Consider the following 542134-nt stretch of genomic DNA (forward strand, 5'->3'; position numbering starts at 1 on the left):
AAGGCAGAACAGGAAAATCTGTGTCAATATATAGATAGTTACACTGGCACAGGGTGCCCAGAGAAGCTGTGGCTGTCCCATCCCTGGAAGTGTCCGAGGCCAGGTTGGACAGGTCTTGGAGCAACCCAGTGTAGAGAAACGTGTCTGTGCCCACGGCAGGGGGGATTAGAACCAGATGAGTGTTAAGGTCTCTTCCAAGCCAAAGCATTCTGTGATTCTGTGGAGGTTGTTGCTTGTTACAGAGTGCTTTATACAAGTCAGGGGCTCCCTGAAGGGTTACTTGCTTTCTCACTTAAGGACCTCAAACCACACATTGGGTAAAGCCTTCCTCCTTCTATTATGCTGCTGAATTTTGGTGATGTCTCTTCAAAATGAGTTGGTTCTCCGAGGGCAAGGAGTGACACCTGCACAGAACAGAAATAAAGCATATGCAGGTAAGGAAAGCAGGAAACAGGAGACCAAACACGACTTTATCCACTGTGGCTGACAAGAGATAATCAGGACAGCTCCTAGGGAGGGGACAGATTTGGAGTAACATAGCAAAGTATTAGTGCAGTAGGGTTGCACCACGTTTACTCTAATGGTAACGTAAAAGTGGAAATTTACATTTCTAGAAGTTTTTTGAAGACAGCCTTTTCATGTTTTTGCAGTCACAGATTTTTTTCTGGGGAAGAAAAGTGAAAATAATATTGACAGGAGAATCATTTATTGTCAGGTATTTCTGGACATGGAAGCTGGAAGTCAAAATAAACCCCTGAGACTCAATCTTAATTTTATTGAACTACTGTACATCCAGATGAACATGTTTGGAAATTGGCTATTGGCTCAAATCCTACCCTAGATCTAGACTTCTAGTCTGCTACTCTGACTCTGAGTTATTCAGTTCTGGGGCTTTGAAATTCAGAAGAGAGAATTTCAGCATGCAAATATGGTCCTTAAAGAAACCAAGTTATTAATACCCAAACCCGTGCCTGATCGATTAACAGCAAAACCGCATCACTCTTGTCTCCAGAGTGCTCTGAATGTTGCCAGAGAAATGAACCGGTGGTTTGGAGAACCTGAGCAAAGCAGGAAATCTCCTTGCTGCTCATGTAACTTGGACAGCAGCTGCTTGAGCAGCTCTCAGCTGTAGCATTTGGCTGCCAGTTCCAGTAAACAAGCTGGGTGACCTCAGTTTGGTAAAAATGCATGAGCATCACTAATGCTCAGTCTGCAGAGGCTGGTGACTCGAAGCACCAAGTGAAACTTTAGAGGAATTACTCTAAATTGTGACCATTTGTAATGATTCATAGGGATTATTCCTGCGGGGAAGAGCTCTGTAACAACAGCTCGCTCGATGTGACAGCAAAAAATATGATGTTTGCAGGGTTTCTTAGGAGCAGATCAATAAACAGAAGCAAGAGATGCTGAAATTCTTACATCTACAGCACAATAAGTTTGATCTTTCGATATTTAAAGGGGTCTTACAAGAAAGGTGCGGACAGGCTTTTTACTGGGGTCTGTAGTCATAAGACAAAATGTGATGCTTTTAAATTAAAAGAGGGCAGACTGAGATAGGTAAAAGGAAGAACTATTTTGTAATGGGGACGCGAACACTGGAGCAGGCTGCCTGGAGAGACTGTAGATGCCCCATCCCTGGAAACATCAAGGCCAGGTGGGATGGAGCCCTGAGCAGCCTGGTCTAGGTTGAAGATGTTCCTGCTCATTACAGACAGGTTTGACTAGATGGTTTTTGGAGATCCCTTCTAACCCTAACCATCCTATGACTGGAAGATCAAGGGGTTTATAATCCAGGCCAGATTTAGTCTGGTGCCCTGGACTCACTATCTGCACCACACCTGTGGTTTGAAGCAGCCTAAACAAGCAGTTCAGAACCTCAGTTCAGCTGCAGAGCAAACCTGGAGCAGAGACTCTGGCTTACTCTCTTCTGGAAAGAATCCAGTGTGCACCCACCAAAAGGGGTCTGCAGGTCCAAATGACACATCAGAAACAGGATTGCCTCAAACCTCTAGTGCTGCTCCAACACAAACAAAATGCTTTGATAGATGCAGCCACTGCAGTCTTGACATACAGGGGAGGTTGTAACTTTGCACTAATATAGATTAGACAGAAAGAGTATATCTTTCCTGAATAATTTCATTAATTTACTGGTTTTTCCTATAAAAAGCAGGGCATTAAAAGCAAAGCATCAAGGGACTTTTGAGACAAGTACTCTGAGCAAGAACTGAAAAGCTTTCTGTGGAAGGGAGTTTTAGGCTGGCCTGGATAGACTCCTGTCCATACCTGGGCTGGCTTGCAGAGACTGCTGCGGTCTGGGCATACCCAGAGCCTACAGAGCAAGAGCTTTTCCCAGTTTCCAGTCCTTCCCACCCCTTCATGATGAAAAAGAGGGAGTGTTTCTCACTGTGCTGTCAAAGAAAATGGTTCAGGCTTAATTCCCTATGTGTTTTCAGATGTTCAAATAATCTTTACAGAATACCTTGGTAAAGATTAGGTATCAAAGGCATTTCCCTCTGTTATTACACAAAAATAATTCTATGAACAGGGAGTAAACACTTTTTCTGCTTCAAACAGAGCAGGCTATTGCACAGTACACCTGCAGATACAATTAAAATTTCAAAATAAAAATAACTAGGTGATAGTTGCTGCGCAGAACAGCCAGCCTGACACAAAGTATGTGTTGCTTTATCCTAGAATTCAAGAGGAATAGAGTTGTTCAGTCCTTCAATCAACAATCATTTTCTAAAGTTACCATCACTGGCCTTAGAAATAGAAGATCTGAAGAGAAATTGTAAACCACAGTAAATGCTGACCTGAGTGAGTATTGATTTTAGCATTGTTTCCTGTTAATTTTTATTGTTAAAAATACAAAATTGAAATACATTCTTCAACATTTGTGGCTCTTTTTTACCACTGGCAAATGCAACAGGGTCATGCACATTAGCCAAAGAGAGAGCAACCAACAGCTGCTGCTTTATTTAGGTTGGCAGAAAGTCACATGTTCCATCTAAAATTTCTGAGATTTAACTGGTCAACCTCTTTTGAAAATTATGAGTAGATGTTTTGGGGTTTTTTTTGTCATCATGTTCCACTGTTTTGATGAATATTTTTGACAGGATAGATATTTGTCCTGACAGAAGAAGCTGCTGAAAGAAGAGTTTGAGAAGTGCCTGTAAAAAACCCTGAGCTTATATCATTTGAAGAATATTTGAAACAGTTGCTGAACAGCCAACTTTAGAGCTATTTTAACAGTACTCTCCAAGTAGATACGCTCACAGAAATTGTGCTGCTTTTGGAGATCACTGATTTGAAATGTTGCTTCTGAGACTTTACATCTATGTCTGTTTCAGAACCAGGACCCTGTTCATTTCATCAGCTGAAATAACACAGTTTGGGTATGTTAAATCCTTGCACAAAGAGCATAAAATGTGTGTTAGTTCATTTTCATTTTATTAACTCCTTCAGTGTCAACAAAAGCTTTTCCTAAAGTGAAGACCACCCATTTTGAGGCTTGTTTCAGGCAGGGTATGAGCAACATTGCTGAGGCATCAGCTTGCCCACAGCCCTTCCCTCCTTGTTGTTGCAGAGGGAGCACATCTACAGGAACAATTCAGCAGAGGTAAGAAGAGTAAAACCCAGACTAAAACCCAGAATTGCAAAGCCAGCTCACCAAGTCAGCATTGTGTGCTTGTTGGAACCCTGAGTACTGAGAATTCCAGACTTTCTGTGCTGGCAGGCACTGAAAGCAAACACTGCATTTGACCTGGGGCTGTGGGGAAGGCTTCCAAAATTGAGTGACAGCACTGGGATTGTGGGTGTGGAGTTTGAATAGATGTGTGTGATATCACAGGGTGGGAAACTTAGAGTTTAACGACTTAAAATATAGTGATATATATAAAGCAAGATGGAGGTTTTAGGGCAGAGGCTGAGTCCTTCTTTCTCACCTTCTTCTTCGTGGGTCTGGGCGGTATTTTGTAACTGGATAAAAAAATCCACATTGCGGGCCACAGGTGGGTGGTTATTGGGTTAAAAGGAAAAATAATTCAGGTGTCATATCTGAATTGGACAGTTTAAAACACCTTGTAGAGAGAAAAGAGCCATTTTTAGTTTGTTAGCTTGAAGCGCTGTAGCACTCACAGTTTGTGAGACTAATGTAGATAATTAATAAACATCTGAGTCCATCAAATCCCAACCCTGGCAAAAAAAGAAGACAAAACGCAACAAGTGCCTATCAACACTGCCTGTCTGCCCTAACCTTGAATTTACTGCGCCACCTGAGCAAAGTGCCATGGTACCAGCAGCTCCCATAACCAACATCTCCAGGGCAAAGGCAGGCAGACAGTGAGTGAGGATGAGTATCATCCCAGCCTGTGTCTGTGGCTGGGAGGTGAATTCAGCGTGGTTCAACAGTGCAACAGCTGCTTTGTTAGCATTTTATAGATAAATTGTAAATCAGAGAAGCTTATTTCTCTCGCTCCTTAGTGCCCCAGCCCGCAGACTAAGCAAGATGCTGTAAAAAGAAAAGGGAAGGCTCAGGAGCTCTTGTGTTCCTGAGTTTCAAAGTGGAGGAGCCAGTAAATGTGCCGAGGGTTTGGTGGTGCAGATTTGCTCATGTTTAAACTGTGAAACCTCGGCGCTTGCAAATGTCTGCTTAAAGGCAACATTAAAGACCTCCTTCGCTTTTGTGGCTTTGCTCACCAGCTACAATGTGCCATATCAGAGCGTGAGGGTTGGGAGGAGAGATCTGAAATCTAGCAGCTTAAAAAACAAAACAAAACAAAAAAACACCAAAAAAAAAAAAAAAAAAAAAAACAAAACAAAAAAAACCCAACCCAAACGTTTTTAATCAGCTTGAGAGCTCAGTGGATTTGTGAAATCGTTTGGGATTAACAGGCTATTGATTGCCAATAAAACAATATTTAGCTTTGTCCGATGAGCAGCAATGGAGAAAGGTGTGGGCACCTTGTCAAGCAAGAGCCATTGAGGACGGATGATGGGTTAAGTGTGGGGGTCTGAGTGGCAGCATGGGTGCCCAGGCTTCAAGGAGAACTTGTCAGTTGCTCGTGAGGCTGCTGAAAGGAAGGACGCCAGCGCCTGATGGCTGGGGTAGTATTGATGCGAGTTAGCTGACTAATCAGATTGAAAAAGTCCCATGGTATTTATGTCACTTTAATTTCCATCAAACAATTGGAGACGACAGCACTCTATTAAGAAGAGGTTGATCCAGAACTAAAGCTAAATAAATTAGGGTCTCAGTTTAATCAAATTATCCCTCTGCTGGCCTTGGATTAACCGAGGGAGACAGCGTCAGTCTAGGCACTTTTCATTGGCTGGTTTATTTTTTTTTTTTTTTTTAAAAAGAAGCTGGTACAAAGAATGGGAGATTTAACACACAGCTACTACTCATAATACCTCAAATAAGCACATTTTAAAGAAGCAGAAATTAATATTTATCAGGAAATTTTGCAGTTTTACTGAAGGATATTTCCATTCTTATGTTAGGAGGAAGGGGTTTTTTCCCAGTGAAATGAATTGAAAATGAGGCTAAAATTTGTGAACAAAAATCTAGGCTGACAGAACCTGAAACAAGCTGGCACAGAAATGGAAACACTAGCCTAATGCTAGCTAATGATTTCTTGCTAGACACATAATATTTTAGTTTACCTTCTCTAAAAATGCTTTGATTGTACTTTTAAATTTTGCTATTTTTTACTTACATTTTTTTGTGCAGAAATTATTTTTCCTCCTCCCTATGTTCTTTACACCTCTGGGTGTAAAAATCTTTGAGGTGTCCAGATTGTCTCTGAGAAGATCATTTTCCCAAGCTGCCTTATATCTTCTCCCACAAAGTTTTCACTAGAAGCAAGAGGTAGAAACTGTCTTTTCAATAGTAATAACATGAAAAAGAAATCCTGTGTTTCTAGTCCCTCTACAAAGACTTAACTGTTGCAATAAATCTTTTGAGATGTTGAAATATTCCAAATCTGTGTGTTGTCCCAATCATTATAAAAGTAACTGTGGTTTTCTAGACATAGAAATGAAAGCAAGATAGTACATCCTTTGCTGGAAGCAAAGAACAGAATTCATCCCAGGTTAACCTTTTTCTTTTTTTTTTTTTTTTTTTTTTTTTTTTTTTTTTTTTTTTTTTTTTTTTTAATGCTATGTGATAAATAAACACCTCCTTCTCTCTTTGTTGCAAAAGTAAATATCATTTTATGACAAAAGCAGGGTAAACAGATGTGGTATGGTGCCCAAGTCTTCTTTCTGATTGCTTCTTTCTGACTTCTAACTTGTTTTTGCTGCCCATGATCATCAGTGCTGTTCCTGAGGCAATCACAACTTAAGGAAAGTGAAGCTGAACAAATAAATTCTTGTATTTTTGTTATATCTGTGAAAATGGAGGTAATGGGATCAGCTGTGATCTAGTGCACACGCAGGTAAATCATTTTCACTGCATCACAAAATTTCATAGTATTCCTCTGCTTGCATTTAATTTCTGCTCTTTTTAAGCCCTTGGAAATCCAGGCATTAAGCTCCCAGTTCCTTACATAGCTATGCCCACCTATCCTGATGCTCCTTTCTCTTATGAGTTCTAAATTTCAAACTCAAACAATTTGATCCTTCCCTTTTCCTTGCACACTTTAAGATTCCACACTTTGGGCAGTTCTGGTGGACGCAACCTTGCACATGCTCATCCCTGCACAAGAAAGGGGGGGTTTTTTTGTTTGGTTTTTTTTCCCCCCAGGTTACTCATCTACTTATTTCCTTCCAAAGCTTGTTAAATGCCTGACATCCACTCTTGTGACATTAACCATCTTGCAGATGCTATTTTAAAAAAAGCCAAGTGCCAGATAGTTGTTTTTGGGGGTTTGTTTTTAATGCACATCTCTCATAGTTCTGCTAGTTTGACCTTAAAGCTGATCAGAATGCCGCCTCTCCTTGCTTGTTTTCTTACTGTGGATGAATAAAGATCACACATCTTCATGGCACGTGGTCTAAGGTAAGTGTTTTATTTTATTTCTGACAGGGATAGGATTTTTTTTTTTTTTTTTTTGTAGTTTTTCTGCACAACCATTTACCCTAAGTTCAGGTATTTTTTTTCCCCTGTAGAAAACAGACATTTTCCCCACAGAAACACAGGTGTTATGAGACAGAAAAGTTTGAGATGCTTAAAGCTGCTTGCTCTGTGAGCACTGGTTTATCCTCAGGGTGCTTATGAATTCTTTTATCTGCATTTACCCTTTCACAGAAACAGTCAATGTAACTGTGAAGACCAGTGATTCACTAAGTATCTAATTATCTTTTTAACATCACCTGTTTGGGGAGATATCAGTTGGATTCCAGTGACCTGTAGCATCTGAAACCATCCCATTTTCCTCAAGCTGCTCCACAATGCACATTTTATGGAGGCACTTCTGCAGAGGTATAAATGTGTGTGTGTGTGTGTAACATAGCCCTAACCCTAGTCCCAGGGTGAAATTTTGTTAAAAACTAAACGACAACAAACCCAGATCTCCCAAGTAAATCACACCCCTTCCCCACCACACACCCCCCAAACAAAAACCAAAACCGAAAACCAACAACCCCAAACCTGCCCCTGCCCAGATGAAAGTTCTGTTTTGCAGCCCACACTTTCCTTTGGCAGCCCTTTCCAGCCCCACTTCAGCTCCAGACCTAGGCTTACCTTCTCTCTCAAGCTTAAGACTAACCCTGCTTTCAGGGCGAGCCCTACAAAGGGTCTTCTGGGCTTTTTCCACATAAAAAATTCCTCAGTCAGTATACTAAGGGGAATACAGCCATCATTTTATGAAACTTTTAAACTGACCTAGCTCTTAAATTCAGAATAGCAGTTCTGCTTTCAATACTATTAAGTTTTCCTTATGATAAGAATAAAAAAACACCTTTTGACCACAGCTCACGCCCTCTGCATACAAACTGGCATTCATGTTTTCTGATTTATACTTCATTAAAATCTTCCCAAGCTTTTATTATTTCAACAGAGTGTTAATTCTGATGTTTTATTTGCAGGGATGCCATTCTGCAGTAGGTGAGGTTTCTGCACCTCCTTTTGTTGCACCTGAGGGCTCTGGGGCTGTGCTTTCCATCGCTGTGTGACGTGGGGAAGTGACAGCTCTGTGAGAACCTGCTCATCCCTACACATCTTAAAGGATCCATGAAAAAGCCATTCTCTGTTTTCAGACTGCTGGCTATGGAGAGTTTCCGTAATTAAATCAATAAAAATGCAACAAACTGGCGCAGGAGGACTGAATATAAGTGCATTTGCTTTTTGTTTTCTCAACACTTTCGTGTAGCAGGCTAGCTTTAGTGTCCAAGGAGTGTAAAGTAAAATTTCGGACAGTTTGGACTTTCTAGATAGAAAATGCTTTTGAAAAGTTGTCTTCTGTTTTGAGTTTTGTGGTTGTGTGCTGTTGTCTGCACTGTTGGTGGTTAAAATTTAAAAAATACAACTCTGAATAAACAACTAAGAAGTAATTTTGGTTTGTTAATATGAATTTTTTAAAAATCCGCTCTCTTTTTTTTCCTAATACATTTTACACAGAGTAAAGTCATAGCCATTTAAAAATAGTTTGTTAAAAATATTTTTGGGTTTTTTCCTACACAATTTCTCTTAACATATTTCTTTGCTTTTGAGTTATGACAGTCACGGGGGAGTCCCACAAAAAAGTGACGCAGGTAGAGAATAAAGTTACACATGCTTGGAAATCCAGATGAAACAAAGCCCACAAGTGATGTGACGATACCGTATTTTGTGTGTGAACACCCTCCAACAGTCTCCCCAGTGCTGTGCTTCCAGAACCGGAAAAAAGTTTGAAATGCAGTAAAAAAAAAAAAACCAAAAACAGCAAATATTTGAAGTTTCTCCCCCTCGGCCCAGATGACGAAATAGTAATCCATTACATTGTAAATCTTCCTGTACCATGCAAATCCCTTTACAAGGATTAGGAGATCGTAACAAAGATGATCATATTTCAAGAGGCACCGGTGTAAGTTACACGTTTCTGCTGCAGATCTCATACGGTCCTCAGCCAGCGCGTCGCGTACGGTGACCCGAGCCAACAGGTGCTTTACATTTATTGGGAATCTTAATTCACACCACAATGAAAAAGAAGGCTCGGCTACAAGGCTGTGCAGCACATTCAGCCTGTGCTCTCTGAGGGGACTCAACAATAGCTGAGGGTGTGCAATGGAGCAAGGACTATGCAATCAGTGACCCCCTGCCCCTCGGGGGCGGGAGCGGGGAGAGGAGAATTTCAGGAAAACACAAAGGAGCTGCTGTTTCTGCTTTTGCTCCTATCAGCCTGGGCGCTGCTGGCAGAGCAGCGCCTCTTCAATCTATTTCTGCTCCTAGCTGAGCAAGAGTAGAGGGAAACTGTTTTATCATTCTGCATCACTTCTGTTTCTTTTCCCAGATCCTACTTAGGGGATGTAAGGATCTGACTTGGCTGGATTTCCTCTGCACACTAAGGGAATGCAGTGCTCTGCCAGCACTTTGCACTAGTTCTAATTCTGAATTGCTGTGAAGGGGAAAAAAATCCCATGAGAAGTGCTTAGTTCGCATCACTAAGCAGTGTTTGCAGAAGTGGTGGAATCTTCTTGTACCTGTAGAAGTCTGAATGGATATAGGATCTCTGAAAAGTACAAAATTTGTGAAGGAGTCTGACTTAGCAGCTCTTAGATCCTTTTTCAAATCTGGCATTCTGGTCTTATTTAAAACTAGTTCCCAAATTCAGGTTTTTCATGTCCCTCTGGATTTGCCTGTAATTAAGCAAGCCTAATCTGTTTAATTAGTACCATACTTAAAAGCCTTTGTTAGCTTTGAGAGGTAGGAGGGTGAAAGGGAAAATTGAGGTATATGGGACAGATATACAAGTACAGCTGAGATCAGGGATTATAATCCAGACAAGTAAAATCAGATTTTCGTGTTTCCTTCCTGAATTCTGCATCCCACTCCTTTTTTTTTTTCTTTAATTTGTTACCAATCAATTCAAATCTTTGCTTTTATACTCAGCAAACTCTACTGAATTTGCATTCTAAAAATGAGATGACAATCAGACTCTTGTCTACATCCCCCTACAAATGACCAAAACCTGCAAAGATGGTGATAATGCTGATTGTCACTCTATTGAGCAACAATTATAATGTATTAACAAACGCTTGCTACCTTCCCTTACATTGAGAGCTCCGTATCAAGAGCTGTTGCAGACTCAGCCTTTGCAAAATAAATATCACAGAACCATAGAATTCTGCATTGGAAGGGATCTATCAGGATCATCTTCTGGTCCTGGGCAGATCACCCCAAGTGTCACCCTGTGCCTGAAAGTGTTTTCCAAAAGCTTCCTGAGCTCTGCCAGCCTCGGTGCTGTGACCACTGCCCTGGGGAGCTGTTCCAGTGCCCGGCCACGCGATGGGCGAAGAGCCTGCTCCTGATATCCAACCTAAACCTCTGCTGACTCCGTTTCATGCTGTTTCCTTGAGTCCTGTCCCCTCACAATGGAGTTTTAATTGCAATGAGGTCTCCCCTCAGACTCCTCTTCTCCAGGCTGAGCAGACCCAGTGCCCTCAGCCACCCCTCACACGTGTTCCCCTCGTGCCCTTCACCATCCTCGTGGCCTCCTTGGACACCCTGTGGCAGCCTGATGCCTTTTTAGTTCTGTGGCACCCAGAACTGCCCCGGCCCAGAGCAGAGCAGGACAGTTCCTCACTTGCCCAGCTGTGTACCTCGGAGATTTTCACTTTGGGTGAGCAGCCGTACGTTGTTCCTGTGACTGCAGCTCTGGAGCAGCCCAGGAGTTTCATTTGGAAAAGGAACCAGTTTGATGTGTGATGTGACCATGCCGAGCATCAAAGCAAATCAGCTTTTAAAGGATATGTTCGATCTCCTGAAGCAAAGTGCCAACACACAGTGCAAACCACTGATTTTTTTAACCTACTCATGGATATCCAATTTGACCCAGAAGTACAAGATGTCATTTAAAAATGTGCGATGCCTAGGGAGGCACAGCTGACTAAGAGCAGCAATGAGATATGGGAGATTTCTTAAGTCTGTCATGTTAGGGAATAAATGCTGCACGCCTGACTCCGAGCAGTTCTAGCAGGATGCAGAGCATACCTCTGCCTCTGCCATCATATAAGGTAGTCAGATTCCAGGTGAAGTAGTAATTTCATTATCTTTGGAAATATCTGTAGTAGCACAGGTATGAACTTAGAAATGTTGAGGGTACAAGTTGTAAAAATTCCAGCTTTGACATTTTCCCCAGCACATCCTGCTTAGGAGAACTGTGGGAAGCGGCGCTGTTTGCTTCTAAAGAGATGTGTGTTGCTGCCAGGCACAAAATACAGAGAAAATGAAGGAGCTTCAGTAACCCAACTGGAATATCAGGTACTATGTTCTTCAAGTGCCGAGCTTTGAGCTTTGGTTTTCTGTATAGTTTGTTAACCGCTTTATGGCTTCTGCATTTGAACGAGGTCTCAGTTATAAAGGACATTAGGAGGAATTTCTTCACAGAAAGGGTGATTAGACATTGGAATGGGCTGTCCAGGGAGGTGGTGGAGTCACTCTCCCTGGAGGTGTGCAAGGAAAGTCTGCATGTGCACTTAGTGCCACGCTCTTGTTGCAAAATGTGGAATATGTAAAATTTCCTTAAGAAAAATGTTCCATAACATTCAATCTTTGCATGCTTTCAAGCCTAATCAACACGAGAGATCTAACTGGTGAAACAGAGAGCCACTAACAAGCTCTAAGGGATCTCCAGGTGTTAGAAAAACAAATTACTTGCTGGTAGAATTACCTTGAAAAGGTTTAGGGCTGGAGATGCTTCAACGATCTCAGACCTGGGGGGAGGTTAACAAAGCTTGGGGAGGACATACCCCTGATAGTGGACACAAAGAATGCAGAATTTATGGGCCATAAGGACATTTGGCAGAACCCCCAAGATAAAGAGGAGACTAATAAAGACAACTCAGCTCCAGCTGGGTAAAAGGTGAGTGCAGAAAGAGAAGATCACAGCACCAACCCAAGAAATCACCAGCTCAAATAAAGACTTGAGCACATGGCCTAATTAACGTTAGGAGGAAGAGAATCTTTAACCAACAGAGGATGGAATACTAATTAATAAAAGAGCTACGTAACTCGTAGCCAATGGACACTAATTCCTTTGCTGAAATGTGTACCTAGTGTATAACATATAAATAGCGTATAACGTACAAAGGAAAGTCCTGCTGGTTTGCGTGCTCTCTTTGTGGAATACCACCGAGCAGCTCTGAAATAAACAGCAGACATCTCTCGGGTGTGCGTCACTGGCTTGCTGCACACCGGGTGATGCATGCGGGGTTTGGGGACAGTCTGCTTGACCAGGCGGTGTTTGGCCACAGGTCGGACTCGACGAGCTCAGAGCTTTTTCCAGCCTCGTCGCTTCTGTGACTCCGCGGCCCTGCCTGTCGCTAAACTTTATTTAAAAGCTGACGTTTGAAGGCTGTTCCCTTTAACCCTCCCATCGCAGCCGCGCCGTTTGCGAGGCACGGAGCGCTGGGCGCCTGCCGAGCGCGGATGAGGGCATTCCTGCTCCGCGCTGAAACACGGAACGCTCTCCGGTACCGGGGGATAGCCGAGGGACTGTCCCCCTGTCCCCACGTCCCTCTGTCCGCTGACCCTGTCTCTCTGTCCTGCTGCCCCTCTCGCCCGCAAGATGGCGCCAGCCCGGCCACTCAGCGCGGCCGCGGCTGGAGGCTCCGCCAGGGGGCGCGCTCGGCCCCGCGCGGCCCCACTCGGCCTCGTTCGGCCCCGCTCGGCCCCGCTCGGCCCCGTTCGGCCTCGTTCGGCCCCGCTCGGCCCCGTTCGGCCCCGTTCGGCCTCGTTCGGCCCCGTTCGGCCTCGTTCGGCCTCGTTCGGCCCCGTTCGGCCCCGCCCCGCCCCGCCCCGTTAGGCCGGAAGCGGCACGCGCGGGGCGGCGGCGACCATGAATCCTGGGCAGGAGGAGGAGGAGGAGGAGATGCCCGGTCTGGCCGACGGCGAGAGCGCCTGGGGCGACGAGGAGGGGGAGGAGGGGGAGGAGGAAGAAGGCGCTGCCGTGGCCCAGCAGACCCGCTGCCTCTTCTGCGACAGGTAGGGGAGCGCTGTGAGCGCCCGGGCCGGGCCGGCGGGGGGAGATGGTGAATTCGGTGAATTCCCACTCGGCACTCGCTCTGTGGCTTGGTGATCGCGTGCGCGGCCTCTGTGGGGCCAGAGGTGTGTTAGGGTCAGGCTGGAGGAGGGAGAAATCCCCTTCCCTCGTGCTGAAGCGGCGTGGAGGCTCTTCTGTTTGTTTTTCCATCTTTTCGCCATGGCCATATGGAGATGAGAGTTTTTATTGCGATGCAGCAGCATCGAGCTGCCCCACCTGGTGCTGGTGTGGGTTTTATATACCAGGTTTAACGCAGGCTTTGCTCTCAGGGAGTGTTTGGACGGAAATTAACAGGATGCGTGGTTTTGTCAAACAAAATTTTTGTGTTGATTGGCTTTTGCTTCAAAATGTTTGACAAACAAGGCAAAAACTTCTTTGCGAGGCGTGTAAGCCAGTGCCTGGAAATCGTTCTCAAAGGCAGGAAATGTGTTCTGAGTTGCCCAGTAAGTCAGAACAGAGCAAGTGGCACTCCTGAGTTAGAACCTAACTTGTCAATACTGCATATTTAACAGTTTGTTATTTACAGGTTGTTCAGTTCTGCTGAAGCTGTGTTCTCCCATTGCAAAACAGAGCATCAGTTCGATGTTAGTGATGTGATCCATAAACACAGTAAGCTTTTTTCATGACTTGTCATTTCCTTTTGTGTATGAGTATCTCATTTGGAATAAGTTGCAAATATTAATTTGTTTCCAAAAGCAAAAAGAAGCGTCCAAGACTGAATAAGATGAGCTATTGTAGAAAAATGCGTATACATTTTCTTTATGCTGGCTGCTTCCTGTGTGCTTTTTTGTACTGGTAAAGCTCTCAACCAGTGTTACAAAAGTGAGACTGATCTCTGTTGGCTTGTGCTGATTCCTCACTGCCTACTTGATCAACCTGAGCCAGACACTGCATGATTGATTTGACCTGATCTGATCTGCTGTGAGCTCTTGTCTCACCAGTGATGCTGTTGTTGGGCTTAGTAGTCAAGTTTAATGTTGGCTGTTGCTATATATTATACATTGTAAGATCTCGTCTGGTCGGTTTTCTGTCTAAAATCCAAGAAAAAAGTATCTTGGGTTTATCTTTGCTGTTCCTGGGGAGGGAACACAGTTAAACTGCTAAAGATTGCCGAGGTGGCAAGCGTAAATCAGTGTTGGTGGGTGTTCTTGTTGAGTAGCATCAGTTTACATTCCTTTAAGCAGAAGGCTGAGAATATGAACAGGGGAGCGCAACAGCCTGAAATGTCAGCAAGGTAGCTGGTAGGAGGTAAGAGTGGCTGTCCTTGCTTGCCAAATGAACGAAATCGCTGTTCATGGCTCCCATTTGGATGTGTTCCATTCTCAGTTTGTGGCAAATGTGCTTGCCCTGAGGGTGAGGATTTCCTGCGTTAGTCCTAAGGAGAAGAAAAACATAGATGGCAAACTTAAGATAGGAGGACTGCTCTAGATAGTGATGTGCACCCAAGGGGAAGTTTGAAACAATTACCAGTTGAACAGGTGATTAGTATTTACATAACTGTAAAACACTTGGTCTTTTCTGTAATACAAATGCTCTCTCCTTTTTTTTCCCCTCTCAGGACTCGATTTTTATGGATACATTAAACTAATAAACTTTGTCAGATTAAAGGTAGGTGTGCCACGTGCTGCTTCTGTGTTCTGACTCTGGAGAACAGTGCTGTGCTTTCAGTTTGCCCATTTCTGACAACTGTGTGAGATTTTGTATTGTAATTTTAGAAGAAAAAAAAAATCAGGAGAATTAAAGTGGCTGTTGACTGGTTGATCTAGATATGAGGTTGTTTTAATTTTAAACATATTTAATGAATGTGAAGGTTTGTTTTCAGAAGGGGATGTTGAGATTTGCACAAAGACTCCATGCTGTGTGGCATCAACTTATTTTATTGGGGGGTATTTTTGGTGCCTTTGACTCTACTGTCTGGCCTCAGAAATGGGTTCACTTCTCAAGAACTGAAGTTTCTCAGTCCTTTCATGTGTTTTGGTGTAAAAGCCTTTCCTGAGGGTGTGAGCTGGCCAGACCCTTACTTACTAAGGACAATACCTCATCCCTTAACTTACACAACTTAAAACTCTGCTAAAATGATACCTGAGTCAGGAGAGCTAATGGGAACCTAGAGTTTAAAGATAAGCCTTCATATTTTTTGTCTTGTGACTTTGTTCCTTCATTGTTCCCTAAAAGTTTAGGTTAAAACTCAATACCATCTTAGCTTATTAAGTTTTTTTTTACTTCAGTCTTCAAATCGTAAATCCTCAAGTGGTTATTTAATCCATAACTGTGTAGAGTAAACACAGAAAGGCAAACACTGGTGTCCAAAACTGACTTCTCTTTTCCTAACCAAGTATTAACAGGAGACAGGACTTTTGTCCTACAGCACTGTTCCTGTAGGAACACCTGACAGGATTAGTACCTTGGATTTATTGGTTAGCCAAACAGCTGAGTGAACCTGGTTCCTGAGAGCAGTGCAATCCTGCAAGTATCCTTCAGCACCTGTCAGTGTGCTGTGCATTACTGCTTGCACTGAATTCCTTGATCCTGGAGCTGCCTGGGCTTTCCCAGCCTTTGCTCCCTCGGTGCATATTTTACTGTGTGAAATAAAATGCTTTTGCCTTGTTTTCTTGAATGAAATTGAAGGGCTGGTGTTTTCGAAGAAACTTACCTTACATGTTCTTCTCCTGTCTAGAAACCATCTGGAGCATATTTGAGTTCTCTCAGCAGCCCACTGCCTTGGGAAGGAGAGGAATATTTGAAACCAGAACTGGAAGATGATCTCCTGCTTCAGTTTGGTAAATAAGTGCTTCCTGCTTTGTGGGGTAAATGTGGTATTGTCACTGTTACCTGATTGATTCATGTGTCTGAGAAAATCCACACCATAATTATCTCTAATTTAATTATATCTAAGCTAAATGTCTCTTCTAGAGATAACGAAACACTGGTATTTATGGAAGCCTGAATTCTGCATTTATTTGCCTTTACTTGGAGCTGGCTTCTAGCATATTTGCTTTTTCTTCCTGGTCTTGTGTTCTATAGTTAGCCCTGTCAAATTCAGTACCTTTTGTAAAACAACCAGCTTGCACAAAGCGTCCAAAGACAGAAATAGCATGGAATGTTTATGATCTGCTGTGAAGCCATACATGATGGGTAGGTGTTCGTTTTCCTCCCTGTTTCCTCAGACATAGAAGATCTTTGTGAACCTGTAAAAGCTTTGCCTTCTAATGGTTTAAGTGACACCGTGGTGCTCCTTGAGCAGTTGAAACACGCGGAACACCGAGCCAGAGCCGCAGAAGCAGCCTTGGCTAGAGCACAAGATGATCTTCAGAAAATGAAGTAAGTGTGTGAATGAAGTTTGGGGCTGCTTTTGTTTGATGTGTTTGAGGTGAGATGTTCATGTCCAAGGACCGATGGAAATTGAAAGAAGTAGTAGAATGTAACTATGGAATTAACCTTGGGGTGGGACTGTAGGTTTGTCTATTGTAGATGGTTAGTAAATGTCTTGTGGATGGTTAGTTAAAAACTGCACAAAAATCTGCCAAGATTGAAAGAGCAAAGCAAGCACATCACTCAGAAACATATTTTCCTTCAGACTTCTCTTTTTTTTTTTTGAGACAACTTTCTGTTAATCCTTTAGACAGGAGTTTAAAAACTGAGGATGCACACACCGGAGAAGAGACTGAAAAATTAAATACAGAACTCCAGATTAAATACAGAACTCCAGATAGGTTCAGAGTTGTTAGTAGAGTTCAGTTGCAGTTTGGAGAAGCTTTCAGTGAAATTAATAAATCAACTTTTTTCAGCTGCTTGTGTTTCCAGTGTCAGATGAGGGTAGTAAGAATATCCAGTGCATCGCAGTGAAGGCATCCCCGTAGCTACTTCTAGATCTTGAAGTCTGCAAAATATGGACTGATGATGCTCAAGGATGACACGGAAATATAAACTTCGTTTAAATCCTCTACAAAGATGTCATTTCAAGACCACACTGACCAGGCACTGAGGAACTGAAATTATATTTAAGAGACTTGGAAAAATAATTTATGTATGAGAAGTTAATCAGCAAAACCCCTTGTGTTGTAAAATACATTTGAGAGTTTGTTGTAGATTTTGACAGTTCACTCTCCATGCTACAGGTAACTAAATAGGCCAAAATAAATTCATATATTAAAATCCTCTCAGCTGTGAACAATTATTTATGTCAAAAATTATCAGTTTTGTCTTCAGGTGAGTTTGAGTTTTGTAAATTGTACTTAACAGCACACAGTGCTTTTCTGGTATCTCTGTGTACTTTATGCATTAATTGATCATAAACAGTAAGAATGAAAGAAATTTGTGCTTCAAAAACTTGGGAGTGTTTTCTCTGTGTCCTTTTGCCTTCTTCCTGTTCCATTTTCATTTTTAAACAGAAAAAACCTCCTCAGGTCATCAATTTCTTTTGATCTCTCTAAACTTCAGTGAGGCTTCTAATTTACTTGGGTTTTTTTTTTTTTAAAGTTAGTATATCAAGTTATCTGCTCTTGTAAGAGGGAGCCTTTAATTTTTCTTTCTCAATGCAGCCTCTCCAAATCAGCAGGGATCAGCTGGCAGCAAAAATAGCCAGATGTAGATCTGATGAAGCAGCACAGCTTTAAATGATGGACAGATGAGCCAGTTGCATTGTAGTAGTTCTAAATGCCGTAATTCAGTGTTTTGTGCTGGAGGTTATTCCACAGAATATCATCTGCTCTCTTTTGGGTAAACCTCTGTGAAATAAAGACAGTAACATTTCTATAAATCAGATATCCCCTCTAGCATTAGATAGAACTTGGAGATTTAAGAGCACAGCTTGTCTATGCTGAGTTTTTTAATCTGTCACCTCTTTAGGGGTGATGGCTTTTGTTTTTACTTACCTTTTTTCTTGATTAAAAAGACAGCTCTGTCTTTGGAGTTTGGTGCTTGTGTTGTATGCATACATTACAGGAGCTATTGGCTTAAATAATTTTAAATCATTCAAATCTCACACAGTGCTAATTACACTTAATTGTATGTCACAGAAACCATTTTATGAAAGTTTCAGATTGTATCACGTAGATATTTGTATAAAATCAAAGAAAATGCAAAGTACTATGGTAAGGAGCAATATTGAAAACAAGATCCTGACAGTTTCAGTGTAAACAAATATAGGAAGTTTCTGAAACTGACCAAATGTCAATACAAAATCCCTTAGCATATTCTCTTCCTCACACAAACTAGCTGAGCAGGGAAGTGTTTGAAATGTCAGCAGTGAAATAGTGTGTTTGTTTTTGTTGTTCTGTAAGGAGGGTGTTGGTAATGAAATTTACCTACAGTTTCTCTGTGTGAAGTTCCCATTTAAGGAGGTCTGGTCGCTGTTAAAGGTGAGGCTCAGCAGCTTTGCAGTGCTCTAGGATGCAGCTTTTGTTGGACTGTAGAGCTTGGAGGAGCGTTGTCTGGCTGAAGTGTGTTTGCATTTCCACTTCATTGTGGGTGTAGTACGATCTGCTTGTTAATGTCTGATACTTGGTTTCATTATAAACCCCTTGATTTGTGTATTTTGTCATCAGACCGGCTTTGAGGAACGAGAATGTGGAGTGGTTGAGTTGGAAGGGAACTGAAAGCTCATCCAGCTCCAACCTGCCATGGTCAGAGACACATCTCACTATCCCAGGTTGCTGAGACCCCCATCCAGCCTGGCCTTGAGCGCTTCCAGGGATGGGGCATCCACAGCTTCTCTGGGCAACCTGTGCCTCACTGTCCTCACAGTAAAAAATTTCTTCCTAATATCCAGTGTAAACCTACTGGCTTTCAGTTTAAAAGCCATTTGTCCTTATCCTGTCATCCCAAGTCCTTGTCCAAAGCCCCTCTCCGTATTTCTTGTAGCCCTTTTAGGTGTTGAAGGACACAGTGGGGTCACCCTGGAGGCTTCTTTTCCCCAGGCTGAGCAATCCCTACTCTCTCAGATTGCTTAACGTGTTATAGGAATGCAAGACCAGGGAGGAGGGAAAATGAGCAGCATGAAATTAAATAATAAATTGAATTTTAAGCTCCGTTTTCACCCAAATGCCTCTGTTTTAAAATGCTTTCTTCTCCCTTCCATTAGTCACCCGGTGTTGCGTGAGCTGCGGTTTGTACTGACTCCGTGTCTGCATTACACAGCCTGAGACACCTTGACACCGCCAGCAAGTGCAAAATAGATAATTCTGCCTTAGAAATAGCGCCGACCCCCCAATGTCCGAGTGCTGCTGGTTGCTTGCTGTCAGCGGGAAGCAGGGCTGGCAGGGGGGTGCCCGAGGCAGTGCAGCAGCCCCGCGGAGCCTGCAGAGGGAGGATGTGCACAGCTGAAGCTGCTCCCCTCGTTGCCCATCCCCGGGGCAGCCTGCATTCCTTTCCCTCTCCGGAGCCCTTTCCCCCACTGCCCCTGCCCAGCCCCCTCTCCATGGTCCCGTAACCACGGCTCAAGGGTCTGTTCCAACTTGCTTGCAGGCAGTTCGCTCAGGATTTCGTGATGAGCACGGATGTCGGGGGCAGCTCGTCGCGCAGCGCCGTTGCAGACCTGCAGGAGGATGAGGATGGCGTTTACTTCAGCTCCTACGGCCATCACGGGATACACGAAGAGATGCTAAAGGTTAGAGAGGCACCGCAGCCGCATCTGGTAGGGCTGGAGAGGAGAGGTGCAGTGAAGTGGGCTGTGTGCCCGGCAATGTGCTGCAGAGCAGCTGCATTTTTAACCCCTTCTCTCCGCTGGTGTGAGCTGGGCTGAGCACTTTTTGGGTTTCTTCCCTTCGTATAAACAGGGAAGCACTAGGAGCACAGAATCCTTTACAGCTGTGCTTGATGTTGCAATACCCGTGCCACAGCCCTACCTTGCCAAAAGCAGCTTTCTCCTGCTTGCTTAAAACGTGAAGGATAAAACACAGTGCGGGCAGCGAATATTTTTCTTTTGTTTTACATTTTCTTCATATTGAAACTTGTTAGGCAAGGCCATTTCTCAACTATTGTGGCTTTTCTCTTGCACTGGGTAAACAGAAATTGTTACCTGTGCGTAGTTGAGTGTATTGATAACATGACGTCGAATAGCTGGAGCAGTATGCTCCTTTCATATGCTGAAGACAAAAAAACCATTGATGCTTAAAACTTCACAAAGGCAAAGCTATGTACGCCCTTTTAACTTTAAAACAAGAAAAAACAAGCACAAAGCCCGACAGCTTAAAATTAACTTGTAAATTAAAATGTCTTAATGCTTCCTTTCAGAGACGGCGTCATAGTTGTGAGAGTTATAAGCAGTTTTGTCATTTTAAGGCATAAATAAATAAAATTCCTGTCTAAAGTCGAGGCAGAATACAGAGTCGTCAGGTGACTTTGTGCCTGCAGCTGGCATATAAAGCTTTCAGCTTTGTCAATCATTTAGTGGCCCCAATGCAGAAATACACATGAATCTGTGTTAAGAGTAGCATGGCTGTGAGGTTCTTATTCAGGGGAGGAGATTTTACAGAAGCACAGAGATGGCTGCAGAAGTAGAAGAATGTTTTCTGAAATGGATAGTCTGCAGGAATAGAACTGATATATAACTTGATAGTAAATAATGATGGCAGCTTTTTGGTTTTGCAGCTGTATAAAGCTGTCATTTGAGATAATGTCGGCTCCAGGATGAGGAAGCCTTTCTGTTGGCAAATAAAGTTTACAATAAATCTGCATCTCTGCACAAGGAGATTGGTACAAAATTATATTTTACTGATTTGAGGGTATGTTTATCAGAATGCTTTTAAGAAGACTTTTGACTTTCCAAAACGTAGGACAAATTACTGTTTTTATTTTGTGCACATTGAAATTTTTTCTTTATGCTAGGCATCCACTTGGATTTTTTTTTTTTTTTATGTTTATCTTACTTATCTAAATATAGGGGCTCACTACGTGAACATTTTTAAGAAAGCAGTCTTGCTGTCTCAATTGTAAGCCCATTTCTGAAACTGTTCAGTCTTGAAACCTTTTTTTTCATTATGCCTGGTAATAGTAAGACAAAGTTTCAATTTGAGGGGGTTTTTTTTCTGCAAATACTTCAGAGGTGGAGCAGGAATATTGTTACTTCCCACTTGCCAAGTGACTGGTGCTTCCCCTGCTCTGCCTTTTTGCTTGAGAATTTCTTGGCTGTCATCTTAACAGATTTTTGTACCGTTTTACTTAAACCAAGAAAGCATTACATGGCAATGTCAAGTGGGAGAAGGGGCTTGGTGATGAAAAACCTGGCTACGACTGCACTGAGTTGGGGCAGTGCTGAAGCAAAGTGAGGGGCAGGATGCAAGGCTGCTTTCTCAACTGATTGTTTATTTTTACACTTTTTTTGGTTCTTCCAGCAAATCCTGTTATATACTGCAGTAGAGGTGAAGAACTAAAAATAGTTGCTCTGATTATAATGTCATAGCAAACCAATATGGTTTTAAAGGATGATGGTTTCTGTGATTAATGTCAGTTTTGCAGGATTTTAAAGCAGAATTTTCTAAAATAAACCCCAGCTGCTTCTTTGGGTTGTGTGTGTGTGATAGTACTTTTACACCTTTAGGATTTTCAAGCCTCAGAATATCTTTTTGTCTCCAAAATTTTTAATTATCATAAAAATGTTCTCAGTCACTGTTTCTGATCTTGTTCTTGTAATAAAATACACTTTTGTTCTTTCTCACTGTAGAAAATTTCTGTTTCTAGAAAGTCTCAACTTGCTGTAGTAGAAAAATCTCTTAGATTTAATAAAAGTACTGGGATTTTATGGTTCGGCATTATTTGCACTAGACAAAAAATTGCTGATTTTTTTTTTTTTTTTTTTAACTTGTCTGTAGCACTTGAACTGCAACAGCAACTCCAAATCCTATACTTGGCTGTCAATTTGTGGACCTGCTGATGCATGTTAAGAGAATCAATGTTTTAATAGATTACCTTGCTGGTAAACTGAGCTATACTGCAGGTTTTTATATACTAGGATACCATATAGGTTTTGTTCTAGGCTTGAAAATATTCCAGCTTCTTTGGCCCTGTTGTATTTCAATCAAACTTATTTACTGTGTTGGACTTCCATCAAACGGGCTGTGTAGCTTGAACTCCTAGCATGTCATCAGGATTACAAATTCGCAGCTTGTTCAGAAACAAAACCAAGTTAATTTGATCTGTAACTTTTTTTTTAACAGAAATCTCTGTGTCACAGGGGTGTCAGCGAACAAAATGATAGAAAACATTCAAATTTTCACCATTGTGTAGGAGGTTTCTGTTTAAGTCGGTGTAATATTGTCACTCTATTACTGTTGTTCCTGGTTAGTAATGAATAGGTATTAAGAGCTTTGAAACATCCAAGAGAAAAGGCAGAATCAGGAAACCACAAATGAGTTTCTCATCTTTCCTCCAGCTGAGGGAACTGCCTTCATTTGCTGCAGTCAATTCTGCAGTATTATCATACACACCTGTCATGATTGCAGGGCCCATGTGAGTACAAAGCATCCTTAGGCCCAGTTGAAAAGGAAGTTGTTCAGCATTTTTGAATTTTATGCTGTACCTGAGTAGCTAAAGTGACCCCTCTTTATTCCTTGATAGGATAAAGTCCGTACGGAGAGCTATCGTGACTTCATCTATCAAAACCCGCATATCTTCAAGGACAAGGTGGGTAAAACCACTCAGGAGATAGGGTAATTTCTGTGGATTATTTTCTCTCAAATGGTGGAAAACCTGCAGGTTAGCTACTCTGCAGCCCTGGGAATGGAGAGTCGCAGTGCCAGGCTTTGATTGAACGTGCTCTGGCTTTATGAGGTGGTGGAGAGCTGTTGAGCTGCTGGAGGATGCAGCGTGCTGATAAGAGCAGCGGTGATCTCTATTGTCACTGCGCTGTGTGCCATGGCAGGGGGCTCATTAATTATCTTGGCGGGGTGAGGTTGAGCCTCTCTTGTCGAGGATATTGGGTGGAAACTCTCTGAGGGCTCTTTACCAGGATTAAGTGAATTTCGATGTATGGCTGATACAGTAAAAACGTCCTGGAAGCCCTGTGTAATTAGAGCTGGGAGAGAATTCGTGTGGAACTGATTTTTTTTTTTTTTTTGAATTAATGCTGTTTTGTGTCTCCAGACTGGGTGGTTGTTATTAAAGGGCTTGGAACTGTGAGCTAGTGCTTCATTTGCAGTGAGGAGGGAATTTGCTGATGGGATCCTACGGTGCTTATGGCCCCTGTACAGTAGTAATTCTCTTCCTGTCTTTTGTATTTCTGCTGGCTGTTCCTGATGGGTGTGGTGTGTTTTAAGCTTACAGAACCGTGGGATGGTTCATCTGCAGGATCATCCATTTCCAGCCCTTCTGCCATGGGCAGGGACACCTTCCACTAGCCCAGGTTGCTCATGGCCCCATCCAGCCTGGCCTTGAATGGATTTTTTCAGGCATGGGGCATCCACACCTTCTCTAGGCAACCTGTGCTGGGGCCTCACCACCCTCACAGGGAGAAATTCTTTCCTGGTATCCTATCTGAGCCTGCTCTCTTTCATTTAAATCCATTCCCTCTTGTTCTGTCACTCCAGGCCCTTGTAAAGTCTCTTCATCTTTCTTTTAGGCTCTTTTCAGGTACTGGAAGGTGACAATTAGATCACCCCAAAGCCTTCTCGTTTCCAGGCTGAACAATCCCAGTCTCAGCTTTTCTTTGTGAGAGAGATACAGTTCTGTCCTGGCAGAAAGTATTTCAGTGTTTGATAATGCCTCTTCTTTGGATGTCTTACCTCAGTTTTCAATTGGCAACTACAGCAGGAAAATAAAACTAGGAAATAGTTTTCTTCCCTTTTTTTTGCCTCAATTCATGTCACAAGCCTGTTTCTATTAAACATTTCTAAACTCTTTGATTATAGTGAGAGAGCAAGCAGATGTTTTGTAGAATTATGCCATCAGCTAGTTTTAAGTGATGTAGGTGGGCAGCTCATCTAACAAAGCAGAAAGATCAATAAAGGATAGAAAACTTTCCCCGGAGAATTTAGTTTCACAGGTGCCCCTAAAATGGATAACTGCAGGTTTTCACGGGGTAAAACTAATCTGAGGTTACACAAAATGTGAGGCCTTGTGGAACAGTAATTTTTCATGATTGACAGTGTTTCTCCTGTGCTGTATGGACACGCTGGGATCATTCAGAACAAAATGTGGAGGAACTGTTAGAGTCAATGTTGCTTCAGCCCCAGGAGTGGATAAACGGCTTAGGCAGTGTGTGTGCTTACTCTGCTGTGAAAATATTCAGCTTCTCTGAAGAAAAACCCAAGTGTCGCAACATCTGCACACTGATTTCTGCACACGGTTTTTACAGCAGTTTTTGGTCGAGGTTACCTCGAATTTGTGGTGCATCCAAACCCATCATGGTTGAGGTTGAACTGCAAGACAGAATCTTGATTGCTTTGAGTTCCCAATATCCCAGTGCCCTGCTTAACCTGTGTGCCTGGCCAAATGATGCAGCTTTCTCTTGGTACACTCTTATGGAGAATACAGGGAGTTTTCTGCAGAAATCTGGCTTTGAAGTGACATCTGTTACAGACTTCTGCTGGAGGAGCTGTGTAGGATACTTTGCTTAACTTAATGTATTGTGTAATGCTCTCAGAACCATACTAATGAGTGAAAATTTCAAAGGCTACTTTCCCTTAAATTTTGACAACAATTTAAAAAAAATGAGAAGAAGTCTGATACTGTTATTTCCTAGGACTCCCTTATGGTATTCCTCCCTAGAAAATACATACTGATGCTTTTTGGTTTTTTCTGAATGGACAATTCTGAGGTAGTTTGGGAGGAGCTTGTTCAAAGAGCTGAATTTTTATACTCACTTTTGATGCAAGCCTGCATCCTAACCTTTAGGATACTAAGGAGGTGTGATTTCATGGTGACAGATGATAACAGAGTATCTAGGTTTGTTTATTATGCATATTTTATTCAGAATCAGCCAATTTGTTCGCTCTGTCTCAGCTTTCAAAATAAATTATTAAAACTTGAATGATTCCTGCTTGCTGCCCATCTTCTCAATCTGTCAGATGTATTTGAGATGAGAATGGGACAATTCAGATTACCTGGCAGGAGTAATGAAGTACTCAGTAAAAGGAAATGTGGTCCATTTTACCATGATTTTTGGGTGGAAAAATAATTTAGTAAGGCACTGTTGCCATGCTTAGTTTTTGTTGTAAGACTGTAGTCAGAGGCAAGCATCAGTGCCATATTCAGGGAATACAATGAGCTTTTAAACCACTGTCCTACTAAGAGTTCACAGATGAAATGAATTCAGTTGGCCAAAGTCCCTGGCCTCCTATTTTTTTCTGAGTTTAAAGTATTTTTTTCTGTTACTGAAAGTAGGATATCAGCTTTGCTTGGACTGCAGAGGAGGATGTGAAGCTGCAGTGTGTCGTGGTGTCGTAAAATTGCCATTCCAGCTTCTCCAGGTCTTTGGTGAGAGGCCATATGTGATCTCTGCAAGAATGTGTGGGCCGTAGACCCTTGTCCTTAGGCTAATTGATGATCGCTCTGCTTGTCTTTCCCTTCCTCACACGTATCCCAGCTTGGATGTTTTCTTTCCAGTGCCTCTTTTCTATCCCATCCCCTGCCTGAGGCTAGGTGAGTTCCATCTGGGTTTTTAAGTGACCAGGGCAGCTGTCCAAAGTGGTGTCTGTTTTGATTTTTTTCCAATTTGTGCTGATTGCTCTCTTTCATGCAACTCTACATCAAGATGGTTCTTTCACAGTGGTTTATTTTTGGCCGTGGCTTCCAGCTGTCATGGCCCAGTGATTTTGTTAACTACCATAGGTGAAATGTTAGAATAGGTGATGTTGGAGGGGGTGAGATTTCAGCAGCTGCGAGAATATTGATTTTTATTTTCTTCTCTTGCCTCCAGCAGATTCAGCTTAGGGATTTCTGTAGCCATAACGTGCTCTCACCTAACTTCTGAGTTGCAGAGTCGACTCCTTTTGAAACATAGCTGCCACAGAGTTGCAGGTGGAGCAAGTAACTCCTGTAAAGTAACTCTCTCCACGACTTCCCTCTGCACAAGCTGTGAAAGGTCACCATCCCGATGTTCTTCTGCCTGTTTCCAGGTTGTAAGTGGCTCTGCCCAGACAAGTGGCACTCAGTTCTTCTGTCACTGCTTCCCAGACCACCACAGCTGCAGCTCCTTTACACTGTGCTGAGGATGAACAGCTGGGTTTATCCATGCTGGCTTCAGGATCACTGTTCTGTGTCCATCGCCAGAATGAATGGAATTGTGTGCAAGCAAGGCAGGCAGACCTGAGGAACAGAGCAGTCCAGTATTTGCTTTGCTGCTCTTTGTCAGGTGAAATGCAAGGTTTTGTTGTGCCAAAGCAAGAGTGACCAGTAGCTGATGAGCTGGAAAGTGTATCTGCAGCAGGGTGCATTGTTGCCTTGAAACATTTTGTAAAATGGGGTTGTAGTTCACAAATATGGGATTGATTAGTGAAGGTTTTGATGCCTTCTTTGGGAAGGATGTTTAATGTTATGGAAGCTGCGAGGGCAGGTTTTACAGTGCTCTGTGCCATGAGGAGAAGAGACAGTGAAATCAGTTTTTCTTTCTAATAAGTTCCTGCTATGACTGGTAATCCTGACACAGTGTTCTTGTCAAGTGTATTCTAAGTTGTACTTACTCTCACATTTAGGTCTTAGGTGTGGGAAAGTAAATTCTCTCTTTACAGTTCTGATTCTGCTCATGCTTAAATGCTGTACATGCTATGAGTGGGTCTACATAGGGTTTGGAAAACTTACTTTGATTTTCAGACTTCAGAATATTTTTGGCTTAGTGCTTAGTGTTTTTCAACACCATTATTAAGCTTAGCTCTGTTAGGTGTGAGTCCAAATAAGACCATTGATGATCTGGCCAATGCAATAAAATACAGAATCTCCAGAGATGCCTTTCAGCCCCAGTAATTCTGTGAAAACATCAAGCCTGCAACTCAGCTTAAAAATCTACTTTAACACATTCATGAGGTTTTTATTTGTTGAGAAGTTTCCAGCAGGTAGAAGGAATACACTGTGACAGTAGCAAGGCCTGAAAAAGGCTACCTGGTGAAATCTCTATGAAGCTTAGAACTGCCGCAGTTCAACTCTACTTAGTCAGAAATTCGGTACTGTTTTCTTAGTCGCTTCACATTTTTTAGCTTTAGTCTTCCTATAGTAGCTGATATGTGATATACAAAAACCCAGGCATTTTCATGGATCTTACGGTGCTGAGTGTGCCTTTTCCAGCTGTAGTGATGAAATTCACTCTTTCATGAAAACTCTAGGGATCCCATCTTAACTGGATTTTTTTTTTTTTTTTGCTCTGTTTTGATTATAAGCAGTGCTAGACAGAAAATATTTCCAGGTGTTAAAACTGTGCCAGTGCCCATTTTAAAATTTAGTCATCTTGAGCCATGGCTGTTTTGAGGCACTGTGGCCATGTCTGGCAGAGGATTCCTAAATAAAGTTTCTGAATAGACTTTTAATTAAAACTGCAGCTCAGGTACGTTTTCTAAGTTCAATTACTAGCAATTCAGTGATTAAAATTGCTCAGGCTATAATTTCCTTTTTCTCCTCTTGATGTAACATTTTAGGTGTTTCCCACATAATTGCTTGCTGTTGTTTCCCATGTGGCTCAGTTAATCTGTAGCTGGAATTAGTGGGCTTGATTGCGTGCCTGGAAAAGAGTAGAGTGGGGAGTTAGAACTGCAGTTTGTCTTGGATATCTCTGCATGTAACAGTAAGACTTTATGCCTTCTGTTGGAATATGGTGTCTCATTGATGTAGAAAGAAGTGTGGAAAAATCATAGCAAGGAAAATAAGATGGGTTTGCTTTCATTTATTCCTTCCAGGTGGTTTTGGATGTTGGCTGTGGGACTGGAATACTCTCCATGTTTGCTGCCAAAGCAGGTGCCAAGAAAGTGATTGGAGTTGACCAATCTGAAATCATCTATCAGGCCATGGACATCATTAGGTAAGAGAAATTGTGGTTGTTATCTTTCTGTTTCTTTATAGGAGTTTTAAATATTTTCTACAATTTGTCTGTGTAACAGAAAATAAAAAGCCCTAGCCTGTCAACTGCTCTCCCCTAATTCAGCATTGCTGAGGGTGCATGCTGTCCAGTTAGGTCACTGAAGGCATTCATTAGGATCAGAACTAGCACTGAACCCTGAGGGATTCAGTGCTAGTTAGGATTTGTACTCCTCCTCTTAACTCTAGAGCCTCATGGCCTAGACCCATCTCCTCCTTCATTTATCTACTCCACGTGTCACTAATTTGCCTGTGGAGGAGATTTAGAGAGGCTCAGCATATGCAAAAATCAAGCAATGACATCTGGAGACTTAAAAAGGAATTTCTAGGATGAACTAGGAGGAGTATAAATGTCCATGTGCACTGTTGATAGCTGAAGCCTGTAGGTTTTTTCATTTAGGTAGATTTTGTCAGAACAACTGTGAAAATAAAATCCAAGTAGATACTGAAGGATTTGGGAGTGACAGTTTTTCTGGGGCAAGCTCAAGTGGCATGGAAGGAATGTTGTCTGTGCAAGATTTGTTAGGTACCACTCACACAGTGGTGGTGCAGCACTGCACACAGGGGTGCTCTAAAATCACTCAAATAAATATCAGCTTGGGAAAAGCACCGTGGTAAACCTTAAGTGCACGTTTGACTAAAATGCTTTTCTGGCACAAGGACTCATTCCTTAAGGAGAACTTTTCCCCTGAGTCCCTGACGTCTTCAGAATGGTTGCAAATGTGAAATAGTGTTGTAACTTTCAACAAGTACACAGAGTCCTTTGTGTGTTATTTATACTCAGGGGAAAGTAGAAGTAACGGTCAATATGTGTTATCTTTGGGGAGGAGAAGGGCAGGCCTCTAAGAAAAACAATGAATCAAAACTCTTAAACTCTTAAGAGTGATGAATTGCCACTTGAAGTACACAGCAAGTTGTCAGTAAGGCTGCACATTTATAGGTACTTTCTGCTATAAAAGGTTCACTTCACGTTTAAGTCTCCAGTTCACATCAAAACAATTTATATTTGTCTGGTTAAAGCTACTTTTCCTAAAGGAATAAAGCTGACAAAGTTGCAGTGTAGTAACAAATATTTATTGGCACACTAAACAACTCTGTAGCTTAAAAAAATGGCTGTTGGGGCACGCTTCCACCTGTGATTCGATACCTGTGTGCTTTTGTCCTTCCCAGAATTCAGGTTTATTTATAGCATGCTAATTACTGAAAACAGTGCAACCCATGTGTGTAAGTGAACCAGAATACAAAGCCTGAGTAGCCTTAAAAATAAACTGACCTTAAACCAAGTGATTGCCTTTTCTTTTTCTTGCTGTGAATAGTCCCTGTAAAGTTTCTAGCACGGTGAATGACTTGGTTTTTGTCATTCATCACTGTTAAGCTAGAATAGAAAGTTGAAGTAGACTTCCTAAATAGCATCTATATTGGTTGGTTTGGGTTTTTAAAAATATTATAATTGAAAACAAGTATGTAGTGAATTAATCCTTTTCTTCTCTGTTGTTTTAAATCATGGCCCTGGATGTGGTAATTTAGAAAGTGATCTTTAGATGCCTTTTAATCCTTCTTAAATTATTGTTGTGGGTGGTAGCTCTTTAACATTCCTCACTTTGAACTTGTGGTTTTACTTCTTTTTAGAGCATTAAATATGATATTAGTAATGAACTGCTATCTTCTAAGAGAAGACTGTCTCATGTAGAGGATTCAATTGATCTTTGCAGCAGCCCATGTGTTCAGGGAGCCCTTTGACCCTTTTCCTTTCCCTCCCTCCCATCGTTCTTCCATTGTCTTCTAGATTGAATTTTTAATGTCATTACTGGTCTGCATTGAAAGCCAGACAGAATGTAAGAGTAAGATACCAGGAGAGGGAGGGAAGGGGCAGAGATAAGAACTGCAGTGGGATGATAAATTTCTGTGTTGAGAATACTTTTCTGCCCTCTGTAAAAATAGCCATGGTAATAAAGATATGTGCAAGAAAGACTAATATGGTTTGCCAAGAAGAAAACCAGTACATTTCAAGCATTTAATTTCACTGTTGTGCAGTTCTTGTTTTAAAACCTGTCCCAGTCCCTCCCTCCTTACAGCATGGCTTGTACTGTGACGTGCATGTGAGGTAATCCCTGATCAGTGCAGGTACTGAACACTGCAGATGCTTTTGCCCAAATCACAGTGGGGAGGGTGCCTTTACTGTGGAATAACTGTAGTCCTTATTTAGAGGGAAGCTTTGTTCTCAGTGACTTTGCAGCTGATTTGGTTAAATAAAAAAAAAAAAAAAACAACCAACAAACGAGTCGTGCAAAACACCTTTGTAAGGAAGTGAATTTCCACTGGTGTCCTGGTGTGGTGAGTAGGCTCTGATTGATGTGGAGGTCAGAGGAGGAGAAAGGGACACAAGCAACTTCTCAATAAAGAGGGCCAGCAGTTTTAAATTGCCTTCTTCTCTGTTTTCCTGGTTTCTGAAGCTTGGACATTTGCATGCATGGCACGTTGGAGGTATATAGATCTACTGCCTGCCATCTCCCCCTGGCACTAAATCTGCTGCAATTTTTAGCTACTTGGAAATGTTCCCCCTGAAATATAACTGAGGAATAGTAGTACATTCTAGCGCTTCTGGATTAGTTAAACCAAAAAGGTTGTGAGGGGAGGAATGCAAAATACAGATGTCAGTATATCTCTCTTGACAGCATAAATTGGAAATAGAAACTAATTTGTTTGTGTTTTGACTTGCAGATTAAATAAACTTGAAAAGATTATTACATTAGTCAAAGGAAGAATCGAGGAAGTTGATCTGCCTTTGGAAAAAGTGGACATAATTATATCTGAGTGGATGGTAAGGTTATTTTCAGGAAAAAGATGTGTTTTGTTTAGTTTGCAAAGTTATTCTATAAGTGATGATATTTTTTTTTAACCAAAGCATCTGTCAGGGTTCCAGCAGTGTCTTTGACAATGTCAGAGATAGGATGGCAGTCCTGATTACGTGGTACTGGGACGCAATTCCTGGTCCCTCTTGGTCAAGCTCTTTCAAGCCAAGCTTCTCCAAGTACATTTGAGCTGCTTTAGGTGCAGCAAGTTTCTGTGACGTAGTTGATTTGGAAATCTATAAAGCACTCAGTCATACTGTTGTGGCTGCTCATGTGAAAGTGATGGAGAAATATTGTATTAGTCATCTAGCCAGCTCATTCTGATGGGTAAAATACCTTCAGTCTGCAGATTCAGCTGAGGACTCTCCTGACTGTGCAGGAAAGGTGATAAAGAGGGGAGATAATCTGCAGATACTGGGAGAGCTTGAGAACGACATTGCTTTTCATTGCTGCGTTTTAGCATAACAGCAAAACCACTGGTGTTAAAAGTATGAAATAGGTGTGATGGAGAGCAGTGTCTGAATGAGCCATCTCCTGGAAACCATTGGATTTCAGCTGTTGGCCTGTTACCTTTTTCATGTGGTGGCTGATAACTGTTACACACCTGTCCTTGCTACCTGTCATCAATCCTAATAAATCTGTGGTACAAGACCCAGTGCCAGCCTGAGTTTCACAGTGGCACAGGAATGTGGTAGGAAACATCTCTTTGGACTGTTTTCTTTGTGAGTTTGTGCTGTTCGGTATCCTTGTATCACAAGCCTTCAAAAAGCACTTCCAAGCACAGGTTTGCTTCATGCTCTTTCCAGCTGCTGGGACTTAAAATTCCTTTCTGCCTGAATTTTCAGATCAGTAATGGAGACTTACCTTCAGTGTTCCTTGTTTCTTTGTGGGGTTTGTTTTGTTTTTTAACAAACTCTGGCTGTTCTGCTATATACAACGGCCTTTGGGGGAGTAGGTCACACACTGGCTGTGAATCCATGTGTATCTACCTGTTTTTCAGGGGAAGATGAAAGTAAATTGGTTTGCCTCTTTTTTTTTTTAATATTTATTTAATATTGCATGTGTCAGTGAACTAGAAATCTGCAGATTTCCCCCCATTGCTGTAGTGTACATTATTTGAAGCATGAGCCTAATTTAGTGTTGAGGTCGCTAGTTTCAAGGATAGTTTAAGCTATCAGCTTAAACCGGTAACGTAAAAATAGCACATTATGGCTGGTGATTTCTGACAGTGTGGTGGCTTCACTAGAAAGGTAATTATAGGTTTTTCAGGGTAACTTCTGATCCGCTTACTAGTATGTGCACCAAGATTACTGTTCCCAAAATCACATTTCTCCTTCTGGAGCCCAAGATTTGGCTTTAAAGGGAATCTGGGCAGGTGAGCTGAGGTCGTGTTGTAAATCGTTGCCTCTAAGATGAACTAAAGGATTTCAAAACTCAGCTCCTGTAAGACGTGAAGTATTGAATGTTGGATATTTTTATTTTGTGTACTGATTTACCTTTTTATGTCGTAATTACATAGCCATGTGCCCTTCACTTGATTAGGTATTATAAATATTTAGGAATGTTAGGACTTTTATAGGTTGCTGCATGACAGAGATAAAGAGGACAATGCTGTGGAAGTAAGATTGATAGCTGGACAGTGTACACACTGTTCCTACACTTTCCAGAAAGGAACATTATGTTGTTTAGTTGCAGATGAAGATTCCTCTTTGTCTGGAATTCTTGTGTGAATTTACTTTTTCCTTTCCTTCCCTAAATGATGCAGTGTGAAATCTGTTCTTAATATGTGAATGTAAGTGCTTGGAAATGTTGAAGCATGAGAACAAAAAAGAATTCAGTATATGTCAGATTTTGCCTCTTTTTATGTAGAGAATCTGTATGTACTGGCAGGAAAATCCTCATGTTTTTCTTTCTAACAAAAATATGAAAAGTTGAAGTTCTGTTGAGAAAACAAACTGCTTTTAGATCAGTAAATGTCAAACCCTTTTGTGTAGCTATAGCCTTGTTTTGCTTGGTACAGAATGATGCTTAAGACCAGTACACTATATGCCTTTTTTTTTTTTTTTTTTTTTTTAAGAGCTGTGTCTGGAAGATCAGAAAATTAGAAACAATTATGAGGCATGAGAGAGGAAAAGAGGAAAAGTACTGCATTCTCCCAGGATTTTTTCTAGATTAGGCTTTCTGAAAAAGCTGTCACATAGAGCAGTGTCTGATAAAATCTACAGCATTGCATTTTGAGCGTCTCAGTGTGATGGTTTCTGATGATCATTTACTTAATTGCAGAAGTGACCTACGACTGCCACAAACTGCTTGCTCTTCTTCCCTCTCTTTCATTTGTAAATTTGCTCCCTTTAATTATGGAAAAATGGGATAAGCAGCTTAAATTTTACGCAGTGGGCAGGCGTGTGTGAGTGCATGTGTGTCTGTGTAGAAATTTGTGTTACAAATGCAGACTTTCCATCTTTCAAAATAACGCTTTCCCCATTTAAATTCCTTTGGGTATGTTTTTTTTTTTTTTTCATGTTCTGGGTTTAGAGGCTGAGTGAAGAGTGATGGTATCTTGAGTGGTTTTATTTAAGCCTGTGAAAGAAATTGGCAGTGGACTTGCTTGGAATGTATTAAATTCAGTTTGTGACACCTGAAGTTTGTGTGTTTGGCAGTGTCAGCATCAGACCAGGACATTTCTGTGATTGTGTTTGGTTCAACCCAGCGTGTAAAATCCAGAGGAAGGCGGTGGGAGGTGTGAAGAGCTATGAGCTGTTCTCTTGGAGTCCAAAAGGCAGGCTGCTGAAGATTGAGGGACCCTTGGACTTCCAGAGGCCCAATAAAGCCGCTCAGACTTGCACTCCAAAGACACCTGGACACAGTTTTTAGCAAAACTTCGGTGAAGTCTGCAACCTGACACGAGGGACTTCTTGTGTGCCGTGAGCCAGGAGCACAAGGGAGAGTGGGTGGGCTGAAGGGCCGCTTCACCCAGGGCACCACACTGCCTTGAGCAAGGGTACAAGAATGGCCAGGCAATGGTCTGTGCTAATAACCAAACAGATTCTCCAGGGAGGAGGTCTGTCACGTCTTGGAGAAGGGGTTTCTGGATGTAAGAACGGGTGAATTTTAGATAAAATACCACTGCTGACCTTGTTTTTGTGGAGGTTCTGATGCATCATCCTGCCTGCCTGCCTAGAGCTCTGACATGTGAAACCTTTAAAGAACTTAATTTGTGTACCTAAAACTTTGAATGCTACTCCCAGGCTCTCATATTTTGTTACTTGTCTGCTTGTATCGTAAGTCAGCTACAGAGAAATCCCTTACTTCTTATTCAGAGTGTAGGCTTGCATGCATTCCTGGGCAGGAAAATATGACATACACAAGTGACTGAATTATTGCTCTCGTATTTAGGTAGTGTAATTGTAAACTTCACAGGCTGCTTATTGAAAAGATGAGTGCAGAAAGAGACAAAATGCATGTAATGGTTTTCTGGAATGTTCTTGCACAGCTGCATCTGTGTGCAGGTTTTTCTTGCTTTCTATTGCTTTTGCTTCCTTTCTCTAGCTAAAACTATAAAGCTCGTTTTATTCACTTGAGAGTATCTTGACTACTTATATTTTCATCAGCTGGTAAAGTATTTTTATGTAACTTTGAATGAAAATGAATACGAGAATGCTGTAGTATATTTGAATAATGGGAAAAAAAAAACAATGCAGGATATTAAGGCATCAAAGATTTATGAGCCTTTTATAACTCTGTTAGGAACACAGAATACAGACATGAAGGATACATAAGAAATGTATGCACATTCCTGTGTGTCCAGTGGGAGTCTCCTTGGGCAGAGATCAGGCAGGGTAGGTGTGTGCTCGAGCAGTTACTCACAGTGCTGTGTACTTCTGTCCCTGGAGAACATTTCATTTCAGCTTTGCAAATATAAAAACTAAGGAACTTCATGTTCCTTCTGAGAAGGAAATGGCCAGCTTTTTAGTAGAAAACGTGTAAAGGGACAGCACAAAATTTAAGGTGTCCCGGGCATCTGGGTTGTCTTAAGAGAAAATGTCACCTTTTATGTGTCTCGGTTTAGCCACTCTCAAGATTGTACGAATAATGTGCAGCTCACAGATTTGTATCATAGACATCTCTTTGCACACTGATTGGTTTTGAGGATGTCACTGCATGCTTAAGAGAATAAGCCCTTGGCCATTTTTGGGGGGCGAAGCAGGAGTTCCCCACAGCGTCACGGGGAAAAATGTCAGGTGTAATTCTCCCCTACAGGTGGGGCAGCAGGCTGTGAAATTGCATTCTAACTTACACTATAGATGAGCACAGCACGCTGGTTTTGGTGGTTTTGATGAGCAAAATGTTTTGGTGTCAGTAGTAAAATTACTTGATTCAGTACCATTGATGCTTTATGTGACTTGCAGGAATGCTGTAATGAGCTGGGGGAGAACCAGCAGTGCCAGAGTGGAAAGGTCAGGGGAAGGATGGGAGACTTTTTCTGTATTTCTCCTGAGAGAGTGTCTTCCAGCTGTACTTCTTGCACAGGCTGGCAGGAGTAGTTAGTGGGCAGAAAGAGGGTAGTGAAGAGCTGATCCATAAAGATTTCACTTTGTGATTAGTCTTCAATATGTCCTAGAGGTTACTTTTAAAATACTGTGAAAACAACTCGTTTTCAGTTAAAGGCATCTAAAAATACTTTTTGTGAGGTAAACATATTCTATTTTTAAGCCATAACAGTATATATAAAAAAAAAAGAGCTGTGGTTCCATGCTGTGATTTTGGCTTGCTGTGGTCAACAAATTATCCCTGCCTGACGCAATTGGAGCTCGGGGCCTTTTCAGCTGTGCAGCAAAGCTCACTAACAGCCCTATTGCTCATCAAGCAGTGCTCTTCCTTCTGGGGCTTACTCTGGGGATGTCCAGAAGTTGGGCAGTAAAGCAGAAGAACGGACAAGATTGGGAAGAGAGATTTTCAGTGCAGCACTATTACCAGAAGAAACAGATTGAGGAAAGGACACGGCCATTATTTTCACACTTTGTGCTCTCTTTGAATACAAATATGCCATGCTTCAGGTTTCTGGGGTTTGCAGTTTTGGTTTTTGTTCTGGAAGCTGCAGAAAATGGCATTTATAAGCAATTCTGAACTTCAAGCATTTTTTTAAGATCATTGAGTCTAACCCAGCACTTCGAAGTCCAGCACTAAAACCACATCCCCAAGTGTCATTCACACGACTTTTAAATCCCTCCAGGGCTTCCCTGGGCAAGCCTGTTCCAGTGCTTGATAACCATTTCAGTGAAGAAACTTTTCCTAACATCCAATCTGAAACTTCCCTGGTGCAGCTTCCGAGCTTTCCTTTGGTAAATTACTGCTGGCTGGGCTTGTAGGACTGCAGGTCCAAGGTCGGGGCTCCAGTTGTCCATTTTGTTCTTGCCAACTAAAGCACGCACGTGGCTAAGCTGTGTTTTAAGCAAAATGAAAATTAGGTTGCTAAATGAGAATCCAAAATCTCTGTTGGTGTTTTTCTGAATTGATTTGGTGTTGTGAGCATGTACATGGAATATGTTAGCAGTATTGAGTAGCAATGATGCTCAGACGTGGAGGACAGAAAAGGAGGACAAAATCAGTATATCAGCTGGAAAACAAAGGGCTGTATATCTCCTAAATGTGCAGTTTGTTTAGAAGTAGTTGAGGAAGCGGATGGTCTCTATAAAGTGTTAATTTTATTTAATACTGCTATTTGAGGTTTTGAATATCTCACATATTTAAATAAGGAATGTTTCCCAGTTTCAGCAAATGACTCGTTGAAGTTTACAATAAATTATTCTGAACACCAATAGCAGTATGATTAACCATCCATAAAATTAATTCCAACCCAAAAAACCCCTATGCAAATCTAGTTGTAACCATTATTATCCTGGAAATTTTGCAAGTCTGAGTGCTGCTAAATGATGTAGAACACCCAGAGATGTTTGGCGCCTGATTTATTTCCACCTCTGTTAGTGAGCACTGCCCAGGGTGATACAGGGCACCACGAGGTTGCAAATATGAAGAAGCAAAGATGCATTCCATCTGGGCCTTTCTCTGACAATAGTTTCAGTGTTACTTGCAGATCTGAAGGGGAAGGGATTTCTTTTTTCGTTTATTTTTATTTTTCTTGGAGCCTCACAGTTATTACTAAAAAATCAATACATGCAGCTTTTCACTTGCTTTGAGCTGAATTCCTTGTCTTTTGGTGTTTTAGGACTCTTGTTGGGAAATTATTGGTGTAGATGGCATACTTATTTTTTCTGTGTGAAGTTTGGGAAATTAAAGGTGATACTTTATATAATAAGTTTTGAAGTGTCAGTGCTGTTGTTGAGAAACTCTGGGTGTATGGGCTTACAATGTTCTTAAACTGTGTTGCTGAAGTCTATCTGTAGAACGGCTAGTTATAAAAACCACACTGATCTCTGAATTCTTTCCCTTTTCCATAAACAGGGTTATTTCCTTCTCTTCGAGTCAATGCTGGATTCTGTCATCTATGCAAAGGACAAGTACCTGGCAGAGGGAGGCTCAGGTTGGTGCTCAGTTCTTTGAATAAATTTAGCTCTGGGAGGAAGCTAAATGAGCTCAGAGACCTAGAATAAGCTATGCATGGATGAGAAAGTTGCCAGTCTCAGTGAAAAATGTTTCCATTAGTAGGAGCTTCAAGACGTTAATTTACTGTATGGGCAATAGGAGAACATTAGATGGGGTACCAAGGTCTCAAGTTAATGGTATTTTTAAGAATAGAAGGGGCTATTTTTTCTTAAGTACAGACTAAATGTTTCCTCCCTAATTCTTCCCACACATGTGGGCATTTGTTTTCCCCTCCTGAAATCCAAGTTTCTGCATAACTATGGACAGAGGAAAATAAGTTTTATCCTGTAAGATGATACTGTTTGAGTAGCAGCTGTGGATTAGAGGAAAAGTAGATAGGATGTTTTCCTGAAGGAGGGAGGGTTGTGTGGGGAGGACATAATTTTGAACACATGAAATAATTAATGGAATTAACACTGTTTCAGTTCAGCATATTTATGCCGGTGGTAATAAGCTCTTTACTTTTATGGCTTGAGGGTGGGGTTGTGACAAAACAAAAGGGTTTGCTTTGAAGTGGAGTTCTTTTACTCATTTAAGTAGCTTAGATAGTGTCATCTTTAGCAGTGTTTAAATGCCTGTAAATATTTATTCCTCACGTGAGGCAGCTTTGTGAGAACATGAGTTCTGCATGTGCTTAATTCTTTTGGCAGTATTGTATTTCATATTGACCTTTTCAGTTGTAGTCATCAGTCTGGGTTTTTTTTTTTCCCCTTTTGTACTAACCATGCACACAGTTTCACTACACTGACCTAATGATTGGATTAATGACTGTGTCACAGTGCTTGCTGCAGTGCTTCCCTCTGGTTGCAGTGAGCCTTTGTGTACTACAGAGTGCAGCAGGAAAAATGGGGTTTATGCAGTTGTTCACAAAGCTGAATACGCAAGCAAGAGCTGTCTTAGAATATTTAGTAACCACTTGAGCAACGTGACAGAATAAGAGGTTTTTTTGGTTTCAGTAATGTAGAATAGTCCAGCCACATCAGGAACACAGGTGTGTGCTCTGTGTAGATGTATGCTGATAATTTTACACTGCAATACAATTAAATCCAGGGACATTCCCTAAAATCGTAAGGAATCATTTTATGTTTAGCTACTACTTCCAAAGCCGCCCTCTGTTTAAACTGTATTTTTGGTAGGTTTGCTCTTGTGTAACCCCCCGAGATGCCTTTGAGGGATGGGGTGTCCTGGTTCTGCAGTACACTCATCCTTTGGGGTCTGACTATGGTCTTGGCCCCTTCTTTGATTCTTGACAAAGCACAGAGTGGTGTACGGGCACTGATGGGATTTTCAGTTCTGTCAACAGTTTCATTAAGGTGCTTGCAGTTCCTGCTCCCCTGCCAGCTTGTCCAGACGCTTCTGCAGTGCAGCTGAATTGCACACCCAAATCCAGATGAGCCAGAACTAAGAGTTCACTCTGAGGTGAAGCCTTACCAGAGAAACTTCTGAATCTGCTTAATTTTGTCTAAAGCCGTTTGGTGCTATTGAGCCCAAGATCATTATTACAGGGAATGTTGGAAAGCTGGAAAAAGGCAATAGCAGCAGCTGCAATTTGACCAGATCTTTGAGTGATTGAACTGGGGATGGGATCCAAATTTCCAGATACGTGTTCAGTCAGTCATATCCTCATTACTTCAGTTCAGCCTACTGGCATGGAGTGGATCGTGCCAAAGTGTCTAGGGTAATGTGTACAGTATAGAATAGCTTCATTTGGGAACACAACATTTCTGCTGCCCAGGGCCCATCTGTTTGTTCTTTAGAGCTGTTGCTCAGGTATGGATTTTTTCACACACTTGAATCCAGTTCACGTTGTCGAGGGGTGAGAAAAGTAAGGAAGTCGTCATTCAAAACATAATGCATTCAAAGCATGACGCTCCTTCACGTCAAAATGATGACGGCATTCACGTGGGGTTGTCTCTGTGTGGCTGGAGGATTGCTGTCTTCCCCTTCAGCTCCCTGAAGTTTGTGAGGCATCGCTGAGGGCTGAAGGATTTCCCATCATGTTCTCCCACCACGTGAGCCGTTGTGGTGACGGATGGCTCGTGGGCACCGAGTCGAGAAGGACACAGATGGTCAAAGCGATGAATCTGGGAGAGCTCTGAGGAGTGTGCCTGCTTCTGTCCAATCAGCATTTTGCTCACTTCACCTGTGAGAAGGAATAATTACTGAATTATGGGCTTAATGGGGAAAAAAGTGGCAAGTCTGTCAGGATCGCACCGGAAAGTGTTACAGAAAGAGCAGAGGATTTCCAGGGAAATCAAGGGTAATGGGGAAATGGCAAACGCAGCATTTTTTAAAATATGTACAAATCTCTGCAGTGTTAAGATGATTTAGACTGATATTCAGATAACATTGCTTACATTTTCAGTCAAATCTCAGTACAGTGACTAGGACGTGGGTGGGTCTGTAAATTATTGAATCGCTGTAGTATTCTGCCTGAGCCCTGTTGGTCCTGGTGACAGATTTCTTTTTGTGAAGTCTGCATAGACATTGTCTACTTCTGCTGCTGTTAACAGTAGAAATGCAGATTAAATTGGAGCATTTTGTGTTTACACTTCCCCTTGTTCTTAAGCACATTGTGTAATCAATCATGAGTTCCACTGCAGATTTAAGGATTTGCTGTGAACAGAGATTTAATAAAAACTGATTATGATCCAGTTCAAATGTTTTATGCTTGATAGAGGTGATTAAATTCCTCTTTGGTTTACAGGATGTCTCAGAAATTTGGGCTAGTCAGAGGAAGGAAGTTTATAAATTAGTTAATCACCTTTTGCTGTGGGTTTAATTTTCATTTCCAGTGGCACTACAACGCTCATGTGTATTCTGTAACCAGGGTCTGCCAGTCTTTTCATTGCTCTTCTCACCATACCATTGCATCCTGTGAAACCCATTCCCCTAAAAAATGCAAGTGAGAAAAATGTCAGTGTGCTTACTTTAATGTCTTTATAGAACAAAAAAACCACCTTCTTTAGAGAAGGTTATTCTTTGCAATCACTATTTATAAGAATATTTCCTTTGGCCTAAAACTATATATATGAAAGGTCTAATTTCAATTTGCTGCCTGGCTCTTCAGTATTTTGCAAGGTAGAAAATACTGCTTTTCTGACCTACCGTGCTATACCAATGATTAATTCTTTTTGATAAACTATAATTTCAAGTAGAGCTGAAGATAAAATTAATTTTACAGTTCACTAGATTTTGGGGAGGAAGAGAGAAACATGGCTTCAGTTGTATTAACACTGCCTCTTTTATGTATTAATATAAAATTAAACCAAATAGGGTGTTTTAGTTGACATTTTGCTCTGAAATCAGGTCAAGAATTCAATGATTTAGAGGCTTTAGAGGCCTTTAAAACTCGGAAGAACAAAACATGGGAATTTCTTTGTGAAAAGAAACCTAGCTCAATATGAATTGAGCTGCTTCTTCTATTTGTTAGGATTGTAGACAGCCATGTACATAGCAGCTGTTCTTTGTGGGTTTTCCAGTCGGTTGAGATTGCCAAGAAATCGACTGACTTTGTTGGCAGCTGTTAAAAAGGCAAATGTCAGTCTTGTGCTACTATTTGTAAAAGCTGTAAATAGTTACTTGTTCTGAAGATCTTCTCAGGAGAAGGAAAAGCACAAATGTGAAAATCATGTAAAATGACAGCTTTATCCTGAAAGTGGGAGGGAGGGAATCCATGAGGTTCTCTTCTGTCTGTTGGGCCACTTCCTACTCTTCAGATGCAGATAGAAAAGGGGTTATTCCCAGTACCCCGAAATAATTATTTAGGTTGTAAGGTAAGGATCAACCAGAGCTGATAGCAAACAGGAATGAAAACTCTTGAGTAAGAATATATGCTCTTTTCTGAAAATAAGCTCTTCTCACAGAGGTGTTATGTTATGGCAGTGCCCTCACCTGAATTTCTGTTTGGGTGTCTGTCTAGAGTTATGACATATATTTTAGGTTAGTCTCCATATAGAAGCCAGGATAGGCTGTTCCAAATTATTTTCTTCAGACATCAAGTTTCCAGTCATTTCCTGTTGGTGGGATTCAACTGCAAAGATATTTTATTATGAACAGGAAATGCCAGAGTAGTGTGTGAAAATTAAATTTTTGTGTCTAGTCTTTTCTGTGGACAAATATGACTCTAGCATGTAAAGTAGCAGAAAAAGTGTCTTGTCCAAGAGCTAAAAAAAATCTTTTTAAAATTCTTTTGAGGTGTTACTAACTTTTAGACAAAAGAGAAGCAAAATCCTCTGTGTGTGTAAATAAAATTTCACTGCTCTGTTTCTGTTGTTGCAGTTTATCCTGACTCGTGCACCATCAGTCTGGTAGCTGTTGGGGATATGAAGAAACACGTGGACAAGCTGCTTTTCTGGGAAGATGTGTACGGCTTTGACATGTCTTGTATGAAGAAAGCTGTCATCCCAGAAGCTGTTGTGGAGGTGCTGGATCCCAGCACCCTGATATCCACAGCCACTGTCATCAAGGTACCAATTCACCTCACGCTTGGGAGCCACATGGGAATGTTCCTTGGTTTATGGAGGAGGGGCAAAAATTCACACGGCACACACAAACTTTGGCATCTTCAAAATTAAAAAAATGGAGTTAGGTTCTTGCTGTTAAGACTGGAAGGTTTGTAGTAATTGCTTTTTTTACCAGCTTTGAGTAAGGTAAATTTCCCATTTTTAGACTGTTCTGTTCTATGATTTCTTCTATCCAAAGCCAAATTTACTTTGGCAATGCTCTGCTGGTAACAGTGCATGCATGTGCCTTCCTAATCCATGTTGTCATGAACAGTCACTGTCCAGCTCAGATGTAAGGGCTCATCAAATTTTGCCACTGTGCATACTGTTGTGCTGAATGGCTTTATTCTCATTTGTTCTCATTTACCCATCATGGTTTTTAAAATAACTTAAAATCGATGCATGTGCTTGTTTGCCGGAGTTACAGTACAAAGTAGTAAAATTAATGAGTTGAGGAACAGTGGCATTATAGGTAAGTTGTTTGAATCAATAGCTATCCCACAGAACAAATGGATTGTATTTTGTAGAGAAAATTTAAGAATGTTCCCATTCATCATTATGATTATTCCAGAAGGTGCTTTGGTGTGTTTGCTCACATCAGGTGAGCTGCTTGTTCTATATAATTCATAACGTAACTTTTCAGGAAGGAAAACATTCCCTAAAGAAAGACAAGGCAGCATGAAAAATCATGGAAGGCTTTGGGTTAAAGATGATCCAGTTCCAACAGTCTTGAGCGCCTCCAGGGATGGGGCAGCCACAGCTTCCCTGGGCAGCCTGTGCCAGGGCCTCCCACCCTGCAGTAAAGAATTTCTTCCTGATATCAAATCTAAACCTCCTGTCTTTTAGTTTGGATCCATTCCCCCTTGTCCTTCACAAGAGCACTCCATGCTCTTGTGAAAACTCTCTCCCCATCTTTCTTGTAGGCTCCCTTCACGTGCTGGAAGGCGCAGTTAGGTCACCCCAAAGCCTTTTCTTCTCCAGGCTGAACAACCCCAATTCCTTCAGCCCTTCCTCACAGTAGAGGTGCTGCATTACCATGGTGGCCCCCTCTGGACTCACTCCAGCAGCTCCATGTCCTTCCTGCTCACTGCTGCTCAGTGTCTGTTTGTTTGGGCATGTGAGGAAGAGGAGGTTCAGGTGTTTTGTCACATGGGATTAGGTGGTTTTTTAGTCTCTTCCCATTTTTTGGAAAGCTGGAATAGTACTGCGTTGTAAAAGTTGTCTCATAATGAGAACAGCTGAAGAACCTTTGTCTAAAGGGAGATCGTAATTGACATTCCTCACTGTTCCTGACAGAATTTTATTACCATTTCTGACAGCACATCGACTGTAATTCTGCATCCACTCCAGACCTGGAGTTCTCTTCAGATTTCACCCTGAGCATTACAATGAGCACACAGTGTACGGTAAGATAATTTTCTTCATACATGGTCGGTACTGCATTGGACCAAGAGACACTCCATTAATTATCCTTCATTTTTCATCAGTCCTTGCCTTAAAACATTCATTTCTACAGTGCAGAGGTGTCAAATGAGCTCTTTCTGTAAAGAGAGGTGGAGGTAAAACTCCAGTAATGGCTTTATGGGGTAATGCAGGTAGGTGAGGAAGGGGAAGGGGAAGGAGCCTTTGCACTGGGATCTTTCTGTTTTCTTCTCCAGCCCATTTTCTGAGATACCAGAAACTCTGGTGTTAGCTTGTCTAAGTCATGCATTGAGCTTTCAAACATTATAAGCAAACTCAGGATTTTTACAGTAATGTCAGTGATTTACTTTTTTATTCAATACAAATTATAACTGCTTTCTACCAGTTTATTAATGTACCATCATCAGACTTGACAAAATAGCATTATGCTCTGAAATCAGTAGGAAAAACTGAAATTTTTGCCCTCTGGAGTATTGTGAAACTTCTGTGAGTTTCCTGCTTAAGTCACATCACAAACTCAAGTGTAAAGGGGTAATTTTTAGCTTCCTTCTAATATATTGAAATTGATTCTGCTGCAGCTGGTTTATTGGGCTTTTGCACAAGTATTCAAAGAAGAGCTGCAGAATTCTCCTGACATGGACACAAAGAATATGTTTCTGTATGGTATAAACTGCTTAGGCTGATGACAAAATCTTGGATGCCCGCATCAGGCAATGTTTGGATGGTTTAGTGGTTTGGATGTTAGTTCATGCTGCTGCATTTGCCACCGTTTTTGCAGAGTAACAATCTGCAAAAGAGTTTGTTGGAGTCAGAAAGTGACATTTTCCCATGTAGATAGTTTAAATCATGATCATTTTTAATTAGTAGGTGTGTGTAAATCCTTCATATTTATTTGTCAATGATCACCAAATTAGGTGAATACACAGCAGCATTTTTGGGTTTATTAAATAGAAATCTGTATATTTTCCTGTGCATATAAATGAAACCCCTCCTGTTTCAAGGTATCATAATTCTAGTTGCCTCAGGACAGGGTCAGGTTTGATTTGAGATCAAGCTCCACTGCAGCCCTGGTTTAATTTTCTTAATATGGCCACATTCGAATAACTGATTAAACAGAAATCTTTGCAGAACGCTGGTCACCTTTCTGGTGTTTGGGTAAGGTAAAATAGCTTATTTTATAAACATTGTTTTCCCCAGCACTCGGCTCTTACAAAAACTTCATTTCTGTTCCATGATTCTGTGGCATCATTGACACATAAATCAAGATGCATACCTGCGTTTTATGACTTCCAAGAAGAAGGGGAGGGATGTGGGGGAAGAGCAGTGTTTCTGAAATTTTGCAGTGAATGCAGGTTCTAAAAAATGATCAGAATGCTGTGAAGTATTTTGCACTTCATCATTTAGGTTTATTGACACTTTGAGTGAAATTTCCACAGTTTCTATGATGGATTGTAGAAGTTTAGCTGAGGGTTGACAGTTCATCCATCATATGAGGCTGCCTAACCTTGCAGTAAATGAACAATAAAAGTCCATTATTTATGTTGAAATTTTTGAGGAGATGCTTTAAGATTGCAATTTATCCTTTGAAAATAATATTTGATGTTTTTCTTGTTTGCATGTGTTTTCCTGTTCTACTGGCTTTTCCTTTTCTGCACGAAAAGAGAAAGTTGCCTACATTTCCCAAAATTCTGGGGTTTTGGACTTGTCTTTTAGGATTTTTCAGGGTTTTTTTAAAATAAGAACATTTCAAAATAGCTTTGCTTTATTTACAAAAAATATTGCACAACAAGAATAACAATTTGGAAGTCCATCTTCCTGTGCTTGTGTTTCATTTCAAAGCAGCCTTCCCTCAGCCACGGAAGCGTGGAAGCGGATTTGGTTGTCTTATTCCTGGTGTTGCCATCACGATTGCTGACAGCAGAGCAGCGCTGCCTTCAGAGCTGGGGCTGGCTCTGCCCAATAATCCACCTTGCAAACTGAAAAATGCAGGGGCACGTGGCTCTGTTCTTTGCTCTGGGGGTCCTCTTGCACACCAGCTCCAGGTTTGCAGCATCCCTGGCTGTGCAGGGTGGTTTCCATGCTCCCTCCCAGGGGCTGTGTGCATGCAGAGCAGCCTGAGGCACGCATTCCTACGCTGCAGCGTGTCAGCAGCACGGAATGCACGGCTGCTGTTGCTGAGCTTGGTTTTGCAGAAGCCTTGCACTGATGGGAAGTGGTTTAGAGAAAAGAGCTGTGGTTCTTCTGGTTGGAGGGTGCAACATCATGTTGATGGTTGAGGAGCTAAACTCTCAGCTGGCATCTTTAGGATTAATAGTGCTGTCAGGGTCTGCTGCTTCCTCCCATCAGCCTGTTTGCCTGTCTGTGCTAACAGGACAGGGTGCTGGAAAAGCTGACAGGAGTCACAACCATAACTACAGTTTTTTACCGGCTCAATACCACATTTGCTCTGGTCATGGCTTGGAACACCCCCAGGATCCCTCGGGCACGAGAAGCTGCGCTTCGTGGCAAAATCATAGAAGGCTTTGACTTGGAAGGGATCCTGAAGATCCAAGCCCCTGCCAAGCCCAAGGATCCCACCCCTTGGGTCAGGTTGCTCCAAGCACCACCCTTGAACACTTGCCGGGATGGGGCATCCCCAGCTTCTCTGGGCAGCCCGTGCCAGAGCCTCGCTATCTTCACAGTAAGAATTTCTCCTAGGACCTAACCTGAATCTCTCCTCTTTTAGTTTAAAACCATTCCCTCTTGTCCTATCACTATCTGCCCATGGAAAACAACATTAAACTCCTCTAAAATCTGATTTTCTGCAGATTGTTCAGATTCTTCTGATTTTTTTCTGGGTTTGGATGAATGCAGTGAGGATATGAATGCCCAGCCATCATGGTGAGCTTGTGTAAAACAGAAAAGTGGTGCAGTTCACAAAACTAAGAGCATAACATTGATACATCTTATTTGTTTGTCCTTCCACCTATTTGAAACTACTCCCGTACTTCTATGTGACCAAAAAAACCCCTAGGAGAGTACTAACGCATGCTGCTAAGAGATGAGCCTCATGTCTTGCTGTAGGTGCATCTTTAGGGTATTGCAGATGCAATACATTGAGCCAATGCCTTAAAAATTATAAAGGCTCTAAATAGGTTTTTTTTTTTTCCTCTAGATGTTCAAGAAATTAAATAAGTCTTCCAAAAAAAATTTGAATACACATAAGAAATGCAAAATTATTCAGAAATGCAAAATGAGTGAGCAAAAATAAACATTTTAAATGTGACCTTTTATGTGCTGGTTAGTCCTTTAGAAGTCCTGAGACAGGGTGGGGTAGTTAGGACTTTTTTTCTGAGAATATATTGCTTCTGTTAATTTTTCCTTCATTCCTCGCATGCTTTGCCACAAAGAAGCATTTCCTAGCATTAATTTGATATCTCTTTATTTTAGCTTTCAAAGATTGAAGATTTTCAAAGCATGAAACGGTTGTATGGAATCATTATATGAAATTGTTCCCGAGCACTTTTATTGCAAGTTGACTTGATTTTGGTCCTACAAAGATAATAGCAAAAAAAAAAAAAAAAAAAAAAAAAGCCTGCAGAAGTGCATTTTCCTAATAAAGAGCTAGGGTTTGTCACTGCTGATTTTAATGAGACATCTGGCTAATATCAGTTAGTAGATGCTGCTAGAAAAAGACTCCATTAATTGTATTTTAAGTTGATCACTGTGTGAGCTTTTGAGATAAAATAAAATGGTGATTACCCTCAGCATAGAAATCAATTGACAAACTTTCTCTTTTGTTTGCAAGCCTTTCCCCTGTGAGTCCATCAAGGTTGATCTTTCCTAGCTGAATAACAATATCCCCGGAGAGGAAAATGGCAGTATCTCTTCATTGCTCCCAGGAGATCTTGTCAAAGAGCAGGGGATGTGTAGAGAAAGTGGGAGGGAGGAAGGGGGTGAAAGAAGGATAATGAACTAGAGGACGTGACTGATGTATTAAAACCCTCAGCAGGAAAAAGGAAGTTGAGTTGACTTGAGAAAATTATTCTGACTAAGGAAAAAAATCTTTGCTTGTTAAAATTTTCCCAAGTGTTAGTCAGCTTCATTTCTTAATATCCACATGGGAGCCAACAAGAGGTATTGCCATGTGAATCTTTGGTTCCAACCTTAGGTGAGAAACAAAATTTTTTAAGCTAGAAGCTGGAAATCTGGTTTGGGCGCCGCAGTTAAACCCATCTTGTGTGCCTGATTTCTGAGTAAAGGAAATACCATGTTAAAAAGCAGGTTTTGTCCTTTTCATCTGTTTATTTATCTGTAGCCTGTTCTGCAGCGATGTCCAGATTATTAGTCTTTAAAACACTAAATTGCTGGGTTTTAATTGCCAGGGGTTTCTTTTCCCTGTGATAAAACCGCAGCAACTCTGCTGCATGGATGACAAACATTCCATCTCCATGCTTGGATAAACTCCATCAAAAGCACATTATCTCCCACTCCTGTGGCCAGCTGTCTAATTGTATTTGTTGTAGCCACTCACTGTTGGAACATGATACTAGTGAAGAGCAAGAATGATAAATTACTCACTGTAGGTGATAGTGATGATGATAATTTTTAATTTCCTTGTTCCTAAGTGAATTGGTAGGGCTGCCTTTGAGTCCTCATAAGGAAACCAGCAGTCTCATTTGTTTTGTCCTGTTAAAATGCTGCACGTACAGCCCGCCATTTTCTTTAGGAAAAAAGCCTTAGTATTCAGATGGACTTGAATTATAATTTAGAATTTTCTTTGCTTTTCAGCTAAATGCTCTGAGTGGAATAGTGTAAATAATGTGCACTAACACTAATTTATTGTATGCTAAAGCTTTTTGTGGTTTTATTATGTTTGTTAGGTGTTACATAAATAAATGGGGAGAAAAATAGTCTTGGAGTCATTTAGCTGGGAGGGAAGGAAAACAGTTTGAAGACAAGTGAATCTCACTGGCAGGACCTGTTTAATTTACAGGCTTTTCATATGTTTGCATGGACACCTTAGAAACCCTCAGTAATGGATGAAGACCTTAAGCTACAGGAACTCTTCATCAAAATGTGGAGTTAACAAAATCGGGTAGGAGTTTGTGGCTGCTCTTTTAATTTCGGGAATATTTTATTCTTAGTTGAGCAAAGTCTTTGTTGACCTTTTTAGGATGTCACTGCAGTCTCAGTTATGCATATCTATTAATGTATATCCAATCCTTAATGATTCCTTCATTCCTTATTTGGCCACCTTAGCTCCCGGGGTAAATATGTTGGTTTTGTTTTGGGGCTGGAGATTTTGTTCTCATAGCTCGCTCTTCTCCTGGCAAGTTATTTGAGAACAGGAAGAATAATGTTTTGGTAGTGTTTCCCAATATTTACTGTCCTTTGAGGCTCAAGCATGTGTCAGGCTGGAGTTGTAGTTATTTATTGCCAGTTTAGAAGTCATTATTTTTGTTTTCCTCTTTCATGTTATTCAGGAGACTGGCACTTGAAAGATTTTTCCAGAGAAGGTTTACATTCTTACTGATTAGTTGTAGGTGAAGTTGTAAATGAGCTGTCAAAAGTGTAGCAAAAAAGATGAGAGAAATTGCAGTAGGAGAAATAGCAGCTATCATTATGCTTAAAAAAAAAAAAAAAAACCCAAAACCAAAACAAATCAAAAACAAGAAGAAATAGGCAGTAGTTGTAAAGCATCGTTTAGAATTTATGGGGAAGTTATTTACTTGTTCCTTTTCTTCAGTTTGACTTCTTGTAAAAAAAGATGTCACCTTTAATGAAAATCTGGCCAGCCCTATGTTTCATTTTAATATGCATGTGTCTGGTTGCTTCTAGTATGCTGCTTGGGCTTTTTTTTTTTTCCTTATATTTTGTTGCATGTGATAAATTACACAACGAGAGGGAAGGATCGAATCTTCCTTCAAGTTGTAAACATTGGAAATACCTTCCTTTGTAGTGTTGCGTATTTAATAGATGCTTGTGACTATTATAGCTACTGCAATTTGGGATAAGTCTTCAAAAGTGAAATGAAAGGAAAATATTTTGAACTTCACTTTTACAGAAGTATTTCTCTGAAATGCACTTAAATGTAAAAGATACATAATTGTGCATTTCAACATAAAACACTGACAAGTTACAAAAAGAAAGAAGGGAAGGTGTAAGTTCCTTAAAAGAAGATAGTAAACAAACACACAGTATTATAGCCAGTTTTTTATTATCAAGTATTTCAACTTTGGTTTGAGCTCTTTCAAGGAAGACTGAACCGTTGGCTCAGTTGGTCAGAGCACAGTGGTCATAATGCCAAGGTTGAGGAATCAATCCCATGTGGGCCATGAACTCAATGATCCTTGCGTGTCCTTTACAACGCGGAATATTCTGTGACTCCCGCTGCCGCAAGTAAAAGCAGAAATTCTAATGGTTTGTATCAAGCTTTTCCCAAAACACTGAGAGGACAAATAATTAGAGCTGTGTTGTGCCTTTGTATCCTTCAATACTTTTCCAGAGGCATGCATACAATTCTTTAGATCGGAAGAAATCTTTAAGATCATTGAGTCCAGCCTCTAAGCCAGCACTACACCATGTCCCCAGGTGTCACATTGACATGACTTAAATCACTCTGGGTATGGTGACTCCACTGCCTCCCTGGACAGTCTGTTCCAATACCTGACAGCCCTTTCAGTGAAGAATTTTCTCCTAATATCCAATCTGAATACCCTCGGTGCCACTTGAGGCCATATTCTCAAGGCCCCTTTCCAGAGAGTTGTAGCGAGTGAGAATGTCCCCTCCCAGCCTCCTTTTTTCCAGACTAAATGTCCTCAGCTCCTTCTCATCAGATTTGTGCTTCAGACCCTGCCCCAGCTCCATTCCTCTCTGTGAAGCCTCTCCAGTATCTCAAAGTCTTTCTTGTGCCGTTCTGCAGGATCACCTGGTAGGTTTTAGGAAGGCTGGGTGTGCTCTTTGTGAGGAGTCTGTCGGTATCTGTGTAGCTGGCTTGAGATCCCTTTGGCCTGGAGCAGACAAAATTTGACAAAACAGCTCAAAAGCAGAAAGATCTCAGAAGACTGACAACATAACTAAAATTTTAAGCATAGTGTTGTGTTTGAATGAGCATATATGGAGGTCAAACTATGGAGGACCATACAAAACAATCCTTCTCTTGAGAACAGCTGGTGAATTTAATATCTCCTATAGGGTGTCTGTTCAGAAATAAGACTAAACTTACTTCATGAGAATAAGGTCTGATTTGGATAAACTGAGTGCCTTTCAAAGTGGTGTTACTGGCAGGGCAACACATGCAATCTGTCAGACAAAATCTTTCATGTGAAATCAGGGAGAGGAAAAGAAGGGAGTTAATGTGGGCTGGAGTTTCTGGGAGGCTTTGGCATGGAGTTGAGATGGATATTATTCCCTGGATATATGCAAATAACTCTTTCTGTTGAACAGCAGGTTTCAACGTTTTCAGTTTCTTATTTTAAAAGGGTAAGCCACAGGCTATGTTCATCAAAGTGGGATATGTTTATTCAGTGCTTTTTTTGCTTTTTGTATTTCCTCAGCTGTAATTGGCTTGTAGAATAGCTGTCATAGGAAATATTAGACAAATTTTGCAGCTTGTCAGTAACTACTGGGTTTGGTATTTGACTTCTTATTTTCCCAAAGGTTTAAAATACGAGAGACGGAGATTAAACACACTGTTGGCTAAAAACAAATTATATAGTTGTAACCAATTTCAGAAAGAAAATCGTCAAACTGAGTGTGCGTGTTTGGTTCTTTTAGTTGTCTCAAGAACACTTTGAAAATTATTAATGAAAGGTACTCATTAGATTTCTCAAATGCAATATGTGCTCTTACAGTTAGTTTTCAAAACGTCATTCAAGCTCTCCCCTCAATGTATTTAACTTAAAAAATATCATTTCTGTTCAGCTAAACAGAGCTGGGGCTGTCTCTTGACACAACTCACCAGGGAGTGTGTTTCAGTTTTGGGGTGCCTTCACTGCCCAGTTTTAGCTGACAGAATTTTGGGGAATGCCCAGAGCTGTTCACAGGAGCACATCCTCAGGAACTTGAGCAATAATATTTTTCTGGTTTTGGTTTCTTTTGGCTCAATGATTATTGAAGTTGATTATTTATTATTGAAGGACATCTATCCATTTCAGAACATAACAAGGAGAAATTAATGGATCAGTGTGGAGCTCTTGTTCTCTGTAATCCCCAGAGCTCTGACTAAGGCAATCTTTGTGATGTGTAATTATTATTATTACGGCTCTGAATTAGCTATTCAAAGTCGGTGTTTCAGGTTGTTTCAGATAGGGAAACCAGTGATACTGTAAAGAATACAATAGTTATTTATCTAGTCATTTACAAAAGGTACAAATCCTGTTTCCCTTAACACAGGGGAGGCAGCAGGAAACACTTTCTTTGCTTTTAACTGAGTTTCTTTTCAACCTGAGCTTGACCCCAAAAAATATTTCTCTAGAGCCTTTTCTCAGGGTAGCATTCCTCAGGGTGTTTCTGTCACCTCTTGTTACCAAGTGTGTGGATACTTGCATCCAACTTAGCTGTGGTCTGTCTGCCTGGAGCTTTTGGCTTTTTGATCCAAGATGTATCTTGATTGTCTCCTTTTCTCTGGAAACCCGATTTTGTTTTTCTCCTCAATGTATTTTTGTTGTCACAACCTTGTTTTCCTGCAGGAATCATGTCCTAGGTCTTATTTGTAAGCATACCGGCAGTATTGAGCTGATGATTGAAAAATATTTTATATGACTTGCTAGATCTCTGACTAATGTCCAGAAAGGATTGTGCATCAATAAAGGTAGTCTGATGGGTCAATAGAACTTTGTCAAAACTTTCTGAGTCTTTACTCAAAAGGCATATTAGAGACAAGGCTTTAATTCACCTGGGAATGAGATTCTCAGACTGAGTGATAGGGCTTTAGTAGAGGGCTGGAGGAGTCACTGTTTCCAGTGTCTGATGCTCGTTTGTCATGAAGCTCTCAGTGTCTCCACAGTTTGTTTTGTATTTTAACTCTTTAGCCACATTGGAATTTGGAACTTGCCAGGCTTGTGAAAAGGCTAAAGCACTTTAGCTGGAGTGCCCTTTGTTGAAACAGGTGCTTTAGCATAGTTTTACTGTTTTAATGCATTGTATTCTTCATTGTGTTGGCAACATCTGTTTTGCATTTAGTTTAGAGAGAAAAAATACCAGAAAGACATATTCATATTATCTATTTCATAATGATAAAACCCTGTACCCTAATTTTGTAAGCAAGTTTTACTTTTCTTTCCATCACTAACTTGTGTGAATCTATATGAAGAGCGTGCTGTAGAGATTGTCCTTCTTAGCTTTTCAGAATAACAAGTTCCCTGGACTGAGAGAAAAACCCTGGTGCAGTTAGAGAGAGGTTACATTAGGTTGTTGGCAATGAGTTTTCATGGAACAGGCTTGCCCTCGTTGCACTGGTGCATACTTTGTGTGAATGCGCTGCAGCTGGTGTGGGCAGAGTCCCTTCCTCCCGTGGCAGGGATGGAGAGAGTCCCCAGCTGAGTAACTGCAGCTCCTTGTGGTTGCTCAAAAGCTCTCTTTGGGTCATTTCTTCAGGCTGATGTGATAGAAAGGCACAACTGCCTCGGCACCAGGGTCTGATGTGCTTTAGCCTTTTCACAGGACAGGAGGAAGCAAGTAAAGGTGAGCATGGGCAGGATTTCACAGGTGAAACTGGAGTGGATGTTTTATTAGCATCTTCCAGCTATTTGTTGGGGTTTCTGGGATGGTCGCAAGCCATTTTTTGTCAAAGCAGTCCAGCATTAAAAGACTGAGGGGCTAATAGTGTCGATATGCTATTTTGTGTGTGAACATTTTATATCTATTAGTATTAGGAAGAAATTCTTCCCTGTGAGGGTGGTGTGGAACTGGCACAGGTTGCCCAGAGAAGTTGTGGCTGCCCCAGCCCTGGCAGTGTTCAAAGCAAGGTTGGATGGGGTTGCAGCAACCTGGCTTGGTGGAAGTTGTCCCTGCCCGTGGCACAGGGCTTGGTACAAGATGATCTTTTAGGTCCCTTCTAACCAAATTAGTCTGATTTCTTTTCCTATTCAAACTGGACAAGAAGTCCCACTACTGAATTAGGCACTGAAGGGAGAGGCTCTTGAGGTTAGGAGTGGGATGGCAGGAGGGACAGAGAAGGAATCATGTGGAGAATTACAATTACAAACTGGAATTAGCTGCTGGAAGGGCCAGCAGGAAGAATTTGTGAATGCTTTTCCTTATCTGTATGTGTAGTAGAGGAGGAAAAGGATTCCCTGCCTGGTTGTGGTCTGCCTCTGTTCACAGGGAGCTCCTGTGGAAATTCCTGTTCAGCCACACAACAAGTGAACAAATCATGCAGGATCCCTCACTTGGTGTGTGTTTACTGAGGGTTGTGGGCAGGACAAGGACTGGGTTTTGTGCTTGTGGGTTTGCACACCTGAAAGGCTGTTTTCTTGTTTGTGATTCTGGTTGCAGTCAAGGCGTGTGGGTTGTTTTGGAAACTCATACTAAAATCTGATGGGTAGTAAAATGCAGTTACAGTGGGCTGAATGTTGTCAAGTAGAGCAAAGGTGTAATACCAGTCTGTTTGGGTTTTTTTCACCTAGTATTTCTAGCATACTTGAAAGCATAAATATAAGCTTGTTCCTCTTGGTAAACACTTGAAAAGGAGTAGAGATTCCAATAAATGCATATATGAATCACAGAATTTTTCTTGAGTGTCACTATTATTCCTTTATCGTATTTACATTTTCACCTCTTTTTTACAGGCAATTGCTGGCTACTTTGATGTATTTTTTGAGAAGAACTGCCACAACAAGGTGAGCATTTGGGATTTTGCATTTTAAAAATGTCTTTGAGAGATGAGGATTTTATTTGGCCTCAAGGTGTTTGGCAGTGAGGCTGTTTTGCTGCAGCAAAGACTTCATAGGCATTTGTGTTTGGTAATTGATTGATGTGGTGTGATATGAAAAGGGTTGTATTTAATCAAACTCTTGAACTCTCCTGTTGCAGGTCTTGTTTTCAACTGGTCCCCAGTGCCCCAAAACACACTGGAAGCAGACAATTTTTCTCCTGGAGAAGCCAATTCCTGTAGAAGCAGGTACATTTAAATTCAGTTGGGGTGCAAGAATGATTGTGTTACAATGCTGTTACCATTAAGTCTAAATATAAAATACTTCATATATTACATAAGTTTCAAAAGGAACTAGTAAATAGCTCAGCTGCTGTTGAAGGAATTTTTTTTCTCACATCAAAGCAGGGAACTATCTGTGTACAAAATTATTGTTTAAAATTACACATAAATGCATGCATAAGTACCTTGTAAGTGGGCATATATCTTATACTTGTATAGCTCCATACTGGAATTTTGGTGAGAAAAGTTTGGTATCAAAGCATTTCTGATGCAAAAAAAGGTAAGACCAGAACACTGCTATTGACATTCTCTTGATTTTGACATTGCTAATGTTCTGAAGTATCACATTTGTCAAGTGATTGCACAGGATTCCTTGTAGCCCTCCTAAACTGTCCTGTATTTAAATGGATCGTGAGTGTATGCATAGGTTGTATCTGCCACAGCGGGGTTGCTCTATAAAATGAAAAATTTTAAAAACTCACAGCCATGAACTCGAGCCACTGAAGTGTTGAATGGGTTAGTTTGATACACTGTAAGTTTTTATAAAATGGTTAAGGACTGTAATGAGTTTTACCTTGAATTTGATGCAAGTAAAAAGGTTGTTGTTGTCATCGGGGATAAGCAAAATTCAGATGATAAGCTGTTGAGGTGAGGTTTTGAAGACTAGAGAGTGATGCTTGTTAGTGGTTTAATTAGCTCTATTCGTGAAGTCTTGAAAGCACATTTTATGCCAGTAGTCAAATATTCCTTGCTTTATAGACGCAAGTACATCCATTACCCTTATAGAATGGTCATGCAAGGGCATGGACATGCAGCAGGTCAAGAATTACAAATCTTCACCTCTTACTCCTGTAGAACTTTCTTTCTGACTCTCACAGTGTTTTTATAGTCCAAGGAAATGAAGTCGTTACATTTTTATGCTGTTATTTTATTTGTGTCCATGTGGCCACTGGGTATTTACTCACCACTGTTGAACTCTCACCCAGTGATGAATCAGTTGTCTTTGGGGGCCCCTTTTCTTTACAGAAAATAGCAGGACCAAAGGAGGAGTCTCAGAGTGGGGCTCATTTCTGCTGGCCAGTTAATAAACTCATGGTAATACCTGAACAGTTTGTAAATAGATCAGACAGATTTGGGGGAAAAGCACAGAAAAAGTTGTGTGGATGCTTCTGCACTCAATTGAACTGCTTTTACAGTTGCCTCTTCCAGCTACCATGGCAACTTTTTACCAGGAGCTTCTTTCCTAGAGGCACTGAGGTTTGTGGTATCTGACAAATCATTTCTGTCTTTCATGCTTTGACTTTATATTCTTAAGCATTCTTATTTGCCTTTCTTAGGTCCCATCACTTCTTGGGGTGCACCCGTGCTTGGGTGCATTCGTACTTGGCTTGTGTTCTCTTCAGATTCTCTTTCTAGACAAGGCTGACTAAGATCTCCTTGCTGCTACTCATTAAATCTCAATGTCACAGAGTGATTTTTTTTTAAGTGCAATGACATTTGTTAAAATATGCACATTATTTCATATTACAGAGATCGTTTGACATTTTTCAGCTGTGTGAAATTACTGGGAGGTGTGCCCCAGCCTAGAGTTCTGGTCTAGGTGTGGTGACTTTCTGAAGGCAACTGCAGAAATAATGTGCTCTGAAGCAGTGAACACAACCAGCTTCACCTTCAAGATCACTTGTGCTGTAACTCCTTCCTTCCTTTTTATTAGCTCGTATTTCTTAACGTTGTTCCTGTAACAAATCTTGTCACAGCTCTGTTTCTCTCTCTTTCTGCCTGTCTCCTTCTCTTTGTAGTTATTTGAGTTCCCCTTTCCCATCCTTTTGCCCATTCTGTCTGGTTTTATATCTTGCGTGAAATTACCACTTAAATCTAGGATTGTCTGCCTTCTGCTTCTAGTGCTAGAGAATATTCTGAGAGAAACTCCTGATGGAATTTCCTTTTCTTTTGTAATCCCAGTCTTATTTTCTGTGGGATATTTGTTGCTCATTGATGACATAAGCCCATCAAGCGGAAGGTGCTTCCAGATGTTTATATAGGAATGTATGTTAATTTACATTATTTTTCTGGAAAAACCACTCTCTCTGACTTTGATCCTTCTCCTGCATTGTTCCAAAAATCTTCTTCCTCGAGACATGTTGTTATAAGTACAGATTTCCCTATCTTCCTTTGTTATATTCTTTTCTTTGTCTAAATAGTGACTCGAATATTCATCTTGATAATTTGCAGTTAGCCAAATCTTTTTTGTTTCTTCAGTCTTTCCATTTTCTCAACTAAGCAAACCCTTCAAATTCATTTTGCAGTCTGTTTTGCCTTGCTGTTTCTCTTGTCCCACTTGCTAATGAATTAACACTGCTTGTTACCCCTTCTCATTCAGCCTGGCAGGTTGAACTGAGCTCCACTCCGAGTGCGCTGAGCTTTTTTAGGGAAACCTTGTCCTCAAAGGGCTTTCCTCATTGCAGGTTAACTGGAGGCAGAAGTAACTGTATTAGAGTAGATTAAACACGTCTGCATCGTTTGAAGCCTTTACATCCATCCCTGTGTTTACAGTGTGCATCAGCCCTCTGTATCTGTTCTTAGATTCAGAAATACATTATGGCAGTGGCAGAAACAGCAAAGAAGATGCACTTTTGGCTGAATATAGTCATAGAATCATTAAGGTTGGAAAAGACCTTTAGGATCATTGAGTCAAGCCATTAACCCAGCACTTCTGAGGGCACCACTAAACCAAGTCACTTGTAAACACATCTACAGTTCCCTGGGCAGCCTGTTCCAGTGCTTTACAATGCTTTCCATGAAGAAATTTTTCCTAGTGGCCAATCTAAACCTCCTCTGGTACAACTTGAGGCCATTTCTTCTTGTTCTGTTGCTCATTACCTGTGAGAAGTCCAACTCCCACCTGGCTGCAAGCTCCTTCCAGGGAGTTATAGAGAGCTGTGAGCCTCCTTTTCTTCAAGTTGAGCCCCCCCAGCTCCCTCAGCTACTCCTCATCAGACTTGTGCTCCAGATCCTGCCCCAGATCCATTCCCTTCTCTGGACACTCTCCAGCAACTCAATGTCTTGGATTAAGGTGCCCAAAACTGACCCCAGGATTCGAGGTGGGGCCTCAGCGGTGCCCAGAACAGGGGGACTGTCACTGCCCTGGTCCTGCTGGCCACACTACTGCAGATCCAAGCCAGAATACCATTGGTCAAGACAAACTCTTCTCTTTTTTTAGTAAATATTGGGAAACAAACAGAAATAATGCAATTTGGGTCTTCCAGTAATCTGACCGGTGTTACCGTGATGGCATTCACTTGTAGCTTTCTAATAGGTTGTGAAAGAAGAATTTGCTAGTGGAAAACACATTTAAAATGGTTTGGGGTTTTTTTGGTTTTTTTTGAAAGCATCTTTCAGACAGGGCAGTGGCTGTTTTTGCCCAGAGAAGAAAAATGGTTCCCTCAGATTTTTTTAGTTCCAAGTAAAATAGTAAGGCTGACTAAAAGTCCCTTATCAGATGCTTTATAGCTTTTGGGGCCATGCCTGGAATGGTTATAAAGTACTGATTGTATTTGGTTTTGCTCTGGAAAAGGTTGAGCTTACAGATACCCAACCCTGCTGGGTATTTAACTGGAAAATGCTCCTTTATGCCATGGCAAAATTGTTTTGTTCTGCAGTGTGAACTAGCTAATTTTCTCGGCTGTTTGATGCCAGGGTATCTGTTGTAAAAATAGATCTATTTTCTCAACCATAAAAAGGACTGCATGTTTTGATCTGTTCTAATGATAGCTGAATCAAGCAGTTGCAAGCCAAAGGATGGGTCTTGGAGCTCGTCCTGCCTCCTTTGCTGGTCCTGCTGCAGCCTGCACTCCATGCACGATGTTTGTACATCTCTGGGATGAAGTGGGAGAGCTTAATTCTGCCTCCAAAGGTCTGGACAGCGAGGCAATAAAATCTACACCTAATTAATACTGATTATTTGCTGCTGAGCTGCAGCTTGACACCTGTGGTAGATAGCCATAGTATGTAATGGCAAATATGCAAATGGATATATTTCATGGCTAATTTCTGTTCATTTCATTTAGATTTAATGCGTGAGTGGGGGATAGCCTCTTACTATTCATGTGTTCTGAAAAACCGGTTTTCTTCCTCATGGACTGTGACAAGAGACTTGAAACTGATTTTCTGTCAAGTAAAACAAAATGGCGTCAGCGTGTTGGATATGCTTTAACTGTTTAGCAAGCAATTAAAATTAAAGAAACTGGGGAAAGAGGCAAGATATCCTGGGTTTTCTCAGACAAAACAGTGATGTATTGTAGACCCCCTACAGAGTAGGCGCCTTCTCTTAGAGCCTTTTAAATAGCTTGAACGTGTCTTTATTTTGAAGATTGAAATTGAGATGCCAAAGCAGTATCTTTGTCTACTTAATGGCCCAAAAATGAGTCTCTTCCTTTTGTTGTTTGTTGAAATATTCCCGCTAAGCAAACAAAAAATTTACATCATTCTCATTTGGTTGTCTCAAGAATTTACTAAATAAATCAAATGCTTACGAAAAATTATTTTAGAGGGCCCACAGAATCTTTTCAGTAACAATGTATTAAGTTAAAACCCAGCTCTCTATGCAGGCAAATTCTATTAGCAATAAAACAGCCTATTGTTGGCATCGTGTGCTCTTCATATTGCCTTGCAGTGAAAATAAAACCTTGATTTGTTTTGCTGTGGTGTTAAAGGGGCCAGCACAGCAAAGCTGGAGCAGAACTCACATGACTGAGCTCCTGTAAAATCCTTGATTGTCTTTAGCTCCCCCAGTCTCTGCAATTGGAAAGCCGTTTGTAAATTTACAAACATAAAGAATGTTGATTTGCCTACTCAGACAGCACTATTAAAAGTAGGACAACAACACTGGCACGATTAATCTGTCTGAATGGTTTGATCCTATACTGAAATACTTCAATATTGTGAATCCCAGCTGGATAATTTGGCTCCTAATTAAGATTTTAGTGTCTGTTTTGCCTGTCTACAGCGGCAACATGGTGTCTATAGAAGTCTGTCTCTGGTTTATTTACCACCAAAACTGATGCTGGCTTTTAAAATCTGGTAAATGTTAAAACCTGAATTTTGAGGTGACACTAAGTCTGGCAAGTCTTACGTTGCATTTATCAAAATCTCCATTTTAAAGTGATCCTGCTGACTTTTCAGAAGCATTTTTAGGTGCGTGTTTCAGGGCACTGGATTGAGAGAATCTCTTCTGGTGGCCGTTCTGTCTCACTGAGAGATAATAGAAATCCCGTATTTAGGCAAGAAAACCTGGACACAGATGTGCCATTCTGGGTGCCTCCCTTTGCAAGGGAGCTGCAGGGGAATATGGTTCAAACAGCATCAGCAGTCTTGTTTTCTCAGACTTCTGTCACACTGCTGAGAGAAAGCTTGGGACAAGGCTGGGCAGTTGAGGATCTCCACTAGAAAAGGCGGTGAATTAAGCCAGTTCTAGGTGAGTGCAGCTCTACATTGTGGAGGATGGGGGTTTGTGGCTCCCTGTGGCAAGTCTTCGTGGTGCCTGAGCTGTCTGGGAATCTCTGTCACCTGCAGTGCACACCCCTTACCTCGGGCGGCCACACAAGCCTGCCTGGCCTTGCTCAGCTGGCAGTGCAGCAGCCTCCTTCCTGGGCTGTCTTGAGCGCTTGCAAGGTGTCAATTTGGTACAGAAACTCCTCAGAGAATCCCCTCAGGGCAGGCATGGAGAAGACAGAACCTCAGCGTAGTTCCAGCAGAGGTTGAACAGTTGAACAGCAGAGCTGGCAAACAGTTGATGAAAGGAGCCAGCCCAGAAGGGTATCACAGATAGCAAAAGGCAGAAGCTGCTTGTTGGATCACACTGCGCTGGAGATTCAGGAGTGGCCGGAGGGGATGGCAGCAGTCTGTGCACAGCTGCAGGTGCCCGCAGTTTGAGAGGATGAACGGGAAGATTAAGGACAAGTTCCTGAGTTTAAGGGAGATGCTCTTGGTCCCACCACAAACTGTTTCAGTCTTCTCTTGTTTTCCATTGATCTATGGAAACCACTTTCTGCCCAGGGTAATGCTTTTGAGACTTGCTGTTTTTCCTGTTGCGTGCTAGAACTCGGTTTTGCATTAGATAGTGGCTCTGGCTATTTAAACTGGGTCGTGTTTAAGTTGTCAGCTTCCAGCAGGGACAACCTTGTGCAGAGCAGTATCAAATCGTGCTGGTTTGTGACTGGGAGGGCACAAACCCACTCAGTGGTTCTTTACAGCCTAGGGGATTTCTAAAGGTACTTATCACCAGCTGCTCAGTAGTTTGTGTTCAGCCCAAAGCCACTGCAGTTTTCTAGCAGCTCTCTGAAACAATTCCAGTGAGCTCTTTCGTAAGATTGTTAAATTTTAATGGTGTTCAGAATAAATAATGGTTTGAGTACTGTGTTCTTGCTTGTCCCACTGTTAGCTTCACCAAACTCTTCCAGGGGAAGAAGAGAAGGAAACCTGACAGACCTTGATTGCTGGCTGCCTTTGGTAACTCCTTGAGTCTGTTTTGGGATCAGAGAGGGAGGAGACACGAAGTTGTATTGGAAGGCTGGGTAGTTCCTCACATCACAAGCTCATTGCCGTGGGTCGTTCCAGGCTTTAAGTGGATTTTATGGATATGCATGCAAGGGTCTCTGTAGAACCTTTGGGTTTGATGAGATCCTTTATAGACTGAAACACCATGATTTTTTGGGCCTGAATGCTCTGCATTCAGTGACAGGGAGTCAGTAGGGACGTAGGGATGTCTTTTTCCCTGGACTAGCCAAGCATACAACAGCACTTCTCCTGAATTCTCCTGTTTTTTTTCCTTTTGGGGGAAAATTTCAAGCCCCCCCCCAGGGGGATAATAAAAATGCAGGGAGGGGATGGTAATGGATTCAGTTTTGTCCTAATCAAACTGCAGTGGCACTGTGTGGGTTGCTTGCATTCAGCTGAGCGTGATAAGAGCAAGGTGATGCAGCTGAGTCCCAGAGACAGCTTCCTCCAGGCAGCTCCTAGGACAGAGCATGGGGGAAAGCATCCGTCATTTTCTATCTACGTGGCATTGATTAATTGTTCAGATCTGCCTTTCGGTTACTGCTGTTGTTTGCTTCAGCCCTGGGAAAAGGCTGCTCAGAAAAGCACATTTTAGGGTGGTTACAGCATAAGGAATGGCTGGGGAGAAAGTGACTGGAATGCTTTGTTTCATTAGCTGTCTTTACAAGCAGAATCTGAGGGTTCTGTTCTATGAAGTCAGCTATTTATGAAATTATATTTAAGTTTTTGCTGCATTTGTTTAATTGTTTTGTATTACTGTTTGAAATGGGAAGATTGAAGTATGGGTTAATTGAAATCATGGAATTTTAGTTCTCAGAGGCTCTTTAGTCTTACTGAACTGTTATCACAGGGTGTTAAAATAAATCTAATAGGTCATTTTGAAGCAGTTTTGAAAATCTGTGTGTTCAAATCAGGTTAAATTTCCTAGCTGCAGTGAAACTATAATGCCCTTTTTTCTTTATCTTGTCCTTCTGCCTGGCAAACCTGTCTCTGAATAATCTGTGAAAACATTTTCACAATTCTCTGCAAATTGCATTGTGTTACGTCAGTCTTTTGATTCCTAATAACAAAGCTGCATAGGAGCTGTAGTGGAATCTCCAGCTAACTGTTATATGATGAAAAAAAACCCAAAAATATCTTTTTGGGTTTTTTTTTCCCTTCTGATCCTTGGTACTACAGTCATTCATGCTGATAAGCCTTCTTTGATATTTGCACTGCAACCTTTAAACAAAACGTCCCGCATTTATAATTTGGACTTTCTGTCAGTTTACTGTTTGTGGATGCAACTGAGAATTCTGCCAAATGGAGACCTCCAAAATGCTTCCTGAATTTGAAACCAGCTTAGTTTGGAAAATGCTGTTTGTTTTAATTTTTTTGCAGTAAGAAGGCTTTTTAACAGGATATTTACAATGGGTCTTAAAATCACAGTGAGTAATGAACAGCTGGCAAATACTTTGGATCCAGTGGGACAGAAAAAGTAGCAGCAGTGGATGAAGATGAATGGGGCGAGGGAGGCCTGATGGAGCAGTAGCAGGGAACTTCCTGCTGTGATGTGTTCAGCAGAATCATCTGTGAGGGTTTGAAAGGGTGGGATGAGGTGCCTCAGCAGTGGACTTCCTAAACGTACACATTTACAAACCTGTCTGTCTATATTTTGTGGGTTGTATGTTCCTAGTTTACAAATATTCCTTAAGTGAAAGGTCTTAGTAAGGACTGGAGAGAAATTGAGATTAGGTTTTTTTTTTCCTTCTGCTCTGGGTGAAGGGACATACCTGTCAACCCTTATGACGCTGACGCTTTGTAAAACAAAACCTGCAATTAATAATGTATCTACTTGAAATGCCACAAAGATTTCTGTGGCAGTTTCCTGCCAGATAAATTAAAAAACTGGGTTCAGAACTTAAATGAAATGCGGTGCAAATGCAGAGCACGTGGCCCATCGAGCAGGAAGGGAATAGGCTTTTGTGGCTGCATGGTTTTAGTCCAAGATGGTGAAAATATCCCAGGGATACAGTGGTTTTCCCCAGCCACCAGTGAAATACTTGGCATATCAGTAATTTCGGTGATCCTCTGAGAAGGGAAGCATCAGCCACAGCTCAGCACCTCTCCAGGTTGAACTGCAGTTAGTTTGATTTAAGTTGGTTGTCAAGAGCTTCTAAAACTTAAACTTCTGTAGACTTCAAAAATTCTGATTAATTGCTTCTTATGAATGCAATGCATCTTTGCTGTTCCTGTGGGTGATTCAATTCTGTAACCAGAGCAATTCCCTTCTTGTCTTTTCAGGAGAGGCCCTGAGAGGAAAGATCACAGTCCGCAAAAACAGAAAGGATCCGCGGTCCCTCCTCATCACCCTCTCCCTGAGGGACACACAGCAGACCTACAGCCTTCAGTGAAGCTCTGTCCATGCCTGGGAGGGGTTCAATTCAAATGCTGCATTCAAATTTGGCTGCTGATAAATGTTCTGAAATACCCCAAAGCGGTAAACTCTTGGGTTTGTGTGTGTGCGCACGCAAGAATATGGAAAAGTTACCTAGAGCTGGGATTTATGGCAGAAGCAGATTCTGCTGCTTCACGTGGTGAGGAAAGCAAGAAAGATGGGTTTGGCTTACCTGAGACTGCTAGGTGAGAAAAAATGAGCCTCAAGTCTTGCTGTGAGGAACAATAAATACGATCTCTCCATAATGTTTTATTCTCCCACTGGCAAAATCCTTGTACAGTATTTTTTTATGAAAGAAGCAGCTAAATCACGTATCAGCGCACCTCAACAGCAGCTAGAAAATCCCAGTGGGAATAATCATTTTGGAATTCCAGCTGCAAGATTTGCAGCAACAAAGACGGTATTTTTACTACACTTGTGCAGTTTGAAAGTTGTACACATTTCAGTTACGTTTGTCTAAATAAATGAACCCAGTGTGATACATAATGCAGTTGCTGCTTTCCTTGTGTTCTGTGTAATTGGAAATTCTGTCTGTCCTGTGATGGCTCGTTTATTTGTGCCTACAGTTTTTTCCCTGCTAACCTGTTGGGGTATAGTGGATGGAGGTGTGTGTCTTAGCAGCTTTAGGAAAAACACAACACAAAGCAGTTGCTGGCAGGGTGAGGTTGGGTTGGGTTCTCACAGAAACACTGGGCACTCAAGGGTTGGCTCTCAAGGGAGCGGGGTGTGCATGTAAGTATTCATTTTAATTCCCTTTAGGCTCCTTCAATGTCCTGATGAACACGTGGATGTTCAGCTCACGTAACACGAGTGCTCAGGTACTGACGTTGGATCCCTCAGTTTGTGCAACTGAGGCTGCTCACAGCTCTTAAATCCTATTTTCAGGATAGGCTGTACTATTAAAAACTTCATAAAAAATGAGACAATTGCGCGGACAGAAAAAAAAAAATCAAAGATGCTGGTTTTATTCCCCAGCAGTATCTGAGAAGTGGGAATGCTCTACAGTGGTAAAAGTGTGTGAGTCTCAGTGAGCTGCTAACACTCGTCTAGCTTGGTGACATATATCCATTTTGGATATTGGTATCATCCAACCAGAAGGAAAATGTTCTGAAAAGGCTTTCATTAATGGAAAGCCTGAGGAGGGTCATTTAATAAAGGACTGAGTTTTCAAAGAACTTCAAACACACAGGCAGGCATCGATCCAATGGTGGCTGTCTCACAGCATCCTGTGGAAATCAGTTATAGGGGGCTTTTCTCAGTCTAGCAGTTGAATAGTATGGGATTCCTCTGGCAGAACAATCAGTTACTATCATTTCCTAACTGTAACTCTAAGAATTAAATATTGCAGGAAATGGGATCAATAAATACTCACTTAAAGGGATTCTAATGATTGGATCTGAGGCAGAAAAGTAGAAAGTAACTATTTGGAGCAGAAATGCCCTGGAATTTATCCAGTGAGAGATAATAATCCTTCATACAAAATGTGCTCCTTTATTCTACCGCACATGGTCAGTGTGGCCAAAGATGTAAATAATCCGTAGCTGAATTAATAATAAATAAAATAGTGTGGAAATGGCTGATACTCTGCATAGTTCATGGAAACATTTCTTTCCCCGTGTGGTAGGAACGACTTCTTCATCAGTCACTGGTGTATCAAATTTCTAAATGTTTTTTAACAATTGGAGTCGTCACAATTTCAGACCTATATTTATTACTTCAATGTGTGCTTCTGTATTGAGAGCAGAAAGAAAAAGGTAAGTTGTAGAGAACCTGAATTTCAGTTATCTGACAGCATTTGTGTGTTACACCAGCTCGTCTAAATTTACCTCACAGGATTTATTTCTTTAGCTACGATGTCTTATGTGACAAAACCTTTTATTTTTCTTTTTTTTCTTTTCCCTGACTAAGCAAAGTATCAAAATCATGTATGCTATGGGTTAGATCTGTGTAACTGTGAAGTTCAAATGAGGTATTTAGTGACCTGCCTCTCACAGAGGTGTGTTTTCTCCTGTTCCTCCCTGTCCTTCCCTGGTGCTGCTGTGGACACAGGCAGGTTTTGGTGCAGAAGCAAACCCCACTGGTGGCTGCTGCTCTCCCCTGCTCACTCTCCACCTCATGATTCTCGTCTGACACGATCCACAGAGCTGTTTGCTGCTGGCTCCTTCCCAGAGCATCTCTTGTCTCTCTTGGTTTTCACTGCTCTGGGGTTTTTTGGTGGATTTCCTTTTGTTTGAACTTCTGCCGTGCCCTGACAGCATCCCCTTATTTCTGATGACCAGATCTGTCCCATTCTAGGGCGCTCCTCTTCTCCCTGATGCTTTCAGTTGAAATGTTGAATGTGCAGCTGATTCTTGGGAGATGCAACAACCCCTGTACAAATCTAATCTTTGCCTCAGCACCCAGTGCCGCTCTGGGTGTGCTTGATTTGCAGGCACGGCAGAAAGGGGATGCAGATGCAAGAACCCAGAGACAGCCAAAGGGATGTCACAGGCCTTGAAACGTATGAGTAAGTTGTTGCTGCTGATGGAGAACTGCCAGACCACATTAAAAAAATCTGATTGTGTCCGTGATGCGTGTCTAGGGGGATATAAAGGAAAAATAAGTACAATTGGTAAATTCAGGTCGGTTGTCAGATGCGTGAAGAAATACAGGATGGAATGATGCTACGTTCCTTCGTGTGTAATTTCATGCCTAAACAAAGCCCCTTCCTTTGGCACCAGAAAATTTAGGACCCTTAATTCACTTGATAAATTCGTTTTGTGAAACTCGCCCTCAGCAAAGGGCAAATGAATACAAGGGGGTAAAGGCACATCTGTTTCCCAATAGGATAAAATTTGCCTGACCCAATTTGCAGGTGGCAACAACAAACTTGATGGGAAAATGTCCTCATTTGCAAAACCTGGGAACCTGCGTGGTGGGTATCAGCAGTGTCCTGTAAGTTTGTACATGGAAGTGTTTTGGGGGGTTCGGGGGGGTTTTTTGGAAAGTATGTTTTTTGCCATGCTTACTAATGAAGTCCAGCCCTTCTGAAGAGCACTGCTTGGACAGAAGTTTTTAATGTTTAGTCCCGTAGTTAACCTTTTTTGTCAAGGAGTGTTCTTAACCAGCAGTTATCAATCTCTATTCGTGCTGAAGCAATTTGCATTATACTTGGCCCAAAGTCAGAGGAGTGAAGATTGACCAGTGATTCATAGAAGCTCTTTTAATATTCAGAAAAAACCTGAAGGTTGGCCTGCCTTCTGCTTGCAAATCTGTGCCCAAAGTCGGTGTACTTGAAGATAAACATCCCACCTGAAAATGGTATGGATGCTCACAGCTCTGCTTCTTATTTAGATGTTAATGATATGTTGGAGTTTGGTGTGGTTTTTGTTTTTTGATCTTGTCTTCTGCAGTGCTTTTAAATGTTGAGCCGAGCTGTAAAATTATCTTGCTGCCTCTACCCATCAGAGAGCAGCTAAGCAAGACTGACAAGCTTGGAAGCTTCTGGTCCTTGGTTACTGAATGGCTCTTCATTGAGCACCATGCTGGGGTCTCTTAATAGGATTTTTGTGTGCACACCTCAGTTTGACCTTCTAAATTCTGTCCTGTGGGGTGTGCTGTAATGAGACAGATCCAGCTCCTGTGATCCAGAGAAATGCAAAGCCTCAATTTCCAGTAAAGCTCTGCCGAGGATTCAGAGAGCTGGTTTGGGAGATACAGCTTCTAGCTAAAATTGTAGGCTGCTAGCGAGGTTTGAAGAGTTTTATTTCAAGGATGTTTCTCTGCTCTCTGCTTAATAGTGCCTGAAGTTCCCAGCAGTAATGACTCTTAGCGTTTTCTGTCCCTGGTTTAAATGACCTGAAGGAAAAATTGCAGCAGTGTGTCTTCCCTGAGGTTTGTGGGACGACACAGCCTGGCTGGGGCTGGCTGGAACAGGTAGGTGGAAAATCAGGGATTGAAAGTAAAGGCCTGTGTGAAGACTAAAGTGATGATTTTATTTTTAGAAACCAGGTTTAGAGGTATAGTTTGCTACTGCTTTCACCTCGTGGATTAGCTGCATAGTAATGGCATTGAGGAGTTTCCAAAGGCAGCCAAAAATAAAGCCGTGGGTGTATCTGGATACACAAACTTTGAAAGGAGTGGCAAAGACATGTTATTTTGTTTATCCCGGCGTTGACAGATGTTAAAGCAGGTGAAGTAGGGACATCTAATTAAAAGACAAGTACCTTATTACATGGAAAGGGACATTAGAGGCAAAATCTGGCTTTTAATGCTATGAGCACTGCAGAGAAATTTGCAGGAGGACTTGTGTGATTAAATGGGTGTAGAAAACAACCAGTTTGAATTGCTTTTGTAGAACTGGACAGAAACCTGAAGGTGGTTCCATTTTCCCAGCTTAGTAAAAGTTTAAACACATACTGTTTGATATAATTTTTGATGTTTTATTAAGTTCATAGGTCAATAATTAACTTCACAGGGAAAAGTGGTATTGGTAAAAGCCAATTTAATGGTGTTGTTGGGCAGCAAAGACAGAAGGAGAAGCCTTGCTGCTGGTGAGGTGCCATGCACAGAGGAATTGTTAACAGGATATTTTAAAAGCTCATGCTTTTTCAGCACTTGACTGTAATGTGTAAATGTCCTGGTACTCACCAATTGGCTCAGAATTTTTTATCTGCTTTGCTGATTCCCATATATCAAAACAGAAACTTCATTTCTATCCCTCTCTGAATGGCAAGGGTGTTACTGGGTTTCTTTGAATTACTGATGCCTCCATTCTCCAGAGCTCTCTGAACTCCTCCATGGTCAATGGAAAGACCTCACTCACCCCAAGAAAAAGCTCCACCATGAAACCATTGATTTCTGGATTTATAACATTTCTATTGCTGCTCCTCTAACAATTAGCCAAACTAAAACAAAAGACTCTTAATGACAGCGATAACAAATTAAAGAGGAATAAAGCTTACTCAACACATTAATTCTATTTTCCACTGGGGTACTACTTAAAACATCAGTGCAAACAAAGTGAGAGCAAATATGTCCCCTGGAAAGCAAACTGGGCTGAAGTTAGCCTTTCACAAGTAAGAACTACAACCCAAATAAAATTATTCTCCTTGGATTCAGCTGGCAGATGCTAAAATAATCCCCTTTCACATGGTGGTTTGAGAGGCTTTTCAAGTTATTTTGTTTTCGTCCAAGGAAAAACAGGTGAAACGGGAGATGCCTGTTTCTTCTGGGGTTTTTTCCCTTACTTTTCTGGCATCTTGCTACATGATCCCTTTCTGTACAAAAGAAGGGATGGATTTTTACAACGTGACTTGCAATAACTGGGAGAGATCACATCTGCAGCCCAGAGTAATGTGCAGTGAGGAACAAGGTGGGGGTGATTCAAGTGCTCAGAGGATGCCCACATCTGGCAGATTACCACTGGTGCAAACCCTGCTCGTGGACATAATCTATGCCAGATGTGCTCCTCTTGGGATCACTGCACCTCGCTCAATTGGCTCACCCCTTGAGCAGGTGCTAATCATAGGCTAGAATTAAAAATAAAATAAGTAAACAAAAATTTGAACATTGACAGAGCTCAAGAGGTATTGTCCAAACAAATTAATACCTTCACTCTTTACAGCCATCACTCTCTGTTTGCAGTACTTTTCCTGATAATTCAATCTTGCTAAGAATTTTAGCTTCTGCTTCTGTTTCCCTGGGTGTTGCAGACTGCCTGGATGGAAGAAGGGGCTCTAGGGTGACAGGCAGAAAAGTGAGCTGGTGGGAGACACACCAGAGGATCAAAGGTCCTGGGAGGCACGAGGAGCTCCCCTGAAGGAGTGCTGATCCACTTTGGGTAATGATGGTTCTGGTAATTAAGCCTGAAATACATGTAGGATTAAGTAAGTAGAATTGAATTTCGATTTAACCTTCTGATGGGCTATGCAAAGAGAGGAGCACTGAAAAGAGGGAATTTCTTAATAATATTGACTCCTGTCACAGCACTGGACATTCTTGGAACAAAGGCTACTCAACTGGAAAATTGGATATGAGGAGGAGGAGGAGGAGGAGTTCTCTGTGACTCAGATGTTAAACTGTGCTGTACTGCCTGCTTGGGAGTTAGTACAGAGCCTTGCCCTGAGGAGAAAAAGCAGTGCAAAGTTTCTTGCCTCATACCAATGCATTCACTGATGTTAATTTTGGGAGCATCGTGCCTTTGGAATGGCCCTTGTGTTTGTGGAGACCCCAGAATGGATTTGGCCAGGTGTTATGTGGTGTCCCCAGGAGCAGGAGCAATGCTGTTACCACTGGTTTGCTGTGACTCTGACCTCCTTTAGGGTGCCAGGTGACATTGACCCAGACCGAGCAGCCTGGTGGGGACAGGTAGCGTTTTAATCTTTTTCACTTCTCGCCTGGAACAAACCACTAGTGGTTCCCTGCAAAGGTAAAAATGACAACTCCTTTAATTATCAAATTATTCAGCTCTGATCAAAATTTTCTGAAGTGACATGGGATTTTAATTATTTTTTTTTTTTATTGCTCTGATGAAAATGAGATTTATATTTTTACAAAAGTTTGCCTTTCTGAATGCAAGCTCCTCAAAAACCCGAAGGCAACCTCCTTTGTAGTGCCTCAAATGAAAGATAAATTGAGATTGTTTCCTCTAAACCAGGCTTTCTGAATGTCATTTCTTCAGGACAGGTTGATCTATGTTTTAATATTTTAAAAAGTCATGTTTTTTCTTATCTTCCTGTGTTAAAAAAAAAGCCCCACAAGCAGATGATGTGAGCATGAGGGAGGGAGTAAATACTCCATCTTTCATGGCTTTCAAATTGCCTTTTAATGCATTTTGACCAATTCTTCAGTTGAAACCCAAATGCAACATCTGGCTAAGGAATACACCATGGAGTTGGGGTTGTGGCTGAACCTGTCCCTTAATGGAATTTTGTGGTTTTTCACACGGACCTGTGTTTCTGAGTCAGATGTTTCATGCCTGATTTATTCATCCATGTGACAGTTAATTACTTTTGAAGTAATTGAGACATTATTGAGGGAAGTGGGTGAGAGAGCTGTCAGCAGGAAAACCTCCACAAAATCAATACTATAACATCCTCTGGCACAGGAAAAGTTGAGGATGCCCCTGGATCCCTGGAAGTGTCTCAGGCCACGTTGGATGGGGCTTGGAGCAACCCAGGACAGTGGAAGGTGTCCCTGGAAGGGGAGTGGGAACAATATTAGCTTTTTTGTCCCTTCCACACCGAACAATCCTATGATTCTGTGATGATCCTGTGGTCTGCTTTTGTAGTTGCCACCTGAAAACTTTGCTTCAGTCAGTGGAGTAAGCAAGAAATGGCCAAGCTGTTACCCCAGTCCCAACACTCCTCTGCTCATGTGGATTTATCCCCAGCAAGAAATTATCGTGACAATCTGCAGAGGTGAGAAAAGGCTTTCAAAGAACTGAAGGGGGGGGGGGGGGGGGTGTATTTGTTTTTTGATAAAATCAAAAACTTTTATTTGTTTGATTTGTTTAGTGCTTTCTATGCACTAAAGACCCCTCCACCAGTCTCTTTAGAGAGGTGGTGTGGTGGAGAGCCAGAGAGGCCGAGGCACTGGGTAGATCTATCGTGTGCCTTTTTGCATAAAATGTTTTAAATACAGAGTCTCTTCCCAGAGTGCCTCACCTCTACCTGTCTTCCGTAAGGAATAAAAGCTTAAATGAGGTTAGCCAAGTGTAATTTACCATTTCTCTAGAGATGAAGCTGAATTAAGGGGAGGAATGCATAATCCTCGCTGGTAGCAAGAGCGTAGGTGACAGGAAAAGTTAATAAAAGGCAATAAAACACCTACCTGCATCTTGGTAAAGTAATTACCCCAACCCAGAGCACCGTGTAGTTTAAGAAAACATCACCAGATCCCATTACATTTTCCTGCGCTTCACAGCAGCCTCTGCAGGTCATATTTCTCTTTCCTCCCCACTCCCTGCAGCCTGTTGCAGCTCGCACTGTGAAGATATTTTTCACGCTCAGCGGCATGGAAATAGAGAGGAGAGAGACGAGCTGTCACCTGGAGGGGTTTTGCAGGGGCTTACTCGTGGGTCTGACGAGGGGACAGGGGGGAGATGGTGCAGGTGACGTTTCATCTTTCTGCAGCACATGCCAGGGACTACTCCTGGTTTGTCAGCAAACCGCCAGCAAAGCTTCTCCTGGGAGAGCAAACCATTCCAGGTTTGCTCTAGCCTGCTTCCCTCCGGCTGTGTGGGATTTCAGAGAGATGAATAAACCACAGGGGTTAACCCCGTGTTGCCACGGGTGCTAATGCCACTCTGCCCCCACCCAGGAGCTCTCTGTGCTTGTATGCTCAGTGATGATCACGCTAAGAGCAAACACGGAGCGTGCACAAGCGCCTCTTTCCTGCCTGCCTCTGTCCGGGGGGAAGACAGGTGTTCAAGTCCTCCTGCCTGTTGTCCCTAAATCTGAGTTTTGAAGCGGGTTGTGGCGGCCTTGCTAGCGTAAAAATAATAATTAGAGATTGCGGATCAGCCCTGTTTGAGCACTGCTGACTCTGCCAGCTGATGCCAGGAGCTGCTGATAGCTTTCAGATCATCTCTGCAGAAGGAACCATTCTGTTTTGCAGACCTTGCTTGTCCTTGGACTGTACATTCATTTCCAGTCCGATTCTGGTTGGGTTCTTTTGTTTCTTTCCCTGTACCTCACACCTGCTCCCAAATTGTGATTGTCTCGAAGCTGAAGTGTGTGTTTGTGTGCTCCTTCACTTTCGTGGGGATTCCTTGCTTTTCCTCAGGATCAGTGCTCTGTGGTACCTGGGATTTGCATCAGCTCGAAGAGAACTGAGGGGTTAGCCTCAAAACACTTCAAACAGAGAGAGTGAGCAAAGGAGGAGGGGAGTAAAAATGCCCAGCAGAACTCTTCCTGGTGGCACCCAATGAACCACCACACTGGTAGCTGCAATCCAAAAAGTGGCAGCTCTCCCATAAGGGCACCTGGAGATGCTCAGCTGCCAAGTTTCAGCCAGGTCCCAACTGCGCAGGTTCCAGCAAAGAGGAATTTGATGCAGCATCTTATTTCCTTAGAAACTCTGCAAGGGGGGCTGGAAGCAATCACAACCCCTGCAGCACACCTTGTCGAGGAACAGAGGTGCATTAAATGATTCATTTAGTTGGGACATTTATTAAATAAAATGTTAGGAGTATCTCCCATGGAAGTGACTGGAAGTTTGGGTTAAAAAGTATTAAGTATAAGAATTTCTGTTTATGCCTATTTTGGATTGTGTTTCAGAAAATTTAAGATTCTTTTGCTTTTACAGCATCTGAAATGGAGAACACGTATGCAGGGGTACACGAAGGAGGAAATCAATCACACACCAAGCCAATGGTGCCTGTAAGGCACACGCCGCCAAGCAGGATTCTTCTGACTTTAGAATAAAATCATAGAGAGAAAGTAAACCTCCCAAGGTTAATATGAAAGTAAAATATGCTAAAACGAAGGGTGCAATAACAGCAGCAATCATCTTGATGAAATTTGAGAATTATGCTTCGAATATGTGAGTTTTGGCTTATATTTGAGTATGTTTAAATAATATGCAAATTAGTAGTTGTGATGGATGGCGCTTCCATCTCCCTCAGCCCCGGCAAACTGATCTGCTTATAAATCTGCTAAGTTCAACCTGAAAATACACAGTCAGATATTACAGGCTCATGTTATTGCACGTATTTTAAAAAGACAGATATCTAAAATAATAAATTAGAGGGAAACCTTTTTTTATATTGTTTCAAGTTTCGTTGTAAAGCTTTGTTTGGAATTAAGGTGGATTTTGAAAATTTCTGGGGAGTGTAGGCATCTAACTTAACACTGTTTGATCCAAAAGTCTTTAAATGCTTTAGAAGTTGTATTTTATTTGGTGTTCGTAGGGAGTGATGTGGAAGTGTCTTGGGACATAATTCAGGAAAAGATGGAATGGGGAGTGTGGATAAACAAATAGAAGCAGAGACCTGGAAAAGCTGGACACTAAGGAAGCAAGGAGTAGGATGAGGCTGTTATTTTAGGGTGACGCCCTAAAATATCCCTATTTTGGGGAAGAGCAAGGGAAATTAAACTTTACACATGACTTGTAAAAAAACCAACCATAAAAATGAACACAAATCCATGAAGCTTTAAGGGCCCATTTTGGGGTGTTTGGAATGGAGAAATCTCACTTTCTGGATTTGTCTTTGTGTTTTTGCACAGTGAGCCACCTGTTTCCACCTTTTTTAAAAGGGCTTGTTATCTTCTGAAACCACTTAGAGAGTTAATATAATTGTAATGTCCCAGGCCTAGATATATATATACCTTCTGTGAAGGAAAACTGGCAAATGTAGGTATTGTAAAGTAATTTTATTTTACTTTACTTTTATATTTTCACTAGACAGCTGTTTCTTAGAGAAATTTAAAGTTAGCTGTGTGATTGTAGCATGTTTCTGGATCCAGACAGTATGAACACACAAAGATTTTATAAAGGGATTTAGTTGTGAGATAATTATTTTATTATGCATTCCTTTGGTTATATTAATAAAAGTTTGCTTTTTTTATACACACACACACACACACACACATATACATATACATATATATGTGTGTATATATATATATATTTACCTCTGGTGATGGGGGTTTTTTGGCATCTCTTACCTTCTCACTGGCAAGAATAGGAGTGAGCTGAGAATCTTGATAATGAAATGATCTTGACACTAGAGTCACAGTTTGGTTTTCCACTACCTTAGAGAGTGGATCACCTGGAATTTTTCATATGACCAAGGCATTAAGTATATTTGGAACTCATGGTGGAAGCTAGGCAGAATTATAGAAAATGAAGCACCGGAATTACCCAAATGATCATTTAAACAACTAATCTCGTACCTTGGGAGAACAGTGCCATTCTAGTTGGAAATTTATGCTCAAGGGAATGCTTGAACCTGATTTCAGTATATAACCTGGTAGGGGATTACTCGCCTCTTCAATTTTTAAGCAATTCAGTGTCTTTGACTGAAACCAAACGCCCTAAGGGGAATGCACAGATCCTCTGAGCATACAGAGGTTTTTCTGTTGTGAGTGATGTTGGGGTTGTCTCTCCAGAGTTGAAGCTGAAGGGATGCAGCAGGCCAGGTCTAGTCCAGCACGACCAGACCAGCGCTGAGGGGTCACAGAGATGGTTCTGTGTTGACTTGCCTTGTGACACACTCAAGTAGGTACATTACTATGTTTATTGCGGTTTTTTTTCTTTAAGTGAGGCTGTTCAGTCAATGTTGCTGACCCTGGGGAAGGTTGGTGCACGCTGTGATTTTTCCTTTTGGCTCAACAGTCAGAAGTGAGCAAGGCAGAGAGTGCAAGGTGTTAAAATGGACTGGCTGTATGCTAGAATCTGGTCGGGGGGGTGGGTGCTTGTGATGTCCTCGCAGGATACCTGCTTGGAAAAATCAGCTTTCTCTCATTTTGTCATATTTGTGATATTTTCTTTCCAAATTTCTGATCAGGAGTTCAAACCCCAATGTGGTATTTTTTATGTTTGCAATGTGCAATTTTATCTGAAGAGGTAAGTTAAGTGTTAAGTTCAGTGGCTGGGCTGAGTCTAGAGTTCACTGTGGACAAGAAAAAAAAATATCCTTGGCTTGATTGCTTACGGGTAAATCATGAAAATCAATTTAAAGCTCTAAATAGTATTTTTAAATTATTATTAAATATGGCCTTTTTTTGTTTTGTTTTTTAAATGCCCTGTTCTATTGCAAAGTGAAAGCCCAAAGCTGTGGTCATTGTGTCCAATTAGGCCAAATGCCCAGATGAAGAAAGGTGTATATCTGGGGGAAAGAGCTGCTGGGAGCAGAAATGCCTGGCCACTGGTGCAGAAAATTCCTCCAGGTGCTTCTGCTTTCCCTCCACCTGAACCCCCTTTCTTTTAATTCTGTTACTTACAGTGGTCTCCAGAAGAGAAAACTTTAAACCTCACAGGGAACTGACTCCTTTTACAATAAGGATACCGGACTTGGATAATTACCTGAAGATGTATGGGCCAGGTGGTGAGTTACGTGAGTCGAGGCGATTGGAAAGTGTACAGGAGAGCCGACAAATAGCGGGATAAAAACAACAGGTAATTATCACTTGAAAGGTTTTTACTGTCTCTCCATTATTCGAATATCATTAACTGAAAGGGACAAAGTGTTGCAGCCTGGTGAGGTGAATCTTTACCTTGAGAAAGGGGTTGTGCTCTTTGCTGTGTTTATTATGGTTTTGGGGGTTTTTTTCTCTTTAAATAGGGCCGTGTAGTCAATGTTGCTGACCATGGGGAAAGCTGGGGAAAGCTGGTGCCGGCTGTGATTTTTGCTTTTGGCTCAACAGGCAGAAGTGAGCAAAGCAGAGAGTGTAAGGTGTTCAAATAGACTGGCTGTCTGCTAGAACAGGGAAAACTGCTCAGTGCAATCAGGGCGATGCAATTTTTTTTTTTTTTTTTTTTTTTTTTCTTTTGCATATAGATAGGATTAAAAGGGAAACACAAGAAATCGAAGGGTGTCCCTTGGCGAGGTCTGGCTTCTACTTTTGCTGGTGTATGTGCATTTGCCTTTCAAGTTTAAGGGATAAAAGAGGGTAAATGGCAGTCCTCTATGGAAAACCCCAGCCGGGGGAAGGGGGGGGTGTCCCTGCCACAAAAACAACCAAAAAGAGCCCGGGGAGAGGAGGGGAGAAGGAAAGCTCCCCTCCCGGGGGGTGTCTGGATTAATGAGCTGTGGGAATTGCTTCCCGGGACAGGCTGGTGGGTGGCAAAGGCTGCGGCTTGGGGTGGTGGGAGAAACCGGGGGCAAGAGGGTGCGAGTTCCTGCTGCGCCTGCCTGCATCGCTTTTAGGCGAACTTTGCATGGGGAAGGGAGGAGAAGGGTTCGACATCTCCAGCTGCAGTGTGGTAAAGGAGGCAGGGCGGGGGTTTCAGCGCAGGGGTTCGAGCCGCATGGGCGCCCCTGGGCGCGTTCGGGGCGCTTGCGGAGAGGGAGCATCGCTTGCTCCTGTCGTGACTTGGCTTTTCTCCACCGAGGCGCGGCACGAAGGCGGCACGAAGCCAGGGAAGTGCCTGCGATGAGGGAACGGGGGGGATGATGGGGGCAGCGAGCACCTTTGGAGTCCGGGGCTGGGATCCAGCCCCGGACCCTCCCCGGGGCTCCGGCTGCGCCGCCTTGGCTCGTGTATCGCTTATCTGCAAAGAAGGGCCAGGGGGACAGGGGAGGAAAATCAGCCGGTTGCTATTTTTCATCTTTGACAAAGTAATTAAGACTGCACGGGCCGAGGAGGGCGGCGGCTGGTGCCCTTCCCCCGCGGGGGGGTCCCCGGGGGAAGGGAAGAGGAAAGCTGTCCGCCCTTCTCTTGGAAAGACCGCGACCCCCGCCCTGGAGCAGCCTCCCTCTCGCCCAGCCATTCTCTTCGGGAAGAAAACGGGGACCCCTCCCTCACATCGAGGGTGGGTGACTCCCCCAGAGCACCGAGGGATTTAATTTCTGGCCAATGGTGCAGAAATTTCCAAAAATCTGCCCAAGCCGCTTCTCCTCCATCCCTGAGACCCCCGAGGGGGGGCGGTTCCCCTGCGGGACAGGGACAAGGAGCCCGGAGAAATCGTCCGAATGGAGCTGAGGGCTGCGGGCTGGGGCGCTGAACCCCCACGCTGCAGGGAGCTGGTTTGGTTTGGAAAAGAGCCCTGAATCCAAGCTGGGAGCTCGGAGCGAAGCTGGTGTTTCCATCCCAAATCCCCAGGGAGCAGGGCTGTGCGGCCCCGAGGGCAGGACAGAGGGAAATGTGTGAAAAGCGAGCCGTGTTTCTGTTCCGCGGATCTTCCTCTTGGCTAAGGATGGATCCTCGGCTCCGGTGCCCAGCGAGGGCACCGTGCCCTCCCGCAGCTTGCCCTGGGCTACAGGGGAAGGAGAGGTGCTCTCGACTTCTCAGGAGGTAAAGGAGATCGATTCCCTTTTTCCCGGGGTGAAACTTCGATTTCACGTTTCAATGCTGACGGGGAAAGCAGAAATACAGCTCGGAAAAGAAAGCGAAGAGCGAGTTTTTCAGTTATTGGAAAAAAACCCAAAATAACTCAACCCAATGGCTCTAGAAGACGTTTAGGGGTCTTCCTGACCTAAATATCTCTTGGACTGCTGCCCTGTCGCTTTTAATCCGGGCCGTGCCTTTGGGGGCATTAACGTGAACAGGAGGCTGAGCTGAGGAGCGGATCTGCGGCTGGAGGATGCCTGGGGAAGGGAACAAAACAAAACAAAAACACCGCCACTAAAGCCCCGAGATCTCTAAAGAGACCCGCGGGGAGCACACGGAGTCACTGAATGGTTTGGGAGGGATCCTAAAATTCACCCAGCCCCGCCCCGCTCCTGCCATGGGCAGGGACGGCTCCCCCGAGACCGGGCTGCTGCTCTGCAGACAGAACAGGGCAGGAAAGGGACCCTAAAGGCGGGAACCTACAACCACCTACAGCCCGTGTGCCTGTGCAAAAATACCTGTGCGTGCAGACAGGAATTACAGACCTGTGGGATATAATGTACAGACTATCTACATTTATATAGAGATAAATATCATATTATAATAGATAATATATATAAGATAAAAACATTATAATATACAATGTACATAATATAGCAATCTTATACGATATACACAATATATAATATTATATTCTTTTAATATACACTCACATAATAGATATTCTATATTACATTACATTATCATATATTAATTATATCGAGTATATTTATATTTATATTTCCCCGAAGTGCTCGAAGATGTTCGAGGCAACATCTCAAGCTGACGCCGGCCGCGCTGCCAGCTCGCCCTGGGGCTCTGCTGGGAGCCCCAAGCATTTCTCAGCTGCGAGGTTTGACTGATCTTTCCGGCGAAAACCGATTTTCGCCGTTCTGCTTTGCTGGCCCCCGGCTTTCTTGGGGCTGTCAATTATCGCGGCCGGTGAGTTTCGGCTTCCAGCTCTGCTCTGTCCCTGCCGGGGTGGCCGCTCCTCTGCAGCACCGCCTGCGCCCCTGCCAGTTTTTCATGTGCTTCGCCCGCCCAGACAAACGCCCGTAAGCCGCCGGAGCAAGGACGCAGAGCAAAGGCGAGCGGTGCCGGCGAGCTCAGCCCCCTCCTCTCCTCTCCTCCCCTGCAGAGGCGCACGCCCCGCTCACGCTAAAATGTGACAAATACTCTCCGGAGGAGCTGACAGCAGCAGGGGCTATGCGGATGAGCAGCGTCGCTGACGCTGGAACAACTGGGAAGGTTGCGTAGGGAGCATCCCGGTTTGCCAAGGCGTTTCTTTTTTTTTTTTTTTTTTTGGCAGGGTGAACGAAACTGTCTTGTGCTGGGCAAATCTCTGAAAAAGCCTCTCGAGCAGAAAATCACACCTAGGAGGGGCGATCAGGTGTGAAACACTTCGTGGCGAAAGCGGTTCTCGTTGACACCTGACTTTTAAGGACGAATAATTCCCCCCTCCCAATAATCAAACATCAATGCTTTGATGGGCGAGGGGAGAGCACCGGCACCTTCAGGGTTGCTGCCCTCATTTTTGCTCCCACCTCAGACAGCTCTGATGAAAGAGAAGTTTGCTTTATTTGTGTGCATGGTTTAAATTTAACCGAAGCTTCCCCCACGGGGCACGGTAAAAACAGAGCACACAGTGCAGTTTCGCGCAAGGAGGGTGAGAAAGACACAATGTAAATGTATTTATGTACACGGTCAACTTCTCTTTGGGCGTGCGGTTAGACACGGACCTGATCGCTTTTATGGTTTTATGTCCGTGGTGTGTGGATATCAAAGTAGAGATAGAAATAGTAAAAATGTAAATTGGTGTCAGTATAGATTGATGCCGGTATGAATTGATGTCAGTATAAATTGATGTCTGTGTAATTTGATATCAGTATAGATTGATATCGATAAATTGATGTCAATATAAATTGATAACTTATCACAACACCTGCTCTGTGCGCTGCAGAAAGGCAGGTTTTAAAGAGGGAGCTGGGAGGGAGGAGGAAGGAAGAGGAGCAGAAATGGCAGGTTTGTCCCCGTTGCTCTCGGGTGCAGCAGTGGGTGTTTCTCACACGTCCCCCAGGTTCGGGCAGCAGAGCTGTGCCACCGTGGCCCGCCCGGCTTTGGTTTGGCGCTCAGCCCGCACATGAGTCACGGGGAACACGCAATGCCACCGCCGCCTGAGTGACAGCCGCTCCGGCTTCTCCGCGTCCCTTTAAAATCTCAACCCAAGGGTAATGATTTATCAAACCCTTATTATCAAGAAAATGTCACGCCAAGGGCACCTCGCTATGCACTGACGCAAAGCCGCTCTTTCCCAAGGAAGTATAGAAAGCTTTGCTCTGAACTGGGCTAAATCCAGTCCGCCGGCTGCCCGCGCCGCTCTTTTCGCCTCTCTCGGCTCTAGCCGTGGGTATTTAATACTCGGTAAGTGCTCGATTTCTCCTCGGCGGTACCCGGGAGCGCTGGAGGAGGAGCGGGAGCTGTCCCCGGTGCTGCCGGCAGAGCCTCCAGCGCGCCGGGTAGGGACGGATGCTGCGGGGAAAGGGGGAGCACCGTGGTACCCCAAAATGTCCCCGCAGGCTTTATCCCCGGGGCCGGCAGCCTGGGGCTGCGACGGAGGGAGAACTTGGGGGGGAAACGGTGATGAGGAGCTCAGTGAGACACTCTGGATAAAAAAAGAAGAAAAAAAAAGGTATTGGCAAAGATAACGTTAAACCGAGGGTTTGGTTTAAAAAATTGAACTAAAAGGTAGGCTTCGCCCGCAGGTATAAAGTGAAGATACTTTTTAAATTGCAGCTTTCAGCTGGAGGGAAAGGTAGAGGTGAGTGCGGGAGTGCCGTCAGTGATCTATTTAATGATTAGGGGCAGCTTAAATAAAATCTTTAGCATTATGTGGGTCGGAAACATGAAAAGAACAGGGGAAAGCTGCTGTTAGCGGCGTTAATCTCACCTTGGCGGTGCGGTTTTGGTTATTTTTTGGTTGTTGGTTTTGTTTTTGTTTTTTTTTGCATTTCACTCTCTTGCTGATGGGTTTTGAAGTGTAGCAGCCGGCTCAGAAATGTTCACCAGCACTATTTAACTTGGAGTTTTTTTGGTTTTTTTTTTAACATCCCCGACTGCCCACAGGGCAGTTTGTCTCTTGATCATATATAGTAAAAAAAAAAAAAAAAAAAAAAAAAAAAAAGTTGATGCGCATTGTTGAATGACAGAAAGGAAATGGGGCGTAAAATTAAAGAATCTTTCTACACTGGTGATAGGGAAGGGAGCATCCTACAGTCGTGATGTGAAATCTAACGAGGTCTGGCGGCGCAGTGCTGTAGAAACACTTACTTAAACTTGAATTACGGGTTTGCAGATGCTGGCGGTGTTTTTTTTGTTTGAGGTTTGTTGTTTGGGAGGGGGGGCTGTGATTTTTTTTGTGTGTGTGTGTGTGTGTACCGTACTCTTTTTTTTCCCCCCGAGTATTAACGTTGAATGGGAGGGCAAACAGGCGAACCGTGGCTCCTCGAAATTCTGCAGCACTCCCGGATTTTTTTGGCGCATGCGTTTCCTGCACGAGGACCAAAAAAAAAAAAAAAAAAAAAAAAAAATAAAAAAAAAAAAAATAGTCGTGTAAGCTCCGCAGTGCCAACGTGTTGTTTTTTTTTTTTTTTTCCCCCACCCCCCTCTTCTTCTCCTTTTGGTAAAATATGTGACGTTCTCATTTTCAGGATTACGCCAGTCAGGGGGATATGAGCAAGCAGCCGGTGAACAATCCTGAAGCGGTGGCTCCGGGACACAAGGAAGGTGCGGGAGTTGCGAGGATCAGCCCCGAAAATGAGCCGCAGAACGCCTCGGCCAGGCTGCCCCGCTCGCTCTCGGGCGACAGCAAAGCTCTTCCCTCGGAAGAGTCGAAACCGAACGATTTGGAGAGGACCAAAGTCGGGATCTGCAAGCTCAGCAGCACCCCGGTGCAAGCCAACTCCACCCTGCGGAGGGAATCCGAGGAAACCTTTCCCTGCAAGCCCGGCCCCGGGCAAGCCGCGATCCCTCACTGCAAAATCGCCGCTCTGCAGAGCGCGGACGCCGCTCCGAGCCTGGGAAAGGGCACGCTGGAGCAGAACAACGCCTGGCTCACCCTGAGCCACAGCACCGTGGTGCTGGGCACGGACGGCAACACTTCTGTTCTTCCCGGCAGAGTGGAGGGGGTGAGTGTTCCTCCCCAGTTTCTCCTTCCCCCGCTCCGGCACGGATTTGGGGCGGGAGTTCCAAACCCGGCTGCAGACGGGTCGGGGATGGGGCTGTGATGCCGGGAGGAGGGAAGGAAGAGGGGGACAGGGGCTCGCTGAAGCGCAGCGAGCATCCCGTGTCACTCCGGCTGGTTCCCGAGCCGTGCCTGTAGGTGCACATCCTTCCACGCCCCAGCGTCAGGTCTGCTCCTGTCCCCAGCGCCGGACGTGCCCTTCCCCTCGCCTTCCCATCCTCAGGCTCGTCCTCCTGCCCGAACCCCCGGGGTCTGCGTGCCCCGGACCCCCCTGTAACCCAAAATCGGGTCACGGGCAATCCCAGAAGAGGCTGCCCGGCCGGGAAGGCGCCGCTCCCCTGCCCTTCTCCTGTCCGTCCGCATTTGCCCTGGAAGCGGGGCGGTGCCGGGGCGGCTGCTCGCGAGGTAAAAGGGATTTTCACCTCTCCTGGTCGGTCCCGACCCTCCAGAGGCCACCGAGGGCTTCCACCCCCAGCGGAGGGGTCGGTCCACCCTCCCCGAGAGCTTCGTGGAGGGCCATGCTTTAACCCCCTCTTCCGTGTAATTATTGTTCTTATTCTTATACAATAATATATTATATTATAATAATATAAATAACGGCAGCACCGCCGTGCTTGTTTGCTAAAGTGGCTGCTTTCCCATCCCTCTTTTTCCTCTTTTTTCCGCCCCTTTTAGGAAGACGATGTGGGGGATGAAAACAAAGCCCGAGGGAACTGGTCCAGCAAGCTGGATTTCATCCTCTCCATGGTGGGTTATGCAGTGGGGCTGGGCAATGTCTGGAGGTTCCCGTACCTGGCCTTTAAGAATGGGGGAGGTAGGATGGCTTTTTCCTGTCTCTCTACCTGCAGTGTCGTCCGGGTCTGAGCCAGCCCCTGCCCTTTTGGGCGGGGAGAAACACGAGGGAAGCGGGGTCGGAGGCTTCCCATTGCCGGGCAGCCAGCGGCTGGGCTGAGCGGGGGCATCTCCACACCCTCATACACGTGGAGAAATATCTGCCTGGGCTGGTTTTTGTTTGCGTTATTTTGGGCTTTGGGGGTGGTGTTTGGTTGGGGGTTTTTTTGTTGTTGTTTTTTTCTTTCTTTCTTTCTTTCTTTCTTTTTTTTTTTTTTTTTTTTTTTTTTTTTCCCGTTTTTTGTTACGGGGCTGGAAGCAGGAAAGCCCTGACGTGATTTCCTTAAAAGGCAGCTCTTTCCTTTAAAAAAAACCAAACCAACCACTTGCAAGTGGTGCCGGCCGGAGAGGGAGGGAGATGGAGAGGCAGGGCTGTGTGATCATTGGAACCCCCCTCGCCCCGGTTACACACAGACACAGCCGGGGCTGGATCCGCGGGATGGGGAAACAGGAGGGGCTTTGGAGTCGGGACAGGGACCGGAGGACGTTGGATCCCGAGCCGAGGTGTTCCGCTGTTTCGTGAGGTTTGGGGGAATTCTTTAAAATCGCTCCGTGATCCGACTGAAAAATGTTCGTTTGGAACAGAGTGAGGGTCGCTCGGCCGAGGAGAGGAGAAGCTGGAAAAGAGGCTGCGCCGTTAATAGTTCACAGGGGGAAGAGGAGGGAGTTTATCTGCTTCTCTATTCCGTCCTCGAAAGGGCTCTCAGCAGAGGACACTGGTGCTGTGACCATGGAAAACATTTCTGTAGAGACCCTAAGAGCCGTGTCCTGAGGGAAAAGGCAATTTTAAAGAACTGCTTTTTAAACCGCGAGCTTTTCAAATTATTATTTGGGTTTTTTTTTTCTTTTTTACACGTAAAAACTTCCGAGCGGGAGGTGTTGAATGCCCATTTAGCAATAATGAGTATCTACTGCCTACAGAAAGCGCTGGGAATGTCGAAAACGTTGGGAATGCAGAAAGCTGACTTCCATTTTCCTTCCCCACCCCCGACCCCAGCCCTTCCTCCTGCCTCGTCGAGGGTGGGGAATCGATGACAAACCGAAAAAATTCTAACAGAAATAATGTCTTGACTGAGTTGTCGCCGGTAGCACGGGGCGATTCAGGTTGCTCTCTCTTCTCTCCCCCCCGCCCCCCAAGGTGCGTTCCTCATCCCCTATTTGATGATGTTGGCTCTAGCCGGGATCCCCATTTTCTTCCTGGAAGTCTCCCTGGGGCAGTTTGCTAGTCAGGGCCCCGTGTCGGTCTGGAAAGCCATCCCCGCCTTGCAAGGTGAGCGGAGCAGGCGCCGGCCCGGATTTTTGGAGAGCATGTCCTGGCACTCCGTCCTCTTGCATGGCTTCAGGCTCCGCCGCATGCCACGGGCGCTCCGCGGGCTCTGCGCGCTCCTTGCGCGGCCCTGGGCGACCTCCGCGGTGTCCCTGTCCCCGTCCCGTCCCTGTGCCACAGGACGCTTTGCAGCCGCCGGCATTAAATGGCTTTAAAAACCCATTGATTTTTTTTTTTTAAATGTATTTTATTTTATTTTATTTTATTTTTTTTCCTCCTGTCCCCCGCGTCTGCCCACAGGCTGCGGCATCGCCATGCTGATCATCTCGGTGCTGATCGCCATCTACTACAACATCATCCTGTGCTACACGCTCTTCTACCTGTTCGCCTCCTTCGTGCCCGTGCTGCCCTGGGCGTCCTGCAGCAACCCCTGGAACACGCCCGACTGTAAAGACAAAAACAAACTCCTGCTGGGTGAGTTGGGACTCCTCTTTTATTTGTTGTTTTTATATATATATATATATATTTTTTTTTTTTTTTTTTTGTTTTTGTGGCCGTGGTGATTTTCCAGAGCTTTCCGCAGCTCAGCTGCGCCCCTGGGAGATGCCAGAGGAGACTGCGGATGGCCGGCCAGGAGGGGCTCCCACCCACACTTCCCTCTGCTTTTATTTGTATTTTTTTCCTCACCGAGGATAAATTAGATTTGTCATTTTGAATGTTAAAAAAAGTGCCGATTTTTTAAAATTTTTTTCTTTCTTTCCTCGGAGGAAAACTCTGTGTAGGAAACCAATTACCACAGCTGGCGGGGTGGAGTGTCTGCTAAAGAAGAATTGTTTGTCTCTAGAGAAGCTTCTCTTTAATGAAAAAAAAAAAGCGCCAACCCCCCCCCGCCCCCCCCCAAACCCCAAAACCCGTTTTCTGCAAACGGCTCCAAACACACTGAAAACAGGAAAAGTAAACCTAATTAACTCCCTTTTGGAAAAGGTGTCTGAAAGAAAGTTCAAGTGATTAGGTGTGTGTTTTACAACAACAACAACAAAATCCCTACACTTTATTTTTCTGCCCCCCCCATCTCGTTTTTTCCTAGATTCCTGCATCATTGGCGACCACCCCAAAATACAAATCAAGAACTCTACTTTCTGTATGAGCGCCTATCCAAACCTAACCATGGTGAACTTCACCCGGGAAGGAAACAAAACATTCGTCAGCGGCAGCGAAGAGTACTTCAAGTAAGATCTTCATTTAGAGAAACAACGCCGGTCTTTCTGTAAAATCCGCTGGAGCAGGCAGCAAATTGCAGCTTGGAAAACCAGCAGCACAGTAGTCAAGGGCAGCAAATGACGCTCATTTTTTTTGTGCTTAGGAATTATGAGAGTTGAATTCAAACGCTGGGTTACTCGTTCTCTGCTCCTGTGGTGCTTAGCACAGCTGGGGTGTTGGCCCATGCCCGGCAGTTTTATCTGCTACTGCAATGCAGATAAATAAAATAATACGTGATGAGAGTCGCTGGAACCATCTAGAGAAACTGCTGAGGACACTGAAGCGAAACAGAAATGGAATTTGAGCTGAATCCCTGCCTGTGCTTGCTGTCATCATTTTTTTTTTTAATACAATTTTTTAATTTTTTTTTTTTTGTCTTTATTCTTAGGTACTTTGTGTTGAAGATTTCAGCGGGGATTGAATATCCCGGTGAGATTAGATGGCCCTTGGCACTGTCTCTTTTCCTAGCTTGGGTGATCGTTTACGCCTCCCTTGCTAAAGGAATCAAGTCGTCAGGAAAAGTAAGAAAAATATTTGTGACTGCACACTCACAAGGAAGCAGGGTGCTGGTTTTTAGGGACTCACACTCTAATTGTAATTTTAATTTTACAGCGCAACCTTGAATTACTGAAAATACTCGCAGTAAATGACTAAGCATTAATTGAAACGCCTTTTTCCTGTTTGTGTTTTCCTTTCTAGCCAAAACAGAAACAATTTTTGTTTGACTGTTTCTTTTTTTCTCTCTGATCTTCAATAAATTTAAAACGAGCTCTTAAGCTGCACTCAGCAGCGGGATGGCACCAATGGCACTTCCCTGTTCTGTGTGGTGTTCATAAAAATTCTGCAATCGTCTCACTGGAATCCGGGAAATTTTGATGTAAATTAAGATGTTAATTATTTAAAATTCAGAACTGAACTTTAAAAAGCTCAGAGTGTGTGTGTGTGTGAGCAGCATAACTGGGATAAAGACATGAATTTTCTGGAGCTGTTCACAGAGCTCTAGACCCTTTGCTTCTAGAAGCTGACTTCATCTGTTGGGAGGTCACTTGGTAATTAACAGAAAATCCTGGGACTCAGAGTTCCAGGGGAAAATCGAGATTATTTTTTTCCCCCTTACCTTAGTGGGATAGGAAAAAAAAATATTTCATGAAAGGCAAGAGACTGGATAATAATGTGGGTTTGGATGTACCGGTGGATATTTCTCTAAGTGACTCAAGAAAAATACTGACACTGATGTCAGAGATGAAATTATTGACTCCTTGGTATCAGGGATACAAATCCTGTATTTATGTAGAGATTAGTTCAGTATCTTGACTGTGCAGAAATTCACCAGGACAGCTTGTGGAAACACCTCTGGAAACAAACAAGAAAAGCTCGAAAAGCAGCTTCAGAAGTCACTTCAGCTCAGACCACAGGCTCAGGGAGGTGATTCTCCCCATCTGTCCAGCTCTGGAGCCCACAACACCTGAAGGATCTCTTGGAACGAGTCCAGGGGAGGCCACAGAGATGCTTGGAGGGCTGGAGCCCCTCTGCCTTGGAGACAGGCTGAGAGCTGCTCAATTTGGGGAAGAGAAAGGTGCAAGGAGACCTTCCAGCACGTTCCAGTGGGGCCACAAGAGAGCTGGAGAGGGACTGGGGACAAGGACATGGAGTGACAGGACAAGGGAAGGTGGCTTCAAAGTGACAAAGGGAGGGTTTAGATTAGATATTAGGAAGAAAATATCCTCTAAAAGACTGTGGGGTGCTGGCACAGGGTGCCCAGAGAGGCTGAGGCTGCCCCATCCCTGGAAATGTTCCAGCTTGGGCTGGGATCATCCTGGTCTAGGGGAAGGTGTCCCTGGCCATGGCAGGGGCTGGAATGAGCTGATCTTTAGATCCCTTCCAACCCAAACCATTCCATGATACAATTCCACAGTGTGTTGTGGTATGGGTCTGTTTTGTTTGGGACCCAGACGTTAATGTGAAAAACACTTACAGTGGTTTTGTGTTGAATGTAAAGCTTAACTGGCCATAACCCAACCACTGTATTTGAGCACAGAGAGAGCTGTGTCCTAGATAATTATTAAAACATTGGACACACAGCCATTGTTGTGTATTTACACATCATGATGATTAGGTCTGCCTAGATAATTTCAGACTTTCCCTTCTTTGAATTTGGACCATAACTACCATCATGGTGATATTTAATTATTAAGAGGTACAAACAGTAATAAAAATTCTCTAGGATTTTTTGTTTGTTTGTTTTGTTTTGTTAAATACAGAAAAAATATAGAAGAAAATTACAGAAATAAGTGTTACTGAATGGCACTTCTCATTTCATTCCCACTGAACTGTGATAGTTCACTCTGGGAAATGATCAAAATCAGTATTTTCCTTTAGCTTTAAATTCCTATTGCTCCTCTCCAGACAGAGAGAGGAACCCTCTTCCCCTCTCTGCCTGGAATTCCAGCTCTTACCTCTGTTGTTGTTGAAGTTATTCCTGTTTCCAGCAGCAAGAAGAGCTGTTAAATTTTAGATTTCCAGGGAAATAACCCTGTTTTCTTAGTTTATCCCCTGACTGCTGGCTCTGAGCCTTAGTAATTGCCTTCCTCAGGCAAAGCATCTCTTACATTTCCCCTCCTCCCTTCTCATCCAGCCAGCCCTTTTCTCTGCCCTGTCCAGGTTGTGTACTTCACAGCTACGTTCCCCTACGTGGTTCTCATCATCCTTCTCATAAGAGGAGTGACTCTGCCGGGAGCTGGAGATGGGATCTGGTATTTCATCACACCCAAGTGGGAGAAGCTGATTGATGCCATGGTGGGTTTGCTGACCGCACTCGGAGCTGCTGGGGGGAACAAATCACACAGATGCCTCGGGGAATGCTGCAAGCATTTTCCACGTGCGGGGGAGGTGTCACCTGTGGAAACTTATCCTTCATCTTACAGGGGGAAAGCGTTATTTAGGGTCACTGGCAGATAAAACATCAGTACCTGGTGGAGGTTTCCCCCCTTGGTTTGCATTTTTTTTTTATTTCTGAATGTATTTCAAGGGATATGTATTAAACAGTATCGTTTTTATATTTGTGTCTCCCCTCTACAGCAAGGTTTATGTTGTCCTTTTATATGGGCTCAACAAGAACAGTGCTCCTTACCAAATGGGCCTGGTGTAGTTCATGGCAGGATTTTGCTCTTAAATATTCCATTGACATCTATTGTTGTAACACCCTTTCCTGAAGCTGATGCTGTTTTCTCTCCTACGTAGGTCTGGAAGGACGCTGCCACTCAGATTTTCTTCTCCTTATCTGCAGCATGGGGAGGTCTAATTACCCTCTCATCATACAACAAATTCCATAATAACTGCTACAGGTGTGTAACAGGGAAATGCATCTGTTTTATTAAACATGTTTGTACAAAAACAGGCGCCCTCCATCATGCAGAAATCTGGTTTGTAAGTCCCCCTTCTCTTGTCTTTTTTCCCCTTGTCTTTTTTCCCCTTTTGTCCTTTTCTTCCTTCTTGTATTTTTTTTTTTCTTTTTTCCTCTCTTCTGTTAAAAAATGTGTTATGAATCATGTCGCCATCACTGCCTCTCCTCTTCAGAGAGGCCAAGAGCAGATGTGCTTGCCCTCTTGCATGGCCTGTGTTTCCCACACAGCACATGTAATAATTAAGGGGCACAAACAGTAATAAAAAATCTTTAGGCTTGTTTTTTTCAGTTGAATACAGAAAGCCCATGGTGATGGAAGAGCACACAGGTGATGGACACTTGCAGACCTGATTGCTGGTGTTGCTGCGGAGACATCTGTGCTCCCTGAGCAGCATCAAATGCACCTGATGAGTGTAAAAGCGTGCCTGAAAGTAACCCCACGAGATGTGTGTGCTCGTGAGAAGCTCCTGAGCTTCTGTGTGCAAAGCCTTCCTTGTGTGTCTCCCACCAGGCTGCTTGTGTTTCCTTCGCAGGGACACGCTGATAGTCACGTGTACCAACAGTGCCACGAGCATCTTCGCGGGCTTTGTCATCTTCTCAGTCATTGGCTTCATGGCAAACGAACTCAAAGTGAACATTGAAGCCGTGGCAGACCAAGGTAGGGCTCCTTACTGGCGTTTCATCACTCAGGCAGGCACCCCGTGGCACTTCCAGCTCTGTTGTTAATGGTAACGCTGATGGCGGAGGTGGGAAGGATGGCTTCAAACTGGTGTGGGTTAGCAAACCACAGGTAGGTATCTCTGCACAGGGGAAGGTACCTGGGAAGTCAAGGTTGTAGTTCAAACCTCTTAATTGTGTTGTGTTTTATCTTCTTTCTGCCAGGGTCAGGATTAAGTGCTCGAGATGGTATTTCTTGTTGGGACTCAGATGTTTATTAATTCTTACTTACATTACAGTCTCACAAGCTGTGAGTGCTACAGCACGTCTAGCTAACAAACTAAAAATGGCCCCTATCTCTCTCTCTACAAGGCCTTTTAAGGATAAACTGTCCAATTAAGAGATGACACCTAAATTATTTTTCCTTTTAACCCAATAACCAACCAATGGCCCGCAATGTGGACTTTTCTATCCAATTACAAAATACCACCCAGACCCAGGAAGAAGAAGGTGAAAAAGAAGGACTCAGCTTACACCCTAAATCCTCCATCTTGCTTTATATATATAATTGCTATCTTCTAAACCCTTAAACTCTAAGTTTTCCACCATGTGATATCACACATTTCAATTTTCAATTCAATTTTGGAAGTCTTCTCCATGGCCTCAGGTGAAATGCAGTGTTTTCTTGGGGTGCCTAAAGTCTGAAATTCTCAGTGCCCAGGGTTCCAACACTTAATCACTTGGTTGGTAAGAGAAGGAAGGGAAGCAGAGACTCATTTTAACCCTTTGTGTAAGTGACTGATGGAGGGTAGGGTGGGATGGGCCCTTCTTGTTGTCTAAGGGATTATTGGCCTTCTCATTGGTCTCTGATGCTGTTGGTCAAATCCTCTTCAAGGTAGAAGTTGTCTCTGGGGGTGGGAATTTTGGATAAGAGGAGGGTGGGAGAAATCTGGTTCGGGGGGTGGATTGTGCTGCTGAACTGCAAGGAGAGGCTCCCACGGACAGGTAAAACTTTCCAGAAGAACTGATTAGAACATCTTGGTTAGTGAAGAGAGATGGTCACTAGTGGGGATCTGAAAGGTCTTAACTGCTAGAGCCAAGTGCCAGCTAAACCACAGCTCTGTGCCAGTCCTTGCCAGGACATCTCCAGGGAGGAGTCGTTCCAGGATGAGTGACTAGCTCCTAAGGATGATTGTAGGGGTTGTTGCAGTTGTGTTAGATCATTTGTTGCTCCACCAGCTCCCTGGGCAGCCCATTCCAGTGCTTAACCAGCCTTCCAGTGAAAAAATTCTTCTTGATTTCTAGCCTGAACCATCCCTGGCTCAGCTTGAACGATGTCCTCTTGTCCCGTCCCTTGTTCCCTGGGAGCAGAGCCCGACCCCACCCGGCTGCACCCTCCTGTCAGGGAGCTGCAATGTTTACATTAATATTTTTATTTTAGACTTCTCCTCCATTCTGGAACAAGCAACGAGAGCTGCCCCAAAACCTAAACCACGCTGTACTCGCCAAATGATTTGTGAGGAGTTAGAGCTAAAGGAGCTGTGCTTGAGTGGAGCTGCAGCAGAGAGAGAGGCAGAGAGGTGGGATGAGAGGCGAGGCTGTCAGGGATGGTGGAGGGAAGGCTTGGCTCAGCTGCTGCATCTCTGGAGATGGTGAAATATTCAGCACAGGAGGTCAAAACCCCTTTTCTGCAGAGTGCTTGCTGGTGGTCTTGGAGTGAGCAGCTAGTCCCAGGCTGGAGCTCTGCTCCCAGCTGTTCCAGGGGGTGTGGGAACAGCTGGGAGTTTGTGAGAGCCTGCTCAGATCAGGTAAAGTTATTTCATGAGGGTGAGGCTTTGCTGCTCTCCATGACAGGGGGAAACAAAACTCAGTGAAGTAATAGAAGATGAATTTGCAATAGGAGGGGAATGAAGATGAAGGGTAATTGTGGACTGAGACAGTGCATTTTATAACCGTCATTGGAAAGTAAACTCAAGAACTGCTGAAAAGCACCAGCCCTTGTCATTGCCTGATTTGTTTTTTATTATTTATTTTTTTAAAATTCCAAAGTTGTATTTCTTTTTGCAGAGAAGGAGAAAAAAAACAAAATGATGATGATGAAACACTATCTTCCTTCAAGTTTTCAAAACTTTGAATGAAAATGTTAATGGAAATAAGAAGGGGTTTTAAATTATTTTCCTTTTATTTTCCTCTTAAATGAATCTGAAAAACATAGCACATTTTTTCATTTAGAATTTTCTCATCATTTTTCTGATGAACAAGAAGGACAGCACAATCTCTTTTTGTTCTACTCTCTGATTAGGAACATAGTGTAGCTGAAAATTGTTATACTTTAAAATGAAAGTCCAAGATAATTTTACTTTTTAAGACATGTCAAGTATTTCGAGTTCTCCTGGCTTTAATACACTTTTATGGAGAGTTCATAGCCACCAAATCTTGGAGTTTGAAAGGAATGGGAGCGAGCCTCCCTGTGATCATTTCCTGTGTGTTTTAACTAGGATGGTTATGAGGGGCTGACACAGAGACATGTGCAGCTTCATATTCTACAATTTAACTTTTCCTAAAAGTGTGATTAATGGGAGCTTATTACTCTGAAACTTAATTAAACTTCTATATGCAGGCAGCATATAGAACAGAGCCCTTATCTCCAACAGTGAAGAAGAAATCTTTAATTAAGAGATTAAAACGGTGTTTGTAAATACAATAATAATTCTACGTGCAAAAAGGAATAATTTTTTTGCAGCACATTTTAAAGGCAGCAGCACTTACTAAGTCATGTACAGAGTTTTTTTTGTTTTGTAATTTTTTTTTACTGTGTTTTAACTCTTGTATTTGCCTTTTGTTTAGAAGGAACCCCAAACCCTTCGCGAGCTGCCCAAGGAGATGATTTTTATGCTGCTGAGACTTGTGTTTTTCTCAGCACATGAGCAAGCAGCAGCTCTGTCTCGAACACGAGCAGCATGTGCAGCTGGAGGAATTGGGCTGCAATGATCTGGAGTAGAAATGAATGAGGCAGAGCGAGTGGGGAGCCCATCCCCAACTCATCTGTGTCTCACCTGGCAGGAAACAAATCTCAGAGTGCCTGAAGTGGGCATCCCCTCAAGGGATAAATGGAGAAGAAGTACCACCTGCTGTAATGCTGCCACCACAGCCTGGAAGCCTTTGCTCCCAGGCAGACCTAAGCACGTACAAAAATACTTTATCTTTCTGGCTGATAGAAATTAAAGCCCAGTTAAAAAAAAAAAAAAAAAAAAAAAAATTTTGGAAAATTCCTGATTTGGGCTTTAAGAGATTCCGTCTCCTTATTTCTTGTGCTCTGCATTATTTCAGGTTTTCTTGTGGATGTTTTTAGCATCGCAGTAGTTGTTACCTTCTGTCGGGTATCAGGCCTGGGCATGTTTCATATTCTCTCCACATTTAACAGCGTGGCGATGAGTTGAAGGAGAATATTTGCATTTCCACTCATGTTATAGCACTGAGGTGTGGATATTTGCCATGGGCTGCTAATTGGCAGGGAAGTGGCAGGAATTTGATCATAGAGCAGGACAGAAACATTGTCTGGCTGCAGTGTGCAATTTTTGCCAATTTTTTAAAAATTTGGATCAGTGTGTTGGTATACTGGTCAAATACACGTTCTGCTTGGAAAGTTGGAGTAAATATGTGATTAGGAATTTACAGTGTAAATAGAAACTAACCAGGTAAGGCTGAACTCTGTAATGCTTAAGCCTTTCTGTAAATAAGGAAGATTGAATCTGATAACCTTTATTTTTCTTATTTCTAGGTCCTGGGATTGCTTTTGTGGTTTACCCAGAAGCCTTAACCAGGCTGCCCCTCTCTCCCTTCTGGGCTATCATCTTCTTCTTGATGCTTCTGACTCTTGGATTAGACACGATGGTAAACTGCTTTTGTGCCCCATTCTTCTCCTTTTGACTTTCCTGTTGATTTCTTTGGAGGCTATGCAAACCATTGCTATTTCCCAGTGAGTCATGAGAAAACTGGAACCAAGCAAGGCCACCGATGCTGAAACCATTTTGGCAGAGCTTTGGTGCTGCCAGCTGAGCCTTTAACACCTAGGCTTCAAAATACTCTCTTCTGCTGTTTTATATCCAATTGGGCCACTTTGTGTGCACTGAAATGAGCCCTTTTTTTTTTGTGTGTTCCAGTTCGCCACCATCGAGACCATCGTGACCTCCGTGTCGGATGAATTCCCCAAGTACTTAAGAACGCACAAGGCGCTGTTCACCCTCGGGTGCTGCGTGTCCTTCTTCATCATGGGATTTCCTATGATCACTCAGGTAACCACACCACCTTTGAGCATCACTGCCTGCCCCAGTCCCCGTCTGGCTGCCCTCCTCCCACACAAGCTGCAAAAGGTTTAGCTGAGTTCTGCCACTGAGTTCTGAAAGTCTAATATATATATATATATATAAAATCATGTGTTGTTTATTTCCCAAAGTTATTCAGCAGGCCTGACTGATCTGAGAGGGAGACCAAATTTACTAAGATCTGATCTGACTGAGATATTCTTAAAAGACTTTGTCCTTCAAACCTTTCTGAGAATCAGGCCTTTAAAATTTTCTCTGGCCAAACGTCTCCAAAATAGTGATAGCAATTAAGTATTCAATCCACAGTGACGGAGGGCAGGGTTAGATTAGATAATAGGAAGAAATTCCTATGTGAGGGTGGGCAGGCCCTGGCACAGGGTGCCCAGAGAAGGTGTGGCTGCCCCTGGATCCCTGGAAATGTCCAAGGTCATGTTGGACAGGGCTTGGAGCAATCTGGGCTAGCAGGAGGTGTCCCTGCCCATGGAAGGGGGGTTGGAATGAAATAATCTTTAAGGTTTCTTCTAACCCAACCCATTCTATTAATAAAGGGGAAAAGACCCCAATTTTGAATGTCATATAAATATGCACACCTGTTTTGAGCACCTTTCCTCTGAGATTAGACATATGTCCAATGGTCTCAGCAAACTGTGGAGTCAATACCGGCATTCCCATCCACTGTTGATAAACTTCAGGGTCTTCTTCATTAATACCTTCAGCATTATATATAATTTCAAGATGAGATGCAGAGAATCTTAATATTTTATCCATCTTTTTCCCCCTTTTTTCTTTCTTTTCTTCCCCCTTACCTCATCACCTACTAGCCCAACTTTGCTGTTCTAAAGCCCAGGAAGGGTTCAGTTCTTTATTCACTTGAATTATGCTGCTTTGCTCCATCATGGAGACAGGACATGAAATCCTTTCCAAACATGAAGTGGGATCATTATTATGGCGGTTCTGCTTTCAGTGGAGATTTTGCTTTCCACATGTGGTCTGACATGGTTTTTTGACATTGGAGACATCACAAGGTGGAAGGTCTGATCGCAGTACAGTCCTTATTCTTAAAGAACTGGACTCAAAGCTGTCCTAGCTAGCAGAAACAGGTGTACCCCCTCCTCTTTTCTTGTTGGATTTGGGATTCATCCAGCCAGAAGGAAGAAGCCTGTGTTTGAGCCAGTCAGTGTTTGGATGCTTCCTTGGGTGCTGTTCCTCTCCAATCTGCCTGCCTCAATGCCCCCAGTAATCTTTTACCTTTCTTCCCTTAGGGTGGAATGTACATGTTGCAGCTTGTGGACACTTATGCAGCCTCTTACTCTCTTGTCATTATTGCCATCTTCGAGCTCGTTGGAGTTTCCTACATCTACGGTAAGGAAGAATGTTGGTTTTGCACAGCCTAGGTCAAAGCAATATTTTAGCAAATGATAAAGTGAAATTCTTGAGGAAAGGGGTGATTTTTCTTTGTAATAGAAAGCCTCAGAGCTCTCTTATTTTGGGCAGAAGCATGATAGGACTTCAGGATACCTTTAAATGTGTGTATTCAAAAGAGTTTCATACAGACTCAAATCATTTTCCACCAACAGCTCAAAGATATGAGACTAGACCAAATACTTGGTGACACTTTTCCAGGGGTGCTTTTGAGCTTCAGCAGCTTCAGGGACAGAGCTCTCCTGAGCCAATAGAGATATCTTGGTGTTTGCAGTGTGCCAGGCACCCACCAGAGCTGCTCCATCACTGCCTTCTGCAACTGGAGGCGGGAGAGGAAATACCACAGGTGTTCATGGCTTGAGATGAGGACAGGGACAGATCATGCACCCAATACATCATGGGCAAACCAGACTCAGTTTGAGGATATTAATTGCATTTGTTGTTAAGAAAAGCAGAACAGGATAATGAGATATAAAATAAATCTTGAAAACACCTCTCCACTACCTCCTTCCCAGCTCTATCTCCTCCCTGTCAAAGACAGGGAATCTCCCTTGTTTTCTTTAATTTCATGGAAATACAACAGTGTATTCTAGCCTCCAGTTCAGTGAGTATGCCGGAGAGACTGGCTGCTAAGCCAGACATGACCTAGTGAGGATATGTTATGGAATGTGACAGGAAAATCCAAAGTACAGAGAGAAAAGTTGATTTAGGCTGGTGATGTTTTGGTCGATCAAAATTCTCGGCTATTTTTTATGTCCCTGGAATGTAAGTAATTCAATTAGAGTTGGTTTAGAAGTGAAATGAAACCCAGCTTCTCTGAAATCAGTACAATTTCGTAGGAGGTGAGGAGGGGGGAGGCTTAACAAGAGTCTAGAGCTTGTGGATTTTTTTTCCTTCTTTCTCCTCCTCACTTTGCTGACAGCTGCCTGAACAATGCTGTACCAGATGTTTTCACTCTTCCTGGCCACCAGCATTGACAGCATCACCTGGTCTGTGCCAAGGATTGCCCTCTTTAAAGCCATTGCTATCAGTGTGAAAGAGAAAAAATCTGCGTTTAAAATATTTTTAATATTTAAAAACCTACTTAAAGCTGTAAAATTTCTTTGCTCTGTGTGATTTTCAGTCAGGATGAAGGCAAACAGGGAAGAAGAGCTGGCCCTGTTCCTTCTCTGAACACTGTGTGGCAGAAGCACTGCAAACCAGCCTTTGTGGAATGATATTTCATGAGGTTTGCAAGAAAAAAACCACTCTGGCCAGTGTCTGCTTTGCCCAACAATTCCAGTATCCCCTAAAAGATTAACATTTATGAAAAAACATAGAACAATACAGAAATAATAATAGCTCTGCAAAGTAAGGACATGAACAGAGGAGAAGGGTTTTTTCAGTCAGATGTCATTTCAGTGTAATCAGATGTGGAAAAGATCTGACAAATTACAAATCGTTCTTTCTGTGCTTTCTGTACAACTGATTGCTCATCCACAGGTGTTGAGGTACAGGCTTATAATCTATTTCAAATATAATAATATTTCATAATAATAATTCAATAATAATAATAATAATAATAATAGTGCTACAATCTATTTCAGAGACTTTTCCCTGGAATTAACCTTTTGCTAGACTAAGGAGCTTCCTTTCTCCTAAGTGAAAAAAATGAAAGACTTACATTAAAATCCTGGCCTGTTTGACTAATGTAGCAGAGCCACTTTTACTCTGCTAAAGCTGCTTTTGTCAGGACTGCTCACAGAAATACACCTGGTACATCTGTGATTTGTGTGTTGGAAATACAGGTACAGGCAAAGCTGCTGCTTGGCTGTTATATTCCTTCAAGCAGGGCTTAAAATTGGAATAATCTATTTTCAAGGTCTGACAACTGCTGTTTTACCCTCCACTGACACCTTTCCCTGTGTACTTGTTCTCTTTCTGGCAAGCAGGCTGGCACAACAGTGGCAGGTGTTTTTGTGATGAAATAAATTTGTCTTTAGCTCTTGTTACATGTTCTGCTCGCTGAGCTTGTTGAGATTTTTAAATCCAAAAGAGACACATGTGGTTGTTTCCTTGTAATCACTGATTTTTCAGTAGAGTCTGTGCTCCACAACCCAATCAAATGCACCCTTTTTATTTCACATGCTGGTTCAGAGGTTTATTCTCCAGCTGTTTATTCTCCAATTTATGATGAATGATTAGTAAAGAACAGCTTAGAGGGGGGAGTATTAATTTAAACATCAGCATAATTCCCACTGTTGCATTTTGTAGCATGAAGCTAAAGACAAAAATCCCCGTGTTTGAGTGAGACACTGCTGGAAACTGAAAATATATGATGGTAACTTTGTTCATGCTCCTTCCAGGTCTGCTTTTTACAGTTTGTTTTCTGGAAGGTTTGTTGTCAGAGTGAGTGGGAACTGCTGCAGTGTATTTGTAGAAAGCATCAGTAGTTTTGAACATTTTACCTGTAGAAGAATAGTGAAGTTGTCATCTGGCCAGGTTTGCAGTCTCCTTTTGAATGGCTTTTATATCTTAGCTCCTCTGAGTGCATCATTCTACTTCAGAGAGGGGAAAACCAGGTATGGAATATCACGTGCTGTTTATTTCCCAAAGTTATCCAGCAGGCATGACTGATCTGAGAGGGAGACCAGACTTACTAAGATCTGAAAAAAAAACCCCAAACTGGTGTTCTGTTAAATAAAATATCCTTTGCATTTTTAGTTTTTCTGTAGAACTTTCACTGGAAAGAGATAAGTAACGTATAATCCCTCCATTTGTTTGCATACATTTGATTCTTGAATTGCTAATATTTAAGAGTGCCTTGAACTGTGAATATCTACTGACTATTCCAAAAAGGAACTACGTTTTTTTTTGTTTTGTTTTGTTTTGTTTTTTTGTTTTTTAAATCGGAGTTTCAAACAAATCTGTGCAGGTTTGCATGAAGCTAGCACGAATTTCAGAGGCAGAAACCCCTGGTAATTATGCAGTTAGGTATCCCTACTTTACAGCAGCAAGTGTGGCTGAAGCAGACCCTTTAGATGAGATTTAAACTTTGTGGAAATACCCATGAGCCTGCACCTTGTGCTCCTGTACTTGGTTTAAGCCCGGCTTTGTTCCCAGCACAGCACAGGGATGGCTGCTGTGTGAGAATCCCCCTCACCCTCACTGCAGGTCAATAAAACACAGGGGCAAATCTTTCAATTGCAGCAAGAATCTCCTTTCAGGCCCATCACACGATGACCTCGGGGGTTGCATTTTGTCCAGACACACAAACTCCTATTACATAATAGAGAAGTACAGTGATTTCATGGGTCATAATAATGAGATGTATTTTACAGAGAATAGGCTCTCTGAAGAAGAACACTTCTGGTAGTCAGTAAAAGAGAAAAAGAGGGAAAGAAATAACAGTTACAGAGAGAAGAAAAATAAAAAAAAAGTGGGTAGTTGGATCTTCCAAGGAGGTTTTCAAACAAAAAGTTGGAGTTTGTTGTAGTTAGGCACAAGGGAGGGCACCAGAGCTCTGCTGCAGACTGGTTTCTTTCACACCTAATTGCTTTTCCTTTTGCTCTTTACAGGGCTGCAAAGATTTTGTGAAGACATAGAAATGATGATTGGATTCCAGCCAAGTAAATTCTGGAGAGTCTGTTGGGCATTTGTGACCCCAACTATTTTAACAGTAAGGAAAAAAAAAAAAAAGTTTCTCCAAAGAGTTTTGTTGTTGTTTGTTCATTATGCGTGATTTCATGATGTTTCTGGGTGCTGGTAGTTAGAACTTGGATGGAGATACTTAAAGACAGTTGCATGTGTTCTTTAGCACAGTGTGAGCACTGTCAAATCTTATTCCTGGTGAGGGAAAAGAAAAGCCCTGGATCAAGTTAATAACTTATTTGCAGTATTGTTAATTCACAAATGAGGGCACTTTTCTTTCTGTAAACTGGAAAAGGTTTAGTTTTCACAGGCAGGTATGACTGTGTGAAGGGACAAGTGAGTTTTGGTGAGCTCAACAAAATTCTGGGTTGTGAAGAAATGAAGTTTTCTATGGTGAGAATGATTTCTCCAATGGGTAAAATCTATTTTTTCACATAGATTTTCTTTACCAACTGTCTTCACTGCACTACAGTATTGCTGTGTGTGAAAACCAGGTAGATCTATCTCAACTACTTAATCTTGTCTGATTGTGGCAACCAATGTGCCTAGAGTTTGCAAATCACTTTTAAAAAGCTTGCAGACATAGTCCAGTTGACAGTGTTAGGATGACATCAGTGGTATTTCTCTTCTCTTGGGGACCTTGTTAGAAATGAAGGCATGTGCCCACGGGATTCTTTTAGCTCTTTTTTTCTTCCAGAGGTTATTGTCAGGATGCTGCCTTAGACCCCGTTTCACACTTCTGAAGGGAGTTGTAAGGTTTTTCTGCAAATTGCCCAGATCTGTTACTAATCAGGCTTGTGCTCGTAGCTGCTGTCAGTGATCACAACCAGGGAACAGGAAACTGTGTGGTTTGTTAAGGAAAACAAATTTTACCTGCCCGTGTTTACTCTCTAAACTTGCATGTTCTGTCGCTGCTGTTCCAAGTGCAATATTTAGTCAACTTACAGTGAGAAATGAATCGACACTGATCAGTCATAATTCAATTTTTGTGCACTGGAAACAGACGAAGCAGACCCAAGCAATGAATTCTATTATTGCCTCTGTAGAGCTAATATTTGATACATTTGGATAGCCTCATATTAGACTTTCATTAGACTCCCCATCTCTGGAACTAAAGCTGATCATTTTTATGTGTGTCTTCACCTAGTGGTACTTCTATAAATCTTCTGTGTGCAATTATTGCAAGCACGGGCATTTTCCAAAAGTTACTGAATTATGCACAAATGCAAGCAGATGTATTGCTGCTCATACAGGAAGGGAAATGGAGAACTTGGCATAATCACATTAGGTAAAACTGCCAATAGACCACGTAATAAAGCACGTTACTCTACGGACAGGACTCTAATTTCAATTATTCTGGCACAAATACAGTGGTTTTTTTTGTGGGATTTTGCAAGATTTCCTCGAAACTCACTAGATTCAGGCTCTGACCCATTTATCAGAGCTTGTGGCAGCGCCCTGCCTCAGCTGTGTGTGCTTTTATCTGTGCTCCGTGCACACCCACTCTGTGTGTGGATGCCCACACTTGCTGCATCTCAGGCTGGTTTTGCTCACTCAGACATGTTTGTTTTCCTCTCTTGTTCCCAGTTCATTCTCTGCTTCAGTTTTTACCAGTGGGAACCCATGACCTACGGAGCTTACCACTACCCAGGCTGGTCCATGGTGCTGGGGTGGCTGATGCTGGCCTGCTCAGTCATCTGGATCCCAGTTATGTTTGTGATAAAAATGCATCTGGCCCCGGGAAAATTTATTGAGGTAATCCTTCTGTCTTTTTGCTGTTTGAAAACGTGGCCACAGGAGAGTGTCTCTTTTATTTTACATTGATTTTTGCCATGTTGGATGTCTAATGCTGCTCAGATTACTTTCTGGCAAACCAGTTATTGTGTTACAAAGAGATGCTCCGTTGATTTAAAATGTAGATCTTCTACTCCTAGTCTCTCAAAAACCGTGGTGCTAAATTGTGGAGTGGTTTGTTGTTTTTATGAGATCTAGAGCAATTTCAGGAGGTTCTGTAGGGCTTTCTTGGAAGAAAGTCGTTCTAGGCTGGCTGCAAAGGCAGCACACGGGCGCAGGAAGCCTCAGCTGCCGGTTTCTGTGCGGCGCTCAGGGAGCCTGGCCATCAGCGCTGGGAGAGGTGGCTCAGGAGTGACCTCCTGCGTGTGCAGGGTGAGGGGTGCTGGGGGCTGGGCTCATCCAGGACGTGCTCCACAGCTTGTGCCGCTCCCTGAAGCCCAGGGAGATGTAGAGCAGGAAGGCTTTTCCTGCACCTCAAGTCGCTCCTTATAAACCCTCGCCGGCAGTCTTTGCTTTCACCCTTCATCTCTTTATTCCTCTGGGATCACCTGATCCCTTCTGGCGCCCGGGCTTCGAGTAATCCCAGGTGGCAATTTATTTTTAATTTGAGCTTCTTTTGTTTATTTTGCTCATTGGATCCCTGACACTTCCCCCCACTGTTTCAGAAGCGTGGTGGTCACCTTCCTCTCCCCATCCCTGTGTGCTGTCCCTGCTTGTCACCCCTGTCCCTGCCGTTCCCACCCTCTGGCTCCTCAGCCCCTGCAGGGCGCGGTGCAGCAATGGCAGCGGTTCGTCCCTTCCTTGCCTTGCCCCTGTCTCCTGGAGAAGCTCAGCGCTCTTGTTGTAGATGTTGGAGGCTTTCTCAGCTCTGCCTTCTCATCGCTGCCTGCTGCTGGTGCTGCTCCCACCTTGGCAGAAGGAGCAGACGCTCGCTCCCCTTCCTGCAGCCGCTTCGGCAGTTCAGCCTCCCTGCAAATCCCACCGGGGCTGTTCCTTGCTTCAGAAATGAAAAGGAGAGAAAATGCCCTAAAATAGCCTCATCCTTTTGGTCTCTCAATATGTCACACCACAGATGCCTTAAGGGAAAAGACCGCGCTTCTCTGCTTCCCACAGAGCCAAGGAATTTCCTAGGAGAGGGATCTTCACAGTGGTGGGACACCCTGGGGAGAGCATCCAAGCAGTAGGAAAGGAGGCCTCTTGTCTAAAGGGTCATCAGCTCTTGTGCAGGGCAGGCTGGAGTGCCTGGGTGGGGAGACAGCTGCCCCTGCTGGGAATGAGCTAACGTGGAATTAGATTTGCTCATTCCTCGTCTCACGAGCTTCTCTCGCTGGCACAAAAGGTTCTGCTTCAAAACTTCCCATGTGTAGGACTGGCATGCGTACTGCCCCCAAAATAGGGTGCTTCCCTCTCTGCCTCTCCGGGTGCGCACCCAAAGAAACACCCAGGAGCTGGATCTGCTTTGAAAGGGCTTCTGCTGAAGGCATTTCAGCTGTAGTCTGCTATTTCCTCAGTATTGAGTCCGCTGCATAAAATTATTATGGTTGATTTGGGAGGTAAAAGTTACAAACTGGTAATTAGGCAGAGATTAAAATAACTGATAGAGAGGTCTGATTCACTTTATTAGGTAATAAACATATAATTGTTCCCTCTTAAGTCATCAAAAATATGTTTTCTTTCCTTTTCATCTGTGAATGCACCGATCAAATTATACATTCAATAAAGAACTCAGTGGAAAGATCAGAAAATTTTCCTCATTTGCCAGGTTGACATTCTCCTCTTTCTTTTTTCCCGCAGATAGAAAGGAAATACTTTGTCATCTCAGAATTAGAATCTTTGTTCATTCATAGTGATGCACTGCTTCTCGGTCATTTGCATACTTTGGGGAAACATGCTAAAGAGAAATCCAATTATTTTAATGCACCTCCCCACTGCTTAGACCACTGGGCTGGGTAATTGTGCCCGTGTCCTTCAGCAAGAGAAGCCTCCCAGCCTGGAGCAGCGGCTCTGAGCTCCCCTCACACGGTGCAGGGAGAATGTCTAATTCAAACCCGGGCGCTTTATCCTCTGTTAATCTCGAAAACTTTGTGTAAAATGAACGCTGAGCGGCGGAGCATCGCCGGGCCGCCGTCGCTAACCTGAAACGCGCCCGGCCTCGCTCGCCGTGTGTTGTAATTCTCTGCACGGCGCCGTGAGTGAGACTCTCTTTTCTCTCCCCGTGGCAGCGGCTCAAGCTGGTGTGCTCCCCACAGCCCGACTGGGGCCCCTTCCTGGCCAAGCACCGCGGAGAACGCTACAGGAACATGATGGACCCGCTGGGAACCTCCTCCCTGGGACTCAAACTGCCGGTGAAGGACGTGGAGCTGGGCACCCAGTGCTAATAACCGCTACCAAAGGCTGGCAGTAACCTTGCCGGCCTTTTCTGATTTGGTTTTCCCCATCTTTATTTCGCCCACGGTTTTCTTCCTTTCCTTTCCGCAGTGGCTGAAAGTGGTTGCTTAGGAAAGCGGGACGTGTTGCTGCGTGCCGTAGGGGAGGCCTAACTAGACCACTTCCAGGTGCAGGCGATGCCCGTGACGTGTTCCGAACCCGGTGGCACAGCCCTGTGCGTGGCAGGTGACATAACCAGGGGCTGCCAGGTGGTGCAGGAATAAGCAAAACCAAGCAGAAAAGCCTTTATGGGAAATGAGGTGTGCAGTCGGACCCATTTCCCACAGGCACCCTCCCAACAGGTGGCTGTGAGGGGATTGGGATTTTGCTACCAGGGTAATCCAAGGAAGGTTCAGCCCTCAAACGTGATGGAAGTGAGCAGAGGATGGGATCTCCTGTAGTCCTGATGTCGATCCAGCAAAAGGCTCCCACAGCAATGGGGTTGCCTTTTCTACGGCCAACCTTGACCCATCACGTCTGCACGCTTCCTTTAGGATTTATGCTAACTGGGAGGGATTGTTACGTTGTTTAAACAAGCGGAGACCCTTGAAACAGCACACCAGGAAGCAATGTACGGGGTGAGGAGAGAAACACGATAATCCAGTTGATCTTTTCAAGTAGAAAACTAAGAACAACATTTTTAAAAATGGTCAATTGAGACTGGGACTGAACTGCATTTGGGTCTAGGAGCGGCTTGGAAACGGTGCCAGAATGAGTAGTAGGGGCATCACTGTTGAAAGTCCTGTCATGTTTTTCTTTTGATAACTTGGTATCTGTCATTTTGACTAGGAACGCCTCAGTTCCACCGAGTGTCCGAACACTTGCCCCGCCCCGGGTGCACCGGTGGTTTTACTCACTTCACCCCAATACTCTGGATATCATTTTCCTTGTTTCTCTGCTTTTGTTTACAGTATCTCCTCAAGAAGCCATCATATAATTTGTGCCTAACTTTGTATCCTTACAGTGGAAAATGTAGTCTAGTTACCACCTGCAAACAGTTATTAGAGGCTAGATGTGCTGTTCAACTTTGTGACTCCCCGTTCATTTGCCTGTAAGCACCTTTATATAACCTATAACCTTTAGATGGTGTATTCTTCTCTTTCAGCCAGCGGGGAAATAGCAGGACCCCACTTGTCTATATATTATATATATAGCACGCCAATTCTCCAAAGCAGTATTCTCTCTGAAATGTGCAAAGGGCCTTTTTTTTTTCATTAAAACATTTGCATTAAATTAAAAAACCCCAAATCCACAGTAATTAACCACTGCAGTCATCCACACAGATGCACCATTAGATATAGAAAATGCAAATTGGGGAGAAAGGAGAATTTGGTAGATGGCCATCATAACGCTGCACAGCAGTAGGACATCCTAAATCATTACATTTTAGAAATTAGATATAAGCAGTCATACAAATATTAGACTTAAATAGTTTTGTTACCTATTGGGCAGAGTAATAAACAGAGCTTTTGAAGAGTACATTTATTTACCTTAATAGAAAATTAGCCCAACTTACTGTAAATGCACTAGAATGAGGGAGAAAAATATATCTTCAATAATTGGCAATACTTTAACCTTGATTATCTTGTTATATCCTATGCATACATATATGATATTTTTTAACAGTGACCAGTGTTCATGCAGTGTGTGCTGATGATGTTTTCTGTCCCTATAAATATCGTACCAATCAGTGTAGAAATGATGAGCTTAGTAGTTTGGATAAGTTCTTTCCTCCCCGCAGACACTGCTGTAGTAGCCTGTAAATGTTCTTTCCTTTCAGGGGATTGTTCCTGTCCCGTCCCTTTGTCTGTCTGTCTCCATATTACAGGGTCTCAGGTAAATCCTCACTCCACGTGTGTCCGTAGAGCAGTAGCTGTGTTGTCTCATCCCACTGAGGAAACAGAAAACGAAACCTCAAAGTAACACCTCCAGGAATTGCTAACTCCTCTTCTCTGTGTGTGTATATATATATATGTATATGAAATATAGCAATCATTTTGCTGACCTTCCTCTTTCATGGGGCAGTTCGTGTTGCCAGTCCTAGGCACTGCTGGTAGACCTTTAATCCCCCCCCAGAACAAGTGAAGCACTGTCAGGCGCTGTCACCCAGGGCAGGGAGGGCAGATTCCACGATATTTGATGCTGACCCCTGGATCTCTGCTCCACGGGCTCCTGTTGGTCCCTGTCTCACACAGCAGCAGGGCAGGACCCTCCAGTGAGCTGCTCTGCCTTAAAGCTTAAAGCCCCCTTGCTTCAGCTTTGCCTGCTGTTGGAATAAAGGGCTCGCTGTCCTCACTTCTGGCTTTCATGTTCCTGACAGGGGCAGGTTTGAGGAGCTGTGCTCTGCTTGACCTCATGAAGGTCCATAAGGGTGAGCTGGGAATTTGGTTCCCACGTCTAGGTGAGGCTGAGGGACCTTCCCTGGGTGCAGAAAGGAACCTAAGCCATCACCTCTCTTGGGAATTCTGTCTTTCTCTTGGGATAAATCACTTTGGACCCCTCTTGACCAACATTCCCTCGCATCTTGGTTTGATCTTTGGAGTCCAAGCCAGTTTGTCTTTGCTGCTACTGTCATTCAAAACCAAAAATAAATGCCTGTAGGTTTGACGAGGTCTCCTTGAAAAAGAGAAAACACAGTTTGAGAGTACTGAATCCTTCCAGCTTGTCTCAAGGCATGCCTTGGAACTGGGACTAGCCCGTTGCCACAAAGTGCCCTCGCTGTAAGGATGTCAGTTACTGCCTGCCCGAACTATAGGAGAGATACCATTTAAAGGAATCCTGCTGTGATAGGATCTCTTCTGGCTTGGATTACCAAACCAGACTGCATGGGAAATTGCAGCTGAATTGCTTTCCCTGATTTATGTAATTAATCTGCTTGCTTTTAATTTAGATGTTGTTCCTGTGCCTGCTAAGTCATTAGCACAGGATCAGGCTTGAATTCGAAACTCTGTAAAGAGATGATTGTGATTTTTTTTGCTAGCTGGTCTTTGTCTTCAGCTTTGACCCCGATGCTAGGCTCGCAAAAACCTTTGGAAAAGGGGAGGAATGCATACAAAAATCACAGAGGATGTGAAGTTTTCACTGTATGTGAAAAGCACGGTTTTGTTTTGCTCACACGAGACTTTTTCTAAAGTATTTTACTGTCCACATCTGAAAGCTGAGATTAAATTAACCAGCAGTGTCTTCTTTAAATGAGAAGCTACATTGAAGTTTGGGAATGCACTTCATTTACCATGTTCTAAGGGAAGTTTGCATGTACTTTGATAATTTTCTAAAAATAAATTTAGGAACTAATAGCATAAGAGTAAAGTTCTTTAAAAGAAAAATAAAGGAGGGGAAAAAGCCATATTAGTAGAAATGTGATGTATGTACACTCAGATCTATCTATCTCATGAGTAAAAAATGTTTAAATTTGGTGAGATTATGATGCATATCCTTTCTTTGAAATGAAATTGAATTTCTGGATGAGCTGAGATGCACTATTGTATGCATTAAAGATTATACCTAATGCAAATGCTTGCCATCTTCAAATTCTTTGGGGTCTTCCTAGTGTTTTTGATATGCAGTGTTCAAAACCTGTGTCTCAGCTAGACAAGGCAGCACTTTGTTTCCAAAAGAAGGGTTTAACAAAATGACCTTTAATTGAGAAAGGCTTGAATTGTCTTTATATGATGTTTCAATTGAGTCCGAGTAGTCTTTTGATTCCTTTCTGCTCCAATGACCGCATTAGACGTGCCTCCACACCGAGGATCATAGCTTCTGATGCGTGACTGTGTGACTCTCTTGCCCTCAAATTCCAACACCTGATTGATTTTAAATGCCTTTGGCCTTTTTGTTGTGTACAGCCGTAGGGATAATGCCATTTCCTTTTGCCTGTGGTAAAGCAGTGTTCACGTAGGGCAGTCACTGGTCTCCTGCTGGTTTTTCTCCTGCAGCTCCACTTCTTGCAATTGAGGACAGACTTGCAGGGACTGTGGGCTGCACACAGCAGAGCTTTTTGGCCAGAGGCGTGCCAGAAAGCTTCTCTGCTCTGCTGTTGTGAGAGACACCCGTTTCTAGCCGTGCAGTTTGGCGGTGTGCACGTGCGGCGCCTGGACAATGGTCAGAGCTTGAGGTTCCCGAGGGGCTCGGGTGGGTGACTTGAGGCAGGAGGGGAGAGGTTCTGGGGTTTGTGCCCTTGCCACCCTCAGGCAGCCTGGCACCAAAGGGAGGAGGCTTTCCCCTTATCATAGCGGGAGAACTGGGTCGCATCTTAACGCTTGCAATGTTTTATTTGCCCGCAACATTTAAGTACATCTTCAGGTAACCATTTGCCTTACAGCTGCCTTCCATTGTCAGGAAAACGGACTCCGAGACGTTGTTACCTGTCCTCTATATTATGTAGTGTTACCTTGTAAGGTGGATGCTTGGCTGGTATAAAGTGTCCCAGCTCTGTCTGGAGCTGTGACAATTTACACCAGCTGAGAATTTGCTCCCTGTGTCCTACGGCACTTTATTATGGGCCCATCGCTGATGGGTTAAATCTTAATTACTTGAGTAATGTCATATCAAAATATATATATATATATATATATTTACAGGCATTCTCTGGGGTACTGCTGCCTATGGATAAAGATTTGTACCCTAACCAGATCATTGCTGTGTTTTTTCTTTTCATTAGCTGTATGTGCAAAAGATATATTGTTACAAAGAATGCATCACATGTATCTCATGTGGAACGTTTTCTGTTGCTGTACGTCGTTAATTTTAGAAATCATCATTCTTGAGGCCCTACCTCAAATTTTGTATTTATGTGTACAAATGCAATTTATTGTATTATATATTTGCCTAATATATTTGGATGTGATAAATTAAAATTATTCAATGATGTATGGGCTCTAAAGACTCTAAATAAATGTCCTGTGTTTAAAACAGAAATTACATCAACTTTTCTGGTGAAAGAAATGTCTCTTTTCCCACCACCTCCTTCCCCACCCAAAGCACACCACAAACATCATTCTTACTTAGCACACAGCCTTAAGGTGTCTTCAGAATTGATCCATTTGATTGTTAGAAGCATTGAGCAGCACCTGGAAACAGCTCTCCTGGGAAATGGGGATGTGGCACCGCTGCAGGAACGAGGATCAGGTAAATGGCTGATTTCTGAGCTATTGACTGCTCTGTACCCTGGGGAACAAGTGATCGCTTAACAGAGGACCAACTGGATTTCTTTATTCCTTCTTATCCTATCGATTCAATTATCCCAAACGTTGTTAAACTGTTGAAAACGAGAGAGGTTCATATCTGCTGGAGATGCGAATGGGAAGCTGAAAGGAAGCGCAAGCGAGGAAGGAAAGCGTAAGGAGCGGTTTCTGGTGTTACAGTAGCTCGTGTGTGAATCCCTGCCGTGTGCTGAGGGCCGTGTGCCACAAGGCCGATTTGGAAATCAGGTTCTTCCCTTCCCAGCCTGCCGTGGAAGTGGTACCGGTCCAACCTGTCTCGCTGTTGGCAGCAACACGAGCTCTAGAGAAGCTTTCCCCAAATGCGGCAGCCGAAGCACGATGCCACGACATGTCATCGAAAGCGCGAACACAAGAGACGCTTGTGCCGAGAGCGTGATGCATTTCGGGAGAGGCTCTGAGCCTGAGGGCTGCTCTGGAGCTCAGTGGCGGGACTGTTCCACTTGGTTCTGTCTTTAGGCTGGCATTGCTCTGAAATGTGCGTGCGTGGGTAAAGGAGGTGCTAGGGCCTGGGCGTGGGAGACTGCAGTCATCCTGGGCGCATTGCTCGCTGTCCCTCCGTCCCTTGCCCTTCTCCTTCTCTTACTCTGTCGTTCCTTTTGCGTTACTTTTCAAATTCTCCAGGCCTTTTCAGGCTGTTTGAAGTCACGGTTAACAGGATCGGTCCAGCCCCCTGGGCACAAGGTGGGAGCTGGGGCTATTGAACCCCAATTCTTGCATCGAATCGCGTCGTAAGGCTCCGAGCAGTTGTAGAAATCGTAACGCAGGAAACAGCTGGGCCGTGGAGTTAACAGCCAGCCAGCAAAGGCAAAGCAGGGCTGCAGTGTGCCGGAATCAGCCAGCATCAGACTGGTGGCTAGAGGAGGAAGGAGGGGTTGGCAGAAAGTTTAACACATCTGACTGCTGTCTACAAATCGATGGTAACGGGGATGCAGCTTTGGATAGAGCCAGAAACATCTGGAAAATAGCCCATGTGCCAGCCCAAAGATGGGAATTGTAATAAATAAAGGATGGTTAGAAGATTTTTTCTTTATTGCTATTCTTACCCTGGTGGAAAAAGGCAGACTTTGTAGTGTTATGTGGAATAACAAGTTTAATCTTTCTTCCATGTTTGATCCAGTGTCTTATCCCATTAATTACTTACGTGGTTCAAAATATGCCAATAATGACTATGCCCACCCATCCAGAGTCAGAAACCATGGAAAAAAGGCAGAAAATGATGGTGTTGAGAACAATTGAAGATGATAAAAACCTAGAGAAGGCATTAAAGATCTATGAAAGATAACAGTATGCCAAAAGTGCGGAGGTTCAAAAGTTGTAGCTCAAGCCAAATACAGTAAGAAAGACAAAGGGGAGGAGTTGTTACAAATGACCCTATAATATTGGCTTTGGCATTTGTGTGTTAGTCTTTACACGGGGTTATTGATTGTGGGTATAGTGCAGTTTATAACCCCTTTTAGCTGCTTGCTCATAGAACCTAATTTCTCATTTTAGGCACGCACCGTACGTGCTGCCGTAGCAACGGTAGCGTGATGACGACAGGATGTTGGTGTACACACCTTAGAGCTTCTAGGAACAACAATATGATGGATGCATTGTACTGTAGGCCTAGGCAGAACATAAAATGTTAAAATGCTTCTGTGTCACCCAGAGAACTGTGTAAAGCATTTCTGGTGCTTGCCACATCTGCTGACCGACCTCTCCGAGTGAGAACGGTGACACAAACCAGAGCACCAGAGAAGAGTTAGAGAAGAATTTGTTAACTGCTCATTATCAGAAATAACAGGACGAAGGCACAAGAAGGATTAAAATATATTGATCTGATCTGCAGGATGCCACGCAGGTAAGTCAGAGTGGAAAACCAAAACAAAGTTTCTACAGCATCAAAAGCTCCCGAGAATGTTTGAATGATGCACGAAACTTACGAATGCATTTGTACCACAGTAAAGTAACAGTATATAGATGTAACAGCATATAGATATAACAGCATATAGATATACCCCTGCCTTAAATGTACTGGCGTGTGCACTGGCCGAGAGGCAGGAACGCCCCAGCGATGGACATTGCCCTTTTTTATTCCCTTATTAAACGTTTGAAAAATATTCTAAGAGTGAAATTTAATTGTTTTACAGTACTTAAAACGGCAAAGATGGTAATTTTCTATATATTGATAAATAATCTTACTTTATATGTAATTTCTTTAAAAAGAACCCCCGTATCTGCTGTGTTATAGTCAGGATTTTAGACTCTAAGAAATTTCGAACAGGGATCTGTGGGGTTTGACAATAAAAATACAACGTTTGTGTGCGTAAATGAAACGACAAAGAGCCTGACGAGGTCAGACAGGATGATCTGCGTGAAGGAACTGGAACCGGCTCCGTGCAGTCGGAATTTTTGTGTCTCCTCCCGCTGGAACCCCCGGAATCCGGGCTCTGGGCTGGGCTGGGAATCGGGGCTCCGCGGCACCCCTAAAGCCGCTGCGCATGCGCGGTGGCCTGCGGTGGAAGCGCTGCGGGCTCGGCCGGGACCGGGACACGGAGCGGGGCCGGGACACGGAGCGGGGCCGGGACCGGGACACGGAGCGGGGCCGGGACCGGGACACGGAGCGGGGCCGGGACACGGAGCGGGGCCGGGACCGGGACACGGAGCGGGGCCGGGACCGGGACACGGAGCGGGGCCGGGACACGGAGCGGGGCCGGGACCAGGGCTGGCACCGGGACACGGAGCGGGGCCGGGACACGGAGCTGCACCGGCACCACGGCCGGGCTCTGCCGTGCGGGGCCGCTCCCGGCAGGAAGCGCGGCCGCTGTGCCGGGAGCGCAGGCGCGGAGCCGGGAGCGCCAATGGCGGAGCCCGGGGAGCGGCGGGCTGCGGCCGGGGACAGCGGGGGCGGCTGCGCCGGGCTCGGAGGTGAGCGGGGACCGGGGACAGCCCCGAGCGGGGACCGGGGACAGCCCCGAGCGGGGACCGGGGACAGCCCCGAGGGGCCGCGGGGATGGCCCGGGAGCTGCGGGCACCGGAGCTGCCTCGGCCGTGCGGGGCCCGGGGCGTCGCTCCGGGGCGGATTCTGTAAGGAGCAAAATGAACGTTTCGGGGGTAAAATGCGAGTTGATGTGCGGGGCAGAGAATGAGTGTTCTGGGGTCAAAGTGAGGCGATCGGTAGCGGAGGTGGAGGGAGTCCCAGACGAGATACAATGGATTGTAAAAGCCACGTGTGGAATCGGAGCCGTTCCGGCAGCTTTCCTTCCCACGGCTCTCCAGGTGTTTTCCTTTGTTTTCTGGAATGAACGCAGCTTTGGAGAGTTCGGGCTTTCCCTTACCTGTGCAGAGATGTCAGGATGTGGAGGCGCTCCCGTTTCCCTGGAGGAGGATGCCCTGGAGAACGTCCTTAGCTGGGATTTGGCTCCTGTGGAGCCTCCCAGGATGAGCCGTGCTGGGCTGGGATCCTGTGCTGGGCCTTGCACCGCCCTCACTCCACGGACTCCGGGAGCTGCCGGGGTCTCTTTCTGTACCGGCCCAGCTGGGTCAGACCCCATGGGCCCTCCGAGTGCAGGATTTCTCCCTGCTCTCCCTCCAAGTGGATTTACCTCTTGCTCTCGTTGAAATCAAAGTCCCGTTTCAAAAGTAGAATTGATTTCTCAAGAAAAATGTGCCACAAAAGCCATTTTTTGTCCTTTGTTTCTCAGATTTCTGCTCCTGGTTATTTCTCTTGCAGCAATAATGAATGTCACAGGAATAAAAATGGGAAAGGGGAATAAATGGAATAAATGGAAAAGCCAGCAGGTTGTGAACCAGAGGTGGTGCTTTAGGAAAGGCCCTCCAGCCTGAGAAGGTGCTTTTGGCTCCAGACACATTTCCCAGTCCCCAGGAGCAGCAGGACCTGTGCTGTCCCCAGCAGGTGAGGCAGAGGTGCCTTGCCTTGCCTTCCTTCCTTCCTTCCTTCCTTCCTTCCTTCCTTCCTTCCTTCCTTCCTCCCTTCCTTCCTTCCTTTCCTCCCTTTCCTCCCTTTCCTCCCTTTCCTTCCTTCCTTCCCTTCCTTCCCTTCCTTCCCTTCCTTCCCTTCCTTCCCTTCCTCCTTTCCTTCCTTCCATGCCACACTTTGGCTTTTTGAGGGGTCTCTGAAGGTCTGGGGGAGAAGTTCTTTGTCTTTGCAGGGCAGAATTAGCCCTGGTCCCACTAAAAGCAGGAGCAATCGTTCTATCCTTGATTTTGGATACACATTTTGTGTTTTCTCTGTTGCTGACACAACTGTGGTGAAGCAGCAGCTCCCAACCTTTTGCGTGCTGCTCTCAGTTTTGTCCATAGCTCGTAAACAAGAAACAGTCCTTTTCTGCCCTGTGGTAATTGGATTAAGGACAAGGCCTCCCTCTTTGTTTAATACTCCACAGAAGAACTGCCAAAGGATAGAGCGAGAGCTTCCCCCAGTGCAAACCTGCCCAGTCCCACGCTGGGTTTGCACACACACGAGGCTCGATCCCTTCTGGAATCCCAGTCAGAGCCCCCAGAAAAATGTGCAGTTCAAGGCCTCACAGCCTGACCGGGACAATCGCTTGCCTCTGGCCGTGCAAAATCAGTTTTTCATTGTTACAGCACCAGCTCAAGGCAATTACGCAGCGGTGTAACGGTTTTTAAGTTGTGCACATGGAGGAAATGCACTGGAGCAACCAACGCTGCTCCACCTTTATGGACAACGCCGTGGGTTTGGGATCCTGATTTGTGGGTGTGAAATCTCCTCACAGAATCCTCTGAGGCTGAAACAAAGACAAGGAACCTTTTGAGATGGAAAGAGGCAGAGCAAGTTGTCCTGGGAAAGGAAAATGAAAGATGGTGAGTGCTAAAACCTTTGTTCCTGCCTTGTCCTGAGCCCTGGACTCAGGAATGGGTCAGCTCTGGGAATTTCCTGGGGACACTGGTCTGCTGAGGAGAGGGAAATCCCACTGGCAGTTTGCAGCCCCCCGAGGGAGGGCAGGAGGAGGAGGAGCTGGGTCTGTGAGTGTGTGAGAAATAAGGGAGGGACAAATGTGTGGATCACCCCGTGCCTCAGGGCACCAGGAAAAGCCCTTGTCTGAAAAACGGGAGCCTTGTTCCGTAGGGAGCCCCTGCACAGGCCCTGGGAATTGGGCTCATGCCGGCTTCCCTACCAGGGCTAGAGGAACCTCCCCCAGTGCTGTTTGAGACATTCCTGACTGGAACTGGGGCCGGCTGGGCGCTTCCCCGTTTGCTTTCCTGTAGGATGTGGGCCGTGACAAGGGAATTGGCTGCAGCAGGGCCCAAGATCAGTGTGGGCTCTGTGGCAGGGGCAGCTCCCAGAGCCGGACAGGGAAAGGGGCCTTCACTCAGACTCCCAAAAAGGAGTCTGGGAAGGAAAAAACAGCTGCCTGCGGCTTCTGGAGCTCTGGGCTTTCTGGCACACTCCGGGATACGGGGGGGATAATGCCAGAATCGTTCAAAGCTTGGGAATAATGGACTTCTGAGCATCCCTGGAGCCTGTTCTGGGCAGGCTCCTGCCCCTTGGGCACTGGTGCAGATGGCCTTGGAAGTGATGGAGGCGCTCAGGGAATGCTGCTCGGTTTTCCCTGGCTTTGGCAATAAAGCGCTCAGTAAAAATACCGATTGACCTCTTCCAACAGGGAGCCACTTAAGCGAGAGGTGCCGAAAAGAATTGGAGTTTCTTTGGATTGTCACCGCTCTGATTTTCACGGGCTGGTCACCTTGGCCGGGAGTGTCCAATCCTGCTGAAAATGCATTGGAGCGGGATGTCATTTCCATCTTATCCTGGGAAAGACTGGGTGACCGTCACCCAGTCACTGGAAGGACTGGGCTGGGCTCCCAGGGCACTAATTCCAGGTGTTCTGTTTTTAGGAGTAGCACGGGAGCCTTGCCCTTGCCCAGAGGAGAAGCCAGTGCCTCCCTTAGTCCACAAATCCCCAGGATGGAAGACAAAGGAGATAACAGGAATGTGGAAATCCCCCACACTGGGAGTTCATGGTGTTCTGGATTACCTTTTGGATTTATAATCTTAAAGGGGGGAGTGTGGAGGGGTCTTTCTCTCTCTCCTGTTCATTATTGTACTCGCTGCTCTTGTTGCTCTCACCGTTCCTCTGTGTTGTCATTAACATTAAATGATTGTATTTGAATTGGTTTCCATGATTAAACTGTTCTGATCTCAGCCCTTGTGTTGGATTTTTGTCTCTGCTCTCTTCCTCGTGCCGCTGGGGGGGTGAGGGAGCGGCTGCTGGTGCCCAGCTGGGGTCCAGCCACGGCCCAGGGCACTTGTGGGGGCTCCGAACCCGACCGACCGGAGCAGTGTTGGGGCTCACCGAGAGAGAGCCGGGGCTGCGTTTTGGGGGCTCAGAACCGGGCTCCTTTGGCCAAGTACAGGAACAGCCACTAAGTCCTGCTTGGGGGGGGCTTGAAACCAGGGTCCCCCAGACAGCATTTGGGATCTCAGAGAGGTCAAGTTCTGCACTTTAGAGGCTTGAAGCAGAGACCACGTCCTGTGTTTGGGAGGTCTTGAAACAGGGGTCAGTCAGCCGGTGTTTGGGCTTCACCAGCAGAGATGTTCACCAGCGCTGCCTTTTGCTGGAGTTGCAGTCAAACCCGAAGAAGCGCCGGTGTCAAACGCGATGCTCCAAGCGGACTCTTTTGGGCAGGGCGCACCCGTGTCTCTGAGCTCCGAGCGGTGCCTCAGGCACGGCCCAAAGCCGGGCTCCGCCGGCCGCGCTGGGAGCTCAGAAGCAGCGGCCGAGGGCCGCGGGTAGGGCTGGGGCCGACCGGCGGGGGAGAGGCGGCACCGCCCGGGACCCCCAATGACACCGGCAGGACCCGGAGCCGAGACCCCGCTCCCGGCGGCGGCCCCGGTCCGGCCCCGGCGAGACGAGCGGGGCCGGGAGCGACGGGGCCGCCGCTATCCCGGGCGGGGCGGGGCTGGGCGGTGCAGGGGTCGGGGCCGGGGCGGTGCAGGGGTCGGTCCCGAGGCGGGTCCAGGGCCGGGGCCGGGGCGGGTCCAGGGGCGGAGCCGGGGCGGTTCCAGGGGCGGAGCCGGGGCGGGTCCAGGGCCGGGGCCGGGCCCAGCTCAGGTGTGCGGGGCTCCAGCGCGCCTGCGCGGAGGGGGGTTCCAGCGCGGCTGCGCGGAGCGTGGTTCCAGCGCGCCTGCGCGGAGGGGGGTTCCAGTGCGCCTGCGTGGACCGGCGTTCCAGCACGCCTGCGCGGGGCGGGGCTCCAGCGCGCCTGCGCGGGGCGGGGCGCCAGCGTGGCGCGGGGCTCCAGTGCGCCTGCGCGGGGCGGAGCGCCGGCGTGGCGCGGGGCTCCAGTGCGCCTGCGCGGGGCGGAGCGCCGGCGTGGCAGCGCGGGGCGGGACCGAGGTGATTTAATTCCCGGATATCCCGTCGGCGCCATTTTCTCCCTCAGTTGCCGGGGGAGCCTGCTGCCGGGCTGGGCTCTCCCGGCACGGCTCTACCCTTCTTTCTTTCCCTTCTTTCTTTCCCCTCTTTCTTTCCCCTCTTTCTCCTGCTCTTCTTCTCCTCCTTCTTCCCTCCCTTATCTCCTCTTTTCTATCCCTCCAGCTTCTTTCTCTCTCCCCCCGTCCTCCTTCTCTGTCCCCGCTCCCCTCCTGCTCTCTCCCCAGCCTCCCCTACTGTCACTTCCATTCTCCCCTGCTCATCCCTTTCTCCCCACCCCACCCGTTCCCCCTAGCCCACCTCATCCTTCCCTGCTTCTTTCTCTCCCCTTTCCCTCTTTCTCCCGCAGCCGCGGGGCTCGGGGTGCCGGAGAATAAAAGCCAGAGGGCGGAGCCCGGCGCCCCCTGCCCTCGCTGGAGCCCCGCTCAGCGGTGCCCCCTGTGTGCGGTCCTCAGGGCCGCCCGACGCCGCCGGGGCTCCGCTTCCCCCCACTTCACAGTGGGGGCTCCCCGCGCGTTGGGGTTTAGGGGGCCCACCTTCCTTGGGGGGGGTCCCTGTGGGGGGGGGGGGGGGGGTTGGGGTTGGGGGTGTGGGGTTGGGGTGGGTGTTTGGTGGGGGGGTGGGGGGGAGGGCCCCTACGGAGGAGGGGTCCCTGGGGGGGGGGTCGGGCCGGGGCCCCCTACGGAGGGGGGGTCCGGGGGAGGGGGCGGGGCGGAGGGGGAGCATGCCCCCCAGTCCCCGCTCCCCTCCCTCGGACCCCCTCCTCCGGACGGGGTCCCGCCCCGGCCCCCTCCCGGGACACCCCTCATAGGACGGGTCCGGGGGGGTGGGGGGGGGGGGTGGGGGGTGGGGGGGGGGGGGGGGGGGGGTGGGGGGGGGGGGGGGGGGGGTGGGGGGGGTGGGGGGGGGGTGGGGGGGGGGTGGGGGGTGTGGGAGGGGGGGGTGGGTGGGAAGCAGAGTGGTCACGTCGCTCTTTGCACAAAACGCCACACACAGGCACAGAAAAAACCCCGAACGGCCTCCCCTCGTGCACCCCCCACCCCACCCCGGCCCCCCCTCCCTCCCCTCGGGCCCAGGTCGGAGGAGGGGGTTCCGGGGAGGGGGCCCGGGGCAGACCCCATCCGGGAGGAGGGGGTCCGAGGGAGGGGGCGGGGACTGAGGGGGGAATGCCCCCTCCGCCCCGCCCCTCCCCCGGACCCCCTCCTCGGAGGGGGCCCACCCCGAACCCCCCCCCAGGGGGACCCCCCCTCGGAGGGGGCCCTCCCCCCCCAGGACCCCTCCTCCGGAGGGGGCCCTTCCTACCCCACCCAACCCCGGGAACCCCCTCCTAATGAGGGGGGCCCTTTCCTAACCCCCCAACCCCCCCACCCGCCCCAACCCGACCCCACCCCCCGGGATACCCAGTGATGATTGATGTAGGAAAGCCGGAGAGCCGGCAGGTCGGGCGGTGTGTTAACCGGAATGGGGACAGCCGCCCGAGCGGGCCTGTCCCCGTGTGGGGGCTCCAGGGACGGTGGGGGCGCCGGCTCCGGCCCCTGGGCTTTATTATCCGTCGCCCCGAGCCCGCGGCTGCGGAGAAGAAGGAGCGGGGAGGATGGAACGAAGGCATTAGAGGGGCAGACGGGTGGTCGGGGTGGGTGAGTCAAGGACAGAGTGCAGGTGGGGGTGTCGGGTGTGCAGGGCAGCAAGGGCATGGGGGTGGCGGGGGCGGGGGGAAGGAATGCGGAGGAAGGAGGAGGAGAATTGAGAATTGATGGCAAGGTGGGGGCAATTGGGAGGGGAAGGGGAGCAGGGAGAGGGTTCAGGGGAGCCGGGGTTGGAGGGGGGAAGGAAGGATGAAAGCCCAGAGGAGGAAGGACAGAAAGGTAGTGGTGAGGGTCAGGGGAGCGAGGGGTAGGTGTATGGGGTTGGTGGGGGGGGGAGAAGGGAAAAGGGGGGGGACTGGAGGAAGGAGGGGAGGGATAGGATGTTGGCTGTATTGGGGGGAGAGGGAGGGGGGGGTAGGGGGGGGAGGGCTGGGGGTTGGTGGTGGAGGAGGAGAGAGAAAGGGAAGGGGAGAAAGAAAGGAGAGGTGTAGAAGAAAAGAAGTATAGAAGAAAAGAGATACAGAGAAAAAGAAATGTAGAGGAAAAGAAATATGGAGCCCGGCCCGGCAGCATCCTCCCTCGCCGAGCGCCGAGGGGCAAATGGCTCCGCGGGGCTCTCCGCGTGGATTAAATCCCCACAGGCCCCGCCCCGCGCAGCCGCTCTGGGGCCCCGCGCACCTGTGCAGCTCCAACTCGTCACACCTGAGCCGGCCCCGCCCCGCCCCGCCCGCGCCCCTTAAATCCCGGCCGATCCACGCCTGCTCCCCTCTCTGCGGTGGATGCTCATCCCGGGATGCGGCGGGACCGTCGCGAGGAGCGCTGCGCGGAGCCCGAGGCGCTGAGGTGAGGCCGGTAACGGGACCCGGGCCCAGGATTTGGGTCCGGGTCCTGCCGGCGTCCGCTGGGGGTCCCGGGTCGCGTGATCGGGGCGGGATAGGAACCGGGATTATTACCGCGGTCGGGAAGAGCCGCTCCGGGACGGGCGCGGAGCCCGAGCTTCGGTGCTGCCGCCGCCGCTCCGGCCGCGGCCGCTGTGTGGCCGGGGTCCCGCTCGGGCTCCGGGCAGCGCCCTCTCTGCGGCCGCGGGGAGCCGGGGCCGTGCCGGTGCCGCTGCCGGGCCCGCCGGGAGGGCCGCCCTTCCCCGGAGCAGACCCGGATGGCGGCTGGCAGCCGGCGGGGCACGGGGACCGCGCCGCCTCCCGCCCCGCTCGGCGCCCCCTGGCGGACACGGAGCGGCGGCTCCGCCCGCGGCCCCCGGCGCGCGCTCCGGGCCCGGCCCCGCAGCGGCTCCTCCCGGCCGCGGCCCCCGCGGGGATGTGGAGCCGCCCCCGCCCCGGCACCCCCGAGGCCACCGCGCTGCCCTGCGCGAAGCAGCGCCCGCCTCCCCCTGCCCCGCGTCTGCAGCCCCGGGGAGCCCCCGCCCGACGAACGGGGCTGCGGCACCGCGGCCGGGAGGAGCCGCTCCGGGACAGCCGCCGGGACCTCGGGCCGCTCAGCTGATACACCTGCCAGGTGAGACCCGATGCTCTCCCTCCCTCCATCCTTTCCCTCCCCTTTCTCTGTGGCTTGCACTCTCCGATGCAAAAATGCCCAAAACTCTGGGTTTAAAAGGCCCGTGAAAATTGTTTTCTCTTTATTTCCAAGGCATATCTTGAGTGGGAAGGGATGCCGAAGGAGCACCGAGCTGAACCCTTATGTGAACACCTCGTCTGGGGATTGAACACACAACCTGGGTTCAGCACCCTGCTCCAACCAGCCGATCTCGGGTCCGTGGCAGTGTCGTGCCTGGGATGGGAATGCCAAGCACCAGCAAGGGAATTCCTATGCCAATGCAGCTCCTTCTTTGATGCTGATACTGCTTTATGCAGCAGCCCCTGGAATGTCCCAGGACAGAGCTCCGTGGCCAGCACCTGACCGTGGAACAACACAGGTTAAGGCTTGGGTGACAGCACAAAGCTCTTCCCATAACCCTGATTTCCTGCCCTTTCCAGCGTTTCCCTGAGGGCTGTAAAGGTGCTTGTGCCATGTCTCTTTGCAGGGAGGAATGAGCAAGACAAGCCCTGAGGGTTCCCTTGGTCCATGGCCCAAGTTCTTCTGGAGAGTGTCAGGGACTGGTCCCCCCTGCAGAGGGGCATCTCCTGCAGGTAAGTGTTCCCAGCCCAAAATCAAGGCTGGGGTCCAAGCCCGGGACTGCTTCTCTGGCCCAGAGCTGCACGGAGCCCTCGATGACTCCTGCTCGCTGCCGGCGACGTTCCTTGGTGTTTTCTGCAGGTCCCAGCTGGCCGGGAACGCAGGGCTGGAGGAGGCCGGCAGCCCCCGAAAGGCAACCAGCACTTCTTGTCCTTGGGGCGTGCAGGGGAGGAGTGAGCTAAACACGCATCCCAGGGACGGGCGCCAGGCTGCTCGGACAGCGCCGGCACAGGCACGGCTGAAGGGCTGCCCGCAGCTCCTCGGCCAGGGGCTGCTCTGCACGGGCATGGGGAGATGCTTCACCCCGCACGGAGGCCACCGAGAGCCCCGAGGCGCCCCGAGGAGCAGCTGGCACTGCCTGGGCACGGGCGGCTCGGGCCATCCGCAGAGGGGCTCAGACGGCGATTCCCGGTTCCCACCTCCCGGAGCTCCCCCGCGGCTGCCAGGTATGTCCTGGCCACCCCAAATCCCCCCCTTCCAGCCTGAGGACATCATCCATCGGCAGCACTAAAGCCGAGGGGATTTCCCTCACAGAGATGAAATCCCCAGCAATTCTCTCAGAGATGCCTTAAAATGAAAGGTTAGACAAATGTGTTTGGATGAAATTTGGAGTTTTTCAGGGAGCCAGCTGGAAGCGGATGAAGAAGTGATGGAAAGCTTTTGCAGGTGGGTCCCACTGGAGGTGCGCTGAAGGCCAGGATGTGCATCCCTTTCCTGAGGGAAAAGAATTTGCAGAGGGCCACCGCTGAGGCTCTGGAAGGAGCTGAGCTTCTGCAGGCAGAGATGTTCTCCCGTGGGCACAGGGGCTGCCTCGGCACGGGCCGGGAGCGCGTCCAGCCAGCGCCTTCTCCTGCTTTAGAAATATCAATGGGAGCCCGAGCTCGGGGGTGGGGGTTGAAATCAGCTGAATTCCAGGCAACTCTGTCAAGTGCCCCCCAGGGACATGGGTGGGGCTGGGGGATGAGGGTTTTAAATAGCAAATTCTATGGAATATTGGCCTGTTCTTATCCCATCCTACTGAGCTTTCTTGGAACCTCTGCTAGCTCCTGGCACAGCTGGTGTTAAGTAGGCAGCTCTGTATGGGAATATCAATGCTCCAGGAGGCACTGTGAGATTATTCTAAGCTCACAATTCAGCAGGCAATTCAGGGCTGTAGCTCTAATCCATCTGAACTAGCAAAGCTGAACCCCAAAGCTGGGCCCCACACTGGGAACAGTCTTTGTGCTGCCCTGTCAGCCAAAGCCCCTGGGCTGGGAAATTTCAGCAGCCAAACTGATGGAATTGCCTCAATGCCAGCATCCCCCAAAGGGACAATCCAATGCCAGCATCCCCCAAAGGGACAATCCAATGCCAGCATCCCCCAAAGGGACAATCCAGTCACCTCTTTTTACTCCCAAAGTGTCTGTTCTGTTCCCCACAGGTGCCCTAGTGATGCCAGGGGGGTTTCTCCTGCTCCTCTCCAGCCTGAGGCCTCTTCTCTTCCCCACCAGCTGGTGCCAAGGAAGGAGAACACAGTGAGTCCTGAGATTATACTTCAAAACAGTCATTCCCTCACCTGGAGATCCCCTGAGATCTTACCCCCAGATTTTCCCTGTCTGTCCCCTTCTGCTTTCCTCATTTTTTACTAGAAAGCATTCTTTCTCTACTCTGGAGATTACCACAAGCTTTGCTCCCCACATTTTCCCTACCTGTTTCTTCATTTCTGCCTCAGTATTTACACTCTTTACCCTATGGATGCTTTCAATTTTTATTCCCCCCGCCCAATCATTTCCCTACCTGTCCATGACCAATTACCTCAGTCTGCTCCATGAAGTGCATCCCCTCTGTTACAGATCACCTCAGATTTTACAGGTGAAATTTTCCCTACCTCTCCACCTCTGTGTACCTTATTTTTACCTCAAAATACTCATTTACTACTGTGGGGATTCCCTCAGGTTTTATCCCCAGATTTACCCACCTGTCCACAGCAATTCCCTCAGTTTACCTCAGGATGTTCCTGCTCTCTCCTAGAGAGAATCTCGCATTTTACCCCCTCAGTTTTCCCTACATGCCCAACCAATCGCCTACTTTTTACCTCAAAATAGCCATTGTTTCATCTACAGATTAATTCAGATTTTATTCCCAAAATGTCTATTTTGTCCCCTGCATACTAACTAGATTTTAAAACCAAAGCTGCTTATGTATTGTGTCTCTTATCCCTAAAATGTTCATTCTGTCCCCTATAAATTAAGTCTAAATTAAGTCAGATTTTTTCCCCAAAAACACTTTACTGTTCCTACATAATTACTTCAGCGTTTGGCCTCTAAATTCTACCTCATGTTACCTACTGATCACTTCATTTCTACCCCAATATGTTCATTCTTTGCCCTACAGATCCTCCCAAGTTCTACCCCCAAATTCCCTTGCGTACCCCCAAGTGACCCTCAAGTTTGCCAGTGTTCTCTCTCTCCCTAGAGATTACCTCAAGTTTAACCTCCAAAATTTTCCTTAACTGTCCATAACTTATCACCTCATTTTTACCTAAAATATTCATTCTAACCTTGAGATTATTTCAAGTTTTGGCCCCCAAAATTCCCCTACATGTCCACTATTGGTTCCCTCATTTTTTTCCTTCAATATTATTTGCTTCCTACCATGTGGCTTTTGTCAAGATTTACCCCCCAAACTGTCCATCTGTATCTATTTTTTACTCCAAAACAATCACTCTACAGATTATTTCATATAACCTTTACCCCAAAATTTACCAATCTGCCCACAACTGCTTCCCTCATGCTACCTCAGTATGTTCATGCTCTCCTCCAGAGATTAGCTCACATTTAGCCCCCAAATTTTCCCTACATGCCCACTGCTCCTCACCCATTTTTCTTCAGTGTTCATTCTCTGTCAAGTTTTGCCTCCAAAAATTTCCTTCCTTGTCTACTACTGAGTACTTCATTTTTACTCCAAAATACTCATTCTGTCCCCTACAGATTACATTGAGTTTTACCCCCAAAATTTTACTTCTGGTACAATTAACTCTTTTCTGCTCCAAAAATTTTCACTCTCCCCCTTAAACATCACCTCAGCTTTTCACTCAAAAATGCTACCTCGCTCCCCTCAACATCCCTTCACATTTTCCTACAAAAACTGTTCTTGTGTCCCCTCTCAATTGCCTCAGGTTTTCAGCTAAAAATGTCACTTCTGTCCCCTCTAAGTTATTCCAGGTTTTCCCAGTTAGCAGCTGCAAGGAATTCAGGCAAAAGACAGCAGGGAACAGCTGTAAATTCAAAGGCAGAAGGAGACGATCTACCAGCAAAGGGGAAAGGCTTCAGAAACCATTTCTGCAATTAATAATTATTTCCAATTCCCCAGTGAGAAGAGATCTCTGGGGAATCCCTGGTTGTTGTCCAGAACCTATATAAATCAAAGTCAAGAAATAAACTTCTCTCTTTTTGCTCTGAACTTGACTGCGTGATTGTAGTTCTTTTCGTGTCTGTCTAGCAACACCAGACCAAAGCAAGAATCGAACCCAGAATCCAGTATGAGGGGAAACCCAAACGGGACTGTGCCAGAAGTCTGGAATGGGGGAAAGAAGTGGGTGAGGTTGTACCTGATGTCCTGCATGGGGGGAAGCCTAGACCACACGTCAGCCATAATCCAGAACAGGTGAAAACCTCAAACAGATGTCAGCCGTGACCCAGAACAAAGAGAAACCCAGCTCACACTGTGCCTGGAACCTGCAGGGAGAGAAAAATCCAGCCTGAATCGGGGCCAGGTGGCAGCAGGGCGCAAAATGGGGTAAGATCACTCACGGAGCTTGGCACAGGGAAAAAAAAATGGTGGGAACATGCACAGAGAAGGCGCTACGGGAAAAAGCAGGCGGGATCTTGCACAAAGCCTGGCATGAGAGGAAAAAGCAGCGGGGCTGGACTTTGGAACCCGGCAAGGATGGAAAACTTGGACCGGATCATGTGCAGAACCTAGCACAGAGAAAATCCCAGACCAGATCACACACACACACAACATGGCACGGGGAACAACCCAGAGAGCAGCGCAGGTGGAGTCCAGAATGGGGAAGAAGATGGACTGGATCACACAGGGAATTTAGAATGGAAGAAAATGTGGACAAACCCACGTGCAGACTCTGGAATCAGGAAACCACAGACTGGAGAGCACAAAGGGTCCAGAATGTGGGAAGACGCAGACCAGAAAATGCAGGCAATCCAGAATGGGGGAAAATGTGGGCGGGATCACACGCGGAGACAGGAATGGAGGAAAACGCGGACAGGATCGCACGTGGAGTCCAGATTCAGGAAACCAGAGAGCTGATCGCCTGCAGAACCCAGAACGTGGGAAAAGGCAGACTGGATCATGTATGGGCTCCAGAATGGGGGAAAACACCGAGCAGATCACACGTGGGGTCCAGAATGGAGGAAAACACAGAGGGGATTGTGCACGGAGCCCAGAATCAGTAATTAACTCGGATTGTGCACAGAGTCTGCAATGGGGGAAACCGGGATCACACAGAGACTGGAACTGAGGAAAATGCAGATGGGATCACATGCAGAATATGGAATCAGGAAACTCTGGATCAGGTCATGCATGGAGTCCAGAATGTGGCAAAACATGGACTGGAGTACCCACAGACTCCAGAATGGGGGAAAACCTGGACTGGATGGCACATGGAGCCCAGGGTGGGGGAAAATTGGAGCAGATTGCACGTGGGGTCTGGAATGGAGGAGAACACAGAGCAGGTCACACCTGGCATGCAGAACTGAGAATTCACGGATTGGATGACACGCAGAGCCCAGAATGAGTAAAACACAGACTAGATTGTGCAGAGTCCAGAATCAGGACACCATGGACTGAATTGCGTGCAGAGTGCAGAATGTGGAAAAATATTGCCCAGATCGCACACTGAGTCCAGAATCAGGAAAATGGACAGGCGCACTCAGGCAGTCTAGAACATGGGAAAACATGGACTGGATGATGCATCATACAGAATTAGGAAAATGTAGATGGGATCATGTGGACTCAGGAATTGGGAAAACATAGATGATTGCACACACGGTCTGGCATGGGGGAAAACGCAGCGTGTAGGGAATGTAGCCTGCCATCAGGAAAACATGGATGGGATCCCGTAATCCAGTCGACATTGTGGGAAAACCCACTGGTCACAAGAAATCTAAAATCACGGGAGAAGGGTAAGGGGCAGCTAAAGGGACAGGTTTCATGCGCTCAGGGTGTGCTCTCAGCGTGTGCAACCTGTGCAGGTGCTTGGCCTACACAGGGGCTGTGGTTCACGCTTGGTGTGTACTTGTGGCAGGTGCATGGCATTGCCAAGTTCAGGAAATGTGGTACTGCAGAGTAGAGCTCTGGCCACAAAACTAAGCCCATCTTCATGTTTTTAATTCTCTTTGCATTCCAGTCTCTACCACATCCTCCAATTGCTGCCCCGTCACGACAAGAGAAAGATCCTGTTTCTGTACTACACCTAAACACAGAACTGAACTGGCTGCCTGTTACTGCCAATATCAGCTTTGAAAGTCAGTGTTCAGGGTGAGACATTAAGGGCAAAGCAAAAGGTCAGAGAGCAGTAGTCAGGGTGAAAGGAGGGCAGGGCCTTGCTGGCTGCCTTGTGCGTGGCAGGGGTGGGGACAGCGCAGGGCCGTGGCCTGGGGAGGCACGTGGTGGGTCCACGGATTCAATGAGCCCCCACCCAGCCCAGGCTCAGCACCCCTGGCAGAGCCCTCTCAGGGCAGCACCTGCACGCTCAGGCGGCCACAGCCAGGGTGGGGACACCGTCAGAAGCACCCTGACTTTGTGGCAGAGACGGTTCCTCAAGAACACAGCCAGGACCGGGCATGGCCACAACCACGCCAAACTCTCCCTGTGCTCCGCACGGCAGCGTGGTCCAACGGCTCCAAGGGGGCAAGAGAAGGACACTGCAGAAAGTGCAGGACGTGTTCTTGCACCCACAGAGGGAGACTGCTTCTGTGCCAGAGGGCTGAGGCCAGGGGGAGCCAAACAGCCCCCATGTGCTGGGAACTTTGACCTGGGGGAGAGGAGGGGAGCGGATAAAATCCGTGCAAAGCAGAGAAGGGAAGTGCCTCCAGCCCCAGTGCATACTGTGAAAAGCTTGTGAAAGGCTGGGCTGTTTTCCTCCTTCTTCCATACCTGTCCCTCCTCAGCCATAGTGCACGTCCATAGAGGAGCTGTGGAACTAAGGCCTCAAGTCAGTCGTACCCCATGCTAAGTGACACTTTTTCTCAGGGACACAGAGCATTTAGGCTCAGCCTGGAGGAGACTCTCACTAGAGTTTCAGTGACAGCTGCTGTTGGGTTTCCCAGAGGTGGCTTGTTTCAGTTTGGTTTTGAGAAGGGAAAAAAAAAAAAAAAAAAAAACCCACAAAAAAACCCACAAAAAACCAAAAAACAACAACAAAACCCAAAATTAAAAAAAAAAAAAAAAGCCAAAAAAAACCCCAAATTTTTTTTTTTTCCAAACAAATCCATAACAAAAACATTACCTTTTTCTCAAAGTCCCTCTGGACCTGAGGATGCCAGGGTGTTCTGATGTGACAAGAGATGGAAAAAACCTAGGATGTGCAAAGCACCCAGGTGGGTTGCACGGCAGCATTCTGGAAGGAAAAAAACCATTCAACTGTTTAATACACAACACAAAAATTAACTCAACCAGCTCTGGGAAATCCAACAGTGCCTCTCGTTAAAATTCCATTGGGAATCTCCTTTGGGCAGAGCCTGTATCACCTACTCCAATTAACCAGTGTGCACATGGAGGGCTTTGTGTGGAAGGGTCAGTGCAGATCCCGTGCCCTTATGTACAGAGGATGAAACCAAAACCCAATTTTGCTCCACAAAATCAAATAGAAAATAATTAGAAGAAGGATATTGTGCACTAGAAAAGATCTGCTTGCCTTTGAATGCAGTGCCCCAGAATAGCCACTAAAACAAGAAAACACACGCAATATGAACAAAACCACCAAGTATTAGACAAACCTTTCCACACAAGTGTCATTCTGCAAAATGGTTTCCCCAGGTCTCTTGGCCTCATCCCAAACCCTTCTCCATCCTCAGGGTTACTGCGCTCACTCCAGGGTACCTGGCAAAAAAAGGAGCAAGTGGAGGCTTTGTGCTTCCCTGGCATCTTCTCTCTGCCCAATCCAGGGCAAATCAGAGCCTCCAAGGGAGGCACAGATCCACCTGCAAGGACAAGGACTGTTCCGTGTCCACAGAAGCTCCGTGGCAATATTCAAATCCCAGCAGCAGCAGCATTGACCAGTCGAGGTAGGCAAGAGCACAGCATCAACCAGTGGTGCCCATTACCCATCGCATCCCTGACATGCAGCTGTCCTGGCCCCCAGAGCAGATATCCAGATCTCTCATGAAACCAGGGATGAGAACAACACCCGGTCCTTTTTCCCCCCGCAAAGAAGAATAAAGTGAAAATATAAACATCAGCTTCAGGGGGTTTTTTTGTTGTTTTTTTAATAGGTGGTCATAACTCCCCCACAAAGAACAGAGTTATTCAGTGCCTTGGTTCTGAAAGACAGTTGTCTGCTAAGGAGAGCTAGAGCCTCCCTTGGAATGTAAGAGAATGTAAGCCCCCTTCCCTTCCCTCTAAATTATTATGATTTTGCAATTAGATGCTTTCAGGCAAAGACTTGGGAATAGGAGTAACAGTTATTAGGAAAGTTTAAAAAAAAAAAAAAAGAAAAAAAAAGAAATACAAATATAGTAGTACAAAAAAAGCCAAGCAAGGTAGCAACCAAAAATCCTGAAAAACTCTGACAGAGTCAGGGAAATGACCTGGCACCCTTGGTGGTCAGGGTGTTGGAAGCAGTCCAAATAAGTCCTCCTGGTGTAACAGATATGGTCCGGGGGAGTAGAGATGGTCCTGCAGAAAGTCCAGTGGTGACGAGATGGGTCCGGTCTTCCTCTGGGAATCCAGTGAAAAAACTGGATATCTTATGTTCTTCAGTCCCAGTTTTGATCTTGCTAGGAACAGTTGGCTCCTCCCACACTGGCTAGAGCATCTCACAATGGGATGATGGAATGTGTCATGTCACTGGTGGGCCCCATTGGCCCATAATCAGAAAACGCCCCCCTGGAGGATGGAGGGGCGTGCAGTACACCTAAAACCGATTGCCCCAGAGGTGGAAACACAGCCCCACCATCTGCCCTAGACTCATCCAAGCTGCACTGGGAAAGGGTGAGGCTCCGGAACATCTACAGTACGTCAATGACATCACTGTGTGGGGGAACACAGCAACGGAAGCGTTTGAGAAAGGAGAGAAGATCATCCACATTCTCCTGGAAGCCGGTTTTGCCATCAAGAAGAGCAAAGTCAAGGGACCTGCCCAAGAGATCCAGTTCCTGAAAGTAAAGTGGCAAGATGGACGGCATCAGATTCCCACCGAGGTCATCAATAAGACCACTGCAATGTCTCCACAGACCAGCAAGAAGGAAACACAAGCTTCCCTAGGCGCCATAGGTTTTTGGAGAATGCACATCCCTGAGTACAGCCAGACTGTGAGCCCTCCCTACCTGGTCACCCGCAAGAACAATTTCCACTGGGGCCCTGAACAGCAACCAGCTTTTGCCCAGATCAAGCAGGAGATTGCTCATGCGGTAGCCTTTGACCTAGTCAGGATATGACCAGAGGTGAAGAATGTTCTCCACTCTGCAGCCGGGAACAATGGCCCGTCCTAGAACCTTTGGCAGAAGGTGCCTGGGGAGACGCAGGGCCGACCGCTGGGATTCTAGAGCTGAAGTTACAGAGGGTCCAAAGCCAACTACACTCCAACACAGAAGGAAATCTTGGCCGCCTAGGAAAGAGTTCAAGCCACCTCAGAGGTGACTGGCACAGAAACACAACTCCTCCTGCACCCCAACTACCGGTGCTGGGGTGGATGTTTAAAGGCAAGGTTCCCTCTACCCATCACGCCACCAACGCCACATGGAGCAAATGGATTGCCCTCATCCCTCAGCGCACCCGTATTGGAAACCCGAAATCGCCCTGAGATTTTAGAAGTAATTACCAACTGGCCAGAAAGTCAAAACTTTAATCCCACGGATGAAGAGGAGCAGGAACAAGTGACACGTGCTAAAGCAGCTCCACCATATAACCAACTGCCAGCTGAAGAAACACGCTAAGCTCTTTTCACTAAGAGTTCATGCGGCATCATAAGGATAAACCAGAAGTAAAAAGCAGACATATAAAGCCCCACACGACAAGTTGCACAAGCCACTGAAAGAGAGGGTGGATCGAGTCAACTAACTGAACCCAAAGCTGTTCAACTTGCCCTGGACATTGCTGAAAGAGAGAAGTGACCAAAGCTCTACCTCTACACCGAGTCACGGATACACAGATTAGCATTCACCAGTTCTCCGTGGGCTTTGCTGGAAAGGTGGAAAAAGGCCAGCTGGCAGCATAGGGGGAAACCAATCTGGGCTGCCGATGAATGGAAGGACACTGCCAGTCGGGTAGAGAAGGTACCTGTGAAAGTCCGCCATGTAGATGCCCATGTCCCCAAGAGTCGGGCTAACGAGGAACACCAGAACAACAAACAGGTAGATCAGGCTGCAAAGACAGAGGTGTCAAAGATAGACTTAGATTGGCAACACAAGGGAGAGTTGTTCCTAGCTCGATGGGCCCATGATGCCTCAGGTCATCAGGGCAGGGATGCCACCTATGAGTGGGCACGAGACCGAGGGGTGGATCTAACCATGGACAGTATTTCTCAGGTTATCCATGACTGTGAGACGTGTGCTGCCATCAAGCAGGCCAAGCGGGCAAAGCCGCTATGGTATGGCGGGTGATGGTCCAAGTATAAGTACGGGGAAGCCTGGCAGATTGACTACATCACCCTTCCCCAAACCCGCCAAGGCCAGCGCTACGTGCTGACCATGGTGGAAGCCACCACTGGATGGTTGGAGACCTACCCTGTGCCTCACGCTACTGCCCGGAACACCATGGTGGGCCTTGAAATGCAAAACCCATGGAGACATGGCACCCCGGAGAGAATCGAGTCAGACAATGGGACCCACTTCAAGAACAGCCTTATAAACACCTGCGCTAGAGAACATGGCATTGAAAGGATAGATCACATCCACTCATGCACCTTGAGGATCATCAAGCCCCTCCCTTTTTGTGGTTGGGGCACCTGCCACTAGACCAGGTTGCTCAAAGCCTCATCTAACCTGACATTGAACCCTGCCAGGGATAGGGCATCCACAACTTCTCTGGAAAACCCCTCTCACTGCCTTGCCACCCTCACAGTACAGCACTTGTACCTGTTCTGTAATATAAACCTGCACTCTTTCCATTTAAGGCCATTCCCTTGTATCCTATCATTCCAGGGTCCTGTATGTATTTTTTTCCAGCCTTCTCATAACCCCCTTTCAGCACAGGAAGGATGCTCTAAGTGTTGCTAAAGCCTTTTTTCCAGGCTGAAAAACCACAGCCCTCCCAGCTTGCCTTCATAGGAGAGGGTCTTTAGCCCTTATTTCTTCTCTTTGTGACTCTCCTCTGGAGTCACTTCAGCAGGTTCTGTCCTTCTCATGCTGGAGGCCCCAGAGCTGGACACAGCACTCTGCGTCCCAGGAAAACTATGAAAACTATTCAGTTCCCTTTCCCTGTGGATATTTAAAACATGTAATTTCCTGGTCTTCCACGTCTCAAGGAAGACGATACTGGAATTTACTTTTTTTAGGAATGTAGGAGCATTTGGGATGCTGGCAAAAAGAACAGCCCTAAGTAAAGGTCTTTAGTTTTTCCAGGGAGGAAATGTTCTCTCTTTTTTTCCTCTTTTCTTGTGTGTTTTTGTTTGTTTGTTTTTTGATTCTGATTGCTGAACTTAGTTTTAGCACTAAATCACTCATACAAAAAAGGCAATCAGGATTTATAGCTGCAGTCTTAGATTTTAATGTCAGATAAACAAGATGCAACATCACATAATTTAAATAATTTTAATATTACGTTAGCATATTTCCTTACACAACTGGCGCAGAGCTTCTAAAATGCTGTTTTAGGGCAAGAAAAATAGCAGAACGTGAATTGGGTCTGTTCTTCAGCAATATCAGACCTTTGAAACTAAACTCACAGCTCAGGAGTGCAAACTTAAGTTCAATAAAGCTTTGTGGATATAAAAACACTTCACACTGTCAGCTGAACTCAACAATGTTATGCTGCATTTCAGTGTGGTCATAATTTTCTCTCCTAGCTCTATTCACATTTGCAGAAATGTCAAGAAAAAATTCAATTCAAGAGCAACTTACCCATAGACTCCAACACTGATGCCACAATATATAAAGAGGACCCGTCCAGTGCTTCCAGACTGTCAAACCCTATAGAACTTGCTGCCTTCTTACTGTTAAAACTTTGCTCAGCAACTCCATTTTCAATCTGGAAACAAAACAGAAATCACTTGAAAATCAATGATTTAGAAATAAGACACAGACCACATGCAGATTCAGTATGTTTCTGTTCATTGTCTATTTTCAGAGGAAATCAAAGGCGGAGATGTGTTTCAAAAGAATTATTTATTCCCTAAAATTATCTTAAATTAAGCAACCCGTGGCACGTATCGCAAAGATTGTGTGCAGGTTCAGCAAGAGGTAGGGATAACACAGAGAAATCTTCAGTAAATGAGGAAAAGGGATAATTTGTGTAGAGCATACTCCCCAGAATAAATCAATACCATGTTGATCTGCTTGTCTCCATTTGATTTCAGTTATTCTGTAATAGATAGCCTTGAAGCTATTTCATAAAAATTTTAATCACAGATTGAAATGCCATTGTCTCAGATGCTGCCTTTGAATTTCATTTCCAAGAGCATTTCTCTGCCCCTGAGGCCAGCGTTACACAGGAAAAGTCCACACTGGGGAGGTGTGGATGCAAATAACTTGAGGCCCATTCTCACCAAATATCATGGAAAATCTTCAGTGATATTGGATCAGTCCTGAATTATGCACTTACATTCTACACAGACTGGGCTCACTGCCCAGAGTACAGTCCAGAATTTCCCTCCAACCAGGTGACGCCCATCCAGACCCCGTGAGCAATCCAGTCTTGGTTTTCTTTTCTCCTTTGCCGACTCCATTCCAGTTTCCAGGAGAAATCCAGTCCAGGTTTCCCTGCCAACTGGGTGGTCCAGACCACGGAACTGGTTCTAGGTAGGGTCTAGAACCGCGGTTCTAGGTAGGGTCTAGGTAGGTAGAACATAACCTAACTTCTTGAACCTCCATTGACCAAATCTCTGCCCCACCCCGACTAGTCCTATCATGCTGACTCCTTCCTCTAATACTCATAGCAAGCCAAAATCACCTGGAACAAGAACCCCCCATCCGCAAATGAATTTTTATCACAACAGTAATCATAGTTTGTTGTAATGCATTAATTGGGTTTCTATATCATCAGATTTGTAATGTTTTTTCTATCTGTCCTTGCCCATCTCCCACACTGAAGTGTCACCTAACTCTGTTCCCCTGCCCCTTCTCCCTTATTGGGTAGTGCCTCTGGGCCCTGCTCCCTGGGGAAAAAGCCCTGACAGGGGAGGGGCCAGCTCTCTCTGGCATTGGCGAGTCATCGGGAAAGGTCTCCAGCGAAGCAGGCAGGACTTGAGAATAAAAGCTGTAAAATCCCACCCGACGCCAGAGAGCAGTCTCTTTCACTTTTGCCATCGGCGGTCGTCTAGTCTCGTGGGGAAATTCTGCAATAGTTCAACCCTTCATCCTCCTGGCCTTCTCAGCCTCAGAACTAATACTCTTCAACATTGCATTTGAGGCCACCCTCGTCCCAACCTTGATCCCCCTCACCCAATGAGGGAACCAGCCCAAACATCTAAATGCCAGCATTCATCTCCTATTCTACACACTCGCCAGCTCACTCCCCCTGCTAATCGCCATCCTCCACCTACATAACCAAACAAGCACCCTTGACTTCCCAATCCTCAAACTTTCACACCCAACCCTCACCTCCTCCTGAACAGGCATCGCATCAAGCCTCGCCCTCCTAATACCTTTCATCATTAAAGCTCCCCTATACGGACTACATCTAGGACTCCCCAAAGCTCATGTAGAAGCCCCCATCGCAGGATCCATGCTCCTCGCCGCCCTGCTACTAAAGCTAGGAGGATACGGCATTATACGAATAACCATCCTTGTAAACCTAACATCAACCAACCTCCACTACCCCTTTGTTACCCTCGCACTATAAGGGGCACTGATAACCAGTGCCATTTGCCTACGCAAAATCGACCTAAAATCCCTAATCGCCTACTCATCGGTCAGCCACACAGGCCTAGTTGTCGCCGCAACCATCGTTCAAACCCAATGAACATTCTCAGGGGCAATAAACCTAATCATCTCACACGGACTGACCTCCTCAACACTCTTTGGCCTAGCCAACACCAACTACGAAAGCACCCACAGCCGAATCCCTCCTACTAACATGAGGCACGCAACCCCTCCTACCTCTCACGGCCACCTGATGACTACCAGCAAACCTAACAGAGCACTACCCCCAACAACTAACCTCAGAGCAGAGCTAACCATCAGCATCGCCTCGTTCAACTGATCTCCACTCACAATCCTCCTCACAGGGGCCACAATCCTCCTCACCGCCTCATACGCTTTAGACATACTAACAATGACACAACGAGGCACCCTTCCATCCCACATCACATCAGTCCAAAACTCCTCCACACAAGAACATCCCCTCATAGCCCTATACGTAATCCCCATGATTCTCCTCATCTTCAAGCCTGAAATCATCTCCGGCACCCCCATATGCAAGTAGAGTTGAACCAAAACATTAGACCGTGATTCTAAAAATAGAAGTCAAAACCTTCTTACCTGCCGAGGGGAGGTTTAACCAACAAGAACTGCTCATTCTTGCATCTGAGTCTAAAACCTCTTCTAGAGATAAAGAGAGCCCTTGCTTCCAAACTAGAGCAACCAAGCCCTAAAAAACTGCACCCTGGGCATGAGGAACCCGTGACACAACAGCTCTGGAAAGGCTCTTGGCCTGCAGGAGGGACCCTACAGCATACCAGAGAAAAAACTCCTCTCCCTGAGCAAACAGAAGAAAAACCTCAAATAATGAGCTGACCAAAACCCCCATGCCCTGTCTCCCTGCACTGTCAGTAGGAAAGAGGAAGGGGCTGGGGGAAAAAAAATACAAGGTGTTTTAAAGGCTTAATTTACTTCTCACTATCATTCTCTGACTCTGTTAATAACAAATCAACCTTACACTTTTAAATGTAAACCTGTTTTGCCCTTAGAGTGGTTTTCTCACAGTTCTTAACTCATGAACACCTCATTAATTTTTTTTTTCCCCCCTCTCCTTTGCCCCACTAGAGCAGCAGAGAGCGAGTGAACAACTTTCATGGGTGCCTGCGTTTGGCCAATTGCCCACAGTGATTAAGATACAGCACCAGTCACAGCCTAAGGCTGCACCATCCTCCAGAGCCACAGCCCGCGAGCTGGGAACCCCCTGTCCCAGCCAAGCACTGGAGAGCCTCTCCCATAACCGGGACTTCCCGCGGGCGCGTCCACCCGCCGGCAAAGAGACTTACAGCTCTGCTGGGACAGGGCCCAGCTCGGACAATCGGGTGCCAGCAACAGGCTGACACAACGTCCAGTACGGCAACAGCCGGGCTCGGCTTCCTCGTGGATTGGGCCCCAAGCCTGGCCGGGGCTCAGGGAAAAACCCAGGAGCTGCCAGCAAGGCAAGAGGTCTGATTTTGTGGCTTTGTCCAGCTTCTCAGGCACAGAAAGGTCAATCCCTGTTTTGTCAGTGAGCAGATACCTAGGCCCTAACACTAATGATCCTGTGGACTTTGTTAATGAACGTGTACAAACACAGCATTAGGCTGGAAGGTTCCATCAAGAGCTCAGCTTTGGCTCAAAGGTGAGGGCTGTTTGTTCAGCCCTCAGCACTTCAGCAGCCCTGAGCCATCTCTTAAGCAGAACCAGGACAGAAGAGCCCAACCACTCCTGACTTCCAGAGCAGCCCCTGCTGCCTTGGCACTCCCCTTTAGTCCTTGTCTTGAAGGTCAGCACGATCCAAGAGACACAAATCCAGGCTCCTCCTACTCCTTGAAGGAGGTCCAAAAGGGCACTAAGCTGTCTCAACACAAGAGCAAGACCAGGATGCTCTTCCTTGGGAAAAACTCAAGCTACTAAAACGCCAGGAACACCAGACACTGACGGTCCGCTGAAGGATAGCGATCCAGCTCTACTGACAAGTGGTGGTTGGAGAGAGGAATCTACAAGGCCTTGAGAAGTCCAAACCCAGCCCCAGATGTTTTCCTGCTTGTATCATTCAGCTCTGCACTTACCTTGCAGAGTCTTCTGCCAACTGGTTCCAGATGCTCTGCTGCTATCAAAAATACTCACATCACCTCATTTCTAGGCTCCAAGAAGTCCCATCCCATCCTCTTTGTTCAGATGTTCCACATGAGGGTTTCATGGAAAACAAGCTCTTTTCCTATCCAGATCCTTTCTTAAGCTGTAAGAAGCCCATGATCTCACAGGTACTCACAGAAACTCTCCCAACACCATTTGCTGCTTCTCTCTCTCTGCCAGGGTCCCAAGAAATTCTGTGTCAGTTCTCATCCAGCATTTGCCAAGGACCTGGAGAGAGAAAGGCACAATCATTACTATTAATTATGGCCACAGGCTTTGGGCTCAACAAGAGAACTCAACAGTTCTGTAGGAGGGCAAAAATCCAGGTAGACTTTTAGCTCAAGTAGAGGAATAGCTTCTCCTTCCCACTCCTTGGGAAAAACTATGGAAACAGGAGAGCCAACACACCAAATCAGCTTGGTCTGTACAGTAGGTACAGAACACTCAGCACCCCTGGCAGACAGAAGAGATGGGCCCTGACCATCCCCACAGCACACTGCTCTCATTACAGTACATCCCATGATCCACACCCACCCAGCCCTTCCAAATCCAGAACCCAGCACCAGTCCCAATGGGCTGCCTCACACACAACACAACAGGTTTTTCCAACCCCCGTCACACCTGAACACCTTGGGGTCCTTAGGTACTGCAGGACTTGGAGCAGAAACAAGCTCAGCAGAATAAGAAGGGTAACACTGCTTAATTCTCTTGCCAATTCCTGTAAGAAGCTAATTTTCAACTCTTTATTGCATGAAAGCAAAGTTAAATAAACCAGCTATCACAAACTCCATTGGGAATCTCCTTCAGGCTGAGCCTAATCACCTGTGTCCCCAGGGATGGAAAAGGAAAACCCAAATAAATGAGTCCCGCCTCCAACAGTGCAGGAAGAACAAAGACAGGACAGCACAGATGCAAACACCTGTGGGAAAAGTCCCCCAAGTTGCCACGTTCCAGTCCTGCTTTCCTACAAGATTCAAAAAGAAGCACTGTTTTCATCTAAAACTCACAGGATCAAATTCCTGTAAATATTCCACGCAGCACAGGTCCCAGGATATGTACTGGACAGTAGAAGTGTTTGGCCAGGGGGGCAGGGGCAGCAGCAAAGACACAGACACCAGCTTCAGGAATCCAGCCTCATCCACCAGAGCTCAAAGCAGCAAAGAACTCCAAACAACAAAGCCCTGCAATGCCCCTCACCACTGCTACCAAAGAGAGCAGCACCACAGGGACTGAGACGCAGCACCAGGGACCCTGAGACTTCACCATCCTCCAGAGCCACAGCCCGCGAGCTGGGAACCCCCTGTCCCAGCCAAGCACTGGAGAGCCTCTCCCACAACTGGGACTTGCCACTGGCACATCCACCTGCAGGCAAAGAGACTTACAGCTCTGCTGGGACAGGGCCCAGCTCGGACAAATGGGTGCCAGCAACAGGCTGACACAACGTCCAGTGCGGCAACAGCCCGGCTCAGCTTCCTCGTGGATCGGGCCCCAAGCCTGGCCAGGGCTTCAGGAGCAATCCAGGAGTTCCCTTGGACCGTGGACTCCACAACAAGACCACGGGTCTGATTTCATGGTCTTGTCCAACTTCTCAGGTACGGAAAGGACAATACTTTTCCAACTCCATTTGCTGCTTCTCCCTCTCTCTCAGGGTCCCAACAAGCTCTGCCTCAGCTCTTGTCCTACCCTTACAAGTGACCTCAAGAGAAGAAAAAAAACCAAAAAACAAACAAACAAAAAAACAAAAAAACAATTATTACTACTCTGGCCACAGACTTTACATTCACTAGTGGGTTCAGCCTTCTGGAAAGAGAAGCAAAGCTCAACCTCCTGGGGCTGATCTGTCCATTCCCTGGTCTGCTCTCACAAACCCTTCAACCGCTCTGCCAAACCCGCAGAGCTACAAGAGAGCAGTCCTTAGCCACAGTCACTTCTCCTAACACACATTTCCCATTACGTATCCAGAGCAATCCAAGCGCTGATTTTACATTTCCATATGTGTGACCCAAGATCCCACGCACACAAGCACACCAAATTCCCACAGTGTGCCAAGAACCTACAGAGCACTTTGGATGTATCCTCAAGTACAAAGCACAAGAAGAAAAACCCAATCTTGCTCTGGGAAAACAAACAATGAAAACTGCAGGAAATTATTCCTATAACAGAAGACACATACCTTTAAACCAGGCAGGTAATTAACTGCAGGAGGGGACCACCTGGCAGGAGAACGCTGACCAGCCAAACACAGAGCACAGAACCAGGGGCTGCCTGAGTGCCTTGAGGCAAGCATGCTGGACTGAAGGTAAAGCAGCAGGAGGAATTAACTCTGCACAAATACCTTGTGAGAAATTCCAAGTCAGAGCTACAATTTAACAGGAAAATTAAAATAAGGACAATAGCACAGAAACACTGGCTTAAACCAGACAATGACCTGACATGCTCTTGCTCAGGGTGGTGCTTTTCTCTATCATTCACCCCACTGTGGGACCACATCACAGTGCTGAATCACCCTTCCCTGCAAGCTTTTCAGTCTGTACCTTCCATCCCTCAGGAGGAGCCTGAATTAACAAAAACACCCCAATGCTCCCTGCCCTAAGCACAGATACAGCAACACCACCTGGAAAGGGAGCAAAACTTCACAGCTCCCACCCCAAACACGAACCCTGGCCAGAACCACAGACACAGCAAAAATTCACAGCTTAGAGGAATTAGGGCAGGAAAGGCTCTGTCTCCCATTCCTTGCCCAACAGGCTCCAATTCCACACTGCAAATATGAGTCAGGCCTTTAATTGCAGAAGCCTGCAGAGCCAACATAATTCTGGTCTATAAAGGAGCTTCCCAAAGCAATTCTCTGGCCCAGCAGAGAGCAAAACCCTCTGCACTCTACCAGAGCCACAGGAAACCCAATCCAAGGGTAGAAGCTGATGCAGAAGACACAAAAAGCACCACTTCAGCCCTGTAATGACCAGGAAAAAGCCAAACTGCAGCAACTCGTGCCTCCTAACTCCTCATTAAGTAAGGGCTTGGAAGCCTGAGGCATATCCTGGGAGACCCAGGGAGCAACAGCCCCCCAGCATTAACATAGCTTCAGCTGGGGCCACCCAACATCAGCCCTGCACCACGCCACATGCCTAAACATATTAGCTTCAACACACTCCAAACAACTGAATTAAAACATGTGCTTACCCCACTAAAACAGCCCAGGGGAAGCAAGCACCAGCACACACCAAAAGCAGAACCCCAAACACCAGCTACCCTCAGGCTCCAGCCCTTATAAGCCCCGACCTTGCTGTTATCATCGAGATGGCCACAGCACTCAGGAGTGCTCCTTCAAAAACTTCAGAGGGCTCCAAGCATCTGTCCCATGTTATCTAACAGTCTCTCATACCTTTTCTATGCTGCAGTCCCTTGAGCAGCTCCACACAGCTCTATCTCTTTCTCTCCTTCTTCTCTCTTCGTTCTGCAGTTCCAGTTCCCTGCTTCCTGTCCCTTGTACAGCAGCTCACCCTTTCTGTCCCTTCCTCCTCCTCACAGCACGGCCAGCAGACCCCAACTGACCCTGTCCCAGCTAATTCCCTCTTATCACACCCAGAGCTGTGAGGGCAAGGCTGTTCCCACTGTGGGATAATTAACACAGCTGCAATGGATGGGGGGCAAGATTGCCTTCAGCACTGCCTCTGTCTCCCCACAGCACCCGGCTTGTGGCTGGGATGCACCAAGGCAAAGATCATGTGATGCAGCCACAGGGATGGATGGTCCCCACAGTGCCAATGCTGGCCTCCCGCCACCCAGAGACTGGGCACTGCCACCCCGGGTGTGTGTGGGAGCGTGCCAGAGCAGACACTTTTAATCAAGCCTTTCCTGCCTGTGTAAGTTTGATCTGATCACTGGTGTATTGCATAACAGTGTGTCCTCCAGAAAGATTTCCAGCAGAGTCTGCCCTCTGAGCTGAAGGGCAAAATTCAATTGAAGTGAAAAGGAATGTTCCTGAGGAAAAGGTAGATTTGTAGGCATTATAAAGCTGACTCTTCTTGGCAGGTTTGTCATTTTTAAGGGTAATTTCTAGCCCAGGGAACAGTGATTTCAGTGTCCTGCCCACAGCTGGGGGTCGAGTATTGATGTTGCACAAGGGATGTGCTTGACACGGTGTTCCCAAGCCTTGGGAAACCAAGGCCAAGCAGTCGGGTTTTTCAGGGCAGAAGCTGGTGAATCCATGGATCTCTGTGCTGGCCAAAAAAGTGACCTCTGAGTCACCTTGGCTCAGTCTTCTGAGCTTACATACACTGCAGATTTTGATTTATTTTTTTTTTCCCCCCTTCCATACACACAGTCCTTGCAGCACCGTTTTCCTGTTTAATTTCTGTATTTTTCTTCTCTGTTCCTTATCCTGACACAGTTCCTTAGCTGTTCTCTTGCGTGCTCTCTGCCTGAGCTGGGTTACTGAGTGCTCAGCCCCTGGGCTGGCCCTTAAAGGCTGCCAAGAATCCCCCAGCCCTGCTGCTTTCCTCGGCTGCGCCAGGAGGCACTGCACCATCAGCCGGGGCTGGTTTTTACCTTCTTAATTCTCAGAACAATCGGCTGGATAGATCTCTCCTTGATATCACCAGAAAGGCTCCCAAACTAGCTGGATCCATCCTGGGGATTATCCCTTCCTACACTCAGCAGCTGCAGCGGCTGACTCTGTACAAGAAGAAATAAAGTAGTTTGTTACTTTTGTTGCGAGCATTTCTTCCCTTACTCTGCGCCTTTTCCCCAGTATCTCAGCTTTCCCCATGTCGTGCAAGTTAGAAGAATGCTGCAGAATAGTGCTTTGCAAAATTCGGACAACATCGGCCCAAATTTTCAACATTCGTGTGACAGATGAGCTCAGACATCTCTCTTTGTATTACAATTAGGAAATCTGGAATCAATTTTAGGGTTTTTTGGTTTTTTTTTTAACTTTTGGATGAATTACTAATAATGAAATTGCTAATATCTAACTTAATAAAAACCACCAGGGAACAGCAGCTGCTGACCAACACACCCTTTTTCCTGTCACATGGCATGGCCAGGGAGGAGCTGCTGCAGTGGCATTTTTCAGTACCATGTTTCAACCTTGCACGTTTTATTAGCTCAAGTAACTGTATAGATGCGATCAGTACAACAATTCTGAAAAACTTAACATATGGGTTGATCTTTTTGTTTAGACAACACTGTATGCAATTTAAAATATCTGCAGGTGCTCTCCAGGAATTTTCAATATCTCTTGTGCATCAGGTGAAAAAGAACAGGAGATCATCAGTTTCAGCGCTAAGGGGTACAGCTTTGATCCAGTCCTGCAGCAGGGGCAGAGAAGCTGAAACATTGCCTGTGCTGAAGCAGGTACATAGGTATTAAAAAGGCTGATCTGAAATATAGCAATCATTTTGCTGAACTTCCTCTTCAGGGCTGATCTTCACAGGGAAATGAAACAAACAGACAAATAATTGCAGCTACTCGGTACATATTGTTAATGCTTTAACACAAAAATGCACTAAACACCTAATCTCAACATAAAAGCTCAATTGCTTTCATCCTTAAGAAAGACACACTTTATCGGAATGCTTCCCACCCTATTAGTCACATTTTTCACTGGGTAGTTGGATCTTCCAAGGAGGTTTTCAAACAAAAAGTTGGAGTTTGTTGTAGTTAGGCACAAGGGAGGGCACTAGAGCTCTGCTGCAGACTGGTTTCTTTCACACCTAATTGCTTTTCCTTTTGCTCTTTACAGGGCTGCAAAGATTTTGTGAAGACATAGAAATGATGATTGGATTCCAGCCAAGTAAATTCTGGAGAGTCTGTTGGGCATTTGTGACCCCAACTGTTTTAACAGTAAGGAAAAAAAACAACAACCCAAAAACGCTTTTTGTTGCTGTTTGTTCATTTTTCGTGATGTTTCTGGGTGCTGGTATTTAGAACTCGGATGCAGATACTTAAAGGCAGTTGCAAGTGTTCTTTAGCGCAGGTGAGCACTGTCAAATCTTATTCCGGGAGGGGGAAGAGAAAGGCACTGGCTGAAGTTAGTAACTTCTTTGCAGTATTGTTAATTCACGGATGAGGGCATTTTTTTTCTGAATGTGGTAGAAACAGTGTAAGTAATGGTGCTTTTGGTGGAGAGGGATGGTGAGTCTGCCAGGAAAACGGTGGCCTTTTCCTTGCCGTGAAAAATGCTGCTCTTGCACAGCAGTGCAGGGCAGCACAATGGATTATTGTATATAAAAATATATATATTCCTCTGTGTGTGTGTGTGATAGTTATGTCTGCACACGGAAAAGGACAGACAGGATCCTTCCCGTCTGCTGTCAGGCTGAGCTAGGGAGAAAAAGAAAAAACCAAACCATTTTCTTGGCACATGAAGTGATGTCAGGGGGGATTCTGAGGTGGAACGGAGAGTGAAAAAAGAGCAGATAGGGAGCGAGACCAGCTCCAGGTGCCGGCCCCGGGAGGTGGCGCTGCGGACTGTGGCTGCGGGCAGGGAAAGGAGCCTGGAACAGGAAAACAGCTTCTTCTGGTTTGGCTTCTTTTTGTCATCCTTCCTATTCCTCTTCCCCCTCATTTCCTCCCCAACACCTTCCCTCAAATTCACTTGGTGTCTGCTTCATGTTTAGGTCTCCGTTTAAACAAAAAATGTCACGTTCACCATTGCTGTGAAAGTTGTTTTCAAGTCCAGGGGTCCAAATCCAATAATATATATAAACTTATATAACTTATTTTTATATATAATCTATAATCTATAAAAGAGAAAATATCTAATTATAAATTAGATATTTTATAAATATAAAATAAATATAATATAAATAATAAAATAAATATAAATATAATATACATTATAAATTACATATACTATATAGTATATAATATAAAATATATTTTATCTATTATAAAAGGTATTATATAAAATAAATTTATAAAAGGTATTGTAAAATATGTATTATGTAAATATATATAATATACTGTACACAATATAACACATATTATACTATATATATTACAGAATGTAAATATAATAGAAATACATAAAAATAAACTATAAATAACTATATGTACATTTGCCATCCAGGTTTCTAACACAGTGCTTCCTTTACATTTCAACCTAAGTGGAGACACAATCTGCAATGACATACCCTTATTTTGACACAAGAATGAAGTAATTATTTCAGCCCTTTCAAAAGCTGTCATCTTGACAAATCAGCACAAAACAGCAGAGCCTTCCTCCACCACAGTTTTCTGTTTGAGAGCGCGCACCTCCACTTGGAAGTCCTCAAGCCTGAAGCACAGGTGCAGCAACATTCTGTATTTGTGTGGAGTTTTAAATATTCATCATTCCACAGCAGGGCTGAAGAATCCCTACAAGCCACACAGCCAGAGGATGGTTTGGGGTAGGAGGGACCTCAAAGCTCATTTCACTGCCCCCCTGCCATGGCAGGGACATCTCTCACTGCCCTAGGCTGCTCCAAGCCCCGGTGTCCAGCCTGGCCTGGGACACTGCCAGGGATCCAGGAGCAGCCACAGCTGCTCTGGGTGAGCATCACCCTGAGCTGTTCAGGTACAAGATGAGAAAAGTTTCCGGCATTCCTGAAAAGACACACATTTTGAAGCAGTAAGTAAATTCTCCACTCAGCTGGCAGGTGAAGCAGCAAAGCAGTGACGCTCTAGTCCTTCGCAGAGCTCCTTCCAGAGAAGTGGTGTTTCATGTGCTGGGAAGTTCCTGTGTGTGCTGTTCTTCAGTGCACTGTGAGCCTTGGCAAACCTTCTTATTCCTGGAGGGGGAAGAGAATAGCCCTGGATCAAGTTAATAACTTCTTTGCAGTATTGTTAATTCACAAATGAGGGCACTTTTCTTTCTGTAAACTGGAAAAGGTTTAGTTTTCACAGGCAGGTATGACTGTGTGAAGGGACAAGTGAGTTTTGGTGAGCTCAACAAAATTCTGGGTTGTGGAGAAATGAAGTTTTCTATGGTGAGAATGATTTCTCCAATGGGTAAAATCTATTTTTTCACATAGATTTTCTTTACCAACTGTCTTCACTGCACTACAGTATTGCTGTGTGTGAAAACCAGGTAGATCTATCTCAACTACTTAATCTTGTCTGATTGTGACAACCAATGTGCCTAGAGTTTGCAAATCACTTTTAAAAAGCTTGCAGACATAGTCCAGTTGACAGTGTTAGGATGACATCAGTGGTATTTCTCTTCTCTTGGGGACCTTGTTAGAAATGAAGGCATGTGCCCACGGGATTCTTTTAGCTCTTTTTTTCTTCCAGAGGTTATTGTCAGGATGCTGCCTTAGACCCCGTTTCACACTTCTGAAGGGAGTTGTAAGGTTTTTCTGCAAATTGCCCAGATCTGTTACTAATCAGGCTTGTGCTCGTAGCTGCTGTCAGTGATCACAACCAGGGAACAGGAAACTGTGTGGTTTGTTAAGGAAAACAAATTTTACCTGCCCGTGTTTACTCTCTAAACTTGCATGTTCTGTCGTTGCTGTTCCAAGTGCAATATTTAGACAACTTACAGTGAGAAATGAATCGACACTGATCAGTCATAATTCAATTTTTGTGCACTGGAAACAGACGGAGCAGACCCAAGCAATGAATTCTATTATTGCCTCTGTAGAGCTAATATTTGATACATTTGGATAGCCTCATATTAGACTTTCATTAGACTCCCCATCTCTGGAACTAAAGCTGATCATTTTTATGTGTGTCTTCACCTAGTGGTACTTCTATAAATCTTCTGTGTGCAATTATTGCAAGCACAGGCATTTTCCAAAAGTTACTGAATTATGCACAAATGCAAGCAGATGTATTGCTGCTCATACAGGAAGGGAAATGGAGAACTTGGCATAATCACATTAGGTAAAACTGCCAATAGACCATGTAATAAAGCACATTACTCTACAGACAGGACTCTAATCTCTGAGTAGACATAAGAAACACCTAACAGAGAGCTCTCTGGAAAAGAGGAAATTTGTTTTAAGTTTTCCTATCCTTTTGATGCTAGTGAATGGTGTATTTTGATTAAATGTAGAAACTGGTGATAAGAGTCAGACATCCTTGACAAATTCTGTTTAGTCAGGACAACCGTGCTGTTTGAAATGTGAGAGGGATACAAACAACAGCTCTCTGCTCATGGCTGCAATGAATTACTGCAGCCACCACAACAAATGGTTCTTCATTCCCTTCTGAGACGTTTATGAAGATACAAATATATGTATTTATACATCTTTTTCAGTGTTCAGACTCTTCTGGACATATTGAAGCTTTCCAAAAGTCTTTCTGTCTCTGATTACTTTACTGATCTACTTTTCTCTCTCACTGCAGGCTCAAGAAGGTTTAGCTCAAATCTACCCAAGGTGCTCTCTTATTATTCTAAATGGAGATAACCAGCTCATACTAAAATTATCTTTCACGGAGAAGCTTGGAATAATTTAGGAGAAAGTTGAAGACTGTGTCATTACTCATATCTGGAGGAGTTTGTGTTTGAATACTGCCAATTAAAAGTGCCCTTAGAAGTAGCTGAAACAGGAACAACTTCTGAGGCTTGTGTTGCTTCCTCATTTTATCTTGCTCGGAACTCAAGGTCCCACAGCACCCACCACTAACAGAAGTTAGAAATGGCATGCACTTAGAGACTTCCACCAAACCAGTTTTCTGGCTCACACTGAATTTCTAGTGATTCCATAAATTTGGCCATTCCATCAATGCTTCCAGTATTTTGTGTAGGAAATGGCTTTTGTGGACTTGTACTGGTATTTTTGTCACAAAGATTTTCTGCTCCAAAATCAACTCTGCTTCACCGCTTTTTAATATCATTCTGTTGTTTCTAATCTTCTGTCTTTGATTGTATTTTTAGCTGTCTGAGCTCTCTTTTAGGCCTTTTACTTAGTTACACTCATTCTGTTATTATTAAGCAATTCCTAGCTCTCAGTAAATTTTGCTGCTCTTTGAATAAACAGCAAAGGTTCAAAAGTAGCTTTGTTGATGCAGGAGTGGTAGAGAAGAACTACCAGCTGTTTTTGTGTTGGAGATACCACGGTTTGAGTGAATTTCCATATATTAAAACATTCGTGTTATATCTGAAAGGCATCTCACATCCCTAGGAAAATTCCTCTGATGTAATATCCAGGCAGGAGAGGAGATGGGCGTTTTTGTTGCTGGAGTTGTTACCACCAATTCTCATCCTCTGGGATCTTTTAGCAGACATTAGAGTCCAGGGCAGCCTTTGGCAAGGGAAGGAACCAGCTGGATCCACTCTTCTGCACATCTCTCTTGTTCCACCAGCCGGTACATGCTTAATGGAAGAAAAACATGCTTTGAATATTCCCACTTCAGTCAACCGATACATTTAAATGGGAGAGAGTTCCACTCTGCTTCTTCAGTGAATCTTCTTCCTTTCACATGTCTGAGTAGCTACAGCTTCACTACAAGTGACCTGCTGAATTTGCTTTTCCTCCATGTATCTTCCACCGCTGTTATCTCCTTTGGCTTGGCAGTGTAATGGCATTTTATTTGAGGAACTTGTTTTAGGCTTCAGCTCCTGCAGGCTGAGATATCAACACACACCACAGGCCAGAGTCCCCAGGGAGTACCTAGGTTTCCCAAAACATTCAATTTCTGTGAGATTACAGTTCTATAACCAGAGTACATGGGTCACATCTTCTTGGCTCTATCTGTTGCATAAACACAATCCAGTAGGAAATTCTGTATGTGTAAGGTTATTTCTCGTCTTCCCATTTAATTTGCAGCTTACATGGTGTCTGTGCAGACATGGAGACAGCAGCACTGGGGAAAGGAGCTGTTTTACTGTGTGGTGTTGGTGAGTCAATGGGATAACTCCAAATTATATTTAATTGTGGACGCTTGTTCTTCAACCAGCAGGTAACTGCAGTACTTCAGGTGTTCCCACCCAGCACAACCTCCTCACACATCCAAATTTCATCTGTGCTGTGAAAGGCAGCATAACTGCACGGATTTTACAGCAACATTCCAGGCTGACAGGCAGGTTGCTGGGAGCTGCACATGACTTCTGATCTCCTGCTGACCAGGTGGGTGTTCAGTCTCAGGCCCATTGCTTCTTTCTTTCACAAGTACATGGTTCTCCTGGGTATTTTATTACTGAGTTCTAGCTTAAAAAAAAAAAAAAAAAAAAAAAAAAAAAAAAAAAAAAAAAAAAAAAAGGCATGCCAGAGAAAAGCAGAACATTTATAATTTAAGAATAAATAATAAAGTTGCTGGAGGGTAAAAAAACCGTGGAAGTTATTAACTATGGTGGTAATGTCTATTTAAAATGGTAATGAAAAGCAGCCTGCTCTGAAAGAAAAGTATTAAATAAAGGCCCAAATAACATTTTCAATCAGACCAACACCACTGCTATTACCTAACTCGCCCAGAGTTTACCTGAGGACTTGTATTTTGCCTTCTGGCATTCTGGCAGACTCAAAGTTCATGGACACTATCTGCTGCTCTGCACTGACCACTGGTTTTGACAGGGTCACACCAAAATAAAAGGTTACTGGAAGGATGAGCAAATCCATGAAACACAGAGTGGGGACTGAATGCGGGAGCTGACGGTGTTTTATGAAATGGTTCTGTACTGGTTGCAGTAGATTCAGTGGCAACACTATTTTAACACTGCATTTTCAACTGCAGTATGATGTGAAAGCAAATGCCTGATTGTTTTTCCTATAAACATGAGAGTAAGGGCAGGAAAAACAGATAGGAATTAACACTTATAATTTTAGGGAGAATTAGTTTTCCCAACCATCTACCTCCTTAACCACGCTCTGTTTAATAAAATGTGCTTCCTAAACTTCATTGCCTAGAGTGCCCTAAGAACACCAGACACTGTGCAGGTGTCACAGGTGGCTGTACTCTAAGCAGGGGAAAACATGGCAGATATTTGCAATCTGTGCAATGCTGCAGACAGAGATCTCCTCTGCAGCACAGAATTCAAATCACATTTTTCAGCCATAAAAAAAGAAAGCCAAACCTTGCTGCGCTCAGAGCTCCTTGTCTTTAGCCAGGGTTTAGCAGATACCTTGGAGATGACTCGATTGCAGTGAGACTGTGCAGGGATGCAGAGCAAACAGGAGTCCTCTTCACTGCCTCAAGGCAGAAATGGCTGCAGCAATGAGAATAAAGGTCTGTCTGGAAGGATAAAATTGTTCAATCAGATCAAAAACACTTTTCAGGAGAAAACTCAGAAACCAGGGAACAAAAATTAAAATTCCCTTTTTAATCATCCAAAATGAGCTAAGTGTGGATTGGGTTTTAAAAGACATGAGCAAGTTGTTGACACTGCAGCCAAGACACCAGGTACGATTCTTCCCACTTCAGCTCACCACAGCACGTTCATTCGTGTCAGCTGAGACACAGATGGGCCTCCAGCCTACCAAGGGCAAATCCCATGAGGAACTGCTGCTTGGGCTATTTTAGTGCTGAATTAATTCATTGTAGATGGTCAAAAACTAATGAAGTAATGCAATTATTTATATCACATTTGAAGTCACACCTGCGGTGGTATCGGGCAGATCGCATCGTGCACCAGCTCAGTGGTTCTGGGTTTCTGTCTTTGGCATCCTCAGTCATGGGGATAACCTGACTCTTTAGCTGATGAAATACCCTGCTTGCCAAGCCACAGCCCTTCCAGTGAAATCCTGCTGCAGAGTGGCAAAATCTGACATCCCAGTTGAGAACACTGTCACCGTGGAACACAAAGAAATCACACGCAGACAAGAGATTTCTGCAGAGGTTCTTCTGATCCAGCTTCCAGCTGAAAGGGCGGAGAGAAGAGCGCCCCTTTGTTTATTCTTTTACTTTTATACATTTGTGGGTCTAGCAGAAGATTGGCTTTTTGGGGTTTCCACCCCTCAGCCTCAGTGGCCAGACGAATTGTCAGTTACAATTGTTTTCAGGTTAGAAATATGCAAACAAAGGACAAAGAATGAAAAACAAAGGATTTGTTTATATTACTTCTGTGGGAAAGGTAGAAAAACTGCTCTAATATTCAACAGTAACTAAAAGATCTGACTCCATTTATGAAAATCAAAAGGCTAATAAAGAAACTCAGAAAAACCAGGGTAACAGAACACGGCTGCTCACAGAAACAAGGTTTGATACTCATCCAATGAATAGATTCTACCTTCCACTTGCTCTCTATTTCATTCACAGCTTCCTCCTTTCTGCACTGTTCTCCAGCTTCTTTCCTTGGAAAACAAGCTCCTCCATTTCCTCCTCCACTTCAGGCCAGCACATTCCCGCAGTGGGAGCAGGAGCCTGGATGTACAGAAGGATTCCCCCCAAGGAGGGAGTTATCTGCTGGTGCTGCGCTAATGGAGGGCTGTGGCTGATATCATTGTAACGCTGAAATCAAAGCAGAAAAGGCACAGAACCATGTGCCACGGGGAGCTGGGTTGCTTTATAGAAATAAAGGAAGGGAGGAGATGAAGAGGTGAGACAGTTTCTCATCACCAGACATGACTTCACCTATGGGCCTTCCTCTTGCCTCACAGCAATGACACTGGCTTTCTTTCATAGCAATTCATGCATTTCAAAGGGCCAATAGCATAAAAGGATTCTAAAAATAGGTTAAAGCCTGAAACCAAAAAGCAGCTGTTTCATTAGCAACAAGAGAAGCAGAAGGGGAAAGGATTGTAGGACAGAGCTGCCTAAGTGTGCCCAATGACATGCATTTAATTATTTTGTGCTAACAGACACTCTTCTAGAATCAGGACTCATTTCAGATGTACAGTAACTGATGGCTAGAACCTGCTGTGTGTGCTCTTCTCTCCTTACACCAGGAAGGGTTACTGAGAATCAGAGTCCTGGGACATGACACCTATCAGCACTCCACATTACAGGACATCCTACAGGATCACCTTGCCCTGGAACAGGAAGCTTGCCTCGCTGCTGTGTTCTGAGATAACAGCTGGACACGTGCTCTGAACTCGTGCTTATAAACTGTCAGTGTCACAGGGTGGATTCTCTGCATCCTGCACATCCTTAGACATCTGCGCTTCTCCCACAGGGAATAAATCCTATCCGTGAAGATCAACATTCACCCTTTATCCAAAACCTCTGCAATTCATCACAGGTCAAGATCATCACCTCTCTTGTAATGACAGCCTGGAAACAAAATGCAAATGGTGAGCAGAACGAAGAGTGATTCGGTGTCCTCAGTCCAGCCAGGATTCACTGTGGTAGCTGCCAAGAGAGGACATGGAGACCCATCCTGTGTGTTTGTGAGCCCACCAATATTACAGTTTAGAACAGGTGCTGGGTTCAGACCGAGTTTAGGGATGGCAGATCTCAGAGCTCAGGACATCATAAGACAGCTCGTATGCACACACAGGTCAGGACTGAGATTTAAATAAATATCCAGCAGATCTGTACACCACTGACAGCTATATGATGTGAAAAGGCAAGAAACAAGTTGAAGATAAACCCTTAAAGATTAAAAAGTGGGGGCAGGAAGAGATGCACCAATATTCAAGCTACAAGCAAGGCTTGGAAATGAGAAGTTCAGCTGAATTGATCTCAAATGCCTCCTTCCTCAGTCTCCACACAACCCACCCCCCTAGGGCCAACTCACCCTGAGACTGTCATAGCAGAGACCCTTTCTGTAGGGAGCTGATCTTCCCAGAACTTTGCCAGGCAGGGTGTGGGCAGCCAGCAGCCACTGATGGCCCGTGGTGTCCTTGAGGAGTGCAGCTCCCTGAGTGCCCAGAGATGTGCCACACATGAGTTCTGTCCCCGTGGAAAACATCCTGAGCCCACAGCAGCTACGGGAGACAAAGCAGTCCCTCATCATTCTTGTGCTACATCCCATGATGACCGGGACCTACACCTGGTCCCTGCACATGGAGCACCACTGGAGAATTCCCGCTCCTCTCATCAGCTTAGAAACGCGTGGTAGGACCCAGCCTTGCCTACTGCTGCCTCCTCCAACCCACAGCAAGCTCTGGGGATGGTGTGGGAGGCAGAGGGGTGTGGATCTGTCATCCCAGGTCCCACAGCAGCGGGTGTTGAGGTGGAGCTGACATTCTTGCCTCTGTGCCAGGGAGCTGGGTTTCAGCAAAAGGTAAGGAATGTCAGCAAAAGAAAAGGAATGTCAGCAGCCTCAGGGGAGTTACAGAGAATTGCCAGGTCTGGCTGCATCAAGTGGGGTCCAGACAGAGAGCCATAAGGAAAAGGAGGGCTGGGATAGGGCAAAAGAATTTGTCAATAAAACAGCAGATACTTGAGAGTGAAGGAAACAAAAAAAAAAATTATTTTTTTTTTTTTCTGGCTAGACAGAGCTTGTACAGATGGAGACTAGACTGCTCCTAGACAAGGACCAATGATACTTCTGACAGTACAAAATGACCACAGCCAATTCAAGAGTTCAGCTGCCAAAGTCACACCTGAAAATATGCTGCTCTCTGGGCAAAGAAAGCAAAGTGCTCTCTGCACTGCCTCTCTCACTCTCTGCCTCAGTTTTAGCCTTGGAAGGCACCCAGTGCTTTAAGTACCTAGGCAGATGGGGTAGAAGTGATCCAAATAAATCAATTAAGAGGTCCACATCTGAGCTACTTGGATTAGACTTTCTCCTGAATTGTTAATGGACATAGTACAATTCATCATGCACTAAAATAGAGAGCAAAAACAGACCAGGTGAGTCACGCCTAAAAATAGATAATCACTTCCATTAACTAATAAGGGAAGCCTGGAGTGCCTGGTTCAGCTGCAAATGCATATACATCACACGTGTCTGAGGTGGAGGGAAGTGAATCTCAGCCCAGGTTACTGTCAGCAGCAGGAATGACTCCTTTTCCAGCAGTCCAGATCCACTGGGACAAACACTTGTGCTGTGCTTTGCTGCCTTTCCCTGGCTGCCTCCCCCTACCAAGTGCAAAGCCCAGGAACGTGAGAGCACACGAGGCAGACAGCACAGCCCCCCTCTCTTTCAAGGGATGTTTGAGCTGTATGCCCCTCTCCTGGGGATCAGAGCTACCAAGGCCAAGGCTTTCAGCCCTGGCTCCACACCTGCAACACTGCAGAAGGGCCAAGTGCCACGTGTCAGAGGACTGGCCATGGAACAGAGCGTTCTTGTTGCTCCTGCTGTGATCAAAGGTCAGCCCCTCAGTCAGCTCCCAGGACTGGGATTCATGGTGATCCTGGGAAGCAGGAGCTGTGGGAGTAGAGATGGTTGCCTTGTGATTATCTTCAAGGTATGTGGGGAAGAAGAGAGAGGGTCCCAGTGTGTCAGGCCAGGTGGTTCAAGGGCAAAGCTGCCTGACGGTGACTGGGAGGGAGGGATCTTTGCTGGCAGGAAAGTCAGCAAAAAACCTTTGGGGCTGAGAAGCAAATTGTGCTCTTGGAAAGAAATGCTTTTACAACAGAGAAGAAAGGACTTAACCTTGCAGGGCCTGAAAAAATCACTGGGAAGACTTGCATGAATTTGAAAGCTTCATTTATCCATGTCACCATGCCACCTCCAGAGAGGCTGCACTGGGGAACCGAGCTGCCAGAAAAGAATGGGAAAATGGTTTGGACTGCACAGCCTAATCCAAACCCCATTCCTGACTTCTGTGTCAATTCCAAAATCAGCAGGGTTTCTTTACATCAAATCTTCCCACAGCCCTCTAATATCACAGCATTTTTCTCATGATCACTGCTCCTCCATGACCACATTATTAAACAGATCTTAGGTACTAATGACTCCCCTGGTGACAACACAGTGAGTGCTACTGAAAAATCCCTTGGTTAAGTTTGGTTTGCCCAGCCAAAACCGTTTTATTCAGGGAAGAGATGCATTATATCTGTTCTGTGTATTAAGATTTTTATCTGGAGTTACCATGAAGAATTAGCTTTCCTCCTCAGCATGCCTAGACAACTAGTTGTCAGAAAACATGCATGCCTACTGTTTGCCCATGTTTCCCAGCTCCCAGCCCCTGGACCCTCCCATCACCCTGGTGCCTTAAGTTTTATCTTCCATGTATTTCAGGTTCTGTGCTGCCCAGGGTGCAGCTCTGAGCTCACATTCAGGGTCACTCAGCTCTCTGCACACAGCAGGGACACAAAACAAATCCTGTTCCTGCTGGACACCAAGGACAACTTTCAGCCCCAAAAGCACAAACAGTGGTGGCTGAGGGGAGGAACAAGAAGGGTGGGACCTCACAGCCTGTAGCTGGAATTGGACAATTAAACCCCAATATGCAAATGGACCAAAACTTATAAAACTGTGAGACCTCATGACTGGACAGCCATTTTTGTGACCATTTTGGGTCCACCTTAGGTGCAGCTCTGGCCAGGCTCTTGTCCTGCCCGAGGTGTACCCTAAAGGCCTTTTAATAAATTTCTACTTTATTCTCCAGCTCTGTCCAGTCTCTGTTCCAGGTCAGCTAACCCAAGACAATCAATCCTTCACTAACAGTGTCCCAGAGCTGCATTCATCCTAGCAAATCCTGATGCTGGCCAGCAATCCTCTGCCAGCATGCAGGGATGAGGGAACAAGTGTCAAAACTCACTGTTTATGCATCCAAAGGACCTGTGGGCATGATCACAGATGCACTTTTAAGTACCTGTTTGTACAGACACAGAATACAAAGAATTTAGTCAAAGATGCTTTGGAGCCATCAATAACTCAACACTGCAGAAATGCAAGCCTTTCGGGTGACTATCCCAGCGAGTGCTGTGCAGATTCTTGGTAATTAGTCCTACAAACACCATCATTAAAATTAAAACTAATATAAAGAAAATATACAGCTGAGCATGCTAATAACACCAGCCAGTTTGTTACACTGAATGCCTCCATAAAGATATTCTTTAAAACACCTTTGGCACAACTGGGACCTTGCATAATTAAATTTGATTTCACTTTCTTAAAACTCTAAGCATAACTGGAGACTTCTAATTAGTTACAATTATTCTTTTAGAAATGTGTTTCTATTTAGTATACTCTTCTAGCCAAATGCCATATGTATTTATTATTATTATCTCCTACTGACAGCTTTTTAACTGAGACACTTTGACCGAGATAAATAACTGCATGCCTCCCAACCACAACTCTTTGTGTGGCATCTGCTTTGGGTGGTAAAATAATTCGCTAAGTGAAAAAACAGCGGTTCATGGAGATAAGCGAATTTTCCATTCCGCTATTTTAAGTGGTAGAGATAAAAATGCAGGCTGATTATCTTCTAAATCTAACATTTCCACGCCCCACCCCACCCCACCAAAAGCTGCTAATAAAGTGGCCTCGTTAATGAGACTTCCTCGCCTAATTGTGTTTCCCTTCAGCCTAAACCAGCAGACAAGTGTGCTGCAGTTTCCTCTCGATGTCTGCAGTGCCAGCCCGGCTGGCGTGCCCAGCAGCGCTCCTCGTGCCACTCAGAGGGAGACGCAGGACCAGGAACACCCACGCCCAAGGAACCCGCCCCAGCCCCAGTAAAACACGGTCTGGCAAAGGGACAGACCCCACCGGTCTCTGTCGGTGCGCTACAGCCCGGCTCCTGCGCTACCTGTCAGCCGTGAGGTGCCAATTACAGGAGCAATTAAGCAAAAAATGCCTGCCTTCTGCACAGCTGTGCCCCAAGCCGAAAACGCCCAGATGTGTTCTCTCACAGAGTTCATTCAAGCAAGAGGAAGAGGTTGAATTACCAGCTAAAATGGAAGCAGACAAAAAGTGATAAATTGGAGAACAAACCACCGGAACTTATTTACTTCTCGAGAAATTAATGAACCCCATGAGCTCATAGGTTGCAAAGCAAATTAAATAAATGTCTTTCCCTTTTAAAATCTGGGGAATTACAGCAAGTGGAATTGACTTTATGCTTGTCTTCCTTCTAATTTGCTACAGGTAGCAACCCGACGAAACACAGAAGGGAAATGGCAATACAAATCTATATCAAAATGAAAACAACATTAAATGAAGGAGCTGGAGCAGGTCAAGGAATAGTGCCTAAATTTAAACACTGTATAACTTATTTTGTAATATTTACCATTTCCTTACTTTAAATTCACAGATGCAGGCCACGGTATACCTTATGAGCTGATTCTACCACACGAGATTTTGAAAAGATCGACCAGCAAGTTAAAAGTAAGTAAAGTTAGAAAAGCATTAATATTTACCACGTATACTGCAGGGTCTCGATGTTTTCTAGGTCAGTGCTGTATCTGACTTAGTCTGCAGTTTTCCCATCACCAAGCATTCAGAAATTCTCTATTACAACACACACGTCACATTACTAAAGTAAATAATGAGGTCATTTCATTTACTTGCAGATTTTGATGCATACAGGTTGTTTATTCTCCATGCTTTCCACATTCCTTTTTCTGGACAGGAGCCTTAGAAATTTACCTTGGGGGTAGGGGAGAGAGAAGCTGAAGTTTGAGGTCACAGTGTTTCAAGAAGCATACCAAGCCCTTACCCCTGGCATTTTTAGGTTAACAATATGAACGCAGCAATTGGCAATAACTTGAATACTAACAATTAAATGTGTTTTTGCATGCTTGGTCTCAGACTCAGTCTCTTTTCTCCAGAAATATGCCAGACAAAACTGGTGTAAATGAATCAAACAGTTAAAATATTGAAACTTTGTGTTTACCATGATACTTCGGGATGTTCACACCTGAAAGACAACCCATATTAAAATTAAGACTCTATTAAAATCTGTAAAATTTTAATTTATAACATGTTTATTGATAAAGATATTTTTGTACTAAAAATGACTTGTTTATGGAACCTAGCAGAATTCAGCTTGCGTAATTTTAATATACCAACATCACTTACGAGAGATTAAAGAGGAGGTTTCACTTTTGGCATCTAAAGCTGTCTGTTCTAGGTCACTGACAGTAACCCTCTGCCATAAAGCAGTAATGAGCTTTAGAGTTTCATTAAAACATGACTTTTCCTTTTCTGCGTTAATGATGATTTCTTATCCCACTCTCTTTATGTGTTTGTATTTGGCACAGCTATTTCATTATTGATGTAAAGCACCAATTCAAAATTCAATGATTAATTCTCCTGTAAGTCTTTCTTGTCTAAATAATTGATGGGAAAGATGAGCAGAGGCATTTGGAGCCAGCAGTTGTTATTCCTTCTGCCTCTTCACGTCTCTGCAGCGGTAGCCTCTGTCAAGCCCCCTAGAAAACACACCTTTTGAGGGAGATGGCTTGCATCCCCCAGCCTTGTATCAGTCCAGATGGAGAATTATCCGCATGCAAATCTCTGCTCTGCCCTCCAAAAGCTGTACCTTCATCCTGCCTTGCATATGGTAAAGTACCTGATTTTGCATAAACTCCTCAATCTTCTGCATCATGAGGAGGCTGCAGATAGCTGATCCCACAGAAGCCTCATTTGTCCAAATGCCTATCAAAAAATGCTCGAATTTAGGAAAATAAGGCCAGGCAGAAAAATGCTACTGCCCTACAGCATAAATTTTGCTTGACAGTCGGGACTGAGTTGTGCCCTGTTCCTTTGCAAGGATATTTATCTGCTGGATCCACAGACGTTACTTCTGGTTATCCCAAACTACCGCCACAGCACTAAAAATATTCCATCTCCATTCCAACTTCATCCAAACTCTCCCAACCCTGCTTTTCATTATGCAGTAATTCCTATTTACATACATGGCCCAAGCCTGTAATTAAATCCCTGATAGTCCCTTAAACCCCAAGGGAGAAGCTATCTGGATCTACCCGGGCGTCTCCTGGGAGAAACACCAAGTCTTTTCCATGGTTTTAATGTGGCTTGCGTTATGTGATTTTCACAGCAATTAATATATTAAATAAAATCACAGAATGACCTCCTTTCATAATATTTAAGTTTTAAATTTCATTACAATCTAAAGAAAATACTCTGGAGTAGAAAGCAGGTTATTCTGAAAAAGAAATGTCAGCGGCTCCCTCCTACTCTGCCCTGCTAACATTTTAATATATAAGTATTCTCTTTAAAAGTTAAATAGAATTGTAAGCTGTAAAAGGGAATAAATGTTATAAAGATAGAAATCTCTATTGCCATTTATGTGATAAGTTATAAAAAGCAACCCTCTTTGCATGCTTGGGGGTATTTTTCCCTCAGAAGTCACTTTTTAATCTGATTTAAATCCAATTAAGTCTGAACATCTAAAATGAAGAACAAGTCTTTGAATTTATGTATAACTGATTTAACTAATCACTGCCTTACTGCAGAGCTACTAAGTAAACAAACTATGAAAAATAAATGTGAAATTAGATCCGAATGGCAGACGGCCTTGATTTTGTTTTTAAAATAAATAAATAATCATCCTGCACAAAGCATGAGCCTCCGTTTTCTACCAGCCAGTCAAAGCGGCAGTTATTAGATTTAAAAAAAACAACGGTGAAAGATTATTTTATAGTTAAAAGAAAATTACTGCTTTGGTCTGTTTGCTTGTTTTTAATAACCTCACATTTTGGACAGGAAGCACTTAACGTTTCTTGCAAAACCCTCCTCCAGACAGACTGAGGACACGGAAGCAGCTGGGGAAGCGCAGCTCCTCCAACAGTTCTACCCTGATTTATGGGAGATACCCTTTTAGATTAGCGTGAGAAAAACCTTCCTCCCGTGGGCCTTTGCAGACATGTTAGTATTTCTTAGGTTTCATTGTTTCATGGGTCTGTCACGTCACCCCGTTCCCACATACGCACACCTGCCAGAACGTTCTCCCTTCCCTTGCACCCCGTTGGGTTATTTTTGCCTTGGTACCACACCCCTGTGACCCCAGAGTCCCCCCGCTTCCTGGCCACCCCTGTGCACCATGCCTCCCTATCCCTATTGGACCCTGACCCTCAGAAACACTGCTTTTCTCTGGTGTACAACCCTGGGTCCTTGGCCCGTTTTGGGTCCTTGTCTCTGGAGCACGTTGGAGGCTGTACCCACGGCACGGACAAGAAACAGCGCCGGGATTTCCAAACGGGACCCCGTCTCCTCTCCTTTTTCATCAGCCCTTTATTGGCAGAGGGCTCCAGGCCTCGAGGAGCAGCTGGCTCTCAGGGACACGCACGATGCTACACTGATTTTCCCTGGCCCTACATTTATGTCTTGGTTTGGAAAGACAGGTGCCTGCCAGGGAAAAGCCACCAGAGCTTCCCTTGGAATAGAGAATGTAAACCCTCTCCCTCTGAATCAACATGATTTTGAAATTAAGGGGCTTTCAGGCAAAGATATGGGAACTTTGGTAACCCACTGGTATTTCAGAAGCGTGTCTGAGTCCTGGAAATCTCAGCTCCTACCACATCTTATCTGTAAGCTGAAGCAAGGCTGCGTCACTGTCACTGTACCGCAGCATGGTGCGCGTTACAGAATTCATAATTGTATAACTACAGGGAAAAGGAGCAACTTTAAAGCTCCCTGTCATGCGATATCTCCCTTTAAAGTTGCCCTCTGCTGCCTGTGTGGAAACCCCTGTTCCATCAGCGAGATGCCTCTGGAATGCTGCCAGAGCCAGTGTGGCTCAGTGCCCGATAAGGCAGCTTTCTGCTGTGGATCACAGGCTCCATAGCTGCAGGCAGAACTCCTCCCAGACAGATTAGGGCAAATTAACGTGTGCATCCAGCAATCTTGCTGACATTTTTCCTTCCCCTTCTCACACACATCCTCCCGACCATTGGAAATGGGCTCACGGAGATTGCATCTAAAAAAGCCCTATGCAGGAGCAGCTAATTTCTGAAATACCTATCAGCTGTCTATCACAGCTCACATCCAGCTGCAAATGCTGTTTGCAACAGCTCAGAAACCCCGCAGCTATTCAGCCTGGGCAGTAAGAGCAAAGATGACAAGCCCAAAATGACAGCTCTTAACTCATCGCCTCACTCCTTCCCATGAAATAAAGCTTTTCCTCCTCCCCGTGTGAACTGTGTAACAGATTGCAAAGTTTCCAGAGGACAAAAAGTGGGAAATCTCACATGTGTGCCTTGGAGTTATGTCTTAGCTGCGCATATAAGGAGAGAAACTCACTCAGAGTGTTTCTTAAGCCCCAGCACAGTTCACAGTGCATCCAGCTCGATGCTGCAGCAAGCAGTCAGCTTCTGTTGTCATCTGTCTGAGCTTTTTCTCAAGGTTTAAGTGAAAGGATTGCTCAGCTGTAGGTCATCTTCAGTTTTTATAGTACTTGTTTTGATAATCCAAGTTTTACCACCGGTTAAAAGGAAAAAACTTCAATTATTTTTAAGCCACTTGAGGATTCTCTCCTTCGTGCCACACCATACAAACATTCCAATTTCTCATCCTGTTTGCAGACCCTTCTTAATAACCCTTGGCACCGAAGAGGATTAAGCAGCAGATGATTTTTGCAAATCACATCACACTTGCCAAGCATTAACTGAATGCCATTAAATGTCCAAGCATCTCAGCTGGACTTGCAGGTATTTCTCCTTCTTCACAAACAGCGCTGAAGAGCTCACAGGAGACAGCAGAAATACAAGGGATTGCTAGGCAAACAAACTCCAGGGCTGGTTTTCAGTCCTGCACCTCCCCATCCCGGGAATCAGCCAGCCAGGAGAAGCTGGTTTCCTGAATCACGGTGGTGCACTGTGAGGTGCTCCAGTATTGCCCTTCTACCTGGCATCTTTGTATACATTACACCCCATTTACCTAATCAGTAAATCAGGTAGCCGAGGTGTCACAAGGGAACCTATTTCTGTCCTTTCTTTAAAGACTGATATATTAGGTAATCTCTCCCCCCCCAGACGCTTACAACCAGTAAAATTGAAAGGAAAACATACCATCAAGAAATTTGAACTCTTTCCTCTCTGCTGTGGAAAAGGGTGAATTAGTTAAAAGGTGATAAAAAGCGATGGATTTGTGGGAGAGCAAAATTAGCTATGATATGTTTTAAAGTACTTTTGATATATTTATTAAAAGTCAAGATGTGCTTCAAAAGAAATCCCAGTACACTTTTAAAAAAACTGCATGGCTCAAAAAAGATGCACTTAAGAAATGAATCAACACTTTTTTTTCAAATTTGCATTGGGATTTATCAGTGTGATACCAGTAGCAGGGAAGGTTTTGCTGCAGCACTCCAATTAGCACAGATCTTATCTAAGTTTGAGCACTCTTAAATTCACAACAATAGGAAGAGATGGGTTTATGCACAGGGTGTTTTTACGGTTTTTAGAATGGAATAGTTTTCCCCTCCCCTGCCTATACCGCAGTCCCTCTAGGAAGTGCAAAGAAAAGAAACGAGGGTGGATATTGCTGGTGGTAATGCACCAGTGAGGTGGCATTCATTATCTTCTCCTGCATAATTAGATTAAGGTATGTCACCATTTTGAATATAGCATAAGCAGTTGATTAACTTATATTTCCTACTTATGAGCCCATAAACAAACTAAAAGAAAATAAATGGGGGAGGGAGGCGGGGAGGGAGGGGTACTGAGGGAGAGAGGCAAGGAAGGAGGAAAGCTCAATTTAAGAAATGCTTGAGACTGCAATTGATTATGGAAACTCACACACACAACAAACACCGTCCTGTTATTCAAGGCTCAGCACATCTTCCAGAGGACAGTTTAATGGGCACTATCTACCTTGACCAGATGAAGTCCCTTTTCTTAATCCCCAGTCTTCCTGAACTTGAATCCACTGTTATTTAAGTTTGTCATAAAATATTTTACTTGCTTTGCCATGCTGTTACCTAATCAGTGAGTATATTATACCCTAATAACTTGTCTGCATTCCCTTTGGCACAGGAGCAGAGGACAGGTAACTCTGCCTTCCTGAGCTAGCTGTAAACCACTCTATTTTAACACTAATTAGGAAATCATACAAGACAAAAGACCCTGGTCCTCATCCTGGATTAATATCAAGAAAAAAACAGATCCTTTCTTCTTTAGCAGTTTTTTTTCTCTCGTCCCCACTATTTTCTCAGTGCCTCATCAACCTTTGCAATGGCTGTAGCAGGCAGAAGAAGCCATTTACACCTCAGACACAGGGGCCACCTCTGGGTGCCCTGAGGGGGCTGGGGCAGAGGGGAAGCTGGGCACAGGTGATGCCTTGGGAAGGCTGACCTGGAACAGAGACTGGACAGAGCTGGAGAATAAAGTGGGTATTTATTAAAAGGCCTTTATGTGTACACCTTGGGCAGGACAAGAGCCTGGCCAGGGCTACGCCCAAGTGGACCCAAAATGATCACAAAATGGACCCCTGGTCACAAGGTCTCACATTTTTCTAAGTTTTGGTCCATTTGCATATTGGGGTTTAACTGTCCAATTCCAGCTCCAGGTTGTGAGGTCCCATCCTTCTTGTTCCTCCCTCCAGCCCACCACTGTTTGTGCTTTTGGGGCTGAAATTTGTCCTTGATGTCCAGCAGGAACAGGATTTGTTTTGTGTCCCTGCTGTGTGCAGAGAACTTACTAACACTTAATACAAACACTTAATAATAGGCTCAGAACTGCACCCCTGGGCAGGACAGAATCTGAAAAATGTGAAAGCCACAACTTAAGGCATCACAGCACTGCCAGAGCAGTTCTGTGGCTGCGGAACTGCACTGCTCACCAGACACAGGCTCCATGGACCACACTGCAGCCTCCAGGAACAGCCACTGGGTAACACCTGGCAGCAGCTCACAGGCTGGATCAGCATCGGCAACTTTGAGAGTCTAACCTGCAAGAGAGGCAATGATGAAAAACTGCATCAAATTGACAGTGAAAAGCCTGGGAGAGTTCCCATGCCTGCCACACTCTGGGTGCATAAATCATGGCAGGTGTGTGTCACTGACCTGTAAGAAGACTGTTTTCTTCAAAGAACAACACCTTGAGTGAAAACCACCTTGTCAAGATGTAACGGCCTGAACTGGTGAAAGCTGTTATAAGCTACTAGAATATAAAAGGCAAAATATTTACTGCATGGTTATTTATACATGCTACACAGTCACCTTGAATTATAATATCACTCCTGCTTTAAGCTGCATTTTTAACCTTCTAAAATTTTCTTTTCTTCACGCCAAAAGAGAACTACAAAGATGATAATATTTCATTGTATGCTCAGTGACTGCCAAAAATCCTGTGATTTCGAGTTCTGCTAACATAGAACATATTCAGTATCTTGGTATTATGTATTAAAAGTATTAAAAGTAAATGGTAAAGCAACAGAGCTCTGACTATCTCTGATATTAGGAGACCTGTGAACTTTTGGAGTTTTTTGCACAGAGAAAGAAATTATAAATATCAGCAAACATTCTTCAGTGCTTCACCGATGCTCCCCCTGAGCAATTTGTTTACTGCTTCAGGATATTAGACTGCCATATATTTTCCTCTTCCTGCTAGCAGCCAATTTGCAAGAAAGCAATATAAAAATAGCTATTTACTCAGTAACAAGCAGTACAGTGCATTATCGCTCGACACTGATGTTGTTAGAGGATAGCAAATCGATAATCAGTTCTTATTCTGTGACTTTGTAAACCATCTGCTTCCATCACCGCAAAGCCTGCTCGGCTGCAGCACAGCCTTTACCGCCACGCTAACAAACAATTTGCTTCGGGATGTCCAGAGACAACCTTGTATCCAAAGCTTGCTAATCGCCTCGCCACTTAAATGAGCGGAATGGCTGGGTGGCACAGATTCTGCAGAGAGGGATAAATCCTAACTCCCTGTTACACCTTGGCCAGAAGAGTATTTTGTTTACCTTTCAGGTAATGCCACCTACTTGGCCAGGTGTCTCAAAGCCCCACCCAGCCTGGCCCTAAACACTTCCAGGGATGGGGCAGCCACGATTCTTCTGCACAAGATGTCCCAGTGCCTTGGTCCCTACTGAGTAAAGAATTTCTTCCTAACATCTAATACAAACCTCTCCTCTTCTGATTTAAAACCATGCCTCTCGGCCTGTCACGATCTCCCAGCGCAGCGAGTCACTTCCACACCAGCTTGTTCCAGCAGCTATCCCCTCACAACACAAACCCTGCCAAAACCCCTAGAGTTTTACTGACAGGAGTAACCTGAGCTCAGCACTGACTGCCCCGAATCCCTGAGAAACGCGCATTTTCCAACACACACGTTTCCCTAAAACTTAGCTCTTAATTTTAGCACAGCTGGGGTATAATTTCTGAACATGTAGGACTGACATTTTTCATTGCTGTCCTTGCACCGGATTGACTCATCTGAAATAGATGACATCCATCTATTTTCCCTTGAAATAGTATTACTCATCCTAGAAAAGCTCCTCTGTAAATAGTATCTCAAATGTTGACAATCGACTTAGAATGAGATGGCTACTCAGAGGTGAAAAAGCCAGCCAGGATAATTTCTTCTCTCCCCACTTGTAGAGGATATATATGTGCACACCATAATCCCATCTATCTTACAAGAATGCTTTAATTCAGGAAGAGAACTAGCTTTGAACTTTCATGCTGAGCAATACCTAGACATAGGAAACCTTCAGCTTAACTCCTCTGAACTCCACAGGCATCCAGAACTGCAGCCAACATTTGTGATTTACACCATCCAGCGTGTCCCAAAACACTCCTGGTGATGCCTGAGGCTCTGCTAAGGATTGATGTGACACTGCTCCCAGGCTCATCTGTCCTCCCTTCTACTGGGCTGACAAGGTCCAGATACAACTGAATGAATTTTTGGATACTGCTGAGCCAGTTCTGAGAGCTCCAGGCAGAAAGGACACAGAACAAGCCCTTCCAGGGAAGTCTGGAGTCACTCTTTCAAAGCCAGAGATACAGTTCCATTGCTCCCTGAGTAAATGCTTCAGCAAGGCATCATTAAAAAAAAAAGGGATGCCTGAAAGGTAGGCAGCTGGTTAGGTCTGCCTTCCTTTAATAATAAAACCAGGGTTTTTGAGACTGAGGCCCAGATAATGCACTAATTCTAGCTATGGGTAATAAAACAAAAGTGACATTTTAATGGAAAGAAAAAAAAAAAAAGTTATGGTTCCAGATTTCCTTTTATTATAGGCATAAAAACAAATATTTCTTTTGCCTAGTCCTAACATTATCTGCTCAGACACTGCTCAGGTTGTAAGACTGCAGTGATGGGACAGCCTGAGAGATCAGCAAAATAATCGAGGAAAGTAAAGACTAAACTGTAAAGAAGGGAACAATCGCTTTTTGTTGTAAGTACAAATAAAACGCTTCCGAATTCAAAAGACAATTTAGTAATGCCTGTGGAGCATTACTGATCAGCCCACTGAGAAAAGAATTGTTTTGCTGTACATTTACTTACCATCCAGTCCTGGGAAGCTCAGCCTTAACCACCACTGCCCAAAACACTAAGAAAGGCAGGTAATTTCTGACTCCAGCAGAAAACACCTTCTGTTTCTGAGAAAGTGCTGGTAGAAGTTTCTAGCAAATATTATTTCTGTACAAAAACCTGCACAGGAGGTGACCTCACTGAGCAGTTCTCAAAGGTATCTCCTGCCCTGCAAATCACAAATTAAGTTTGTGTAGCTAATGAGTGTACTAATCAGCTAACTGTTTAACACAAATGTGAGCAAATGGACAAAACTGTGTTCACATTGAAAAACCACCTCTCCAGCTGCAAAAAAAAATATACATATTGGGTTTTCTCTAACCCTTACCTTAGCAGGTAAGTTCACCATCAAAATTAGTGCTTACCTGAACACATTTTGGTGATTCTCCGATTCCAATTTCATAGACATTAAGTTAGGATTTCCTACTTTGAGTCAACAGACACAGCAGGAGCAAAACACACATAATTCTATCACCTGGATGAATACTTTGCATAATATTCAGGTAGGAAAACAAATCTGCATATTTAATACTGCCAAAGGGAATCCGTCAAAACCGGTGCAAAGCAGCGCTGGATTACATCAAGTACATTTCCAACTCTTGCTCGAGGAAAAGTAGATTTAATCAAACAGCAATCAATCAGCTGCATTATCAGAAGACAGGATTTTCCAGCTCTGGTTTAAATTCATGAGAAGACCTCGGTCCCTGCTTTGTGTTTGAGTGGTGGTGTGACCTGCTGCAGAGCCTCCAAGCCTTTCCTCACAGAAGTGGATTTACATGAAAAGCCACCAGGCACCCAGTGATAGATAAAGAGCTCTGGGATGGGTAAATGCATGGGGATGACACGAGGAGTCATTTGGCAGATATTACAGAAGAGAGGAGGACAAAAACCCCTCACCACCAGCGGGGTTGTGTATCTCCTGCAGGGGTGCCCATCCCTGCAGAGCCAGAGGCTGGAAGCACAGAACCATCAGTGCCCTGGCCAGGTCACCCTGGGCCCTTTCCCCCTTCCCAAAGGGGTCTTCTCCATGGGGGTAGAGGCACGTACCTGAAAGGAGCCTGGATCACTCCAGATCCTGTTGCAGCTGCTTCTGTCTCAAAGAGAACACGGTAAGGCTTACTTCCCCAAACCACTCAATTTCAATCAAAACACTTAAACGAAAAAAAAATCTCAGGTACAAATTTAGGAAATAAAAAAATCAAGCGTTAGGCACTGCCGAAGCGAAGATTTGGCTCCCAGTCAGAAATCCACCCATCAGAATTCAGTGAATCCCTCATGCTGCACAGTTGAAGTAGCAGTAAAAAAACTTAAATGACAGATATATGGGTTTGGGAATCTTACTTTAAGTTGTTTATTTGCTTGTGGTTTTATTTTTTTCCCACAGGGTATGATTTTTGGCATCATGTATCCATCTACTGTCAACCTCCTGATGATGATTTCAATTAAACCCCCCCTGATTTTGACCCTTTTTATCAGCTTATCGATATACATCCTTTTTTAGACACACCTAAACCTATCCACTGGCAGCTAGTAGCAAAAATTAATCCTGTCAGCACCCGCAAGTAATTTGCAGATTACACGCAATACCAGCAGCTCAGTAACACCTCCGAGGTCAATGACAGCTGAATCCGAATTACTGCTGACTTCTGCCAGTAACTTCTACCAGAGAAGAATTGGATATGAAGCATTCAGACACCCCAGACTGGATATTTTTAATTTATTTTTATTTGTTTAATATATACTACTATGAATCTTCCTTACACCCATTTAAATTTCAATGAGCTCCAAAGATGTACCTTAAGAAGAAGAGAAGCATGTTGGCAGGAACATTTCTTCCACTGGCAGAATATGCTCCTCAAACAATTATGTCTTATCACAACACTCACTTAAAATTTTACCTCAAACTGTATCATGGGGCCCTTTTAAAATCCTTTCATTAATGATGATTATGTAAGTACCATTAGATGTGAGACATTCCCATATTGCTCGTAGGAGTTATGATTTAATTCTGTTAAAATCTACTCTACCATTTGCGTAATCACTCCTGACATTTTACCTTTTGTTTTGTAAAACATTATTGTCTGTCACAGGGGGGAAAAAAAAAAAAAGGAAGAAAGAAAGAAAGAAAGAAAGATATTCTGGTTGTCATTGCAACCTGATTGAAAAGATGTTATTAATTAAATCTTGTACACAGTTATACCTGAAAACTCACTGACAGCTCTCGGGGGAAGATAAATTACTGGAAGACAGTTGTTATTTAGGTCTCTGAGACGACATGAAGGCACTAATAAATCCCACACACATTCCTGTGAACCAGGCTGGTATTATTTAGCATTTGCAGGGAATAATTCAACTTTGGCCTTTCATAGTGACCAGCATGGCTCAGAGAGGTCCACAGCTCCTGGGAGTCACTACAAGGAATAGTTGCATTGCTTTAACTCAGCAGATGAGTTTGCAAACACACAGAGGCAGAGCTGAGGACTCACCGTCCTCAGAAGACTCAGCACCAGGTTCTGGTTTAGAGAACCCAGGCTGAAGATTTTACCTAAAGGGGGAGGGCAAAGACATTTTACCAGAGCTGGACTTCTCATTTTCTGTTTGCCACTCATTTGCTTTTTCTGGGTTACAGGGAAAATACTCTTTCACAGGATAAATAAATAGAAACAGCTACAAAATTCCAATTGTCTACAGCCAGAGCTTTGACCAAGTCTCTTAACTAGCAGCAAGTTTCCTTTCACAGATGTTGGTGGCAGTCCCCCTCGAGTTAATACTGCACCACAAGCATACACTATAAATAACAGATATACACTCTCCCGAGAGGAGACAGCGTCCATCTCACAAACAAAGAGGAAAATTTTCTTAAATTGTTGTAAAAAATGTTCGTTTCTTCAGTATTTTAATTGTAGTGCCCACATCTTTACAGGGAATTTCATCAAGGAAGAAGTTTTGTAAGTTCTCACTTACCTTGGTCATATAGGACACAGGGAATTAAGTTTTCATCCATAATGTGCTCTTTAGGTGGGGCTTCTGAGTACTCTGAAGGTACACGTGATGTGACTAGTGATCAAACTCCCTCATGAGGAGAAGTTCATCACAGTCAGGGCAACTGCTTAAAATGCAACATAAACAGGTCTGTGTCAATATTTTGACTTTGTGTAAACAATTCAAGCTGCATCACTCTTGAGATAATGACACATAATGCCGTACAAAACACTCTGGAAGGGTTTTACTGAATTAATTTGCATTGGAGCTCTGTAAGAAAATTGGTCTGTAGTGGAAAAGTGTGAATTTCTGTGGTCCTGTTAAATATGATCCTAACCACGTCTGGAGCTTCCAGAAGGCATCCAGGGAAAGGGCTTCTCCACTGCAAGGTAAAAGGGAGTGATTTTCAGAGCCTGCAATGCCTTTAATCCGTTTACAGAGCTTCAGAAATTCAGTATGACAGACTGCAATATCTGATTCTGCCAGAGTATAAATGACATATTTCTTACCACTCTGATGCTACAGCTCTGGGCAAACACTTTTTCTGCTTTTCTGCAACACCATGAGTTCAAGCTGGAGAGGACATCGATCAGTGTTTTAGAACCCTGCTAATAAAACTAAGGGAAAGCAATCTGTACATAGGAGTTTATTTAGATGCCCACAAATTTTAAATCATTCCCCTTCATAGCTCAGCCCACTGGGTATCTTATCCAACTGAATTACCATTGGGTTTTACAATGTGATATACAAAATGAGCTGACATTATGATTTACAAACATCCTTTGAGTATCATATAAAACACAACTCTTTCCCTTATTATACAATCATCAGGGCAATGCAAATAGAGTCGATACATTATTAGCTGAAAATGACGGGGGCATTTTAAGAAAATAAATTTAACTGTACCACACAAAGCTGTTAACTAAAACAAAACCTGTTTAAAAAATTGGAATAAAGTTATCTGAGTGACTGAAAGTAATTTTATATTCTTTGCCACTGTCCCCTTATAATAGTACCTCATTTAAAAGACAATTAATATTTTCACTGTATAGTCAACACTTCTTTCTTATTAATCAGTTTCACATTTTCTGCATGAAACTATGAAGAACTCACAAATGTAGACTTTCCAAACCGTAGCCACTATACTTATTTCTGCAATCTTTTCCATGTATTCGGTGTGTTTAATTAAATAAACAGAGATAAAAACCAAAAAACACTACACAAATGAGCAGAACAAAACACAACAGCACATTAAAATTGTGACATTTAAGCTGTAGATGCATCGCCATAGAAATATATTCTTGTTCTAATGCCACAAACTTTCTAGCCTCATGAAAAAAATCCACATTAGCTGAAGAGAATCTAAGCTCTAACCTCCATATAGGGCTAAGACTCTTGATTTAAATTCCTGTCTAAACTTAGGTCCTCAACAACGCAGAAAATTTAAGTATTTTTGAATGTCATAAAATATGAAAAGATAAAATCTGTTTCTGAGCTGTTGGCAATGGAAATTACCAAGCATTAAGGTCCCCTGCCCTTCACGTGGCTGGAACAGGTGTCTCTGCAACTTTGTCACTATGGCAGCAGTGACTGAGGATGATGGACATCGCTATCACTGTAAACACAAAAGAGGAAAAGTTCTGAACTCATCAATGATGCTACAAATGCAAGCAAATTCTAACCTTACTCAACTTAAACTATATTATCCTTAAATTAAACTATACTATGCTTAACTTAAACTATACTCAAACGATATCACCCTAAGGGTCTCTGACTGTTTTAGTGCTGTATAATCCAGAGGAATTATGCTCAACAGAATACTGATAATGACCGGTGATTCCTTCTCGAATATGTGTTGAATTAGCAGTGGGATGTGGTTTCAGTTCCATTTCTCACTACAGAAGTCTCGTCGCTGCTCTGCATGTTGGGAGAAGAAAGTGCTTATTCTGCCATTTCATTCAGTTCATGGCATTTAATGTTATAGTTTAAGACAGACTTATTTTGATTACTTTCACTTTGTCCACACCTCCGAATGCTTTAAAATGTTGGACAGCTGTGAAATATAAGTACTATGCAATCTGACTGTACATACATACATATTTTCATAAATACATCTAACAGGGACCTTGGAACCAAGTATGTGATCTCATGGGACAAAATCACAACAGGCTGTCTTATCTGTAAAATCTAGATTCAAAGTAAGAAGAGCTGAATCCTATCAATGTTGCCAATACACAAATTAAACCAAAAATACAGCATTAGTATTACCCATGGAAATAATTTAAACATATTTGCAAATTTCTTGACAGGAAAGGTGTGTCATTTACAACACTGAAAACTCGTAGCAACCACTGATCTCTATGCGCTGTACTGGAAGTCGCCCTGGACAAGGCTAGCAAGGATGAGCGTAGTGACAGGTCCCAAAGGCAACTCCCAAACATCTTCCTCGCTCGGAGACTTTGGTAATTGTCTGTTGTACAAAACGCCAGTGCCCACGGCCTCCTCTCAGGTGTTAGCTCCAGCAGTTCTCCTCCCTCGCACAGTCCGGTCTGACCGGGTCAGTTATTGTTGAGACACTCTAAATCCACCGAGCAGCAGACATTCCCATTCTGCACAGACAAACAAGCAGGACAGGTCACAGGGAGCAAAGGGCTGCTGGCATGCAGAGATGGGTGCGTCCCTGACACATCTAACACCTAAAAACACCTGTCCCCAGCATCCAGGGTGTCGGCATTGCCCCCAGCGCTGGCGCTTTCATCACGGCTTTGCCAGAGGGTACTCAATTGGCCTGAGCTACCACAGGAACCCGAAACCTGGACGTGGTCCCCATAATAAAATACAGCACGGCAATGGCAGCAGGGGAGTGGATTCTTCTCTCATGCAAGAAAGTTAATGGAGAGAACTTTGATGTGATCCACACAAGGAAGCTTTCTGCTTGTCTGAAATTAGCAGACACTTCAGGTTCTTGGCTCATGGCAGAGATGGAGGAGACGGGGGCAACATAAACACCATACATCTTTGGAATTTAATCTATTGTTAAGCACCTTCTTCTAACTATACAGTCATTTATAAAGCTATCTTATGCAATAAGAAAAAAGTACAGCAACTACTAGAAGCCCAAAGAAGCATTTTGGTTTTACTTTTCTTTTTTGTTTTTTAATCCGTCAAAAATCTACAGAAAAGAGACCTCAAAAGAATGGCAGAAAAGCTACCTTCAGTAATTTAAAGCCCTGGGGCAATAGCTTTCTCTCCCAGAGCGAACAGAAGAACATTTTATATAACCCAAAACAACATTTTCATAATTCTGATATTAGCACAGTGGGATCATCGCTGCACAAAGCAAGGGAAATAGACTGCACTCCTGCATGAGAGCCACTGGATTAATTACATCTTGATGAGATCAGGGAACAGAAACCATGACATTCCCTTGCCATCGCTATTGTGGGAGTGCCTTTATCTCGGAGCTGCAACGCCTTTTTACTTGCGTACTTGCCGGTGAAACGTTTATATTAGTGTTTTTGCCTCAGCTTACCAGCTCTGTAATACACATTTTCATGAACATCCACACTAGGTAATTATTGAAATGTTACCCTTGACTCATACTGAGAATGCCTGAAGGGCACTTCAAGAGAATGTCTGAAAGTTGCATTAGGACATTAACATATCTGCGCTCAACATTTTCAACAAGGAGAGAATTGTTTCGCTTCTACTCTGCCAGACAGAAAACACATGGTTTTTCTGCAGGCCCTCAGGTCTCATTTTCTTCCCCAAGACCTTCATGTGAGCCTCCAGGGGCAGAACAGGACCCTGATTTTATCATGTACATTCCATGACCGCTCCACCTGCCCATCGTACCTTGCATTTGCAGGTCGTACAGGGAGATCCCGCCATCGTCCATACAGCGCCGCTGAGCCTCGTGATTCCATAGCCATCCGGACAGGTTTTCCTGATGTCATAGGTGATGTTGTCAGCCAGGCAGGGGTCACTGACACAGTGAGGACAGCACTCTCCTTCTGAGATGGCTGTGTACTCGCAGTTCAGGGTCGGGCACTGAAGAGGCCAACAATCCACCTCTCCTTCCTTTAAATATTGAAGCAAATGTCATCAAGCTTGCCATTTATGAACCAACAAGAAACTCTGCAGCCTTTTGAATGGAAAAACATTGTTTTGCCAAAATCACAATAAACTGTATGGTTCAGACCATGGTTTGGCTGATCACACAAATACATGTTTGAATATTGGGGTGAAGTTTCCTAAATGTAGCAGATTATCATTTGGTTGATTCCTGACTAAACAACAACACTGTCATCATCATCGCAGGAGAACCGGAGTCCTTTGGGGTTTTTGAAGGCAGGGTTAAATACTGGGTACCAATATTTTCTGCAAATGATAATTTTTGCTGTGATTGCCTTGCAGACTCATGCACTCTTTCTGCTCCTAGTCACATAAACACCTCTGCAGGATCACGGCAGGCATTTAAACAAAAAATTAACACTGCAGATAGGTGTAGGTTAGTACACTGGAGAAGCACTGAACATCGATCAAAGTAGCAACCGCCTATATCAACTTCACTGTCAGCTCCTAAAGGAACGGTCAGAGCAATACCATTCGTGTTCCACTGACTCACTTTACTCCATTATTTACTTATTTTTATTTTATTAATATTTTTATTTAAAAAACCACCAAACTGAAGCAGTTTAGTGGGTAGAGACATGAGGAAGACAGAAACATCAGGTCACTTCTGCAGAGTATTTCTCTGTGTGTCTAAATTTAACCTGGAAAGGTCTTCAGTAACTTGCACTACACTGCTCTGTAAACACTCCAGATGCTGAGAACATCACACACTGCACAGAACCTTACACACAACCCTGATTTAGGGCATCACTGTCTTACAGCTCTGGCTGTTAGCCCAATCATAAAATTAAGCAAGAAACTGCAAGCCACAACCTCGATACTTACTCTGTGCATTATGGATAATTGCCTCATGACGGTAACTTAGCTTCAAATGTAATTTCCATCCTGATGCTCAGACACCTCTTGATTAGTAACATTTATAGAGACTGTGTTATACAGACAGCTATAAATGGAAAACTGATAATTTTAATGAACTTCATTGATGCACTAATTGGTACATCTATGGAAAATCTAAAACTTAAAGGGAAATATCTATAATGTCTAATGAGAAAATAAGCGTTCATTATTTTGTATGTTTTTCTAGTAATTTCAGTCCTCTTTTTCCCTCTTTATTTGGTTAATTTTTTTTTTCTAATTTGTACAGTGGCACTGGCACTCCATGTTTCCAGATTTGCAGAATTCAAATAAATCAATAAATAAATTTATTGTTCCTTTTGACAAGACAGGCCCACCAGATATAATTAAAAACTGAAACTTCTCCAGCCAACTCCATTACATGCATAAAAGGTTTGAAAAAGTCATCAAAAGATCAGACAACCTCATAAATAAGTTCTCAAAAGCAGACTAATGCTAAAATTAATATAGCGTCGAGACTTCCAAGCTTTCAGTTTTTCTCGTTAGACCTACTTATTCAGCAGCAAGACGAAAGCTGATGGTGTAGCTTTCAGTTCCCTAGGGCTTTGTAAGAGCTTTGCCACCATCCCCAGCCTGAAAAGAAGGTGAAGAAAGAGCCATGAGCCTGCCTCCTGGTCTGCTTCACTAAAAATCATAATCCTTATTGTTGGAACCCTGGGCACTGAGAATTCCAGGCTCTCTGTGCTGACAGGCACTGACCCCCAGGCAAACACTGCATTGACCTGAGGCCGTGGAACAGCTTCCAAAATTGAGTGACAGCACTGGGATTGTGGGTGTGTGGTTTAAATAGATGTGTGTGATAGCACAGGGTGGAAAACACGGAGTTTAAGGGTTTAGAATATAGCAATTATATATATAAAGCAAGATGGAGGTTTTAGGGCAGAGGCTGAGTCCTTCTTTTTCACATTCTTCTTCCTGGGTCTGGGTGGTATTTTATAATTGGATAGAAAACTCCATGTTGCGGGCCATGGATGGTTATTTAGGTGTCATTTCTTAATTGGACAGCTTATCATTAAAAGGCCTTGTAGAGAGAGAGAGATAGGGGCATTCTTAGTTTGTTAGCTAGACGTGCTGTAGCACTCATGGCTTGTGAGACTGTAACAGAGATAAGAATCAATAAACATCGGAGTCCGAACACGAAACACCATCTCGCTCATTTAATCCCCACCCTGGAAGAAAGAAGGCAAAACGCGACACCGTGTAATTCTTACTCCTATCCCAAGTGCTTTGCTCGTACCAGGCAGCGGCACTGCTGGCAGCTGTAGGTCCAGTTGTCCCCGCTGCGGTAGAGCTTGTGGCCGGTCTGGTCGAGGCACTGGCTGGTGACGCGCGTGTCGCACTCGGGGCAGCAGAAGAGGTCAGCGCTGGGGCTCCGGCAGTCACAGGCGGTTCTCCGGCAGAAGATCCTCCCGTCCTGCGAGGACACACGGCCCCGGCGTCACCCACAAACTGCCAGACAGACACCCGGGTAACACAGGGCGTGTGCCTCGAAGGGCACGCCTTTGGCTTGTCAGGAAATATTTATTTCTTAGTCTGCTCCACGCCACTAAGGGCTGGATCTTGCCTGTCACAGCAGTCCTATCCCGCTTTCTGTAAGTGCACGGATCCAGTTCTGTCTGAAACTGAGAACACTCTTTTTCTGTCTCCAGCCAACTGAATTTAGAAGCAGTCAGTACCTCAGTGAAATACAGTGAAGCAATTTCATATCTCATTGGTTACATCAACAAACCCTTCAAGAATCTGCCACTCTAATACATATAATATTTATTTAGCACTATTTTGACTGAATGTACCACTGTGAAGAAAATAAGTTGAATAAAGGTGGTCCCTTTAACTTAATCAGAACAAAATACGGCACAATCACAGTAGCACTAATTGTTCTTTATTCTGACCTGTGTCTGCCCCACACCTGGACCTACAGTACACCAGCTTAAAGATAAAAGAACTTACCATCATTCATTATAACTCAATGCATGCATTACAGAGGGCCTGGATAAAGCTACGCTCTGCCTTGGATCACAACTATACAATTCCTAAAGCAACTCCATCCATTTCCCTGCAGTTTTTCCTAGCCTCATGGGAACTCTGTTCTCAGTTTATTATCTGATGTAAGGAAGAAAATTTCATTGCCACCAAATATAGGAACACCTTTCAACACAAGGGAATTTATTTCCTCTGATCCTTGAAATAAAGCTTATTTCTAATAAGAGTGAGTGCAGCCCAGGATGTCTTTTCCACAGGCAGACAAAACAGCCATAAGCAGAGCGAAGGATCACAGAATGGCTGGGGTTGGAAGGGACACTAAAGCTCATCTTGTTCTAGCCCCCGCTGCCAGGAGTTGCTCAGCTTGCAGCAGGGGGAGGTTCACTGGTTATGGCCTCGTGTAGGAACCAGGGTTTGATTCCTGTTTTCAAGCAAAGACAGTCTTGTCCTCCATGCAACATGTACAAAATCACCATCAGGGAAGCACCGTGTGTAGCGTCAGTTCAGCATCACTGCTGCATTTCATCGCGGTCTTGAGTGGATTAGAATATTCCTTGCTATTGTAAAAATAATTATCATTATTTCTTATGCCTAGCAAAGCTGAAGATGACACAAAATTACGAGAAAGCAGAAAACATGCCAGGTTAACAAGGATCTGAACCGCTTTTGCCAGCTGCAGGGCATGCGTTACTCGACAAGCTTTGTTCAGCCTTGTATCAGACTAAGGTAAGAATTCTGTACTGGTGGCCAGACTGCCACTTGAGCTGCGGGAGGAGGGATAAACAAACTTCATCCTCACTCAGCAGTCTGAGTGAATCGCAGAAGAATGAAGAAGAATGGCAGCAGCCCATTTCCTTAGCTGTGGGTTTGGCCAGGTCCAGCTGCATGTCAAAAGCCAGCTTAGCCCAGCAGCTCCTGATGCTCCAGGCATGGGACAGGAACCCAGGGAACCCAGGGACCATGGCAGCCTCTGCTCTTCTGAGCTGGTTAACAGTGGCTAACAACAGCCTGTCTGCTTAAATGCAATTCAGTTTCTAAACTCTCGAGATCAGTTTTCAAAATTCCCCTTTTGCCTGGTGACACTGCTGGCAATTCTGTGCTTCCCTGAGCACGTTTCACCTTGCCTTTACTCTCCATATTTCAGAGCACTGAAAAGACCTGCTGATTTGGCCAGAGAACTTTTGGTAATCATAGTACACTGCTACTCTGTTTCGTCTCTAAGCATCTGTGTTTTGTGTACAAACTCATCAGCTCTACACCTTTCAAAAGAACATTTTTATCCTTGTACCGCAGTGACACAAAGCCCCACGAGCTGCACTACCCACATACATCTTTGCAGCTCAGCAGTAGCCCTGAGAAACACATAGAAAACTGAGAAATATTTACAGAAAACCCTATTTTCTTTAGGTGAGTAATAACACACAGCATCTTATTACTAACTCTTCCTTCCCTCCTTCCTCACTGAATCCATTCTACATTCTTCAAAAGCATCAGAGGTACGAACATAAAATTGTTCTCATCACAGCCCGGTTTTGCTTTTTTCATGAGAGCACAACAGCTTCCCACCCCAAATTCTGCCAGCCTTAAATCTGATAGTCTGTTAAATCCACATTAGTTCAGAAAAGTGCCTATACAAGACAGGTCAAATATACTTAAGTAATGTTATACTTGAACACTGCAAATACACTGCAATGTTAAATTAGAGTTTTGAGAATTTATGATTTTTCTAAACTTTATGTACATTTAGATGGACAAGAATGGTTTGAAGACACTGGGTCCAGTGAAACACTTAACCTGTGCTTCCAGTAATGACACTTTGCTTCATTATAGAAATGAAGCAATATCATTTCCTATATTCCATAGTATTCTTCTTGACAAATAGCTTTGAAGTTCATTAAGTAACATCAATGTATTTCATTTCCTTTGCACCAGATTGTGGGTTAAAATGTTTTAGAGATGGCAACTACGTGTTTCAGCCAATGCACAAAATATATCGACCTGTCCTTTGCCAGAATAACTATAGCAAAAGAAAAGCCAGTTTCATTTCAAAACTGACATGCTGATTTGCCTTCTGGATCAAACAAGAAAGTAGGATCATTGCAAAGTCTGAGTAAGTAGTGTAAGGGGTGACTGAGTTACATTCTGCTCTTTTCCTCACTGCAAACTGACCAGGCTGCAAAAGATCAAGTAGGGCCAGTTCTCCATGAACTGCACGACAGGGAGAGATTTGAGAAGTAGTCTGCTGTATTGGAAGCCCTCAGGACGTATAAAAATGCATTTTGATAAACACTGAGTGAAGACTTTACATTCTGCCCAGGATATGATATATGAGGAGCTCTTCCTGTTTTTCCCTGCTCCATAGACAAGAATTTGCTCTTGAAACAGGCAGCTACTGGAAAGAAATTAAATGCAAATGTTAATTCACAGATGGAAAAAGTGAAGTGAGGATGACACAGAGTAAGAGTCATAACAACAGTGTCAGGCTCAGTTTAAACTATGTACTAGTTAATCATTTCTGTATTTCCACATACTGGTAAGAACATTCAACGTAAGAAATACATGCAATGAGAAATGGCAAATGAAACAAATTGCAAGCAATCTAAAATGTGAATACTAATAGTTATAATTCTGCAAAGGCAGACCAGATGTCTTCACATATATTAAACTGCTTATTCTGTTGACTGGAAATCCTTTCATAAGCTTGCCAGTTCCCCAAGATTACCATAAAAGCTTGATATATATTCAGTAAAGTTGTACACTTCAGCTTCTGAAAGGAGGAGTTTCAGGGAGCTGGAGGCTACTTGAAGTAAAAATTACAGCAACTAACAAGAACATATTCCCTACTGAGCCCAAACCAGCAGCGTACTTTTTAGGCTGTATTCACTCTGAAGTCTTAATTTTTCCTTCTGCTACACCACTGCAAAGCAGAAGAGATGAGGCTTTCAGCTTCTTGCAACTTCAAAACACCTCTTTTCCCTTTGTTCCCCCTCAAACCCTCTCACGCTTCTCTGGCTCCCAAGTACTGAGATATGGGGGCCAATTCCCATGCTCCATCTTCAGCTTCCGGCAGAGGCCAAAACCTAATTTTACTTGAACTCCTCCTGTATGGGCCTATAGTGCTCTGCTGTGCCTTTGGACAGCTTTACCCACGCTAGGAACAAAGCAGGTCAAAGTGACCATAAAAGACCAACCACTTCCCGGATCGAGGTGTTTCTAAAATTCTTCTGATTTCAAAGAGAGCATTCCTCTGTTAGCTAGTGAAAATCATGAAAGCAGAGCTAAATGTTCTTCTAACTTGGTTACCATACCAAGAACAAAAAAAAACCCCACAAGTCATTTCCGGGGGGAGGGAAGGGGGCAAAAAAAATAAGAAGCAACAAAATCCCCTGACCCTGATCTAAATATTAACTCTTTAAGGTGCATCCATTGATGCCAGACAAGCAGAGAGAGATGCACTGCTCGAGTGGGAGACCTGCCAACACAGCCAAGGTAAAAGCTGGCCTCCACCCTGCTTCACTCTGAGGAAATCAGGTGCCTGTTGCTGGCTCTTCTGACCTTTGACTCACGCTCAGACCTTTCTTCTCACACAGCTAATTCAAATGTATCCCAAGCAAAGGGAAACACGGCCAACAGGGCGTGGGCTGACCTCAGTGCTGAGAGATGCATATTTGTAGGGAAGAGAAATTAAAATCACTTTTCAGCATTTCCAGTAAGCGTGCTGGACCCTGCACACTGTGTTAAAGGGCAGTGCAAGACCCTCTTCAAGGCACACTGAAATTCTCCGGCCCACAGGGTGAGCCATTACTCAGTTACATGTGTGGTTGTGTAAATTAAGAAAACCAGTGCCCTCCCAGAAGAATATCCGATCCCAGCTTCAGTGTCCACAGCACCGCTTACCTTTTGCCTCAGTGCCTCGAGGTTAGGCTAACAGTTTTGCCAAAGACAGCAGCAGCACAATACTGGGTTTCTGACATGAGAAATTAAAGGACTCCTGATCCCCAAGGCAGCTGGATCTCACCTTGCAGGAGCAAACGGAGCATCTGTCCTCTCTCAGCGTCCACACCTGCCCATTCCGCTTGAGGCCACCTTCGTGGGGACAGTCTCCAGTGCAAGAGGGCCCGGAGGGACAGAGGCAGTCAAAGCCTCCTGCCAGGTTCACACAGGCTGAATCATTCCAACAGGTGTGGATCTTTAAGGCACACTCATCGACATCTGCAAAACAGCGGATTCATTAAATCTGCGGGCACGTTTTTCACGGGGCAAGTTTTATTTCTGCATTCAGTAATTATTGCTTATTCTGCCTCACTGGTGGATGAGGGTGCATTCCCTCTCTATATCCTCCATATTTACTTGATAGTCTTCACGCACTGATGGTTTTTAGGTTATCCTTCAGCATTTATTTTGATTCTACAAAGAACCCTTACACTATCTCCACCAGGCTGAATTGCAAATGCTGACTCTGAGGCACCTCAGTGGAACCACATATCAGTGACAAACCTGAACCTTCAGATAAGGGTGCACACTCATTTCCCAGTGGCTGCAAACTAGAGAGCGAGAGTGACTTGCTGTTAACTAGACCACTCTCTGTCCTGGGTTTTACATCAAAACAGGAGTGCGTTATCCTTCATAATTTCCTAGCATAAGCAGGATTCCCCATACTAAAACCAGTCAGTTGCGTCCTTTTCCCATTGCTGGAAGGTATAAATGAATTGAAAAAGAAAAAAAAAAAAAAAAAAAAGAAATAAAAATAACTCAGAGGCACCTGATACACACACACACAAAAAAAAGTCAAAAAAGTCTTAAAGCTATGCAGTATGCTTTAGCAATGACACAAAGAATAGGTGACAAGAGAAAATCATTATACACCAGAGAAAGTGGATTACAGTATCCCATTAAATTTGCTTTTGGAGGGTAAAATATAATTATTCAATATGAATTTATCTAGGGAGCTCATGCGGTGTTCTATTTCTTGCAATGAAAGCTATTAGGTTTTAAGCACATTGTTAAAATTGGTGTTTCTTTTGGACAATAACTTTGGACTTTTCTTGAACAATATATTGACAAATTGTCCAGATGAAACACCAGTAAACTGGTGGGTCTCTTTCATTCCCAAACGAACAATGAAAACTGTAACCAACAATAGGAGGAAGGGTGGAAAAGAAAATCCTTTAGAAGCATGTGATGGTTTCTGTCATGATATTTCCAGAACAGTACTAGATAAATTCAGAAATTACAAGGAAGAATATGCTTATCATAAGAAATAACCTTATTGCCAGGGTGAAATTTTAACTGTTCAGTATTACCCAGCAGTACACTTTTAAACTTCTCTCTAAATCAACAAAGTCAAAAGAATTAACAAACTAGAGTTACCTGAAATCTAATTTAGGTGGGATGTGGTGTCCAGTGGCCTTACCTTTTGGACAAGAGCCACAAATTCATGAGTTAACACCTCAAAATATCCTGACTTAAAAAGACTAAGAATTCTCTCATTCTGTTGAAGGAAACTCCTTATAAGAATCAAATGACTAAATTCAATCTGGTCTGGATACTACAATTCCTGATTTCAATTCACAAATACTTCAGGAACAAGTGGAAATGACTGTTCCTTGTTGTGCTTACCAATCCAAAGGGAAGCTTACGGATCCACAGGAAAGCTTACAGGGCGTAACTCCTGGGCTACCCTGTGGGCCAGTCTTTTGCAAGAAATGTCCCCAGTGGCCTGACAGCATGATTCAATTGCTTGTCGCTCAGACTTGCCTAAAAACGGTGCATTTTACTGTCCTGAAAGTCTTAATTGCCAGAAAGAACGTTATTGCTCTACCAGAGAACAACTTACCTATAACTGAGTACTCGAAATATTCACTGCTGGTGGTGAAAAAGGTGCAGCAGTAAAAAAAATTAAAACTTGTAGTTCATTGTTTAACGAGTGCCAGAGTACTGCAGGAAGCAAAAAGCATGAAGACTGACATGAAGAGAACTATGAATGAACTGGTATCAAACAAATTATATCCAAATAGCTACTGTAAAACTTAAAACATTCTTAAAGATATCCCATTTTCCTTTCAACAGACTTTGACTTAGATTTTTTTTTTTGTTGAAAACAAAGGTAAAAATGAAGCATTCACTTTGCCTTTGGTGGTTTCAAAAAGCATCATCAATATTGTCTTCCCTACCACATTAAGAACTTCTTGACTGTAATCTGTATGGGATGTAGTAGAGTAACAGCGCAGATTAGAAGGGTAGCTTTCACAGTTCAAAACTAAAAGGATTTCACAGATGAATATTAAGCCCTATTGCCTACAGAGCTGCATTTAATTGCTATACTTATGACACTGAAATCTAATTCTGTTTCAATGTAATTTAACAGATTTATGGAAAGCCAGATGTTAGCAATTATGGAAACTAACATTATTCATGTTCTCAGTAGTGCAGACCTGTTCACACAAAGCCATCTTCATCTCCTCTACATATGCAGAAGGGAAGAACTCCCTATTTATGCACCTCTGCTGCTGTTCTCCATTTTGCACACATAAAAAGGGTGTCCCCACTAAGAGCAGCCCGAACTGTTAAGTGGGAGACTCTTGACAAAGAATCAAAGTAAACATAACATAAATTCCTAACTGCTGCATGACTTTTTGGTTCTTCATGCAAATAATAGTTCATTATTTCTTTATTTAGAATTTATTATTAGTTAGAAGTTTTAGTCATTAATCGGATATAAAAGGCTTGGACACTGCACTCAATTTTCAGCTGAACTTTTAACAGAACTAATTTTCTGAGAAAATCCCTGTGGCAGTTTTTTTGTCATCGTTGACTGCATTTCCTAAAGTCCGAACAAAGACGATGTTCCCAGTAACTTGAGAGAAAAAAGTTATAAACATAACATGTTTTTGTCCCTGTCCCTCCTTCATCAGCCTTAAACCAGACTGGGGGGGGTGGGGAAGGTAAAATATACCAGCCAAATTCTCCCACACTGTTAGCTCTCAGGTACAGAAAGTATTTCATTTTAATGAAGATCAAGTGGCCACATCCAGTGTGAGATCAGCATGCAGATGGCTCTGCAAAGAATGAAAGAAAACACTTGTACTGAGTGAGAAATTTCTCTTCAACAACTGGAATCCATGTGTCAACTTAGGTGTTGAAAAATTAGCCTAGTTCAGTTGTCCAAAGCAATAACTTAGTGAATGTGAAAACTATGATGAGACTTTTGCATTTAGCTTACTTTTGCAGTATTCACACCCTTGCTTAGCCCAAATTCTTTACGTCCCATCAGGTTTCATTTGCTTTCCCACAACTGTTCTCAGAAGATGCGGGCCCAAAATTGGAACATTTAAAGATGGGCAAGGCAAAACTCATTTCCCATTATAACAACACAAAGTAGGAAGGAGATAAAATATTAATTTATAAATCAAGCAACACTTGAAGAGCACTGGAAATGGCAAGGAGATGCCATATTCTTTTCCTACATATAAAGGACAAGAACCAAACATCTGTCTTTACATTTGGAGGGATTAATTCTTTCATGTATCCTGCTAACCTATGGAAATACTCCGATTTTTCACACCTGAAATAGGATTTTGCAATTTTATCCATTACACTGAGGTTCTCTGTGGCAAAAACTATTAATTAACCCAAACAGAAGCGGCAGAACTTTCCTTCCCCTCTCCAGACAGCCCCTTTTCAAGAGGTGAGGACGTAGTGGAAACACCCGCATTTGAGCAGAAACTTGCTTGTCCTGCAAAGCTTTACACAATTTGCTATCAACAACACAGCCAGCAGCAAAGGGACTCCGCTGACCCTCACAAAACTGATCAAGATCTTCATTCTTCAGCCTCTCCAGACAGTGCTTCCATAAATGAATGCACAGCCATAAGCACCTGACCACACACACATTTTAGCAATCAAGTCACGTTTTGTGGATGAAAGAAAGAAAACAAACCACCCAAGATGTGCTCATTTCCAATACACTCTCAAAGTACATGCATAGCACAGTAATGTGGGCAGACAAGAAAAGGGAATCAAAATGGAAGCAAATAATCCCCTGAGACGCAATTTCCTTTTCCATCCTTTTTGGCTGTAATGAGAAGTAATTTGCCTCAGATATGACGAGAGGTCCCACGGCCACTGCATTTGAATCAGGTAGAAGACAAGCATGACTGTACATATCAACACAAGTTCATTAACTTGGTTTCACTGAAATTTTAAATCAATCCCTAGCTACTTCATTTCTTAGTTTTCAAGGCTATTCAGGTTTTAATTGTAAGACTTTTCCACAGCACCTTAATAAATGTGTGCAAGCAAGCCATGCAGCGTGGTGCATTATCGTGGTAAGCTGCTGCAGAAGAAAGAACCTTACTAACGTGCTAATTTAAACTGCTATGGTACATTAAAGCATTACAGTATATTGTAAACGTGAAAAATGTATGTACAAGTTAACTAAACACTGTTTTGACAAATCACTTTTCACAGGCAACTTGTCACTTAATGATTTTTGCCTTCTTTCTAAATCAAAGTTATTTGGGGTTGTCTTTGAAAAAAATATCACCAAACAGATTCATTTTTAGCTAGGAAATATTTTATGATAGTACTTTTATTCTATAGAGACATAACAGTCTATTAAAGAACAGTGCATAGTGCATTACACTCTGAACAAAGAATTTACTAAAGCTTTCTAAAAATACAAGAATGAGTAACCTTGAAGACATGTAACTCAGCTTTCTGCCTGAACACAAAAATTAGAATTTACTAGATGGAAAGTAAGAGAACCTTTATTTAACAGGATAAAATCCACTGACGCCAACTATGATACTGTGAACTTTAAGAAATTCTTTGAGCTGAACAGAAGAAAGTTGCAAAACAGGAGGTTCTAGCTGGTCTTGGATACTCTGTGCCACATGCAAACCTTTCTACCTATACAGCATTTCCCTACCAACAGACAGGAAAGTAATTCTCAGGCATACGGGAAGATTTTTGAAGGACAGGTCTTCCTTTTGTGTGATAGAGAAAGGGGGGGAAAATAAACAAAAGCTAACCTCCTTTGCTTTCACTTTCTAATCTGGATTAGAGACACCACTGTAGTATACTATGGAATACATGAAAGCTTCAGGAACACATTTAAAGTCCCTTCAGATTTGACCCACAAGCACTGCTGCGCCCAACTTTTGTGGCGGACTAACACCTGTGGAGTTTTCTTTCACAAGCTCTTGATTCCTTCCTTTTTCCAGCTCTCATTTCCCCAAACCAGCAACTTGAATCCTGCAGTGAGGTCTAGCTACACTACCCTTCAGGCTGGAATAAATGGTGAATCCTAAAGGGATTTGGTGGGAGGAGGATCCATGTCAAGCTTCCCTACAAAATTTGCAGTGATTCTTAGAGGAAAAAAAAATATATATATAAACAAAACCTGACAGACACTGCTGCCTTGGCTGTTGTTCCTTCTGTGCATTTAAGTCCCAGTGTAGGGACCAAGAAACACAAATCATTATGAAAAAGAACAGAATTGGTAAATCTGCACTCCGGGGTCTGCACAGTCTGCTCTGCAGACTGGAAGCATCTCACTTAGGGATGGAGACTGAAAAGCGCAATTTGCTTTGAGTTTTTGGGTTTATTTTTCTATCAGTAGATAGTCATAAATGCTGTATCACGACAGCTCATCGCTCTCTATGAAGTATTATTGTTTCTTTACCTCAGATTGCAGCAAAGCTCCTAATACAAAATTTAAAACCAACCAAACAAACAACACAGTGGCTGTAGCCTACAGGTTCTAATTGCCAAGCAAACTTTGGTAGCAACTTCATACAGCAATTGTCTTTTGTCTGCGAGCAGTATCCTTAATAACACATTGTGAAAGACCAGGGGCTCATAAAAACACTACTGCGGGAAATCAAATTATATTCCCTTAATTTGAGCCCGCTCACCATCACTATATGAAGCTGACATGCCTGATAAAAGCTGTCTTTGGCTGAGTTTTTGAGCAATAAAAGAATTTTCCCAGTCTTGAAGGGGCCTGGCTAAGCCACACATCCTCGCTGTCCCAGCTCTGGTGCAATATTATGACCTTCCCTGCCGCATCTGCTGATTTACACAACTGTCCCTCACCAGGTGACAAACTGCCCCGTTTTCTCTTTGTCAGTGAGAATTCAGCCTTTAGAAGCACTGAGCTAGCCCACTTCCCAAACAGATGCCATTCTTCTTAATGTATTGCAAGCACTGCAGAGGCAGCGTAAGCAATGACTCAGCTCCATAACACCTACACAAACGTGAGGGAAAAGGGGTTCATCAATATGGACATAACTGTGTCCAACAAAAGCAACTGGCTGCCTGGGCTTTGGGCAGTCTGTCAGAGGTGAGTACTCCCTCTCTGTCTTGTGATCTTCTTTTCTTTATTACTATTATTAGCAGTAGTATTTATTGTTATTATTTTGTAGGAAAGGGTTTCATCTTATTTTACTTCTGTTTTTAGCCTATTTATCGCTCTCCTGCAAGTTTGCCCCTCAAGGAGGAAGAAGAAATGTTTCAAAACACATTGAAAGACAATGGCTCATACCCACCTTGTGCACACAAATTCAGTATACAACACATCAGGAAAAAATACTGTTGCTAAGCAGATGAACTCCCTTTTATCTGAGACAGAGTGAAAGACACCGGTTCTGGCTCTAAATGCTCCACCATGCAAACAAGCTCTGTCATGTGACATATTAGCTAGAACGTGCAGTGTTCTCTCTCTGCTGTACCCAATTCCTAGTTGCATTTTAAAATAAACATCACAGTTTGAAATTTGTCAATATGGGCTAGCAGAGTCTTCCAATTAATTTTTAGTTATTTTATTTCATTGTACTGGTGAAGCAAACTGGTTTATTTCTCTTCCTCACTGGTAGCCTGCAGCAGATGGCTCAGAGGAGCTATTTCATTAAAATAACCCCACTAATTTCACATTCTGTTTACAACTTGCATATGGCAAGAGGAGCACCTCACCTCACAAACTTCCAGCATGCTGTGCAGGTCAAAACGAGGGCAGTGTGTTTTCATGGAGTCTCATTCCTCCAGTCTCCACCAGAGCACAGAACTTTTGGGGCTCCTTTTTGCAGTGCCCAACCCTTGAGCAGTGGTTCAGTGCAAGCAATACTGACCTTCCAGCAGCTGAGCCCACCTGGGGGTCATCCACACTCCTGCCTGTGTGGCTGTCTTCTCCTGACATCAGCTTGGCTCCTGATCTTCTGCTCCCCAAATCAGCTACAGGAGGTTTGGGGCGCCCCGTGTGAGCAGCACAAGTAAAGCCCCAGAAATGTTAAAAACTGCCTCTGCCCCCTCTTGCCTCAGGGCTTTTTGAAGGTTGTGTCATGCTGCTTTGACTCCTCATAAAAAAGGTATTTTCAGCATTGCTCAATTCATCACTCATCTTACAGCATTCAAATACACCAGAGGAGAACTCTTAACATTTGAGAATTCATTTAGAAATACATGACTTTCATCTATTTTATCTACAGAATCATGGAACGCTGAAAAATTTGCCATTTTTGACACAACCACACCCTCTGAAGAAGTTCACTGCTGTGATTTTATTGAGCTCCCCATCAGCTTAGGACAACGTGGAAAAAGCTAGCTTAGCTGGACAATCTGCAAAATACTGCTTTGAAAATTATTATCCTTCCTCTGCATTTTAAAATTCTGAAACTACCTTATCCCAAGGACTTCTAAAAGTCAGAATTCATAAAAGATGTGAATGCTTTTTTACAAGTAAATGCATATATTTTTGTTACAAATTGTTATTTTCCTTATAGACTGAAATCACAGAAAACACCCTCTGAAGTTATGGACATGATAAATGAAATTTACAGCATTAAAAACAAACAAACAAAAAACACCAAAAAACCAAACAAAAGGAGGAGAAGAGCTTCTATAGGAAACTCATATAACAGACTAGAGATTAAGTAGATGAAGTAAGTGAAATTCCAAAGAAAGCACATAACACTAGGAGCCAGCTGATCCGTACCTCTATGGAATTTAAAACGGGATCCCTTCTAAAGAGTTTTAAACTCGCCTGGTAAAATACCACATGGAAATTACGTATAAGGCAAATAACTGAGAAGGTGGAAGAACTCGAGGGCAAGGAGCCAGCATTCACTCCTCAAGGAGCCTCATCCTTCATCCTCCCACAGAAACACCTGACAAACTCCTATGCACCCATTAAAAACCCCGCTCTGTTCATGCTCTTGGAAATGGGTACATAGAGGATTTGATGTTACCCACATAACTCTAAAAATTAAACGATGAAGATGCTGAAAAATGGAAACCAAGCAAACCGAGGCGCCCCAGACATGCCACAGATACGTCCTTCTACCCCCACTCTGCTGAAACCTGGAACTGGAATGGGATTCATTCCCCGTTTGTGGCCGGCCATGCTCCCCAGCAAGCCCACTTTCACCGCGGGTTCCAGAGCCGCTGTGCTCCGGCAGACGGAGCAGACGGTCACACTCTGGCTGTCCCTCCTGCGGGAGCCCCTGAGGGTGCAGACAGACAGACACCCTCGGTGCACCCCATCCCGGCCTGACACACCCGGGAACTCGGGGAACACCATGCACAAGGAAAGGGGGGAATGAAAAAAAGGCTCTGCTGATGATTGCTTACCACCACAGGACTCCCCGGAAGGAGAGTAGCTTCCATTGTCATGGAAACCGCTTCTGCACTCACAGTGGTACCACCCTGGGAGGTTAACACAGCGTGAATGGTTGTGACACTCAATGATCCCCTCTGCACACTCATCAATATCTGCCTCAGAGAAAAACACAAGCCAGCCAGGAAATTAATTTCCTTTGACACCAGTACCGTAGGATTTTTTTTTTTTTTTTTTTTTTTAATCTTATTGGTTTGGAGGTTTTTTTTAAAGATTTCCTTTAATAGATGGATCAAGGTTTATTACAGCTCCAAACAACAGACATTTAAAGCATGACTCACATAACAACAATAAAAAATAACAATAATACATCATGTAATCTGTTACAGACAAGACATTCTTTTGCACCGTGATTTGTTGAAAATGCAAACCAAACATGCAGATTTTTTGCTCCCTGTTCCTGTCGGGGGGCTTTTGTTTGCTTTTTAAACTCAGAAATTACATTACATTCAAAGCCTTGCAGAACAGGCTGTCCACTGAAAAGCCAGCTTCAGCAATACTCCTGCTTAACAAACTGCATGTGCCAGGACACCTCGGAAAGAAAAAGCATTTCCTTCAGTATTTGCATTTCCGGCATTCAGCTGCGATACTGGCAGCTATCTGGAACTGAAGGTGCTCAGAACACTTCACAAACACTGGTTAATCTCTTTTGTTCCTATGATCAAAATAAATACCAAGTACAAGCATAACAACGCGTGTCAAACAGAAGAAGCAGTCCACGTTGCAGCTGCAATAAAACATTTAGCTGGAAAAGAGTGAGGCAAATGACAGCAAGTCTGCAGCAATGGAAGGATACAGCACAATGAATGCCCTGCTGAGTTTCAATAAATGTGCTGTTTTTAGAAAGGGGTTTCTCAGATTTCTGTAACATGTTTAATAGAGACTGCGTAATTGCCGGTAACCTTGGCTAATCGTGGCTGGCACCTGGCTGCTTCTCCCCTTTGAGCATTTTTTCAGCACATTTTGTAGGGTTGTAATTAAAATTAGCAAATTCATTACATGTTAACCTTGTGGTAATTTAAGAAGCCATTATATTTGCATTCCTCTATTCAGCTCAAGCTTTTTTTTTGCCTTTTTTTTTTTTTTTTTTTTTTTTTTTTTTTTTTAAATTTTGGACAGTTTTCAGCTGGGTAACTTATCAATTAAAAGGAGACTGAAATTTCCAAATAATTCCCACTTTCACCCACTGAGATTTTTTTTTTCTTGGCACGTTTAAAACGTGCATAAAATTGTGCACACCAAACGAAAAAAAACTTGGTGAAAATAGGTTTGGAAACTACATTTAGCTCCACAAGCACCAAAGGATAAATGTCTCATGATCCTGATTCAAGACTGAGTTAAGGTGATTAACTAACCACAGAATGCAGCTTTTATCTCCATTTCCAAAATACACACACCAATATGGTTTCACAGGCTGCACTGGAGTTGTGCTGATGTACATGGAAATCAATCTGAATGAGGTATCCTTCAACACAATCCCATTTTCTTACATCTTACAAGCAATACCATAGAGAAGTTCGATTCTTCCTCATTTCAGTAACGGTATTTATTCTTGTTGAAATATGGCTGAGAAACCTAAAAAATGCCATTTTTCCAAGATTCGTGTTCGCCCTCACTCAAGCACGAACCAAGTTATCTACATAACAGGATCATAAACACTATTTATTTCTAGTTTTATTCAGCTCCCATCCAACAATACAGTCAATTTTTAAATGCTTTAAGATCTGTCACTGCTGCCACCTTTTCTGTACTTTGTACTTGGTGGAAGCTAATTTTAGTGTTAAAACGCTGCACGAATCCAGCTGTCCATCAACGGTGAGTGCTGCTTGCAAACTCAGACACTTTCAATTCATTACAGCAAATGGAATTTATAACCACGATCTTTTCACATGTCATGGCTGATAAAACAGGTTTAATCCTATTTGGAAAGTGAATGACTTCGCTACTGCGGGTCAATTGCAAATGAATCCTTCTCACTTTCCTTTCTTTCCCAGTGCTGGAGTGGAGAATGTTTCTGTTTAAAGACTGCTTCCTCGCGTCAGTCCTGTACTGGGCTTCTGGCTGCTCAATTTTACATTTTTAATTTACAGCATCAATGGAGTGTTCCTAAAGTTCACGTCTAAACTTAAGGCCTTTCAAAAGTATATGATTGAGGCTCGTGGTAAAGGACACTAACTGATGAGCAGCTACTTCTCAGAAAGCCAGGGCACCAAAGCTAAGCAGCACTCCACTCAGTGGAAGAAGAGACATTAGGTTATGTCTCTACCTTATGCCAAAAAGTAAAATAATGCATAGAACTCTTTCAAGACTGGATGACTTTACTGTGGCAGTACCATACCTGTTAAAGCTTTTGTTCCCTGATGTGCAGGGAGACACTAACCCATTTCTTCAACCAGCAGAGCTAGGAAAAAAAGACTTGCTTTCAGTTTTACAGGTTCTTCCTTTACCTCCTCCATCTCCTGAAATCAGTGGAGCTATGCCAGCATTGCCCTACTCTCGCTGGGGACGGTGGGCAAAGGACAGGAGAAGCTACATGGGCTTTTTTGGGAAAAATCTGCCATGACAGACACCACTGGTGTGGAAGCAATGGGTAAAAAAACTCTTCAAGCTCTACTTCCTACCACTACCTCCCCTCTTCAGGTAAAGCTCAGCCCTCTCTTGCACACAGGTGCTGGGAGGACGGTGCAGGAAGGAGAACGGGGAAGCAATTTTCTGTTTCTGCAGCAGGTCAGAGCTCCTTTGGCAGCAGCAGCAGGTGATGTGATGTGCGTGAAGGGTGATGTGGACAAGGAAAAACTTTAACGGCATCCCCATTTGCCCTACACTTGGCTGTCTCTTGAAATGGTGCACATAAACCCCAAAAGGGGTGGAAACACCGTGAGGAGCTCTGTAAGCTTCTCCTGTGATCCCTGTGCATTGTTTGCAGCACGTGTATAAACAGGAAAACGTTGTGGATGTTTTAGAAATTGAGATTCAGGATGCTCAAAATACCAAGATGGAAAAGCAAGTAGCAGCTTTATAAAATGGTGTGTCATATACCATTACACTATTTAGTTCATTTAATAGACCATTTCCAGCTAGACATCCTGTGTCTTTTCAAAACACTTTTTTTGAGCATTTTCTCCTGCACAAAAAAAAGTTGATGTGCATAAGAACGAGTTCAGGGAATTAGAACCAATTCACTTCCCTCCATCATTGCTTTTCCATCTTTAGATTCTAGCACCATATTTGCATACTTGCCTGAGGATAAAAGTTTTCTATCCAAGTCTGGCTTGGGGTTTTGCTATAGAATTTGAGTTAGACACAGACTGGTTTTGCGTGTTCTGTGTGTGCAGATGCTTACCAGAATGTCCTATGTGTCCTTTCTTCTTAAAGTTAAGCTGAAATGAAAGTACACAATTCTGACCTGTGGGTGAAAACAGCATAGAAATTCTAATCCTTTTGAAAAGAGTACATTAAGACCTGATTAGAAATTCTGTCACTTCACACAGGCCAGAAGAAAGGACCGGACACCAAGGACAACTTTCAGCCCCAAAAGCACAGTGGTGGCTGAGGGGACAAACAAGAAGGATGGGACCTCACAACCTGGAGCTGTAATTGGACAATTCAACCCCAAAATGCAAATGGACCAAAACTTATAAAACTGTGAGACCTCGTGACCAGTCAGGCATTTTGTGACCATTTTGGGTCCACCTTGGGTGTAGCCCTGGCCAGGCTCTTGTCCTGCCCAAGTTGGAACCTGGAGGCCTTTCAATAAATACCTACTTTATTCCCCAGCTCTGTCCAGTCTCTGTTCCAGGTCAGCCTTCCTAAGGCATCATCATAATCTTAATTTTCCTCTGCAGTCTCTGGTTAAGTATCTGCCTTCCCTTTGCATTAAGGGTAGTGTTTTTCATTTCTTGCTCTAATGCAATGTAAGACATGGCTGCTCTTACCACCATGACACTCTTTTTGTAGGGCTTTTTTTCATTCAAGCCTTGTTATAACGTCCATGTAAAAGGAGATCTCGTACAAACCATCTTGTTGCCTGCTTTTACCCCACTCAGTCATTTCACTGCCATTAGCAGAGGACTGTTAATGGATCTGGCAACACTCCACTCTAGTGGCTTTGCAAATGCTCATAAATGGCACAGCTTTGTACTGAAGAATAAAGGCACCAGTTGGTTTCGTACAAGCTCTCGCAGGATATTAATCCTGTCCTTTAAGGACAGGTCTCTAATTTCTACTTTTAGCAGCCTTTTGCATTATTCATAAAGGTATTTATGCAGACAAGAAAAATAGGATAATTTATCTCAAAATAAAACACAATGGCTTCAGAAGCCTGTGAAAAAGTAAAATTAAAATAATTCAGTCTTTTCTAATGCTCCATCACATTTAAGTCACTGTGTGATAATACTAAAAGGAAAACTGTTCAGTGCCATGTAAAAGCTAGCAGTCTACAGTCTCAATGAGACAGAAGAGTTTCATTGTAAAAGTGTCTATTCATCAAACCATTATTGTATTATTTTCCATGCAAAAAATATACATTCCTTATCTTTAGTTTACACTGACTAGGAGACCTATAAGCAGGAAAAACATGTACTAACAAGAAAGGATCACACAGGTCTCAAGCTTCCTGAACTGAAATTGTACCTTGAAAGCTGACTCCATTGCTTCCAGATCATTTCAGCTTTGTTTTCCACATCATAGTATTTTTCTTCAACATAAAAACACCAGAAAAATGCACCCAGCCGACTGAGACATTAGTTGTACTTAAAATACAGCCTCTTCTCATCTCCTACTCCAGCCTAAGCCTCAGTTGCAGAAGACAGAGAGAGCAAGAAAGGGGTGGCACTGTGCAAACAGTGTCCCTGCTGCAAAGGATTCATTCAACTATTTTAAACAAACCCTGAAAGCAAAGACAATTACTTTGGATGAGAACGGATCAAAAAATCTCTTTCACTCTAAAAAAACTCCAACAAACCCTCCCACCTGCCCACCTCTACAGTTTTACATAAACTTATATAAAGGCTGAATTTTATCCTTTATTATTAACCCTTACTTTTTTTTTATATCATTAAATCCCTATATTAGCTTTGACAGTTCACCACAAGAGGGGCCTGCTTGTATTTTTAAAATAGATGCAATACATACCAGAACCAGCAGCCACCCCTGAAATCTCCTAGATTTTCCCAGACAAAGCAGGAGAGGCTAAAACTCTCTGACCTTGTCACAGGTTTGCAACTCAGTGTGCCTGGAATACCAAGGACATGGCTGGTACTGCAATTCAGCTGCTAAACAAATGGTAACTCAGAGAGCACAGATAACTCTGTAATTAAATCACATTTGAATAATGACTGGTGGCTGTTGCTCAGCCTCATGGGGCCACTTCATTCTGAAGACAACAGAGATACTAAAACCCCAGGAAAGGCACCTGTCTGAGAACTATCCACTGGCATTTTTAATCATCAGTTTTTAGTTTCACAGCTTTAGGTATCTCAGGTGATAAAGACTGCCCCCACCTCTGCCTGAAGTCAGCAGCAAGTTTTGGAATAACTGCTTAGGAAATTTTTCCTTGACATTTAGCCTCCTTTATAATTAGGTTCATTTTAACTCATTAGGAGATCCTGGGCAAACAATCAACACCAAATAACATACTCCTCTCTCTTCAGAAGTTGTGGCTGTTTTCACAGACTGATTTTAATTGCTTTATATTTATATTTGCCTTCCCAGTTCCTTCTCAGGGAGGAATAGTTTTGCCTGTATAAATGGTGCAGGCTTTGGTCCATTTTCCTATTTTGAGGACACAGTGGTAAACCAGAAAATTTTCCATTTGTTAAGACAGTGACTAAAACTGACATTCATGAATAATCAAACCCACACAAACAGTTTAATAGTACTATATAGCTTTCAGGGATGAAATGTGCGCCCACCATCCTTTACAATCAAAGAACAGCTGCAATATGCAATATTATTGCACAATTTTGGACCATTATAAAAGATTAAAAAAGTATAAAGACTTTCAATCATTTGAATCTCACATGCAAATTCAGAATGATGATTTTACCAAGAATAAATGGAATAAACCAATATGAGAATAATAACTCTGACTAGTTGTACCAGTATTTTTAAAGACTAATTATTTTAATACATAACATCTAATTTATTGAAATTACTTTTAGCACCTTATATATTTATACACAGCACAGGATGGTGTCTTTATGACTTTAGTGCATGTCTCTCTCATACCCTCATATTCATCAATTCTTGTGCTAAATAGGCAGCACACTTAGAGCATGCAACTGCAAGATCCTGGATCATTCAAAGAAATCCCACTTCACAAGACTGGAGTTGAAAGGATTTTTCCTTCTCGTATTTAAAGACTACTGGATGATGTAGGACATAAAAACTGGAACGAGACCATTCAGTAGAAAGCCTGGCAGGGTACAGAACAATTTCATATTCAGTATTGCATTTCAGCTCTCATTGCAAACAGGATTTTAATGATCCCTCCACAAGCCAGAAACAGACAGTCCTCACAATTAGCGGGTTAAGTTTCCACCCGAGGCAGAGACTTTCTGTCAAATTTGAGGCTGATGGTCAATACATCTCTCAAACTACATCACCCTGAAAACAACAGGGCTTCCAGCCCAGTATTTAATGTATTCCAGCTCCTGGAACAATAGTGCCAGTCAAGCTGGTTTGAGGATGGGCAGGGGGAATACCCAGGTCAAAACAAGCTATTTGCCAACTCCAGCCATCGCTGGATTAATGACACCAAACTTCAGGACAGAAGTTCAGCTCATTGTCTACTAACACCTTGGTACCTGCTGGCAGTATCCCACAGTTCCCCAGGAATGCCCTCTCTTACCCTTTTTGACATGATGCTGTTCCTAAACATTCCAGAGCACTTTGTCAGGACTCCAAATTTTGTATTTTTCTACCTGTTTAGGAATAGTGTGTGGTCTTCATGCTACAGTTACCTATGTAAATCAATCTGGTAGCATTTCTGCAGAGAAACTGAACTGCAGATCACTAGTAAATCATAGACCACCATGATTTAATTTACATAATATATAATAATATGTATCTATTGGTAGAGAGCTATAATGTGCAATGAACACGGGAGATAAATAAGGCAGAGAGAGATACAAAGAACTTTCCAAAGCTGTCCAAAACCAAAACTGTGAGAAACTCCTCAGCTGTAATTCCAGTCCACTGCCCTGCCCTTCAGGTCACCACTCTCTATTCCCTATAAAAACATTCTCAAGCAACCAGGTTGAGGCAAGGCCAACCTCGGCTATCTCCACGATTCGTGAACATGAGAGCTTATTTTTCAACAATGTTCAGTATCCTCACCCACGACAGCTAATTAAATTAAATTGTGATACTGGAGTTGTATCTGCATATATTATATATAAGCAACTATTCAGAGCATTAGATCTGCATGCTAGAATAAAATGACAACCAGGATCAATAGGGGAGGTCTGCTGTGTCAGTGGACTTCAATCAGTGGAGCCCTCAGCACACAGAGGTGTTCTCCTACACAGCCGGGATTATACAGATTTTTGGAAAGACAGTTCAAACCCTTTGCTAAAGCAAACTACTTTCACATACACAGCTGCTTTAAGCCTAATGAAACGTAAGCGCTGTAAATTCAGATTCATTGAATTTACAGCGACTGACAAAACCACACCAAAAACTTACTACAGACTGCAGAATTACATTTCAGAAAATCTGCATGGCAAAATACATTAAGTGTCTCACAAGAAGACTAATGCATCAGTGAGAATAAATAGTGCTTTCGGCAAGTGATTCTGGCATTCTGCGATTGAAGAGCTGCGCGTCCTTTGCCAAGATCACAAAATTTAAGGATATTCCCCTAAAGAGGACAGATGGTAAGGCAAAATAGCTGATGGGTGCCAACCAGCTGAAATGCAGCCTGGCACAAAAGGAACTGGGGGTCCTGGTGGACACCTAGTTGAACAAGAACCGGAAAGGTGGCTCTGCTGTGAAGAAGGTGGACAGCGCCTTTGGCTGCCTTAAATAAAGTATTTAATGCCAGCAGGGTGAGGGTGGGGATCCTTCCTGCTGCTCAGCTGCTGAGGCAACACCAGAAGTGCTGGACCCAGTTCTGACCTCCCCAGAACAAGAGAGAGCTGGGGAGAGATCAGCCATGGACCACGAGGATGAGTAAGACTAGGGCATCTCTGCCAGGAGGAAAGGCTGAGAGAGCTGGAACTGTTTATATCCTGGAGAGGAGAAGGCTCAGAGGGGATCCTACAGACTCATGTAAATACCCAAAGGGAAGGTACCAAAGAGGATGGAGCCAGGCTCCTCTTAGCAGTGCCCAGTGACAGGACAGGGGCCCACAGGCACAAACTGAAAAGCAGTTTCAGGAAACACTCCTGCAGTGTGAGGCTTCCCAGGGAAGCTGTGGAGTCTCCGTCCCTGGAGATATTCAAAAGCCAGAGGACGTGGTCCTGGGCAGCTGGCTCCAGGTGGCGGTCACTGAGCAGTGGGGTTGGACAAGGTCACTCCCAGAGGTCCCCTCCCACCTCAGCCATTCCATCACTCCCTGGTTCTGCCTCGGCAGGAACGCTCCTTGAACAAAAACTGATGAACTACTCAGGCTGCAGATTGTTTCATCAGAGCTACAAGAGATGAATGAAACCTCTCACGAAAGAGGACACTGACAAATAACACTCTCCACCCAACTTACCGGCTGTCTGCAACCCAGGGCACTGCACAAAAGGAATCACTCAGGTGACACTGGCTCTGTGTACAGGAGCTTCATGGAAGAGCCTCAGCACTATTGCCCAGTGCCACCAGACTTCATGCACAATCTCTAGGCACAATGCATAAGCAATACATCACTCCATCTAGCACCTGAAATGCTAAGTTTCAACATCAAAGAGTAGAGATAGAAAGAGGCTATTGTCTTATCTGGAACATCCCATGACAGAGAATGGATGTTCCCTTCCATAAATTCTGTGGTGATTTGCCTCCGTCAGGTTTAGAACAGCTCACAGGATGAGTCCTCCCCCACTTCATGGAGACAACATTGCAGCCCAACAGTCCGCAGCGTCAGGAAGTTCTTTTGATTAGCTGGAGCCCTTCTACAAACGAGTATATCAAAACAGCACTTGTCAAAACAATTTCACTGCTGACAGGAGGCAGCAGCTGATGAGAAAATAATAAAGAGCACTTTTTCTTCACTGCAGCTGGGGTGGCAAAGTGTCAGTCACACTCCTGAAAATTCCCGTGCATACCATTGTGCCAAAGGGCACAAGAAGCAAATCCAAATTACGGGTTTAGATTATAATAGTGCGCACACCCTATAGCACCCCTGAGAATTTAATAATAATGAGAAATATTCTCAATTAGTTTTTTTTAAATCTTGAACTGATTAACAGCTTCAGAAAAGCATTTTCATTCATACAGTAATAAATTCTCCCAAGGAAGCAAATCCCCAAACAAGCAGTATAAAATGAGCTCTTGAAATCATAAGCAGAATAACGTAAAGCTCTCTGCATCCTCAATTAGGGACGAAAATGGTTCAGGAAGGGCTGATCAATAAAGTGCAAATGAAAAATGCATACTTTTGGAGAATGTGTGAACACAGTTTCACAAAGAGATGGAATCCAAGGTGGATCTCCACACACCACACTGAATTGCAACCGCTCTCATCAAGGGAAGGTCCCCAGCCACCTTGGGATATACATGTTTATTTCAGACAGTAAGAAGGGTGCACAAGAAGACCCTGTAGCAGATACCACACAACAGAAGCCTAGATGGGCTGCTTGAGAGAAACCAAGACCCTTGCACTTCTTTGCCTATCTCCTTGTGTTCATCATGCGAGTAAAAGCCATTCTCTATCTTGGTCTGCTCGAACTTTCTCCAGCCCCAGCACCTTCCATCTGTGCAGTTCAATTTACCCATGCTCCCAACTCTGTCACACCACGTGCACGGCCACAAAAAGCATAAAAAGCCCTTCGGGCTCGTGATTTCCCATGCCCAACCCAGGAAGTTTGAGAAACACAAAATAAGTGTGCTTTCCCAGTTAAACCTGGACTGTGCCACATTTCACTTCCCGGAGTCAGCACACTGCCAAAAAATCTACAAAAAATCTACAAAGATTTACTAAACTCAACGTATCCACTGACACCCTCAGAATAAAGGTGAGGATTCATCCCACATGCTCAACTGTCCCGTGCTTCCTCAGCTGATACAGATACTCAGCAGTTTTCTCTTCTAATCAGAACTGGTCCCAGCATTAAACTTATTTGTTATACAGAATACATTTAAAAATTGTAAACATTTATATGTACTTTCAATCAAGCTACAAATATTTCCCCCCCTGAAACTCAAAATTCCAAAAGTCTTAAAACCCTTCTTAAAGTGAACTTCCTATTTCACGTGCACGTTTAAATCTAATTAAGGAGAGCGAAGTATAGCAGCGTCCGTAAAAGCACAATGTTGCATCCAGAGTTTCTTCCAGGTGAAAAACTCAGTAATTACTGTTACCCTGCTTTTTAAACAGCACAATGAATATTTCCAAATAAATAACAAGTGCCTTTTTCCTTAGCATAAAATGCGTTTTTCGAAAGCATAGGCTTTCTCTTCCAATGTTAATTGCAGATTGAATTTCTAACTTCACTAAACCATTAGTTGTGACTTTGATCAGACCCCCGTTTCCCCAGTCTAGGCGCTGCTTCAGACATCAATAATTCTAATTAAACCAACTCTGAGATATGACTACATCATTTCTCTAAGCAATTAAAAATGTGCAACTGAAATAAGTGGAAAATTTTAAAAGGAAAGCCAGCGGACTCAGTAATAATAATAACAATAATAATGTTATCATTATTATATATTGCACTTCTATATTGTCCTTCATCCTGTGATCTCAAAATACTTCTTAAAAGCACAATACTTGGTTATGAAAAGAAAAAATACAAAAAGCCCCTGTTTATTTGATTATCTGAAAGGGGCTTAATTATTCATGAAGATACAGTCACTGCTTGCTGCATGAGTAAGACCTCCACTCACTAAAACCACACATTCATCCAGATTGGTTTTGTACCCTTCATTTTATTAAATTAATGAAGTTTTATCATACCTAAGTTGAATTCAATTGTTTTTATTAGCATTTCCAAAGGAAGGAGTTCCTCATAGCAGCTGGTTTTACAGTTTGAAGACTACAATATAATTTACTCCCATCAAATGCACTAACTTATAGAAGATGTGTCCTCAAAAAATGTATCTGCAAAAGCTGGCAGATAGATTTTACAAGACTTGGAGGACTCGAACCTTCACCTTGAACTTTGTAGGATCTCAGACAGCTACATGGTCTCAATGTTAGTGCTTGGGGTGGCTGGAAAGACCTGGTGAACCTGTCTAGAAGAGGAAATTCGGGATAAGAAACAACAGCTACTTGGAGTTTAACACTAGTGCCACTACTGCCCCTGTGTTTGAACTGCAAAAATGTCTCTGCAATTCTGTTTATCTGCAAGCAAATATTTTTGATACTACAAAAGCCTTTACCAGCTCTTTGTATGTGCTTCAGGTAGTATGTAGACAAAATTATGAATATACAAAATGCTATCATTTTACACAGGGATTTCATATATGGATATAAGTATATGCACAGTCTGTTTCAGAGCTTCATTTTCAGTGAAATGAGGTTGATTTGTAGCACAGAGGATACCAAAACATTAAAAACAAACAAACAAACCCAAATAAAAACAAACAAAGTGGGCATCTCCTAAAAGAAGCTGTTCTATGCATATTTATGCATTTAGGAGCAAGACTAACTTGGGGGGGGGGGGGGGGGATAAAATCAGTGTAAACAGAGCACTCATCCTGTCCCTTTAGATTTTTTCCTTAATTGTGCTGGATATGGATGTTTCTTCAGAGAATGTGGTCTCCAGCTTGCACATTAGATCCAGATCAGAACCTGGGTGAGGTGAGCTGCTCCAGGCAAAGTGACAACTGAGACTAAAGTCACAAACAGGGACAACAGCAGTGGGGCTCAGCCAAGAGCATCAGAGGGTGTGAGCAAGGAAAGGGCACTTGTAGGGGAAAACATGGAAAGTATGACTCAGCTAACAAATAGCAACAGGCAGTGGAAATTACTCTTAGGGCCACATGAGCACCTAATATGTCTCAGCCTGTAGGATTTAAATCACTTGAGAGTCAGTAAAAAAGATGCTTACTGCCTGATAGTGACTTAGGACCATGGTGGCTCTAAAATAGATGAGCACTAAGTATCAGTAAAGCATGTGGCAGGCAACTGGCAAGGAACCTGGGACCACCAAGGCAGAATATAAAATACCTGGCTTTCCAAAACAAGGTTTTCACACATGTTCTGCTGACAAAATCATGATCAAGTTTCTTGCCTTCTTGCACCTTCCAGTGATCACTCATCACCTCCCTTGAATCCTTTTTTTTTTTTTTTTCCTACAAAGACCTATGTAACAGAGCTTTTAGCCTAACCATACAGAGAACATTCCTCCACTCCCAAGATAGGACTAGAATCTTCTGAACTACTTTAAGAGCTTTCATATTTTATAATCTTTCTCATCAAAGTTTAAATTTTTACCTTCATTTATATTGCTTTTAGTCAAAGGTGTCTCTTTTAGCCCTGTTAGAATACTGAAAACATGAAATGAGAACTGGGTTTCCTAGGAAGAACTGAATATTTATGTCTTTATTTTTCAGGTTCACTGTGATGCTTAAAAAATATATAAAAAATAAAATTGCTTCCTCCATTAATGACCATCAAAATAATGCACAGAAGTGTACAAAGAAATCCCTTTTCCAATCACTGCCAGCCCTGGAGCTATCTACAGCAGCTATTTCATGACACACAGTTTGACAGGCAAGGACAAAGAGAAAGTGTCCCTGACCACAAACATGAGACTTACTTCAAGGAGCAGAATTTTCAAGAGAGAAGTTTTCCAAGAGCCTAACCCTGGCTGTGTCAATACCAGAAACCACATTGTGGTGAAGACCAGTTCAGGATCTGATTTCAAATTGCTGTGCATTCACCTTGACAGAACAGCTATAAAGGTACTGTTTTCCTTTATGCAAATCCCATCATGATGTGGAGATACAGGACCACAAAGCTCCATGGACTGTATTCTCAGGAAGGAGATGCAACCCCCCAAAAGCCTGCCTTTCCAGATATCTCATGTCAGAAAAAACAAGTCCAAAAAAAAAATCTGGAGAGAAAACGTAATTCTGAACGAAACCTCCTTTTTTTTTTTTTTTTTTTAACTACATCAAAGCATGTCCTGTTTGTTGCAAAGGTGCAGCGCCTGGCACTTGGATCAAAGCATCTCCTGGCTCTGTTGTATTGAAGCTGAAGTGTTGAACTGTTTCACTGCAACACGAATAAGGAATGCTTTGATGGACTTACATATCTCTGTCTGTGTAAAGCACTTTAGTAATTACTTAATAACCCGTAATACTTTAAAAATAGTTTACCCAATTATGATTTCCCATTATGATATGCCACTGAAGTTACACCAACCATTACATGACTGTCACAGACATCCTACCAGGCAAGATGGAAACCAACCAATTTCAAAGGAACCTTTTGAAATGCAGACATTTCCTGTGGAGGGGTATTTGGTCCATCAGAGAACGCTGTGCAGGGGAACAATGACAGGGCTAAATAATATCACTCAGGTGCCTTCTGACTAAATTAGAGCTGAGAGACATGCTCATCCTGAGCGAAACATCAAGAAGACAAGAAAAGGTGCATGAAGAACTTGTCTGGAGCCTGCGATGAGATGTCCATCAGAACGAGTCCACACAATTATCTCCTACCCCTGGTAAATTGCGTCTTCACAGGTTGACATCAAATCATACCTGTTCCCATTCCAAAACAAGCACTTCCAAAAGATGACTAGGAAATGGGGATCTCCAGTTCCCTGTCTGGACAGCAGAGACCTGGCTCTGCTCCCCAGCACAAGGAGCAGCTCCTGCATCTCTCAGGGAGGAGAAACATCCCTCCCAGAACACCAGGCTTCCTCCCAGCCCCTCCCAGCTCTGGGGGGCAATTAGCCTGCCCATCAGGACTCTGGAACAGGGCACATGTTCAGCTGCACTGGGATGTGTAGAAAAAGAAATCAAAACACTCAGCTGAACACGTGTCAGCCTTGGACCTCTGGGGAGAGCAATTTCCAGATACGTTGTACTGGGTTTGTGTGGCCAAGACTGTTCTCTGGGGAGAGCAATTTCCAAATATGTTGGGTCAACCCAGTGCAGACAAATCTCTTTGCAATCTCTTTTTTTTTTTTCCCCTCTGTAAAAAAGATTAGAAAGTCAATTTCAGGCTTCTTATTAACAGCCTTGAAAACCTGATTAAAAAAAAATCCAGTATCATAATTTGATAATACTATTGATAATAATTCTCCTAATTTTTTAGTTCTGCTTCATAGTTTCAACACATGACTAAAAGTGACAGAGAGCAGAGTGAATTCTTGTTTTGGCTCTACAGAGGACCCACTCTGAAGCTGCTGAGAAACAAAGATCAAAGTTTTTCCTTCAAACTTGAAACATCTTTTATAATTTCCAGGAAAATGGAATAGACTTTCACATTAAATTAACCAGCTGGATTGCTCAGATTCACATTAATTATTGTTCTCACTATTCACCACCTTCTTATGCGTCTACACTACCCTTTCTAGCAAAACACCACACTATTTTTCTCCTGATTTTTAAACATCCTCTCTGGTCCTACAGCTCAAAAATTTTGTTTCTTGAACAGGATAATGCTATTACTTTTTTTTTTTTCTCTACTTCTTAGAGACAGCTTATCTCTAAAGCTTGTGGTCTCCATTGATTTATAATTGCTTACCATTTACTATATTGATTGTTAGAGTAAATTTACTGATACACATTAGCATGAGGGCAGAAAAACAGTTGTCTGTTTCAAAAGCTTACTGAAAATATATCTGAAAAATGTCACAAAATACCTGATCTATATTTTGAAGCACTGGCTGTCAAATGCCATTTCTGCTTACATTTAAAAAATTGATAACTCGTATATCTCATCATCGCTTTTTGAAAATTTATTTCTTAATTATTTTAAACGTTCATGTTTCCTTTTTTTTATATTACTTCTTAACACAGTATGCCGTCTTTGTGCAGACATAAAGGATTTTAATTAATTTTGGTTTCTTAAGATAATTTGGGCTGGTGCTACTTGTTCCAGTTTCTCCAATTTGCGCAATCATTTGATGGCTCGACACTAATACATGCACTAGTACCACTGTCAAGCCATGAAAAGCTAACACCAGAAGAAAGAAATAATCCACCAAGAGCAGTACTGAAGATGAAATTTAAATATTCCCATTCCTGAAGAATTTCTGGACATTGCTTCAAAACATAACAAAACTTAGCTTTCAACACGCAAACATTTTCTCTAAAAGTAAATTCCAGCTTCTTAGCTGAATCAAGAACTCATCATTCACCCAGCATTATATAGGCACTTGCCTTAATATACGTTTCACAGACAGAAAAATGAGCCTGGAGTGATGAGGGAAGCACCTCCAGTCATTTAAGTTAGTGGCATAGTCAGGACTAAAATCTATATTCTAGGATTTGTTTCCTGACAGCAGACATTAAATTACGCCAGTGCAGCAACACTTCGTAAATCTGACAGATTAGATCACGCTTAATAATTAATATACGACTTGAAACTCTATTAAGCAGCCTGAACAAAATTTGTTATCCTGAAAAGACTGGGCAATTTCATAGATAGAAAAGAGAGTACCTTTCATTCCTGCTATGTGGTGCTAAATTAAATGCCTTGTCTTTTCTAAATATAAGTAACTTCCTATTTGCATTATAATTAAAGCGTGAAACTTTCTGTGGATAATGAAGTAAGCTTAGGGAGCAGCATTTTGGCCCTTTAATCTCTTGAGAGGCAAAGAGATGGAAACAAGGTGGCCAGAAAGAGAAAAGAGAAAATGAGAACAAACGGTGAGGTTACAAAAAAGCATGTGTGAAATTATGATAACGGTTCAGACCAGCCCCCAAAAGCTGATAAGGATATATTTCCATGCATTAATAAAACTTGAAATAAATAACAAATTTCAACTCTGAAATGAGCCTACTTGTAAAAATTTCTTTGGAGACTGTTCCATGCCTCAGTGCCACAAGCTATCCCATCCACACAGAAAGGACCATACTTTGAGGTAACTAGGAACATCCTTAGCCTCTCTCCCCGTCCCCATGGGTTTTGTCAATGTTTTAAAAATGAGACAAAAAGCAAAAAGGAAAGAGTCCTGGTGCTCGAGTCCCACTGCTGTCTGTGCCTCTGATCTGCTGGTAATGATGGACATATTATTTGAATTTACATCCTGCAAAGACTCTTTGGGGATGGGGAGAGGAGAATCACTCTCCATCCTCAGGCAGCCTGTGAGAGACAGCGAGGTGCAGCTACCCCGGATTAAATTAAACCCTGGATTATTGCTACTGGAGGCCAGCAGAGTCACCTCACCACCCTCCTAGGAATCTGTGTCGATGTTTATCACTCTGGGCAAACCAGTTACTCTGGTTACTGCAGAGGAGAACAACAACATCAGCAGACCCTAAAAGATACCCTCCCTCAGACCCTTTTCTGGAAGGAAGGGAGATGTGCCACACCTCAAGCATAGGGAGTCATCCTAAATCAAAAATTTAAGATTAAAAATATTAATTGTGTATGTAAGCCACATACAGCCACAAACAGAAATGCTCTGCCTAACGTCTCCAACCAAAAGCAGCAACTACAGCTGGGTCAAGGGTATGTTTCCAAAAGCCCAACTCCAGGGCAGGATTCTTGCAGCACCCTAGTTAGCTGGGTCTCAAAAAAGCTTTTTTTTTTTTTGAGTTTTAGTTACAATGGCTTCAGCATGAAATGCAGGGCTGGGCATCCCTGGTAGGGCAGATAAATTGGATACATACAGCAGCAGAACTTATGGCCTCTAGGACATTGTACCTGTGAAAACAGGAGCATTCACAGACGTGCAGTTACAGGATTTAATGAGGGACTGCACAGTGGGACATCTAACTTTATTTCTTCGCAGCCCCATTACAGGTGACTAAACTGCCTTGGAGATCCATGCTTTTCCAACTATGCCATCTCAGTGCACTCACCAATAAAAACAGAGTAACAATACCCTTAAAGTTCATGGAAGCTTACTGATCTTAAAAAAAACCAAAAAAACCCCAACAAAACAAAACAAAACAAAAAACAAAACAAAGAGAGAGAGAACTGGGGAAGGTAATTCCTTTAAACATTTGTCTCGGAGCTCCTCTCGTATTTTTCTCAAGGACACGAGAAAGGAGGCACAGCTTTGGAGGGTAAGACTCGTGCGACTTTGGAAAGCACTGCCAATGCCGGGTAATACTGGAATTTCATTCTGAAAGAAATGAAAAGTCTTGCCTAATAGAAATAGAATGAAAGGTAATCATATAATGTGCTTTGTGATTCTGCTTGAGAGCCTAGCAATAATAAGTATTTCTACTAAAATTTGGGAAATTATCAGTGAGAAATTGCTGGGGAGGATGAAGAGCATGTTAATCAATCAGAGGATGATAGGATAAGGAAGATTAGCTTTGTTGAGAAAGGCAAAAGCTATCTAGAATTTATCAACAGAAGCATTTGTAACAACAACATAAGACTATTAATGCCATGAAACAAGCCTAAGAGATGCTTATCTCAATACAATTCTTTTTCAGCTCTGCTCAAGAATTTAAAAAAAAAAAAAAAAAAAAGGCAAGTGAAGAGAGGCACTAGGACGTGCAATAATCTATTTTATGAAATGTAGTGTTTGTTCCTCACTCGTTTTGCCTGGCACATTCAAAGCCAAGAGGAGATATTATTCCTTTATGTAAACTCATTAGGACAAGTCATAAAAAGGGTTTGTTTTCATTTAGGAGGAAGAATGGCAAGTGGCAGAACACCAATACAAGCGAGTATTAACTGTCCGGAGTAAGTTTTGAGTGGAAATCAGCGGAAGACTCCTAGACGTAAGAAAGCAAAGTCTGAAATATCATTGCAAAGTGAGGAGCAAGAAAGCAACTTTTTATTTTTAAAGAAAGAGCTATTTTTAGGACACATCTGACAAATCCATAAAGAGGACACAGTCACGCACAGTAAGAGAGAACTAAATTAGATCATCTGAATGCTCCTTCTGTGGCTGTAAAATGCTAGAGACATTATTGTTTTCTCAGTAATATTTGTTAACATACAATAAAATTCTAAGGGAGACAAAGTTGTTTATTCTTCATGATATCAGACACCACATGGCAAACCCTGAGCCATTTTCCCTTTCCTTGCCTGATTTTCCTTGTAATTTTATTCTTTGTTATCAAATCCTCGCCATCACGTCCCAAGAACCCTCGCTTCTTCCCAGACCAGCCAAACAGCACTCTGAATACAAAACACAGGCTTCTTTCAGACAGCAGAACTGAGGAAAGGAAAACTAATGATGATTCAATCAAACATTTTTCAAAACTGTTTGCTGCAAGTGCAACTTCTCCTGCAAGGTTGCTGGGAATGAGCCAGATCTAGCCAGATATAAACCTCATCTCCTCCAAGTAACTACCTTCTCCTTCACATAAGACTCAATAGATCGTAAGAGCTAATTTAAAAACATTACAATTTCTTGTTCAAATGTGCAATTAAGAAGAGAAATGAAGATTGAGATTAGCAATGGCAGAAGATCTCTAAACTTTATATTACACAATTAACATTTTAAATAGAGTAGGTCAAAATAACTAGGCTTTTAGGTTGTCTGCAACATTGGCAAGTGAAACAAACATGCTTCGGGTCAAATAATGCTCCATTTATTTTTTAGCATTATTTTAATGTTTTCAAGGGTTTGTAAAAGCCATTTCACATTGAAAATGGGAAACACTTGCAGAGGTTCCCAGTGCTGCTCCCAAGCTTACAGACAGACACAAAACCACAGCGGACTCTTACATCTTACATCAGGTAATCTTGCTGTGGTGTCAGTTGCTCTCTCTCTGTGTGCAGGGAGATTTACTCTCCTGGAAACAGCTCACTTAATCAGCGCTACCTCTGACTACCGAAATTAATGGAAGTTCAGGGCTCAGGGTTACAAATGATCATCTCACAATGCTCATTAAGGGGGCTGCTGAGCAGCAGTGTCATACAGAAATATGCTGATTTATTTAGCAGAAAGTGGGTAAATAATGCAGGCCAATTTTCAAGAAATTAGTAGAGATGAAAAAGAGTTGAGTCATTATGCTCGGGCTGTTCTACCTTGAACATTTTTGCTGGCCCAGCTTCTCTTCCCTGACCATCCACGCTGGGAGAACTAGGCAGCAGAGCAAGACCTGGAGCAGATCAAAGCTTGAGTGTGATGCCATGCCAGAAGGAAATCAAAGCCTGACATCACCACCTTGGAAGGAATGGACAAAAAGCACAGTGTATCCTCTCGTGATGTTCACACTCCTGAGAGGGTCTTACCTTCTGTACCATGTCCACCAAGGAACAAATAACAAGTTAATGGCAACATGGATCAGCTGAAGGTCCAGAGGAGAGGACAGCAAAAATGATGAGAAAACATGGATTCAAGGCAATACTGAGGGGGGGGAATAAATTAATATAAACTGAAGATACAAAAATAGGTCTTAAAGTGAAGAGAACTGAATTGTATGCTAAATTATAGCAAACTAGATTTGAGATATTGTCTCAAGTTCCTATTCTGTTACTGACTTCAGCAAACTCAGAGTGAGAAAATACTCATTTCCTTATACATCACTCATTACTTTAGTGCTCTGGTAAATGCAGCTAACTGGGGAGGGAGAAGCAAGAAAAATTCCTGAATTCAGATCTTGGCATCGAAGAAAGGAGGAGCCAAATACCCCAGACGCTGTGTTTAAAATTCTTTCTGGCCCACTGGGAGATACATTTATATATTCTACTATGAATTTAAGCACAGTTTGATACTTGTAAAAGCCTTCCTAATTCTCTTCCTGGCAATAACTCAGTAGCCTACCACAGCCAGCTTGGCAGGACTCTTTTCTATTTCAGGTTTTCACCTCGGTTTTCCCAAGGTGTCTCATAGATCAAAAGGTGTCTGTAATTTTGCTGAATAACTATCCCATTGAAAGAGTTTTACCTCAGAGGACTGGAGTTTGCCAGCTTCCTAGAATCAGGATCTCAAGAATTTCCTGAGCAGAGGATGACACTTTGTTCAGCCAGGTTCACAGATGAAGTATTAATTGTGTCAAGGAGAAACATCAATAGACAAGAGAAAAAAAATTAAGTCACAGACTCCAAGAAAATGTACTCAACTTTAATTCATTGCTGCCAACTGACCCAATGAAGTTACACTGGGGTAAAACCAGTTTCATCAGAATAAAATCAAATTCATTCCCTCCGAGGCAGCAATAAGTTTGATCCCATTATAAGGCAGTCCTCTGCATTTTTTATTTGGTAAATAGCAATTTTAAGAGTATTAGATGCCAAATGCCACCAACCATGCATACATAAAACAGAATATATAAATTGCATCACAAGATACTGAGGGATATCTCCATGACATTTTCACTGAAGAAACTGACAGCTCTGTTATTACCTAGAAAGCTGTCTGTTAACTCCTAGGTAACATCTGATTCATAATTAAAATAACAGAAGCATATTTCATCTAAATTTTTAATGAATTTCCAAAAACACTTTGGACATTAGCCAGCAAGGTGATATTGTGGTGGAAAGAAACACAAGCTCCCGTACACGAGCAGCAACGAGTGAGAAGAATCGGACAAGAGAGTGAACTTTAACAACAAACCTGGCCAACACAGAGGCAGCGTGGGAAAAGGCAAAGAAGAAACCCATCTCCCATAGCACCACCTACATTTCTCAGCTGCTGGAACGCCAGTTGGTTTTTGGAGTGCAGCAATCCTGTAGAGGCGGTGTTAAGCATGAGTCTATGCCCTTTCTCATCACCTCTCCTCTGAGGAACATTTGAGAGTTGAGGTTGTTCAGCCTGGGGAGGAAAAGCCTCCTGGAGGATCTTATTGTGGCTTTTCAGTAATTCCTGGGGGCCCGTAAGAAAGATGGGGATAATAAACCTGCTGTGATAGGAGAAGGAGTAATAGTTTTCAACTAATAAAGGGTCAATTTGGATTAGGTATAGGGATAAAGTTTTTATTCCGAGGATGGCAAAACACCACAAGTGGTGGGTGCCCCATGCCTGGAAACATTCGAGGTCAGCTGGGCCAGGGCCCTGAGCAACCTGATCTGGTTGAAGATGTCCCTGCTCCTTGCAGGACTGGGTGAGCTTTGAAGACTCCTTCCAACCCAAACCATTCCATGGTTTCCCAGTGAAAGCACTCAAGCCTGTTGAGGTGTCACCTTCCAGTTGGGCTGGCCTTGCAAGAGGCAGAGACAAAACTCAGCGCAAGACAAGCCTGAAGCATAACCAGCTACCGGGGCTGCTGCTCCTATAAAAGAAGAGAGACTGCTACCATCAAAACTTCAAAGGTTACAACTTGGCACTGATTTGCATATGGGCAGGTGATGCCTTAAGAACCAATATATTTCCTCCTTTCATTATGGAGGTTAAAAAAAAAAAAAAAGGCAAAGTACATATTTTGGCCTTTCGTATTAGTGAAAGAAAAAAGAGCTCGCAGGCAGAAATGGGACCCTGGAAACCAGAGGGCTTTAATAGAAGTGTCAGTCACAGTCTGTAATTACTTCCACTCCGAATTACGACACAGGTGCTAGCTGAGATTTTTAAAGCAACATATGCAGCAATACCAGGTGGCTAATCTGCAGATCACTAGGGCCAAGGAAATCCATTCAGGAACTCGGGATTTTGCCAGCATTCGTGCCTCCTACTGTTCATGAAGTGAACTGAACATATTGTAAATGAGGCTCTTGCTTAACCTTATTTTAATCACTTCTAAATTGGATATGGTTCCCTCTTCACCTTGTCCTTTTACAGTATTGCTTAGTCCCCTGAAAATCATCGTAAATCACCTGTGAAGGTTATGCATTAGAGTACTTTCAGCAATAAGACTCATAAACCTTGTCAAAATGTACACGCTGCGGGGTGGCATTTTGAATTGGAATGTAACCACTGCCTTTTAATCTCAAGACATTTTCCAAGAAACTGTTTTATGGGAAAGAACAGCGCTCTCATATGAATGAAGAGCTGTATTTCTGTCCTATCTCTCCTATCTCGATTTTGTCAACAGAGCTATGTTTTCCTTCAGCCTGTCTGTAATCCTAAACGACAGTAAAATAAAAAAGCCCAGATTTTCCCTAGAGATCTGTCAAGATCAAAGGACTGGGAAGGTCAGTTTTCACCAAGTGTTTCCATGGGCAACTGGTCATACCAGAATTGGATGTAGGGAACCTTGTGGAGACACTGATTTTTAACAGCAGTGATGATAGCATTACATTCCTCTGTAAAGAAGCAGTATTCTGACCTTGCTCACCTTTGACACCTAAAATGTGTCAACACATCGTTCAACACAGACAGTTTTGAAACATTCACAAAATCTGAGCTGACACAAATTCTTGTAATTAAAGGAACAAAAATATTGCGCAACATTCCAAGCCTCAGAGAGGTCGGACCTGTGGAACACGAGCTTTGTGACCCGCCCAGAAAGCAGCTCTGCCCTTTTCCCTGCTGCTCGCTCAGGACTGAATTTCGGTCCAGCTCACACAGGGACTCCCAGCCTGCTCACACACAGAGCCTGGATGGCACTTTGAGACAGAAACGGGGTGAGCAGGGGGATGAAACTGTGTTCAGTCAGTGCCTGAGCACTCTGCAAAGAGTGCACAAAATGCTGCTGAAATTCTGCGGCGTTTTCAAGCTAAAAATACGCAGATAACATATAAAGAGTGACAAAATGTACTGCCAAATGTCTACTATTATTAGCAGTGCTGTTTAATATCCTGCCGTTCAGCTAAACTGCCTGTGTTGACCGTGGCTTTCTAAGGGAGTATTCGTCTTTCCCCAGCACAGGAGCAGAGGAGGTTTGAACCCGAGCTATCCATCCAAACTGAGCAGTAACCCTTACCTTTCCTTCAGATCTGTGGGTCAGGCAGAAAGAAGATACAGAATACCGAATTCCACCTCAGGAAAGGCAGTTTGCCATTCTTTATATTCTTTACCATTTCTTTAGCTCTTCTGGGGCTCACATGGTTTGTTTAGGACTTCACTAGACACAAAAATCTCCCCCCCTTCCAAAAAAAAAAAAAATACAGTGTTTCAGAGAAAAGGTTAAATCACCCTGTGTGCTCTGGGTGAGAGAACTTCACACAAAAGAACTCCATCCATGCCTGCCACGAACAAGAACAATAGTAGTAACTGAAGAATAACATTTTAGCAGCCCAAATATTTAACTCAAAGCACCAGGAAAAATGATCTGATATTCAGAGGATTACATATGTCTTTTGATTAGCACAGCCAGTATTCTTGTTTCATATCCTTGACTAGAAAGACCAAATCAGCATAATCTTATAGCATACATATAAAAACCTGTAAGGTTGGTTGGTTTGTTTTTCATAAATAAGAAATTCAAGTTTTGACCTTCCATAAATCTGAGATCATTCTCCTTCCTTGAAAAAAATTATTTAACTAATAGTGAGAGAGTATTTCGACATGGGAAAATACAGCCTTCTTTCCTTTGAGAGAATGGAATTCCTCTGGAATGGTTATCAACATCCAAGACAGTACTTCCTGAAGCTCGAGACATACAGATCAACCTGACATGGCCACTTTTCTCTCTGTTACATGGCCTCAGACCAGATGAGAAAAAAAACAAGAGACACCACAGAGCAGTCAGGGAAACACACAGTAATCTTCAGCAGAGGATCAAAACAAGCTTTGAGAAAACTAACTCTGGGTTTCATTTTCTTATAAAAGAAACGCATTTGTTTCCCAGTGGGCTCAAGCAGCAGGAGATCTGTGAGTAACCAAAATAATGTGCACCTCGAGCCCAAAAGTGCCATTATTTATTTTAGTCACAGAGTGTAAGAGGCTGTCTTCACAAAGCAGGCTCTTTCCACACTTCCACAATCAGACTACTTGCTGCATTTTAAGAACAGACACACAAACCCACATGGAGGATCACATCTAATTAGTATTTGTTGAACTGCACGTAGCATTCCCTGAGCATTATGTGGATTTGACATACTCTAAAACTCTAGTTCAGCTGTCTGTTACCGTTAAAAATATTTAAGGTCTTGCTCCCTTTTTTCCCTTTCCATGTTGATTCTGTAAGATAAGACAAATGCCAAAGAAATACACTGTTTAGCTGCAGAGATTAACAACAACAGTCAAGGGCAGAGGAGGTGGGTAAGAGAATGAAAAATAACTCAAATGCCCTGGCTCACCAAGAATGCAGCACAAATAAAATCCAGCAAAAAAGTCAGTGAGAGTTATCCTCACAAGGTTCTTCATGCAGGCTCCACTACAGTTGAAAGCTGTCAATCACAGTGCTCTAAAGCTGATTAGGAGCCTCCTTTTATCAGTCACACACCAACACATTCAATCTTCTTCCCTAAACCTGAAGAAAGCATCTGTTTTCTTTCCTCTCTGGGCAAATCTGTCTTTCTGCACCAAGACAACAGCCCACAGAAAAATGAGCCACGATGAGTCAGTTCCAGGAAAAGCCATGGCCTTGCTCTAGCTCCACCAACAACTTCTTTTCAATAAATGATTCCAAACAGCAGTTGAGAAATTCACAATTTTCAGTTGCACAAACACCACTCTCACACGGAAGCCGACTGCCATCAGATTTATGAGATGCTCTGTTTCCAGGTATAAAATCTACCACAAAGTTTGCAGCAGGGAGAAAACAGGGATAGAGGTTAAGAGACCTCTGTTGACAAAGCAAATTGCACAGTCTCATTTCAATTGTGGGACCATTTTTCATCTAAACTCACAGAGGAAAGTAGGAAGAGACAAAAAAGAACAATCATAGTTTACGTTCATATCAAAGGGTTTCATACAACCCATTTTTGTTTGTTCATCTGTTTTTTTGTGGATTGAAAGAAAAACAAGGAAAAAACCAGTATTTCAGAGGAGTAGCTGCCATCATACTCATGGAGGTGCATGATCTTGTTTCAAAGAACTGGGGCAGGAAGAACAGTTCCAGACTTCCTGCTCTTATTCAGACTTCCAGCAGTGAAACCACTCATCCATTTCCCACAGCTTCTTCCTCACAGCATCCCATTATAAAATTAAGAACAGATACAGACATCTGTCTCTCACACAACAAAACAGGGGTTTGAAAGGAGTACCTGTTTTTGGAGAAGTACATCCCCCAGCTTTGATTTCAAGAAAACACTCGAGCATTCTCACTGCTATTCTGTAGGTGGAGGTTCTTGTGTTTAGACCTCTCTTATTTCTCACTCACACACATAAAACCCAGAACAGATCATAATGGGCCTCAATGAACATCAGGGGTGACACTGAACACGTCTGAGATTTACTGCCTCCTCAGTGTCACTCACCCACTTGTTACATCAGAGTGATTCAACAGCCAGTAAAGACTCTTCCCTATCAATGTGGTGGAAAGAAGACTATCACAAGAGTTTTCTTTTGGAGAGAAGGTAAAAATCTTTACATTTACAGCCCAGCACGTTGCTCCACCCTCTCTCTGCAGCCTGGTGATTTAAAACTCTTCCCCTTTCAAGCAGAGAGATTTACTGAAGCCCCGCTTCAGACGGGTTGCACCAAGCAATGCACGGGCCAGTGACAGCCAGTTTTTGTCCTCAGTGGACAAAAACAACGAGTACAAAACGTGGCATGACAGAGTGTCAGGGAAGTTTGATGGCTCGGGCGACAAGAACGGTGCGCAGGATGTCTACCTGCCACCTGTGTACATATATTCGCTCCTGACCATTTCCACGGGTACTCTGCCGTCAGAAATCTCAGATCTACTCAAAACAGCAAAACAAAGGTCTCCAAAATACTGGAGAATAAAGAAAACTAATCCAAGCAACTGGCTGCACTCCCTGAAATGAGAGATGTGAAACAAAGTATTTTTTTCTCTCATAAAACTACGCAGTCACATCATTTTCAGTGAAAAATTATATTCTTTTCAGAAGCCTTGAAAGTCAATTATACATTGTGTTTTAATATTGCAAACAATATATTGCATTTGAAAGCACGACTAAGTAATAATAGATGTCAAGAGCAAATTACGTGGAGCAAGAAAATCTGCCAAAATAGCTTGAAGTCAAAGAAAAGGCTTATCAGGGGAAATGCACACCTTTTAATTGTCAAACCTTGAACATTCCCTGCAGAAGTATCTCCAGTACAGAATGCTCTCCTGGTTTCCATGCAAAAAGTAATCTGGGCAGTGTAATATGAGGGTCTAAAAGGTCACACTAAATATACACACACACAAACTGCCTTTGCTTCTGACATATTTTCCATGACATTAAATTCTTGCCAGGTTCCTTATTGATACACTTCTGATGTGAGCAGGTTTCAGCGATGAAGACACCAAAGAGGAAGGTTGGTTGCAGGCTGGAGCTAGATGTTATCTCTCAGAGGGACCTCTGAGTATCACACTCAATAACACAAATTCCATGACCGTGTAAACAAAATTTAATCCAGGTGAAATGAATAAAGCAGAAAATGACTGAATTAAATGAAGATGACAAAGTGGAAATGTTTTCTATAAAGATAATATATTCACAGCCAGAGGCATTTGGATGGTTTGACACCAGTGGATATTTTTTATTTTTTAAGCCCTTTGCTAAAACAAATAATCACATCTACTCCTTGATTTTTTTAGAGAAAATACTCTCCTTTTAAATATTAATAAGTTGAGATTTATATTGAATTTTAAATTACAGTAAGAAGTCCAACATAGGCGTTTGTTTTTTAAAAATCTCAAATTATTTCTGTACTGTTATTCACCTGGTAATTCTTACAGCTGCAATGCACTTACAACGTGAAGCCAAATTTGCAGTACATAAATTTAGAAATCCTCACATCTAAATGCTGCGATGCTGTCAGAGAAAATTAACAATGAAATAAAAAGCTTGAGCTATGAAGCATCGCAGGGGTAGAACTAGCTGTGCTACATTATCTACCCATGACCCATATCCATCTAACCAGAGGCAAAGGGAAAAAAAAATTAAAAATTCAAGAGCATCTCAATTATTTTCACCACTTGGTTACTCTTCCTTAAGCATTAGACAGCCTTCCTCAGCTCCAAAGAAAAGGAATTCATGCAATCATCTAAAGGGACTTTATATTCTAATTATCCACATCTCTGTAAAATAATAAATCATGGAGAGAAGATAAAATACGAAACTGGAAACGTATCAGCATGTTGTCTTCTCGCAGAGCTGACTCTACTCCTTCGGAGATGAGATTAGAGAAGAAACATTTTGGAAAAATGCCACAGGTCTTGTAAAAGTCGTGACACGAACACCGCACCCAGCGGTGCTGCCCCCAGCAACAATGCACCAAGAGGGACCAGATGAAAAATACCACAAGTCCTCTGTTCCTCAGTTATTTTTACTTGATGGCGCAGCCTTCATGTCATCTGCCAGGCATCCTCTCCCACCTCAGCCACTCTAAATCCACACACACGCACAAGACCGTGCCTGCCACAGACTAAAAAACAGAATGATGAAAATATGTTTTTTGTTCCACTTCTTCACTACTATATAAGAATCCCTCCCCGTGGGGGCTACTCTGAGTCACCTGCAAAATTCTACAGATCTAGAATATGTTGTTTCAGCACGGATATTCATTATTATAAAATAAAGAAAAAGACATCAAAAATGCATAACTCTTTAGGCTAGTTTTTTTGTTGCTGCCTTTTTCTTGCTTGTCTCCACAGAGCAAGTGTACAGAAAAATCACACATTGCGGTTTAGAATCAGTAATGTACAATTTAGACACAGACATCCTTGTTTTCTGAAAACAAGCAATGACCTACAGCCCACAGTACACACATAATGCTATGTTAGTCCTGAAAGCATATTTTAGCAGTATTTACAGTTACACTGAATTTAGATTAGATTATCTCACTTTCAAATTAATTTCTGGAAGTAACAGAACGCTCACAACAACACTGGGTATTTTGGAGAGGGAAGTAGAAGAAAAGTAAATGAGAATTCATGAATACTGTGATTATCTGCCAACATTTATAAGCAATTTTTGCACTCCTTCCTTGGTCATTTTTAAGAGACATCACTTCAGGCACATATAAGCTGTGTTATACATCTATTACACATCCACAAAATATGCAGCTAAAGGGGCTGCATGTGATTTTCTTTCTTAAAGTAGGAGGAACCACATTCACCCAAGCCAGCCCTTAATAACAGAGCAACCATTTCATCTCTGCAGCATAAACTTGTCTTTTAAGGAGGCTTTACCTTGGCTTTTAATAACCCAAAGAATTAAAATCCTCTGCCTGGCTGTCTTAAGAAGCTCTGTCCTTGGAGATGACTTTGCCAAATTCTCAGGATCTTTACTCACAGAGAGGGATCCAAGACTTGTGATGAGTTTGTACCAGGTTGTTGGGATTCTGGAAGCTGAGAATTCCAGGCTTTCTGTGCTGACAGGCACTGACCCCCAAGTAAACACTGCATTTGACCTGAGGCCGTGGAACAGCTTCCAAAATTGAGTGACAGCACTGGGATTGTGGGCGTGGAGTTTGAATAGAAGTGTGTGATATCACAGGGTGGAAAACACAGAGTTTAAGGTTTTAGTACATAATAATATATATAAAGCAATATGGAGGATTTAGTGTGTTGGCTAAGTCCTTCTTCTTCACCTTCTTCTTCTTGGTTTCGGGTGTTTTTTTCTAATTGGGTGAAAAGGGTCTGCATTGTGGACTTTGGGTGGCCAAGAATAAATAATACAGGTGTCATCTCGTTATTGGATAGTTTATGCTTAAAAAGACCTTGGAAAGGGTTCGAGACAGAGCCATTTTCTACCTTGTTACCTAGAGCTCACAGTGAGGCTGTGCTACAGACAGGAATTAATAAACACCGAGTCCGAACACGAAACTGCGACTCCCGTGTGTTAATCCTGGCTCTAACATGAAGAAAAGAAGATAAAAAGCTCACACCAGGTCTTGCCAGGTTCATCCTTTGCTCTACAATGCCTGTGCTTAGCGTCTTGGGGAACAGCTGCAGCAAATTTCATAAAACAGCTGATTATTAAGGTCAAAAAACAACTCTAATATCCACTCTTTTTATATGACGAAGACATTAACAGTTGTTTCCAATTAGGAAGCAATCTCCATGGCCACAAATTGCCATTGCCCATCATATTAGTGCTAGTGTATACAACACCACAAAAAAAAAGAATCTGTTTTAAATTATCAACATGACAATTAAGATAGATTGTTATGGTTGACCCACTCAAAACTGAAATCCATTCGCGTTTGTTTGAATTATATAATTTTAATGTATTTTTCTTGTTTATCCTCTCTAAAGTGGATCACAAATGAAGTATATAGTCATATGTGATGCAATGCACTTTGTAAGAACACTTTCTACAGGAACTCCTCAATCAACTTTCAGGATTGTCAGGGGTGTTTTGGTATCCCCCTCTTCTATGCTGTAAAAACAAACTAATAACATTGCATATATTCAAAGACTGTATCCTTTCCTACACAATGTAGAGAAAAGACACTCTGTCCTGCTGCCTCACTTGTGGCAGCATTCCCAGAAAGCACAAATATCCACATCACGTGCCAGTGTGATGTACACACAGAGAAAGGCTGGAATGACACCTTCCACTCTTTAGTTTTGCTCCTGTGCTTACGTTCCTCAAACGCTCTGTGTGTGCATGGTCTGACACATCAGAATGCCAGCATTAGATGGCCTTTGCTCTATCCACCTGAAACGTTTTAGAACACTCTACACCACAACACATGGGTTTTTTTCCTGTAAAGGTTAAAATTCATCCAGCTGAAATCTTCAAAGCCACAAAAATAAGATATCCCTGTCCTTCTAGTTCCCACCAAGGTTTACTCGTTCACTAGAGCAGTTTGGAACTTGAGGATTGAACAACAGCTTCATCATGAGTCCAGACATTTAGAATCATCTACTACTCTGGGAAGGAGCCAACTATAATTCCTAAGTGTTATAATTTTTTTTTTTTTTTTTAAATAGACAAACTACAACCCTATATTATATCCCAATATTTATAAAGCTTGATGCTCACAATGTCAGATAAGTGACTCATATATTCTGAATCAAATGTTACTTTCAAAATGTTTTCTGAATACATATTACCACTTAATGTTCTTTTCATTAATTGTATTTTTTTTAATTAATTTTCCTTGGCTAGCATTACACTGAGCTGTACTTTACATCATTGTTATACAATTGAAATCCACACGACTGCTCGTAGTGCAAGTCAACTTACTGGGGTAAACACTGACAAAGCCTTTTATCGCTCTGTCAGATAAATTGGGTTTTCACAAAATCCCTTTTCCCCAAATTTAATAGGTCAAGGTTTTCAGCCTGTTTCAGTACAACTGGAAGTATAAATGAAAAGCTTATGAAATCAGAAAGCTTACAGATCTTTACAGGTTGATATTTTGATTTTTACCTTATGCTTCTGATATGGTTAGTCCTAGGTACAATTTTTAATTTTTTATTCAAAAGTAAGGTTCGAATAGTGAAAAGAAAACATTTATGGAGTTACTCCCTGGTTTGGTTGGACTCTTTTCTTCATGGCCCTAAAAAATCTATTTTTCCTTCAGTGGAAAACAGAAATTGGTTGTTGCACATGCAGGCAGTTATTTTTAGCTTTTACTGACACAAAGTTTTCCCCTCATTTTACTTCTCAATTTGGCTTAGAAAAAATGTCTATGCCCTTTAAGTCCGGCACTTAATATGCAGAAGTGTAAAGGAGAGTGGAACATGCAATCTAGAAATGTGAATATACTGTATATAAGTTTCTTTAACTAGACTGAATTTAGCATTCATGGAAAAAATCACATTAAATGCAATGAGGTGACATGTCTTCCATTTTTCCACAAGTTAACAGAGTAGCAATGTCAACTATATCACATTTCTCGCTTTGGATGTTCCTCCTCCCTGGAAGAATTTCCTCCAAAGGAGCTATTTCAATTTATTTTTACAGCGAATCAGTTCACTGCTGAAGCTATACAGCAAATGGACTAAGTGACCAATTTAATTTTGTGGATTGTAGCGAGAAGATACAATAATGGATTTAACACAGCAGTTAATTTATTTAACACACAGTAAGGAAACTTTTAGCACAACTAGGACAACCTTCTTTAACAAAGAAATACGTCTTTATAGCAGCTGGACAAGGGAGTAGAGGACTACCTGCTTCTGTCACGCTGTATTTAATTCTTTCCACATTTGCAAACTAAACATATCATGGAGGGGACCTGAAAAAATCCCTTACAGCCAATTCAGTGGGACAGATATTAGATATAGAGAAATTCTGCTTAATATTAATCAGATTCTGCATCCTCCGTGACCCACCACCATCCACCTACACATGCAACCCTATTTCATTTCATTTCATTCAGTAATGTATACACCTAATAAAACCTGCTGAGAAAAGATAAGGGATTGAAAAAAGAAAAAACAAACCAAAATCACATCTCTTCAAAAAGAAATCGAAGACTCACCACTCAAGTCATCTCAAAAGGGAGGCCTTAGGAATAGCCAGGCATCCTCACCCCGTATCTCCCTAACCTGCAAATGATTAATGAATGCCATTGCTGGGGGAGGTGTTTCTCCTATCAGCACACACACCTCAAATAGCATCAGCTGTGACCTCTGTCCAAGCTGGAGATTTTTCTATAAGACAACAGGATTTCAGATGGGAAAATGGAAGAAAACTTCTGAGGGATTAATAAAATCTTCACTTTCTCCACACAGTTAATGGAAAGAATTGAAAAACTCTGTGTTGGATACTCCAAGGGTGAAAACCAAAACAATTTTAGGTGGGGAACAGGTAGGCTTTTCTAGAAAATTGAAGTCCCTTCTCAAGAAACAGCTTCCATTAACTTCAGAATTCACAACCTGCCAGGGTTGTAACACACAAAACAAAAATCTCTTGAAATACACAGAGATTTTCCCTCAGTTTTAATTAGTTTTGGATGGATTGACACGTTTTCCAGAGCTGGTTGTCACAAGAGGTAGACAGGACTCATTCAGCTGTCCTGAGAAAATGAGTATCAGGGAAAGAGCCCCCTGTGTGGCCACACTGCTGTAGTGGGTGACCCTGACTGGATGGGAGAGACCCACCAAAGCCTCTCTGTCACCTTCCTTCTTGGCTGAACAGGTGAGAGAAAACACAGCAAAAGTTCATAAGGACAGGAGAGATCACTCACCAAATAGCGCCATGGGCAAAAGAGGCCAGAATTAGGGATATTAATTGAACTTATCAATAAAAACAATCAGTGCAGGATAACGAGAAGTAAAAGAAACCTTGAAAATGCCTTCCCTCCATCCCTCCTTTCTTCCCAGGCTCTATCTCCTCCCCCTCAGCAGCACAGGGAGATGGGGAATGGGGGCAATGGTCAGCTCATCACAGGTTGTTCCTGATGCTGTTCTGGGAGAAGAGTCCTGCCCTGCTGCAGTGTGGGGTACCTCCCACGGGACACAGTTCTCCATGAACTTCTCCAGTGTGGGCCACTCTTCCAGTGAATGCAGTCTTTTCAGGGACACCCTGCTCCAACACGGGTCCCCCGGGGTCACAGCTCGTGCCAGGACCCTGCTCCAGCACGGGCTGCCCACAGGCTCACAGCCTCCTTTGGGCATCCCCTGCTGTGGTGGAGGCCCCTCCACGGGCTGCGGGCGGATCCGTGCGTCCCTGTGCCCTCCCCGCGCTGCAGGGACACGGCTGCCTCACCGGGGGCTGCAGGGGAATCTCAGCTCCGGCGCCTGGAGCCCCTCCTGCCCTCCTTCTGCCCCGGGCTGGGGGTCTGCAGGGCTGCTCCCCGCACAGATCCTCACCCCGCTCTTCTCTGGCTGCAATTACTTCTGCACAACACCTTTTTCTCCCTCTTAAATCTGTTTTCAGAGGCGTTACTCACAGCACTGCTCGGCTTGGCCTCGGCCAGCGCTGGGTCTATCCCGGAGCCAGCTGGGAATGGCTCTGCCAGATACAGAGGATTCTTCCAGAAGCTTCTCAAAGAAGCCACCTCTGTAGCCCTCCCCCACTAAAACCTGGCCCCTCAAAGCCAACACAGCTTCAAAACTCACTTTCTGCAGGGGCTGACACAACTCACAGGACATTCTTTCCCCAGTCTATGGTAAAGATAAAACCAACCAACCAACACTGGAGAAACCGCCAGGCCTCCTTCTAGGAAAACTAATCACCAACAATCGACATAACTAAATATTTCTTCCACCTGTGCTCCAAAATATCAAATGAAAATGTAGATCTTCATAAAGCGTCTACAGATTGGAACTGAATCCTCGTAAGCAGTCATGTAAGCAAGTAAAAGACACATACTGGCCATACATTGACTGATAAACAGCACCAATACCATGCTAAGACTCAAGAGAAGAAACAACCTTCTTCCTTCAAAGCAATTTCACTTCCGAGCCTGAAAACCTTCATTGGTTTTAAGGTCAGTGACTCAAAAGAAAGGACAGGCTCATTCTGGCAACTTGTTGAAATACCGTCTTGAAAATGAGAAAAATCTGTTTAATCTCTCTTGAACTGAGCGTGCCCACAGCCCAAGTTGGCAATGAACAAGCAGGCTACTATAAAGAAGCTGGGAGGCTGCAACACATGCAGGAGCGGTGCACGGGATCCTGATCAGTGTGAGTACCTTCCCCGTGTTCCCAGCTCCAAAAGCACCTCTGCCTACCAGCTTACAACAAGGTGATGTTGGTAGGGCTGCAAGAACCTGTCAATGGCCCTCCTGAACGGTGCTGTCCAGGTCCCAGAGAGTGCCATGAGAAAAGAGCCGTGGCTGAGCTCACCCTCACACACCCACAGGCTTGCACCCAACCTAAGAGCAATTCACATTTAGAAGAGCGTAATTACCATCAAAGGCTGCAAGCATCCATAACCCATCACAGAAACACCGGTGACATTAAGGCATGGGTGCCACTCCTTGTTAGGCAGACGGCTATTTCAACTGAGTAATTTCTCTGACTGACATTGCTAAAGAAGACAGAATTCAATTCAGATTCCAGGCTGAAAGAGGATACAGGTTCAACTGGATCTTTGATGACCAGAAGTGTTTAGGGCTTTCATTTCATGTCTCATTCAAAAGATAAATGAGTACCATTCTGAAGATTAGATTGCCGCCAAACAGAAAATGTCTCTTCAGAAAAAAATCAACTAAGAAAGGTAATTTCACTCTCTCACATATAAACTTTACCATTCAGCTTGTCTCTGAAATGACTGATCTACTTAGTAGATACTACAGGCTGAAAGAAATAATTCAGAGGTTGCACATCTAAAGTAGTAGGAAACTCCAACTATTGAACTGTCTGAATTGCTAAATCCTTTTTAAAAGCAAGAAAATGATTGATGTATTTAGGAAGAACTCTATTTCTGCAAATGTGAAGGACTGAACAGATTTTTATCACAACATTATAAAAAGTTTGAAAATAACTTTGACATACAGTTCCTGGAGGTTGAGTATGACTATTATTTTAAAGTTGCTTCAATCATAATGGAACTAGCAAAGGAAATATTCGACCAGAACCACTTGAGTTTCCTTTTATGCTTCATACCTGCCCTACATTGAGCACCGTATTATTTTTACATCTTGCCTATTCTTTCCCTGAGGACCACAGGCATGAACAAAAGCCTAACAAAAGCAATGAGAATCTGCAGAGTGAGTTAGTGAGCACTGAACCTGGAACAGGCTTTAATGCCCCACTTTCTAGGAGACAGATTCGCAAGTGTCTCTCAAACCGAAGAGGTTTGAAATATATTGATGATACTTATTTATTTTTAATACATTACCAGGCACGGTATGTTGGATTATCCAGAAAACGTCCACTGTGAAGGGAATTCTTGGGGTACATTACGTACTTTCTGCAGAAAAATGACACATCACTAGGAAGGAGATGACAGACCATAAAATGTTTCACTTGATACAGAAACAGCCTAGGAGGGAGAAAGTAATTTTCTAAGGTTCCATATCAGCAAAACTTCCTATTTCATCTCTTCTCTGTAGGTACATAGGAGTACAGTCCTAATCATAAACTTGGTTCCTTGACTCCACACACTGCATGTAATCCAGCAGATTCTGCAGAGTCACCTCCTTTGGTTGTGGCCTCCTTGCTGTAGGGTAGCATCGTACAATTTATGAAATCTTCCTGGAGCAGACTGTTGAAAACCATGGGTGTTACTCTTGCAAAAACAGACACTCTGAAGGACTGAAATCCAACAGAATGGTGGATGTTACAGAGGTTATGTCATTAAAGAGGGGATGGCACTCCCTTCAACAGGGGTTTAATTCACATTTTCACCCTGACTCCTTAAAGCAAAGTAATTGGATTAGTTATCCTCACTGTACATAATCTACAGTCTACATAAGTCACCTGAGAAAGTGATTTATCCCATTTTATTCACCTGCCAAGGATTACATGAGTGGGGACATGATCTTTTCCTCCAAGTGTCAGCCAGCCCAGTGAAAGCAAGTGGCAGATGCCTCCTGCAGTGATTAACTCTGATCAACATGGGAGAAGATCTTGCCCAAGAGTCCCATAGCTGTGTGTTCTCCCTCCCTCCCACCCCTATGCTGTGTTTACAGGAGCTCAGAAAGAGGGGAAGAAGAGAAAGGTGCCCCACAGCAAGCCCTGGTGGGCTGCACAGCCACGGAGGGCTGAGCTGAGTGTCACCCACCCACAGAGAGCTGAGAGATACTCTACACAGGGCAGGGGATCCCAGGGACCTCCTGTCCTCAGTGCCAGCGTGCTGCTTACATTTACTTCATTTGCTTAAGGCATTCTGGTAACATGACTTTTTCAGGGGAAAAAACAAATCTTATATTAAAAAAAGAAAAAAATGCAGGAAAAGTGACTTTTTGTCAGAATTAATAACACAATAAGCTGTACAACATCAGCATGTTTTTCTCATGTGGTTTTCTCCAGCCCCTTCACTTGTTAGAGTATTTCTCAAAAAGAAATTGGTTTCTTATGCTGTTGTTGATGAATGAGGCACATTTTCCCTCACTACACCTTGATTAACCTCAATGAAATCACTCATGAAATATGTTATCATTCACTGTTTTGAACTTCAGTAGAAACATGGCTCCACACAATAAAATTCTCAGAATTGTACACGTTTTCTTAAGAGACTGAATTGTCTACTCAGTTTGAGCAGGATCTTACTCCTAGATTAGCTAGTTAGATTAAGGAGTTCAAAATGGCATATTCATCATGGGCAGCTTCATTACACAGATTGTTCCACACAAAACCCCCACTCTAGATGCTATTTTATTTCACTAGAGCCATTTATTACTCATTTCACCAGATCCTAAGGCGTCCATTCAGGTGAAATTCCCATCGAAGCCAAGAGGATTCCAGTGTTAAAAAATTTTAAGCACCTCTCTATGCCTGCTTGAGTTTTATTGAGTCTGGAGTTTTATTTCTAGGTTATCAGCAAATTTAAATATTCATGGTTGATTTTCCAGTCCAGAGCTGGCTATTAATAAGAAAAAGTAAGGTGGCAAAGAGCTTATTAAACTCAGTAATGTTCCCTAAATACTGCCTGTAGCTGGAGAGCTTGAGGTAGTTTTTATTCAGTTTTTAGCTCATCTACTACCTAATCCTGGTACTTCTCTGCAGAATTACTGTTTGTACTGATACAGGCAGCTGCCCGGGAAAAAAGTTTAAAAAGTAATAAAAAAAAAAGGCTCACAATGTCCTGGCAAAATAAGCTATAAATTATCATTACTGCACTGCACTCAAAAGCAGACTTGCTGGGGATTTTTTTTTTTTAATCACAGTAAAATGAGATGTCACTTGTAGTTAATTCACCATGAAGTTGGTATTTTAAAGCAACTGTCTTTTCTGTACAGTTCACATCACAAGGAAAGCTTCACATACGGACACTTCTTAGCTGCAAAATGGAAATTTCATTGACATATGACTATTTCTATTTGCTCAAATACAAATATTTGCCCAGAATTTTGAATGTTTTGTAGTTCTCCGTTTTCTTTAAATAGATTCAATGGTCATTCTGACACCTGAAACAAATTTAAATCCCACTGCTTGAGTCCCCAGAATCCAAGAGGAACCTGAGGCAGATATGCCTACACAAAGGGCGTGTGGAAGATGTTCCTGGTGATAAACTGGACAGATGCTAAATTAGGGACTGAGAACTCCGTGAAAGGACCAAAGCAACAAAAGAATCAATCCCAATGCCTCAGTCTGAGCAGGGCTTTTGCACAAAATTTGGCCATTTAAGGTCTCAGCTGTAGGAAGTTCAGCATGAACACGGAGATTTTATATTTAGAGTTCAGAGTTTGCTGCTCCTAACTTGAACACAATGATCCTCCTGTAACACTCAATTAGAACGTGTGGAGGAATAGACATCCAACACTGCAGCATCAGCCAAAACCAACAAAGAGAACAGGAACAAACAAAGCTCCCCCTCCCCAGCAATTTCCCGGTGCTGAGTACACAGCAAAGGGAGGTCCCAGCATTTTTTTTTTGCCTGTTTAGCTAGGATAGCCTATATTCCTCAGAGCATGCCCTTGCCTATGCTGGGAAAGGCAGACACCTCTCCCCTGCCCTCCTTCACTCACCTGGGTGTCTGCAAAGCTGCTGTTCTCACGCTCCCACCCGTCTCTCCAGCTGGAATTGCTGCTGCTCAGCAACGTTTTCTGCCTTTCTTAAATCCATTATCCCAGAGGCAATACCAGTGTCCCTGATGGACCTGGCCTTGGGTCCTTCTTGGACAGGCAAAAGCCTCTGGCAGCTTCTCCAGAGGAGACTCCCTGCTCTCCCTCCCCTACCAGAACTTTGCCACACAAGCCCAACACACAAGTCATACAAATAATAAAACACTAGAACGTTAGAACAATTTTTGACTTGTCAAGGCATCATCTCAGGTAACATAAAAGATTAATATGGCTGATTAATATCCCTTAAATTAGAAACAAAGAAAAATACACAGGCACAAAGACCTGCACATAAAAAATAAACTACACAGGAAGGTAAAAAAATTACATTTAAAAAAAAAAAAAAAAAAAAAAAAAAAAATCACCACCACCCCAAATGCAGCATCTGTTTAGTGTTTTTTCCTGGCTTTTAAAATCAAACTATTCCACACAGATATATATATATATATACACACACACACACACACACCCCTGAGGCAGAGTAAACACTGATGTGCTGTCTCCTCATGTGAGGGTCAGCTGGGTGATGGATAGTGTTCTTGGTCTGTGAGAATGACACTGAGATAAAACAACTTTTTCTTCCACTGGCAGTCACTTGTTGATTTGCAGACAGGTGTCCCCTTGTTCCTTAGAGGCAGCCTTACTCAGATTTTTCCAGCGAATATTCTTTGATCTATTCCCTGGTATCTTTACAAATGACAGCTTTGTTTTCCCCATCACATTAAGATATCACCTTTGCCATCTTGCAATAAGCACCGCTGGGGCAAGCGCTGCAAACAGCTTGGCAGCAAATGGAGCAGGACAACCTCAGCCACCTGGAACATCTGCCTTCTCGGGTCTGTCACACCCTCAGGAGTGACACATCGGCCACAGCCACTGCTCTCTGGCACAAGCTGAGCGCCACTTGCTTCACTCCTCTTGTCTCACTCCATCCTCACCTTGAAATTAGAGGCTTTGGAAAGAATGTCATGCCAAGCCTTGTGCCCACAGCTGGTTTGTTTCCCAAAATAAACCTCCCTTCTTACTTTACAGAAGATCATAGATAGATAAAGGCAGGGAGTTCTGACATTTAGCTTACTGTACTCATGGAAAAGATCTTTCTCTGCTTTGCTTTGGTTTCTACTCACTTATTTTTTAAGCCAGGCTCCCTGACTGAAATGTCTTTGATAGATACACACCTAAAGATTAATCCAGCTTAAGAGCCAAAGAAATGGCACATACAAATACAATTCTCACTTTTTTTCTAACCGTTGGGTCCACAGCAATAGAGACTACAGGAGGTTTTACTCAAAGGACTGCAGAAGACAATATATTCCAGAAGAAGCAATTTAAGAGATGAGAACACAAAGATGTTATGCAGCTCCTCAGACAACAACTGCAGATACTGCCAACTGTGATGAAACAAATGCGCTAAGGACCTCCTCATTCCTGTGATGTGACATCACATACTGCAGATGTAAGCACAGCAACGTTTCATTACACACCTGTGAAATCAGTGAGGTGCTGAAGAACCCATATATAACACAGCAAGTCTTGATTTAGCTGCAATATAATTAATGGAATTCAAAGCACGTTTCTCAGCTGTGGTACACACTGAAAAATTAACTCTCACCCCAATATTAGACAATTCTTTGCAGGGCCAGCCCAAAATACCATGAAAAATAACCCTGGTACTTATCACACCCTGCCATATCTTACCCTTGCTTCTGTTAATAACCAGCAGGTAATTCTTTGACATCTCTCTATCATTCCACGTGATGTGACAGCCTATTTTCCAGTGCTTCAAAAAGGCTGGACACACATGTACTGCTATCACAGAAATATCCACCTCTACAAGCTCCAGCCCATGCAAATCCCTTCTAATCTACCAGAAACATATTCCCCATTCATTGTGCACGACTTCAGACAGCAGCTGTCACAAGACAGGGGAGAAAAGCTGTGGTGCACTTGTGTTGAATGCCTTTTTGGAATCCCCGAAAGCCCTTCTGCAGCCCCTGGAAAAATACTGCACTTTCCTTTCCATGGCCCTAGCTGGGAACCCACTGCTTCCAACCCTTCTGTTGCTTCTTGCTCATCACCCAAAACGATAATTTGTACAGACAGGCCCCATAAATAACTCCCACCACGGGTCAGATCCCAGAGTGTTCAGATGTATTTCTTAGACCCACGCACAGGACTCCAGCACAGGCAGGCAGGTGTTCAAGGAATGCCTACAATTCCCAGGCATCCAACCATCTGTTTACTCCTACCTTTGACACCATAAGCTTGTCCTGCTTATCTCATCCTCACCCCTTCATCAGCAGCAGGAGTGACTAACGCTCCACAAATACAGAATAACTGTGAACCTCTCCACAAAACCAGCAGTAAAACTCCACTGACCTGTGGATCACCCACAGACAGAAAAAAAAGCAGCTCAGTGAATGATCTGGAGTTTTTCCGTTCTAAAGGTTGCAAAAAGATGAGATGGATGGAAAATTGGGGCACTTGAGTTCATGCTGCCAGCAATTCGCACAGAGTACTGTATTTGTGCTCCTCTCTGCACACCAAAATGCCTCTCAGAAGCCTTTAACAGGGATCCCTGCCAAGGATGCGCCTGGGTTCGAGCCCACGGTGTCACGTCCAGTTACGGATGCCTATCTCCAGCTCAGCCATCGCGCTGGGATCGTACACCAATGTCACTAAAAATTCCAGCAGCAAAGGTTTCCAACACGAGCATCACAACTGTGTTCAATACACACAAATGGTAATGAACACAGAGATCACAGATTTCAGCCCCGGCCAGAAAAAAACACAAAATGAATAAAAAAGAAGTAATTTGAAGATAAAATCAGATCCTAAATATTACAAAAATCCAATTAGAAGCTTCGAGCACATACTTAAAGGAACAGCATTAAAAAGAATGGATGGAGAAAGGAATTACTTGACAGTATCTGTGAATATCAATTTGCAGTTCACCTTCAAAAAGGAAAGATAGCCCCAGAACATTTATGATGATTTCTCACGTCAACCAAAGCGAAGGGCAAGAGACAATTCTTCTTAGCAGCACGCTGAATTATGTATCTGTACATAAGCCTTAAATGTGGATTTTAATTTCACCTGAGTAAATCACCGGTATAAATCCTGCCCTTCTCAAATATCTCTGAATTTTTAATTAACTTAATATCATAATTTCAACCAGGCAGTCAGAAACGATGAGTAACATATGATTCATATTCAGAAGTAAACACACCTGCTTTTCAACAGCATTTCTAATCACTGGCTCATTTTACCCTTTACATGGCATTGAAGCCAATTTGGGTCATACTGTTTTTAGCTGGTGACGAGTCCCTTCAGCTCACTAATAATGTATAAGGAGTTGCTGCGTTGTCAGTTTGAAGGACACTTTCAAATGCGCTGTGGCAAATTGAATGCATTACCAAAACACATCACTTCACTTCCGACATGCCTCATTTCACTACGAGCTTCCACCAGACAAGGTTTTGCCAAGAACATTTAGGCTTTGATTTGAAGCGTTTCCCCACCATTTCATTGTCTCAGGTCTGTGTCACAACGATTGAGGGAGTGCTACCCTACACTAAATAAAACAGTGCTCATTTCTGATGTTAAAGATAACAGGAGAACAAGCAAACGTGGAGTTAGAATACTTAGGTGTCCTTTAAAAGCTGCAGCAAACTGCAGTGAGATGATGAGGAAAGCCTTTAGTGCACTTTACTCCTGTTCCTGAAAGCACTACATCTTTTAGGGACAATTAGTGAAGCAAAAGGAACCTGCTTCAGAGGTGGTTCACCTCCTGTCTGCTCTGAGCATCAGCCTGGCCAGGACATGCCCCTTCAGAAGGCTGAAGCTGCTCTCACAGATCTGGTGTGCACTTTGCCACTGAAATATGCATATGACATAAGATGTACCTGCCAAAACCTTCAAACCCTCCAACACAACTAAAATGTGACAAATTCTCATACACAGAGCCCTGTTCATTCTCAGACCAGCCTGTATGCCAGATTTCTCAAAGTTAGCATCATTATCTTGATTTGTAGCGCACTAGTAAACTCTGTACATCTTCAAAGAAAAAAATGAACTGCCTTCTGGTTCAAGCTGTATAGATTTTATTCACAGAAGCTATCTCCTTCTGACACCTTCTTCTAAATTGCTTGATATAATGAGAGAACCATACCTGACATGCTACCTTTAGTTGGTGTGCTAACTCATATTGTAGATCAAAACAATACAAAGGCTATGAAAAACATAGGAGTCAGGAATGGTTATGTCCCTCATTTATCAATTTTAAACCATCACTTCAATGGTCGAGAGAATCTGTGCTCTAGGTATGAAAGTCCCTTTACAGCTCTAAGAAAAAAGAATGTTCTGAGACCCTTGGGGGAAAGAACCACAGGCAGAAGAGCTGAAATTTGGCCTGAAGTCCTGGGTAGCTGGCAGTACCATAGTGCCACAGGCACAGAACACATCTCCAGCACCCTGCATCTCTCTGAATGCACTGATGGCTATGAGCAACAGATGTTTCAGGAAGGAACGGGAAAATTGGGCAAGCAGCAGGACAGGATAGCAGCCAGGAAGCCACTGCAGGTGGGGCTCTGAGGTAGCAATGCCTTGCATTCCTTCCCCATGATATTGCCAGAACCAATTGCTGAATGGCAGGAGACTTTGGAAGAATTTTTCTATTTAAAACAAGGCTACAGGGGGGAAAAAAAAAAAAAGAAATAGGTGCTCAAATTTATTCTAGATGAGATGAAAATATTAATGTCCTAGCTAACTCTTAAATGATCACAAACAATGCTGACAACTAGAAACTTTAGTGTACACTGTTTAGTGTACAGTAAATACTGTTTTAGTAGACACTGATTTGACTACATCCACAGAGAAGCTCCTTAAAGCAGATTTATTGACAACTGGGCTTAAGGGACTTTAATAAACACACAAATAACTGCACAATCTCTGGGTTACAAGTTGTTCCAGTAATTTAACTGTAACAGTTATTTCTCTGGTTTTTTTTTCTTCCTAAAACAATTCACCAATTATAATCTCATCCATACTACAGCATACGACCTGCATTAACAATCCACTTCATACCCAAAAATAAATACATGTGTATACAGTTATTAGCAAGCATGCTTTGGGAAAGAAAAATAAAAATTTAAAAAAAAAAAAAAAAAAAAAAAAAAAAAAAAACCACAAAAAAAACACACACACAAAAAAAAAAAAAAAAAACCACACACACACAAAAAACCCCACCAAACAACAACAACTTCCATCGAGTTAATTAAGTGATGGAAAGCCTCAATAAATACAAACAAAAATAAAACCCCCAATCTGCCAAATAAAGGAAATAATAAGAGTCCTACATGGAGTTTGATGAGACCACTTTCTCCTCATTTAAGGTAGACAAGGAACCAGCTCTTTGTGAAACAAACGGAAAAGTGGAACCGTGAGGCTGTCAGAAGCAGATTTTGAAAAAGAAAAATCTGGGAACAGGCAGAATCTAATCATGACTAGTGAGATGTCTTTGAACAGGCTGTGATTCTATAAAACTGTGACTTAGAAACAAATCAAATATTAATAATTCAATAACACCAAGTGAAAAGGAATCATCTAAATTCTGGTCTAATTTGCACAACAAATTTAGTAAAAGCAGAAGGAAACCTTGAGCTTGCACCACAGGAAACTGATGGAGCAAATATTTTTCATTTGACGTCCCTTCTAATTAACTAGAAGTGCATGCTGGAAGCAAAAGCAGATACATCCCTGATAAAATTCAACACGGAAAGTTTCAGACAAGACAAACTGCTTCAGCGCAGAGAAGGCAGAAATGGAGCAGTCAGATCTTCACTGGAAAGAAAACATCAAGCAGAATGAAAGAACAGAAAGGAATTACTTCTTCCACATATGACCAAAGAAGGTGTTTTTCAGTAAAGCTTTACCTTCCTCACAATGACTTCCAGTGAATCCAGGAGGGCAGAGACATTTGTTAGGAGCTACACAGGTTCCTCCATATCTGCATCCTTCTTCACAGAATGCTGCAAGATAAAAGGAATATGAGGGTAGTACTTAATTTTTTAAAAATATATATTTGTGGGGTAAGAAGAAGAACATCTAAATTCTAAGCAACAAACAGAATTCAGCACATTAAAATTCAGTCCACCTGCAAACACAAACAGAAGTAACTCACTAAATGACAAGAGGAAAAAAATCTCAGATTACACTGTGGGCAAACCAGCTCACCAATAAAAGATCAGCAACCATCTGGAGCAAGAAGAGAAAATACATCATATGGCTTTAATGGGGCTGATCATCTTTCCATCACATCAAATATACCTGTGACAATTAGAATGCTCTGCTAGTCCACAGCAAACAGGCAGGCTGGATGGTATTAAGGACTGTGTTCCTCATTTCTGCCAAATGCTTCAACTGAAAGGTCTGTAAGCACATAGTATTCTGCTACCCAAATTTTTATTGTAAAGGGTAAAGTATGTTTTGTGGAATTAAGAAATTAAATAGGGTGAGGACCATGACTGAAAACATGAGCAAGGCTCAACAGCAATATAAACGTTTCCTCTGAGACGTGATTTTTGGTGGGGCAACACTCAAGTACTCCAGAAGTGCATGTGCCAAATAACTGGGATTTGAAATGGAGGGGAGAGGAGAGGGAGAGGAGAGGGAGAGGAGAGGGAGAGGAGAGGGAGAGGAGAGGGAGAGGAGAGGGAGAGGAGAGGGAGAGGAGAGGGAGAGGAGAGGGAGAGGAGAGGGAGAGGAGAGGGAGAGGAGAGGGAGAGGAGAGGGAGAGGAGAGGGAGAGGAGAGGGAGAGGAGAGGGAGAGGAGAAGAGAGGGAGAGGAGAGGCTACCCTGACACACTCCCTCCCCCTCAACATTTCTTGAACTTCACAAGTGACTGAGTGGGTCTGACTGCACTTATGAGAGAAGTTACAATTAATATTTAAACAGCAGCTCTCTGCATCTAAGCTAATAACAGATTTGCAAAGTGTTTCCTGCAAGCTAAAATCACAGATGGAGTGTTGGCAGAGATGTTACAAACCCTATGAAAAAGGCTTAAAGTGCTAGATAACAGAAGAAATGTTTAAGATTTATTTCCACTACACTAAAAAGAAAAAGAAAATGAATAGAGTTCTAGGCATTAAAAAGAACCTTTTGCAATTGTTAACCACTTAGAGGCAAAAAAAGCACAGCATTGTATCTCGTGACTGAACCGACAGACATGTCTGCCTTACTGTAAATATATAATTCATAGCATGCCAAACTCTTTTATGGAGGGAAAGAATGCTAAAGTGTTTTAGACAACACCACAGAAGAATATTATAATTATCCTTGCCCCAGGAGCAAGGCGGCGGTGTGGAGAAAGCACAGTCACACTTCCTCCCATCAATGCACACACTCCATATGGGAATCTTCTAAAATTCATCTATTTTGAAACCAGCCAGTTTCTGAATGAGAAAAAGAGAAATATAGTTTAAGAGTAATTTGGAGGGGTATTTTTGCACATAAATATTTGTACAAAAGTATAAGTGTGCAGAACGCTGGACCTACTGGTAAGAAATATAACTCAAAGTATGCAAAAACCACGATGAGACTCAAAAAATGCCTTCCAGAGCTCGCAAAAGAATGTTTACTCACCTCTAGTCTCAGCATTCTCAGAAAAGGTTTAACTTAAATTCCACATGTTTTCTGGTTTGAAATTGTATGCAGTGATTTTTGTGAAGTAGTAATACATTTCTGCACAACATCAAAAGAAGCAGAAATAAAGGAAAAAAAAAAAGGCCAAAAAAAAAAAAAAAAAGGGGAATAGTTCATCCTTGACATATCCTATATTACACTGGGAAATACCCACATGGGGATCTTGAAAAGAATTCATAAAGGGGAAGAAAAGATGATGTTTATAACAATCATGCATGCCCACAGAAAGTTATTAGTGCAGATAGGGATAGGTAGGTGAGAAGGCTTCAGCTGGAGCTCTCATGCACTTTCTTTGCCCCCAGAATGGGCACCACCAACTGTGCACTGTGAACTATGAGCTGCTCACAAGAAATCCTGTTAGGAGGTCAGCAGAGCGAGGTGGTGTTTTCTTCTGTGCTCTTAAAAGGATTTCAGCAGGGAAAGATGGTGTGACAGGGCTGGTCACATCAAAGAGGCTCCCTCAGACCCAACGTGTTACATAGTGCAGAGCCAGGGTGACACCCACAGGCACAGCCAGATGTGCCATTCACATCTGGGAGAAAGGCTGGCATGCCTGTCATGGGCTAAAACTCTGTCTATTCCTTCCTGCAACTACACCTCCTAGATGCATATTCAAATGTGCTACCACTTAATTCACAATATTACCATCCTTTGTGTCTCCCATCTTAGCAACGTACAGGGGAAAAAAACCAACCCAAACCCAAAGATTTGCTCAGGGGCACCCCTAAGGAACCTCTGCAGGTTGCTGTGAGCAGGGACCCTGTACTGCCCTGGAGCTACCTTGCTGTACAGATGGAGGATGGAGCCGAGGAAGAAGCTGAGCAATGGCTGCAGGAGGAAGAAATACAACTCTCCTCTCCACTTTGTGTAGATGCTGAAAGATCCTCTGCAGCACAGACCAACTGTGCTTGTCTTTGTCACTCAGGCTTTGTTGGATTTACGGGATGTGGTTCATTCTTACATTTTTATGCAAGAGGAGAAAACCCCAAGGAAGAGTGCCAGCATTATCCTGCTGTTTCCCAGATGGTTCTTGTACAAACCATCTTGTTCCTGCACTTTAGAGGCTTTGCAGGGAACAGAACATCAAGCCCACAAATCTCAGAACAGAGTTAAAAATCAGACCAAAGGCTACAGTCCTTAACTGCTAAAAAAAGAGCTCACAGTACTATAGGCAGTACTGATAGCAGCACTCTGAATAATAAAAATGCTCAATGCCTCAAATAATAGGTTTCCATACATTTCAATGTACAATTTCAGTTGCTAGCAATTTTGCAAAACTTCCTCTACTTGAACTCTTTTCCCTAAAAGTCCTGCCTGTGGCTGCAGCCTTTTAACACATTTTCTCAAAATGAATTAATATCCAATTATGAGTTGTGTTGTGTTTTTTGGTGTTTTTTTTTTTCCTTTACAGCATTAGCAGAAGAAATTAAATAAAATCCTTACATCCCTTCTGTACCTTTGCCTTATGGATGAGAGGACCCAACAGGGAGCAGCTCAGCAACTGAGTATGAACCCAACTGGAGTGCCCATGCCCTCCTGAAGCTACTGGCTCTGGGGTACATGCTTTGTTAAATGTCATATGGGCTCTGGGTTACAGACCTCCACCATGGTTTGGACCCCTCAAAATGACAAGTCGATTTGGGGGTGATGGAATTACCAGTACCATGGAACCAGCAGTTATAAATGTCGACTGCAGACTCCCTCCTATTCAAAATGAACACAAGAAAGACAAACCATGGCTGGATCAAACATTGCTAATGTATTCCCGTAAGTAGATCCTGTCTCTGAAATGATTTGCAGCCTGGCAACCTCGCTAAAAAGGAGAGGGGTTGCTGAATTTACTGTGAAGGTTTTATCAGGAAAATTGAGCAAAGATCCCATTAGGGTGAAGTCTATACAAGTAAACTTCTATTGTTTAGAGGCTTATTCAGTATTCTGTGTGCAAAAGAAACAATCTATTGATTTCAGAAGGCTTCTGCCAAAGTCAACAGATCTCTAATGCCAACAGATTTCTTCCTCCAAAATAAAAGCCTTTAATATATAAAGGCTTTTCCTAAATAGACATAATTTCTCCGCAGAGGAGGAATTTTCTGATGCACATCCTCTTTGATGATGCATCTGCAGAGAACAGAAACAGCCAAAAATAAAGGTCTGCTGATGGGTCATTTTTGTGAGTCTCACTGCAGAGCTCCACAAAGAGCAGCATGAAAAGCACCACTCTCCTGGACATGCACAAAGCTGCATTATTCTGGTTTTTGAATGGCAACACAGTACACTGCTCACTGGGCTTCCACAGGAAAGCAGATACCGGAGCATGGAACCCTCAGGTTAAGCAAATACCTCTCATTTTCAAGTGTAATCCAGTAAATATTGCAAAACATTCTTGCTTGAATATATCACTTTGTTTCAGTAAAAGAAGTAAATAAAACCAAATAATTACCTCACAAATTTAAAGGAACATCACTTGACTCTGAAGAGATACAAAGGTCACCCTCCCAAATAAATCATCTAATTAATTTTTTGATATACTAAATACCTGTGAAGTAAAAATAAATGGACATTGAGGAAAGGCAAGGAAGGGGTCAGGCACAGACTGCCTGGGTAAACAAAAATATGCAGCGTTGGAAGAGAGATGGGCTGGTGCAACTACACAGGGAATTTGACAATCAATTGATGGAAGGACCACAATTTCATTAGCTGATTGGATTTACTCAGACAAGTACACACAGGGGGGCAGTTGGTAACAGTCCAACGGTGCAAGCCACATTATTCCACAATAATCAGATGATAGCAGGTGCTCAGGTGGGTTTAGAGGACAGCTGAGAAAGTGAAGAGAAAGCACACAACTGAAATAAGGGAGCAGTAGAGGCTCTGCTCTTTTCCTCTGTACTCGACTGTGACACTATCATCTGTAAAAGCACAAAACTCTTTTTGGTTCAGTGAAGTACATCCAGTGGACACGGGGTGCAACTTATTCCGCACACAGTCTGTCAAACGCCAGAGGAACCCTTTTACAGCTGCCTGGAGTCAGAGAAGGACAAATCTGGCAGCAATGAACTTTGGGCTAAACAACGGTCCTGGAAAATTTTCTTCCAACATGTTGAAGCAAGAAGGGGAGTGTTGGAACCCTGGGCTCTGAGAATTCCAGATTTTCTGTGCTCACAGGCACTGACCCCCAAGCAAACACTGCATCCATATGAGGTCATGGAACAGCTTCCAAAATTGAGTGGCAGCACTGGGATTGTGGGTGTGGAGTTTGAATAAAAGTGTGTGATATCACAGGGTGAAAAACACAGAGTTTAAGGGTTTAGAATAGAGTAATATATAGATAAAGCAAGATGGAGGTTTTAGGGCACAGGCTGAGTCCTTCTTTTTCACATTCTTCTTCTTGGGTCTGGGTGGTATTTTGTAATTGGAGAGAAGAGTCCACATTGTGGGCCACAGGTGGTTGGTTACTGAGTTAAAAGTAAAAATAATTTAGGTGTCATTTCTTAATTGGACAGTTTATCCTTAAAACACCTTGTAAAGAGTTAAGAGACAGAGCCATTTTCCACTTTGCTAGCTAGAACTCACAACTGAGACTGTAACATAGATAAGATTTAATAAACATCTGAATCCAAAATCGAAAACTGCACCTCTGGAGTATTCAATCCTGGCTCTAATAGAAGACAAGATAAAAAACCCGCAGAGGAGTGTGAGTCAGGGTGGTAGTCAGGATGCAAACGCATCTGAGTGTGGAAGACAAACCCTCAGCTGGGCAGCTCTCACTTTTATGAGAGGCTTGCAACCCAATTTATGTTTTGGATTTTATGTGTGGTATGTAGTAGGGTTATTCAGTTTGGAAAGACCCTATAAATTTCAGGTCTTCTTTCTGTTGATTGTAAAGCTATTATTCCTGAATTATTTTTCTAGAAATTTCACATACAGAAGATACTTTGCAAACGTAATTAGCATAATTGCTGCCTAGTGTAGTCAAAATTCATAGTCCTGGCAGTATAAAGTGTGTAAGTGTATGAGAGCTCAATTTAAATAAAGATCAATGATCCCAGAATTTAAGTTAGGAGAGGAGGGTTTTTCAAAGTACTCAGAAAAGCACAAAGGAATTCCTTCAAATCTGGCAGGCAACACAGAGTGAAAGACAGAAAAAAGGGCAAAACAGCAAAGTCCCTAGCAGGATGATAAAGAATAACAAATACATCAGGAAGAAATGATGTCAAGGATAATGGGCACACACACATACTGACTGTTGGTTTGTGTGTCTAAGTATACATTTGCATGCTACATAATATTTATTGAAGTGGAGCACTAATATTTTAGAGTTTGCCAGGAGGCCATTTCAGCTGATGTAGCAGTGAATCTTTCCAAGTTCCCAGTGCTCTGCCACACAGCACTTGCAAAATTAAGATTTAGGTGAATTTGGAAGGCTGAGCATCTCTCTCAGAAGGCTCTGAACTCTGAGCCCTTCCTCTGCTGTCATATGATGCTAAATTCTCTTGTTGCTTGGTGTTTTGCTTGACTGATATGTAACCAAGCTGTGGCCATTTGTGGGCAAGCAGCAGGCCATTCATCTGGGTGCTTTCAGTGTGGGCTCAAGTGCTCTTTGGCTGGAAATGCTGAATGATTTTGAAAAATGAAACCTAAACTCCTGAAAATGAGTACAATGAATCACAGTGATAAATACTAATAATTTCCTTTGTACTGCCCCATTAATGGAGCTTACTTCTGAATGTGCAACTTACCCACCCTGATTAATAACGCTTTCACCTAAAATCTTTTCTAACGAACAAACAAGCTGCATTTAATTAAATTAATCCAGAAAGCATATCTATAGACAGAATAGGTCCCTTCTGCTCTCTTGGTAAAATGACATATACGAAACCCTTATTAATGCCAACCTTATTTTATGGCTCTGAAGACAGACATGTGACAATTTTGAAAAATACATTTGAAAAAGATCAATAGAAGCAGTAAGGGACAAAAGCAATATAATAAAAATTGTCCTGTGATATATTATGTTTTGAAAGCATCCCCAGATAACTCTGTGCTAAATGAATATTCTTGTTGCCATTTTACTGCTCTGCTTCCTCAAGGCTAGACTCTTCAATATTTTTAGTGCACCATTTTAAGCCAACTGCAGCTGTCTCTCTAGTAACCTAATAATAGGCAAGACAAAATAGGGCAGAATACTTCTTCCACAAACCAAACCAAAATCATCTTTCAAAATTCGAGTCAACAGTTTAAACTGTAAAACCAAACTGAAATTTACTTTGAGAGATGACATGACATATGGTACCACTGCAGGGGGTTTTTTTGCATCAAATAAATGTGCTTATTATACTCCCTTTTTGTTATAACAAATGGGTATAGAACCATTTATATCCACCAACTTAACAGTTTCTTTAGAAATCAGTAAAGCTTAATCAATCCTAAGGATAAAGAAGCACATTCCAGAAGCACAACAGAAGCATTTCCCCTTGCCTGATCTGTTACCACAACTTTGTAAAGCCCTTACATCAAGTCGAATTGGACTCACTGAACGAAATCCTGCATTCAGTAGCAGCACACGCAATCCGAGGTCTGCTTGGCCGTAGGAGGGTATATGGAATATTTGACAATGTAAAAATAATTTTCCAGTGACACTCACATTAGAGATCTCTCATCCCAATGTTCCAATCCATACAAGCACACTCTATAGACACATGCAGCAGGAGAAAAGCTGGATTACCCCTAAAGTAACAGGGATGCACTTTTAATTCACTCTTCTTGCCTTGCCCTGTAGCACTGACCAAGGCATCCTCACCAATAAAACACAAGCCTGGTTACCAAGGAGAAACATTCTGTCTCAGTGTGAGAGATTCACTCTATGTTGCTAAATAAAAATCTATCCAAGCACCCTCCAATAACTGCGTGTTATGAAAAACACCAGAATGTTCAATAAGCTGTAACGAAAAGGCCTACAACGTTAATAAAACATTGTACTGAGGTAATTCTCCATATGAGCAACACTATCTTTTGAAATTGTAGAGAAACTTTAAGAAAGCATTTTCAGTCACGGCTGGAAGTGAGGATGTGGACTGTGTGCAATCATAGCCTCTAAAGTTTCAAATTCAGCAATATTTTTTAAAGGTTGCTTGTACCTTACTGTAAACATAACTGAATCTGGAAAAAAAAAAAAACAAAACTCTCGTTTTGATAGCTGCTCAAAATATGCAATAGCAAACCAAGGAATTATTGATAGCATTTAACTACCTGAAGGTGACATTACTGGGAGGAATCAGATGAAAATGGGAAATAAAAGGTCAACGGGACTTTCAGGTCTGGATCAGGCATGTGTAAAGACAAGTAATTTACAAATAATTTACAAAGACCTTACGAGACCCTGAGCTGTTTCTTTTTAAACGAGCACGCTAAAATTCAGGTGTTCTCTCTCACTGTCTTGTTATTATGCTGCAAGTAATAGCTACAGTGGTGTCTCTGAAAACATTTTCTAGCGGGTTTTTTCACCACCTTTCAAATCTCACCCATTTTGCCAAGACACTCCACTCAAAAATTAAAAATTTCCTTTTTCAAAACTGGATCTCATTCTATTGACCAACACCAGAAGGACAGGAATTGTCAGTTCCAGAGATCAGAGTCCTCTGCTCACACAACAGGAAGGATTTCAGTAGGTGAAACTTGCAGAGCTCCCCAACAACAGCCTCCAGCCCTCACTCCGTATCAGGAGAGATGCCACGCTAGATACAGACATTTCCCCATTAAGGAACAGAATTACCAGTTAATCTCAATGTACAGAATCTGCCTTACCTTGCAGTCTCTAACAGATGGAGGTCTGAATTCACTAAAGATGCTGCCAAGAAGGCAATCAAGAGATGAAAAGCCCTGGATCCCACAAGCAGTGCCCCAGGGCATTCCATCTCAGTTCAGATCGAGTTTATGTAAGGGAAAGAAATAATAACAAAGAAAACAGTGAGGAGGGGTTGGAGAGGTGGAGGAAAAGACATTCAAACACAGTGCTAAGAAACATGCCACGCTAAATAATGAATTCTCTCATGAGGGTCTGGATAACTTTTACACTCCTACACCTCTTCTGACTTTTGCAGTTGATGGATCAAAAAGAGAATGCAAATAACAATTAACTGGAGACAATTCATCTCAGTTCTTATCTGCACTTTAAATGATAAACCTTTTATGTAGCTAAAATACTAACACAATAGCAGACTCTTCTGAAAAAAAAAAAAAAAAAAAGTATTTTTAGCAATTGTTTTTATTTTCCCAGTGGCAAAAGACACGTTCATCTCAAGACCGGGATTTACCTGAGATAACTTCACCAAATTAGTTTTATCCAGTAGAAAAGAGACTGAACTTCAGTATTTTGCCTTCTCAAAGAGACACCAGATTTTTCAATAGGGAAAAAAGGTGACATTGTTCTCACCGTTCCAGAGAAATTTCAGTCTAAAAGCAGAGATTGCTTTTGCTCAAGCTGGCGTGACAGCAGGTGTTATACACATCACCATCAGCTTTATAATCATCATAATATGTTGCTTTTAAATAAATCCTTTCATCTCAAGCTTTTATACATTATGAACAATTAAGCCTTACAACCCCCCAGTGAGGAAGATGCATTAAGACCCTGAACCTGCCAGGCACTTCTACAGAGCAGAGTTAACTACAGAAATACAATTTAATAAAGAATGCATTTAACAAGCAAGAGCAGAAAGGCAAATATAATCTTTGTGTGTATAATCTTCAAATGAGCCAAGAGCATTTCAGAAACCCAAGGGGCCACCCTCCCTGCTAGTGTCAATTAGTAATCTATACCAATTTCCACAGTGCCTAAGAATTTACCCTCTAAACTGCTGGAGCTGAAGACTCCAAGGAGTACATTGCTGTCACTGCCTGTAACACCGCGCTGCTGCCTTGTGTCTTTGCAGGCACGTGGCATCATGCAAATATTTCAGCTGATATCTAGAAAACATGCTGGATGTTGCCACCTGTTCCCTGTCTCTGTATTTTCTGCAGAGAACTGAGCAGTAACATGTCAGGGAATGGCGAACCAAAAGGAAAATGATATACAGATCCTTGGCTGCTTTCTGCAGAGCAGTGACACCCTGGTCACCGATCTGACTTCAATTATTCTGCATCAGTGCTCTCCCTGCTCTGCTGTACAGGCTCCAGCACAGTGTCTTGCACTTCAGAAAGCTGAAGTTATGAGAAATCCCCACATCCTGCTCGGGTGTGCCTTTAGATGGGATACACTGGGGAAAAATTCTTCACAAAAAGGGCTGTCAGGCACAGCGAGAGGCTGCCCAGGGCAGTGCTGCATCCCATCCCTGGAGGTATTTAAAGGACACGTGGATGTGGCACCTGAGGACACCCTTTAGTGGTGGGATGGTCAGTGCTGGGTTAACAGCTGGACTCAAGGATCTTGTAAGGCTTCTCCAACCTTAACAATTTTATGATTCTATCAGAGGTGCTGGAACTTTCCGGGAGCACAGTACTCAAAGCTTGGCGCGTCTGGCCAAAATTTCCTTTCCCAACACATGCAGAACACTCCAGAAAATGTTTGTCTGCCTCCCAACCTGATAACAGCGCTTCAGGAGCACCAGGGGACAGATACTGCCTGGATTTTTTTAGTACTTTGGATTCATTTAGGATGATACAGTTCAACATAAATTTGAAATACCTTTCTTATGCAATAGTCTGCTAACGGTACAGAGTTTAGTGTAGAAAAAAATAAAGCACCATAAAAAACAGCTGTAATCCTTCCATAAAGTACAGCGTGCCTTCCTAATGGAATATGATTTCAAAACAGATTTCCACTTCAACCTTCTTAGGCTGTCTCGTTACAATGTTTAGTTTGCAACAACAGACTATAGGAATACTTCCTGTATTTCCTGGTAACACAACATTTAATTTTATGGTGCATAAAATGCCTTTCTCTTAACAGATGTATCTCTTCCCTGATATCATGACTAAACTGCTTCATATCCATAAGTGCTGTGTGGGGAACCAGCAAAGCTGTGGCATTTATCTTTGTTGTTGTGGCACACGCTCCTAACATCCTGCTTCCCCAAATAACAACAAATACAGTTCTGACTGCTCCTAGGGGATTTGATCACATGCATGCCGTATATATCCTCACACACGTTTTGTGATTATGCACACAAAGTGTCCCAGCCATGCATTCAAGTGCAGAAGGATTACAAGACTGTTTATGGATAAGAAACTACTGTAACTACTACAAAAAAATAAAAAAATAATATTAAAGTGCAATACCAATAGATTTTCCACAAAATGAAATTCATCCTTTCGCTTGTCCGAGGTCAACCCCCTTCCCAAATAAAGGTTAAACATGCCACTTAATTGTGTCCTGTCAAAAAAAAAAAAAAAAAAAAAAAAAAAAAAAATATATATATATATATATATATATATATATATATATCTTTTCCTCTGCATTGAAAAATTTCAGTATGGAGAAACATAATTGCAATATTCCCTAATTAATTCAGGAAAAACCACGTGCATATGTTTCACAGTTGACAAAAATGACTGTGAGGACCCACCAGAGCCACACAGCATTCGTGCCACTGCCCAGATCCTGCAGGCATCCTACAAACAATGACGCCCAAGAAGCGACCTGGAAGAAGACAAAAGGACAGTTACATGACGTGATTTGTGGAAATTCTTCCCTGTACGAGCTGCGATATGATAAGGTAAGATTTGTTTGATTGTTAGCTTTCTCCAGCTGCCTGCTGCGACTGGCTTTGGCCAAGGAGAGTGAGGTGTTTCTGAATATCTGCACATGCACATTTCTGTTCTCAATATCCTGACATTGGGACCTCCTGCAATGTGGTGACAGCAGCTCTGGCAGAGGACGGGCACCTGACTGCATAAAACACAATTTTAACCCTCCAATGCAGCTTACCTTCTGGATCTGTGACCGCTCTTACTAAATCTTCTAAAAATAGTTTCCAAAAACACATTACTTGAATCTGCAAGTACTCCCTTAAAAGAACAAGCAAATGAGCTCCCAAAGTGCGTGTTCTTTGAAATAAGTCACAAATCATAGGGGCGACTTCTCAGAGAATTAACTTTACTGAAATATTCAGCTTCAAGCACAAACAGACAGCTACAGAGGAAATATGTGAAGACAAAATTAAAATTATTAGATTGAAGTGTTGTTGCAAAGGCAGCTCAAATATCTCAGCACCATGAGCAACCAGGATCTGGACTAGAAACGAAAACTGCTTCAGGCCATGTTTATTTTATCTATCAAGTATAAACCGTGATAAATTAGGCTGTCATTTGCAATGCAATGGCATGTTGTTTTGATACTCTTGTTCATGTGAAAATGTCACTCGTCAGGTGTAAGAAATAAAGCAATGCCATGTCATGATTCAATAAAATAATCAGAAACATAAAACATTGCAGCGCGTTCTCTCGTGCAGTACCTAGTCTTCACGTGCCTGGCTGGAAATCAGTGTATGCTAAGCATAATTCTACATGACAGTTTGTGTAACACCAAAGCACACTGCTCAAGCCAAGAATGAGATATATATTTGTGCAGTGTGGAGATACAGACATCAGATACAATGACTTCGCTTCTTTTGAAAACATTAGTGTTGATTTCAAAGACATTTACCTGACCTGCTGGGAAGCAGCTCTGTGGAGAGGGACCTGAGCAGCCCCATGGAGCATGAACTGCGCGAGAGCCAGCGGTGCCCTGTGGCCAAAGGGATCCTGGGCTGCTTTAGGGACAGCACTGCCAGCAGCTCCAGGCTGGTGATCCTGCCCCTCTGCATGGAGCATCTCCCTTGGGAGGCAAGGCAGAGGGGCACAGGGGACCCTGGCAGTGTCTGTGATGGAACATCTCCCTTGGGAGGCAAGGCAGAGGGGCACAGGGGACCCCAGCAGTGTCTGTGATGGAGCATCTCCCTTGGGAGGCAAGGCAGAGGGGCACAGGGGACCCCAGCAGTGTCTGTGATGGAACATCTCCCTTGGGAGGAAAGGCAGAGGGGCACAGGGGACCCTGGCAGTGTCTGTGATGGAACATCTCCCTTGGGAGGCAAGGCAGAGGGGCACAGGGGACCCTGGCAGTGTCTGTGATGGAACATCTCCCTTGGGAGGCAAGGCAGAGGGGCACAGGGGACCCCAGCAGTGTCTGTGATGGAGCATCTCCCTTGGGAGGCAAGGCAGAGGGGCACAGGGGACCCCAGCAGTGTCTGTGATGGAACATCTCCCTTGGGAGGCAAGGCAGAGGGGCACAGGGGACCCTGGCAGTGTCTGTGATGGAACATCTCCCTTGGGAGGCAAGGCAGAGGGGCACAGGGGACCCTGGCAGTGTCTGTGATGGAACATCTCCCTTGGGAGGCAAGGCAGAGGGGCACAGGGGACCCTGGCAGTGTCTGTGATGGAACATCTCCCTTGGGAGGCAAGGCAGAGGGGCACAGGGGACCCTGGCAGTGTCTGTCAGTGCCAGCAGGGAGGGGACAGGGGCTGGGCCAGGCTCCATCTCCTCAGGGGTGCCAGGCAAGGGGATGAGAGGCAATGGGCAGAAACTGATGCACAGGAACTCCCACCTGAACATGAGGAAGAACTTCTTTATGATGTTGATGAGTCTCCTGCAGTGGAGATATTCAAGCACTGCCTGGTTCCAATCCTGTGCAGTGTGCTCCAGGATGATCCTGCCTGAGCAGGAAGGTTGGACCAGATGTACAAACCACTGCAGTCCCTTTCAGTCCTGTCCATTCTGTGATTCTGTTTCCAACCACACAGGTGTGGAAAATATGCCTAATAATACCAGGTAGACAATAAAAGCAAAGCACAAGTACTTTGTATTGTTTCACTAACACAAATTCCAGCAGACTAAAGGCACTTTTCAAACACCTGCTTCTCCATTCCAGTGGAAAAAAAATTGCTCCTGAGATCTTTAAGTGTTCTCACACCAGTGGCTACGTACAGATATAATTTCTGTTTAAAGACGTTTTTTGAGATAAGATTAGACTTTAAAAGAAAGTATATGGTTTCACTGAGCAGCACTCAAGAGGTTAGTTCTAATGTACACTGACAAAGGCAAACTGGGGAAAAGATGTTCTCTGGGCAGCCCTGTGAAACTTTATGTACGCTACTGTTATGTCGCTGCTGTTGTCTTCTTTCTTTTCCCCCAAAAAATCTCCCAGTAAAATTACCAGCTCTGTTCTACACTGTGAATAATAGTGCATAGCAAAAAGAAAATAAATCTCTTACAGTGTACATAATGTGTCATTAATAGCAAACAAAACTACTGCTGCTGGATAGCACTGGAATAATGATGCCCCGTTATTGTGTAAACAGAAAACTTGAAATAAAAATACATACTGGACAGAAAGCAAGCTTCTAGTTAAAATTACTATCACTCCTGTGCACTGCAGCCAACATGTCAACATCTCAGGAGATGACATTTTATTATCAGACCAGAAATCTGATGATTGTACAGCCACCAAGTGGATTTGAAGAAAAGGATGGGCAGCAACACCAAACCCTCTCCGAGAGAAATCTGCTGCACAGGAGTGCACGGCCCGACAGGCTCGTACTTCTGAAGGGTAATCCAGAGTCTGAAGTCATCTATTTAACCACGAAACAGCCAGCGCCAGCAACAGGGCAAGATTCCTCAGTCTGCCCTGCCTGCAGTGTACTGCCACAGACTATTAGATCCATCTGAAATAAACCTTTTAAATTGTGGTCTGTACGGCACATTAGGCAGCACAGTCATTCTCAAGCTCTAGGGGGCTGGCAGAACATCCAAAGCTATAGGGCAAGATAAAGACAGTGCATTTCTTACAGTGGAGTGTCAGATACAAGTAATCCTGGGGTTTTGCCATTTCCATGAAAAAGCTCTGCTTTTTCAGGGTCCACAAGCCCATTTACTCAATTGACAAGTATCGGGGTATTTAAATACACATTTAAGACATTAAAAGGCTGAATGAAGATGTTTAAGAAGGAATTGATTTTTGTTGTTTCCTAAAGACATGCAAAGGAATAGGATACTTCTATATTGGTTAGATACCCAAGGGAATTCAGCCTAGGTCATTCAGCCATTGTATTTTGTTATTCTTGAATAAATCAACAAATCCAGCATTACAATACAACTTCTACAGTGGCTTAGATCTACCTCCGTTGTGCCACTGAGGTGGTACTTCAGTGAAATGGGAACATTTCTCAGAGCTGTGTACTAAGTTTGGTGTACCAAATGAGATTAAAAGATTTGCCATGTGCAAACTTGTAAGAAATCTGAGTCAAACAAAGAATGTTGTGACAGACCAGGAGCAAGACAAATAAACAAGCTATCCCGTGGGAACAATAAACAGTCAAAATATTGAGGGAAAATGATACTGCTCACTCACGAAAAAGCAAAACCTCACAGGGAAATAAGAAAACAAAACAGCCCCCCCAAACACTTTAAACACTAAAGATAAACAGAGGTAGTTTCTCCGAGCTGGAACACCTTAATCTGCTCTCTAGCATATAAAATTCATATATTGAACCTTGCTGCTTTAGTATCACGTACGTGCCAAATAAGCCTGTAGCAAGCATTGCCTTACATTAATAGTTTGGTGCTCCCAATACTTTTGAGCAGAGGGCAGGATCAGTTGATAACGTGACCTAAAACAATCTTAAATATTCCCAGTTGTATTAGAAGAGAGTTGCAATAAAGTCCATGTTTTACATTTGCTTGTTACAGAAATACTTCCCTAAAAACAAACAAACAAACACCAACAACTTAACCCTACCACCACCACCAATAATAAGAAAAAGCCATGCCATACACCAGGGCACAGAGATCCAACGAAGCATAAATCCAACATATGAGCACCTTGATCATGTGCTCAGTAAGATCATGCAGGTCAGGTTCAGAGAGGGTGCCTTCTCTACTCTCCTGACCCCTGCATGTTTTAGTCTCCAAGGAAAAAATGTAAAGGTGCTTAGGGTTGTAAGGAAAGCTGAATGTGATCTCAAGTGGTTTCTACCAGTATTGCCATCACATCAGGAAGTGTCTCTAAATCCGTGCGGTATCGAAGAGGGTGTTCTTTTGGTGGGTTGTTTTTTGTTGTTGTTGTTGTTGTTTGTTTTGCTGAATAGAGGCTCTACCTCTATTACTATTAACTTGTGGGTAACAATCTTGATGAGAATATCCTCATTGAGGAGGAAGAAATCCCAAAGCCAAGATTTCAGCAGGAGAATCAGTTGAGAATTCTCCAGGGTGAGAAAATAAGTCCACAAGACAGCTACCCAACATAAAATTTTTGTTTCCACTTGGCCAGCCTCTGAGATTTGCCATTTGGAATTATCAGAGTCCTTGAAGAAGCTCCAGTTTCTTTAGTACTGAAAATGCATCCTGTTGTTTCACTTCTTTTAAATAGGCAGAGGCAAATAGTGTATCACCAAGTGAACTAATTGATCCAAATGCAGTGCAAACCAAATTAAGGGGGTTGGAAATGCTGGAAAAATTAAGCACAGCATTAATAAAGCTGAAAATAGCTTAATAAAGCTGAAAATAAGTTCTGAACAACCTAAGGCTATTTCTAATACTTCCTTATTTCTGTTTAAATAGATGTCTTCCTGTAGACTGCTATCAGCTCAGCAGGAGCCTTTCAAGAGAGGCATTTTTCTCATTCTGTGCATTTTAAGTTGAGTTTCTATGAAATTCAGCCTGTCTGTAAAAGCTGCTGCCAATTCCTATTAAAACCATAACTACAGCTAAGCAGTGATACTATCATGGGAGCATGTGAGCTACAAATTCAATCCAAGCCTTTATCTCAAAACCAAAATCTGCCAGCTTATCCTGCAGATAGGGAGCTACTGCACACAAAAGGAAGAACACATCTAAATGAACAGAAAGAAATCAACCTTCATTAAAAGGATTCTCCTCTATGGAAATGGGCTGTGGATGTCCTTGGCTGGCAGCAAGGCACTGATTCCACCTTCCTTCTCTGCTGCTGAGAAGGGTCCATCATGACTGGAAGGTGTGGAAACGGGTGGGATCGGAGAGGGCACTGCTTGGCGAGCACACAATAAAGAGATGAGAGAAGGTAAAAAAACCCCAGATCCAAAGGACAAGTGGCCAAGGGAGCTCTGAATAACATCTCTTGATCTATTTCTGAAGAGTTCCAGACTGAAGGAATGCCAGCTGGGCTCCAAGCGGAGGAATACTAGCAGGAAACTTGGAACTTTGCTCAAACACCATGCAAGGGAAGGGATAGATGCATTTTATCCTTCACTTCCAAAAGTTCCAGGAAAAAACCACAAAGACAGTAAAAAAGGAGCAGAGGAAGAAGAAAGTAAATGAAACAAAACAGTTGGGATGTGTGAAAGTGTGGAGGAAGCCAGAAACTGAAAAAAACCACACAGAAAAATGACAGCACCCCTAGATGTAAATCTCATTGCCAACCAATCACCAGAAAAAGGGAATACTGTTGGCTGCTCAAGAATTCTGGCCACATCTTTTAATATTTAAATTTTAAAAATCAAAAGAGAAGTGCCCGCTGACTTCAAAAGGCAGAAGAATCCCATAATGGGAAAAACTAGATTTCAATACCTAAAAGTGTACAGAAATTAAAAGAAAAAGCAGTTATCATTGAAAAGGCACCGAAGTCACTGTGTCATTATACATATGATGCACGTAAGAGTCTGGAAACAGGTTCTGATGACTAAAAGCTAATCTTAACAAATATAAACCTATGACTCCGATTCAGTTTAAGAATTATAATTCTTAACTGTACAGATTGTGAAAGGACTTCTCCAGTAAAGTTAAGAATAAAGATACTGTCCTGCTACTTCTAATACAAATTGATCATTCACTCTAATGATTACAGCTCTTCAAGATATTTTGTAGTTAAACTGGCACACGTACGCGAAGCCCATGAGCCATTGGTGCAAAGGCACTGCAAAGTAACTGGAAAAGAACATTCTGCGGGTCTGGTTAAAATAAAGCGTATCGGCTCCAAGGACTGAAACCCCAACGACTGCTCTCCCAAATAAGTGTCTGAGTTGGCAGATCAGTCTAAGGCATCACACTTTTGACTCCAGAAGGCTGTTACGTGCTGTTGTCTTCCCCATTTATGCCACTGGCACATCCCCAGCACAGTCACAGCATTGTTTAGTTACAGCTTGGCCTTCTGCACATTTAATGATGGCCACAGATGTAAGGGGTGGCAATTTCAGTGGTACAGCTCTGCAATAAAGCCAACATCATCTATTTCTAATATGCATCACAGCTTTTCCCCAAGGTCTGCTGCAGCTTTGACAAGTATACACATTCTCAACGGACATTTAATGTCTAATACAGGTCAGCATTGAGACACAAACACCAAAATGTTTAATTTGAAAGGAGAAAGGCTAAATATTATCTACAGATATCTACAATCCAGTTCATTCTCTCCTAGAAGAACTGAGGGGGAAAAAAACACCACAAACAAACTCAAGCCATTAGACAAGAATTATTACAAGTAAGAAAACAAGGCTGGTACAGAATCCTGCTTATTAAGGGCTTCTGAGGTCACACCTAGACCAGCCCTGCCTGGTCCAGCACGCACCACACACCTGCCAGTGACCAGGGGCCACTTTGCACATGAAGTCACATGAAGAGGACGGCACAGAGTGTGATACCTTCAACTGCTCAGGGATTGTCTCAGCCTGAAAAGGCACACGACTCAGAAAAACTAAATCGGGGAATTAAACAGCAGCAAATTCTTAATCCCTAACACACCGAAACAAACAAAAACCTCCAACTCTCACAGCAAGATGAACTTCAGTGAAACTGAACAAAATGCTCAGTGAAAGTAAAGCAAAGTTCTACAGATGTGGGCTGGTATGCTGCTATAGACTTCTAAAGGAAGGAAAATAGTCATAAACCACAGCTCAGCTAGTTTTAACCAGTCTGGTCTATCTGTACTCACCACCTCTTCTGCTACTTCCACTCTGACCTTACTTCAACAGTCAAGGCTTTCTAATAGGGGCTCTCTTCATTTAAAGAGGAATATCCTTTCTTCTAGGACACAGCTGCTGCCCAAACAAGTCAATCTTACTGGAAGAATGAACTGAAAGCCTGGCAGCAGCGGTTATCCCAGTCCTGGAAGAGAGAGGAGCTGAAGAGAGGCTGAAAGGGCATCTCCGAGACACTCATTAACTAAACAAGTTTCAACAAATTTAGCACACATCGTCTTATTGGTGTTTCCATTGAGGTTACCAGCTGCTCTGAAAATGAGAGGAGCCACTGGGAAGCAGCCAGAGCACTGATGAAATGCCTCTGTTCCTCTCCACGACCAAAATACCCAGGACAAGCATCATCTCCGCAGCAGAAGTATTGACCAAGATGATCAATAAGGTTATTTAAAAGGGGCTTCAAAAATTGATTTTTTCCAAGGGTCCTTCTAATTTGGTTCTCTGAAGTCTCTCAGACAGCTATATTTTCTTTACCAAAGTGGTAGAGAAATTACACAGAAGGACAGTCTGTCAAATGGATATAAATTTCCGTTCTTACTGTCACGGAATATAAGTGAAACAAAGGAGGGTATAATCACCAAGTCTATTATTTTTTGAAAGGTGCCCTTACTGAGCAGGTGTCTGAAGAACTTCTACATTCTGCTTTCATGGTTTGCCTCACCTTGGCTAGGCTGGAATCTTCTGAGAAGATAATACACAAGAAGCTACCAGTTCTGGAAACACAAGAAGCTATCAGTTTGAAGGTAACCCCCAGGATTCGCTGCTTCCCACACAACCCCCAACAAGCCCACTGCCTGGACACGAGAGGAAGACTCCAAGGGTTAATGTTACAAACCATGGAACGTGTAAATGCTGCAATGACAGAAACACAATGAAACCGTAGAAACTATTGCTATTGTCAAGTACTCCTGGTAACATGGAAAAAAGGGTGCTTGTCGTTGTCTCAAGTCCAGATCTGAAACCTAACTCAGGCTTTTCCTCATGCTCCAAGAAGAAAATGCAGGAAGTTCCCACCTTGTGACTGCTTTGCAGGGTCGGGTCAAGGCTGGGTTGGGGCTGGGTCTGGAGAGGAAAGGAAGAATTTCGATGGTATTTGGCCAATTCCCTGCCGCTCCTGCCTCAGCCCTGCTTTTCCTGCTGCTTGCCCGTCACAGTGAGGGTAGCTGCGACAAACCTTTAGGCCCCCTGACTTCAGGGCAGCGGGTGGCAAAAAAGTAAGTGGGAGCAGGAACGACGATAGGCACTAGAAAAAGAACATTTTAATAAGGGATAAAAGAAAATAAGGACAGTGCCCAGAAGAACTCTGTGGGAGTAATTAACCAAAGACCCAGAACAGTGCAAAACATGACAATCTATGGGTATAGGTCTGAGCCTAAGGGTCCAATCAGAAACTCCAGCTGGGAACATAACCATATTTGTACAACACAACTGACCAATCATAAAAACACAACCTTATACGGAACAACTTCATTAACATGCAAACTCCCATGAACCTCTGCTACTCGCCACAGCTAGGAAGGGGTTTCCCATGGCCTTGGGTTTGGAGTTGCTTCAGCTTGGCCAACTCCCACACTTGCCAGCCCATCTGCTCGAGAGCGCTGCACACTCAAGTGCTCGTATCCCTTCTGCCCAGGTCCGTGTTGGGGCTGCCATGACATTGTGAGAAGCAGAAAGGAAACTTTCTCTAAGACACATACTGTGTTTGCGTGCTTTTAGCCCTGGAAGACAAACTGTGTATTCAGAAGGAATTATATAGATACGGCTTATCCAGTTTCTTAAACAGCAAAAAAGCATTTTTCTGAACATTGACTACGCTTTTTCCCCCAAAAGATGGAATCCTGTTTGTTAACCCAACTGCAGCTGCAGAAAACACTGTTGGCTTTTAGAATTTCTGCACAACAATTGTGAAATCTCTTTTCTTGTCACTCTGCCGCAGCAACATTCCATTTAGCGGATATTCACTTTATAGTCTCTTTTGCAACAGACATTCATTTACATCTATTTTACATGAACTAAATTTGGCATTGACTGTAGTAGACCAGATGCTTAAATGATACAAGAGCTGACTGCGGTGCTCATCTTTATTTACTGCTCTAGCTTAAGCTGTATAGATTTCTAAACATTTGCACACATGCTAGTGAGATTGGAACTATTTTCACAAGAATTTAATTTTTCTTCATTCAGGTAAGGTCACTGCTTTTGATTTTGGCTTTAGTTTGTCTTTATATAGTTCAAAATAAGCTTTCTCATGAAGAAGCATTAATTTAATCCATAAATTAAACTGGTGTTTCAGGTACTAACAAGAAGGGTGTAGGGGGTTTTCTCTGGTTGAATTTTTAGGCTCTTCTCAGGACTCTTGTCCTCATTTTTCTCTTTCAAGGCTGGTGCATATGATGCTATTGATAAAAGCTGGGCTTTATCAGTAGATAAGGGAGGCTTTTCTCACTGAGAGCTTTCTTTCAATGAAAGAGTACAATAAGCATTTTCTTATAATTTTTTTTCCTTTGCTTTTTCATTTATCTGCTTGGATACTGTGATCCACATGCTGATCTTTAGCACAGACACACAAAGGGTAACAGCACAATAAACTAGCACCTCAAACCACAAGTACCATCACACTGATCACGTCTAAGTTAACACATAGAGCACACCCTGAAGGGAGAGCCAGAGCTCTGTTATTCACGTCCTTGTGCTCCCTCACACACAGTTATTCATGCCATGAAACCAAACCGCTGTATCTCTCAACTTCTAGCTTCTGCCTGAAATAAGATATTAGTGCTCTTATCTCTTCATTTACTGCTTCCCCTAAATGGTTTCAGTCTCATTTTTGACTCAGTGCATTAACTGCTAGGTTGGATATCTTATTCAATAATCCAAGTATTAAATGCACATAGAGATTTTTTGCTTTTGATCCTTTTCATTGAAATGCAAACCATGTCTTTATTATATCTTTAAACACCTTGAAACAGAACAGCTTACCTAGAAAGCTGTGCACTTCCTTTGCACCTCTCCTCCTTAGTAAAAGGCCTTGACCTAGTAAATACATCATAACTTATCAGTGTCAGAAAACTCTTCCCCGTGTTTTGGAATCATGGTCATGGTCTGACAGATTCTTGGCACTGTCTTGGTCTGGCCAATCAATCACTTCAAGCCCTGATTTGTCATCGAGTAGAAAATACGGCATGCCACGGAGTCACGGAGAGCTTGTGTGTGCAAGGGTGGATTAAGTCACGGTGCCTCTCGACAGGGACAGATCATTCCCACACCCAGACCACCCCAGCTCCTGCCACCAGGCAAGGACACCGACCAGAAGTGCCTCACCACAGCTGGTTTTGCTCCTGTGTGGTGCCAGAGTATGTGGTGGGGCCTGTGAGAAGCTGCTTGGTGCCAGATGCCAGCAGGTATCACCCCTCATGCAGATGACGTCCCACTCCCCTTTCAGGGCCACACAGATGTAGTGAGGCTCTACGACCTTACCCATAAACACCTTTCATCAACACCACGGAGATTTTAATTTTAATGCTGATCCCCCTCCTTCCATTCATACACAGGCAACTCACATCAAGTTTTGCTCAGAAGTGCTGCTGCAGTTACAGCTGTGGCAGCATAGGAAATCACCAAATCCTTGCAGCCCATCTCAGCACCTTGCCTTCTCTTGGCTCTTCCCCTTTGAGGTTTGTCTATTAGATAGCTGCATATGGAATAAGTAATTAGAAAATTCTGGCATTATTTCACCTCAAATGCTCGGGAATCTCCTTACTTTCAAGATGCTATATTCTTCAAAATTTTGTATCACTTGCTCTTGTAACTACAGTGTCCTTTACGACTTTTCTTCTTCTCCCTTGATATTTATCTCTCACTGGTTTGGTACATGATACAAATAACGCTTCACAAGCTTCATACTGCTATGCTAAAAAAAGACAACTCTCTTTAATCCATTTTTATCAGATAGATTCTGCATTTCTGCACATCCTCTCACAGTCACCACTGAACATGTTCCCCATTTAAAATCATCTTTCTGGAACAAACATGATAGAAGTACATACAATATCTTCAAGGAGATCTTACATTAATTTTTTGTACAATATTAAAGCTTCTTTGCCTCTAGTAAAATTACCTCACCTTTCACTGAGCTGGTTCACAGTAGCAGCTCACTCTCACCTAAAACAATAGACCAACACCACCTCACTTTCTACTCCAAAAGGAGAAGCCCCAGCTGTATAGAAAAATTCCCTGTAATCAGCTTCTAAGACTTCTTAGGGTATTACAGTATTTAAAGTCGATGATTACATTAATCTACAAGACCATATAATTCTTCCTGGAGGAGAATTCAAGGTGGAAGTCCTCCCAAACCCCCCATAAGTCATCATTAATACATAAATTGTTAAGATTATTGAGGCCTTTTTGGTATCTTGAATGGTAACGTACCATGCCATCCACTAGCTTTCACACTGAGTTCTCAGTACTACCCTCTAATTGAGTAACAACACCTTGCAACACACCCAGATCTACCCTGACTAACTCACCACAAAGGCTTTTGCTGAATTCCAAAAACCTGAACGAGGCCACAGTGGCTCTGGCCCAGTTAACATTGCTGAAATAAGCACTATTCATATTTTGGTGCACAGGAGCATCAACAGTCCCAGGAAGCATTTTGCATTTAGAGACTGCTTCAGTAACTTCATAGACCTCAACAGATTTTCCTTCCTGGTCATTCCAAAGAGCTGCAGTAAAGAACTTGACCCAATGAGAGCTGTTGACAGGGTAAGCAATGTCAAGAATCAGGACGTCTGTGAAACCTGCTGGGAACAAAACAGGCTACCACAACACAAGCAGCAGATACTGAGCAAGTATGTTTTCCCAGTGCCAAGTTCCCAAGTTGCTGTTCAGGGCAGACACAAACCTATCTCCAAACCAAGGCAACAGACCTTTACGTTGTCAGGTTCCTGCCTCAGTTCAGGAGCAACTCAAGCTTTCCTAACAAAGCTCTCTGTACTTGTTTATTTTAGCAGAAGTTGCAATAATGTCTGAGCCGACTGAGTACGAATTTCCCTTCCTGCAGCATCATTTGTTGACAGAGATTGCTTTTTAATATTACTGTCATGCTGCTGACAGAGAACAGAAGTCTACGGCTCCTTTTCAATTCCATGTAGTTTACCACCAACAAAAAGTGCTGCTGTCTGTCAAAAATCAATCTTTCCAATTTCGGTGTATCATCATGCAGTAATACCTACGAAAATCTCTTCCCAGGGAAAGCGAATAAATTTTCTATTATTTGGAATTTATAATCCGCAATAAACAGAAGAGCTACTAACATGTAAAACCCTGACAATGAGTGACTAAGCAAAACAGGTACTGCAAAAACAGGAGAAAAAAGGGGTAGTTCAATTTTAAGGTTCCACATGAGGAGAAGGGTACATGCTGATGTACTCAATGTTTTTGCCTCATACTTCAACAGCACCGTCTGTTCCCACACCTCTCAAGTGGACGGACAGCAGGATGGGGACTGCAGGAGCAAAGTGCTTCCCACTCTGAGCAAAGATCAGGTTCATGAGCACCTGAGGAACCCAAATGTACCTAAGTCTGTGCCACCCAGTGAGATGCCCCCCAGAGTCCTGAGACGATTGGCTGACGTCATTGCCATGCCACTCTCCATAGTAGCTGAAAAGTCGTGGAGTCAGGTAAAGTCCCAAATGACCGGAAAAGGGGAAGCGCCATACCTGTCTTCTAAAAGGGTCGAAAGGAGGACCCCAGGAAGTACCAGCCTTTTGGCCTCACCTCTGTGGTAGGAAGATCATGAAACAGATCTTCCCAAAAGCTGTTCTGAGGCACATGGGGGACAGGGAGGGACAGCCAGCACAGCTTCACCAGGCACCAGTCCTGTCTGACCAACCCAGCGCCCTTCTGTGATGGGGTGACTGCATCAGTGCACAAGAAAAGGGCTACAGATGCCATTTTTCTGGACTTTTGCAAAGCCTTTGACAGAGTCCCCCACAACATCCTAAACTGGAGAGAGATGGATTTGATGGATGGATTGTCAGGTGGATAAGAAAGTGGCTGTGCAGCGCTGCACCCAGTTTTTGGGTCCCAGCACAGGAAGGACACGGAGAGGCTGGAGTGAGTCCAGAGGGGGCCACCATGGTAATGCAGCACCTCTGCTGTGAGGAAGGGCTGAAGGAATTGGGGTTGTTCAGCCTGGAGAAGAAAAGGCTTTGGGGTGACCTAACTGTGGCCTCCAGTACCTGAATAGAGCCTACAAGAAAGATAGAGAGAGTTTTCTCTGGAGCGACAGGACAAGGGAGAATGCCTTGGATTTAGACTAGATATTAGGGAAAAAAATTTACTGAGGTTAGGACATTGAGGCACTGGAAGAAGATGCCCAGAGAAGCTGTGGATGCTCCATCCCTGGAGCTGTCCAAGGCCAGGCTGCATGGAGCTCTGAGCAACCTGGGATAGTGAAAGGTGTTCCTGCCCATGGCAGGGGGGTTGAAGATAGATTTTTAAGGTCCCTTCCAACCCAAACCATTTTATGATTCTATGAACAGACTGAGCAATATCTCTCATCAAGAGAGAAAAAAAAAAAAACCAATAGAAAATCCCACAATAATATAAAATTGATGCATTCCTGCACCAAACGGATCTGTCCTTATGTTGATTGCCCTAATTATCTTCAGATAAGGTACTTTGTTATCTTCACCTGACTTTCTAAAATGAAAGAGATAGAGCACAGTCTGTAAACATGTCTGAGACTCAGATGCTCCAAATGGGAATCACTGCTCCAGCAGTATGATACTATTACAAGCAAGCTTTGAGTTATGGACATTATCAAGGACAAAGTTTTAACCTTGCTGTAACCCACTGAAATCATTGTAGGATTCAATGATCGAGTTTTAAAAAAAGAAACATCCTTTATACTACAGCGGATGGTGCTGTCAAAACCACGTGTAAGCTTTTCTACCAATTTCTGTGCATGAAACATAATTCTCTTACATAAGGCAAGCACAAGTTATTCCTCATTTACAGCTGCTAGATAAACACACCACAAAGACATTTCACACTGGTAAGGATGACAAGGATGAATCTGAAACAAAGCCCAGATCCATGAAGAAATTTTCAACAATTGCAAGCCTCTCATTAACAAACTCACCCTAGGTCCAGTTTTTCTGGTCTGCAAGACCTTACTCTTTAGGTGATTGCTGCAACAGGAGGGTGTAGAAACCACTGCACCTCGTGAAACTGTAACTACCATAAATTCAGTTCAGTTTCTGACCTTTTTTCCTCACAAACTCCTGGACTGCTATTTGCTGTACTGTGGTATTCAACTGCAATTTAAACCAAGACAACACAGGAAGCAATAAGGTCCTAAATTTACGGTTTGTGTTACCATCGCTAAAATTGGGTGTTTATAAATACTGGCTCTACTTATTTTTCATTGTTCATCTACAAAATAATACCTGCATTTCCAAACAACCACTTCTGTTTCCATGTGCCTGTCCTGCTCTCCAGAGATGCACAGACTGCCGCTGTCCAAGCCAAGTCCAAAGAGAGACCCTGACCAGAATAAAACTATTAATTTACCTCCACGCTCCCAAGAGGATCTCACTGTTGTTCTCTGGCCTTTATTCTCTTCCCACATGTCCCTGTAACACACAGACTTTTAATCCAACATAAGTTTTATCAGCATGTTGCCTCTGTGGAGTATATGAACCTATTCTTACATATTTGCTATGAAGAATGGCCATTTCATGCCCCCAGGGAGAAGGACGGTATGAAAATAACAGTTCAGAGATGGAGAAGCAGCAGAGAGATCTCTAAAACACACCATGGTTTTAGGGCTTACCAGTTTCCCCCAGCTGTGCATGGCTGTTTTCCACGTGTTTCCCACAGCTGAAGAAAGCCCCTCACAGACCTACAGGCACATCAGCCATCCCTCACCACCTCCTGAGAGCTTCCTCTTTGCTCTCCTCCTCCACACTTCAGTCTCCTACCCAACTCCACCAGCTATATTAATGCAGCTAAAACGCTTACAGCCCACCTCATGCTCTGTTTCTGGATTTTTATTCTGAATAAAAGTTGTATTAGCACCTTCACGCAACTGAAAATCCTGACCTGTCCTAAACATAGACCTCCACCACCTGAAGGTCAGAAACAGAAAAAAAGAACAAGCTGAACTTGGTTTATGTGATGAGTTACTGGACTTGTGCTGTTTTCATCCAGACTCCAAGGAGGAATAAACACGATCTCTCCCAACATAAAAACAAGAGCATCACTTGAGAGGGAAAAATCTTTCGAGATACAAAACAAACCCCAGGGAGATCTATCCCAGTGGTCTGAGTGCCACAGATGAGTGAGTAGAGCTGTCAAAACAGAGAGAATTGCTGAAATGGTCTGCATCTATCACCACCATCAGCCATGCTGGAGTGGTAAACTCCTTTCAGGAGAGATTAAAAAGTAAGAATGAATGCTGAGAATGATCACTTAAGTTCCTATTGTAGTGTGTGTGTCATCTTTACCACTGTATTTTCTTATCAGGAGTAATCAGAGTAACCTTAACAGCACTTTCATCAATCTAAGTGTGCATTTCCCTATATTATTTCTTCATTTCTGCTTTTAATTTGTGCACTTTATATCATCTGCTTTATCTCACACAGCATCTTACTCTGTAATGCTGCTGAACTTGTTACCATGCCGTGAAATTCTAGCAGAGGAATAATTCCATCCATATATATATAGGTCCCTGGAGTGCTGAACAGCAATTCCCCAGGACACTCAGGGATAACACTTGTATGATTCCAAAGGCCCTCTGTGTTGGATCTTCAATGTCCATGTTTGACATCAAAGATGGGACAATCAACAGCACGGTGTGGCCCCATGACACCTCAGAATTAGGATGAATTGCCACATATTGGGTCACACAGATATTGGCTGGAGTCCTGCCAAGAAGCCTAGCTCTGTGCACTATTAAAATTCATTTCAGTCCTTACAGGTCATGTATTTAAGCTCACCTTTCTTTCAGCTTCCTCAACTTCTACCAGTGGTTTCTTTGGTTTTGCCTTTTTTTTTTTTTTCTTTAAATATGGCATTATGTAGACAATGTAGTTATTTCTTGCTCTTGGTCTTCCCAGACTGTAAAATTTAAAAGCTTTCTACTTACATTCATGCATTTTAATTAAAAGAAAAAGTGTAATATATTAGACTTCCAGACATAATTAAACCTAATACGCTGTTCCAGATCAGAAACTCTAATTAAGTTTCAGTATTTCCTATTGCTAATAATCACCCAGTCAGCAAATACCACCGACAAATTCCTCTCCCCTCTCGCCTTTCTGCCCCCAAGGCATTGCTGCCCCAATACTTAATTGGAAATTAAACATTTTCTCACTGTACAAGCTGGCCACACTTGTACTCCTATTTAAAGTTCACAATTAAAGATGCTTCCAGTGCTGGGGAAAAAAAAAAATCAGCATAAGAGAAAAATATGTTTCTTGAATGTGTAAAATTGACATTCTGTGACCAACTTTTGTAGCAAAGAACTCTGGAATACAAGTTTCCAAGCAGAATATTCACAAGTTTCTTGTTCAGAAAGAGGATGAAGAACCAAAGCTGAAAATGCATGAGATAGACAAAGGTTCAGTTATATTGGAAGACAAAAACATTACCACTAAAACAGATTGCAAAAGTAAAATAATCCATATACTGCAGTATTCCTTGGCCCAGTAAAAAAATAACAGTAAAAAAAATTGACTATATTTCATAAGTCTGCAGCTGGTCATTGAAAATTCACCTCCTGGAGTTTACAGCCTGCCCCTTGCCAAGGGAACGGCGCTTTCCCTTCTTACAGTCAGTGTTACGCTATATATAAATCAAGTTGAGGACTTCTACCTTTAGGACAAACAATATAGATTTTGTTCACACGAGATCAACCAACATAGGAAAAAAAAAATATTCAAAATAGTTGCCTGTTTATTCTGTGGTGGTATTCTGAATTCAAAATTGGAAGCATTTTTCCTGATAAATTCAAATCTAAGAGACACTAAAGGAACATTTCTTCCTAACAGTTTAGTATTTACCTATTCATTTAATTTCACAGCGTGTATTTTTCAAAAATCAATAAACCAAACACAACACTTTGAGGTATCCTTCTACCCAAGCAGCTGAAAAGCCTAACCCCCAGCACCAGATGACAGCAAAAGAAATCCTGTCCTGGTAGCAAAGTAACATTTCATGTTGTCAGCTGGGAGACTTGGGAGAAAAAGTGACCTTAATATGCTTCTTTAAAAGAAAATGCACGAAAACAGTTAACATACTTCATATTCTGTGGCAGAGCAAACGCAAAGCCCCTGCTTTACGAGTCAGCTGGCTGTTCCACCAAATGATACAAAGGACACCCTCAGGACACTCCACAGGTCCTGCCTTTTCAGCAGCGCCTCCCGAGCAATGAGGGCAGCAATTTGGAAGTCAGTGAGAAATCAAAGAAAAAAAAAAAAAAAATTGTTACAGGCAATCCAAAATAACTCCAAGGGCTAGAGCCTGTCTACTGGCTCTGTCATTAAAATCAGAAAGGGAAAGATGAGACAAGAAGGGAAACAGACAGCGGTGCTGCGCCGTTTCCTTGGGTCACCCTCTCCCCTGCCTCTCAGCAGCGCTCACGCCGCGGCGATGGCTGCAGGCAGCGCCAGGCATTAGCAACACACTCGTTCCCATGCCCTCGCTAACTGGTGTTCCAGGACACTGACAGTGATTTGTACAAAGCACGGTCCCAACGCCCCCGTGTACGGAGAGGCGCTGAGCTGCCCAGCTGGGGCTCCTGCAGGGGAGAGCACAGAGCCACGGCCTGACCCATCCAACCAGCTCAACCAGAGCAGAGGAGATTCCTGAGTCTGTCTGAACTTGCTCCCTCCTCCCCTCCCTGGATATTTATATGATCCATTATTGATCACATTTGTCTTGGTTTGGAAAGACAGGTGTCTGCCAGGGAAAGCCAGAGCTTCCCTTGGAATGGAGAATGTAACCCCCTCTCTCTGAATTATTACCATTTTGTAATTGGGGGCTTTCAGGCAAAGATATGGGAATAGGAATAACAGTTCTTTACTAGGAATATTAAAAAACACAAATGTAGTAGTTAAAAAACAAGCAAAGGAAAAAAAATCTTAGAAACACTGACAGGGTCAGAACAGGAGCTGACCCCCTGTTGGTCAGGGTGTTGGGAGCAGCCCAGTTAACTCCTCCTGGAGTGCCAGATGTGGTTCTGTTGGAGCAGAGATGATCCTGTAGAAGGGTCCAGTGGTGCTGAGATGGGTCTGGTGTTCCTCTGAGAATCCAGTGCACACAGGCTGTGCTGCTGTTCCCAATCTCAGGCTTTATCCAGGTAGGAATGCTGGGCTCCTCCCCTGGGTGGAGCATCTCCCAATGGGACGATACATCTTGCATTCCAACCCAAGAACATTATACAAAAGCACACAGGGACCAAGCAGATGAGCAGTATGTCAAGCCAGGGCAAAACTGCCACAGCAGGGATGCGAAAGGAGTAACACGGAAAAGATGGATGAATGCAAAGGCAGCCCATCCACGTGTCTGCGTTCACAAGGCAGGCAGGTTCAGTACCACCCTCACTGGAACCACATGTGGTTGGACTCGATGGTCTTAAGGGTGTTTTCCAACCTAAAGGATTCTACAAACACCACCGCAAAAGCTGTTGTTAATTTTGGAAAATTAGCCAAACACAGAAATTCCACAGAATATGTTATCAGTGTATCATATCTATACAAGCACAGCAAATGTCTCAGCGAAAAATAAAAAGAAAACATTAATAAATGCTTATTTTAGCATTGTCTAAATTCAAAACTGCATAATGAGATTAAGAAATAGGATCCACATCTGCTGAGGATCAGATTTGAACCTTGCAAATGCCTGCACTGACTTTGGGCTTGGGAAACAAAAATCTCATTAAGGTTTGTGTTGGTTCAAACTTACAAAATCTATTTTGTCTTCACATCATTTTATACCCAGTATTCACTTCCCTGCATCCTTGAAATAAGGCAATAAAAAGAAAAGAGATTTCATGTCAGCTACTCAACATCACCAGTGAAATGCAAATAACCCTGCTAGCAGAAGATATTTTTATTTGATCTATCACCAATATAATTATCATACATTCATGACAAAGCCTCACCTGACTTACCGGAAAAGAGTTCACATTATTATGGTTTAATGAGAAATACCTAACACGACTGAATAAAGTTGATGATTTAACAGGGGACTTTCACGAAAAGGCAGGTAGGCTGAGTTCAACAATAATTCTGGCAATTACACTGGCATCTTAATTGCATAAAAATAATAGTGGAAACATAACATAAAATGTTATATTGACCGCAGGTTACCAAATGCAAAGAAATGGACCTTCAAACACCACCCTTTGCTTTAAGTAGCAAAGAGCCAACAGCAAGATAGGACACTGAAGGCAGTGAAGCCTTTTTTTTTCCCTTCCTCTTAGATCACAGCGAGGCCCTGGCACAGGTTGCACAGAGAAGCTGTGGCTGCCCCATCCCTGGAAGTGTCCAAGGCCAGGATGGACAGGGCCTGGAGCAACCTGGGATAGTGGAGAGTGTCCCTGCCCATGGCAAGGGGTTGGAATAGCATGATCCTTAGGGATGCTTCCAAGTGGAATTCAAGTATCACTGCATGAAAGTCTCTGCTTTCCCCCTTTCTCGACATTTGCACACCTACAGCCATTTATCACTGCGCACGCTAAAAAGGCCACATTAAAGCCTCTGAATGCAGGTACAACAAACAGTCCCCACGAACAAATGACACCGTCCACACAAATGTGAATAACTGCCTGCACAGACACCAACCCCAGCATCCTCCACCCACTCCATGGTTTATAAACTAGTGTGTTTCTAGCTGTAGGACTAAAATAACTTCCCCCTACAGCAGAGTCAGTCTGCGGATGGAGAAGTGCCTAAGGGGCGCAGCTAAATACAGATAAATGCTGCTTTTGCTGTTTGTTGCAGCTGCTAATAGGAAGCCCATGGATGCAACCTTTGGCACTCCAGAGCAATCAGTCCTCCAGAGCCTTTCAGCACTGCAGTGTGCTCCAAATAAACAGTGGGAAGTGTCAAAGGACACTCTAGTGGCATGATCACATTCTTTAGGGGCATGAACAAATTTTGGATGAAGATGCTTTTTCTCAGGATGCCTGCAAAATTTTATGAGAAGCAACAGGTTAAGTTCTTGCAGCAGTTTGACACATTATCTGTCAAATGTCATTCCTGAAGCAAGAGTAGGCTGCCCTCATGTACCACCGCATTAGCATGTTCTAAAAGAGATGGAGCCTGACTGGACCTGTCTGGTAGGACCTAGGAGACAGTTTATGAGGTTTATCAGGGTCACGGTGCCAGAAAGACAGTAAGGTTTAATTTACAATTAAATAACTATATCCAGATGAAAACACCACTAGGTTTGCTAAGGTTAAGTTCAGTCACATTCTACAGTGCAGTTTATTGGCACCGAAGGCCAGCGTATTTCCCACCAACTGCTGGAACACGGCAATATAAAAGACTTTGAATCACATACAAAACACGCCGTTCAGACCTTAGAAACACATCATAGGAGTGCCTGAAATCACAATTCAAGATATGTATCATATTTCTGTTTAGTGTGCAATCATGAGTTTCAAGTACAAGGCACAGAGAAATACTGCTTACAACTTTCTAACATCTACCTTTATCAGTGGCAGCAATTACCTTCTTTTTCATGCAACAGATTTCATGCATTAGGTGTAACTTACTCTGTCATGAGGTGGAATTCTCCCCAATAGACAACCAGACCATTCTGTACTACTGACAGAAGTAATACACAAAGGAAAACAATGGAGGGAAAACTTAAAAACAAACAAACACCTGCATGCCTCAAACGCCACGTGGACAGAAGTTAGGTAACTACATCTAGAAATGCTATTCCATCATTTTAGTAATGGTATTCCCCAATGGGTGTTTCCACTGAAACACCTGAAATCACATGCTGCCCAGTCTCTCCCTTCCTATGTGGCAGGATAGGGAAGAGGACTGGAGGCACAAAAGGTGAAGATCACGGATTGAGATAAGAAAAGAACAGTAGCAGAAACAATATTTTTCAAAGGGTGTGCAAGAGACAAACAATTCATACACGAGTGCTCACCCCCACGGAAAAGCCAACTGCAGTGGCTATGCAACCCAGGAGGGACCCATTCCCAGAGAATGATGGGAGCTAGTATGAAATAACCTCCATGTCCTAGCCAAGCCCCTCCTGGACTCTGTAAAAATTAACCCTGTCCTGGCTAGAATCGGGATGTTAACCACCTCTTGCTCTATACCATCTATGTCACACCCGTATCCTACACCTTCTAATTAGACAGAGATATATACACAAAAGAATGGGTATCATTTCTATAGTCAGTAGCCAGTCCCCCAGATGTCTGTTGAGTTCATTTAGCCCATGACTGCGGGTTCTACCCACCCTAGATGTCTCCCAGGACAGCAGGGCTGCTGTGCTGCTGGCTGGAGCTCACCCTGGGTGTGTCAGGAGCAGTGCACACTCACTGTCCATGGCAGTGACCACACACAGTGACAGTGCCAGGCAGCAACCAAAATCACAAATACAGTCCAACAGCACAGACTGTTCTTATCCACAAATCAAATCCCCCTGAGGCACACATCGTGTTTCCTCAGGGCTAGTGGTTACAGCAAGTGGCCACAAGATGGTAAGTGCATATCACCTGTACTCTACTCCAGCTGTGTGCAGGTGCTGCTTGGATTCTTTTGCTTTCATCTGATGAACGTTTAATGAAAGGGGCACAAATACTGAGTGGATGAAACATTAAAATCTGAGCTATTTCTGAATTTCAGGGCTTTTGGAGCAGTAAAAGTATAAATAAATAATGGAGCACTAAAAATCACTTGGCAATAACCATTAGCAATTACTTAGAGATTCCCACTCATTTTTATTTTGGCTTCAACTGCTTCTCTGTGATGTCACCGAAAATTAGTTTCTCAATCTTCCTCTAAGCCCACTCTGTTTGCCAAGGATTCAAGAGATGAGCAACAGGTGGATGTGCCTAGTCAGAAAATTATGAATTCAACCTGCCCTCGAGACCCACAGCAGAGTTTGATGAACGCTTCTTGTCTGTGTTTATTCTACGTATGACATAAACACAGCAAAGCATATTCAGCACGAAACTGAAAAACTGAGTGCCTAATTACGTAAGTAGTCTCACTGGAGTCAATCACTTACTTTTAGTTAGACACACACCTTGCTCAGCCAGGTGTAAAATTACCACATTACCGACTGTCTCGCTTGCCTCTCTCCGAAGGCTAAGCGAACACCGCGCCGCGCACGCAGGACTGATTTGATTGCCTCCGTCTTTTATTGGGAAATAACGTATGTCATGGCAACACCAGACGACTATTGTTTCCTTTGTTCTGTTCGGAGGGAGGAATAATGGGTGTCAGGGAAAAGTACAACCATGTGTCACAGTAATAAAAGCGGCGTATTAATGAGCGCCGGTAAACCACCACAATTCATGCAGGGAATGGATATTGCCTGCTGAAACTCTGCAAGAGCTCCAGCAGCTCCACACCCAGCTGCCATCTTTTTCCAGCATCCCAGGGCTTCCCACTCCTTCACAAAGCCATCAGACACTGTGAAATCATACTCAGGGGGAATGGGCGGAGACTTTTTAATAGTACAAGTAAGTGTTGAGAACAGTTATGCAGTCTGCTCATCAGTGGCAGCAAATGCATCCCATAATCTGCACCCTCAAGGCTGAGACATAATTAAAATACCGCAGGTAAGATGGACATGCACAAAGGTGTGGATGTGTACCGTTTTCACTTTTTCGAAAGACAAAAGGTAACTTTCTGAATTTTACATAACTTTAACATTTCAAACCCTGCTCGACGTGCCTGTGTATAATAAAGTCATGTAAATAAATGGTTTAAAAAGTTTAGCTTCAAAAATCCAGACAGACAATTCTCCTCCTTACGGTCACAACCGAAAAAAAAAAAAGAAAATGGGGGAGGAGGGGAGCTGGGAAAACTGCAGCACCATCAAGGTGACACACTAAGTTGTTCGAGTATTTATTGACAGAATAACAACACACATCACACAGTTCTGGCCCTTCAGGAATACTTATAGAAAAGCTCTTAGGTTTTTATGACACACAAATTGTTCATTTTTACTCTTGGATGACTGAATTTTAAATTATGTTGAAAAGCAGGACACCTTCAATTCCCACTTCTGCTTGGTTTACTTTAACTTCTAATTCCCTCTGCACATAATGTGTTCTGAGCTATTTTAATTCACATTATTCTTGTAGTTTGTGTATTGAATTCACCTAGTAATTCATTTTGACGATACAATATTCAAAGCATCATTTGTTGTTTTTCTAGTAGATTCCAGAATAGAGTGTTTTTCACTGCAACATTTCTTTCAGGTGCCATTCGGAGTTATAGAGTTTAAAAGTTGCTGTTAGTCTTGCACTTAGCATATGCTCACTTAGCATAGCCACATTCATTATTTTTATTGTTGAACACTTTAGGTAAGAACTCCATACACACACAGGGGTGCCTCAACTTTTCAGCGTGTTGCAGAGGCTAAAACACCAGCACCACTGTGAAACAGCTGAACTGGAGAATCTTTCCAGATAAAAAGATGCAAATCGTCCCATCAAACCTCCCGCACGGCTTTCAGATTTGCCATTCCCAGGGCTCAAAAAATAAATGCAATCTCCAAAACTAGCAAGCCAACTGACATAACTCACACATAGCGAGCCATGCCTACATGCAGGGTAATCCAAGCTTTAGTACTGTAAAACACCATTTTCAGTAATATGGTCAAGTAAATGGTTTGTAGTAAGTTTTTCCTCTGATGGATAGCTGCCAGAAACTGCACTATTAAAAAAAAAAAAAAAAAAAATCCATGTGCTTCTCAATATAAGTAACAGATAGTATTTTTATGGGGTTTTTTCCCCCCCCAGGCCAGGACCCCCACTTTGGCATGAGACATTTTGAAGGAGATGCCTTTTGCTAGGTCTGTGAAAAAGCTCAGTCTGTAAATGTTTAATCACACACTATTAATCTTGGAGCATTCATCATGTTTCACAAAGGTGCCTGAGCCAGGAGAGGACAAATAAAGAGAAGCAAGATCCAGCTGGGGAACAGAGGGAATGGGAAGACAACGAGGTCTGCAGGAGCAGCAGAAAGGAGAGTCAGCTGTAACACACCCACCCCAGAACCTGGGACTGAGCCCCTTTTCCCCACATCCTCCTCCAAACCAGAGACTGATATCGGACTGCTCAAGCCACGGAAAAATGTGAGGGTGAAAACCTGGACAATTGCTCAAACAACTGAATCACTGCACTACCCCAGAGAGCTCATGCAAGGGCACACAAAGCGCATCCTCACTCCACTGCAAGCATTTGATAAGACCAGTTCCTGCTGGTTTCTTAGGGACATGGTAACATCTTAAATTCAGTACAAATACTGGGACAGTAACTAACAGAAACTGGGTCACACAACGGATAATAAAAATAATAAACACACAACACACATTTGCAGGACTTCATCTCCTTCACTGATTTAGGTGTCCATACCATGCCCTGAAAGAGGCAGAGGGACCAAAAACCCCCCAACATCTGTGATTTTATCAGCATGGACTGTATGCATGTTACTGAACACCGAATAGGTAACCTAAATTTTACATATGCACAAGTGCTTGATTTTGGGGTCTTCCTGGTTGATTCCTTAGCTACTTTAAAAATGGTTTTGATCATTTCTGTGGAGAAATCACAGCACAGTGGTTTAAGAACAGACTTATCAGACTGGGAACAGAGGCTGAATCCTGGATCGGGTACCAATCACAGATGTCACATTTGACAAATCACTTAAAGGTTTTACTTTGATGTATTCTACTGAGGGAAATTACTAGGAAGAGGAGGCTGAAAAGAGTGTTCTGGAAGGTGTCTATTCAACAGCTATGGAAAAGAATAGCCCCACAAAAACTTCTGTACAAACAGAACACATGTAAATATCATCATCACCCCAAAGAGATTACTCTAATAATAATTCCACCTAGAAGAACATAAATATCAATGAACCACGTTATTCCAGAGGGTCTATTAGCCCAGCATCCTCTCTCCAACTACAGCCCTAAAGAAACATCAGGGAGAAAAACAGGGCAAGGATCTGGTGAATAAAGATTACCCATCACCCTTGTTGCCGCCCCTGTTTGGGCTGTTCCTCCTACATGCAGCAGTTTTTCTGTCTACCAGACTAATCTCTCCAGATTAATTATGTGCTGTGTGAAAAGTTACTTTCCTTGGCACTGGGGGGGGCCAGCACAGTGTTACCAAAAGTTGTTGTTGCCAAAACCAACAGCTGCCAGGCCCTTATTTTACATTTGAGTAAGACATTTATACTCAAGTTTTCAAAATCGCTCGGTTATGTTCTACAGGGAGGGAGTAGCAACAGTTTCACGTTATTTGGCATCTCCTTGGCTTTTAATGTGCTTATTCCATAAACATGAATCCTGAAATGGCTGCACACTGTAACTGATTTCACAAGAGAGGAAACTCTGCGCTGCTGTTGCCATTGTGCTCCGACTGCTGCTCTGAGCCGAGCCCACGCTGCAATCGGCTTTGTGCAATGATATATTTCAAGATGCTCTTAATGAACTGATTTTTCTCAACCACCATAAAAAAATACGTACTTTGTTCCAAGTAACTGCATGTCAGGCTCCCAGGGCAGGCTGGCTGGGAGAGTCACAGATATAAACAGACAGGGTTTCACATGAAAGGATTACAGGTTTAGGGCAGCCAGTACTGCTGGCCAAACCACTGCCCATGGTGACTACTGCTCTCCTGTCAAAAGAGCAGTAGAGCACAGAGAATGAGTTCTTTCAATAAAGGATGTGTTTGAGGGCTAATGATGGATAATTTTAGATTCCAATAGCACAGGAAGAGAAAGTATTAGCTGGTATAACACAAATGACCCATTTCAGTAGCATCAGAAAGCTGCATCTTGACCTCAGGAGGCTCCAAACTGGGCTCCTCAATGTTTTGGTGACAGCAACCTGAGAGGAAATATTTCTGCTGCAAGAAGGAGTTATTGACTAAGATCATTTCAAACAGAGTGTAGGAAATGAGTACAATGTACAGAGCAGAAATTAATTATAAAGTAACACCTTCACGTTTCTGCTTTTATTAACTATGCTCTGAAAAGAGAGCAATGCATACTGAAATAGTCTCACACTTCTCCACAGCCCAGTTTTACTGTCCAGGAGATTGTGGGAAAACACATCCTTTAACTTGTCATCACCTGGCAATTCTTTTGTGCATGCTGCACAGCACCATGACTCCAGAGTGAACAAGTGACCTGAAAAGCAATGGATGCAAACCAAGGCAAGAGGAGACGATAACCAACTGAGTCACCAGGAGACTCTCCACCTCAGGACGTGAACCTAGGAACCCTCATGGGCACTCATGAGTGGGTCTGCTGAGCCCTTTGCACTTACTCATACAGGCAGAAAAACCTGCCAGATGAAGTTTCAAAATATTTCACATCACTACAGCTTTTCCTTCCTTTTATAAAGATACAACAGTTGTCTGGACTGGACCACTTCCCCAGCAAGCACAAATCACTGCTACACTCCCCTTAAATTAGTTATTAATCTACAGCAGTGAGAGAAATCTGTGACAGCAAAGAGATCAGGATGTGTTCTCTGACAAGTGACATGAATCATGGTTTAAAGGAGCTATTTCCATAACTGATGTGCGCTGTACATCACCCTGAAGGATGCCACACGCGGGGCTGGCGGCACTGTGCTCCTGGAGAGGCTGTGACGCCGGTCTGCACGCTGCTGGGAGCGTGGAGAGGAGCTCCCAGCACAACACAGTGGGCTGAGAGGCACCCAGCCACCAGAGCTGCCCTGTCACTGCCTCTCTGGGCAGGGCAGAGCAAACACAACCAAGGGTTCATGGGTTGAGATCAGGATTGAGAGAGAGATCACCCCCATGAACAGGCTCCTCCTGCAGGTATTAACTGAATCCACAACTGACAAAATCAAAGGATAATGAGAAATAAAATCAATCTTAATAATTCTCTCCCCCACCCCTTGCTCCTTGCCAGGCTTTATCTCCTCCTCCCCAGCAGCACAAACAGATGGGGAGTAGCTCCTCCACTCCCAAAACCTGGTCACACAAACACAACACATTCAAAAATAATTACATCTGAATTTCAAAACCTCACACAACTAAATCTACACAGTGAAACCAAGAGCAGTACTAGAGCTGAAGGAGTGTAAAAAGTACGTGGCAAATTTACAAAGTGAGTTTATATAACTCAAAATCCAAACACAAACCTAGCAATTGCAACGACCGTACCACATACAATAAACATCGAATCAAGAACAAAAGTACAAAGATTCTTACATTAAAATTTCACATTTCCATTTTTACTAGTACAGTGGATTGAGGACTCTAGAAAGTTTAGTGGCTTCAATAATACTGTATTGGGTCTGTGCCCAGCCATGCTAGTTTTAGAACGAAAAAAACCTGTAGGAATTCTAATTGCACTGCTATACAAATGTATACTGGATTAAAATTATTAAATCAATTATACCTAGAAGGCCTCACCCAAAAAGTCTGACTATCCTAGCGTCTTACACTTGCCATGGCATTTTCCTTGTGTGCTATGTGACACCATGAATGCGCTTGCCTGCTTTTGCAGTGATTTATTCCCTATATATTAGCTATTAAAAAAAATATACAAAGCTCAAGACTGTGAAGAATGAAGATAATCTCAGCATGAATCAAGACTCACTTATTCTTTCATGAGACTGGTGAATATTACACCAAAATAGCAATTAAAGCCATAATAAGGCATATCAACCATTCAAAAGACTTACAGCCACAAAAAAATTCCAAGGCTGGGGCAAAGTCATGTTTGTTTCTTTCCATCCTGGCCTACATTTTATTCATAACTCACTCCAGTGCTTCATAAATGCATTCAATTCCACTTCCAACAGATACACATGCATGCAAAAAACATAAACCTAAGTGGCAGTTAGTTACCTTAGAGTGATCTGATATGCTTTAATATCAGGATTCCAGCACGTCTGACTGTCTCCCATTGCTGACATTTAAAGTTAATCTACCTTAGCTTTGCTGATGCCAGTGTAAAAGGGACACAAAAAAATCAGACTGCTCAGTGCAGAAATAAGCAAAGAGAACGATTTTTTTCTTCTTTAGCTCTTACTAAAAATACTCTTGAGCCTTTTTTGTATCAGGAGGAATCCTATAACACATAAAGAATATTTTATCTTTACTCATCTGTTTACTAAACCATCCCTGTACTGCCCACACATTGGAAGATATACAACTTCTTTCATGGAAACATCTTTCATGTTATTAAATATATTTCAGACTAAGAATTATAAAAAATACCTGTTTTGAAACAAAGAAAACAGCAGTGTAAGACAGCTCTCAGAGCGCCTTTGGATAAAGCAACATGTCCTTCCAATTATAATTTGTGATTAAAACAGTGTAAAAGAGGTCAACTTACTGACTGACATTAAAAAAAAAAAAAGCAATTGTTAAGCCTGTGATGCACTCTTGTCAGGAAACACTCTAGGTGTATTATGAATAAAGACTCCCTGTGATTACCCCCACTACCACATAAAAATAAGAGTACCTGTTCAAGGTCCAGTTGCTTTTTATAGGGTGCAAAAAATTTATTCCTGAAGTGACCAGTAAAGTTCACCGGTAACAAGTCCACTCCTGAACACACACCCCAAAGCAAAAAATACATAAGGACCCACAGTGCAATTAAGAAACCAAACTTCCAGATCACACCAGAACTGAGTAGAAATAACAGCTCTAGTCCTTAAGACTCCACCCTATACTGAGTTGTAATCCCTTAAGTGTTTCCTGTGTAATGCTGCAGAAAAATCTAACAGGGAAAATATAATCGTAGTCTGTGCTCTGGCAGAAATAAGCCATTATACAGCCTAAATATTAATTAGAATAAACACTGTTTTGATTTTTATTTCACAATACCTGCTGTTTTTCTGTTTTTCCCAGGCATCAGTCATATTGCACACATTTGCTTTACAGTGTATGATTGTAACTAAATCCACCTCATTTAACCATTCCAATAAATCTACACCTCAGTAGAAACCACTAAATGAGATGTTAATAGCACACTAAATATACCTGTTAGATAGATTGCACATGTAAAATATGAAACTACAGTGAACAGTATTTGCACTTGATTAAGTGCTTGACTTCTGCTCATTCCTCACGACAAAACTACACAAGAAGGATTAGCAAACACACCTCGTCCATGTCTCAGAATTGCTCCTGTTCAGCATCTGAATATGTTCAAGGCCACTTCTGTCTTTCTGGTAATATATAAGAATGTCTGTGGGCAGAATTTATGCTTTAAAACAAACACTTGCAACAAAATACGAAGAGTTAGGACAAGGCTTGCGTGCTACATCTAAATCTCCTTGTGCAAAAGAAAACAACTAATTGCATCAAAACCTGGAAGGCAACCTGCACATTTGCTCCTGGTAAAATATGATGGGAAGGGGCTCATTGAAGGCATTTAATCTTAAATGCCACCAATTATTTTAAGAAACCTTATGATGCTTCCTTGGTTCTTTTGTTTGGGTTCAGCCTGAGGTACTGGGCACAAGCTCTACAATGAACTCAGCTAAGATGTAGGACAAGAGCTCTCTGCCTCCCCTCTCACCCAGGCAGAGGAGACCGTGGGGCACAAAGTCTTTTGTGTTTTAAGGAAATGGCACGTATTACTTCAACGTGTCACTTCCACAGTATGTGGTGCAAGGCTGCCAAGCAGAACTGGAACCAGAACTTATCAAGACAAAAAGCAGAGAAAGACATTCTCCCCCCAATATATTTCCCAGCCTCCCAGATCCAAGCCCTGTCAGGATTACACACAGAAACCCTGCAACACACCAAGAGCCTCTGAGGTGTAAAAATGGTATTTATATCTGTATTTGCTACTCCTGGTTCTTTAGCTGAAGCCATGGCAGTGAGTTTTACTCATTTTATAGATGACACTGCCTCATGTTCACACACATGGGTTATTCCTAAACCTGCTTGTCCTAGGAAACTCAAATGCCTTTCCTCTATCTACTGCCACTAAACACTGATTTCCCACAAGGTCCATTCTGACAGGCACGCTTCAAAGTACCATGCTGTACCAAGCAGCCACCATTTGCCCCCCACAGCTTTTGTTAACTAGAGCACTCAGTCGCCAAAGCAATTTTTATCACCTTCCCCTTTAAGTGAAGCCTTGATGCTGCACAATTGCACCCAGTCCTGAAGTTTAGGGGAATTGCTCCAACTGTCCTGTTTCTACCCTCACCTATGAATTGCATAATTAATTTAGAGAATTCAAGCAAAAGGGCGTGGCGTGTCTTCTACTACCCACCTATAACATTTTCTATGTCCCAAATCACTCTTACTTCTTTTTTGTTTTCTTCTGAAGTTTCCTTCATAGAAAAGAGCAATTTAACAACTCTGTAGGTTCAGAATCTCTCTCTATTCAAGTAGTTATACCTCTGTCCGCTGCTTTCAACGCTGCAATTTCTTCCAGAATGGATCTCTCTGGTTTATTTACCATTTTCTGAAGAAATCCAAATATATCATCTACCTGACGCTGGGTGCATTGTTCTGCCCAGTTTACTGATGGTGATGGCACAGCACTGTGCTGCCTTATCATTTCAGCTCACCTCAGCTTCATTCTGCTTTCATCAATCACCCACATTTGCCTGAGATGCTGAAGTTTGCTTCTTACAGTGAAATTGAGAGTAACCACAGGAAATTTTATTTGTCTCTAGTTTATTGTCTCACTGTCTATGTACACACAACTCTGTGTTTGCAAAGTTGTTCTGGCATTCATCTCCACTTCTATTTCCATTTTTTTCTGTCACTTTAGCTGTGGCAGCGTCTCTTTTACTGCTGAAGCACCCTCAGGTTCTGGTGCCCCTTCTGCACCACTCTCCTCCATGACCATTTCCACACCTTTGACACAATTCTGTTTTTAATTACACAGCCTAGTGTACTACATTTACAGTAATGCAATTCCTTATGCACGGGATCTTTTGCTAGTCAAGATGTGTGACAGCCTGATTATACAGGTTTTTGTTTGTTTGTTTAAGTATTCTATTTCCTCTTCAATGTTTGGGTTTTGTTTGGTTATTTTTCATAAATCCCCAGCAATCATTATATTCACATCCATGTTATTTCTGTTCCTTTTTATTTCTCCGCGCTTTTCACAAAAATTGGAAACAACACAAATTCCTGCCAGAGTAATTGAGTTGTATTTGCCAGTAGTCCACAATACAATTTAATTCAACGGCATATGTTTTCTTTTCGAAAACAAAAATAACAGTATCCTGGGTTTTTTATAAAGACTATCTATGTGTTATTCACTAAAGCCAAAGAGTATCATTACTCTGATTTTACTTTTTATAACGCTGCTGAAATAGATTGCTGAAATGGGATGCAGAATCACGCACAAATCCCGTCCTTCTCTCTCATCATAAAATCATCATTTTTCTGTTTATTGTTTTGCTCAACAAAATTAATAAGGTTTCCTACTGAACCACAGAGATGTATTATTTCAGCAGTAGCTGGAACCACTGATTTTTGTGTGTGTACGCATCCGTAACATGTAAACATTTATAAAGCCCTTGCAGATGTCTCAAGGAGAACAGAAACATTTATCTTATCTTCAGATGGTATTACAGCAAACGTATCACCTTGACTTTTATCTCTGTTTTTCCAATCTGTATTGCCTGAAGATAAAGCCCTAAAATACTACAAGCCAACAGCAGTTTATAGTTGTCCTGACATGCTCACACCTCTTTCCTTGTGCCAGGATTTGTGCAAGGAAAAGCTCTGGCAGGTAACTGATGGCATCGCTGTTGAACTTGGTAAAAAAAGGAGTCAGAAGTTTTTGCTAGAGTGGGCAAAACGGGAACATTTCTGCAATTAGCATCCAAACTCATGAAAAACCTCATGTAACCATAGAAGCACAGGCTCAGAAAACAAAACCAGTACTTTATCTTGTTTGTTTTATAATTTACTAAAATGCAGATTATTCCAACGGTACCTCGTTAGCAGTAATGACTATTCTGTGCAGTGCTGGATTATTCTTGTCCTTACTACTTCAACAATTATTAGACTGCAAACACCTTTCTATAATCTCCAGTTGTCTTTCCAATTTACGCTTCCTCGTCAGAATAGAACGCATTTTCCTGTATTTCCATGCATATCTATCCCAAAAAGGCAACTATAGCTACACTTGCATGTGCAATTCAAGGCATGCTAAAACTGTATTTATACAACATGCAATATTTCTAGATATGAAAATATATATTGCAGTAGCTCAGGTTTCAATAGAACGTTGAGAGTAAAAGCATTATCTCATTTCTCTAGTCCCATTTCATTACTACAACATTACTAGATTAATAAATATGCAGTAGAAGTTTCACTTTGAGTTTTTGGCACATTAAAGGTATGCAAATGAAGAAAACCAGTGTGAAAACATAGATTTTACTTACTAATCCAAACATCCCAGTTTCAAAGAAATATAATTAATATAATTAATGTAATAATAAAAATAATTTAAAAAAAAGAAAATCAGAACTCAGGACTCCTCTGAAACTCAAACTCAAACTCTGTGCTGCAATTCACATTTACTGTAATCAAAGTCCAAAAATACACTGCAGTGAGTTTCTCCCTGGTATCACCTGCTGATCTTCAATACAGACAGGCCAAGGTTTAACTTGCCCAACACTTCCAGTTTTCCATTTTTCTATTCTTTATTCAATCCTCAACAGACCATTGGAGTTTTAAGTGTGGGGATGCTCTGGCATTGGTGGAAAGTACCCAGCTACAAGTCATATCAAAACCAATCTGATGGCTGCTAATTCAGCAGGACAATCTTAGTGAGGGGCTGCAGATTGAAACAGGAATGACATCAAAGCTCTTTGTCCTGGAAGGAACCATTTGGCCAACTTACAAGAGTCTGAAAAATTAATATTCAGCCTGTTGTGCCCCAAATTGTACAGAAGGTTTTATCCAGAACATTCCTCAGATTCAATTCCTGTAATTTCAAAAAAAAAAAAAAAAAAAAAAAAAAAAAAAAATCCCAAAACCCAACCTAATATTTGTATTTGGTTTTCTATTACTGTAATGCTGTTTAAGAAGTATGAAAACCCAGAAAAGAAAAAAATAGCTTTTTATGAGACAAATATGACAAATATAATTCATAAATGCATGAGTTATAGTTCAGTAGTACTTCAAGACAGAGCCCTCACTAACCCAACCCTCCCTTGTCCTTATATGAGATATTTGCTTCTCTTTCTCCACCAAAAGAAAAACATAAACCCAATCCTAAATAAATGACATGCCATAAATGAATACTTCACAGAAAGCATAGCTGGCTATCATTATTTCTTGTTCACAGAACTGAGAAATCTTCAAAATACTCATTTAAAGATTTATATGTTTAAAAAAGTCGTGATTCTGATGCAAGTAGTCAAAAAACAACCACACAATGCTAGCATAAAATACAATTATCCTAATTTAAAATGCATCTCATTAAAACTTAAAAGCCAAAGGTGACAGTACATACCATCCACATTTTATAAAACATGAACACCACTCAAAAGCTGAATTATACCAGCTCAAATGACACTCTCCACTGAAGCAAATATAAAGTTCTTTTCTCCTCGCATTCCAAAAATACTTCCTTCTTCCTAAGAAGTCACGCACGAATCAACTCCCATCACGTCCATTTGCCAGAAGATGTCTTAAAGGGAATCATTGCAAAACCCAGCCCTGGCAGGTTACGGGAATGCAGCTGGCTGTCAGCAGATAGTAACAAAGCCAGGCAGGTTCCTGCTGTGTCCCAGTACCACACTCACCTCGGCAGATGGTCCCGTTGCCCACGTAGCCGGGTTTGCAGGTGCAGCTGTGTCCCCTGATGGTGTTAGTGCAGATTGCATTCTCATCACAGCTGTGCTGCCCACTGCCACACTCATCGTGCTCTGAAGTGGGGAGGGGAAAAAAACCATAATTACAAGATGTGGTGAGCTTTTCAGTGAGCTGATGTGGGATCTGAAAACCAGGTGGGAGAACCAGGATGCTGCAATGGCTGAGTGCTAGGGGCTGGGCATGGCAGTCAGCTTATGGGCTTGCTTCAGTTCAGAAACTCAATATGTGCATGGCAACAGGAGATTATTTAGCTTTAAAAACATAAAAAAAAATTAAAAATGGTGAGGAGGTCAAGTATGGCTTCGACAAAAAGCTATGAAGGAGATTATCAGGGAAAAAGATCTGCTGTGAAGATTAACCTTTTCATCACTGTCCCTCAGCAGCAGCAATGACCATAAATACAAGCTGAGTAACACCAGAGGGGCCCTAGCAGTTCGCCCTTTAGCTACACAGGTCAGTTGTCACAACCGCTTGCCCTAACTGGTGTTGAAGCGACTCCTTCTCCAATAGCACGTAGGAACATCTCCCCTTTTTAGAGCACCAATCATACCATGGAGCCTCAAAGAGGCTCACAGGCAAACAGGACTTATTTTGCTTTCATCCAGCAACTCCAACTGCTGCCCTGAGCTAAATTTGCCACAGCTCCCGCACTTCACTCTCCTGCCGCCTTTTTGTTCTTGAAAAGCACCAGTCAGAGGCCACGAGCTACCTGACCCCAAAGATTTGCGCTTCCTCCTGCAATTACAGGGAGCTTCCCTCACACTGGATGGCACAAAAAAAGCCTGAGGATTTCACACTTTGGCACAGGTACCTGGGCAATGTTCTTCAGTGGAATCAAAAGAACGCAATGAATTTTCTTAAAACCACACAGTTCCTGTCCTTGGTGACTTCAGTAATTATTAGACTGAAAACCCCTTTCTATAATCGCCAGTTGTCTTCCCAATTTATGCTTCCTAGTCAGAATAGAAGAACACATTTCCCTGTATTTCCATGCATATCTATCTCAAAGAGGCAACTCTAGCTACACTTGCTCGTGCAATTCTAGGCATGCTAAAATTATATCTATACAATACACAATATCTCTATATATGAAAATAGATATTGTAGAAGCTCAGGTTTCAACAGAACTTTGAGGGTAAAAACATTATCAACATGTAATTGATATATAAGTTATACATATCACATAAAAAACATTATCAACACAATACAACAGATAATTTGCATAATAATAATAAAAAACCAGAATCTGGAACCCTCTTTGCAGCCTTCATTTATGCACCTGCAATCATCAGGTGATGCCAGGCTGAGAGGTAAAAGCTGCGCTTTCCTGGAGTCAGGATTTTCTTAAGCTTTTTACCACTGCTTCAGGGCGTTCAAAGGACTGCAGACTGAGTCTAGCCTTCTATAGATCACAGAGAGGCAGTGCCTCTTAAACACGAGCAAAATACTAGTTTTTGCAGACTGAACTAAGCCCTTTGGAAGAGCGTCTCCATTGAGAACAGCAGCATCACAGACCCTGACAGGCTACAATTAACCTCTGCAATGCTCTCACTCTGCCACAGCACAGAACAACAGCCAATTTCAAGATAATTCAAGACACGTGGAAGATTTGAACGGTGAATTCTGAGGAATCCACTAAAGCAGATACTTCTGGAGCACTGTTGATAACTACTCGCAAAACATATATCCAACATGTTTTCCATTTTTCAAATACATCTGACAGCAAAATGATATGGATTGCAACTACTTGCTCTTAAATAGTATCAAAGCAATGTATCAGCCTCTCACTCTCTGCTTTTAGCAGGAAACACACACACTCTCGTTCATATGTGCCTGGCTCCAGCTGATAAACTCAGGCTTGAATTTACACTTGGTAGCTCATGCTGGTCCCTAGCTCTGCTTAGTATTTCACTTCAGCTTCTTGCCAGTTTTCAGAGGCCTTACATATTCAAAACGCCAGGGTTCTGGAAGGGCTGCCTGCTCGCTCCTTCATCTTTAAGGGAACTGTACCACAGGCTGATTCTTTGCTGCTGTGGTCTCGTGGTGCTCAGGCTGCTGGGTCAGACACAAAAAGCATCAAGCTATCCTCCAAGGAGGCATTTTACAGCAGCTGAAGCCAAATTATGCTTTCTTTTAAAAGAGACACCCTCTCCATAATCTCTGCCTCCTCTTCCTACTTTTAATTGTCATTAGCTTTCCTGAGTTAGTATTCAAACTGTAATGAGAATGCCTTTGTGATAGGCCTGTGTGTGTACACAAGAACATTCCTACTCAAACAATTGCCAAAATTAGTCTATTACCTTCTCAGCACTTCAAGTATAAATAGAGATTTCCCAGTGGTACCAGATGTGTTTTGCCAAAATACACAGGAGAGGATAAGTCTGCTGTGTTCTTCTAGGACTCTGAAAATGTAAATCACTATTTAGCATTTCTGCACGTGCACAGATGCTGGAAATACCAAAAGATTTAGCACTGACAAAGCAGCTATCCCACAGTAACCCTTGGTAAACACAGGTCAGTTTTTCAAAGCTGCCATGCTTTAAAGAGTCAGCAACAAACCTGAACACGGGAACCCGCCCTTCATGAGACATCCTGATGCTGCAGCACAAGGAAGACTAAGGGAACCTCATCAGCATGGGTAATCCCAAGATTTCTTAGCAGCAATTCAGCCGCAACGATGGGAACTTTAAATGAAGTTCTCCCCGGTGTAGGGATGTCTATAGCTGATGTTGCTACAGGCCTAATAAGAATGAGAAAGCATTGATTTCCTGCCAAGGTACAAAACTCTTTTCATCCAGATGAAAAATCCTTAAGAATCTCCCAGCAGCAAGTTTTCTTGGGTTTTCTGTGCCCTCACAGGAGCTCATCCTTCAGAACACTTGCATGTTCTCAATGGGAAGGGAGCGTGGAAAGTGGGCTCATGCTCTGTTTAAACTCCAAGGAGATTGTGACTAATTTGCAAACAACGTTGCTTTCATGCACACATCGCTTTCCAAAAATCCCCGTTCAAGCACATCAGACAGAGCCTGCTTTTGCTTTAATGGTATGGTAAATACTGACTAGACAGCAAACAAAATTGGCAGAGAAGGACCCTGCACAGCAAGTGAAAGGAGTCACAAACAGCATCGTTCCAAAGCACCCAGGAGGGCAGAGCCAAGACAAAAAGCCCAAAGACAGCACTGACAACATCAGAACCATCAGTCAAAAAATAGCGTAGTTCTTAAAAAAAAAAAAAAAAAAAAAGAGTATTCAAATACTTTGGAAGTTTTGGTATTATAAATACCCACATTCTTACAAAGAGATTTTTTTCAACAAAATCATTTTCTATTCATTATCTAAGCGTATATGGCCTTTCCTTATATTCCGTATGGTTTGTAAAATGCATTTTCCAGAAGTACCACAGAATTCATAGGATGCCTCTGCTTTCCCGTGTTGAAAGACACAACACTTTTAACACTTACTAGATTTGTATGGGCTATAAAGGCAGGATCTAGACATCTTTATCTTTCTCTCACTTTTTTTCTTTCTTCTGTGCATGCTTGGAATAACTCTGGAATTTGTGTTGGTTGTGCTTTGTCTGAAATACTTAATTGAAAATTAGAACCCTACATTGAAAATATACAACAAAAAACATAGTGAAGTTAAGAACTTTTTGGTCAAGAGTCATAAAATCAGCATAGCTTTCCCCTGTGCAAAAGGATTTCAAACCTATAATTTCTAAAAGGTACCATTAACACAGGATTTATTTTTAAGCAAGAATGCTGAAATTTTTATCTTCTTTCTTTAAATAAAGATGCTCTTCAAAAAAAGACAGACACTGGGATGGAATTACAGGAGACATTCCATTGTAGGATCTTTCACTATAGCTGCTTTCACTTCTTATTACAAGAAAAGGCTTCAATTTAAACCTGCTTATGAGATGGAAACAATTTTCTTATTGTAAGGATTCTCTTTCATTACTTCCTCAAAGCCCTTATACTTCAATAATAAAACATTCATCTTTGGAATACCCTGTGCAAAGGCTCTGACTATCCATTTATTCATATTTTTATAGCAATGAAAGGAAGTCTAAGTTGCTCTCTAAATTGCTGAGATAACAGCCAGCTAGTGGGGTGCAGAACCACAAATGCAGCAAACATCTCTGCTGACCAAGAGACTTGGAGAGACGACTCAGAGAGCAGCAAGGTCACGGGATGCCACCATTTTTCATTAATACACATACCATTTGTATAGAGTGCATGGCCTAATGCAAAATTAATTAGCTGGCATCCATTAAGCAGTGGTCTTTGAAAACTCAGAAAGGAGAAAGCCATCTCTCCAACTGCTTCCAAAAAGCCACGTCCCTTTGTTGCACGTGTATTAGGATTCTGATGTCTGTGTAATCACTAAGGTTTAAAAAATGATTGATTAAAAAAATTGAATTTCGGCAGAATTGTGGACTCAGTGGAATCAGGATTTCAGCTGGTAATAAGTTGTGATGAAACAAAATGGATAGCTTTTAAACAGATTGAATGAAAGGAAGATTTATTCTGAACGCACGGGAAGAATCTCCCACACAAAGCCAGGGCAATTCGACACAAGATGCGTACATCAAACAAGAAATTACATTGGAGATAGATGGTAAGCTGGTGAATGATAAGAGCTAATTGTGAATCCAAAAAACTCTGGGGAAAAAAAACAAAACAAAATCAAATGAGTTTTTCTACTCTTGAGAATCAAAGAAACAAAGTTAATTTTATCTATAAGCACTCAGCTTCAGCATCCAAGCTCACCCTGCTCATTTCCACAAGGAAAGAGGAAGAAGGAACAGGGTGCAGAACAGAAAAGCCCCGCTGTTTCCTTCTGCAACTCTATCCTTATGAGCACTTAAACACACAAAATATGCTGGCAGAAGTATCCATTTGCCATTCTTTTAATAGGAAACGAAAATGCCTTTGTAATTTATGACACAACAAACACCTTCTGGTGTTAAACATGAAATTATTTCGACTACATTCTAAAAGAGTAGACACATGCTACTCTTGGGTAATTAGGAAGAAATACTGGGATTTAATTTGAATATAAAATTCCAAATGTGTCTGCAGTTGCCTCTTGGAATCACACTCCTTCTGAAGTGTGAAGGAGTTCTGCTCCACCACATCCCCTCTTCCACTGAAGCTCTCCATGAGATGCCCTCGGCTTGTGAGATGGGCAGAGTAGAGGAACACACAGGATTCAAGATGCCAGAACATGGTGAATTTATACAATAGCATAATAACATTTATCATCTTGTTCTCAATGCCTTTCCCAAAGGATCTCACTATTCTGCTCAGCTTTGACCACAGCTGAGCACTGAGCTGACATTTTCAGTGCCTCTCCTCTGAATGGTAATGGCTAATTTAGAGCATTTGTATATGTACGTATCTTTTTTTTCTCACCCCAAGGGAAAGGTACTTTATACTCTGATCCACTGTTCTGCCTCACTACTTTATAAAAACAGCTGCCAATAGTACCCATTTGAATTTCCATGAGATGAGTTCACTGAGCAGTGAAGAAATTCTTAACTGTTGTAATAAAAAAGTTTATTTTTGACTAAATCTAGATGAATAATAGGTAGCCTTGCTGACAGTAACATTCCATTTGTTTTCTGCGAGTGGAGAAGAAAAAAGAAACTGATCTCTTGCTAGCACGCTATAAAATATTTGCACACATACCTTAAATGCCTACATAACGTTTTGTAAGGAAGTGGCAAGAGAGACATTTGGTTTTACTGTTTTCTGAATACAATCATAAAAAAGAAAACAAGAAATCAAAGTAAGAAGTGGAAAAGCTGAAGAAGTGAAATCAGTTGAAAAACTGTGGTTTAGGTTTAGACACATTTCACCCTGACTAGAAGCTCACCAAGATTAAAGAAAAACAGCATTGAACAAACTAGATCAAACGGCTGAAAATTCAAGAATCACTGGAAATGCATACAGTTGTTTTATCTTTATACTTAAATACTATTTCCCTAGTCTTTTGAAGTGCATTTAAATTGAGCAGACATGTCAAATTAGTAAATGATGTTAAAATTATAAAAGCCAGCTAAAAGATTATTAATGTGAAGAGTCACAGTAGTCTTTTACATTGAATTTTCATCCCCCATATAATAGTGAAATGCCAGTAATATTGATAAACACAGAAATTTCCAAACAGATCCTCATCAGAGGCTGATAATAAGATGGCAAGCTACATGACACACTTGACTGGATACTCTGCTGCAGTTTTGTGGACCTATTTTTGAAAGCCAGATGATTCATTTCATTAGCAAAGTGTATCTTTCATTCTAAAACTTGCCAGCAAACTTTGAGCACGACTGTGGAGAGATAGACATCGAATTCAATTCAGACAGGATCTACACAAAACTTTCATTATAAGGGTTTGAAGATCTGCCACAAATATTGCACATTCATAGAGGTGCAAACAAAAAAATCCCTAAGGAAGAACCCACACTTCATTTCCTTTTTGATGGCCAAGTCCTGCCATCACAGGAATGACTCTTCTGCAAGTAGAGTTTCTCGCTGAGCAAAGCGCTGGCACATGCAGCCGCTCAGAGTCTGCAGGAGCGAGGCAGAACTCCACAAATACCAGATGACTTTGCAGACCTAAATTGTTGTAAGGATTGCACATCGACTACCCTACGGCCCCTGAGTAATCCCTAAATTAATAGAGTGCATAGGAGCCTCATAGGAGCTAAGAAAAAAACTCTAAAATTCTAGCACAGGGTGAAGGAAATACGCAACCTATTGCTCCAGTATAAACCCATTTTTAAGACGAAGGAGTATCAATTATTAAGACAAAGCCCCAGAGGAACAGGAAATGATTCACAAAATCAACAAAAATGTACCACTGTACACATGGGAAATGTGTTGAAAAGCAAACAGATATACCCTCATCTGCAAGAGCAGAAACATCTGAAAACAGTTTCTCCTTACCAGATTTATATATGACAGTAACAGGCCTATGCACTGTTACCTCTAGAGGTACGCAGTAACCCAGCCTGCATGTCAGTCTCTCATTCCCTTATGTATTTACTTAAGGAATCCCAAAGAAATTCCGGATTTCATGGAAGTCACAGTATGACCCTGAGGTGCAATGCTCGGAGCACAGGTCCACGTGCTGGGATTCTGTTCTGAGCTCTCCCTCACACGCAGCACTTCACACGCGTCACCCCGCCTGAATTACAAAGCACAACAGTGGTTTTTAACTGGAACATGCTAAGCAGTGTAATCACCTTAATTATTACTGATGTCAAACTTCTAATACAACCCCTTGCTTTTCCATAAACTAGTTAAGCATCAAAGCACTGGACTTTCATGAGGCACTTTGATTGCCTACATTGATTTGTGTATTTATAAACCACTAGTTATTCCAAATTTCTCTACACAGTTATTGCTTTTCTTGACACAGTTACAAAGTAGGTAATTTCATACAGAAAGCAAATAAAGCCTCGAATTACATGTGATGTACTGTGCTGGAAAAAAGCAGCTCTCCAGTTCCAACCAGACTGCAGCATGGCATTAATATTGATACTGACAAGAACAACACACAAGTTCTACGAAGGTTTCTCTAAATCATAGGACATTCAGTCAGGAAAATAAAGAAATCACACATGATGACAGCATCTGAAGTACCTGGGACTTTGTCTAGCAAGTGCCACTGCCTAATTTACAGTTTTCAGGAGAGATGCTAGTAACCATTAATTCTTAGGATACAGTTTTATTTTGCTTCTTTGTTGTAAAAAGCCGAATATGGTCCAAGCACCAGCACTAGGTCAGGAAAAAAGCAACATGCTTCATTTTTATTTATACGGCAATGTAACAGGACAGGCTGCTTTTTGTCCATAAAATTGTGAAAGCTGCATACGTCTATCAAGTTGATATCAGAATCTCATCTTTCAGGTGTTTTTAGTTCAACAACACCTTTACTTTACCAAAGCTTTACTCTGCAGAAACCTCAAAATCAGTAATTCAAAAAGTATCTAATAGACCTTTGGATGCAATTTTCAGCCCACATTTCATCACGGCTTCATGAACTTACATTGGTGATAAAGTGCTGTGGAGCTTCAGTTTCCAGCGCTCCACGATGCATTAACCACCACATGAAAAAGAACTTCCAAAAGCAGCACAATGCCCCATCTCCGAACAAGCACAAAACTCTCTCAGTGCTATGCGGCACAGTAAGGTGGAAGGAATTGCTCCTACACGAACTTGCACGTGTGTCACTGTGAAACACAAAGCAATCACACGCAGACAAGAGATTTTTGCAGAGGTTCTTCTGATCCAGTTCCCAGGTGAAAGAGCGGAGAGAAGAGACCCCTTTGTTTATTCTTTTACTTTTATACATTTGTGGGTCTAGCAGAAGATTGGCTTTTTGGGTTTTCCACCCCTCAGCCTCAGTGGCCAGACCAATTGTCAGTTACAATTGTTTTTAGGTTAGAAATATGCAAACAAAGGACAGAGAACGAAAACCAAAGGATTTGTTTATATTACTTCTGTGGGAAAGGTAGAAGAACTGCTCTAATATTCTACAGTAACTAAAAGATCTGACTCCATTTATGAAAATCAAAAGGCTAATAAAAAACTCAGAAAAACCAGGGTAACACACGTGCGACGTGTCAACCTGCTGTTACAAGAACACATGAAATCCCACGTAGGATTCTGTAGCAGAGTTCAAGCATCATGAAGACGGGACATGTATTAATTCCCTGCACCTACCAGAGGTGCAAAGAAAAGGCTTTAGGAGTGCTGGAGGGTGTGCAACAGGTGATATGAAAGCCAAAAAGACTTAGCATGATTTTCCGGTTATGAAATTAGACATAATTGTGCCGTTAGGTTCTCCTTTTTGTTTTATGTACTACTTTTTAAATAAGCAAATGCTGCTTAAAGGATAAATTCCAGTAGACATTTTTAAGCTTTTAACAGAGCAAAGATGGAATCTTGCTTCTCACAGAAAGTAAACAGGAAATGTCAAATCATACAATCATTTAGGCTGGAAAAGACCCCTAAGATCCCTGAGTCCATCCATCAACCCAGCACTGCCAAAGCCACCACTAAACCATATCCCCAGGAGGATCTCCCCAGCTTCTAAATACCTCCAGGAGGGTAACTCCCCAGGTAAACATCATATTGCAAGAAAATACACTAATCTGACCAAAAAAACCCACCCTGGTTGTAACTACAAGAAAGCCTGTGAGTGCTGACTGGCGTTCTCAAAAATGGATGTTGAAAAAAATCAATTTTAGGTATTTAAGCATCTTAATTACTAAATGGTTTATTCCCTCAGTGCTGAAAATCTAACTTCCCTCAACGGATTTAATTAGGATAAATGGGTTCTCAGCACATTAAAAAAAAAAAAAAATTAAAATAGAAAAAATCAAAACAAGGCTAGTTTTTTATGTCACTCCTGTGTGCAAGTCCTCAGTTAACTCCTTTAGCCTCACAAAAATACTACGGAACTTTAACACGGAATGAAGCGATCAAATCGCTTTACCCCTCAAGATGTGCAAATTCAGCATCATACACATACTCCCAACTCATAGAATCAATTTTTATTTGAAAGCAGAAATAGAAACTAGTGCATCATCATTTCATAGGGCATCTATATTTTTCCCTGGAGACATTCTACCACAATAGTGATCACCATGGGCCACACTTGTCTTATGAGATCTGACAAGATCGCAACCTGAGCTCCTTCAGCTGCAACTATACCCTCTTAACATCAGCAAAACAGTGCAGAGTTTGAAGATCCCACTGCCAAGACAAAGGGTGGATCAAACAGAATTTATATACCATACGTTGTACAGGCTTTCACAAGGGATAACTTACCAAGGGATAACCACAGAACAACAAAAAATGGGAATTCAACTGCAGGATTTTACAAGAGAACTGATGATGAGGGAAGAAAGGAGTGTTTTCCCCAAGAAACGCAGAAGATAATTTTGAGGATAAAGAGGCAGTAGGTTCAAGTACCTAAAACCATCAAACACCATGGAAAGCATTGCAGAAATACGCTGGAGATTCTGAGCAGGAGCCCCCAGGGCATAAAGTCACATTCACTCCCAGGCTCCCTTCTCTGCGTGACTGACTCGGAGAGTGCTACCCAAAATCTCTCTGCCAGGATAGGACAGGTGAGAGAGAAACTGGGTTAAGTGATCACGAGTCACAAAGGAAGCACTCAGCTTCAGAAGGAGGGTTAGAAAGTTTCTCCAGAAAATGTGATGTAAGTCAAACAAGAGAAAATACGAGAAATGAGAATCCAGTAAGGGTGAACCTGGAAAGAACAATTTTCATGCTCCCAAGGTACAAGCTCCACAAAACACATTGTACCTATGCACACCACATGGTAATGCACTGTTTAAAATTTAATTCCAGCATGTGCTTCAGCAAAGAAAAGCAGCATTACACAGAGCATTCCAGTTCAGAAGAGGGAGTAAGGATTCTGTTAGCTAAACTGAGCACTGGTCTTCCTGTAGAACATGCTCAAAGGAGCAAGCACAATCTTAGGGGTGAGAACATCTGGCACACTCTGAATTCCACCCCTCTCTCTCGTTAACTGACTGTATGACGGAGATACTTTTGTGAAGACGTGGTCAGAAAGGTGTTATGTCAGAGGAAAGCTCATCTCATATAATGAAATGGTTTACCATCAGACAAGAATGGGAAAGAGACTGGATTTGGAATATTTGAACCATCTGAAACAAAAGACTGGAATCTTAGAGAAATCTGATGCTTTTTACTGTTGGGTGACAGGTAAACAATTATGACATGCTGGAGCACCAGAGACATTTCAGGGCAAGCTTGCACATACAAGCACTATAAAATAAGGGACAATTTGCAAAGGGTTGCTGATGATCACAAACAAGGAATGGCTGAAAGAAATCTGATAAAAGCCCAGTAGGAAAATGATAGATGTAAACGTACTGTCACAGGCTAAGCATCAAACAGACAATCACTGTAAAATTACTAGGAGGAAGGCATTAGGAGGTATGCCCAGACACTACCCCTCACAGAATTTCAAGAAATGACAAGATCAAACTAATTAAACACAGAAGCACAGAACATGCTGTTGTCAGAAGGGATCCACAGGGATCCTCAGAGTCCAACTCCTGGCCCTGCACAGGATATTCCCAAGAGTCGCACCCTGCGCCTGAGAGCACTGTCCAAATGCTTCCTGAGCTCTGCCAGCCTCGGTGCTGTGAGCACTGCCCTGGGGAGCTGTTCCAGTGCCCGGCCACGCGATGGGCGAGGAGCCTGCTCCTGATATCCAACCTAAACCTCCCCTGGCACAACTTCAGGCCGTTCCCTCGGCTCCTGGCATTTGTCACCAGAGAGAAATAGGAAGGCATACTTTACACATCAAATAACATTCCTGCTCTAAGTCCCTAACGCCTGCAGAGGCATTTTGTGCCTTCACTATTTCCTAGAAGAACGCCCCTATTCAGAGAAGAAAAGGCAATGCTCCTGGGTCCCCTGCCTGCTCCTGTCCCACAGCTGGGGAGGGGAAGGAGGAAAGTGATATAAGTATGGCTTGCACATAATTGTGACAAAGACTGTAATTTCAGTCCTTTTAACATCTTCCATTTAGGGTCTCAAACCCAATTACAATCACTAACAATCGGCGCCTCGCGAGTCACTTCTGACACATGACAAATGTCTGCGAGTGACAGCAAATACTGCCACAGTAAAAGAGGAATCTGTCCTTCCATCAGATCCCTGAGCTGCGCTGCACGAGTGCTGAAATCAGCACTAAATTAGCATCAGAGTAATTGAGGAACTTTTCCCACAGAGGACCACGGAGCTTTTAGTTCCAACTACTCCTCAGAAAACCTGAACACAGACAGAGCCTGCAGCATCACGGTGATAAATTCCCTGGAGGATATCTCCTGCCGTAAGCTCCCATGCATACAGATGGGATGGATGTCAGCTAGGAGCCCTCCCTCTAATCTCCATCTTGCAGCAACAGCACCAGGATCCTTATGCATAACAGTCACAAGCACTCCAATGCCACAGAAAGGGATTATTCCATTAATATGTTAAAAATTAATAGCAATTTGAATAGTTAAATATTAATAGTTTAATTTGGAAGGAGAAAAAAGGATTTCTTCTGATACTAATGTGACCCTGCATCCTAGGTGACAGCATGAAAAATATGCCAAGTGAATAAAATTAGTGTAACAAAACAATTGCCTGGAACCACAAATTGAATTTCAATGGGATACCCCACGCTGCTGCAAGCCAAGGAAGTGATCTCGTGAGGCACACCTCGCTGGAGTCACACGCAGCTCAGAGAATTCAGAGGACAGGAATGCATTTCAAATATTAATTAAGAGGCAAGGCAAGTCAGTCAGGAATAATCGCAGAGCTGAAAAATTATACGTACGCAGCATTGTTTCTTTTAACTCTCCCCTGATAAGAAGAAAGTTATCTTTTTTCAGCCAGAAAAAGCTTTTTTTAATTGATAGGGCATCCTAAAAAGTATTCACACTGAGAAAGACTCACCAAGTCCTGTCACAGGTGACCAAACCAACACTGGCAAAACTGCTGTATTTTCCAAGAGCTTCTGGAAAGCAGCCACACAGAACAGAAAAAAACTTCAGTGCAGTTAACCCTGTGAGAGGCCTGAACTGCAATACATCGTTCCTACCCCTATTCACGACTGAAAACAAGAATTCCAGCAAGGATTGCATGGGCCTCCGGAAAGAGCCCAGCACAGCTCAGCAGATCCCTGCTGGAGGAATGGCAATGGGGGAATCCAAGGAGAAAATAAGCTTTGGGAGATCCCTCCTCTCCTCTTCACCGAAATGCTGTGGTTAGTTATTCAGAGTTAACGCAGAGAAAGCGTATCTCACAAGTGGAGCGTGTTTAACATGGACAGATGACAGCTTGAGACCAGCCCGTAGTGAAGAGGCAGCTAAACAAGGACTCTCCTAGACTTGAGGGTTTCCCTAAATCTTCACTAACCCCTGTCGGGGAAGTGGCACATTAGGACTGGGTGAGCCAATCACTAGCTCCAGATCCAAAGGAACTTCCATCTTCTGTTTCTGGCAAAAAGAACAGGGACAGTCTCAGCTCATGATGCTATTTTTCACCCTTTTTCTGAACAATTAATGGGGAAGGTTCGTATTTTAAGCTTATCTTTGAAATACTTACTTGGCATTATTACAGCCTGTGACATTGTGTTGTAAGATTTTCACAACCCTTTGAAAGGGAAACACTTATTATTCTGAGATGCTCACTGAGTGCCATGTCACAATGTAGGTTGTAGTACAATAATAAGAATTACTATTGGGGTTTTTTATTTTATTTTCTATCAAGAGATGGCCATTAAGTACAGCAGGATTATCACCTCATCTTGGACATGCCTTTCTCATTTTCTGTGTAGGCTGGAACAGATCACCACATCTTAGCCCAGTGCTGGCATGACAACCACTGGGCCAGGCACAGAAATGTAACAGGATTAAAAGATAACAAATAGCAGTAAAAGGGGAAAAAAAAAAAAAAAAAAAAAAAAAAAAAAACCAAACCAAACAACCAAACCCAAACCTGAAAATGGAGAGGTCCTGAATGATATGCATAGAGGAAGAAAACTCGTAACTCAGATTTCTATCAGCTGTACACAGAAAGAGAAGGCAGCTGGGGAATAAGATAAAAACTAGTTTCATTCGCCATTAAGAAAAGATGCAGGAGGACAAAGACAAGGAACATAATACAATAGCATGCTAATAGCTTTAGATGCTCTGGGGAAAGGAAAAAACTCACTAAGGAGAAACAAATGTAACTCACTTCTGGGGAAAAAAAAAAAAAGAGTTAATATTGAGTCTCAGAAAGAATACACTCTACAGAAAATTCATTTGACTTAGCTAGAACATAATATTTAACAGTGTTTTCTGTAAAGCCAGTAAGTGTATGGTTCATATGTTAAATAAAAACATTAAAAAAGCAAGAAAGCATCTCCAAAAGAAAAACTGTTATTTTTACAAAGTTTTTCATATTATAAAAGATGAGCTAGCTTTTAAATGGTGGAGGAGAATCAAGAACATCATGATCCGCACTACACCACAAGTGCCAAGAAACTACAGAAAAAAATGGCAATGTGATCATTATACAACATCTGAAATTGATGTTTCACTAAGTCTGAACTTTGCTGCCCTCCCACAGCAGTTACATCCAGTTTAAGGGTTAGAATTTTAACACTGATGGACAGGAAAGGAAAAAAACAAAAACAAATAGACAGAGATGTCCACAAGCATTTACCAGAGGAAAAAAAAAAAAAAAAAAAACACCCTTCAATAACATTTTGTATGCTGTTGTCTATTGTAAAACCAAGGTAACTGATTCACAAAAATACTAAGATACTCAACACTCTCCTGAAATATCTTGAAGGACTGAAATGCAAACATCTAATTACTACTGGTGGTGGTGTTCAACACTCCTCAACTGTGATTCTCCTTTAACTGAGGGCAGATTTGGATTAGTTGTTAGGAACAAATCCTTCCCTGTGAGGGTGGGGAGGCCCTGGCACAGGGTGCCCAGAGAAGCTGTGGCTGCCCCTGCGTTCCTGGAAGTGCCCAAGGCAGGGTTCAACAACCTGGGACAGTGGAAGGTGACCCTGCCCATGGCAGGGAGGGTGGAACCAGCTGATATTTAAGTCCCTTTCCACCCAAACTGTCTAGCATTCCTTGTTACATCTAACAGGTTGGTTTAAACCGCAGCAAGTTCACCTAATCTAACTGGGTTGGATATTTCATAATAACCTGACTGCCTTTCCAGAGACAATCTTACTTTTATCATCTCTAAAGCAATCACATTTTTGTATTAAACTTAAAATGTAAGGACATTGGAAATAATGTATTGCGGCCAATTGAAATTATACCAACAAATAGCATTTGAGGGATTTAAACAGATAGCAGCAATTATCCTCCTCTTTGTAGAGCATGAAAGTGATAAAAAATGATTATTTCTTCAAGATCACTACAATATTCATGTATCTACTTAACTTTCTTCCTTGGAAGGTCCCATTTGTTTTCTTTAGAATTGAATAAAACTATTTTAAAGATTATGATTGTTCAGTACTTATGAGAAAATTAATAGCAGCTACGACAAAGGTATGCAAAATGAGTAACAGAATGTAGAATACTCTTACCCAGTATTAATAAAAAGGCTCTCTTGCCTAGTGAAATTAAAGGGGAAAAAAAAATCAGGGTGGACAGATAGAAACACTCATTTTGCAGAACAGGTCTAACTGATAAAATACTTTGGACAGTATTGAATTTAAGTCAAATAATATTCAAAATAGTAGCCCCTTAATGAACACGAGTAGCACAAATCATCTTGCTAGCTAGAATTTAATTATGAAATTATTGATTCTTATGGTTCAAGGCACAAAATTATCATTAGCTGGAACCAAGGAAAGGGATTCCTTCTGTGATATATTATAGTTGCAGGGGGTGCCGTATTTTCTCTGAAACAACCAACTCTACTGACAGAGAATAAATACAAGGTCAACTGCAGGTCAAGATGCCAGGTTCAAATAAAAAGGTAATTAATTTTATCTGGGAAATAAATAAATAAATACATACATACATATATTAAAAAAACACCACAAAAACCCCCACCCACATTAACTTTGCTATCTGAAGAGATCTTGGGCAGGAGGATGTCCAGGATTGCCATCTACAGCTGGGGGCCTTCCAACTTACAGCGGTTTAATTATTTCTTCTTGAAGAGTTCCTGAGTTGAGCTGACACAAGACCAAGTTGTTGACCGAGCTGACACTCGGTTCTGTTGTGGGATGGAGGAGGAGTGGGCAGCTGCCCTTCCTGCCCTCACCTGAGCAGGATGGCTCCAAGTCGTTCCGGCAGGTGTCCCACAGGAGGTGACCGAGTTTGCCCTCCGTGCTCTTCCTCCTGCTGGCTCTTCACTGACACAGGGCACCCAGCAACCACACAAATACAGACATCCCTGGAGGCAGAAGGGTGGATGGAAACCCTCCAGCTACTGCACCTGCGTTTGTCTTCCTCAGGAAGACTCGAGTACAGGGATGCTCAGAGGGCTGGCGCACCTCTCCTGTGAAGACAGGCTGAGAGAATTGGGGCTGTTCAGTGTAGGAACAGGGTAAAAAGCTGGCGTGTCATTTCCTCTAAGTGCAGCTAACAAGCCATCTGTAAATTCCCTTGTGAAGCTATTTTGAGAATGAGAAATTCCTTTAGCGCAGCAATCTATTCTGAGGGGGAAAAACAAGCGCACCTGTGGTAACAAGGGATTTGTCCCATGAGAATCAGTAGAGAAAATAAGTAAACAATCCAAGAATAGACAGATTTGATGGACAAGTAAGATACCTTTTACTAACCAACAGAACAATTAACAAGAAAGCTATTAACCAATTAGAAGTTACCCTCAAGGTTTGTAAAAATTGCATAAAAGACACCACGGGGCCATAATAAAGAACCTTGTGAAGATTTTTACCGTGTCATTCTATGCATCGTGACCATCCCAACAACAACAGTTCAGTCTGGAGAAGAGAAGTTCCTGGGGAGACCTTAGACTCCCTTCCAGTACCCTAAGGGGGCTATAGGAGAGCAGGAGAGGGACTTGGGACTAGGACATGGAATGACAGGGCACAGGAGAACGGCTACAAACTGAAGGAGGGTGGGTTCAGACTAGGTGCCAGTAAGAAATTTTTTCCTGTGGAGGGAGGTGAGGTAGTGGAAGAGGTTGTCGACGTAAGTTGGATGGATCCCCCATCTCTGGAAGTGTCCCCAGTAGTGTTTCACTTTTAGCAGCAGCAACAACAGGAAAAAAGGTAAAGGAATCTACATTATCAGATGCCACATACAGCTTACCTGATCTTGGAAAAGTTAGAAATCCCAGATCCAGGGAGAGAAGTGTCACCTGGACTGGATTTTGAACTTTCTCTCAGGAACAGAATAAATTGAGTTTCCTAAGTGTGGAGTGAATCAGTCAGAAGATTTTTGTTAGTGATTTAACATGCCAGCCAGGGAAACAGGGAATGTGGTTTACCTCCATATAACCACCCTCATATGAACATCAGAGGGTCTGGGGGACTCTTAAGAGCACACAGTGAAAGCGCACTGAGCAGGCACTTTTTCAAAAAAGGGTAACCTTATATGCCATGCTAGAATGGCACTACATTTTGAATGCCTTTGCTTTATTGCAAAGCTGGTTTTGTGGCCCAATTATAACCGAGGCTGCAGTTCAGAATTGGATAAATACCAAGGAATCTGAGACCAAGTCTCCAAAGATCAGAGGATTCCTCTGCACCTTTGGGGAGCGTGTGTGCCTAAATATGTGCATCCTTAATTTACTGTTTGAAGAAGAATTTGCTGTGTCAGGTGCCCCACTTCTAACATTTGCGCTATTTTGAAAGCGAAAGGCCAACAACAAACCAGCCAAAAACTAGCATAAAGGACAAATGCTGGTAGATAGCTCAGCATTATGAAAAATCCTATTCATTAAACTTTATGAAATAGGACCCTTTGTTATGACAAGCACAAAGCAGACTAAACCAAATCCCTAGGATCCTGAAAGCATGGAAACTTTCCTTCTTCATAAATAAAGAGGAAAAATGTACTTTTTCCTTGCAGGCCATTAAGCTGTCTCTCCACTGACATCCTTATCCTTTACTTGGCAGCCCTCTTTTCTGGCCCCCTCTGCTATCATCTGAAAAGCCTTCCCCAAAACACCTTATTATCTCAGCACAGCAGCATGAACTGTACTTTGTAAAAATTAACTTTATTTGTAAACCCTGAAAAGGAAAATAAAATAAACCCCAAAAAACTAAGCACACAGAAATTGCAGCAGACCATTTTAATGGGAACACAATTAGCAAGACTCTGTCATTCATTTGCCCAGCTCTGTCCCACTTCTCTGACAATGAAGAATGAGAGCTATTTCTGTAAGAGTCATAAAAGTCCCCAGTTTGAGCAATTATTACATGCAATCATGTAACTAAATAGGAAGTTTCATACTGGGAGGCAAAAAGCCTACAGTAGAAAGGATGAAAATATTAACTACAAAGTGATAGATCAAAGCACTTCTCCTTCCCCCCATCCCTGTACTATTCCCAAAGGCTGTATTTCTTTAGGACCAAGCAAGTCTGCCTGCCAGTGTCAGCTCCTCTACACCCTTTAAAATTATTTCACGAATATTTCAAGAAGGCAGCAGCACCAGATTTATGGTTATTGACTAATGTTTACAAACACAGGACTAAATTTAGGAATCTAGGATATCTGGTTATCAGACACACTGACATTCCCCTGCAGTATTACCCACACTGTATCTCAACAGTCTTGCTCAGAGACAGAACATAAAGGTCCTCCAAAACCAGAATTAAACCATCCATAAAGAGACAAATCACACTGCACACCTTCAGAGCCACAGGCACTCTTCCTCATCCCCTTAATGCACATATTTCTCCCGAAAAAAAGCATTTTTTAACTTATCTCTGAACACGCAGAACCAGCAAAGCAAGAGCTGGACGATCCACAATGCATTTCTAAACAGTGCTACCACCAAACCCCAACCACTTCAAACAAATTACAGGTGCTCATCATTGAACCAGGGTCCCCAGGTCTTTCAGTATCTCAGAATGTGATCCTTTGATCACCTGCACACAGTAAAAGACATTCAAGAATCAATAGCTGTTAATAAAATATTAGCTTTCTCCCAATCAATATGCACATAACTATGAAATATTCAGCACAGGTATAAAAGTGAGATCATAGCAAAATGACAAGTGTTAATACACTGTTTCATTGTGTACAAAATGCAGATTTAGATTAAAAAAGGAGAAAACAACCCAAGGCATGCTAAAGCCTTTGTCACACACATTTCTCACTGTCACAAAAGCCCATCAGATGTAAGAACCATGAACTTTATGGAAAATTTTCTGTTCAGCTTAACAAGCTTTATGGAATTCCTTTGTTTCATAAGTAAAAGCCTTACTCTGGAAATCATAAATCCAAGCAGCAAACACAAAGGCACAGTAGCAGAGCAGCAAAGTGCTGCACATTTCACAGGTCTGTCACTCGTCAGGCTGTTTTCATCCACCTTCACACACTGCCTTTCAGGAGATACACACCTGTCAAACCCAAATAAACACACTGCAGGTTCTTGGCCTTTCTACACATCCAGAGATTGCATCCCAGATCATTTCCACCACTCCTTACATTGAATAGGTACTTATAGGAATTTGGCACTCCTCTGATCCAATGTGAACGAGCTCCTCTCGCTCTGCGGGGGATTTCTCTGGAAGAAATTCATGTGTATGTGCCACACCCTGCACAGTCTTGGGACAAACACTGCAAGATGCACACAGGCATACTGGAGGGAGTATTTGAGCCTTTTTTCCTAGCACTTTCCAGCAGCCTTGTGCTCCTTATTACTCAAATCAGACAAGCCATGGAATCCACTCGAGCACCACAAGCAAACACTACACACATTCTGTACTTGGCCATCAGTCATCCGTCAACTCCTCTCCGCATAGCTGAACAATGTCTTTGGACAGAACAAAGAGGACACAGCAAACAGAGAACTCCTGTCCAGCATGGCCAGCGCTGGGCCTGGCTCACCAGCCTTTGGAAGCAGACATTAACACAGCCTGGGACTCAGAATCACCATGGGAGGTTTGGGCCACATCTATCTGTCTGCCTTGCCAACCCCACACACCTTGCACCTCTCCTCTCACCGGGGACCACTCCTGAGAGCATCTTCTTTGACACACAACAACAACAACCTCACAGTTCAGAGTGAAAAATCCTTCTGTAAGGCACTGAAAGTCCAGGGGCAAAGACCCAGAAGTTTTTCAAAAGAAGATGTGAAGTTAAGAAGAAGAGCTAATGGTATTGCTGCTGCACTGCTCAGCCCCAAAACTAAAAATAGTCCTTTAGGTCTCAGATGAGAAGATGAAAGCATACTCACGAAAAGATATTCCAAATATTAAAATGGAGTGCAAATATAAAGGTCAAAGCGTCCTCTGTGTTCACCGGGAGTATGACAAGAGGTGACAGGTTTAAATTGTGGCTAGAGAGATTTAAAGGGAGCCATTAAGGAAACCTCTCTGAACGGCTGAGTAAGGCACACACACAAAAAGGGAATTAAAGTGCTTTCCTCGTTGAAATAGTTTGTGCTTTTTTAAGAACAGATAAGACAAAGGCTGTTTCAGAGCCCATGGATCCTGCCTTGAGGAATGGTGAGCCTGATGCCCTCCTCTATGATTCAGTTACTCCCTTGATTTGGTAGGAGAGTTCAATTCCGCGTCTGAAGAACAAAGAGTTTGTTACAAATGGTATCTCGAAACAGAATACAGATTGGGAAATTTTTTACATGTTTGGACAAAGGAGATGACAAACCCTGGCAGTTATATCTCCAAAAAGATCAGAACATGATTGAGTAAACTCCTTCCCAAAAGCAAGTTGCACTCCTTAAGGCATTCACGCTTACTGGGGGAGCAGATGACTAAAACATGAGAGCTCTTTGCTTCCAGCCACTGGCATCGATCCTGCAGCTGCTGCATGTTTGTGAGATAGCACGTTCCCACTAAGAAATTAGTCTGGGGGCTCTCTTTCTATCCCTCATCTCTCCGACTGTTCGTAGCAATTGGCGCATTTAGGGATCGAGAATTCTTATGCCGTAAAAATGGATTCGGTCCTGTCGTATCGAGGAGAAATCCTGCAGTAAGAGAGCTCAGGACAAGTGCTGACCAGGAGACATGGCTTGCCCTTGTTGTCTCTTTAGATAGACAGCTTCATTCATGAAGCTTGACTGAATATTAAATCAATAATATTATTTTTTATGCTTAATGCTTAAGTTCATGCATAAGTGTGAATGTACGTAGGCAAAACAATTTAAAATACCGCATTTTTGTGACAGCTTATATACCAGCACAAAAGGCTTCAGCTAAGAAACCATGTAAAAATGCTGATTATGCCCAAGTCAAGAAATACAACCATCAGCATGATTTGCGGTCAGCTGTTTAATTAATTTTAGTATTAATAAAGTTACAGAAAATCAATGTGTCAAAAGGACTTGAAAGGATTACCAACTACTCGGGACAAATTAGCAACACTTCCTTGCCTAGAGCACAGGAAAGCACAAAGATGTTTAATTAAACTATTTACCAGTGAGAAATTAAAATCACTGTAAATATTGCATTTTTAGTGCTTTTTTTCCCTCTGATTGAAAGCACTTAGGAGCAAATAACATCCCATTTTCTAATGCCACTTTTTTTTTAAAGGAAGGAATGTAAAAAAAAGTTGCAGTCGAATCCAGCAAGGCCATGAAATGAAGGTGAAGTCAGGAACAAAAGAATGTAACGTGGCATTTAAAATTAGAGGACTGGGGAATAATTCAACTCCAAAGCAACAAAAGACGTTACAAAACTGCACGGAAAAAGGAAGAAGAAGATTTATAACATAAAGGCCACATGGTTACTCAGGGCTCATGCACACTGTGCTTCAATGAACTGCTATTGTTTCTTGTGAAAATGTCAATATCTATAAAAATAAACCTCACTGTTCACTGAATTCTTGCTGCTATAAGTCTGCGTTTTTCCCATATCTAATTTATCTGACTCTTTACTAGACTCCCCAGTGCTTGTCACTGTCTCCGCATGAATTTGGGCAAAACGCTCCAGTTCTCTGTGCCTCAGCTTCCCTCTTCCAAAAGAGCAATTAAATGCTTATCAGGCTTCAAGGGATGCATGGAGGAGCTACTTTATCTGTGTTAGTACAGCATTCCCTGACAATACAGAAGAATCAGTCCTTTTAGGATTGTTAAAATAAGAGCTTCCCCGCGGCAACAGTGCACCAGTTATGTCTCTGTGGGACTTATCTAAAGCCAAAATGAATGCCATTGAACGCTTTCCCCCGCGTTAACGGGGTTTGAGTCAAAACCTCTGCGACTGTCAGCCGGCTGATGCAGAGCTGCTCGGGTTCTGTTTTGCTGGATTCATTTAATACACTTCCAGTCTTCTGTTGACTCGTCCTGCAGAGCAAAGCGATGCTCTGAAGCAGGCAATGCCCACCACCACACAGATTGCCTGCTGCTGAACCTGGCCAACAGCCCTCCAAGGGACTTCAAACAAACGTTTCTGCATTTCAAGGCAACTCACACTAAATCACACAGCAGTTCTGGGAGCAGAGCTGCTATTGACTGCAGTTCAAACAAAGAAGTCCCACTTAACACTGGGAGCTGAGTCCTGCCCTGCCTTACAGCACCTGACATTAAAGGGCTCCGGTGAGTAGAGATCAGCGTAAAAATGTTTTGTGCCTGCTGAGTTAGCACAGGGCAAGGTATCATCCATTCAGGCTGTCTGACAACCAATTTCCAAGTGCGTTTGAAAACGCTTGAGTATTGAGCTGAAGATGCGCAGTGAGAAGACCTGCACACGAGGCTCCTACAAAGACCGTGGTCTGTCCTCCGTGTGCAGTGACAGAGCGGATCCCAAGGAAGGGAACACATACTGGTTCCAGGCAGAACCAGGGGGTCCAGATCTACCTGAGGTCCTCATCCCCAGTCAGACCTATTGTGGTGAATATCTGATACCTAATCTAGAAACAGTGACATAACTACGACCCCAACCTGAGCCATATTTTCATCATTTTTCTGGAGAAGTTTGGCAAGTTTGTTGAGATCGACCTGCAGCCCATGGAGCTCACACCAGGGCAGCTGGACGGCTGAGAGGAGGCTGTGAACCCACGGGAGGTCCATGCTGGAGCACAATTCCAGCAGGGATCTGCCAACCTATGGAGAGAGGAGCTCACGCCGGAGCAGGTGTCCTGGCAGGACTTGTGACCCTGTGAGGAACTCAGGGGGAGCAGCCTGTCCTTGAAGGACTGCACCCCAAGGAAGGCTGGCCCACGTTTGTGAGGAAGGCTTGCCTGTGGGATGGGTTCACGCTGGAGAAGTTTCTGGAGAGCTGTCTCCCATGGGAGGGAGCCTGTGCTGGGGCAGAGGAAGGACTCCTCTTGTGTGCAGCATCAGGAGAAGCAGGTGACGAACTGACCGTAACCCACATCTCCATCTCCCTGCACCACCGGCGGGAAGAGCTCAGGAAGGGAGGAGGGATGGGGAGCAGGTGTGTGGGAAATTGTAGAAGTAAGAAGACTTTCAGAAGCTGTGAAAACAGGCCTTAGGAACAGAAAGAGCAGAGAACTTAGAGTTAGCTGCAGTACAGCAAGCAAGGACATAAAACAATGGTTTGAGTTCTTAGGTTTAGCTAAGACGGACCTTAAGACTGCAGAAAAATTTGCTTAGCAAGATAGCAGAAGGTTTTAAGCTTATTAATGGAGTGTTGTGTATTGTTAATAGAAAGCAAATAAACAAGCATTGTTTGAAGCAGGTGCAGGTGTGCTTTCAGTGACTGGCAGAACAATTGTCTGTAAGCTTTAGCAACGTGCTATTGGCTGGGAAACTTTTAAAATGCCCTGTAACAAAGAGAACTTTGGCTGCTGCTGGCAGGACATGAGCTGTTCCCATCTCTCAACTGTCTCACCTTGTTACAAGGCTGATGTCACAATAAAACACAAGGAATATCCCCCAGCAGTCCCGTCCTGTTTGTGCAAGCTCCAACACAGAGTGTTTTTATGGTCTGTCTATACTTCTCATTATCCTGCTCCGATTTTGTTAGTAATGAATTCAATTAATTCCTCTAATTTGAGTCAGTTTTGCCCATGACAGCATTTGGTGAGTTATCTCTCCTGATGAATCTCTGCTATATTTTCCCTCCCGTGCCCAGCTGCAGAGGGAAATAGAGATAGAGAGGCTTTGGTGGGTTCCAGGAATCCTGCCAGGGTCACCCAACTAAGCAAGGTCCTAATGATATCCTCTAGAACAGCAAGATCTGAAGAGGGCTCCTGCACAAAACAAACCTGAAAACTATTCCACCATAGACCTGCCTTCACTGCCCGCTGCCCCAGACTCGTGTTTTCAGATAGCAGACAAATCTATCAGTTCACCAACCCCAGCCCACCACCAGAACAGCTGTAACATTTGTTTACTGACCTCCCTGAACATCCAAGTCCCAGCGCAGCACTTTGAAAGCGCAAGTCCCACACCAAAAATAACCACGCTGCTTCCCGGAATGCTAATTCCGTTCTCAAAGAAGAAACAGTGGAAAAGGTCACTGGATTAGATTTCAGAAAACAGCGCTGTCTTTCAAAGAGTAACTGTATTATCAATCATCCCCTAAAAGCTTTTGTTCAGGTCTTTCACAAACACACACATTGATTCTGGATGTGAGGCCAGCAACCCGCCCTCTGAGATTGCCACTTCGCTCTGGTGAAACTTGCTGCATTATTAGTATTATTATGGGGTCAACTGCACCACCTTGAACCTGACAGGTAAACCCCAGCAACAAAAAGACAAAGGCATCAATTTCAGTAATAGCTAACAATTTGAACGTTTGTTCTAAGCGTAGCGGGGAATTTCTGCACTTGAGCTGCTTGTCACAGACAGGGGAGGGGAAGAAGGGAAGAGAAAGAAAGAGGGTTTCTGATTTTTTTTTTTCTTGTGAAAATGAGACTTCTCAGAACTCTTATGTGCTTCAAGCACGACTTTTCTAATACCATGCTGCAGAAGGGCTTGTTCTGAAAAGTGCAGTACATTCAAAGCTGAATGCTGCCCCAGAAACCACACAGGATGGAAGCGAAGGACTTACGGGATAACCTGTCAAAATCATTAGCTTTTCTTACTCCCTCTTCTCTGCCCATACTGTAAATCAAATTACAATATAAACCCAAGACTAAGATGTATATTCTAAAACTTCTTCTAAATAATAGATCTCTATGTAACATCCATTCCTTCACAGAATTAGAATAGCAAACTGTGTGCTCTGAAAACACTCCCTGTTTCTGTGGTAGATAAAGACTCACTTTTCGCAAGCGACACACAAATATTTTAGCGACTCGTTGCTTTGAGAAGCCAAAGGTTAAAGAAATTCTGGGAATGCCATCACAGCAAATGAGGACTGAAAGAGGGTTAAAAGCACTATTGAAACATTCTGCAGAACAGTAAAACATGGAGGTGGATTATCTTCACAGAGAAAAACACCTGCCAGCATAGCTTTGGTGCCTAGAGGAGGGTGCTTGCATAGGTCTCACCCCAGTTTGGCAGGATGGGTACTGCTGACATGTTGGATGGCCAGAGAACTGTCCATCCTGCTTCTTGAAATGATAAAACGGGTCAAGACAGTCTCAAGTCCAAAGGAGGCTTCTGCATTTAAAAGAATGGCCATGAGTAACACGTGGAAACAGAGAACGAAAAATCTCACGGCAGTCTCATTTGAAAAGGTCTTTAAGCTTATTATATAATATGTGAATATTTGTAGTAAATTTAAAAAAAAAAAACCAAACCCTCAAAGAAAAAACAAACACAAGCAAACAAGAAAACCCCAAATCAAATGAAATACAGTGTTCAGGCCCAGTAGTGACTCATAAAATGAAACTTATTCTTCAAATGACTGCAGGATTTGAGGAAGTTTTTGGTGTCCCATGAAGCCCCAAGGAGAACGTTGCAAAATTAGTCATTGTTTTTAAAATGGCTATAGTAGCTGCTAAAGGCCAGGAATGTTTTTTTGTGATCATTGTGATTGTCTTCATAGAAAATGCCAGCATTATGCAAAAGGAGATGAAACCTACCCACACTGCTTTCTCTTCCTAGCAGCATGACATATGTGGTCATTACAGGTAACTTATGGCTTATTAAGATGAAAAAGCATTTGCATACTTGATTGAATGGCAGTGAGATACAGGAACTACATATTCCACTTTCAAGCTCCAGAAAATCATACACGTGAATTTTTAAAATCATACCAGAGAACAGATGAAGCCCATCAAAATAAAAGTCTTGTATTCTTGGTGCGTAATTTATCACACTTCAAAATGCATAAAATGAAATAATGTGCTTCTGAAGTAAACTCCCAAACTGCTATGTTAGAGGAAAGCAACCCAAGAGAACTTATTTTTCAACAAGCAACCAGGGTAAAAACATGTGAGAATCAATCAAATGCTTTAAATTAGCAGATTCCAGCAAATGAGAACATCTGGAGCAGCAAATCTTGCTGCCAGTTTCAGAACGGACAAGACCGTGATTTACTAGAGAACAGATAAACAACCTCTCAGGGCCACAGGAGGAGACTGAAAAGCAGGTTCCTATCCCAGGGAAACTTTTCTTAATAAAACCATCTTTCACCCAAGAATTGTTTTGGGGGAAAAAAAAAACCCAACAACTTTCAGCAATCTCAAACCTGTACAAATTAGTTTAATTTCATTAAGATCCAGTCTTTCAAAGAAAATACTGGAAGCAGCATATTTAAAATTCAGCAATATCCAAACAAATTTTACTTTGCTCAATTCAAACTGACACAGCATTTCACCAGTCGCTCCATTTCCTTCTAAAAAGATAACTTCCCCTCAAAATCAAATTGAAACATTTCATTCAGTGTAAAAATTGTTTCTGATTTCCACCTTCCATGTAGTTCCCACCTTTTGAAAGCTACCAGAGCTGGGGGAATCAACCACCAAGCACATGCCTGCCCAGCAACATACAGAATCTGCTCAACTGTAAATATACAGGTTTTTTCAACTCTAAACTATACCTTGATTAATTCAACTCAGGCTTCCCAAAACATGATGCCTCCTGCTCTATAGAAAAATCTCTGCTTTAGGGTTAGCAGTGTATAAAATGCAAGCAGCGCCATGCATGTGCCTTAAGCACTTACAACTGAAACTTCATCTTTATTCTGAACTTTACCCCATACAGACACAATTCTAACCAGAACACCAAGCCATCTCAGGCTTCCAGATTTGTCTTCAAACACATGGCTCAATAACAAGAAAATTTCTCATCTATTTGGTTTGAATAAAGAGTAACAAAATTTTAAAGACCTGAGTAATAGCTACAGTCTATTGTGCCTGCTAAACATTTGTTACCAGTGTAAGGAGAAATTACATCAGTATTTGCTGTCTGATTTTTTTTTTATTATTATTGCTTTTTTTTAATCACTACCATTACTGCTAAAAGTCTGTTTAAGCATAATGCGAAATACAAAGGCAGGATTAGTGCCTCTATTGCACAGCATTTCTTTTAACCACATTTAATATTATAACAAACATTTATTTCTAGATACAACAGGCAATGAACCAAGTTTCTCCTGATCTATGTAACACGCTTGTTCTGCTTTTTAATGACTATGTAAAAAATGAAGTGGCTTTTGCAAGACATAAACCTGCAAGAAATAGCTGTTTCTCTCTTTCCATTATTTGTTCTTTTACCTGCACTGCATTCTTTGTGTGCACGCACTTTAAGTGAACGTTCCCTCATTACTGTCAAGCAACCTGTCTTGCTACTTCACACTTTCCTGGTGCATCACAAACACCTTGCTTCCTACACCCTTTGCACGCCTAATGACAGTGCCTCGCTGGAAAGAAAGGCACGTTAGGAAATTACTAGAGCATGGATGGAAAAGAAAGAGTCAGATTATCAAAACCACTCTCCCCAACGCTGTGAAGGTTGATACCTCACCCAGCACAGAATTTAAGGTCTGATTCTGTCGTGTCTCATTGTAAAAGATTCAGAAAAACTGCAAAGAGACAGATTACATGGAAATAATGACTCTTCGGGCAAAATACAAATCAGCTTCCTGACAGCTACTTAGTACCAGCCTATCTCAAGAGGTGGGCAGGACTTTCCTACAGTTTTATAAATTATATAACATTAGCTAAAAGACATGCTGTCATCAGGAAAGCCAACGTTTCCTATGAGCTTCCCTAAGGATAACACGCATTACAACGCAGTTATTCTGTGCCAAAAATCACTCTCATGTTGAATATTCCTGTGCCATCTTTCAGCTTCAGAAAACAGCTCACCCAACACCATTCTAAACATGGTACTGGGTGCAGCTGGTTTATACCCATTTTAATAAACCTACCTGACCTTTTCCTCCTTCACATGACAGGTGCACCATCAAAATAATCCCCAAATCAGACTTTCTGGAGTGTTGTCATTGAACGATGTTATCCAGCTAGACAGAGTTGGGACCAGCAGTTCCTCTAATTTTTCTGAGACTGCCAGAGAAGGTCCCTTAAAAATCCTTAAATGGAAATGAGGCTCTACCTAGTTTCCACTAGGAATTTTTAGAGCTCATTCAGCAGACTAGTATCTTAAAAAAAAAAAAACAACAACTAGATTTATTGTGTAATGCTACCACTTGCTGTCTTTTCTAAACAGCATGTCATAGCTCTTCAGACACTAATTCTCAGCATTAACAACAATTTCCAAACAACCTAAATAATAACTGGATTTAAGAACTTTACACGTTTCAGTTTTCCTTTTGCATATTTGACTTGGCTCTGTCCAGAAAGCTTCTCCTCCTGGGTAACTTCAACCCACTGAGCAGTTTCAGATGGTTATTAATTTTTATCTCCATTACAGTCTCATAAGCCATGAGTGCTACAGCACTTCTAGCTAACAAACTAAAAATGGCCCTTATCTCTCTCTTTACAAAGCCTTTTAAGGACAAACTGTCCAATTAAGAAATGACACCTGAATTATTTTTCCTTTTAACCCAATAACCTACCATCCATGGCCCACAATGCGGATTTTTCTATCCAATTACAAAATACCACCCAGACCCAGGGAGAAGAAGGTGAAAAGGAAGGACTCAGCCTCTGCCTTAAAACCTCCATCTTGCTTTATGTATATATTACTATATTCTAAATCCTTTAACTCTGTGTTTTCCACCCTGTGATATCACACGCTTCTATCCGAACTCCACACCCACAATCCCAGTGCTGTCACTCAATTTTGGAAGCTGTTCCATGGCCTCTGGTGGATGCAGTGTTTGCTTGGGGGTCAGTGCCTGTGAGCACAGAAAGCCTGGAATCCTCAGTGCCCAGGGTTCCACCACTCACCAGTGCAGGAGAAGTCATCCACACGGACGTATCCCGTGACGCAGTCGCAGCGGTAGGACCCGGGCAGGTTAACACACACGGTGTTGGCGTGGCAGTAGTGCATCTTGGCTGCACACTCATCGATGTCTGCAGGGGAGAACCACCCAGGGAAGTTGCAGTCAGACTTAGCAAAATGAATAACGTGACGTTACAGAAAATAAATTCCATTTACAACTCCAAAGGCAATCTGTTTAAACACTAGTACTAAAAAAAAAGGCAAATTCAGTAAAAAATATTCCTCAAAATAGAGCTGAAACTCCTGGATCATAGCAATGTGTTCCTTCCCACAGTTCTTCATGAAACCTTTTTTTAAAAAAAAAAACACTCTGGAAAAGTAACACATATATTTGGTGGTTTTTTGCAGTGTTAAAAACCCAAAACTGATGCAGTTTTCAAACACATAAAATAGTGTCCAAGAAGGCAATACTGAAAATCCTAACTCTTAAAGGCACAGTAACTCCATACAGCATGGTATCAGCTGCAGTGTTGGTCAGACACGGCACACAATGTTTGCCAGGGCTGTGCAGGAGCAGATTCCACAGCCCAGTTGAAGAGTGAGCTCTCCACACCTCCAGATTCTCCCAAGGAGCAGAAAACTTGACCTCATGTCTCTGCTTAAGCAATTTCTATTGCTGCTGCAAATCCAAAATCCAAAACTGTTTTCACAATAGTGACTCAAACCCATCATTTAACTTGCCTGTTTAAATAACTCAAAGCTCTGTGATATCATAAACTGTAAAATCTTCCCCCTTCCTTTTCCACAAAACCAGACATTAAAGTGAAGAATTTTCTTTATTTTCTTCTCAGCAGGATAGATTTTCTGCTTAGCAGCGCAGACTTTACATGAAGTAATTCATGGTTTTCAAAATATTAATTCTAGTGTTACATATGTCCAACACAAAGAAAGATGAATCAGAGCCTTTTTTCCCCCCATTATTTTCTTTCAGTTATTGCTTGCTCACACTCTGGAAAGCTATCAACTGACAACACAGCTGAAGAACCTCCTCAGCTCGTGGAGTGCCAGTGAGTTGGTCACATCCCTCTGCACAGCCATCTACAGTCTCCCTTCTCCATTGTGAGATGCTCCACCCAGGGGAGGAGCCCAGCATTCCTACCTGGATAAAGCCTGAGATTGGGAACAGCAGCACAGCCTGTGTGCACTGGATTCCCAGAGGAACACCAGACCCATCGCAGCACCACTGGACCCTTCTACAGGATCATCTCTGCTCCAGCAGAACCACATCTGGCACTCCAGGAGGAGTTAACTGGGCTGCTCTCAACACCCTGACCAACAGGGTTCTGACTCTGACTCTGACAGTGTTTTTCCTTTTTCTGTTCATTTGGTTTTTTGTACTACTACATTTTTAATATTCCTAGCAAAGAACTGTTATTCCTATTCCCATATCTCTGCCTGAAAAACCCTGGATTTCAAAATCATAATAATTCAGAGGGAGGGGGTTTACATTCTCCATTCCAAGGGAAGCTCCAGCTTTCCCTGGCAGACACCTGTTTTCCCAAACCAAGACACACAGCAAGTGATTGGCACCAAAACATCAGCATTCACCCCAGAACGGGGTGTGAAGTTTAATTGTGCACATTCCGAGTTCTTGGTTACCTAAAATCAGGTATCTTGTTTAACCTTCCCCAACTGAAGCAGCTGCAGTTGAGATACAGCCCCATTTTCCAGGCTCTGAAAATGAAACACATGCCAGCTACGCTCACACTTCCTACGTTACAGACATCTGTCCAGCAGGAGCTACCAGCTAAATCTCTTCATGCTGGCCAGCAAACAGCTGTCAGTTGGCAGCAATTTCTAACTGCTGCCAACTTGGGATGAATTAGAAATCATGGCCTGGAGGCAAAATACTTTGTATACCACTACAAACACCTTAAACCGTCTCATTCTTGCATTTCTGTTGTTTCAGTTGCAGTGCCACTCGATGAAATGAATTTTAAAAAGTCAGGAGCATCAATATGTGGAAGATAAAAGCCAGGAAAAATCCTCCCACATGTCTTGTTATCACACCACTGAGTGCTCGAGCCACTTGGGAAACACTCAGGTGTTGATGTGTGTTCACACTGATCTGCTTGCAGACTATTTTTAATAGGCTTTTGGAGCGTAGCTTTGAGGAGTTTTGCTCTTGCATATCTAATAATTTTCTAGCATAAAAGGAAAAGGAATGAAAAGATGTCTGCAAAGAAAGCAAGAACGTCAAAACAGCAACCAATTCACTTGGAAATTAACCTATGCACTACCCTTCATCTCCAGCTCCTTTACTACACTTCTCTTTACTCCCCCAAGGGGAAGTGAGAGGATTAAAAGTCTCGAAGGTGAAGTAACTTGAACTTTGATTCATAGCAAGAAATGCCCAGATTGCTGTAACAAAAAAAAAAAAAAAAAAAAAAGAGAATACCCAGAGATAAAGAGAAAATTCACTACCTATATGAAAATACTGCCACGAGAGACTATCTCAAAAGGAGACTAAGGACTTCAAGTGATGACTTGACTATAAATAGAAGAATTGAGAAAAACTGGCACTGGGTTGCTGCAGAAGTTCCAGAGCCCAGGAGGAAAAGGCCTGGGCCTAACAAAGGAAGCAGAAATTTAAAAAAAAAAAAAAAAAAAAAAAAAAAAATCGCTTCAAACTTTGTTCATTTATTTAACTGTCTTTTCAATTTTTAAGGGTTACATTTTCCACAAACCCTTTCAGCAATTCAGATTTTCTTCTACCTTTGCAGTATTAGCCTTCCACTAATACCTGCATTTTCTTTAGAGAGAATAACATTGAGAGGTCAAAACTGGCGACAGAATTTTCTTATTAAAGCCTGTAGGGCAACACTAAATCTGTTGCTCTGGATCACAGTGCTACAAATACTTGTAAAAGGTTAGGTATTCATCACCAAAAGCTTTGGGTTTTCACTTAATATTGTTAGAGTAAAGCCCATAAAGCACACAGTGGTACATATCAGCTCAGCTGTAATGGAACTCAAATTGTGATTCATGTGTATGGATTGCCTGTCGCATTTGAAATATTAAAGCTCATCTTCTAGCGGTCTTTGGAGATGACAAAAATACATGATTTATGCTTCTCTCTAGGCTGGTGAAGTAGTTTGTTTTTCTTTTACAAAGGTATACTTATGGTCTTTAAAATGAGACTTGACACGGCGTAATTATCACGCGCACAGCACCAGCTTCCATCTGCATCGGCTCGCACTTTGCAACAGCGGAGACACTCGGGCTCCAGCTTTCAGCGAGGGCTGGAGTGTTGGAGGGTGGGCTGGCCTGGGAAGGGGCTGGTACCCCACTGGAGTCCTCAGCCCCACAAGTGTCTCCCCAGCAGTCGGTGAGACAGGGTTCATCATCAGCACAGAGCTCCCCGTACGGCATCGCTCACTCCCTGCAGCTCCTGCCACCGTTACTCCTCACTGCAATACACGGTGCATGTGAACTCAGAGGCAATAATAAAAGAGAACAACTTTCCTCAGTTGTGCCAGGGCACTCAGCAGTGCTGGGAGGACACTGGGATAAAACACAAGGAAAGGAGCTCTGTGGAGCTGCCTGCCTAGCACCTGACAGGTGACACCTCACACCAAACGAGGTGGCAGGGGAAGATATCACAAATGGTCTTTAACCCATGGCCAAGGAAAGAGTTTTTCTCCTTTGCAAACGTACTTTACAAACTGTCCAAACCACTTGAATCTTTTCAAGCCTGCCTCAGAATCCTATTACTAAATATCTGTGATGTTTAAAGATGACAAGGAGACACCAGATCTCAACTAGAGCATCTCTTTACTGTTTATCCTCTCCAACAAGCCACATCAAACCAAAACAATTCCAGCTGTAAAGAAGGCACAATACCTATTCATGGCAATGGAGTTGTGTCCATTCAGCCCAAGGTGAGACAGACCTGTTGTTTTTCAAGCTGTCAGTCAGTCCTGTAACAACCATGAGGGAACAATCCTGGAACAAAGCACTCTGCCTCTGGAATTGTACACCACTCTTTCATGCGCCTAACAATAATCCCTTTACACATTAGTAGTGTCAGCACCTGCTGTTCAGGGCTTCATTTTCAGTTTAACTACTGAAAGACAGTAACACACAAACCAAAACAAAATGAAGCAAACTGTGTGAAGCATTCCAGAGCACTAATGGATTATGTATTTTTATCAGGATCAATTACTCTATCTGCAACTGTCTCTCAGTTACTCATTTTCCAGTTGGGGACTATACTTTACCAAAGTGAGTTAGAATTTTTGAGAACTCTGTAGGGAAGCAAAGGCAGAAAATCAAAAACAGGGGGAAGCCCCTCAGATTTGCAGAAAGCTCTGATGTCTAATTCATGATTATTAATATGGGGAGGATTCCTCTCCCCTCTCTTTATTCAGGTCAGTGCTATGCATTGATTTGAACTGTATTAGACACTGGTCTGCATAATCAGGATTTTTAAAAACGTGAAATCAAGCAGCGTCACTATTTAAGCAAGGTCAAAAGTATGTTGACAAGCTGATGGAATCAGATGAAGTCTCCAAAACAGCAGAGCACAGCTGCTCTGTAGTGGAGGACGAGACAGGCCCTGAAATTTCAGCCACCTTATGCTTATGCAAAAATGAACACATGCCATTTTCACTCCACTGACTTAGCTGCTCCCTGTTCATTTTTTTACCCACTCCCCAAATTCTGCCTGATTCTGTCCTCTCCTGCTCTTTTCTCCTTCCCACTGTCAAACTCACTGACTTCAGCTCCACTCGCCTTTCTGTTTTTCCTTTTCACCCTCCCACTGCCCATCTTCTTTCTCATACATCTCTCATGCATCTAACACAACCCACACCTGCTTTTTACCTTTACCAATGGCCTGGTTTTCCAAACAGTGCACCAGAACCCTCAGGGAGCCATAGAGCACTAGACACAGCAGTCAGCAGTTCCGCAAGAGCTGGCATCAGCTCAGCCTCCCGCAATTACCTGAGTAAGAGACTAATTACCAGCAGCAAAGGTTGGGCCAGCCTTAAAACTGTTTACCAGCTTCCTTGATAGCAATTCACCTCCTCCAAGGCAGGGCAGCAGGAAAACTCTGCCTTGGGGATAGAGCTACTGCAATCCAGAGGCAGGGAAAGAGCCCAAAACAAGAGCAGATGAGCCAAAGAAAAAAGGTTCCTTCCAAAAAAGCTGAGAAATATTACCCTAATGCCATTAAGTAACTAACTAGTGAAAAATGCCTTCATAAATTAGGGCTGGTGTAGCATCACCTGGGAACCCAAAGGCAATAAAATAACTATCAATATAATAATATCAGGAAGTATTATCACTTTGACTTTTAGAGCATCATTAAAGTGGTGCAGCCTCTTCCTCTGGGCACAGCATAAAAGTGCTTTACATTGATATACTCACTTTATGATCAGGACGAGAGCGTCAGTATTCCAAATCTGCTTTCTGTCTATTTAACTGCCCCTCTAGGGATGCAAACTGTACAACTATCACGTTAAACAACTAAACAAATATTTTAAAGCACACATTCACATGCAAATCACACTTGAACAGTGATACCTTCCAGTACAGACCAGCCCCAAACAGTCACAGCACTCCTGAGGAACACAAAAATAAAAATTCAAGTGAAGGTACCTTCCTGGCCTTTATTTCAACCAGTATTAAGCTCAAATACTTTTACCACTCACACTTAAGGAAGCTATTGATTATTCCCCAAAAGAGATCACAACATTTTACTCCCTGTTTCTCAGCTGCAGTATTAAACTGCCCAGGAACGTGGTTGTTTCCTAAAATCCATCCTAGTGAAGCCTTAGATGTTGAAATATTGCCTAGGTACAATACAATCCCCTACTCCATCCTTGTTATTCCTTACAGTAACACACAAGTTATTAGCCTCTTTACTTAAGGTTATGAATTTTTGCTGGAAAAAAAAGAAAATTTAAAGAAAAAAAAAATTATTTCCACAGCCTGAATCTCCAGTGATCTGAACAACTCCCAGACTCTCTGGAGTCAGAGAATTTCATCTATAGTCTTTTTTAGTCATCATTCCTCAAAACAACACAATCCTATCTTGAAAGGCAGCACTCAGCTCTTTAAATCTTGCTGCTCAGACTATCTAGTGTCCCTCTCTGCAAGAAGTTTTTCCTTTTATTATGCTACTAAATTCTGCTTCTCTCTAAGGAAAACTGAAAATTTGCAGTTCCTTTGTGCTTTCCATCATTACACTGACAAACTACGTGCACTGGTTTGGGGGGATGGTCCCAAAGAACCCCGAGATCTCTCAGGATAAACCAGTTTATTTAAATGGAAGTTTTCCTAAAAGATCATTTCAATCAGTTCAAAAGCTGTCATTACATATATTTTCTTTAAGGCTAACACATGAATGTGGAGTTCAGAAATGAGCTGTTTTCTTAACCCTAAGTGCATTCATTTGATAAATACATTAATAGAAAATGTTCACAGACTTATTACTTTTTTAAAAAATGTTTGCAGCTTTAGGTCTTAGGGATGGTTGATAACTTATTTATAAGGTATCTCTGACAGCAGCAAATAAGTTACTTTAAAAAACATGCAGCCAGAACTCACATACAATAACACAGCTTAAGAGAACGCAGATTAAAAATAATCACAGAGAGCAGAATGAAACATTTGGGGAAACAGGTTTTGGCTAACAGCATCAGCTCAGTCATTTGCTCCTACGTGCCAAAGCAACTAGGAAAAACAAGTCAAAATTCTGCTTGTACTGCTGTAGCAGCTGCTATGATGTTTAGAACTAACAGAAGTTTAAAAAGCTTGCTTTATCCGGGATTACTCAAGCCTTTTAATTTTGTCCTTCTAATTCTTCTTTGAAACTATACTGATATTTCTATTTAGAATGCACAGCAGCAGAACAGGCTGCTGAGGAGTGTGCCAGGGTGGGTGTAGGGGTTTTTCTTTAAAGACGCTGCTGAATTTGCTCTTCCCTCAGCGGCCGATGAGAGGCCGTGTAAGGAGCAAGCTGCTCCTCATTTTGGGAGCGTGCCTGGCCTCCAGGATCCAGGATCCTTACCGGATCTGTGCCACCTTCCCTGCTCTCCAGCCACTCCCTGGCCCCTTGGAGTCCAAAAAGGCAGATCGATGCCTTTGAGGATACTGCTGGAAGGGATTTGTGAGGAACATTCATTGCATCTTCTCATGGACATTGTGGCAGAGAAGTGCTCTGACAACCCCAGGCATTTTAACCTGGAACTGTATTTATATTCAGGAATCTGTAAACGTATATATATTTATTTATACTCGGGAATACCAGCAGCTACCCCAAGTAAGAATTCTGTATTTCAGGGACACGACCTGATGTCCTTCAGACAGGAAAAAAGAACTAAGACGATGATGCCTGCTGCCTCTTGAGCTGTACTAAGTGCTCTGAAAAGAGCAAGGTGTAATGGCAGGTGGCCTGGGAGAAATACTGAGGAACTGCTTCATTCCAAGGCTTCAAACTGACAGGGGGTGGGTTCAGATCAGACACTGGGAAGAAATTCTGTCACGTGAGAGCGGTGACGCGAGAGCAGCACGCCCAGAGGAGCCGTGGTGCCCATCCCTGAAGTGCTCCCTTGGAAGGGGTCCTTTCCCACGGCAGGGGGTTGGAAATAGGGGCTCTTTAGGGCCCCTTCCAACCCAGACTACTCCGTGACTCCGTACAACTTCTGCTGATTATAACCAGACCACCTGAACTGAGATGGAGGTAACCCCATACAAACTGGTGCTGGCCCCACAGGAGGTGCTGGGTGCCAGAAATTTGCAGGAGCAAGCCTACAACAGGAGAAGCTGTTTGCTCTTTGTAGAGTGAGAACATGGGGGGTTTCAGGGGTTACAGAGCTCTTGCTGCATCCCCCCAGAACAGCCCTACACCATAAACCAGCAAAGATCTGTGCTCTCTCTGTCCACAGCCTGGCACTATTGCCAAGGACTCTGCAGCAGGGAACAGCTAAATACAGTGAAAGGTGAGAGAGAAGCTCAGAAAAAGAATGCCATTCAAATATACTGCATCTTGAAAGCTCCTCTTATAAAAATATGGTATTAGAAATAAACCCATCTAGCTCTAAGTCCCATAATGATGGTAGCTTCTTTTTTCATATAAATTTTATCTTAAAAACAGCTCGAAAATTGTTGTTCTTTTTATTATTTTTATAAAAGATGCTGCGCTCAGTATTTCATATTATAAATGCTTTCATCCATCAGCCATACTTCTTTCAAGTTAGTAAATAATCATACTTGTACATGTTATCTTTTTCAGAAGAGAAGTTTTCTTAAAGCTTCTCTCCAAGAGTTGATTTAGGAATAAACAAACATTTCTACAGATATGATAAGTAAAATGTTGGTGTTGCTAAGGTTCATCCTTGTAGATATAATAAATGTGTGCATAGGTACAGCGACACATAGCCAATAAAGAAAATATTGCTTAAAATCACCACAATAATCATGTCTGGTGGCACAACAGAAATTAAACAACGCAGAAAACATCGAAAGCCACTGGCTTTTCCCGTCCTCCGTCGGGTATGGTGTGCATTTTTCCAGAAAGCAGGAGGTGTTTTGGGAAATCTGCCAGCCGTTGAGGAGAAGATAGTGGGGAAAAAAGAGCTTATCACAAGGTGTATGTGGGAGAAATCCTTTCCACCAAAGATGGTTTGATAAGCCAGGGTAAATAGTGAGCTATCCTGTCACGGTCTGCCAGCACAGCAAATCTCCAGGCAGCTGCAGGCTTTGAGGTTTGGGATCAGCTTTGACACTGAAACCCCGAGCAGTGACAAAGGTCTGATCTGAACACATTCCCTCCCAAATCCACACAGACCAACAAATACGGGAATATCTGTGCAACCCGCTCCCTTGCAGAAGTGATGCCCACCAGTGCAGCACAATTCGCTTCCCTGGGGCACAGAGGGAATTCACTGCTCTCCCCTGGCTAGAACCCAGGACAGAAACCTCACCAAATTACTACAGGGAAAGAAGTGGGAAGAGTTATATGTAATAATCTAAGTGGATGACTCTCCCTTAGTACCACTCTTTCACCCATCCTTCTTCTTCAAAGGCTCTTAATGCACAAGAATTCATTCTAAGTCTAACTACTTCATGCTTAGCTGTAAGAGTTACCATTACATAGGTCTGCTACAAATAAAAGGTTATGCTGCTACAGCTCACAAATATATTACTGCCCATTAGAAAACAAAGCCAAATAATCACCTCATTCTCAGGAAAACAGCTCTGTTTCCTAGAATGACTGCTCCTACTTTACCACATAAATGTGCTCCCAAAGCCAGGCTCGTCTGGGCTTTGATTTCACTTATGAAAGAGACTCCAGGATCTCAGCAGGCACTGATGAAATCAATTCTGCTATCCAAGAGTTCTCTAACAAATTCACCTCCTTATTTACTGTTACTTTTTAGTCTTTCCAAACGCTCTGAGAGACACCAGTGGATGCTTATACAGAGGGAGGGTGGAAGGGAAGAGGTGAGGGAAATGTTTTTCTCTAATCTCCCATTTACCTGTATTAGCCAAGCAGTACAATGCATTGAAATAACTCAATTTCCATTCAGCTCATACCTTACCATTTCAATCCCCTCTATCTGATTTTACTAATGGCTGGGGTTGAACAATGGATTACTGTATCAAAATGAGCAATTCTTTCTTCATGCCACTACACCAAGAGTAATGATATTAAATACCTCATTCCATCAGCCCGTGTCTCATGCCACCATCCACTGTTCTTCTTTCACTCTCTATTTTTCTGCCCAATATTCCCACCCCAGTTTGTATCCTGCCATATTGACTGGCCTACTCCTTCAAATGCACACAGATGCTAACTCCAAATGATAAACTGTAGAAGGCTGCCCATGTAATCGATCTAGAATCCCTGTGCCCACAGCAACATTTTACTGTGGCATTTTGAAGGATGCTGCAGCTCTCTGAAAAATTAAAGCCTTACGAAAACTGCATGGGGTTTTTTCGGGGGTGGTGTCTTTATCATGTCTGAAAAAATCTACAGCCCCTGGACAACTACTGGTCTAGTATTTTACAATGATATTAGGTATACATTGCTAGAATAAATGAGACAGATAATATGTTAGCAGCAAAAATCTTATCAAGTTAATAGTCCACAGTTTTGCACTGAAGTATTTTTTTTCACTCAAGGACTATTTGTGCAGCACACAGGTAACAAAACAATATTGTCCCATGCTGCCAAACACCAACTGTGCCCTACCTTCTCTATTTATGGCCCTCCTTTTCTTGTTCTCTTAGCATCTTTCCAACAATTCATTATTCAGTTCTTTCCATCCCGTCTTGTTCCCCTATCCAGCTCTGCTGAAAAATCCATGAGGAAACACTGAAGTGGCCGACTCACCACCATGGCTGAGCTGGCAGCAGTGCCTCTTCATCACCACGTAATTCAAAACAGGTGGTTCCACATGATAGAGGATTTACTGGTTTTATTTTCATGGGTGCAGATTATTCCCTGTTAATCAGGTTCCACAGAGGATCAGAGACAAATATCACACACAGATAAGGAAATTACGGATCATTGCAGAACAGTTCTTTTCCCGGTATTCCTCAGAGCCATGCTGAATACATTTCTGTGTTCCACATCCTTGCTATGCAACCTAGTCTTATTGTTTGTGCCTTTTTAAAATTTAATCTATAAAAATAAACAGTGAAACATCAGCACAATAGAACCACCTAATTTTAGACATTATAAATATTTTTCCCTGTAAACACAATCTTAATTGACGTAACTGAAAAGTGCGAGATGCCTCTCTCATCCCAGCAAATATGATAATCAGGTGTGATTTATAGCACTAGTTACTAAAAGAGGCATTTCTGCTTTGGAGATCACAAGAGTACTGCATTCCTTAGGCATAACCTGAGGTGAATAAGTAAGAGGAACACTAAGGGGGGGGGGGGGGGAATTCAGCAGCTGATTATAGAAATGTTCTTTACATGCAACCTAAAGCCCTGCCTCAAGGCTTAGTATAAATTTTATTTTAATTGCTTTTCTTTTGGCTATGAAATTGAACTGGTGATTTAATGCTTTCCCCTTTGATAACACAGCCACGTGTTTAGCTGCAGTTAAAAAAAAGAAGAAATTGGAACACTCACGTCCTTAATATTTCATTTCTGGTAACTCTTCATCTAAATTACTACACGGCCCATCATCACAGGGAGTTTTACAATGTATGTTTTACATCCACTTCCTTTATCAGTGTCAGCCACTGAGGAATACATCCAGAGATCCCCTCGAGTTGCACCAAGGCAGTGTCAGAGCACAAAGGAAGGATGGGGCAGAGGTGCAGAGCCAGTCCTGCCCAGCCATGGAAGCTGCCTGGGAGGGAGCGAGCAGAGCCTGCTCCATGTTTCAATGAACACCTCGAATGGGCACGTGCCCTGCTGCAAACGAGCCTCCTGAGCTTTCCAGAAGCAGGGTTTTAATCTGTGGTACACAGCACACCTTTGGGAGTAGAGGTGGGGAACAGAGGCAGCATTATGTTGTTATTTGTGATAGCAAATTACTATTTTATTGCCAGCATCATTACATAAATTTCAGAGCACGTTATCAGCAGTAAGAACCAAGTCCAGCACGGCCATGGTTGGCTTTTACCAGTTCTTCCAAAACCCAGTGAAATTCTCGGTCAAGCACAGGACTGCGCAGCAGGACAGTGGCAAAGACATACCTGAACACAGGTTAAAGCAATCCTGGTGGAAGCTAAGCAGAAGGCCCAGAAATTACTGATGAATTGCTGAAAGCCCAGAAATGGGCTTTGAACCAACTACTGAATAGTCTGTGTATGTGTACTTATTTGTACACTGCACAGGGAGGTGAGGCAACAAAGATCTCACCCTGAATGAAGAGAGAAGAGCAGAGTTGGATGAGCATTACTGATTCCAATTGCTGTGTTCTGACTCAAATTTTTAAGCTAGATTAAACTCAAATTAATAGCAAAATAGTGACTCTTAAATTGCTGCTGAAGAAACTTCCATGCATTTTGTCTCTGCAGAGAACCTTTATGAAAACCACGCGAGATTCCATTAGCAATATAAAGCTGGAAACTTCTATAGAGATCTAAGGCATTTTCACCATCTTGATTAAGAAGAAAATTCTGGCCTAATTTCATTGGTCATTCTACATTAGTTGTAAATAAATGATTAAAAAAAAAAAAAAATAAAGACAGCAGAACTAGACAAGCTGTGGATAGAAAGTCAATACCAAAAATCAATGCAAAATACTCCTCATCCCGATGGCTTCCAGCACTTTCTCCTCCCTCCAGATACATTTCAAGCTTTTCTTCACTTTTTATTAACAGCAGAGTAACCTGGTCACACTGTGCACTCAGCATGAGGTCACCCACAGAGTAAAGGCAGACAGGACACTATGAAAACACACTCCCACTGCTAGAGAGCAAACCTACTCCTCACAGAATCCATGAGACTGTGTAATGAAGACCCTGCTTTGAAGAATCTCTGAAAATTTTTTTTTTCCCTGCACCGAAGTTCTCATTTATGTAAATGAAAAAGGTTCTGAGAACACAAATCTCTTGCCAATGCAAATCACCATGCCTATACCAGCAAAAAATGGGAAACATTAATTTGTAGCTGCCGAGTACAGAAGAGAGTTAGCAGGCCGTGGTGGGACTTGGGCCCCCAACACACCCGGTCGCTGCAGGTTACCACACAGAGCTTGAATCCCAGACAAAAATGTGTTAAAATAAGTAATTCACACTCCTTACTTTAGTACGTTAAGGTACACTGTTCCAGTAACCTGTGCCCTGTGTCCCTATCCCAAATATCCTCTGCTTTCCTGCACAGCAGCAGTAAAAAAATCACCTCCAGGAAGGCAGTGACCACAAAAACCTCCACTTTAGCCACGGGAGGAATCACAGCACTTCCAGGACTGCTGCAAACAGAAGTGAAGGGAAAAGCCACTGCCTGTATTTCCTTTTTCATTCCTTATAACGCCTGCCCTTTGATAGAAAACAAAGGGAGCACCTCAAAAAGCTTGAGTAACAATGCTAGCAACAACAACAACAACAACAAAAAGAGACATTTCCTTCATGTTTGGGAAAAGAAGAGATAAAACTGAGCTTGAGAGGGAAGTAAGGGTCTAAATGTTAAAACATGTTAATACATGTTAGAGAACAATGTGAACAGGCTGAAGCTCCCGCTGATGGGCTGTAACACAAGACTGTAAAACTGAAAGGAGAAAAGCACAAAACATTTCATTTCCACAACAGCCACAACCCCTTGTATCACAATCCAAAGGCGGTCACCCTTCTCCAAACCAGCAGTCAGAACTGCTCCTCCTGCTGAGAAAGTACAGAAGGAGAATTTCAGAACTTGTGCCATTGTCACGGTACCACATGACTTCCTACAGAAAAGGAACTCTGATTTTACTGTACTGAGTTTACATGGCAAGGTTTTGGTAGCAGGGGGAGGATTGTGTGACAAGATGCCAGAAGCTGTGCCTGTGATGAGTGGAGCCAAGGCCAGCCAGCTGCAGGACAGAGCCACCAGTGACCAAAGCTGAGCCCATCACCAACACCAGCAGCACCTCCCTGAGAGTGTGCTCAAGAGAGGGGAGAAAACCCGGCACAAGAGCAGCTGGGAGGGAGATGTGAGGAACAGCTCTGCAGACACCAGGGGCAGCGCAGGAGGAGGGGCAGGAGCTGCTCCAGGGGCCAGAGATGAGATTCCCCTGCAGCCCCCGGTGCAGCCCAGGGTGAGGCAGCTGTGCCCCTGCAGCCCCTGGGGATCCACGGGGATGCAGAGATCACCCACAGCCTCTGGGGATCCACGGGGATGCAGAGATCACCCACAGCCCCTGGGGATCCACGGGGATGCAGAGATCACCCACAGCCCCTGGGGATCCACGGGGATGCAGAGATCACCCACAGCCCCTGGGGATCCACGGGGATGCAGAGATCACCTACAGCCCCCGGGGATCCACGGGGATGCAGAGATCACCCACAGCCTGTGGGGATCCACGGGGATGCAGAGATCACCCACAGCCTGTGGAGGAGACCCTTCAAGCACGTGGAAATGCCCTGGGGGAAGCTGTGACCCCATGGACAGCCAGCCATGGAGCAGGCTCCTGCTGCGACTCGTGGCCCCGTGGAAGGGACCCACACTGGAGCAAGTTTGGTGGCAGGATTGTGACCCCACAGAAGGGACCCACACGGAGGCAGCCCACAAGGAACAGCAGCCCATGGGAAGGACCCACATTGGAAGAGTTCACAAAGGATTGAGGAAAGGGCCCCATGCTGGAGCAGGGGAGAAGCGTGAGGAGGAAAGAATAGCAGAAACAAGGTGTTACAGACAGACCATAACTCTCATTCCACAGCCTCCTCAAAGAGGCAGAAGAATCAGGAGCAGAGTTCAGACTGGGAAGGGGGGGATGGAGAGATTTAAATTAATTCTTATTTTTTTATTATCCTACTCTGGTTTGATTGGCAGTAAATTAAATTTATTTCCTCAAGTTGAGTCTGTTTTGCCTATGATGTTAATTGCTGAGTGATATCTCCCTGTCCTTATCTTAACCCGTGAGCCTTTTGTAATATTTTCTCTCCTGTGCTGTTGAGGAAGGGAGTGATAAAGCAGCTTGGCAGTCACCTGGCAGGTAGCCAAGGTCAACCCACTTAATTTACTTATTGCACACTAGGAATTTTATTTCCTTTAGGATGCAAAAAAAAAAAATGACGTAAGCAATTCTATCACCGTGTTTTCCATGCCTTATGTGCTAAAGAATGAAGAATCATTTTTTGTGGTGAGGCAAAATCAAGATTTTTCAAGTTTCCACGCCACTTAAGCATGGTGCTAAGCAACTGTCATTTAACAGCTAATAGGTACAATTTTAATTAATTAGGCATTGTCTTTCATTAAGGTGAGTGAGGTACTGAAACCTTTTGAGTCACAAACCCATCATTTAACACAACCACCAGATTTCTTGAGTCAATTCACTCGATATTCTGGGAAATCAAAGGAAAGGAGTGGCTTCTATCTAGACTGCATTCCTGTTTCTGGGTGTAATAAATGTCAAGGCAGAATTAGCAATGCACAATAACAAGACTTGCACACAGAGCACATGCTGCTTTCTCACAAAGCGCTGATATTCAGGATTTAAAAATACTTTTTTAAAAAGTCATCCACCTTCTCCCAGTAAAGAACAGCTTCTCATCCTCCTGTAGTGCTCTCACAAACCCAAACAACAAACAAGTGAAATAATCTATTGACACAATAGACTGACCAGCCTAACAAAGCTGAATATATGCATATATATTTTTTCTCTTTATCAATTTTTTCAGTTTCTATTTACGTTCCAGTTCTTCACAAATCTTAACAACTTTTGTTTCGTAGTTCTTCCCTCTTATTATCTTGAGGCCCTAAAACACCTCTTTTGTTCAGTCCACAACCCTGAACGCACAAAAAGCTCCTCTTTGGCTGCTCATGCACAGATTTGAAGACACGTTCAGTCCATCCATTCAACCAGCCTCCACTTATCTAACTTCTGTTCTTGCCTCATAAATCAGCTTCTACAAGCTGTTCATCATTTTTAGAGCGCTTTCTGAATAGCTTTCTATGTATTAATTTTACATTTTCTAGCCCGATTTGTCACATGCTCTGAACTCTGCTTCTGAATCATCACAGAGATTTTGGAAAGGTAAAACCATATGCTGCCTTGACCTTGTAAAACCATCCCAGAACTGTTAAAACAGTTACAGAGAAAGCATGAAGGAAAAAAAAAAACTACACAGGAATACTGAAATCACTGTCACTGAGTTACTTTTAGGTCTACGTAGGGCCATACTTACCAAACAACAGAAGACATATGAATTTCTTATAAGTACAATTATATAGCATACAATTGGCCCTGTTTCTAGGTTACACAAATGTTCTTGATGTTTTCCAATAGGTACTAGATTCTTGTATTTTGATAGATTCCCCCATAAATATGCTAGTACTTAAAATAAAAGGAAGACACATAATTATGGATGATGGGTACAGGATATTTTCCTTGGCTTAAGGACAAGACCCAGCTCATGAGGTGCACTGGAACACCTGCACACCAGATTTTCAGCTGATAAAACCCCACACATTTGACATCCATACTGTTTCAAAAACAGGTATTCATGCACGTATCCATATATAAAAATTCAAAATAAATTAAAACCATCCCTAGCTCCCCCATGCAGATCCAGGAGGGGCTATGTTCCCTGAGCATGCCATGTTCATCTTAGTTGAAGGCATCCTCGAACAGTTTAAACCCCTGAGGTGTCAGAGCATCCTAAGCACAGGTGAATAATTCCAGGGTCACCCCGTGCTGCAGTTTATTCAGGAATCAGTAACAAAAGACAGGAACTAGCACAAGGCAGATAAAAACTCAAAAGCATCCAGCTTCATTCAGTCACAGGCACTTCTTAAGGCTTGCCTAGTAAATACCAAGGGCTTATCCAGGGTATCATTATCCATATGCTAAAATCTGTATTTGGTTCTATGTCAGAAAATTAGTGTGCTATAATATCACATATTAAAACATCTGATTAACTGTGTTATTGATGTAATAACAAAATATTTTAATAATAATTCAAATAACTAATAACATGAACAGCTTGTTTCCAAGGTGACCAAAGTGAATCATATTTCTTACCAAATTTCCCTTAGGTATAGCCAGCTTATTACTACTTTGAAAAAAAATTTCTTTTTCCTTCTACTGACAGCACCTCTCAATGGCTGTTCTCTGCTGTCAGTGTTGCAATTCATCAATGTTGCTTTTAATCTGCCATTTTATCTGCTGTCTGTGTAAATAAATACGGATAGCTGATGTCTTACAACCCACCCAAAATGGCTCAGACATCTTGAAGACATAAAGGAATTGATAGTTTGACAACAGCTATTGATGCAAGGTGATGTACAGTAAGAGGAACTACGTCTCGCGGCTTGAGAGAACAGTCTGACTGCTAGACTTCTGAATTAACCATAAACCACAAAAGGTATTTCTTAACTCAAAAGCACTTCTGGACAGATATAATTGTCTTAGTTTCAGCAGAGGTAATTGTAAGCAGTTTAGTGTCTGAAAGTAAAAAGGAGAGCGGAGAGCAAAGAAATGCAGCCTGCCATGGCAAGGGGCACAGATGGCTGCAGAACAAAGCAATGATGTTCTTTGGAAAGAGACAAGCTCTCCAGCATGGCATCTCCCATCTGGTTGGGCTGGAATATCCATCACATGGAGATGCTGGGTCATCACCTGCAGTGCACCTTACCCACAGGGGAGTGCACAGTCTGGGGTTTGATATCTTCAAAATCAAACTATTAAATACAAAAATCATTTCATTGGAGCATTAGAGAGAAAAGCTGCCCAATTCTAAAACTGTTTGGTTCACTGCTCTGAGCCTCCTGTTTGCCCCAACAAGCAAAGACACAGCAAGATACAAAGGAACATAAGACAAAGTATAACAACAAACCCAGCAGCCACCCACAATAAACTCCCACAAGAAATAAATAAAGCCCTGACAACGTGACTGCCCTTGCAGTGATGTAACTCACACGAGCAGAGCCCTCCCAGACAGGGATTTGACAGGGTGCCTAGACTGCAACACGGGGTGACCAGCTGAATCCCAGCTGGGCTGGAATGTCCTGTCCAGCCTGAGAGGGGAGGAGAGGAGGAGCATGGCCATGTCTGCCCTTTCTCCTTCCTCATCTCATCAGTCACATCCTCAATTCTCTCAGCGCTGCAGAGCCCTGGGGCCATGATGGCAGGAGGCTGCAGACCATCAGATTCTTTTGGAAACTCCAGGAACAGCTCAAAAAACCAGGGTGTCTCAGACAACTGAAGGGAAAATTAGGCTAACTGCTTCCAAATTTGAGAGGGAGAAAAGGCAACCTACACACAGAATCAAAGAGTTGCTTCAGAAATCAGTCTGCGAGTCTGACATCCCCTGCTGCATAACAGGAGCCTAGACTATCACCATGGACTGTAAAAGCACTTTTCAACATCAGTCTGCCCCTGCCCGTGGGTCTCAACCCTAGAGCTCAAAGAGGTACCCTGCCTGCAATGTCTCAGAGCAAGTGACAACTTCTGAAAGCACATCAACAAATGGCTTTTGCACTGTGAAACTATTTCACATGCAATGAATGACCAGTCCTCTGGAAAAGTGTATTTGCCTCAGTGTTCAGATGCCATTTTCACCATCAGCCTCTGAAAGAAAAAGCCGCACTCTTTTTTAGAAAAAGAGCAAGGTCAAGACTAAAAGCTTCAACAAAGTCCAGCCCTTCATGCTCATGCCATTATTGCTTTTTCTCAGTGGCAAAGACAGATGGGGGAATTTTTGTATTCACAGCTGGCAAGTTCTCAAATTCTTAAGCTGACAGCCACTTGTGTTTAGAACACAGACTTACTCTTGGATCTTCATCTTTCTCAGTAAATGCCACCGTACAGTTATGAAGCAGCAATAATTCTGCTTCATTTCTCCACCTGTGCATTTCCATAGCTTTTCTTCAGTGGCTGTAAGGTCCACAGTCCACTGTAGCATGTGGTACTACAGCTGTGGCAAGAAAGCATGAAAAGATCATTATCCCATGCTAATTTCTTTTCACCTGTTAGTTGTGCCAAAAGCACCCATGAAAAAGAAAAGATGAAATGTAGAGGTTAAATACAGGCCCAGTGAAAAGGTATTTATTCCCCACCAAGCCGATATCCCCAGTTTGTACTGTTAGGAACAGTGAGATTGTCACTCATTTCCAGACTCCTAAGTATTTTAGAGAGCTTTCTGAAGACTACAGATACAATCTGGGAGTTTCTCCCTAAGGAATGGAAGCAGACAAATTTGGTACAAGAAAAGCAGCAGACTGGGAATGCAGAACAGGCAGATTTTCAGGAACAGAGAAGTAACAGAACTTGTCTTGCTCACAAATCAAAAAAAGCAACTAAATCCAGTACTAGAAATCATTTGCTGGGGGTTGGGGAGGTATTTAACAGAGATTGATGACTTCTTTTTATATTAAATAAATAGGTCACATGTCAAAAATACAGTTTTGACTTACCAGAAAGTATTCATTAGTTTACAACCAATTAAGCAAGCAGAGCTGAGCTAATCTGAAAAAAAATCCTTTTTGAAGGTATTTCTGAAATAACACCTTTCAGCCTTGCATTGCAAGGGAACAGGTGCCACACACAGAAGATGATGTGGAGAGGTCTGAACATGGGTCTCTCCAACCAGAAGACCATCCCAATCAGTTTGGAGAAGCATAAATAGAGGCAACATCAAAATCCTGTTTGAGGAGATGTGTTTCCTCTCTTGGGATACGTATATATATGGGGGGTTTTTTGGTTTTTTTTCCCCTCTACAGCACTCCCCAAACATGTGCAACTCTTCATCACTCTCCTGTATATTTCGTAACATCTTAATACTTGTTAATTACTCTATAAACAGCTGAAACACTGGCTACTGCATCTGTAAAATTACTTTAAATGCAGTAGCTTGAGATACATTTTCTGATACCTTTTTCAGAGATACTATTTCCAATGCAAATATGTGGATCCCCAACAGGTTTCATACAAGTAAAGAAACATAATGCAAATTCTAAGAAGTAAAAAAAAATTATAACCCCCACTTCTTGATACTCTTATGTATTTCATTTTGGAATATATTTTAGGATGTAGAGTTTGCCACTAACTCAGTCTTTAAAACAAGACATGTAGAACAACTGTGGCAAACTTACACACAAAAAGCCTCTGTACATAGAAAATAATAAATAATTAGTATTGATTATAGTAATAGTAATAAATTAGTAAATAATTCTAGTGGGCCCTCAACCCACCACAATATACTCGTATGATACATGATCTCAGTCAGAAAAAAACAGAATTTCTATGGACAATTTCAAAAAATAAATGACTGGAACAGTATGTTGTGTCACCAGTATGTAATGGGACAAAAAGAGCTGTCCTGGTTCTGGGAATGAGCTCTATTAGGCAGAAAATTAACTTACAAGTTAACAAGAACAGGGTTTTTTCTTTTTGCCACACTTGTATGACAACAATTTACAACTGATTTTCAAACTGTGGTGGCTTCAATAGGGTTTGGCACGTTTTACAACAGGAAACAGAAAGAACTGCGCATCACAGGCATCGAGTTGTTACACCCTGGCCAGCCAAAGAAGAAACTGAATTAAATCAAATACTTTGACTGTGGATACAATAATTACACAGAAAAATAGCATAATAAATTTTTTTCTGCTTTAGCTGCGCAGCCAGTAGGTCTGTCTATCATTTCTCCTCACTTATCTCATTTTCTAAGTGTCTCAGCACTAAAAAAAGCACGCCCACTATATATAGGTGATGTTTCTCTTTAAAACTACAGGTGGTTGGACCAAAGAGGTCCTTTTGCATGTCCAAAATTTAAAAATTTGTAATCTCTTTACTAAAAATTATTTTAAAGTTAATTAAGGCGCAATAAAATTTGATTAACTACAGTTATAAATCTGAAGCTAAAATGAAGACAGTTCTAAATCAAATAAAATGCCTTATTAAAAGTTATAACATCAGACAGTCATCAATCTCCAGAAATAAAGAGTAGAAAACAGAAAGCTATATAATGTATATGAAGCCTGGAGTAATTAATCCTGTCATCCTATCCTATTGACTGGGAATAAATCAAAAGACAAGAACAGACTGAAAAACCTCATCTTTTTTTTTTTTTAAATAGCTATTTTTCTAATGTCAGTTTGCAATTTATTAACCCATGATGTAAAGTCTTTGGGCTTGTTCTTTACCTGCAATCACAACTGAGTCTCACTGGAGACAACATCAAATTTAAAAGCAACAACGACCCTCCAGAAAATCTGGTAAAATTAAGAAATTTATCAAATTACTGTGACCAACTCATCTTTTGACACATCGACATATAGCAACGCGTATAAAAATAAGCCCACAAAGAAGGTTTGGGATTCAACAGAGCCAACTCTGAGTGCACAAGAAAGTTAACACAACTGATAATCCTACACTGAGCTCAGGAACGTAGAGATATAACTTTAACAAAAGGTTGAAACTGTTAGGGATGAAATTAAAAGAGAACTGCTAGGATGAGAAGCCGTTCAAAGAAGATATCAGGAGTAAGCAAAAAACTGACAAGGATGGAAAAAGAGAGATTGATTAACGAGGGAAGGCAGGTGTCCTAAATTAGCCACAGAGTAAAAATAGCACCTCAGCTCAGTCTTTCAAAGGTAAACAGACTGAACAGCAAAAGGCTCATCTCACCCAAGCAGAAGAGAGGGATTGAAACACAGAGAAGAACTCGCTAAGGACTCTTATTCTCATACAGATTCAATGGAAAGTCAACTGTGTACCCCCAAGCCTAGACAAATGTTCCATCTTCTCCTAAGAAAAATGCCACAAAGACAGGAACATTTGCAGCACACTGAAAGAGCCAGGAGATAAAAATACAAATTCACCGGCAGTTTTTTAAATTAAATTTAAAACCTAATGGGAACTAAAGTTTTCCCAATATACCAGTTGGTTTCATAAACCTTTACTCAAAACCTTTGTTCTTTGGACATCCCTGATCATCAGTGCTAAAGCAAAATTAACACTGGGGAATACTAAATACTGATGCACTCCAAGAAAGGAGAAGTGATAAACACATATTCACGGGATTTTGACACTGACTGCAGCAGACTTTGGAAGAGGCAGTAATCGAGGGCATGCAGGTAGGCTTGAAGTAGAATAAAAAGAAATATATTCTCATTACTAATAGACCACCTGAGAGACATGATGAGCTTCTTAGTAAGACAGATGACTACTTAGACAAGGGCAATATAGTGCAACTAATACATCTGTGCTTGAATTAAGCTTCTGGCAGTGTTCTCTAAGAAATCTTTATTTAAAAGTCAGACAATGAGGAGCAATATAAGAATACATCATAATATGGACAGAAAACTGTCTATGGGAGGCATGACAAGAGACTGTAGTGAAGAAAAAGCCGTTCTAAAGATGGAGAAGTATTACTATTTCTCAGGAACCAGTCTTGGGATGGATCCTGTTTAATGCAGTCATTAGGAACCTTTGAATTATGAAATGCAAAGATGATACAATTACGAGCACAGAAGAGGACAAGATCATCACACAGGGAGAATGAGATGACCTTGTGAGGTAGAAAACTGACGAAGTTTAAAAGCAAAAAGTGCCTCATTACAAGACAAAATTAATGAGGAATGCTTTAAACTGGAGGTTCATCAGATTTAAGAAATGGAGGAGAAGAAAGTGGTGGATACAATGATTAAGAGGTATCTATTTGTTCTTTACCAGCTGTAGAAAGTTCTAATACATTTCTGGGAATTCAGAGGAACTACACAGATCTCATCTGAAATAGCGGGGTGATTCCTGGTCACCCGTTTTCAAAGCAAAACTGTAAGTGTGCCCAGAAAAGGGGTTTCTAAGGGGATTACAGGAATGGGAAAATAACTTTGATGACAAGAATCAAGGCAGCCTTGGTCCTTCCAGCCTAGTTAAGCAAAAACTGAGACTACACTTAAGTACATTTGATTACTGTTAGACATCACCTTGCTATGGTCTCAGGGTGGTTTGGGCTGCAATGCAGGATGTAACCAGGGTGTGTATCCTCCCTCCTAAACTATCTGCTATTCCTAGTCAAGAACTGTTTTTCCTATTCCCTTATCTTTGACTGAAAGCCCCTTAATTTCAAAATCATACTAATTCAGAGGGAGGGCGTTTATATTCTCCCTTCCAAGGGAAGCTCCAGCTTTCCCTAGCAGACACCTGTCTTTCCAAGCCTAGACACACAGCTAGCTCTAAATATGGACAGTGTGCAAAGGAATCCAACAGCCATGAGGAAGCTGCATGCACCCATGGGGGCAGAGAACGCCTTGGATAGGACCCAGCAGTGCCTGACACTCAGAATCCAGCACAGCCAGGATCCAGCTGGGACTCCCAAGCCCAGGTATCTATCACCAACGCTGTGAAACTGAGCTTTCACACACCCACAGGCTGTGTGTGAAGCTACCCCCAAGCAGGAGCAGGGCAGGAGAGAGCACCAGCTATGCAAGCAACAAACAATCCTTCACACATATGGGTAATGAGAAACCTCTCACAGCAGCTCCAGAGTTACTGAGCACAAAATGGGAACCCATTCTATGATTTCTAGTGATGCACATTCCTCTGAGCAACAGCTTGGATTAGGTGATGCAACAGAACTTGGCAGCTGATATAAGGTTTGTCTCAATAACCTGTTCAGCCATCAAGTGTCACCTTTTGGGCTAATGGTTTATATCACAGGAAAGAACACACCTCATAATGTACATAACCAACTGTGTAATGCTGCTCAGCAGGGAAATATCCCTCCTGTAACGCTGCAGTGATTACCTTATGCCTTGAAGCATGAGAGCTGATGGTCTTTATCCTACCTTTCATAACTACAAATGCTACTATTGGTCATAAAATTATCCAAGCACTTCAAAAATTCAGCCGCAATATTTGATTTGATGACCCTCTGCACTGGGGACTAGCACAACCTCAGTAGGCGTTCAGTGTCTGGCAAGTCATTTGTTTTAAATTACACCTTTATTTTCATATTGCAGAACGGGATTAGAATAACCTTCTGAACAAGTTTCACTACAGCCTTCATTAAAAAAAAAAAAACAGCGAGTAGCTAAAGCAAACCTTGCTTAAAGGCTTGACTGCGACTTTTCCTTATGCTCCGTGTCATAATAAATCCTCTCGTGCCAGAGATGCCAACGCCTTCCCACCTGAGCAGGTGCACTGGGGACGTGGAGGACGTGCAGAGGCAGTGGCTCCTCTGCCTTTCCACGGGAGCCAGCACAGCCCTCCCAGTTTGCTGCCAGGGTGTCAGCGCTCCCCCACCGCCTGCAGAGCCCTGCAACACGGGAACGAGGTCTCGGGGGGACAGAGACGTCCCTGGGCCACGACACCTCTTGTGATAATCCTGAGCTGCTCAGGTGAAGCAGCCTCTCCTTCAGACAAGTGCCAACAGGAGCAGCTTAGCCTCAAGTCCTCTCATTTGTATTCCATTACCTGGGACGCTTAGGTGTGAGGAATGCCAACACTTTCACTGTCACAAGACATCCTCGCAGCTTTGCCTTTGCTTATCAAGTCACAGCACTACCCAAGACTCTTGTCTGAAAGAAAGTCTTTTAAAACAAAACAAAACCAAACCAAAACACGAACCCCAAAACAACCCAGCAGAATCAATTATTAAAGAGCAAGTAGCTCACTCATCCTCCTACCCATCCTCTCTCCACACACAAGCACACGGGCTGCTCTGCTTTACATCCCAGAACCTGACAAGGAAAAAGCAAAAAAAAGGACGGATTCCAAACAGAATTAAAGCAGGTATCCTCGATAAGCAATGCATGTTTTTAAAAATTCATTTCTGAGTAAGATTATGTAAGCAAAGCCAGCCAGGCCAAATCACACTTGCGTATCAGTTACCAAAACAGCTTCTAAAAGGAGGTCTAAAGAAGATAGGATATATTTTTTTATATATATATATATATAATATTTATTTATTTAAAGTTATACTAGCTCAAAAAAATTATTAAAAAGTAATGACATTTCAGGGGACAGAAAAGGACATTTTATCCCAAAAATCAAGCCATTCTGTGTAAAGTGTTCCACAAAATGTGCATCTGGCAAAAAGATCAAAAAAGACACCATTTCTTTGCCAGTAGTAACATATTTAAGAGGTTGCTTGCTAGCAAACTGCCATGGCAACCACAGCAGCACCTGGGGTACAGCGTTCTCCTGAGAAACAGCACGCCCTCCCTCGAGAAACAAAACGATTCTGCAACGGTGCAACAGTTTTAAACCAGGACTGTACAGTCCCTGAACTCCAGAATCAGGCCCTCATTAACTCCATTTCTCTATCCAAAAAACATCTATATTAAACCCCAGATCTAAATACATCGCACCTACCTGTCACTCTCCGCTTCTCCATCTGAGTTCATTTAGTGAGGCACACCCCCATGTTTTTTGGAAAACGTATAAACTCAGTAAAACTGAGTGTCATTTCAGTGTCAAAAGCAGAGTAAAAGGGGTCACCATGAAATGGTCAAGCCCCTCTTCCAGCCAAGACACTGAGCCTTTTACTCCCTAAAAAAAGCAGCCAGCAGCAGGCACATGCCTCCCTTCCCAGCTGCAAATGCAGCCAAAATTGAAAAATATGAGCTAGAACTCTTTCTGCAATTTAGAAATTTTACACCCAAAAATAGCCTAATCCAATCTAATTACCAAGGGACAGAGGAAAGGAAAGAAAAAAGAAAATATCAGCTATAGATCTCTTTGCATGTGAGAACATTTTTATGCTATGAAAAACTAAAAACACTGGAATGAGTTTTTGATGTCAAATTGACCAATAGTGCACTTGCCTTAGCTCAGCTCTTTTCTACAGAAGACTGCACATAGTGATTAAGTCAACTTTTGAGAAAAAAAGCGATTCTAAACTCGTGTTATTCTGAAAAATAATTTTCTATAATGCATTATTTTTGAGTGCAGCCTATCGCAGCTATCATTTTCAGAAGACTTGCGTTATTGTATTGTTATACACCACCAGAGGCAGGGGAGGAGGGGTGAGGGTTGAACACATCACTCCAAGAAAGCTTCCCTTCCCTCGCCTTTCTGGCTCTCCTTCTGTTCTCCATTCTCAAGCCTATGGGAGATAAAATTACACAGATCATCTCAACCAACAAAAGGGAAAATACTGAAGATAAGTAATACTGCTGACGGTGGCAGACACCAATTACCTTCTCTTCCTGATATCAAAAAAGCTTCCAGTGCTTTTAACTTGCAATTTATGAATGTCACCCACCGACATTCAACTTCCTTGTCAGGCTAACACTTTATTAAGCTTTTTTTTTCTTTCCCCCACTTTCACCTAAACTTTAAAACCTTGCCTGGAATCACTGTGCAGACTTATACCTGTAGTAGCAAAGTCAAACTAAAACCCAAGGGATAAAACATTCCCACCTACCACCTCCTTTTAGATGAAGGTATTGCTGGTCTGTTTTGAAAAGGTAAAATAATAATTTTCCTACCATGCATTCAGGAATAGCTTTCACTTATAACGGTCAAAATATTTCTTAGCCTTTTTTTTTTTTTTCCCTTTGGTCTTCAACTTCATTTAGAACTACAGTTTTACATTCTATTAGACACCTGCAGGCACCACAGATGAAATAAGATTAATATATTCAACTAATGCATTGACTGATTTTTCTTACTGGTGTCAAAAAACTATGATTAAATATTTTCCTTCAAGCCTATTATAGTATGCAATTCTTGAATCAAGCAGTCATCATTTCATTTAAAAATGGAAAAGGCTTAAGCCACACAAGATGGTGAACACTGAAAAAACATATTTATAAGAACTGCTTTTCATGGAGTCAGAACAAACATTTTTCTCACATGTAGTCCAACTTCTGTTTAACTTGCAAGTGTCCTATGTGTCTCACACATTATTAAATGTGTCTGGCACACAATAAAAAACACTTGCTTGTTCAGAAGATATAAAAGTGGGGGATTTTTCTCATTATTTTAGCAATGTAATGATAGGAAGCTCCAAATGCAAACCAAATGCCATAAGGATTTCCTCCAAGACTGACAGCTACGACCAACCGCCCAGACCAGGCTGGCTTCAATGTGCACAAGGCTCTTGAACCATCTTCATCAGTATCTGCAATCAATTTGCCTTTTTTTGACTCAATACTTTACATCCCAAACTGCTCACAGGTTTCAGTTTCTTTAATCCAAAATGCTAAAATGCTGGTGACAAATGCAACGTAGTTCAACCATGAATGGAAGAGCACGAGGGAAGCAAATTATGCTGCTAATCAAATTTAATATTACTAAGCACCATTTCTACAGGGTGTGTCCTGACTGACATCATTCAGTGCCTTTACCTGGATGATGAAAGGAGTGTGCAGACAAAATCTGCTACCAGTGCTAACCCAGCAGGAACTACGATAATGTTGGTGGACTAAGAATCTGAAGGCGTTTCTTACAAATTGGAGACACAATTCTTCAAAAATAGAATGCAATTTGAAAAGGGCAAGGTTATACACCTACACAGAAATAATAAACTGCACTGATATTGAGTGGGAGCAACAAATGAAATTGATAAATCAGTTGCTTTCCCAGAAAACAGCTAACAAAACCAAACAACAAAAAAAAAAACCCTTGAACACAGGGGCTAGGAAGCATTACTTCACGCTGCTTTGCAACAGCCTTTTTTGCACTTGAAAATCATGTTGTGTCCTCCTCCTCAACAGCCTACCACCACCAGCTCTGTGAATGAAGATTGTATCAGCTCAACATCTGCTTATTCCTTGGACTTTTTCCAGCAAATCCAAATCCGTCCAGATGTGAAGGAAATGCTTTAAGTGATGCACTGCAATGCAGAGGGGAGCAAAAATTTATTATGTTTGGTGCTTCTTCCACAAAGGAGCTTGCCTAATTCTGCAACAATATGACAGCGACTCATTGGACCTTCAGATGTAAGAGGGACACCCCAGAACACTTTTTTCATTTTTTGAACTATGCTATTAAATTAGGATGAGACTGCAGCACAGATTAGGTATTACAAAAGGTCTTCTCATGGTAAAAGCACCAAAGCACTGGAATTGCTTTCCATATGGAAGCTGTACAGTTTCCATCTCCAGGGGGTTTTTAAGACAATGTTAGGCAAATATCTGTCAAGAATCACTTTGTTAAGCTGAGCAAGCAAAATGTACCATACTGATCTCTCTTTCAGCACCGGCTCTTCCCACAAAAGCATTTTTTAGAGGTACAAAAATGTAGGAATGAAATGACAAGTGAAACAGGTTCACTCCCATTTGTCACAGCTACACAGCTGTGCCAGCTCATCTGAGCATTCTAATCCTCAACAGGGAGAAATCATCCTCCCAACCAGCTCTTGGAAACCTTGTACATCCCATGAAAATTTAACCTGAACATACTAAAGGAAAAGCAAATTGGGAAGTAACAGCGCTGACCTTAAAAAACAGTGCTTTTATGTAACATTACTTACTCACAAACAGTCTTTTTTTCCTTTTCACACTGAATCCTATCTTTAAATTCTCCTTGAAGACGACCCACAAAAGGTTTTTCGAGGTAACCATTGCAAAAAATCACGGGTAACTGTATTCAGTTCCTCAGGACCTGACTTCAGGTAGGTCTCAGGACCTGCCTTCAACACCAAGAGATTTCTGATGTGTGGATGGAACAACCACTGGCATTTCCACAGAGTTCAGATCTCATTAAGGAGGTGAGGCCATAAAAGTAGTGGAGTGTTTGCTAATTTGTGAGAACAGGCACAGAATCTTAGGTACTAGTGATGGTTCTGCCTAGACATCATTGTAATGAGTAAAGCACAGTACAGACAAGAATTCCAGGCTGCAAAATTGTCCCCAGTACCCTATTTCACATGAGCCACAAAAAACTTGGAAGGACTTCTGAAAGACCTTGGATCTCTGCAGGTAGTAACAAATGGCACTTATAAATCCGTCTCTTGAAACTTGCCAATAAGAGCATCTTGTTCTCAAAGAGAATAAAAGAACTCAGACAATGAAGCTTATAAACTCTCTGAGCCAAACAATTTTCAATTTTACTTTTGGAATCTTTTTTAGATTAGGATATCAAGTCAGTAAATGAAGCATGAGTCATAAAAGCAGCTGAATATTGTAGATGCTTGATGAAATAATTTTTTTTTCTTTCTAACATAACACCACATTCCAGTGTCTTCTATTTCAACATGATATTTCTACTTTCTTTTGCTTGCAGGTTCTGATATCACCAACCAGAACATTCATCTACCCACCATCATATCATCAATGCAGGTAATTAAAGCTTGTCTTTTCAGATAAGAAATTCCAGGACACGTATAAATACAAATTTCTAGTTTTCTGTGACTGGTTTTAATGCTTCGTATGAGCTGTGTGTCCAAAGACTGAGGACAACAGTGAAGTACAGCATGGGGCATTTCCTTTAACTTTAGCACTACGAAAGCAACTGCACTTTGTACTTATTTTCTATTACCATCTTCTATTGTTAATATCAGAAAAGATGACAAGTTACAAGGATCTCAAGGATGTTACTACAGGCCTCAGAAATTAAACTAGCAAAGACATGAACAACCTCTCAGTTGGTCACCACTCCTTTACCTGAGTCTTTCATCACTCAAATATAAACTGGAGGTCTCCCCCTTGCTCTTAAAACTGATCCAAGTGTTGCATAAAACTCTGCGTGAAATTATGATGCAACTTTATCAGGATCTTACGCTGTGCACCTCATTTAAGATGTTAAATTAGGACTAGTCCCAAGCTGCATTCGTCTCTCCCGTGGAGAAAACAGTTTGTGCATTAGCTTGTAATATCAACACAAATATAAATCACATCTCTTGAACGTATTGATAGGTACATTTATGAACTCTTACTGCTGGATTGTTCAGATAACAAACCTCAGCAAAGGCTTGGCTCCCCCACCTTTGAGGATACAGGCACTCACTTCCCTAAGCTAGCACCCACATTTTTTTCTTTCCTTTAAATAATTATTGGAAATTTACACCTCCTGGTATTAAGGACAACACATATGCACAAAGCTTTTCCAAATATTAAAATTTAGTCAACTAACAGAGCTGTAGACATAAAAGCCTGGGTCCAAACAGCAATTTCAGAGGGCACAGCTTCCACATAGCTATTACTAGCTCCCTAAAATATACAGGTATCTGGTTCCGGGACCAAAATCTCTAACCCTGAGGTAGATGCCAAGGGTCCATGTATAAGAGCATGGGGTTCACATCAGTGAGCCTGCTGACCAGAAACCTGCCCACGTTAGCTGACAAAAAAATGCAACAGCAAGAGTTTAGCTCAAAATCCACCTCTCCTCCAGGCTTAGAGGTCTCACTCATTTGACAGGGAGACACTTACCTCCACCTCACATTTTCCTGAGAACACAGGCACCAGGGGCCAAAGCGTGTAGGCTTCTAATTCCTGCTTAAGCCCTTAAAACACCCACTAAAGTCAGGAGAATCTCAGGATTTAAATTGGAGATTAAAAGCTGAAGCATCTTTAGGGATTGATCCTCTCTTTCAAAAGGCAACAACCTTCTATCTTGTCTTTTTATTTTTTCCTTTTGCTGGTTCCACTAGACAGCAGAGGAAGAAACAGCTTCTTCCCTTTGTGCAACAGCCCAAGCATCAAATGTGTCCTGACACACCGGGCACCCAGACCTCTCCTCCACTTGGGAGGATTCACTCTGCCATTTCCCTGGCCACCATCCCAACAATCACAGCAAACTCATCTGCAGGTGAGGTATGAAGCATCCTAAGTTTGCTCACAAAAGGGATTCATCAGGGGACAGTGAGATTTCCCCTGCAAGGGCAATGGTCAAGGCACCTGCAAAGGCAAACAGAGAACTGACAGCTGGTCTCCAACCAGAGAACTGTGTATTTTCTTTACTATGGGCTTGCTGTCATACCTTGCTGAAACACTTCTGTACACAAGAAAAACTTCACTGTTTTCTCCTCTTTATGCATCATATCCTTCCTCAACTACACTGCAACTTCCACAGGATACAAAATGTTTGGTCCTAGAGGGGCTCTGAGCTCCCACATCCCCTCGAGAAACAAAACAAAACCAGAGACTGCTTAGCTGAGGATCTTAAAAACACTCCTGAAGAAGTTTGGGGTTGTTTTAAAAATCCAGACCCACATGTGTCAAAACATTGGAATAACACGCTGATGATCAAGGGAAGGAACATAAAGCATAACTGAGAATTACCTAATTCCAACTGCCCCATCAGGAAGCTATCATTAGACACGTCCTCTTATGATTTTTATAATAATTTCTTCTTATACAACACATTCCCACCTTAAAAAAATAGTAGTCTGTCACAAATTTTAAGTTCAAGCCAACATTCAATGACCCAGGCTGTCACCTGAGATGTGAAGATTACTATAATTTGAAGTGCCATAATAAATCTCAGGTAACTCAAGTCTGCCTTACTGACTTATGAGAGCCACACTCACAGAGTGTTTGCTCAATTTTTTGTCACTGCTTAATGTCTGCAGTGGCCAATTACACCCTTCAGTATAGTTTTCTTTTGTGAAAACTTATAATCTACCTCACCTACTTTGCAAGCAGCAGAGATGGGATTTTTAGCTGCTGGCTGTGGGCATTGCTCCCGCCCCGATGGCAATGGACAAGGCTCTGGATCATTCCTGCTTTGTGGAGTTGACTCCTGGTACCCTGGGACAGGCATTCCTGGGATCCAGCACACGGCAAGCCAGCAATGCTGCACCCCAGCAATCAGCTGCTGCTTCTGTGAGCCCACACTGAGCTCTGCTCCCACTGAAAGTGGAGTTTAAGGAGCCCACGGGGACACCAGGAAGCCTTTCCAGGAAATTTGAACAATAAGACATTAGAAAAGTGATGCCAATGCACAGATAATGGGGGAAAAAAAAAAAAAAAAAGGCTCAGGGATGTATCCAAATTCTGTTTAAACCACTTGTGAATAGCTTTTCATCTCTCCCACCACACTGACCCAGAGGCAGCAAGGCAAGTACAGTTGTAATGGGTTAACTACGGTTGAGTGAAACCACAACAGTCAAAATCTGAATATTTATCTGTTCCCTTCTAGTTCTAGTGCCAGTAACTAAAACTGCTGTTCTGAGCTTTGGAGAAGACATATGCTGATCACAGGATGCAGCAAAATGCTCAGAAATCTCCGGAAAAATCAAGAAGCCTTTTCAAAAAGTAAAGAGTCATGGAGAGTCTACACAGAATAACATCTCCAAACAAGTAACAAGAATCAACCCCACAGTGAGAGCCTGGAGTTTGCATCAAATCTGATGAGACATTTAGGAAAAAAAACAGGACTGCCACCTTTTGAAAAGAAAGATAGTATTTACAGTAAATGAGAATTTAGTAAGCCATGCATGAGTTCCCAGGCTTCGCTCAAATAATGCAGCCTCTTAGTAAACAAAACACCAGAAAGGAACAAACAAAAAAATCCAAATATGTCCTGTATCAGTACATGCCACATGGTTCAAGTGCACTTACTGCCTCCTCAATGCACAGTTCAGCTTGTGCAGTTTTGATAGCATTCCCATTGTATGTTTTTCATGCAAAAAATTAATTACTTCTCTCTGTCAGGCATCAAAAGCCTCACTGCACTAAAATGAGGTTTTGTTTGTTTGTTCCTCTGATGTTTTAATTATTGCAACATGATTACAACAGACTAAACAACAGCCTAAAGGTACAGATGTAGCTACCATCTAAAATACACTCGTGTATAAATATGTATGAGCACACGCAGAGCTATGGACGATGCTTCTTTCCATAAACAAGCAACTCACATAATCAAAGCTTGGAACACTTCTGTGCCACCTTCATGTTATTAATATCCTCCAAAATTGCTCCTAATCACAACAAAGTGGCTTCTAGGTAATGAATAAACATCACCATTCTTTTACAGGGGTAAAAATATGATGAGGGCAGCACAGGGAACTTGGTGAGAGAGTCCTGCAGCCATTAAACGGAAATGCACAACACAAACTGTGAAGAGCAACGACTGATCATGTTCTACCATTTATCCTCATCCTTACATCTCACTATTCACATCATTCCAGCCAACATCAATGGTTAAATATTAATCACAGAGTCATTTAAACAGGGAAAGACCTTGAGTATCAACCAGGTCCAACTGCTGTCTTAGACAACCAACACATAGTGAGATAGTAACCTGCAGCTGATGAGCTCTTGCCTTCTATCTATGCATATGTAGATTTAAAAAGTTTGGGGGGTGGGGGGGAAGGCTGATCAGCTATTTAAAGGACTCTAAACTCTCAATCTTCTCCACTTCAGAAAGAACTTTGGCACCCAAATACGAATAGACCTATTATCAAAATGGGTAGGATTATGAAGTTGCAACCTAAAGATGGAGCACGTCAAAAAAAGGTAATGCCTCATCTTGGTCTGTAAGGAACAGGTTTGACTTCCAGAAGTTATGACCATTGAAAAATCCAGTCCAAAAATATAATCCAGCAATGAATACAACACAGTAATTCTCAGTAATGAAGAGATCCACCTGTTGCAGTAGAGTCAGACTAGATCCCAGGTTATTTTACCGCTTGTATCATTATTGCTACTAATGTTGGGGTGTCCTGTGGCACTACTCAAGACTGTCAAGCCATAAGCTGTGGAACAGGCTCTGGGACTGGAGCAAAAGAAGTGCTGTCCACATAAGAGAGTGGTGAACTACCTGGAGCTTTGCCTGCTGGGTGGATGATGAGCCACCCTCCACTGACAGGTCAGGATTAATGAAGAGGAAATATTTAAGCTGAAAGGGACATAATTTCAAATAAAATTCCTCCCCACCCTCCAGCAGGAATATCAAAGAACAGCATTTGATGCTGCTGCACTTAGAGCATTCCAAACTCAGATTGTCCCCTGTATCAACAGTTTACCTGATGACTTTCACTCTGCAGGAAAAAATACCTCCTACTGCAATACACGTATCTTTCAAGAAATAACAGTGCCAGCTTTCATGCTAGTTGCAGGTTAATTAACATGTCACACAGAAATAATTTCAGTATCATATCTTTAGATAACATTCTTTTCCAAGACTGAAATTGTACCAATCAACCAAAATTTTTCTTCCCAATTTTTTTTTTTTTTCAACTAATTCATTTGAAAAGAGAACAGACAGCTCGTGTCCCCCATATCCTTAAACCAGACTGAGGGTATAAGGACCCTGGCCCAACCCTCTAGGCTCAGAAGGATGATTTCAGTCTCCTTTTTCTTTTGAAGGACAAGGTGTTATCACCTGTAACAGGTACTCATACAAATTCAAATAAAGAAAATAATTTACTACAAAATCAGTTGGTTTTCCCTCAAGATTTCTGATTTTTTTTTTTTTTTTTTGGTGGTTTCTTATTTCAGCACTTTCTCGCTGTCTCAGGTTTTCTAAGCTTCACCAGTTCTCAAGAATTCTATATGCCTACAGATTCCACAGGGGTCAGAGTAAGGCTGTGAAGAAAATCAGGGAGAATTTACCTGGGTTTAGTAGTAATATTGAAGGAAGAGTTCTCAAGCCAGTCAGTTCAGATTTAATTAAAATACAGGAGAAACTACCAAGGAATGATTTATATTCAAAGGGGATTATGGCTAACACTAAACTGTTTACAAAATCAATGGGAACCTAGCACAAAACAGAAATAGCTCAGGGGAATACACATTGATTAGATTCCCGTGTCCAAGATGCAGCCCTCTTCTCCATGTTCCTCATTAATTCATTTCAAGATTTATGTGAATTGCAAAATAGATGTTCCAAGCTGTACTGAGCTCCAGTTATTTATATTGTGTTAAATAAGGGAAAAAAATTCTGTTCATCTGAAACTAAAATTCACTTGTCTCCAAACGTTTAATGAAAGAGGATGGTTCAGCTCACCTCCAAATTCATCATCTGCTGCACATTATTGAATATCCAATAATGCCAATACTAACCAAGAAATGACTGGCACAATCTGTTAGCTCTCACACTGAGCTGACAATTTCCTGGTGTACCCAAAACACAAACCTAGGCACTCCTGACAACCAGAACAGAGTCTAGTAAAAGCACTACATCTTCATAATATTCAATGTTCTGTAGCCTTTTATGTAAAATTAGCAGGGTTCTAATTGGTAAAAAAGGACAGTGGTGCACTGCAGCTCCGGTGTTGTCAAGCATCAGCTGCCCACCAGCCACAAGGCAGGTCATGTTTTAGCCAAATTTGGTGTTGTTTGTACAGAAAAATCATCAGATGAAAACCATGCCCAGAGGCAGTGCCAAGCTCTGAACTGATTTTCATAGAAAAGAGCAGCTGAAAATTGTGCCTTATGTTCTTCCACAAGCTGGGTACACTTCAGCTTGCCACTGACCTTTTCACAACAGCGCTGATTGAGCTAACTAGACAAAGTTGAAAAGCAAATGAAGCCACCGAAGGGGTAATGGGTTAAAAAAACCTCCAGAACAGAGCAGAAGCCCTGACCTTCAAAGGTTAATGTCACTTGTGCCCAAGTAAATGGAGGAAATGTTTCATGATCAGAACAGCGGTTCTAAAACAGACATTAGAAAATTCCAGTGAAGCAAAGTGCTTAACTGCAAAACAGCTCACATGAACCTGGCCCCCCACCACTGGTGTCTTAAGAGACTGAGCCAGCCCAGTTGGTTACACAGATCCCAGCTTTTAACAGTGGTCTTTACCTTCACACAGGCTCGCCCCCTTTTCCATTCTCAGTTAAGTGACAATACAAGTCCATGGAAGTACTGCCAAATCCTCCTGCCTGAGGAACTTGCAGTGGCAAACAATGCCCATATTCTAGAGTAAGGAAGAGCTTTGTGGACAAAAACTAACCAGGATCATTGCTGCTCCTGGAGGCGGGAATGCATCAGCAACAAACTCAGGCTGCCACGGCATCCTCACATGTGCCAGCTGACAAGACAGTCCTGACACCGGGGAGCACTGAGCCAACCCTGCACAGAGCTGTGCTTCACTGCCTATGGATGGAGGACTCAAAAGTTAGGAAACAAAACCCTCAGTGAGCTTCTCCTGAGGGAACAGAAAAAGGGGGAATGGCAACAGCTACTCACTGAGCACCTGCCAGGATGGCAGGTCTGCCTTCATGCCCTCCTCCCCCGGAGCAGGAACACCAGCAGGCACAGAGTCCTGGCAGCAGCACGTGGGCAACCTGCCCCAGGAAAACCCTGCCGTGCCTGTGCCTAGAGCCAGCCCCACCCCTGGCAGACAGGGATTTTCCAACTCTGTGCAAGTCGGATGTTCTCTGTTTCTGCACAACACAGCGTGTGTCTGAGCTAACGCTACCTCACACTCGAATCTGAAGATGTGTCTTGGGCTGCAATATGTAACCAAAAGTGTGCATTCTGTTTGCCAGCTGTGAAAACTGGCTGGGGAGGTGTTTTTTCTTTATTTCTTGTATAACCCATTCCTCCTATCTCTGGGGTGATGGGCAGGTGTGTTCTGTTAATGGCCCAGCTGGTAGGGCGTGCCTATCTGGATAAAGCCTGAGATTGGGAACAGCTGCACAGCCTGTGTGCACTGGATTCCCAGAGGAACACCAGACCCATCTCAGCACCACTGGACCCTTCTACAGGATCATCTCTGCTCCAGCAGAACCACATCTGGCACTCCAGGAGGAGTTAACTGGGCTGCTCCCAACACCCTGACCAACAGGGGGTCAAGCTCCTGTTCTGACCCTGTCAGCGTTTCTAGGATTTTTTCTTCTTTGCTTGGGTTTTTTTGTACTGCCACATCTGTATTGTTAATATTCCTAGTAAAGAAATGTTATTCCTATTCCCGTATCTTGGCTTGAAAGCCCCTCAGTTGCAAAATCATAATAAATCAGAGGGAGGGGGTTTACATTCTCCATTCCAAGGGGAGCTCCAGCTTTCCCTGGCAGACACCTGTCTTTTCAAACCAAGAGAAGATGTTACTGTCTACTCATATAACCATCTCAGCACTAATAGCTACCAAGAGGTACAGACAGCCTCTGGTGAAAGCTTGAAGGGACAATATGACAATAAGAATTAGGGAAACAAAATAATAAAGCAAAAATGAGAAGTAAACAATCCTAAGGAAGATGAGACAAAAAGGAGTTTGCATTTTTTTGCATTATGAATTTCATCCCAATTATTTTCAAGCATTTTCTTAAGCCTGTAAGTGTAGAGAAAATGATTTTCTCCTATTAAACACAGTGATACCTACACAGGGACACATTATATGCCTCACACATATAAGGCATACACATTTTCAGCAAGTGGGTTCAGGACAAGACAAACACAACACAAGATACAAACACTGCAAACATCATCTCCAGCAGAAGCAATAAAAAAATTAGGTTAATATAATGCAATTAACCAGAAAATATCCATAGCAGGAAGGAAAACCAAGTTTCTAATTTAGAAATGAAAATTAAAATTTACAAGAAAGCAATAAGGACAGCCACTGAAAAATTTTCTAGTGAACATCCAAAGAGTATTTTGAAATTTACCTCTTGGACATGAAGAGCAGATATAACAACTGGAAAAATTAAAACATGTCTTTTTTGAAAAAAACCCTGAATACTAAAACTATTAAAAGAGTCAGCAAATCAACAGGAAACTAACATCAATATAAGGATTACCTTTGCAGATGCTGCACATACATTTGTAATGATTTTAATTATTTAAATCAAAGCCTTGCTTTAATTTTTTTATGACTCTTTATCAGCCTCCAAAAAGATAAAGGTACACAGAAGCAAATCATTAAACACATGTAGATATATTAGAAAAATACATTTTTTAGAGGCAGCTAGCTACCTAAATGAAATGGATTTGTCTGCCAAAAATCTTACAGACTAAGAGGAATTCTCTCTCTAAAAATTAAATCTGTACATGAATATTTTAGAGAACGCCTGCCCTCAGCTGTCAATAACATTTAGAAAATAAAACCAGAAAAAACCCCAACAACTTATTTCTTGCTACATAAGCAGTTTGATTACTTTCCTACACTCACTTTGGCTGATTTTGTGGTATTATTGTGCTGTTCTTTATAAAGTAAACTTCACAACACCCTGGCAAAACCACAAAGGATGCTGCTACCACTATTATCCCAGCTTCCAGGCAGTAATCCAAAGCAGACAAACCTGCCCAGATACACACCACTAAACACACAGATCTTACATACAAGTGAGCCCAGCTTCCTGGTCTTCTAGAATGACGCAAGTGGAAAAAAGCAGCCTTATTTTTAGTCTTAATTCAAATATACCCCCTCGTGCATAACAATAAATAATATGTTGCTGTTTTGCCTAAATAAATCTATAAATGTGTTTCCATAAATGAACTGTATTTAAAAACAAACAAAAAAACTCCCACGTAACTGAATTTTTATTTGAAAATAAAACTGGATACAAATACGTAAAAGGAATGTCTCTAAATATTAAATTTGTGGTCTAAAATTGTCTAAACATATTAAAGTTGTTATATGCCAGCGTATCCCTGCTACATCTGGATAATGTCAAAAGCTCAATGGCTTCTAACAAATTCAGAACAGACTGCACATAACACAGACACAGCCTGTACCATCAGCAGACAACTCAATTCCAAATTATCTGAGCAGAAGCCGTAAGGAGAAATGCTGGTCAAGGATGAAAAACATGCATGCTGAAATAGTAAAAATCCGGTAGAGAGCAAACCAAATAGCAAAGCCTGAGGTTAGCAATAATGTCATTCCAACAATTTCTTAACTTCTGAGCTTTGTTTTTCACACGCATGTTAACTTGGGATGCCCGGAACCAAATCAGTAAGCCCCTTACCAAACCTTGCAGGGAAAAATGCATCAGTATAAACTGACATTTGTCATGGGCTTAGAGACTCTGGTACTTTTAGAACCCATTTTGTTTGCCTTCTACTGGAAACAGAATATATTCACATGAAGGAAAAGACAACAGCTAATATTTACTGGAGCAGCCTCCAGCTATACCAAGGGCAAAATGTATTTTCTACTAAAAATAACTTTAAAATATTTTTATAATGAGCCAAATTATATCTTACATTTAGTTTTAGTGTTTTGCTTGTTGGGGTTTTTTTCTGCTGAACGATAAAATCCTAATTTCTTTCAATAGTTTCAAAAACAAAAAATCCGTAACAACTGTGGGGAGAAAGGAGCCAGTGTTTGGTTTGCTCCCATTTTTGGTTTTCTTCTACAACTAACTTCAATAAATCCTTTAAGATTAATCATACAACTGATCAACCCTGAGTATCTGCTAGACATCCTTTCCTGGATGCAGCAAAGCTGCTGTATTTTGACTTCTATTGCACACCCTGGGCACTGTAAGCCTCCTGGCTCCCCAAAGCCCTCATCTTCCATTGTCACCTTCTCTGTAAAGCTAAGCATCTCCTCAGGAAGCACCACACAGCCCCAGACACAACAGCTAAAATTTCTTCAAAGCATTTCCCTGAGACACCATGGCAATGAGAACAGCTCCCGAGGAGTTTAATGCTCTTTTTTTCCAAGATCCCTAACATCTATATACAAACCTGAACCAAGTGATTTTCTACACTCACTTCACTGCATCAGTTACCTCTTGTCTCTACCTTCTCTAGCCTCAGATCAGCATCCTCCACATCCTTTGTATGGGATTCTCCAGCAAATCAGGTTTTTTCTTATGCTCACAAAATTGAGGGGGGTGGAGGGTGTTCATTTCAGGCTGGAATAGATCCTGCTATAGGACAAGGGCATTTGTTTCCCTCTTGTGACCCACCCATGCCAACACTTAGGCAGCCTCAAAACCAGATCTGTTGCTCTGCTATTGCCAGCACAGACCTTGAAGCCAGGCAGATGCCATCAATTACAAAACAATTAGATACAGTCAGAATCAAGCCCAACCCAACATGTTATCTGTAAACTGCCTGTGAGAGCCTCCACTTGGAAAAGGGACTCCGTGCCCCCAGATCATTCCTGAAGAGTAACAGAGACAGACTGAGCACCAATTCCACACATCAAAGTAGCTGAAAAAAATACTAAGCGCCTGCATTCAAAAGACATTCTCTTTCTCATCTCAAGCCATTAAACAAAGCAAAATTATTGCCTTTTCTGCAAACCCAAGCACTGAAAAAGGCAACCACAGAGACTCAACAGCATCTAAAAAGACCCTCCAGTGCTCTTGATGCAGGTCAGGATGAGAGAATCAGAAAAAAATTAGATTAGAAGTTAACTGGAGGTTTTCTAAGCCAACTCCCTTTTGAGCTTCAGAGCCCGCTGAGAGAGATGCAGCTGCGAGACCTGGGTAACTAAAGGCTGTTCTGTTGCAATAGGAAAACTCCACTCCATACATATAAACACATACATGGCACACACATCACCTTTTTAACTATTCCAGTTATGCTCCAGATTTTTAGAAAGGCAGAACTTCAGCACCTCAACCCTTAGGTTTTTAATATAATATAATACCTTCAGTATAGTTTCCAAAATAGTGCATTATACTGTTGCAGCAGCCCTCTTGTTAGAGGGTAGAAATGAGGCAAGACACAGACTTCTTGTTTATCACAGCATGGAAAGGGTGCTGGTTTATTCCCCTTTCCAGCTCAGCCATCCTGACTCCAGCCATTCAGTGACTCTGGCTGCAGCAGCTCCTGCTCTGGGCTTCCCTTGCGGCCTCTGACTGCAGGGATCAGCCACGGGCTCTGACTGCACACCCACACTGACCTCACAGCAGGGATGCTCTCTCCTCGGGATCCTTCTCCTTCTTCTTGATTCCCCGTTCAAGATGCTCAAGGCTCCCCCTCCATGTTGATTCTCCCCCTCTCCACCTCACGCAGTCCGTTTTTAATCACGCCGTAACTGGATGCACCTGGCACTCATCAGGGGCCAGGCCGTACCCTTAATTAACACAGCTGCTCCTCATCGGGTGAGGTCACCTGTGTTCCCTCCTCCTACACTATACTAACTAGTAGTCACAGCTACCTTCACTGTGCAGTAAATAATCATCTTTAGATGATTATAGTAAATAATCATCTAGATGTTAATCTCAAAGATTAACATCTTTTAGTCTAAGCACTATTGTGATAAAGAATTTATTTTTATATAAATATAGCGGGTTTTCCATCCCATACCCTGTGGAACAAAATAATATTAAGGTTCAATTACACCTACACAGTCCTTTGGACTCAAGCCTCTGACCGAGTCTGGTGCTAAGCCTGGATCCAGCTGCACCCAGACTCCTCTCTGAGAAGGAATTTAAAAAGCCAGGGGGCCCTTTCTGCACCTCCTGACTGAAGAGGAGGGCTTCTCTAATAAACTTTGCCTGAAGCTCCCATTCTGCACACAACGAAGGGTCATTACAGTGAAAAAGAAAATTACACACTGCCACTGCAGGAACATGCAATAGCCTTTTCTTCTCCTACTGGTCAGCTTTTAAATCAGATTCTACTATGACAAGTAGCCAACAACAGCGCTGGGTTTTCATTAACCCATCTATCAAATTATATCCCCTACAATTCAGAAGAATGCAACCCTAACGCATAAGAACATTTGTTGATTTGGGAATGCAAGATCCCAAATCTCTTCACGTGAACAAAAATCCCAACAGTCTCAGAGCAGGGTTTTCATTGCCATCCTGAAGGGGTGAGCATGCTTTTTGCCTTTAGTAGCAATGATTATAATTTGTTCAAATGCGAGTTACTAACACAAGAACTGACAGTTGCAAGCCTGAATTCCTTGGGAGCCATAATTATTTATGACACTTTATTACAACAAGACCAAAACATATGGTTACCTTATTAGAAATTAGAATTTATTTTCATATAAATCTCAGCACGACATTACACCAAAAGAACTCAAGTTACTCCAGGGGGTGGCAATAATTCCACTTCCCAGGTTTCTGTAGCTGGAATACGATTTTAAACTAATTAACTTGTAAACATAAAAGCACCTTTGCTAACAGAAATAATATATCCAGAGCCATATAAGGCACAAACATTACATTCCAACAAACTACTGAACTTCTTAGCATTAAAATGTTAGTATTTTGCTCGAAATCTTTCTGTTCACTGGGAACAATATAATCTCTGCCTTGAATTTACCACCATTCAATGAACTTGAGATGGAAAGGGTCTATTTTGGTTTTAGTTCAGTCTCCTCCACTAGCAGCTCAAAGCAGAAGGAATCTGCAGTCTTATTTTTTAAAGGCAGGACACCAGCTGACAAGTGCCTGCCTTTTGATCATGTTATAAAAGATGAATTTGAGGTCATGTGATGGTTAAGGGTATAATTTTAAATGAAAAAGTCTCTCTCCCTGGAAACGGTAGGCAGGACAAATGTATTATTTGTATTATATCACCAGGAGAAGTGACTTTCACTGATAAATAGGATTACCTACACAGCAGAAGTTTAAATTTGACACTGTTAGGTAACTCAAATCTTAAGAAGTAGGTTAACAAGCATCTTTCAAAGAAAATGCCAGCTTTTAAAAAAAACAACATGGCTTCAAGTTACACGTTTATGAAAGGCAGGCAGAGGGGTTGTTTGGGGGTTTTGGCATTGCAGGGGTGGTTTTGGGTTCCAGTTTGTAAATCTCCATGAGGACTTTGTCCCAGCTGAAACACTGCCATTAACGTTGTTTTTGAGACGGAGATGAAGATCTGTGACACTTTTAGATTTTTCTCCTGCTCTCCCCTTTCCTATGGATTCCACCTAAAGAAAATTAAAAAAAAAACCCAGCACATCTACCATCAATATTTGTCCCAACTCCTTAAACTTCATGAAGTTACCTGAAGCCTGCACTGCTCTGTGCATGCATCTGGATCCTCACACCTATGCACAGAACAACATCTGCAGGACACAGACATCTAGTGATGCAGGGCTCCTGAGAGCAGCAAGCAGAAGGATTCTCATTAAAAGCTGACCCAGAAGTCGAGTCAGTGGACACCATCCAAAACCACAGTTGTACATCACTGCCACACAGAAGGTTTATATGGGACCACGTAATGCTAATGTCACCTCCCAAGCCACAGCGTGGTGAAATTAGAACAGCTGCAGTGAAACCACTACAGAGAAGGAGGGGAAAACTCAACAAAATTCACCTTATTTTATGGAGCAAGGAAAACACCAGCTGTGAAAAGTCAGTGGATTGCCAGCAGACTTCTGCTCTGAGGACCATATGCAGGACTGGGATTATACTTTTTCAGTTCAAACAGCTTGAGAAAAGTCCTGCACACTGAACAGTTATTTATGCACAGAATGTGGTGAGTCAAAGGATTAAATATTAGAGGTAGGCTTTATGAAGCTCTCTCATCTTCAAAACTACAACAGAAGCCCCACCGTCTGATGAAAGATTTTTTTTTGTTCCACTATGTTTTGCAACAGAAGTAAACTTTTTTTCTCACTAAATCATGCTGATAGTTGTGTCTTTATATTTGGAACAAAATCTTTACTCTAAAAAAGCTTAATTTTTCCTGATCTCTGCAATAATGGGGAAAAAACCCATCATCTTTTTCTGTGTGTGGTAATTTTTTTTCTAAGTGGCTTTCAGAAAACAAACATTATCTGTCAAAACCTCACACTAAATGTACCTTCAGAACACATATTTTCAAGATATTTACGAATCTATCTTTCTGTAAAGAATTTCCTGATGACATGTGGTATCAAGTTCAAAGGAAAAAGAGACTTAAAGCAATAAAGACTACTGTATGCGTCTGGAATGTACTTGCAAACTACAAGGAAATTAAACATGGTTTTATTTTTACAATAGCTAGCAACAAAGTCCTGAGATTTCAGGCACACCAGGCAGACATTCTGCATGCTTGGATCCACGCTCAGTGGAAAACGAGTGCACTGTTTTCTCCCTAAGATTTCATTCATCTCTGTCTTGTCTTCCCAAAATCTGCCAAGCCCAGTAAAATTGTCCTAACTCTTCCTCAGAGCACAGAGTAGGCAGATTTTCTGAATTTGGCTAGCATTTCAGAGCTTATGTGACATTTTTTCAAAATGAGCAATAATTTGTTAACAGCAGATTAAAGAACACTTTGGGAGCGCAGAAGGGAAAGAGCGACTGAGTCATGTTCCTTCTGAAAGTCACGTGTGCTTCTAGAGCATTCTGTCAGGGTCAAAACTTGAATGGATTTTCACAAATATTAAGCTATTTCATCCATCACGCTTTAAGGATGGCTAAAGTTAATAGTGATTTTCCTGTTCCACGCACTCTTGTCAGTGAGAAGCAGCATGCACTTGTCCTGCGCTAACTCCAGATTTCAGCAGTACTCACAACGGATCAGAACTCAACAGCCACAAGGTGAAAATCCCTTTTGTACCAACATAGCTTTGCAGCTAGGAAGGGGCTCTAAGTGTTTCAAGCAAAGGAGGCAATAAAGCACGAGGAGCTGAAATGTGGCAGAGAAATATTATTCTTTTCCCCTTCAGTGTGAAATATATAGCAGAAATTCTTCTCAGAAGAGATGGCCCTTTGCCTGTTAGCATCTAAAAAGCGAGCATCAGCATGCTAGCTAGCAACAAGCCCGGCTTTCAGCTGATGAGGCTGATTCTGCTTTCTTTATCATCTCTGAGCTTCAGCCTCCACGTGCAGCCACTCTCCCGTCTCTTAGTTCACAGTGCTGTCCCATTAATTGCAAAGCAGTCCCAGACTGCAGAGCTGTTCCACTCTGAAGGAGCACACAAGTGTGTGAGCCCCTGCCGCACACCCCACACACACCTGGGACAAGCAGCGTCACGCACACGCAGATGGATTCCCCAGTCTGGGGCGGGTTGTGCCACAAGCTGCAGCCCCACGTGGCACTAAGACACACAGGCAACTTCCAGATCCATCTGCCATGTCCTGAGGAGCCAGAGCTGCAAGTGCACACCCTGCAGCAACTGCAACGTGGGCGCCCTGCAGGCCTCGCACTTGGCTAGCTCACTCACACCAGGGCCGGGATTCATCCGTGGGTAGAGAGTGGTTTCCCCTGGGAGCAGGAAAAGCCCCGCTTGATGCCATGGGAAGCTCCTTTCTAAGTGCAGTAAGCAAGAGGCTTACTCCCTGATCGCTGCTAGAAGGTTCCTCGTTCTTTGTGTCACCACAGATTGATTTTTTGGCGCAGGAATTTTAATATTCCTAGTTGTTCTCCCCTATTGAACCCTTCCCTCAGACCCTGCCTTAACTCCTCCCCACCCCAAAATGTATAAACACCCTTGTGTGACCCCAGCCTCGTGCTATTTGCCCCTTGTTACTGCCTTGTTCCAGTTCACTCCAATACACCTTATTGTTTGTTATTTTTGAGTTATTAAAATTTCGTATCTAGACAACTGGATCAAGGCTGCCTCTCTCTACCAAGCTGCCACTGGGGCAAAAGGAGTCTGATTGTCCAGGCTTGGACCCCGGGGACTTTCAGCTATGCATTTGTGACAGACATAAAGGGACACTGGTTCAACACCTGAGCCTAAGTACCCACAGCTGTGAGGTTTTTAATCTTTTTTTCTTCGTGTTAGAGCCAGGATTAATACATGGGAGTCGCAATTGTGTTCTGACTCTAGCACAGTCTCACGAGTTGTGAGCTCCAACTAGCAAGGTAGAAAATGGAGCTGTCTCTGACCCTTTCCAAGGTCTTTTAATTATCCAATAACGAGATGACACCTGTATTATTTATACTTTTAACCCAATAATTGACCACTCAAGGCCCACAGTGCAGACTTTTTTCACCCAGTTAGAAAAAAAACACCAAAACTAAGAAGAAGGCAAACAAGAACCCAGACAATGCCTTAAATCCTCCATATTGCCCCATATATATTACTGTATATTAAAACCTTAAACTCTAAGTTTCCAGGGTTTCAGCAGGCAAACCTCAGGCCACATGATTAATAGAAACATTTCTACACATCTCTTCTTCAAAAGACCGATGCTGTAATTATGTCTTACATATGCAAGACAAGCAGCTAAATGTCAGAAAAACAGAAAAAGCCCAAATTTTCTGTTTCTAAGTAAAATGCATTGCTTTTATATAACACAGAAAATCTCCACTTATCTCTTTCATTCATCACCAGCTTCACTGACTTGCTTGCTTTCAGAAACTGTCTTCCCTGAATACATCTTTAATTTCAAAAATGGAATGCACATAGTGAGTGGTTATCCTGTATGTACATCTTGACATAAGAAGCTTCTAAGTACTTGAAAAGTAGCTGCTGAGAATGAATAGTGAAAGCCTGTCAGGCTTTTATTATTTATTTTACAAATTTGTTGACGCCAATTCTCTGATAGAAGTTAGAATCTTTCTAATTCTTTTTTCCACTGTACTGTTAATGTGAATATACAAAGTTTAAAAAAAGGGACAAATACTTATCAAAAAGCAGAGCAGACAAACACAGCACTTCAGAGATCTTCCAAAATTAAAATGATGCCAAACTCCAGCAAGATAAAAGCATGTGAGTAAGAGCAAGCAGAAACAACAGTAAAATTATAGGTAAGGTAAAATAACAGTATACATCACAACTCACATGCACAACTACTTCGAGTACACTGGAAGAGATGGGAAATCTGGAAAGCTCCGAGTTAATGACCAGGAACGCTCTAAACTAAGCAGCACACATCATGAGTATGAAATAATTTAATCTTCCATCTCAAAGGAAACAGTAAACATACATGTCTTAAGTTAAGGCTTAGCAAAGACAAATTCAGATCTACTGCTGAGATGATAGCTTCCTTGTTTCCACAGGTGTTTTGTGTGTTTAGCATTTTGTTGCTCAGGTGTTTTGAGTATTTGATTTTCACACAGCAAAATTCCAAACAGTGAAAGAAAATCCTCCCCTATACTGGATCAACCCCCTCCTAAGCCGTACCTTCAGACACGTGGCTTTGTCCTCCTTTGTTTGAATCACTGCCTCACCATGCATTTGAGACTACTGTACAGCCAACTATGAAATGATTCTATTTAGCAGATTCAACACGTAGATGAGAGGAACGAGCTTGGAGAGGCAGAAACAGAAATTTTGCAGAAAGCTGTTCTGAGGAGTGAAAGGAAACTCTTCACAGGGCTGAAAGCAGTCACCTCTTGACTAATCAATCCTTATTCCCCTTGCTCAAGGGCCTCTATTCTGTGTTACCTCCAGAGAACAACACTCCTTATAGCAAATAAGTAATTTCACAAAATGCAGAAAGCAACACTCAGCTCTATCCCACGGTCTCAGGCAGCAAAAGCAGCTGTTTGTTCTGCCGCCTAATATTTCACCCACACACACACAAATCGGGGATTTAGTTTGCCCTTCCAAAAACTTATGCAACGCAGACCCAGGTATGTTGCAATTCCTGCTACTTTATTTTAAAAAGCTCTTTTTTCCCCACCATCTCTACCACTAACGTACTGTCAACATCTCCAAAATTGCTTGGGTCAAGATGTTTAAATTTTTTCCACGGGAAAATAAAAGGGACCGTCTGCGTCTAGGCAAATAGAAATACTAAGCACTGTCATTATTTAAAACAGTAAAAAAAGACAGCAGCTCATACTGGATTATGTACCATAGCTAATAAACAGCCTGTCTTCTGATGTCCGAGAAGTCCTTGCAGTACGTGTAAAGCAGCTGTTGAGTATTTTGTACAAAAAAGTTTGTCTCTATACACAATATAACTGCTGCCTACCTTTGAGAACACAAGTGGGAACTGCAGCCACTGAAAGTGAATATAAAGGACCATTCAAATTATTGTTTGTAGAGAAATTACTAAACACCGTAAGGTTTAAAGCTGCTCTTTACTGAACACATTTATAAACCGCTATTTCAAGCCATCATCCTGTTCATTTGCACACACTGAAAAATCCTTTTACAAATACAGGATCATTTAAGCACAATCCACACATGTCTTTTTTTATTCTTTCATCTTTGGTCCTCAGTACTTCAATTCTTATGCTATATTTTGACAGCTTGTCAAAAAACACCATCCCCTTCCATCACCAGTACTATTGCAAAAACAATCTAGGGAAACATTTTTTTACAGAGTAGCTCAAAAAACTTCCTATGACGGTCAAAAGATTAAATACAGCAGCCTGACATACAAGGGTATTTAAAAAAAAAAAAACCCCAACCCACAATGCAAAGGCAGGAAGGAGTGTGGTATATATTGAAGCATCAATTCATTTCTCAAGAAGTACATCACAGCTATGAATAACGAGCTCTGGAAAACAGTGAGAAACAGAAAGGAGAGTAATACTCCACCACATTCATCCCTGTGATGGCATAACACACGAACAGAACTACCTCAGCTACAATCTTCTCAGAAATAGGTCTCTCATGTATCATAGGAAAACCATTTCAGTGAAGTACCTGTCCCACAGAAGCACTTCAGGAAGGACTGCAGGTCATCATTTTTATATCCGAGCCTCAGCACTCCTTCACACTTACCGTTCTCACAAATGCCTGCAGAATTCCCACTTCCTAAATGAATGCATCCTATAAAGGCTCTGCTCTCCAGAAAACATTTTAGAAGGTACCTGCTACTGTCTGAAAAAGAGTGGTTTAGAATTTGTCACGGCAGCCTGACCACGGTGCACAAGAGTGAAATATGCCTAGGGACAGGGTGGCCCGGCACCACTTGTAACCTTCAATCCCAATCTACCAACACAACAAAGGGTCCCTGTGATACCCACCACCATGGAACCCAACCTGGCAAGGAAATTTCATGCATCTACCATTTATTTCACAATATCTTTTTCAATAAGTTGCTCAGGAAACGAGCCTTTGAATATTTTGTTTACCTTCACAGTACGCAGAGTCCCCTTGGACAGACAGGTAACCGTTCTTGCATTCACAGGTAGCTTTTGTGTTCCAGTTCCTGCACTCTGAGTTTTCACCACACCTGTGTCCCTCTGCACAGAAGTTATGGCCTGAAACACAAGGAACGTGCAACAGGGTTTTAAAACACGTTTAGTTCAGATATTCAGGTATTTGCATTGACTGTATCACTCAAAAACCTTGGCATCTTACATCCCAGATTCTTTCTACAGACCCACTTGGCGCACACAGGCTTTTTGGATTTCTCCCTCAATGCATTCTCAGAAAAACCATTTTCTTTGAAAAGATATTTATATGACTATTCTCATTCAAGAGAAAAGACAACTCCAAAGCAGGAAGCAATGACAAGTCATTAGTGTTCTGTTGAACCCGCGTAGCATTAAGTCTCTGACTGTCAGCAAGTGCAATGCAAACTTACATCAAAAGGACAATGAAGTGTAATATTAAAAAAAAAGCCCTCAAAATTCTCTTATTATGCATAGCCACGTGTGCTTTTAGTAGACCAAAATGAGACATTGCACAAAATTGTACCAGTAGTCAAAGCAACCTCATACACTGCCTTGTAATTCTGTTATCGAAAACCAGCTTGTTTCTACAGTTTATAATTATTCCATGCATCATGTTTTATCAAGGAGAGGTTTTATTACTCCCTCCTTTTTCCTTCACACAAATTCTCAGTAGATACTTTGTGGGCAGTTTATTATATTCCATATTCTAGTCATTTCCAGGAATAGGATGAACCTTCCCACCTCCTTCTGTAAAGGTGCAAGTGGCTCAAGTGCTTTCTTTCTGATTTTCAGTGTTTCTCAAAGACACATCAACATCTTTCTCTGCTTAAGTCTAAAGTGAAAGTAATTGTAACTTCATCTCTAAAGGCACTCCACTGGAAGTTAAGAAATAACTCACAGAATTTGACAACGGGATCTTTTTTTTCCTCCCTCCACTGATGTATGTTTTATGGATTTTCTCTATTAATATCCAAGAGTCAATTTCTATTTGCCTGGGATATATACAGAGTCATTTTGCTAACTCCTATTTTGTCTCCACTCACGCTCACCTGAATACCAGAAGAGTTTCTGCCAGCTCCACCTGGTCATAAAGGAGCAAGCTAAAAGTTCTAGTTCATTGATCATAAACTTCCCAACATCCCCTAAAAACAGCTGAGAAAAACACAACCCGGGCTTCTGACATCTAAATGCCAGATTCATGTCTCTGGTCAGGTCCCTTGCTTTGATATCCTATTTTAATGAATTTTTACATACACACTTTATTTGTCTACTAATTTAACACTCAGTTTGTGCCAGTTTAGTGCACTCCAGATTGATGCACCTGATCATCTAACATTGAGTTCTGAGGTAATTTTTTTTTAAGTCAATGCTTGTTAGCAGCGTCAGCATTCAATTCTACACTTAAACTTCAAATTAATTTTATTAACAGCCAAGGCATCTTCCTTGTGCTCAGCTGGCTGCTTCTTTCATTGTAATCCATCTTGTGAAAAAGAACAAATTCCCTTAATGAAAACTTCAGTTATCCTTCCTAGTCTTTACTCATTTCACAGTCTGGTAAAAACAGCTCAAGTATTCCAGATCCAGCCTTGTAGAGCCCAGGTACATTTTAGGCCGGTGAAATAGGCTGCCAATACACAGCCTTTAGTCATTTATGCAATCACAGCATCTGACTTCTCATTTTTGCCTTTATAACCATAATTGAAACCGAACACTGGAACCCATCTCCTCAAACTTATCCTTTCAGCATCTAATTTATGCTCCCCACGCAGGATTCCTATTCTACTGGCATTCCAGATAACATCCAAGGGACAATAAGTTTTATCATATTTTCTTTGTCACTGTTTCCCCTAAGACTATGACATCCTAGTCTGTTTCCTGCTTTTTTAGAATAATAATTTCCTTTGAGCTCCTATGCAGTATGAGCTTGATTTGATTATTATTGGGTCAGAACCTCTGTAATGCATCAGTGTATTAAGCCAGGCAGTATTAAAATATCCCATGGATTGTTACTCTATCTTAGGGTATTTTGTTTATATTTAGCTCTATTTCCCTCTCAGCCAAACCTGCAAAAACTATTTCATCTTTCTCAGCATGTTTAAGTTCCAAGAGCGCTGGTACAACTTTCCGCAATAAAATTCTATGTTTCTAGGTCCCTTTTATCCCACTGAGTCACCAGTTTACCTTATGATCAGCTCACGCAAATTTCAGACCCACAGTTGGCCGAATGGATGGATCCTCGGCGTTAACTCTCCTCACAAGTCCCAGATCAACCACTCTAACAGCACTCTTCCCCAAGCATGAGCCAGTGATGAATTTTCAACATCACATCATAGCCCTGTGGACCCTTCATTGTTTATTTGCCACCTCTGAAATTTATCTGCAGATATGATGGCTACCCTACCTATCCATTTTTTACCACTAGAGCTGTCACCTGTTTGTTTTAAAAACTCTCTGGAAAAACCTGCATTGCTTTTGTTCCCTTTATGAACTCAAATATGAACAGTCTCCATCCAGAATCAGGTTTTCAAGCTTGAAGGCTATTAAAAGAGCATTAAATTTAAAAATTTAAATGACTGTTCTAATATGTATTTTATATTTAAATAATAGTTTAAATATTTTAATAATCGATTTCCACATTTATTTTGTTAATTTTCAATTTTTTAAGTAACTCCAGTTCTGTAACTTGAGAAAATAAAGGCTCTAAAGGACATTCCATTTTTCTCCAGTCGTTGGAAATACACAATCATAGAGCATCTACTACACCTCTGGATTGTCTTGGCATTTGTTATTACAAATGACCTGTGAAACGCTGTTTCCTATCTGTTGAGACTGCTGTCTAGGGGTGGCTCCACTTTCCCACAGCATTCCAGCAAACTTGCTCCACACCTCTGTAAGTGGATAGTGGAAGCCACTCCTGTCAAGAGCACACATGGTGCTACAACATTTTACGTGACCAGGCTTTTACAAAACAACTGTAATTGAAGGTTAACCAGCAGGGAAAGGAGTACTTGACAGAACAGAAGAGCAAGGGTTCGCTGTGCCTCTGTCGGGAAAAGCACACCATTGCTTGGACCGGAGGTATTCCCCAGAGGTACTATTTTATTTTCCACCCCAGCAAAAACGCAAAACTGGCACTTCAAAAGAGCCAAAAGATGCGTATCAAGGAAGCGTGCATTTCTTAGACATCGGTCTCCATTCTCCCCAGCTGGAGTTTTGGAGCTAAATACCTGATTTTTATTAATTCTTTGGTGTGAAATGGATCATAGGGCTCCTTAAGGACTCCTACAGAGATGCCAAAAGCACCCGCAGACAGCGCAGTGGGATCCCTAAATCTCAGGTGGGTGGGAGATAGCAGAGGGCATGCATCCCCATGGGGCAGCCAAAGGAGCAGCTCGTTCACAACATCCAGCAAAGCCTCACTGAGACAGTCAGCTCCTCTCTAAACACCAGAATGGCTTAGAACAGCATCATCACATCTCAGCAAGCAGGCAATTGGAGAGGGCTTAACAAAACCACAGAAAATCTCAAACAGTTCTGATAATCTTAACTAATTTCAGGCCGGCACAGATGACAAGGCAAGCGTGAATTAAAATTACAGATGAATGCATTCAGGACAGAGGCCAGAAATCACATTCCCTGCGCATACACACGCAATCATAAACGTGCACAACAGCCCTTCAAAGTCATTTAAAACACAATTAGATACTCCCAGGGGAATTAAATATTGAAGAGTGTGTTTAGATTTTTGATGGGCCTGATGACCTCTGTTCGTTCCCCAAATATTTCTGGTAGCATTACTCTCTTCCTTTTTCAAGACTGCTGAAATGTATGCTCCATCTTTTTCTTAAGAAATACAGGTTCCTTTCTATTCCTTCATTCTGACTATAGAATGACCATTAATAAATGTACTAAGACAATTAGGAAAAGAGCCAGACACATGCTAGCAGCCATAAAACTATCACTTCTGCAGCATCAGGAACTGCACAGCTGGTGAGGCCTTAGTGGCCCCAACTCGGATATCTCAAATTAAAAATGTATTCCATTTTGGGACGCCTGAACATTACTCTCATTTTTCCAAGCAGCCTCTTCCAAGGTGCGGGTCCCAGAACGCAGAGCGGAGCGGCACACTAAGCTGCTTTGTGCCGTCATCCAGTCTCTTACATACCTAACATATTTGGTAATTTGGCTTAATTATTGGATGTAAAACGCAAGAACTCATTCAAGACTAAAGCTGCAATCAATACATTTTAGATCCATATTTCTTCCTCCTTTTTTTAGGCCAACATTAACACGCCTCTCCTCGTTTCTGAGGGTCTCCTTGTAACTTCTGTACACTTCTCTACATTCCCACAACAGCCTTAGCTGTTCACATCAAAAACTGCAAAACCTCTGTTGTCTTGCCTGAAGATCTCCTTCATTTCACTGTAACACGTTTAGAGATTCCTTAATATAAAAACAAAAACGGTCATAACGCTCCTGTCCAAAAGCCCAAGGTATTCTCAACCCCAAAATCTTTTCTAGGATTTAACCCCACAGTTACAACATAAATACGTAAGGCAAATCTGAGGGAGAAGTCATGGGAGAGTGTCAAAATGTGCATTACCAATTATGCCTTTCCATGGTCTGAATCAGCACTTGGAACGGCAGCTCTTACACCCTCAGAGACTGTGGTCCCCGAGCTCAGGGGTCTGCCATAAAACAGCAACTTCTTACATTCTTTCAAGCTGCTCTATGAATGCAGAGCTTATTACACAGTGCTCATCTGTGTGCAAAAGAATAATGGTAACTGCACAGGCTAACAAGCTTAAAAAAGATTTCTTCCTTCTTTCAGATAGCAAGCTCTTCTAAATCCTAAGTAATGCTACAACTATGCTTAGAAATAAACTAATTCATATTTATCAGCCGCCATTAATCTTAATAAAACTAAAACCTTGAAATAACTCCTACCTCACAGCAATAAATGGGAAAAATTCCATTTCTGAAGAGTCAAATCTCAGTTTCACAGCCAGGCAGGAAGAGATGAGAAACATGAACAACTGAGGAGGAGCCTTTTCACCCTCCAAGACCAAAAACGTTCCCAAAACAAAACTAAGCAGCACAAAGAAGGGTGGCAGATTTAAGATTTAAACGCTGCTCCCTGCTGTAAAATGTGCTTCACCTCATCCATGAGATTCTCCCTTTCCTCCCAGCGAGTGTCAGCAGGCAATCCAAATCCATCAGTGCCACCATATTATTGCAGGACAGCAAGTAATTATTTTCTCCAGAAACAAAATTGCTCTCGCTAATTCCTTGTTTCATCACACTCTTTCTCTAAAGAAGAGCACATCTGAAGTTGCTAAGGCTGTTAAGGCTATTTTTACCTATTTAAAATTGCGAGCATAGCAACATAAAAAATCTCTCATTCAAATTTTATTTGAATCACTCATGCAAAAGAGGAGAAAAAAATTCCACTCTTTCAAAATTATACACTGTCTTTGGCAAGGAGAAAAACAGCTAAAGGGAGCAATAAAATACTTTCATGACACTGTTTTTTTTTGTATTAGGTTTGTCCCTGGGCTATAAAAAAGCAGGCATGCTGTAAGAAAAATGAGTGATTCTTAAAATCAGTAGAAGATGTATTTTGTGACACAATTCTTTGTGAAACCTGGAAATTAATTATATTTTCTGTAAGCCTAAAAGACTCTAATAACACCACATTGTCCTGTTGGAAAATATAAAGTGGCCACATAGTTTAGGCAGATATTTATATTAAAGCACAGAAATTTAAGGAAAAACTGGATGTACTCTATATAACAGCCAAGGATAGACCCCACGTACAGATGCGGTGAGGTGGTGAGATCCACTTATGCATTCAGCACATGAAATCACAAAAATAAACTGTCATTTTAAAGCAAAGCTCTTCCATACTACTCTCACCTTGCTGCACACACACCTCACACAAGCACTGCCCTGAAATCTAGAAATTGCCTCTTAGCACTACACTATTACTTTCTGCTATGCTATAAACCCATGCAGCAAGCCTGAAGAAGAGCAGGCATCATTTGCTGTCTTGATTTTTCCCACCATTTACAAAAAATAATGGCCATCTAGGAAGCCCACCAGCTCTGTATGTGACAGTGTTCAACTCTGTTCCTTACTGACTCACAATTTCCATCCCCACAAACACCACAGATTTATGTTTTACCCTGCACAACCTCCTCTGTTATTGTGGTAGGTACTACAGAGATTGCTGAGGAGGGTACAGTCCCACACCAACAGCAGCATGGAGATTTTGTATTTCTCTGTGGTTTTCTTTCCTTCTGTTGATCCCCTCGTATTTATCCTTTCATTAAACAGAAACTCCTTTGCTGCAGCTAGAAAAGCACGAGATGCAAATCTGTCACCCTTGCCCAATTCAGCAAATATACTCTATAATTCCACAGAACGTGAAATTCAAGAGAAGTCTTTTGATTCCACAGCTACAAACACTAAAAAAAACCACAAACTGCTGCAAAGCCCAGACCCTAGCAGTCACTAATGTGCACTGATAAATTTAACACAGAAATAATATTCTTATTTAACATTGCTAGTAAATGCTTGCTAAATACTCCATTGAAGAACTCAAGGCTTAGCTAAGGGCCAGGGCAACAAATTACCTGCATCATCATCATCACACATATAAATGTGAAACCTGCCTACGATGTGCCAATGATCCACGTGGCCTTCCAACAAATTATTTTGCTTACTCAGGACAGCAATTATTATTATTACAGTATGTCTTCCTTACTGCTTTGGCTTAGACAAAAACGAAGCTGAATTTAGTCTCTGAAAGAAGTCAGTTTTGCAAACAAGAGAAGCAATCTGTCCTCTCCCAGTAAAGGCTATGCTTGCACAGGACGGGATCAGAAACTGTGGCCTGCTTGCCATATCAGAGAGCACCTGTTTGCTTGATAAAACCCACACCAAATATGGAGTTCTTAATAAATATCCATTTTTAACAACAGCACATGATAAAATTATATACTACCACTTTGGGTGGCATGTAACTGAACAAAAGTGTCAAGCAGCATATATGCTACTTCAAGATATAAAAAGCAATTCAGGAGTGCTAAACTGAATTTATGCCTTTGTAAAGTTGACAAAATTGATCTTATCTTTAAGGCATCATTTTCAAAAGAATTTTAAAAAGCAATGATGAAATACAAAAGGAGGAGGTACAGTTTTAGCAGTCAGCTAAAGAAGAACTGAAGTGAGAGTTTAACGTGTCAAATTGAAATCACCATGCACCAGAATTCCTAGGAAGGGAAAATACAATCCCTTCCCTTGCTTCTAGAGATCATCACATAAATATACATATTCATCTTATATTATAAATAATGAAGCCAGTTTGGGGATGAATATTTAAGAGTACCTATCACTAACAATGATATGGAAGCGAGTAATTATGGAACTTATCTTCCATCAGCTTTGAAGCTTTCCTATTTCCAATCCTTTTAAGTAATGAACGTATTTTTTTCAGTACTGCACTACATCAAACTGGGCCATCTGTTAAGAAGTATCATTAAGACATCGAGCCCTCTGAGGGACAGAGAAGCAACATTTGCTGCTTGCTTAAATAGTTGCAGATGTTTCTAGAAACTATGAAAAAAATTAATGTGTATATTCTTAGACCACGACCCAAGAGGGAGTCTCAAACACGCTGGTCCCTGCAAACACATGCATGTGTTTTTAAGTTCAAGGCCTAAGTAAATATTTAACCATGTGTATTTAGTAATTAATATTTACTGGCAGAGGGAGAGATTCAGAGCCCCTTCAGCGCCATCTGCAAAGACACTGGAGGAATTTATACACAATATAAAGCAAGATAAATATTCCAGCAGACCTCAATGACCATCTAAGCCTGCAAGTGCCCAAGGCTCATTTGGCACACCTCTTGCTGGGATGTCTGGGGTGCATCACTAAAAGCTGACATGCGAGTCCTGGGAGCACAGGCTCCCCCCAAGCTCAGCTGAGACTCAGCAACAGCATCAGTCCAGTCCTCACTCCTCCCAGAATATTTTTCATGACATCACAGACAGCAAAACCAAAAGGCAGAAGATTAAGAGTAAGAAATAGAGTAATAAGAATTTCTGCTTTCCACAAACAAAGAAAATTCATTTTCCAACAATCACGATTGCAGAGACAAGTTCAAAAATATGATCCAAACATATCCAGGGTGAGGAAAGCAGAGGAAAAGCAATACCAAAAACCAGACAAGATCTCATTAAAGCCATCATTCTTATAATCTGAGGGACCAGATACGTGACTTTGAACAGAGGATATTGAAATGACCTGAGAGTCCACCCTGAATGGACAAACACCCCAGTGCAGAAGCTTGCTGTCAGATGTGCACCACGCTGTGCACACCCACACCAAAGCACTGCCTCAGGTGCACAGGTAGAACCTTTGCTGCTCCTCAGCCTTGCCACTGCACCTCTCCAGTTCAATTCTTCAGGGAGAGGTGAGGAGCAGAGGTACGATGCACAGGGAATGAACATTCACCCAGCAATTCACGGACTGGAACACTTGTTAAGAAGAGAGCTTGTTCAAGTTTCTTAACCTTGTGATGCCTGCACCGTCCTCATTTAAGGGGATTTCCTCACTTAAGATTTTAGTTACTGCCTGTTCAGTCTGGTCCAGCCTACAACCAGGACTCACAGGGCTGAAAGGATGAGAAATCTGCATCTCAACATCCTCTGGAAGCAGGAAAAATGAAGTTCTGGGTTCTAGCCTTAATTTTTTAATTTGTGTTTTGTATTGGTATTATTTTATTGTCCAGCTTAATTCATAGATTAGTCCTGTGAGCGTTCAGATCTAAATCAACCTTCTAATATCCATCAAACTAGAATCTTAATCCTATTTTTGCAATTTTAAAACTGAGACCTTAAAAAAAAAAAACCTTCAAGACTCTGCAGGTGCAAGTTTAAGCAACAAAATATATTTCTTTTTCAAATACAACACCCTTTTGAATAGGAATTTTTAGGAGATATTGGTTCCTTTCTCCCCCAGCTCTTCCTTTTCTCCTTCCTCCTGCCTAATTCAGAGCAATTACTGCTTTATGTCTGGTAAGTCTTCTGACCAAAGGAGTATCACAGATGGGTTTAGAATCATGCTTATAGAGGTACTTAATATCTCATTAAAAAGGAATTGTTCCTTTCAACGTATCCCCCTCTTGAATGGACTTACATCCCTTCCAGGCTGCCTTACCTCGACAGACACTGCAGCACTGGTTCTCTGGAAGAACGTGATCTTTTTCTGAGCAGTTCAGTGGTGGACAAGTCTCAGTTACTTTTACCAGAACTCCATTCTGAAAATAAACAACATTTTAAAAAATTACATTGGTGAGAACACATGCAGTGGCAAGGATCACATGTTCTTCCAACCACAGCACCACTACCCTGCAGTAACAACACTGGTAAAATAGCAAGATGCAAGTTAAATTCATTTGTTCCACCATAACATCAAACCTAGAGTTATCTACAGCGCATTTCTCTCCCCAGCATTAAAAAAAAAAAAAAAAAAAAAAAAAAAAAAAAAAAAAAAAAAAAAAAAAAAAAAAAAAGACAAGGCACTTCAGCTTAAAATTCTATTCTAGTTTTACCAAATATGTAGTCTCAAAGTATAGCTGTCTTCTTTCCAAGCATTTGAAGGGGTTAAAGAATTTCATTCCAGGTTGAAGACAGTCTTCCTGCTTTCTGCAAATCTGAGCTCTATTGCTCTTATTTCACAGTCCACATACTCCAGTGACAAGTTATTCAACTCCAATATACACAGCAAGAGCAGTTTTTTCAAAGGTTGTTCTGTCATGTCCAATTCCAAGAGTCTGTTCTTTAGAGTAACCGATCACCTCATTTCCAAACTTAGGTCCTTCAGAGAAGAAGGCTCATCTTGAGACATCCCTAGAGAAACTCCTGTGTAAAATCAAGCTAAAGATGTTTCTATGATTTTGATTTCTAGATTTAGACTGTGACAGGAGGTCTAAATGCTGTAGAAACTTTCTATAACCATAGAGACAGAGCCTTCATGGGGAGATTTTTGCACCAAATTTTACTCCATCTTATTCCCATCTAGCAGATCAGTCTCACTGTGTCTCCAGACCAAACAGCTCTCCAGCACTTCAGTCTGCTCTTTCGTAAAATCTTGTCCCAAAAGAGTCTCCTCTTTCACCTTATCTTGTTCAGCACCCCTTCTGCAGCTATGCCATCACTGGAACTGGCAAGTGGAGCAGAAATTAACCACTAGGATTTGTGCTCAGTAGGAGCTACAGTAACCACCCCACAGGACTGTCCACACATGGGTAATCTCATTTTCCAAGCTATGAAACTGCACTCAGAAAGTAGGCCGCCTGCTATGTTGCCAAAACACCTTTTTAACATCAGTCTAGTCCCCACTCCTCCCAAAATCTTTTTATGACATCACAGACAGCAGAACCAAAAGGTGGAATAAGAATTTCTGCTTTTCTCAAATGAAGAAAATACATTTTCCAGCTATCACTATTGCAGAGACAAGTTCAAAAATATGATCCAAACATATCTAGGGCTAGGAAAGCAGAGGAAAACCAATACCAAAAAAGCCATCATTCTTATAATCTGAAAGACCACATATGTGACTTTGACACTGCACCTCTCCAGACCAATTCAGCTCTGTCCCTCCAGGCTCCAGGAGCTCTCACAGTGATGCCCTAAGTTTTATCTTCCATGTATTTCAGGTTCTGCGCTGCCCAGGGTGCAGCTCTGAGCTCACATCCAGTGTCACTCAGCTCTCTGCACACAGCAGGGACACAAAACAAATCCTTTTCCTGCTGCACACCAAGGACAGCTTTCAGCCCCAAAAGCACAAACAGTGGTGGCTGAGGGGAGGAACAAGAAGGATGGGACCTCACAACCTGGAGCTGGAATGGGACAATTAAACCCCAATATGCAAATGGACCAAAACTTACAAAAGTGTGAGACCTTGTGACCTGTCAGGCATTTTGTGACCATTTTGGGTCCACCTTGGGTGTAGCCCTGGCCAGGCTCTTGTCCTGCTCAAGGTTTACCCTAAAGGGTTTTCAATAAATCTCTACTTCATTCTCCAGCTCTGTGCAGTCTCTGTTCCAGCTCAGCCTTCCCAAGGCATCCCAAGGCAGCACTGAGCTGCCCTACAGACGTAGGAAATGCCTGCTGAGCCTACAAGGCACAATGATGTGCCCGAGGTGCCCAGCAGCTCGCAGGACTCACAGCTGAGGAGTGCAGCCGAGCCAGGGAAAGCAAATCTGCCCATTCTGTACCCGCTGCCCACCACTGCCCTTGACTTCACAATCCTAAGGCTAAGCAGGGCCAGCTGCCTTTACTGGCAAGTTACACCAGTTGCTGCCGTGAAAAATCCCGCTAAAAAAAACCCAGAGGCATCTGCTTGTCTTATTTTTTGTAAGAAAAGCCGCTCCCTAGAGCGACACAGAGGGCACACATCATCAGGGCACGCACCCACCAGAGGCGTCAGGTCTCCTCCTGATCTCACTCCCAAGGGAAAGGGAGGAATCCCCCACGGCTGTCTGTGCAGCTGCAGGATCAAAGGTGATAACAGAACCAGACACCGAGCCATCACTTGCCATCACGTTATCCAACAACCAGCACGAAAAGCCCTGGCTGTAACTCAGTGCCTGTTTAAGCTCAGACAGGACAATTACGGCAGAAAGAGTAAAGTATGTCGGCACACAGACAAAAAGCGTTGACTGACAATAAATCCGGCCAGAAAAATATGGCAAGAAATGGTATGAAAGTCAAATGAGTGTCAGGATGAGTCAAAAAGCTAAAGACAGATTTATTCCAAGCTCACTGCTTCTTTAGTGACTCACGAGGAAATTAAAGAACACAAATTGAGAATTCCATTAATTTAACGACAGTAAGATTTTATTTCCTTAATTTTTCTACCTTCTGCAGAATTTGCATCTTGGGAAAACAAACTTATTTGTAATTAAGTTTTAAAACAATTAAAACATTTCCATGTTGAGTATTCTTTGGGTTAAAATCAATTTGTTATAAACTACTACAGATCCAATTATAAGAATTATCATCATCAGATTTCAGATTTCATCCACTGAGATAAGTAAAAAGAGTTCACACTTCAGAATTACTGCTTTCGGCAGCCTTAGAAAAATTACTCCTTTTTATATTCAATTCACATATGTAGCAGTCATAGAATGTGAACAAAAATAGATGTCAAGAAGATGTTTTTCCTGGAATAAATATATCAAGCTTCAGTTGTGACATACAATCCACAAAGAATGAGATCTGGAGTCAAAAATTTACAAGATAATTAAATTTCTTGTAATTACCAAGGTAAGTATATTAAAAAAAGGATTGGATGTAAGCCTAATCAGTGACACGCAGTGAAAATCCGAACAACAAACAGCTCACCTCACATGATTGGCTTTGAAAATTAACAGCAAGATTTCAGATAGGGCTATTTTGGTGGGGTTTGTTTTCCTGTCTGAATTTATCTGTGCCCTGGCTCCAGACAAGGGTTGATCTCTGCAGTAACCAGGAGGGGCATGGCCAGGACAGGAGGTTATCCTACACCACCTCCCTCTGAGATGAGGCTGCTGGGGTCGAGAGGGAGCAGCCGGGAATTGTTGTTCCCCGTGAATCCATCACCTCTTCCCTGTACCCTCTGTCATTAGTATTGGTGCTGTTACTGTTTATTTTCTTATGTCCTTGCTGATTCCAGTAAACTGTTCTTACCTCAACCCACGATCTTTACCTATTCGTGCCTCCAATATTCCCCTCTCCATCCCACCCAGGGAAGTGAGAGATGTGGTTTCAGGGAGAGCACCACACCTGGGAATATCATTCCTAAGCCACAGAGAGCAGGTAGAGATCAGTCTCTTAGGACACAGTTTCAAACAGCAAAATACATAGTTCCTGATCTTTACTAAAAACTTTTTAGTCAGCCTTCCCAAAGCTGTGGGTCCCGTCCATCTTGTATGGCACGCTGTGACTGCCTGCTCCCAGCATTAATGAAGAGGCATTTGTTTTTGTACCCTTTGCTGTCAAGCTTGTCGTCTGTTTGTGAACAGGCATCATGTCATTCACAGGCAGCTGATCAACTGCAAATTCCCACTCCAACAAAAGTTATAAAAATCTTTCCATTGACATTCAGTGGCCCACATCACCCTACTGGTGAAACCCAAAAAAAAAACAAAAAAAACCACATCTAAACAAACCAACAAACCAAAAAAATCAAACACTCTACTGAATGCAGAAAGCTGCAGTTACCAAAAGCTCATACACACTTGCATTTTCTGGCGTTCCCAGCTCAAGCTGACCTCCAGAGGTCCCTCCCAATCGGAACTGTTCCGTGATTGTTAGAAATACCTGTGCACCCATTTTGTCATTGTAGATTCATCTAAAGTGTGTTTGTGGGCAGGATTCCAGCTGGGAATGGTTGTTCGTGAGTAACATCTGTGCTTATGGTTTAAGAGGATGTGCATCATAAATATTTTTAGTCTGGATTAGTTTCAAAAAATTTTAAAAAATGGTCTCAGCCTGATGAAGAAATTCTTTGATCTAGCTGGATCCATCAATAGTAGTAGTATTTTTTTTTTTAGATGGAAAAACTATAAGAGTTAAAAGCCTCTTAAGTTTGGATCAGTACCTATGCAAAGAATAAGGAATCCATCTTCAAACAAAAATTGAAATGTGAAATTTCAACTTAATCCTTTTGACATTACCCCACTTACAAAAATATCCTCCCTTACAGACACAAAGATTTTAAAGTCATCTTTATCAACACTATTACACTGACAGTAGATGTGTACCCTCCACTGTACTCCTTCATGGATTAGCAGCCTTTGACTTGATGTCAGCTTTTCATGCCTGGAAAATCAAACCATATTAAATTTTGTATGGTCCTCCCCTGTGACAAAGTCCCTCCTTTATTCATGTAACACCTTGTCCACGCAGGACAGAAAACAATGACACAGCCACCGTTTGAGCATTCCCAACTGAGGCAGCAGACAAGTAGGTCAGATTTAGGAGGTCGTGCTGAAGACGTGCTGAATGAACCTCCTGCACAGAGACACACCGCCCCACAGAAACAGATGCAACACGCCCTAAGAAACTCACCCCAGGCCAGTGAGGTTTAATATCACGCTGAAGCACAGTTCTGGAATTTGTTGGGTTTTTTTCTGAAGGCATGCATCAAACAGTTTTTGATAGTGTCACATTCACAGATGCCATTTTGAATATTTATCAATACTGTCAACTAAGATGCAAATACCAACTTCAATGTTACTGTAACTAACACTGCCGTATCATTTTCCTTTTAACAATAAGCAAAATACAAAAGCTGTTTCCATTATTTTACTCATTCCTAATGACAGATATTTGATGGTTGGTATTTGCTTTTAATTTTCGTGAATGTATTATCATCCTCCTAATGATGACTATGACACTCTTATTTATAGCACAGAGAAATTCCGCAGGCATAATTCAGACCAGCCTCCCTGGTTTCAATTTAACGTGAAAATACTCCTCATTTTACACGTGTACTTCCACTCTCAAACGTTCTATGCCATATTATAAATAACAAGCATCTTAGTCTGCCTTCCAAGGCAACGACCCTGTATTTGTACATGGCAGAGCTGAGTACCCCACATAGCTCAACAGCAACAATGGCAAAGTAATTCTGCATAACAAGCTGTTTTCACAACATCTGCAACCAGTTATTGCAACCAGTTATTGTCCATCTCCATCAGTGAACGTGAAAACACTGCTCTGTACACCTAGCTCCATGCTCAACAATAACCAGATCACTGTCATCTTTTCCAAGGCTCGCATTCACCAGCACTCCCTGAACGGATCTAACGCAGCCCCCGTTCACCTGTGCTCCTCAACGCCGACTGTCGTAGCCCCAATGTCATGAATTTGCCAAGAGAGAACTCGGTCCAGTCCAACACTCGGTAATTCACCCCAATCATTACAAGAGCTGTATATAGTCTGAACAATACTAGGGGAAATACAGAGTAACTCACACAATGTATCAGGAAGCTTTCTTCAAATTTTAGCAATTTGGATGAAATAAGTAATTTGCTCAAGAGGCTGTTACTTTTTTTCTAAAGCTCATGAAACCAGAGATAAGAGAAAACACTCTTCCAAATCATTTTGCCAATATTTTTCCTATCCTGCAAAGGTCATATTCCTGCCTTGTTTTCGTATTTGTGGCTCTCAGTGACTTCAAGGTCATCTTTTTCAAGACAACAGATGTCATATTTGCATGAAGGAAGCCTAAAGAAATGTACTAACTTTTCACTGTCATTTCTGAACACCACAGATACATTTAAAATCAGGAAAGGTTTATACAATTGAAACTTACTCGACATTCCCTGCAGCTCTTGGTTAATACTCGTTGACCTTCTGCTAGCACTTTGCCTCCATAGATACACTTGGCTGTAATTCGAGAGAAGGAGGAGGGAGATTAAAAATTAATTAAATCAGTATTTAAGCAGCAAATAAATGTGAGCTATAACACAGAAGTAAAACCAGTACTCACATACACTGAAAAAATATCAATACATTAAAAATATGATGTGTTTTGCTTTCATTGGGATTCAGTATCACATATAATTACAAACAAAGTAACGAACTATAAATTCATTTAAAGAGAAAGTAGCCTCTTTAACCAAACTAAAGAGAGGGAATAGGAGCATAAACAATATGTCCTGGACTAAATAACCTATCATTCTACAGAAAATATTTCCACTACTGCCATGATGTAGAGTAGCGACAGTACTTGTGTTCCTAGAGGTCCTCATGATTCCCTTCAAGAAGTGGAGACATTTATTAGCGTCCAGCTCACCACGAGAATAATGTAAGCACAGATTTCAATTAAGCCTTCACATTTTTTGAGGGCACACAGGTGAACTCTTGAACTTGCTGGAGGATTGCATGAACAGATTAGGTGCAGTGAATGATTGCACTGAATCAACAAACTGCAAAAATCTATTTCAGGAAAATATTCTTCGAGCACACACAAAATGCAGATTTTTCCTAGGAAACTGAGAACTCCTATTACAAAATTCTTGTCTGAAGTTTTGATCCTTCTGCCAAAGATAAGTGGCTCCACAAATGAGCCAACAGATCGGAACACGTGATCGTTCCTCGTTCGCTTCACAGCAAAGTCACCTGGCTTGGGACTACTGCCACCAGGAAGAAGGCAATGTGCATCAGGACCACAGCAGCAAACAGCTTGGTCAATTATGACCAGAATTATCAGAGTCCCCGTGCAACAACTACATGTCTGAATTCCAATTCCAGAGAAGGACAGTAAATCCATCAATTAAAGGGAACAGCTGGGCTGTTACGATCTCACACAAATCACTGCTAAAGCGCCCGGCATCACAAACCAGATCAATGCTAAACACTGATAAAATAACTTTCTGCTGGGACATTTCAGCTCCTTCTCTGTACTTGGCCAGTAGAAGTCTGACCTGTGACCCTGAAAGGAAAGGTAAAAGGTGTGAATCCTACTTTGTCATTGAGCAATGCTTTAAAGTTTTGCAGAGTCAAACCACGTGCACAGTGAAAGTGTTCAGAGTAACCAGTTCTCAAGAGACACACTATCTAGGACTGGTTTACCGCAATTTCCCTCCTGAGATTGATTCCCAAATTTTAAGCAAAAGAGACTGCTAGATCAATCTTCATGAACCTTCAGACATAAATTTTCTTCTAATGACTCTTTATCAAAATGCTCATTTCTTAAAAAAAAAAAAAAAAAAAAAAAAAAATTACAATTTTCAGGATAACTTAGTTTTCATCATCACTGAAGCATTTAAAAAACAGGCTTCTTCCCTTTTGGTATCCTACTTTTCTTTGGTTTTCAAAAGCTGCCCTAGTTTTTATTCCTGACTTGTGATCTCACTTCTGAAGAAAACTTCAGATGAGGAAGCTTCATTTAAATTAGGAATCCCAGTAACTATTTTTAGGAGAATTTGAACTAGGGACATTTCCTTTTTCTTTCTGTCTTCTCCTGACATGACCGCTTTTAACAAAAGAATGGGCACACTGGAAAGCAAGTTAATGTACGATTCAGAAAAACTATATTTAAAACAAAATTATAGTCTTTTGCCAAATATTATTTGCAATGCTAACAGAAGGTGGCAGGGATCAAAACTGAACTGCCTAAACCCCTTAACATATCAGACATTACAGCTTTGTTCATTAACCCTTAGCTAAGATGGGAAAGTGTTCAATAACCCAGCCATTCAATAATCCCTGGAGACAGCAAATTACAACTGATGGTTCTATCAGAGCTAAATAGAAAAAGCACAGAAAATAACACCTGCAGTGCAGCTCTTTGGAAAACCTCTGCAATTACTACTATCTACCTAGAGGTGACTAACTGTGGTCCTAGCACATCATTTTGTCAAGGAGCTGGCATTTACAATCAATTTCAATCAACTTCCATACGTCTCTGCCCATTGACTGATGTGCTGAGTTCTTGTCAGAATAACGAGTCAAGTTTGTGCCAATCACTGACAGAAGGCAAGTTTGATTGTTCATCTTCCCATTACAAATAACAGGAACAGTTTACTCATGAGGGTACACACTCAATCTACAATTTTGCGCCTTGCAATTTCTTTGTGTCAGATTTTGACTCTCGTGCATACATCCGGTTTCATGAAAGAACTTCCTAGACCTTCAAAGTTACAAATAAAAAAAATTTAAAAAAAAACCCCACACAGTGGCCACTTTACCACCCAAGTACTCCATTCATGAGCATCTTTTAATATGCAGAATATTCACACTGACATACAGCCGAGAGAAATGAGATTACATGAGAAACAAGAGCGGGTGCAAGATCACAGCTAAAGGATATTTGTGCACAGAACTAATGAATTCAATGACTGAAGAAGGGTGACAGAATGCTAATAAAGTGTTATTATTTTCCTAACAAATCCTAAAATAATTCAACGTCCCTGTCCTAATAGATTACCGAAAAGCTTATGCATGATGTTTACTCATCTTCCGGAACAGATCAGGAGAAAGAGAATTTTTGCTTCTTAAGGTACATCTGGCATTAGCATACTAAAATTTTCATACATAAATTGTCTTTGTTCCTTGTACTACATTAAAGTAACAAATATTGAATATTCCTTCCATGAACTTTACTTAACAGCTTTCATTCCCAGATAAAGGAACTGAAAGCTGACGATAACACCAATCACAAAATTTACTTAGCTTTTCTTTCTTCTCATTAATTTATTTTGAAATTAATTACAGCAAACTACAGCTCCACGCAGCGATTTTAAGCCAGGGTCTGATTGTCTGTCATGTTTATTTTAAAGAACAGCTTTTTAACTTGAAATAAAAGACTGGTGAAAAGACAAGAGCTTGGTTAGTTACTCATCACAAAAGAAAGTTCAGACCATAGGCTTGATGCTCCTCAACATCAAGAGGAGATACAAACTGCAGCCAAGTCAGTCTTCCCAGCTCCCGACAGGATGAATAATTCTACACTAACAATAGGCAAAAATAATACCTCAGGAACTTGTCATGCTCATTTATTTTCTCCTTACATCACGTTTGCCGCTATGACTCACGCTACCTGAATTACCAGGACTCTGAACAGCGCTCCAAGAGGCGCCTGCGGGCGGGACAGGTCGGACTCGGCTGAAAGAGAAGGCAAGGTGTGTGTGTGTGCTGTACTCACCCCTGCACACCTTGCAGCACTGAGTGTCCACGTGCACGGGGAGAGCGTCGGGAGGGCATTCCAGAGGGGGACAGGACATCCTGCGGCACTCCACAGCCCCGCTCTGCGCAAACGGGATTTAAGGCAAAGCTCAGCTACCGCCGCTGCAATCCGTGAGCATTTTATGCAAAACGCTAAGAGCTACTTAAGTAAATGAAAATACCATTCTGGATTACAAACCCGTCCTGCAGTCACAGATTTAATCCCACCCGGCTACAAAGTGAACCCAAGCGCAGCCGAAGGTGAGCTGCCTTCAGCATTTTGGTACATATTACTGGCTTTACCCCTCATCCCTGGAGCAAAATGCATTCACTGGAAAGCATAAGCCAAGAACATAAGCTTGAAGATACTTTCTGTATGCTGTTCCAATCATCTTTGAGTTTTTTAACAATCGGGCTTCTATTTTCCTGAGCAAACAAAAACTCTCTCCAGATATTTATCAAATAATTTCAAAGATACAAGTTTTACATACTAATTCTCTTTCTGTCCCTTGTATTTTTCAGTCTGATAAATGCTGAAAACCAATCTGCAGGCTGTTACCATGCAAGATGCAACTAAGCATCTATGAATACTATTAAGATAATGCCTCCTTTTTGAAAAAGCTACTGCAGTGAGAACAATTCCAAACCAAGCACGGACAATGCCACCCCATCACCCCCAAACCACAAAGTCCTCACAGCTATAATTAGAACAAATAAGAAAGCATTGTCAAGGGAAAGCAGATTTTACGTATGAAGCTTACAAATAAGCAATCTCAAAGTTTTATTTATTTTACCATTTTCCCCTCTACTGTCCATGCTGCCACTGGATGCATACTAAAAGCATAGTAATTCTCCGAGTGAACATTATGTATTCAAAGGCCATTTTCACATTTTCATTAGATCCTATCCTTGGAACTCTTCAGAAATTCTTACTTTGCAAGTGCAATTCCGGCAGTGATCATCTTCAACCCATGAGTCTTTGTCTCTGTAGATCAATCCATTTACTTGACAAGTCTTCTCGCAGTGACAGTCTTCCAATTGACTCAGTCTTGTTTCGGCATAATTTAACTATAAATGAAAGTAACTTGATGAGATTTCTGCAGTTCAAACACACGATGTAAGAAAGCAAAAACCAGCAGACTTATTTTTAGCCAAACCAACTTTCACCACAACCTCTAAAACACTGAACCAGGAAATCAGCAGGGGTAGACAAACCCTGTTCCTGAGATTTTGCTGGAGTTGTTACATCCCACAGTATGATCAATGGAGAAACCATGCTCCTGGAATAAACCCTGGGCTTGTGGCTAGCTCTGAGCACTCCTTGCTGTTACAATAGAAATACAAGCACAATATATAGCAGGAAAAACAAAACACCAACCAAATAAAACAGACATCAAAATTTACATGGGAAGTTTTGTGATTCATGAAAGTATTCCTGGCTGTATAAACCCATGATGTAAATAAACCAGATTGCCTACCCCATAAATGAACTTGAGTGCTTGATTTTTCTTGATTTTAATCAAAGTCAAGCTTGAACCTTTTTGACTTCCAGCAAGGAAAGACTGAGTAGAAATTTCTGTGCTGGAAGTCTCCATGTAACAAACACATCTGAATACAAAGCACACCCTAGTGGAGGCTCATAATTTACCAAAAGAAGTTATATTCCACTCAAAGAAGTGCAGGAGATGCCCAGACTGATTTCAGTAGATTGTTCAAGCCACATGAATTATTTTAGCCATTGAATTTAAAGAGGAACTAACAGTACTCTAGCCCAGCAGTGGGGAATGCTGCAACGTAACACAATACTCTTCTCCGGCAGCAAATTAACATTTTAGCCAGATTCTAACACCCTGACATAAAGAGGGTCCCTATTTAAGGACACAAGATTACATCAATTGAACATATCTACTGGAAAGATTCAGGATTAATTCAAATTACGACAAGAATAAAATGAGTTTTAAAAGCCAGCATTTATCAGTCTTTAAAAGCTACGTCTTCACAAAGCACAGGTAGGAAGAGGAGGTGAGGGTGGTTAGCTTGCTACAAGTCATGATCAGACCCTCCTTCCACAGCACTCTGTGACAATCTGCCACAGGCAGTGCTCTGCTGGACCTCTCACAAAGGCCTTGTGTCCCACCCTGAGCCCCCCAGACTCAGCAGAGGTGCAGCCCAAGCATGTGGGAACCTCCCTTTCCTGCTTTCATCCTGCATGACTTGCACAGCTACTAAAATTATCAGAGCCCAAAAGCAGTAGCTGGATGTTTCCTCCCCAGGCAAGCCCCGCTCTGAGCCTCCATAATTTTAATTTATACAAACTGCACACACATTCACTGCGAACAACACTTGCTCATCTACTCAACACTGGGATATGGCTGTGACCAAACACAGAGAGAGCAGCTGAAATGCTGGATACAGTGGAGCCTAAAAGCAATGGCTAGACACCACCAAACCACTTTCTGCAAACATTTTGTTCGTGCTCTGCGTCCCTTGGGGCAGCTCAGGAGGCAGGGGTGCTCGCTCCTGTACGTCAGAGCCATCCTGGGACCACCTGCCAGGATCCCTGCAGGCAGCTGCACAGCCCTTCAAAGCCTCCCCATGCAGCATCCCCACAAAACACACTTCTTTCTACACCAGTAATTCCTGGCTATTGTGGCCAGGACTTAAAGGGCAGTAAAACCTCAATGCTTCCCTCCAGACCCCCCATTTTTAACCTGCGTTTGTCTACCAAGCTAATCTCCTTTCCTGCTCCGTGCATTTTGCCTGGACAACAGGAAACGACTGCAACAAAACAGTCAGTGGACTGCTGTACCAGAAAAGGAATTTGCAATGAAAGATTATGCCAGCACCACTTTATGAAAGTGCAGAGTCTTTGCAGTACAAATACCGTGTTATTTGCTTCCCCTCATAAAGTACTAGCAAGCAAAAATATAATTAACATCAGAGAAAGCAAGTTGCTCAGTACAGTGCATAATTGGAACTTGCTCATACCACCAGCAGGGCTCAAAATAATCGCCTCTCTTCCACAGAAGAAGTAGAAAACTGAAATAAAAGCTTCCCATTTTGCATTTGGATCCAGCCTGTCCAAAGCATGTCAGCTGAGTAAGAGGATTGCCAGGATAACGCACACACTCTCCAAAAAACAGCTTCCCCTTTCCTACTGGGAAGGCAAAGAGCATTCGAAGGCAGTGCATTAAAAAGCATAATTTTTTTTACACAAGCAGTACTGCTATGCAAATCCTATTTTGGAAATTCCTACAGTCACTACACTGAGAGTAAGGGCATCTACAGGCTGGTTGCATCTGCCCTTAAATCTAAGTAATTAACATCTAAGTGCTGTTTCAAAAGAGACAATTAACTGCCCTCTCCCACAAACCAGATGGTTCATCAACATTAACCTCAAAAAGGGTTCAGACTCTCCTTTAACACAGATCAGGGGTCTGGTTACCTCTAAAACAGTTTACTATCCCAAAACTTCAGCACAACCTTGCTGAAGGGCCTTGGCTTGACACCGAGGTTGCCTGTGCATTGTAGGAACAGAACCTAAAGAAAATTTCCAAAAGTTCAAACAAACGAAACAAAATCCCCCAACACTGCAGATTCCCTTTCATCCTATTCATGATCCAAAGCTGGGGAAAAAAAAAAAAAACCACCTACCAAACAAACAAAACAAAACACAGTACATCACCTGGAGCTGAATTAATTTTCACACTGCTAAAAGCCATTTTGATCCAAGGTGCTGGCAAGGTCAGCACAGTCAGAGGTTCACAGGCATTTTTGGCTTGGGGCCTCATTTCAGTTCCCGGGAAGGAGACTACACCAGTCCTGAAGATTTCACAGGACTTCCCACAAGGAAACAACCCCCTCTGACAGCACCACATGGTGAAGAAATTCTTGAGGGATTTCATCTTTTGTTTCTGCATTTATCCCTCAGCATGAAAAGGGAAATCAAGCTAAGGCTTCTTACACAAATATCAAACTCTGGGTATTTTGTCACAACCTCACAAATAATAAGGCAGACAACAGAAGCATTATTAAAGAACAACCATGGAGCTGTATCCATAAGACTACTGCAAGGCAGCAAGAAAAAAAACTGGCTCTACTATTCCAAATAATTTTCATGGTGGAAGGAATGGCATATAGAAATAAATACTTTCGTCTTTGTCTTAGGGAAGGAAAGGAAGGAAATGAGCAACTAAAAAAAAGCTCAGGTACCTACTTTTGCAGTCATTTTTGCCAGGAGTTCTTGCAAATCCATGATTCCTTGCACCAGACTTAAGAAATCACTGCAGGTTGGGCATGCTCAATAGAGAAAGATTAAAAAGAAACAGAAAAGAAGGAAAGATACAATAACCCATAAATAAACAACAATCTATCATACTAGATTGATCTGAACATAAAATGCAATCTGTTTATATGGAATGTTTGCCTTCTGGATGTCAGCACATGCAAAAATAGCAAGCCTAAAAGTATTATTTTTAAAGCAAAGAAGCAATATGTATGAAAAATCTAAAATAGAGAGAATAAAAAGATCGCTACTTACTGCGATTCAGATTGGGACACTGTGTTATATATCCATTAGGTATAAAGATGACTTTCACATCTTGAATAACACCCTTTGCAAAAGAAGAGAAAACTGGTAATACAGATTACAAACATTCACTTCAATCTGTACCACCTCATTCATTTCTTCAGAGGATTAAAAAAAAAAATAAATTACCAGCTCACTCTACTTGTGAGGAAAATAACTGAAGATGAACAAAATATAACAACTCCTCCTATCCCTCCGTGTGTTTGGATATTACAGCAATAATACTGCTTTCTCTTTTGTAATCACCAAATATAAGCAGCTTAAGCGTCTTTAAATGGGGTGAGACTGGTGAAAAAAGCAGTGTAATAATATCCACTGCTCAAGCCCATGACACACTTTTCCAAAAGACAAAAAGAAAACACAGTAAAACCCTTTTTTTTTTTTTTTTTTTAGCCAAGTAAGACTGTGAAATCAAACACTGAGAAGACAAGTGCCCGGTGCCAGATGTAAGTAACAAGTTTCCACTCCCATTGCTTGGTTTCATTAAGCCTCCTAGCCCTGCATCCCAACAGGCAGCTGGGGTAATCGTGCCATCAGTCAGAATTAATCAGAATTAAACGCTCTCTGCAGCCCAGGCAGACAGGGAGATGCCCTGTGCAGGGCTGGCAGAAGGGCAGTGCAGGTTCTTCAGGGCTCCCAAACCTGTTGGAGCCCTGGGGGCTGAACATTCCGGGCTTTCTGTGCTGACAGGCACTGACCCCCAGGCACACACTGCATTTGACCTGAGGCCATGGAACAGGCTTCCAAAAGTGAGTGACAGCACTGGGGTTGTAATAGAATTGTGTGATCTCACAGGGTGAAAAACTTAGAATTTAAGATTTTAGTATAGAGTAATACATATGGGGCAATATGGAGGATTTGGGGCATAGGCTAAATCCTTCTTCTTCTTGGTTTTGGGTGTTTTTTTCTAACTGTGTCTGCATTGAGGGCCTTGGATGGTCAATTATTGGGTGAAAAGTATAAATAATATAGGTGTCATCTCATTATTGGATAATTTATCTTTAAGTAACCTTGGAAAGAGTCAGAGAGCTCCATTTTCTACCTTGCTAGGTAAAGCTCACAACTCATGAGGCTGTGCTAGAGATAAGAATTAATAAACACTGAGTCCGAACACAAAACTGCGACTGTGTGTTAGTCCTGGCTCTGACACGAAGAAAAGAAAATAAAAACCAACACAAACCAAACCAGGCACAACAGTGGGGAGGCAGCACGGCAAAGGCGCAGTGCCCAGCCACTGTGGAGTCCCTGCCCTGCAAGGATGCCCCGATGGAAGGAGCAGATGATGCCCAGTGTGCCCCTGCACACCTGGGCCCTGAAGAACCCCAAGCACTTCAGACAGTCCAGAAAATGCTGGAACTTGTGTTTGTTCTTTTAAGCTGAGGACAAAGCATTTGCTGCATTTTTGACTGGGCAACGTACTGAAGTGCACAGGAGCCACTGGATTTAATAATGTCATGGCCAGTAAGGGAGAGGAGCAAGGGAAATCAAGGGAACTCTGGTGCTGATATTTGCACTTCCCCTGACTGTTAATCAGATGTTGTGACACCGCTCTATCTCCTCACAGACACCTTTTTAATCTGAAAATAAATTTATCATGGCAGCAGTTATTATCTAATTAAATTACTGATTTGCCAGACTGTGCTTTAATTTTCAGTTAAATTGCAGCAGAGTGAATTTTGCAGACCAAGGACAGCTCACAGGCACTCACACTCCACCCATAAATAGAGGCCTCAGATAGTCCTTAAAGCCTGGCAAGGCGAGTAACATTTACATGCTCATCTGTTCAAAGAGCAGAATGTAATCAGCAAGCACAGTTTGCTGCTTGCTGCCTCATGATCAAATATTAACTGAAAATATTAACAGGGATAATCAGATCACCCTGTCTTTCTTGCAGAAGTAGATACATTTATTAACCTTCCCACCTATGAGAGTAATGAAACTGTAAGTAATAGGAAGCAATACTGTCACTGGAAGTGGAACATCCTGAAAGCCATTTTACATACTTGTCATCGGTGAGAAATTAGAAGGTGAAGCATAAAAACATACTTCAGCACTTAAGCCTCTGCAGGGAAAAGCTCAGCCAAGAGTAAAAGGAAACTACAAAGTTCCACCAGACCATATTGTCTAGCTAGCAAGACACCATCCAGAGAGAAGGGATTTTTTCTTCAGCTTTTTTTTTTTTTCCTTTAGGTGCATCTTCAAATGTGTTTGCTGCATCAGAGTCACACTACTCATCTGTCTTTTGGAAAGATTTGCATCTAGACATAGCCTGAAGTGGAAACACGACTATTTTATGTGTCTTAATTTCTGGCTACACAAAAGCATATTACTGTGTAATAACACATGAATATGAACTTCAGTTCACTAACAGAGATGGCTTCTAGCTCTATAAACCACCTGAAAATGAATTATCATGATCAAACACAGAAGTAAACTTTCCAAGGGCAGAAATTCTGCTGATGTATTTTTTTAATAGAAAGATTTCATTGTAGGAAAACACTTATTACAGCCATAATTATTGTAAAGAATATAAAAAAACTCTGATTATTCCTGCTTCAGCATCAGGTCTAGGCTGCCAAGAGCTTGGATTTGTCTTTAACAGTGTTATTTCAGTGGTCAAAATCTTTCCGGTGTCTCCCTTCCCTAGCAGACATCACCTTTATGTTATCAATAAAAACATTTGGCTAATGACAATCAAAGCTTCAGCTCAGCATCAGGTCTTGCTAGCTTGAAGAGCCTTCATCTGGTGCAGGCAGATTACCAGCTACATGATAAAATTCACGTCTGCAGCACTAAATTTCGAGCCCATCCCATGAGAACATGATGCAAAAAAAGCCCAGTTTATTGCACTTCTCAGATATCTACTAAATAGCACAGTCCTCCCACATTCTGTGAAAAGGCTCATCTATTCCATGAGCTCTCCACTTGTACATTTTCATTTCCTCCACTGCCTTTCATCCTCTCTAAAACCTCCTTGTCCCACAGAGCTCATGTGATCCACGCGGCTGGGCAAGCTGCACTGGCCAGGGCTGGGAAAGGCTCTGCACGGCAGCACCAGCAGATTTCAGTGCCTGAAACCCCTGTGCCCTGGCAAAGCCATGCCAAGAGCCCAGGTTCACCCTCCATCAGCACCCTGCTGCTCCACTCAGGGCAGCCAGGGCAGGCACCTGAACACCTGCACACAGCACTGCACCGAGTTCCACCTATCTCTTGGGTTCAGTGCAAGATGTATTTGATTCCCATCTGCTGAAACCAGTTCAAGAGGTGTTTTTCTTTATCCTCTCCCCAGGGGGAGGGGATAAAACCTGAGATTGGGAACACCAGCACAGCCTGTGTGCACGCATTCCCAGAGGAACACCGGAGCCATCTCACCACCACTAGACCATGTCTGTTCCAACAGAACCACATCTGTCACTGCAGGAGGACTTGATTGCACTGCTCCCAACACTCGGACCAACAGCGTGTGTCAGGTCCTGTTCTCACCCCATCAGTGGTTTGTGTGGGTTTTCTTGGGGTTTTTTTGTTTGGTTTTTTTTTTTGGGGGGGTGGGGGGAGGGTTGTTTGTTTTTTGTGTGGTGGTTGTGGTGTTGTTGTTGTGGTTTTTTTCACTACAACATTTTTAATATTCCTAGTAAAGAACTCTTATTCCTATTCCCATATCTTTGCCCGAAAGCTCCTTAATTGCAAAATTATAATAATTCATAGGGAGGGGGTTTACATTCTCCATGCCAAGGGGAGCTCCAGCTTCCCCTGGCAGACACCTGTCTTTTCAAACCAAGACAACCTTAGTCCATACAACTCCCAGTCCAAAGCTGTTACAGAGTCATATGACTATATAAATTATATACATGATACTGTGCAATAAAAATACCAATATGCTTCTCAAGCACCTAATATACAATCCCCAGACACAAGCAGGATCAATAGAGCCTGCTCTGGTAGTTATGAAAACTACTGTCTTGCAACATAAATCACCTTCTCACCGAGGCATTAACAAGCTCATTTCTGCACCAGCTCTTTGGAGGGACCCTTAGGGGGATGGGTTCTCCTCAGCAACGAAACAAAATTTGCAGGTATTTTTGATCCTGACAGCAATCAGATCCATCCTAGAGAGTGTTCCATAGATAATCTGGCATCAATCTTTTTCTCCCTTCAGTTGCATTTTCTTAGGATTCCAAAAGTGATGATGATGATGATATTCCTTAGCCCTGAAACAAACCCTGAGTTTGTGTGCCTGTCTTGGCTCTGTCTGCCACGTGGTTATTTTTTGCAGTAGCCAGGAGAGAGCATGGCTGGGACATGGTGATTATTCTACAGCACTCACACCACTGTAGGACATAGGGAAGGGACTCTCTTCCACGGAGGAGGAGTTCCTCATGGTCAAGAAAATGTGGAGGAGGGAGCCATCTGGTACCATCCATTAGCAGGAATGTGAAAATCATTTCTTTCACTCTATCTTTTGTTCACAACATTGTTGCTGTTACTGTTCATTTTCTTATCGCATCGCTCTTTCCAGTAAATTGTTCTTATCTACACTCATCATCTTCACCTTTCGTGCCTCTAATTCTGAACTCCATTCCACCACAGTGAGAAGGGGGAAGGAGAGGAGGAGTGAGGGGAGGCAAAAGTATGATTTGACAGAGTTTTGGAGGCAGGGAGTGGGGGCACTGAACTGGGGGGAGTACCATTCAGAAACCACGACAGCTTTAATTTATCCACCACTTTTGTCCCACTGAGATCTTACACTTTCCACCATATAGATATATAAATATACACAATCACAGGTATCATTTCCACTGTCAATGGCCAGCCCCCCAGATGTCTGTTGAGTTCATTTAGCCCATGACTGCAGGTTCTACCCACCCTAGATGTCTCCCAGGACAGCAGGGCTGCTGTGCTGCTGGCTGGAGCTCACCCTGGGTGTGTCAGGAGCAGTGCACACTCACTGTCCATGGCAGTGATCACACACAGTGACAGTGCCAGGCAGCAACCAAAATCATAAATACAGTCCAACAGCACAGACTGTTCTTATCCACAAATCAAATCCCCCTGAGGCACACATCCTGTTACCCTGTCTCTCTGCATTACCCACCAAGTGGACCCTGGGCCCTGAGCAGAAACAACTCCGTGGAGGAATTTGCTTGAGCTGCTCCTCCCTGGCATAGCCAACAGCATTCTTGTTGCCAATACTGTCCCTTTATCAGAGCCATGTGGTTGCTCAGGAGTGAACTCCCAAAACACTGGAGCAGAGAATTTCTCTCAATACCAGCAGAATTTCTCTAAATACCAGCCCATTTTCTCCCACGTTACATGACACTCATGATTATTCTCCCTCAGAGCAGATCTCTGAAGGACCCTCCCAGAAATCTCTGTCCTGACTCTAAACATGGTACTGTAGACCATACTGAGAACACAGCAGATACAGCAACAGGAACATGCTTTCCTTAACGTCCAAACAAACCCAAAAATTCTCAAAAGCTGCTTTAACAGGCCCGAAGGAGGAAAAGGGGGTGAAAAGCTGTGGAAAATCAGCCCTCCCCCAAATTTAACCCGCAGACTAGATCAGATCATTAATGGACCCCACCAAAGAACCCGAGGTAAGGGCAGGAGAACAGCACTGAACACACATCCAAAATCACCCTCGTTGCCCTTGATGTTATCAAGTCATAAGCAGATATCACACAGATCAGAACAAAGTAATCCTGATCCCTCTCCCTGCATTGAAAAAGACCATTGTGAGGGTCACATTAGGGAACAGACACAGGGTTAGGCACCACACCCACATGAAGAGGCCGGGCAAGGCTGTGGGCAGTGCTCCACACCCAATACCACAGATGATGACAGCAAACAAGTTATCAACGCTCTCTGGCCCTGTTGTTGCCAACCTTGGTGCCACACACTGGGCCACCAGTTAAAGCTGTCCAGGTTGAGGAATGTACTCCCCAATCCAGCATCATCCCCAGCGAGTCTCCCCCAAAGCCCAAGGCTGTTCTCTCGCCATCCCCCTTCCTCTTCCCCTGGGGCAGGATGGAGGCACAAAAGGTGAAGATCACAGGTATAGACAGGCACAGTTTACTGGAAAGAGCACTGAGAAAAGCAAATGAACAGTAACAATGTCAATAACCAAAGGTGTAAGAAAAAACATTATTCACGTGTCAAGCTTGGTTTTCCTTACACACATTTTCATGGCTCCAACACACATACCAAAATGCTAATTCTTTTTTAATGCTCTTATTTCCCTGCAGATCTCTGTTTACATTAAGGAAAATATATCTACTTTTTTATATGCTAAAACAGTGAAACAAATTGCTCCAAAAAAGAAAGGGAAATCCTGCTGAGCATATAAATATATGGAAAGAGACGTGTACTCTTTACAAACTGGCAAAATCCCAAGTTTTTGCAATGAGCAATGTAAAAAAATTAAGACTTCTGAAATTCTCAAGCAGGATTTAAAAAACCACAACCAATTATATTCCTGCCCTAAAGAAAGTTAGTAAAATATTCAAGCACACATAAAGCAAAGTAAGATTCTTGTCAGCTTTCATTATGATCAATAAAAATTGTCAGCTCATTAGCATATCATTAGCTACCCTGCTGTTTCCAAAGTGTTAACACGTAGAAATATTAATTTACAAACATAGATATCCCAGAGTTCTCGGGCTCTGACTGCCTGCATAAAATAAGAATTTAAGACGGGCGACTCCAATATAACTTCTTCCTGTTCCTCTGTAGCTATAAACATATGTTTACCATCTGTGGAATAGTGGGAGGCAGCTGAGGTAAAAAACCAACAGCTGTAGAATAAAATAATACTATCAATTTCACTTCACAGTGACAGCTCAGCTGCTGGAGGATGAAATGCACCGTAGGTTCAGATCAACCCTCAGACTATCTTTTCGGTCAAAAGTTGGCTTTTACCTCCATTTCACAATTAAAATTGCCAGTTACTATGCTGAAGTAAGCTCAGCATAATTGTCCTAGCTTGTTGGGAATCTGGGGACTTTGAGGAGACGTCCTCCGAAAAGAAGCACCGTGTAAAATCATCTCAGGAAGTGACAGCTTCACGCGGAAAGCGGGTGGGCGGTAAATCACCTTGGCAACAAATCCGTGCCCAGATTGAGGATGGGCAGATTGGCCTGTTGCTGCTCGGCGGTCTCCTTCCACAGATAAACATTCAAACTGCGCCTTGTTAGCCAAAACTGGAATAAACACCAGAAACTTCTACCTTGTAAACAAGCTGTTTACTAACTGTCTGCAGCTCCTACCGAATTCCACGTATATCGTATTTCACAAGTCTAAGACAAGTGACTGGAACTATCTTGTTGGCTATTTATTGCTTTCCTTCCTCATGTGCCATCTCATGTCTGCTTACCTTAAAGAAACCGTGTTTCCTGTTTCTCTGTCCCAGCCATAAATTGCTTTCAGGTGTCAAATTTGTTTCTGGGGGATCAATGACACGTTCATAAATCCTGCAGAGGGAAGACAATGCATTTACTTGAATTTTCTCTTTCCTCTGAAAACTTCCTTGACAAAATCAGGTAGCAATAAAAGGTAGAAAACAGAACTAAAAATAAAGCCCCTAAAAATTTTCCATTAAACACAGTATTTATCACTGACCAAGAAAGTATATTACAACCTTAAAATAATAATTAAAAAAAGACCCCAATACATGAAGATTCCATAAAATTGAAACTCTCCTTGTGCAGCTGTGCAGCACTCGACTAAAGAAATACAATTCCATAACCCACCAGAGTAGGGAAAAAAATAAAATAGGATCATCTTAGTCTAGGGATGTCTTTCAAAATCTGCTCTGGAGAAAAAGTGCGATCCAACACACACACAAGAGCCAACCAAATCCAGCAACCCCTTGGGGCTTTCAGACTGGTCAGAATTTTGAACAGACTTCACAAAAGAACTTGATGCCACTCTACTCCTTTTTTTTGTTTCTTTTTCCCCTCTACATTTGTGTCATTCATCCTTGCACATGCACCCTTCTCCCCTTGTTACTGGATCCCCTCAGGCTGGGTGCTCACGTGTGGTGCCTCCACTGCACATCCACCTTGTGTCTGGCACAGAATGGGACCCCTTCACATGCGCCTGGTACCTGCCAGGGACAGCAAGTGACACTAGATCCGTAAGCAACCTCTGTGTGCTGCATAAACTTGCTATCTGCATACCAAATTTCCAAAATTAACTCATGAAAAATTGCTGCAACCCCACTTTTAAATTAATAAGGTATTTGGAGCGCTAAAAAGGTTTTGCTGGGGGTTTTGTTTGTTTCTTTTCAGAAAAGCTGTAATGAAGTTTCCATAACAACTTTTCCAGGAACAAAGACCGCTATCATTGTCTCAGAACATGAAAAATTCAAGGCCAGAGTTACTGACCCTGGATTCTCATATTGCCATGTCACTTCAGAGGGAGCCATGACCTTCCTGCTTCACAACAAAAACACCCTGCTTAATAAGGATTGTGGAGGAGATGATGAAATCTATTTCTGTTACTGTCCAGTTTTCAGGGAGCATGCATGGCTGTGCAATCACAGCAGCGTGACAGCCAAGAGAAAGGACTCTGAGTCTGCCACGACCCCTAGCTCACCTAGAGAGGTGAAATTATCTGTGGCCAAATTATTTTTCTTTCTTTATAGCTATGGCTTTAAAACAAACACGAAAAACAAACACTAAAGTTAAACAGAAGCTGATCAACTGAACTTGTCTTCACAATTACACTCCACGTGTCTCTACCAGAGCCTCACTAAGTGTGAACAGCAATTCCTCACGTTGCAAGTTGCCATGGGTGTTGGGTTTGTATTGCAAGGGTTAGGCAGCAGGGTGGCTTCTGTGAGAAGCTTCTAGAAACATCCTCCATGTCCAGCAGAGCCAATCAGCTCCAGGATGGATCTGGCACTGGCCATGGCTGAGTCCTTCACTGATGGTGGCAGCACCTTTGGAATAACATATCTGAGAAGAGGGAAAAGTTACTGAGCAACAGCAATTCCACCCAGGGAGAGGGTTGGGAAGACGTGAGAGAAACAGCTCTGCAGACGCCCGGGTCAGTGCAGAAGGAGGGGAGAAGATGCTCCAGCACAGGAGCAGATTCCATGGAGAGGCTGGTGTTCCCCATTGCCCATCCTCTCTGTGCCATCCATGGGGACAAGGCAGAGAAACCTCAGCAGTGAAACAAGCACAGGAAGAAGGAAAGGGTGGGTGGAAGGTATTTGGCTTTACTTCTCATTACCTTTTTCTGATTTAACAGTTAACAAATTAATTTCCCCAAGCTATCTGTTTTGCCCTCAACTGTAACGGGTGAGTGAGCTCTCCCTGCCCTCATCTAGATCCACAAGCTTTTCATTATCTGCTTTTCTCCCTCCTCCGGCTGAGGAAGGGAGCAATGGGAGTGGCTTTGTTGGGCACCTGGTGTCCAGCCAGGGTCAAATCCACCCCATCACACTGTTGGAACATTCATTTGTTTGCAGTGGCCGAGAATAACATCCCAGTATTAAAGAACTCCTAGAAAGATCTATAAAGTTATGTCAAAGTACAGAATCCTATATCCCACCCACTCTTGCTTATCAAAAAAAAGGATTGAACTATTTGTCAAGATGAAATAGAAGCAATACATAAAACTAAAGGCTAACACTACTTTTTTTTTTTTCTTCTTTTTTTTTAAAGAGACAGCAAGAAAAATCCCAAACCTAAGAACAAAACAGTTATATGAAAATTACAGCTTAAGAATTTGAGTACAGGAGTCAGAAGACTTCTTGTAATACTCGTAATTTCATTGCTAAAGTTTATTATAATTATCATCAGCCCTAACTCATCACATTTCGTGTGCATGATACATTCAGAGCTCAAGGAAATTTACTATTTAATTTGGTCTATCTATAAAATTACCATGCCAAGCTGTTTTACCTGTCCAAACAGCAAAACAACACAATATTCTTTTAAAGCAGGTTTTGAGACTTACAGGATTTTTGCATGCACCGTTTCCACCAATAATTTAAAGTGTTAGTAGAGGCCTTCTGTCATATCTCATGCAAAAATGAACTACACAACTGCGAAACTGCAGCAAAATACTGAAGGAGAAACAAAGAATTGATACGTCCCTTGAGCATGAGCTCCTTGAGAGCATGTGCATTAAACTGCTCTATCATACCAGGAATTTGTCTTTGTATATGTAGCACAGCTTTATTCATGATTTCGGCTATTAATGCCCTCCCTGGAAAATTTCTCATCTCCTGAAAAGACCAGCTGACATTGAATAAAGAACTCCATTTCTCCTATTATATAAAATCCCAGTGCTGGCCAGGTTCAAAAACACTACTTATTGAAGAATATTTGATTTTTATTCACCTGGCCTGGTTAACGTCGATAAAAGAACTTTACAATATCTATCTGCAATTGCATGTTAAAAAAAAAAATTCTAAACTTGACATTGTTATATGACAGTTCAACAATAGCAAGTTAGGAAGACAAATCAGACAGGCTAATGTGGCTTATCTTGTCTTTTCTGATGATTTAACACTCTTTCAACCCATGTGGAAGGGGCTGTACTCACCTTATTTCCAGTCTCTTCACTAAGTGCCATCCTTAAGAGACAAAAGCTCAAGATTGCCCATATTCCTCTACTGTTCTACTCTAATTCAAACTACATTTCAGAAGCAGGCTATTTACCTCAAATTAAGGGGTTCATTAAGGGTTAGTTTGTGCCTTATTCCACACGTGTAGAAACAGGTTTGTTTTCCTTAGATCTGCCAATGAAGTGACAGGCTTAGGAGTCAAGGAGGGGCATGAGATGTAGATCAGTCCGTGATTATGTTTTTACGGCAAAAGATGTTTTGGTTGACACCATTTGGTTTACAAACAAAGTCAATTTACGTTATTATTGGATACAGTTAAACTTCATCAGGAAAAAAACGCCTGGCAAGCATACACACGACATATTGCTACTCCTTTAAGCACCTCTATACACTCTTGGGAAATGAAAAGGTGGAAAAGCACATCAGTTAAAAAAAAAAAAAATAAATAAAATTAAACAAAGAAACCCCAAACAAAACAAAACACCCACATTAAGCTTCCACGTCACTCGCTTTCCCTTACTTGACTTCCCGGGCTGAGGTGTGTCACTTTCTATGGCCTTATACCCGTGTGACCAATACTTTGTATTTGGCATATGAACAGCTAAATTATACACTTCAGCTTATGAAGCGCTGGTCTAGACCTCCTTGGAGACCAGTTTCCAACACATTTGGCTTTGATACCAACACAGAGAAATGTGCAGTACACTTCACAAGAACAGGAATGCTCAGAAAGAGGACTCAGGGGAACTGTGGTCACTAAAACTGTTGCAGACTGAATAGCCCCTCCAAAACAAGGAGACGCAGGTTTCCAGGTTAATGGAAGCTCTACTACATACTTCAGGCTTTCAGATTTATGATCGCTGCATTCACTTTCCAAGAAAAAGCCTGATTTTCCCCTACTTTATGCCAGCGTATTTCAAAGAAGTTAAACCATAAAACCAGGGTTATAGAACAATGAACCAATCCCACTGTCCTGAAATGTTCGTGCTCAGAATACATCCAGTAAGCACTGATCCATTTAGCAAAATATAATAAGAAATACACCTGTTAATCAACAAATACCCATTACATTCTTGCGGTTTGTATCTGTATCTCTACCCTATCTGCACGCTTTGATTCATTAAGTATTCTTGTGCAACCACCAGAATCACCTCTCTCAAGGACACATTTCCAACAGGCATTTCTGCCATAATGAAGAGAAAATGCAGAAAATAGAAAATCTATAAAATAATCAGTGGATTCCTGAAAGGAGGCATATCTAAAATCTTTGCATCCTAATACACACGCACACAACTTGCTCTGCATAGAGGAAGAGCTTCTCTACAAACCAACCTCTGTTGGACAAGGAGGCGGCTCCCCTCCATGTACTCAGTGTGAATCATTGTTAGCATCTTTGTAATGCGTAAATATACAATGGTATAATGGTATATACCTAATATAGAATGGTAAAAAAGGGAAATACCTTCATTCTACACACGTGCAGACAGAAACACAGACTAACCAACATCACCAAGACAGAGTCTCTGGCCAAAGTCTAAGACTTGAGACTGGGCATGACTGAGGCTTAACTGCCTCACACACTGGGTCACGCTCCCTCTGGAAAAAAAACTGACTCGGAATTGCCTCTCGCAGTGAAGATGATGTCTTACACACAACTTTTATAAGCAAAAGTTAACGTTTGAAGAGTATTTCCACTTTTGTGGAAATGCAGCGCTACATCATACATACAATATTTGCCATGCCAGACGCATTTTTGGAATGGCTGAAACATTCAGCAGAACATGAAAATAAACATGATGTCTGCTCTGATTAGGATACATCAGCCAACATGGACTGATCAGGAGGCGCCACTGCCTAAAATCCTGAACTTTAGACTGCAACTCAACAGTCACCACGAAGCAGCACACCAGATCATGACACTTGCAAATTCTTTTCTGTCTACAATATGAGTAGGTTACTAAAACAGGAACGTGCCTTCTGTTTGCAGGTTGGAAATGAAAACCCTGAGATCAGCTCAGTTGGTCAGAGCATGGTGCTGAACAACACCAAAGGGCTTGATCCTGGCGTGGGCCATTCATTTAAGAGCTGGACTCCGGTCCTTGTGGGTCCCCTCCAATTCAGAATATTCTCTGAAATTTGTGAACACACACAGCCCTGAACTGCATCAAACAGGCTTGAAACAGAGATTTAGACTGTGAGGATATAAAAGCCCAGGGGTTCCTTTGTTTCAGGTCCCTCCTCAGAGGGAAGCTCTAAATTTCCATGCAGAGAACAGGTGTTGAATTCAACACTCCTAATTTTAAATGTCTCAAAAGTTCATACCTACGGTGGAGCCAGTTCTCTAGACTCACTTATTTAATGAAGAGACATAAGTGTTCCTAGGGTGTGATTCATCTTACAGTAAATGAATCACTCTCTAAAGGCCCCTCCAACAGCTGCACAGGAGCCCTTCCTGACATCAGGGTGAATCATCAAAACAGATTTTTGCAATTCAAAGCCTGATGCTCAAAAATTACACTCTCTTGCAACCATTCATTACCCTGTATGCATCCATCTGGATCTTCAGATCCTTTAAATACACTAAAGGGTACAGAAAAGTTCTGCATGGCAGTCTTTGAAACAGCATTCTCAATTTCTGTAAGGAAAGTCAGAGAGAAGGAAATTCCCCATGTTTTGCATCAATCTTTTTCCTAATCCAATTTGCAGAGGTGTTGACCACCTCTGACCCTTGCTGCCATCTCCAGCTGAGCCTGCAAAAACACAGTACACCTCTGAAATAGCAAATGAGGCCTCCTAACGCAGCCCAGTGCATAAAAATCATCAGCTGCTTCAAAAAGTTTGTCTAACATGTTCTCTGAACCCACCTGTATAAGGAAACTGATTGATTATATCAGCTCCTAGCTTTAAGATCCAGTATTGCCATTTGCCTTTTTATCTATTCTTCCAAAGAGATTAAAACATTTTTTTAAATAAATACTAAAATTTTAAAAATAAATACTAAGATACCTTTACATACTTCTCTGCCAACCCATTTTCTATATGCTTCCCAATGAAAATGTGTCAATACCAATGTGATTGGATTTTCTTGATAGTGTTTACAGATAGGATGCCTTATTTGACATGCATTCACTTCTGGAGCAACTTTAAGTAAATTATTCATTCAGTTTCCAGTGTTTTGTTTCAGAAAAATAAACTTCCTGAGGGAAAATTTGATTTTTTGGTGCTATCTCCTCTGCCATAGTATAGGAGTTCACAGTCACTTAACAGAGGAAAGCAATCTAGATTAAAATCTTGGGGTATGAGGGAAGCCTTTTCTTATTAAATTTTGAATATAGAATAGTAACTGCCAACCATTTAATCAAGTCATTGTTCAGCTTTGGAAGGAAAAAAAATTAGGTGCCCAGTAATAGCATATGTTAGATAAAAGAACTTGAGAGTGCCTGCTCAGTTTACATTCTCTTCAAGGTCTGCCACCCAAATGATTTCATTGATTTTCCTGTATAATCACAGAAACAAAGTTAATGTGCTCTATTTTTCACTTTAATTATTCCAAATACAAATCTAAATTTAAAAATAAAAATTCATCTAAATAAAATTCTATTTTAAAAAAAAATCTTTTTCATTCAAGAGGCATTCAAAGTAACCAACCGGAGGAAACTACACAGATGCAAGTGAAGATGGTCACAAGAGCTGAGTTTCACTGTCAGGTTTGGGGGTTTATTCTCCACACATCAACTAAGTAAGGGTGAATTCACAGGGATATCTGCCTGTGTGGGGCTTTCATTATGAAACATATTATGCTCTTCTAAGTTTTCTGTAAACTTGTTCACAAATTTTATCAGAATTTCTTAAGCACTGAACTAAAACAAAAACTAAAAACTACCGAAGTAGAGGACTGGACCCATTATGTGACACAGCAGTGGCCCCACGGAGGGCAGAAATGCATGTGTCAGAGTTGTCCCTATGGCAACTTTCATCTAGAGAACCTGGGGTAGATCCCAACACCTTTACAAGCAGGGTCAATATCATGAACTTTACTTGCAAATGACAGAACGGATACAAATGGTTCCTGACAACGAACAGTGTCTAAGCCCTAACAGCCTGTCTGCAATGTTTACCCATCTTCATATAACAAAAACAGCACTTCTTCAAGTGTGAAAAACCCAGAAAACAGGCAGAGTCAGACTCTAAGTTAGCAGAAGTAGAAATTTGGCCATTTGCTTAGGACTGTCAGGAGTTACAGAGAAAGAAAAAAAAAATGTGCCAAACTACGAGGTCAACTGTATCCTACACGTGATGGATGATGGATCCAGAGCAGGGCTTTTAGTGTCAAGACAGCTGGTTTGACACCCAAATAGTTATCACATTTCTCAGCTTTGGCAACTGCTGCTTTTGGCTAGGACAGGGCTCATTTTCTTCAAAGCAGCTGGTCAGGTGCCATGTGCTGGATTTGTGACCAGAGCAGCGTGGGTATGGCACCCATGGTCTAGCTGATGGCCAGCAGCGCTTGCACCCTGTCAGCGTCTCCTCTGCTCCTCACACTGCCTGTCCTGGCTTAGGGCCGATCTGGGAGGAAACCTCCAAATGGGGTCCCCTCTGGGAAGCAAACTCAAGCAGCCCCTTCCCCAATTGGTCTGGGGAAAAAAAATTCTCCTTGGAGAAAAGTGTAAAAAGCTATTTATTTAACAAGCTAAGTGCCCACAAGCACGAGAAATGAACAACATGAAACAACAAAACCTCTCGCTGTTCTGAAGGGAGATGGCAAAATTGAGAAAAGTCCTTGCTGTGGGTGGAGCTGGGCTCACCCAGTCTCTCATCAGCCCCTCCAGCACTGGAAAATGCCCTTCTGGGCCACAGGTGTGAGCTCCCAGTGCTCCTCTGGGTTTTCAGTCCAGAGCAGGTTTGAACAGTCCCAAGAAAAAAGGAAAAAAAAAAAAAAACAGTCCAGGGAACTTCTGTGCCTCAGTTAGCTAAAAACTAAAAGCAAAGGAGATCTCTGTGCTGCAGACAGCACAGTCCAGGAGCAGAAAGCGGAGGAGCGAGTGCAGTTCCTGAAAACAAACCCTGCGCTTCCTCTTTCCCCTCCTTTGCTCTCAGAACCAGTCCGAGAGGTGTAGAACTGCATAGACAGCCTAAAAAGAGCAGGCAAGTGAGGATACAAGCAGCATAAAGTCACCCCAGGACACTGCCCCACCAGCAGTGGGGCTGGGGGCACACCAGAGCCTGGCAGGGGACATGCCGAGATTCTGGGGAGTCTTCAATGGACACCAAAAGCTGGGTAGCTGTACAAGCACAAGTCCTTTATTTTATCACAAAAATCAGCTTCACAGCAGCAGAGTTGCTACAGTCTGTGCCAGTACACAGAAAACCTTGCAGCATGAGGTCCCCAAGTCCCAAGCAGCAGCAGCAGCACCTTATCAGCAGCAACAACAGCATCTGTCATCTGTGAGTGCGCTGGCATCCTCAAAGCCGTGCATTTCATTCTAGCTTTAACCAGTCAGGTAGAAACACAAGTCCAGGACTGCCTTGTTGGACCTCTCCTAAGGTTGATGTGCCAAAGTAACGTAATTTCTTACACAAATTCTAAGCATGTAACTCTATCCGGTTCTATCTAGGAATGCTTGGCAAGGCTACATTGCTTCTCTTAAGACTAGAACTTAGTGAACTTTGCAAAAGGCAATGCTACTTGAACTTTAAACTAGCCTTTAGGGCTTCTCTTACTAACTAATACAGGCTCTTACTTGTTTAAGGCACTCTACTTATTTAAAATTAAACCTGCATTTCTGCCTCATGTCTGTGCAGATTTAAATATTGTAGGTTCTCTGAAGGTTCTAATCCAGCCCTCACATCTTTGAGCACTCCTGGGTCTGTGTGGATGGGGGAAGACAGAAGGGGGATGGGGATGTTTGGAGTTAGGGCATTTGTCTTCCCAAGTAACCGTGGCATGAGACAAAGCCCTGCTTCTTCCAGGAAAACAGCTGAACACCTGCCAGCTGCTGGGGGTTGTGAATTAATTCTTTGTTTTGCTTTGCTGCACCTGCTAAACTGTCTTTACTTCAACACACCTTCCCTCCCTCCTCTGCACTTTCATCCTTCCCCATCCCACTGTAGAGGCAGCAGCTCTGTGGTGCTCAGCTGCCTAACAGCACTAAACCACACAGCAAAAACCTTCTTTTAGGTAAAGCTGAGCACAACAGCATGTGGCTCCTGGCCCTGGCATTGCCCATGAGACTTGGACCTAATCTACAGGTAGCAGAAGTGCACACACACAATGTACTTGTCACAGGTTTTGGTGAAGATGACCACTTTTGCCATATTCAGCAGAATTTAAGGCGGTGTCTAGGTCAAAAGAATTCTTCCTCTGAAGTGCTGAAGTGAATGTCATCTTCCTACACAGACTTTTCTTATAAAAATCAATGTGAACAATTTCTATGGATTAGTGGGAATTCAGGACTTTAAACTCATCTCCATAGAGAGCTGAGAGCTACGTAGATCAAACGCCACTTTTCAAACAAATATCTTGACTCTCCAAAGGCACTTTAGCATCTCTTTATCACTTGTGAGCAACTATCACTGTCTGGCTACCAGAGCATAAACCACAAAGCAGTAGGGGCTTCATGATGCACACAAGTATCCACTACAGTCACGAAGACAAACACACTCATAAATGAGGACAATGCTGAAACTCACAGGGTCCCTGAAAGACACCCTTTAACCTCAGCAAGCTTTGAGGCTCACGATCTAAACCCGAACACTGAATAAAGCTACTGTTAACAAGAAAGCTAAAAGCACAGCACACTCATTTGTTACCACACCAAGTATCATACCAAAAGCCCATCTCAGATGAACCAAATGTTCAGAGTACATCCCAGATGCAAAATATCATCAAACCAAGGCTGAGCAATTAAAAGCAGATTCTAGAAGTAAGGAAGAAATTAATTCAATGGGTTCTTTCAAGACATAAAAAGAAAAACTCCTCTCCCACAAATTAAACAATAAACCCTTAGAGCAAGATACATCTGAGATTAAAAAAAAACTGTATTAGAATTTCTATGAAACAAGCAGTAGCCAATTAAGCCTATCTTACGATCAGAAAGCAGAAGAATGTGCATCAAAATGTGCACAAAGGTCCCACAGCAAACCGAACCCCAAAATAAAATGTTATCAAAACAAAGAGGTAAAACCACGATTAAATGGCTTACGCCATCCCTGTTTTGTCATGAAAAAAAAAATTTAAAAAAAAAATCTAAGATTGCTTTTTGGGTTTGTCACAAGGTGTTTATTGAGTAAGAGCTGGCAGTTCTAAAACTCTGCTTCTATTCCATCTGCCTGCCACACAGCGGGATGTGCTGGCCCACGACCTGCAGCACGCAGATCTTCACCCTGGCAGTCACAGCAGAACCTGAGGTGCAATGAGCTTTTACAGCTCTGGAACAGCCCCTCTCCACAAAACACATGCAGCCTTTGCCTCCCCTTCTGTTCTTCCCGTGTCTCAGGCTCCTCTCAACTCCAAAGCTGATTTATCTAGTACAATAAGATAGGTGCAATTGTGAGGAGAAGGAGGCTTTTGATTTCAACTCTTTCTGCACTGCTACAAAAGATAAATTTAGAATTCAGCCAGCCACAAGAAACCTTTCTGCTAAACAGCTTCTTCCCCCGCTTCCAAAAAAACATCTGCTGAGAAGTTAATTGCTTTATGGGGTATCTTGTCACAGGATCATCTCATCAAGGGGTTCATGTCATCACTGCAGGATTTGTATGTAATCATCAAATCACCTCATCCATATTCCAGAGCCAATTTGCTGCAGTGACAGAAGGCAGCTGCAGGCTGAGGATGGCAGGCTCTGCCACACTCGTGCCACGGCCCTGCCCTGGTGCTGTCTCAGCACTGTGCAAAGGCACTGGGCTCTCCCTGGGCTGCCTCTCCTCCTCCTCATGAGCCACTGTCTCTAACCCCAGTGCCACGGCCTCAGCCCCTGACCCTCGGCTCTTCCTGCGGGCTCATCCCATACCCCACATCTCCCTTCTCCCACGGCGTTTCCCAGCTGCCCGCTTCAGTCTCGGCTGTTTGAAGGATAACACTACGCTCTCTCCACAAATAACTAATTGGCCATGACTGGGGAGGTGGATGAAACAGACAGTAAACACAGAACAAGCCATTATATCGGTTCTAAAATTAAATTTAGATGGAAACTGCCAGCAGACAGGCAGAAAAGCACTCTGTGGGGACAGCACATTTCTCACTACGTCTGACACGCTGGGGAGGTGGAAGCATGGTTCTGCTCTAGTCAGTGAGTTCTCACTGCAGGCTGCACAGGGCTGTCCCCCAGAGATACTGCATGGCACATCTTTCAGACAAATTTAAGGTAAGTAGCTGGTGTGACAGAGAAAAATTCCGAGTTGGCTTAGTTAGCACAGTGGTAGTTATTAGTTATTTGCTTTCACTATTGATGTGCTGACGAGGATGCCACTAAACCTGCAGCCCAAGTAAGTAATGCAGTTTCCACTGATGATTTCATTTACTGCCTGGTCTCAGATACAAGGACAAGTTTTAGGACTGGCAATGGCACATTACCTTACTCCTGTGCCGAGGATCCATCTACCATCTTCCTCCCTACTGCTTCTCCCTGTATCATTCCATTGGTAATACACATTACACTTGATGTCATTAAAATATTTAAAGCAAAAGCAGATGCTGATTTTTCTGATTTTTTGTTTCCATTGAAAAAAAACCCCACACCACCAAAAAGCCAGGCCAACCAGCCCACTAAACACTCATCTGTGTCGAAATGGAGAAAATAGAGATTCCTCAACTCACGGAAACACCTCACCTTCTGAAGCACCAGGCTGGGCTGCCTGGCACCCCAGAGCCCCACTTGGGGTTTCCAAGCCTTGACACCTTCCACCCCTACAGCCCCAGCTCCTCACACCCAAGGAACAAATGTGACTGCTCCTGCACCACTGCTCCTAAGGGTGCTGCCAGTTTTCTGTCACCAAACCACAAAATAATGAGAACTGTCAGGTTTGGGGGTATTGAAAAATGCAGTCAAGCAGTCTCTACCTTCCTGCAGCCAACTTGAGGATTTTGTAAAGACTGGATTCCTAAAATGATTACCTTCTGGGTAACTGTACTAAACTGCCAAAGAGAGACAGCTCAAGTATTAAACCAATCCATAAAAGCCTGGGCTGGCTTCACAGATCTCAGCAGTCTCAGCCCCGTTTGCTCAATCCCCTCTCGAGCCCCACCAGGCTCAGGAGGGTTCAGATCTTTTGGAAGGGCTCTGTACTATTTACAACACGAGGACTCAGGTCTCAGGTCTGCTGTTGAATAGTTCAGAGGGGTTCTCACCTGCTCTTTGTCAAAGATCTAATTGTTTTACAAAAGTATTTAACTAGAATTATGCTATCATTTTGTCAATTCAGCCCCAGTATTATCTTATGTGACTTGTAGTTCTGAACTCCAGAGTTAAGCTAACCACTTCAAATGGAAGAGTTCATTTATTTCTTAGATCTCAGTTAATCTGCCTGGCTGGAGCAAGATAATTGTTTTTACAACCTGAAAGGAAAAAGCTCAAAACATTTGCTTTATCTGGTTGACTCTTAAATTACTACGATCACCTCTCTGTCCATATGACTCCCAAACCAACAAACATAAAGAAAATAGAGCCAAGTAACAGGTTCTCCTGAAAAAAAAAAAAAAAAAAAAAAAAAAAAAAGAGAAATATCCAACTATATTTCAAACTATGCACGCTAAATTTTCAGAGACTACTCTTTTAACTAACCACATCCATTTAAAGATTTATTGCTTTTAGCATTAAAAAATGTCTACATATATATTGTACCAATATACAAATATTTGAGAATTTGATAATACACCTAGTCACGCACCTTTGGAAATTACTAAACCATCTGAAGGTCACCAGTCCCCATTTAGGATCATTCCCTCTACCATTATCCATCCTCTCTGACCCACCCAGAGCATGAGAATACAAAGAATGCAAGATGCCAATGGTAAAGCATTACGCAATATTCCTGTCCTGTTGGAGCCATCAACCCATCTACCAACATTTACAGCTCACCAGAAAGCACCACCAGTCCCCAGCTCTGACTGGGGGAGAGAGAGGGGATCAGAACCATTGCTGAGTCTATAATCAAGAGTTTGCAGGTACCAAACTCTGGCTCCAGGGGTCCCTAAAACTCTGCCCCAAGCTCCTCTGGAAGGTCCTCGATCAAACTGCTGGGGAATGACTTCTGCTCCTCCTCCAGTGACACCAGCAGCACCTGGATCAGCTCCCGAAAGCAGCCCAAAGCAGATGCAGATTCCAAGCTGAGCAGGAGCTGTGTGAGGCCCCTGTGCTGAAGCTCAGTACCTGCACAAGTGATTTCTGCCTTCTCGGGGTGCTCCAAGGGGCCAAGGCAGGCACACACATGGACTGTTACCATTTTTTCCCCAGTACCTTTTCAGCACTTTCATAAATACCCATGCATTCTCACAGTTCTCTCAAGGCAGTAGACAAAGGAGTTCAAATGTTTCTTTGGGGGATAAGAAAAAATAAATTTTCATCATAACTGGGGACTGGATTAAAACCTATCCTTCAGTCTTTGGTCACATCCGCACTACCACCCTGCTGATGCATTAGCTATCCAGTGGAAAACCCTGGCTACTTAAAAGCTTCCTTAAGAGGAGAATAATGCTGACTGTATCCTCAACACTTCCTTGCAGTTGGCTGCAGCAGCTGTAATGACAGAGACTGACAGCAGCTGATGCGGTGTGTCAGCTGGAGATGTCTCCCACCCCGAACATTTTACAGTCTTTCTGCCAAACAAAAGGGAAAACCGGCCAGGGAAAATTAACTTCCAGTCCACAATCCACAGCTCTGAGGGTGAGTGCCCTCACAACGCACAATTCCACCACCACCACCAAGTAAGCAATTCTCTGACAGCTTCTGCCACAGCCTGGAGAGCAGAGAAGCAATCTGGGTCACAAACTCATATTCAAATTGCCAGACTAAATTACCTAGCTGCATAGCCCTGCCACCACACCATGCTCCCTCGCAAGAGAAAGTGCTTTACAGTAACCAAAGCAGCAAATCCCTCTTTCAAATACATCCCTTAACCTTCTTTAAATTTATTACACTTTAAATAAAGGCACAGAACTTTGTTCAGATCGGTTGAAAACCTCAGATTGGCAGCCAGAATATCTTATTTACAAGAATTCAGAGGTCTTGGATTCCCATATTTGGAGGAGGTTACTTTAATTTATTTATTTTTCCAATTAAAACGTTCTCACTGCTCATGCATTTTTTATTCCCTAATGCACTGTTCTAACATAAAAGAAGCAGACAACATGTTTTTTCAGCTGGAGACTATTTCCAAGCCTGCTCTAGTTTTCTAATCTATTCTCTTATGCTCATAGCAACCCCCTCCATCAAACAGCTAAGAGTATCCATCAAAATCACAGGCTGTATTCACAGCAAAAGGCACTCCAGCACGGATTTTCACTGGAAGAACATTAATTTTTTCATCAAAGCACCCTTCTCTTCCTTCTATGCTCACAGAGTTCAAGTACAGGAATATGGATACTGTCTGAATAGGTGAGTACCTTGGTAGCAATATGGCTGATGATAAATAGAACAACAACAAAAAACCCCAAAACACCTTTCAGGCTTACCCCTCCAGATTAATCAGCTATGCTGAGAACAACTTGGAATTTCTATTTTGCAAATAAATTGTGAATGAAATCATTTCGATACAGCACCTGCCATCTCCTAAATTGTAGGTTCCATGCTACTCCCTCACCCTTCTCAACATATATAAATGCATTACATATCATATATAACGTTGCATAAACGGAACATATTTCTGTGCTGCTACTGTCATGGCAGACAAGCATCCCAGAGGACAGCTGGATGCCATGGGAAACAAACAGGCTCTTCAGCTGAAACTAGTTCCCAGAGAAGACAAACATCAGATCTTGTAGGACTTGACAGCCTCTTGGTGGCTGCAAATCTCCCGACAGCACAGGTACGAACAGAGGCCCCATTTGGGAAAAAGCACTGCAGAGTTAATTCGATCACACATACGTACACATAAATATCTACTGGTACTGCTGGTTATTTAAGGACAACGATGCAGTTGCTCTAGCTGAATCTAAACATTCGCCAGGAAATCCCTGACAACCCCTTTCAGCCTAGAGCAGGGTGGCACAGATCCTACCAACAGCAGGAAAGTTAATTTCCATGTCACTTGGAGCACAGGTTTACTTGTGCATCGGTAGTACATTCATAATTAACGCAGTCTTTTCATTTTTCTAAGCTTTCAGAACACTACTAGAATGTTAAAAGCACGGTAGCAAGTGCACCCATGGCTTCTCATGTCAGTTTTCTGAGACACATCCCTGGCTAGACCCAGCACAAAAGCTCTGCAAGTCAGTGCTGAGAGTCCAGTGACAGTTCCAGGTTTCCAGCCTGGACTTTAGGATATCTTTTTTCTCTTCCATGAAGATGGGCTGTTCAGCCTTGAGAAGGCTCCTTGCTCAGACAACCTTCTAGCACCTTCCAGTATCTAAAGGGGTCACAAGAGAGCTGGAGAGGGACAAGGAAACAAAGTGATAGAACAAGGGAAATGGCTTCAAATGAAAGTGGGTGGGTTTAGATTAGATAATAGGAAGAAATTCTTCCCTGTGAGAGTGGGCAGGCCCTGGCACAGGACGCCCAGAGAAGCTGTGGCTGTCCCTGGATCCCTGGAAGTGTCCAAGGCCAGGCTGAACAGGGCTTGGAACAACCTGGGGTAGTGGAAGATGTCCCTGCCCATGGCAAGTGATTGGAACAAGATCATTTTTAAAGTCCCTTCCAACCCAAATCATTCCATGATTCCTGAGTCAGCGGCTCCAAGCTCTAACATCAAACTAAGTTACAATTCCCACTCCTTGTTCTTGAAGGAGCACTAAAAGGAGCCAGTGAGATGCAGCAGGAGCTGATTTCAAAAGGACTTGGGCAAATAAACCTCCTTTGATAGGTATGCTTCCCCCTCCAGATGGCATCTCACTAGAACAGAGACAACTGCACGGTTCCAAAGGTGATGCTTTAAAGCACTACAGGTCTCCGCTAGTTCCCGAGTCCTTCTCCCTAGCCGACCCAGGTCTGACAAACAAAGCTGACTTTGAATTGAATCCAAAAGATAATCAAGTACAAATGTCAAAGCAATTTTACAAATCAAAGTAAAGCAGGTGATAGGGCTGGGAAAAGAAAAAGTAGATTTGACTATCTGTTTACAAATTGAAAGCTTCTTCTCCAATGCTTTCTGATCAACTGCAGCTCCTGGAGGCCAGAGACTAGCTTTGGGTATCACAGCATGAATCCTGTAGCAAAACTAGGTTGTGACTGGGGATTTTTTCCCAATGCAAACACAAATGCACTCTCAGGTACAGATTAACTGTGGTAACGCTGCATTCACAAATCCTCTGCTGACAACAGCCTTCCAAATATATAACACATCACCATAGCTCTAAACAAAAGAAGTAATGCATTCATGCAAATTCAGGCATGTCTGTAAGGAAGAGATGTTGCAAACCCCTGAAGAAATACAGCAGAAATTTAAGGCGTTCATTTTGGCAGTCAATCTTTTCTTTTCCCTTTTTGTTTTGCTGGCCAAAAAGGTAAACAAAAAGCTGAGAACCACTTTAACTAGATAGGCACAAAGGAAGTGAAATTCTTGTTCTGATGACACCAAACGCCTGCAGGAAGCGAGACAGGTGAACACACTGACTGCACTGGTATCCTGTTTCCTCTTGTTGATTCATGTCTGCAGGAGCATCACTTCTCATTGTCCTGAACTCAGCTGAGAGCCAGACACCACAGCAGCTTAAAATAGTGACATTTACACGTGAAGCCCACGGCTCTTCAGGGTGGACTCCGCTCACACTTTCAGCTGCAGCTTCCCTAACACTAACAAGAAGAAGGCCTAGGGATTTCAGCAGTGCTCAGAAGTACCCCTCACTGACTCGCTCTTTTCACAGCTTTGACATTTGTTGCATTGTCGTAAGAAAATCCCAAGAAGAACAAGATACTGACTCCTTTTCTGAGTACCAAGATATAAAGGGTTAAGATATAACCAAACTAACACCAGCATGCATAAAATCCTCTAATGAACTGAACAGAGATGCTACAGCTGACTCAGGAACTTAGAGACTTCCTTTTTTATTTTTTTTTCCCCTCTCATTTAAACTTCTACCATGATCTGTCCTCAAGTCATGCTTTCAGAACTATTTCCATTACTCTTCCCCAGGAGTTGTCATAAAACACCACAATACACAGCCAAATAGAGACATCTTGGAATGGATTGATGCTGGAAGCAACCTTAGGATGTACCACCTTAAGGGACGTGGTTAGATGGATCAGCCCAGTGTGGGGCTTCCTGACAGAGATGGCTGCACATATTTGTCACCTCACATGACAGCACAACTCATTCCATAATTGTATTTATCTATTTCTGCCTGTTACTGTAAAGAGAATCAGGTCACAGCCATGACTCTGTGCAGCTCTCCTGTCCCTGGATAGAATTCTGCACCAGGCACTCGTTTTGTGTTGTCTTCATTTTACATTCTGAGCATGAAAGCAGCCAGCTAAACAATCTGCTAAAGAGAGTCTTCCCAAAACACGTCTGCTGGTCATAAAAAAAAAAAAAAATATATATATCAAAGTAGATAACAGAGAACCTGCCCCAAAACCCAGTATGTCAATAAACAAAAAAAGCATTCTGTTGAAAGCAAAGAAATAGTGCAACAGAAAAATAATGGGAACATAAATAAATCAAATGACTGAAATGAAGAGAATCTTTGCAAACTGTAGATTTCATGCCTTGATGAAATTAAAATTACTCTCAGCATTTAATTTCTTCTAAGGTCCAAATAAGGTCCAATGAGCAACATTGCTTCAGATTGGATTTTTCAGTAGTTAATGGAGTTGCAGAGAATGGTTGTGATACTCCTCCTCTCATAATTACTTGGGTCAAAATTCAAACTTTTTCAAATGTTCCAATAACTGCATACTCCTATAATACTCATCTAACTTTATTCTGCCTGCCTGAATAAAATGAAGACTTCCAAAAAAAAAAAAAAAATCTGCCATCTTCCCCCAATCCATTTAAGCGCCACGATACCAAAATGCACATGCTGATCCTCTCACAGTATATGAAGGATATATCTTTCTTTCATTCATTTCAGTGCAATAAGGTACAAAAGTAATGGTTTGTTTTCCTCATTCATAAAGACTATTATGAAAGTCCAATTTTCGAGCTCTCTGAATTTCCTCATCAGCCACTAAGTCTGAAGTCTACAATACATTGTGAGATCAAGTCCCAGAGCAAGAGAGATTCTAGGTTTGCTGTTTTTCATTCCCTGAAATCCTGGCAATATGCCACCTCACAACTTCTAAGGAAAAAGACAGAATACCCTGCAGAAAATAAAATGCACTGGCTCCAGTCATGCAAAAAGAAGCTTCCAGGTTTCTCAGGAGTTTCCAAATGGGGCAGCACATGGAAAAATCAGTGAAAACTACCTTGTCCGATTACGTAAAATAAAATTAAAGCATCTCTGATGCATCTATCTATTCTTCAAGCTATGCTGAGTGAAGCAGTTCACAACAGAACAGACTGCATCCCACCCATCCATCACGCTTAAACGCAATCACCGGCAAACACATCAGCTACTGCCTAAACTAGAGAGATGCATTTAATACTCCCCCATCAGCAATCAACCTTTTCCACATTCGTTCATAACAACAACGAATCGTTCCACTTTAATACTTTGTTTTCCTTTCCTTATCCCGCGGCAGTTTTCGCGCGCTTCTCGAACGACGCATTTACAGGAGGGGAAAAAAAAAAACAGAAATAAAAAGAAAAACCTAAGTCCGCGGAAGGCGTTTGCTCACCTGTTGCAGTCCACGTGGAGCAGCAGGTGTGACGCACTGAGTGACACGGCGACCTTGTGCCACTGCCCGTCTGCCAGGCGGTAGGGGAACACCTCCGTCCTCGCCTTCCCGCTGAAGCCGTAGTGGAACCTGATCTCATCCCGCAGGCCGCTGCTCTCCAGCTCAAAGTAGCTGCGTGGAAAACATCAAGAGGAATCAGCTCCACTTCTGGATGTGATCACTGTCTCTGGCACTTTCTTCTTGACTGATTAGACTTCTCTAAGGAAACACCACCAGCTAAAGAGGTTACTCGGCTGGATTAGCCGCTAATTAATTTTTTTAAAAGACACGGAGAGACAAGGCTATACATTCAGAGCGGTACAGAACCAGCAATACCGATTACGTGGAAACAGCTCAAAGTACCACTCGTACTCCTGTCCCAGGCTCCTCCTGAAGTCCTCTTTTCAGCCATGGGAAACTACAAGAAACCAAGCCTTACTCTTTTCACCGAAATATTTCGTATGACTGCAGGCTTTGTAAGAAATTGAAAAATAAAGAACGGTACATATATCACTACCACAAACAAATAAAAAGCCATTAAGGCAAGAAACCACCAGGTAATCATTAAATTTGTATTTACTACTTGCAAATCCACTTAAAAGAAAACCACGACTGTTTATTTTTAGGACTCCCCTACATGCAATTGTGCTTAACTCATTTTCCGACTTTTATTGCTAGTGCCGCAATCATTCTGCCCTACAAGGGAAGAACAAAACTTCCAGGCTGGATTAGGTGTCTCCACATCTGGCACAAGCCATCCAACAACCAAAACCTTCACAGAGCTGTCAGACTCACAGGAGAACTAGTGAACTGTGGCTATTAACTGGCCTCACAGGGCTGTGGGGGGAGCCAGTTCTTTCTCTGGGATGAATTTAGCCTTCTCAGGGCACACTAACAAGTCTTCTCTTGGACCACACCAAGTATTTGCATGGTATCAAACCTTTTTCCCGCTAAAATGAAGCTGTGTATATAGAAGCAGGTGATGCACACCTCCCTTTACGGTAGAAATAGCTCTGTAAGGAAGTGAAGATGTCAGATTGTCCAGATAGTCCTTTGCCTCATGTGCTACCACAGTGTTGTGCTTTTCCCTACTGGCCAACCCCAATTTAAAATGGCATTTGAGAGATAGGCGCTGATTTGGGGTAGGGTGGGAAAACCTGCAGTAATGAAATCCACTTCCAAAAAACAAACGCAGCACAAACCAATAAATACTGGAGTGCCAATTTTCATTTTCCCATCAGCCTTTTACACTGCTTGGCAGTACACAGGCCCTGAGAGCCTGTGTGCATAAGCATCACATGGGGGCTGTGCACTTCTTCAGGATTAGATCTTACCAATAAAGCTGAGGGATTCCAAAGTAACTGGGAAACAGAGTGCCTTGGGAGGAAACTTGGGAGATAAAACTCTAGCTGGAAACACATGCAGGACATCCCAACAGGCTGGGAAGGGGAACACAGAGACAATAAGTCTCCACCAAAAGCGAAATTCAAGCCCTCCTCCACCCTGCCAGTGCCCCGGCATCATATTCTTCATGCAATGTAAAAGCATTATTGGGTCACATGAATCAAAAGCTCAAGCGACAAAGTAAAAAACATAGGGAGGTAAAGGTAAAACCAACGCTGAATAAAATCATAGTAGGCATAGGTGCAAACATAATACATGCAGTAGAGAGTGCAAAAAAAAAAATCAGGCTGATGCTGTGAAGGAACGGGCACAAGGAGAGCAGAGAGAGAGGGGTTTTCTAAATGGTAGAGAAGAATACTGAGTAACTACAGCCAACACCCATTAAAATACCTAAATTACATTCCCACAAAATCTGGAGAAGACTTTTTTATTTTGATGCTCAGTAACAACACAGTCAATATCCAGGAGATGCTGCTGCTGGTGCTCCCAAGCCAGAAAAGCACTAGGACAAGGCACAATGACAGTGATGCCACACTTAAACATTTTGTAATTTACATCTGCTGTCACAGCACAAAAGGAAGTGAGGCAGAAAACTAAAAAAAGAGGAAGAAGTACATCTCACTCTAGTACCTCACACACAAAGTATTTGTGTGTATTTACATATAGGTATAGATGAAGAGATATTTGGCTTAAGACCCAAAACCAAGACAACCTCCTGCTGCAGGAAGCAAATTGCTTCCTGAGGTCATTCTTCATCATCTCCAATAGCCACAGAGCTGATCACTCACCACACAATGATTTCTTTGTTAACGTAAAGGCAACAGTGCAGCCCTGGAAAGGTCAGTCAGATACTGCACTTAATCACATCTGTGCTCTATTATTTGTACAGCACAGGGAATTACAAAGCTTCTCACCTGACAAGCTTTAGTGTCAATAGTTACCTCAGGACTGAGAACAGCTTGCTGCTCAGGCATCGAGCTTGTTGCCAATCTCCTGACTAATTTATACAGTACAGAACAGATTACTTAAGATTTCCTGTAATAGCTAGTGCTAACATTTTTATATATGTGCACTTAATGCAGTAAGTGGCACAGGACTGTATTAAACACCACGTTTCACCTCTTCAGTGCAGGAAGAGGAGGGTGACAGCAGGAAAATTCTGCACCAATTTTTCACCATCCTTCAACAAGTGCAAATCACTAACAGTTACACTCAGAGAAACATCAGCGAACAGCAGTCAACAAAACCCCTACAGCAGAAGCTAGCTGGGTTACCCCAACACATCTCTCTCATTTAAAAAACAAAAGGCAACATAAACCACCACTCCTGCTTTGGTTTTTTCCTTTTTTTAAGATGCAGAAATTCACATTGAGAGCTTGATTACACAAACACTTCATGATGTTCTCAGTTCAGAAGTCATCTTTTCTCTATCAGAATGTAAGTCACGTGCAAACAGCTTTGGCAAACATCTTTTCTTTCCTCCTTCCACTAGACTCTGGGGGAAAGAAAGCCGCTTCCACCAAAGCAAGGACACAAAAGCCATTCACCCTTGGAAGTAAGTGCACCCGCTCTGTTTCAGAGTTCAAACCTGCAAACTGGGGAATGGAAGACAAATGAGGGGAAAACCAGACTCAGGCAAGTAATCATCAACCTGTGAGAAAATAATTAGCAAAGCCAGAGGAAATAAATTGATTTTTTTAAAAAAAAAATCGCTATCTCGTCTTCAGTTTCAAATGCCATTGTACAATTTTTTTATCTACGATGAAACAACAGGTAGAAATTAATAGAAGCTACCATACAAGAGGCAGGAAAATGAACTCATCTCTAACAGGTGTTTTGAAGGTACCTCCCAGTATTCTGTCAGGAGCTAAAAGGTAATATTGGCATGAAGCAGGGCTCCTGAAAAGATTGCAACACCTGGGGCCATCTGAGTATCAGTTCCATGATTCAGTGTCAGCGTTCAATGCTGCCATGAAATATATCCCAAAGGCCCAAGAGAGAGATCCCTGAGTACTCTGCCAACCTCTGATCCTGCATCACACCTGCATGAAGCCTGTGTCAGCCTGTCCTACAGGCAGGGCCCTGCTCCCCTCCTGCAGACCTGCCTCAGGGAGGAAAGCTGTGAGACAGTAATCTCCTTGTCAACTTCTCACCACTTAGAGGGATGGTTTCTTCTTTTATTTGTTTGTTTTCTCAGCAACAATTTATACTTCCACGTATTTTAAGTAAGGCATGATCAGAAGATAACACATATTTTGACAGATGAAGTTCTCGGAACACATCCATTAAAAAAGCTTGTTTTTTATAGAACAGCAATGCTATTTGACCTAGGCTGAAATTCTCCCACTAATAGAATTTCCCTGTTTGATAAGCATGGAAATTACTGCTGGCTTCTTTCATACAATTATAGAATTCAAATGCTTTTTATAGGTCTATCTGCAGTATCTCATTCAACTCCCAACGTATAAGAGAAAAACATTGCTAAATTCAGACTGATTTTATGCACATCAAAAAGAGTTGGGATATTTTAAGGTCATGCAATGTGCTTTCCAGAAGGACAGTATTATTCCACAACTGATTCAAGAGATTCTACGATTCTTTCTGACAGTTTTTGCAACCCCTATGTACCTAGCACAAAAACATTGTTTGGAGAGAATAAAGCTTGACATAGTTACGTTTAATGATTGGTTTTTTTCTTCCCCTTTCTTTTAGTCACCACCATAGTGACTATACCATAAATTTGACTGCTCACTTCACTTCCAGATTAGGAGAGAAAGGTTCCTAGAAGTATAAACAGTATAAAGTAAAAAAGTACAAAGGCTCCTTTCAGTTGAAAGCATCTGCTGGGGATGCAATAACCAAAAAAAAAAAAAAAAAGAAAGAAAATGGAAAAGTCCCAATCAACATGAAATAAGAACATGTACAATAGCTGAGACAGAGAAGTATTTCTAGAAGGTGAGTTGGCTCAATCCACCTTCTGCATTAAAGGAACATATTCACCTATTCATCGTCTCAACCCACAGAAGTGATCTTACCCTGTGGCAAACACCATCGCATTTCATTCAAAGATTTTGCTGCTGTTAGATTATGCACGTGGCTAAAGGAAGAACAGCTCCCAGACTATGGATCCCATGGCAGGGCCCCAAGAAGAACTGTGGGACTGGTGTCCTCCAGAACTTCCTTGGGGCACAAAGCACTTTATTTCCTGATCTTCACCAACCCAATACCTATCACCAAACACTAAAACATCCTGCAATGAAGACAGCAGCACGGTCGGGTACGCAGATTAAACACTCCTGTAGGAGCTCTAGGAAATAAAGCAGAACTACTTTTTGCATTCAATTCTGGCAACCTTCCTCCTTATCACATCCAAACATAAATAAAGCAGAGTTATCATTCTGACTTTACAACTTCCACCATCCTTGATTGAGTGCCAAATGAAGCCCCACAGCCTCTTTCAAGGAACAGCACCAGCACTTAGAGCAGCTGCTCTTAGAGCTACTGAACAGATGTCCCAGGGCAAAGCACCAGGCACAGATGGCATCCCTGCAAATATGCACAAACCCGGGGTTGCCATCTAGCCAAAACACTGTGCATCTGCTTCACACCAAATGGAGAAGGTCACAAAACCACGGGAGTTCAAGGATGGAAGCCCCATCCACCTTGCACATCTGCAGCAGCACTGCCATGTCATCCTCCCAAATGCTGGGAAAAAACCCACTGCCATAAAAATCAGACTCTTACTGCACAGAAACTTCTGGAAAATATCTGTGAGTCCGGCCAAGGCACAGTGTTTAATTTTTTTCAATAACAATGCAAATTCAGGAAAAGTCCAGAGATCAGTCATTTTGATATAATCAGCTATAAATTATAAATTGACCAAGCTTCTGAAAAAAATCAGTCTATTTGGACTTGTTTGCACACATAGCTTCTTCATTTTACAAAAGCATTGTGCTACTTCACGATAAAAATGTCTTCAGGCAAGAATGTGCTTTAGCATCTTTGTAGAAACTTGACGTATTCAGACACAGGCAAAAAAATCTGCAACCATTATCGCAGCGATTTCAGGATTTTCAGCTTACGAGGATTCTGTGATGAATCACAGGCCATGACTCCTTAGGCCTTTTGCTGTTTCTCACCACCAAGTGAGCCTGTGTGTGCAGTGGGACACGCCGTGTTGGGTGTGCCGCCACGTGCCTCAGCCTGGACAGCGCCGTGCAAGCGGCTGAGATCTTGTTTTAGCAGCGCAAAGCAAAGCGCGCCAGGAGCAGGCACTGCGCTGCAGATCAGCTGGCAGGCACCCGCCCAAGGCGCTGCCCCGCCAGGGATGAAGCCACGGGGAGAAAAAGCAGTGCCTCTGAAAGAAAAGATGCATCTCCTCAAAGGAAAGGAAATGCTCGCTTTGCATTGTCACCAGGGCTCTGCACGGATGCAAAACCAGAACAAGTTCCAGCTGTCAAGGTAAATATTTGAGTCACTTCCACCGGCGCTGCTCTTGCACCTGAGGTACTGTAAAGTGACAGGGCCAGCTCCCAAACTCCGAAACATTAAGCATTGTGAAACACTGGATTTTGAAGAAATGCTCTCAGCATGCTCAAGTGCACAGATTTGCTCCTCCACTGCACACGCATCTTGAAGAGCGGGTTTGGTGCGGTGAGGGGCGCGTGTGGGGCCACCGTCACTGCCAAAGTGGCCCTGGATGGTAAGACAGGGAAGCTTCCTTAACATCCATACTTACAAGCCACCCAAAGCTACTTTGTACAGCTGGTATAAATAAAGACAGAGCCAGAGGCTGCACAGCAGAACCACACACGGGAAATCGCCGCTTAGGCGGCATTAAAGACTCACTGCTATGGCAGAGATTACACACTGATATCACCAAAGCCAGGTTGACATGGGGCAGCACAAAAGGTGTCCTGAATGGAAGCATTACCTGCGACAATGAAATCTGCTGCTAAAAATCAGATTAACTTTCTACAAAGGGAAACACTAATGCCGAATCACACATATTGCATCACCTATCCTATTCCAAAAGTACTCCTTCTATGCAAGCAAATCCAATTCAGCCAAAATGTAACACTAAACACTTTCAAACCTCTCAAGTAAAAGCCTGAAAGTGCAACATCACTGTGCTACTGGCCACCCAAATAAGATTTGTTACAAACGTTCCTATCCTTTCATTTCAAGCAAAAGGAACTAAACCCAGCCAATTGAATGACTTCATTTTTCTATTCAGATCACTCTGAGGACCACAGTAATTGTGTTCTTCCAGCCTAGTTTGAAACATTTCGCAATAAACACTCCCACACTGACATCTTCTATTAGTATAGAGTATTTATTAACATTTTGTCTTTTGTTCTACCCACCTTACACATGGCAGCTGGGCACGCAAGCTGCAAGGCATAAAGCATTTACGATGAATTTGTGTACCTGCAACTAGGCAAAGGTCACCCTAACACAAATTTACTTTCCTCTTTGATCACATAAAGGAAAATAGTAACCCCAACATCTGCCTGCCAGGTAAAAGGCAGCTAGAGTCAAAGCAGCTACATATTTCCATGGCAATGCTTAAGGATTGACCTTAAGCAGTTTTGTTTCCATTTCATATGTCTAAAAATCTACCTTCACCATGGCTGCAACCTGCCTGCTGTCTGGGAAAAAAAAAAAAAAAAAAAAAGCCTGGTTTCTCTCCTAGTCCTAATAAATGAAATAGGTAGTACTGCACCTAAAAATAGTACAGCATCTCAGCAGGCTTCAGAGCTAGCACAGCCAGCAGGACAGAAAAGAGTCTGGCTGGAGCAAGCTGAAGTTATGACTCCTTAAATGCACCTCAAAAAAAACCCAACAAGCTGACACAAAACCAACAAACAAACACCCTCACACTAAATGCTGTCTTAATATTACTGACAAGTAATGTGACAAAAGAAAATCATTCCTTTACGTGTCACCACTCCAATACCAAGTCCCCTTGTAGGCTCACATCCTGCAGTTGTCATTCCGGGGCTCATCACCCACAACCCCTGGCCAAAGGTTTGCTTCCCCAGGGGAGCATCTGCAGTCCACCAAGCATTGGTATCTGAGGACTTTTTGAAAGGGGGCTGGCCACTTTGCAAAGCTAACCTGGGACTCTGAGCTGGCATTATCCCAGGGATCTCTGTGGATAAGCAGAAGCCCAGAGCTGCCAGTGTGAACAGAGACCCCAGGAGAGCTGCAACCAAAGCCCTGTCCAGTCCCTCCCTCTCTCATGCTCATCACCGCAGCCAATAGCTCAGCTCAGGGGATCCCCAAATCCACAGTCTCTAAATGCCAGATTGTAAGAAAACAAGAGGACAATGGCTTTTTAAACTAATGAGGAGCCCCATCTGAGTAAAACGACATTATTAGAGAACAAATTATCCCAACTGCGGTGTCCTTAGAAGAAAGGCTCCTCCCTCTAATCTCTCAGATTCAGCAGCTTTTCAGTGATTTCCTACTTTACTACAAATGCTGAAAAACGTGGAATATGCCAAAACCATCTTAGGTCTGGACTGGTCCGTACTCTTTAGACACTTCTGCTGACTAATTAAGACTTTTCTAATCAACAGGAAAGGACACTCAATCAGTAGAACAATTACTATCCCTTAGTGAAAAAGCATCCTAGAACTAATAAACTATAAGGATGCAGCAACTCCACATGTCCTTGTAAGCCTATTTATCCATTGCCAACCTGGCAAAACACTCCAGGTCCATGCATTCCTTAACTGAACTATCTCCATTTTAACACACACAAAAAAAAATCACACCTAGAGGTCAGAAAGACACCTGCCAGGTGCAGACCCTTCCCTTGGGCATGCACAGAAGTTAGCTGAGAGGACAAAGCTTGTCTGGACACCGCTAACCAACAGTAATAGAGGAAACTGGAAACTGTGCTGCAAAGTTACCAACTCTGCATTTCCTTGTGCAAATAACAGTGTGGGAAGCCCTGGTGGTGAGCCTGGTTTGTGTGAGACCACCGAGCATCCAGGCTGGTGCAGATCTGAAACAAACAACTGATGTCAAGTGGGCAGTTATTGACTTGCTGCACACTGGGTAAGAGAAAATGAACACTCCTAGATTCTCCTAGATTCTCAGGGAAACAACCAAACAAAAAAAAACCCAAAAAACAAACAAAAAAAAAAAAAAAAAGGAAAAAAGCAAACAAACAACACCGCCACCAAAAACTTTTCACTACCATTAACCAGGCAAATGAACATTAATAACATGATGCAGAAATCTTATTAACTAGGGGAGATGAGAGTCTAAACGAGCAGCCCAAATTCAGCAGACAGCTTTCAGGAAAGTTGCATTTAGTGCAAGTTTGAGACCTTCTGGTTCTCTGCCTGTATCAGAGGGTCATAAACCAATCAAACAGAAAAACTCAGCATGTTGGAGCAGACTCCTGGGGGACCCACACATCCTGCTCCTGGCTGACCACAACATTCCTGCTCTGTCCAAACTCGGGTTTAAAGAGTTTCCAACTGTCAGCCGTTCTCCTCCAACTGCCAACGCGGTCCAATGAATGCGCTTCAACAGCTGGTTATGAGCAGCATGTTAATGCTTCAGAGAGACTACAATTGTCAGCCTAGTGTACATAAAACACCTGCTCTCAGCAGGAAACCACAGGATGGAAGGTAACTCCTCCAGCAGCAACTCCTCTCTCACAATGCTTGAATCAGTGGAAGATTTATAGAATGGCTCTCATTCACATCACTCTTTTTCATACTTTAACCCCAAGAACAGAAGCAGGTGAGCACAATTCTATTTGCATCTCTAAAGACCTTTGGAGATAGGAAAACACCACGTAAATTCCTCACATATTTCACAACAGCTCATTCAGAGGGGTGGAAACAAGGCTCAGTCTTTATAGTCTCTTTACAGCTTTCCAGTTTAGCAATTCAACATATAAATATTCATAAAGATGTGCCCTTTACCCTAGAAGAAAAAGGTTAATGGATACATCTGCAGAGTTTTTCCTTCCCCTTTCTGAATCCTGGGCATCCCGGAATCCAACATGCATCTTGCAGAGAATAATCTCAAACACGGTAGGGAGTAAATCAAATTTTTCAGGTTTACTACTAGGGTCAGAAGTCACTTGCAGAGGCTTCTTTTCATCAGCTAGGTTTCAGTGAGTAATTTAACTAGCTTATTACCCCTTTGTGGTTTTAATTAAACATACAGCAGCCTCCCAGCTGTTATTTGTGAACACACAGCCCTCTACCTGCTCCTCAACAGCCTCAGGAGGCACCCACGGTGTCACCCGGGAGGAAGTATCCAACTATGCACTGGAGCCCCGTGCCTATTTTACCTCCCCACCCAAAACTGACCTGCAAGGAACAAAAGTCTCCCTCTGAACCTGACATATTTATCAGAACCCCCCTGAATATTTACATCAGCACAGCTGGCTGCTACATAGTGGAGGGGCAGATTTTCAACTCAGTAAATGCATCTCACTATAGCACCACCATCAGATTACAGGTTTCCAGATATTTGGTGTGTCATAAAGTTTCCAGAGTTCTCAGGCCCTAGACCTGAGACAGTTTACAAGCATATTTAAAAAAAAAAAAAAAAAAAAAAGTTTTTAATGTTTCCTGTAAGAAATATCTTTGAAACAATCATCTTATAACTCAGTCCTTTGTTATATCATAGTGAGATCTCCCATTATGAAACACTCTTCAGAAAGCATACTGCTGCAGCAGCCCTCTTGTTAGAGGGTAGAAATGAGGCAAGACACAGACTTCTTGTTTATCACAGCATGAAAAGGGTGCTGGTTTATTCCCCTTTCCAGCTCAGCCATCCTGACTCCAGCCATTCAGTGACTCTGGCTGCAGCAGCTCCTGCTCTGGGCTTCCCTTGCAGCCTCTGACTGCAGGGATCAGCCACGGGCTCTGACTGCACACCCACACTGACCTCACAGCAGGGATGCTCTCTCCTCAGAATCCTTCTTCTTCATAATCCTCTCATTCCTTCTTCCTTAAAGTTCTTCCTCCAAGAAGATCCTCACTAGCCAACCCACCCCCTTTTAGCACCCTGATCTGTATTGGATACAGCTGGCACTCACCAGGGGCCAGGCAGTACTGGGTAATTAACACAGCTGCTCCTCACCAGGAGTGAGGTCACCTGTGTTCCCTCCTCCTACACACACGAGTACCTGAAGATCCTTGCCATATTTCTCCGGAGGCTGATCTTGGCCAGTGGTGGAGAAGAACCATCAATGCATGTCAAGCCCAGAGATTAAACAGCTGAAAGGCAATGCTGACTCCAGCTAATCTGTGTTCTTGGGCTCTGGACCGTGCAAGGCCAGAGCAGGCAAGGAGCAGGCAGGCAGACAGCTTCAGGTGAAATGGTATTAAATCACTGTCAAAATGAGGAATTCATTGTGGCTGGCATTTTAAGTATCTTGATGGCACTTCCTGAGTGTTTTGGTGGTCTAAAGAGTCAAAGCTGGTGAGCAAAAGAGCTCACAAAGCTCATCTAGGAAGAATTGGCTTCCATCATTCGCTGATCAAGAAAACAGTTTCCACTTTCTGCATCCCCAAGTAACAGGTCTGTCCATCCTATATTATTATCACTAATTTAGGAAAGACAATATAATCTTCACATTTTCCACTGTCTTAATTAAGATTTCCATTTTCCAGGATTTACTTTAATACATTTGAAGCATGAAAACAAATCATGTTTACCGTCGTTAAACTGATTCAACAAAATGTTAACAAAGATGCGTTGTCATCACTGTCCTGTCATCAAATGATGATATAAACAACAGCAATTCTCTAATTGCTATGAAATATCCAATTAGAATAACAAAATGGTATATCTAAATTACTGAATACAAGAAAAATTGTATTAATCTTGCTTTATTATCTTCAGTTTGAGAGCCCCATTCTATTGGAAAATAAAAGCCTGCTAAAGCTTACTAGAGACACGAAATTGAAACCAGCCATTCTATGCATTACTACCTCAGGACAATCATCTCCACTACGCCAAAAAGCAGAAAATATACACACGTCCTTTTGTTGCCTGGAATAACACCTATTTCCCACCTATTAAATCTGTGCACAACAAAAAAAGACATTTCCCACAGAGTTACCAACTCTGGCATCCACAGCTAACAGAGCTGCCTTTTTTTTTGTTTCCCACTCAGCAGAGTTCTTGGGTTTTCCATAGTCCAAACCTACAGCGGTTAAGTAACAATTGTACCCTTATACTCATTCCCACACATCTTGCTCCTGGTGAAATAAAAACATTTGTTATTATCTTCTTTGCAGCATCTGTTTTCATAGACACAGGGGAAACTGTAAAAGCTCAATCAAAACAATGGACATCACCAAGAACAGAGCCATGATAATTATCAGAAGGCTAATGAGGAGCAACAACTAATAAAAGGCTTGCCCTGTGACACGTGTCTGCACCCATTTCAGCTCCCGTGCTAAGCTATAGAGTGAGTGGAGCTGTCAGAGAAACATCAGAAGTTATCAGCCTTGAAAGTTCTGCTCTTGCACTGACCTAATGTAAGCAGGGTCCTCTTCAGCAGTGCCTGGAATCTTTGTTCCCTACGTCTCATCCATGCTAAAAAGGACTTTCTGCACTGTCACCCGCTTTATTAATTTCTGTCCTCACAGACCTGGGGGGCTGAAAGCAGGATCCTTACCGAGGCCCCAGCAGCAACCTGAGAAACAAACATTGGCTCCAAGGGATCCGCGGCGAGTCCAAAAATGAAGGAGAGGCACGGCAATCCACCTGAAGTAACAGCAGCCAAGAGCAACTCCAGACATGCCTGTTCTGACTCCTGCATGGAATTACAGAGACTGGAACTTCCTCAGTTTCTACACAGAGCTACAAGGGTTTAACTGAGACCAGCAGGCAGTCCTCCAACTCTCTGTATTTTTGAGCAGATGCCACCATTTTAAATCTTACAGATAACCTCAGTGCCAGAGAGGACAAGGGCAGCGTATTTTGTTCAACCAAGATGACTCCTGCAGAGCACATCTCCCTACAAGCCTCTGCCTGTCAAGAGAGAGGACTCAAGGAGCTGCATTCAGTAGATGCCATATCTAAAAATCCACGTGCCTTGCAGCATATAATCACCACTGCCTGTCTAGTTTGACCTTGGATTTTGCTAAGTGCAGGCATGCAACAGCATTTTTCTGTTCGGTGGCTATCCTCGACGTCCTCTTCCTCAAATAAATCATAAACAAACTCTTAACATGGCGAACCGATCCTGTTAACTGTGACTTCAAACAGCCTGAAAAGGCCTGGAGAATTTGAAAAGTAACGCAAAAGGAACGACAGAGTAAGAGAAGGAGAAGGGCAAGGGACAGAGGGAGAAGTCCCTCTATAATGTACAATATTCTTCTAGACTGAGAGAGTGGCCTGAAAAATTAAAAAAGGAATAAAGAACAAGAAAAGACCAATAAGAAAGTAGAGATGACAGAAAAGTATAGAATAGGGAAATAGCCAAGTCCTCCCCTAACTGGGGAGCCTTGTCTGCACATCTCTGCTGTTGCACTGGCAAAAGGCATCACTGACAATTTGGTCATGATGAAGTCACTGCCTCCTCCTTCACACACTTTCTCACCAAAAAGGGAAGAAATTGGGCTAACAATTGAGTATCATGTACATGATTAGACACACCCAGTAGGATTCTTTTAACAGAAGTGCTGCAGAGTAACTGGCATTAGATCTGAAATGGGAGCAACCAAACAATGTCCCATGACTTGCATTACAACACCTTTCATGTGTCACACTACACACAAAGGTCCTTCAAGACCTAAGAAATTATTAAAAAAGCACTCGCAAAGTTACAAATAGGAGGCAGTTTGATACAACACACACTCTGAAACATCAAAACGTCATTGGAATTGCATTATGGACCATACTATAAAGTACACCCTTTTTTGTTACAAACTGATGTCTGCCACTAAAACAGATGATCAAAGAGAACTCTTTTTCCTCCTACACTGACAACCAGGAAAAAAAAGGGGGTAAAGAGACATACATGGAATAGGAATACAATGAATTTATGTTGGGAAGAAAACATACACAGTATTACATGGAAGCACACGTAGCTTAATTGCTTAATAGCTTAGTTGCTGAATCTCAAAGAAAATGTATTCTTTTATCATGTTATAAAACATAGCGAAGCGAGAAAAGTGCAAGTTTAACTTTTATGAAAAAGCAAACTCCAGAGCACATATAATAAACTAGTCAGGAAAATCGCATTACAAGGTTTGTAACTTCCCAAGTGCATTGCATCTATACTACATTGGCTTTGATCTTCCTGTTTAAGTTATTTTACAGACCGGGATACATAAATAATGAATTCCTCCCATAACCAAAAAAAAAAAAAAAAAAAGAACTAGTAAAAAGTAGCAAATTCCCAACTGTAAAGATAGGCTCTAACATGCATGTTAGATTTTACACCTACCATTTCACCACATTGTCCAAACAGACCACAGAGCACTCAGAATCTTTCATGTTGCTGCTGCTGCAAGAGAGAGAAACAAATTCCTCTTACCTGTGCTCTAACTCTCGGATGGACAGTATAACTCCAGAAGTCGATGCCTTTTGTTGCAGGGTGGCCAGAAAGGTGAACTCGCTTTTATTCCGGAAGAGCTGAACTAACTTCTCACTCACGTGGGGCGCTGCGTGGATCTCTCTTTCCATATCTAAGAATGTTATTTTTAAAAGGAAAAAGAAAGGGAAATAGCGCTCTGGTAAAAATGCCGAGTCAGAAAGATTCAGATTACATTTTTCATTTTCACATCAATATTTTTCGTTTTTGAGAGTCATCTGCCACGGTCCACCAATGCATTTTTTCAATGAAAAAACCCAAATGCCATCTCTGCCAGCGTGTCCACTTGTCACTTGGACAAGTTCACGACTGGTCAGCCACTGATTTTCTGATGGATTTCTCGACGGCATGCTGAGCCATTTGTGTCTGCTGCGAGCAGATTAACTTGCTGTAAATAAGGTGTGCTGCAGTCAGATAAATAGGCCCCTAAATTCTGAGAAACCTCAGGCACTGCCTCTCCCAACACAATTCACCAAGCTCCGGTCTCAGCTTTTGCCACTGACTCTGTTACCACCCGTCCCTCGTACATCACAGGAAACCTGTCCTTGCACAGTGTAAGGCAGAGATGTATTATTGCTAATAATGCTGCTGCCTGAGAGAGAAATACAAGACACGCTTGCAATCCACGGCTGTTGCAGGGATTTCTCAGTTTAAACGAGCAGAGTATGACAGCTCATGCAATATTTATTAAACTACAGCCTGACCAGGCAGATGCAGAAACATTCCACCCTCGCTAATCCTGATGATGCCCAAGCAGCATCGTGTGCCTTCTCACAGTTCATCTACCAAGATTCAAACGCATCATCTCCCACCACATTCTTTTCTAGCTCATCCTTCTATTCACTGTGCATCATCATTATGAAAGACAATTAACAACAAAGCAGAGAAATCGTGGCATTCCACCTTCCCACCCATTGCCATGTCTCTCATGCTGAGCCTTGGTCGCACATTTGCAAGACCCGAGCCACTCGCAGTTCCTGGATGCCACAAGCAATTAGAGATCCAGGGTGCTTGCTTTCCAGAGGTTTGACTGCAAGGCCAAAAATGCTGGCACAAATTCTCAGCCGGTAGAAAACCGGAGAACTCCACTGAATGCTGAGAATCCAGCCCAGCATGCATGATGTAACACACAAAGGAGTGATGAAAATTACAATTCAGAATTTCACTGCAGGGGAAAAAAAAAATAAAAATCCCCAACACTATAAAAAGGCCCCATTGTGTCATTAAATGAGGCTTTGTAGACAGAGAGGAGAGAGACTGGCTTGGAAAACAACCTAAAACCTCAAACACACAGCTACTGAGGGAATGCCATGGACTGAAACCAAACTCCAAGGAAAAAGTATTCAAGCATGTTTGGTAATTGGTTGTCTCAGTTTTTCCTGTGCAGCTTAAAGCCCTCCAAATGAGCTCCACACTCGTAACACGCCTGCACTCTGAAAGGCTCACTGGTGAAAAGTACTGGAGTTAGACATCCCAAATCACTAGCCAACATTTAAAAACCTGTGCCAGGGGCCCGAATTCCCTTGATAAAAAAACATAGTGCCCACTTTACATCAACAAAGCATTTGTCTGTCCAGTGCCACTTGTACCATGGCAGAGGATGAAGCTTCCAAGAGCGAAGATCATCTCCACTGCCATCATATAGTGGAATAGAGGAATAAACAATCCAGCACAGAAGACCAGATGTTGTCTCCATCTATTAGTTTTTGTTATCTGCACCGTTATCTTCACCTAGCAGGTGTTAATACTGGTCATAAATATCGTGGAGTTTCTTTTTAAAAAGCTGATGCAAAAGATACAAAACTATGTCTCCCACAGACCCATAAATTCACCAGTATCTGGTTTGCTATCTACAGAAACAGCCCACTGGTAGCATGTTCCAAGGCACAAGGAAAACTCAGAGGTAGAATGTCAAAGACCTGACAGATGATTATAATTTTTTGAAGGTTAAAAACCTTCATATCTTGCTTTTTTTTTCCTTAAAGGTGCTACAGTTACCAGAAATAAAATATGACTTAACAAAGCTTTCAAAAATTCTTTCACATGAAAGCACAGGCAGCGCTGTCAGTGAGAGGAACATATATGTTTAAACTTCAGCCAAGCCTTGCAAAGTACAACAGTTTCTCATTATAGGAAGGCCCACATCCCACCACCGATCCATCAAATTTTATACAAAAATATAGGGCTCCTTGCTCAGAATCATCCATGGTTCATCAGTGCCCTGACTACTCCAGTTAGAAACACACTTTTAAATGATTTGCTGTTCTCTACCACCTCTTCATAGGTAAGAGTATACTAAAACCACATGAAACACTGATATCTGTTCTCTGTTGATTAAAATCGGTAAGACCTAAAGTTCTGAAATTCCAGAGAGTTGGGTCAAAACCACTGGGTAATAAATAGTATTTACAGACTGCTTTGCAACACTCTGCCAGCATAATTGGTACAAAGGAGGTTATACAACCAGGCTTTTAGAAATCTACACACTTCTAAGTACGGTGCTATGTATTTGGGGAGCAAGTCTGGTCATTACCAGCACCTTGGGATATCCCAAGGCAAGCCAGGCGAAAAATTTACTCGCTGATGCAAAAATCACTCCCTAGAAAAGCTGCTTTCCACAGCCTGATCTCAGGAACTACTAATTCCCACTAGTTCCCTGCTGAGGTGGTAAATGCAGCTGGACTGGTTAGCTGGACAGGCCAGCAAGGCTGGTGGGGACCCGGAGGGCACGGGATTCTGGAGCTGAGAGCGCCCCAGTGCCCAGCACTGTTGGAACCCTGGGCACTGAGGATTCCAGACTTTCTGTGCTGACAGGCACTGACCCCCAAGCAAACACTGCATTGGACCTGAGGCCATGGAACAGCTTCCAAAATTGAGTGACAGCACTGGGATTGTGGGTGTGGAGTTTGAATAGAAGTGGGTGATATCACAGGGTGGAAAACACAGAGTTTAATAATAATATATATAAAGCAAAATGGAGGATTTAGAGCATAGGCTGAGCTCTTCTTTCACCTTCTTCTTCATGGGTTTGGGTGGTATTTTGTAACCGGGTGAAAAGTCCACGGGTGTTGGGTTATTGGGTTAATTGCGGGCCACAGATGTTCGGTTATTAGGTTAAAAGTTAAAATAATTTAGGTGTCATCTCATAATTGGCTCATTTGTGCTTAAAAGACCTTGGTAAGAGTTAGAGACAGAGCCATTTTTCACTTTGTTAGCTAGAACTCACAGCTTGTGAGACTGTACTATAGATAAGAATTAATAAACACCTGAGTCCGAACATGAAGCTCTGCCTCCAGAGCATTTAATCCCGGCTCTAACACAAGAGAAGAAGATAAAAAACCCAACAGAGCACAACCTGGGCTTGCAACCCGCAACTCAACTGCTGGGCAGGAGGGGTTTTGAGGCCAGCCCAGCTCCTGTGCCCCTGGCACAGCCCCCTGTACCTCTCTGGCTGTGTCTGCCCTCACACACCTTCCCCGGGAGCGTGGTGTTTGTGTCCTGCCTGGCTTCTGCAGAAAATACCATACAAATGAGCTGGGAGTACAATCCATTTAGAATAAGAGCCTTCTGTTTTCAGGTAGATTTTTCACACCTCAAAATGAAAAAGAAAAAAAAGAAAAAAAAGAAAAAAAAAAGAAGAAAAATTGAGAATACATACACCCCCTCACCACGGGTGCCTGAAAGGCAAAATAGTTTTTATGCTCTCTATAAAAATAACTGTCTGCTTGTAATGAAATGTCATATTTCCTACATAATATAGAACAATATAGGTTTATACAGCAATCTTCAGTGAAACATCGCTTCATGCTTGAATGGTAATGCAATCTCAGCAAAATAAATAAACAAACACAGATACGACTTTCATATGCCCTTCTATGTGATTATATTTTCTTAATTTGAAATAGTGGCTGTCTGGAGGGTTTTTTAAAACATACCAGAGTGTTTCTAAAATTAAGTGAGGAAAGAAAGCAAGCATACTCAGTTATTTGCAAGTCCAAGAGACAGAAATCATCTCAGAGCATCAGGTAAAGGCAACTTTCTACCTTCAGCAGAACAAAAGCACAAAACACACCTATGTCAGAGAGAGCCTATGTGTTGCTTGATTTTAATTCCCTTTTTTTTTTAAGCTGTGGGTCCAAGGAAGAAGTGCAAATAAAAACCAATGGTCCAGTTTGCCAGGACAGACAACAACAACCATTTAGTTACTACCACCGCTCTCCCTGGCACCATCTCCCCCACAACCAGGGATGCCACCCTGCCTTCTCCTGGATGCCTTGTCCCCTCAGAGCCCATTCAGCCCTGATCAGCACAGCCCTGTCAAGCTATCTTGGGCTGCAGTATGTAAACAAAAGTGTGTATTCTATTTGCCATCTGTTGAAAACGACTAGGGAGGTGTTTTCTTTATCTCTTCCAGGACCCATCCTCCCTGCAGGGGATATCTGCTGTTCACGGGCCATCCAGGCTCACCGAATGGCTGATACAATTCCATCATCCCACTGTGAGATGCTCCACCCAGGGGAGGAGCCCAGCATTCCTACCTGGATAAAGCCTGAGATTGGGAACAGCAGCACAGCCTGTGTGCACTGGATTCCCAAGAGGAACACCAGACCATCTCAGCACCACTGGCCCCTTCTACAGGATCATCTCTGCTCCAGCAGAACCACATCTGGCACTCCAGGAGGAGTTAACCGGGCTGCTCCCAACACCCTGACCAACAGGGTCTCAGGTCCTGTTCTGACCCTGTCAGTGTTTCTAGGATTTTTTGTTTGTTTGATTGCCTGTTTGTTCGTTTTGTACTACCACATTTGTATTGTTAATATTCCTAGTAAAGAACTGTTATTCCTTTTCCCATATCTTTGCCTGAAGAGTCCCTGAATTGCAAAATTACAATTGTTCAGAGGGAGGGGGTTTACATTCTCCTTCCCAAGGGAAGCTCCAGCTTTCCCTGGCAGACACTTGTCTTTCCAAGCCTAGACACAAGCTGAAAAGAGCTACAAGAGGAAGCAGCACCCAGGGCTGCCCTGACACAGGGGTTCAGCACCCACAGCACAACTCTGGCTGCAGAGCACACCCAGAGCACCCTGCCCTACACCCTGAGCCACAGGGAGAAATTTTACCCACGGCTGTAACTACTCAAAACACTCACTATCAATATAAATGATATATATATATAAAAGTTATATTATAATATAACACTTCAAAATAAGTCCCAAGTTTCTGTTTTAGCGTAGGTGTGTTTTCACTTCACCACAAAAGCAAATGAGTGGTGATGCTGCTCTGGGGCCAATGGTGTCAGGCCAAGCTTCACCTCACCCGTACGAACCATTCAGATATTTCAGTGCACATTGACCCTAAATGCCAAATGGAATTAGGTACAATAACTCAGGATCAGCATCACTCCGTAGCCAACCTGATTTAGACCCTCACGTCACACCTTCCTGTGTGCATTCAATGCTCTGTGCATCACCAGCCCTAGCAACTAGAAATTAAAACCTCAGGCTTCTGCCATTTGTAACCCTGAACACATCAGAAGACACAGATAAGAGAAATGGGGGAGTTGGCATCAGCTCCATTAGAAAGAGTGCAAGAAAATCACCACCACACAGAAGCAAACAAAAAGAGTCAGAGGAGGAAGAGGATAATGCGAGGAAAGGAAGCAAAGGTCTTGCCAAGCTCCCTTTGACAGTGACAACGGTGCACTGTACAAAGGGAAATCCATGACCATTTGGGATGGAACTTTAAGCGATGAAAAATGTTCACCAGTTGATAAAAGCCGTATCCCAATCCATCTGGGGAATAATTTTTCTTTAATATATGCCTCCATCTAAGGAAAAATACTAAAATTCAGCTCTGGATCAACTCATTTTCTAAAGCAATGGGTACATTTTATCATTCACTAGCCTGCTTGAATACCTTTTACTTCCCTTGGCAGAGAACATACGGCAGAACACATTGCTTTATTGGTAACTTCAATCATTTTAAAGCTATTTCCTTCAACATGCTTTCAGCAGAACATTTGAACAGTCACTCTGGACAAGCAAGCAGAAATTAATCCTGCTGCAACAGAGAATCTGGATTTAAGCTATAGCAATTAAAGAATTGAATATTACAGCTTTTTGGCTTTTACCTTGCTATGGGCAAAATCCAATAAAACTGAGAACTGTACTTAAACAAACAACAAACAAACAAAAAAAATCACCCCAATGCCTCACTTTTTTAAAGTCACCAGCCTTACAAAAATGAAACCAAGATTAGGAGGATGATCCAAAGCTAGCAACTCTCAGCGTAGGCAGATCCTAACAGTTGCTGAGGATAAAAACACACAACAGCATCCCAGAAAAACATTCCTGTCCACTGAAGCAGGTGCTTCACCAAAGCCTCTGAGCCAAGTGGGATCCAGTGCACCGACTGCTTCCCTGCACACTGGTCTCACAAAACTTTTTTTTAAGAACTGGTAAAAAAACCAAAAAACACCCAAAAAAAAAAAAAATCAAAAGCCCATTCCCACTCCCACCCTTCTAAAAGCACTCATCAGTCTACACAAGTCACAAACAGATGGAAAAGTCCCCAGAAGGATGATGACGCTAATTATGGGGATTTTCTCCAAAAAGAATCATTTCACTGCCAAGCAGAGAAATGCTTCAGGTACTTGTCCCTCCCTGCCTACCAAGGGCAAAATGCAGATGATGTCTGCAGACACCACCAATTTTTTTTATTTTGAGCTATGGAGAGAAATTCACGTAAATTTCTCTTTATACGCTAAGAAAGTCGAAGACGTCACGATATGCTCCTGTGGCAGGAAAAGGCACAGAGCCATGTACATCCCTCAGAGCACTTGGGGAGCTCAGTTCAGCCACAAGCACTAAGGCTCCAGACAGCCCACACCGCGCTGCAGAGCCCCACGTGCCTGCACTGCTTCCACCCAGGCTAAATGATGGGGTTCAGTAAGCTGGGGGTACTGCCAATGGAAAATAAATGTAAATTTATGTTGAGCTGGCACTCTGCAGCTCTGTTGGGACCAGGATCACCTGCTCTACCTGCCAGCCACCCAAAGAGAGGGGTAAAAACACCTGAATGTCTGAAAAACTATGCTAGCAGGGAGGGCCAGAGAGGAGGGCATGATGCATTCTCGTAAGCACGTCTCTGCTTCTGAGTATTCTCGCCAGCATGAAAAGACGCTGTTAATGTTTTTGCCTTGCTAGTTCCACTCGGAGTCAGTAATGAACAGTAGGAAATCATGTTCAACAGCACAGCTTTCTAAATTATGATTATTCATTGTAAATCACTTTTTACATGTTGCTTCAAACGGTGTTTCTCAAGAATAAGATCCGTCTGCAGTGAAATGCTTGGTGATTTTAATATGCAAGCCTCCTACAGAGATGATGTCTCATTTTAATTATTGTTTCGGTTTAATGGGTTTTCATTAAATTAGAGGATGGAGCAATTACCAGGGTGAACAGCTAATGTCACAAAGGTAAGTTCCCATGACTATACGGCAAAAGCAGTTCCGCTAGAGGAGGTGGAAAAAACAGCACAATTCGATGTAAACTCCGCTTTTGCATCATGCAAAACTACCCCTGGCTATGTACGTGCTCGTTTATTGCTGTCATTTTGATATACACGTTTGTAAACTAGTTTACAAATAGGTCTCTCCTAGCAAAATTCATCTAGCGTTTAAAATTATATACACACATAAATAAAAATCCTTTCAGGAAGCCACTGCAAACCCAGTGTAAAACTCCAGATGCTAGGGGCAGGACAACTTTGAGACACTGAGGAAATCAAACAGAGAGTACTTATCAAATCACAGCTCCTCCTCAGCCACTAATTTAGCTGATGTAGTGGCTTAGCATCAGATTCTTCACTCCTTGAAAATTGCCTTGAGCACCAGCTAGAGTGACCACACTCATGCTAATTAAGTAGATGTCAGAGAGTCTGAAGTATTCTGTTTGCTTTATCAGTGTTTCAAACTGAACCCTGGCAAGGGGGTGCTCTGGAACAATCAGAGCAGCAGGTCCTGCCCAAGACCTGGACAGGAACACCAGCCGAGAGTGAAGGCAGACACCGGAGCCTCTGCAGCCCCGGCCGGACAAAGGTGCCCAACGTGGCAGAGCAACCACAGGGCCAGGAAGCTGCAGCAAAGCCTGTATCGAGAAAATTCACACAGGTCTCCTGCCTCCAGGGCTTTGTCCTTGTCCTTTCCACCCATGTGGGCAGAAGGACCGAGGAAAGCACTGGAGTCACCTCTCCAGCAGCAGGAGGGGAAGCAGCAGCCTGGTTACGCTCAAAGCCCAGCGACTGACACTGTCATCAAACTGATGCCTTGGGAAGGCTGACCTGGGACAGAGACTGCACAGAGCTGGAGAATGAAGTAGAAACGCCTTTACTGTACACCTTGGGCAGGACAAGAGCCTGGCCACAGCTACACCCAAGGTGGACCCAAAATGGGCACAAAATGCCTGACAGGTCACGAGTGGTCTCACACCTTTGCAAGTTTTGGTCCACTTGCACATTGGGGTTTAACTGTCCAATTCCAGCTCCAGGTTGTCAGGTCCTATCCTTCTCGTTCCTCCCCTCTGCCACCACTGTTTGTGCTTTTGGGGCTGAAATTTGTCCTTGGTGTCCAGCAGGAACAGGATTTGTTTTGTGTCCCTGCTGTGTGCAGAGAGCTGAGTGACCCTGGATGTGAGCTCAGAGCTGCACCCTGGGCAGCGCAGAACCTGAAATACAGCAAAGCTCAAACCTAATGCATCAAAACCAACTGGCTGCTGCTATGGTCCAAAATCAGACACCTGCAGTCAGCCAAGGGCCTTTGGAGCAGGTTTCCTGCTGTCAGAAATAGATACCATGAGGTGCTGAGGCTACACGTCACCTCTTACTCAAGGCAGCTACTTGAACTCATTTCAAGTATTTGAAGCGGCTGCTGAGCTCGTCTTCTCAAGTAGGCTCCATTGCCTCCTCAAGGGATTCATGCTGAAATCAACACTGTTTACAAATGGTTGATCCCTTAAATTAAATGCTTCGTTGAAATGCTCCAGAAGTTCACTATCACTTGAAAGCACATAATCTGCTCTTAAATCATGTGAGTTAATCAAATTACATGTGTTGTTAGTTAATTAGTTCAGGAGTCGCTGACTGTATCATCTTTTCCACTGTTTACCTACATCAGATAAGGTTATCACGTTACCTTGCCTATAAAGATTGCTCTTTGCCAATTTGGAAAATAACAACATTTCAACAGAAAGAACACGAACTTACACCAGCAACACCATGAACAGAGCCAGCAGCAGCACTGGGAAAACGCAGCAATTGCCAAGAACCATTCCCAGCATGCTATCCACTCTGCAGGAGGAATACTGGCCACTCCGGGGATCCGCTTCAAGAATATGTTAAATACTAATGCCACACACAAATAATGAGCCACTCAAATATATGGCTTCATGCAACAGCAAGCTAAACAATTATTTTCCTCCCCTTCTAACAAAGCATTTTCAAGCATGCTTCAAGTCACACAGAAACGTTGGAGAATGCTTTTAAAAAATTATAATATACACCAAAACCTGCCAAAACACATTCTGCATTTGTTTAATGAAACTTAAGGTGGTACCAGAAGGTCAGGAGTTCCTAGGACCAAAAATCAGCCATAGAAGACAAGTTTTGCCAATGACTACTGACTGTGGGTTTGGTCTTATCTCCTCCCACTATAGCTCCAAGTGTGCTTGTAATCCAGAAATAAAATATAAGGTTAATAGAACAGAGGGACTGATCCATTCATATTTTTAAACACGGTATGTAGTAATTCTGATTTCTCATTTAGCACTCCTCTTCCTTCCAGGTAATAATAAATACTGCTCATAATTTATGGCAACAATATTAAAAAAAAAATAAATCACAGATACTTCTGAAGTGCTTCCTAAGTTTACCATGAATTTAACAGATACAGTCAACAAATAACCCCTTTCAAAAAAAAAAAAAAAAATTAAGATCCAGATTCTACCGGAGCAGGAGAGAAGCTGAATGCCTAAAATTACTCTGGCTCTGCTGAAAATCCCAGTCTAACTTCAGTGAAGCCACATAGAAGTTAGAATTTGTCTCCCTGGTGAAAACCTGTATTCTTAAATGCGTAAACCAAAACACTACTTGAAATAGCTCACTAAAAGGGAAGTTTCAGCTGAGCAGGAATCAGACTGGGTTTCTTCACTGTGGAGAGAGGTTACTATGCCTAAAGCAGCTAACAGACCTGGGTACACCTACACACAGGTTTTAATTTCCAGTTGTTTTATCACACGAATAATCCAACTAAAGACAATGAAATTATCCTTGAAGTTTGAAGCAAGCATATGCTGAAGTGCTCTCCTGGTTCAAAAACTCTCAAAGATTTGACAGTCTAAATAGTTTTTTAATTACTTTTAAAGCATAGGTCATGTATCGCTGAAACGTTATGATTTCAGGGGGGGTTTATACTCTCTATATGATTTATACAAGCATTAAACAACACGTTTCATGAACTAATTCCCCCTTTTGTTTTCTTTCCCTGAGGAAAAAAATCACTTCCATGTTATTGCTAAAGCAAATTAAATCCTGGGTGTCTGTTTTATTTATTAACTGCATGATAATAGCATGAGGCATAATACATTTGTCCTTAGAGCCCTTCTCCACTGAAGTATAATTTCTACTGTCAGCCTCTTTATGTTTAGATTCAATATTCTAGATGTCTTTGTTTCTTGGAACATACATGGGCACACAGCTATATTTCCTCCCAAAATAAGTATAAACGCTATTGGCGAAGTGTTTCACAACACCCACAACAAAGAACCATAAATAACTAACACGCTTAGTCATTCCCCGTGAGTTTTACATGATTTCAGAGATTTAATAATTTCTTTTTAAAAGTCGCAATAATAACTGTTTTATCTTTTTACACCGCAATTATGATGTGGACCGTTGCTTCTCTTATTTCACCCAAGCATACCACAACTCATGAATAAAATATGACAACTTTGATAGCATCCATTGCTGTGGGTTCATCCGTAACAAGAAACGTGATTGGGGTACTAAGAGCTTCCTTTTTCTCCATTAGCCTTTGTTTCTGAAAATAAGCTTTTATTTAAATAGAACTGCCTCGTGTCCCCCCCTTTTCTGCATTTCTTGCTGTGAGCAGTAACACCAGCAGTAATGTTTACTTTTTTCTTTGATGATTACGTTTTGAAGCGATTAGGATGGCATGAAGCAAGGTGGGCAGAATACCCCCTCTGAAAGCTGGCACTTACAAGACACCAAAAAACGCTAAAAGCAATGCCAGTATCAGAGAACAAAAAGCTAAAGCAGAGGACGTGACTTAAATATGTGAGAAGTGCTATCATAAAAGCGAAACTCTTTCTTTTCTGGCTCCGTAATTGGTTACAGTGAGGGAAACCTAAATTTCTTCCACCATTTCCCAAACAAGATTGCTGTAACTAATACTGCAGGGTCCTCCTACCACAGCTTGTCAGCGCATTCCCTGAAAAGGAAGGCTTGGGGTAAGTGCAATGCAGGAGGTTTCCAAATCATCAGCATTTACCAAATTATTGCACAAACACCATGCTTTAGGGCTGTGCTGCTCCGCTCTCCAAACAGCGTGATGAGCATCTGTGGAGACCTCCACAGACCACGAAATATCATCACACACACACACAAACCCCACTCTCCTCCCACACAGCTTGGCTTTGTTATTATCTCCAGTCCCCAGAAAGAGGCTTTAAATCTCAGAATTATTATTCACAATGAGCTGGAATAGAGAGAGAGAGAGAGAAACAGAGGCAGAAATGCATGCCATCTGCAGACAGTCCATCTCAGGAGCAACAAGTATCTCAACTCCAAGACTCAGTTTTATGAGTGTTTCCCCTCTTAAAAGATCTTTGCTACTTTGTTCTAGTTCACAAAAAGTTGGGTTTTTTTAAAAATGAAAATAAAGACATAAAAAGAAGGGGGCTGCACAATACTGAACGAAGCTTTACAATGCAAATTTATCTCCTTTCGAAGCGTCTGACCCCACAGATGCCAAATGGAAACCTCAGAGCTTCAGAGGGAGGAGTCACCTGTGTGTGCAAGGGAAGGCAGACTCTAAAACAGCCCCTGCAGCTGCAGTGATCCCATACTTTTTTTCCTATTTACTATTTTCCCTATTTATGGTATAGAGGACCCACAGCAAACTCGGCTGTAATGTAAGAAATGTTACCACCAAGGAGGGAGAACGAGGGACAGAAAAGCTGCATTGAGAGGCTTTTAGGAAGCAAAACCAATTCTGAGCTGCACTCCTTACTGTGATTCACAGATCCCTGTTGTCAGAATTACAGGACCAACTACATTATTTTAGCAGATATGCAATCTGTAACTAAGGATAGCATCCCACGTTGCAGCAGGCATCAGGTGCCAAAACTAATTTTTGCCCACTCTACTAAAAAAAAAAATAAAAAAATAAAAAATAAATAATGCACTCTGTATCCTTGAATAGGGCACAAAAGGCAAGGCAATCACATGATATAGCACCATAAAACCAGCGCGGTAGGGCACGAACACTTCATGCCATCTGTGTGGTGAAAATGCCAAAATAACAGAAAAAATGTCCCCCGTGCTGTGTCATTTATACACCCACACCGCGGGATTATTCTAGAATTTGGCATAGAAGAAGAAGGTTGAGGTGTCAAGTAGCATCTAATCTTTATTCTTGATGGATAGTTCAAGACAGCAGGATTTTTCACCGCAGGAAATGGTCCATGCCTGGCTCCTCATTAGGGCTGGTTGTACCTGCCTGCGTGCAACTTCTTCAAGGTGCAAAATCCTAAACAACTTGTAGAAGTAATTTCAAGTAACACCACTTCCTTTTGGGCAAAAGATGGAGCTGCGTTTAGAAGTAATTTAATCAAGCAAGCCTAATGTAAATATTTTTCCAAGTTATTAACGAGTTTCCACTAAAATTGGTTTAAAATTAAGATATCATTGCCCTTGGGGTCAAGATACACAGTCACAGGTCGCTTTGCTTCACTGCCTACAGCAAGAACCCAGTTCTGCAGCACTGCTTGTCCCATCCTCTGCATCTCAAGCAGGTCCAGCTCAGCAGTGCCCTATCAATGCTCCAGTTCTGCCCTCTTCTAACACAGCATCCATCCAGCAAGCCAGAGGCTGAGCTGCAACAGGCGCTTGGGCAGGATGCTTTAGCCAGCACCACTCAGGGATTTGCCCCAGGGCAGCAGCACTCAAGTGCCAACTCTGGCTTCCCAGAGCTCTGACAAGCAGTGGGGCCATCTGACAGGAATATTCTTACTCCGGTTTAGTATTTGTTTACTCAACGAGGCGCTAATTACCGCACCATGCGAGTTAAGAGTGTCCATTTGCCAAATTCTTTAAACGAAAAAGAGCCTTTTTGTTGTGTTCCTATCTTGATGAAGGTACAAGCCACTCACAGAGTTATTATCACTTTTACCTGAGTGGCTTTCACTGTAAGGACCTGGATGCTCACATGGTGTGGAACACCCGAAATTATTTCTGCATCAGCCCGTTAAAGAGCAAAGAACTTTCCTTTCTTTTCTGCTCATCTTCATGACAGGGACTTGATCAACAGGTTGCCAGAAGAATTCAAGGCTTTTAAGCACACGACAGAAGTACTTATCCCACTTTTCCTCTCTGTACTTACCATCGTGGCAAATGAAGATAGACGAGGAGCACAATTATTGCATCCCAGGAAAGCAAAAATAGCTGTCAAGGGCAGGGGCAATGTGCGCTCAGAACTCTCTCCTAATCATCGCAGACATGATGGGAAATCCAAAAAAATATCGACTAACAGAAGGCAGCATGACAGCATTCAGGACGGGGGGGAAAAAAGCAAAAGTAGAAATTGGTCACTGCTGTCTAACGTGCCTAGGTTTCTGTTTTAGTCTACACTTAGTTGGAAGCAGGGGTGTTTTAAACAAGAGAATATTCAATGAGGAACCGTGAAGTTATTTACAAGCTATACTTCCATATCAATAAGATGGAGAAATTTTACACCTAGACAAGTTTCTAATATAAATCAAACATTAAAGAAGAAACAGCCAAGACAGGAGGGGTATGTAAGAGAATTTTAAAAACTACCTCTGGGAACTGACAAAGTTAATAGTAGTTTATGTATCTTCAAAGCCTCAAAGCATTGTTTAATAATGATGTCTCAGGTGATCTTTAATTTCCTCCACTGAAGATGATTCATCTCACTCAACCCCTCCTAGCTCACTGTATTCAATTCCAGATTATTTCTCTGTTCTGAAAAGGGAAAAAAACCCCCACACTTTGACTAACCATTTAATTGGAAGAAAAAAAATTGCATTGTGTATACAAAATACATTAAAAGATTAGCTATATTAAAATATATAAATATAATTTATAAGTTAGGCAGGTGTTTGAATTAAAGTATCCAGCTCCTGCACTCAGCTCCTTCTGCCCTCTCCCCTCCTCACGCCCACCTGAGGCCATTTCCCTGCTCTGCCTGTCAGAGTTCACCTCACCCACATGCCCAGCACCAGCCTGCCTCACTCCTGGCTCCAGGGGAGCCTGCTCATCCCAGCCACATCCCTGGCACTTCCACACTCACTCCCTGGTGCTGGACTGCCAGCTTTGTGTGCCTCTCATTCTCAGCTTCTGCAGAGGGAAGGGGTGAAAAGCAGGGAGGGAAGGGCTGAAAAGCAGAAGCAGCACTCAAAACCCCAAGGAAAGATCAAGTCCTGCTGACAGACACAAGCCCAGACACCATCTCCAGACATGGAAGTCCCTGTGTCCTCCACCCTGCTGGGTGCAGCCAGCCCAGCTGTTGGAGTCCTATTTAAACTCTTGTTTTAGCAGTGCTTCACAGAGCGGCTCGGACAAAGGGACGACACCTCTAGGATGGTGGGCAGCTGCCACGGCTCCCAAGGACCAGGCTGGAGCTTGGAAAAACAGGGGAACATCTCAAGGGATGAGAGTGGAGGGCCAACACTCTCTCACTCTGTGAGGCTCTGCCCCAAAAACCCCAGCATTCCCACAAGATGGGATATTGAGATTCACCATCATGGAAAAGGTACCACAGCTACTCTGCCCCGTGACAGCTGAAGGCAGAACAAAGACTCCCAGCCACCATGTTGTGCCTTCCTAATTCTTCTGCTGCTGCAAGGTTTCTGCTCTGTAAGAACAATACTGCTGATACTTAATACTTGCTATAAAAGTAGCAGGAGGGGTCCCACAAAAAGCAACGACTCCTGTCTCATTATCTCACGTAAAGAGGGACTGACGCCTGAATTCCAAAATTAAAGTTTATCTCTCCTACTCACTGCAGACCTCCCACCACCCTCCCCAGGAAGAGTAATGACAGGTTTCCTCCCTGAGCTGTTATCTGCTCCCTCTCACCCAGCCCCTGGCTATTTTCTGAGCTCTGCAGCTCACACACCTTGCACATGACGCTGGCACAACAGAGTTTAACGCTTGGAGTGGATTAAAACCTTGGCCAAAGCACCCAGGACGCTGAGACTGAGGGTGAGAAGCTCAGCACAGGCGGACAAAGGCAGCACCTGCACCTGGCCTTGGAATTCAGTGAGCACAGCTCAGCACCGAGCTGCTGCCCCAAACACACTGCCAGGGCACAAGGAGCGTATCCCGAAGGCTGTCCTACCAGGAGCATCCCTGATAAAAAGGGAATGTGTGCCCACTCCTGAGGACAAAGTCAGTCTAGGCAGTTGTTCTTACCCACCAACCTCAAAACATGGCAAAGTTGGCCAGCATTCAAGCCTCTTCAAGTTCAGCACTGCAAAACCTGAGATTCCTGGAGCGGAATCTGGAAACACTTCTACTCTCTGCGTGAGGAATTAGTCTAAAAAAAGTCAGGATTCGTAAGACACTGAAGGAGAACACCAGCAGAGAGGGTTGCACTTCATCTGGAAGCTCAAGTGTCTTCTGGGAGAACCTCTACCCACCTCAGAAGCACAGCTTTGATCTCTCTTTTGGCCTGAAGCAGGACAGTGCTTTTGTTTCGGGAACTCGACAAGCTTCACTCTTTTCTCACAAAAACATTGCCTTTCTCTGCGCTTTAAGATACTTGTTATTCTTTCACCTTTCCTGTTGGAGCTGTGACTGTACAGAAGAGAACTCAGCAGTCTCCAGTACAAAGTGGGAAGAAGGAGCACGACTGAATCCTGTGCTGCAGGAGCTCCAGGCCAGGTGCTCCTCTTACAAATCCAGGGGCTCTTTAGCACAAGTCAAGGAACGGTCAAGAACAAAGCAGCGCCGATCTCCAGACTCTAACAGCACCCAGTGGTTTCCTCTGCTGAGTGCCAAACACAGCACACACATATAAAAACCATTCCTAAAGCTAAGTTGAAAATAGCGCCAGATTGCCAGGAAAGGAAGCAGCCAAGCCTTAGTAAACTTCTGGGGGCTGGGGGAAAGTGTTTTGTGAGCAAAGGCTTTGAGTCTCTGTTAGCCCAAAAGAGATGTTGCAGGGACAATTAAAATGAAATAGGCAGAGCTGACAGGTTGTAAAAGAATTAAAAGTTTACTTCCACAAGAAATGAGCACGGGACAAAAGTTAGAGTGGTTAAAGTAATCACATAATTCAACGGCTGGGCTAAAACTTGGTCTCTCCCTACCTAGAAACAAGACGAGCAGTTAACATCTTCCTGCCTTCAGTGTTTGTGAGATGTTGTTGTAAGGCATGAGGTGAAAAGTTCATATTTTAAATATAATTCTTCAAGGAAGATTTTGCACCTGCTCCTAGAACTGTTCCCGTGAATTCACTGGCCTCCTGGCTGGGGGTGAGATGTGGCTCAGACATCAGGGTCTTGGGTGCCCCATGCCCCAGGAGCACCCGCCACAAATCTCCACTCACCCTCCTCTGCCCCTTCATGCTAGAGCAACTCATCTGCCCACAAAGGCATTTCCCCCCTCAGTCGTGTGTAAAAGTTATTAAAAACTAAAATTAAGACACCAAGAATGTTGGGGACCTTAAGAACCAGCGTGCAGAACTGCAGTTATAAGTTATATATCTACATTTCCTCTAATGCACATTGCCAGCACCTACACAGCTTTGGTTTTTTAATTATTATTTCCTCACCCCCATTTCACAGAGAATGGAACTGAAGCATATAAATAATGGACCTGATCAATCAAAAATCCAGCTGGAATACTCCAACAATCGAAGTCCATGCCCAGCAGGACCACCCAGATGACTACACTTAATTAAAGGTTTCTGTGCTTTTCTGAATTAGGAGCAGATCTGCTTGCCCAAAGGCAACCCACATCTCTCAATTGCCACCATGCTGTCACACAGTTTGCAACGGAGACGAATTTGTTTCTTTGCCTATAAAGCTGCTTCACACAAATCTGAGGCTTAGCTGTTAATACCAACATTATTTAAAAGTCAGAACACTCCATCAGCTTTACTGGGATGGTCTCGGACTGAAATCACAAACTCTTCCAAGAAAAGTCTTTCTGCATTTTCTCTAGGATAGATTAAATTATGACATCACTGCTCAGAAACTCTAACAACAGCGTGCCACTTACTGTAAGAGAGCTATCACTGATCAAAAGTCTAATTAAAAACAGTATTTTCCCTTTCTTTTGTGCATACCTTCATATCACCCCCTCTTTTCATTTCCTCTTTTTGCCTCTAAATGCAACTGAAAGAATGCTCAAAACTCACAGAGATTTCTCTTTCTAAGAGTTTAATTCACAGAAAAAGAATCTCACTTCGGAGAACACTCCATATTTTCCTGCACTTACCCTGGACACAAACCTGTCCAGGTTGGGGAAAAATGACCATTTCTCCACTTCCAGGATGTAAACTCACTGGGACACACAAAAGAACACTCTCAACCCAAACAGCTCCAGCTGTTAAATGTAGCCATTTTAGAAAATTCATCTCACAAGACAGAAAATGTTCCACAGGGAAGTTTCATGGAAGCTCAGAGCCCTGATACAGGCTGTCAAAGGTGGCAGGCAAAACCGTCACTGCGAAAACCACACAAACTCTCTTTTTCCCTATGCTAGGGAACCCTCAGCAGTGAAAGGCCACTAGAGAAGGGGTCTTCTAAAGCAGCCCCATGTGCAGCAATCATCCTGCCAGGCAAAACAAGTGCTGCTGATGCCTTGGGAAGGCTGACCTGGAACAGAGACTGCACAGAGCTGGAGAATAAAGTGGATATTTATTGTAAGGCCTTTAGGATCCACCTTGGACAGGACAAGAGCCTGGCCACAGCTACACCCAAGGTGGACCCAAAATGCCTGACCAGTCACGAGGTCTCACACTTTCATAAGTTTTGGTCCATTTGCACATTGGGGTTTAATTGTCCAATTCCAGCTCCAGGCTGTGAGGTCCCATCCTTCTTGTTCCTCCCCTCAGCCACCACTGTTTGTGCTTTTGGGGCTGAAAGTTGTCCTTGGTGTGCAGCAGGAACAGGATTTGTTTTGTGTCCCTGCTGTGTGCAGAGAGCTGAGTGACCCTGAGTGTGAGCTCAGAGCTGCACCCTGGGCAGCACAGAACCTGAAATACAGCAAAGATAAAACTCAAGGCACCAGTGCCCTGGCCAGAGGCTCCAGGGCCAGCCCGGATGAGGCACAGCACACACACCCCGCCCACACCTGGTACAGCTGTGCTGAAAGGAGCACATCTTCCAGGCTGGAACAGCTGGTCCAAGAGGATACAGTAGTTTTGAAATGAAACACTAAATTCTAGGCTTTTCTCTCCTCTGGGAGCGTCACGTTGGACAAGGGGGGTATTTTGTGAATCTCTGTGGGGGAAAGTATTGCTTCTGTCTTAGACATAAGCTGCCTGGACGTTGCTCTGAGTTCTGTGCTGGTTGTGCTGTATGGTGAGATAAAAATCAAAACTGTGAGAGTGTCTCCTGGTTCCAGCCAAAGGACCTGGCACACAGCCAGACCATAGCTGTAAAGTAAGTCACCTCTGTTAAAGGGAAAAATAAAGTAAAAGGGAGTCCATACAGCTGCCAACACACTGCTGACATTTAACAAATAACAGGAACAGGAAGGGAAGAAGGCAGCAGGGCAGCCTCAGACTTCCATCCCAGCTGACAGCAAAAGCCTTCAGTCTTCTCACAACCCAAGGGCTGATGAGCTTTACTGAAGAGAGTAATTCTCCTGAGCCACCCTCCTGGAAGTTTCACTCTAGGGGCGATAATAAGAATAGGGCTATTCCTGTGTGCATTAGCAAAAAGCATTTCTCTTCTGGGGATTACAAAAAGCTTTATGTACCTAACTACAGTCTTCATATTGTTTGTTCATTTCACAAAGTGAATGTTTGTTTATTGCTTCCCATGAGCATCTATCTCTCAGTTCACCTGTTCATATGAGTTTAGTAAGTTCCACCTTTTTTACACCAGTTCTAAGTTCCTAAACTACAGATGGACTGCTCCAAGGAGAAAAGAACAGAACATCCAAAACATCTTCACCCTTAACCTTTCAAAGCCACTTTTAGTATCAATGGTCTCAATCCAGTCCCGACAAACACATCGCAGACTTCTTCCCTACGGCTCTGACCACTGTTCTGTGAAAACTCACCACAACAGCTCATCAGTGTGGCTGCAATCATCTGCATGGAATAGCAGTTGGAATTATTAACATGTCTATGCCACTGCAGTCCTTAGAGGAATGGCTATACTCTAGCAGCGTTTGTCCATAACGTGCAAACCTGGAGTCAGGGTATCAACAGAAAAATAATTGATATCTTTAAATGAAAAGGATCAACACCGCTCTTCTGGACACTAATCTGGGAATCAGTGAAAATTGAGCTACATGCTGTAGCATAAAAGACAGGAAACAATTCCTGAGGTGGTCTCCAGAAGCCTCTCTGCTCTGACTCCTAAATTGGCCTTGGCCAGACAAAGAATGAACTAAGATACAGACCCCACTTCCTCTATTATTTACAGTAAAGTCAGCCAGCACTGCAGATCCAGAACTGCAGCTAAATGAGATCATAATCATTTGCCTCTAAAAACAGCTACAGAAGACAGACAAGAAAGAGGGAGACACTAAAATGCACACTTTAACACTGAAGTAAGCACAGAAAAGAAAAAATACAGGAAGTCTCCACAATAAAAATGTTTCCGATCATGCTCTAATTCACGCGTTAATCTCAAGTCATATAAATGTCTCTCTTGCCTAATTAGCAAATTGTAGCAACTCTGTGCTTCTACCCCATGGGACGTCATCCCTTAATCCAGACCTTACTTAAACACATTGCAAAACTACAGAATTTCACTCAGTAAAAAACAACCAATGCCATTTTAAAACACTTCACAAACTTCATGTTAGAACACTTAATAAAGGGGGGAAGAAAACCCCACAAAGTGATTTATCCAGTCCTTGATACTCAGCTTGGGCACTTAAATACAAAAGGGTTCTGTGTGGCCACTTTGCCAGTTTTCACAAAGTTGATGAAAGACCTGCTACACGACCAACCAGTGTCAACACAGCTTTAACTCTGTGTCTCTCTGCATGAGTATGATCAGAGGGAAAAAAAACCCCACAAGTCCATCCATTGGAACCACTCGGCGGTATTTAGTGAGAAATAAATATTGGGGAGTGTTGAAAACCTACCCAGAAATACTTCCCTAAATTCCCTCGTAACTACCTGGCAGCAGACATACACACAAAATATCATCTATATTTCAAGAAGTAACTCCAAGAAATAGAAATAAAGGAAAGCAAGAATTAAGTAAGGCCACAATTACAGGGAATCACTTAAGCATCAAAGCTCTTCTGAGCTCATGCAGAGAGAAGCAAGATAAGAAAATCGAGGATGTTTCTCTCACCTTGGAATAAAAATGCTTTGCTGGCATTGTGCAGTCCTGACACTTGTGTTACCCCCAGCGTTGTATTCACCAGATCCAGTTCCGTGATGATATCAATTTGTAAGTCAGGATCCATTCCAAATCCTACAGCTGTTGGAGGCAGAGAGACTTAGATCAATTTTTATTTCAAATCAGGTAATGGAAAAAATAGAGAAGAATACCTAGCACAGACTCTTCTGGTACCTTCCCACTCACACACACACACTGTACACAGTAATTACTTATAAGACAGTAACTGTGCTGCAGAAAAGAGAAGATATTCTATTCCAAGTCTTTCAATTAAACTATTTCCTTCCCAGAGATTTTACTATGCACGTGTTAAAGCGTTCTGAAACCCATACATTCATCCAGTACTTTCATCATAAGGTTAGAGAATAATAAATAAAGCACAACCACCTATGCAAAACAACGAGAGAGATTTGCAGCATTCCTCCCTTGGCCACACTATTTCCAGGGAGACGTAAGGACTGAAAATGCCTCTCACACTTCCTGTTTGGCTGGACCAGCTGAGGAGGCCCCCAGCTCATCACCTAAACGTAATCCATATTCCCAGCTGGACCAAAGGGCCCCAGAGCAGACATGGTAGCAGGGCAAAGAACACCCTCCTGCAGACTTGAGAGCCTTGGGTGGCTCGCCAAGGTGTTGGATGCTGCTTCTGAAGCACACCCCAGCTACAAACATCCAAAAACACCCACCAGCCAAAACAGCTGCAGCACCTCTGGGCTGCGGGGGCACTACTGGAAAAGAACAGATATAAACCTGAAATACACGAAAGGCTTCTTCCCAGGAAAAGCCTGGGTGCTCTTCAACCTAGTAGGGACACGATGGGATTGACACAAAGCACACAGACTCTAGGAGTTTGAAAATGCTGCGCCGAAGAGCTCAGAGCAGCTTGATGGCTAGCACACGGAATCCATCAGACATACATCCTTTTTTCCAGGGATGGGAAGAGGGCAGCCTGCCCTCAGCGTTTCTCTCAACACAGCAGCTAGAGCGACATGAGATCTGTGCCTGAGACACAGGTCAAACATTTCGTGTGGAATCCAAACACTTTCCTAATTAAATTTTTCACTAACATCATTAGTAACAGGAACAGGCTCCAAGAATGAAATCCTGACACAGCTGAAGTCAATGGTAAAAGTCCCATTGACTTCCATGGAGCAAGGACATTACCTGTAAAGCACGTCCAGATTGATTTCCACTAAGCAGACTTCACATTCAGGTCTAAATTGATTGATTTGTTATTCCAGGACTGTACTGCTGGATCGTTTAAGCAGCAAGTACTCCAGTTTGATTCTTTGAAAGGCTCTGAGAATTTACTGAGGTGTACAGAATGAACAAGAAGTTACATACACTACCCATAAATCTTCTGTACTCCAGCACTTTCTCTTCTCCTCAAGGATGAAAAGTTGTTGGAATAACATGTTGTGCTAACGTAGAGGATTCTACTCCACAAAGGACAGAGCACTAAAAAAATACTGAAAATACAGCTTTAGGAGGTCTCTAGCAACCTTACCCTACAAGAAAAATCAAGACATAAAGGCATGTGATGGAACTGAAACTCCAAGAGCACTGACAGATCCACAGTGCTTTCATGAGGATATGCAGATAAGCACCTTTTTGTAGAAAATTGGGAACTGGGAGAATATTAGAGAACACAGATAAACTTCTCCAAAGGTAAAAGCTTCCCAGACAACCAGCAACATCATCAGGGTTTTAGTACTACCTTTGACTCCCATCCTGGGCACTCAGGCACCCAAGGACCACAGCTGACACCGTCCACACTGGTGGACCAGAAACAGCTTCCCCTCCTGGAATAAAGACTAGCACCAAAACAAGAAAGGACTTGTCATTCTAAGGTTTCCATTGGGCAGAAAAGCAGCACGATGTAAATTTCGTGAACTTCGCTACCAACAAAGACAAGCGTTTGCTGGCAGGTTAAGTTCACGAAATTTACACTGAGCTCCGTGAGAAACAGAGCATGCTGTCCCTCATAAAAAAGGGGGTTTACGTCTATTCACATCAGCCATCATCTGCTAATATGAAGGGAGGTCAAGTGGGTGCTAAAACTTGCTCAACAGAAAGGACGAGCTGTGCTCAGTAAGACAAAGCTCAACCCCATTAAGGTAAGTGAAAGCTCTGTCACAGCCATCAACAGGGTGGGGACAGAAACCACAGCGAGCAAGTATAGGCGCTCCCATAAATCACAGCAGCTCCACTGCTCTATTAAAGCTGCTTATTCCGCCCTGAATACCCAGGGCTCAACAAGTATACATCACTGTAGCTCCACAGGCTTCGATTTATGCCAACGAAGCTTCGTGTGACAGCTTCAGCGTGCTCCCTTCCAGCTTTTAAAATACTTTGGAAAACAGAGACCGTTTCTAATGTCACAGGAACTATTTAGCAAGAGCCTACCTACACTGCTTTAAATACCGAGTCATTTTCCCGAGCTGGGTCTGCAAACGGCAGCAGGCACTCAAACGCCTCGTTCATAATTAATAAACAACAAATCAGCAGCCTCAGTATGACAACCAAGTCTCCTTTTCCCCCGTGGTCTCCCTCAGTCTATCAGAAAGATACCACAAGCATATCACCCACACTGGCCTCCGGTATTTTATGCTGCCTCTCTCCAGCAGAACAAGCAGCTGGAAACACCATCTCTTTCCGAAGTAAAAATTAAGCTCTCTCTGGAGAGCTGCGCAACGCCTGGGCCCGATTCTGGATGATGTTGCTTTCAATTCCTATTTGGAGTAATTGGGCCATTCCCCTTAATCGGTGGCTTACACAAGCAACACTCCAAACGCTCCAGGCAGGTGGGCGGGAGTAGAAATCATCTCAGGTCTTGGTGGATTCGGCCCAACGTGAACTGAAGGCACTACAGTAGATTAGAGGATTGAGCCATATAATTATGAATGATGTCACTAGGAAATCCCTAAAATAAATTAATTCTGCCTTACAGCTCTGACAGCTTTTATTCTCCGCTTCTGCCTTTATCACTTACACCCAAGCACCGGCAATCACACCACGCTCCATCTAGCTAATGTGCAGCCATGCAACATATGCAGCACATTTATAATTTCCTCGACATGTGCAACGTACTGTTTGGGGACGGAAAAAGTTTTACTTAAGGCACACTCAACACAATCGAGCCTTTTGCACGTCCCCGTGTAAAACCATTGAAATGGCAAAAAGGAGGCTCGAGAAGAGGTATTTTGCTCTTTCCCCCCGCAACTTTGACGGCAATTGTTGCACACAGAGAACTTTCCGAGTAGCGGAGTTGCGGGTGCTGTTGGCCATTGAAAGTCTCGGGATGCGCTATCGGGGTAACACCGCTGCGAAAGGCACGGGCGGTATTTCATTACAACTATTTTGACACCGCACCTCTCCGTAGATTTTGATGAGGCTAGAATTACTAGAAGAATTTAATTACAGAACACTAATTCCTATGCACTTTTGATAATTGTGCCGAGCGGTTTCCTTGAGAATAGCTACAAACGCCGAGGAGAAACGTGCCCCCCGGCAGCTGCAGCCGAGGAGGAGCGGTACCCGGGGACCAAGAACAAAGCGGCACTCGGGTCGCGTAAGGCTGGAGAGACAGCGGAGCCGGCAGGAGCAACGCGCTGGCAGCCGCATCGCGCCCGTGGCGCGGCCAGCACCGCACACACCCGGCCCCGGGGCCGCGCCCGCTCCGCTGCTCCGCTCCTTCCTCCGCTGCTCCGCTCCGCGGGGCGCAGCCCGCACGCCGCTCTGGAAAAACTTTCCCACGCCGGCCTCCAGCCCCCGCCGAGCGGCCGCCCCGCCGGGAACGAGCCGGGCTGCGCCCCGCCGAGCCCCGCACCTGCCCCGCTCGGGGCACCACCGGGGGATTGCCCGGCCCCGCTCGGGGCACCACCGGGGAAGATGCCCGGCCAGGGCGGCTCCCGCCGCCGCCGCCTCCCCGCAAAGTTTCCGCCCGCCATCCCCCGGCCCTCGCTCCCCGGGGAGCCCCACGCACCGCCACGGCCCCCGGCCCTGCCGCTCACCTGTCCCGGCGGCGGCCGCACACGCCCAGAAGAGCAGGAGGAGCCCCATCGGCGCGGCGCGGGCGGCTCCCGCTCGCTCGCTCGCTCGCTCGGTGCCCGGCCGGCGGCAGCGGCTGCGGAGCCCGGCGCAGCCTCGGAGGCGCGGAGAGGCTCCGGCAGGAGGCGGCGGCGGCTCCGCCCGCTGCCCAGGCGCGGCCCCGACGCCCCCGCAGCGGGGCTCCCCGCCCGCCCGCCGTGACGCGCGGCCCCCCGGGCCCCGCAGCGCCGCCGCACGGCCGAACCGAGCCGAACCGAGCCGAGCCAGGGCAGCCCCGCGCCGCTCCCGCAAGGGGAACCCCCGAGCCAGAGGAGCCCGCCGCCCGCTGCGGCGCGAACGGCTCCGGGGCACCTCGCCCTTCCTCTGGGCCTAAGGACCAACCCTCATTAACTGTTTATTCTTGGTGATAATTTATCCACGTATGAATAAACGAAGAGAAGTCCTGAGGTGTAACAGGGAAACCCGTGGCGATCCTCGGCTTCCAGCGTGTCCTTGCTCAACGCCCTTAACCGCGCTTCCGCGCCTCGAACGTGTAAAGGGAGGTGAAGTGTTCGAAGATGCTCCTGAGCCATAAGTATGTCTTCGCTCCAGCCTTATAATTTGCTTGGCTCGGAACGCGCTACCGCATGCCTCGGTTATGTGCAATACCCTTCCCTGCAGAACACCTGATTATATTTTGAAGGTCACTTGACTGGCCCCAGATGATGTTCCCACACTACCCAACAGGAGCAGAATGAGATTTCCTGTTCAACTATGGCCCCGGGATCGTCCTCTCTGCTGCTTCCCCTCATCGTGATTTTGTGCGAATTCCAGCCATCTTAAATGCCAAATAATAAACCGTACGCTTGGACAAAGTTAGGATGACGCCATAAAAATCATGCCCATCTTAGGTGTGCAGTCGCTTTCGTACACATTTACATTAGCTAGAGCAAACAGTCTGACTTGGTTGCCTAATTACTTAATTAGTGAGATGTCTGGAAACAGCTGTTCCTGGCTGCCAGCAAGGTAATGCACTCCAGGAAACCGCTGGGATAGCCGCTCACAAAGCACATCAGTGATTTATCTCCAGTGTATCGAAGGAACTTCTTTTTATTTCGAATGTAACTTTGCAGCTTCTTCCCCTCGTCCCTGGTGCCAGACCCGGGGCGGGAGGAGGGGACACACGGGTGAGTGTGGGTATGCACAGATGCTCTGTATAACCATAGCAACCAGAGAAAGAGGCGGTGGTACCTCAGCACGTGGAGACACACCCCTCTGTTCCAACCTGATCGCATCGGGGTTCTGCACAGCAGAACCATCTGATGACAGAGATTTCCTTTTGGGGAACTAACAGGTCTGTATATCCAGCTCCTGTTAGCTTAGATCTGTTTGTGCTTCTCTGGTAGAAAATCAGACACCAAATTGAATCCAAATCAAGTTTTCCATTTCCCACTTGATGCAGAGTCTTAAGTGGATACACAATTTAAACTGGTCATAGATAGATTCTCAGACTGATCTGCTTAACCTAAGCCTGGGTTAAATGCTGTTTATGAAAAATTACTCTAGGCACACACAAAAATTAACACCATGTTATCAGCTTTAAAGCACGGGTTCAAACACATCTTGAGCAATCTCGTGGAAAAGAATGTCCTAAGCATTGCTGATTCGTTCCCCTGGACACCAGAAGCATCCAAAAGCCCACACGTGCTTCAAAAAGTAACACAAGCAGCTTGGTAAAACGTCCTCTGAAAAAAAGCTGGTCCCACTGTTGTGGCTCTTCCTATAGTCCAGCTCAATGCCCAAATGATCACACATTTGGAGAGCATTTAAAGAGCACATATGTTCAGCTGTTCAAATGGAGAAAGGACAGGGCAAACGGATGGAAAACAATGAATCCCCTTCTTGGAGCCAACTGTCTACATATTTATTCTTACACCTCCCCTAATGGTAACAAGTCCTCTCCCTTTATCGCCAGAAAATCTGACCTTCTGACATGTTCTTATGGGAGGTATAAATAGCTGCAAAGCCTGACTTCCAGATAAGGATTAAAACTGTGTTCCTGGGTGTTCATAACAATTTAAAAAAAAACAAAAAACACCCTGAAGATACTTTTGCAAGTGTGAAGCATTTTTTCTGGAAATTGAGCTGGATTCCAGCTCAGATGATATTCCCATGAATAGTGTTCCTGCACTCTCCGTTGGTCATGGGCTGCATCCTGGTTTTATTGCGAGGTTGCTAACTGTGTGGTGTTAAACCGTTAGTGCTGCCAGCCACAGAGCTTGTGACATTTTGTAGTTCGAGAGGAAGGATTTTTGAGTAGTGTCTCCCTGAGCAGCTGTAGGGCTGTCTGCGTGCCACAGCTAAAACGCAATTAAAAGCACTATTACTTCCAGGGTGTCTGGATGTGTGTGCACTCGGTTGCCAGCTGCACTGCAAATGTCGGGAAACGGCGGCGCTTCCACCTGGGGTGACGGGAAAGAAAGAAAAAAAAATTAAAAAAAAATAAAACAAAGCCCACCATTTGTAGCTGATGCGGTGGAAAAGCTCCTGGATTGCCAAGTAAGGCTTGCGTCCCTGGAAAGCCCGGCTCCTCGGGGACGCTCGCGATCCCGACCAGCAGAGTTTGCTCTGCTGCCAGCAGAGGGCAAGGATTGGCAGCAGCAGTGGGTATTATTCACCTGCATACCGTGAAGAGGAAAGGGGGATTGCTGTGTGCCACGCCGGCCTCGCCCACTGACAAATACTTGTGAAGGACTATGTGATCAGTTCAGCAAGCTAAAAGTGTCCACTTTAGGGTTTACAATTACATGAGGAGCTAACGAATCCATTAGAGTGAAGCCTTGCAGAGAAAAATAATTTGTCTGCTTCTGTACACACTCATGGAGCAATGCTCTCTGCTTTTTTTTTTTTTTTTTTTTTTTAGTTCCAAAACACATAGTTAGCTAATGTTTGAAGACTGAGGAGTCTAAACTAAACTTTACAGCTGATTAATCCATTTGGTATAAGATGTGCCCTTCAACCTCCACTTTGACCATAGGAATTTCAGCACCAGAAGAGTAAAATTATTTCAGACTAAGCACATCTGTGAGCAGTGCAGCAGAGCATGAGCCTATCTTCCAGTTAAGTAACATGCACTGGTTTAAACTGTGGCCACGGTCAGTCCATACAACCAAATTAAAAGGACATGGATTATCTCTTCCCACGAGTTCAAACTTTTGGTGCAGTAGATGCCTGATGGTGACAGCAAATGACTGTCTCTTGCTCCCAAAATCAATGTGTTGCATCATGGACTTACACTGGTTGACTCTGGGGCGTTTCACACATTCCATGTGCCTCAGTTTTTCCTCCTGAAAGGGGCATTAATGGCACTCTGCTTTCTCTCAAGACTCTCACGATGCTCACTGGCAACTTCAGCCTTCCCCCGAATGAAATCTGCCTGCACAGGGGAGGGTTGGAACCCTGGGCACTGAGGATTCCAGACTTTCTGTGCTGACAGGCACTGACCCCCAAGCAAACACTGCATTGGACCTGAGGCCGTGGAACAGCTTCCAAAATTGAGTGATAGCACTGGGATTGTGGGTGTGGAGTTTGGATAGAAGTGTGTGATATCACAGGGTGAAAAACACAGAGTTTAAGGGTTTAGAATACAGTAATATAGATATAAAGCAAAATGGAAATTTTAGGGCAGAGGCTGAGTCCTTCTTTGTCACCTTCTTCTTCGTGGGTCTGGGTGATATTTTGTAATTGGACAGAGAAATCTGCATTTTGGGCCAGGAGTGGTTGGTTATTGGGTTAAAAGTAAAAATAATTTAGATGTCATTTTTTAATTGGACATTTTATCCTTAAAAGGCCTTGGAGAGAGAGAGAGATGGGGCCATCTTTCACTTTGTTAGTTAGAGCTCACGGTTTGTGAGACTTTACTATAGATAAGAATTAATAAACATCTGGATATGAACATGAAACCCTGCCTCTCGAGCATTTATTCCTGGCTCTAGCAGAAAAGAAGCTAAAAAGCAACAGGGAATGCGCCCAGGATGACTGCAGTCTCCCACGCCCAGGCCCTAGCACCTCCTTTACCCACGCACGCACATTTCAGAGCAATGCCAGCCTAAAGACAGAACCGAGCGGAACAGTCCCGCCACGGAGCTCCAGAGCAGCCCTCAGGCTCAGAGCCTCTCCCGAAATGCATCACGCTCTCGGCACAAGCGTCTCTTGTGTTCGCGCTTTCGATGACACGTCGTGGCATCGTGCTTCGGCTGCCGCATTTGGGGAAAGCTTCTCTAGAGCTCGTGTTGCTGCCAACAGCAAGACAGGTTGGACCGGTACCACTTCCACGGCAGGCTGGGAAGGGAAGAACCTGATTTCCAAATCGGCCTTGTGGCACACGGCCCTCAGCACACGGCAGGGATTCACACACGAGCTACTGTAACACCAGAAACCGCTCCTTACGCTTTCCTTCCTCGCTTGCGCTTCCTTTCAGCTTCCCATTCGCATCTCCAGCAGATATGAACCTCTCTCGTTTTCAACAGTTTAACAACCTTTGGGATAATTGAATCGATAGGATAAAAAGGAATTAAACAAATCCAGTTGGTCCTCTGTTAAGCGATCACTTGTTCCCCAGGGTACAGAGCAGTCAATAGCTCAGAAATCGGCCATTTACCTGATCCTCGTTCCTGCAGCGGTGCCACATCCCCATTTCCCAGGAGAGCTGTTTCCAGGTGCTGCTCAATGCTTCTAACAATCAAATGGATCAATTCTGAAGACACCTTAAGGCTGTGTGCTAAGTAAGAATGATGTTTGTGGTGTGCTTTGGGTGGGGAAGGAGGTGGTGGGAAAAGAGACATTTCTTTCACCAGAAAAGTTGATGTAATTTCTGTTTTAAACACAGGACATTTATTTAGAGTCTTTAGAGCCCATACATCATTGAATAATTTTAATTTATCACATCCAAATATATTAGGCAAATATATAATGCAATAAATTGCATTTGTACACATAAATACAAAATTTGAGGTAGGGCCTCAAGAATGATGATTTCTAAAATTAACGACGTACAGCAACAGAAAACGTTCCACATGAGATACATGTGATGCATTCTTTGTAACAATATATCTTTTGCACATACAGCTAATGAAAAGAAAAAACACAGCAATGATCTGGTTAGGGTACAAATCTTTATCCATAGGCAGCAGTACCCCAGAGAATGCCTGTAAATATATATATATATATATATATTTTGATATGACATTACTCAAGTAATTAAGATTTAACCCATCAGCGATGGGCCCATAATAAAGTGCCGTAGGACACAGGGAGCAAATTCTCAGCTGGTGTAAATTGTCACAGCTCCAGACAGAGCTGGGACACTTTACACCAGCCAAGCATCCACCTTACAAGGTAACACTACATAATATAGAGGACAGGTAACAACGTCTCGGAGTCCGTTTTCCTGACAATGGAAGGCAGCTGTAAGGCAAATGGTTACCTGAAGATGTATTTAAATGTTGCGGGCAAATAAAACATTGCAAGCGTTAAGATGCGACCCAGTTCTCCCGCTATGATAAGGGGAAAGCCTCCTCCCTTTGGTGCCAGGCTGCCTGAGGGTGGCAAGGGCACAAACCCCAGAACCTCTCCCCTCCTGCCTCAAGTCACCCACCCGAGCCCCTCGGGAACCTCAAGCTCTGACCATTTTCCGGGCGCCGCACGTGCACACCGCCAAACTGCACGGCTAGAAACGGGTGTCTCTCACAACAGCAGAGCAGAGAAGCTTTCTGGCACGCCTCTGGCCAAAAAGCTCTGCTGTGTGCAGCCCACAGTCCCTGCAAGTCTGTCCTCAATTGCAAGAAGTGGAGCTGCAGGAGAAAAACCAGCAGGAGACCAGTGACTGCCGTACGTGAACACTGCTTTACCACAGGCAAAAGGAAATGGTATTATCCCTACGGCTGTACACAACAAAAAGGCCAAAGGCATTTAAAATCAATCAGGTGTTGGAATTTGAGGGCAAGAGAGTCACACAGTGCATCAGAAGCGATGATCCTCGGCGTGGAGGCACGTCTAATGCGGTCATTGGAGCAGAAAGGAATCAAAAGACTACTCGGACTCAATTGAAACATCATATAAAGACAATTCAAGCCTTTCTCAATTAAAGGTCATTTTGTTAAACCCTTCTTTTGGAAACAAAGTGCTGCCTTGTCTAGCTGAGACACAGGTTTTGAACACTGCATATCAAAAACACTAGGAAGACCCCAAAGAATTTGAAGATGGCAAGCATTTGCATTAGGTATAATCTTTAATGCATACAATAGTGCATCTCAGCTCATCCAGAAATTCAATTTCATTTCAAAGAAAGGATATGCATCATAATCTCACCAAATTTAAACATTTTTTACTCATGAGATAGATAGATCTGAGTGTACATACCTCACATTTCTACTAATATGGCTTTTTCCCCTCCTTTATTTTTCTTTTAAAGAACTTTACTGTTATGCTATTAGTTTCTAAATTTATTTTTAGAAAATTATCAAAGTACATGCAAACTTCCCTTAGAACATGGTAAATGAAGTGCATTCCCAAACTTCAATGTAGCTTCTCATTTAAAGAAGACACTGCTGGTTAATTTAATCTCAGCTTTCAGATGTGGACAGTAAAATACTTTAGAAAAAGTCTCGTGTGAGCAAAATAAAACCGTGCTTTTCACATACAGTGAAAACTTCACATCCTCTGTGATTTTTGTATGCATTCCTCCCCTTTTCCAAAGGTTTTTGCGAGCCTAGCATCGGGGTCAAAGCTGAAGACAAAGACCAGCTAGCAAAAAAATCACAATCCTCTCTTTACAGAGTTTCGAATTCAAGCCTGATCCTGTGCTAATGACTTAGCAGGCACAGGAACAACATCTAAATTAAAAGCAAGCAGATTAATTACATAAATCAGGGAAAGCAATTCAGCTGCAATTTCCCATGCAGTCTGGTTTGGTAATCCAAGCCAGAAGAGATCCTATCACAGCAGGATTCCTTTAAATGGTATCTCTCCTATAGTTCGGGCAGGCAGTAACTGACATCCTTACAGCGAGGGCACTTTGTGGCAACGGGCTAGTCCCAGTTCCAAGGCAGGCCTTGAGACAAGCTGGAAGGATTCAGTACTCTCAAACTGTGTTTTCTCTTTTTCAAGGAGACCTTGTCAAACCTACAGACATTTATTTTTGGTTTGAATGACAGTAGCAGCAAAGACAAACTGGCTTGGACTCCAAAGATCAAACCAAGATGCGAGGGAATGTTGGTCAAGAGGGGCCCAAAGTGATTTATCCCAGGAGAAAGACAGAATTCCCAAGAGAGGTGCTGGCTTAGGTTCCTTTCTGCACCCAGGGAAGGTCCCTCAGCCTCACCTAGACGTGGGAACCAAATTCCCAGCTCACCCTTATGGACCTTCATGAGGTCAAGCAGAGCACGGCTCCTCAAACCTGCCCCTGTCAGGAACATGAAAGCCAGAAGTGAGGACAGCGAGCCCTTTATTCCAACAGCAGGCAAAGCTGAAGCAAGGGGGCTTTAAGCTTTAAGGCAGAGCGGCTCTCTGGAGGGTCCTGCCCTGCTGCTGTGTGAGACAGGGACCAACAGGAGCCCGTGGAGCAGAGATCCAGGGGTCAGCATCAAATATCGTGGAATCTGCCCTCCCTGCCCTGGGTGACAGCGCCTGACAGTGCTTCACTTGTTCTGGGGGGGGATTAAAGGTCTCCAGCAGTGCCTAGGACTGGCAACACGAACTGCCCCATGAAAGAGGAAGGTCAGCAAAATGATTGCTATATTTCATATACATATATATATATACACACAGAGAGAAGAGGAGTTAGCAATTCCTGGAGGTGTTACTTTGAGGTTTCGTTTTCTGTTTCCTCAGTGGGATGAGACAACACAGCTACTGCTCTACAGACACACGTGGAGTGAGGATTTACCTGAGACCCTGTAATATGGAGACAGACAGACAAAGGGACGGGACAGGAACAATCCCCTGAAAGGAAAGAACATTTACAGGCTACTACAGCAGTGTCTGCGGGGAGGAAAGAACTGGCCAAACTACTAAGCTCATCATTTCTACACTGATTGGTACGATATTTATAGGGACAGAAAACATCATCAGCACACACTGCATGAACACTGGTCACTGTTAAAAAATATCATATATGTATGCATAGGATATAACAAGATAATCAAGGTTAAAGTGTTGCCAATTATTGAAGATATGTTTTTCTCCCTCATTCTAGTGCATTTACAGTAAGTTGGGCTAATTTTCCATTAAGGTAAATAAATGTACTCTTCAAAAGCTCTGTTTATTACTCTGCCCAATAGGTAACAAAACTATTTAAGTCTAATATTTGTATGACTGCTTATATCTAATTTCTAAAATGTAACGATTTAGGATGTCCTACTGCTGTGCAGCGTTATGATGGCCATCTACCAAATTCTCCTTTCTCCCCAATTTGCATTTTCTATATCTAATGGTGCATCTGTGTGGATGACTGCAGTGGTTAATTACTGTGGATTTGGGGTTTTTTAATTTAATGCAAATGTTTTAATGAAAAAAAAAAGGCCCTTTGCACATTTCAGAGAGAATACTGCTTTGGAGAATTGGCGTGCTATATATATAATATATAGACAAGTGGGGTCCTGCTATTTCCCCGCTGGCTGAAAGAGAAGAATACACCATCTAAAGGTTATAGGTTATATAAAGGTGCTTACAGGCAAATGAACGGGGAGTCACAAAGTTGAACAGCACATCTAGCCTCTAATAACTGTTTGCAGGTGGTAACTAGACTACATTTTCCACTGTAAGGATACAAAGTTAGGCACAAATTATATGATGGCTTCTTGAGGAGATACTGTAAACAAAAGCAGAGAAACAAGGAAAATGATATCTAGAGTATTGGGGTGAAGTGAGTAAAACCACCGGTGCACCCGGGGCGGGGCAAGTGTTCGGACACTCGGTGGAACTGAGGCGTTCCTAGTCAAAATGACAGATACCAAGTTATCAGAAGAAAAACATGACAGGACTTTCAACAGTGATGCCCCTACTACTCATTCTGGCACCGTTTCCAAGCCGCTCCTAGACCCAAATGCAGTTCAGTCCCAGTCTCAATTGACCATTTTTAAAAATGTTGTTCTTAGTTTTCTACTTGAAAAGATCAACTGGATTATCGTGTTTCTCTCCTCACCCCGTACATTGCTTCCTGGTGTGCTGTTTCAAGGGTCTCCGCTTGTTTAAACAACGTAACAATCCCTCCCAGTTAGCATAAATCCTAAAGGAAGCGTGCAGACGTGATGGGTCAAGGTTGGCCATAGAAAAGGCAACCCCATTGCTGTGGGAGCCTTTTGCTGGATCGACATCAGGACTACAGGAGATCCCATCCTCTGCTCACTTCCATCACGTTTGAGGGCTGAACCTTCCTTGGAATACCCTGGTAGCGAAATCCCAATCCCCTCACAGCCACCTGTTGGGAGGGTGCCTGTGGGAAATGGGTCCGACTGCACACCTCATTTCCCATAAAGGCTTTTCTGCTTGGTTTTGCTTATTCCTGCACCACCTGGCAGCCCCTGGTTATGTCACCTGCCACGCACAGGGCTGTGCCACCGGGTTCGGAACACGCCACGGGCATCGCCTGCACCTGGAAGTGGTCTAGTTAGGCCTCCCCTACGGCACGCAGCAACACGTCCCGCTTTCCTAAGCAACCACTTTCAGCCACTGCGGAAAGGAAAGGAAGAAAACCGTGGGCGAAATAAAGATGGGGAAAACCAAATCAGAAAAGGCCGGCAAGGTTACTGCCAGCCTTTGGTAGCGGTTATTAGCACTGGGTGCCCAGCTCCACGTCCTTCACCGGCAGTTTGAGTCCCAGGGAGGAGGTTCCCAGCGGGTCCATCATGTTCCTGTAGCGTTCTCCGCGGTGCTTGGCCAGGAAGGGGCCCCAGTCGGGCTGTGGGGAGCACACCAGCTTGAGCCGCTGCCACGGGGAGAGAAAAGAGAGTCTCACTCACGGCGCCGTGCAGAGAATTACAACGCACGGTGAGCGAGGCCGGGCGCGTTTCAGGTTAGCGACGGCGGCCCGGCGATGCTCCGCCGCTCAGCGTTCATTTTACACAAAGTTTTCGAGATTAACAGAGGATAAAGCGCCCGGGTTTGAATTAGACATTCTCCCTGCACCGTGTGAGGGGAGCTCAGAGCCGCTGCTCCAGGCTGGGAGGCTTCTCTTCCTGAAGGACACGGGCACAATTACCCAGCCCAGTGGTCTAAGCAGTGGGGAGGTGCATTAAAATAATTGGATTTCTATTTAGCATGTTTCCCCAAAGTATGCAAATGACCGAGAAGCAGTGCATCACTATGAATGAACAAAGATTTTGATTCTGAGATGACAAAGTATTTCCTTTCTATCTGCGGGAAAAAAGAAAGAGGAGAATGTCAACCTGGCAAATGAGGAAAATTTTCTGATCTTTCCACTGAGTTCTTTATTGAATGTATAATTTGATCAGTGCATTCACAGATGAAAAGGAAAGAAAACATATTTTTGATGACTTAAGAGGGAACAATTATATGTTTATTACCTAATAAAGTGAATCAGACCTCTCTATCAGTTATTTTAATCTCTGCCTAATTACCAGTTTGTAACTTTTACCTCCCAAATCAACCATAATAATTTTATGCAGCGGACTCAATACTGAGGAAACAGCAGACTACAGCTGAAATGCCTTCAGCAGAAGCCCTTTCAAAGCAGATCCAGCTCCTGGGTGTTTCTTTGGGTGCGCACCCGGAGAGGCAGAGAGGGAAGCACCCTATTTTGGGGGCAGTACGCATGCCAGTCCTACACATGGGAAGTTTTGAAGCAGAACCTTTTGTGCCAGCGAGAGAAGCTCGTGAGACGAGGAACGAGCAAATCTAATTCCACGTTAGCTCATTCCCGGCAGGGGCAGCTGTCTCCCCACCCAGGCACTCCAGCCTGCCCTGCACAAGAGCTGATGACCCTTTAGACAAGAGGCCTCCTTTCCTACTGCTTGGATGCTCTCCCCAGGGTGTCCCACCATTGTGAAGATCCCTCTCCTAGGAAATTCCTTGGCTCTGTGGGAAGCAGAGAAGCGCGGTCTTTTCCCTTAAAGCATCTGTGGTGTGACATATTGAGAGACCAAAAGGATGAGGCTATTTTAGGGCATTTTCTCTCCTTTTCATTTCTGAAGCAAGGAACAGCCCCGGTGGGATTTGCAGGGAGGCTGAACTGCAGAGGCGGCTGCAGGAAGGGGAGCGAGCGTCTGCTCCTTCTGCCAAGGTGGGAGCAGCACCAGCAGCAGGCAGCGATGAGAAGGCAGAGCTGAGAAAGCCTCCAACATCTACAACAAGAGCGCTGAGCTTCTCCAGGAGACAGGGGCAAGGCAAGGAAGGGACGAACCGCTGCCATTGCTGCACCGCGCCCTGCAGGGGCTGAGAAGCCAGAGGGTGGGAACGGCAGGGACAGGGGTGACAAGCAGGGACAGCACACAGGGATGGGGAGAGGAAGGTGACCACCACGCTTCTGAAACAGTGGGGGGAAGTGTCAGGGATCCAATGAGCAAAATAAACAAAAGAAGCTCAAATTAAAAATAAATTGCCACCTGGGATTACTCGAAGCCCGGGCGCCAGAAGGGATCAGGTGATCCCAGAGGAATAAAGAGAAGAAGGGTGAAAGCAAAGACTGCCGGCGAGGGTTTATAAGGAGCGACTTGAGGTGCAGGAAAAGCCTTCCTGCTCTACATCTCCCTGGGCTTCAGGGAGCGGCACAAGCTGTGGAGCACATCCTGGATGAGCCCAGCACCCAGCACCCCTCACCCTGCACACGCAGGAGGTCACTCCTGAGCCACCTCTCGCAGCGCTGATGGCCAGGCTCCCTGAGCGCCGCACAGAAACCGGCAGCTGAGGCTTCCTGCGCCCGTGTGCTGCCTTTGCAGCCAACCTAGAACGACTTTCTTCCAAGAAAGCCCTACAGAACCTCCTGAAATTGCTCTAGATCTCATAAAAACAACAAACCACTCCACAATTTAGCACCACGGTTTTTGAGAGACTAGGAGTAGAAGATCTACATTTTAAATCAACGGAGCATCTCTTTGTAACACAATAACTGGTTTGCCAGAAAGTAATCTGAGCAGCATTAGACATCCAACATGGCAAAAATCAATGTAAAATAAAAGAGACACTCTCCTGTGGCCACGTTTTCAAACAGCAAAAAGACAGAAGGATTACCTCAATAAATTTTCCCGGGGCCAGATGCATTTTTATCACAAACATAACTGGGATCCAGATGACTGAGCAGGCCAGCATCAGCCACCCCAGCACCATGGACCAGCCTGGGTAGTGGTAAGCTCCGTAGGTCATGGGTTCCCACTGGTAAAAACTGAAGCAGAGAATGAACTGGGAACGAGAGAGGAAAACAAACATGTCTGAGTGAGCAAAACCAGCCTGAGATGCAGCAAGTGTGGGCATCCACACACAGAGTGGGTGTGCACGGAGCACAGATAAAAGCACACACAGCTGAGGCAGGGCGCTGCCACAAGCTCTGATAAATGGGTCAGAGCCTGAATCTAGTGAGTTTCGAGGAAATCTTGCAAAATCCCACAAAAAAAAAATCACTGTATTTGTGCCAGAATAATTGAAATTAGAATTAGCAGTGACTTTGAGCAATGACTTTCTCTTACTGTATATTTATGAAACATATTAATTACCTGTTGTAAAGTGGTGACTTGTAGGAAGCACAAAACCTATGCATGTATGTTACTAAGAAACATACCAGAAAAGCATTTATTTTATTAAGCTACACAACACCCTGCAAGGCATTTAATGTAAGATAAGGTAAGGAGGAGGGAGAAGTCGTCTGTCCCTGACCAGCTCAGGAACAACACTGAAATGTTGCAGACTCATGCCATGTTCCATTTCACAGAGAGCTGCTCCAGGGGAAACAGGGTGTGAGGCAGGTGACGCTGGGTCATATTCAGCTGGAATTTAATTAACAGACTGCTTGATGGTTTCTGATTATCATAGAATATTTAGGAAGTTGGAAGGCACCTGAAGGCTCATCTCTTTCTAACCCCACTGCCATGGGCAGGGACTCCATCCACTAGATCCTGTTACCCCAAGCCCCACCCAGCCTGGCCTTGCACATTTCCATGTTTTCCCTTTTTGCTGTAGGATAACGCATCTTCCAAATGCCATTTGTTCTAAAAAGGATCTCAAACAAGCTGAAAACGACCCCATGGAAGCTTCATGCTACCTTAGTACAGTATTTACAATATAGTATTTGTGGAATTGGTGATCCCTCCTTCAAAAGGTAAAACACCCCAAGCATTGTATGAAAAAAACACACAGCACTCGCTTTAGGTTTTGGCAGGATTTTTAGGAAAACTCGGAAAATTTATTATTATTATTATTATTATTATAACATTTATTTAATGTAGATTTCCAGCTGCATGTGCCTCACAGCAGTTCAGAGAGCATCTCTACGTGTGGGGGTGTGGGATGTCACATCCTCCCATGGCTGACAAAACTCTGCCTCCTTTTCCACAGGAAGGCTTCAGAACCTGAGGAGACACAGGCTGGGTGTCTCCCAGCACTCCCTTCCCCAAAGACTTTGCTCTGCTCTTCCTTGTCAGCTGCCATAAACAGCTCCTGCAGAAAGGATGAGGATTTGATTAGGATGCATCACACAGGGCAAGGAACATGAATCAGCATCATTCACCCCCTGCAGCACAGCACCTCATAGTGCAAACCACCGGGGAAATCTGGAAAGTGACAGGCCGGATTAAAAGGATTCCTGAAACTCCAAGGAAATTGGGCCTGAATTTTAGGTTTAATTAATTAATCAATTATTACACGCAAATACTGTTTTCAACTCCAGACCTAAGTATCTCCAAAATATCCAAAGGTGTTGTTTTGGTTAAGGTGTGCCTCTAATAGCAACTTATACATTTTGAAGATTACAGAATCATGTGAGAAATAAGAATTTATAAAATAGGTGTTCACCCTCAGCATCCTTCTCAGTGTAATGAGGTACAATATTCTGGTATCGAGGTCAGTTCTTAGATTCAGAGGTGTCAAGTGCCTCCGAAATGTTGCTGACTAGGCACATTTATCAATAAAATCAGCCATTTGTTTTGAACCCCTTTTATAGTGGGTAGCTCTGGTTGCCAGCAAAATGAGGTCAAAGTGAACAGAGGGGCAGTGATGTCTGTATTCCCGGCCTCCACTCATTTAAAAGCTCTTCACATTCCTACTTCATGATGTTTAAAATAGAAATGAATTTCACAAATTAGATTAAAATCCACGAGGAATTTAAAAAAAAAAAAAAACAAAAAAAAAAAAAACAAAAAAAACCCCAAACAAACAAACAAAAAAAACACGTGAGGCAAACACTGTTATCACTCTGTTAGAGAACTGGACTATCATTGCTTCGGTAACACAGCAAAAAATGGTCCCATAATTGACACTGGATAGATAGCTGGAGAGCAAAATAATGAAGTTGCCCGGGGTGAATTTGAAGTGATGTCTTTTAACTAAAGACAAAATAATTGGAAAGTTTTAGCTAAGAAATAATGGGGAAATGAACAGAACACTACCATAAAAAAACTTGTGTAGGCTCAGATAAAAATAGAGCAATTGAGATGAAGACAGCACTGGCAGTGATTAGGAAAGACAGAAAATTAGAGAAAATGACAAAATGTTATGCATAGAACTTACCTTCTTTAAAGTCAGAGTTGTGTGAAAAGAGAAGTTGGGGTGAAAAACGAGAGCACATCATTGCAGGGGCAATCTCCCTCTAAGGAAGAGCAAATCACCTGTGGGTTAATGCTTTCCTCTGGGGCTGGGGGCACCATGCACTCCGCAGCGTTTTTCACCACTCGTTCTGCCGCACTCAGGGTGTGGAAATCCGGCAGCAAAGAAACCCTCCTGTGTCCCAGCTGCTCCCCAGGAATCGGAGGGGCTGGGGGTGGCTGCACCTCATTTCTGGTTGTAGTCAATGCAGCGCTGCCAGTCTGGCTGAGCTCAACAAGAATCTGCATGTCACGGAGTTGAAAACAGTGAATTTCCCCAGCCCGGTAGTCTGGCTCTGGCTGAGGGCAATGAGAGCTTCCACAAATCCGATGGTTTATTCAGGCAATAAAGGAAAAGAGCTCTGGGATCACAGAATTCAGGTTCAGGTGAAAAATGCACTAGTTCGCAGAATGTTACTGTTCATTGAGACAGAAGTGACAGAGATATTAGCGACAGAGATGCATATATATACAAATATAAATATTCAAAGGTCTGCTCCAATTTGGGTGGAGGTGGAAAGTCCACCCAAAGGCATCCCAGAGGTGTTTCCCTCTCTCTTTTTTAAATCCTCCTTTTTGTTTTCTCTGTCTCTCAGATCTTGGAGGGCCCTGGAGGCACACACCACGGTGTGCCCAAGAGCTGTGCCTGAGCATCACCAGTGGTAGCAGCTCCCAGGCACTGGAATTAGCACCGAGGCACAGCAAGATAGATGGCCACAAATGTGCCGGTGAACTGTGTGCAGTTTTATTATCTATTATTTATTTATTCTATTTATTACAGCCATATTATTATTATTACAAATATATATATATTATCATAATGATTATATAATATTATATATAATACAGAAACAAATATATCGTATATAATAGATTAGATAATAGATAATAGAATCTATTGTATATTTTTTACTATTCTATTCTAATAATAAGTATAAAACATTATACATGTTTATTTAATAATTATTCATTATGGTACTAAATAAATATATATTATGACAGCCAAAATCTGATGGTTTTGAGGTGCAGCTCACCTGGGTTCAGATGATGGTATTTCCTTGCAAGCCTCAGTTGAAACTACTGTCTTGAGCAGCTTAACATTCAGGAGAACTGGGTACATCACTAATTTAGTATTTGGTTTGTTTTTTTTTTTCCTGGGAAACTTTCCTGGGATCTGTAGGTTTCATTCACTCTGTCATCACCACTGTTTTGCTCCTCACATCTCTCTCTTCCAACCAGATTAAGATGTACAATTAACATAAGTCATGGAAACAAACTGGGTAAGACAAAGAGAATCACGTAAGAAAATATTGTTCTGTTCTCTGCAACCAACTTGCAAACAGATCACACTGATTAAAACACCAGCCTGCGATCTGAGAGGGATGCAGAGGTGATTTCTTCTGCTCTGTAAGAACAAACCATCATCTGTTGTGACAGCGACCAGGTCCCTGTTCTGTGCTTCCTGCGGTGCCACTCAGCGTGGTGGGAAGATGCACACTCTGTTTCTGGGCGCCTCACCTGCAAGGATGGCATGACCCGGTGCTGTGCCTCTGTCACAGGTCCCTCACACCCCCCAGGAAAGGTGCTCTGTCTCCCAGTTTGTTACCAGGGAACGAAAACCCCACCCTGCTCCGTCACAGAGGCACTCTGTAAACTGGAAGTATGTAAAGGGCAAGGTTTGGAAGAATGTAATGGTGTTGGTGCACTGTGATTCTGGGAGAAACAGCACACCTGATCTCCTCATATGGTACAGTTACAGCAGTAATATTTTTTTAATCAGCTAATCCCACTTGTTCCAATTTTCTTCAGGTTGTCCAGCTTTTGCCTGTATTTTTCCTTTGGTCCATATTCATTGTCTATTCTCGCAGAGGGGTTTTTCATCAATATATGCCGTTAACTCACAACTGAAGTGCTTTTAGGAGCAATGTATCATTTTCAATAGATGATCCTTCCATAAAATATACATTTATAACCATCAGCAATGCCCAATAAATAAATACCCAATAGATACCAAATAAATATAAAATATACGTATATAATAGAAATACCCTTTCCTACACAAGTTAGGAAAGATATCAGATAAAAACTTTTAAAGCTTTGGTTTGGTAATCTGCACATCTAGCAGCATCTTACACTATTTGTTCATTCAGCATTAAAATTGATTGGCAGTGGTTTCTAGTAACAACATCATTTGCTCCTCCCCCTGTTCTTCGCTCTTTTAAATACTATTAAAACCTTTAACGTAAGATTTTCCCTTTGCTGCTTCTGTCCCGAGGTTAAAGCTTTTTATTTCTGTGCAATAGCCGAAAATGGACTTTTGAAATAAGCAATGTGGTTGCAAGGATTGCAGCAAGGTTGGATGTACAATTAAGATAATGGTGGCACTATCCATCTGAATAATCGTTTAGATAATGATTACTGTATTGGAACATCTTATGAGGTACAGAATAAAAGGAAAATCAAAAGGAGTTCCCTTTGAATAAATATTTGGCACGGCTGAGTGCTGCATATCTGAATGATAAAAGATGTTCACTAAGCCAAAGCTGTACTCTCTGCTAGAGGAGAGGAGGATTTAATTTGTTGCTTCTTTTTCCCCCTCCAGAGTTGTATTTTAAATGCAAAGTGTTGCTTTCTTGAATGCTCAGTTATTTCTTGAAAGGATATGCTGCAAAAGGGAAATCAAATCAAATTAAATTTACAAAAAATCTTCTTAACCTTAGTTGTGCCAGGGAATAGAGTGGAAACAAGCTGTTTCAAGAGACGGTGTTCTACACAGGAGGAACAAATCTTTGGGCTGATTCTCCCCGAGGTAAGGAGAAGTGTCTTAAGGTAGCAGCCCATTGTGTTTGATTACTTGGCTCTCTGGGCATTCAGGCTTCCAGGGCAGGTCTATTGCCATGCTATTGAATTCCCTGATTTGAACTTGCCAGACCAGTAGATTTATTTTCTCTGAGAAGTGGGACTGCAGACACATCAACTACACCTCTTCTTAGGGAGCCAGGTCATAACCTTTCCATTACAGCTGCTGTGGGTCACCCAAGTGTAACAGCCAGAAATTATTTGGGATCCTTAAGTGTTTATTACCATAGCACCATCTTTTGCAACACAACGCCCTCCTCAATCACATTTGTGGATTTTTATCACTCTGAATAGGTTTTGATCTTGTTTATTGAACTGGCCTTAATTTCTTGGTTGGTTTGTTGGGGTATTTTAGTAGGAGTTTACCAATCAAATTTCAGGAAGATCCTTGTTAATACTGTAGGTGCAACTTACAGTCTAAAGACCTGCTATTTTGGCCCAAAGGGTAAAAATGTGCATTGTTTTGCTTCAGTGTCCAGGAGAACCAACCCTTCCCATTTCACTAACCTTAATGAGGCACCAATCTATCCCCAATGCCCAAATGACATTTTTCTGAAATAGTTCAGGCAAGAATGTATTGAATGTGCATCCCTTGCAATAGTATGGAAGTAGATGTTTCAAATGACCTCTGCCAGCCCCTGTATTTACCAGGGGTATTAATTAAACTTCCATGAAAAATTCCTCAAGGATTGCATTAGAACCAGGTGTAACATCCCTCTGACATACCTGGCCTATTTTGGCTGTCATTTAACCAACAGCAGAAGCTGCTTGTGACCTGTCATCCCTTTCATTAGTCAATCTAAACACTCCAGACAGAATCACAGATCTCTACCTTTGCAGTAACAATTTTCCATTTTGCTCAGCATGACACAAACAATCAGATGCTCCGGAGGTGCTTGGATATCTGCTGTGGCTGGCTGAAACTGTGTTGTGGTCCTGAGCAGGACCAAAAGAAAAATCATTGTGCCAAATGATCTAACTGCCAAGCCAAGACAGATTTTTTCAACAGTTTCATAACACCAAGACTGATTTTTTTTCAACAGAAACATAACAATTTCATAACAGTCTCTAGCATTTGTTTATAATCTTATAGTTCTGAGTTAGACAATTAAGCCTTACACGCCTGAAAATGTGCAAGCCTTTTGGTTCTGGGAGGTGTATCCACCTATTCTACAAAGCAATAACTTAGCACATGCAACATAAAAAGCGTGTGATCTCTGTCATCAGCACAGTCTCAATGAGTCCTGTCTTTGGGAGCATCTTGCTTGTATCCCGTGGCAGACTTGCCTTGTTGGTCTTTGCAGAGCTGGTTTTGAAAGAAGGAAGTCTTATTTTGTGAAAAGTTAATAATTAAGAGTTCTATTTAATTTTGCGGCCCCATGAAGTTGCAACTCACAACAGACAGGAGTAGATAGAAGCTGAACACTTCATTTAATACATTAATCCAATGTTTTACATTTTTATTTGAAAAGGACTGTCAAAGCACGCTAAAACTGGATGTAGAGAAAACTGAGGGTGAAAACAAAAGCTTAGTTAAGAGTAGATAAGCCACTCCAAGATATGAAGAAATGCAAGCCTCTTACAAACACATTGGAAAGAAACATACTGGAGAATTTAAATTACTTACTGAACCTGATTTCTTTTTTTATCACTCTCAGTAAGCAGAGAGACTGTTTTGTTTGTTTCCCTCTCCCTTCATATGTTTATGGAATTCTCCTAGTGGCAATTTAGAGATACTCAGACGTTCTTCTGAGAAGTCAGAATCATTGTCCCCTTTACATTTATCCAGCACACAAGAGAAAGGAAAATTGAGTAAGACCTCCACAGTTGGGACAAATGGAATTTTCTCCTAAAATGATGCCTTGTTGAGTCTTATTGAAATGAAATAACGATTAGAACACAGCAGAGAGGAGATATATGTGTATGGGGAGCCACATTGCACATAAACGCAGCTATAACTCACTGTATTTTATTTGATCACAACTCTAGTGCAAACGTTCTCCTGGATGACAGCTTGGATCCAATAAGATATAATTGGGGATAGGTGCTAATGTCTTGTCAAAGTTACAGAGTTTCTTTTTGAAAGTGACGTCTGGTTTAATTGCTCAATGCCAGCTGAATCCTTATAACCAAAGGCAATAACTGCTTGCTGCTGAATTATAGCTATGAATAATTGAAGTACTTGCCTTTCTCTATCCTTTCTTTGGCTCCAGGGATTGAAGGGACCCAGGCTTTGCATTTATTAAATAGATACAATCTTGTTTTTATTTAATTTCCATTTTTATTTTATGTTCTCTGTTCTCACATATGTTAAAATTCTTCCCCTATTGTTACACAAGGTGTAACAGCAGCAAAACACAAAGGTGCCTGAAAGCATGTCTTGTTTCTAGTTCTTGCCTTTCTTTACAGAACACAGCTTGGTGGATTTTTCAGGGGAACCATGTCTGGAATGTCTATAGAAGAGCCCTTCAAATGACAAAAAAGCATTTACAACAAATCACACTTGTCAGTGGGGTTTTCTTCTAAATGAAGAAAGGCCTCATAACAAGCCCTAGTTCTACATTTCATTTTTTTTAATGCAAAGAAACCGCAATTATGATAAGTTAAGCTTCCTTTTCTTAGTTGAATATGCTACAGGCTAGCAAACTGCTGCTTTCTTATGTTTATTAAATCCAATGGTCAAAGAAGTATGTTTATTCCTGAGAGATAGCCTTATCAAAACATCTGCCTGGGAATTTTATAACAGCATTTTACCTTATCTGTGGAGCAGCAAGGTCATTTCTATATTCAAGATTATACAAGTGACTGGAGATAATTTTATTTACACACACCCCCACGGACACACACGCACATATATATGCAAAATACAGGAATGTTTTCCTTTACAACCGCTTGGGCTCAGACGAGGGTTGTTAACAGATAATCTTCATGGCATTGACTAGGCAGAGCAACTGTGAATGTCAACAGTGGAAGGAATTTCAGTCTTTTCTAAGCACACAATCCTAAACACTTGACTACTTACCTGAGCTCCGGCTTCCGTTTAACTTGGAGTCAAACGAGCCAAGAGGAACAGTAGATTCATTACGTGCAAAATGCTGCATTTCGGCTTTTGACCACTACTAAATGCAATTTAATTGGCTAAATGAAAGCAGCATACAATATTTTTATATGTCCTTACGGTTCCTTAAGGATAGGCTATACATTATTTACAGGGCAATGTTAGACTTTGCTAGCCATTTATGAAGGATTAATTATCTGTGGTTAGAAAATAGCTGAATATGCCAACACACTAGTTCATTCCTTTTAATCAGTAATTTAGGAGAGGTTTTCCACCTTAACTAAAACGTTAGTGTGTTTTTGCACATGGTCAGCACTCCCTTAGAAATACCGGAAATAAAAGCTCCAACAGAGCAATCTCCAACTCATCCCTTCTTTTCACCTTATAAATTCTCAGTTCCAGATGCAAGACGGAAATGCACAGCTCCTTGTAAGAGAGGAATCAAATAAATGCTCGAGATTTTTTTATCTGTTTGCAAACAATCTGCAGGTGAAAGCAGAAGTAACTTCACTGGCTCTGCAAGTTGTCATGGAGCTTCCAGTGGCTACCTGGTTTAGTACTCAAGAGAGTAATTTCGAAAAGAGACGCTCAAAAGGAGCGCTGCTCAACACCATGGGTAATGTCCAGTTGGGACATTCACTTTTAGTGTTGGGCCACTTGGTCCCAGTCTCTGCTCCTGCCCAGGTAAGAAAGGGATATGAAAAGATCAGATAAGTATTGTGCCGTGTGGGTGGAGAGTAACGCTGGCTGGTTCCTGCACTCCGGTCCCATACACCTAACTGTGTTCAGGAGAGCACTGCAAGGCGCTGAAATGGCACGGGCACAGAAACAACTGCTGTGGGACACAGAAAATCAAATGTTAATATCCCTGATCAGAATGGCACGAAAAAGAAATAAACCACTTCGCATTCATCAGCTTTATCACAGGGAAAGAGCGTGAACATGGAAGCTGGTCACAAAAACAGCTGCTTTAGTGCATCAGCAGCAAGTTACCTCCCAGGGACTCCTATCTCAAAACCCTCCTTACATTCCCAGGTAGGATTTAAACTGCAGCCCCTCTTTAAGATCTTTAGAGGCTCTCTCAGATATCTCTCCTCAAGGAAACGGAGGTTTTTGTCATGCACATTGGTCTGGCAAGTACCGTTCTTGCTGTGAATAGCAGAGTCCACGTCCCTTACAGAGAGGTGTGCAGCCATCGGTGCCTCCTGCGCTCCCGGAGTATTGCATAGAGGCGCTGAACACTTCGTCTGTCTCACAAAAATCAAGCAGCCTATTCTCATTCTGCACAGCGTGCCCACAAAAAGCCATTCAGGACCTGCTTTTAAAATGCTGAGTTGTAAACACATTACATGAACAAAAGTGGAAAACAATATTTTTGATGGCACTTATTTTGACCTGGTTTACTGCCTTGCCTTGAAGATCTGGAGCCTATTGATAAGAACAGTCCGTCCTTGGGCTTAAAACTGAAGACACGACACTTTTGTTAATCCTGTTAATCTCATTAGATATCTGCCCAGAAGTTCCTCTACAACAAAATGAGTCAGAGGGTAGAATGGTTATGGATTTTTTTGTTAACTTGTGAGAGGTTTTCCCCGCCTTTGGAGCACTCATAGCTACCAAAATGAAACAGCTTATACTCTGTAGAGCCCTGTCAGGCCAGCGTAACTCACAATGCGAGGCAATTCCAAGTGATTCAATAATGTGAAGGCTACTTTCAATTTGTTTGAATGGTGCATACACTGCTTTCTATACAGGAATAGCTTGACAATTTAGGTTATTTCAACGGATTGTTCACATTCAACTCGGCTGTCACCATCTGTTCCACCTTACCAATATAAATGCAAGCAAGCATTGTTCACAGTTTCAGACTGGGTACGTTCCTTGCCCTGCACAGTGCAAGCCATCCATCTGTTTTCTGGCAGAGAATGGAGACACAAACTGGGAAAAATTTCGTCTTCTGATACTACACATTCTTTGAGAAGATTATGAATATTTTAGATTGCAATATGGTGGGTTTGATGAAGACCAGATAAAGTACAAAGTGTTTAAATAATGTCTGAGAGCGCCAGTACCCTTTCCACCTTCCCCCTTATGTTCCCAGCTATCTCCACACATGCTCCTGTTACATCATAAAATATATTTTTCCTCCTTGTGAGGAAAAAAATACAGTGCAAAAGTACCAAAGGGCATACTGTGATATATTCTCCTTGCCTTTTCTATTACAGATTTTAAAAAGGGAAATGTGTAGTCTCTCACTATGCCGAGATTCAAAATAACATTAATTTTCTTTCTGGGATTATGGCTGCTAAAGAATGGACTTCAAAGCACCAGTCCAAGTAGATCTCAGCTCTTTTATACCAAGAAAACTGTTGTATAGCAGAATCAACATCTATGCACATTGATACACTTTCTTTTCTAAAGGAGCTGTCATAAACACGATAGGATTTCCCTGTTCGTAATTTTTTTTTCTTTTCGTTGTCCATGCATTTTATTAACCTCTAGCTGACTCTGCTTGCCAAAGGCAGCTTTACAAAATGATAGTAATGGGTCACACAGTAGTTCCACTTACTGAACTGTCAATAGCCCATTGTTAATTAGTTGGTAATGACACAATTTGCCCTGACAATATTCCAGTAACAGAAACTCTGCTGTTTAAACACCCTAGACAATCTTGTTTTCTTGACACATTAAGAGCAAAGCAATGAGGCCTCTTATTATTTCTGTCTCTTTCTTCACCCAAAGATTTCCCTTTGAGGCAGTGAGGTGATGAGCAGATAGAGACAAAGCCTCTCATCTGTAGGACTCTAACTTGAACTCAGACAGTGAGGCTGGTAACCAGAGACCTGTGATTTTCCATTACTGGATTTTAGTGTCTCTTTCAGCACAGAGACGTTTCCAGTAGAATGTCTGTCACAAAACTCCACCACTGCAATTGCTGTCTATCCTAGGCAGCCTCCCTGTGTAGGTTACAGGATTCACTGCCTTGCCAGCATTCCAGAGTAGAGAAGAAAAGACTGGGATGTGTCCTTGTGGTCCTGCTGCTCTCTGAGGACATTCCAAACCCAGAGCCAGGCAGAAGGGGGCCATGTCAGACCTGACTGCATTCTGTGTCTTAAACAGAAGAAAATCAGGTCTTGGGCTACTGTGATATCTCTGTTTTTATTATCATATCTTTATTATGCTGAAGACACCCCAGTTCTTACAATCATCAAGATACAAAACTTAAGCACGAGTAGTTGTGTTCACCACCATGTGCTAAGCAGTTTTATTTTCTATTTCCTCTCCTACCTCTAACTTGTACTGGAAATATCTTCCTATATTTCCTACTACAAACCGTTGTATAACTAAAAGTTTTTGAGATGCCAGCTGGATTTTTAACGAGGGAGGACTAAAGCAATCATCTCAGTGACTCGATCCACGTAAGAGAGCTAGGCAGAGCCTCACCACACCTAACCCTAAGTGCCCTGCTATTATCCACACCACAATCTCCTCCACACAAGTGCTAAAACTGTAGTAATCCAGAGATGCTCACAGTGTCAATTATCGAAACTCTTGACAGGGAATCCTAAAGAGATGGGCTTAAGCTTCACCTCCTAGGAAGGAGAGGGCTGCAGGAAAGCTTTGATGGCAGAAATGGTAAGAAGTTTATCTCAGACTGTAGAAGCACATGCTCCTAGAAACAAACTCCTGCTTTAAACAGACAATAGGAGGATTTGAAGCTCAGTTTCTCATCCTCTGGGTGGAACCTATAAACACCAGGTTCTAAGTAAAAAAATAAGGGAAACGTACAACATGTTTCTTCTTCCTTTCCCCTGTGTTCAGCACAAAATCTCACCTGGCATTCTGTTATAAGTGTATTCATTAGATCAGTCTTTGCACGTATTACGGGAAAGGAAAAAATCTGATTTCTGAATCCTGCTGGAGATTAAACACCACGCTGCTCACTAAGAAAAGGCTTCTGTGTTGGCTCAGTGGACAACTACTGAGGTATCCTAGTCAGTAGGATCTGCAAGTAGACACCTACTACAAGTAGGTATCTGCAGGCTTAACTAGTCACTGAGAAGGCTTTTGGGAACCTATATTTTGGATTTACCCATTTAGATTTAAAAAAAATAAAAATCAGTTGAGCTTTGTGCGTTCTGTGGTCAGAAGAATATTCTCCAGGCAGAGTTTTACAGGCAGTGGTTGCTGCACAGCTTCAGTCGCCTTCACCTGTGGACACCAAAGGGAGTCATCAGGGGATAACCCAGCGAGTATGAGTATGACTGTCTGTCCCCGAGCTACTCATCTCCTCTTTCCACATTTTAATAGCTCTTTTTCTAGTTAACAATTCCATGTCTTGTTCTGGTTGCTGGTCACTTTGCAGTCTTTCAGCTTTCAAATCAGTTATCCCCTCCTTTACCTGTAATTTATGGATTTGATTACTTTTTAAAGTACTGGAATTAAAGCATATTTTCAACAGTTTAGGGTATTCTGACTAAAGTTATTTTAAAGAGTGCCGTGCCTTACTATACCTTATCAGGTCATATTTTTACTCTTATTTTGTATTTTGTACTCCAGATATCCTTCTATACAGCTGTATTATAACTGTAATTCTAAAGTCATCTGCATTTTAAAATCAAAATCCAATGCTATTCACTTGGGGGGGGTGGGGGGTGTGGAATGGCCAATTTTTAGGATGAGGATTAGGTTAGTACTGCTTACAACTCCATTATGGAACAGTCAAAAAAGACCTAATTTTAAAGGGGAAAATGGTGCCTTTTTTTTTAAAAAAAAAAAAAAAAAAAAAAAAAAAACCTCCCTTATGAAAAGCCTGAACATATAGTTTTGTGTTAGAGGACTCAGGGTCATTTCAAGATCATAATTTAATGAATTTCTATTAGTCAAGGAAAAATCCCAGCTACTACTAAAACCTACGTCAAACTTTAAGGTTCAGCCTCTTTCTCATTTTCCATGTGAATATCCTTTGCTTCAGTTCCTTGTGCAATGGACAGTCTGAATTTTCTCTTGGTTTAGTCATTCACCATATGATCCTCTCTAGAAGAGAAGCCAGCACAATACCTGGTGGGTCTGACAGTGACAGCTTTAGCTAAAAGTAATTGTTTGAGAAAAAAAAAAAAAAAAAAACACGCTTACAAGCCTTAGATATATCTGTGAGGCAATAAAACTAGATATAAATTTATGGAGTTAGATTTTAAAAAATGCATGCATAGCATCAATGAACAGTAATTGCAATATGTAACTACATGCACAAACACAATTAGACACAGAGACTTGAATGTGTAAATATTCTACTTGTTTATTCAGGAAGGGTTGCTCTAAATGAACAGCAAATAACAGCACATTTGTTTTGCAAGTGCAATTATGTTATGAATTTTGCCTCTGACTCATTAACCAGACTTTGTTCAATGTTACAAGTCAAATTGCATTCACATATGTACTCTTGGCCTAATAGTGAACACAGTATTAGCTGACACATTTTGAAATGAGGCCTTTGCTTTTTTATATTTTTATCCCTTTTCTTTGCACAAATTGTTACGTGAGAAAACTTGACAACCCATGGTTAGATGCTGGAGAATGTCCAGAGAAGGGCAACAGGGGTGGGGGAGGAAGGGGGTGGAACACCAGGAGAGGCTGAGGGAGCTGGGGGAGCTCAGCCCAGAGAAAAGGAGAGTCAGGGGGCTTTCTCTCTCCCTGCAATTCCCTGACAGGAGGTTAGAAACAGGTGGGAATCAGCCTTCTTCCAAGTAACAAGTGGTAGGATGTGAAAAAAATGGCCTCAGGTTGTGCCAAGAAAGGTTTAGACTGGTTATTAGAAATCAATTCCTCACTGGAAGAGGGATCAGTACTGTAACAGCGTGCCCAAGGAAGTGATGGAATCACCATCCCTGGAAGTGTCCAACAATGTGTGGATATGGCACCTGGGGACATGGCTCAGTGCTGAACATTGGTGGTGGTGGGTTAACGGGTGGACTCAGTGATCTTAGATGCCTTTCCACCCTGATTCTCTGATTGTGCATGCCAGAGGACACATAATTCTGATCTGGTTGTAGCCTAGAGAAAAGCAGGGGCTCCCCTGGAGTCCCAGGGGATAAACCTGCTCCACACAGCGGAGCAAATCTACACCGTTTTCTGGAGTCCAAAAGTTCTCTGTACCTACAGAAGTGAGGACGAGAGGTCAGGTTTGGCAGTGCTCTCTGTCAGTGACTGCAGTGTGCATATCAGGTTTTTTTGTGCCAAATGGGGAAACATCTCTCGGTTTTTGGTTTGTCTTTTTGGTTTTTTGGGTTTTTTTCCCCACCGTGTTCCTGATGAAAAAGTGAAAGCCACAGCCTGTGAAGTATTGCATTAAATCCAGCTGAGCTAATGTCACAACCCCATCATTATGCATGCAGCCACCATGCAGAAAGTATCAGCAATTATATATCAAGTTCAGTTAATGAGAAAGAGGAAGAAAAGTACTGCTTGGTTTTACAAGATAGTTTGAAATCAAGTTAGCTGCCTGGACACACACCTCTATTTTGCAGGCAGAGGAAATACGCTGTCCATGTGAATCAGATAAGGAGTACATTCCCACAAAGAGTAACTCCAACAAAGCACCTGTACCTCGTTCTTCTTACATGTATAATGCAATGAATTTGAGAAAACCTCTCCATCCCACAGCATGATAATCTCCAAAAGTTCAAGAATCTTATTTAGACTGGATTCAAGCCCCACGTTTGGGAGCATAGGATGATTTTAAATGACAAATTTACTGAACTAAGCGCTCTTGTCAGTGCTGTGAAACCAGCATTTTGCTGCCTTCTGTCACTGACTTAAATTGGAAGCCTGGGGAGAATAAAGAAGTCTAAAAAGGGGGCCAGATACAATGGTGAATCTAGTTTAACAAACTGAGAACATCACAAAGGCAGCAGCTTACCTTTGCTCCCTCCCTTCTCCTAGAATGTTTGAAAAAAGAGAATGGCTGGATGAATTTTAGCAGCTTTTTGACCTTGAAAAGCTGTGTCCTGGATGTCACCTGGGGCAAAAAAAGGCAATTTTGCTTAGTTCAAAAAAATCCCCTAGTGTGCTAGGCAAGCTCATGCATCCTACAGACCTGCTGGCTTGGGGTTTTATTGTGAGTTTTTATTCTTAGGAATTAATCATTCCTTACATTTGTTAAATCTTTTAGCAGTGACAGGCCTGAGATGTGAAGCCAAAATTGTGAATAAGACCTGAAATGCATCTCATATGTAGTTAAAATAGGAATCTTACTACTGCATTCAGAGTTATCAAATAGATGTGAAATTATTGAGAGAAAAATCAGAACCAAGTGTTTCCTAGCCTTATCTTGACAGATTAAGCATGCACAGCCAGCAAGCCTGAGCCACTGTGCTTCCCAATTCTATCAGCTCTTCATTATTTCCTTGGTCTAGTCTTTTTCGAAGGCAAGCACAAAACAATTTTCTTTCTTTCCTTTTTCTTTCTGCCCTTTTTGCAAGGGTGAAACACCGAGTCCACTTAAAACCATGACGCCAAACCCTGCCAGCAGAGGAAATGCCACGGCACTTCTTGTGGATGCCTTTAAATCTACACTGTCAAAAAACAGCCAGCAGAACTTGCTTTGAAACTGTATTTCCTCCTGCTTCTCCTTTCAGTAAGAATTACCTACAGTACCTTTTGGGGAAAGCAAACCCATGACACTTTGCACTTCTATTTGATAGATGCGAGGAGCACCCAATATGAAGGGATTGGGCAGTTGAATTTACTCCTTCAGAGCCATGGAAATGATAATTATTTTGTATATAACAACCTGATGGGACTGAATCGTGTGGTGAAGGAATGCACTGTGAAATGTAAACACCTTCCTGCACTGTTCTTTAGAGCAGAGAGGAAGCCAGTGCTCCTGTCCCTACCACAATGCTGAGCACTCTACGTATCTTCACCGCATTTTGAGAGCATTTTCTTAGGCTCAGCTCTGCAGGAAAACACAGAACGTATGTAAGAAACTTGGAGATCTGTTTTAGAAAACCCAGGGGTGTAATGGCACAGTTCCTGCCGCTCACAGACGTGTTTAAGTTGTACAGTGTTGGAATCAATTGCTGCCTTAGAGCTGGCTGCGTGGCTGTCAAATGAGATTTGGGTTAGAAATACAGTCCACATGTCTGCCTTGCTCTGCCAAAGATCACTCAGAGTAATGAGAGAGGAAAATGAAGACTCAGAACAGGGCTTAATCTGCTGACTGTACTCTTCCCAGATTGGTTTTCAGTGAGTTCTTGTTCTTACCTTCTGGGACTGTTTGAAATGGGGGGGGAAAAAAAAAAAAAAAAAAAAAAAAAAAAAAAAGGAGAAGAAAGGAAAGCACCTTTCCAATGAAATCCAGGCATTCAGATTGCCCTAAAAATTGCACAAGAAAACTGATATTTAAACTATTATGAGAGATATCTAGCAGGTTCAATCCAGTGTGATATGGCCTAGTACAGAAAGAAGACCTGTGCTCTTTGAAAGACCACGAGATCGAGATGAGTCCGAAAAGCAGCCAAAGACTCAAATGCTCCATGGGGGGAGCTACTCTGGCCACCAGCTCTTCTGGGTTCATGAGCCCTGCAGCACTGGGTGCCTTGGCAGCCCCCAGCACACTGAGTGCAACGATCAGGGCTGATGTGGAAAGGAGCAAGAATGAGCAGCACACAGAGTACCAAGCCCAGCATTTCCCCTGCACGGTGCTCAGTCAGGATGCAGGAAAAACTGAGGAAGTGCAGCAGAGCAGAAGCTCTCAAGAACCCATTGTCACTCCAGGTTTTATGTGAGACCTACTGATTTTAATTGCAGCTTTCCATTGCTGTTTTTCAATTTTACAACTGCAGTGACACTGTTGGAGCTGGGGAGCACCCCAATAATGAGATTAATTTTATTTTGGATGCCCCTGCTTTTAAACCATTCACAATTTTCCTAGCCAAGTAAACTCACATGAGAGGCAGTGGAGAGAAATGAGCATTTCTGTAGCAGAGTTCTCTGCTGGTATTTACATATTCACTCCAAGGAGAAATTAACTCTGTTCCATGAGTAGCTTTTTCTTTCCTTAGAATACAAAAGTAGACAATTAGTTCAGATGCTGATAACAAGGACAGATCATGATATAAATGATTTGTCATGATATGCCCGAATGATATAACATTATTTAAATCCTAAGCCAAGCACTTTATTTTCACACCTTTTCACCCGTGGGTCACTTTCTCCTGCCCTCCTAGACTAACCCAGGAGGTTTTATTCCTGTTAAGTGTTCAGGCAATATACGGGACCGCACCTGTGGGAAAAAGACTGGGGTTATAATGAAAGAAAAGTGGCAAGTTATAGGCACAGTTGTAACAGTATGGAAGATATGAGGGGAAATGTGGCTGGATTGAATGCAGTCAGCATGCTCATCTCCCCCACACAATAAAATCTAAAGGGGAATAAAGGGAGGTAGAGCAGAGTGGAGACACCAAAGCCAGGCTCTGCCAAAAGCACCGCAGAGAAGGAAACGCAGTGGTACTTTTAGCTGGTAAACAGCACAGCAGCTGAGAACCAAGGGCCATGAAAGAGGACGTCTTGCTGTTGAGCCAGCAACCGTGGTGAAATTCCTCTCCTCGTGTGTAACACTGACACCCACTGACACTTCATCCCAGGCTCACCTCAGAGCTAACACTGCCCCCGAGGCACAGCCACGCTTCACGGAGCAGGATGTATGACTAGAGTCACCCAGGCTCCATCTAAATGTAAAGAAACACTATAAAAGTGAGTGAAGAATGGGGAGAACTCAGGGAAGACCCCACTGTAACTTCTGGGATCTGTCAACAGGCTGAACCTGCCTTCTCCGCAGCGGGGACGCCTTGGATAAGAACGGTACTCTACGTGTGCTCAATGATTGTCTGGGGCTGACGTTGAATTATTGCTTTGGATATGTTTTTGCAGTCAGATACTATCCCAGGCAACCCTTGAACATTAACCTGTCACAATGTTATTAATAATGGTCCATAAACTGTTAGTATGAGTCTTTCAAAGGCACTGGCAGTGGTTGGCAGCAGGTAACACGCTGACAGAAGGGTGTGGAGATGCAGGAGGAGGTGTCTCTGCTGGTGTGTCACCCTGCACAAGTCAGTCAAGCTGCCCTCTGAGTCCAGCAGCACTGCTCAGTAAAGGGTCCCCACAGTGGGATGCTGGCAGATTGGCTGGGTACAAGGGTCTCAGCTTTCCTGGGTGCTGACAGACCCATCAAACACTAAGGGCTTGAGGAAATCTCCCCTTTTCACGTGACAGCACCACCTGATTTCCCCATCACACGCAATTTCCCAGCTCCGCTGCTTCTAGCCTCTTTCCACACTCTCTTGCACTCTCATCTCTCTCTGATGTTATTCTGGTTACTGCCTTCTCTGTAAGAGTTTGTTTCAGAACATTTTGATCGTGGCAATATATATATGTGTGTGCATGTATGTATGTATGTATGTATGTATATGTATATATGTATATATATATATATACATGTATTTGACCAGCAAAGCCCAAAAGGCAGTGCAGGATTTTATGTAATCCAGAACTGCCCTGCACTCTGGTCACCGCTGTACTTCCTTTACATTTCATAAACAGTCGCAGAAAGAAACAGCATTGGTTAGTGTATTTTGATTGTAGATAACGATAACAACCGCTGCATAAGATTAATGTATATTCATGAGCAGAATTATAGCTGCGCATGAAAGCACTACATTAGTGCTTGGTAATCAACATCTGCTTTACTTTTTTCTTTTAATTTTTTTTTTTTTAAGTTAGCACAGTCACTAATCAAAGGTAATTACACCATTGCCATTTGAAATATTTATCCCAAGTTCTGCAGTAGGAAGAGCAAGAAGAACAGTGTTTTCCAGTACAGCTACATGCAGTACTAACTAAATAACGCCAATAACGCTGTGCGTGGCTTTGCAAAGTTTCCTTGTGGAGTTTTGGCATGGAAACTGTAATTGTAAAGAAGTAATGTTTTTTAATCTGAATACCCAACCTTCTACTTAAGAATCACAAGTGGATAGTAAATGTTAATAAACTGTCTGCAGCAGGAAGTACAAAATCACTGAATCCCCTCATAATGGCAAAACTAAGGCAGAAAATGGGGAAGCTTCTGAAGAAGTGACAAAATCAAGGATAGCATTCAGATCCTCTTGCTCTCACTCCTCAGATTTAGACAATAAGAATGAAAAGGAAGTATCATTTCCACTCATTTCAAACCACAGAAGGATATTAGTAATATTTTGATTGTGGATGACTACATATTGATTATGTAAGAAAGATAAGTAAGAGGACAGCATAACAGTAGTTGACTTAAAACTACAAAATACACAAAATTCATACATAAAATGCAAATGGAGGAAAGTTTCTAACTTCCTACATTTGGATTTGAATTGGATGACATTTATGTCTGCTCAGATTAGATGGGTAATTTTTTTACAAAGAAAGAACAGACCCAGTGACCTCCGCCTCTCCTCATAAAGCTTCTCCTCCAGATCCTTCACCATGCTCGTGGCCCCCCTTTGTACACTCATGTATGTACTGTAAGGGTGCATATCTGTCTGCTCATGTCCGTAAATAATTTAATTCGGCTTTAAAAATTATCTAAATATTAGTCACCACTTATTTGGGGGGATTTTTTAGCTCTTTTTCTTAACTGGATGCAATAATTTTCCATTTGTGTAAATCATTGAATGGGAACACATAATCATAATTAGTGAAAATAGTTAACTCAATATTGTCTGTTTTACAGGAAACCTTAAACTCCCATCAGCACTGAGGTGGGATACTCTGCTTTTAAGGAGTCCCATCCCATCAGTTCACACCTAAAAGATTTTCTCCCGTTAAAGCCATCAGGAACTAGTCACTAAATGTGTACAGGACTGCAGAGTGTCATTGTGGCTTTATTGGCACAGCCCTGAGGCTCACATCACCTGCGCCCTGAAAAATTCTGCTTCTGCTTCCTGGCAGCCCTGCCTCTTTCCCGTGGTTTTCTGGAGCAGTAAAATCAGTTCCATGCAATTTACTCGGGAAGGGTCATTCAGGAAGGGTCCTAAACCCAAGACACTATCAACAATCTGTGAATGTAATGATCTTCTGGCACTTTCCAGATCAGTCCTGTTTAAACATCTAGCCATAAAATTAATTTGTGAGAACAGCGCTCCAGCTCTGGTGCCTCACTTCACTTACCACCCTGTGATTCTTCTTTTACTAGCAATTCCAACTCAAATAAAAGCCCAACGAAAGCCACAGCGTGAGGTTTTGTCTAAAAGGTGTTGTGCTGCGTAGGCACCCGCTCAGATTTCTCGGTGGCAGAGCTCAGCTCTTTTCGTGTTGACCATGAACGAGGCAGAGCAGTTTAACACATCACCTTGGAAATCTGTGGCTGCACGCAGCAAAAGCTCAAGGCCTGTTCATGAGCACAACAGGCTCCAGGACCTTTCTGACAGCCTGTGGGGATGCAAAACCCCTCTGGGCCCCATCCACGCAGGCCCAGGAGCGCCCAGAAATGTGAGCGCTGAACCAGAACCTTCAGAGAAACTAAAACACTGTTTGAAACAGAATGATCCTTAAAAATGCTCAGTTAGAAACAGAAATCCACACAACTCTCATATTAGTCTGAAATACTGTTGCTGCTTGAAGAACTATTAACAGAGAAAGTTTGTTTCTCTAGGCATTGACTTTTTCAGGTGTTAGAGCAGCCTTGTTTGTCTGTAGATATGAGGGGCTGATGAGCGCTGCAAAAAGAGACGAGAAATGGTCCTGGACTCCACTGCACAGCAATAAACACATCAACATGCCATTTATAAGCAGAAATTACTGCAATCTCAGTGCTTGAAAATTAATGATGGGGGGGAGGCGACACATGCACAGCCACTGAAAGCAGGGCAGGATTTTTATTGGCAGTATCCACTCATTTATGGTGCAAGTTCACATTCCTCATCTGCTCAAGAATTAGAGTCCATTAAGTGGGAGTGGGACAGAAGAATAATAATTGTCATTAATTGTCACAACGCCCTGGGGGGGTTGAAGAAGAGGAATACACCACTTTTTTTTGTTTTCCATAGAACAAGCCCTCCCATTTCCATGAAAATGTGCGTAATTAAAAAAAAAAAAAAAAAAAAAAAAAAAAAAAAAACACAAAACACACGCACACATGCACACGCACACACACACGCACACACACACAAAAAAAACCCAAAAACCACCCTATGTGTTCTAGTCAGGATTTAATAATACAGCTGCTCTATGGCACTTCATGTCTCCAAAAAGGCTAAGGCAGCTGCCTGCAAAAACTGGGTTGGGAACAACCCACAGATATGAATAAAATGGATATATTCAGGAAGACCAGACTAAGAAACAACAGGGTTTGGTTTCTGGATACATTGCCTATACCCCAGTTTTCCTCCATGAGTAGGAAAAATAATTACTTTAAGCGTTTAATTACACAGCTAATTGTGTTACTTAATGCTACAACATGCATTGAAAATATCCTCCAAAAGTGGAGTGGCATAGATTAACCTCTGGATCCTAGCTATGCCCCCTCCTGGTTACCACAAAAATTCATCCTGTTCTGGCTGGAACCTCGATAATCATTCAGGACAGAAAAGCTTTTGGATCTACTCTGTCTTTCTAGATGGAGTGAAGTGAAATTAATGGGCTGGAGGAAGCTCTGATCAATTGTATAAATTTTTCTCACAACACCCTGCATCTATGGTTAGGTCTCCGTTAAAAATAAGGTGTCTTGGTGCAATCAGTGTGGAATATATTTTAAAAAAACAGCCTGGAAGTGCAGGATCCCTTGCATAAAACTAAAAGCAGTTTTGAATCAGGGACCCAATACACGCAGAACCAATGCATTTTGCTTAAAAACCAAAATGGCTTTTGCCAGATCTAATATGCCATTTATGAGGACACAGAATTTATGATGATACAAGCCACGAGTAATTACTGCTAATCTTATGCACTGTCCAGAGTAATTTGGGTTGCACTGTTACCAAGCATTTCAAAGTTCCCACAGCCTCCTAGAAGTTACAGCCCCTGATGGAAGGTGTGGCTGCTCTGCCTGGAAAAGAGAAGGTTGCGTGGGGACCTCACAGCAATGCTCCAGGACCTGGAGGGACCTGCTGGCAAACCAGAGAGGAACCTTCCACCAGGAGCTGCGGTGACAGGACAAGGAGTAATGGCTGTAAACTGAAAGAGGGGAGATTTAGGCCAGGTATTGGGAAGAACTACTGCCCTGTGAGGGTGGGGAGACATTGGAACAGGCTGTCCCTCCTCTTCCCCTCATGCAGGGAGGGGTTGGGATGAGATGACCTTTAAGGCCCATTCCCACCCCTTAACATTCCATAATTTTTCATTAGCTCAGTACGCATTTCAAAGTGCAGTGAGCTGTTTCTGTTTTACCATTTTGATTACGGTAAGACCGTAAGCTGCTTTGTGCATTATATGATAAAAGACTTTTCATTCGTAAGCTGCAATCACATAGCAAATGTGAAATCAAGTCAGAAGGCTGGGGGTTGAAGTCACATTAGCAGAAGTACAGAGAGGTACCACCAGGGCCAAAGGCTGCAAAAAGAGGTGCAGCTCCTTGGATGTCAGCAGTAAATCCAGCCACAGCTTGAAAAGGAATTTGTTATGTGTCTGGTAGAGAAAGGGCTGTGGCTGCCTGTATGGCTGCTTCCCTGCTCACATCACCAAGAATCCTTCATTCTCCATTTTTTTCATGCACAGACTAAATAAAATCCTGACCTAGTTCTCTCCTGAAAGAAAGTTTGCTGCCCTTTGTGTGACATCTGATCAGGTGAGGTGAGGCCAGAACAGAGATGAAGAGGGAACGGAATTACCAAAGCAGGGTTCTTGCCGCTGAAAGGAGGGGTGCTCTCCTGCTAGACATCACAGAAATGGTGCAGGGAGGACAAGGGTTTCATTCTGAATGCAGAACAGCAAAAATGTCAAGATCTATTAAAACTTCTCATGGAACAGGAAAACCTCACACAGAGAATCCCTAACAGTCTCCCACTAGTGAGCTGTGACATCTTCACAACTTGGAAGAAAATGCCTCTTTTTTTTTGTACAAGTCTTACATTTTCTGAGGATAATTTTCCATACCTGTCACCCTAGCTTCTGATAGCAAAGACAAAGATTCTCAGAACAATACTTCAGAACACATTAAAGGAAGGAAATATTAAGAAAACGCCCAACAACTGCAGTGTCTGAAAGCAACAACTAAAAAGAAAATCATTGTGAAACAGAAACGTACAAAAGCACATCTTGATTCCCATGCCAAGTACCTGGGGCTCAGTTGTATCAACCTACCCAGAAGACTGTGGCTAAAAATAACTTGAGAGTAATTTACAGCTTACAAAAATTCCAGGTGAGCAAAACCAGAGGAGTAATTCTAACCTATTTCATAGCTTCCATCAGAAGTGAGAACAACAGAAAAGAGATGTTTGGACAAGATGAGAAGAGGACACAGGAGAAGGAGAACAAATGTCTTTTGAGGGCCACCACCACTTTTGGTTCTTAAGACTCTCTAATCCCTCTATATACATTCATCTCTCAAAGATATCTTGAGGAAGCAGCTTGGGTAGATGGTGAAAATGAGCAAGTGTGTTGCCTTGTTGCAGAAGATGACCAAGAGCAACTAATATGAAGGAATACAGCCCATGGTGTTTCTGTGACTGAACATTTGCAGGGACAGATAGGATATATTTCCATCCTCCCTTTTCAGTTTACTTTGTGGAAGCACAAACCAATAATCCCCTTATTCAGAAGGACAAAAGGAAAACAAAGACAAATCTTTATTCCAACTCCCCACCTTTATTCCATGAGCAGGAGATATGCTAATTTATTCCCTTGGCTTTGACCTTTCTGAAGAAAATAGTCTTATTTTGCTCCAACATTTATCACTGGGCCAAAATGTCAGCACTGTGGGTGATGCTTTTTAACAGCACTTGTAACCATGGCTTGTATGAATTTCCACTTCTGGAAATGGAGCTTCTGAAATGATGGTGAATGTGGTACCTCCCTCCTCAAGGGGCACAAACAAAATGGAATATCACCATCACTTCTCCTCAGTACAACAACTCACAATTGGATTAGAAAGAAGGTCATGGAAGGCTTTTCATGTTAAGTATGTCTGTGAAGGCAATAAAGGCAGCAGCAAGTTACCCTAAATAGGTTTTCTTTACCAGTGCTGTGATTCTGACAGTTTCCCTACCTATTGGTTTCTCCTGCACTTTGTACTGATTTGTTCAATAATCTGAACGGCTGCTTTCATCTGAACCATGGTGCATTATCAAGACTGCCTCGTTTCTTTCTTGGGTCACCCCACTAATTCTGTTTTTTAATTCACTGTCTGAAGTCAGTAGCACAATGAATCAATAAACTGGGTGTTCTGATAGTAACAGCAGAGATTTCATCAACCAAAAGAGGCATTTCCCACCTTAGCAGTCATCTCGCAGACGGCTTATTGAGGCACCTATCTTGTGACCAGCAAAACACTCATCTATTCTAATTGAGCTGTAAAAAGACTATTATACATATACATAGAAATATAAATATGTATATATGGTAAGCATGTTTTGTGATTTGTCATTCATCAATAGACTAGTAATGTGGTATTTCATTTATAAGTCAACAGAAAAGAATTTGAAGCAAAGATTGCTGCAAAGATTTAAAGCGGGTGACAGAATTTTTCTCCCAGGAAATACAAAAGGAAAGAGGTACACAAGCTGGGGACAAGGAGGGAGATATCAACCATACTGCTTTCCCCACGTGAAATAATGATGGGTTATGATTGTTCTTAAAAATTTTACACCAACTCCTTGGGTTACTGTAATTTTATCTTTCTGCAGTGGATCACTATTTCTTGGGTGGAATCCACTTCTACTAACTTGACACTAGTTTGACCTGAGTGATTCCCACTGGAGTCAGATATGGCAGGTTTAACCAGTCCCTCATGTTTGAAATTAGGCCAGACTCAATTGTTTATGGACCCAGTGTCAGGCTCTATTTATAGTCATATCTTTCCAAGGTTAAGTATAAAGATGGCTATGCTATAACCTAATTGGCTAGGAGATACAGCCTATTTTTAGTTCTCCTGAACCTCACCACCTCTTCCCTGGGTAGAGCATTCATTCTTCAATGTACAGAGTCCTGTAAAAATTAAAATCTACTCTCAGGCTAACAGATGCTTGGTGAGTGATTGAGGAAAAAAGGTACGAAAATAATTGAAGCTTGCATTGCAGTTTGCACAGAGCATCAGTAGAGAAATTAGAGTTATTTAAGCACCTTTGTGTAAGGATAATCTCTGTTTCACTATTGTCTACAGGTTATGCTCTCAGGAGGGACGTGCTTTAATCAATAAAGCCTCAGCATTGCCTGGCAGCGTGATAAGATTCTGCAGCATCTGCTTTTTCCAAGGTCCATGAGCACACTGCAGAAATCCTCCACGGACCCCCTCCGCCCCTCGTCCCCCACAACGCTACTGTGACTTTATGGGATGCCAACAACTTCTTTCAGCTACCAAGGTGCTCGAAGCAGGGCTGAAGTTAATAGCTCAGACCGTGTATGCTAATGGTTCTCACTAAATTGATATGTTATTACTGCTTAATTTTGGTAAACATTCTTACGGGAAAGTAGTGTCTCAATTGCAGCCCATCTAAAATAAGCTCATTTATGCTAATGTCTTTCTCCTTGACACTCAGTAAATTCTTCCTAATGCATTAATTATGACTCCAGATAGACCAATGATTATTTCATATATGCTAATTAGGAATCATTTTATTCAGTCTGCCACACATATCAGTAAACAAGTGGAATGAATTCCCCACCGGGAGGATAAAAAGACAATGATTTTCCTTCCAGTGAAGCTTAGAGAATTTACCCCACAAACAAGACATAATTAGAGAGAAATGAGGACTTAGAAAAATACACTTACATGTGTGAAAGACACCAAGAACCTGTTCTTTCTCAGTGACAGAATAAAGCAGATTCTTAGCTAATTCCTTAGCCAAAATCTCATTCTCAGTTAATGCGTTTTTACTACATCTGATTAGGAAGTGCAACCATCTTCTCCAAAGTAAATAAAATTTACAATCAAATTAGTTCCATTTGTGGCAGAACAAATTGCTACCAAAAAAAAAAAAAAAAAAAAAAAAAAAAAAAAAAAAAAAAGAAAGAAAGATCATTTCAGCCCTAGGTTTGGAAGAGATAGAAGGCTGAAGAAAATGGTGTGACACATTCACTGTCATTTTCACTCATTGAATGTCAAGGTTAAAACATGGTGGAGAGAAGTTTTTGCTGCTAATACTCATGACCGCTACTGCTACTAAATCCCACAATTCTACCACTGGATCACGTACCCCTCTTGTTCATGACTGCTCTGTAACTAATCAGGATATCTCCGTAAAAACATAATTTCAGGCTTGAAATCAACCCAAGAGAAACATAAAATGAATGATAAAAAGTGACATCACAGGATCATATATTGTTAAGCGCCAACTCTTAGAACCTCATGATAAAGATGATAACATAGTTTGCAATCAAATTTAGCAATTTTTATGTGCAGGACAGATTCCTAAATACATATTTAGGGTTGAATTTGGAAAAAAAATATTGTGTATGGATGTGACAATTTGTACTTAATTATTTCCTTTCATGTCTTACATCAAGCTCTTTGTAAGTTTACATACTCAGAGTCCCACTGAGTACATTCTAAAAACATGAATAAATATTATAGAAGACTGCAATTTAAATTCAAGGACCAAATTTGACATGCAAGCCAATCTACAACCAAATTTTTTCTTCCAAAATCAGCTGTTTATGTGTTTGAAGGTTGGCTGGTTGATACAGATCTGACAGTAACTTGCGCAAACAAGAAAGCATCAAAGCCTGAACAAACAGGTCTCATACGGCTCAAAACCAGGTAATTACTCTGGAGGCATATACTTTTTGGGATATCCCATTTTGCTATAAACTCCCAATCATAAGCATACACCTATATTTAAAAAAAAAAAAAAAAAAAGGAGACAGGCAAGTGAGAAATTGCCTTTGAGAAATCCACACTTAATTCTGTCATGAAGCCTGTGACCACAGAAATGGGATGAACTGCAAAGAAACAAAGTACAAATCTTTAATTTTCCTAGAGTCTGGGAGTGTTGGGATGAAACCTGGGCCAATTTCTAGAATCTAAAGAAGTGAATGTCATCCTACAAAGATCCCAAGAAATATCAACCAACCTTATAACAAATTAATGCTGTCAGATGTACTTTTGTGTGTTAGGCTGAAGAAAATGGAAGTATCTTTCCTTAGGCAGATGAATTGAAACTTAAAGTGACTACAAATTAATGCACAAATTTAGGTAAAATTAATGTATTCTTAATACTTGGTATATGTGGGTGCTGGATTTTGTGTTTCACAGCAGTGAGCAGTCCATAAAAGCCTCCAAATTCATCTGGCAAATAAACTGTTGTGAATTATTTGTTGATTTGTGTCTGTTTTGTTGAGGTTTTTTATTTTCCTATTTTTATTCTTTGGGAATCTGAAGAAGACTTTTGATCAACTGAGACACAGGAAATACAGTGCTGAAGATATGCCATCAAAAGCAAACATCATGGTGTGAAATCATCCCTCCACTTTTACACTACCATCATCTCATTTTTTTCAAGCAAGGCTACTCCTTACCGTAAGGATCAGCAGGCATACAAAGTTATTACCAATCAAGGTAAAAAAAGGCTGAACTCTACTAATGACTCTCTGAAACATTAAGGGGGAAAAGTCTAGGATTATTAAAATTAACATCAGTCAGCTTAGACAGAAAATCCTTAACTGTCCAGTTAGATTACTCAGCCATTCAGACTCCAGGCAGATAAGGGCTCCTTACAGGCTGTTTAAACTCTGCTGCAGTTCTAATGAATGCAGAAGAGATGAGTTAGAAAAGCAAGTACCTCAGAAAAAAAAATACTAGAAAAGACAAATTTTAATTTCATTTATGTACCTCTGTGTACGGGGGCCGATATCCGCTTGAGTGGTTGCTGCAGTTTATGGAAAAGGTAATGAAACATCAAATGGGAACTGTTCAAGAGCATTACCCACAACTATCACATTGTAAGCTATTAGCAGTTTTAAATACATAAATATATTACAGCTAATGGGATATGTGTTTACAGCAGACAAAGGTTATTTTGCCACTATTTTTAAAGAGAAGAAATTGAAATACTGAGTTATCTGCTGACTGTGTTATTTAAAAGGGAGACCATCCCCTTAACGTTAATTCAGACAAAGTTATGAAAAGTTAAACTTTCATACAAGGCACTGAAAATTGATTAAATTAAACTGATGGTCCCTTGCTGGTAGTAAAGCAGTAGCACGCTTCACTTGTCTCTCAATACACTACCTTAATATTCAGATACATCCATCTCACAAAACATCAAATGGAACCCCACGGACATCCAATTTTTTACTGATTTTTAGTACACTGAAGTCAGGGAACTTTCAACAAACGAATTTTCTTTGTCCTTCACAGAAAATCAAAAGCTACAGGAAACCACCCAAATTTTATTTACATCTTCAACAACCATCTCCTCACTAGAAAATATTTTACATGTTTTTGCTTGTTTTCTAAATTTTTATTTATTTTTGAAAAAAATAAAGAAATTAAAGCCAATAGGTCAAGGTACAAAATCATTTTATTTACATCTATTTAATGTTACTCATGTTAGTTACTGACTGCATGAGAGTTAAGATGTCCCAGGAGGCTTCTTTACGTGAATTCTTCACCCATGTGGTTGATCCTGCAAGAACAATGGCTCCTGCTTGGAGGAATAGCAGGACTGTGCAAGACAGGGATGGTTTGCTGCTATCCCTGCAGCATTTCATACCTTTGGGGGTTTCACTGCTCACTCAGGTTTGGGTTCTGTGTTTCTAACACACCGTGATTAAATACAGCACGATTAAATCAGCACTCTGACACATCAAGTGAGTTGGAGACAGGTGGATCTCCTCAGTCAGACAAGGAAGACAAGGAGACAGCATATTAGTAGCACCCATTAAAATCTTTTTAGCAACTCTGCTGAAGAGCCAATGTGAAGGCAGGCTCCAGTGGCATTTCTCAACCCGTGACAGAACAGTGCACCTCAATTGTCTCACAGCTCACTGCTACACACACAAAATTAATTTTGTTATCAGTGTTTTTAGATTAGCAGCTGGGTTTGAGCAACTTGCTACTTTTCATAAGTTTCATATGAATACAAAGAAGAAATTGATTTTCTGATCAAAATTTGCATTTATATTCTGACATTCAACCCAGTTACTTTCATTTGGTTATGAAAATTCTTGTTCCGTTGCTAACATTTTCAAGAAAATGGTATCACTGTACTCCTTACAATATTTCAGAGGAAAGGATCTGGAAATGCTTTGCTACATTTCAACTTACATTTGTTTAAAGGCACAGAATTTATTTTCAAGCCATTTAGGATTTGATTACGTGTTTGTGGGGGTGGAGGAGCAGTACTGAGGCAGGAAGAGGAAGCAGTAAAACTCAGGCACTTAACTCCCAAATGTCCTTTTCCAGTGGACACAAAATTTATCCTCTGGACAAGACTGCCATCAATTGTATGAAGTTTTAGAACTTTCATTCAAATGGATGGTAGTTTTAATTCCTTAATACAAAACTGCCTCACAACAAAGCCCATGTTAGTGGAGATGATGTTGGAGGAGCAGTTTAGCCAACTAAACTAACTCCCAACAGATCTCCTGTACCTCTCCTGTGAGAGGAGATCCTACACTAAGGCATCCTCCTGGCACCTGACCTGGACAGGTCCTGGCAGCAACCAAGTCCCTGCTCAGCTTTGATCTTTGGCTCTGCATGACCAGCACAAACACACTTTGACCTAAAGTGAGAGCCTGACTCACAAAAACAATCAGATTATCTGTTAGGAGTATCCATGAAAAGAGTGTGGATCTTGAGAAATATCCAGAAACCCGGGTCACATACCACAATTCTCTGCTAGAATCTATGCAAATGCAAAACATTTTTGGTATCCTAAAAATAATTTAGAAATACGCACAGGTAGCACTGGAGAAGAAACTTTTGTAGTTTGTTTAGTAAGATGTTCATAATGTGTCAGTTTATGAGTAAAATATTTTAGTTTAAATTAAATCAGAAAGAAAGATCAGGACATGGAGAATGTACAGAAAACCTTAGCAAGGCACTGTTGGAAGGATGAACTCTTTACCTTCATGCTTAGAAGCAGCCAGGAGAAAATAAACACACCCATTGTTAGAGGCATTTACTGTAGCTGAAATAAAATACCTGGTACTGGTGATGGTGTAATCAGAGATGCATTCTGTTCTGGAGCAGGGTTCCTCTGACACAGAACTGAAATCTCTGCTGAGGTTCCCTCCCACCTGCAGATGCAATGACACTGACACACTCCTCTCCTTGCAGCTTTCCACAGTTACCAGTCCCAACCCCATCAAATACTCAGCATTAGAACCTTTCACACTCCATTAAGTTATAAAATTCTATTCCATATTTCTTTAATACCATCTCTACTGATATTATTTTGTTACATTTAATGATCAGTTCAGTGAAGAGGATTTTAAAAAATCTCTTCTTTGGAATATCTTTCTCCCTAGGAGCTGTTTTCCCCACTTATGTTTAAGAGTCAAGAAGATCCTGATGACCAGCAAAGCTGACCATTTTCTGGTCTCAATGAAAAAGAAAACATTGAAACAAAGCTGATGTGATTACTAATGAATATGACTGAGAATTAAGTTCCATTGTATCCATGTGTGACAGCAAAAGCATTCGGCACTCATATGGAAAAACTCAGAAAAATAAATATGCAGCAAATATAAATATTCTACATATTACGTAGAGCAAAATCAAAAGACCACTGATTAGAATGAGACTGCAGCAAACTGTAATCAAAGTTTTGATTTGAATTTTTTTGCTTCTTTGGCTGTTTCAAAGTCTTCTTGATTCTCTAACATAATATTAGAAAACTTAACAAAAGGAAGCTGAATGGGCATCTGAAATTTTGGAGTTGCTCTTCACCGTCTCTATCCTTATTCCTAGAATTTCAGAGAAACCTATCCAGCTTGAATGCATCCTCAGATTACTTGGCAGAAATGCTGTGTGCCCACAAATCACCAGAGTGTACTTGCCTGAGCAGAACATCCTTGGGGAGAAAGGGATATGTGAGTGCCCCTGCTCCCAATACAGAGCTGAAAACCTGAACGAAAATTAGCTCAACGTATAGAACTAATTCTCATCATTCATGTCGTTCACGCGTGTTAGTTGAGCATTCCCACCGCTCCACACCTGCCTCGATAATCACTACAAAGTACGGTTTGAAAATCAGACAGTGCTGTCATTAGAAAGTAATTAGTTTTAATTTGTTGTTAATGATAAAAAAAACGGCGGTGGGGGTTTGTTTAAAACTCTGCATCTCTTTTACAATGATTTTTAGTTAGCCCCATTTTTATGATGCTATAAAACTACCATTCCTGATTACATTACTCCTTGTTCATACAGGTATTAATCTTCCACGGATAACGTGGCCTGTTTCTAATGAATGCCTTAAGCCTTGGAATAAAAGCACTCAATTTAGGTTCTTTAGAAATAGTGCCTCATTGTAACCACGTAGGAGATTGATTAAATACCTTGCTGTCCAAACGACTTCGGAAAATTAATGGACCCAATCGAAGTAAAAACCTCTATGTTCTTTTCTCATAACAAAATAAGGACAACCTAAACGTAAAAAATTGCCAAGGAGATTATATAAGCAATCAGCTGCTAACAATGCTTTTCTAAATGAGCCAATGTATCAACATTATACAGAATTCAGGCTTTATTCAGGCTTCATTGGGAAGAACAATTATACCAGAGAAATAACAGTAGAATTTTCTCTCTTGTTGAGAATGGGTAGCAGTAGAACTTTGGAGGTTATCATAAAACCAGTGAGACATTTCAAACTGAAAGACGGGAAATTTAGGTTAGATATACAGAAGAAATGCTTTACTGTGAGGGTGCTGAGACACTGAAACAGGTTGCCCAGAGAAGTTGTGGATGCCTGATCTGTTACAGGTCACATTTAAGGGTAACTAAGGTCCCTGTTAATAAATCCCTTGGGATGAATTAGTGAAAGAACACCAAATGAGCAGCCTCTAGATGAAGAAGATTTATTTTAAAACTAAGCAATTGCAGTGGAAAGAATGTATGTGGCCATTTCGGTTATTTTCTATAGAAGTATGAAAATTCATGAGGAAAACATACAGGGAAAAGAAAAGAAAGTGAATGAAAGGAGAGTGTAGCAGACAGCGGAGAGCAAAGATATCTGGCCAGGCTGGATGGGGCTTTCAGCAACCTGGTCTAGTCCAAGGAATCACTGCACATGGCAGCGAGGCTGGAACTCAGTGATCTTTATGGCCCCTTCAGCTCAAATCATTCTAGGATTCTATGATTCCCAGACTTAAGGTGAGATATTTTCAGAACCAGACACAAAAAAGCAGGAAAACATAAATCCATTGCTTATCCCTGTCTCAAATAGCTGAATGTGCATTTCCAGGCTGGCATCAACATTGGCTTTTGAGCTTTCTTCTCCATGTTACATGTGCCTAAATATGCATGTGGGGAGATCATTCCACACTGCTCTCTAACAAGAAAATGCACATTTCACCTTACTGAAGAGCACAGGAAAAACCCATCAGGACAACAACCTAGTCCTATCTCACTTCTTTTTTGGAGAATGCCTTAACAGTATGGATTTTGGGGAGCAAAAGCATGTCTCTGTATTTATTTAGTGTGGGATACACTGGAGTTCCTTCCGATCCATTGATGCTACTGGACTGGAACTAATAACTAAAAATCTTCAGACAGAACTGTCAGTAAAGTTAGTTGCTTGCAGGGAAAAGACTTCCATGAATTTGGGAGTATGTCTTAGATCATTTTTCTCTGTGCTCTTGCACGCCTACATCTGAGAACAAATAAGTGTGCTGACAGTCAAAAAATGAAGCAATTAAAAGAACGGAATTTAAGTTGCTGCAAATATCACATGAAAATGCAGCAGAAGAGTCTAAAGTTTAAGAACAAAAGATGTAAAAAGAGATAAGTGACAGCAATAGCCCCCGAATCAGGCATTTAAATGAATGGTCAAACAAAGGCACAGAGGGCTCACAGTAAAACACAGGACATAAGGACATTTTGCACAAAGTAAACCTGGGAGACATGCTGGAAGCCTTTCTAGAATATCCACCTTAAGATATGCCAATTTAGTAAAGGAAGACAGCTTTAGACAGAAGAACACAAGCTGGCTGTGTGTAGGTATGAACAGGAGAGTTCCACACACAGGTGAAGCGAGCATCCCTTTCAACCTCAAAGCCCCAGGATGCACAGGACCAGCTGCACAGAGAAGGCAGCAGGCATCTCTACAATAAACACCCAGGGGGATGATGTGCACAGCAGCAAATGCTGCTGTGGAGCCAAGCTGAGTCATCTACAGCTGCAACTGGCTTTCTGTCTTACCACATTACTACATTCTGTCCCTCTGCTAAAATTAAAAACCAGGCTCCCACTCCCACTGTTGAATAGGTTGTTGTGTTTAAATTACATCCACTGATTTCAGTATTCCAGTCTGCAGAAGTTTCTACACAGCAGCTCATTACATCCTTCTGAATTTCATAACAAACCCAAGGACTATAGCCTTAAGTTTCCCTCTATTAAAATATGCTGGCAAAAAACCGTAATATTCAAAGTACCCTAATATTGTGTCAAGTAAAAATTGTGAAATTTTCCTTCCTTGAAAGAAAGCATTGCTATGTTTGAAATGTTGTATTTTCTCCACCAGCCCATCTCTAATGTGAAAATTAATGTGCCCTGCCCGAGACCCCCTGCAATAATATCGAAGGCATTAAAAATCGCTGCTTCTATTCAATACTGATCAGTTGGCTTTTAAAGTATAACATAGTCAGCCACAATTGCACTTTATTGATTTACATTTTTAATTACATTTTAAGTAACATAAAATTAATCTCCAAATTATTATCTGGTTAGCAAACATTCTAGCTAATCTGAGAATTTGAAAAAGGCCTCCTATGAATTCACACAGGAAAAAGTGCAGGAAGGACTTCAAAAGTGCAGTACTGTGGTAGCTGCCAGAAGTACTTCACCAGTGTGGCAATACTGATGGCTAAATCTAAAAGCCTCATCACATGCCAAAGCATCACAATGGTTAAAATAGCCACAGAAACCAGTGTTTTTTATCACAATCATTTAAGGAAAAAAATATATTTTGCCTGAAAATAATAGGTTTTATGGTTTTGAAAAAGGAAATGAAAAAAGTATTGTAATGATTGTCTTGATTTGATTCAAATTGTTTTGTTTTGTTGTTATTTTTTAGAAAGGATGTGAAGGACTTAACTAGCTAGAAGGTGTTGGGAAGAGCGGTAGATCTGTCTCCAAATATTTCCATTAATCTGACATATTTTTAATAAAACTGAATCATGAAAAAATTAAGAGTAATAAAAATTTTGCAGCTCCAAATACATTTCCTTATTCCTTTCAAATAAAGTAATAATAAAAAAGAGTCACAAAGTGAAATTATGTGGGCCTAGGATCTCTGAGTCATCTTTAATCTGTTGTACTTTAGTAGATTGATGAATAATCAGTAATTTAGAACTAGCTGAAACTTAGACAGATGAAATAAATTTCACAGAGACATGCCCAGTTTTACTGGGTTTGTAGAATCATTTTTACAGCCTATAGCTCCTGTGACCTACATCTACTCTACCAGAGAAGCTCCAACCTCGTGGACCTTTTCCTTGATGCAGCATTGCTTTTTACTACTGATAGGGTCCAAGACCCCTATCCTATCTTGGTTCTTCCTGGGAGCCAACGTTGAAACCAGTTCCTTAGACATATTTCACAAACAAAGTTTAGTTCCTATCTAAATGGAGGCTACAGTACGAGGTGGAACCAAAAGGGGGAACTAGCTCACCACTTATGTCTCTGATTGGAGAATTTTGTCAATTATGCTAATTTGCTAAACTTATAAAACTGCATTGACCCCATGTGGGGGTGGGCATTTCCATACCAGCCCCTTGGAGGCCTCCAATAAAGAACAGCCTTTACATTACCTCCTATAGGAATATTGCCTCCAAAGTGTGCTGTTTTATTTCTAGGTCTTTAAGGCGCCAATATTTAGTCTGCATCCAGAGGCTCAGCAGGGCTTTTAACTGAGTACTGAGCAATAAAGGGAAGCCACACCCTTAGCTGTGCCCGGTTTGTTCCCTCCATTGGTACTTGTACACCTTGCATTTGAGTGCTTCATCATCTGTGTGCTCTGCTAACGGACGAAGGAACCCAACACTGACCATGCAGTGCTGCTACCAAGCTGGAATAGACCTGTCCAGACCCTCTGCACTCCAGGGATTCTCATTTAGAGCTCTCAGCATCTGCCTCTTGCAGAGCCCTGAGGCCTCCTGAGGTCTGCCCTGAGCACAGGGCTGTGCCCGAGCGGCATGGATGCACTTGGAATCTACAGAAGAGCTTTGGGCCGGAATGCAGGCTCAGGCTGGTACTCAAATGTAAATCCCACCAGACTGCAGAGGCATAAATGAACTCTTCAGTAGTATGCGAAGGAAAAGCAATCAATTGGAATGTTCAGCAGCTGCTCACAGAATCAAATATCCAGAGAAGGCTTGAAGTACAACATCTGAGAAGACTTGGCAAATGAGGAGAGCGCAACATCTACTTGCAAATACCAGTAAAGAATTCCCATCCATTTGATTATATCTGATACTCTAGAAGTGTTTCAAGTCTGATGCTCACAGAAGTGGTTCTAGTTTTAGTAAGAACAAGAGAAATAATCTGCATTATTTTTTTCTGTGTTGTACCAAATCATTTTAAAATGGCGCAGCACTTTTTCATGCTTAATCCTATCTGAATTTTGTTATGCTTTGATTTCTTTTAGCAAAATCAGCTTTGTGATAATGCTGTGTATTTTTTTTCCCTCTTTTAGAAAACCAATTCTAATGTACTCATTTTCTTCAAAGCCTCATAAAATGAATTACTAAACAAATTAAATCTCTCTCTCGCCTGGTATCTAATCTAGTTTGGAACTGTCCGTGGTAAGGCAGTAACTGAAGCGACCTACTTGAGAGAGAACTTCTCATTAGCTGGTGATGAGGGAGAGGAGCCTCCCCAGGGAATAAGCAGAGCCTTGGGAGGGTAATTCTTTTGGTATGATGATTCCACCTGCACTATTCTTATCCCTGAGGCACACCAAGATTGTAAGGGGCATACTCTGTTTTTCAGAGTGCCACAGGAAAATGTTCACAGCTGCAGTCTAACATTGGACTTCAGTACTGGATATTCTGGAATAATGTCTGATTTCTCCTGGTACATGGAAGAAACAGCAGATTATGTACAGCTTCTTCATGCCCAGACTGCTCCCAAAAAGCTCAGGGGATAGTCTGACAGAAGCTACATGGATTAGTCTATTTTTTAACATGGGAAATTAGTACTCAAGTTCATATATTGCTGTCTAATGTCACATGATTTGCATTCATTGCTAACAGTCTTGTCAACAAATGTCATAAGGCACAGAGATAAGAAGCCATGCAGACCACCTGAATTAGAATTGGACAACAACAACAACAACAAAACCTAAATCCCACTTGTAAGATACAGGAGAACCACCGGAGTGGGTTCAGGCAATGAGCCAATGTCTCAGCAGCAGAATTCAAATGACGACAACAAGTGTGAGAGGCTCTCACTGGTATCTTCCCTTATTCACTCACAAAGCACCAGGGGGTAGTCTCAGCTCAGGGTTGGTACCAAGGACAACCCAAAGTCTGACAGCCAGGAAAACCTCCTGCCCAGCCTCCTTCAGTACACTACCCCAAAAACATAAGCAACCAATCTTTGTGATGCCTGAACCTTCCTCCTTGAGAGCAGGAGTAAACCTGCTGCATGAGTGGAACTACAAAAACACACGATAAGATGTCAGGAGGGCCACGGCAGCATGACACAGCCCATTACAGAAGTCATTGCTAGCAGACCCCAAAACCCCCAGCCTATGAAACAGATTCACAAATGAGTAGCTAAAAAAGACCCCTGTGCACAGCAGGCAGCATTGTGGCCAGAGGAGGTGAGAACAGCAGCTCAGAGACAGCAGCTGAGTGACTGTCACGCTCAGAGAGCTGCAAATACCAACCACACCAGCATGCTGCTGCCAAGGGACAGACAATTGACACATGGACAGAGACACAGCAAGCCAAAGTGCAAGAATCCCAGCCACCAAGTGATCAAAATGAAACAAAGAAACCCCACTGACCAAAAATCCCCAAACAAAGCCCAAAACCAAACAGAAGTAAGAGAAGCTGTGGAGTCTGTTTCATGCTTGCAAGGCACACTAAATCATATCGGAGCCTGTGTTCTGTTATTACCTACTCTGCTGGGAAGGACACAACTCAGAGAAAGGGGAGATTCCAGGCCTTGATGAGGGGACTTGGCATTCTAGGGCAGATGGCAATGTAGATGCAAGTGGAAAGGACAAATGAGAAACCTCCCAAAGAAGAAATGCAGTGCTGAGAAAACCCTTCATCAAATTTGAGAAGGCAGATTAGAAGCTGGGTGTTTGCTTCCAAAGCCAGCATGCTGGAAGGGCAAGGAAGGCAGTGAAGACTCAGTGATCCAGACACAGGCCCTTGCAATAGAACCCTCTGGGTAAAGCAGCTGAGCAGATATTAGGAAAAAGAAGGCAACTATGCTTGTTTAAAACAATGAGGAACATTCCAACAGGAGTGGAATTTGGAGGGACTAGCAACAAAGGGTTTGCAATAGACACCATGAAGTCCATCTGCTGCCATTAGGTTTGACTGCTAGCTGCTGTTGACTGATTCATAAAAAGTTCCATCATTAAGTAGTTAGTTTAGATTTAGATACATGCAGCACTCTCAGTTTATTATCTAATGTGAAATACTCACTGCAGCAGACAAACAGAAATATTATATCCCCTACAGCTCACAAAATCAAATGCCTTTCAGTTCCAGGCTTTAATTTATAGTCTTTCTTCCAGGTGGTGGCAAGGCACAGATCCAAAGTACAGTGTGGCTTGCACCAGATGCTGGCACTCATGCAAGCCTAATTTTGGCAAGCAGGGGAAGAGCCGGGGCACCGAGATGTCGTGGCAGCCATTCCCGTGTTGGCCTGGTGCCTTGAGAGCATGGCAGAATTTCATGTGTGTATGTCAGCTCCAGATACTTCTCCCAGTTATTTTATGTTCTTTAAAGCAAAGCAAGTCTCCAGCTGTTACAGTGTGGAGAAGCAAACTTTAAGCAGTTAAATGAGTGTATCTGATGCAGAAATACATAGAAATGTTTGAGCTTGCAGAGTCTGCAACTCCATCTCTGCACATCAATGCATTGGGCATTTCACCATGATTCAGATGAGCAGCAATTTCAATGACAATGATGATGTTTTAATTACAAGTATTCCTAATTTTGGCTTTTATTGAGTGCAGTGTTGAGTCAAACTAGAACCGGAACATTTGTACAACAAAATCGACTTAAACAGCACTGCCAACCCCAAAGAGTTGGCCTATCAAAAACCCACATGAAATGATGCTGATGTTTGAATTAGCAGCACCATGAAAAAGCAGCTACAGATTGCAAGCTGAAGTGAGCAAACTCAATTGCTAAACACAGATCATGCGCTGCTTTATTATTTGGCTATTCCCTCTTGAGCATCCTGGATTGAACAGAGCAGCTTCAATTCAGCCGAGCCTGACGTGAAGCTAAATAGTCTTGCACTGCTACAAAAAGCAGCTGGAAAAGCAAGCAAAGAATCACAAAATGAAGGGCTGAACCAATGTTCCACTAATTCAGAGCTGAGAGAAAGGAGGGTAAGAAGTGAAAGTCGACCTGCTACATACATAAGGGACAGGGAATTAAATAGAGACATTATATGGACATATGGCAAGGAGAGTTGCAAGGCATGCCTGAAGCCTGGGTGAGCATCCAAGTGGCTAACACAGCAGGAGGACATGATTTGCTGGCCTCTCAAATTTTGGTGCTGTAATCCTCACCAAAACTTTGTTAAGTATCACTGGTAGACATGCCTTAATTTAACTTCAGTTTAATATAACTCAAATTCCAATAGGATTATACGGTGATTGGCTCTCTAGAAAAAAAATAATATGAAGGGGAATTAAGATACCTCTGAGAGAAATCTTCATCTAATGTGTCCCAGTTAGCAGGAGAGACACACTCCCTCCTTCAGACACTCTAGAAAAGCCTTATCCTGGAGCAACATGGCAATGATTTAGGAACACAGACGAATATTTTCATATCACTGGGTATGCCTTGAATTTTAATCCCTTGACAGAGAAGACAGCCAGGGGTCTGAACCCAGGACGAGGCAAAATGTGGGGTGGGGCTTTATTTGGCTCACTGGTCATAGATTAGTTACCCAAGGTGAAAAAATATTCCAACAAGAGATCACTTAGTGCCACTAACACCATTTCTCTTTCCAGGTGCTGATCAGGTCCAAGGGCTGCTCCTTGTAGAAGCGCAGGAAGCGTGCCCACTCCATGTAGAGCGTGTACCTCTCACTGTCACAGTTTGGGTCACTGGCCTTCTTCCAGTACTGGCACTGTGAGCAAAGCAGAGGGAGGGGAAAACACCTCAGCGACAGGCTCAAATGCTACACCCAAAGAGAAACAGGAATCATGAGGAAGATGATGTCTGAAGGGGGAAATCATGCCCTAAGTTGTAGCTTACACGTTTTTCAGATTCTGTGCTGCCCAGGGGTGCAGCTCTGAGCCTCACATTAGTGTTAATAAGTTACTAAGTGTTACTATTAAGTGCTAGTATTAAGTGTTAATATTAAGTGTTCTCTTCACAGAGCAGGGACACAAAACAAATCCTTTTCCTGCTGGACATCAAGGACAACTTTCAGCCCCAAAAGCACAAACAAGGATGGGCTGGAGGGAGGAATAAGAAGTATGGGACCTCATAACCTGGAGCTGGAATTGGACAATTAAACCCCAATATGCAAATGGCCCAAAACTTATCAAAGTGTGAGACCTTGTGACCAGCTGTCCACTTTGTGTCCATCCTGTGACCATTTTGGTTCCACCTTGGGTGTAGCCCTGGCCAGGCTCTTGTCCTGCCCAAGGTTCACCCTAAAGGCCTTTCAATAAATATCTATTTTATTCTCCAGCTCTGTCCAGTCTCTGTTCCAGCTCAGCCTTCCCAAGGCATCAGTTCTGCATCCCTCCTAAGACTGTGCTGTTGGTCATTATCTTAAGTGTCATATACGAAGAAAATTTTGGAGTTCCACCACTTTCCTAGAAATTAAACAGTGCAAACTAACCACAGTTTATAACAGGTTTTGTGATTTTATTCTGTGCCACAGAAGTCTGCTTCTAGAAATATTTGGCTACGATAATTATTCAATTTGCAGTCTTTGTTTTTCTTTGTTTGGAATGCCTCAATCATAAAGAAAAGTATGAAAATGACTTCTAAATAGGAAGCAACCAACAGAATTTTAAACAACCTAAAGTTTGTACTTTGAAAATGTTCTGAAAGATTAAATAATTATTTTTAGACAAAGATTTTGAGTCTGTCTCACAAGTTTTGGAATATTTTCATAAAGACATCTTAGCATTTAAAGTTGGCTGTAGTTGTATAGAAAAGATTCTTGCTTTTTACTGTCTGTGGTTTTGGTAGTCCCAACAGTATAAAGTACTTCCCAGCCTAGACTGGCATCCTAATCAGCCAAACTTTCATCCTGAAAACCTAAGGAATGTCAATTCACTCATTTATTTTTATTTTCTAAGGAAAATAAAATATTTTCAAATATTTAAAAATATAAATCTAGATACAGTATTTAAAAAGATCTTATGGTAGAAATCAGAGGTATAAATAAGCAACTCAGGTTCACTAAAGCATAGTGACATCTGAAATACCCATTAAAAAAACACGGAGAGAATTTAAGTAAAAAATTTAAGTAAAAAAAAAAGGTAAACGCAACATTTAGGAGGAAAGAAAACTTTAAAGCAAAACACCCCATGTAAAACACTGGAATCCATCTCTGTGTTGTTTTCTCCATGGAATTTCATGACTAAACCCACACGTGTCACATTAAAAACTGACCTCAGAGCAAAACTAAGCCGTATTTATTCTCCTTCCCACATTTCCAGTACTGGGAGAGGGACATGTCACTGTTCCACACTGAAGTGCAGGGTTCAGGCAGCTCACCTGACCTCAGCCCCACAGTGGTGTGATGCCAAGGGTTTTCCTCTAAGTGCAGGGACAGTGTACTCCTGTGTAACTGCAGCATACAGGTTCATGGGGTTCTTTTATTTATTATTTTGTTTTATTTTATTTTATTTTATTTTATTTTATTTTATTTTATTTTATTTTATTTTATTTTATTATTTCATTTAATTTTATTTCATTTCATATTTTATTTTACTTTATTTTATTTTATTTTATTTTATTTTGTTTTATTTTGTTTTGTTTTGTTTTGTTTTGTTTTGTTTTGTTTTGTTTTCCCTTAAGGAGTAGGTAATTTGTAAAACAAAATGCCAACACCATAAAACCTAAAAGAACATTTCCTTTTGAAATTCTTATGTATTTTGATATTTTATAATGGAACCCTTCCTTGAAAAAAATATTGGCCATAATAGGACTTCAAATGCTTCTCAGTGTATCTTGAATTCATGAAAATATGAAGTTTCCAGCGAATTTACTGCCACAGAAAATTTGTGGCCATGCCTACATACAAACAATGAGTAACAATATGCTGTTACTGCTACTGATGTTGTATGCTTTGGCTTAGAATTTACATTGTCTTGTTAAAACAATTTTGAAATTTGTTCTGATTTCACTAAATGTCCCTAGTGCTTCTGATGAACACTGCATTGTCAGCAATCAGCTTTGAAATCTGAGGACTGGATTTAACAGGGACATTCAAATTAATTCAATGTTAGATTTTTATGTATCTCTCATAGAAATACCTTCCATCTCTTGAAAATTCTAATCTAAAGGCTAGAAAATAACAAAGTAAGTAATCTTGCAAGATCTCTGCCCTATTGAATAGGAGAAATAAAGCACTATAGGACAAATAAAGCAGGTAGACCTGTCTCTGACTTTCCTAAAGTCTGGAGCGAAGGCTAAAAGTTATCAGGGGGAAGAAAGTGGTAGCCTTTGTTTCAGATGGACACTCTTTCTCTTCATGTACCAAAACTGCACAAAAGTGTTTACATTTCCAGGCTTAAACAAAAAATAATTACTGCACATTTGGAATGGATTTGTAATTCAGTCATTCAGTGTCCTGAAGATGTTGACTGGGATCTCCAGTCCTGGGAATGGCAGAACACTGTGGTTATGGTTCTGGGGTCCCCTGTCAGTGCTACAGGCAGTCACCCAGACTGAGGGTGAAAGTGCCCCTGCTACCAGCTGTCAGCCTGTTCCCAAACTGAGTTTGTCCACAAAACGTCCAGAAGGGTAAAATGCTTTATTTCCATGAGGGGAAAAGTAAAGCTTTGGGGGTCATTGGGGATGTTCATAGGAAATGACAGAGCAAGCTTGAAGAGGGTCACTTGGATGCTAAGGGGAGAAAATAGGACAGGATAATGAGGAAGACAGATGGTAGGAAGAGAAGTAAAACTGTGGTGCACAGCTGAAATGGATATGCTTAAAAAAGGGATTGGAAACTTGTGGGGTGGGAGTGAAAGAACTGCAAGAAATGTCACACTGGGGAGAAATGGTTGCGGACCATCGGAAAACCAAGAACAGGGAATTGATGGTAAAAAACGGATGGGCTCCCACCGTCACGGCACTGCACGGTGCTTCAGTTTGTGAGGGGAAAGGCTGAGGTAACTCAGAGGGGACACCGAGAACTTCAGAGGGGAGGAATGGGATTCCCTGGCATCACCTGGAGGCATGGAGTGAACACTTTGAGGGGAAAGTGTAAGGATTTTATTTCCACTGGACCGTGGGAGTCAAAGCTGCAGTGATCTGCAGAGGACACATAGCAGAGATTTTTGGCGGGAAGATCTGAGGGGGTCTCTGAGGGAGAAAGCTGGTCTGGGGGGAAAAAAGGCGGGAAGAGTCTGAGGGAATTCGGGGAGGATGGCCGGAGAAAATTTTGTGATAAAACCTGAGGTAATTTTAAAGGGCCAGAAAAAACATTTTTGAGATAAAATCTCAGGTAATCTACAGGGGACTGACTGAGTATTTTGGAGGCCAAATCTGAGGTGATTTGTACGAGAAAAAAAAAGGGATTATTTGTGAGGGAAAATCTGAGGGGAATCAGTAGGAGGAAAAAAAGGACATTTTGGAGATAAAACCCTAGGTAATTATTAGGTAGCATTTTGGGGCTTAAATCAGAGGTAATGTATAGATGCAGAAGATGGGGATGTTGTGAAGGAAAATCTGAGTTAATCTCGGTGGAATAGAACACTTTGGAAGGAAACTCTGAGGTAATTTGTAAGGACCAGAAGGAACTCTGAGGGGAGAGGCAGGTGCCCTCAGTGATGCCGAGTGTCGCTGAGGGGACAGGTGTCCCTGAACGAGTGCCAGGTGCCCCGGGTGTCACAGAGGGACTAACAGGTCACTGAAGGAATGGCTCATTGCCCGTGTGTCCCTGAGGGGCCGCGACTGCCACCGAGGGGAGGCAGATGCGACTTGTGTCGCTATTGGCAACGCCGGGACGCCATTCCCGTCCAGGTGCGGCGGCGGCGCCCCTCACATCCCCTCAGCCGCAGAGGCGGGAAACTCGAAGCAGCCGCGGCCGCCAGGTGCGGCAGCCTCGCACCCTGAGGGCGCACGGCGGCAGAACGAGCTGGCCGCGGCCGCTAGGTGCGGCGGCCTCGCACCCCGGTCCCCTCAGGGGCGGAGGGCATTAACCCAAAGCCGCTGTGCCCGCTGCTCCCGGTGAGGCGCCGGAAGGCGCCCCGGGGCAGCCGCCGGCGTGGGATCGGAGGAACAGTGTGGACGACGGCCGTCGTGGGACTGCGCGGTGTTTCACTCGGCGAGAGGAAGAGATGAGGTAAGTCTAAGTCAGAGCTGTCGGCAAAAATTTCATGGGGGGAGGAATGCTTGAATTCTCTGTCGCCACCTGTGGGGCACGGGATGAGCATTTTGGGATAAATTGAGCTGCGTGGGAACTAAAGATGCGGTAATCTGTGGCGGTCATGCAGGGGACCGTTTTGGCAGGAAAACCTGAGGTGATCTCTGAGGGAAAAAATTGTTTTTGGGAAAAATTCTGAGGTAAATTTTGGAGGATGGGCAGAGAAAATTTTGTGATAAAACCTGAGTTAACTTGAAGGAGCCAGAAGGAAATTTTTTTGAGGTAAAATCTGAAATAATCTGCCAGGGTTTACTGAATACAGAATTAGTATTTTAAAAGCCAAATCTGAGGTAACTCGTACTGGAAAAATAGTGAACATTAGCGACGGAAATCTGAGGGGAATCAGTAGAGGGGAAAAAAGGATTTTTTTTGTGTTGCTATTGGCACTCAGGTGAGGCGGCGTCGCCCCTCAGAGCCCCTCAGAGCCCCTCAGCCGCAGAGGCGGGAAACTCAGCCCGCTCCGTCCGCCCGGGAGGGGGGCGCCCTCCTACCCCGGAGCCCTGAGGGGCGGCGGAGGGAACGCGAACGCGCTGTGTCCGCCGCTCCCGGCCAGGCGCGGAGGGGATTCCATGCCCGCTCCGGGAGGCGCCCCGGGGCAGCCCCTGGGGTGAGACACGGAGGAGGAGGGACTGCGCGGGGCTTCAGCTTGCGAGGGGAAGAGCTGAGGTAAACTCACGGGGGCAGCAAAAACTTCAAAGGGGCGGAATGCTTGAATTTCCTGGCGTCACGTGTGGGGCACGGAATGAATACTTTGTTTTAAAATTAATCTGAGGTAATCTGTAAGGATCGGAATGAAGGGTGAGGGAGCGGTTGGTGCCCTTGTTGATGCTCGGGGTGTGTGACGGTCATTGTGGGAATACGAGTGTCACTGAAGGAATGGCTGACGGCCCGTGTGCTGCTGAGGGGAGGTGGATATGAAGCCCCAAACGGGGCAAGAATATAAAACTATAGTTAGACGGCTACAGAGCTGGTATTTGTTTATTCTGAGCTGGCAGTAAGGTGGATCTCTCCACCAAACCTCACTCAAATCTTCTGTGGCTTTCGGTTTCGTTTTCAAAGTGCTCTCATCAAGGTCGCAGTTACAATGTGTCATTAGCACACTCGTATTGGTATAAAGTTTTGTTACGGTTTCGTAAGAGTCTGTTGGTTTTGCACATGCGTCACTTTCCTTTTGTGGTGGCCGTCAGGCTTCTGGTGCTCTTGATGTCAATTTCTCTAGTCTTTATCACCTTTGAACTTTTTACCTCCAGCTTCAGTGTATGCCTGGTGCTGCTTGTTTATTTCAGCCTAACTTGTTTTTAGCTAATTTTGCAATTTTCAAATTCGATTAAAATTTGCTATTTTGCTCTTGATAATGCTTGTTATATCATGGGCATTGTTGTCTTGCTTGTTTTATCTACACATCTTGCTATCTTGTTGCTTTGCTTCGTTGTTATTTGTGTCTTTTTGTTACACACCACGTAGGATTCAGATGCCACTTGTGTTCCTCCGAGGGGGCTATGAGGGCCATTTGAGGGGAGGCGGGTGCCTCGAGTGTGGCTGCGGAGCCGTGAGGGTTTCTGAGAGACACCGGTGTGCCTCGCATGTGTAACTCAGGCGGAGGCAGATGCGCTGCGTGCCTCCGAGGGGCCGTGGGGATCACTGAGGGCGGGATATGGTTTTGCCGCGGGTGGCCGAGGGCACGGCAGGGTCTCTGTCCGGGGTCGCGGTCGCGCCCTGCGGCTCACGGTAGAGGCGGGCGGGTCCCGATCGGCGCCGCAGGGGCGGTGGGAACCGAACGCGCGGTGCCCGCCGCTCCCGGCGAGGAGCCGGGCCGGGCTCCATGCGAGGTCTGGGAGTCGCCCTGGGGCGAGACACGGAGGAGGCGGGGGCGGCGGCCGTCACCGGGCTGCGCGGGGCTTCAGCTTGCGAGGGGAAAGGCTGGGGCAGCTCATAGGGGCGGAATGCTTGAATTCCCTGGCGTCACCTGTGGGGCACGGAATGAATTTTTTGTTTTAAGATTAATCTGGGGTAATCTGTAAGGATCTGTATGAACGGAGAGGGAGCAGTTGGTGCCTCTGTTGATGCTCGGGGTGTGTGACGGTCATTGTGGGAATACGAGTGTCACTGAAGGAATGGCTGACGGCCCGTGTGCTGCTGAGGGGAGGTGGATATGAAGCCCCGAAGTGGGGAAGAAAATAAAACCATAGTTAGACGGCTACAGAGTTGGTATTTGTCTATTCTGAGCTAGGAGTGAGGTGGATCTCTCCACCAAACCTCACTCAAATCCTCTGTAGCTTTCGGTTTCGTTTTCAAAGTGCTCTCATTAAGGTCGCAGTTACAATGTGTCATTAGCACACTCGTATTGGTATAAAGTTTTGTTACGATTTCGTAAGAGTCTGTTGGTTTTGCACATGCGTCACTTTCCTTTTGTGGTGGTCGTCAGGCTTCTGGTGCTCTTGATGTCAATTTCTCTAGTCTTTATCACCTTTGAACTTTTTACCTCCAGCTTCAGTGCATGCCTGGTGCTGCTTGTTTATTTCAGCCTAACTTGTTTTTAGCTAATTTTGCAATTTTCAAATTCGATTAAAATTTGCTATTTTGCTCTTGATAATGCTTGTTATGTCATGGGCATTGTCGTCTTGCTTGTTTTATCTACACATCTTGCTATCTTGTTGCTTTGCTTCGTTGTTATTTGTGTCTTTTTGTTACACACCACGTAGGATTCAGATGCCACTTGTGTTCCTCCGAGGGGGCTATGAGGGCCATTTGAGGGGAGGCGGGTGCCTCGAGTGTGGCTGCGGAGCCGTGAGGGTTTCTGAGAGACACCGGTGTGCCTCGCATGTGTAACTCAGGCGGAGGCAGATGCGCTGCGTGCCTCCGAGGGGATCACTGAGGGCGGGATATGGTTTTGCCGCGAGTGGCCGAGGGCACGGCAGGGTCTCTGCCGGGGTCGCGGTCGCGCCCTGCGGCGCACGGTAGAGGCGGGCGGGTCCCGTTCGGCACCACAGGGGCGGCGGCTCCGCCCCGCCGGCTCCGTCAGCGCGGCGGGAACCCAACGCGCCGTGACCTCCGCCCCCGGGTTCCGTGCGAGGTCTGGGAGTCGCCCTGGGGCGAGACACGGAGGAGGCGGGGCCGGCGGCCGTCACCGGGCTGCGCGGGGCTTCAGCTTACGAGGGGAAAGGCTGGGGCAGCTCACAAAGGCGGAATGCTTGAATTCCCTGGCGTCACATGTGGGGCACGGAATGAACACTTTAGGTCGTAATCGTGCAGTGTGGGATCAAAAGCTGCCCTGACGTGTGGAGGACGGTGCAGCGGACATTTCTGGTGGGAAAATCGGAGATGATCTCTAGGGGGAGGAAAAATTGGTTTTTTGGAAAAGTCTGAGGTAAATTGGGGAGAATGGGCAGAGAAAATTTCGTGAGAAAATCTGAGATGTTTTAAAGGCCACAAGGAACATTTTTTGGGGTGAAACGTCAGGTAATCTACAAGGGAATGTCTGAAAGTAAAATTTAAACTGCTAAGGTATAGAACATTCTAGGAGCAAATTCTGAGTTAATTTTTAGGAGATACCCTGGAGGGAAAATCTGAAAAAGTGTGTGGGGTAGAGAACAAACATTTTAGTGATAAAATCCTAGGTGATGTATGGGATACAGCTAAGGGGGTGTTTTGCGGGGAAAATCAGAGGCAGTCTTTTGGGAGGGCGGAAGTAATTTTCTTCTCAGAAAACCCGATGTAATTTATATGAAGCAAATTAGCACTTTTTTGCTGGGTGAATTTGGGGTGATTTAGAGAGGAAAAATGAGCACATTTGAGGGAGAGTCCCTTGTAACACAGAAGTCAGAGGCAGTGTCTTTGACAGGAAATCTGGGATATCTTAAAAGGGAAAGAGGTGACATTTTTAGCTGAAAACCTGGGATATTTTAGAAGGGTAGTGTGGACAGAGGGGGAGCTGTAGACAAAATCTGTTACAAAAAATCCTGATGGGTGATGAGGTGTAAAAACTTGCTTTCTAAACTCCTCAGAGAAGCGTCTGTGTTTGACATAATTCAGTCCAAGCCCCAGAATTATTCAATGGTTTATGAGTAAAACATTTATAGATATAACTGAACTTTTATACAATTGTCTCCCATATGAAAAAGGATCACAAACCACATATATAAACAAAAATTTGATTATGACACCTACACAAAAGTGCCCTAATGAGAATTATATATTAAAAAAAAGAGATGTTAATAAAAACCATTATAGTAGAATGTACTGTTTTCAAAAAACAAAGACTATATTCAAGTGAGAAAAAAACTTAGTCAATGAAAATTAATATAATAGAGCATGCAGAAAATGGAGGCAAATCTGCTCTACTTGTCTCTGAGAGGGAAATGAGGAGTACCTACACTAAGGGAGCAATTGTTACAAACAAAAATCCAAGAAGGAATATATTGAAAGACCTAATGTTAATGTTGGGAGGGGGTGGCAGAAGGCTCAGACTGTGGGGCTGCTGGGTGGCGGTTCCCTGCAGGCGCAGGAGCTTCTCGGGCCTGAGTGTGTCGTCGTCCATTGGCAGAAGCCGCGGGACGACGAGGCAAGGCGAGACGGCGGCTTCGAGATGAAGACCGGAACGGCGAGGCGAGGGCCAGCTTGATGCTGAAGAGGGGCCACGAGAGGCCCTCTGGGCAAATGGCCTTTCTGGCGTGGCCTGGCCACCTTCAGGGTGCGGCGGCTGACTTTGCGCTGGGCGACCTCCCTGCGTGCAGGGCCGGGTCTTTGCCGTGCTGGGCCTTTTGCCCTTGTGCTCCTTTGGCTGCCCGGAGAGAGGGGCAACCCTGTAAGGAGGGTGAGAGCCCCTGTCTCCGCACCCGAGGGGGGAAATGGAGCTCTCCCGGCCCCCCGCCCGTCCGCCCTGTAAGCAGGGCAGGGCATTTTTTTACCCCGGCCCCGGCAGCTTTCTGCCTGCTGCTGGCCCCTGGCCAGCGTGAGCCCCCCGTACTCGGGGCGCGTCACAGCCTTTGTCCCCGCGCCAGCCCCGAAGCGCCCCGAGGCCCCCGTGCCCTCGGCGCAGGGCCCGTGCCTGGAGAGGCCAGCTAGAGCAGAGGCTCGGCACCCTTATGGGGCTCGAGCGGCCCTTTCTTAGAAAGGCCCCCAAAGGACGCGCCTCGGGCAGTACCGGAGCCCGGCCGTCCCTCCGGCCGAGGTGGGCTCGGAGTCAGGAGCTTTCCCCGCTCCTTGAGGTTTTGCTCCCTTTCCGCGTCGGGCTTAAACGCCCGACGAGAGCTGGGGCTCCTGCGGTCCCGTCCTCCCAGAGCGCTGTCCTCACTTTGCCCTTGGTAGTGCTTTTTGGGCCTGAAGCTGCGCGGGGCTTTTCAGGCGGGCAAAGGACAGTTTTGCGTAACCGAAGCGGGAGGAGAGCTCGCCAAGGCTTTAGATGAAATTGCGAGGTGTGTGCCGGTGCAGCAGAGAATCTGGCCGCTAGGGAAGCTTAAGGCTTCGGTGCGGGGGCAGGTGCGACGCTTTCCTCTGCCACGGAGCGGTAGCTAGCAATGGCTCCCTTGAGCAGGTCGGCTGCACGGAACTCGCTCCCCCTTCTGGGAAGGTCTTCCCCTCCCTCCCTCCCTGCCTCCCTCAGTAGGTGTGAGTGAGCGAGTGCGTTTGTGCCGTAGCCCCCCTTTAGAAATAGGGCCAGCGTAGCTTTGCCTTCCCAGGAGGGAAAGGGCGGCTCCGTGCAGCCACAGGCAGGGCCCCGAAACGCTCGGGTGGAGAAAGCGTCCGGCCTCGCCCCTGCTTTGTGAGGAGGGAGCAAAGCCGCTTAGCGGTAGGGTGGGCAGCGTGACCCGCCTGTAGCCAGGGCCTGGGTCTGCTGCCGGGCGCGCTGGTGAGCTGCCAGCGTGCCGGCCCCGTACTGGGGGCAGGTGTCAGGCAGGACCTTTGTCCCCAGGAGCGGCCCCGGGTCCCTGTAAGCAGGGCTGGGGAGGCCGCTTTAGGCAGGCGACAGGAACCGGCGCTCCCGGGCCCTTGCCAGGCTGCGGGTTGAAGAAGTGCCGTGCGGCGGGGCGCGGCGCCGCCTTTGGCGCGGCTTTGGGCCGGTGCCAGCTCGCCGGCGGCCTTGTTGACCGGGCTCCCGGGGCTCCTGCAGACGGCCGCGTCGCGCAGCGGCCGGGCTCCGTGAGGCTTTTTGGGCGTGCCGGGCTGCGGGGGCGGCCCCCTAAGTGGGGTTGTGTGCGTCCCCTGGCCTCGGCGGGCGGTTGGAGGGACCCCGCCCCCTGTAACCAGGCGGGTGGCCCTGGCCCGGGCCTCTCAGAGGCGTCGGGGCCAGGGGCGGTGGGGCCGGGCGTGTGCCCTCCCTGTCCTCGGGGCTGGGCTCCCGGCCCCTGGGGCCCCTTGGGCCCCTGGGCTTTAGGCCCTGAGCTCAGAGTCCGGTTCCTGTTGCCCTGGGGGAAGGCCGAGCTCCGTGGCTCCCTGGGTGTGGACCGGCCTGTAAGCAGGCTGCGGGTCTGGGAGCCTTTGAGCTCCCTCCAGCTGGCAGCCTGCGTGGGGCGCCCACCCGGTTAGCGGGGAGGGAATGCCCCGGAATCGGAGAGAAGGAGCCTCCGCAGGCCTTGGGGACCAGGGCCGCCCTGTAAGTCAGGGCCAGCGCTCTGGAATCCCGGGCGCTTTGCAGTCCGGGCAGCGGCTTGAGCCCCCTGTAAAGCAGGGGTGCAGCCTCTTGGCCGCTGCCTTGCATGCCCAGCTTCATTTGCCCAGAGGGCCTGGCTCCCAGCACGGCGTGGGACCGCGCCGGACATCGCCGTGGTGAGTGGAGCTGGCCTTGGAGGCTGTTGGGCGGCTGGGGGGCGGTCTGTGGGTGATGGCTGGAGGATCTCGCCGTGGGGCTGTTGGGTGGCGGTTCCCTTTGGGAGCTGGAGCTTCTCGGGCCTGATTGCGTCGCTCTCCCTCGGCGGCAGCCGTCGAACAGCGAGGCGAGAGCAAGCTGGAGCGGCGGGACTTCGAGCTCAAGAGTGGAACGGCGAGGCAAGAGGGAGCGGCGGGACTTCGAGCTCAAGAGTGGAACGGCGAGGCAAGAGGGAGCGGCGGGACTTCGAGCTCAAGAGTGGAACGGCGAGGCAAGAAGGAGCGGCTTCCAGCTGCGGAGTGGAAGGGCGAGGTAAGAGCAGCAGCTCCGGGCTGAACACGGGGGCTCTCGGGGGGTCTGTGGGTGGCTGCCTGAGGATCTCCGCGTGGGGCTGCTGGGTGGCGGTTCCCTGCAGGCGCAGGAGCTTCTCGGGCCTGAGTGTGTCGTCGTCCATTGGCAGAAGCCGCGGGACGACGAGGCAAGGCGAGACGGCGGCTTCGAGATGAAGACCGGAACGGCGAGGCGAGGGCCAGCTTGATGCTGAAGAGGGGCCACGAGAGGCCCTCTGGGCAAATGGCCTTTCTGGCGTGGCCTGGCCACCTTCAGGGTGCGGCGGCTGACTTTGCGCTGGGCGACCTCCCTGCGTGCAGGGCCGGGTCTTTGCCGTGCTGGGCCTTTTGCCCTTGTGCTCCTTTGGCTGCCCGGAGAGAGGGGCAACCCTGTAAGGAGGGTGAGAGCCCCTGTCTCCGCACCCGAGGGGGGAAATGGAGCTCTCCCGGCCCCCCGCCCGTCCGCCCTGTAAGCAGGGCAGGGCATTTTTTTACCCCGGCCCCGGCAGCTTTCTGCCTGCTGCTGGCCCCTGGCCAGCGTGAGCCCCCCGTACTCGGGGCGCGTCACAGCCTTTGTCCCCGCGCCAGCCGTGAAGCGCCCCGAGGCCCCCGTGCCCTCGGCGCAGGGCCCGTGCCTGGAGAGGCCAGCTAGAGCAGAGGCTCGGCACCCTTATGGGGCTCGAGCGGCCCTTTCTTAGAAAGGCCCCCAAAGGACGCGCCTCGGGCAGTACCGGAGCCCGGCCGTCCCTCCGGCCGAGGTGGGCTCGGAGTCAGGAGCTTTCCCCGCTCCTTGAGGTTTTGCTCCCTTTCCGCGTCGGGCTTAAACGCCCGACGAGAGCTGGGGCTCCTGCGGTCCCATCCTCCCAGAGCGCTGTCCTCACTTTGCCCTTGGTAGTGCTTTTTGGGCCTGAAGCTGCGCGGGGCTTTTCAGGCGGGCAAAGGACAGTTTTGCGTAACCGAAGCGGGAGGAGAGCTCGCCAAGGCTTTAGATGAAATTGCGAGGTGTGTGCCGGTGCAGCAGAGAATCTGGCCGCTAGGGAAGCTTAAGGCTTCGGTGCGGGGGCAGGTGCGACGCTTTCCTCTGCCACGGAGCGGTAGCTAGCAATGGCTCCCTTGAGCAGGTCGGCTGCACGGAACTCGCTCCCCCTTCTGGGAAGGTCTTCCCCTCCCTCCCTCCCTGCCTCCCTCAGTAGGTGTGAGTGAGCGAGTGCGTTTGTGCCGTAGCCCCCCTTTAGAAATAGGGCCAGCGTAGCTTTGCCTTCCCAGGAGGGAAAGGGCGGCTCCGTGCAGCCACAGGCAGGGCCCCGAAACGCTCGGGTGGAGAAAGCGTCCGGCCTGGCCCCTGCTTTGTGAGGAGGGAGCAAAGCCGCTTAGCGGTAGGGTGGGCAGCGTGACCCGCCTGTAGCCAGGGCCTGGGTCTGCTGCCGGGCGCGCTGGTGAGCTGCCAGCGTGCCGGCCCCGTACTGGGGGCAGGTGTCAGGCAGGACCTTTGTCCCCAGGAGCGGCCCCGGGTCCCTGTAAGCAGGGCTGGGGAGGCCGCTTTAGGCAGGCGACAGGAACCGGCGCTCCCGGGCCCTTGCCAGGCTGCGGGTTGAAGAAGTGCCGTGCGGCGGGGCGCGGCGCCGCCTTTGGCGCGGCTTTGGGCCGGTGCCAGCTCGCCGGCGGCCTTGTTGACCGGGCTCCCGGGGCTCCTGCAGACGGCCGCGTCGCGCAGCGGCCGGGCTCCGTGAGGCTTTTTGGGCGTGCCGGGCTGCGGGGGCGGCCCCCTAAGTGGGGTTGTGTGCGTCCCCTGGCCTCGGCGGGCGGTTGGAGGGACCCCGCCCCCTGTAACCAGGCGGGTGGCCCTGGCCCGGGCCTCTCAGAGGCGTCGGGGCCAGGGGCGGTGGGGCCGGGCGTGTGCCCTCCCTGTCCTCGGGGCTGGGCTCCCGGCCCCTGGGGCCCCTTGGGCCCCTGGGCTTTAGGCCCTGAGCTCAGAGTCCGGTTCCTGTTGCCCTGGGGGAAGGCCGAGCTCCGTGGCTCCCTGGGTGTGGACCGGCCTGTAAGCAGGCTGCGGGTCTGGGAGCCTTTGAGCTCCCTCCAGCTGGCAGCCTGCGTGGGGCGCCCACCCGGTTAGCGGGGAGGGAATGCCCCGGAATCGGAGAGAAGGAGCCTCCGCAGGCCTTGGGGACCAGGGCCGCCCTGTAAGTCAGGGCCAGCGCTCTGGAATCCCGGGCGCTTTGCAGTCCGGGCAGCGGCTTGAGCCCCCTGTAAAGCAGGGGTGCAGCCTCTTGGCCGCTGCCTTGCATGCCCAGCTTCATTTGCCCAGAGGGCCTGGCTCCCAGCACGGCGTGGGACCGCGCCGGACATCGCCGTGGTGAGTGGAGCTGGCCTTGGAGGCTTTCGGGCGGCTGGGGGGCGGTCTGTGGGTGATGGCTGGAGGATCTCGCCGTGGGGCTGTTGGGTGGCGGTTCCCTTTGGGAGCTGGAGCTTCTCGGGCCTGATTGCGTCGCTCTCCCTCGGCGGCAGCCGTCGAACAGCGAGGCAAGAGCAAGCTGGAGCGGCGGGACTTCGAGCTCAAGAGTGGAACGGCGAGGCAAGAGGGAGCGGCGGGACTTCGAGCTCAAGAGTGGAACGGCGAGGCAAGAAGGAGCGGCTTCCAGCTGCGGAGTGGAAGGGCGAGGTAAGAGCAGCAGCTCCGGGCTGAACACGGGGGCTCTCGGGGGGTCTGTGGGTGGCTGCCTGAGGATCTCCGCGTGGGGCTGCTGGGTGGCGGTTCCCTGCAGGTGCAGGAGCTTCTCGGGCCTGAGTGTGTCGTCGTCCATTGGCAGAAGCCGCGGGACGACGAGGCAAGGCGAGACGGCGGCTTCGAGATGAAGACCGGAACGGCGAGGCGAGGGCCAGCTTGATGCTGAAGTGGGGCCTTTAGAGGCCCTCTGGGCAAGTGGCCTTTGTGGCATCGCCACGACTGAGTGACACTGAATGTGAGCTCAGAGCTGCGCCCCTGGGCAGCACACAATCTGAAATACAGCAAAACTCAAACTTAAGCATCAACCCTCTCCCACTAGCCACCGTCAGTGTCCCTGGGTCATGCTGCCTTCCCAGGGTGGTTATCTGCTCCCCTGGAGTGGTCCCTGGCAAAGTCCCCTGACATCACACAGTGATGCCCACACATAGGCAGTTTCCCACCTGGCTACACTGAGATTCCATCACCTCCAAGCAGTGGTGCTGGGCATTTCCCTCCACCGCCTGTCTTTGCTATGACACCATCGTAAAAACATATAATGTGCTTACTGAATAGCATCAGAAAAAAAAAACAAACCCTTTGTTCAGAATGTGCATTTCTATTCCCCTCCTAACAGCAGAATTCTTTAGTTTGGAAGAGACCCTGGAGATCATCAAGGGTCATTTGGCCTAAATCTAGAATGGAAAGTTTTAATATAAATTCCTTCAGTAGAAAAAGTGGTAATGGAATAAGGTATTCCATCCCTGGACTTTATCAGCCATGCAGAGTATAGATTAAAATTTGCAGATGGGAGGTGATCATACATTTATTAGTTATTTAGTTACTTATTAGTTATCTGGCATAGTCTGGTCACTTGTTTAGAGACAAACCCATTTTAATCATTGCTAGCAACCTTGTCTCACCTCTATTGGACTTCTGTTCCTCCTTCTGCCATATTTGTATTTCTGCAGTTTGTTCGAATTTGTTTGAATTAGTTTGTCAGCAAACCTGGTATGTCAGAAAACTGTTCAACTGAGAAGCTCAATCTTGAAGTGCTTATGCTATCCTATAACACACGCAGTGCTTTACTTACACCCTGAGAGTTAAAATTATTAAACCTGAAACGTACCTAGGCTGTTGACACAGCATTACCAGGAAGGAAAGTTCATTTTGTCTACTCATGCAAAAGCATGAGATGAAAGACATGGCAGAGTGTTTTGACTGATACAGCAAAGAAGATCTTAGGACATAAAAAGTAGTGTGTGTGGTTTTTTTAAATTGCATCTTTAAAAATAAAATTCACCAAGTTCAGTCATTTGAGAAAATCATCATAGAGTAATTGCCTCACCAACACTATTTAGTATGTTCCTTTCTCCTTCTTTCTGTGATTGAAACCCACATCAAGTAATTACATGCAATTAAACATATTCTTTCCAATGCTTTTGCCTTGTTTTCTTTTTTCATTTCACTACAATTACTGTGAATTTCCGTTTACTAATCAAAATGCACTTTTCAGACAAATTTGCATGCATTTTATGCATCAAAAAGGCCAATACCTCAAAGAGAAGGATCTTTGTAGTCTGCCCTGATGGAGGGCCATTTCATCTAAATTTCATCATTTTCATCCAGATTTGTTCTGTGCCTCATCAAGGGTCTGATAATAGACTTTATTCAGCAGAAATAGTCAAATTGCAGTTTGAACTGGAGATTTTTTTTTTTTTTTTTTCTGCATGGTAACACTTACATGAATCTTCAACTACAAAAGGTAACTCCTTAAACAACAGTGTTGTAAATCAAGTGGTTCCTTCACTTGAGATGGGAACCTAACAGGAGAAAAATATTCTCCAGAAGAATTCATCCCTTCATTGAATTTGTAGGCTGTTTGAGACATGGGCTGCGTTTGGATGCCTAAGGGGGTCTGAAGAGCCACACAGGCAATGCTGTGATGCAAACACAGAAGCCCTTAGAACAGCTGGACACACCACAGGAACAAAATAACTCTCCTATAGCTTGTTTCTATATGGAGTGGGCCAGTGAGCCCCATCCAGTGCACTGCATCCAGTGGCTGCCTGGCAGTGATTTCAGATCACCTATTCGAATTTCTGCTGAAATGGAAAGGCAGCAGAGGCTGTGGCTAGCAAAGCACATGTTTTTTGTTTTGCTGAAAATCTAGTTTCGTCACTGGTCTGGAAAGAGGAGTATTCTTGAATCATTTTCATCTGAGAAATAGTCACCAGTCTCATATTATAGAAAAATATTATTATCTACATGTATGATGCACCTTTTATTGCATGATACTTCTGGATAGAAAAATTCTGTAGGTGAGAAAGATACCTGAGGCATGGTCCTGAGCTCACACTGGGGTTTGGTCAGTGTGAATATTTCCTCAGGGAAGGCACTGCAGTGTGGCAATGGGTCACACTCACTGGAACAAAGGTGTTCCATCCTCAGGCATACATGATCCAGAAAACCAAGTACTGGATCTCTTTTATCCTAGGATCGTTCTTGCTGGGAGTCAATCCAATAGTGATCACATGACCAGTCAGAAGCAAGACATTATGATTAAACCCCAGAAAACCAATAAAGCAGTACTTTTGTTCTATATAAAAACCCCTGTACTGGCAGCTTAATTGAGCTGTCTTTTCTTTTGCGTAGAGGCACACGAGCAGCTTGTATTATTGGGGTTAGAGTGTGCCAGGGTTTGGAAAACTGCAGCTTCAGTAGCTGAGACAACGCTTAGCCTCTACATGTGCCACAAAATAAGGAAAATGGACAGTGTTAATAGATCCAATTGTTTTTCCCCTGTACTTCCCTGGCCATTTTAATATTGGAATTTCAGATTGGTAAGGGTAAAGGGTAAAGCATGGGATGAAAGATGTGTGAAGGAGTTTGGAGAAGATAAACATTTTGTCCTGTACACAGTTAATAGATTAGGAAAAGGTCTGGTGTTAATACATTTCAATCTTTTTTCTCTAGGTGTTAAGCCATCTATTTTTGTCCAAGTATTGGCTCCCTGTCTGAAGTTAAAATTAGGAAGAGTGGAGATGTTACAGACAGTGGAAGCTAAAAGTCAAACTAAGTAATATATGGATCCTGAAAACTCAGCAGAGTTAGACTACTGAAGTCAAAAGGCTCTAACACCTTATTTTATATTTTAACCTAAAAAGGATAGTCTGGTGATATCTCAGGTGAAAATTGAGGTCAGGATAACAATTAGAATTTTAAAAAGTAAAATGTCAGAAAATCTGTTCATGACTGGAATCAGCTTAGTCCACACAGCTACGGAGAGGGTGATACCAGCAGTCGTCAGTTCCTAATGTTATTCTTTCCTGTGGGTATAATGGATTTTAGGAGCATAAATGCTCGAGAGTGAAGTTTATGTTTGGGTTCTTCAAAATACAGTCTTTTAGGGATTATAAATAATGCTTGGCTTTTCCTTCTTCCTCAGAGAGTTGCATTGAGTTGTAATCACAGCCAAGATTACAGCTGGAAAACTGAGCAGATTTTAAAAGCAAAACTTTGGTTGGCTGCTGCTTGCCCAGAGTTAGGAAGAATGACATCCACACTGGCCAGTGCCAGTATCAAGTCACAGCTGTGGGTAGTGTTGAGACTGGGGTTAGAGACAGAGCTCAACAATCACAATCTCACCTCTTTCCAGCTGCATGGCAGTGCATCCACAGATTTGGAGGTGGCTCTGTTCTGGGAGGGTACAACAGTGGTTTCCTGACTTTGACACACATAAACAAAATTACTTTTCTATGCAGATTGTGCTCAACAAGTCCTCAAGGTCTTCCAAGGCTGTGCTTTGGCTTCTCAGGTCTTTTTGGCCCTAGTCCAGGTGATAGACCTGGGCCTGGCCAAGGGGCTGCCTCTCACAATTGCCTCCACGACTGGTGCCTCCAGTTCCTCCCAGTTTTCTCTCAGGAAGGACTTAGCACAGAATCAGTATTCTTACCTTGTGTTTTGATTTGAGGATTTATGCTTCTATTTTGAATCTGAAAAAATCATCAGTAACTCAAATGGGCATAGGAGAATACATTATTTTTTTTCCCTGTCAACATACGATACCGCTGGATAGTTTTATGAGTGAAAGTTTTATTTGCCTTTCAGCCATCAGGTATTGGCCAGTATTCAAGGAACTACATCCATTCAGATGAAGAACTGGCTTGTTTCTGTCCCATGCAGCCAAATTCATCCTTGGAGTAAAACTATTTATTATTTGTAAAGGATATACAGCAGGCATTAATTTAGGCCTTTGTAAGAGGTAAAAGTGGTGTATCTTAAGTATCCTGGCAGGACATACCAGTAGATTATATTCTACAGAAAACATGTAAATCTGGGAAACACAGGCTTTATTTTTACCTTACACACACACACACACAAAAAAAAAGAAAAAAAAAGGAAAAAAAGGCAACTGATTTAGTAGTAGCTCTACGAAATGTTTATCTCCACAAAGAAAAACTGCCAAAGCACCCACATCCAGCATCTTTCCTCACCTCATTTTAGACAGCATATGGATAGAAAAATGGCACAAATATCTATATATAATTTAGTAAGAACAGCATTGACCCTGACTGCCTCGCTTCAGAAGTACATTTTAGGCCACTTGCTCACCATCAACATTAGTGCAAAAGCAAATTCCAAAGACTAAATCCCTGCCACTGAAGGCTGCATTCTTTATGGAGCCTTGTGGTGGCTCACGGCTGCCCTTTGGACAAAGGAAAACACCAGGAAATCCACAGGATTTCTCAGGAAAAAGGAGATCACTATCTCCCATGTGGGGAAAAGTGATCATATTTGGGAAGTGAAGAAACATGCCATGAAACTTACATAAGGGAAATAGTCCAGCCCCTGAAGCTTGCAGCACACCTGGAACTGTGCTGAATTACTATCTGGATTTACCCTCTGTTGACTTATCACAAGAAAGATGATTAAATTTTATTATTTGGGCTTTTAGGGATTCTTGGTCACAACCTTTATGGCACAAACAGTGTTTTAATACTTATTGGGAACGGCAATAAGAAGATTACTGCTTTGTCTTCCAATGGCAGAAATTAATTTTAAAAAAGTAGAGGATGAAATTACACGCTCCAAAGACCACGGGACTTTCTTGTACTTCAAAAACTGTAAAGCAGTGAGGCACAGAGGATTTCTGAATCAGACTGACATTCATCCACAGTATCTTGGAGTCACAGGGACAGAACTTTCAGTTATGTTTGCTGTCTGGAAAATATCAATAAAAAGGAGATCTTAGGTAAATACCATTCAGAAGCCAGCTGGCACTAAGTAGGGCACCCATATCCACCCTCAGGGTTGCAATGCAAACTCTGACCCTGTCTCCAGCAGGAAGGCATCTGCTTGTCTGCAATGAGAGCCCATATATGAGATTCCCAGACATCAAAATTATAAAGCTTTTACAGTCACAAGTGGCAGCTTCAATTACCTACCTTTCATTACTGCTGTTGGACCAGAAAATGGCATACATGAAGCACCTGCATTATTGAAGTATCAAAAAAAGGGAAGAATAATAGATATATTTTCTGTAAAATGCTATGAAACACATGATGTGACACCTAGATCTTTTAAGTAGCTGACTTATTTTTGCTTGTAATAAAGAATTTCTTACTGGATGGTGTTGAACCTGGGCATGGTGTCATGGAGCAAGCCCTTGGAAGCAGGGTTCTGGGCACATCAAGAGGAAGAAGGTGACCAGGGACAGTCAGCATGGATTTATCACGGGTAAATTATGCCTGAACAACCTGGCTACCCTCGATGATAAAATATCTAGTGGATAAGGGGAGAGATGTGGATCTCATCTACCTTGGCTTTAGCAAGAGTTTGCACACTGTCTCCCACTTCACTCCAGTAGCCCAGTTAGGACATCATGGTCTGTATAGGTGAACAGTTGGGTGAGTAAAAAATCTTTTTGGATGGAGGGGTTCAGAGAATAGAAGTGAATGGTCATTTGTTGGAACCCTGGGCACTGAGGATTCCAGGCTCTCTGTGCTCACAGGCACTGACCCCCAAGGAAACACTGCATTTGACCTGAGGCCGTGGAACAGCTTCCAAAATTGAGTGACAGCACTGGGATTGTGGGTGTGGAGTTTGAATAGAAGTATGTGATCTCACAGGGTGAAAACCACAGAGTTAAAGGATTTAGAATATAGTAATATATCTATATAAAGCAAGAAGGAGGTTTTAAGGGAGAGGCTGAGTCCTTCTTTTTCACCTTCTTCTTCCTGGGTCTGGGTGGTATTTTGTAATTGGATAGAAAAGTCCATATTGTGGGCCATTGGTTGGTTATTGGGTTAAAAATAAAAATAATTTAGGTGTCATCTCTTAATTGGACAGTTTGTACTTAAAAGACCTTGGAAACAGGGCCATTTTTCACCTTGTTAGCTTGAACTCACAGTTTGTGAGACTGTACTATAGATAAGAATTAATAAACATCTGAATCTGAACATGAACACCATCTCTCAAGCATTTAATCCTGGCTGTAATAGAAGAAAAGAAGATACCAAAGCCACAGTCATTCTCCACCTGGATGGAGCAGACTCCCTGGCAGGGGTCTGTGTGTCAAAGGGGTGCCTTAGGAGCTGTGCTGTGACCTCTCCTGTTCACTGTCTTCATGAAAGTTCACTGACCTCCTCCAAGGATGAGGAGGAGATTGTGGAGCTCAGCAAAGCAGCAGTGGCTACAAACAGGCCAGCCAGGCTGCCAGGGGCAGCGTGGGCAGTGCTGCCATTCAGAGGCACTTAGAGAAGAACCTGGAGAAGAGCCACATTCTGGAGGGCTGAACTGCAGCTTTTGGATACCTGTGAAGAGGTCCTCAAGAAGACAGAGCCAGGCTGTTTGAAGGGCTGCCTGGCAGCAGGATGAAAGGAAACAGGTAGCTGCCTCTGATGATATTAATTCTATAATACATGCTCATGCAGAAAACATGAAAGGAATTAATCCTCAGATTTTATTGAATGGATAAAAACCCTTTGCATGGCTTTACAATCTGTCATACATTTCAAAATGCTGTACTCGGGGGATTTCTGACGCAGCTCCCACAGGCTGAAGATGTCCAAGGGATTAAGAAATTTTTTAAGTTTGTCTGAACCACCATTTTTCTTCCTTGTCCCCTAATCTGCAGCACATAAAGTTTTTCTCTAGGTGAGGATACCAACCACTGTCATTACCTATATCTCACAGTGGTATAAATACCAATTTTTAGCAAAATAATTGCTTGACATAATCATGTTGTATTTCTGCATTATGGTATTTGCAAAATCACGTTTTCGGAATCACTCGTCGGGACGCTTTTTCAGCAGAACAGATGTTTGCCTAAAGACTCTGATTCCTTTTAACTTTTTCTGGTTTGGGAGGAAATAAGCTTTGAGGTCTCCAGGATTTGAATGCAAACTATTGTTTCCCCTTTCAAGTTTGGGCCCTTGCTTTCTCATGTTTTCCTGCTGTGAAAGGGCATTTCTTTCTCTAGCCACCAAGCTGAGAGGGTTAAGATGAAAATTGTACATTTGAGAAGAAAGCAGAATAACTTTAAAGCTCAGAGACTCTCTGACCACTAAGTGCAAAGAGCCACTTATCTGAGATCAAGTCACAGTGGAATCAGCAGAAGGAAAACACAAGCAGAAACTTCATTATCCACAGAGACCTGACTGCACCTTCGAGTACCTAAAGGGGCTGTAAGAGAGCTGGAGAAGGACTTTTTACAATGGCATTAAGTGATAGAACACAGGGGGTTGGCTTCAAGCTGAAAGCTGAATTATTTCAGATACTAGGAAGAAATTATTTACTCTGAGGCACTGGCACAGGTTATCCAGAAAAGCTGTGGATGCTCCATCCCAGGAAGTGTTCAAGGCCAGGCTGGATGGGCCCTGAGAAACCTGATCCAGTGGAAGGTGTCCCTCCCGGTGGCAGGGAATTTGGAACTAGATGGTCTTAAAGGTCCCCTTGAACCCAAAGCATTCTGTAATTCAGTGACAGTTTGGAATTTAACAACAGTTATGTGACAGTAAACAATGTCACTTGGTCAAAAAAATTCTAGTGATTTTTGCTTACCTTCCCCAGTTGCAACCAGAGCAGCTAGGTGAAGCAAATGTTTAAATAAAGGAACATAATACACATTGTATTTTTTAGAGTTCAGAATTCTGAAACAAAAGAGGTTTTTTAATCAGATGTATGAAACCTACTCTTTGTAGATAAGTGCTAACAGGGCTTAAGTGGAGTAGCACATTAATGTTCTGCAGAGGAAAGTGTTCTATCAAAGGCAAGTATTTCTTAAACAGATGACTAAAACACTGCTGTAGATGATTTATTTGTATAATACTCTTCTTTCTGTATTCTATGTGTAAATTTTTACGAAATTGGGAGCTCTTCCATATCTACCCCAAAGCTCACAGTTACAAGGTCACATCAAGGCAGCACTGGATACTGGCAGCAAGGTGGGGAGGAAAAAACCCTCACAGACTATTACAAAGCCAAAGGCTAAAGTTTGCTTTCAAAAAGCCAGTTATATTGTGTAGGTTTTTTGGTTTTCAGACAACCATGGCTTTTTTGTTCTATATCAAACCCCATCTAGTCTATCCACTGCTGTTTATCCTCTGTTTTGAGAAACAGAATCTCTGTGTAGATAACATAGGTGTTGGAAGAGATCTCGGGGTGCTCTCACAGACATTCTCGAGCTCCTTGTTTTGGAAGAGCAGCCAAAGCTCAGAGATCATGAAAATCTCAGGGGAGCCAACAGCATGCTCCCCTGATAAATGGGTGCAAACAGCAGCCCTGCTGCCTGTCAGGAGGGACTGAGCCTGGCGGTGCCAACATTCCCCATCATGTGTCCCTTCAGGATCCTCCAGTCAGTGAGGTAACAAAATCAATTTAGTCTTTGCATTTCAGCCACGGGTTTGTGGTTGTTCTGGCTACCTGCCTGCCTCCAATCACACAGGAACCAAGTGCTGGACTTGGGGAACATGTTTAATGCACACAACAGGCTGGCTACAGAGAGCAAGCCAGCTTCAGACCCATTAAAAGAAACTGATTTGTGCTCTTCTGATTGCAGTCCAGCCCTGCTGCTTCCTCCATTCCCTTTTCCCTGCACCAGCTGAGAGTTGGATCAATTGACTTCTCCAAACCCAGGTGGACTTTATCAAATCTCTTTCTATAATCTGCCAGGCACTTCTAATCACATTAGTGATTTCCCATCATACAACATCAGTAATTATATTATTAGACTTGGGTCGAGGTTTTTTTTTTTTCCCCCAATCTGATATAAAACTGCCTCTGCATATTAATAACTTTTCTATCATGAGACTTTAATGAAGCAGAATATCAATGAGATGTGATGGGTGGAAAACTGTTAGTGATATAAAAAATGTTCACATTTGGGTATAGACATGGAACTATTAGAAATGGTTTCCTTACTATGAGAAGAAACCCCTCTCCTTTTTTTCCCTTTCATTTCCCTCCATGTGGGACAATTGTAAAACTTTATTTACAATTCATACGGAGAATGATTAAATAGCTTTCATTCTCTGAGTGTTGAACAACTCTGCAAATCACAAAGGCATTCACTTGGTAAGAAGAAATTACAGTGATATTACAGTCTCATCCTCGGCATCATTTGTTACTTAAAAAAACTTAAGAAAGTATGTCAAATTGTGGCAGAGACTGTAGCTTTATCTAAAATTAACTTATTAAAGAAGACAGTTTTTTTATTAGCAAGTCAGAAACCAGATGATTAAACAGCTTTCTCTCTTTCTGAATACCAAATAGAAATCAATGTACATTATACAGCAGTGGCAGCTGAGACTGCAGAAGATCCAAGGACAGTGTAAAGACTGCGATTTACTGAAAATGTTTCAGCCGGGCAACAGCCATAAGATGAACTCCAGTTTGCCCCATAATACATTCCCTTGCTCTTTTCAATATGAATTTGGAAAACTTGCTTGCATAAACTGCAAAAAGGTGGTAGTCTTGTTACAAATCCGTAACTGTCAGACTGAAAAGAATTGTTTCTACATCCTAAGCAGGCTCTCTGGAAAGCTTTTATGAAATATCATGTATTGCTACTCAGTGGCAAGCAATGTTAAAACCTCTTTATTGGTGGGTGCGACAATTGCAGCAATAGAAAATGTAACTGCAAACCACTGAGTTTCTGCAAGCTGCTTGCACCACTCAAGAGAAAACATCACAAAAAGCGTGTGTTGAGCCAGTGATTCACCCACAGTGCTTCCCAGCATGTCAGTTTTGTGGAGATCTTCACGGATTAAGTGTACACAGATCTGCATCTACCCATTCCCATGATTAAATGATGATTTCCATTAAACACCACTGTGAATGGACCTACAACGTACAGCTGCACACCCGATAGCTAAAGTACTTCAATAAAACATGCAGGGGCTTTGGTTTCTTGTAGATTTCTATTTTGCAGAGATTTCAAATGGGACACAGAAATCAGTTTTCCTTAAACAAAAGTACAAGATTTTTAAATAGTTTCACAAGTTATCCTTGGTCCACTTTTTCATTTGCTGGATATAAGCTAGTAGAACTTGAAAAAAAAAAAAGATAAATGGGGGGCAAAGTTGCTGAAATTCAAAAAGTAAATAACAGAATGGCAGAGATACATAGTGGAAATAAAAAGATTCTGAAAGATACACACTAATCACCACAAAATATATAATTTTTAAAGTCAACTTCTTATTAGAAATCATATGCATTATTTTAATCTAATTTTATTGATATAATCAGAAATTGTTTACTATTATTTAGTAGCATATGACCTGAACAACATAAAACAATATCCCACAGAAACCAGTGCTTTTCTTTTTAGTTCAGATGGTAGAACATGTGGAATTTCAAAGGGTTACAAATATTTTTAATTAATTCCTCAGAGTTATAAAAAGTCCATATGTAAAATCAGAACTCCCACTGAATGAGCAGTATGCTTTCACTTGAAAAACTAAATACAGCTGCAACTGCTATATAACCCAGAAACATGCTATGCTAACACTGGTCCCTTGTTCTTTTAATCTCTTTCACCCCCAAACTGAAAGAAATTGAAAGAAATGTTTAAGGATTGCAGGCATTATAATATCAACATCTTATTCAGCTTATTAAACCTCTTCTTCACTGAGGTTTAAGATCCTGCTGAATAGCTCATCACTTGTCTGTACTTAATATACTTTTGGTGCACTTTGACATAATTCTAGAAAGGATAAATGAAACTCATAAAGGCTTTTGGTGCTTAAGAACAAGTATTAACATAATTGCTCTAAAAATATTTAAAGGAGCTGAAGGTCGCTTGCTGACTCTTGATGTCTAAGACTACACTGCAGTTGGCTTTTGTCTCTCGACAATAAACTGATCAAGACTGTTGCAATATCTAGATATAAATGTCTGCCAGGGATGTGGGGTTAGGGATTTATCACAGGATTTTCCTTATCATTCCTTGGTTTTAGAGATTTATAACTCCATTAATCATCCTTTCATACTCATGCAGTAAATTTGCCACCATGTACAATGAGGTTTAATTACTAGATTTTTTTTTTCCATTCAGAATATTTTCCGTTTTCAGAAAACTACAGCATTTGGATTAGAGACCAACATACAAACCCTCACAGATATCTAACATTCAGAACTCTCTAAAAAGCAAAAAACCCCCCCACAATTAAACTGTTTTTGTTCTGCACAGTTTTGCATACCTGCTAAGAAGCACTGATGAGCCAATAGATCTCCCACACACAGAGATTTCTGTTTCACACTAGATAAATTCAGAGTCTATGCAAAGGATGCTGGATTCAGAGGTTTCAGCCACTGTTCCCAATAAGATCATTGGAAGATCTTGGCATTTGGTACTTTACAAAATCAGGAACTTTAATGTGGGGCTTTTTGAGGCACAAGAACTACAGGGATTCCCGAACAGCACCTTTGAATCAGTTACAGTTAATTTTTTTCAGGGGCAAATTTTGCTCTCAGTATGGAGTAATTAAATTCTTAATGCTAGTATGCATATAAAAATATATTACAGATCAATGTACAGGGAAGAATTTCACTCCCTATGCATGATGAATCTTAATTGCATTCTCCTCCAAGTCTTAGATCTCCCTACAGGAGAGCTGCAATCACTCATTTAGATTGGAGAAAGGACCACTTGTCTGAATGGGTTTCATAGCAACAAAATCCTGTCAGATCCAGTCAATAATGTTGCCACACGCCGGCCTAATGAAATGCAATTTTGTATAAACAAAATGAGGCATTTTACACACTATGTTATATTCAGCTGTAAGGGAACACAGGTCACGATGCGTGGCAGTTATTCTTTGCTTTCCATCTTCCAAGTGCTTCAGAAGCAAACCAATTAATCCTCTAAGTAATTAATACTAATTATTTAGTGGGTGATAATTATGGTAGTCTATTGCTTTAAACTAATTAGTTGTAAATGTTTTAATGATATGCTATAATGGTTTATATGCAATTGCTATGGTCTGCTGGATTATAATGTGTGTCTTATGATATTTATTCCCAAATGGTCCACTGTGAATTTCTATGACCCGTAACAGATGATCAGATGAAAGCACACACGGGTTAAAGGACCGGGTTCACAGCAGGACTCATCTGCTGGGATTGCCATTACACCAACTGGAAGCCACATAGAGAAGAATAAAGTATTTAGTCCTCCTCACACCACGCACAGAAACAGCGAGCACTCCAAAATTAGGGGCTTGAGCTCAGCAGCAATGCACAGCTCCCCCGAGCAGCTGTGCAAGGATGCCCAGAAGCCCTGATCCTGCTGTTAATGAATGCTGGACACAAATCAGCTTTAGGACATAAGGACATAAATCCATGTGAGCTTTCTTTCTTTTTCTTAAGTCCAGGAAGGGCAGTTGCCTTGCATTGCTCCATAAGTAAAGAAAGAGAGACTCCTGGTCAGCAAGAGGCATGAAAAGCCATCTGAGGCTGAAAACCAGAACATCTCATGTAGCCTCCCTTGCTGGGATAGAGATAAGGGCTACAGTTTGTCAAAGGGGAAACAAACTGTGTCTCCCACATGCAGCAGGAGCCCTCTGACCCCTGTGCCCTCCTGGAATGTTTCCAGCAGAGCTTTCCCCATGGATATTATCAAGGGTTTCCTGTGCCTGAGGTGGGCACTGAGGTGGCTTTTTGGTGAGAGCCAGCAAGGCTGAGGGCCGAGGGAGACACTAAGCTGCTGGGCACTGCCAAGTCTAAAGAGCATCCAGGCACACGATGCAGACAATGGCAGCTTTTTGCCTTTGACTGCTGCTCTGACAGTAAACATCTGAGCATCACTGAACAGCAGTGGTACTTCAGCAGCACAAGGGAGCCAAGCATTAGCTTTAAAGGGTGTTGCAACTAAGAAAAGCACTGTGTCAGAAATCACTTCATAGGGCTCTGTGTTTTGTTCTCCTCCAGTGACTATACATCAAACCCAATGGGCTTGCAGAAAAAAATTCAAAATGTCATCTCTAGCATACAGAATACCCAAGATCTGAAAGACCTCCTGTATTCATTGTACTTCTTGCACCATTACAAATAATAATTCGAATCTGAAATTTCAATTTTTGATGTAATGCAATTCAGCTCAGCTCATAAGAAAATCACTGGTTTAGTACCAACTATAATAAAAAGATGGATTCCCACTGCAAATTAAACATAAGAAGTCAAAACCCTCAGGGATATTTTTTTAAGCATATATACATTTTGAGTATCCTCTTCAAGCACAGACTTTCACCATTTAACTTGCTCCAATGTAAAAGAATTGTCATGAAAATAATTTGAGACTGGAGCCAGAACTGTTGGTTACTATATAAAGGGTACAAAGGAAATTGATTTACTGAGTTCACAGCTAGGTATTGCAATGCTTCTCTTTCACAGATTACAGCCTTTTAAGTCTAGAAAAGCCCATTTTAACTGCATACTCTAACATCCTGTTTCGCACTAGCTGATGCTCATGCACTAGTTCCTGCTTCACACTTGGGTGTGGACAAGACATTTTCTTTCAGGAATACATCCAGTCTTGATTTTACTGTTTCCAAGTGATGAAAAAATATAGAACTCTTTGTAAACTGCTTCCTTTTTCGTTATCCTCAACATTTAAAATATAAACAGAATAACATCATAACATTGTCAACATTCTCTCTCTTGACTTTTAGCCTTTTGCTTTTCCTGGACTTTTCTGCCTGACTAAAAAGCCTTTTCTTAGCAAAAACTTAATGCTTTAATTATGTTACTGTCCTTTAAGTCTTTATAAATAGAGTCCTGCATTAATCCATCCATTATTTTCCAGAGATCACACGGTGAGCTGTCTGGCCATTAATTTAAACAAAACTGTCATGGTACTACCTTGTTTTCAACCCTTGGAATGTCTGTGTTTTTCCGGTATGCATAAAAAAAATCAGTGCTAACCATCCAGAAAGTTCTTTTGCTAGCTAAAACTAAACTCTAAAACTCATTTGATTAAGGTTAGTCTTTAAGATGTTTCATTTACATAGATATTTTTATAAAGGAAAGCATGCGATCGCTATTTTAAAATGTATAAAACCCCTGTAACTATTTAGAATTTGTACTGTGAAGATCAATGGGATTTTTACAGCCACAGCTCTAGCATAAGCTGAGTATAGATGTGTAAGTGACACATCTATAGATATTACCTAAAAACAATACTTTGGGGGGATTCTTTATTACTTCACTGTTTTTCAGGAATGTCCTGTTCAATGTTTTTTACCACTTATCAGTATGTCTTCAAATACTGTATGTTACCTGGAACTCTAGCAGTGAACTCTGTCTGCTGAACATTTTCAGAGAACAGCTCTAGATCACTCTAGGAGATTTTCAGAGGCTCTGTAAGCTACGGTTGGGGTCATATGAGAAATATAAATCTGAGGTAGACAGTGCCATCAGTTGTCCAGAGGTGATTTCTTATTTAAGCTCACAAATGCTGGCATATGCTTTGTTTTCTGGAGGAGCCTAGGGAAATCTGGATAAGTTCTCTTTGCCCACCTGCTTTGAAACAGAGTTCAATTAACTTAGACTAAGTGAAGTGTAAAGTTAAATTTTAATGTAATTTGGGGGGGATTCTGGTAAGTATCCAGTCAGTCAAGAATCTGGACCTTCTTTACCCAACAGATGTGTTCCAGGAAGAAGCATAAAACACACTATAACGTTGGCTGTGTTGAATATTTAGTTCTCCAAAGAGCTGCTGCACCCTGAGAAATTAGCATCCAAAGCATATCTGAAATTCCAGAACCATACCCCTAAATAACCTTTTGGATTTTTCAGATTCTCCCTTCATTAGAGGAGTTTAGAGAATATATTGTGCATTTGAAATTCATCTATGAAGAGACACATCACAGAGAAACTTCTTTTTTCACCAGATCTTGACCAGCAGTTAAAGAAAGTAGTTATTAATGAGATGACCAAACCAAATGAAAGCAGGTGAAAGAGCAGGGACCCTTACAGCAGAAAAAAAATGGACTGAATGCAATACTATTGAATCCAGTTGGATGATAGTCATTTTTTTATGCAGCTATTCCTCAAAAAAAAAAAAAAAAAAAAAAAAAAAACCAAAAAAACCCCCTTTTATTTTATACAGAATAGTGAGTTTTCACACAAGGTTTATTCTTGTTATTTTAGGGGTTTATCCTCTTTATAATAAACCACTTGTTCAATGTCACAACAGGATTAAAAGTATTGTGTTAATTCCACATAATATATGGGAAAGATTTTCAGCAGGCAGTTTCTTCTTCAGGCACAGTGAAATTTTGTCCTTGAATGTTACTTCCCACATAGGCAATGTTTCTATCAAATAAACATTTTAAATTTTAACTTGACAGTTCTAAAAATAGTTTATTTTTTCTTTCTCTTCTTCCATGGACACACAACGGAGCTTTACCTTCTTGCACTCAAACGCTGCAGCCTCTTGCCTTTCCTACTTATTCTCCCTCTTTTTTACAAACTGTAGTTGTTCCATTCCCATCAAGCCACTCTTTCACCCTGACTTGTCTGAGTGTCTGCAAGGCGTTCTGACACTCCCAGTACAAATATCAACTCCTCATATTTCTCTGAAACATTTATATTATTTATAGTTATAGTTATAAATCTTATTGTTGGATTTTATGTTTATGTTTACATCTCATGTTTATGTTTACATTTATGTTTGTGTGGGTCTAATGACATAAACATCTCAGCTTTCATGTGTCACTCACATTCTCCATATTCTTTATCTCCACCATTCTTTCTTCCACCCCCCATTCTTGGTACTATTTTCCTTACACTTGAACTATAACATTTTTCCTAGAAAAAGAAAAGTACATTCAGGGTGTTTTTTCTCCAAGATCCTAATGAAATGCAAGTCTTTTAACTTTCTAGCACAGAAAATCTATCAATAATTAATTAATAAGCCTTCCTGCAAGAAGTACTTATCTCTTCCTGTGCCTCACCATAAGACATAAAACAAACATCCTGGTCACTGTCCACTGACAAGATTATCTTCTTTTAAGACTAGTTTTCTCTTTCTCCATGAGCATTATCACCATGTTCTATTGCCATTCTCTATGTAATAATTTTATAAACATGAGCCTAATATTATTAAATATATTAAGTGCAAACAACTTCTTTATTATTACCTCTAAATCTGCCCTGAGAAGTAGGATTTTTTTTCTGAACAAAAGGCTACCTGTGCGTCAGGATTATTTGTCTATTAAAAATTTCAAGTTCCTATAATTCATTGAGATACTATAGCTCTTAAAAATAAGCAAAAAATATTATAATAGAAAGTACAGAGAAGCTGTATATATGTGTATAAATATGTGGTGTGTGTGTATATATATATGTATATATATATATATATACTTGAAATAGAGTTTCTTGAACTTCATTACCTTTCCAGCAGGAAGAATACTTGAAACACAAGCTGAATTTTGCCAAAAATCATGACATTTTAACAATAGCAATAGTAGTGCTTTGTTTACATTCCACAAATGAAACTTGCATTCTTTTCCTTCCAAGGGAAAGTTAAAATTCTCTATAAATATGAATAAAATATATTTTGACAATACAGCAACAAATGCTGCTAACAAATTTCAACTTCTCAGCATAGTAGTTGTTTTATAATAATTATTATGTCACAATCACCTCATATCCAACCTGTGAAAACCTCTTCTGATCCTTAAGTTGGCAAAGAAAAACATAAGAACGGGGGGAAAAAAAAGTTCCCCAAATTTTTGACTCTTCTCATGATGACAGCTTCCACTTCACATTGTTGTGGTATGACCTTGCAAGATCAAGAAGTGCTGTGCAGTTGTGGGCTGTAAATGCACAGATTATATATGGGTTCACCTGCAGCAATGGATTGCTATGATAATTCCAGTAACTGCAGTAGAGGTAGTCCATGCTTCTAACGTTCTGTAGAGTGGCTAGTGGAGTTTCTTCATTAACTAAATTACTTTTTAATAAGCTTACTACTTCAGCAATTTAGCAGAGCTGACCACAACACCATGGTCCTGCACAGCAAATATTGGAATTTGTAAGAAATTCATAGGAGAAGCACACAGTTTTCAAATGGGTTATTAAATAGACAAACTGAAATTAGAACATTTTCCTTACACAGAGATAACTTTTATTTCCTAGTCTTGACTGCCTTAGTCAGGCTGCTCCTTCCAGCCTTCCAGCCTTACACTTACTCAAACCTCATTCTAAAAAGCTAACCAGTAAAACAAAATGTATTTTTGTAAATCTGGCTCTGTAGCTGGCTGCTTTTCATCCTCATTTTCCCATGTGCAGAAACGCAGAGCAAATCACTGTCTCTCTTTGCCACCTAGTGGGAAGCCTGATTTTACAATTGTATTTGAGCTACTTCACTTCAAAATATGATTATGGCATCCTACATCAACATAAAACTTGGAAAGGATCTCTGGTGAGCCTTCTGAAAGCACTGTCAAGGTGCAAAGTATGCTTAGGGTCTCAGTGACAGAGAAAGTTACACAAAGAAGGGTTTGAGATACTATTGCATTGCTGTTCCAAAGGTAAATGCAGCTGTTGAAACAGAGATTTTTTTTCAAACTCTTACACAACAGGTAGTATCAAAGCATTATTCATTTCTGAAAGAACAAAAAATCTTGCCAAACTTATTGACATTGTTAGTTATGTTTGTAGGTTCCTCTCTTCTGAAGTTATATTGGAATATTGTCAGGTCTGTCCTTCCTCAAATTATATATGCATGTAAAATTGATACAGATAAAGGTGGGAAAGACTGTTAGTATTAAATTAAAATTGCTTGCATTACTAAAGAAATCAGGATGTTGCTGATCTATGACTGCAAAGAAAACTAAACCTAACTCGGGTCTTTCTATCTATCTGTTAATTAAAGTCTTTCACATTCCAGCTGAGCCAAGATAAGGTCTCAAGCCCTGCCAGTTGTTGTCAGCCTCACAAGGATGCAAGCAGTGAGAACTCATGTCCTGGGCAGTTGTATCTCCTGCTCGTGCTCTGCTGAGGCACCAGTTACTTAAGCCAACAGCCATTTTTATTTTTCCCATGACTGGAATTAAACTGCTTGCAAATGGCCCAACATCAACTGAACCGACTGAACCTATGCTATCCAGTACTTCAGAGTATTTATTTCTTGGTTTAAAAATTATCTCATATACATTTGATGTTTAAGACACATTACCAATATATCACGGCACTGAAAGCACAGGTTGCCAACAGCTGAGCATTCTCTGCTGCTGCACGGGCTGGACACACAACACAAGCTGAGCTGAGGACACAGATTTGAGCCTGTGACTGCAGAGGATGACCTGGCAGCTTGACTCCGTCCCAAGGTGTCTGTGCAGTCTTGGCCAGAACAGAAGCACAAATGCAGGGTGACAACACAGTGTTGCTCCCTGGGGGTCAAATATTCAAAACTGTGAGGATCAAAGGGTCATGAGATGTTTTGGGAGTCAGGGTATGTTACTCCTAGAAGAGATTTACTTCAGGGATTGAAAAAATACTGATCATGAATTGTGGTTTTATTTCCAACCAGTACTCGAACCTGTAGTATATTGATAAGCCACAGCTTTTAAGATTTACAGAAGCATTCCACTATGTATAACAAATAAAATTCAGGTTTGTGAAGAGTTCACAGACACAACCAAATAAAAGAAAGTACCTACTGTTTAGTGTTATTCCATGAAAGGAGCCTGAGTTAAATGCTTTATATATCTTTCTCCCATTCCAAATGGATGCCATCCACATAGCTATTTGTTACCAGTGTTCTCAAATCAAGTCAATATTCAAGTGATATTCCATAAGATGTACTCAAATGTGCTGTGCTACTGCTTGCACTATCACAGGTAAACAGGATGACACAGCTCCCTCGTCTGCTGGCTAACGTGAAACACCGTGACATTTTTCAGGCTGTTACACAGAAGGAAGATTACCCATGTCCTCATGTCCCCCTCCTACAGAACAGATTTATTTAAACAGAATTATCTTCTGCAAAATTTCCATCTTGACTTAATGTCATTCTGATGCTGCATTTTCTTTAGAAGAGGGAAACAAGCAGTTATTCTTAATTCTTAAAATTGAATAGACTTGGAAATGATTCATTACTTTGTCAGCTCCATATCAGCTCTTCAGTTTGGTACTTTTCCAGTATTCCAGTGAAGTTAAAGACAAGGGAAATCAAAGGAAGACCTTAAATATGTTCTAGAATAACACTTACTTTCAGCTTGGCATTCACGGCCTGAAGATGCAACTTGCAAGTGGAAATGGGTCAAGGAAGACCCACGCAAAGGACTGCTTTGATGAAAGGAGAGAAAATGCATTTGGTTCATCTTTCATTTCCCCAGTATCAATTCAAGTCCATTACACAAGGGTAAGTGATTAGGAGAGAGGAAAAAACCCCAACCTAACAGACTTTTGGAGATTTTCCATCTACTGAAGACAGTTTGGAAAGCACTTTGACATTTGTAATCATTTCTCCTTTGCTAGCTTGTTTCCACTCCTTAGGCCATATTTGGATCCATATTTGGATCCATATTTGGATTACCTGTACCACACAATGTAATAATAAGCATGATTTTTTAGAAATGCTAAGCAAATAGTTTTCTTGATCTCTGCAATACTGACTTGTACCATTATTATGAGTTGTGGTATCTCCTAGTTCCACAGGGAATATTCTGAACAAGCACATAACCCAAGTATGCAGTTATTATGATTTGTGGGGCACTCATCCAAATTGCATCAGCTCAGGCATGACAGTTAAAGATGATGCCAGGAGGGAAAGACTGGCAAAGCATGAAGAGGTGAGGCAAAATAGGCTTAAGCCTACATCTGCACCATGAGGGCTGCTCTTACAGCTGCTGCTGCCAGCAGTGCAGACACAAGCTGACGGCATTATCAAACTCCCAGATGTCCTCTTCTTTTCCTTCTTGCTTTTTTTTCTTTTTTATCATGTTTCCTCAGTCAAGCAGACTAATTCTTTACGTACAGAAGTGAATAAATAATTTCTCCATGCCAATCACAAGTTCCTATATATTTTTTTAACTTTTTAATGGCAATTTCTGTATCACACATGCTAACTTAGTATTCAGCTCCCAGACTCTCGAGTTTATCATATTTTTCCCCAGCAAGAGAGATCAGTTTAAAGGACAGCCTTCAATTTATTTAGCAAAGTTATTCAAAGGACTGGAGTGAAAGTCACTGCAAGCCATTGAAGCTAAAGCAATGAAAGGACACTTCTAAAATACAAGCTTTATACATTTAAGTGTCCTAGAGTTATCTGATATGTAACATGGAATTGAGAAACTGTTAAACTGACCTTGAAACTCGCTTATGTAAGAATTAGCAACAGTCAATACAAAGCAGTAGGAGAATAAAGTTTGGAATGGCTTAAATTGACTTGAAGCACGGGAACACTAAGTATTGCAGCACTGGAAGTAGAAGGTAGTGAGCTGTTTGGGAAAAAATATGGATGGGAAATTTACTCTTAAAGGCAAATGCAAAAGTTAGAGCACGACTGGAATATAGCACGGTGGGAGATAAAACTAAATACTCCTGGCACTGTGAGACTGTTTAGAAGAAAATCCAGAGACTGCAAGAACAAGTTTCAGAAGATACTGGAATAAGATCAGCTGTGATGTGAGAAGGTGAAACCCCCAAAAGGAATAGTTCTGTGGTACAACATGAGGTGCTCTGGCTGAACACAGCCAGTAAAATGTAGACAGAATGTCAGGACATACAAGACTTAAATGGTACAAAAATTATCAGCATGTGTCTGTATGAAGGCTGCTATTTTCTCCATTTTACTCATGATGCATCAACATTTCATTAAAAGTTCTTGGCTCTGACTCTATCATTCACATAACTTATGCATAGGCTTCCATTCTCTCAGTAGAATTTTTAGAATGTTTTTTCTAGTGAAAAAAGCAGCTTTGAACAAGCTTTTGATGTGCTCTGTGTAACTGCAAAACTGTTTCCATGATTATTGATACCACTGGGCTCACTCACCATAATTGTTGATGAAAACAATATAATAAAAGGGACACACACACCAAGCCTTTTCTGTTTTCCACATACAGACCTTTTCTCTTCCCTAGTATAAATCCTGCAAGATCTGGACATGAGATAGACAGTGTAGGGAAGCACAAACACTGCCCTTTCTTTCATTTTCTCTGATTCAATGTGACCTGCTTCTGCTCACATCGCTCCTTCACAGTTGCAGCCACATGCCTGTAAGGCACCAAAAGTTTACAAGCACTCAAAGGACAAAATTGGCTTCTGTTGCTTCTTTTATCATTATTTGGTAGCCATCTGGGCCATAACCTTTGAAATATTCAACTTCAGTTACTCTTATTCTTACTGAGAGGTACAAAAGAAGGAAATAGGGATTTCTAGGGCTCAGTAAGGCAGCAGAACTGCCATGGAGACCAGACGGAGTAAAGTATTTCTTTACTTCGGAGCTACTATCTCTACTAAGGGTGAGAGAGCCACCATAAATAAAGGTAACATCAGGGCTACCCAAAAGGATCACAACATTCTATCAACTTCAGTACCTTATATCTTATCTTTGTGCTCATATTTCCTTTCCCTGCTATGAGCACGTTGCCAAAAGTAATTAGATTTTTATCTACCCTTAGCTCCATAGAATACTCCTTTTTAATTTAACAGAGCCTGTGGTCATTAAAGATATACAGAGATCTCTTGGTCTTGTTCTGAATTTTCCTCAGCTTGATACATTGTTAATATATCAAGACAAAGGCATTTAATGGAGAATACAATTAAAAGGAAAAAAAAAAAATAATTAGAGGTCTCATTCCTGATAGTTTTCAAGCCTTGTTGTCACTTTATTTAAATTCTGTTCTTCTTTAGGTAAAGAAGATCTTGTACTGAATGGTTTGTGAATATTGGTATAAAGTAACATCAAAGAAACAGCTTAGATTTTCTTTCAATATAATTTTTCCTACACTTTAAATAATAAAAATACTACATATTGGCACAATGCATCTTGTTTGGAGCACTCTGAGTGTCTCACAGCAATAAAAGGCATTAAATATTTTCTCTTGGGAAATGGCATGCGTGAAGCGTAGTACCATTTACTGAACCCAGAAATAAATCCCAATGCAAGATCTCAATTAAAGTGGTATATATTTCACATTTCCCTATACTGAATAATACAAAATTTTATACTATAATTTAAATAATAATTAATATAGAGGGAAAAGGAAAGCCTTTTTTTGCAACATCTTGACTACTAATTAAATAGATACTACAGAAGTCCAAATTAAAAAATCTGAGACTGATAAAAACAGGATAAATACCTATGTTCTTTGCATTTCTCTGTGTTAAGAATTATATAATGAGCCAGGCAATAAAAATTCTAGAATTTTTACCCAAAAAATGCAATACGACATTTTCTATTAGGAACTGTGGACTCTGGAAGTGTTCCACTGAAACACTGTGGATTGTAGATTTAACTGTTTTGATGTTTTCAGAGATTACTAAAATAGAAATACATTCAAATCAAGACCTGTCAATTTAAGGCAGCCTAAATGAAACTCAAGATACAATAATTATGACTAGAATTAATTAACTGAAAAGATATTTAAAACCTGCTGTCTGTATAGACAGATTAGTTGTTAATCAAAAGGAGTAAAGCAATACCACAAAAACCAGTGTTTATAGGGAGATCATGTCTTTGGGCCAATTAGCACTATAGATTTTCAGCTGACAAAATTTTCCTATCTGATTTGTAATTTTGTCACACTTTTAATCTGAACTGCATTTTGTACCTGAGTAGTCTTTCATTCACCTCAACAACCCACACAGAAGATTTCAAACCCATTCATCATACTTCAATCTTAACCCTAGTGTGCTCATTTTATACATCAATGTTTTCCAGCATTAACACAAGGTAATACTTTAATTCACCTAACCATTTTACCAGATTATTTTATACAAGGGTTTTTTTCCCCTTTTCATTCTAATACATATGCTAATTTAGTGGGAAAGAGCAAGTCAAATTTGTCAGTAGCCTTCTGTTTCATGATAAAGATTGGCTACGTTTAACTCATTGACACACACGGTTCCCTAAAATTCCTTTTTTTTTTTTTTTTTTTTTTTTTTTTTTTTTTTTTTTTTTTAAATTCCTTCTCTTCCCCCTTTTAATTCCTTTTACTGTTTTTATCTAATACACCCTTTTTTTATTCCCTAAGATTCTGGCTACTCCAAGCCACAATTCAGCTTTTAAAATCTGCCATGACTGTGCTAGATGCAACATAGGAAAACTGAGACTTGTGATTTCTTTCTATTTTCTTGAGTGGGATTGCTTGGAAATATTAGTCATGTGCTTTTTTTTTTTTTTTTTAGATATAGATATAGGTAGATATATAGATGATATAGATATATGCAGCGCTACATTTTTTTTTCATTGATTTGTTGTTACAGTGCATTGACATATCATAACCATCTATTCAAAATATCCCTTGGGTAAACATAATCTTTTGCTGATTAAGAAGGCTCCAGGTTTACTCTGAGGTGAAGTGTGCATTAAAACACATTCATCATTCATTTAAATTATGGTGATTTGGAAAATTATAGTAAATATGTGATGCAAACATTTATTATTAACAATAAAAATACAGAATATTTTGGGCTATTCATGCTTTCTGAAGACAGTAAGGTGCTGCTCAGCAGTACAGTATTTTGCTCATCAAAATTCTTTTTTTTAGGCAGCATTTCTGTCTCAAGGTTTTTAGACCCAAATCTTCAAATTGCTTCCCTCATGCCTTGGGTACAACCTGAAGTGCTTTTGCAGTAATGTTTAGCAACAGTCGACACCAGCAGCTTCACTTGGAGACAATGAAAACGACCGGTGTATGGTACTCACTGAAAACCTTGAGTGATGTTCCCTACAGCTGAGTACTTACATCTCCAAATATGACCTGATAAAGGACTATATGTCAAAAAATATAAATATAGAATACAAACTCTACCAGTTAGTCTGATGAAAATGATACCTGCTTTTTAATATATTGCCATTCTAAATCAGCTTATGTTCCCTCAGATAATAACCTCATACAAAAGAGACCTTGGCCACCAAAACAAAAGCCTGCAGTACTAAACCTAGAGGGAAGCAGATTTTTCTGCCCTAGCTGTACGCTACCTGCATACATACTCTTTCCTTTGGTGAGAAAAATGTAATACAGAGGGCACCTCTGCATTAGCATTTTAGTGTACATCAGGGGAGCAGATTTTATGCCAATCCGTTAAACATTCCCATTTACTGCACTTTCATTCTCACAGCAGCGTGGCTTTGGACTGCATGAGTTGGTTCCTCTTCAAGTAGAAATAAATCCAGAGGTGCACTCCGGGAGGACACCTAGCAACCAGAGCACCTACTGGCATTCCTTCCACAGGAACCAGAACTGGACTAGGGGGAAATAAAAGCTCCTGAAATCCAGACAGCACAGACATCGGCTCCTCCATTCCACAGAGCTGCTGCTGCTTACACTCTGCATCACTTGCAGACACAGAATAAGCAAATGGCCATTCTTTCCATGTGTTAATCCTAGAAGACTCTTTTGCAGTACCCAGCAACAGAAAACATATAAAAATTTTGTCTTAAACAACTTTATGCAGTGGTGCATCAGCCCTTTCATAAATAATGTCCTTTCTGGAGCAAGGGGTTCAACTCCACCACTCTCCAAAGTGGAGAGCTTCCCTGAGTCTCAGTGGTGTTCCCCCTTCTCTGCCCAGGACTGCAGTGGCTCTGAAACGTCTGCCTGCTTTAGCCATAATGTACAGGTGCACTGGATTATAATCCTGAATAGATTTTAGGATTCTCACGTAAAGAAATGCATACAGTTTGGATATGCCTGTGGCTTATAATATGGAGGGGAAATGTTTGGGGTTTTTTTCTTTTTTCTGTTGACAAGCAGGATTCATTTTAAACTGTGGAAATTTTTATGAGGCTGGCTGATTTCTCAGCAGCTGTTTTCTGTGCATCATTCATTCTTAATGGCTTTCTCCTCATATTTACTTTTTAAACTGATTTGTATATTTCATACATTCCCTCCTGCTTCAAATCTACCGGCAAGCATAAGGGGACATTTTCAGAAATTTTAAACTTTATGGAGTCAGATTAGCCTTTCACTTATGCAGTCCAATTCTGTGTCTCCCCTAGAAAAACTACAACATCATTCTCCACCATCCCATCCTATCTCTGTACTATCAACTCACCAAGTGCTTCAAATATAGTGGAGCAGTTAATTATGCTGGAAATTAAAGCCAGTAATATATTCAGGAACTCAATCCAAGAAATTATATAAGCATATATGTACTGTGAAGTCATATCAAAAGGAACACAGTCACTTTTTGCCTTTCTGACTCAAATTCAGACCTGTAAACCTCTAAAAGAACAAGTGTAGGAAAAATTATAAATTAGGAGAGCACTTCTCCAGTTGAAGAACAGGCAGTGGTGCATAAATAGAAAAAAATATATAACGGCATTATAAATATGCATATAATTGAAGGGAAGGATACATTCTCACTAGAAATGTTTCAGTCATTACTGGATTTCCTTAATGTTGTGAAATTCAGATATGTACTCTTTAACAGAGCTGAATTCTAGGAAAAGTTTTAGAAAGCTGTATAGCAAATAACCACTGCTTATTTTATATAAGGATTTTTATTCTGACAACCCTTTGAAATTATTGATGCTATTGCCAGATCTTATGCCTGTCCCAGTTTGTTTACAGCTGAAACTTGAGGTTTTTCTATGAGTAATAAGTCTATTTCTAGATAAACTATTTAAAAAGCAGAATATTTTACATGTCAGGAAATCATACACTATAAAGTTGTTCTCTTTGCACTTGACCATTGACTTCCAGCAACCTAGAGCTAAGTTTAGCTTTTATGTCTCTTCTGCATTTGTTCTGTATAGTTCGATACATTAATTATCTTATAGAGAAATGCAACAAAGCAAAATTCATGTATTTTACGCAGATGAAACTCAAAGCTTTAGTTTTAAAATACTTTCAGTTAAGTCTGTCTCTTAAATAAGTGTTTCAAAGTGTTCAGGTTTGCATGATGTACAGGAAGAAAACTGAGATGTTTGCTAAGACAGAGGGTAGGAAGCAGGTAAAGAATCTGCTGTTCTCATGGGAAGGGAAAAACAAAAAGAGAGACAAAATTACTCATTTAAAACAAAGAAAGTGACAAGATTTTACTCTATGAAATAAAGAGACCGTTGCCATGGTACCAGCAAAATTTATCCTTCCTTTATACGCACACAGATGAATCCTTTTTAACAGAATAAACTTATAAATGTGTAGGGAAAAATATTTTCTATTATAATTCCTCACAATATTTTAAATAAATATTTGCATTATATTTAGAGGAAATCAGACAGGTAGTTATCTCTTGCAGATCTTTTCCAAAGCAAAGCAACAAACATTGCATTGGCACTGAAATGCATATCCTACATCCTCCGAAGACACTCAAGGCACATAGAAAGAAGGGTGCATCACAAAATCACAGAACAAGCTGAGCTGGAAGGGACCCGCTAGAATTATGGAGTCCAACTCCTGGCCCTGCACAGGATATTCCCAAGAGTCGCACCCTGTGCCTGAGAGCACTGTCCAAATGCTTCCTGAGCTCTGCCAGCCTCGGTGCTGTGACCACTGCCCTGGGGAGCTGTTCCAGTGCCCGGCCACGCGATGGGCGAGGAGCCTGCTCCTGATATCCAACCTAAACCTCCCCTGGCACAACTTCAGGCCGTTCCCTCGGCTCCTGGCACCTGTCACAGAGCAGAGATCGGTGCCTGCCCCTCCTCTTCCCCTCACGAGGAAGTTGGAGACTGTGATGAGGTCTCCCCTCAGCCTCCTCTTCTCCTGGCTGAGCAGACCCAGTGCCCTCAGCCGCCCCTCACACGTGTTCCCCTCATGCCCTTCACCATCCTCGTGGCCTCCTTGGACACCCTGTGACAGCCTGATGCCTTTTTAGTTCTGTGGCACCCAGAACTGCCCCAGCCCAGAGCAGAGCAGGACAGTCCCTCCCCTGCCCGGCTGTGATGCTGTGCCTGCTGCACCCCAGGATAGGGCTGGCTCTCCTGGCTGCAGGGCACTGCTGACCCACATCCAGCTTTCCACTAACCAGGACCCCCAGGTGCCTTTCCCTGGCACTGCTCTCCAGTGTCCCATTCCCCAGTCTGTCTGTACGTCCAGGGCTCACCCGTCCCAGGTGCAGAATCTGGCACTTTCCCCTGCTGAACTCCGTGTGCTGGGTGATTGCCCAGTCACTGACTACAGAAAACAGAAACCATATCATGAGTTAGCTTCAAATAGAAGTGAAGCATACAGTTCTCCATCCGACAGAAAGCAGTCAATTGTACGTCAATCTCGACCTGAAGGGCATTTACGCATGCTTGGGGATTTAGAAAAATTGGGGAACCCCTGCACCTTGCTTTTGGACCACAGAAGGACAAGGCAGGTGTTCCAGGCATGTCTCTCTCTTTGCTTTTTCAAACTTACTAGTATGTCTGTTCAAAATCCTACTTCTGAAAGCAGGCGTTGCTGGGGTTTTAGAGGTACTGGGAAATGTTTCCTAGCCCTGGGCATCCAAACGCCACCTGTGTCCTACAGGCAAAAAAAAAGAGATATTGTTGGCTTCCTTCCTCTGACCTTCTCATGTTTGCTTAATTCAACAACTCACTAGAGAAACAGAGATGGAGTCATTATTATCACTGCTACTGAAGCATCATCCTTTACGTTCCTCTCTCCTCCCTGTTTTTCTTACTTACACTGAGAAGCCGCCAGTTTCTCATATTCTTTGCTTTCAGCTTTCATTACAGCACAAAGGCTCTTTGGATCACAAGGAGGTTTATTTATGCCTGTCTCATTCTGAGTCCTAACAGTGAAAAGTAAATTGCAGAGAAGCTAGCAAACAAGAGAGGCCCTGACATTAGCTTTAATTTTAAAATAACTTACTTTTCTATTAGTGGAACTTATTAATTTAAGCAAGGGGTGCTTAAAAAATGGGGAAGTAGAAGTTTTCTTTAGGGTAAAATGCTGGACTGCAGCATTTCATTGTGAAACACAAATATGAACTTAGGAGGAATTAATTGTCAAGAGTATTTGAAAATTATTGCAGGCACCCAGAGAATGTTTCCATTTGTTGTTTTAAAAGGCCTTTTAATCTGCATCCAGTTTCCTCCTAAATCTTCAAGCTCTTCAGCACAGTCTTTTCACACAATGTAGAGTGTGATGCATGCTTTGCCCATAACTTTACCCTGGCTCAGGCTTTGGACTAGCTGCTAGTGGCAATGGAATGTGGAGCTGTCCATGTGTTCTGCTATTTCGAACTCAAACTAGGAGAGGAGAGATTGAAAATAGTGACTCTTTTGACTCTGGGTGTTCTGTATCACAGAGGTTTGAGCTTCTCATTTAATTGGAGACAATCCTATGAAGTATCACCATCTGCCCTGCCTTCATACTTTCCCCTAGCCACCCACTACTGACTACTCTCAAAGATAAGATGCTGCACTGCATAGTCCTGACTACTGCTACGTTTTTTATGCTTTTTTGAAATTTTTGTCGATCATAACTACATCACATTGCCACAGTCACTCTTAAATTATACTTTTGGCGGATCTCAGCAGAAGGGCCAAATCCTGATATTCTTCCCATCGTAAGGAATACAATCGCTTGTTACCTTCAAGGAAAGCTGTGTTAGGTTTTGACATAGAAGAGTGCAGAATGAAAAACCAGAAGTGTTTTCTCCTTCTCCATGTTTATCTTCTGGATCAGAGGCAGTTTTTTTCAGAGTATAATAATATCCATCTGTTTTCTGCTATCCAAGGAAAAGAATACTGGTGCTAGTCATATGAGCAACAGCTCCTCATGTATACCAGCATCATTCCTGAGAGGCTGGCAAAGGGATCGGTACTCAATTTCTATATCAGCTGCTACCATAAAACATGGCCAGCCAAAAAAAACCCGCCGGAACTTATATATACCTTGTGTAAGAAGAAAATATCATTAACCAAACTTTATCCTTTATCCTATACAAAGAAACTATATTATTATCAGTAATATTTATACTGATAGACCCAAGGACAAAATAAAGCTGCCAGACAGCATTTTATAGTAGAGCTGTGACTATTTACATTGTGATTCTGAAAATAGTTTTAGATCTACAGATGTAAAACTGCATAATGAATAGAGTAAATCCTACTTTCCAGCCAGAACAATTCCAGACTAAGATGCTTCCTGAAGAATAAGCTAGTTCTGCAGTCAATGAATCTGTGACATGTTGTTGAAATATCAGTCCAGAGTCTTTTGGACATCACACAGAATAAATGCGACGGGTTTTTTACTTGGTATTTAATATTCTTGTGTTACGGAGCTCATTTTGTACTTCTTTCCAATTAGAGGGTCAAGGTTCACACAAAGTCCAATCTATGTTTAGATAACATTGTCTACACGCTCACGGGCCTTTTTTGCTGTTTATGATGTTACCTGCAGGTGTCAAAGACCCAGGCTCTGGCATTCTGCATGTCCCTGCACACAGGAGACTGGCTTCTGAACTCAGCTGTACAGTGAAAATCCAAAGGCGATTACATGACTCAGAACCAAAACTTTCCATAATAAGGAATCAACAGCCTTTGTTCACCAGGCTTTGCCCAAATCCCTTCATCTGGCACTCAAAATTGTCATCTGGCAGAAAACACCACAACCCCAATGGTGTACACAAAATATCAGCTGGGGCTTAGCGCAGATCTTGGTCCTAATGAAATGAATGGCAGTAGTCCCACTGATCGCAGTGAGACCTGACACAGACTGTGACAGCTGCGTGCAAGCCAGAGCAGACTGCTAACAACCCTTCAGCCCATTGTACGCCCTGGGAGAAACACAGAGGCTTTCACAAGTCCTTCTGGCCACTCCAGCAACTCAGAGATTTTAAATTACCCCAAGGCTAATGCTGGGAAGTACAGATACAACCGATTTCAGTTCTCTGCTGTATAAGAAAAATAAAAATGAAATGCTGTTTCAAGATTCTCTTAGATGAATGTTTCATGAACTTTATAGACTACCACAATTCTAAAGATTACTAGCATGGCCAAAATCTGCTCAATTTAAAATGTTTTGCAATGCAGTTTAAAAGTAAAGAAAAACATTCTTATTCAGTTAAACAGAAGTTTGAGATCAAAAATCTAATATGTATATGTATACGTATATAATGGTTTTTCATTTCTGAAATGAGCTAACTGGGACAGTACATATAAAAGCTGTTAAAACTTCACTTCCCCGAAAAGGTGGGGTGTTTTTTTGTTGTTGTTGTTGTTTTGTTTGTTTGTTTTTTAAAAAAATCCTAGCTCATTTTTTTTGAGATTTGAGTTCTGGCAGAATGGGTTAGAAGCTCCTTCTGGACTCCTCTCCAAAAGAAGCATCTTGTAGTGATCTAAAAACATCTCAAGACAAAATACTTTTAGTAACCCCGGCTGACAGAATTCCTCCTGTTGTCAGGCAGCTACTGTACCCTAAAGTGAGGGATAGTTCAGGACTCCTGAGACAAAGCAGATATTGAAAAAGGACCTGCACTTCAGGACTTTCCCCTCCACTGCAGTTGTATGGAGCATTATTGAGAATTTCGTCCTTGCCCTTTGTTTTTTCTGCCGGCAAAGTGGTTGAGTACTGCTATGTTGAGCCGCACCAGTCTGTAGGGTTACTTAATTAGGCCTACAAAAAAAGAATTTTACCTTCTTTTTCGTATCAAGGTGTTTATTCAGTTATTCGGTGGAAAGAATAAGGCCAGAGTCTTCTATTTTTCTTTGAGAAAGGCAGCACCAAGCGATCCTGTTTTATCTTGATTTAATTACCAGTTCTAGGAGGAAAGCTGTCACACCGGTTCTGTTACTGTTACTTTGTTTTGTTTGCAGCTCGGGGGCCATTAGAGCGACTGTTTTGGATGTGCCTTCAGGCAGTTCTGGCCTGCTGAGATCTTTCTCTGACGCCCTGAGGAGCAGCGATGAGTTTTCGTGCCCCTGCGGCGGTGCAACCTGTCTCCTTGGCAGCTAAAAACGACGCTGCGCCGGTTGGACGGCTCTCGGGTAGGGGGCACGGGCTCTCTGCTTGGCAGACACTTACCAACAGGTGTAACCGGGCTCCAAGAGCCCCACGGTAGCAGCCTGTAGTACACTAATTGCTTAAAGGAGCTGCTCTTTTAGAAGAAATGATGCTTGCATTGTCATGCGGGCTGCTGATCATTGCCTGGCACCTCGGTGCTCAGGGCAGGAGTCCAAACAACTTGTTACAAGGCGCTCTGCCATCTCAGCAGATGGACACCAGCATAAGCAGCTTAGGGACTACGCCTGCGTATCAAGCATAGGCACTGAGGGCACGACGCCTGGCCAAGAACGCTGCGACTGCTGTTTATCTTCTGCTTACCAACCTAGAGTTGTTTATCTTCTCTTACCAACCCAGAGCTCAGGGAATATGTCATTGCTAATTAAGATCTGGGCTGGACTCAGTTTCAAAAGCATAAAATACGGCTGTGCAAAGCAAGTGTCTGTCTGGCTTGAATTGGACCACAACTCCTAAGAGAGGCCAAGAGAGTAATCAGGATGAAATTGGTACTGGGGCGGACCAAAAGAATACCTCAAAATGTTGCCGTTTCATCAGATTCTGCAAAAAGAGTAAGGGAAGTGTGAACAGGGAAATCACCATTAATAGGTGGGTGGATTTATATTTTCTCAAAAGAAAAAGTAAAACTTGACACAATAAAAGTACAGAGCACCTTTGGGATGGGGGGGAAAAAAAAAAAAAAAGTAAGGGACCAATATGAGGAAAAAGTCGTGATTGTAAATTGCACAAATTCACAGAATAATCTCAGAAAGGCAAGCTTAGGGGCATTTTTGTTTGCCAGTGGAAATACTGAAAGAAAAAATAATTCTTCAAAAGGAGAAGACAATAATGCATTCACTGTGAGAAAACCCAGACCCTAAGGGATGTTTTCTCCTGCCAGTTCCATGAGTCAGATAAGATTTCGTTACCTGAGGTGCAGTGGCACCAGAGTTCCTAGAATGCCTCTGAAAGCCTAAACTAGCATTTAGTGTTCAGAGACCTCGTCCATGTACAGAAAAGACATGAAGCAGAGGAATGGGCAATATATTAAACCACGACATGACGTGATTCTGCTCATTGGAGACAACTGCAATATCAGACGGCACGATCAAGGACACACTGAAAGTATATTGGAAATTTATTAAAACTGGATTTGGATCTTGCCACTGTTATCTGAGTTACAGGCCAAATATTCATGAAATATCCTCCTTTACAATTTTAGTATCAAAACTGATTTCTAATTAAGGTAAGAAAAGAGGTCAAGCATTCACTTTTCTGATAAAGAGCTAAATGGAAATAGATAGAAGGAAAACAAGTGAATAAAAATGGAAAACTAAAACTGAAAAGGATTCACTTCTTGGCACTTCACTGACTACTTGAAATACAGGAAAAGCTGCCCCCAAAAATAAAACCCTGACAAAAGAAATTCAGAAACCAGGCACAGCAAATTTCAGTGCTGATACAGTCTCATTCACGTCATTATTCACACACTGTGAGTAGTAACAGGACCGTGCATTTTACATGATTTTATTTCACCTTCTTTTGCTTACACCCATGAAACAATCTTTATCCAGCAAAGGTTGAAAGACATTATCCTTGTGTGGACACTGGAATAGAAGAAACCCAAATGTTACTTAAAGCTTAACAAATCAATATATCAAGACAAGCAAGTTTCTATATATTATATGTTGCTTTTATCATGCACTGATTCTAAGAAGTTAATGTCTTACATCCTCTTCCTCTTACATTTGAGGTCAGGAAAGAGGATAGACAGTGGGAACGGAAGTTTTGCTTACAAAGAAGCAATACTAAAGAATAAGCGAGAACAAGATGCAGCATATTCCAAGACCCTTCTCTGATGATACAACTAGATAAATTATATCACCTCAGACTGTTCTCCAGTCCTATGCAGAAAGACAGATGGGACTCATTTGTCATCACCAAAATGTCTTCCCACAGTTCTGTCACCTTTCAAGACCAGCATAGCCCTGACAGCTTACATTACTATTGCACTCCAATCTATATCAATGTTTGAATTTGAATGTACATATTTATGGTTCTGTCAGAGGACCTTAATTTATAAGAAAATATTTTGGTAGTATCATAGAAATTTTGCAGGGTCATCACATCCCCCTGCATTGTTTAATGTGGTAATTTTGGAATACAGAGTAAATTAGAAAAAAACTGCCGTTTGCCTTTCTCTGTTACAATGCACTTTCTCCTACTGTAACTATTTAAAGCCTAAATCAAAGCACAGACAAGTTAGAATTTGCTCAATGAAAAAAGTTTCTTATTTATCACACTGGCATTATTATTGGTCTAAAGATAATTTTGGCCTTCTTCCGGTCTCCAGCTTCTTGACTTCTGTGTTCAGTCTCTGACAAATGCACTCTCTTCCCTTCTGAGGATTGCTCTAGCTATTCACCTCATTTCTCCTTTCACTGATTCTCCTCTAGCAT

At 42.9% G+C, this 542134-nt stretch overlaps 4 protein-coding genes and 2 long non-coding RNA genes across 24 annotated transcripts in view; 4 read left to right on the forward strand and 2 right to left on the reverse strand.

Annotated features, from left to right (window-relative positions):
* The window catches only part of LOC120754329 (uncharacterized), a 5594-nt gene extending 2189 nt beyond the window's left edge, over nucleotides 1–3405 (forward strand). Inside the window, exons 3-4 of the long non-coding RNA XR_005701391.2 lie at nucleotides 2695–2817; nucleotides 3117–3405. This is a non-coding gene — a long non-coding RNA (uncharacterized LOC120754329). The remainder of the gene's footprint in view (nucleotides 1–2694; nucleotides 2818–3116) is intronic.
* A 9543-nt stretch (nucleotides 3406–12948) lies between these two features.
* On the forward strand, nucleotides 12949–64170 carry PRMT3 (protein arginine methyltransferase 3). 2 transcript variants are annotated; one of them, XM_040068347.1, is made up of 15 exons: nucleotides 12949–13123; nucleotides 13708–13790; nucleotides 14740–14789; nucleotides 15859–15961; nucleotides 16349–16502; nucleotides 19647–19788; nucleotides 22737–22802; nucleotides 28001–28122; nucleotides 30900–30999; nucleotides 37493–37571; nucleotides 41915–42102; nucleotides 43458–43544; nucleotides 54333–54383; nucleotides 54577–54664; nucleotides 63536–64170. In XM_040068347.1, exons 1-15 carry the CDS (start codon nucleotides 12978–12980, stop codon nucleotides 63643–63645), a joined length of 1569 nt encoding a protein of 522 aa, XP_039924281.1. In that variant the 5' UTR covers nucleotides 12949–12977; the 3' UTR covers nucleotides 63646–64170. The 2 variants fall into 2 exon arrangements, 1 of the variants encoding a protein (XP_039924281.1); XR_009208009.1 differs by lacking the exon at nucleotides 63536–64170 and adding an exon at nucleotides 48536–48637 and having other exon boundaries at nucleotides 12964–13123; nucleotides 54577–54642.
* Nucleotides 64171–75645: 11475 nt separating this feature from the next.
* SLC6A5 (solute carrier family 6 member 5) lies at nucleotides 75646–107888 on the forward strand. Of its 3 annotated transcripts, none has more exons than XM_040067193.2 (16): nucleotides 75646–75791; nucleotides 81412–81888; nucleotides 82620–82758; nucleotides 83974–84105; nucleotides 84403–84576; nucleotides 85190–85331; nucleotides 85751–85883; nucleotides 88024–88158; nucleotides 88603–88706; nucleotides 89299–89423; nucleotides 93204–93316; nucleotides 93586–93717; nucleotides 95010–95109; nucleotides 98727–98827; nucleotides 100387–100554; nucleotides 102816–107888. In XM_040067193.2, exons 2-16 carry the CDS (start codon nucleotides 81433–81435, stop codon nucleotides 102969–102971), a joined length of 2310 nt encoding a protein of 769 aa, XP_039923127.1. In that variant the 5' UTR covers nucleotides 75646–75791; nucleotides 81412–81432; the 3' UTR covers nucleotides 102972–107888. The 3 variants fall into 3 exon arrangements, with proteins under 3 accessions (XP_039923127.1, XP_039923124.1, XP_039923125.1); XM_040067190.2 differs by lacking the exon at nucleotides 75646–75791 and adding an exon at nucleotides 79802–80125; XM_040067191.2 differs by lacking the exon at nucleotides 75646–75791 and adding an exon at nucleotides 80153–80220.
* A 9825-nt stretch (nucleotides 107889–117713) lies between these two features.
* LOC120754676 (uncharacterized) lies at nucleotides 117714–122856 on the forward strand. Of its 12 annotated transcripts, XM_058421219.1 has the most exons (8): nucleotides 117714–118068; nucleotides 118870–118991; nucleotides 119094–119155; nucleotides 119264–119369; nucleotides 119497–119861; nucleotides 120036–120081; nucleotides 120836–120929; nucleotides 122610–122856. In XM_058421219.1, the coding sequence occupies exons 4-8, from the start codon at nucleotides 119305–119307 to the stop codon at nucleotides 122814–122816; spliced, it is 777 nt and encodes a 258-aa protein (XP_058277202.1). In that variant the 5' UTR covers nucleotides 117714–118068; nucleotides 118870–118991; nucleotides 119094–119155; nucleotides 119264–119304; the 3' UTR covers nucleotides 122817–122856. The 12 variants fall into 12 exon arrangements, 10 of the variants coding, with proteins under 10 accessions (XP_058277202.1, XP_058277199.1, XP_058277203.1 ...); XM_058421216.1 differs by having other exon boundaries at nucleotides 119264–119861; XM_058421220.1 differs by lacking the exon at nucleotides 119094–119155.
* Nucleotides 122857–124604: 1748 nt separating this feature from the next.
* Nucleotides 124605–138360, reverse strand: LOC120754771 (uncharacterized). 2 transcript variants are annotated; one of them, XR_005701546.2, is made up of 6 exons: nucleotides 138211–138360; nucleotides 134962–135053; nucleotides 130695–130821; nucleotides 126414–126516; nucleotides 125924–126034; nucleotides 124605–125449 (listed from the first exon to the last, which is right to left on the reverse strand). It is a non-coding gene; the product is annotated as an uncharacterized LOC120754771 (long non-coding RNA). The 2 variants fall into 2 exon arrangements; XR_005701547.2 differs by lacking the exon at nucleotides 124605–125449 and adding an exon at nucleotides 125458–125617.
* A 28280-nt stretch (nucleotides 138361–166640) lies between these two features.
* Nucleotides 166641–441427, reverse strand: NELL1 (neural EGFL like 1). 4 transcript variants are annotated; one of them, XM_040068216.2, is made up of 20 exons: nucleotides 441313–441427; nucleotides 437252–437380; nucleotides 416391–416541; nucleotides 402416–402586; nucleotides 383283–383379; nucleotides 375863–375935; nucleotides 375539–375621; nucleotides 372256–372390; nucleotides 371303–371405; nucleotides 367967–368040; nucleotides 361820–361919; nucleotides 352550–352678; nucleotides 304221–304346; nucleotides 275203–275325; nucleotides 229457–229552; nucleotides 185667–185807; nucleotides 177058–177251; nucleotides 172294–172470; nucleotides 169863–170087; nucleotides 166641–168616 (listed from the first exon to the last, which is right to left on the reverse strand). In XM_040068216.2, the coding sequence occupies exons 1-20, from the start codon at nucleotides 441359–441361 to the stop codon at nucleotides 168566–168568; spliced, it is 2427 nt and encodes an 808-aa protein (XP_039924150.1). In that variant the 5' UTR covers nucleotides 441362–441427; the 3' UTR covers nucleotides 166641–168565. The 4 variants fall into 4 exon arrangements, with proteins under 4 accessions (XP_039924150.1, XP_039924147.1, XP_039924148.1 ...); XM_040068213.2 differs by having other exon boundaries at nucleotides 185667–185741; nucleotides 441313–441405; XM_040068214.2 differs by lacking the exon at nucleotides 275203–275325 and having other exon boundaries at nucleotides 441313–441405.
* Nucleotides 441428–542134: the final 100707 nt, after the last annotated feature.

This window comes from Hirundo rustica, chromosome 6 (genome assembly GCF_015227805.2).
Source record: "Hirundo rustica isolate bHirRus1 chromosome 6, bHirRus1.pri.v3, whole genome shotgun sequence".
NCBI classification, from domain to species: domain Eukaryota; kingdom Metazoa; phylum Chordata; class Aves; order Passeriformes; family Hirundinidae; genus Hirundo; species Hirundo rustica.

Bases quoted from the DNA above. Each gene is read 5' to 3' on its own strand.
- SLC6A5 (XM_040067193.2), top strand. From the start codon at position 81,433: ATGAGCAAGCAGCCGGTGAACAATCCTGAAGCGGTGGCTCCGGGACAC. The intron at 88,707-89,298 runs GTGTGTAACAGG...TTTCCTTCGCAG, and splicing joins TTCCATAATAACTGCTACAG to GGACACGCTGATAGTCACGT. The intron at 95,110-98,726 runs GTAAGGAAGAAT...TGCTCTTTACAG, and splicing joins TGGAGTTTCCTACATCTACG to GGCTGCAAAGATTTTGTGAA.
- PRMT3 (XM_040068347.1), top strand. From the start codon at position 12,978: ATGAATCCTGGGCAGGAGGAGGAGGAGGAGGAGATGCCCGGTCTGGCC. The intron at 37,572-41,914 runs GTTGGTGCTCAG...CTGTTGTTGCAG, and splicing joins CCTGGCAGAGGGAGGCTCAG to TTTATCCTGACTCGTGCACC. The intron at 42,103-43,457 runs GTACCAATTCAC...CATTTCTGACAG, and splicing joins CCACAGCCACTGTCATCAAG to CACATCGACTGTAATTCTGC.
- LOC120754676 (XM_058421215.1), top strand. From the start codon at position 119,072: ATGCTGATACTGCTTTATGCAGCAGCCCCTGGAATGTCCCAGGACAGA. The intron at 119,156-119,263 runs GTTAAGGCTTGG...GTCTCTTTGCAG, and splicing joins CTGACCGTGGAACAACACAG to GGAGGAATGAGCAAGACAAG. The intron at 120,930-122,609 runs GTGAGTCCTGAG...GTCCCCTCTAAG, and splicing joins TGCCAAGGAAGGAGAACACA to TTATTCCAGGTTTTCCCAGT.
- NELL1 (XM_040068216.2), bottom strand. From the start codon at position 441,361: ATGGGGCTCCTCCTGCTCTTCTGGGCGTGTGCGGCCGCCGCCGGGACA. The intron at 304,347-352,549 runs GTAAACAAAATA...TCTCCCCTGCAG, and splicing joins GGACTCTGCGTACTGTGAAG to ACATCGATGAGTGTGCAGCC. The intron at 177,252-185,666 runs GTAAGCAATCAT...GCTGTTTTGCAG, and splicing joins TTCCGGGGAGTCCTGTGGTG to ATGTCGATGAGTGTGCCTTA.